Source organism: Oncorhynchus clarkii, chromosome 7, assembly GCF_045791955.1.
Source record: "Oncorhynchus clarkii lewisi isolate Uvic-CL-2024 chromosome 7, UVic_Ocla_1.0, whole genome shotgun sequence".
Lineage (NCBI taxonomy): Eukaryota > Metazoa > Chordata > Actinopteri > Salmoniformes > Salmonidae > Oncorhynchus > Oncorhynchus clarkii.
In genome coordinates, this window is record NC_092153.1 from 45,830,163 (window position 1) to 46,324,887 (window position 494,725).

Below are 494,725 nucleotides of genomic sequence, written 5' to 3' on the forward strand. Positions count from 1 at the left end.
ATATTAACTGTTAACTTTGCAAGCATCTCCAGCAATGGGGCTTCAATCAACAATTACTTGCATAGTCCTAGTACTGGTCTTTGGTGTAACAATTGCTTGAAATTCATAATTTTCTTATGAAGCTTGCATTTGGAATTTGTTGTTAAAATTAATTATTACATAATCAAAATGTGTTATAGTAAAAAAGAAAAAAAAGGTCTGTCTGGTATCCTCAAAAAACAAATGTTTGTAGTTGAACAAGTCATGGCATGTATATAAATAATCCATCACTTCTGTTGTTTGGCTGTTCCTATAGCAACTTTAGAAAATTAGGTGGATCGTATGGACAAAGATTTTTATAACTAACCCAAGATAGATAGTCATCATAGTGGGAAAAACAATCAGGAAGGTGGGCAGAGCCAAGCACAAGCAAGTGAGATCCTATTGGCGCGTTCTAGCATTTATTTGCATATTTCCGTTAGTGAACACCTACTCTGTGAAGTGCGCTGTGCAATAACTCAATTCGCACTTTCACTCTTCTAAACACACAATTTTTTAGAAACTTTGGCAAAGGGTAAAGTCTACAAAAACGCAGACCCCTCTGTTTCTTAGAAATATTTAGTTTTGGAAACAGAAAACTGTATGGAGATCAATTGTTCCATTGATGAGAAAATGTGCAGAATGTTGGCCAAAATCCATCACACTCTATCTTCTCCCACTTGCCAGCCACTGGGCTTCCTCTCATCACCATCATCGCTAACAGGAAGCTTCACATTTATAAATCCGCTGAAATATCTGTCTCATTGTTCTATCTCAGGTAAGGCCAAAGACAGTACAGTATGAAGATAGGCTAAAACTGCTTCTCCAATAGAAATCGGCTAGCTAAGTTCATGCGTAAGAACATGCCATCAAGTCTAATGGTTGTCTTGAGCTGAATTGCGCAAGTACAGGTCGTCAAATCAAAGCACTCCTTTGATATACAGTATATTCGGAAAGTTTTCAGACCGCTTGACCTTTTCCACATTTTGTTATGTTACAGCCTTATTCTAAAATGGATTAAATACTTTTTTTCCCTCATCAAAATACACACAATCCTCATCCTTAAGATGTTTCTACAACTTGATTGAAGTCCACCTGTGGTAAATTAAATTGATTGGACATATAAGGTCCCACAGTTGAAAGTGATTGTCAGAGCAAAAACCAAGGCATGAGGTAGAAGGAATTGTCCGTAGAGCTCCGAGACAAGAACCCCATTGTCACTCTGACAGAACTCCAGAGTTCCTCTGTGGAGATGGGAGAACATTCCAGAAGGACAACCATCTCTGCAGCACTCCACTAGTCAGGCCTTTATGGTAGAGTGGCCAGACGGAAGCCACTCCTCGGTAAAAGGCACATAACAGCCTGCTTGGAGTTTGCCAAAAGGCACCTAAAGGACTGACCATGAGAAACAAGATTCTCTGGTCTGATGAAACCAAGATTTAACTATTTGGCCTGAATGCCAAGTGTCACTTCTGGGGGAAACTTGGCACCATCCCTGCGGTGAAGCATGGTGGTGGCAGCATCATGCTGTGAGGATTTCTTTCAGAGCTTGGGACTGGGAGACTAGTCAGGATCGAGGCAAAGATGAACGGAGCAAAGTACAGAGAGATCCTTGATGAAAACCTGCTCCAGACTGCTCAGGACCTCAGACTGGGGTGAAGGTTCACCTTCCAACAGGACAACGACACTAAGCACACAGCCAGGACAACACAAGAGTGGCTTCAGGACAAATCTCTGAATGTCCTTGAGTGGCCCAGCCAGAGCCCAGACTTGAACCCGATCGAACATCTCTGGAGAGACCTGAAAATAGCTGTGCAGCGACGCTCCCCATTCAATCCTGACAGAGCTTGATCAGATCTGCAGAGAAGAATGGGAGAAACTCCCCAAATACAGGTGTGCCAAACTTGTAGCGTCATACCCAAGAAGACTTGAGGCTGTTATCGCTGTCAAAGATGTTTCAACAAAGTCTTGAGTAAAGGGTCTGAATACGTAAGTGAATGTGGTTCCATTTTTACATTTTTTAAAATAAATTAGCTAAAAATTCTACAAACCTGTTTTTGTTTAGTCATTATGGGAAATTGTGTGTAGATTAATGAGGGAAAAATCTATTTAATCCACTTTAGAACAAGGTTGTAACGTAACAAAATGTGGAAAAATTCAACGGGTCTGAATACTTTCCGAATGCACTGTGAAGTTGTTTTTAAGGTAAAATGAAAATGTGTCAGTTTATCCACTTTCACGAGATTGGAGTAATAACATGTTCAACTACTTAAGACATTCGCTTCAAATCTAGGTTGTGCCTTTAGATGTCGAGAAAAGGAACATTTAGGGATGCATTTTTCACTTCTCCCGTTGACTTCTCAAACCCAAACCCCGGTCTGGTCTGTTTCACAAAACTTCCCAGAAGTCTTGTGATGTTGCACCTCTGGGTTTACAAACTCCGTGATAAGGCATTGAGGTGTTACCACTTAGCACATCTAGAAGGTAGTGTATTTCATACTGAACCCCTCTCTTGAGATGACATAGAGGCACCTTTTCAAGGTGCTTTTCCATCACAATTTCAATGGTAGTGTTGAACCGCTAGTGGCAAAAAGAGCTAGATTTACTACTAAAAGACCAAAATACACTGAGAACACCTGCTCTTTCCACGACATACATAAACTGCCCAGGTGAATCCAGGTGAAAGCTATGATCCCTTATTGATGTCACCTGTTAAATCCACTTCAATCAGTGTAGAGCAGGTATTCCCAAACTGGGGTACGCGTTCCCCCAGGGGTACACACAATGCCGTCGGGGGTATGCCAAATGAACTTTTCTTCACATTTTCAAACAGTCCATTTATATTTTCCAATGGGGCTATACATTTGGGTGAGTTTTTTTTCTCGTCTGAGTAGCCTCGTTTCACCGCCTAAAATGAATCTAGTGTTCAGCGAAATAACAACACAATGTCAAATACAGGTAGCCTAGTCAAATAATTAACATCCAATCACATTAACCGTTACTCTCTCACGGGAATACCACTGGCGGTCCGTATGGAGCCAAAAGTTGCTGCTGCTCATCAAAATCAAATCAAATCAAATGTATTTATATAGCCCTTCGTACATCAGCTGATATCTCAAAGTGGTGTACAGAAACCCAGCCTAAAACCCCAAACAGCAAGCAATGCAGGTGTAGAAGCACGGTGGCTAGGAAAAACTCCCTAGAAAGGCCAAAACCTAGGAAGAAACCTAGAGAAGAACCAGGCTATGTGGGGTGGCCAGTCCTCTTCTGGCTGTGCCGGGTTGAGATTATGACAGAACATGGCCAAGATGTTCAAATGTTCATAAATGACCAGCATGGTCAAATAATAATAATCACAGGCAGAAACAGTTGAAACTGGAGCAGCAGCACGGCCAGGTGGACTGGGGACAGCAAGGAGTCATCATGCCCGGTAGTCCTGAGGCATGGTCCTAGGGCTCAGGTCCTCCGAGAGAGAGAAAGAAAGATTGAAAGAGATAATTAGAGAGAGCATACTTAAATTCACACAGGACATGGGATAGGACAGGAGAAGTACTCCAGATAAACAAACTGACCCTAGCCCCCCGACACATAAACTACTGCAGCATAAATACTGGAGGCTGAGACAGGAGGGGTCAGAAGACACTGTGGCCCCATCCGATGACACCCCCGGACAGGGCCAAACAGGAAGCATATAACCCCACCCACTTTGCCAAAGTACAGCCCCCACACCACTAGAGGGATATCTTCAACCACCAACTTACCATCCTGAGACAAGGCCGAGTATAGCCCACAAAGATCTCCGCCACGGCACAACCCAAGGGGGAGCGCCAACCCAGACAGGAAGATCACATCAGTGACTCAACCCACTCAAGTGACGCACCCCTCCTAGGGACGGTATGAAAGAGCCCTAGTAAGCCAGTGACTCAGCCCCTGTAATAGGGTTAGAGGCAGAGAATCCCAGTGGAAAGAGGGGAACCGGCCAGGCAGAGACAGCAAGACAGTTTGTTGCTCCAGAGCCTTTCCGTTCACCTTCACACTCCTGGGCCAGACTACACTCAATCATATGACCCACTGAAGAGATGAGTCTTCAGTAAAGACCTAAAGGTTGAGACCGAGTTTGCGTCTCTCACATTGGTAGACAGACCATTCCATAAAAATGGAGCTCTATAGGAGAAAGCCCCTGCCTCCAGCTGTTTGCTTAGAAATTCTAGGGACAATTAGGAGGCCTGCGTCTTGTGACCGTAGCGTATGTGTAGGTATGTACGGCAGGACCAAATCAGAGAGATAGGTAGGAGCAAGCCCATGTAATGCTTTGTAGGTTAGCAGTAAAACCTTGAAATCAGCCCTTGCCTTGACAGGAAGCCAGTGTAGGGAGGCTAGCACTGGAGTAATGTGATCAATTTTTTTGGTTCTAGTCAGGATTCTAGCAGCCGTATTTAGCACTAACTGAAGTTAATTTAGTGCTTTATCCGGGTAGCCGGAAAGTAGAGCATTGCAGTAGTCTAACCTAGAAGTGACAAAATAATGGATGAATTTTTATGCAACATTTTTGCACAGAAAATTTCAGATTTTTGCAATGTTATGTAGATGGAAATAAGCTGTCCTTGAAACAGTCTTGATATGTTCTTCAAAAGAGAGATCAGGGTCCAGAGTAACGCCGAGGTCCTTCACAGTTTTATTTGAGACGACTGTACAACCGTTAAGATTAATTGTCAGATTCAACAGAAGATCTCTTAGTTTCTTGGGACCTAGAACAAGCATCTCTGTTTTGTCCGAGTTTAAAAGTAGAAAGTTTGCAGCCATCCACTTCCTTATGTCTGAAACACATGCTTCTAGCGAGGGCAATTTTGGGGCTTCACCATGTTTCATTGAAATGTACAGCTGTGTGTCATCAGCATAGCAGTGAAAGTTAACATTATGTTTTCGAATAACATCCCCAAGAGGTAAAGTATATAGTGAAAACAATAGTGGGCCTAAAACGGAACCTTGAGGAACACCGGAATTTACAGTTGATTTGTCAGAGGACTAACCATTCACAGAGACAAACTGATATCTTTCCGACAGATAAGATCTAAACCAGGCCAGAACTTGTCCGTGTAGACAAATTTGGGTTTCCAATCTCTCCAAAAGAATGTGGTGATCGATGGTATCAAAAGCAGCACTAAGGTCTAGGAGCACGGGGACAGATACAGAGCCTCGGTCTGATGCCATTAAAAGGTAATTTACCACCTTCACAAGTGCAGTCTCAGTGCTATGATGGGGTCTAAAACCAGACTGAAGCATTTCGTATATGTTGGTATCTGTACTGATGGTGCAAAAGCCATGACAGAGAGACATAGTGGAGTGGTAATGTAGCGTGCAAGCAGTTGCCCCCGACGCCACTTGGGTACACTGCAGTATCCGAGCGGCTCTTGCTGCCAAGGGAATGCCTGACAGCTTGAAAGACGTTTTGGACACTACAGTGAAAATGGTTACTTTGTTAAAGCAAGGCCCCTGAACTCTTGTGTATTTTCTGCACTATGCAATGATATTGGCAGAGACCATGTAACGCTTTTACAACATACAGAAAGAAGTGCGCTGGTTATCAAGGGGCAAAGTATTGACACTTTTTTTTTTTAATTGAGAGCCAAGCTTAGTGTTCTTTACTGACCATTATTTTCACTTGTCTGACCGCTTGCATGATGACAATTTTCTCACACGACTGACCGACCTGGGTGATGTTTTTCCTTGCCTGAGTGATCTGAATCTAGGATTACAGGGACTCTCCATAACTATATTCAATGTGTGGGACAAAATTGAGGCTATGATCAAGAAGTTGAAGCACTTCTCTGTCTGCATTAACAAGGACAACACACAGGTCTTTCCATCAGTGTATGATTGTTTGTGTGCAAATTAACTCAAGCTTATGGACAATGTCATATATGATATAGCGAAGCACCTGAGTGAGTTGGGTGCGCAATTAAACAAGTACTTTCCGAAATGGATGACACGAACAACTGGATTCATTATCCCTTTCATGCCCTGCCTCCAGTCCACTTACCGATATCTGAACAAGAGAGCCTCATCAAAACTGCAACAATCACTTCTGTGAAAATTGAATTTAATCAGAAGCCATTGCCAGATTTCTGGATTGGGCTGCGCTCAGAGTATCCTGCCTTGGAAAATCACGCTGTTAAGACACTGATGCCCTTTGCAACCATGTTCCTATGTGAGCATGGATTCTCAGCCCTCACTAGCATGAAAACTAAATACAGGCACAGACTGTGTGTGAAAAATGATTTAAGACTGAGACTCTCTCCGATACAACTCAACATTGCAGAGGTATGTGCATCCCTTCAAGCACACCCTTCTCATTAACCTGCGGTGAGATATTCACAATTTTTGATGAACAATTTTTTTATTTTATTTTATTTTATTTCACCTTTATTTAACCAGGTAGGCAAGTTGAGAACAAGTTCTCATTTACAATTGCGACCTGGCCAAGATAAAGCAAAGCAGTTCGACACATACAACGACACAGAGTTACGCATGGAGTAAAACAAACATACAGTCAATAATACAGTATAAACAAGTCTATATACGATGTGAGCAAATGAGGTGAGATAAGGGAGGTAAAGGCAAAAAGGCCATGGTGGCAAAGTAGATACAATATAGCAAGTAAAACACTGGAATGGTAGATTTGCAATGGGAGAATGTGCAAAGTAGAAAGTAGAAATAAAAATAATGGGGGTGCAAAGGAGCAAAATAAATAAATTAAATACAGTAGGGAAAGAGGTAGTTGTTTGGGCTAAATTATAGGTGGGCTATGTACAGGTGCAGTAATCTGTGAGCTGCTCTGACAGTTGGTGCTTAAAGCTAGTGAGGGAGATAAGTGTTTCCAGTTTCAGAGATTTTTGTAGTTCGTTCCAGTCATTGGCAGCAGAGAACTGGAAGGAGAGGCGGCCAAAGAAAGAATTGGTTTTGGGGGTGACTAGAGAGATATACCTGCTGGAGCGTGTGCTACAGGTGGGAGATGCAAGGTTGACCAGCGAGCTGAGATAAGGGGGGACTTTACCTAGCAGGGTCTTGTAGATGACATGGAGCCAGTGGGTTTGGCGACGAGTATGAAGCGAGGGCCAGCCAACGAGAGCGTACAGGTCGCAATGGTGGGTAGTATATGGGGCTTTGGTGACAAAACGGATTGCACTGTGATAGACTGCATCCAATTTGTTGAGTAGGGTATTGGAGGCTATTTTGTAAATGACATCGCCAAAGTCGAGGATTGGTAGGATGGTCAGTTTTACAAGGGTATGTTTGGCAGCATGAGTGAAGGATGCTTTGTTGCGAAATAGGAAGCCAATTCTAGATTTAACTTTGGATTGGAGATGTTTGATATGGGTCTGGAAGGAGAGATTACAGTCTAACCAGACACCTAAGTATTTGTAGTTGTCCACGTATTCTAAGTCGGAGCCGTCCAGAGTAGTAATGTTGGACAGGCGGGTAGGTACAGGTAGCGATCGGTTGAAGAGCATGCATTTAGTTTTACTTGTATTTAAGAGCAATTGGAGGCCACGGAAGGTGAGTTGTATGGCATTGAAGCTTGCCTGGAGGGTTGTTAACACAGTGTCCAAAGAAGGGCCAGAAGTATACAGAATGGTGTCGTCTGCGTAGAGGTGGATCAGAGACTCACCAGCAGCAAGAGCGACCTCATTGATGTATACAGAGAAGAGAGTCAGTCCAAGAATTGAACCCTGTGGCACCCCCATAGAGACTGCCAGAGGTCCGGACAGCAGACCCTCCGATTTGACACACTGAACTCTATCAGAGAAGTAGTTGGTGAACCAGACGAGGCAATCATTTGAGAAACCAAGGCTGTCGAGTCTGCCGATGAGGATGTGGTGATTGACAGAGTCGAAAGCCTTGGCCAGATCAATGAATACGGCTGCACAGTAATGTTTCTTATCGATGGCGGTTAAGATATCATTTAGGACCTTGAGCGTGGCTGAGGTGCACCCATGACCAGGTCTGAAACCAGATTGCATAGCAGAGAAGGTATGGTGAGATTCGAAATGGTCGGTAATCTGTTTGTTGACTTGGCTTTCGAAGACCTTAGAAAGGCATGGTAGGATAGATATAGGTCTGTAGCAGTTTGGGTCAAGAGTGTCACCCCCTTTGAAGAGGGGGATGACCGCAGCTGCTTTCCAATCTTTGGGAATCTCAGACGACACGAAAGAGAGGTTGAACAGGCTAGTAATAGGGGTGGCAACAATTTTGGCAGATAATTTTAGAAAGAAAGGGTCCAGATTGTCAAGCCCGGCTGATTTGTAGGGGTCCAGATTTTGCAGCTCATTCAGAACATCAGCTGAGCAGATTTGGGAGAAGGAGAAATGGTGGAGGCTTGGGCGAGTTGTTGTGGGGGGTGCAGTGCTGTTGACCGGGGTAGGAGTAGCCAGGTGGAAAGCATGGCCAGCCGTAGAAAAATGCTTATTGAAATTCTCAATTATGGTGGATTTATCAGTGGTGACAGTGTTTCCTATCTTCAGTGCAGTGGGCAGCTGGGAGGAGGGGTTCTTATTCTCCATGGACTTTACAGTGTCCCAGAACTTTTTTGAGTTAGTGTTGCAGGAAGCAAATTTCTGCTTGAAAAAGCTAGCCTTGGCTTTTCTAACTGCCTGTGTATAATGGTTTCTAGCTTCCCTGAACAGCTGCATATCACAGGGGCTGTTCGATTCTATATATATCTATATCTATTCCTGGTTCTACATTTCTTGAATGGGGCATGTTTATTTAAGATGGTTAGGAAGGCATTTTAAAAAAATATCCAGGCATCCTCTACTGACGGGATGAGATCAATATCCTTCCAGGATACCCCGGCCAGGTCGATTAGAAAGGCCTGCTCGCTGAAGTGTTTCAGGGAGCGTTTTACAGTGATGAGTGGAGGTCGTTTGACCGCTGACCCATTACGGATGCAGGCAATGAGGCAGTGATCGCTGAGTTCTTGGTTGAAAACAGCAGAGGTGTATTTAGAGGGCAAGTTGGTTAGGATGATATCTATGAGGGTGCCCGTGTTTAAGGCTTTAGGGAGGTACCTGGTAGGTTCATTGATAATTTGTGTGAGGTTGAGGGCATCAAGTTTAGATTGTAGGATGGCTGGGGTGTTAAGCATGTTCCAATTTAGGTCGCCTAGCAGCACAAGCTCTGAAGATAGATGGGGGGCAATCAGTTCACATATGGTGTCCAGAGCACAGCTGGGGGCAGAGGGTGGTCTATAGCAGGCGACAACGGTGAGAGACTTGTTTTTAGAGAGGTGGATTTTTAAAAGTAGAAGTTCAAATTGTTTGGGTACAGACCTGGATAGTAGGACAGAACTCTGCAGGCTATCTTTGCAGTAGATTGCAACACCGCCCCCTTTGACAGTTCTATCTTGTCTGAAAATGTTGTAGTTTGGAATTAAAATGTCTGAATTTTTGGTGGTCTTCCTAAGCCAGGATTCAGACACAGCTAAATAAGGTTTTATACGTAAGATGGTTAAATAAAGAGCTACATTATTGATTATTATTATATTATTATTTGTGCCCTGGTCCTATAAGAGCTCTTTGTCACTTCTCACGAGTTGGGTTGTGACAAAAACTCACACAAATTCTTATGTTCAATAAATGTATTGTATAGTGTGTGCGTGGGAGGCTTACAATGGTGGGGAAAAAAACATTTGAGAGTGCGCTGATCCTGGTGCTAGAGGGGTTACGCAGCTGGAGGTTGAATGTTTGAAGGGGTACGGAATATAAAAAGTTTGGGAACCACTGGTTTAGAGGAAAGGAAGGAAACAGGTTAAAGAAGGATTTTTAAGCCTTGAGACAATTGAGACATTAATTGTGTATGAAGGTGAATGGGCAAGACACTCAACAGTTTCCCGTGTGTATCAAGAATGGTCCACCACCCAAAGCACATCCAGCCAACTTGACACAACTGTGAGAAGCATTGGTGTCAACATGGACCAGCATCCCTGTGGAACGCTTTCGACACCTTGAAGAGTCCATAACCCGACAAATGTAGGCTGTTTTTAAGGCAAAGGGGGGTGCAACTCAATATTAGGAAGGTGTTCCTAATGTTTCGTACACTCAGTGTATATCACTTTTGCAACGGACGGTCAAAATTAAGACCAGAATTGACATGTTTCACTATAACTAATCTTAAAACACCATTTTTTTTATGAACTTTTATTCTTCATGAAAGTTACTCATACATTTTATCTGAAACTTAAACTTATCCCTAAACTTAACCACACTGCTAACGTTATGACTAACTCTAAACTTAAATTAAGACCAATTTGTTTTTTGCCACCTATACGGAAAAGTAATATATGGCCATATATGAGAATGTGGACACCTGTTCGTCAAACATCTCATTCCAAAATCATGGGCATTAATATGGAGTTGGTGCTATAACAACCCCACTCTTCTGGCACGGCTTTCCAATAGATCTTGGAACATTGCTTCGGGGACTTGATTCCATTCAGACACTAGAGAATTAGTGAGGTCAGGCACTGATGTTAGGTGATTAGGCCTGGCTCGCAGTAGGCGTTCAAATTCATCCCGAAGGTGTTTCAATGGGGTTGAGGTCCGGGCTCTGTGCAGGCCTGTCAAGTTATTCCACACCAACCTCAACAAACCATTTCTGTATGGACTTTGCTTTGAGCACGGGGGCATTGTCAAACTGAAACAGGAAATGGCCTTCCCCAAACTGTTGTCACAAAGCAAGATGGCACTGACAGATATGGCAGCTCTGCTTCTAGCTCTTAAGCAACTTTGTAGTATTTTTTTTCTGTGTTATTTCTTACATTATTAGCCCAGGTTTTTTTTTTTGTGTTATTACATACAGCCGGAAAGAAGTTTTGGATATCAGAGCTGTGGTAACTCACCAGCATTACGACCGGGAATACGACTTTCCTGAATTGGAACCTTTGTTCGTACCCCCCAGGGCAATTGAATTGATTCCAGAGGCTGATCCAAAACACCGCCGGTGGAGAAGAGGTATTCGGAGTGGACTTGTAGTTGTAATTCTCTTCGGTTATAGTCACGGCCGTGTATACCCCCCCCCCCCCCCCAAGCAGTGTAGCTGGGGGATTTTAACAAAGCTAATTTGAGAACAAGGTTACCCAAATTCTACCAGCACATTTATTGTTGCACCCGCTCTGGCAAAACATTGGACCACTGCTACTCTAACTTCCACAATGCATACAAGGTCCTCCCCCGCCCTCCCTTCGGCAAATCTGACCATGACTCCATCTTGTTGCTCCCCTCCTATAGGCAGAAACAAAAACCCTGCTTAGGTCTATCCAACGCTGGTCTGACCAATCGGATTCCATGCTTCAAGATTGCTTTGATCACGTGGACTGGGATATGTTCCGGGTAGCCTCAGACAATAACATCGACGTACACATTGACTCGGTGAGTGAGTTTATTAGGAAGTGCATTGGAGATGTTGCACCCACTGTGACTATTAAAACAAAAACCATGCTTAGGTCTATCCAACACTGGTCTGACCAATCGGATTCCATGCTTCAAGATTGCTTCGATCACGTGGACTGGGATATGTTCCGGGTAGCCTCAGACAATAACATCGACGTACACATTGACTCGGTGAGTGAGTTTATTAGGAAGTGCATTGGAGATATTGCACCTACTGTGACTATTAAAACCTTCCCTAACCAGAAACCGTGGATTGATGGCAGCACTCTTGCAAAACTGAAAACGCGAACCACCGCATTTAACCATGGCAAGGCGACTGGAAACATGACCGAATACAAAAAGTGCAGCTGTTCCCTCCGCAAGCAAGCAAAGTGTCAGTATAGAGATAAAGTAGAGTCCCAATTCAATGGCTCAAACACGAGACGTATGTGGCAGGGTCTACAGACAATCACAGATTACAAAAAGAAAACCAGCCCTGTCGCGGACATCGAAGTCTCGCTCCTAGACAATTTATACCCTCTCAAGGCTGCCGGCCCGGCATCCCTAACCGCGTCCTCAGAGCATGCGCTTACCAGCTAGCTGGTGTGTTTACGGACATATTGAATCAATCCCTATCCCAGTCTGCTGTCCCCACATGCTTCAAGATGGCCACCATTGTTCCTGTTCCCAAGAAAGCTAAGGTAACTGAACTAAATTACTATCGCCCCGTAGCACTCACTTCTGTCATCATGAAGTGCTTTGAGAGACTAGTCAAGGATCATATCACCTCCACCCTACCTGATAGCCTAGACCCACTCCAATTTTCTTACCGGCCCAATAGGTCTACAGACGATGCAATTGCCATCACACTGCACACTGCCCTATCCCATCTGGATAAGAGGAATCCCTATGTAAGAATGCTGTTCATTGACTACAGCATTCAACACCATAGTACCCTCCAAACTCATCATTAAGCTTGAGACCCTGGGTCTCGACCACGCCCTGTGCAACGATCCTGGACTTTCTGACGGGCCGCCCCCCCAGGTGGTGAAGGTAGGAAACAACATCCCCACCCGCTGATCCTCAACACTGGGGCCCCACAAGGGTGCATTCTCAGCCCTCTCCTGTACTCCCTGTTCACCCAAACTCAATCATCAAGTTTGCAGACAACACTACAGTGGTAGGCTTGATTGCCAGCAACGACGAGACAGCCTACAGGGAGGAGGTGAGGGCCCTCAGAGTGTGGTGTCAGGAAAATAACCTCTCATCAACAGAACAAAGGAGATGATCGTGGACTTCAGGAAATAGCAGAGGGAGCACCCCCCTATCCACATTGATGGGACAGTAGAGGAGAAGGTGGAACGTTTTAAGTTCCTCGGCGTACACATCACGGACAAACTGAAATGGTCCAACCACACAGACAGCATGGTGAAGAAGGCACAACAGTTCCTACTCAACCTCAGGAGGCTGAAGAAATTTTGCTTGTCACCTAGAACCCTCACAAACTTCTACAGATGCACAACCGAGAGCATCCTGTCGGGCTGTATAACCGCCTGGTACGGCAACTGCACCGCCCTCAACCAGAGGGTAGTGCGGTCTGCACAACGTATCACCAGGGGCAAAGTACCTGCCCTCCAGGACACGTACAGCACTCGATGTCACAGGAAGGCCAAAAAGATCATCAAGGACAACAACCACCCGAGCCACTGCCTGTTCACGACGCTATCATCCAGAAGGCGAGGTTAGTACAGGTGCATCAAAGCTGGGATTGAGAGACTGAAAAACAGCTTCTTTCTCAATGCCATCAGACTGTTAAACAGCAATCACTAACATAGAGAGGCTGCTGACAACATACAGCAAATCACTGGCCACTTTAATTAATGGATTTAATAATGATATCCCTAGTCACTTTAAATATTGTCACTTTAAAAATGTTTACACATCCTACATTACTCATCTCATAAGTATATACTGTATTTTATACCATCTATTGCATCTTGCCTATGCTGCACGGCCATCACACATCCATATATTTATATGTACAAATTCTTATTCCATCCCCTTATATTGTGTGTATAAGGTAGTCATTGTGAATTTGTTAGTTTACTTCTTAGATATTACTGCACTGTCGGATTAGAAGCACAAGCATTTCGCTACACTCGCATTAACATCTGTTAACCATGTGTATGTGACCAATAAAATTTGATTTTAATTTGATTTGATTAAAGATGAAAACATTTCCTACCAGTATTATTATATTATTCATTGACTGACTATGGCTTTCCAAATCGCCCAATATTGCTATTTGTAAGGTTAATTTTAAGCGTAAGTTGTGATTTTTTAACCTTTCCTGAACCTGTGACTAGAAACAGGCTACATAGGGGCAATACCAGAATATATTATCTGTTGATCCTGTCTCCACAGTAAAATCTACAGAGCTGAATTTGTTGTATGCCCCATATATATAGCATTATGTTGGTGGCAAGAATTGTATATAATAATTTAAATAGAAAAACTATATGTATTGAATCAAGTGTTGTTTTTTTGTACCAGTTCATAAACCATGTGCCATGGAATCGGTACATCGAAAATCTCTTCCCATTTATTTTGCAACCTCTATGGTGCAGCTGTCAACATTTTTGTCCTCAAATGAAACTGGTATATTTGCCAATTCCTTACAGCCAATTTGTATCTTTAATATGTGGCAGGAAAACAAGATCCCTACCGTCTCCTTTTTTCCGCTTGCCTCCTCCAATTTCGTGGTAATGCTGCAATCAGTTGGTTGTAAGTTTGGATTGAGCAGATATTCACATATATTTTCGATAGTTGCTCCTCCGTTTCTATTCATAATATCATTAATACATATAATACCATTTTTTTAATACATAAAGAATGTTTTTGTATTAATCAATATATTTGAGTTTAACCATAACTTTTGTTATAATATTTGTTCTATCTTTTCTGGAGGATAAAACTGAAATTGTATCCAGCTTTGTATGGCTTGTTTAAGAAAGGGCGATACTTTAAACAACATTTATTTTTCAATTAGTCGGAAATGAGAAGTTGTAATCTGTATAAAGGCAAAAATGCAATTTTTGAACAAAGGATGAACCTTTAATAATAATCTACTGGAGAGCCATTTCGGGTTTAAGTATAATTTATGTATGAGTGAAGCTTTTAGTGAGAGGTTTAATGCTTTAATATTGAATCATTTTTTGCCCCCCAAACTCATATTCATTATATAAATAGACACATTTAATTTTTACTGGTTAGCATTCCAAATATTGAATGAAATATTTTTTGCTCATATTATTTTTTTAAACGAGTCGTCTTGAGTAGGCAGTGCCATTAGAAAGTAAATCAACTGTAATAGGATCAAAAAGTTAATCAATGTGTTTTTTCCATAAATAGACAAGATTTTACCTCTCCATGGTTGCAGAATCTTATGTATTTTTGCTAACGTTCTTTTGAAATTGATTGTGGTAAGTTCATTTATATTTTTTGAGATATGAATACCAAGCATTGGCCCCTCAGGGGTGGGCACTTAGTCCCCTTCTGTACTTCCTGTTCACCCACGACTGCATGGCCAAACACGACTCCAACACCATCATTAAGATTGCTGACAACACAACAGTGGTAGGACTGATCACCAACAACGATGAGACAGCCTACAAGGAGGTCAGAGAACTGGCAGTGTGGTGCCAGGACAACAACCTCTCCCTCAATGTGAGCAAGACAAAGGAGCTGATCGTGGACTACATGAAACTGCGGGCCGAACAAGCCCTCATTAACATTGACGGGGCTGTAGTGGAGCGGGTTGAGATTCAAGTTCCTTGGTGTCCACATCACCAAGGAACTATCATGGTCCAAACACACCAACCAAGACATTCGTAAAGAGAGCACGACAAAACCTTTTCCCCCTCAGGAGACTGAAAAGATTTGGCATGGGTCCCCAGATCCTCAAAAAGTTATACAGCTGCACCATCGAGAGCATCCTGACCGGTTGCATCACCGCCTGGTATGGCAAATGCTCGGCATCTGACCGTAAAGTGCTACAGAGGATAGTGCGTACAGCCCAGTACATCACTGGGACCAAGCTTAAAAAGACCAGGCTCACGTGTAGGTACGAGTACTCTGGTGAGCCTTTTCTAGGATTTTCCAATCTCCCATTACTCGTACCCCTCTCCATACCACCCCGGTTATGGGGTATTCACGGCCAGATGCACAATCCTCTGATCGACTTGCCTACTGGTTCTATCGTGGGTTGGACTGTGTTCTGCCATGTGCAGTGTATTAAGTCGGCACAGCCTGCCTCGGGAGGTCTTCTTGCAGGCTTGGGATAAGCCTTGGATCTCTCCTCCATTCCCGCAGAGTACCTGGGCCTCCGGGAGGTCTTCAACAAGGCCCGCGCTACGTCTCTCCCTCTGCATTGACCCTAAGACTGCACCAGAGACCTTCTCCCGGGCACTACATCACCCCAGGGGAAGCTTTGCTCCCTGTCAGGTTCGGAAACCAAGGCTATGGAGGAGTACATTGAGGACTTTCTCGCTGCAGGGAGTGTTCACCCATCTGCCTTTTCAGGCGGAGCAGGGTTCTTCTTTGTGGAGAAGAAGGACAAAACCCTGTGCCCGTGTATCGACTACCAGGCCTTAATTTAAAAAAGTTACTCTCTACCACTCATCTCCTTCGCTTTCAAACCTCTTCAGGGAGCAACCATCTTCTCAAAGTTGGACCTTGGAATGCCTACCATCTGGTTTGGATACGGGAAGGAAACGAGTGGAAGACAGCCTTTAACACTGCTAGCGGGCACTACGAGTACTTGGTTATGCCATTCGGACTGACCAATGCTCCCTTTGTGTTCCAGGCCCTGGTCAAAGATGTGCTCCAGGACATTCTGAACCGGTTCGTGTTTGTCTACCTCGACAACATACTTGTCTTTTCCCGTTCAGCTTTCCCGTCCTCCATGTTTGACAGGTCCTTCAGCCTGGAGAACCAGCTTTTCGTTACAGCAGAGAATTGTGAATTCCATCTCTCCACCATCTCCTTCCTAGGATACGTCCTCGCTGCAAGACATATACAAATGGATCCAGTCAGGCTGAGAGCAATAGTGGATTGGCCTCAACCCACATCCAGAATAAGCTGCAATGTTTCCTGGTTTTGCTAACTTTTAGAGCGCCCTGGTGTCTTGACTCTCTCTCCTTGGTGAGGATCAAAGGTGCCAGATCAGCTGGCAAAGCCTGCAAAAAAGACAAGGCCGATGGTAAAGTCTACTTCTGGAGAAACCCTGAAGAAAGAGGTCCTGCTCCCCCTCTCCATGACAGACGCAGGAGGGATGCTGCTTACTTCGATCCCCCCTTGTCTGATCAGCGGTATTTAAGTTCTGGTCAGATATTCAACACCCTAAAATTGCCACTTTCTATACTTTATGTGTTACACAACTTCCAGGGCGCCCTATTGTAGCGGGCATTGATGCAGTAATGGCCCCTTTATCTACTTTTGTTGACTTTTTTATTAGACCACTCGCAGAACAGCTCCCCTCCTTTGTAAAGGAAACCAGCAGTATGATCTCTATCATTGAATCTCTTGATCCTCTCCCTGAGAATACCTTGTTAGTTACTTTTGATGTTGAGTCATTATACACTAATATTCCACACGAGGGCGGTATTGAAGCTATGGAACATTTTCTTCTGCAACGTGACCCTAATGAACTATCTTCTAGTGCATGCATTGTAACATTGGCTGAAATAGTACTCACGCATAACTATTTCATGTTTCTAAATGATTTCTTTATTCAGATGAAATGTACTGCTATGGGATCCCCCATGGCTCCTAACTATGCTAATTTGTATGTGGGTTACATGGAGAAACAGTCTATTTTCAATCCTCTCAAAAATGTTTTCTTGACTCACATCATTATTTGGAAACGGTATATTGATTATATTTTTGTTCTATGGAGGGGTGATGCAAAACAGCTCCAGGCGTTCCATGCTTTTCTTAACTCCTGTTCTGAGCATCTGAGATTAACTATGCAATCTGATACACATCAAATCAATTTTCTTGATCTTCTGATCTTGTGTGAAAAAAATATTCTATACACTGATCTTTACAGGAAGCCTACTGATCGTAACAGCTTGTTGAGGGCTGATAGTTGTCACCCACTTCCCTTGAAAAATAGTTTGCCCTACAGCCAATTCTGTCGAATCAAAAGAATTTGCAAACAACAATCAGATTCCGACAGAAATATGGCTGAGACGCAAAGAAAGTTCAAGGAGAGGGGCTACAAGAATGATCAGATTAATATTGCCATTGAGAAAATTCAAAACAAAACGAGACATGACCTTTTTCAAGGTCAGTCTCGCAAAAATACATATTCTTGTGTTCTAATTACCCGCTATTCAAAGTGCTCTGAACAAATTAAGGGAATTGTTCACAAACATTGGCACATCCTAAAATCCGATGATAGTCTCGGTAGGAGAGGGGGTGACCTTGATCATTTATTGTTAAAACGAGAGGCTGCCTGGATCTGTAATTTAAAAGACCCTTGCGCCCTTTGGTCTCAACGTAGACTTTGATCTGAAGCCATTCTTGTGATTATTGTGACTTTGCCATTGTAATTGTTTGTAAGCTTGTGTAGTCAAATTAATCTATGATCGTATGCTATCCATTTGTTGTTTGTATGCTGTTCTTTGTATGACATTTTAATATTTTATTATTAACCAATGATATTAGGCCACTCTTGGCCATGATTACAGACACCTGTGTCTTTTGACACTATATAAACGAGTCATCCCGCAGTGTTTGTGATTATACCCTGATGAAGACAGCTTGGCTGTCAAAACGTTGGTAATTACATTTTTGCATCTGAGCTCCTAGAGTGTGCGGCTCTCTTTTATTTTCAAGTTTTCTACTCCGCTAGCCAGCACCTCGTCTTAATAGTTGTGCATTTCTTTTTCTTCTAGCTGGCAAAGCCTGACCCCCACAGGAGAGGAGAGGGGGGAGTTGGGGCGGTTTTATGACTTAACAGCCGATCATAAATAGTTTACAGAAACTCCCTCTGGCTCTCTATTATGGGAAGACTACAATATATTTGTTACAGAAAGATTTTTACTGCCAAAACCGTTTTCTCCAAGATAATGGACTTTGGAACAATATTCACAAGATAGGAATGTTAAAAATGGTCCTGGGGATCTAAAGAATAATCCTGTCACATTGTTTATGCTTTTGTGATGTCATTAAAAGCTGTATAACACAAATACTGTAAGTTAGAATGTGTTTCCTTCCTATCTGTCAAGTTTACATCTAAATATTGTGTAAAATATATTATTAAGTATGAGAGTATTTTTGAAAAGATAGAAATGTGATTTTAGTATTCTAATGAGATAATTGTTTTTCACATAAGCTATGCACAGTCAGTAGCCATGTCCAAGTGTTTGTGTAAGCATGACGGAATGCCTCCTTTGGCCAGAGTGCTTAAAAAGACACGCGTGAGCTGAACGTTACAATATGGTTGGAACTTCTGAAAACCAACACTAGATGAGGAGATAACCCCCACTACGAGACCAGAGAACGTGCAGCACGAGCTGAACGTGACAAATTGCTTAAACTCTACAGACCAGAAAACGTGAGACGTTAGTCCATATGTTTGAAATGGTGAAACTCTCAATCTCGACACAAGAAGAAGAAACTCACTAGACTGTAGCATTTACCAGTCTGCAGCTGACATGTTAAGTAGTCTAGGACATTTGACCAAAGGCATGAGGGGAAGAACAGATCCCTCTCAGACAACCATTGGTACATCTGAAGTATCTGTCTAACAACAACTCCACTACCAGAGAAGCTCTACACATTGTGAACTCTGGTGAACAAATCAGAGTTTACATCCCTCGACAACTTCACCATAGGACCCATCAAGTTCAAGAGAAAGACAGCTACGTGTAAATATATATTGCATTTCTAATCCGAATGAGCGGTGGTTAGGGTGCTAAGTATTCATATTTCCATGAGCGTAGCTTCCAAATGTAACAACGATGGTTCACTCTCTTTGTCTCTCCCTCTCCCTCTATTTCCATCCCGCCATCTTTTATAACCAAACGGTCATGCTTTTGTTAGTCCACTAGGGACCTGTTTTCATTGTAAGCCAGATTGTTAATGGAATATCTACATGCATGTATGCCAGCAGCATACCACTGCTGGCTTGTTTCTGAAGCTAAGCAGGGTTGGTACTGGTCACTTCCTGGATGGGAGACCAGATGCTGCTGGAAGTGGTGTTGGAGGGCCAGTAGGAGGCACTCTTTCCTTTGGTCTAAAAAAATATCCCAATGCCCCAGGGCAGTGATTGGGGACACTGCCCTGTGTAGGGTGCCGTCTTTCGGATGGGACGTTAAATGGGTATCCTGACTCTCTGAGGTCATTAAAGATCCCATGGCACTTATCGTAAGAGTAGGGGTGTTAACCCTGGTATGTATCCTGGCTAAATTCCCAAGCTGTCCTTCATACGATCATGGTCACTTAATCATCCCCCTCCTCTCCCCTGTAACTATTCCATAGGTCGTTGCTGTAAATGAGAATGTGTTCTCAGTCAACTTACCTGGTAAAATAAATTGTATTACGTTAGTAATCAATAACCTATACTGTTTGTTAGTTAATAAATAAATAAGCCATTTTGTGTATAGATGATTCATCAATAAGGTTAGGGTTGTTGCAGATATCAAGGAGTATGAGACTGATATGAGGTAATAATGATTAATAAGTGACTGTTATTGATGTAAGAGATATCTATATATCTTTAGAGTTTAAGTCGGGAGATCCCGTTGTTTCCCGTGGTGTCCCAAATTCCTAATGCGTTAATTGTTACATGATTCATTTAATTGAGTAACAATTAAACATAGTTAGTTGAGAAAATAAAATAACAGTCAACAGATTAATGACAGTCACGACACTGGCCTCCCCCCTCTCAGCACTCACCTCTCCCAAGGTTCCATTCACGTGGTCTCCAGCAGCTGACCGGGCATTCTCTGACCTCAAACATCAAATCAAATCAAAATGTATTTGTCACATGCGTTGAATACAACAGGTGTCGACCTTACAGTGAACTGCTTACTTACAAGCCCTTAACCAACGATGCAGTTTTAAGAAAATACCTTAAAAAAGTTTTTAAAAAGTAAGAGATAAGTAAAACAAATAATTAAAGAGCAGCAGTAAATAACAATAGCGGAGCAATATACATGGGGTACCGTTACAGAGTCAATGTGTCAATGTGCGGGGGCACCGGTGTCGAGGTAATTGAGATAATTATGTACATGCAGGTAGGGTTGTTAAAGTGGCTATGCATAGATAATAACAGAGAATAGTAGCAGCGTGGGGGGGGGGGGGCAAATAGTCTGGGTAGCCATTTGATTAGACGTTCAGGTGTCTTATGGCTTAGGGGTAGAAGCTTTTTAGAAGCCTCTTGGACCTAGACTTGGTGCTCCGAAACTGCTGGCCATGCGGTAGCAGAGAGAACAGTCTATGCCTAGGGTGGCTGGAGTCTTTGACAATTTTTAGGGCCTTCCTCTGACACCGCCTGGTATAGAGGTCCTGGATGGCAGGAAGCTTGGCCCCGGTGATGTACTGGGATGAATGTGCTACCCTCTGTAGTGCCTTGCGGGCGGAGGCCGAACAGTTGCCATACCAGGCAGTGATGCAACCCGTCAGGATGCTCTCGATGGTGCAGTGGATCTGAGGACGCATGCCAAATCTTTTCAGTCTCCTGAGGGGGAATAGGTTTTGTCGTGCCCACTTCACGACTGTCTTGGTGTAAATCGATTCACTACAGCCCCATCTTAATCCATCCAGACCCGTCCCATCAGTTTGTGGTGGAGGTCGACGCCTCGCATGTCGGAGTGGGGGTCGCCCTGTCCCAGCTTTCTGCCCAGGACCAATAGCTGCACCCCTGAGCTTTTCACTCCCATTGTCTTACCCCTGCTGAGGGGAACTATGATGTGGGGAATCGAGAACACCTCGTCGTCAAGATGGCTTTGGAGGAGAGGAGGCACTGGTTGGAGGGGGTGGAACACCAATTCTTAGTGTGGACTGACCATAAGAACCTGGAATATCTACACTACACATCGCAAAGCGCCTCAACTCTAGGCAGGCTTGTTGGGCCTTGTATTCACCCAGTTCAATTTCACTCTCTCCTACCGCCCGGGGTCCAAGAATGTGAAACTTGATGCACTCACATTTGTATATCCCCGCTGCTACTCCGTCTGACCCTGAGACCATCCTCCCTGCCTCCTGTCTACCGGCTGCACTCTGGGGTAGAGAGACTGATCCGTAAGGCGCAGGGAGGGCTCTGGCTAACCAGATGTTTGTCCCGGAGTCTGCCCATTTTCTGGTCCTGGAATGGGCACATTCCTCGAAACGGACCTGCCATTCAGGCTCCGGTCAGACCCTGGCTTTCATCCGACAACGCTTTTTTTTGGTGGCCTTCCATGGTTCCTGATGTTGCCGCATTTGTCGCCGCCTGCACTGTGTGTGCACAAAATAAGACTCAGAGGCTACAGCTGGCCTTCTACAACCCCTCCTTGCTCCTCACCGCCCCTGGTCCCATATATACCTGGACTTTGTTACTGTTCTTCCTCCATCAGATAGCAACACCACTCCTCAGCCAAGGAGACGGCTGAGCTCATGGTGCAGCACATTTCCGGGTCCTTGGACTTTCGTTCGACATGGTCTCTGGTCATGGTCCTCAGTTCTCATCCTGCTTCTGGAAGGCGTTCTGCACTCTCATTGGGTTGTCAGCCAGCCTGTCCTCTGGTTTTCACCCAAAACTAACGGCCAGTTGGAGCGAGCCAATCAGGACCTGGAGACAGCTCTTCGTTGCCTCGTCTCCACCAACCCCACCACCTGGAGCCAGCATCACACCATTCCCTAATTAGCCACTGGTCTCTCGCCCTTCAAATGTTCCTAGGGAAATCAGCCCCAGCTCATCCCTGAGCAAGAGGAAGAAGTCAGCATACCCTCTGCCACTGTCGCCATACCTGGAAGAGAGCCCGGGCTGCTCTTCTGAAGACCACATCCAGGTATCGGTGACAGGCGGATCGCCACCGGACCCATGCACCCCGCTATCGGCTCAGCCAGAGGGTATGGCTTTCCACTCGGGACCTGCCCCTCCGAGTGGAGTCCTATAAGCTATCCCCCCGTTTCATCGGCATATAAGGGACATAAAGTACAAGTCAAAAGTTTGGAACACACCTACTCATTGAAGGGTTTTTCTTTATTTGTACTATTTTCTACATTGTAAAATAATAGTGAAGACATCAAAACTATGAAATAATAGATATGGAATCATGTAGTAACCAAAAAAGTGTTAAACAAAATAGATTTTATAATTGAGATTCTTCAAAGTAGCCACCCTTTGCCTTGATGACAGCTTTGCACAGTCTTGGCATTCTCTCAACCAGCTTCATGAGGTAGTCACCTCGAATGTATTTCAATTAACAGGTGTGCCATGTTAAAAGTTCATTTGTGTAATTTCTTTCCTTCTTAATGTGTTTGAGCCAATCAGTTGTGTTGTGACAAGGTAGGGTTGGTATACAGAAGATAGCCCTATTTGGTAAAAGACCAAGTCCATTTTATGGCAAGAACAGCTCAAATAAGCAAAGAGAAACGACAGTCCATCATTACTTTAAGAAGTTAAGGTCAGTCAATGCGGAAAATTTCAAGAACTTCGAAAGTTTCTTCAAGTGCAGTCGCAAAAACCATCAAGCGCTATGATGAAACTGGCTCGCATGAGGACCGCCACCGGAAAAGAAGACCTAGAGTTACCTCTGCTGCAGAGGATAAGTTCATTAGAGTTAACTGGACCTCAGATTGCAGCCCAAATAAATGGTAACAGACACATCTCAACATCAACTGTTCAGAGAAGACTGCGTGAATCAGGCCTCCATGGTCGAATTGCTGCAACAATAAAAATGTTGAATATCCCTTTTAGCATGATGAAGTCAATAATTACACTTTGGAGGTGTATCAATACACCCAGTCTATCATTTTTAAGGTAAGACCCAGTAACAATGTTTATTACAACAACAGGGGCAAAGGTACAGGATGGCAGGCAGGCTCAGGGTCAGGTCAGGCAGAGGTCGGTAATCCAGAGTAGTGGGGCAAGGGTACAGGACGGCAGGCAGGGTCAAACTAGAAAACAGGAACTTAGACAAACAGAGAACACAGGTATAAATACACAGGTGATAATGGGGAAACAAGTATAAAGGATTGTTAGACATGGTTTTAATTCTAGACTCAAGAAAGGTAGGAAGAATACGGAGGAACTTAGACAGACAAACAGACAAACAGAGAACACGGGTATAAACAGAGGATGAACAGCAGAGGGGCCAATGATCTTGGAGCGGAGGAAAAAGATCTCGGCTTCCGGGGGTGTGGCCGCAGAGCAATAGCACATCAGGCTTGACCTTCTTGGATACCGGTCAGTGCTGCAGAAGCAAAGTGGCCCAGGCCTTACTGAACCTCTCCTGGTACTCCGTGGGGCTGGCAGGGAGGTCCAGGGCAATTTCCAAGCCCCCAGGAAGACGTCCCGGGGCAAGCAGAGCTGACTTCAGGCAATGAGTGTGGCAGGACAGGCTCCAGCCCACAATGGCACCAGTAGCCCTGTCAATAGAGGGATTGTCTAGTCTCGCTCTGGTTCCCTGATACTAGCAGGTTGATGGGTGTGGTGGGTGACCTGGCCTATAAAGCGCCTGTACAGCGCTCTAATATCCATGGGAATGGAGAGGGGTTGAGTGGAGATGCCCAGCTCGGACGCCAAGGTAACGTCCATAAGACTCACATCAGCTCCTGAGTCGATGAGTACCTTTTAGAGACTTGGACTGGCCGCCCCACAGCAGGATGGCATGGAGAGGGGGGTGAGTAAGGGGAGAAAAATATATATTTAAGACCCACCAGAGTGCTCCCTCCAACGAATGAGCTTGGTCTCTTGAAGGGACATAATGAGTGTCAGTACCGCAATACAGACAACTCTGGGTGTCAAGTTGGCGTATGCATTTGGCTGGAGACAGCTTAGCCCTGCCGAGCTGCATCGACTCGTGAAGGGGTTAATCGGCAGTCTTCAGAGGCTCTTAGAGGAACTCGGATAAGCTCGGTTCCTCTCAGGGACGTAGACGCCGGGGACTTCCGGAGATCATCAGATGCAAGGTGGGATCCTTGAGTGAGTGATTGGGACCACAGTCAGACCTCTTCTCCCTCCTACGTTCCTGTAGTCGACCATCGATCCAGATGGTTAAAGCGATGAGTGAGTCAAGCTCGTCCTTTACTTTCTCCGATAATCCATGCAGGAACGTGTCGAGTTCCAGGCACCTTCCACTGCTAGCGTGCGGAAATCCACAGCATAGTCTGCCACACTGAGGGAGTCTGAGGGAGTCAGACTCACTCCCGGCAAACGGAGCCTCGAAAACGTTTTCACCTCCGCCACGAATCCCTCCAGACCAACTGTTGTTCTCAAAAGGCCGTAGCCCTCAAGGACATCAGGGTGATGAGGTACGCTATCTTAGAGCAGTCCAAGGACAAGGAGAAAGGCTGCAGCTTCATGACGAGGGAACACTGATTGAGAAACGCCCGACAGGTGCCCGACTCTCGATCAAAGCACTCCAGGGAAGGTAAGCGTGGTTCCCGGGAAACTGGGGTGACGGCGCTGCTACCAACAGGGTTACTTAGGGGCTGGGAGGTTACCGTCGGGGTAGGCTGCCTAGTAGACAACCCACGGAATTGCTCCCGCAATGTGTCCAATGCTTGGTCATGACGTTCGGCCATGGTCTGGAACCCTTCCATCAGACCACGAAGCAACTCATCATGCCTTCCAATGATGGCCTCTTGGGAGGCGAGGGCGTTGGGGATCTGATCCACGTCTGCTGGTTCAGTCATGGCCAGTTCGTACTATCACGTTTAAGGTAAGACCCAGATGCAGACTGTGTTGAAGTAACAACGTTTATTACAACAACAGAGGAAAAGGTACAGGATGGCAGGCAGGCTCGGGGTCAAGACAGGCAAGAGGGTCAAAGCCGGGAAAACTAGAAAAACAGGAACTTAGACAATACAAGGTGAAAAACACTGTTAGGTTTTACGAACAAAACAAACTGGCAACAGACAAACGGAGAACACAGGTATAAATACACAGGGGATAATGGGGAAGATGGATGACACCTGGAGGGGTTGGAAACAAGCACAAAGACAGGTGAAACAGATCAGGGTGTGACACAGTCACTACAAAGATTCAGGCTTTGTTCGACTCCTTCCTTCCTCAGTTGCTGGAGAGGAAGATAACTACTCAGGGTTTTCACCATGAGGCCAATGGTGACTTTAAAATAGTCACAGGCTGTGATAGGAGAAAACTGAGGATGGATCTTCAACATTGTAGTTACACGCAATACTAACCTAATTGAAAAGAAGGAAGCCTGTATAGAATGAAAATATTCAAAATCTTGCATCCTGTTTGCAACAAGGCACTAAAGTAATACTGCAACAAAATATGGCAAAGTAATTACCTTTTCGTCCTGAATACAAAGGGTTATGTTTGGGGCATGTCCAATACAACACATTACTGAGTAGCACCCTCCAAATTTTCAGGCATAGTGGTGGCTGCATCATGTTATGGGTATGCTTGTAATCGTTAAGGACTGGGATGTTTTTCAGGATAAAAAGGAAACGGAATGGTCTGCTTTCAATCACTAGGAGACACTAGTAGATGAATTCACCTTTCAGCAGAACAATAACCTGAAACATAAGGCCAAATCTACATTGGAGTTGCTTACCAAGAAGACAGTGAATGTTCCTGAGTGGCTGAGTTACAGTTTTGACCTAAATCTACATAAAACAAATCTATGGCAAAAGGACCTGAAAATGGTTGTCTAGCAATGATCAATAACTAATGTTACAGAGTTTTAAGAATTTTGAAAATAATAATGGGCAAATGATGTACAATCCAGGTGTGAAAAGCTCTTAGACACTTTCCCAGAAAGACTCATATCTGTAAACGCTGCCAAAAGGTGCTTCTATAAAGTATTGACTCAGGGATGTGAATACTTACGTAAATTAGATATTTCTGTATTTCATTTTCAGTACAAAAAAAATTAGCAAAACTTCCAAAGAACATGTTTTCACTTTGTCATTATGGGGCATTGCTTGTAGATGAGTGAGAAAAAAATCTATAAAATCAATTTTGAATTCAAGCTGTAACACAACAAAATGTGGAATAAGTCAAGGGGTATGAATACTTTCTGAATGCACTATATGTACTTATATGTGTGGATACATGTATGTTTCCGCCATATATGCCCATATAATACATATACGTAATATACATGTATTGCCATATATTACTTTTCTGAATGGGCAATTTTGACTTTGTGGCTGTGGAATCTTACTTTGTGGCTAAGGTATCTGACTGTGTGTCTAAGGTATCTGACTTTGTGGCTGTAGAATCTGACTTTGTGTTTGAGGAATCTGACTTTGTGGCTGTGAAATCTGACTTTGTGGCTGCAGTATCTGACTTTGTGGCTGTAAAATCTGACTTTGTGTTTGAGGAATCTGACATTGTGGCATCTTTACACTCTAGCCACTAGGCTACCTGACACCCCAGATCATATGGCCCCTTTCATCTTTACATAAGTCTCATGTGATTCAGCAAGGCCTTTCTTGGTTTCCAGCTTCAGAAAACCTTCTCTTGGCAATATCAGAGCCTGAAACCTCCTGTGGTGGCTGGCTGGCTGGCGGCAGGCAGGCAGGCCAGACTCCATCTGGCTGGGCTTCATCCAACATTCATTATAGGCCACGCACAGACATTCTTTTGTTTTTTTGTGGGGAAATGTCCCTTTACTAGAGGTAAGAGAAAAATTGTCCAAGACTCCAGCCAACCTAGTCATAGACTGTTCTCTCTGCTACCACACGGCAAGCGGTACCGGAGCGCCAAGTCTAGGTCCAGAGGCTTCTAAACAGCTTCTACCCCCAAGCCATAAGACTCATAAGACTCTCCCCCCCCCCCCCCTATATAGTCTCGCTATTGTTGTTTTAGTGCTGCTCTTTAATGACTTGTTACTTTTATCTCTTATTCTTATCCGTAATTTATTTTAACTGCATTGTTGGTTGGGGGCTCGTAAGTAAGCATTTCACTGTAAGGTGTTGTACAGTATTTGGCGCATGTGACTAATACAATTTGATTTGAAGATTAAAGAATAGAGAAGGCAGCATTGTTTCCAAAATCCTAATAATTTCTTAATTCAATAAGTTGCATGTATACAGGACATTTATATTTTCATTGATGATATAATTGATTTGTTGGTTGATTGGTTATTATTGTGTTGAGGAAAATGAATTAGAGGAATCAGGTAGAACTCATTTATCAGCAATAAGATGTTTATTCAAGCAATTGCAAGGAAGATCACTATTTCAGGATGAACCTGGAGAGTAACCTTCAGGACACACCGGACAGGAATTATCAGGATATACCGGAGAGGATCTCGATTAATTACAAGTCTTCATATACTCCACCTACACAAATAGCTGCTTAACCCTCAAAGAGGGAGGCAAGCTTACATGTGTAACAATCTGGGTGTAGTGGGTGCGAAGTCAGGCGCAGGAAGCAGAGAGTTCAGGGTAGTGCTATTTAATGCACAAACGGCGAACATAAGCCACCCCACAACACAGGGAGCACACAAAACAAATGCCCCAAACACGGGGACTTAAACAGTCCAGCAAAACCCCACGAGTACCCCTCCCAGTCCACAAGGTACTGCAGGCCCCTCACCCCGCGTCTCGAGTCCAGAATGGCATGTATCATGTACGCCAGGGACCCCTCGATGTCCAGAGGGGGCGGAGGGACCTCCAGCACCTTACCTTCCTGCAGGGGACCAGTTACCACCGGCCTGAGGACAGACACATGAAACGAGGGGTTAATATGATAATAGGAAGGGAGTTGTAATCTATAACACACCTCGTTTATCCTCCTCGGGACTTTGAAGGGCCCCACACACTGCGGCCCCAGCTTCCGGCAGGGAAAGTGGAGGGATAGGTTTTGGGTCGAGAGCCAGACCCTGTCCCCCGGTACAAACACGGGCGCCTCACTGCGGTGGCGGTCAGCACTCCTCTTCTGCTGTCCACCGGCTTGTTTGAGGGATTCCTGGACGGGTCTCCTTGGAGCGCCTCACCCATTACTCCACCGCAGGAGCCTCGGTCTGACTCGGACGCCATGGTGCCAGGACCGGCTGGTAGCCCAACACACACTGGAATGGTGATAGGTTCGTAGAGGAGTGACAGAGTGAGTTCTGGACCAACTCCGCCCATGGGACATACCTAGACCACTCCGCTGGCCGGGCCTGGCAATACGACCACAGAAACCTACCCACCTCCTGGTTCACTCTCTCCACCTGCTCATTACTCTTGGGGTGATAACTGGAGGTTGGGGTTAGAGGTCAGGCTGACCGAGAGACGGGGGAAGATCGGTCAGGAAATCCACTGACAAGTGAGACCATGGCCGTTGTGGAACGGGGAGGGGCTGTAACTTCCCTCTAGGAAGATGCCTAGGAGCCTTACTCTGGGCGCACACCGAGCAGGGAGAGACATAGAACCTAATGTCCCTAGCCAACGTGGACCACCAATACTTCCCCCTGAGACCCCGCACTGTCCTCGCCACACCAGGATGACCCGAAGAGGGTAGTGTGTGAGCCCACCGAATCAGTTGATCACGAACACCAAGCGGCACGTACTTGCAACCAGTCGGACACTGAGGAGGCGCAGGTTCCACCCGTAACGCCAGCTCGATGTCCGAGTCCACCTCCCATACCACTGATGCCACCAGCCTAGAGGCTGGAAGGATGGGAGTAGGATCGGTGGGCAGAGACGGGACAGCGCGTCGGCCTTCGTGTGAAGGGAGCCTGGTCTATAAGACAGGGTTACCCCAAATTGAGTGAAGAACATGGCCCACTTTGCCTGACGCGGATTCAGTCTCCTAGCTGCCCGGATATTCTCCAGATTCTGGTGGTTGGTCCAGATGAGAAAAGGGTGCCTAGCCCCCTCAAGTCAGTGTCTCCCACATCATAGTTACTCTCCGCCGGACTGAGCTTCCTAGAAAAGAAAGCGCAGGGGCGGAGTTTCGGTGGCGTTGTGATAGCACGGCACCCACCCCAGCCTCGGACGCGTCCACCTCCACTATGAATGCTAAAGAGGGGTCCGGGTGCGCCAACACGGGGGCATCTGTGAACAGCATCTTCAACCTATTGAAGGCTCTGTCAGCCTCTGCCGACCACCGCAAACACACCGGCCAAAACGCTGGATAAACCTCCGGTAGTAATTGGCAAACCCTAAGAACCGCTGCACTTCCTTCACCGTGGTTGGAGTCAGCCAATTACGCATGGCCTTAACGCGGTCACACTCCATCACAACCCCCGAGGTGGAAATGCGATAACCCAGGAAGGAGACGGCTCGTTTGGAGAACACACACTTCTCAGCCTTGACGAATAGGTGATGCTCCAGCAGTCTACCAAGCACCCTGCGCACCAGAGACACATGCATGGTGCGGGTGGCGGAATAGATCAGAATATCATCGATATAGACCACCACGCCCTGCCCGTGCAGGTCCCTGAGAATCTCGTCTACAAAGGATTGAAAGACGGCTGGAGCATTCTTTAACCCATACGGCATGACGAGGTACTCATAATGACCCGATGTGGTACTAAACGCGGTTTTCCACTTGTCTCTATCCCGAATACGCACTCGATTATACGCACTCCTGAGGTCCAGTTTTGTGAAAAACCGTGCTCCGTGAAATGATTCCACCACTGTAGCGATGAGAGGTAGCGGGTAACTAAACCTCACCGTAATGGCATTTAGACCTCTATAATCAGTGCACGGACGCAGACCTCCCTCCATTTTCTTCACAAAAAAGAAACTTGAGGAGACGGGTGAAATGGAGAGCCGAATGTACCCCTGTCCCAGAGATTCCGTGACGTATGTCTCCATAGCCAAAGTCTCCTCCTGTGACAATGGGTACACGTGACTCTTGGGAAGCGCAGCGTTTACCTGGAGATTTATCGCACAATCCCCCTGTCGATGAGGTGGTAATTTAGTCGCCCTCTTCTTACAGAAAGTGATCGCCAAATCGACATATTCAGGGGGAATGCGCACAGTGGAAACTTGGTCTGGACTCTCCACCGACGTGGCACCGATGGAAACTCCCATACACCTCACTGAACACTCCTTTGACCACCCCTGGAGAACCCCCTGTCTCCACGAAATCCTAGGATTGTGACTCGCCAGCCAGGGAACCCCCAGTACCACTGGAAACGCAGGGGAATCGAAGGAAGAGACTAATCCGCTCCTTATGATTCCCCTGCGTTACCATGTCCAGTGGAACCGTGGCCTCCCTGACCAACCCTGACCCAAATGGCCGGCTATCTAGGGAGTGCACGGGGAAGGTGGGATCTATTGGCACTAGCTGAATACCCAGCTTGATGGCGAGTCCGCGATCCATAAAGTTCCCAGCTGCGCCTGAATCGACAAGCGCCTTATGCTGGGAAGAGGGAGAAAAGTCAAGAAACAAAATAAATACAAACATGTGACCAACAGGGGGTTCTGGGTGAGTTTGGTGCTGACTCACCTGGGGTGCCCGAGAAGTGTTCCGCCTGCCCTCTCGACTCCCAGACGGGCTCCCCCAGCACCGGTCGGCCGTGTGTCCTCTCCGACCACAGCTGGTGCAGGAGGAGCCTCCTCTTCCGGTACCCCTCGGCATGGCCCCCCCTAACTCCATAGGAATGGGAGCGGGAGTGCTAGGTGGTGGAACAGACAGGACCCTCTTTGAACGCCTGCAGGCAGCCAGCAGATTGTCCAGCTGGATAGACATGTCTATTAGTTCGTCGAGGGAGAGAGCGACGTCCCGACACGCCAGCTCCCTGCGGACGTCCTCCCGGAGACTACACTGGTAGTGGTCTATCAGGGCCCTGTCATTCCACCCAGCCCCAGCGGCAAGGTCCGGAACTCTAACGCGAAATCCTGCGCGCTCCTCTTCTCCTGCCTAAGATGGAATAGTCGCTCACCTGCCGCTCGGCCCTCTGGAGGGTGGTTAAATACCGGATAGTGCTCCTTCGCCGAGTCTGGGCCATTCCAGACCGCGTTAGCCCACTCCAGAGCACGACCCGTCAGGCAGGAGTCGAGGACACTCACACTCTCCTCCCGCGAGGGAGTTGGTCTCATGGTCGCCAGGTACAGCTCGAGTTGGAGCAAAAACCCCTGGCACCCAGCCGCCGCTCCATCATACTCCCTCGGGAGCGCAAGACGAAGTGCGCCGGAGCCGGATGCGGAAGGAGGAGAAGGTGGACTCGCCGGAGGAACCGGAGGTGAAGAGCGGAGACCACTCCTCTCCCATCGGTCCATTCTCTCCATCATCTGATCCATCGCCGATCCTATCCGATGGTATGATGGAGTACGCGTTCCTCCATCGATGGAAGGAGGTTGGCAGCTGCTCCTGCTGACTCCATTACAAGGTGCGGGATTCTGTAACGATCTGGGTGTAGTAGGTGCGAAGTCAGGCGCAGAAAGCAGAGAGTTCAGGGTAGTGCTATTTAATGCACAAACGGTGAACATAAGCCATCCCACGAAACACAGGGAGCACACAAAACAAATGCCCCAAACACGGGGACTTAAACAGTCCAGCAAAACCCCACGAAATGGGAAACACGTTAAACTCAAACGTGCACACTAGTTACACAAACAATCCCACACAAAGAGCATGCGGGCCTAATGGTTAACATAGCCCGACTAATCAGCCTAAACACAAAACAGGTGAAACCAATAAACAGAAAGGGGGAAAAGGATCAGTGGCAGCTAGTAGGCCGGTGACGACGACTGCCGAGCGCCACCCAAACAGGAAGGGGAGCCACCTTCGGTAGGAGTCGTGACAACATGAGAGATAAGGGGTATTTAGCTCTACTCCCTTACATCATTAAAATAAATAAAAGCAGGTTCTAACCAGTTCTAACAGCCTATGTGTCTAAGATAGGGGTGTGATAAGATCTTTAGAGCTTAGACAGGAGAACAACTCAACCTGGTGGGCTTTTAGTGCCCAGCGATAAGAATAAATAACAAATCACTCCTTTGTGGGGTGTATGAAGAGGTTACTCTACATGCTGGACCCCATTGACTGATCACATCGATGTTCCTTGTTGTTGCCAAATCCAGAATATAAAATATCCAGTAGAACAGTGTTCTCCATTTTCAGCCATAGCCTTTCCCACCCTTCCTCTCAGAGCATCATAGGAAGGGCACTCCAATTCTAAGTATCAATTAGTAGTCATGATTCAGGACATCTGCACAGGCAGCTTGTATAGGGTCTGGGTGGGAGCTCTGGATTTCAAGGGCTGACGTTATAGGGCACTTGAGAACTAATACAAAATGTGTGGTCCAGAAATTGCATGCACGATACCTTTTCGTCCCTTGTTGTAAATTGTCTGTTAATACATGTATTTTTTATTTGTGTTTTATTTGCACAACTTGTGTGTTGTATATTATGTTGAGTTATAAATCTAGCTAAATTCCATCTGCAGTCACCAAGGAAAGTAATGGGGCATATTCAAAATGATACTATAAATTAATATGCTGTACTTTACAATATTGCCTCCATTGTATTCGCTGTTTGTTTCATGTCTGTTCATCATTTCTCCCAATAAACCAGATAGACTAATTTATTTTGTGCTGTGATCCTTCCAGTTGAATACTTGGTCACAGTCATCAGGCCTCCCTTAAGGTGCTGTCCCAGAGGAATGAAAGGTCTGTCATTCTGCCCTTTTGGTTAATAAGCCTCAAAGCATACTCACATTATCTGTAAAGTTCAAGTCAGTGTCCTTCTGTGACACCTGTGTATCCCTCTGGGGAAAAGAGCCAGTGCCTTAGGTATTAGCACAATGAGAGAGCTGAAAAAGTCAGTGGGTCCTTTTTTACCATCATGCAAACCCCGAAATCTTACTGATCCCCCTTCATTCTGAATAACTCAGCATAAAATGTGTATTACACACGGGTCTCTGTATAATTGTTGAGTTTCCCAATAAGAAACCAAAAATACTGTTACTAAACAGAGACCAGTAACTTACAAATGAGAACAAAACAGGTGGGGTTTTAAAATGGGTTCTCAAGGGACACACTTAGGGCTGTTGTGGTGACCGTAAAACCGCCACACTGGCATTCATGAGTCATGAAGTCAGTCAAATTCCACATGACTGTTTAGTCACGGTAATTAGGCTTCTCCAAGCTCTGATGCTGCTGATGGTCATTAGTAGCCTACCAAACTTGCTAACTGCCTGGTACTCAGCACTCTGTTGTCCCTCTAATCACTCTGACATAAATGCTAATCAATCTAATCAAACACTTCATGAGAGCCCATGAGCTCATGCTGTGCAAAATTTCAATAGGCTATGCAATTGCAAGAGAAAACAGAGTGATGGCCTCTATTAAAAAGAGGAGAATCAGCTTCTATGAGCTAGGCCTACTATATTTATTTTTCAACTTTCCTAATATTAAGTACATTGCTAATATTTAAAAACAGGAGTATAGCCTACCTGGCTGGCATGAAAATAAACCACGGGGAAAAGCGACCTCCATTCACTTTTTTAAGTGCATAGATGACATGCATTTTTCCCGCTGCCCCTGTATCGATACAGGTTCATGATTATGGTCCATTCTAAATCAAAACAAATTTCACACATACATTATTTAGTATATATAAAGACAAGATTAATCAACAATAGTCTGATGGGTGACAATATTAGCCCGACACTTGTGAATTATATATTATCACTTGTGAATGATGCCCAGCATAAGAAACAATGCCTTTTTTTGCGACTTTTTCGAATCATAGTTGCACACCTCATAGACCTATATGTTTTAATAAGGTTTGTATCACAACTAAAGTGGCCAAATAACTTCTTAAAATTAACCACATGAATCTGCTTTACAAGGGGTGTAGAGCCTAACTGGCATGCATAAGCAGCACGTGAGTTTCAAGTTTGGGGAAGATCATTTTCACCATAAAAATGCACCTTTATAATAAAAGCATTACATGCATAATTGCATTTGCGGTCACTTTTAAAAATGGTGTTTCCCGCTAATGGAACATTCACGCTTATAGCTTATTAACATGGGTGCATTGCTGTGCTTATAATGTGAAGAAATAGCCTAGTAGTTTATCAACATTTTAAGCTAAACGTTCTCATCTGTTGGGTAAACCACATTGTGTAAAAAAGTTTTTTTAATGCTAGTGGTTGTATTAATTTGGGATCTATTGCATCCCACAACTGTGGAATATTTATTTCTCACACAAAATAGAATAGGTCGACCTTTGTACTATGGGGGATAGTAGATTGACATAGGCTAGTGCTTTTGCTGTTCATTAGGCCTACTCATCTTGTTGTCTGACGAAAAGTAAATGTGGACAGTTATCTATATAATATCTTCAATATGCAAATAGGAATTGGATAAGGACTCGGCAGTTGCGTCCCTGATGTGTCTGTGAGGAGCGCGCAGTACTCAGAGAAAAGGGCACAATGGCCACTGGCCACAAAAGGCATGGATTTTTTTAGGGTGCATTACGGCCAGACAAAGGGGATGCCGCCGTGAAATTCTAGGCATTATCAAGTGCTTGTCAAATCTTGAATGAGTGACCGATATAGTATGTACTAGAGGTCGACCGATTATGATTTTTCAACCTCATTCTGATACCGATAATAGGAGGACCAAAAAAAGCCGATACCAAATAATCGGTCAATTTTTACATATATATTTGTAATAATGACAATTAGAACAATACTGAATGAACACTTTGTTAGAAATAAATGTTCTTCACACAGTTCACAACAAGCCAGGCAGCCCAAACTGTGGCATATACCCTGACTCTGAGTCAGAGAAGTGACACAATTTCCCTAGTTAAAATAAATTCATGTTAGCAGGCAATATTCACTAAATATGCAGGTTTAAAAATATATACCTGTGTATTGATTTTAAGAAAGGCATTGATGTTTATGGTTAGGTACACATTGGTGCAACGACAGTGCTTCTTTCACGAATCCGCATGTTAAATCATCACCCGTATGGCGAAGTAGGCTGTGATTCGATGAAAAATTAACAGGCACGGCATCGATTATATGCAACGTAGGACAAGCTATATAAACTAGTAATATCATCAACCATGTGTAGTTAACTAGTTATTATGTTAAGATTGATTGTTTTTTATAAGATAAGTTTAATGCTAGCTAGCAACTTACCTTGGCTCCTTGCTGCACTCGCGTAACAGGTGGTCAGCTTGCCACGCAGCCTCCTTGTGGAGTGCAATGTAATCGGCCATAATCGGTGTCCAAAAATACAGATTACCGATTGTTATGAAAACTTGAAATCGGTCCTAATTAATCGGCCATTTCGATTAATTGGGCGACCTCTAGTGTGTACAGCCTGCACAAAAAACAAAGCAGAGCTCATGCCTTTCAAGCAACTTTTTTCAAATCACATCATGCAGCCTTACAATGTTGTAAAAATCAAGACATATAGCTCAATGTTTGTTGAACAACTAAAGTTACATGAATAACTTTAAATTAAGCGTATAGGAATACCTATTTCTTTGTTAACCGCTGAACACAGAATAGACGAATGTGCACACTCCCTCAAATCGTTTGGAAAAAATAAATTGTCTATATTATTCAGCTTTGTTCAATTGTATTCTTCATGCCATAAAATAATGCCATGGAATTCAAAGCAAATCTTGTCTGATAAATTAACTAGTGTAGCCCACAGCCATTTGGGATAGGCAGATCAGGGCCTATCTATATATATATCCTATATATATAGGATATATATATATATATATCTCTCTCTCTCTCTCTCTCTCTCTCTCTCTCTCTCTCTCTTTCTCTCTCTCTATGTATATGTATATGTATATGTATATATATATATATATATATATATATAGAGAGAGAGAGAGAGAGAGCGATAAAGAGATAAAATAGGAGCTTAGCAAATCAGATAACAACTCTAATACTCCGTAGGCATCAGCAGCCAGAAAGTCATTAGAGGGTTTGGGGACTAATGCTCAAAGATCATTTTCTGTTTTATATAGAATCACAAGCCAATACACTGAGGGTACAAATCATTAGGAACACCTGCTCTTTCCATGACATAGACTGAACAGGTGAATCCAGCTGAAATCTATGGTCCCTTATTGATGACACTTGTTAAATTCACTTAAATCAGTGTAGATGAAGGGGAGGAGTCAGGTCAAATAAGGATTTTTAAGCCTTGAGACAATTGAGACATAGATTGTGTATGTGTGCCATTCAGAGGACGAATGGGCAAGACTAAATATTTAAGTGTCTTTGAACAGGGTATGACAGTATGTGCCAGGCGCACCAGTTTGAGTGTATCAAGAACTGCAACAGTCCTGGGTTTTTCACGCTCAACTGTTTCCCGTGTGTATCAAGAATGTTCCACCACTCAAAGGACATCCAGCCAACTTGACACAGCTGTGGGAAGCTTTGGAGTCAACATGGACCAGCATCCCTGTGGAACGCTTTCGACACCTTGTAGAGTCCATGCCCCATCGAATTGAGGCTGTTCTGAGGGAAAAAGGGGGTGCAATTCAATATAAGGAAAGTGTTCCTAATGTTTTGTACACTCAGTGTATTTCTATTGTATAATTTGTATCTTACTTTAAAGCTGTAGTTTTATAAGTGATCTGCCATAATAACTATGCATGTAGATGCCACATGGACAGGATAGGACTTTAGACTTTGGTTATTAACTGATTAACTGGACAAAATCCATTCAAATAGTAATGATTGTTCTCATCCTTTTTACAGTAGAGAAAACAAAGCCAAGCTGGACAAATTTAAATGTAACCTGGTATGCACAAAAACAAAAATAACACTGTTAGACTTGTTTTAGAGTAATAATAATTTCCTTATGTTCTTCTGACCTCTGGTGTGTTGTTGGGCGTGACCAATTAAATGTTGTATCATGGTCTCCGTGTCTAATCAGACCCATGTAAATTTACCTCATGTCCTAGTCTTTGAGGATTTCAGAGCAATCGTGACATTTAAGTCTTGATGCTTTGGGGCTCATTAAATACACACATGGTTAGCTACCTTGACACTCTCTCTCTCTCTCTCTCTCTCTCTCTCTCTCTCTCTCTCTCTCTCTGACATAGTTAAAAGGGCAATCTGCAGTTGCTTCATCCATTTTTGGACTTAAATTAGTTAAAGTTGAATTAGTTAAAGGTACCGATTTATTATTGAAGATTATAACTTATAAATGCCCCATGAGCTTAGTTCAACTGTCGTACAAGATCAGAACCCGAAATATAAACTTGTTTCACTCCAATGTTTGTAAACAAAGCAAACTATACTTTTGATATCATGCATGGTCAGCCCTTCCTTGGAGCTGTTAATGAATTTAAGAGTGGTTGCATTTCTCCAGCCCTATAACTCAGCTTTTTTCTCTTTACAGAAACAGGGGTGGGGAAGATGCTTTGTTATTGTTTCAACTGCTGATTGCCGCTTTAATTATGAAGGCTCCATTGATCACTCTGGGACTAAGTGTGCTTTATAAAGGTCAAATCTGCCACAGGCTCATGCTTCATCAGTCAGAGTAATACATTAGCCAAGCGTTTTGTGAATACTTCACACATGTAGGCTACGCTTCACAAAGCAAAGTAATCAAGAGAGAAGAGTATGAAAAGGCCAGCTGTTTCCACAGTGCCGTGCCCCCTTTAATAAGAACCAAAAGAACTTAACAGCAATCACCAACTGAAGCCATCCCACTGACCACCATTCATTAATTACAAAACAGGGCCCAGCATCACCGACAGCACCAGCTCAATGCAATCACAGCGCAGTATGACTTTTGGTCAAGGCCCCCAGTTTATTTAACTAATTTAGGTTAAAATAAAGACAATGGTATAATTTCAAATGATCTACAAAGCTGCCTTCTCACATTAGAGGTTGGGTCAGTTAAAGATGAGTGAGAGCAATGTAGGCTAGAGGATGCTCTTTGGTAGCCTCATAAAAAAAACGTTCCAGTAGCCTAACCTACGTGTCTCGGATGAACACCAGTCAGTCTTAATTTGGGCCATTCAGAATAGACTATACACACCGGAACTAATAGGGCCTAAATGAGAATACAAACTCCAAAGCCTATGGAAAATGTATGCAGTGCCTGTGTAAAAAAAAGAGAGCGGCACATTTACCTTAAAATCTACCATAATACTATAAGCCTAGGCCACTGATGAGTTATATCAATAAACTATGTAGGCCACTCTTAATTGGTATGTGAATGGATGAATGAGTTCATGCGCGCTTGGTTCTAACAGAATTGGCGTGTCCACCGGTCTCTCTTCGGGAACACACCCACTCTCCTCTCAGTGCCCACTCGAGTTCGCTTGGAGTGAGGATGAAGGTGCAGAACATTCGGACCCTTTCTCTCATCCTGTGTATGATATCCTACCTGCTTGTGGGAGCCGCGGTGTTCGACGCCCTCGAGTCCGAGACCGAGAGCTCGAAGAAAAAAATCCTGGAACAAAAGCGCAACGAGCTGAAGAAGAAGTACGGATTCACTCAGGACGACTACCGTGAGATCGAGAGAGTGGTTCTACAGTCGGAGCCACATCGCGCGGGGAGACAGTGGAAATTTGCGGGATCTTTTTACTTTGCCATCACTGTTATCACAACGATTGGTAAGTTCATTTGATATGTCTCGATGTTTTATGGGTTTCTTTGCTCTGTAAGTTAAACCATGCATACTGGTATGACTAACCACAACAAATCTGTTTTTACATGTAAAAATAAAAAATTCCTCTAGCCTAGAGTTTATCCTTACGGGCGCTGAGTGACTGGTGCTGCACTTTGGTTTGAATTATTAGCAAAACTGGAAGTTATAAAGGGTTGCATGAAAGATACTACTGTTCTAGAGAGTACAATAACATAGACCCCTATATATACAGCACCAGTCAAAAGTGTGGACACACCTAATCATTTCCGGGTTTTTCTTTATTTTACTATTTTCTACACTGTAGAACAATAGTCAAGACATCACAATTATGAAATAACACATATGGAATCATGTAGTAATAAAACAAAGTGTTCAAATATTCAAAATATATTTGAGATTTGAGATTCTTCTAAGTAGCCACCCTTTGCCTTGATGACAGCTTTGCTAACTCTTGGCATTCTCTCAACCAGCTTCATAAGTTAGTCACCTGGAATGCACTTCCATTAACAGGTGTGCCTTGTTAAAAGTTAATTTGTGTAATTTCTTTCCTTCTTAAAATGTGTTTGAGCCAACCAGTTGTGGGTTGGTATACAGAATATAGCCCTATTTGGTAAAAGACCAAGTCTATATTATGGGAAGAACAGCTCAAATAAGCAAAGAGAAATGACAGTCCATCATAACTTTAAGACATGAAGGTTAGTCAATGCGGAAAATGTCAAGAACTTTGAACGTTTATTTTAAGTGCAGTCACTAAAACCATCAAGCGCTATGATGAAACTGGCTCTCACGAGGACCGCCACTAGAAAGGAAGACCCAGAGTTACCTCTGCTGCAGAGGATACATTCATTAGAGTTAACTGCACCTCGGATTGCAGCCCAAACAAATGCTTCGCATAGTTCAAGTAACAGACACATCTCAACATCAACTGTTCAGAGGGGACCGCATGAATCAGGCCTTCATGGTCGAATTGCTACAAAGAAACAACTACTAAAGGACACCAATATGAAGAAGAGACTTGCTTGGGCCAAGAAACAATAGCAATGGACATTAGACTGGTGGAAATCTTTCCTTTGGTCTGATGAGTCCAAATTTGAGATTTTTGGTTGCAACTTCCATGTCTTTGTGAGACGCAGAGTAGGTGAACGTATGATCTCTCTGTCACGCCCTGACCTTAGATTCTTTTATGTCTCTATTTTGGTCAGGGCGTGAGTTGGGGTGGGTATTCTATGTTCTATGTTGTGTAGTTCTATGTTTTGGCCGGGTAGGGTTCTCAATCAGGGACAGCTGTCTATCCCTTTTTCCCACCTGTGTTTGTTGGGAAGTTGACTTTGTTTAGGGCACATAGCCTTTAGCTTCACGGTTTGTTTTTTGTAGTGTTTATTGTTTTGTTCGGCGTCATTTTCCAAATAAAGAGAAAATGTACGCTCACCACGCTGCACCTTGGTCCTCATCTTTTAACAGCCGTGACACTCTGCATGTGTGGTTCCCACCGTGAAGCATGGAGGAAGAGGTGTGATGGTGTGTGGTTTCTTTGCTGGTGACAGTCTGTGATTTATTTAGAATTCAAGGCACACTTAACCAGCATGGCCACCACAGCATTCTGCAGCGATACGCCATCCCGTCTGGTTTGCACTTAGTGAGACTATTGTTTTTCAACAGGACAATGACCCAACACACCTCTAGGCTGTGTAAGGGCTATTTGGCGGCAGGTAGCCTAGCGGTTAGAGCATTGGGCAAGTAACTAAAAGGTTGCTAGATCGAATCCCAGAGCTGACAAGCTAAAAATCTGCCCTGAACAAGGCAGTTAACCCACTGTTGCTAGGCCGTCATTGTAAATAAGAATTTGTTCTTAACTGACTTGCCTAGTTAAATAAAGGTTGAATTAGTAAAATAAAAAAGGGCTATTTGACCAAGAAGGAGAGTGATGGAGTGCTTCACCAGATGACCTGGCCTCCACAATCACCCAACCTCAACCCAATTGAGATGGTTTGGGATGACTTGGACCGCAGAGTGAAGGAAAAGCAGCCAACAAGTGCTCAGCATGTGTGGGAACTCCTTCAAGACTGTTGGAAAAGCATTCCAGGTGAAGCAGGTTGAGAGAATGCCAAGAGTGTGTAAAGCTGTCATCAAGGTAAAGCTGTCATCAAGGCAAAGGGCTACTTTAAAGAATCTAAAATATACTTATATTTGTTTAACACTTTTTTGGTTACTACATGATTCCATATGTCATAGTTTTGATGTCATCACTGTTATTCTACAATGTAGAAAATAGTAAAAATAAAGAAACTCTTGAATGAGTCGTTGTGACCAAACTTTTGACTGATACTGTATCTATATATCTATAACAAATGTTTTAAAGAGTTACTGTGTTTGTCTGTGTGTCCATGTACACACCCCTTTCAAAAAAACGTTTGCAGATTTGAAGCTGTAATAGAAGTGCAGTAACTACAGTTGACTGTGATGGTTGGACACTAATTGCAGAATAACTGCAGTCATACTGCACTCTGACAGCAATATGTTTTCATAATGGACATGTGTCTATAACTATGATATTCTGCAGGTTATGGACATGCTGCTCCAGGCACAGACTCTGGCAGGACATTCTGCATGTTCTATGCTGTTCTGGGAATCCCACTGACGCTGGTCATGTTCCAGAGCATGGGGGAGAGGATCAACACGTTAGTCCGCTACCTCCTCTGCAGGCTCAAGTGCTGCATGGGATTACGGTGGACTGACGTGTCCATGGGGAACATGGTGCTGGTGGGCCTCCTGTCCTGCATGAGCACCCTTTGTGTTGGGGCAGCAGCCTTCTCCCACTTTGAGGGCTGGACCTTCTTCCATGCCTACTACTACTGCTTCATCACGCTCACCACCATCGGCTTCGGGGACTTTGTGGCCCTGCAGAAGAAGGAGGCCCTCCAGAGGAGGATTCCCTATGTGGCCTTCAGCTTCATGTACATCCTGGTGGGGCTGGCTGTGATCGGGGCTTTCCTGAACCTGGTGGTGCTGCGCTTCCTCACCTACAGCACACAGGAGGGAACCAGGAGCCTGGAGGTGGAGCGAGAGGAGCAGGCAGCAGTGCCTAAGAGGCCATGGGGTGGGAAGGCGGTGGAGGAGGCAGATGTGGAAGCATCAGCACGGGACAGAGTTGATGGGATGGAGCAGAAAGAAGCTGAGGATGGGCATAGTAGCCGCTGCAACTTCTCCCTTTCCATAGATGGAGGCACCAGTCGTACCAACCTCATCCCCTGTCCATCTGAGGAGCTCAGGGGGACCCCTGGGGTCAGGGAATCTGCTAAGCACCCTGAGTTCTGCATCAGCGCCCTCTGCTCCTGTATGTGCTTCAGGCTGTGTGCCTGTGACAGCCCCTTTCCATCCCGCTGTGAGCACTCAGGCTGTCACAGCAACCCTCTCTTCTACAACTCCATCTCCTACAGGGTGGATGAAGCCTCTTGCAGCTCCAGGGGCACCTCAGCCCAGTCCTCCCCCAGCAGCGGTGCCCTTTTCCTGGGGATGAGCAGTCCTCACACACGGAGGAAGTCAGTGTAGCTACCTGGATTGTTGGGATTGACTCTGGACTGAAGTTGCCTTTGTTCTTATCTTTTGTTGTGAATCTCTGAGAGGAATACAGTGCAGACAGAGATGCTACTGATTCTCTGAACGTGGAACAAATTGTTTGTTTTTCCTGTTAAAAAAAAGGTAGCATTTACAGGTTTCAGGTTGCGCTTCTCTGTTTATTTTTACAGTCAAAATGTAGCTTTTACTGATATCCTGTTCTGCATTGTATTTAGCGATTGCATTTTTTTCTATAGATAAAGAGATGATTTATACAGGTAAAGATTGTATAAAATTGTGAAATAAAAATGTAATACATCGTCAATATGTTTATTTTCTTGAAAAAAATCTCCATTATTTGTAGTATATGCTTTCTTGACAAATGAATGAAAGTTGAAAATATGGGCATTATGATGGAAGTACTTTACTGCACACAAGAGGAAAAGATATGTTCCCCAGACCTGCATTCAGTTGCTTATTGAGCAATGGCTTACATTACACATAAATGATCAAATATCTAAAAGGGTTGTATGAATAGACTTGTTACCATCTCTACGTTTCATCACTATAGACAACCTAATGAGGATGGGTAACACTGATGAGGGAGAGAGAGAGCCACAGGTGGGGCTATTCAAACCAATTCATATTTTTCATCTCAGACATTCCTTCATGATGTCACCTTTGACCTGCAGCTTATTTCTAGTCTGTAATAATCTGTTGATTTCTTCTAGGCAGTGCACTCTCTGCTGTTGAGGCTGGTTCCCTTGGTAATGTGTCCATCCCCAGTGCTCTGCAGTGGAAAACGGTGGCTGAAGAGGAACAGTCAGTGGGAGGAAGAAGGGATATGAGAAGTAGAGGTCTTCACGGGTCCACCCAAACCCAAATACCCAAGCGTGTCCAGATCCAAAATTCAAACTTTTCCCTCGGGTCAGGGTCGGGTCCTGATTGATTGTCATTGGGTCTCGGGTCTATGTAACTACAGCTGATAGACCCGAATGAAACCAAATGGACACGACCACGGTTCTACATAACCTATAGCCCTCAAACTCAACTCTGGACCTCAAAGCCAGTTCCACTGTGTTTTTCATTGTTCCCTCTAATCAGGGACAGATTTAGACCTGGGACACCAGGTGTGTGCAATTAATTATCAGGTAGAACTGAAACCAGCAGGATCTGGACCTCATAGGGTAAGAGTTAAATACCTCTGGTCTATAGCATATTTATTTTATGCTAATATTGTGCATTTATGGACTTATAGAAGGCCATGCCAACATATTTGTTAAGCAAAAGAGCAACTTGCATATATATTTTTTTGTCACTCGGGTCCAATCGGGTATGGTCTAAACCCGGACCCATTAGGGTACGGGTCGCGTCTAGGTCTGGTTGTTGTCCGTTCCATTTGTATTCAGGTCTGACTATTCTTGGGTCCATCCGGGTCCCCCCTTTTATATTTATTTTTATGATCGGGTCTGTTTGTGTCAGGGTCTGATTGTCTTTGGGTTTGTTTGTGTCCGGGTCCAACTTTCTGTACCTGAGAAGACCTCTTGTGAGTAGTATTGACTGTGATCTCTGAGTAACAACACCAACTATATTTTAACAAAAACAACTGCCACTAAACATGCTAAGTATGCTGTTAAGATCCGTTTCTTCAAACTACAGCATGGCCATAGTTTCTGCTCCAGCAGGTGTACATTCATGAGGTGATTACAGGGACCTCTAGTGGCAGCAGTCTTTAAATCTTAAATTAACTTGTGCTTGTTTATATTGTCGAACACTAGGGGGCATCATTGGTCTAAAGATCAGTTATTGAAATTCTGAAATTTCCTGTACCAATATTGCTGTACCATGGACAAGGAGATGGGAGATTGAAGTGAATTATTCTACATGAATCTAAGGCTGCGTTTAGACGGGCAGGACAATTCCCCCCCCCCCCCCCCCCCCCACACTAATTGGTCTTTTGAGAGCTGACCTGATAGGTCAAAAGACCAATTAGTGATAAAAATATCAGAATTAGGCTGCCCGTCTAAATGCAGCCTTACAGAGCATCACAGTAACACTACATAAACAGTGGTGCTTTAATCTAGTTTCCAATGGGATCCCCTCCTATTCCTGTTGGTTTCCCCCTGAAGTTCTCAACCATAACATAATGATTGAAATAAAGTATGTGTGAATCCTTGACCATAGCTGTAACTCCACTGTGCAGTGACCACCAGACATCACTAGTGCTTTCAGACGCTGACCATGATGCTGAACCCAAAGTGTGTATTGTTCCCGGTACAAGATTAGGCTTCAGTTGGTTATAATGACTGCATGATAGAAACTACTGTTCTTTGATTGTTTGAGTTGTGTGCGCAATAATAAACTTTTATCACCAAAAGTTGACAACTATATATTTTTTTTACTATTCTGTAGTCCTCAAATACATTTCCAGTGATGTGATTGTTTCGAACTGACTTGACTGGGACAGTTAGAAATGCACAGTGAAAGGTCGCTGCTGATCATTAGATGTGAATTGGAACACCACAATGTCATTCATTGATAAGGGAACTGGAGTTAAAGATTTACAATTCAGTCAACAGTAATTTGGGGAGATATTTGTGAACAAACAGAATAGGCCAGGCTAAATGATGAGGAAGATCAATTCATCTGCATCTGTGTGTGGTTTTGTAACTGATGAAAGCAATAACCTCATTTCCATAATGACTCCATTAATATTGCAGATAGCACTGTACTTTATTCTGTCTGATGCATCTGGTGCCTCCTCACATTCATTGCTGTCTGTGTTCATGGTTGTTAGCTCAAAGAGATGACAAATATTTACATAGGCCAGTGAACAAATGCCTTAACAGAACAAAAGGGTAATGATGATACAAAAATGAGGTTGTCGTGCAGAATGAATGTCTTTACATTACTCAAAGACACAACTTTGTATAAAGACCATGAAGCCGGTTTTATTATTGGGTGATTGGTTGTCACAAACTAGAGCATCCCTGTTTGCTTTGGGTTCAGTGATTGAGTCAGAGAGAGATCGCACTGATCATTATTGGATGACTAGGGCCTAGATTCAATCAGATCAAGCGCTAACCGGCGATAGCTGACACCTGCATAGCTGATGTTTTGGCAGTGTCGGAGGTGTAACTGCTCTTGTGGTCATTGTTTAAATAGAATATCGACATGGGTGTACACAAGCCCATTATCAGCAACCATCAGTCTTCCAATGGCACGTTGTGTTAGCTAATCCAAGTTTATCATTTTAAAAGGCTAATATTGTTCATTAGAAAACCCTTTTGCAATTATGTTAGCACAGCTGAAAACTGTTGTTCTGATTAAATAAGCAATAAAACTGGCCTTCTTTAGACTAGTTGAGTATCTGGAGCATCAGCATTTGTGGGTTCGATTACAGGCTCAAAATGGCCAGAAACAAAGACTTTCTTCTGAAACTCGTCAGTCTATTCTTGTTCTGGTGAGCATCAGAACAAGAAAGTGTAGGCTATATAGAAATAATAACACTCAAGTTGAACATCTCTCAACAAAATAATGAGGATTTCTATCAGCGTAATCGAGTTTCGGATTACATTTCATATTTCAGTGTTCGAACTTGAAATCAAGGCTGCATGGGATTTTTGTGTATGCGACTCTGTGCAGCCAATGGCAATGTCCGCTTTAGGTATAATGCCAGCAGTGGCGTGTATTTATTGATGCCAAGGGAAGCCAGGCTTCCCCAAAAAATGTACAAAAAAATAAATATTAATAATAATTTATCCTTCATCTCTCTGTGTTTTTATAATTTTCTTTCAATTTGAATAGGCTGAATGTACCACCCACCACTGCGACCTGTATGCTCTAGTCGGCTGGCCCTCGCTACATATTCGTAGCCAGACCCACTGGCTCCAGGTCATCTATAAGTCTATGCTAGGTAAAGCTCCGCCTTATCTCAGCACACTGGTCAAGATAACAACACCCACCCGTAGCAAGCTCTCCAGCAGGTATATCTCACTGGACATCCCCAAAGCCAATACCTCCTTTGGCCACCTTTCCTTCCAGTTCTCTGCTGCCAGTAACTGGAACAAATTGCAAAAATCGCTGAAGCTGGAGACTTATATTTCCCTCACTAAATTTAAACATCAGCTATCTGAGCAGCTAACCGATCGCTGCGGCTGTACATAGTCCATCTGTAAATAGCCCACCCTACCTCATCCCCATATTGTTTTTATTTACTTTTCTGCTCTTTTGCACACCAGTATCTCTACTTGCACATCATCATCTGCTCATTTATCACTCCAGTGTTAATCTGATAAATTGTGAATAACTTCGCTCCTATGGCCTATTTATTGCCTACCTCCTCACGCCATTTGCACACACTGCATATAGTCTTTATTTTTTTCTATTGTGTTATTGGCTGTACGCTTGTTTATTCCATGTGTAACTCTGTGTTGTTGTTTGTGTCGCACTGCTTTGCTTTATTTTGGCCAGTTCGCAGTTGTAAATGAGAACTTGTTCTCAACTAGCTTACCTGGTTAAATAAAGGTGAAATAAATGTAAAAATTAAATCTCACCGGAGAAAGCATCCGAGCAAGTGAAGGCCATCTATGTGATGCGGTCTATGATGCGGTCTAAAAAAAGATGTTGACATAAGTTCATTGGTGGGCTAATTGCTCATTAGTTAGATTTTCTAGCCATTTTGGTGTTTCTGTACAGCAGCATGCAGAAGTGTTTTTACTGGGAGCACGTCTCCTTCAATCAGACAGAGCTTTTCTATCACTGTGAGTGTCCAGAAGATCCCGTGTGTTTGGCTAATTGCAGTGAATACAATTATGTTTTTCAAAGAAATTAAGAATTAAACTGACAATTGAGTTTACTTATCTAAGGCAATAATATCAACAAGTGTTGTGTCTTAATTTTCGATCCCATGGAACAGCTTTTAGCAGTTTAGAACATAGTTTTGGAATGACTATTACTGGCCCAACACTCTAACCTTATATAATTCATTGAGTGTTGGGCTAGTAACCGAAAGGTCGCTGGTTCGAATACCCGAGCTGACAAGGTGAAACATCTGTGCCCTTGAGCAAGGCACTTGATCCTAATTTGCTCCAGGGGTGCTGTTACTACTATGGCTGACCCTGTTAAACACGTGTCAAACTCATTCCACGGAGGGCCGAGTGTCTGCAGTTTTTTGCTCTTCCCTTGTACTTGATTGATGAATTAATTAGTAAGGCACTCCCCTCACCTGGTTGTCTAGGGCAGTGGTTTCCAAACATTCTATAGTCCCATACCCCTTCAAACATTCAACCTCCAGCTGAGCTGGACTGGACGCCGTGCTTAAGACTGGGCATCGGCGCAGGGGAAGGCTCCCGCCATGGAGCGGGACTGTACACTGTGCCTGGACTGGGCACCAACGCAGAAGAAGACTCTGACCGTGGAGCTGGACTGGACGCCATGCTTAGACTGGGCATCGGTGCAGGAGAAGGCTCCGGCCATGGAGCTGGAGGTTCCGGGACCGTGGACCATCGCAGGAGGTTCCGGACTGTGGACCGTCGTTGGAGGTTCCGGACCGGGAACCGTCGCCGGAAGCTCTGGACTGGGAACTGTCGCCGGAATCTCTGGAGGCCTGATGCATGGGACCGGTACACGTGGCACCGGGCTGATGACACGCACTTCAGGGCGAATGCGGGGAGGAGGCACAGGACGTACTGGACTGTGGAGGCGCACTAGAGGCCCGATGCGTAGGACCGGTACAGGTGGCACCGGGCTGATGGCACGCACCTCAGGGCAAGTGCGGGGAGGAAGCACAAGACATACTGGACTGTGAAGGCGCACTGGAGACACAGTACGTATGGCCGGCGCAGGATATACTGGGCCGTGGAGGTGCACTGGAGATCTGGAGCGTAGAGCTGGCACAACGTGTCCTGGCTGGATGCTCACTTTAGCCCGGCAAGTGCGGGGCACTGGCACAGGACGCACTGGGCTGTGAAGGCACACTGGCGACACAGTGCGTAGAGCCGGCGCAGGATATCCTGGACCGAGGAGGCGTACTGGAGACCAGGAGCGCTGAGCCGGCACAACCCGTCCTGGCTGGATACTCACTTTCGCACGGCAAATGCGAGGAGCTGGCACAGAACGCACCGGGCTGTGGATGCGCACTGGAGACACATCGCGTATCTCCGCAAAACATGGTGCCTGATTGGTCCCACGCTCCTCACGGCGACTGTCTTGCTCCAGACACCAAAACATCCACTCTACCTCATCACTCCCCTCAACTAACTCACAACACTCTTCGCTCAGTCTATCCCAATATTCCTATTTGCTCTTCCTCTTCGCTCGGATCCTCCTGCATCTGCTCCCATGGAAGGCTTTTGTCTCCTGCCATTATCTCCTCCCAAGTCCAGAATCTCTTCTTCTCCTGGCCACGCTGCTTGGTCCGTTTGTGGTGGGATCTTCTGTAACGCTCGTCGAAATGGATAGACCAAGGCGCAGCGTGATTTGGGTTCGTCATAATTTATTTGAATGAGAACCAGCAACAAAAACAAATAAGAGAAACAACGTACAGTCTTGTAGGGCTCAAAATCAACAATACAAAACAAGATCCCACAAACAACAGGTGGGAAAAGGCTACCTAAATATGCTCCCCAATCAGAGACAACGATAAACAGCTGCCTCTAATTGGGAACCATACCAGGCCAACATAGAAATACAAAAAATAGACTACACATAGAAATAATAAACTAGAACACCCCCCAGTCACGCCCTGACCTACTCCACCATAGAAAATAAAGGCTTTCTATGGTCAGGACGTGACACGATACATTTATTAAACATAAGAATGAGTGTGTTTTGTCACAACCCGGCTCGTGGGAAGTGACAAAGGCACAAATAATAATATAATAATAATCAATAATTTTGCTCTTTATTTAGCCATCTTACATACAAAACCATATTTGTTCATCAAAAATTGTGAAGAACTCAACACAGGTTAATGAGAAGGGTATGCTTGAAAGGATGCACATTGTATTGTATTGGAGTCTCAGTCTTAAATCATTTTCCACACGCAGTATGTGCCTGTATTTATTTTTCATGCTAGTGAGGGCCCAGAATCCACTCTCACATAGGTACGTGGTAGCAAAGGGAATCAGTGTCTTAACAGCGCGATTTACCAAGGCAAGAAACTCTGAGCGCAGCTCTATCCAGAAATCTGTCAGTGGCTTCTGATTCAATTCAATTTTCACAGAATCGCTTATTGCATTTTCGAAGAGGCTCGCTCGGTAAGTGGACTGGAGGCAGGGCATGAAAGGGATAATGAATCCAGTTTTTTGTGTCGTCCGTTTCGGGAAAGTACCTGCGTAATTCCGTACCCAGCTCACTCAGATTCTTCGCTACATCTTATTTGACATTGTCCATAAACTGGAGTTAATTTGCACACAAAAAAATCAAACAATGATGGAAAGACCTGTGTGTTGTCGTTATTAATACAGACATTAAAGAGCTCCAACTTCTTAATCATAGCCTAAATTTTGTCATGCACATTGAATATAGTTGCGGAGAGTCCCTGTAATCTTAGATTCAGATCATTCAGGCGAGAAAAAACATCAGGTAGGCCAGTCGTGTTAGAAACTCGTCATTCTGCAAGCAGTCAGACAACTGAAAATTATGGTCAGTAAAGAAAACTTTATGCTCATCTCTCAATTTAAAAACGTGTCAATACTTTGCTCCTTGATAACCAGCACACTACTGTATGTTGTAAAAGTGTTACATGGTCGCTGCCCATATCATTGCATAGTGCAGAAAATACACATTTTCACTGCAGTGTCCAAAACGTCTTTCAAGCTGTCAGGCATTCCCTTGGCAGCAAGAGCCTCTCGAATGCTGCAGTGTACCCAATTAGTTCGTTTTTTTGGCCTTTTCCCCAAGCATTGTCCCAGCCATATCCGCGGCAGCAGGAAGAATTAAGTTCTCCACAATAGTATGTGGCTTGCCTGTCCTAGCCAGCCACTCGGTAGCTCACCATGTAAGATGCTTCTAGCACCGGAAGTCGGAAGTTTACCTTAGCCAAATACATGTAAACTCAGTTTTTCACAATTCCTGACATTCAATCCTGGTAGCATTGCCTTTAAATTGTTTATCTTGGTTCAAATGTTTCGGGTATCCTTCCACAAGCTTCCCACAATACATTGGGTGAATTTTGGCCCATTCCTCCTTTGTAGGCCTCCTTGCTCGGACACGCTTTTTCAGTTCGGGCCACATATTTTCTATAGGATTGAGGTCAGGGCTTTGTGATGGCCACTCCAATACCTTGACTTTGTTGTCCTTAAGCCATTTTGCCACAACTTTGGAAGTATGCTTGGGGTCCTTGTCCATTTGGAAGACCCATTTGCGACCAAGCTTCAACTTCCTGAGTGATCTCTTGAGATTTTGCTTCAATATATTCACATAGTTTTCCTCCTCATGATGCCATCTATTTTGTGAAGTGCATCAGTCCCTCCTGCAGCAAAGCACCCCCACAACATGATGCAGCCACCCCCGGGCTTCACGGTTGGGATGGTGTTCTTCGGCTTGCAAGCCTCCCCTTTCTTCCATAACGATGGTCATTATGGCCAAACAGTTCTATTTTTGTTTCATCAGACCAGCGTACATTTCTCCAAAAAGTACGATCTTTGTCCCCATGTGCAGTTGCAAACCGTAGTCTGGCTTTTTTAAGGTGGTTTTAGAGCAGTGGCTTCTTCCTTGCTAAGCGGCCTTTCAGGTTATGTCGATATAGGACTCGTTTAACTGTGGAAATAGATCATTTTGTACCTGTTTCCTCCAGCATCTTCACAAGGTCCTTTGCTGTTGTTCTGGGATTGATTTGCACTTTTCGCACCAAAGAACGTTCATCTCTAGGAGACAGAACGAGTCTCCTTTCTGAGTGGTGTGACGGCTGCATGGTCCCATGGTGTTTATACTTGCGCACTATTGTTTGTACAGATGAACGTGGTACCTTCAGGCGTTTGGAAATTGCTCCCAATGATGAACCAGACTTGTGGAGGTCTACACTTGTTTTTTTTGAGGTCTTGGCTGATTTCTTTTGATTTTCCCATGTCAAGCAAAGAGGCACTAATTTGAAGGTAGGCCTTGAAATACATCCACAGGTCCACCTCCAATGGACTCAAATTATGTCAGTTAGCCTATCGGAAGCTTCTAAAGCCATGACATGACATAATTTTCTGGAATTTTCCAAGCTGTTTAAAGGCACAGTCAACTTAGTGTATGTTAACTTCTGACCCACTGGAATTGAGTTATAAATTAAATAATCTGTCTGTAAACAATTGTTGGAAAAATTACTTATGTCATGCACAAAGTAGATGTCCTAACCGACTTGCTAAAACTATAGTTTGTTAATAAGAATTTGTGGAGTGGTTGGAAAGGGAGTTTTAATGATTCCAACCTAAGTGTATGTAAGCTTACGACTTCAACTGTATCTGTTGCTTTTATACATGTCTTACTACACGAAAGTCATCTTTATTCTTGCTCAATCTTATTATTATTTTTTTATCATGTTTCATTTCTAAATGTCTGCGCAAGAGTGAAGGTTTCCCGCGAGAGAGCAACGGTTAATGTGATTGAATATTAATTATTTGACTAGGCTACCTGTATTTGATATTGTGTTATTATTTTTCTGAACACTAGATGGTTTAATTGTATTTTTGGCAGTGAAACGAGGCTACTCAGGCGAGAAAAAAACCTCACCCAACTGTATAGCCCCGTTGGAAAATATAAATGTACTGTTTGAAAATGTGAAGATTTTTTATTTTGTAAATTTTTTTTGAAAAAAATAAATATGTGAATCACATTTTTATTTGGTGTACCCCCGACGGCATTGCGCGTACCCCAGTTTGGGAATAACTGGTTAATTGAAAGGAAAAAACAAAAACCAGCACACACTAGTCTGTCAATGGAATGAGTTGGACGCCCCTGCTGTAAAGCAACACATTTCACTGCACCTATCTGGTGTATGTAACAATAAAACATCTAATAATTTAACAATGCATTTAAGAGTTTGGAAGATAATAATATTTAATGAAACCGGTGAAGCAGACCAGTGTGTTACTGAGGGTAGAGGGATGACGCTCATCACTAAGGCAACAGGAGAGTTTGGGAAATGTCTCAATCAAGTGGAGGGAATGAATACTGCAAGTGAATATGATAAATAAAGAAATGGAGGCATTGTCAGTGGCATTCCCATTCCCTCTTTGAAGATTCTGGATTAATGAAATGTTAGGATGCTATTTTTGTGACATGTTAGATTTTTTGCCATAGTTGAACAAACAGTAGCACTGATTAATTCAATACCCTGTTTGAGTATAGTGTCTCTGACTACCACAGAGGAGTTGGCTGAGTTGTCTCCTGTTGACCTAAACATTTACAAAGTAGGACTCACCTATCTGAATCACTGTATCACACTATGTTTTATCATTATGTAGTTCTGAGGCCAGCACAAATTATGCTTTGTGAATCAATCTGTTTCAAAAGTTGCTGCCTTGAATAAGGGAGATAAGGGCAGCACACAGAAATAACATTCATTAAACCACAGGTACTGACTGCACAGATAACAAATGCATCTCGCTCTTTAAAAATGAAAAGAATAGGGATAAAGAGGGGGGGACCCATAAAAAGAGTAACTACAGTGGGAGATATGAAAGAAGAATTATTCATAGTTTTAGTTCACAGAAAAGTGCAAAAGATTGACACCAGAGTGATTTGTAGACTCAGTTAATCTTTCTAAATGAAGGAGTAGTCAGATCTGTACTGGGGACTGCATACTAAATTATTCAGCATACTGCAGTTATGTTTCATTCCATTCATCTCTCTATCTCTCTCCCTCTCACTGTCAACTGTCAGGCTCCCTATTCTCTGCTATGTTCCGATGGCTTCGCTTTTTACAGGCTAACGCTCATTAGCAATTGAACTTTGGGAATGGGGGGGTGACAAAAAAAGATCACTGTTGATGTCACATCATCCTTTTGCACTCGTTTAAAAGCTACTCTCCACTAGAAAAGAGAAAAGATGGAGCTGGAACAGAGGTGCATTTGACTATTAAATATATTTGCACATTGAGACAGTGCACTCTCTCTTCAATCACTTACAGTACACTGCTAACCAAGGACAGTGGCATTTCCATTACTTCATTTGGAGAAAAAACAACATGCAGACAGAAGTTTGTCACCAAGGCAAATATGAAATGTTTTGATACCAAGACAAATGGATGAGACCTTGACAACTAAGACAGAATGGAGATGGAGTTTGCTAAGGAATAATAACCTTAGGAGTCGACAGATTTATTCTTCGAGATGACTATTAAAGAGATAAAAAGATCATGTTGTACAGATGGTTCAGCCACACATCATGATAATATGCACGCATATAATAATACATGTCTATGCCATTTAGCAGATGCTTTCATCCAAAGCGATTTAGTCATGTGTGCATACGTTTTATGTATTGGTGGTTATTCATCCTCTGTAACAAAAGTAGAAGTTTGTTGGCTCATGGAGTCACAAATCAATCTGTATCTACCCAAAGCTACCTATATTTCTCCATATTTAATTTCAATACCATTTTATTGTTCGTATCAGACCATTTGTGTAACTGTCTTGTAATAAAGCACCACGTAAAGGCTGTGTCACACACTGCAGTACATGAATAAAACAACAAATGATGCACAACTGACAGGCATGACCCACACTGCAGATAAACAAAAAAAATGTCACTTCTTCTGCATGAAAACCAGCTGTGTGACTCAGAATGGATTTGGCAGTTTTGCATGCCATCCACTTCAGCATTAAACTGATCTCTCAGTTGTATTATTTTCTCCCCTACCACAAAACCCAGAGACATCTGAATCAAAGTTCTGCCAGAGAGACACAATCATAGTGGAGCCTCACCACCTGCAGAGAAAAGAAAGCTCCAGCTTAACTTTTTTACTAACAAGCCAAGAGACTATCAGCACGGAAAACTGTGAAAAATATACCTCGAAACTATAATTGTGTAACTTTTTTGATAGCTTCGTTTATGCTATTCAAAGCTTCAAAGTTGGCATATCATTGTCTAAACATCTGAAAAAATACCCAACATTTAAATAACTGACTAAATGGCAGTAAAGGTTGGATGCTACTTTGTTTGTGGGCTGCACTCTTTATTAGCCTGGTAAAAGAGCTTTGGTCGACACATTTTCCAAAAACATCTGCCCTGAATGAAAATGTATGGATGCTACTTCACATGGATAATTATTTGTTCTGATTAGCTGTGCAGCTTGAAAAAGCGAAGAGCTTAATGCATCATGAATCTTATATACAGTAGCTATTGTGCTTGTTACACTTAAGATGATGGCTGAGTATAAACAATGTTGAAATATGATAATAATAAATACTTGGACATTACTAATTCGTAGAGCATTGTGATGGAGGTATAGAACCCTCTAAGATGTGACTGAATAAAGAACTCATAGCCCAGGAGGTGTACCTGCATCAGAGCATTGTGATGGAGGTTTGGAACCCTCTAAGATGTGATTGAATAAAGAACTCGTAGCCCAGGAGGTGTACCTGCATCAGAGCATTGTGATGGAGGTTTGGAACCCTCTAAGATGTGACTGAATAAAGAACTCATAGCCCAGGAGATGTACCTGCATCAGAGCATTGTGATGGAGGTTTGGAAGCCTCTAAGATGTGATTGAATAAAGAACTCATAGCCCAGGAGGTGTACCTGCATCAGAGCATTGGAATGTTTCATTGATAGTTTATTATTACACTCTCCTCTGTCTAAACCACCATAGCTTCGTTCCCACATTCAAAATAGCTTTGTTTTTCATCAGGGGGTTCCCTATCTCTGGCATACCATCAAAGTGAGAGGGATGTTTGGTGGTGCTGTGCCACCAAGGCAATAATATGGTAATTAATAACAGGCTAGTTGATACAGCTGGGCTTTAGTTTCAAGAGCGTATATAGATGGGAGAGAACTGCTATCAGATTCTAGATTTCCCTCAGAGGAGGAGAATGCAAGCCATGGGTTTAGCTGATTGCAGGCTTTTCTCTCTGTAACCAAGGGGTGGACGGGGATAAGAATTCAGCCCTGGCATTTTATCCACACCAGCCCACATCATGCCGCGCGACGGTGCCGACAAGCATTTCGCTACACTACAAGCATTTCGCTACACTCACATTAACATCTGCTAACCATGTGTATGTGACCAATAAAATGTGATTTGAACACCAGGCATACACACACACCCCATCCCCACACATACAGCATCTTCTCTGCTGTCACTCTGTGCTTTTTATTGTTCTCTGTCTGTTTGCCTGTCTACCTGTCTACTTAACCTTATACATTATAAAAGCCAAGCTAACGACTTAGGCTATATTGCAAATTAGTGCCTGTCATGTTTTCCTCTGAATCAACACCTAGCCTACCATAAGTGTTAATTACCATTACAGGGATCCTGGCTAACATTTTCCCCTTGTATCACTGTCGCCACTAACTTTTACAGTTGGTGGCATTAGCCCATGATTTGGTCGGACCCAAAATCACGAGTAAAGTAATTCATAGTGCTTTATTTAGAAGTATAATAAATAGACTACTGAGGAATTCAACAAATACATTGTTTTCTCGAACACGTCTAATCAGGATTGCATGATTCAAGATATTTTGATGCGCAACCTAATTGTGATGGATTTTGGGCTGACAATTTTGGGCTGAGAAGTACTTGGGGGTAGGAGATTTGACTTCAGAAGAGTTGAATGGTAGTGTCCCGTCCTCTCAGGTCATTGGCCTGGGGTAGAATCAGATAGGGTTAAAGTAGTGGAATGGGGTAGTGGGTTTTACTGAGTGTTGGGTTAGTTGTTAGGGTAATAAAAAATGTATTGTTTTATTTTTATTTGATTTTTCCTGTGTTGTCTCACAAAGTGTAATGGATTACTACCATAGTTCAGTTGGGGGTGGTAATGCAACATGTTAGATACCAAATGCCATGAAGAAGAAGATTAGAAACCGGAGGAGACAGATGAATGCACTAATCTTCCAGATCCTAAATGATATTTTAAGAAGAAAATATCCTGATAAAAATAGCCTAAATACAGCGCATTTAGAAAGTATTCAGACCTCTCAATGTTTTCCACGTTTTGTTCCATTACAGCCTTATTCTAAAATGGATTAAATAAATTGCTTCCCTCATCAATCTACACACAATACCCCATAATGACAAAGCGAAAACAGGTTTTTAGAAATGTTTGCAAATGAATTTGAAGTATTCAGATCATTTGCTATGAGACTCGAAATTGAGCTCAGGTACATCCTGTTTCTATTGATCATCCTTGAGATGTTTCTACAACTTGATTGAAGTCCTCCTGGGGTAAATTAATTTGCTTGGACTTGATTTGGAAAGGAACACACCTGTTTATGAGGCCACAGTTGAAAGTGCATGTCAGAGCAAAAACCATGCCATGAGGTCGAAGAAATTGTCCAAAGAGCGTTGAGACAGGATTGTGTCAAGACAGGATTGTGTCTCAACACAAATCTGGGGAAGGGTACCAAAACATTTCTGCAGCATTGAAGGTCCCCAAGAACACAGTGGCTTCCATCATTCTTAAATGGAAGAAGTTGGCTGCCCGGCCAAACTGAGCAATCGGGGGAGAAGGGCCTTCGTCAGGGAGGTGACCAAGAACCCAATGGTCACTCTGACAGAGCTCCAGGGTTCTTCTGTGGAGATGGGAGAACCTTCCAGAATGACAACCATCTCTGCAGCACTCCACCAATCAGGCCATTATGCTTGAGTGGCCAGACGGAAACCACTCCTCAGTAAAAGGCACATGGAATTTGCCAAAAGGCACCTAAAGGACTGACTATGAGAAACAAGATTCTCTGGTCTGATGAAATCAAGATTGAACTCTTTGGCCTGAATGCCAAGCGTCACGTCTGGGGGAAACCTGGCACCATCCCTACAGTGAAGCATGGTTGTGGCAGCATTATGCTGTGGGGATGTTTCTCACCGGCAGGGACTGAGAGAGTAGGCAGGATCGAGGGAAAGACGAACAGAGCAAAGTACAGAGAGATCCCTGGACTTCAGACTGGGGCGAAGGTTCACCTTCCAACAGGACAACAACCCTAAGTACACAGCCAAGACAACGTAGGAGTGGCTTCAGGACAATGTCCTTGAGTGACCCAGTCAGTGCCCGGACTTGAAACCGATCAAACATGTCTGGAGAGACTGAAAATAGCTGTGCAGCGACGTTCAACCATCCAACCTGACAGAGCTTGAGAGGATCTGCAGAGAAGAATGGGAGAAACTTCCCAAATACAGGTGTGCCAAGCTTGTAGCGTCATACCCAAGAATACTTGAGGCTGTAATCGCTGCCAAAGGTGCTTCAACAAAGTACTAAGTAAAGGGTCTGAATACTGATGGAAATGGGATATTCCAGTTTAATGCATTTGCAAAAAAAATCTAAAAACCTGTCTTTACTTTGTCATTATAAGGTATTTTGTGTAGATTGATGATGGACAAAAACAATTTAATCAATTTTAGAATAAGTCTGTATCGCAACAAAATGTGGAAAAAGTCAAGGTGCCTGCATACTTTACGAATGCACTGTATCATCTATACATTACTTTTTCTACATATGCATGGCAGCGTTGGATCAGGATCTTTCAATATATGAATATCTCTCTGTCTGTCTGCCTCTCTGTCTGGCTTGAGCTTTCGCTATAGGCAACCTGCAAACGGTTTCACCGAAGCAGTGCGGCTTGGTTAGGTTGTGTTTCGGAGGACGCATGGCTTTCGACCTTTGTCTCTATCGAGCCCGTACGGGAGTTGTAGCCATGAGACAAGATAGTAACTGCTAACAATTGGATACCACAAAATTGGGGAGAAAAGGGAGTAAAATTAAAATAAAAAAAACAACAAAAAACAACAACAAAATAAATACTATCAGAAAAACAATCATCAGATGGGAACTTTTAGGCCTAAAGGCCTACATTTGTGCACTGGCCAGGTAGGCTACTTCTATGTGTGCTCAAGCAAAATATATGTATCAAATAAACATTAACAAAAAGGGTAAACAATTCAAACGATTAAATAATGAATGAGCATGAACTAGCAGGAGACAGAGAGCAAATTCTGGAGAGAGACGCACCTATGCGTCTCCGCCACACACCCCATCCCTTCTTCTTGTCTGGACATTCTAAATGGGGTATAATAAGGGGTATAATTAATGAAAATTCTAAGCTGTATTGTTGACAACAAATCAAGACTTGACCTAATACACATTTGATTGTTTTACAGCCTGATTTCAAAACGGGATAAATATATTTTTTTCTCTCACTCATACAATACCCCATAATGACAAAGTGAAAACAAGCTTTGACATTTTTAAATGTTTTCCTTTTTCTTCTTCTTTATTTCACCTCATGGTGAAATTCCTAAGCAGTTTGGAAGGATGCCTGAAATATTTGTAGTGACTGGGTGTATTGATACACCATCCAAAGTGTAATTCATAACTTCACCATGCTCAAAGGGTGTCTGATTTATCACCATGTATTCGGTGTCTGATTTTTTCATTTTTACCCATCTACCAATAGGTGCCCTTCTTTGCGAGGCATTGGAAAACCTCCCTAGTCTTTGTGGTTGAATCTGTGGCTGAAATTCACTGAGGGACCTTACAAAGAATCATGTTAACCACTATTATTGCACTCTGAGTGAGTCCATGGAACTTATTATGTGATTTGTTAAGCAAATATTTACTCCTGAACTTATTTAGGCTTGCCATAACAAAGGGGTTGAATACTTATTGACGCAAGACATTTCAGCACAATTTTTTTATTAATTTGTAAAGATTTCAAAAAACATAATTCGACTTTAAAATTACGGGGTATTGTAGGCCAGTGACCAAAAAAAGAAATGTAATCAATTTTATATTCAGCCTGCAACAAAACAAAATGTGGAAAAAGTCAAGGGGTGTGAATACTTTCTGAAGGCACTGTACACCTGAAAATGTATGTGAAACATTAACGTTCACTGCCAGACAAGTCAACCTTTTTTGCATTTTTTTTCTGCTGGATCCATTTGGGACCGATACAGACACGACCCAATTTGGATCCGATTCTCTGGTACACCTCAATCTGGTACACTTCGGATCCAAATCAGATCGGGTATCGTTAAAAAAAAAAAATGAATCTGTTCTGTCTGTCTCGGATGGGAATTTCCCAGATCCAATTCAGTTCGGATCTCAATTTCAGGATCTGAGAAGACCTCTACTCCATATCTTGGTCGTAAAATAGTTGCTATTGCGCTGAATATTGAGAGCTGAGAAAAAACAATTATACCTACAGAAAGCTGTGTGACAGGGACAAGGGGACGAAGCTTCTAAATATGTATTATTCTCGCAACTGCAATGTGAATTGTTATACGATCAGAACACATTTTTCACTCAAGTGCATTGGGGGAGAAGAGAGTGGCTTGCTCAACACAGCAGCAGTCCCCAGTGAGGGCACAGACACAGCGGCAGGGCAGACACTTTCATTACAGGAATCATGAAGATAATGCACTTTACTGCTTGACCAAATCCTGGTTAAAAAACAAATAGGACATTTTGAGGTGACAATGTAGAATGTGCTGATTCTACGTGCATAGGCATCCTGTCCGATTTTTACGATCCATGACCTTGGCTGTCTAACTGATGACAGAGTCAGAGCAGGTCTCTTTGCTCATGACTTTGAATGTTAGTTTGCGTGACCTTAGCTCATCGGAATACCAGACCAGCCGGCCCCTGCCCACTGATCAGCCAAAGGCTCATTATAGATTAGTATGACAGAGATATTGAGCAAGAAAATAATAATAACATTAACAGGCCCATGGACTGCCGACCAGGTTACCTTTTTCATTGTTTTATTTGTATATAAAAACAATATTTTTATTTTCACCCAACTATAAAGTGGTCCAGCCCATCTGGCATTTGCCAGAATTGCCAGATGGCCAATCCGCCCCTGATGTAACCCCATTGTGACTTGCAGACTCAGGGACTTCATGGCTCCCCACTGGCAGAGCAGGGAATGATGAATGAGGCCATGCTGAACTAGTTTAAGAGGAGCATCACACAATCGCTCATTTCAAAAGGTAGTGATTCACCAAGACAGCCTAGGGAATGGCATGGAAAGTAATATCCATCAACAGCCAGTGAGGCGATAGCGCTATCAGCAAACACAATTTAGACCTCAGGAACATTATTGTTTTTCTTTACTCTTCTTCCTTCCAGCACAACAATGAACTGAGTGATCTGTGTGCAATGAATATGATACTGCTATCAAAGCATTATGAACCTGCTCATCACCCAGGGAATGGCAAATTGGCGTCCACTCTCTGCCAAAACAATAAAACAATAGTCCTTTCTACGATTCTTGCAATTGTATATGTCATGCTATGTCCTGTATATATTCTTGAATATGTTGTTATTTTTGTGAAGTTGTGATTGGCATACTATCAAATGTCCAACCAACAGTGAATCTTAATGTGTGTGTATGCATAACATGCATTAATAACCCCCCCCCCCCCCCACACACACACACACACACACACAAACATATAGTGCAACACACACAGAAACAGGTAGGGGACACTAGGGTTGGTTGTCTCACGGGTGTGTCGTCACAGTGCTAATTGCTCCAATCTAAATGGCACTGTGTTGTAATTTTAAGGTTAAAATGTGTGAATTATTTGAAAGAACTTATTCACCTGTTCAATGCATGACACCATAACAAAACATTGAGGTGAGGGGAATTTGTGTTTTACATAGGTGAAAGTAAAATAAATGTTTGATGTAAAGGTTTAAATTATGGGAATATCCATGAACAATTGTGTTTGTTGAAAAGTGAATGCTATATTCAAACCAAAGCTATACTTCTGAGTACCAAGGTCAAGCAATGTGGTAACTAGCATCTTAATTAGCATTGGGGAGGAGATGTTTGGGGATGGTTGTCACATGGAATGTGGGGATGGTTGTCACTGTTAACATTGCCACTGGCAGCATATAATACATTCCAAGCTCTTTTGTTGTTGTGCTATAAAGAGGTCCCTTTGTTGCCTCTCTCACACACATCTCACACACATATGTTTTTTGCCACACACCCACACAAGCACACACCCACACACAAATGTACTCATAATGTCATATGTATGGCTTTCTCATTGATTTCTTTAGCAAAATAACTATGAATAAACTGACCTATTTTCAAATGATTGTAAAAATTCAACATCACATCAGCGTTGTGTTTGAGACCACCTAAAGCGAGACCGATTCAAGACTAAGACCAAAGTAAAGAAAAGGGGTCAGAGAACAAGTCAAGACCGAGACCAGAAAAATGCGAGCCCAATTCAGGACTATGATTGTAATTCTGTCAAATCACCACCATAATAAGAGTTCAAAATATCCACTATTTCTGTGTTCATATTTCCTGAAGAATGTGATGCCGAAACATTGGTGTTTTACCCAATAAATGACTGGGAGTTTACAGTTGAAGTCGGAAGTTTACATATACTTAGGTTGGAGTCATTAAAACCTGTTTTTCAACCACTATAGTTTTGGCAAGTCGGTTAGGACATCTACTTTGTGCATGACAAAAGTAATTTTTCCAACAATTGTTTACAGACAGATTATTTCACTTAGAATTCACTGTATCACAATTCCAGTGGGTAAGAAGTTTACATACATTAAGTTGACTGTGCCTTTAAACAGCTTGGAAAATTCCAGAAAATTATGGCTTTAGAAGCTTCTGATAGGCTAATTGCCATCATTTGAGTCAATTGGAGGTGTACCTGTGGATGTATTTCAAGGCCTACTTTCAAACTCAGTGACTCTTTGCTTGACATCATGGAAAAATCTAAAGAAATCAGCCAAGACCTCCAAATTGTGACCTCCACATGTCTGGTTCATACACTGCTCAAAAAAATAAAGGGAACACTAAGATAACACATCCTAGATCTGAATGAATGAAATATTCTTATTAAATACTTTTTTCTTTACATAGTTGAATGTGCTGACAACAAAATCACACAAATTATCAATGGAAATCAAATGCATCAACCCATGGAGGTCTGGATTTGGAGTCACACTCAAAATTAAAGTGAAAAACCACACTACAGGCTGATCCAACTTTGATGTAATGTCCTTAAAACAAGTCAAAATGAGGCTCAGTAGTGTGTGGCCTCCACGTGCCTGTATGACCTCCCTACAACGCCTGGGCATGCTCCTGATGAGGTGGCGGATGGTCTCCTGAGGGATCTCCTCCCAGACCTGGACTAAAGCATCCGCCAACTCCTGGGCAGTCTGTGGTGCAACGTGGCGTTGGTGGATGGAGCGAGACATGATGTCCCAGATGTGCTCAATTGGATTCAGGTCTGGGGAACGGGTGGGCTAGTCCATAGCATCAATGCCTTCCTCTTGCAGGAACTGCTGACACACTCCAGACACATGAGGTCTAGCATTGTCTTGCATTAGGAGGAACCCAGGAGGAACCCAGGGCCAACCGCACCAGCATATGGTCTCACAAGGGGTCTGAGGATCTCATCTCGGTACCTAATGGTAGTCAGGCTACCTCTGGCGAGCACATGGAGGACATGGCCCCCCAAAGAAATGCCACCCCACACCATGACTGACCCACCGCCAAACCGGTCATGCTGGAGGATGTTGCAGGCAGCAGAACGTTTTCCACGGCGTCTCCAGACTCTGTCACGTCTGTCACATGCTCAGTGTGAACCTGCTTTCATCTGTGAAGAGCACAGGGCGCCAGTGTCGAATTTGCCAATCTTGGTGTTCTCTGGCAAATGCCAGAATGTCCTGCACTGTGTTTGGCTGTAAGCACAACCCCCACCTGTGGACGTCGGGCCCTCATACCACCTTCATGGAGTCTGTTTCTGACCGTTTGAGCAGACACATGCACATTTGTGGCCTGCTGGAGGTCATTTTGCAGGGCTCTGGCAGTGCTCCTCCTTGCACAAAGGCGGAGGTAGCGGTCCTGCTGCTCTGTTGTTGCCCTCCTACGGCCTCCTCCACGTCTCCTGATGTACTGGCCTGTCTCCTGGTAGCGCCTCCATGCTCTGGACACTACGCTGACAGACACAGCAAACCTTGCCACAGCTCGCATTGATGTGCCATCCTGGATGAGCTGCACTACCTGAGCCACTTGTGTGGGTTGTAGACTCCGTCTCATGCTACCACTAGAGTGAAAGCAACGCCAGCAATCAAAAGTGACCAAAACATCAGCCAGGAAGCATAGGAACTGAGAAGTGGTCTGTGGTTACCACCTGCAGAACCACTCCTTTATTGGGGGTGTCTTGCTAATTGCCTATAATTTCCACCTGTTGTCTATTCCATTTGCACAACAGCATGTGAAATTTATTGTCAATCAGTGTTGCTTCCTAAGTGGACAGTTTGATTTCTCAGAAGTGTGATTGACTTGGAGTTACATTGTGTTGTTTAAGTGTTCCCTTTATTTTTTTGAGCAGTGTACTTGGGAGCAATTTCCAAATGCCTGAAGGTACCACGTTCATCTGTACAAACAATAATACGCAAGTATAAACACCAAGGGACCACGCAGAAGTCATACCGCTCAGGAAGGAGACTCGTTCTGTCTCCTAGAGATTAATGTACTTTGGTGCGGAAAGTGCAAATCAATCCCAGAACAACAGCAAAGGTCCTTGTGAAGATGCTGGAGGAAACAGGTACAAAAGTATCTCTATCCAAAGTAAAACGAGTCCTATATTGACATAACCTGAAAGGCTACTCAGCAAGGAAGAAGCCATTGCTCTAAAACCGCCAGACTACGTTTTGCCACTGCACATGGGGACAAAGATCGTATTTTTTGGAGAAATGTCCTCTGGTCTGATGAAACAAAAATACAACTGTTTGGCCATAATGACCATCATTTTGTTTGGAGGAAAAAGGGGGAGGCTTGCAAGTCGAAGAACACCATCCCAACCGTGAAGCATGGGGGTGGCAGCATCATGTTGTGGGGGTGCTTTGGTGCAGGAGGGTCAGGTGCACTTCACAAAATAGAAGAAAAAATATTTAATTAAAAATGACTTGTGTCATGCTCAAGTAGATGTCCCAACCCTACTTGCAAAAACTATAGTTTGTTAACAAGACATTTGTGGAGTGGTTGAAAAACGAGTTTTAACCTGTTGAGTGTAGCGGGCAGTATTTTGATGTTTGGATGAAAAACGTACCCAAATTAAACTGCCTATTTCTCAGGCCCAGAATCTAGAATATGTATATAATTGTCAGATTAGGATAGAAAACACTCTAAAGTTTCCAAAACTGTCAAAATATTGTCCGTGAGTATAACAGACCCATCTCAAATCAAATCAAATTTATTTATATAGCCCTTCGTACATCAGCTGATATCTCAAAGTGCTGTACAGAAACCCAGCCTAAAACCCCAAACAGCAAGCAATGCAGGTGTAGAAGCACGGTGGCTAGGAAAAACTCCCTAGAAAGGCCAAAACCTAGGAAGAAACCTAGAGAGGAACCAGGCTATGTGGGGTGGCCAGTCCTCTTCTGGCTGTGCCGGGTGGAGATTATAACAAAACATGGTCAAGATGTTCAAATGTTCATAAATGACCAGCATGGTCGAATAATAATAAGGCAGAATAGTTGAAACTGGAGCAGCAGCACAGTCAGGTGGACTCGGGACAGCAAGGAGTCATCATGTCAGGTATTCCTGGGGCATGGTCCTATGGCTCAGGTCCTCCGAGAGAGAGAAAGAAAGAGAGAATTAGAGAGAGCATATGTGGGATGGCCAGTCCTCTTCTGGCTGTGCCGGGTGGAGATTATAACAGAACATGGCCAAGATGTTCAAATGTTCATAAATGACCAGCATGGTCGAATAATAATAAGGCAGAACAGTTGAAACTGGAGCAGCAGCACAGCCAGGTGGACTGGGGACAGCAAGGAGTCATCATGTCAGGTAGTCCTGGGGCATGGTCCTAGGGCTCAGGTCCTCCGAGAGAGAGAAAGAGAGAAGGAGAGAATTAGAGAACGCACACTTAGATTCACACAGGACACCGAATAGGACAGGAGAAGTACTCCAGATATAACAAACTGACCCTAGCCCCCCGACACATAAACTACTGCAGCATAAATACTGGAGGCTGAGACAGGAGGGGTCAGGAGACACTGTGGCCCCATCCGAGGACACCCCCGGACAGGGCCAAACAGGAAGGATATAACCCCACCCACTTTGCCAAAGCACAGCCCCCACAACACTAGAGGGATATCTTCAACCACCAACTTACCATCCTGAGACAAGGCTGAGTATAGCCCACAAAGACCTCCGCCACGGCACAACCCAAGGGGGGGGGGGGGGCGCCAACCCAGACAGGATGACCACATCAGTGACTCAACCCACTCAGGTGACGCACCCCCTCCAGGGACGGCATGAGAGAGCCCCAGTAAAGCCAGTGACTCAGCCCCTGTAATAGGGTTAGAGGCAGAGAATCCCAGTGGAAAGAGGGGAACCGGCCAGGCAGAGACAGCAAGGGCGGTTCGTTGCTCCAGAGCCTTTCCGTTCACCCTCCCACTCCTGGGCCAGACTACACTCAATCATATGACCCACTGAAGAGATGAGTCTTCAGTAGAGACTTAAAGGTTGAGACCGAGTTTGCGTCTCTGACATGGGTAGGCAGACCGTTCCATAAAAATGGAGCTCTATAGGAGAAAGCCCTGCCTCCAGCTGTTTGCTTAAAAATTCTAGGGACAATTAGGAGGCCTGCGTCTTGTGACCGTAGCGTATGTGTAGTTATGTACGGCAGGACCAAATCAGAGAGATAGGTAGGAGCAAGCCCATGTAATGCTTTGTAGGTTAGCAGTAAAACCTTGAAATCAGCCCTTGCTTTGACAGGAAGCCAGTGTAGAGAGGCTAGCACTGGAGTAATATGATCAAATTTTTTGGTTCTAGTCAGGATTCTAGCAGCCGTATTTAGCACTAACTGAAGTTTATTTAGTGCTTTATCCGGGTAGCCGGAAAGTAGAGCATTGCAAGTACTACAACACTGCATCACATTAAACTCTAAAAGTCTAAGCCGTTGATAAAATATAGAATTTGGCCTTTACTACTATAGCCCATAGAAACGCATTGAATAACACATTCATAAATGGCTAAAAAGACGGTAAAAAAAATGTATCATAAAGAACAAGGCTCAGGAAATATTTGTTTAAAAAAAAAACATATTTAACCCCTTATTTGTGTTGGCAAAACTACCTCCATAATTCCAATAATTCATATGGGTCCCCTGGCACTTGTGAGGGTGTCACGCCCTGACCGTAGATTGCTTTGTATGTTTATATTTTTTGTTTGGTCAGGGTGTGATGTGGGTGGGCATTCTATGTTTGTATATCTAGGTTTTGTATTTCTATGTTTTGGCCAGGTATGGTTCACAATCAGAGACAGCTGTCTTTCGTTGTCTCTGATTGAGAACCATACTTAGGTAGCCTGTTTTCCCACTGTTAGTTGTGAGTGGTTATTTTCTGTTTAATGTTTGTTGCACCTGTCAGAACTGTTTCGGCTATTCTTTTTGTTATTTTGTGTTCAGTGTTCAGTCAGAATAAATAATATGAACACGTACCACGTTGCACCTTGGTCTTCACCTTCTTCTAAAGAATGCCGTTACAGGGGGTCGTAGACCAAAACGGAGAACACGAAGTGTTCGTGAGAGTCATCTTTCCATAGAGTGGTCATATTAGTTAGTAGGTCAATCTGTTTGGACATTACAGATGCTTTCGTAAGAAGACAGACTTTCGGTATCTCCTTGTCTGACAAAAAGCACTATCACTTTCAGTCATTTTCCAACCCCGGATGTGGAGAGCGACATAGACGGATGCGGTGGATTGAGACGCAGTCCATGCAAAAAAACATCCCTAGCTTCAACTGACATGTTTTGATGAGGATTTTTAAATATATTGTTCATTAGATTGACCCACGGGTGCGTGATCTATGAGGAGAAAAGCATCTACCCAGATATGAGTGCCGAACTGCTAAAACAGAGGGTGACCTTCAACAAGGTGAGATCCGAGGTATGCAAGCTGTGGATTTATCCATCCGGCAAAACTCATCTTGACCTTCGGTGGGTTTCCCTGTGGGTCCTGCTTTTTGTTTCACATCCATGGGCTTACTAACACTAAAGACTACAGTTACGTTATTAATAATACATTTTTTTAAAACCACAATGGCAACACACTTAGAATTAGAATTTTAAACTGTCCGGCTGTCTTGATATCCTAGCAAGAAACCATGTTGATATAGCAATGTTCCAAGAAACACACCTGCTCCAAAAGGACTAGCATAGAATAGAGAACCATTTGTACAAACTGGGTGCTTTTCATCAGCTCCAAACAAAACTAAAGATGTAATCATAATGATACATAAGAAACTCAAAATTCCCATCTTGGGTAAAGGCGAAGACCGAGAAGGCAGAATCACTTTCCTTAAGTGTATCCATATGTAAAAGGTCTGGGTGTAGCTGGTGCAGGGGAGTCAGGCGCAGGACAGCAGAGATGAGTAATAAAAGTAACTTTACTCAAAACTACCAAATAAATGTAGTACCCCCCCTGACACGCGGCTCCAGCAGCGCGTCGACACCGACCTCGGGGACGACCCGGAGGACGAGGCGCACGGCGATCCGGATGGAGACAGTGGAACTCCCGCAGCAACGAAGGGTCTAAAACGTCCTCCACTGGCACCTAGCATCTCTCCTCTGGACCGCACCCCTCCCACTCCACGAGGTACTGAAGGCCCCTTGCCCGACGCCTCGAGTCCAGTATGGCTCGAACAGCATACGCTGGGGCCCCCTCGATGTCCAGAGGGGGCGGAGGAACCTCCCGCACCTCAGACTCCTGGAGTGGACCAGCCACCACCGGCCTGAGGAGAGACACATGGAACGAGGGGTTAAGACGGTAATCTGGGGGAAGCTGTAACCTGTAGCAAACCTCGTTCAGTCTCCTCAGGACTTTGAATGGCCCCGGTGCGAACACCGGGGCCTCAATGCGGTGGCGATCGGCGCTCGCCTTCTGATATCAGAATGTCGTCGATATACACCACTACACCCTGCCCGTGCAGGTCCCAGAAAATCTTGTCTACAAATGCCTGGAAGACTGATGAAGCATTTATCAACCCGTACGGCATGACGAGGTACTCATAGTGCCCTGAGGTGGTACTAAATGCCGTCTTCCACTTGTAAGCGCTCCTGAGATCCAATTTTGTGAAGAAGCGCGCCCCGTGCATTGACTCTATGGCACTAGCTATGAAAGGCAGCGGGTAGCTGTACCTCACAGTGATTTGGTTGATACCTCGATAGTCAATGCACGGGCGCAGACCTACATCCTTCTTCTTCATAAAAAATAAACTAGAAGAGGCAGGCGAAGTGGAGGGCAGAATGTACCCCTGCCCCAGGGATTCGGAGACATATGTTTCCATAGCCGCCATCTCCTCATGTGACAGAGGATACACGTGACTCCTGGGAAGTGCTGTGTCTACCAGGAGATTTATCGCACAGTCCCCCCGTCGATGGGGTGGTAATTGAGTCAAGAGGCAAGAGCCAAATCGGCATATTCAGAGGGGATGTGCACCTGTTCTGGACTTTCCACCGTAGTAGCACCGACGGAAACCCCTAAACACCTCCCCAAGCACTTTCGTGACCACCCTTTGAGAGCCTTCTGTTGCCACGAAATACTGGGGTCACGACAGGCCAACCAGGGTATGCCCAGCACCACAGGAAACGCAGGAGAATCAATAAGGAAAAAACGAATTATCTCCTTGTGACCCTCCTGCGTAGCCATGCCCAGTGGAGCGGTGGCCTCCATAATTAGCCCTGACCCAAATGGTCAACTGTCTAGGGCGTGCACAGGGAAGAGCATAACCACAGTAACAATGTGGATCCCTAAACTATGGGCAAATGCTCTGTCAATAAAATTCCCAGCTGTGCCTGAATCTACGAGCGCCTTATGCTGGGAATGCGGGGAAAACTCAGGAAATTTTATAAACAAAAACATGTGAGCAACAGGGGGCTCTGACTGAGCCTGGTGCTGACTCACCTGGGGTAACACGAGAGTGCCCTGCCTGCCGTCTCGACTTCCAGAGGAACCTCCCCTGCACCGACCAGCAGTGTGCCCTCTGCGGCCACAGATGGTACAGGGAACGGACTCTCCTCCCGTCGCCCTAAGCGCAGCACCTCCCAGCTCCATGGGCGTCGGAGCGGTGGTGCTGGGGGATGGAACTGACAGGCCCCGATCCAGACGTCCGCGGGTAGCCAGCAGGTTATCCAGCCGGATGGACAGGTCCACCAGCTGGTCAAACGTCAGAGTGGTGTCCCTGCAGGCCAACACCCAACGGACGTCCTCGCGCAGACTGAACTGGTAGTGATCGATCAGGGCCCTGTCGTTCCATCCCGCGCTGGCGGCCAGGGTCCGGAAGTCCAAGGCGCTCCTGTGCGCTCCTCGTCCCCTGCCTCAAGTGAAACAAACGTTCACCCGCCAAAAACTGCCCGAAAGCGACAGGTGAACTCCAACACCGCTTCTCCTTCCCCCCATACGGCGTTGGCCCACTCCAGGGCTTTCCCTGAGAGACAGGAGACGAGGGCGGACACGCTCTCACGTCCCGAAGGAGCTGGGTGGACGGTCGCCAGGTAGAGTTCCAGCTGGAGTAGGAACCCCTGGCATCCGGCAGCTGTCCCATCATACTCCCTCAGGAGCACGAGCCGAATCCCACTGGGACCGGGTGACGGAGGGGTGAACGGTGGTGGCTGTTGTAGTGGTGCCGGTGGAGGCCCTGGCAGAACTCCTCCTCTCTCCCATCGGTCCATCGTCTGCAGCAGGCGATCCATGGCGGTGCCGAGATGTTGCAACATGGTCGCATGCTGCTGGACGCGCTCCTCGACCACCAAAGGTGTTTGTCTGCTCCTGCTGACTCCATTTAGAGGTGCGTGTTTCTGTAAAAGGTCTGGGTGTAGCTGGTGCAGGGGAGTCAGGCGCAGGACAGCAAAGATGAGTAATAAAAGTGACTTTACTCAAAATGACCAAATACATGTAGTAATACCAAGCCCACACAAAAGGACCGAAATACATAAAACAAACACACACAAAAACCATGGGGAAAACAAAGGGTTAAATAATGAACATGTAATTGGGGAATTGAAACCAGGTGTGTAAAACAAAGACATAACAAATGGAAAATGAAAAGTGGATCGGCGATGGCTAGAAGGCCGGCGACGTCGCCCGAACAAGGAGAGGGACCGACTTTGGCGGAAGTCGTGACACCATAATGGAAGGAAAATTGCCTTTATTAATGTGTACACTCCAAATTCACATGATCCTATGTTTTTTTATTCTCTAAATAGTATATGTCGCAAGTCACAACTTCACATGAGAGGCATTTGAAAGTTGAAATGTTGAAATGTCTTCTGGAACTTTTGAACTTTCATGTGCCTTAAATAATGAACTTGTATGCCAGCTGTAAGTATGAATAAAGTTGTTAAATTACGAGCCTAGTTGGTTTAGCCACAGAAAAAGACAGGAACCTTCCCGCTGAGATATACACAAGACAAAAAAGTGTGACAACCAAACCTTGTCTACCCTTGCCTAAATATAGGGCCCTTGCAGCTGAGGAGTAATTTATTCATTGACTATTTTTCCTTTTTGTCTCATTGAGATGGTGCAGATGTCTCTGAAACTGTAATTTCACAGATGATGGATTTCTAGTTATGTGCACTTGTGCTGCCTTGTTTTTCTGTGTTTGTTATGATTGCATTTATTAAAATGACAAAATCTAAAGAACGTTTTGTGCTCTGTAGTTGCTGGTTTGCATGATTGAAAATGTCACACACAATCTGTAAAATGTGATGCCAGAACCCTGCATGATACAATCAATGTATTGTACAGGTGACCTATTACAAACATGTTTTACATTACATTACAGCAGACACACTTGCAAATTTGAGGTGAACAAAAATGCATATTGTATAATGGGATGTTTGATTCAGTCCCTGGGAAGAGCACACAGGGTTTTCCTTCCAACAGAGAAGGTCTCCCCTTGGATAAAGAGATAGAGATCTGACCGTCCTGTAATCCCTTTCGGATTGCTAGGAAGTGTTGTGTTTGAACAGAGAGCACTGAGGCGTGGGAGAGCCTCCCGGATGGATCGCTCAGATTAAAATCCTCCCGATCGCTGCGCCCAGATCTCACCCTGTCTATCAGAGAGGAATTCATTTACTCACACAGAGAAATGGGGCGACTGAGATTTAAAAATGGGAAGCAAGGGAAGAACTGACAGCAAATGGAAAGTAAAACCTTTCTAGAGGCTTAAAAAAAAATGAAAGCAGTGAACTCCGCACAGACCCGGAGTAAAGTGGACATGGTTCAGTCCCACGTCTTGGGGCCTGCAGGTAGAAGGCATACACAATTCAATCATATGAACATGCTTCCCCCTCACTGTAACGCAATACATCCTTAATGATAACAAAATTACTGTATGAAAAAAAAAGTGATAACGTGAAGGTGTAGCATTCTCTTGACCTGCTGAGCGGTCTGCAATGTCTTATCAGAGGGCACTCAGGTGGTAGTATAATATAAGATAAGCACTCTTTATATACCTGTGTAGGTGTGTCAGTAGAATGTCTGTCATCTCAAAGTACGGTACCAAGTACTCTCAGTAAGTCTGCACACTTGGGAGCCATGTTGTGGCCCTTACAGATACAAAGAGAAAAGAAAACACAGGAGGGATGCCCCTTTCATGTTCTAACTCTAACCCCTGTAATCCGCTGACCTTTTCACACCACTGAGTCTCTCCCAGTTGTGGTTCAGCCTTGGCCCTCCACAGTCATCTCCCAGAATGTGCTCCCATTGGACCAATTAATGAATGAGCCAGTCAGACAAAAGGAAGAGAAGTGAGAGGATGGAGGAGATCTATCCTCTCACAGGCCAATGTCATCACAGGGACATCGATCTGAGCTGCTGGGTTAGAATGCCAAAGCACACAGTCCGAGGTGCACATGTGCAATCACAACCTCTTGGTTCATGGCATTATGATCTTCCTGCTACACCACCATGTCTGTGTCAGTTAATCTAACTATTCTATTGACTTATTTCAGCAAGTTTGGGGTTGGTGGGGCATATTACTCTGTTTTAATGTAGCTTCTTCATCACTATGACAAATCAAATAGTTTGCATTTAACAGAGCTGAGATTTGAAGTGCTAAGTGTAGAAATAAAGGTGAAATCAGTCATTGATACAGATATGATGACGTAGCAGGAAGACCGGAATTCCGTGAACTAAGAGTTTTTTTAGTTCAAATCTCAGGTGAGAACATGTTGAGTCATAATAACAGCATAAATGAACATGCACAATGCAATCATATATGTCAAAGTCTGTCAAATATGTAAGTTGAAAGCACTGTGTATGTGTGTGTCCCTAATCTTGCCAACAGACAAGGATCTGTGAATGGATCAGTGGTTCACCAATCATGTCCTTGATGGGCTGGGAAAGAGGTGGTGTGCAATGACATTACTTTTTTGGGAGAACATCTTTACAGATGTCCCCGGAACAAACCGGGAACTAAACAAGAACCTCCAGGGTACCCACTGAATAAAGCCTTGTTATTACATTGTTATGTAATCTTTTTGTGCCACATTAATTTTATTTTTTACTTTATTTAGCAAATATTTTCTCAACTCTATTTTCTTAACTGCAGTGTTGGTTAATGGCTTGTGAAGTAAGCATTTCACGGTAATTCTACACCTGTTGTATTCGGCGCATATGACAAATAACATTTGATTTCATTTGAAGTGGACAGATATTTCCACAGTGGTCTCAAAGTTATAGTATGACATTATAACATGATGTTCCAAAAATGTTCCCTGAACATACTCCAGCAATTACGTCGGCATTCTGAAACATTAAAGAAAGGTTCTGCAAACGTAGATGGAGACGTCACCCTAAACAACCATAACAACGTGTAGGGAACATTCCCACAAGACTCTCATAAAGTCATCGTTGGATGTTATAACATGATTGTTCCAATAATGTTTTCTAAACAAACTTCAGCAAATATGTCTGGATTTAATACAAGTGGTTCGTTAAAAAGAACATTACTGGAACGTTCTGCTAACGTTAGAGACAATCTCAAACACCCATGATAACAAACAGGGACTATTCCCACAAGACTCTCATGAAGTTATAGTCTGATGTTTCTGACATGTTCCAATAACATTCTAAGAACATATTTTCACTAGTAAAATTATTTGGAGAAAATATTTGACAAATTTTGATGGAGATGTTATTCATTACACCTATAACAACAAACATTCCTGCGTCTTATGAAGTTATTCTGTAATGTTGTGACAGACATGATGTTCCAATAATGTTTTTGTAAGTGATAATGGATGTGGTTCTGAAAACGTTGCTGCAATGTTCTGATAATATTGATGTGCAATATTATTATATGAAGTCCCCAAACTTAGAAATGTATCTTACAAATGGCATTTCAATCGTCTTACGTGATTATATTTTATTAGGGTAATTCTTCATTTCTCTACCATAAATTGCCTCCAACGTTATTTTTTATAATTTGGCAGTACGTCCAACCGGCGTCACAACCGCAGACCACGTGTAACCACGCCAGCCCAGGGCCTCCACATCCGGCATGTTCACCTGTGGGACCGTCTGAGGAGGGTTAATGGGGGGTGCTGAGGAGTATTTCTGTCTGTAAGAAAACCCCTTTGTGGGGAAAAACTCATTATAATTGGCTGGGCCTGGCTGCCCAGTGAGTGGTCATATGCCCTCCCAGGCCTACCCATGGCTGCACCCCTGCCCAGTTATGTGAAATCCATAGATTAGGGACAAAATCATTTATTTCAATTGACTGATTTCCTTATATGAACTGTAACTCAGTACAATCTTTGAAATTGTTGCATGTTGTGTTTATATTTTTGATCAGTATACATTGCAAATTATGGCTAAATGTCTTAGCAAATATTTGCACCTCACCAAAATCTATTAGGCAATAATGTAAAATTCTATGATTTCTGAATTCAGATTTGTAGAGAAAATAAAAGTCGAAACATTGGTGATGGAATACTCTCCCAACCCTCAGAAAACTGGACACACTAATGTTCTTTCCACGTTCTAATGAAACAGAAGATTTGAAATTGAGGATACATATTTTCTATCCGCATCTTGGAAGTTCAGCTTTACCACATGATTGAAATTTAAAAGCAATGTTCCTGCTTTAGCGGAGACTGCATTCACGGTAAAAGCTGCATATGTCGGTTCAATCAGAAATTACCTTTACATTTCTATTGCGGAATCTGTAACACTTCAGCTTTACTGATTGAGTAGAGCCAGAGATAGAACAACGAGACAGATATACCAAATATGGTGGTGAGAGGAAGCCCAGTGTTTGGGAAGTTGGAGTACATGGAGTGAGATGGATTCTGCTAATTTTTTCATCTATGAAACATTTGATCTCAGTACAGTTTTCTGTTTCCAAAACTAGAATCTGTAAGAACAGAGTGGACTGCGTTTTGTGGACTTTATCCTTTGCCTAAAATTGTGTTGTTTAGAAGGAGTGCAAGGGTGAATTGAGTTACTGCACATGAACACTTCACATCGTAGGTGTTCCCTTACATAAATATGCAAATACATGCTAGAACATACCAATAGCCTCTCACTAGCTCGTGCTTGGCTCTGCCCACCTCCTTGCTTGTTCAGCCCACTATGAATCCTTTGCTCCCATTGGAAATGACAGGCTGTGGTCTATCTTGGGTTAATTATCCAAAATATTTGATAGAACCCTAGTTATCCTATTGCTGCAATAGTGTCAGACTGTTTGTGTAAGTGTTTGTGTCAGGTTTAATCCCTGGTTGGAGCTATCAAAATGTGTTTGGTTAAACTGTGTTTGCACAATAATAATCTGGTAAAATGTCACATTACTATAAATAATTGCCAATATTATAATTGAATAAAATGTCATGTGATTACAAGAAACTGCTGTGTGTTTCTACATTAATTCTACATCAACAGTAAGATAGCACTAACACATGAAAGAAACCCCCATGGACTGTTCAACTTAGTTTTACTGTTCTATGAACATAGGACTAACATTCTAAGAACATTAAGGCAATGCTGGGTATAACCTAAATACAATATTTCTGAAATCTTTAAAGAATACATAAAAAATGTATGTGTACCTTCCTGGAACATCGCGGGAACTGCAACATCGCGGGAACGTTGTGCACCGTTAAAGAAACATTGTATGAATGTCAGAACAACTGGACAGATTTTGTGTTTTGGGAATCTCTTGTAATGTCCCAAGACTGTTCCCACAACCTCATTAAATATTTTGGAAACTTTTAAACAGAAAATAACATTTCAAAAATATATATGAAAATGTTGGCAACATTAGGGGAATGTTTTGTGCATTCCTGTGCTTGGCCCTCCTATGTTGAACATAAAAAACGGTTCCCTATCCACCGGATGTGTACCAAACTCACTAAAGGTGGCAGTAATAAAGCCTCTCTTGAAAAAACCAAACCTTGACCCAGAAAATATGAAAAACTATCGGCCTATGTCGAATCTCCCATTCCTCTCAAAAAAATGTGAAAAGCTGTTGCGCAGCAACTCACGGCCTTCCTGAAGACAAACAATGTATACAAAACGCTTCAGTCTGGGTTTAGACCCCATCATAGCACTGAGACTGCACTTGTGAAGGTAATAAATTACCTTTTAATGGCGTCAGACTGAGGCTCTGCATCTGTCCTCGTGCTCCTAGACCTTAGTGCTGCTTTTGATACCATCGATCACCACATTCTTGTGGAGAAATTGGAAACCCAAATTGGTCTACACGGACAAGTTCTGGCCTGGTTTAGATCTTATCTGTCGGAAAGATATCAGTTTGTCTCTGTGGATGGTATGTCCTCTGACAAATCAACTGTACATTTTGGTGTTCCGCAAGGCTTTGTTTTAGGACCACTATTGTTTTCACTATATATTTTACCTCTTGGTGATGTCATTTGGAAACATAATGTTAACTTTCACTGCTATGCAGACAACACATAGCTGTCCATTTTGATGAAACATGGTGAAGCCTCAAAATTGCCCTCCCTGGATGGCGGCAAATTTTCTACATTTCAACTCGGACAAAACAGAGATGCTTGTTCTAGGTCCCAAGAAACAAAAAGATCTTCTGTGAATCTGACAATTAATCTTGATGGTTGTACAGTCGTCTCAAATAAAACTGTGAAGGACCTCAATGTTACTCTGGACCCTGATCTCTCTTTTGACGAACATATCAAGACTGTTTCAAGGACAGCTTTTTTCCATCTACATAACATAACAGCAAAAATCTGAAACTTTCTGACCAAAAAATTATGCAGAAAATTTTTTCCATGCTTTTGTCACTTCTAGGTTAGACTACTGCAATGCTCTACTTTCTGGCTACCCGGATAAAGGACTAAATAAACTTCAGTTAGTGCTAAACACGGCTGCTAGAATCTTGACTAGAACCAAAAAATGTGATCATATTACTCCAGTGCTAGCCTCTCTACACTGGCTTCCTGTTAAGGCAAGGGCTGATTTCAAGGTTTTACTGCTAACCTACAAAGCATTACATGGGCTTGCTCCTACCTATCTTTCCGATTTGGTCTTGCCGTACATACCTACACGTACGATACGGTCACAAGATGCTGGCCTCCTTACTGACGCTTGAATTTCTAAGCAAACAGCTGGAGGCAGGGCTTTCCCCTATAGAGCTCAATTTTGATGGAATGGTCTGCCTATCCATGTGAGAGACGCAGACTCGGTCTCAACCTTTAAGTCTTTATTGAAGACTCATCTCTTCCGTAGGTCCTATGATTGAGTGTAGTCTAGTCCAGGAGTGTGATGGTGAACGGAAAGGCACTGGAGCAATGAACCGCCCTTGCTGTCTCTGCCTGGCCGGTTCCCCTCTCTCCACTGGGATTCTCTGCCTCTAACCCTATTACAGGGGCTGAGTCACTGGCTTACTGGTGCTCTTCCATGCCATCCCTAGGAGGGGTGCATCATTTGAGTGGGTTTAGTCACTGACGTGATCTTCCTGTCCAGGTTGGCGCCCCCCACCCTTTGGGTTCGTGCCGTGGCGGACATCTTTGTGGGCTATACTCGGCCTTGTCTCAGGATGGTAAGTTGGTGGATGAAGATATCCCTCTAGTGGTGGGGGGGGGGGGGGGGGGGGGCTGTGCTTTGGCAAAGTGGATGGGATTATATACTGCCTGTTTGGCCCTGTCCGGGTGTATCGTCGGACGAGGCCACATTGTCTCCTGACCCCTCCTGTCTCAGCCTCCAGTATTTATGCTGCAGTAGTTTATGTTTCGGGGGGCTAGGGTCAATCTGTTATATCTGGAGTATTTCTACTGTCTTTTCCGGTGTCCTGTGTGAATTTAAGTATGCTCTCTCTAATTCTCTTTCTTTCTCTCTCTCGGAGGACCTGAGCCCTAGGACCATGCCTCAGGACTACCTGCCTGATGACTCCTTGCTGTCCCCAGTCCACCTGGCCGTGCTGCTGCTTCAGTTTCAACTATTCTGCCTGCAGCTATGGAACCCTGACCTGTTCACCGGACGTGCTACCTGTCCCAGACCTGCTGTTTTCAACTCTCTAGAGACAGCAGGAGGGGTAGAGATACTCTGAATGATTGGCTCTGAAAAGCCAAATGACATTTACTCCTGAGGTGCTGACCTGTTGCACCCTCGACAACCACTGTGATTATTATTATTTGACCCTGCTGGTCATCTATGAACATTTGAACATCTTGGCCATGTTCTGTTAAAGTCTCCACCCGACACAGCCAGAGAGGCCACCCCTCATAGCCTGGTTCCTCTCTAGGTTTCTTCCCAGGTTCTGGCCTTTCTAGGGAGTTTTTCCTAGGCACCATGCTTCTACACCTGCATTGCTTGCTGTTTGGGGTTTTAGGCTGGTTTTCTGTACATCACTTTGTGACATCAGCTGATGTAAGAAGGGCTTTATCTCATTAGTTAGTCTATTCTGGGGTCAGCATGGAACTTTGGAAGGAAATAAAGTGCATTCCAACTAGGGCTGTTACGGTGAACATATTACTGCCACACCGGCGGTCACGAATCATGATGGCAGTCAAATTCCATGTGACTATTTAGTTATGATAATTAGGCTTCTCCAAGCTCTGATGCTGGTGATGTTCATTAGTAGCCTACCAAACTTGCTAACTGCCTGGAACTCAGCACTCTATTGTCCCTCTAATCACTCGACAATGCAAATATAATCTAAAATCTAATCAAACACGAGAGCCCATGAGCTCATGTTTTGCCTAACATTTCTATCGGCTATGCAATTGCGTGAGAAAACAGAGTGAATGCCTCTATTTAATAGAGGAGGATCCCATCAGCTTTTTTTGGCTAGGCCTACTATATTTATTCTCAGCCGTCATAATATTAAGCACATTGCTTCTCTTTAAAACAGGAGTATAGCCTACCTGGCTGGCATGAAAATGAACCATGGGAAAACGTCCTCCATTCGCTATTTAAGTGCATAGATGACATGTATTTCCCCCCCCCCCCCCCCCGCCCCTGTTTCGAAACAGGTGCATGATAATGTCCATTCTAAATCAAAACAAATTTCCCACATATATTTTTTAGTATATGTTAAGACAAGATTAAATCAAGAATACTCTGATGGGTGAAAATATTAGCCTGTCACTTGTGAATGATGCCAAACAGCGCATGCTTTTTTTTGTGACTTTTTCAAATCATAGTTGCACACCTCATGTAGCCCATAGGTCTATATGTTTTGATAGGGTTGGCTCATGACTAAAGCGGACAAATAACTTCTTAAAATGAAGCACATTAAACCGCTTTACAAGGGGTGTAGACCCTCACTGGCATACATATGTATTTGGTGAGTTTCAAGTTTGGGGAAGATAACTTTCACCATAAAAATGCACCTTTACAATAAAGGCATTACATGCATAATCTTATTTGTGTAATGGAACATTCACGCTTATAGCCTACTACCTTGTGCGCATTGCTGAGGTTATAATGTGAAGAAATAGCGTTAATAGTATATCAACATTTTAGGCTAAATGTTTAGGGCTAAACATTTAGGCTAAATCTGTTGCCCCAGGCTCATTAAAACAGTTTTTTTAAAAACCAATTTTCTCCCCAATTTCGTGGTATCCAATTGGTATTTACAATCTTGTCTCATCGCTGCAACTCCCATACGGACTTGGGAGAGGCGAAGGTCGAGAGCCATGCGTCCTCCGAAACACAACCCAACCAAGCCGCACTGCTTGTTGACACAATGCCCACTTAACCCAGAAGCGAGCCACAGGAGTTGCTAGTGCATGATGGGACAAGGACACCCCTGCCGGCTAAACCCTCCCCTAACCTGGACAACGCTGGGCCAATTGTGTGCCACCCCATGGGTCTCCCGGGTCGCGGCCAGCTGCAACAGAGCCTGGACTCGAACCCAGACTGCAGCCTTAGACCTCTGCGCCACTCAGAAGGCCCTAAAACTGTTTTTTTTTATGCTAGTCAAATTGTGAATGAGAAACTGATGACGTGTGTACAGCCTGTAAAATAAACAAAGCAGAGCTCAGACCTTTCATGCAACTTTTTTCAAATCATCATTAGAGTCGCATCATGCAGCCTTAGAATGTCTTATAAATCTTAACATATAGCCCAACATTTATATCACAACTGAAGTTACATAAATAACTCTAAATTAAGCATATAGGAGTACCTGTTTCTTTGTTAACTGCTCAACATGAATAGCCACATGTGTGCACTCCCTCAAATCATTTGGAGAAAATATCCTTTCCATTTTATTCAGCTATGTTCAATTGTATTCTTCATACTATAAAATAATATAAAATAATGCCACGGAATTCTAAGCAAATCTTGTCTGCTAAATGAGCTTGTATAGCCCACAGCCATATGGCATAGCCAGATCAGGGCCTAACATTAGGACAACTCAGAGTATGCTATTCTGTCCTTCTGAAATATACTACATGTTCTTCATATTAAACTTCTTTAGACCTGTCTAAAATAATTTTGATGGTGTAGGCTATATTACATGGATTTGTTAGACTTTTTCAAAGGTAGATTTTCCAAAAGTCTGCGTTATTGGCTTGTAGGCTATGTGTGGAAGCCATCAGATGCTAAATGTGATTTTGCTAATTAACGGTCAATTACCATGAGACTGGCAGTAACTTGCTTGACAATCACCGGCTGACAAAATTTCATGACCGCCACAGTCCTCATTCCAACATTCTTACATGCTTCATCTGTTTTTGTGCCTCCACTCATAGAAGAGAGTAGTTTGCATCTCAACAGTCTTATTGTCACACATGCATCCTTTGGGTGACTCTATTCTCCCCAGACCAAAGCACATAAATCACAGGCCCACTAAAGTAACTTAAGCATTGGATAAAGTACACAGCAAGGGAAAGGTTGGGAATCATCCAGTACACGACAAACATACACAGAGTGGGCTGATCTCTGACAGGGTATAGACTAGCTCTGCTCCTTGGAGGACACAGTGGGTGTGCTGCGTGAAAACAACACTCTCTTCCTGAATATCGTGAGACATATTATTCAGCAGTCAGATTACTCATGATGTTGCCCTTTTTCAATGCAACAGATAATGAGTTATTGAGAGCTTGTTGAAATCATGAATAATTGAGTGTGTGTAAGCTATTGTACAAAATGAATTTTGAATCTATAATTTACACACACACGTGCACATGTACACACATACTTGAATGCACACAACTAGGCTATGCGCTGAGGCACTCACAGTCACACATTCCCTCCAAGGACCTTAAAAAGATTGACTGCAAAACACTGCCACATCCCTTGTCTGTTGAATCCAGCCTATAGAGTATGGTGCATTTATACAACAGGTGTGTATCATTCTGAATACTGATTGGTTAAAAGCGCATTTCAGCCGGTGTCTATCACACAAATTGCCACCGGCTAAATCTATGACTGTAAAATGCCTATTTACTCTGTTACATTTGACTGCGCAATCCACTGTCTCATCAGCCCAGCCAGGCAATTTATAAACTTGATCTCCACTATAAAAAGCATCTAGACATTATCTCACATTTCTTTTAGACTAACATTTCATTTTCAACAGTGGAGATTTGAATAAAGTTTGCTGTCTGTCTCTCCGACATTTGCAACATTGTTTCAATATTCAAATTCAATCTCCTGCTGTCCCATAGCAATGAACATGTCAGGAATCGGGACGAGCCAGAAAGGCAGTCAATGTTTCTCAGCCAGTCGAAATCATGAATCAGCTGACATCATTTTTATGGATATATACAAAAAAATGTCAACTGAAAAAGCTAAAAATGAAACGCATCTAATTTGCAGTCTTTCCAGCTTCAGTTTGAAGTGATTGTATTACTGTTGCTGTGTTGTTGGCTAGCTCCTCTGAACAACAGTGTCCTGACGAGTGAGCACATTTTCTATGCCAGGCTAAATCGTGCCTCAGAGCTCATTGTCATAGATGTATCCAAATAAATATCACTAGAAAACAGCTTAAGCAAATGCAAATGCAACTACTTTGCTGTTATTCTGGCTGCACTTTTTGACGTGACCGTAAATTAGTCACAGTTGGCTAGCTATCAAGCAAGGGATAAGAACATTGCCAGCCACATTTAGAGCGAACGACTGGATACAGAACAACAAGACTGAACGACTGGATCTCTAGTAACCCTAGATTTGTGTCGGGACTGTATCTTGTGGAAGGATGAAATAGTATGAATACATTCATCAAAATAAAGTTTTTCATGAAAATAACCCGTTGTATGAAAGTGGTAATGTCCTCGAAGCCGGTGTTTGGAAAGTTTATATTGTCACGGTTTGCAGGCCCTCGACTAACACCCATGCCAATATATCCTCCAAACACCGGCTTCTCAGACATTATCACTTAAATATGACCTGTGGTGGTGCTGAAATGGCCCATTTTTTGCTTTTTAATCAATCTCTTGTACATTTTCTGTAGGGATTAATTGATTATTTTTTCCCTTGGACAGGCAATTCTCTGAACTCCATATAGGATAATTTTCACAATGCTGTTCGCAGGTCCCAATGAATCCCAATCTATTGATCTTACTGCCACATTGGGAAAGCAAATCTGAGGCAGCTGCCATGTCAGCACTCTGCAACTACAGAGAGGGAACAAGATGGAGGGAAAACAGGAACCAAGGAAAGAAGATTGAAAAGGAGAAAAATCTATTCATCAATTCCTTTTTTAGCATATATTCAGTTTTATTGTTATTTTGTCTGCACTTTAATTGTTGGTACTAGAGTTTAGGCGCGTAGAAAGGTTTTGTTGGGAATTAAAGCTGTTATGTTCATTTATGGATGTCATTAATTGATAAACGCTTATAAAGCAATGGCCTGTGTGATATGTTTGTGAAAGTCACGAGTCAGAAATGAGCAGGTGTGCACCTCCGATAACACTGTATTGATAATAAAGGTAGTTGGAGGCTCACTTTATGGCATACAGTTAAATGTCATCTATACAATTTCCCAAACATACAGCAATAACTCATGTGTAAATTATGGAAGTATTTCCACTGTGAGAAGAATCTTAGCATATATGTTATTTATGCCTTAGTATTGACACAGAACTCACAAAAGTGACACAACAAAATGTCAGCAGCAAATATTGAGGATCTCCTTATTGATAGGAATGGACAATTATACTTGAACTCATTAAACTGGTTCCAATTCTAATTCTCAGTTTATTTCATTGCTTATAATGATGTGTTTAAAATTATTTGATGTTATGTTGGGAATTATTTGTATACACAGATGTGCAGTTTCCTTACCAATCAAGATAATAGAAACATTTGTGTTAATGTGATTGTGTAACGGATCTCGTCCTCCTCTTCTGAGGAGGAGTAGCGAGAAGGATCGGAGGACCAATTTGCAGCTTGGTAAGTGTTCATGATGTAATATTTAATGAATCAAACTGAACAGAACGCTGGAACAAAACAATAAACGTGAATAAATGAAAACCGAAACAGTCCTGTCTGGCGACATACACAAAGACAGAAAATAAACACCCACGAAACACAGGTGGAAAAAGGCTACCTAAGTATGATTCTCAATCAGAGACAACTAACGACACCTGCCTCTGATTGAGAACCATACTAGGCCAAACTCAAAAACCAACATAGAAAAACAAACAGACTGCCCACCCCAACTCATGCCCTGACCATACTAAAACAAAGACAAAAGAAAGGAACTAAGGTGACAGTACCCCTGCACAAAGGTGCGGACTCCGGCCGCAAAACCTGAACCTATAGGGGAGGGTCTGGGTGGGCGTCTGTCCGCGGTGGCGGTTCTGGCGTAGGACGTGGATCCCACTTCACCATAGTTTTTCTCCGCCTCTTTATCCGCCTCCGTGGCCTCTTAAAAACGGCGACCCTCGCCGCCGACCTCGGACTGGGGACCCAAGCCACGGGTCCCGAATGGACGGGAGATTCCGGCAGCGCCGGACAGGCGGGAGACTCCGGCAGCGCCGGACAGGAGGAAGGCTCTGGCAGCGCTAGACAGGCGGGAGCACCTGTAGGGAGGAGACAGAGAGACAGCCTGGTGTGTGGGGCTGCCACAGGGCCCACCAGGTTGGGGAGACCTACAAGAGGCCTGGTGCATGGAGGAGGCACCGGATGGACCAGGCAGTGGGGGAGCACTGGAGCTCTGGTGCGCAGCCTTGGCACCACGCCTCCAGGCTGGATGCCCACTTTAGCCCGGACCCTCCCGAGTGCAGGCACAGGTTGAACCGGGCTGTGGGTAAGCCCTGGAGCATACCACTCGCACCTGTCCCTTCGGCTCAAACCCTACATTCGCCCGGCACGGGCGGAGCGCATGCATAGAACGCACTGCACCCTCCCAGCGCCTTGGAGACACAGCACGCAGCGCCGGCGTAGGATACCCTGGACCGAAACGGCGTCCTGGAGACCAAACACGCTGGGCTGGCACAACACGCCCTGGCTGGATGCCTACTCTCGCATGGCACTTGCGAGGGGCTGGCCTATAGCCCACCGGGCTATGAGCACGTACTGGCGACACCGTGCGCACGTACTGGCGACACCGTGCGCTTGACCGCATAATATGGTGCCTGTCCAGTACTGCGCTTCTTCCGATAAGCATGAGGAGTGGGCTCAGGTCTCCAACCTGACCATGTCCCACTTCCCGTGTGCCCCCTCCCAATTTTTTTGTGCCTGTCGCGCTGCCGTGCTGCCTCCTCATTTCGCCGCCGCTCAGCTTTCGCTGCCTCCAGCTCTGCCTTGGGGCGGCGGTATTCCTCAGCCTGTGCCCAGGGTCCCTTGCCGTCAAGTATCTCCTCCCATGTCCAGGAGTCCGGAGATCGCTGCTGCCCGATACCACGCTGCTTGGTCCTTTGGTGGTGGGTGTTTCTGACCATACTAAAACAAAGACAAAACAAAGGAACTAAGGTCAGAACGTGACAGATTGTATCTACTTGATTATCATCATATTATGAATATCTTTCATTTGGCTCAAGGTTCAAATGAATAGAGTGGATAGTTGGAAGTTTTGTGCGTAGTACAAGGTCCTTGATTAGTTTTGTAAACATTGAGGACGCTTAGGGGTGGCAACAATCAGCTCAGTTTGTGAATGTCTGATTGGTTGTTTGAATAATAACAAACAGACTTGGTTATTATACATATTCTGTGTGAGTGCATGCATAGAGCACACAACATTTTTCTCAGTTAAAGTAATTGTCATCTCTCTTTAATAGCAGATTAATGATGTTGATTTATTAAGATAACAACACGAAACCATGTAAGAGGATTTCCAATTTAAGATGTTGTGTTTCATTAGCATTTTAGAAACGTAAGTCAGCATAAGTCATGAATGCGCTCATTAGATGGAGAGATTCTCCAATTCTGTACTCATTCGGGGTTCCTTTTTAAGAATCATTAAGATATAATTTGGCAACCCCCATACTCATGAAGATTGGCACTCTCCAGATTTTTCACTGATTTCCTCGAAGATTAGGAGAAGATGTGAAAACAGCTGTTCCATGTGAAGGAGCTTGGGGGAGAGGCTCTATGTTTTATTAGAGGACACTTGACATCCAGGATTCAATAGACATCAGTGTTCCAATGGGATGACTACAGTCGTCAGCAGGCAGCCAGGGGTGTGGTGGTAGCTGAACATAGTTGGACGGAGTCCAATCCTATCCAAGTATTGCGTTTGTGTTGTCTTATTTGTGATTATATTAGTGCAAGTCGAAAAAAATCGGGTAAAATAATCATTTTTGTATCTATCCTGAAAGGGCTGAGTATGAATGCTGGAATGTAAGCTATATTTCCCATTTGAACATACACATATTGTTTACTCGTCCATGCAATAAGGTGACACGGAAAATGGGCAGTAAGATGTGCACCCCTAAAACTTCAACTCCCTTTTTAGTATTTCCAATAAGGGAGTGTTCAGCTCCCTAAACATTTTAACATTTCAGATAGATAAAAAGCCCCAAAACCACTAACTAAGATGCCATAAGTTGTAAACTCTGACATAAGTTTAGAGATTAAAATGGGTACCTTTTTTAAACAATCTACCTGATGTACAACCTATTTACCTCAATATTTCCTTTACCATCAACTATTATAGCACAATATGTATTCCCCTTCCGTGTGTGCTCAGTGGTAAGATGGCGCCGGAGAAGAAGGCTGACGTTTTACGTGTTCCTGTCCAATTGTGTTTTTTTGTTTGTTTCTTTGCGTTGTTTGTAACTTGTTTTTTTAACTTATTTTGTACATAATGTTGCTGCAACCGTCTCATATGACAGAAAAAAAAACTTTTGGACATCAGAACTAGAATTACTCACCACGAACTGACAGCATCCTTTTTTTCCTTTAACGAGTCCGAAGAGCCCGACTTGATTGACATACTGCTTTACTGGGAACAGGCCCAGATCCCCATCATTACTTGAAGAGAAGGTTGAGAAAAAGGGGCCGGAGAGCGGGCTGCCTTCTGAGAATTCGTAGGCGATTGAATAAACCCCCACCGCCTACCATTCTGCTAGCAAACGTGCAATCTTTGTCAAATTAAATCAATGACCTATGTGGAAGATTAAACTACCAACGGGACATTCAAAACTGTAATAGCTTATGCTTCACGTAGTCGTTGCTGATCGACAACATTGTCAACATACAGCTGGTTGGTTAAACGCTGTATCGGCAGGATAGAACAGCGGCATCTAGTAAGACAAGGGGCAGCGAACTATGTCTTTTTGTAAATAACAGCTGGTGCACAATATCTAAGGAAGTCTCGAGGTTTTGCTCGTCTGAGGTAAAATATCTCATGATAAGCTGTCTGTACCTAGAGAGTTTTCATCTGTATTTCCGTAGCTGTCTACATACCACCACAGCCTGATGCTGGCACTAAGACCGCACTCAATGAGCTGTATTCCGCCATAAGCAAACAGGAAAACGTTCACCCAGAGGCAGCGCACCTAGTGGCAGGGGACTTTAATGCAGGGAAACTTAAATCCAATTTCTATCAACATGTTACATGTGCAACTCATGTCTGTAGCAATGAAGTGCTTTGAAAGGCCAGACATGGCTCACATCAACACCATTTTCCCAGAAACCATAGACACACTCAATTTTGAATACCGCCCTAACACAATCTCTATTGCACTCAACAATGACCTTTCCCACCTGGATAACAGGAACACCTACACTACCGGTCAAAAGTTTTAGCACACCTAATCATTCATGGGTTTTTCTTTATTTTTACTATTTCCTACATTGTAGAATAATAGTGAAGACATCAAAACTATGAAATAACACATGTGGAATCATGTAGTAATGAACAAAGTGTTAAACAAATCAAATATAGTTTATATTTGAGATTCTTCAAATAGACACCCTTTGACTTGATCACAGCTTTGCACACTCTTGGCATTCTCTCAAACAGCTTCATGAGGTAGTCACCTGGAATGCATTTCAATTAACAGGTGTGCCTTGATAAAAGTTAGTTTTGGAATTTCTTTCCTTCTTAATGCGTTTGAGCCAATCAGTTGGGTTGTGACAAGGAAGGGGCGGGGGGTATACAGAAAGCCCTATTTGGTAAAAGACCAAGTCCATCATTTTCATTTAAGACATGAAGGTCAGTCAATGTGGAAAATGTCAAGAACTTTGAATGTTTCTTTAAGTGCAGTCGCAAAAACCACCAAGTACTATGATGAAACTGGCTCACATGAGGACTACCACAGGAATGGAAGACCCAGAGTTACCTCGCCTGCAAAGGATAAGTTAATTAGAGTTACCAGAAATTGCAGCCCAAATAAATGCTTTACAGAGTTCAAATAACAGACACATCTCAACATCAACTGTTCAGAGGAGTCTGTGTAAATCAGGCCTTCATGGTCGAATTGCTGCAAAGAAACCACTATTAAAGGACACCAATACGAGGAAGAGACTTGCTTGGGCCAAGATACACGAGCAATAGACATTAGACCGGTGGAAATCTGTCCTTTGGTCTGGAGCCCAAATTTGAGATTTTTGGTTCCAACCGCCGTGTCTTTGTGAGATCTCCGCATGTGTATTTCCCACCGTAAAGCATGGAGTAGGAGGTGTTATGGTGTGGGGGTGCTTTGCTGGTGACACTGTCTGTGATTTAATTAGAATTCAAGGAACACTTAACCAGCATGGCTACCACAGTATTCTGCAGCGATACGCCATCCCATCTGGTTTGGGCTTACTGAGACTATAAAGGGCTATTTGACCAAGAAGGAGAGTGATGGAGTGCTGCATCAGATGACCTGGCCTCCACAATCACCTGACCTCAACCCAATTGAAATAGTTTGGGATGAGTTGGACAGCAGCTGATGTCACAAAGTGCTGTACAGAAACCAAGCCTAAAACCGCAAGCAATGCAGGTGTAGAAGCATGGTGGCTAGGTTTTCCTAGCTCCCTAGAAAGGAAGAAACCTAGAGAGGAACCAGGCTATGAGGGGTGGCCTCTTCTGGCTGTGTCTGTTGGAGACTTTAACAGAACATGGCCAAGATGTTCAAATGTTCATAGATGACCAGCAGGGTCAGATACTAATAATCACAGTGGTTGTAGAGGGTGCAACAGGTCAGCACCTCAGGAGTAAATGTCAGTTGGCTTTTCATAGCTGATCATTCAGAGTATCTATACCGCACCTGCTGACTCTAGAGAGTTGAAAACAGCAGGTCTGGGACAGGTAGCAAGTCCGGTGAACAGCTCAGGGTTCCATAGCCGCAGGCAGAACAGTTGAAACTGAAGCAGCAGCACGAACAGGTGGACTGGGGACAGCAAGGAGTCATCAGGCCAGGTAGTCCTGAGGCATGGTCCTAGGTCCTAGGGCTCATGTCCCCCGAGAGAGAGAGAGAGAGAGAGAGAGAGAGAGAAAGAAAAAGAAAGAGGGATAAACATTTTTGAGAGAGCATACTTAAAGATAAGACAGGAGAAATACTCCAGATATAACAGACTGACCCTAGCCCCCCAACACGTAAACTGTTGCAGCATAAATACTGGAGGCTGAGACAGGAGGGGTCGGGAGACACTGTGGCCCTGTCCGACGATACACCCAGACAGGGCCAAAAAGGCAGGATATAACCCCACCCACTGTGCCAAAGCACAGCCCCCACACCACTAGAGGGATAACTTCATCCACCAACCTACTATCCTGAGACAAGGACGAGTATAGCCCACAAAGATATCCCCCATGGTATGAACCCGAGGGTGGGCGCCAACCAGGACAGGAAGATCACGTCAGTGACTCAACCCACTCAAGTGACGCACCCCTCATGGGACGGCATGGAAGAGCACCAGTAAGCCAGTGACTCAGCCCCCATAATATGGGTTTGAGGCAGAGAATCCCAGTGGAGAGAGGGGAACCGGCCAGGCAGAGACAGCAGGGGCAGTTCGTTGCTCCAGTGCCTTTCTGTTCACCTTCACACTCCTGGGCCAGACTACACTCAATCATAGGACCTAGTCTTCAATAAAGACATAAAGATTGTGACCGAGTCTGCGTCTCTCACATGGGTTGGCAGACCATTCAATAAAATTGGAGCTCTATAGGAGAAAGCCCTGCCTCCAGCTGTTTGCTTATAAATTCTAGGGACAGTAAGGAGGCCTGCGTCTTGTGACCGTAGTGTATGTGTAGGTATGTACAGCAGGACCAAATCGGAAGATAGGAGCAAGCCCATGTAATGCTTTGTAGGTTAGCAGTAAAACCTTGATATCAGCCCTTGCCTTAACAGGAAGCCAGTGTAGAGAGGCTAGCACTGAAGTTATATGATCACATTTTTTGGTTCTAGTCAAGATTCTAGCAGCCATGTTTAGCACTAACTGAAGTTTATTTAGTCCTTTATCCAGGTAGCCGGAAAGTAGAGCATTGCAGTAGCGACAAAAGCATGGATTAATATTTCTGCATCGTTTTTGGACAGAAAGATTCAGATTTTTGCAATGTTACGTATATGGAAAAATGCTGCCCTTGAAACAGTCTTTATATGTTCGTCAAAAGAGAGATCAGGATTAGAGGTCGACCGATTATGATTTTTCCACGCCGATACCGATACCGATTATTGGAGGACCAACAAAAGCCAATACCGATTAATCTGACGATTTTTAAAATGTATTTGTAATAATGACAATTGCAACAATACTGAATGAACACTTATTTTAACTTAATATAATACATTAATAAAATCAATTTAGCCTCAAATATGTAATGAAAAGTGTTCAATTTGGTTTAAATAATGCAAAAACAAAGTGTTGGAGAAGAAAGTAAAAGTGCAATATGTGACTTGTAAGAAAGCTAACGTTTAAGTTCCCTGCTCAGAACATGAGAACATATGGAAAGCTGGTGGTTCCTTTTAACACGAGTCTTCAATATTCCCAGGTAAGACGTTTTAGGTTGTAGTTATTATAGGAATTATAGGACTATTTCTCTCTATACGATTTGTATTTCATATACCTTTGACTATTGGATGTTCTTATAGGCACTTTAGTATTGCCAATGTAACAATATAGCTTCCGTCCCTCTCCTCGCCCCTACCTGGGTTCGAACCAGGAACACATCGACAACAGCCATCCTCGAAGCAGCGTTACCCATGCAGAGCAAGGGGAACAACTAGTCCAAGTCTCAGAGCGAGTGACGTTTGAAACGATTAGCGCGCACCCCACAAACTAGCTAGCCATTACACATCAGTTACACCAGCCTAATCTCGGGAGTTGATAGGCTTGAAGTCATAAACAGCTGCTGGCAAACGCACAAAAGTGCTGTTTGAATGAATGCTTACGAGCCTGCTGCTGCCTACCATCGCTCAGTCAGACTGCTCTATCAAATCATAGACTTAGTTATAACATAATAACACACAGAAATATTAACCTTTGGTCATTAATATGGTCGAATCCGGAAACTATCATCTCGAAAACGTTTATTCTTTCAGTGAAATACGGAAACGGGTGGCATCCATAAGTCTAAATATTCCTGTTACATTGCACAACCTTCAATGTTATGTCATAATTCTGGAAAATTAGGCGGCCCAAACTGTTGCATATATAACGTTTAAGTTCCCTGCTCAGAACATGAGAACTGCTGCGTGCAATGAACGCAAGAGAAGTGACACAATTTCACCTGGTTAACATTACCTGCTAACCTGGATTTCTTTAATCTAAATATGCAGGTTTAAAAATATATACTATTGATTTTAAGAAAGGCATTGATGTTTATGGTTAGGTACAGTCGTGCAACGATTGTGCTTTCTTCGCAAATGCGCTTTTGTTAAATCATCCCCCGTTTGGCAAAGTTGGCTGTCTTTGTTAGGAAGGAACAGTCTTCGCACAGTTCGCAACAAGCCAGGCGGCCCAAACTGCTGTATATACCCTGACTCTGTTGCAAGAGAAGTGACACAAATAAATTCATATTAGCAGCAATATTAACTAAATATGCAGGTTTAAAAATATTTACTTGTGTATTTATTTTAAGAAAGGCATTGATGTTTATGGTTAGGTACACATTGGAGCAACGAGTCCTTTTATCGCGAATGCGCACCGCATCGATTATATGCAACGCAGGACACGCTAGATAAACTAGGAATAACCATGTATAGTTAACTAGTGATTAAAATGGATTGTTTTTTATAAGATAAGTTTAATGCTAGCTAGCAACTTACCTTGGCTTCTTACTGCATTCGCATAACAGGCAGGCTCCTCGTGGAGTGCAATGAGAGGCAGGTGGTTAGAGCGCTGGACTAGTTAACCGTAAGGTTGCAAGATTGAAACCTCGAGCTGACAAGGTAAAATCTGTCATTCTGCCCATGAACAAGGGCAGAATGACAAGGCAGTTATCCCAGTTAACCACTGTTCCTAGGGCATCATTGAAAATAAGAATGTGTTCTTAACTGACTTTCCTAGTTAAATAAAGGTGTAAAAAAAATATATACAGTGCCTTGCGAAAGTATTCGGCCCCCTTGAACTTTGCGACCTTTTGCCACATTTCAAGCTTCAAACATAAAGATATAAAACTGTATTTTTTTGTGAAGAATCAACAACAAGTGGGACACAATCATGAAGTGGAACAACATTTATTGGATATTTCTAACTTTTTCAACAAATCAAAAACTGAAAAATTGGGCGTGCAAAGTTATTCAGCCCCCTTAAATTAATACTTTGTAGCGCCACCTTTTGCTGCGATTACAGCTGTAAATCGCTTGGGGTATGTCTCTATCAGTTTTGCACATCGAGAGACTGACATTTTTTCCAATTCCTCCTTGCAAAACAGCTCGAGCTCAGTGAGGTTGGATGGAGAGCATTTGTGAACAGCAGTTTTCAGTTCTTTCCACAGATTCTCGATTGGATTCAGGTCTGGACTTTGACTTGGCCATTCTAACACCTGGATATGTTTATTTTTGAACCATTCCATTGTAGATTTTGCTTTATGTTTTGGATCATTGTCTTGTTGGAAGACAAATCTCCGTCCCAGTCTCAGGTCTTTTGCAGACTCCATCAGGTTTTCTTCCAGAATGGTCCTGTATTTGGCTCCATCCATCTTCCCATCAATTTTAACCATCTTCCCTGTCCCTGCTGAAGAAAAGCAGGCCCAAACCATGATGCTGCCACCACCATGTTTGACAGTAAGTATGGTGTGTTCAGGGTGATGAGCTGTGTTGCTTTTACGCCAAACATAACGTTTTGCATTGTTGCCAAAAAGTTCAATTTTGGTTTCATCTGACCAGAGCACCTTCTTCCACATGTTTGGTGTGTCTCCCAGGTGGCTTGTGGCAAACTTTAAACAACACTTTTTATGGATATCTTTAAGAAATGGCTTTCTTCTTGCCACTCTTCCATAAAGGCCAGATTTGTGCAATATACGACTGATTGTTGTCCTATGGACAGAGTCTCCCACCTCAGCTGTAGATCTCTGCAGTTCATCCAGAGTGATCATGGGCCTCTTGGCTGCATCTCTGATCAGTCTTCTCCTTGGATGAGCTGAAAGTTTAGAGGGACGGCCAGGTCTTGGTAGATTTGCAGTGGTCTGATACTCCTTCCATTTCAATATTATCGCTTGCACAGTGCTCCTTGGGATGTTTAAAGCTTGGGAAATCTTTTTGTATCCAAATCCGGCTTTAAACTTCTTCACAACAGTATCTCGGACCTGCCTGGTGTGTTCCTTGTTCTTCATGATGCTCTCTGCGCTTTTAACGGACCTCTGAGACTATCACAGTGCAGGTGCATTTATACGGAGACTTGATTACACACAGGTGGATTGTATTTATCATCATTAGTCATTTAGGTCAACATTGGATCATTCAAAGATCCTCACTGAACTTCTGGAGAGAGTTTGCTGCACTGAAAGTAAAGGGGCTGAATTATTTTGCACGCCCAATTTTTCAGTTTTTGATTTGTTAAAAAAGTTTGAAATATCCAATAAATGTCGTTCCACTTCATGATTGTGTCCCACTTGTTGTTGATTCTTCACAAAAAAATACAGTTTTATATCTCTATGTTTGAAGCCTGAAATGTGGCAAAAGGTTGCAAAGTTCAAGGGGGCCGAATACTTTCGCAAGGCACTGTATATAATAATACAAATCGGCCAAATCGGTGTCCAAAAATACCGATTTCCGATTGTTATGAAAACTTGAAATCTGCCCTAATTAATCGTCCATACCGATTAATCGGTCGACCTCTAATCAGGATCCAGAGTAACGCCGAGGTCCTTCACAGTTTTATTTGAGACGACCGTACAACCATCAAGATGAATTGTCAGATTCAACAGAAGATCTCTTTGTTTCTTGGGCCCTAGAACAAGCATCTCTGTTTTGTCCAAGTGTAAAAGTAGTAAATGTGCCGCCATCCACTTCCTTATGTCTGAAACACAGGCTTCCAGGGAGGGCAATTTTGGGGCTTCACCATGTTTCAACAAAATGTACAGCTGTGTGTCGTCCGCATAGCAGTGAAAGTTAACATTATGTTTCTGAATGACATCACCAAGAGGTAAAATATATAGTGAAAACAATAGTGGTCCCAAAACAAAGCCTTGAAGAATATCAACATTTACAGTTGATTTGTCAGAAGACATACCATCTACAGAGACAAACTGATATCTTTCTGACAGATAAGATCTAAACCAGGCCAGAACTTGTCCGTGTAGACCAATTTGGGTTCCAATCTCTCCAATAGAATGTGGTGATCGACGGTATCAAAAGCAGTACTAAGGTCTAGGAGCACGAGGACAAATGCAGAGCCTCAGGAATAGGGTCCAGTATGCAGGTTGGAGTTTTAGATCAATGGGTCAAGAGATATAGTATTACAAAATGTAGTATCTCCCTTGATCCTAGGTCCTGGCAGTGTTGTGCAGACTCAGGGCAACAGAGCTTTAGAGAAATATGCAGTTTTAAAGAGGAGTCCATAATTTGCTTTAAAGTGATCATGATCTTTTCATCAAAGAAGTTCATGAATTTATCACTGCTGAAGTGAAAGCAATCCTCTCTTGGGGAATGCTGCTTTTTAGTTAGCTTTGCCACAGAATCAAAAATACATTTTGGATTGTTCTTATTTTCCTCAATTACAATGGAAAAATAGGATGATGGAGCAGCAGTGAGGGCTCTTCGATACTGCACGGTACTGTCTTTCCAAGCTAGTCGGAAGACTTCCAGTTTGGTGTGGCGCCATTTCTGTTCCAATTTTCTGGAAGCCTGCTTCAGAGCTCTGGTATTTTCTGTATACCAGGGAGCTAGTTTCTTATGACAAATGTTTTGTTTCTAGGGGTGTGACTGCATCTAGGGTATTACAATCATTCGCCTGCATATTATGAGTACAGTGACTGCAATTAGAAGGCATAACGTTAATGTTTCTACTTAGCTTCGGCTGGTGGAGGTCCTGATGAAGTAATAAAGAAAAACCCTTGAATGAATAGGTGTTGAACGGAATGCTATTCAATGTCTACAGCTCAGCGTTCAACACCATAGTGCCCTCAAAGCTCAACAAAAAAACTAAGGATCCTCGGACTAAACACCTCCCTCTGCAACTGGATCGTGGACTTCATGACGGGCTGCCCCCAGGTGGTAAGGGTAGGTAACAACACATCTGCCACGCTGATCCTCAACACAGGGTGCGTGCTCAGTCCCCTCCTGTACTCCCTGTTCACTCATGACTGCACGGCCGGGCCCAACTCCCACACCATCAATTAGTTTGCTGATGACACAACAGTGGTAGGCCTGATCAATGACAAGACAGCCTATAGGGAGTAGGTCAGAGACCTGGCCATGTGGTGACAGGACAACAACTTCTACCTCAACGTGATCAAGACAAAGGAGATGATTGTGGACTTATCATCGACAGGGCTGTAGTGGAGCAGGTTGAGAGCTTCAAGTTCCTTGGTGTCCACATCACCAACAATCTAACATGGTCCAAGCACACCAAGACAGTCGTGAAGAGGGCACAACAAAACATAGTCCCCCTCAGAAGACTGAAAAGACTTGGCATGGATCCTCAGATCCTCAAAAGGTTCTACAGCTGCATCACTGCCTGGTATGGAAACTGCTCGGCCTCCGACCGCAAGGCACTACAGAGGGTAGTACATCACTGGGGCAAAGCTTCCTGCCATCCAGGACCTCTAAACCCCCCCCCCCCCCCCCCCCCCCCCCCCCCTTTTACACCGCTGCTACTCTCTGTTGTTATCATCTATGCATAGTCACTTTAATAACTCTACCTACATGTACATATTACCTCGACTAACCGGTGCCCCCGCACTTTGACTCTGTACCGGTACCCCCCTGTATATAGTCTCGCTATTGTTATTTTACTGCTTTGCAACTTGTTACTTTTATTTCCTATTCTTATACGTTTTTTTTTTTTACTGAATTGTTGGTTAGGGGCTCGTAAGTAAGCAATTCACTTTAAGGTGCACCTGTTGTATTCGGCACATGTGACTAATAACATTTGATTTGATTTCAGCTTTGTATACAAGTCAACAGACAGGACCTTTCCCTGGTCAGGTCAGGCAGAGGAAAACAAACTGACTTGCAGTGTCCAGTCAATCCAACAGAGGCACACGTCAAAGGAGAGCCAAAGTGAAAGGTCTGTCAGGGCCAGACAAATGATTCCTCTGATGCAGTGTTTGACAGACAGACAGCACCCTCTACCTAACCTCCACCCACCCACCCCCCACCATCACATCCACATCTGTCCCACCTTCAACATCCTCCGTCTCCCTGGTAACACTGCAAATGAAGTGATTGTAATGTCAACTCTCTGTTCATCGTGTCTACCAGAGGTTTCTATCGATGACACAGTTAAAATTGGCTTTTCATCCCAGACATTACAATTGTCTCCGAACAAATGTCAGGGGTGTCAGTCCTCCCACAGGTTTCCATTCTATAGAGGTTACTGAGTTAGACCAGGCCTAAATCCAGACAGAAATGAAAGAGCAGAGCAGAGAGAATGCGTTGAATACTAAGGAGTTATACCCCACAGTGACATTTGAAAGCTCTCATTTTGTATCGGCCTCCTAGTCATTCAACAATGACTCATCTGGCCCTGGGTGTCCAAGCTCTATGTCTGCTGAGCGATGTCAACACCTGCTGCAAGCTAGTCAGTCTGACAAAATTGAGTGGAGGTTCGTCAATACTACAGCGGACTTGTTTCTAATGTATCTAAGGTTATGGATCAACTGTTAAAATGTAGTTAACTTTTGGCCTGGGGTGGTTTAGTGGTTAGGGCTGCTGCCTTCAGCAAGGATATAGGCCTACTGTGTCGGTGAGGGTTTGATTCCGGTCCACACACTTCTGGCACAAATAACTCAATCCCCCAATTGACTTAATGTAGTTATGCATTTAAAATATGGAGAGTCCAGGGTTATTTCACCCCTGATCTTGATAAGAAATTACCACACCAGACACTTATTTCAAAAACAGTTGTATTTAATGGATAACATAAATAGGAAACAAATAAAATAAGTTTGCTTTCATACAAACTGTCGAGTTAATTGCCACAGTAGATTTGACATGGTAAACGAGGAAATACTGTATTTCTATTATACGGAATGCTTGTTAAATAGAAAACGCCCGTAGTCTGTTCAAAAATACTAAATTGTTCTGATGATAATATTAACCAGAGGGCGTATATATTTTGAAAGACTTTGGTAGCAAGCAGGACTAAGGTAACACCTACCTCATCTTCTAGGAAGTGGTAATGAGGTGAGATTTGCGGGTGAATTTAGAGCGTATTAATGGTTTAAGGAGACATCAGATGATAATCTCATGCCATTGATGGTTGCAATAGGACCCTTGTTATTGTTTTATATTCCAAAACAAGATTGATTGATATAATTTATTTAATTGTCATACCGGTGCCCAGCCCACATGGGCTTACAAGACACTACTACAAATGTCAAATTATTTCGCATACAATAATCATAGCTACCATCTAGCCACACTACACAAACAGTACATTTCTCCTTCAGGCATTGTGAATAAACTGAAACAGAATTCAAGCCTCTGCTCGTCCCGTAACCAGACAACTAAAGGCTTATCAACAAAAATGTTACAAAAAAATAACATGTCTCAGATCACCATAAAGAGGGCAATAAAACGCAATGGATTTTGTTTTTAATTTTCCAGAAATCACTCTGTTAAATCTACCCATCTCTATAGCCAGAGGGAGGGTGCTGGATCTGAGTTGTGCACAAACTGACCTTTGGCTTTTTTGTTAGGTCCAGGTGGACATATGGTTCAGGGGTGTAGTTCACTTCGATGAGAGTGTACTTCTAAGTTTAGGTTTAAACCAAATATCAGCTGCCCATTTTTCCTTATGGATCAGAAAACGCTTGTCCTTTAATTGGTTAATGCCACATGGTAATTTGTTCAATAAATATAAACCGCAAATCAGTTTCACAAAAAATAGATAACAATTCTCTAGCCCACTGTCACGCCCTGACCTGAGAGAGCCTTTTTATGTCTCTATTTTGGTTTGGTCAGGGTGTGATTTGGGTGAGCATTCTATGTTCATTGTTCTATGCTTTGTATTTCTTTGTTTTGTCCGGGTATGGTTCTCAATCAGGGACAGCTGTCTATCGTTGTCTTTGATTTGGAACCATACTTAGGTATCTTTTTCCCACATGTGTTTTGTGGGTAGTTATTTTCTGTTTTGTGTTTTCTGCACCTGACAGGACTGTTTCGGTTTCGTTTATTCTCTTTGTTATTTCTGTTATAGTGTTCAGTTTAAATAAAAAGCATGAACACTTACCATGCTGCGCTTTGGTCCGATTATTCCTCATCCGACGACGGCACCCGTTAGACCCACAGATAGTTATGAGTAAGGTTGTAGTTATATACTTTTTTGTTTGTGATTATGTGTTCTGGAATATTTATCAGTCTGTTCCATAGACTTACCATGTCACCTTTTTGCCTAACCACACACTGTTCCCAACCCACACCTACACAAATGGCCAGGTTTGGAGTCAGTTTGAGCACACCAAGAAAGCAGTAGATTGCTCTGTTTTCAACATTGATACAATTAGTACGTACTTTGGATCCCCATGCCACAGCACCATAGCCCATCACTGGACACACACACAGGATTTATACAGCTGAGAATAAGCACACTAAGCCTTCATTTAATACACCATAATACATTTTAATACACCATAAATGAACAATATTCAACATATTCTCAGGGTAATCTTCTGTCTTGGCAAGGAGAACCATGTCATCAGCATACAACAAGATGCCCTGGAATATATTCATAACTTCAACACCGAGTTTAGCATGTTTGATTTGTAGGGCAAAATCATTAACATATAGTGCAAATAAAGTGGGCGATAGGACGTCTCTACATTCTGTACGCTATCCATTAGCCAATCCACATAATGAAAGGTGTGAAAACCCATAATACCGTAACGGTTTGTTTCCCTGGCTGATTTGGACCATCAGTTGATTGGCATACAGTATGTAGGCCTACTGTAGAACAATAAACCTTCCTCCAGTGTACATGCTTGCCCACGTTTTAGAGTTAGGCTATGTATTATTTGTCAATATAGTTATGTTCTTTGGTGTGGATGGCCCTTACAGTAGGTGAGATTTCCATTGTTAAGCTGTTATGCAGTGGCTACAGTAGCATAGGCCTACTTTAGGTTTGATGCAGGTGTTTGAAGTCACCCTTGTTGTGGATTGAAAGTCTGTATTGTGTGGCTTTAATATTACGTTTGGTACAGCTGTCAGGATGTTTATGCATTTGAGCCTATCCAAAGACGTTGAGCTAAGAAACATTTCTTTGATGTGTAAATGATCAGACTATTTGTTTTACTTCTTGAAAGTATTTAAATAAATGCAATTAACTTGTGGGCTTAATGTAGGCTATCTAAGTTAATTGAAACACGTTTTGAGCGCTTATTGAAGAGATAGAACAGTGTTGGAAAGGCAAACTGCAGTGAAAATTCTATTTGAATAACGACACAAAAAATGGTCCAGAGGCACAGGAGCAGGCCAGTCTAGCCATCGTCGTGGGAAGTAGCCAAGCCTTCTATACTGGGTACAAGGTAGAGAGGAATGTATTTTCTGTTATGCTTTGCTTATTTGGCACAGAAACCTATTGATGGAAAATTTGTCGCATATATTTTCTACAGCAATAAAAATATGGCATCAAAATGTTGAAAATCTGGGTAACACTTTACTTGACCCCCAGACAGTCATAACCAAACAGCTGATATGACTAGTCATAACCTGTCATAATATGATCGTAACACTGTCATGACCTATATACAGTGCATTCGGAAAGTACTCAGACCCCTTGACTTTTTCCATATTTTGTTACGTTACAGCCATAATCTACACAAAATACCCCACAATGAAAAAGCAAAAACTGTTTTGTAGATAGTTTGCACATTTATTAAAAATAAACAACAGAAATAACTTCAGACCCTTTGCTATTGATCATCCTTGAGATGTTTCTACAACTTGATTGGAGTCCACCTGTGGAAAATTCAATTGATTGGACAGGATTTGGAAAAGCACACACCTGTCTATATAAGGTCCCACATTTGACAGTGCATGTCAGAGCAAAAACCAAGCCATGAGGTCGAGGGAATTGTCAGTTGAGCTCCGAGACAGGATTGTGTCGAGGCACAGATCTGGGGAAGGGTATCAAAACATTTCTGCAGCATTGAAGGTCCCCAGGAACAGAGTGGCCTCCATCATTCTCCAATGGAAGAAGTTTAGAACCACCAAGAGTCTTCCTAGAGCTGGCTGCCCAGCCATACTGAGCAATCAGGGGAGAAAGGCCTTGATCAAGGAGGTGACCAAGAACCAGATGGCCACTCTGACAGAGATCCAAAGTTCCTCTGTGGAGATTGGAGAACCTTCCAGAAGGACAATTACTCTGCAGCACTCCACCAATCAGGCTTTTATGGTAGAGTGGCCAGATGGAAGCCACTCCACATGACAGCCCGCTTGGAGTTTGCCAAAAGGAACCTCTCAGACCATGAGAAACAAGTTTCTCTGGTCTGATGAAACCAAGATTGAACTCTTTGGCCTGAATGTCAAGCGTCACGTCTGGAGGAAGCCTGGCACCATCCCTATGGTGAAGCATGATGGTGGCAGCATCATGCTGTGGGGATGTTTTTCAGCAGCAGGGACTGGGAGACTAGTCAGGATTTGATTTGATTTGATTTGAGGGAAAGTTGGACGTAGAAAAATACAGAGAGATCCTTGATGAAAACCTGCTCCGGAGCGCTCAGGAACTCAGACTGGGGTGAAGGTTCACCTTCCAACAGGACAGCGACCCTAAGTACACAGCCAAGAAAACACAGGATTGGCTTTGGGACTAGTCTCTGAATATCCTTGAGTGTCCCAGCCAGAGCCTGGGACTTGAACCCGACTGAACATCTCTGGAGAGACCTGAAAATAGCAGTGCAGCAATGCTCGCCATCCAACCTGACAGAACTTGAGAGGATCTGCAGAAAAAATGGGAGAAACTCCACAAATACAGGTGTGCCAAGCTTGTAGCATCATACACAAGAAGACTCGAGGCTGTAATTTCTGCCAAAGGTACTTCAACAAAGTGCTGAGTAAAGGGTCTGAACACTTCTGAAAATGTGATATTTCCTTCATAATTGTTTTTATTGGGGTAAGAATGTCTAAAAACCTGTTTTTGCTTTGTCATTATGGGTTATTGTGTGTAATTTGATGAGGATTTAAAAAAATCAATTTTAGAATAAGGCTGTAAAGTGACAAAATGTGGAAAAAGTGAAGGTAAGTGAAAGACAGATAGGCCTATCATGTACATGCCCTTATATCAGTCATCAGTCAAAAAGAGGGTATCTTGTCCTGCTCCTGAAATCTGCTCCTGCATTCATTCAAGTCATCAGACACAGAGCATCGGGGTAGGTGCATGTCTGACATCAATGTGTGTGCAATTACAATGACAATTGTATATGGTCAATGCATTCTTTTTAAATATATAACATAATTATACTGTTTTATACACAGGCTATGGTGTAATGGAATGTTTTGCCTTGTGTTGTAGGTTTTATGGGTTTTGACACTCTTATGTAGGTGTTTACAACCAGCCATAGAATAACTACAGTGGCAGGTTTTGATACTCTTATGTACGTGTCATAACCAGCCATAGAATAACTACAGTGGCAGGTTTTGATACTCTTATGTACGTGTCATAACCAGCCATAGAATAACTACAGTGGCAGGTTTTGATACTCTTATGTACGTGTCATAACCAGCCATAGAATAACTACAGTGGCAGGTTTTGATACTCTTATGTACGTGTCATAACCAGCCATAGAATAACTACAGTGGCAGGTTTTGATACTCTTATGTACGTGTCATAACCAGCCATAGAATAACTACAGTGGCAGGTTTTGATACTCTTATGTACGTGTCATAACCAGCCATAGAATAACTACAGTGGCAGGTTTTGATACTCTTATGTACGTGTCATAACCAGCCATAGAATAACTACAGTGGCAGGTTTTGATACTCTTATGTACGTGTCATAACCAGCCATAGAATAACTACAGTGGCAGGTTTTGATACTCTTATGTACGTGTCATAACCAGCCATAAATGTCACAACAGGTCTCAATATATGTGTCATGATAGTGCTATGACCATATTATAAAAGATTATCAAATGTTATGTCAGCTGTTGTGACATATTATGACCGCGACATAACGTGCTATGATGCTGAGTGTGAAGTAAAGTGTTACCAAATTCTGATTTCCCCCTAGTTGATCATTGTCTGCAGCCGGCTCTGATCCTAGTGTTATGAAACAGGCAGGGAGAATGAGCTTGTCTGTGGTGGTCAGCGAACACCCATAGCCCTGTGTGGTACCCCCCCCCCCCCCCCCAGAGCCTTTAAGTCAATCGTACTCTCCCCCTCCCACCTCTTTTATACCCCCTCCCTCCCTGTCGCCGGAGCTGTGCTCATATCCATTACACAGCACCACTCCCATGATAAATCTGTCTGTCAGCAGAACGTCATAATCAAATTGTTTCAGAGGTCATTTAACATCGCAGAGGAGGGACTTCACTTTAGCCCTGGGAAAATCCGTCTCAAATACAATTTATGTGTCAGAGATGAATTGTGGAACGAAACATTTACTGAGAAAATGAACTGTCCTGCCGTCTGAAATAGCCTTGTTACGGCCAACTGTGTCACTCTATCTGCAATCTTCCATTAAAGGTATTTAGTTGCAGCCTCCAGCTCCTGTTATCTCACCACCACCCACCAGTGGTTTGCATAAATAACCCATCACATTTTAGCCACTTATAAAACTGTACAGAGCCATTGTGGAAAAGTTACCCATTCTACAACTCATACGAACAATGTGTTTATATCAAACTGTACTCATGTGTAATCATGTAGTTTAATTTCCATCATATCTTAACGTTTTACAAAGGAGGCAGAGTTAACTAACCTCGGGGGTTTGTGGTATATGGCCAATATACCACGGCTGAGGGCTGTATCCATGCACTCCGCATTGCGTCGTGCATAAGAACAGCCCTTAGTCGTGCTATATTGGCCACCTCCTCTGGCCTTATTGTTTCAATGTACCATGCAGGATTGTGACTAAATAAGATTGTAATTGTAGCCCACGGAACTAACATGCAAGTCACTCCTCCTTAAGTTTATCATAATGTGTTTTCTTCCTCAAATGATTCACTGATTTTGTTTCTGAGGTGAATTAATATTTTCCTTAAAACATAAACACTGGGAACAATAATTAGTATAACGGTTTTGCTGTTAATTTCAAAACAACATCAGTGATTATTATGTTTGTCTTGAATTAAGAATTAAAATGCTCCAAACTAAATTAGTTCAGTTTTAATGAATCAAGAATTTTTTAATAAACTTAATGGATTCCTTTTGCTTTGATTTAGTGTTCAATTACTGTTCCCTTATGCCGTTACTTGTTAGCTCTATATTATCAACTATCCATAACACACCCTGTGTTAAAACAATTTAATGGAAAATCGAAGAATGCCACATTAGCCCTTTAACTGGCACACCAAGAAATAAATATATAAATATATTCAAAAAAAATTGTATTTAGCCTTAATATAGGCCATAAATGAATATGTTTTATTTGCATGACTTAACACATTGCAAACATCCCAACCAGCTGGTTGATTTGCCCAATTTGGATTGGAATTTGCATAGATTTTTTTTATCATCCCCCAAAAATTACATTATGTCTACTTCAGTTACTTATAATGGAAGACAGGCCTAGTTAAATGAGGACTCATTTAAAATATGAATAAAATATGATACATTTGTTTGTCAAAATATGAATATAAAAATATACACACTACAAGACCAAAAGTATGTGGACACTTGCTCGTCGAACATCTCATTCCAAAATGATGGGCATTAATATGGAGTTGGTCCCCCCTTTGATGCTATAACAACCTCAACTCTCTGGGAAGGCTTTCCACTAGATGTTGGAACATTTCTATTCAGCCACAAGAGCATTAGTGAGGTCGAGCACTGATGTTGGGAGATGAGGCCTGGCTTTCAGTCAGCATTCCAATTCCTCCCAAATGTCTTCAATGCGGTTGATGTCAGGGCTCTGTGCAGGCCAGTCAAGTTCTTCCACAGTGATCTCGACAAAACCTTTCTGTATGGACCTCACTTTGTATCATTGTCATGCTGAAACAGGAAGGGCCCTTCCCCAAACTGTTGCCACAAAGCAAGATGGTACCAACAGACAGGGCAACTCTGCTTCTAGCTCCTAAGAAACTTTGCAGTTTTTGTGTGTGTTATTTCTTACATTATTAGCCCAGGAAATTCATTGTATGCTGTAGTGTTAAGATTTCCCTTCACTGGAACTAAGGGGCCTAGCCCAAACCATGAAAAAAGCCCCAGACCATTATTCCTCCTCCACCAAACTTTACAGTTGGCACTATGCAGTCGGGCAGGTAGCGTTTCTCCTGGCATCCGCCAAACCCAGATTCGTCCGCCTGCCTGCCAGATGGTGAAGGGTGATTAAGAGAACGCGTTTCATTCTGGAGCAGAGTCCAATGGCGGCAAGCTTTACACCCCTCCAGGCGACACTTGGCACTGCGCATGGAGATTGTAGGCTTGTGTGCAGCTGCTCGGCCATGGAACCCATTTCATGAAGCTCCCGAATGAACGGTTCATGTGCTGACGTTGCTTCCAGAGGCAGATTGGAACAGTTGATTTTTACTCGCTATGCGCTTCCGCAATCGCTGGTCCCGTTCTGTGGGGTTGTGTCGCCTACCAATTCGCAGCTTAGCCGTTGTTGCTCCTATACGTTTCCACTGCACAATAACAACACTGACAGTTGACCAGGGTAGCTCTAGAAGGGATGAAATGTCTGAACTGACTTGTTGGAAAGGTGTCATCATATGACGGTGCCACATTGAAAGTCACTGAGCTCTTCAGTAAGGCCATTCTACTGCCAATCGTTGTCTATGGAGATTGCATGGCTGTGTGCTCGGTGTTATACACCTGTCAGCAATGGGTGTGGCTGAAATAGCCAAATCCACTCATTTGAAGGGGTGTTCACATACTTTTGTATATATGTAGTGTATGTAAATTCATGTGTTTACTGTTTATATGCTCATAATACATGTAAAATGACATGTACTGAATAATATTGTAAATCATATTGAAGATAACAAGCAGGCAGTAAATACTGATGTGAAAATCAAAAGATTTATTTGCACAGACAAAAAAATCCTGTAACAATGTTCCTCCATTGTCCATAATAGCTAGTTTTGACTAAATTGCATTCCTTTAATTGGCAACTCTAACACCTAGTAGAGTATAGTTTTCAAAAGTTCCTGAAATGATAAAACAAGAACATTATAATAATTGAATAACTCCAAAATGATGTTGTAGAGGTCAACAAACATTTTACAGTCTCGTAATTTCCCGTTTTATACACAATTAGTAACGGGAATGTGTGATTAATGAGATTTGGTTTTGCTAATGTTCACTTCCTGGTTTTCAACAATCTTTGAATGTGTGTCCGATAATGAAAAGCATATGATCATTTTACTAAATGGCAATATTTGAGATGATAAAATATGCCCAACTATTATTCATGTGTTTAATTTCATTTAAAATTGTCAAAATTTGCTCAGCCACATGGTTGAGCTGCCTGTTAAAGGGTTAACATGCTGCCCATAGTCCTGTCTGTTTTCCCCAACACCACCACGCCTCTCTTGGGAGGACCCTTTTATTTATATTCTCTTTAAGAAAAAGCCTTGTGGCACGTAGTCTGCCTAGGGAAACAACTGTAGCATGACACTATCTCTTCACTGCCATCATTGTCACCAAAGTGATTACTCATCTGTCAGGCTGCAAAACCAATGGAAGGGAAAAGGAAGAAATGGAAGTAAGTCAAGCATAGAAAATAAGCCAAGTACACAACAAACTATTATATTGGACTATTTATTATCCTGACCAATCAATATTTAGGGTGTGCCTTCCTCTCAAATGGTTGGTGACTGTACAGTGTATGGGTATAGTGTAGGAACATTCCAACCCTAAGGCCCGTGTCATACTTGTTTTGAAGTGAAATAATCTGTATATTATTTTAGGGATGGAAAATATGCATGTTTGTGATTCTTCAAAGGGAGGCTGGCATACCTAATGCATAAGTAATGTGGTTCACTTTCAAGTGTAAAGTTTCACTTTTGCCTCAGGAATATTAGTCCTCTGTGTTGGTATCGCTCCCATTCTCTGCAAACACGTAAAATCAGGATGAAACTAGGAGGGGATGTAAGCCTATAGCACACCAACGACAGCAGTAAGACAGAGAACCTAATGTTTATGGGCAGAGACATAAGAAGGAGGCTCAACTGCATGTTGATATTTCGTGTTGACATTGCATATTGAGTTTCATTGTTTGCTTGTGTATGTGAAGATATTTATTTTTACACTCAGCCTCTTTTTCAGCTCTTCTCTTTTCAGCAAACAAACTGCATATGCAGTGTATTCCCTAGAGTCCTCTCATGTTGTGTGAAAGTATTTCTGTGAATGGTCAAAGTGAGATTAGCCAAAGTGTCTGGTTCCCTGTGGGCTGAGAGCAGGTGAGAAGGTATGGGGACTTTATGATGAAAATGTAATTTAGCTGAGGAGATTAGATTCAGCTGCTCAACTCCTCAGGTAAAGCTTAGCTCACAGCCAGACACATCTATTTGGACATTCATTGGCTCCAGTGGTTACCTATTTCTTTTAACCTGAATAATAATAAATTGAGTGTGGTCTTTCCTAATCGATGGCATCCTGAGGGCCAGACTAAATGGAAACAGGAAACAATGACAGAGACAATCAAACATACAGGAATAGATTTGTGAGACAGCAGCTTTGTTAAGCGGGGGGGGGGGGGGGGGGGGGGGGGGGCGGACGAGCCAGCTGCTGCCAGATTGAGAGCTTTGTGGCACAACAGAGACAGGCTGTAGCCACAGCCCTAACTACTTCCCACTCGTATCAACTGATTTAGGATCAGGCATGTGCTTTCATGACTGACTTTAGTTGTTGTGAGACAAACAACATAGCTGGCCTTGATCCATAAGCAGAAAAGACTAACAGTAACCAGGCAATAGCTACTTCATGGATTGTTACCATGTATAGTTACAGTCTGTATCATGCTTGTTTCAGGGCTATGGACAGCTAAAGTCTACATTCTGATCCAGGTAAACTTAGCTCTCAGTCTGAACTGGTCAGCTTTAGCTGGAGAGTGGCAAGACACACAGGAGAAGCTATTTGCCAGAGGCACTGTGTCCCCCACCTAACAGAAGATGCCACAGGTTACTAACTCACGAAGCTGGTTGAGAGAATGCCAAGAGTGTGCAAAGCTGTCGTCAAGGCAAAGGGTGACTTCTTTGAAGAATCTCAAATCTCAAATATATTTTGATTTGTTTAACAGTTTTTTTGGTTACAACATGATTCCATACGCGTTATTTCATAATTTTGATGTCTTCACTATTATTCTACAATGTAGAAAATAGTACAAATAAAGAAAACCCCTTGAAATTAGTAGGTGTGTCCAAACATTTGACTGGTACTGTATATCTGTCTCCCATTAACTTCACATGGATAGACAGTAATAGATTTAGAGCAGAGATAGCCATGCACGGTTTCCCCATGAGTCCTCTTAAACCTCTGGACATTCTGTATAAAGCGTGTTACACACATCATTAGCTCAACAATGCATACTGTAAGTGCGGTCACATTTATTAACATGCCAGTTGATAAAGGGATAGGTGTGAATATGATACTAATGGTTAAGGCCTGAGGCCCAGCCCTAAGCCCAACCCGCATACATTTCTCAGGACTGTGTCCAAAGGCTCACTTGAGGAGCCTCTTTCAGAAATCTATGATGGATTAACTAAAGAAATGCAACTTCCTAGAGGATTTAAAGTGTTCGTTTAGATGATGGTTACTTCTGGCACCAAATAATGTAGGCTCTTTAAATCTCATTGTGTTTTTGTCATGAAAAATAGCCTGATGGAAACATATTTTCACATCAGTTATTTGAGCAATTGCCAGCTGGCTGCATAGAGGGATTTTCAGTGAAAATCACAGTATTTCTAATTCCAGGTATTCATAATAAAACAGCAGTGGATTTGGAGCTATATTTATTGTCACTAAATCCAATTGTGGTTCAAGTGAAAGCACACATCAACGCCATAATGGAAAGCTGAGGTTTGAATGACACTGAACAAAAATAGAAAAGCAACATGCAACAATTTCAAAGATTTTACTGAGTTACAGTTAATATAAGGAACTTAGTCAAATGAAATAAATAAATTAGGCCCTAATCTATGAATTTGTCATGACTGAGAATATAGATATGCATCTGTTGGTCACATACACCTTTTAAAAAAGATAGGGGCGTGGCCAGGAGACACAGCTCCTGGCCACTGGCACACTTCTCCAGCGTGCCAGTGTCCATCGAAAGTGAGCATTTGCCCACTGAAGTAGGTTACGAGGCCGAACTGCAGTCAGGTCAAGACCTTGGTGAGGACGACGAGCACACAGATGAGCTTCCCTGAGATGATTTCTGACAGAGCAGAAATTGTTCGGTTGTGCAAACCCACAGTTTCATCAGCTGTCCAGGTGGCTGGTCTCAGACGATCCCGCTGGTGATCCCCTGATGTGGAGGTCCTGGGCTGGTGTGGTTGCACATGGTCTGCAGTTGTGATTCCAGTTGGACGTACTGACAATTTTTCTAAAATTATGTTGGCGGCGGCTTATGATAGAGAAATTGACAGTAAATTCTCTGGCTACAGTTCTGGTGGAAATTCCTGCAGTCAGAATGCCAATTGCACACTCCCTCAAAACTTGCAACATCTGTAGCATTGTGTTGTGTGACAAAAATGCACATTTTAGAAATAAGCTTTTTGTGCTTATGGAAAATTCTGGGATCTTTTATTTCAGCTCATGAAACAGAGGACCAACATTTTACATGTTGCGTTTACATTTTTATTCAGTATAGTAATTTGCATGGTAATCAGAAAATAGCCAAATGTAATGGCGCACAACGTAAAAGCCCTTATGTGATCACAATTCCCGGACTACAATGCTGCAGTAAGGTGCTCAGTCTTTATTTAAATGAAACTTTACACCCATGACAATGGAAAATGTAGAGCGATTGAGAGTGACACAGGAGCTGGCTGAGCAAAGCAGGGTATTTAGCTCTCTAAAGTGAGGCCAGAGAACAAACAGGAGCTTCACAACAACCACACAATGGACACACATGTCTAATCTCTGTTATTCTGGGAAAGTGTCAGTGCATCTCTGTCGCTTCAATCAATAGATCCCTCTCCCTCCAAACAAAAATACCCAACTGAGATGGTTAGCCTAGACAAAGCATTGAAAGAATGCATTGAACGATTGTCAAACAATTTGACATCTTCTCATGTTTTAAAGTTCTCTTCAAAATGCATTTCAAATTGTTTTGCCCTAACAAAAGAAAACCTATTTTACATGTACAATAACACATACATAAAAACAACAAATCATGAAGTAAAAATGTAGCTTATTGTATAACAATCTACTGTTGGAACACAAACATTTCTGGGTAGACAGACAATGCATAAGCCAGAGCGAGACGGTAAGAATGGAGGGGTCGTGGCCCCGGTGAGTTTCTCGCCCATAGGCCTAAGGAGGCCCAGCTCGCTGGTGTCTCTTTCTTATTATATTGTGTTATAATGAGGGGAAGGCTGGGAGGCCATTGAGCTCTGATGACCCTTATTAGTGACTCTGCCTGCCAAAGCCTAGTAAAGCACAAGTTTTGTGAGAGTTATTTATTTCATCTCTCCACTGGTCTATTATTTTCCATATTTTGTTAAGAACATATCAATACCAATGGAAACCCGTTGTCACGCCCTGATCTGTTTCACCTGTCCTTGTGATTGTCTCCACACCCTCCAGGTGTCGCTGATTTTCCCCAGTGTATTTATCCCTGTGTTTCCTGTCTCTCTGTGCCAGTTCATCTTGTATGTTTCTAAGTCAACCAGCGGTTTTCCCGTTCTCCTGCTTTTTGTATTTCTCCTTTTTCTAGTCCTCCTGGTTTTGACCCTTGCCTGTTTCTGGACTTTGCACCCGCCTGCCTGACCATTCTGCCTGCCTTGACCACGAATCTGTCTGCCACTCTGTACCTCCAGGACTCTGATCTGGTTTTGACCTTTTGCCTGTCCACGACCATTCTCTTGCCTACTCCTTTTGGATTAATAAACATTGTAAGACTCCAACCATCTGCCTCCTGTGTCTGCATCTGGGTCTCGCCTTGTGGCATGATACCCATTTCATTTGAAACCTCATTTGATACCGTTGCACAGCAGAAAGTATTGAACAGTAATTGAAGCGAGACACAGTAGTAATGTATTGTATTCATTTTTCTGGTTCAGTTTCTGTTTTCACAAGGCCCATTTCAAACACGTAGTTTCATTCCTGATTATGTCCATATAAGGACATATTTCTGTGCCCTTTTTTGTAATTCTGTGATCAGTTAAAAAGAGAAATCAATGAAGACACGTCATGCTGCTAAAAGCTACCATGCGGTGAGTCCATGAAAAACACAAGGTCATTAATTTACTGTGCTTATGTCACCACTAGGTTGCCTTTTTTCTCTTCCTGCTTTTCCCTCTGCTGCAAATTATATGTAGAGTCATCAGTGGGATGAACAGTCCAATGAAACGAAGAGACATCTACAAAAAATGTCTAACAGAAATAGAAGACAATCAAGTCTTAATCATTTACCGAATGCATGTTCAAGCCGACACTAAACAAGGTAAAGTATCTCTGTCTTTAGAGAATAATGAGTCCTTTGGGATTGGAACATGGAAAAGGTAGATGGATGAATAGATCAAGGTCAGCTCACCTCTCGTCTCCCTCTCATCTTCTTTCTTAGAATTTCTACATGACGTTACATGGAAACCGAGCGAGTTAAAGGTTTCTTTGTACAAGCCAAACATCAGGCTTTCACAATTCACACAGCTTCCAGACAACCTTTTCTTATTTCTTATTCTTCACTCTCTCCCTGGAGCTTAGCCCAAAGCCAGCCCCCCTCCCAAAAAAATGGCAATAGCTAAATGCATGATTTTGGTGCACTTTGACATGAACATTGAGAGATTAGAACATTGAGAGAGATCTTTTTCAGGTAACTTGCACCTTCCCACCTGCCACAGCAGACACTGCCAGTACTCAATTACAGTAGCTATTGTGGGTCTCTCTACTCTGGAACACTCTGTACTCTCTACTCTGGAACACATAGATCTAAAGCAGTGGTCATCAACCTTTTCTGAGTCAAAATGCAAGCCGAGATCTACAGCTCAGATTTGATTTTATACGTGACTTAAAAAATGTAAGCCTATGCGACATTAATCTATTCAAAACAGTAGTGTAGCAATGAGGTTTGTGCAGTAGGCTGTAGGCCCAATACCATTAAAAAAATGCAGTTAAGCTATATAATCACACCGTTAATAGTTAAATTGTTGTATTACTTGTGAGGAACAGCTTAGTGAGCATACATTTAAATAACTGGGTTTTTATTTGAATTTTACTGTGCTGATGGTAGGAGAGGGAGAGAGCAGCAGACTAAGGGTCTGCCTCTCAATGTCCCTCCATTCTCCCTTTCCTCCACTGACACTGACCAAAAAGGGACACTTCAGTCTTCCAGCTGATGGTGCACTCTAGTCAAACTTAAACATAAACTCATTCATAAAAAGTAATGGTTTTAAAAGTTTTGATCTCACAGTATAAACTTTGCTGTAGTTTTTTTTACTCCTGCTATGTTACAGCAGACGCGGTATTCTGAGACATCCGATTGGCCAGCACTAGGCCTATAGTGCACTTGACTTGCTCTCTGGGCCTGCCGGGAAGGCAGAGTTTGTACCTTCAGACACATGAAATGGTTCAAAATGGGAACACTTTGCCTACCTGGCGCACAGAGCAGCTGAATCAGGTGCACCTACCGCCAACAGCTCCACTCACCCAAGTCATAGACTGCTCTCTCTGCTACTGCACTGCAAGCGGTAGAAACGTCTCGGTCCAAAAGGCTCCTAACAGCTTCAGTCTGCTGTGTGCTCACCCTTCCTCTGCCTCTCTCCATCACTTTCTCTGTGTTGTCTTTTGCTGTCTCTCGGCTGCCCTCTTCTGTTGCCGTCTCTTAATCTTCTATGTTGTCTCTTTTGTCTACCCTTCTCTCTCGTCCTGTCCTGGTTTGTTTTAATAGTAATTTCACAGGATTTTTCACCTCACCTGCAAATTCTTTGTAATCCATGTTATATTTTTTCACTGTATGTATTTCACCTGTTATAATTTGTGCACATAAATACAACCAATTAGAATCTATAGAGCAGCTAGAAGTGATAGAGTCTACTGTGTGCTCAACCCACCTCTGTTCTCTCTCCATCTGCCCTCTTCTGTCTCTTTCTCTGTCTTGTCTGTTGCTGTCTCGGGTTATTCATTGTTGCTGTCTCCTTTGTCTCTCCCTTTCTCTTATGGCCTGTTCTGTTCTTCTGGTGTCTTTTTCCATCATATCCTACTGTTCTGTCTTCTGGTGTCTTTATCCATCATATCCTACTGTTCTGTAGCGGTCTCGGTGTCTCTCTCCATCATCTGCTCTTCTGTTGCATCTGCAAGGTAGAGGTGCAACATTTCATGAGTTTGTTTTAAAATTACTGTATACTGACATGACCAGGGCAACTCAACTGTAAAGAAAAATTGAAGTGTCTGCATAACAGAGCAACACAACTGCAAACATGACAGATAAGAAGCAACCCCATAGGCCATATAAAGAGACCCCCAAAAATACCTGTAGAATGGGATAAGTTATAAGACGTCTATGATTCATTTAATTTAGTCAGTTCTACCACCCCAACATTGCCCATTAAACAGGGTTAAATATCTAGTTGTAGTTCAGCTTCAGTCCACAGGGGGGTACTGTGTCATTCTTGAGTCAGATAAACGTTCTCTCATCTCTTCGGTTTCAGTTAGCTAGTCAGCCAGTAGCTACCAAAGTGGCTAGCCAGCCAAGCTAGCTACACAAACGAAACCCATCAAATATACTACCTGGAAATAAAACACTTTTCCTAACATGACTTATATCAACATCCTTAGCTTGCTCATTCACTAAATATACTGTTTATTAACTCTGACTGACACCCAATAGTTTAAGGTAGTTGAGCACTAACGCTAGCTTGTTAGCATTAACCAATCCTTATGCTGAGGGAGACGACTTAGCTAGTAAGTTATCACCAACCCTGCACAAAGCTGTGGCTAACTCTGCTGCATTTGACTTTCTGACTGCTCTTCTCTCTCCACCTCATTCACTGCTGCCTGCTCATGCTCAACATGCTTGCTTTTTTTCTCTCTCTTTTGGAAGAAGTTCTGGATATCCATATTTGCTCTGTGCTAAGATGCAGACTCTGACTGAGTGACAGGTGTTTTGCTGAGTGATGACAATGACATTTAACCGGTGCTGTAGGGGTGGGCTAGGGTCAAGGGACATGATCGGTGTACTGCCTTGTGAAATCTCGACCAATCACAGCAAGGACTCACTCCAGGGGCTTCCTGCAGTACCTGCTACTGCTTAGCGCTGTGTATTGTATTGTTTATTCTTGTCATTCAAATTTGTCAGTAAAAAATTAAATAATATGCTGCATAGTGGAGGTGATGTGTGGTTCTGAAAACACATATCAGACTGAAAATATATGTTTGTTGAGCAGGTGTCCACATACTTTTGGTCATGTAGTGTGTATATATATTTTTTATTCAGATTTTTCAGAGGGTGCTACAGCACCCTCAGCACCACTACTTCCCACAGCTATGCAGAGGAGAGTGTGTAATAATGACAGGTAATGTGGGAAAGGACTATAAATGATGTCACCACTGAAAGCAGAGAGTGTAGGCTGCCAGAGCTGCCATGCATTTAAAGTAGTGCGGCTCTTTGAGTACACACAACACAGCACAAGGTGTAATTGCATTTTGACTGGGTCGTACTTCTGAGTCATTTTACTGGAGGAAGAGACAAAGGCATATGGGTAACCAGCTGGCTGCCTTCACCAAAGTGTGACCCTGTACTGAGAGAAGTGTGACAGGGTAAATTTAAGAGGGACCGCTGCACAGTTTTCACTGAGTAATGAGCCAGTAATTACTCTCGTAATTACAACCCGTGAATACAAACATGCCTGGGAATCTACTGATCACTACTGGTCTATTTGGTTTCTTGAGTTTAAAATTACTCTCAGGTGCTAATTTGAAGTAAATGTGGCATTTATGGGATTTTTTTTATTGGGATGTAATGTCAATGTTATTGGGGTGTGGGTGAGATCATACCATTCCTCCTCATCCTCCATACTACTTCTGATGAACTTACCACTACAGAGAGAAGATGCAGTCCTCTCCTACCATGAATTAATTGCCATCTTATAACCAGAGGTTCCCATTTTGGCGGGATAAGGGTAAGGGTTGAACCAGAGTTGAACATAAGGCTAGGGTAAGGGTTATACCAATATTAGGGTTAGGGTAAAGGTTAGTAGTAGTATGTTTAGGGTAAAGATTAGGGTTGAACCGGGGTGTGGTCATGAAGCTAGGATTAGGGTTAGTACTTTTATCCTAATCTCTATCTTACTCCTTTTTGGACCTGTAAGGTGCTAAGCTCGGCTCTGATGGGCTCTCCCTTTGACCCAAGGTGCAGGAGCCCAGCTCCGGGTAGTTCCAGCTCATTTGAATCATTGCTTATAACCCTCTTAGACCTATATGTGGATGGCAGAGGCTTTCATCCAGCTCAATTAAATAGCAGTGAAACGACATACATAAGATGAAAGAACGCAAACGTATCCTCAAATTCATTTCAAACAACTGGATATTCCAGAGAGTTATTTGGTTTTGGTTTGATGTTTGCAAAAGCTCTCTGCAAACAGACAAAGAAGACATTGCATAGTGGCTTGGTGTCATTTTCTCACAAAAAAAAAAGTATAATGGTGGTGAATTACCTTGAAGAATCAGGTGGATGTGGCAGACATGATAAAGTTCTGCTCTACTCCTTTGGCTTGGCAGTGAACTGTGAGGGCCTTATTGATTGGAGTTTCATTAGTAGCCCATGACTCGCTGTAAATGCTGGAGGTTAGAGTATTAGAGTTCCACCTGGGACCCAGTTTCTGTATAAACTCACACACTGGCTGGCTCAGGAGTCACAGGGAGGATGGAGATGGCGTGTCTGGAGTCCAAGTCTCCCTAGCATCCCTCTTGTGAGAGAGAGAGAGGGGGGGGGGGGGTCCAGCATATGCCCGGGGCCAGTGCATCCTGATGTGTCCACTTTAAAGGAGGGAAATTAGGGAGTTCATGGAGGGGAGATGCCACTCGCCAGGCCATGCAATCTCCTTATCACCAGGAGCCAGATTATGGTTGGAGGGGTCCACACAGATGAGAGCAGTTGCAGGTTCAGAGACCACATGGTACTGACTGTGCATCCTCAATGTATGGATCATGTATAAGAGGTTGGGGGAGGGAAGGGGGGTTCAATAATACAATAGGCTCTAAAGTAGGCTCAACTAAACTCTTAGCTGTTAATGTAAGAAGTCTGACCTATCAGTCTGCTTCTGTTTTGAAAAGTCAAAAGGCTAATTATCTGATTCCAATCTCTTGGGCAGACACCAAGGAGTATTACGTTAGTATTATGTTTGCTTCCACCAATTTGTATTTCATGTGAGACTGTGGAGGAATGAGAATCTTTCAGCACTTTCTCCTCTACAGACTGTTTCAGAGTGGGTGTAAGATATTACCAGTGGCATTTCAATGCCGAACCAATCTATTTCAACATGCATCTGTTCAATTATACCTGAGAACCTCCAGATAATTACCTTTCTCCCCTCCAGCTCCACTGAATTACTATTGATCCAGGGAACTTAAGAGCCAACCAGAGCATATCTCCACATCCTTATAAGAGAGATGATGCAGTCACAAAACTCTTTCCTGCTTCTCGACTTTCTAATCTCCTGTCTCTGTCACAAACAGAGAGACGATTGAACTACTGGTACCCACTACGTGTGCTTGATACCGGTGAAACTGGTTTAAGTCAATTGTTGTTACGAAGATTCTCAGATTTTTAAGTACGGGCTGGATTCAATCAGTGGTGCTGAAGATTTTAAAGGCAATGTTTCCGCGGTCGCGGAGACTGCATTCATGGTAAACGATGCACATGTCAGCTCAATCAAAAATTACATTTCAATTTCAATCCCGCTACAACAGCAGATCTTCAGCTCTACGGATTGAATCCAGCCCAAGGTAAAAAAAAATCTGTTGTTCTGCAACCGAGCAGGGCAGTTAACTCACTGTTCCACGGGCACCGATAACGTGGATATCGATTAAGGCAGCGCCCCGCACCTCTCTGATTCAGTTAATGCGTTAAATGCGGAAGACACATTTCAGTTGAATGCATTCAGTTGAACAACTGACTAGGCATCCCCCTTTCCCTTTCCATAAATCAATCAGGGAAGGGCCTCTATATAATAAACTGCATCTGCAGTTAATCAACTTCAACGTGCACAGCCAGCAGAGAGATCCAAAGAGACAGTGCTGTGTTTATATTCTTGTTGGGTACACTGGTGGTCAAGCTGTTATGGAGAGGGGTAACATCTATTCTCTTAACAATGCATGTATGTGTTTATCAAGATGAGCGGTTCCAGAGCATGGGAAATATACAAACAGGAAACCCCTATTTCAGCAGCTTCACAGAACATCCTCTCATAGCAGCGTTAAAGACATGCTCCAGAACTTTGGCGACTAGTAAGTATTTTTTAAACCTCACGTTTTGGGATGGATGTGTACATATGTAGTTCATACGTGCATAATCTATGAGCAGAATGACTGTTTTACATCAATGAGCCACGAAATTACCTAAAGTTGGCACCAATGAAAATGGCTGACGTTTTACATTCTCCCAACCAATTGTGCAATTATTTTTTATTTTTTTGCATTTTGTGTAACTTATTTTTTAAACTTATTATCTCTTATGACCGAAAGTAACATCTGGACGTCAGAAAAGCGATTACTCACCGCGGACTGGAAGAAACTTTTTCCTTTAACGAGTCTGATGAGAAGGATATCCTGCTTTCACTGGAACAGGCCCAGTAAACAGGCCCAGTAATCGGAGTAATCGGCTTCATCAATAAGTGCCTCGATGACGTCATCCCCACAGTGACTGTATGTACAGTTGAAGCCGGAAGTTTACATACAGTTAAGTTGGAGTCATTAAAACTCATTTTTCACCCACTCCACACATCTTGTTAACAAACTATAGTTTTGGCAAGTCGATTAGGACATCTACTTTGTGCATGACACAAGTCATTTTTCCAACAATTGTTTACAGACAGATTATTTCACTAATATTTCACTGTGTCACAATTCCAGTGGGTCAAAAGTTTACATACACTAAGTTGACTGTGCCTTCAAACAGCTTGGAAAATTCCAGAAAATTATGTCTTGGCTTAAGAAGCTTATGAAAGGTTACTTGACATAATTTTTGTCAATTTGAGGTATACCTGCTGATGTATTTCAAAGCCTACCTTCAAACTCAGTGCCTCTTTGAACGTACTTTGGTGCGAAAAGTGCACATCAATCCCAGAACAACAGCAAAGGACCTTGCGAAGATGCTGGAGGAAAATGGTACAAAAGTATTTATATCCACAGTAAAACAAGCCCTATATCGACATAACCTGAAAGGCCGCTCAGCAAGGAAGAAGCCACTGATCTGCAGCTGCACATAGGGACAAAGATCGTACATTTTGGAGAAATATCCTCTGGTCTGACGAAACAGAAATGGAACTGTTTGGCCATAAAGACCATCGTTATGTTTGGAGGAAAAAGGGGGAGGCTTGCAAGCCGAAGTCCACCATCCCAACCGTGAAGCATGGGGGTGGCAGCATCATGTTGTGGGGGTGCTTTGCTGCAGGAGGGACTGGTGGCATCATGAGGAAGGACAATTATGGGGATATATTGAAGCAACATCTCAAGACATCAGTCAGGAAGTTGAAGCTTGGTTGCAAATGGGTCTTCCAAATGGACAATGGCCCCCAGCATACTTCCAAAGTTGTGGCAAAATGGCTTAAACTTCTTGATACTACCCATCCCTCATGCGGGAGCGTAATCATAGCCTCAAACTAATTAGCATAACGCAGCGGGCATAAATATCCCTAGAAAATGTTCCTATTCATGAAAATCAAAAAATGAAATATATTGAGACACAGCTTAGCCTTTTATTAATCACACTGTCATCTCAGATTTTCAAAATATGCTTTACAGCCAACGCTAGACAAGCATTTGTGTAAGTTTACAAGAAGCGATTGGAAAAATGGCTACTTCTGTAAGTTACGCAAGATTTTCTGCGGGAGCCATCATGTGACCACTTGCTCAATGTGGTCCCTTACGGCTATTCTTCAACATAAATGTGTAAAAAGGCGTCACAATGCTGTAGACACCTTGGGGAATACGTAGAAAGCGTAAGCTCATTCGTAGCCCATTCACAGCCAAATAAGGAGTCATTGGCATGCAGGGCTTTCAATATATGGGGCACTTCCTGGTTGGATTTTTATCTGTATTTCGCCTGTAACATCAGTTCTGTTGCACTCACAGACAATATATTTGCAGTTTTGGAAACGTCAGAGTGTTTTCTATCCAAAGCTGTCAATTATATGCAGAGTCGAGCATCTTGTCGTGACAAAATATCCCGTTTAAAACGGGAACGTTTTTTATCCAAAAATGAAAATACTGCCCCCTAGTTACAGGTTAAGGACAACAAAGTCAAGGTGGCCATCACAAAGCCCTGACCTCAAATCTATAGAAAATGTGTGAGCAGAACTGAAAAAGCGTGTGAGAGCAAGGAGGCCTACAAACCTGACTTAGTTACACCAGCTCTGTCAGGAGGAAAGGGCCAAAATTCACCCAACTTATTGTGGGAAGCTTGTGGAAGGCTACCCAAAATGTTTGACCCAAGTTAAACAATTTAAAGGCAATGCTACCAAAGACTCATTGAGTGTATGTAATTGTCTGACCCACTGGGAATGTGATGAAAGAAATAAAAGCTGAAATAAATCATTCTCTCTACTATTATTCTGACATTTCACATTCTTAAAATAAAGTGGTGATCCTAACTGACCTAAGACAGGGACTTTTTTACAATGATTAAATGTCAGCAATTGTGAAAAACTGAGTTTAAATGTATTTGGCTAAGGTGTATGTAAACTTCCGACTTCAACTGTACATATCCCAAACAGAAGCCATGGATTACAGGCAACATCCGCATTTAGCTAAAGGCTAGACCGGCCGCTTTCAAGGAGCGGGAGAGTAATCGAGACGCTTACAAGAAATCCCGCTATGCCCTCAGACGAACCATCAAACAAGCAAAGCGTCAATACAGGATTAAGATAGAATCCTACTACACCAGCTCTGACGCTCGTCGGACGTGGCAGGGCTTGAAAACTATTACGGACTACAGAGGGAAACCCAGACGTGAGCTGCCCAGTGACGCGAGCCTACCAGACGAGCTAAATTTATTTTATTCTCGCTTCAAAGCAAGCAACACTGAAGCATGCACGAGAGCACCAGCTGTTCTGGATGACTGTGTGATAACGCTCTCGGGAGCAAATTTGAACAAAACCTTTAAACAGGTCAACATTCAAAAAGCCGCTTGGCCAAACGACTTAGCAGGACGTGTACTCAAAGTATGCGCGGACCAACTGTCAAGTGTCTTCACTGACATTTTCAACCTCTCCCTGATCGAGTCTATAATACCTACATGTTTCAAGCAGACCACAGTAGTCCCTGTGCCCAAAGAAGCGAAGGTAAATCATTACCGCCCCGTGGCAATCACGTCATTAGCCATGAAGTGTTTTGAAAGCCTGGTCATGCCTGACATCAACAGCATCCTCCAGGACACCCTAGACCCACTCCAATTTGCATATAGCTACAACAGATCCACAGATGATGCAATCACAATTCACACTGCCCTTTCTCACCTGGACAAAATTAACACCTATGTGAGAATGCTGTTCATCGATTACAGCTCAGCGTTCAACGCCATAGTGCCCACGAAGCTCATCATTAAGCTAAGGACCCTGGGACTAAACACCTCCCTCTGCACCTGGATCCTGGACTTCCTGACGAGTAGGCAGTAAGAGTAGGCATCAACATGTCTGCCACGCTGATCCTTAACACTGGGGTGTGTACTTAGGGGTGTGTACTTAGTCCCCTCCTGTATTCCCTGTTCACCCACAACTTCGTGGCCAAACACGACTCCAAAACCATCATTAAGTTTGCTGACAACACAACAGTGGTAGGCCTGATCACCGACAACGGCCTATAGGGGACGGCCTATAGGAGACGGCCTATAGGGAGGAGGTCAGAGAACTGGCAGTGTGGTGCCAGGACAACAACCTCTCCCTCAATGTGAGGAAGACAAAGAGCTGATAGGCCCGCCTTTTCCTGTAGTCCACTAACAGGTCCCCATTAGCGTCAACGGGGCTGAAGTGGAGCGGATCGAGAGTTTCAAGTTCCTTGGTGTCCACATCACCAACAAACTATCATGGTCCAAACATACCAAGACAGTCGTCAAGAGGCCATGACAAAACCTTTTCCCCCTCAGGAGACTGAAAAGATTTAGCATGGGCCCCCAGATCCTCAAAAGGTTCTACAGCTGCACCATCAAGAGCATACTGATCGGTTGCATCACCGCCTGGTATGGTAGCTGCTCGGCATCTGACCGTAATGCGCTACAGAGGGTAGTGCGAACGTCCATGGAAACATCACTGGGGCCAAGCTTCCTGCCATCCAGGACTTATATAATAGGCAGTGTCAGAGGAAAGCTCATACAACTGTCAGAGACTCCAGTCACCCAAGTTATTGACTGTTTTCTCTGCTACAGCACGGCAAGCGGTGCCGGAGCGCCAAGTCTAGGACCAAAAGGCTCCTCAACAGCTTCTACCCCCAAGCCATTAGACTGCTGAACAATTCATAAAAATCGCCACCGGACAATTTACATTGACATCCCCACCTCTTGTACACTGCTGCTTCTCGTTGTTTGTTTGTTACCTATGCATAGTCACTTCGCCCCCACGTACATGTACAGATTACCTCAACTAGTCTGTACTCCTGCATACTGACTTGGTACCGGTGCCCTCTGTATATAGCCTTGTTATTGTTATTCTTATTGTGTTACTTTTTATTATAACTTTTTATTTTAGCCTACTTGGTAAATATTTTCTTCATCTTGAAATGCACTGTTGGTTAAGGGCTTGTAAGTAAGAATTTCACGGTAAAGTCTACACTTGTTGTTTTCGGCGCATGTGGCAAATAAAGTTTGATTTGATTTGAAACCCCTGTTTTCTCAAAATTGTGCGACGCCATTTACCCTACATTTTCCCCCACGTGGGACAGCACCTAGCAATTCAAGTTTCAGCCAATGAGATTCAGCTACTCGCCACTTGAATGACAGCTCAAAGATGCAGACACAGCACAGCTAGAGAAAGATCAATGACGTGTTGCACATATTTGCATATATATCCCTTTCGGGGACCACTTTTGGCTTGTGAGAGCTTCTTTCAGAACTACTGGCTATAAATAATACAAAAGTACCGGAGAATCTCTTTAAAATACACACCCAGATAGCAGTTGTAAATGAGAACTTGTTCTCAACTGGCCTACCTGGTTAAATAAAGGTGAAATAAGAAATAAAAAATGAATGCAGGCGTGCACACACACACACGCACACACACACGCACACACACACACACACAAATCCTAAAACAGAGTGCTTTATTCTGACAGTAAATGAAAGAGGTAGACAATTAAACCTTATTCTGAGATCATTGTTTTATTTTCTACTTGCCAAGTAAGACAGCCAGAGGATATATCTGTGTCAATCGTCCAACACTTTTAATTAAATCAGTGAGAGCAGTGACAATAGAAGGAAAATTTAGTTACATTGTTGGCTTTACAGAACAGATCATCAGATGTTCAGCTTCATCAGATTAATTAATTAATCTGGCAGAAAATCATATTTCCCTGGAACCAAATATTTCCGTTTAATTTCTAATGCATTGAATTGGTACACCATCAAACATATGGCCAGTAACCATAGAAACTAAAATAATCTCATCTCACAAATAAAGCTTTTCCGATCATAAGCTGTTCAAAGCGACAAAGACAGAATGTTCCAGTCGAGCAGAAGAATCTTGGGATAATACAATTGCCTTCATGGGGAGAGAGCAGATGCAATGGACCAGTTGCCATAGCACCCTCCATTGCTGAACGATTTTAATAGTACAGATAGGATCTTAATTTCAAATCAAATCAAATTCTATTCGTGACATGCTTTGTAAACAACAGGTGTAGACTAAGAGTGAAATGTTACTTATTGGCACTTCCCAACAAAACAGAGAGAAAAATATAGAAAAATAATAACACAAGGAATAAATACACAATGAATAACTTGGCTATATACATGGAGTACCAGTCTTGAGTCGATGTGCAGGGGTACAAGGTAATTGAGGTACATATAGTATATACATATAGGTAGGGGTAAAGTGACTAGGCAACATGATAGATAATTATCAGTAGCAGCAGCATATGTGATGAGTCAAAATAGTTAGTGCAAGAAGGGTCAATGCCGATAGCCTGGGTAGCTATTTGGTTAGCTATTTAGTAGTCCTATGGCTTGGGGGTAGAAGCTGTTCAGGGTCCAGTTGGTTCCAGACTTGGAGCATCGGTACCGCTTGCCGTGAGGTAGCAGAGAGAACATTCTATGACTAGGGTGGTTTGTGTCTTTGACAATTTTTATGGCCTTTCTTTTAGTTTGTAAGGTAACCTAGCAGTTAGAGCATTGGGCCAGTAACTGAAAGGTTGCTGGATCAAATCCCTAAGCTGACAAGGTAAGAATCTGTCATCTGCCCCCGAACAAGACTGTTAACCAACTGTTCCCCGGTAGGCTGTCATTGTAAATCAGAATTAGTTCTTAACTAACTTGCCTAGTTAAGAGAGAGAATGGTATAGAGGTCCTGGATGGCAGGGAGCTCGGCCCCAGTGATGTACTGGGCCGTACGCACCACCCTCTGTAGCACCTTGCCATACCAAGCAGGGACGCACTACCCTCTGTAGCACCTTGCCATACCAAGCAGGGACGCACTACCCTCTGTAGCACCTTGCCATACCAAGCAGGGACGCACTACCCTCTTCAGCACCTTGCCATACCAAGCAGGGACGCACTACCCTCTTCAGCACCTTGCCATACCAAGCAGGGACGCACTACCCTCTGTAGCACCTTGCCATACCAAGCAGGGACGCACTACCCTCTGTAGCACCTTGCCATACCAAGCAGGGACGCACTACCCTCTGTAGCACCTTGCCATACCAAGCAGGGACGCACTACCCTCTGTAGCACCTTGCCATACCAAGCAGGGACGCACTACCCTCTGTAGCACCTTGCCATACCAAGCAGGGACGCACTACCCTCTGTAGCACCTTGCCATACCAAGCAGGGACGCACTACCCTCTGTAGCACCTTGCCATACCAAGCAGGGACGCACTACCCTCTGTAGCACCTTGCCATACCAAGCAGGGACGCACTACCCTCTGTAGCACCTTGCCATACCAAGCAGGGACGCACTACCCTCTGTAGCACCTTGCCATACCAAGCAGGGACGCACTACCCTCTGTAGCACCTTGCCATACCAAGCAGGGACGCACTACCCTCTGTAGCACCTTGCCATACCAAGCAGGGACGCACTACCCTCTGTAGCACCTTGCCATACCAAGCAGGGACGCACTACCCTCTGTAGCACCTTGCCATACCAAGCAGGGACGCACTACCCTCTGTAGCACCTTGCCATACCAAGCAGTGATGCACTACCCTCTGTAGCACCTTGCCATACCAAGCAGGGACGCACTACCCTCTGTAGCACCTTGCCATACCAAGCAGGGACGCACTACCCTCTGTAGCACCTTGCCATACCAAGCAGTGATGCACTACCCTCTGTAGCACCTTGCCATACCAAGCAGGGACGCACTACCCTCTGTAGCACCTTGCCATACCAAGCAGTGATGCACTACCCTCTGTAGCACCTTGCCATACCAAGCAGGGACGCACTACCCTCTGTAGCACCTTGCCATACCAAGCAGTGATGCACTACCCTCTGTAGCACCTTGCCATACCAAGCAGTGATGCAGCCAGTCTAGACGCTCTCAGTGGTTTTATTATTATTTTCCTGCTGTAGCAAACTGTCTCAAATAAGATTCTGTATCTGTAGGTGATAAGTTGGAAATTGACTGTTGTTGGCGGATTAATATGTATTTTATGTTTACGGTATATTGTTGTAAATGGCATGAAATGATTGCAGTGTTTTGTGTACCGTGCCAAGGTTATTACGAAAGAAATACAAGTGCACTCATATTCGTCTCTGTAAATCACAGGCTCACCCAAAGACATGAGGGTCAATGTGGACATTATCAGAGACCCTGTTCAGCTGAGGAACATTTTGTTCGGTCACATCGATTGTTCTTGCAGAGCCACCATCCTCCAAGATAACCATAAAAACAAATGTCCTTTTGATAATAGAGTTAGGGTATTATCAGTGACAGCTTTATACTGCTCTAATACAAGACCTGTGCTTTGCTGGAGCTACGCCTGCTCATAAAATAAATGCTGTCATTCCTTTAAAACTTTACAACTGTTTAAAATCTTGATAACTTTATCCTGCTAACTCAGGAAGTAGATGTGTGCCTTACAGCTCATATTAGTGTAAATCTCAGAACTAGATACATGGACAGAGTGAGGCAGAGAAAGAATCAGGGAAAGAAATCATGGTCAATCCATTATCTTTTTTCCATGTATAAGAAGCTGTGACATTCCATTAATGTAAAATCCACATGAATTTCTCATGATCACATGTGATCTCATGTGATCCCATGTGATTTAATGTGAAGTTAATGTGATAACATGTGAAAACATGTGAAGCAACATGTGATAACATAAAAATACACGTGACAACATGTGAGCAAGCATATGTGAAAACATGATATCATGTGACGTTAATGTGAAATACATGTGACAACATGGGGATGCAAAATGTCAACATGTGAGAACATGAAACTACACATGACAACATGTGAGCACATCAAAACACAATGTCATGTGAAATAAATAATGCATCATTTCAAGTTGTGATACCATGACACTACACATGTGACAACATTTGAGGAGATGTGAAAACATGAACATTTTTTTTAACGAAAAAATGGGGATGCAACATTTCAACATGTGATACCATGAACTTACATGTGACATTTGAGCACATGTGAAAGCCAAGATGTCAATTGTAATTTAGAAAACTACTTTAAAAGGCATAATTTACACTAAACTCAATTTAAACAGTCATTGTCCCCTGTAGGTTTTGTCTAGTTCCTGGTTTGTTCCAGGGACATTCTCAGAAAGTTGTGTCATGGTCCCTTGGAGGTTTTTGTCTAGTTGCGGTGAAATTATAGTAAATCTACAACAAGTTGCTGTATTTTTATATCTGAATTAAGGTGTTAATGTTAAAGGACAGTATGCTGGATACTTGGGACTCAACCTAAATTGCGATTTGAAGTCACAACCTCTTGGTTGCTAACTATATGAAGTTCCTGCTGAGCCACCAGGTGTATAGACATACTGCAGGTTGGCTATATATTTACTGCCAAGAATACATTTCTGCACTTTGCCTAAAGTTGCAATAAAAATAAAGGAGATATATACAACAACTTAAAAGTGTTGTCACACACTTATTGGCAAGAATGCATTTCTCCACTTTGCTAAAAGATACCCAGAATTAGGTAAATAATTGTACAATTATCACCACCAATGTAAAGGACACTTGAGGTAGAGTATAGAGCAAATCTTCGGGGATTTGGTTGGGAGTGCATCAATATTTCTGCAGTGCAACTTGTTTCATACTTACTGTTTGGAACATATATTAACACATTCTCAAAAAAATAAGGTTAGGGTTAGGGTACAGTGTTGTTCCCTGAGGTACAAAAAGGTCAAAGGTACATTTCACAGCTCCACATGTACACTCACATGGTACAGTTCGGTACCTTGAAGGTATTGGAGATGTTTCTACCCAATATTTTTTATATAAGGTACGATCAACGCTGCAGTTTAAAATATAGGTTGGGGTATTGTACTAGTTGGGACTAATTAGCATGTTTGGGGGCGTGTTAAATATATATGTATTTGTGCCAACCGTCAGTGGAAGTGTTGGAGACGTTAAAGCATCTGATGTTTATGCCTATGCAAGTGGAGTAATGCATTTGACACGGTTCTTCAGACTTGGCAAGGGAACGCGTCAGTAATGAGCTGCATTGTAAAGAGATTATTGTGCGTTTTCCAGTAACTTAATGCCAACTTGTAGATGTGAATTTGTTGTTCTTAATTGGAAGCTAATTGTCAGGAAGTTATTGTAAAGTCAAAATAACTTAGTGGCAAAATGTTGCCAGTAACCTACAGTGCCTTAAATTACGTTTCTGTTGACAACATGCACATCACTAGCTGATTGGCAGCATACTGTAGCAGCGGCAGCCTATCAGAAGATTGCAGAAGTGACTTACTCAAGCCATGGCTTTCAGGAATCTGTTTTTGTTCTCTTATGAGAGGGAATGTCATCCCAGTTAATGTGCTCTGTTGTATTCTGTTCATAAACATTAAGCTTGTATATTGTCAGTTCCGTAGCCTTGTTAAAGGCTGACATAAGTTAATGCGATACCAAAGAGCCATACAGTATTTAATTCATTGCTAGTCACCATGTTATTGTGATACTCACTTAGCTACCAGACCATCAGGACAGTGAGTGTGACAGGTCAGTAAGTGCATTTTCAAGAACCCACTTGAAACTAATTGATAGTAAGTTATTGAAAATTAAACATTAACTTCCTGTGAACCAGGCCAAATGACAAAATATTTTAGACCATGGGAAGTGGAAATTTACCACATACATGTACGACTGAGAAAAATCCACTTGAACAGCCTTTCAACTGGAAATTACTAGTGGGATATGAATCTATCATTCCTGATCTCTGACCTTTCCCACATACTGACCTCTGACGTCACCTACTAAGTGAATGACCTTGGTAACAGTATTTTCGGCAGATAAATGTGACAAGACATTATTTATAAAAATCAATCTATTAATATGGTTTTTGAAGTCTATAATGTGTTTCAAAGCATGATAGTTTGTAAGGTAACCTAGCAGTTAGAGCATTGGGCCAGTAACTGAAAGGTTGCTGGATCAAATCCCTAAGCTGACAAGGTAAGAATCTGTCATCTGCCCCTGAACAAGACTGTTAACCAACTGTTCCCCGGTAGGCTGTCATTGTAAATCAGAATTAGTTCTTAACTAACTTGCCTAGTTAAACCAAAAAATACTTTTAGTTTGTGGTTGATGCAGCTTGTTGGCTATAAGCCATCCAACTGGTATTTACGACTTCACAACTGATAAATTCCCACCTCCCGCATGGCTACAAACGCACCATTATATTGACTATATTGGGTAGAACATTTTACCATTATACTAGATAATCTGCACATGTACCCTGAAAGGTACTGACCTGTACCATGTGAGTTCCTATGTATACCCCTGAAAGTACCTTATTGACCGTTTTGTACACCAGGGAACAACACTGTACTGTAATCATACTCTTATATTTGAGAGTGTGTGAACATACACTGAGTATACAAAACATGAAGAACACCTGCTCTTTCCATGACATAAGGTAGACTGACAAGGTGAATCCAGATGAAAGCTATGATCCCTTATTAATGTCACTTGTTAAATCCACTTCAATCAGTGTAGATGAATGGGAGGAGAGATGTTAAAGGATTTTTAAGCCTTGAGACAAGTGAGACATATATTTGTATGTGTGCCATTCAGAGGGTAAATGGACAAATGGACAAGACTAAAGATTTAAGTGCCTTTGAACGGGGTATGGTAGAAGGTGCCAGGCGCACCGGTTTGTGTCAAGAACTGCAACGCTACTGGGTTTTTCATTCTCATCAATTTCCTGTGTGTGTCGAGAATGGTCCACCACCCAAAGGATATCAGGGGCCAGAATCACTGTGGAGTTATGCACAGTTAGGTTTAGATTCTGTCAGATCTGCACCACCTATACGGGTGTTGACAATCGCCTATTTATGCTTGATCTGATTCAATCTAGACCTTAATGTCAAATGTCCCTTAACACAGCTACTTTGTTGTTGGTGTTGCCAGAGAATTGCTAAATTATTGACATGATTCCGGGCAACATTTAGCAAAGTGCAAAAATCTATTCTTGCCAATAAATCTGTGGCTGATCACTGTCATGGCCACATACCTGATGGTTTAGCAGGAAATTCAGGTTGCTGGGATCCAAGAGGTTGCAAGGTGTAATCCTAGCTGTGGTTGCATCCCAAGTGTGCTAACCGGGTCAATTACATTTACGTTCCAATCAATGTAGTTTGTTTTGAACAGTATATTTACTGTGAAAATACAGTTCAGCAGTAGAAATATATATTTTTTAAATCCACCATATACACTGCAACTCAGTAGCTGGTAACTTACTATAAAATTAGACAACTATCCTTTAAGTTTAAATAAAATTGCAAGTGAGGCGTGCCAAGTTAATTTGCAGGACAGGCCAAAGAATATCCATGTGCATTGAAATTCAGAGTAAATATATAGCAAAACACTATTACTGTAGACATGTGGCTAACAGGTTATCACATGTTGAAGGGCATGTTATCACGTGGAAAACCACATGTTTTTGGAACATTTCACATGTGAAAATGTGTTTTTGGAACACTTGACATGTGTCATTTCACATGTGACATTTCACATATAAAAAATGTGTGTTTTTGGAACACTTCATGCGACATTTCACATGTGAAAACGTGTTTTTGGAACACTTGACATGTGACATTTCACATGTGACATTTCACATATGAAAACATTTGTTTTTAGAACACTTCACATGACATTGACATGAGACATTTCACATATGAAAACATTTGTTTTTAGAACACTTCACATGACATTGACATAAGACATTTCACATGTGATATTTCACGTGAAAACATTTGTTTTTAGAACACTTCACATGACATTGACATAAGACATTTCACATGTGATATTTCACGTGAAAACATTTGTTTTTGGAGCACTTATCATGACATTTCACATGTGCAAAACATGTGGAAATGTCACAATCGTGATTTTCCACATGTGAAATCATGTGGTTTTTCCATAAGGGTCCATTGGTTCTCTGGTAGAAATATCTTGTGTATGTGGATAGCAAGCACCGAGAGTTCATGTAAAAATCTCTATAGGCTATGCAAGACCAGCTCTCCATATCCTGTTATACTAAAAATTGATTTGCACTCTTCAAAATGAACTGTGTCCAATTGCCATAGATATGTTTATTTCATTGACTCCAAATGAGATTATGGACACAAAGGAATGACCCAGAAAACACCTGTAGCAAATGTACTTCATTCAGGCATAGCAGATACAGCCTCAGCCTGTATATGCAGTAACCTCTATAAAACAGCCATGGTCTCATAAAGGGTGAGCTATTTTGTAAATGAGGGGACATTTTGGGGGGGTCACGTCCAACTGTGACCAGCTAGGTATCATATATACAGAGACATATTCATTGGTTATATTATCTTTGAATGCTCCCCGACTACATGGATATCCAGCGTCAAAGAGAAGAACACAGTGTTGAAAACAATGACTTCCACATTCAATGTCATACATTGTATATATTGCACATTGGACAGATATTGATTCTCACTCTTGTAAACAGTGAGGCCTATAGCTCTGAACACCAAACCATGCCTGAACTACTAGAGTACTCTCTCAATAATGACCTGCTGAAAGATCCCCTGTCATCAATATCCTATTGAAACCCAATATGATTAGTCTTGTATGTTGAAGCTGACTTGCTTTATCCTTGCATCCATTGTCCATTTTTGTTCTGTAGCCACTGATGTTTTTACATTGTTTCCTTACAATCAATATTAACCCACAGAACAATAGTAGGCATAGGTATACTTGAGCAGAGGATTTTTTCAAAAGATAGCCCAAATCCACATACTTAACTACCTGTCATGTTAAAGGTATTGGTCAAAGAATCTCTTATCCAAACCCACTCCAACCATTTCAGAGGAAATGTATGGTAATTCCTGAAGGATGTGTGCTGCCAAACTTCCACTAATGACTTGAAGGCAGACAGACTGAGCCTCTGGCGACTCTGGCAGTAAACACATCCACCTGCATTATTTCAAATGGCTCTCTGAAAACTGAAGCTCCTAATCAATTTAGAGCAATTTCACATTATATTATGCCATGACCTGAGGCTTTTGTTGTTCTTTTTCATGCATGGAAATCATAATAATAAAGGTACATATATTTTATTGAAAAATACATTTCATGATAAACATGAGAATCACTGAGTGGAATCAGATATCTTTGTAAACAACTTGAATGACACGTTGACTAGAGTCTGAAGTCTATAGAATGGTTGAATAGGAACAACTACTCTCCTTTAACCATTGTCGTGGATTGAAACACTTCTTGGATCAATGGTAAAGATTCTTCTGGATGGGTTATGTTTTCAATACAGAAATGCTACCCCCTTCTCCCTCTACAGTCATGGGTATCTTGACCTTAATGACATGTGACTAAGGTAATAAACATAGCACAAACAGGTATACTGCTCATGTGGTTGTAAAGATTGGCGTCAAAACTACATTCAAATCAGACAGGGCCCAAGGATCAATTCTCCCTTATTGAAGACCAATTTCCAGTCCCTCAGAATGATTCAGTTGGCTCCAGGGGCAGATCTAAAGGAAAAAGTAATGAGATTCAGCCAGACTTCTCCCTCTTATCTAAAGCCACCACTGACATTGTGCTACATTTATCCTCTCTTCCTTCCAACTTACTCCGACATCGTGTTTTTCTTTCCTGCACCACCTAAGAGCATTTCTCTTGTAAATGCTTTCTCTTGAGCTTGTAGCTCAACATTGTTAAGAAATTGAGAGCTACAGTCACCTCGAAAAGTTATTGGCACCCTTGATAAAGATGAGCATAGAAATACTGAACTATATCATATGCACACAACATTTGAAAATTATATAAATGTATACTAATACAATTGCTTTATACTAAGGTAAAATTCTCAAAAATATTTTTATTGCCACCCCTGTTTTCAATACTCTGGCACTCTCCCCTTGTGAGGATAATGGCAGTGAGCTTTTTTCTATCATGTTAAATGAGATTGGAGAACATATTGGGAAGGATCTTCGAGCAGTCCTCCAAACAGAATCTTTTCAGATCCTTGATATCCTTTGTTTGCGCTTATGGACTGCGCTTTTCAATTCAAACCACCAGGTTTTCAATGGGGATCAAGTCCGGAGAATGAGATGGACATTACAAAATGTTTCTTTGTTTGTTTGTAAATTAAGATGTTTTTGTTGATTTGATGAGTGATTGGGGTTATTGTCTTGCTGGAAGATTCCCTTGCGGCCAAGTTTCAGCCTCTTAGCAGAGGCAACCAGGTTTTTGGCTAAAATATCCTTATACTGTGTAAAGTTAATGATGCCATTGACCTTAAAAAGGGCCAGGACCAGTGGAAGCAAAATTGCTCCATAACATCATAGATCCACCACCATATTTTACATTATGTATGAGATACTTTTCTGCATATGCATCTTTCTGTCGACGCCAAACCCACCACTGGTGTACGTGGCCAAAGAGCTCTATTTTCATGTCATCTGACCATAGCACCGGTTCCAATCCAAGTGCCAATGCCATTAACTCGAGGCTTTTACATTTGTTGGAAGACATGAAAATACAGCTTATTGGTAGGTTTGGATAGAGAGTCAAATGCATATGCAAAAAACTACCTCATACCTACTGTAAAATATGGTGGTGGATCTTTGATGTTGCAGGCAATTTCCCAGACACTCTGGAAAGCATTCAGTCGTAATTACTTGACCCAGAGCTCTGAAGGTGAGTGCATCCAGCCCACAGTCTCTCTCTGCGTTCCAATGGCACCACAGTATGTGGCGGCAGTGAAGTGGCACAGCTGGGTTAGTGTCACTTGGAGGAGTGTGGAGTGTGTGGTTTGGCTGCTTGAGGAGGGGGAAGAACTGAGCGAGTGTGTGATTACTGAGACCTGCTGTGAGCGCCCCAGTGCACCTGAGGGGTGGCAGGGGACAGATGGCAGGGAGGGACCCAAATGGGAGATGCCAACCATCATTAGACACACCCATTACTCATACACCGTCTTCTGGCTGACAACAAGTGACTGTGCCACAGACGTCTTCATACAAAGGGTTTCTCAAAACACAATGGATGAGAGAGTGAGGTTTTTCTTGTATACTGAGTATATCATGTACAATTATAATTAATATGCTTTGTTTAACTGATTGTGCAAACTTGATTTTGTACTTATATTTGTGGTGTTGTTTTCATATAAGCCCGTTTGGGCTTCCAACCTCACCTGCACACCGTTTTTTACCAGTTTTTTTTATCAGTACTGTTTTGTCTTTCAGTTCTTTTCTTTGGTGCCTAAACCCTAAATAAAAGAGAGAGCGAGCGAGAGAGAGAGAGAGAGAGAGAGAGAGAGAGAGAGAGAGAGAGAGAGAGAGTAAGAGTGAGAGAGAGTGAGAGCGCGAGGAGTGGAGTGGAAGGAATGTTAAGGAATGTGTCATGATCATCATCAAAATGATCTAGTTCCCCATGAAGAAGCACAAATCCATATGAACTGGAAACAACATGCCGTAACACATTTTACTAGATCATGGATCATTTTTCAAATCATATGTTTTAGGAGTTAAAATGATTCTAAATAGTTAACCCTGCAGACTACAATCACATTCCACAGTAAGTGTATTTATTTCCAAGGGTCTATGAACAAACACTTTGTTTCTGACTCTTATCTGTACTCTGGGAGGTGTTAACTGCGCTCAGTGTTAATTTCCCCTTTTAGAACCCAGCTAATGAAGTCACAAACAGGCTGACCCTCTGGGAGGCGTGGAACCACTGAAGGAGATGGAGGGAAATTTGAGGCCTAATTGGCAGCACACTTGTTTCCAGTGTAATCGCACTTATCTAGCAAGTCACCTTCGAGGGTCATTAAGGCCGCTGGATTAATTGGGCAGAGCGTGGCTTGGCCGCGGCTGGGAGGAGAGGAGCTGGAGACTGGAAAATTTGGCCCATTACTGATAGCAAACTTTCTCTGAGGCTGACACATCTGCTAATGTGGGACGCTCCCAACGAGCCGGCTAAATCGCTCCTTGACTTTGACTAACAAATGCATGCCAAAGTTAGTATTTTTATAGAATTCTAGCAGTTATCTTTTTTTCACAGTGCTCTCCCTCAAATATGCAGATACTCTCTTTATATTACTCTTTATATTATTACAAGGATGATTTTAATATATTTATAGATAATATGGTAAAGATAATGTACACTGCCAGTTCTGGCAAGGCTCATCAAGGCTTTGTCAAGGTTTGCTACAATAAACAAGATGCCTATTACACATTTCAAAGAGGAAGCAAACAAATTATTATGTGGTTGTGTCAGCCTCTCTCAATAATATTACAGTATGTGCATTTGTGCGATTCTTTCTGCATTAATATCTTCACATTCAGTTCTTTCATCCCATCAAGGATTTAACAGCCAAACCAGAGCTCAGTTCAAACCAGAGTAATAGGAAATGTGAAGACATGGTGGATCATGGCAAACAACATCCTCAGGGGAGTGGCTCAAAGGGGTTTTCTGACTCCTTTTAATGATGCAGCCAGGAAGGAAATCATTCTTAAAGCGGCAATCAGCAGTTGAAACAATAACAAAGCGTACTTCCCACCCCTGTTTCACTAAAAAGCTGATGGATGGGCCTGGAGAAATGAAACCACTCTCAAATTCATAGACAGAGCTATTGATGCAAGGATTGACCATCCATGATAATACAATTATAGTTGTAACCATGTTTTGAGGCAATATAATGTTTGTTTATATTTGCTTTGATTACATACCTTGGCGTAAAACCAAGCTTATCTTTTGGGTTCTGATGGGGTACAGCAGTTGAAGTAAGCTCATGAATGAGTACATATCATTAATTTATGAGTCCAAAAATGGATGTAGCAACAGCTAATTGCCCCTTTAAGGTCCCTTTAAGGGATGGATATCTATATATAGCCAGCATTTGTCTTGTGCTTTAAATACAGTGCCTTGCGAAAGTATTCGGCCCCCTTGAACTTTGCGACCTTTTGCCACATTTCAGGCTTCAAACATAAAGATATAAAACTGTATTTTTTTGTGAAGAATCAACAACAACAACACACAATCATGAAGTGGAACGACATTTTTTGGATATTTTAAACTTTTTTAACAAATCAAAAACTGAAAAATTGGGCGTGCAAAATTATTCAGCCCCTTTACTTTCAGTGCAGCAAACTCTCTCCAGAAGTTCAGTGAGGATCTCTGAATGATCCAATGTTAACGTAAATGACTAATGATGATGAATACAGTCCACCTGTGTGTAATCAAGTCTCCGTATAAATGCACCTGCACTGTGATAGTCTCAGAGGTCCGTTAAAAGCGCAGAGAGCATCATGAAGAACAAGGAACACACCAGGCAGGTCCGAGATACTGTTGTGAAGAAGTTTAAAGCCGGATTTGGATACAAAAAGATTTCCCAATCTTTAAACATCCCAAAGGAGCACTGTGCAAGCGATAATATTGAAATGGAAGGAGTATCAGACCACTGCAAATCTACCAAGACCTGGCCGTCCCTCTAAACTTTCAGCTCATACAAGGAGAAGACTGATCAGAGATGCAGCCAAGAGGCCCATGATCACTCTGGATGAACTGCAGAGATCTACAGCTGAGGTGGGAGACTCTGTCCATAGGACAACAATCAGTCGTATATTGCACAAATCTGGCCTTTATGGAAGAGTGGCAAGAAGAAAGCCATTTCTTAAAGATATCCATAAAAAGTGTTGTTTAAAGTTTGCCACAAGCCACCTGGGAGACACACCAAACATGTGGAAGAAGGTGCTCTGGTCAGATGAAACCAAAATTGAACTTTTTGGCAACAATGCAAAACGTTATGTTTGGCGTAAAAGCAACACAGCTCATCACCCTGAACACACCATACTTACTGTCAAACATGGTGGTGGCAGCATCATGGTTTGGGCCTGCTTTTCTTCAGCAGGGACAGGGAAGATGGTTCAAATTGATGGGAAGATGGATGGAGCCAAATACAGGACCATTCTGGAAGAAAACCTGATGGAGTCTGCAAAAGACCTGAGACTGGGACGGAGATTTGTCTTCCAACAAGACAATGATCCAAAACATAAAGCAAAATCTACAATGGAATGGTTCAAAAGTAAACATATCCAGGTGTTAGAATGGCCAAGTCAAAGTCCAGACCTTAATCCAATCGAGAATCTGTGGAAAGAACTGAAAACTGCTGTTCACAAATGCTCTCCATCCAACCTCACTGAGCTCGAGCTGTTTTGCAAGGAGGAATGGGAAAAAATGTCAGTCTCTCGATGTGCAAAACTGATAGAGACATACCCCAAGCGACTTACAGCTGTAATCGCAGCAAAAGGTGGCGCTACAAAGTATTAACTTAAGGGGGCTGAATAATTTTGCACGCCCAATTTTTCAGTTTTTGATTTGTTAAAAAAGTTTGAAATATCCGATAAATGTCGTTCCACTTCATGATTATGTGATTATGTGTGTCCCGTTGATTCTTCACAAAAAAATACAGTTTTATATCTTTATGTTTGAAGCCTGAAATGTGGCAAAAGGTCGCAAAGTTCAAGGGGGCCGAATACTTTCGCAAGGCACTGTATATACACAGCACCAGTCAAAAGTTTGGACACACCTACTCTTTCATGGATTTTTCATTATTTTTATTATTATCTACATTGAACAATAATAGTGAAAACATCAAAACTATTAAATAGCACATATGAGATCATGTAGTAACCAACTATATTTAATATTTTAGATTCTTCAAAGTAGCCACCCTTTGCATTGATGACAGCTTTGCACACTCTTGGCATTCTCTCAACCAGCTTTACCTGGAATGCTTTTCCAACAGTCTTCCCACATATGCTGAGCACTTTTTGGCTGCTTTTCCTTCACTCTGTGGTCTAACTCATCCCAATCCATCTCAATTTGGTTGAAGTCGGGTGATTGTGGGGGCCAAGTCATCGGATGCAGCACTCATTTTACTTTTCTTCTTGGTCAAATAGCCCTTACACAGCCTGGAGGTACTGAATGTTGGGTCATTGTCCTTTTGAAAAACAAATTATAGTCCCACTAAGCGCAAACCAGATGGGATGACGTATAATACTGTGGTAGCCACGATGGTTAAGTGTGCCTTGAATTCTAAGTAAATCACAGAGTGTGTCACCAGCAAAGCACCCCCACACCTCCTCCTCTATGCTTCACGGTGGGAAACACACATGTGGAGATCATCCGTTCACCTACTCCGCGTCTCACATAGACACAGCAGTTGGAACCAAATATCTCAAATTTGGATTCATCAGACCAAAAGACAGATTTCCACGGGTCTAATGTCCATTGCTCGAGTATCTTGGCCCAAGCGAGTCTCTTTTTCGTATTGGTGTCCTTTAGTAGTGGTTACCTTGCAGCAATTCGACCATGAAGGCCTGATTCATGCAGTTTACTCTGAACAGTTGATGTTGAGATGTGTCTGTTACTTGAACTCTGTGAAGCATTTATTTGGGTTGCAATCTGAGGTTCAATTAACTCTAATGAACTTATCCTCTGCAGCAGAGGTAACTCTGAGTCTTCCTTTCCTATTGCGGTCCTCATGAGAGACAGTTTCATCATAGTGTTTGATGGAGAAGTAATGGCGCCGACAGAGATGGTTGCCTCGCTTCGAGTCCTTAGGAAACTATGCAGTAGTTTGTTTTTTTAATGTATTGTTTCTTACACTGTTACCCCAGGAAATCTTAAGTCTTATTACATAATGTCGGGAAGAACTATTGGACATAAGAGCGACGTCAACTTATCAACATTACGATCAGGAATACGACTTTCCTGAAGTGGAAAGTCTCTTGACAACAAGGTAGATGAAATTAGAGCAAGGGTTGACTTCCAGAGAGACATCAGAGATTGTAACATTCTCTGTTTTATGGAAACATGTCTCTCTCGGGATATGTTGTCGGAATTGGTTCAGCCACCGGGCTTCTTCATGTATCACGCCGACAGAGATAAACAACTCTATGGGAAGAAGAAGGAAGGGGGTGTGTACTTCATGATTAATGACTCATGGTGTAATCATAACAACATACAGGAACTCAAGTCCTTCTGCTCACCCGGCATAGAATTCCTTACAGTCAAATGCCGGCCATATTACCGCCCAATAGACTTCTCGTCAGTTATAGTCACAGCTGTGTATATACCCCTTCAAGCAGACACCACGACGGCCATAAAGGAACTTAACTGGACTCTATGTAAACTGGAAACCATATATCCTGAGGCTGCATTTATTGTAACTGGGAATTTTAACAAAGCAAATTTGAGAACAAGCCTACCTAAATTCTATCAGCATATTGATTGCAGTACTCTAACTTCTGCAATGCATACAAGGCCCTCCCTCGCTTTTCCCGTCGGCAAATCCGACCTTGACGCCGTCTTGCTCCTACCGTCTTATAGGCAGAAACTCAGACAGGATGTATCCGTGATTAGAACCATTCAACATTGGTCTGACCAATCAGATTCCATGCGGAATCCAAGATTGAATTTGATCACCCAGACTGGGATATGTTCCGGTCAGCATCAGAGAACAACATCGATCTATTCGCTGACTCGGTGAGTGAGTTTATAAAGAAGTGCATTGGAGATATTGTACTGTGACTATTAAAGCCTACCCTAACCAGAAACTGTGGATGAATGGCGGCATTTCCGCAAAACCGAAAGCGCGAACCACCGCATTTAACTATGGAAAGAGGTCTGGGAATATGGCTGACTATAAACAGTGTAGTTATTCCCTCCACAAGGCAATCAAACAAAGTGGAGTCGCAATTCAACGGCTCAGAATTGAGACGTATGTGCAGGGTCTACAGGAAATCACGGACTACAAAAAAAAAACAGCCACGGACACCGACGTCACGCTTCCAGACAAACTAAATACCTTCTTTGCGTGCTTTGAGGATAATACAGTGCCACAGTCGCAGCCCACTAACAAGGACTGTAGCCCCCCCCTCCTTCTCCATGGCCGAAGGGAATAAGACACTTAAACGCGTTAACCCTCACAAGGCTGCTGGCCCAGACAGCATCCCTAGCCGCATCCTCAGGCCAGCTGGCTTCAATCGCTCCCTATCCCAGTCTGCTGTCCCCACATGCTTCAAGATGGCCCCCATTGTTCCTGTACCCAAGAATGCAAAGATAACTAAATTACTACCACCTGGTTGCACTCACTTCTGTCATCATGAAGTGCTTTGGGAGACCAGTCAAGGATCATATCACCTCCCCCATACCGGCCATGCTAACCCCAATTCAGTTTGCATAGCGCCCCAACAGGCCCACAGACGATGCAATCGCCATCACACTGCATACTGCTCTATCCCATCTGGACAAAAGGAATACCTATGTAAGAATGCTGTTCATTGACTACAACTCAGCTTTCAACACCATAGTGCCCTCCACTTCATCAAGCTGGAGGTCCTGGGTCTCAACCCCGGCCTGTGCAATTGGGTCCTGGACTTTCTGACGGGCCGCCCCAGGTGGTGAAGGTAGGAAACAACATCTCCACTTCGCTGACCCACAACACTGGAGCGCCACAAGGGTGCGTGCTCAGCCCCCTCCTGTACTCCCTGTTTACCCACGACTGCGTGGCCATGCACGCCTCCAACTCAATCATCAAGTTTGCAGACGACACAACAGTAGTGGCTGAAGAAATTTGGCTTGTCACCTAAAACGTAGACAAACCTTTACAGATGCACAATCAAGAGCATCCTGTCGGGCTGTATCACAGCCTGGTATGGCAACTGCACTGCCCTCAACTGCAAGGCTTTCCAGAGGGTGGTGTAACGCATCATCGCATCAAACTACCTGCCCTCCATGACACCTACAGCACCCAATGTCACAGGAAGGCCAAAAAGATCATCAAGGACAACATCCACCCGAGCCACTGCCTGTTCACTCTGTTACCATACAGAAAGCTGGGACAGAGAGACTGAAAAACAGCTTCTATCTCAAGGCCATCAGACTGCTAAACTGCAATCACTAACTCAGAGAGGTTGCTGCCAACATTGAGACCCAAATCACTGGCCACTTTAATGAACCTTTTTGCGATAGGGGGCAGCATTTTCACTTTTGGATGAATAGCGTTCCCAGACTGAACTGCCTCCTACTCTGTCCCAGATGCTAATATATGCATATTATGCATATTAGTATTGGATAGAAAACACTCAGAAGTTTCTAAAACTGTTTGAATGATGTCTGTGAGTATAACTCATATGGCAGGCAAAAACCTGAGAAGAAATCCAAACAGGAAGTGAGAAATCGATTTTCAAACAGTGCCTATTGAAATCCCAGTGAGATACGAATGAGGATGCACTTCCTAGGGCTTCCACTAGATGTCACCGTCTTTAGAAACTGGTTTGAGGATTCCACTATAAAGGAGGGGCTCATAATTGCTCTTTGAGTGAGTGGTCTGGCAGAGAGCCTCTGTCTCATGACGCGCGCTCCCGACAGAGTTTGCTCTCGTTCCAATGCTTTTCTTCAGACAATTAAATTCTCCGGTTGGAACCTTATTGATGATTTATGTTAAAAACATCCTAAAGATTGATTGCATACATCATTTGACTACGGACTGTAACGGAACTTTTTGAGTTATTGTCTGGAGGAAGTGTTCGCAGCTCATGAAGATGGATTACTGGGCTGAACATGCTAACAACAATTGGCTAAATGATGGGCTTTATGGAACAAATCAGGGCAGGGGTTCCGCTAGCGGAACTATATTCATATCATATGCATATACTGTATTTTATACCTTGCCTGTGCCACTCGGCAATCTCTCATCCATATATTTACATGTACATATTCTTATTCACCCCTTTAGATTTGTGTGTATTCAGAAGTTGTTGGGGAGTTGTTAGATTACTTGTTAGATATTACTGCACTGTCGGAACTAGAAGCACAAGCATTTCGCTACTCTCACATTAACATCTGCTAACCATGTGTATGTGACCAATAACATTTGATTTGATTTGGTTTTTGTGACTGCATTTGAAGAAACTTTCAAAGTTATTGATATTTTCTGCACTGACTGACCTTCATGTGTTAAAGTTATGATGGACTTTTGTTTCTCTTTGCTTATTTGAGCTGTTCTTGCCATAATATGGAATTGGTCTTTTACCAAATAGGGCTATCTTCTGTATACCATCCCTACCATGTCACAACACAACTGATTGGCTCAAACGCATTAAGAAGGAAAGAAATTCCACAAATTAACAAGGCGATAAAGGGCTGTGAGACATAGGTTTAATCCTAGACACATGAAAAGGAGGATGTATACAGAGGGTACAGGGCAACAGAGGAAGAACAGCAGAGGGGCTAAGGATTTTGGAGATTGGGAAAGGGCCAATAAAACAGGGGGACAGTTTGCGGGACTCTACATGCTGGCCCACAACCCAATGAGCGTGCAGAAAGTCTTCCAGAACTGGGACGAGAACTGAGCACCCCGGTCGAAGACCATGTCCACTGGAAGTCCATGGATCCGGAATATGTGCTGCACCATAAGCTGGGCCATCTCCATGGCTGAGGGTAGCTTGGGGAGAGGGATGAAGTGGGCGGCTTTGGAAAACTGGTCCACCACAGTAAGGATAACTGTGTTGCCATCAGACGGGAGGAGACCAGTGACGAAGTCCAGGGATATATGTGACCAGGGACGGTGAGGGACGGGAAGTGGTTGAAGAATGACAGTCAGAGCTTGCAGAGGAGTCTTACCGTCACACATGATGCTAGCTGTGACAAACGCAGAGACGTCAGGAACCAAGATGGGCCACCAAAAACGTTGTCGTACAAAGTCCAGTGTCCGACGGGAGGCAGGATGGCAGGCCAGTTGAGAGGAATGAGCCCATTCCAGAACTGAGTCCGGGACAAACATCTGGTTAGCCCGGATAACCAGTGCCTCCACTCTATCCAGTGCCTCCAAGTTCCCGGTTACCCATGTCGTAATTCCTTTCTGTGGGGTTGAGACGATGGGAGTGAATTTGTGTTTGAGGTCCAAGAACGCCTGGTCTGCAGCTGGAGACCACGTAAACAGGACCTTGGGAGAGGTGAGTGCTGACAGGGGTGAAGCCCGGGTGCTGTAGCCCCGGATGAACCGGCAGTAGAAATTGGCAAACCCCGGAAGCATTGAGGCTGAACTCTGGTGGTGGGTAGCGGCCAATCCACCACTGCTCTCATCTTTTCAGGATCCATCTGGATGTTGCCTGCAGCTATGATGTACCCCAGGATGGAGATGGTGGAGCGATGGAATTCTCATTTTTATGCTTTGACTCACAACTGGTTGTCCAGAAGACGCTGGATGACTTGTCTGACATGGAGGACATGTTCTTGAGGCGAGTGGGAAAACACGAGGATGTAATCAAGGTAGACGAACACGAACCAGTTCAACATGTCCCGGAGAACATTGTTTACCAGGGCCTGGAACACAGCAGGAGCTTTGGTCATTCTGAACGACAACACCAGGTATTCGTAGTGCCCACTAGCCATACCAGATGGTAGGCGTTCCGGAGGTCCAACTTGGAGAAGATGGTAGCTCCCTGGAGAGGCTCGAAAGCCGAGGCGATAAATGGAAGCGGGTAACATTTTTTAAACCGTGATGTCATTCAGGCCGCGGTAGTCAATACACGCCGGCGGGGGAGGCAGAAGGACGGATACCCCTTGCAGTCAGGGAGTCCTCAATATACGTCTCCATCGCCGTGGTCTCTGGACCTGACAGGGAATAAAGCCACCCTATGCGGTGTTGTGCCCGGGAGAAGGTCGATGGCACAGTCATAGGGCCGATGTGGCTTTTTCCAAGCCCACAGGAAGACGTTCCGGTGTAGGCGGCGCCGACTTAAGCCACTGCCAACCCAGGATAGAACCAGTAGCCCAGTCGATCAGGAGATTGTACCTCTGGAGACAGGAAAACCCCAAAACCACGGGTGCATGAGGGGATTCGATGGGCAGGAACGGCATAAACTCACTGTGATTACCCGACACTCAGGTTAATGGGACACGTGGTGTGGGTAACTCTGCCAATAGAGTGCACATCCAATGCTCTGATGTCCATGCGCAAACAGGGCTTCCGGGTTCCAGGCACTCTCAGCCGCCAGCGTGCAAAAATCCACTGCGTAGTCTGCCATGCTATGGAAATCCTGACGTAGTTGGAGCAGCTTACAAACTGCCTCTCTCCCGGAAAACGGAGAATCGAACACTTTCTGTACCTCCTCCACAAACTCCAACAAACAGAGGCAAATGGTGGATTGTTGCTCCCACACAGCTGTAACCCAGGCAAGAGCCCTCCTGGACATTAGCGTTATCACGTACGTTATCCTCAAGCGATCCAAGGGAAATTAAGAGGGCTGCAGCTCAAAGATAAGAGAACAATGGGAGAGAAATGCCTGGCAGGATCCAGGATCTCCAGCGTAGCGTTCAGGTTGAGGTAAGCAGGGTTCTTGGGAAGCCAGGGAGAAACACCGCTTGTAGCGGGGTAATTGACAGTCTGGGGGGGACACGGGAGGCGGATAGTACAGTTCTCCGATTATTTATTAGAAACATGGTGCAGGCAAAGGGCAGGCAAAGGGCAGGAAAAGGGCAGGCAAAGGGTTGTGATCAGGTCAGAGTCAGGCAGGTACAGGATGGCAGGCAGGCTCGGGGTCAGGGCAGGCAGAGGTTCATAATCAGGTCAGAGTCAGGCACTTACAGGATGGCAGGCAGGCTTGGGGTCAGGGCAGGCAGAATGGTCAGAACCGGGAAAACTAGGAAATAGAAATAGAGAAACGGGAATGCGTGAAAGAACACTGGTAAGACCTGACAAGACAAGACGAACTGGCAACAGACAAACAGAGAACACAGGTATAAATACACAGGGGATAATGGGAAAATGGGCGACACCATGAGGGGGGTGGAGATAAGCACAAAGACAGGTGAAACAGATCAGGGTGTGTGACAAGATATACATTTTGATGACCTGTCAACTCTATTAAAGTCATACAGAGATGGCTTCAGGGTTAATAAGCTGGGTCTAAATGCTCAGACCTGGCTTTATAAGTCAATGTCAAGCGTTTCGTTACATCACCTCTGTACTTGTGATGGCTCAGCATCTAGGACAATGTCCTCACCTGCAGGATTACCAGGTTACTGCTGCAGTCTACAGAGCAACTCTCCATCACTTTCATAGTGGCAGCGTTTTCTTTATTCACGAATTCATGAAAGTGTAACTCATTTGTTGCAGATTGAGGGGCAAAACCCACCAGTGGTGACTAATAAATGTGTTTGTGTCTTTCCTTCCTCTCATGGGTGGAGGCTCTGCTGTTTGGATTGCAGATGGATGTTGATGTGCCTGACCTTTCATTTGTGTGCCATACCATGCATGTTCCACAAGCAGAGACGGCACACTGTGTCTCACAATCACTGACAGGCGTTGTGTGTGTGTGTGTGTGTGTGTGTGTGTGTGTGTGTGTGTGTGTGTGTGTGTGTGTGTGTGTGTGTGAGCAAGACTGTAATCTCTTATCCTTTAACACAATCCTTTCGCTCATTGAAAAAAAGGGGAAAGACAGACGAAAAGGGCATTTTGGAATTCTGTCTCTTCCAAGAGAAAAACCCCTAAAGGACAAAGCCATGAACAACTGCATTGAGAGAGAGGAGCAGAGCATCATCTAGCGAAATGTCAACATGATAAATCCAACCTTTACAAGCAATCTCTGATGTAAGCGCTCATGTCCCAGAATTAATAATCAGATCTATCAAATTGTTTTGGAATAATTAATGCCAACAGGGCTGTCATATCTCCACTCCGGGGTATATAAATCCAGCCTTTAAAAATAATTTATGGCTAATATATACCGCCAGCGCTGCCCTGTGAGCTGCCTTATGGGGAGAAAATGTTTTTTTTATTGGTAGCGAGGATGGCGCTTGTTAAACAAGCTTCGCCAGAACTCTGCTGCTGACAGCCCCATGAGAAAGAGAGATCAATCTCTCCTACCCGTGTCAGTACTCTGATTGATGAAGAGGGAGAGGGAGAGGGGGCTGTCATTGTTTCAAATGATTTTACCTCTGTGTCATACTCCACATCCCCCCCATCGCCCCCACTGTGCTACAGTAACACGGTTCAAATGGATTCAGAGGGAAATCTCAGGAGAATGGTTCACATCTACTCTAGCCCAGTATGGGAAATGTCTATGACATGGGCTCAGAGGTGGTTAGGAATACCTATATGGGGATGTCTAACCTCTTAAATCAAGAGAAACCCACCAAAGGCTCTATGATTCAAAGCCTTGGGGTCATAGAGCATTGTGGAGTAATAATACAATATCTTGTCAATCTCTTACATCTAACTCAAAACCAATACGCTCTATATCTTTACGATTCAAGACAAATCAAACTTATATACAGTATTCAACCATCGCATTCCTCGTTCAGCTATTTCACATGGGACAGTCCAAGGAGACGTCATCTCATACATAATACTCAATATACAATATACTGTGTATTTTAAATGTACACATTAAACTTTTGGTGGAACACAAAATCAGGCACAATCTGAAAATCTGTAGACCAATGTAAGATACTGGTGAGTGGTGTCAAACGTAAAATGCATGGTTTCTGAGAGAGCAAAATCAATATACGTTGTAATGACTGATCACACTAAGTCAGTGTAGAGGGCAAATATTGATGGCTTTTATTGAGATAAAGCATGGCCGACTCTAGCTTTTTGGGGTCATGCCAAACAGTGTCCCCCTGGCATAAAGTGCCCCCCCCCCCCCCCCCCACGTCACAGTGGAATACAATGAGTACTAGCTTCTGTTGCTAGGGCTGTTGTAGAACTTGCAAAATTCTGACCGCATTACGTAATGAACCAAAGCATCCGTTGCTATGCCGGTTGCTTGGCTCTATTTCACCTTATAACACTTTCTCAGTCCACACAAAATGATTACCTCAGAATTTCTCTCCAAGGACGTTTTTGATGGTGACAGCCTGCTGCTTCACAGGACCGAAAATAATGTAAAGAGAACAATCTTTCTTTACCATATATTTGTCTTTATATAAGAAAATATTGTTAAATAATTTAACCTGTTTTTAGATTGACGTTTCTGGCTACTGTACTTATTTACCTCAGCCTAGTCAACTAGCCAGCTACAGTAGGTTGATACAGCTAGCTAGCCAGACAGTTTTATTTAGCTAACTTTAGCAAGCTAGCTAGCTACTGTAACTGTTAATGTAGCATTCTGTTTGTATGTACCTTGAACTTCAATGGCATACCTCGAGGAGATTTTATTTTATCTTTCCAACCAGGCATAGTACTATGTATGAAGGCACCACTGATCTCAACAAGAGGCGCAACATTCAGAGAAATTCACAATTCAGGGTAACGTTAACAGTTAACTTCTATTAGATAACTGGACAGATTTAGCTATGTACAACCATATTTCAACAATACTTTTCCATCTAGCTAGTTGGTCATCTACATATTGCTAGCTATACATATAGTTCAGTTTAGGCTGCTGAGAGAAGGACGGCTCATAATAATGGCTGGAATAGAGTAAATGGAATGGTATCAAACACGTGGCCTGTGGTTGATACCATTCAATTGACTCCATTCCAGCCATTATTATGATTCTCCTTCCATCATCAGACTCCACTGATATAGTTATATGTCTGTCATATTGTGTCACAACTTCCACCGAAGTTGGCTCCCCTGCCTGTTCGGGCGGTGCTCGGCGGTCGTCGTCACCGGCCTACTAGCCGCCACCGATCCCTTTTTTGTTGTCTGTTTGTTTTGTCTTATTAGTTGCACCTGTCTATTTGTGTGCTTGATTGGCTTCCTTATTTATAGTACGTTTGCCCGCCCTTTTGTGCAGGATTACTCATATGTTACGTGTGTATGTTTTTGTGGTGTTCGTGCTCTGGACCTGGTACCCTGTTGTGTTGGGTTGCGCGCCCTGTTTTGTTGGGCATTATTTTCTGTGCGATATTAAAAGTGCACGTCTTCCTGTGGAACTATATGCTCTCTGCGCCTGATTCTTCAATCACGCACCAAGTTACCTGTGACATATTGAGGTATGTACTGTATCTATAACATAAACCTAATAAATCAAATGTATTTGTAAGCAATGTAAGCAATTATGGCAATTCCAAATGCCCTAAACTACGTGTCTTCGCTAGACAGACACAGAGAGAAAGAGGGGGGAGAGAGGAGAAGAAAGTGAGAAAGAAAGGATGAAAGTGAGAGAGAGAGCGAGAGAGAGAGAGAGAGAGAGAGAGAGAGAGAGAGAGAGAGAGAGAGAGAGAGAGGTGGCCCTGCTATACAAATTGATGAAAAGTGGTGTGGGAGAAAAATATATGACATTATAAAATCCATGTACATAAACAACAAGTGTGTGGTTAAAATAGGCAAAAAACAAACACATTTCTTTCCACAGGGCCGGGGGGTGAGACAGGGATGCAGCGTAAGCCCCACCCTCTTCATCATATATATCAACAAATTGGCAAGGACACTAGAACAGTCTGCATCACCCGGCCTCACACTACTAGAATCTGAAGTCAAATGTCTACTGTTTGCTGATGAACTGGTGCTTCTCTCCCCAACCAAGGAGGATCTACAGCAGCACCTAGATATTCTGCACAGATTCTGTCAGACCTGGGCCCTGACAGTAAATCTCAGTAAAACAAAAATAATGGTGTTCCAAAAAAGGTCCAGTAGCCAGGAACATGAATACAAATTCCACCTAGACACCGTTGCACTAGAGCACACAAAAAACTACACATACCTCGGCCTAAACATCAATGCCACAGGTAACTTCCACAAAGCTGTGAACAATCTGAGAGACAAGGCAAGAACGGCCTTCTATGCCATCAAAATGAACATAAAATTCGACATACCAATTAGGATCTGGCTAAAAATGCTTTAATCAGTTATAGAACCCATTGCCTTCTATGTTTGTGAGGTCTGGGGTCCGTTCACCAACCTGGAATTCACAAAATGCGACACACAGCAAATTGAGAGTCTGCATGCAGAATTCTGCAAAAAGATCCCCCGTGTACAAGGTAAAACACCAAATAATGCATGCAGAGCAGAATTAGGCCGATACCCGCTAATTATCAAAATCCAGAAAATACCCGTTAAATTCTACAACCACCTAAAATAAAGCAATTCCCAAAACTTCCTTGACAAAGCCATCACCTACAGAGAAATTAACCTGGAGAAGAGACCCCTAAGCAAGCTTGTCCTGGGGCTCTGTTCACAAACAGACCCCACAGAACCCCAGGACAACAACACAATTAGACTCAACCAAGTCATGAAAAAGTTTTCAAAATCATTATTTGACATATTGGAAGGAATTTACAAAACCTAGAATGCTATTTGGCATTAAGAAGAGAGCAGACAGTGGCAGAATACCTGACCACCGCGACTGACCCAATATAAAGGACATCTTTGATTATGTACAGATTCAGTGAGCATAGCCTTGCAATAGAGAAAGGCCACCGAAGGCCGACCTGGCTCTCAAGAGAAAACAAGCTATGTGCAAACTGCCAACAAAATGAGGTGGAAACTGAGCTGCACTTCCTAACCTCCTGCCCAATGTATGACCATATTAGAGACACATATTTCCCTCAGATTACACAAACACAGAAAGAATTCGAAATCAAATCCAATAATGAGAAACTCCCATACCTATTGGGTGAAATACCACAGCGTGCAATCACAGCAGCAAGATTTGTGACCTGTTGCCACGAGAAAAGGGTAACCAGTGAAGAACAAACACCATTGTAAATACAACCTATATTTATGTTTATTTAATTTCCCTTTTGTACTTTAACTATTTGCACATCATTACAGCACTGTGTATAGACATAATATGACATTTGAAATGTCTTCATTCTTTTGTAACTTTTGTAAGTGTAATGTTTACTGTTCATTTTTGATTGTTTATTTCACTTTTGTTTATTATCTATTTCACTTGATTTGGCAAAGTAAACATATGTTTCCCATGCCAATAAAGCCCCTTAAATTGAAATTGAATTGAGTGGAAGACAGACAGAGAGAGACCGATGGAGAGAGAAAAACAGAGACAGAAAGACAGCAGTGCAAATGTACTTAGATTTTAGTATTTCAACAACTTTTCTCTTCCAACTTGTTAGGCAATCATATGTACCTATGGGGGAACGATGGCCAGCCACACAGGAGTGGGATTTTTACTAAGGAGGAGGAGACCGTTCTGACCGAGATGCATGCTGGCCATTTCGGAGTGAAGAGCATGATTGCCAAAATTAACCTACGCTTCTTCTGACGGGGAATTGTCAAGGAGGTGGACAGCTGGGCAAGTGAAATAACCTTTTGTATATCAATCATATTATATCTGATATTTTTATGATTTCAATTAATGTCATATCAGAGAGCACACAATGTTTCAATTTGTCACTTTTGTCTAGCCTGCCAGAAGTTTGCGAGGGTGAAGACTATGGCGTCGGAGTTGAAGCCCATCAAAGTTGCCTCACCATGATACATGATCGGTGTCACGTATTCACAAGGTAGGTGGAATCAAGCGCAGAGAGCAGGTGCAGTGAGTCGATAGTTTATTCTCCGGAACAAACACTGAAAACCCGAAAACACGGGTGAAATAATCCAACACAGGATTAAGAGATATCGGAGCAAAATAGCACAATACGTAATAACTAAAATACATGAAACCAAAACAATCCCGCACGAAACAAGGGCGGGACAACCTACTATAAATAAGGACGTCAATAAACTAAAATACACACAGGTGAAACTAATAAGACAAAACCAACAGACAAACGAAAAAGGGATCGATGGTGGCTAGTAGGACGGTGACGACGACCGCCGAGCACCGCTCGAACAGGCAGGGGAGCCAAACTCGGCGGAAGTCGTGACAGTACCCCCCCCTGACGCGCGGCCCCCGCAGCGCGCCGCCACCGTCCTCGAGGACGACCCGGAGGACGAGGTGCTGGGCGATCCGGGTGGAGGCGGTGGAAATCACTCAGGAGAGAAGGGTCCAAAATGTCCCTCACCGGAACCCAGCATCTCTCCTCCGGACCGTACCCCTCCCAGTCCACGAGGTACTGTAGGCCCCCCACCCGGCGTCTCGAATCCAGAATGCCCCGAACTGTGTACGCCGGGGACCCCTCGATGTCCAGGGGGGGCGGAGGGACCTCAGGCACCTCACCTTCTTGCAGGGGACCAGCCACCACCGGCCTGAGGAGAGACACATGAAACGAGGGGTTAATACGGTAATACCTAGGAAGTTGTAACCTGTAACACACCTCGTTTATTCTCCTCAGGACTTTAAACGGCCCCACACACTGCGGCCCCAGCTTCCGACAGGGCAGGCGGAGGGACAGGTTCCGGGTCGAGAGCCAGACCCTGTCCCCCGGTGCAAACACGGGGGCCTCACTGCGGTGTTGGTCAGCGCTCCTCTTCTGCCGTTCGCCCGCTAACCGTAGTGAGTCCTGAACGGCTTTCCATGTGTCCTTGGAGCGCTGTACCCATTCCTCCACCGCAGGGGCCTCGGTCTGGCTCTGATGCCATGGAGCCAGGACCGGCTGGTAACCTAGCACACACTCAAAAGGAGACAAGTTAGTTGAGGAGTGGCGTAGGGAGTTCTGAGCTAGTTCAGCCCAGGGAACATACCTTGCCCACTCACCAGGCCGGTCCCGGCAATAGGACCGCAGAAACCTGCCCACCTCTTGATTTACGCGCTCCACCTGCCCATTACTCTCGGGGTGAAAACCTGAGGTTAAGCTGACCGAGACCCCCAGTCTCTCCATAAACGCCCTCCATACTCTGGACGTGAATTGGGGACCCCGATCAGAAACGATGTCCTCAGGCACCCCATAGTGCCGGAAGACATGGGTAAACAAGGCCTCAGCAGTCTGCAGGGCCGTAGGGAGACCGGGCAACGGGATGAGACGACAGGACTTAGAAAACCGATCCACAACGACCAGGATTGTAGTACTTCCCTGGGACGGGGGAAGGTCGGTAAGAAAGTCCACCGATAAGTGTGTCCACGGCCGTTGTGGAACGGGGAGGGGTTGTAATTTCCCTCTAGGCAAGTGCCGAGGAGCCTTGCTCTGAGCACACACGGAGCAGGAGGAGACATAAAATCTCACGTCTTTAGCTAGCGTGGGCCACCAGTATCTCCCTCTCAGACTCCGCACTGTCCTCTCGATGCCCGGATGACCCGAGGAGGGGAGAGTATGAGCCCACCGAATCAGCTTGTCCCGGACCCCCCTCGGTACGTACTGGGTTCCTACCGGACAGTTGGGGGGGGCCGGCTCTGACCGTGAGGCCTCCTCTATCTCTGCGTCCACCTCCCATACCACCGGTGCCACGAGACATGACGGTGAAATGATGGGAGTTAGCTCAACGGGCCGCTCCTCGGTATCATAGAGGCGGGACAGCGCGTCGGCCTTGGTGTTTTTGGAGCCGGGCCGGTATGAGAGGGTAAACCGGAATCTGGTAAAAAACATGGCCCATCTAGCCTGACGTGGATTCATTCTCTTCGCTGCCCGGATATACTCGAGATTACGATGGTCAGTCCAGATGAGAAAGGGGTGTTTAGCCCCCTCAAGCCAATGTCTCCACACCTTCAGAGCCTTGACTACAGCTAACAACTCCCGGTCCCCCACATCATAGTTTCGCTCCGCTGGGCTGAGCTTGCTCGAAAAAAAAGCACAAGGGCGAAGTTTGGGTGGCACGCCCGAGCGTTGGGACAGCACGGCTCCGACCCCAGCCTCGGACGCATCCACCTCCACTATGAACGCTAAAGAGGGGTCCGGATGCGCCAACACGGGTGCATTGGTGAACAGCTCCTTCAAACGAGTGAATGCTCTGCCCGCCTCTGCTGACCAGCGCAAGCGCACCGGTCCTCCCTTCAGCAGCGAGGTGATGGGAGCAGCTACCTGACCAAAACCCCGGATGAACCTCCGGTAGTAATTGGCAAACCCTAAAAACCGCTGCACCTCTTTCACCGTGGTCGGAGTCGGCCAATTACGCACGGCTGTAACGCGGTCATCCTCCATCACCACCCCAGAGGTGGAAATACGATATCCCAGGAAGGAAACGGACTGTTTGAAAAACTCACATTTCTCCGCCTTGCAATACAGGTCATGCTCCAGCAGTCGCCCAAGTACCTTACGCACCAGAGACACATGCGCCGCGCGTGTGGCAGAATAGATCAAGATGTCATCGATGTACACTACCACTCCCTGCCCGAGCAGGTCTCGGAGAATCTCGTCTACGAAGGATTGGAAAACGGCTGGAGCATTCTTCAACCCGTATGGCATGACGCGGTACTCATAATGACCAGATGTAGTACTGAATGCAGTTTTCCACTCATCCCCTCCCCGGATACGCACCAGATTATACGCGCTCCTCAGGTCCAGTTTTGTGAAGAAGCGCGCCCCGTGAAATGATTCCACCGCCGTGGCGATGAGAGGTAGTGGGTAACTAAACCCCACTGTGATGGAATTTAGACCTCTATAATCAATGCACGGACGCAGACCTCCATCCTTCTTCTTCACAAAAAAGAAGCTCGAGGAGACGGGTGATGCGGAGGGCCGAATGTACCCCTGTCTCAGTGATTCAGCAACGTATGTTTCCATCGCTACCGTCTCCTCCTGGGACAATGGATACACGTGACTCCTAGGAAGTGCAGCGTTCTCCAGAAGGTTTATCACGCAGTCCTCTCGACGATGAGGTGGTAATTGGGTCGCCTTCTTTTTACTGAAGGCGATAGCCAAATCGGCATATTCAGAGGGAATGCGCACGGTGGAAACTTGGTCTGGACTCTCCACCGTAGTCGCACCAACGGCAACTCCTCTACACCTACCTGAACACTCCTCTGACCACCCCTTAAGAGCCCCCTGTCGCCAGGAAATCACCGGGTTGTGTTGAGCTAACCAGGGAACCCCCAACACCACCGGAAACGCAGGTGAATCTATAAGGAACAGACTAATCTGCTCCTTATGATCCCCCTGCGTTACCATGTCCAGTGGCACCGTAGCCTCCCTAATCACTCCTGACCCTAATGGTCGGCTATCTAATGAGTGCACGGGGAAAGGTTGATCTACCAACACCAGGGGAATCCCTAGCCTTAACGCAAGCCCACGATCCATGAAATTCCCAGCTGCGCCTGAATCGACTAGCGCCTTATGCTGTAGAGAGGGGAAAAACCCAGGGAAAGAAATCAAAACATACACATGACCGACAGGAGGCTCTGAGTGAGTCTGGTGCTTACTCACCTGGGGTGATCGAGCAGTGCTCCGCCTGCCATCCCGACTCCCAGACGAGTTCCTCCAGCACCGGTCTGACGTGTGCCCTCGTCGACCACAACTGGTACAGGAGGACACTCCTCCTCCGGTCTCCCTCGAAGCTGCCCCTCCTAATTCCATAGGGATAGGGGCAGGAGGGCTGGGAAGTGGAAACGACAGGGCCTGATCCGAACGCCCGCGAGCAGCCAGCAGATTGTCGAGACGGATAGCCAAGTCAATGAGCTCATCCAGTGTGCAGGTGGTGTCCCGACATGCCAGCTCCCTGCGGACGTCCTCCCTGAGACTGCATCTGAAATGGTCGACCAAGGCCCTGTCGTTCCATCCTGCTCCTGCGGCCAGGGTCCTGAACTCCAGAGCAAAGTCCTGAGCGCTCCTCGTCTCCTGCCGCAGGTGGAACAGCCGTTCACCCGCCGCCCGACCCTCCGGTGGATGGTCAAAAACAGCTCGGAATCGGCGGGTGAACTCTGGGTAATTATCCCTCGCCGAGTCCGGGCCATTCCATACTGCGTTGGCCCACTCGAGGGCTCGCCCAGTCAAGCAGGAGACGAGGGCGCTCACGCTCTCCTCTCCAGAGGGAGCAGGACGCACGGTAGCCAGGTATAGCTCCAGTTGAAGGAGGAAACCCTGGCACCCGGCCGCCGTTCCGTCATACTCCCGTGGGAGCGTCAACCGCAGAGCCCCGGAGCCAGATGTGGTCACAGGAACAGGAGGTGCTGGAGAAGGGGGTGCTGGTGATGATGTGGGAAGACCACTCCTCTCCCATCGATCCATCCTCTCCATCATTTGGTCCATGGCAGAACCAATCCGATGGAGCACGCTGGTGTGGTGGAGGACTCTCTCCTCCATCGATGGGAGAGGAGACGCGGCTGCTCCTGCTGATTCCATGGGTGGTGCGGGATTCTGTCACGTATTCACAAGGTAGGTGGAATCAAGCGCAGAGAGCAGGTGCAGTGAGTCGATAGTTTATTCTCCGGAACAAACACTGAAAACCCGAAAACACGGGTGAAATAATCCAACACAGGATTAAGAGATATCGGAGCAAAATAGCACAATACGTAATAACTAAAATACATGAAACCAAAACAATCCCGCACGAAACAAGGGCGGGACAACCTACTATAAATAAGGACGTCAATAAACTAAAATACACACAGGTGAAACTAATAAGACAAAACCAACAGACAAACGAAAAAGGGATCGATGGTGGCTAGTAGGACGGTGACGACGACCGCCGAGCACCGCTCGAACAGGCAGGGGAGCCAAACTCGGCGGAAGTCGTGACAATCGGTAAGTGTCCCAATTCAATTTTTTTTCCTGATAACTGGTTTTGTAATGGTTGCTTTATTTGACCGCAGCATAGTTCAATATTATAGCATGTGTGTGTATGTGTGTGTCAGTATCCTTACAAATCTGAAAATCTGCACACTGTATGACACAGATACAGGTAAAAAAAATAAAGTAATCTTCTCTCTAACACTGTACATGTTAGGGATGGACCTCATTGGACCCTTCAGGAATGGCAACAGCTGGTGTCGGATGGCGACCGATCACTTTACCAAGTGGGTGGAGGCAATACCCATTAAGGTCAGTTGAGGAAAAATACGTGCTTAACTCTAAATTCCCTTCTGTAACCCATTAAAAAGGGTGCTTAGAACCAAAAATAGATGTTCATTTTATATGATACCCATTGAGGACGAGACTGGCGAGGCCACCTCCAAGGCGATGATGGACATCTTCAACACCCACGGTTCTCCTGAGGTCATCTTGAGTGACCGAGGTCATGAACGCTGGAACAAGGTTCAGATGTTATAAGTTATATTCTGTCACCAATGGTTTGTTTTATTACTTTAAAGTACTACTTAAGTAAATGGTGCTGTCTGGTTTGCTTAATCAAGGACGTTTAAATGATTTATACTTTTACTTTTGGTACTTAAGTACATTTGAGAAATTACATTTACTTTTGATACTTAAGTATATTTAAAACCAAATACTTTTCTACTTTTACTCAAGTAGTATTTTACTGGGTGATCTTCACTTTTACTTGAGTGTTTTTCTATTGAAATATCTTTACATTTTCAAGTATGAAAATGGAGTACTTTTTCCACCACTGCATTTTTCAATATCTTACATTGTCAATAGATATCACTTTCCTACCCTCTCCTCCAGGTTTGGTGAATGGACCAACCAGACCCTCAAGACTGTCATGGGCAAGTCCCTTGATTGGTACTGTACCAGGAAGGGTGGAAGAACAACCTGAAGGTAATTCTCTTCGAACACAACAACAGCATCCAGGCCTCCACCAAGTACAGATGGGAGCCACAGCTGTTGACTGATGGAAACAATGCAATTGTATATACAATTATTGCATATACTGTTGTCTTTCTCATTTGTGATTTACTTAGTGTTGTTGTTTGTCTATTGCTACCGTCGAATAACGTTACTTTCAGATCACTGAAACCCCACCTGGTGTTGTGCAAGTTGTCAAACCAGATCAGAACCCCTTTGAAGACCACCTTCAGGAACGGACTGAGAAGGATGTGGAGGTTTTTGACCAGGTAAAAATTATTGTCCGCTTGTAATAGATTTTTTGGCCCTCAAAGAGATACTTGTATGTAAGAAATGTATTTTGAAATATGAAATATAATTGCAATTCCTTCTTGTTATCAATAAAGGTGAGACTGAACATCGACAAGGCACAGGAGAAACAGAAGGAGAGCTAACGGAACAGAATCAAGAAAGGGAATAAGTGCCACGACATCCTGGAGAAATACTTGGTTTTGAAGAAGGACGAAAGGAAGGCGAGACCTGGGAATCCTCGCTGCTCTTTCGCTCCTAGCTGAGGTCACCATCTGTTAAGGTGAATATAAAAAATTGCAGATAATAACTATTTGCATTGGCATACAAAATAACCCGAAGCTAGTTTCAGTTTCCCTAACACTGATACTTTTCTCTTAGTCTTCCTAGGTTTACCTCGGTGGAAGCCAACAATCTTCTCCAATCTTCTCCAACTTCGGTGAAGTCCAATAGACGAAGTATGTTAAGCTTTGGTTAACATTTGAGAAAGCAAGAAATGGTAGTTAAGCTGAGCTTATAAAAATTAATTTCTTCAATTTACCACTCCAAATGACTTTAGGACTATCGACTGTCCAAGCCCCCAAGGAGGTATCCCATCCACCAGAACCAGTGAGTTCGGATAAGTTTGATTCTCTGTGCTCTGAGTCAGAGGGGGACCAGCTTGAGGTAGGCTATACCTCTAAAAAAGTGTTGAAAAGTACATATCTCCCATTTATAACACTGCACTAATCCATCACATTTTCTCACAATAAAGTGTAACCTGTGTGTTTGCTTGTTTACGTCTGTCTCCTCCCCTGTTCCCTTTAACTCTGCTCCTGTTCTCCAGGACCTAGGGGGTTCTGCCTAACATCCAGACGTGGATCCACCTGATCCATTACCAACCACCCTCCAACTTTTCATTACATCATCTACAGCTACTGTTATTGCCATGTTGTCATTATCTGCTAATAAAGTTTGCTAGCCTTGTCATACTGGGCAGAAATGTGTGAGATACACAGATGAACTAAAAACACTAGCGCTGCAAACACTCAGAACAAAGAGAGCAGCAGTGCCTGGACTTCGTAGTCTCTCTCTTGAAGTCCCCCTTCTGAGAAAAAGTGACAAACAGAACCTGCCACCTACACAGCACCCACCTCCTCTCTATTCCACACACCAGAATTAAGTATTTCAGTCTGATTGCCATGTGAGTGTACAAAAAATAATCTGAGAAAATAAATGAATGACAAACCTGTATCACAAAAAGATAAAGGTTCATGTATTAAAATTGTAAATATTGGCAGGTTGGTTTTGTACGGTATCCTTTGATGGTTTTTATTTGTTCCACATTATTCACTGTTTATATCCTAGGACCTACAATAGATACATATGTATTCAACCACAAGGGTGCACTAAGGAGCTATGCGAGTTAGATTTTTTTTTATCATAACAGTGGACTATTGAAATCCTATTATTTCAGTGTAGATAAGGGAAGGGCAGGTTAAAATACAAACATACCAGCCAGACAAGCCCGTGAATGAATGGAAATGATTTGCATATGAATGGAGTGGAAATTAGTTCATTTCAGGATCCTATAAGGTAAGTTACTATAATGTGGCAAGTAGATTACATGTTTTCTTTTCCATTTCCGAAACATAGCAACGTTTAAGACATGGATTTCATGTTGTAATGTTAACAAGGTTCCCAAAAGTAGTTTGAATTCATATTTTCATTTTATTAGCTAAACAAAATTTGCTTAATAAACAGTGAAATTGTCACGGAAATCAGTCTTATTTGCATAGCGATGATGAAAAGAACGCCATTTAGGCTGTAATGACCTCCAAAATTCTAATCATTAGGTCATCACACCGTTGATATACCAACGGAGTCTAATAGTTTATCGAATCCCATTGTGACGTAGAGGGGGACACTATTTGGCCGGGGGACATTATTTGGCATGACTGGGCTCTGGCCTCCAGGAAACTCAGTTGGGGTCTCAATTTACTATTGAGAGTAAAGAACAATAAAATACACAAGGTGCAAATTTTGAAATGTGGTTGTGCATCAGCAGTTTTCCTCTTGTTATGTATGTCACTAAATTAGCTGACAATGAGCTATGTCAATGAGATATTTATTGGTAGTTAGTCTAGCCAGCTATGTAAACCTGTATTATTAATCATAGCTGAATACCGACCAGGCACGCAGGGCACGATCTCACTCAGATATAAACATGGCATAACAGGCTGACTACACCGCTCGCGAGCGCCAATGAGCGTCTGCATTGCCAAGGGCTAAAATAGAAGTCAGTTCTATTTGTGACTCTGAACGCGGTGCAAGTCCTGTTGCAACAGCAAGCTAGTCCGCGTTGCAACAGCAAGCTAGCTAAATAGGACAAATTAGCTAGCAAGTGCAAGCTAGCTAGCTAAATTGCCATACATGTTTAATGCTTTTCTACCTGACAGGTAGAAAAGCAGGGTCGATTTCCGTGCTTATAAACCCAGGGTCGTTACAATAGGTTAGACACTTCTGATTTCTAGATGCACCAATCAAAGCAGTGGAGCGTGGTAAAAATAATTCATCTTGAGGCGACGGGGGGAGCGTGGTCCCAAAATGCAATCATATTCAATGCAATTTGACCATTTATAAAATGGTCCTATACATATTACATATATGTAAATATTATATATATATATTATATATATAAATATTATATATATATAAATATTATATATATATACACATATATAAATATTATATATATATAGATATATATTTATATAAATATATAAATAATACATATATATATATATAAATAATATATATATATATATATATGTATATGTATATTTATATATATATATATATATATAAATAATAAATGAATACATAAATTAATTATACAGACTTGTGAAACTTAACAAATTATCCAATGGATTATGATCATTTGCTGGTAAAAAAGTGGGTGCATAAACACAAGTTTGCACCCCCCTTAATTCACAAGTTTGCACCCCCCTTAATTTGCTCCATGGCTCAGGCAGCCAACTGTACACTATGGCGAACAGTTGTTTTGCTCAGCCAAAGATGACCTATTATATTGCTCAGCTCAATCTCGACTCGCAAACAGGAAGAACTTTGTAGGTGTTTCTGATTAATAAACAATGCCATACAGGTGGGTGGTTACATTCAAATTAAACCCTGCACTGAAAAGAAACAGACTAAAAATTATTAGCACAACATACAGGAAACACACAGCATTGGCACAGAAAATATCAGAAGTTTCCACTTTGGCTTTCCCAAGACCCAATAAATGTACATCATACTTTAACTAAAACGAGGACTTATTAACTTAAATTGTTGTGCAACATCATGGTTAAGCTATGGGCATCATCTTTCAGCTGAAAAACTGTTCACTCTTAAAACTGACATTTGTTCTCTTTGCCCCATGGCAAAATGATTAGAATTACATTAAAAGATACATTTTTCTCTCCGCCGTCAAGAGAGGGGCCACTAAAATGTTTTGCCGCAAGGTGTGGGGCCCCCCAACCAAATCTCACTTACGGCCTGTCATGCCAACTAATGTCCCCCTCTGCGTCACAATGGGATTCGATAAACTATTAGTGTCCGTTGCTATATCAACAGTTTGATGACCTAAAATAAAGCAACCATTAAAGAACAACTTATCAATGCAAAATGTGAATTGACTGCTTATGTCGCTTATGCCTAGAGCCGGCCCCCAGATAAAGGTGATCTTATTACAAAGCCATTAATAAAACATTTTTCTTTAAGTGGAGTAATAATGCTCCCATTAGTGCTGTTAGCTATGACTGATACTTAATCAATGCCTGGTGGACTTCCAAACTTCTGATGCAATCCAAGTTTACACAGCATTTATCAAGCCTGGAAACGTGCAATCCAGGGGCCTCCATACTTATGCATATGAATGTCTTCTGCTAAGCACAACATGTTTGATAATATTTATAACTGTCTGTCCCAAAGGCTCTTCAAAGTTGTATTCTGAAGGGAAGCATAATTGAGTCTGCCCATTCCACGGGGAAATAGAGCTTCTGCTTTTGAACCTGCTGGTGTAACAGCAGTGTGTTTTCAGGAAAGCATTAGCTGTGTTTTTTCCTGCTACTTCAGATCAAGCAACAACTGCAGCTTATCTAAGGGTCTGAATGTATGCGAGTGATAGAGGTTGCCTTGAGTCAAGTGAGAATAGATCAGAACACATCACAGTTTGATAAAAGCCCTGATCTCTTGAGAGATTATGGATTTTTTTTCTCTTACAATTTCTTCCGGCATCAAACAGACCAATTCTTATTGGAATAAAAAATATATAACTCTATCACTGAAACGCTTTAGCCATAGGTAGAATTGCCAAATAACTGAAGGGAATTGGAATGGGTAGTAATTTAATGGTTGATGGAGAAAGAAATGTGGTGGGATCCAGTGTGTACTGAAGGTGAGCACTCCATGGGGACAGAGATTCCCAGGAGAACTGCAGGAAGGCAGTGGCTAAGGTGAATGTGTGTGGGGGAAGAGCTAAAATAATGATTGTCAAAGGTTGCAAAATCGTAATGTATAACAGGGAGTAAGGATCTGTGCAACAGTATGACACAGAGAACACCAACATGGTAGATTTGTTTTTAAAGAACAATTTGTTCTCAACACCAACATGTTTTCCTCAGATTTAAGCTTGCGATTTGACTTGTTGCTCGCTGTGACTTTGGTATCTTGACAATGACAGAATGATTGCATGAAACTTCACTCCCAAAGAATGGCAGTGCGTTCATTGCCCTATTATTCATTAAAGTGTTCTCTTTGTGAGAATGTACTTTGAACACAGCAGAGTGTTTAGAACCTTTAGAATATGAAGAAAAATAACTAGGCCTTTGCTTAAAAATGATTGGTTGAGAAGTTCTAACATTCCTTTAACCTTTTACTGCGGGGGCTAAATCAGGGTCACGGTGTTTCTTGGTAGTCTTAAACAAATATACCTCACACATATGGTTGTGGGCTTAAAAAGAAAAGACACCTGTACCATGTCGGATGTTGTAACGGCTCTCGGTGGTGGAAGGAAACGTGGACCAAAGCGCAGCGTGGTAAATGTTCAGGATTCCTTTTATTTAAACAACACTTAAACAAAATAACAAAGTGAAAGCGAACAGTTCTGTCAGGCACAGACATCAAACAGAAAACAAAAGGAAAGTGACAACTTATACATGATCCCCAATCAGAGACCGCGATAGACAGCTGCCTCTGATTGGGAAACACACACACACGGCCAAAAACAAAGAAATAGAAAACATAGACTTTCCCACCCGAGTCACACCCTGACCTAACCAAACATAGAGAATAATAAGGATCTCTAAGGTCAGGGCGTGACAGATATAGAGTTGAAATGTATTACATATTGAGTTTGCATCCCAATATTACACTTTACATACATTACATCACAGAAGACTGAAATATAACAAAAGTTTTTTACAAATTATGTTTATTCATGAGGAAATTATGAGAAAGAAGACGAGTAGGCGGCCGGTACGTTGAAATTAACTTCAATGAACTATTAACATAATATATTTACTAAATGATGGGAGCAATCAGCCTAGTACATCAGGACGCACAACTACAAGGTGTTTCGATTACTAGAGTCTAGGGGCCTACCTTCCCAATGCCTTCTTCTCACTTTGGAAATTATGAAAAATATTAATAACATTCCACCCATGATGCCACTAGAGGGCAATTTGGTCATTTGACTGCAGGAAAGGGCTACAAGCAACATAAAAGGAACATTTGGATAACTACCCCTCGTGATACAATCATTGCTAAACGTATAATAAAGGTCATGAAGCCTTGGTACAATCTACGAGGGAGTGCGTACAATTCCAGCTCTCTCTGTTATTTCCCTCCACCGTTTTTAGAATAAGAATAAGAGCTCTTGATACGCTTCCATTATTCCCATCAGGTCATGCAAACCTCTAGCTAAACTTGCTAGGTGCTCCTCCATCACCCTCTCCCATCACTAATAACACAGAACTCAGCTCTGACTAGCACTAATACTATAGAGGAGATGGGGGCTGCGCTACAGAGATCACCAGTATCTCATTAATGTGCACACAGTAAGCTCTTGTGTTGTGACTGAGTGGGTTAAAGAGTGTGTGGGAGTCACTTATATAACTTTTATACCATAATGGAGCAGTCAATACTTCCATAACAGTAGATTTGTGCTTTTTAATGACTAGTTGTTAGAGTTCGCTGAAAGAGACTATTGATATTTTTTATTTGAAAATTGAATGGCCTTGAATTTCATATCATACAGTATGTTTGCTGAACCCACAGGCTTTGACAGTGCTCATACACAATTGGATCAGGCTTGTTGAATACCAGAAATGTCTAATTAAGGCCAACTTTACTTGGACTGAATTAAGATTAGAGAGATAAAAAGTGCCTATTAAAGACACAATCATCTCTTAATTATATTGTCTACGGAGATGCTAGAGTAAGATATGATAGGAAACAATCTTTTCCACTTCCCTGCTCAACTGGTGCCTTATCGTTCATGAACCGTTAGGGTAATTTGCACTGTCAGCCATATCCGGGCCCCACATTTCCCCAACATTAACTGCACGATTAAAAACTCATTCCAGCTGTAATTCTGCAGTTAAGCGCCTTTACCTCTCCCATGTTACAGATGTAGAATCTTAATTTGAGCCAGTTTGCTACAGCAGGAAAATAGAATGTACAAAACATTAGGAACACCTGCTCTTTCCGTGACATAGACTGTCCAGGTGAATCCAGGTGAAAGCCATGACCCCTTGTTGATGTCACTTGTTAATTCCACTTCAATCAGGGTAGATGAAGTCAAGGAGACAGGCTAAAGAAGTATTTTTATGTGCCTACGAACGAGGTCTGGTAGTAGGTGCCCTGCGAACCGCTTTGAGTTTGTCAAGAACTGCCACGAATCTGCTGCTTTATGTATTGCTCAGCAGTTTCCTGTGTGTATCAAGAATGGTCCACCCCCCCAAAGGACATCCAGCCAACTTGACACAACCGTCAGAAGCATTGGGATCATGGGCCATCATCCCTGTGGAGCGCTTTCAACACCTTGGCGAGTAGAATGCGCCGATGAATTGAGGGTGTTCTGATGGCAAAAGGGGGTGCAAGTCAATATTAGGAAGGTGTTTGTAATGTTTTGTACACTCAATGTAATTAACATACATTTTTGTAGGCTTTGATAGATTCACTCGATAGATTCGCAAGGGAAAATCGGAAATTTCAAGTGGAAATTACACTTCAGAAACCTTTTAAAACTTCAAATACACTCAGTTTTAAATATCCTGGGTTGCAGAAATTATCTCCTGCAACAGGATGATCAAATTAAGATCCTACATCTGTAGATCCTCCTAATCCTTCCTCTGACGTACAGTATGTGTCCACTCTTCTCAAATCGTTCCAACTGATGCACATAATGGTTTAATTAACAAACATATTTTCAGGAAGTAAGATGTCCTAATATGAGTCCAGCCAGCTGATTTATAGATCATCATTATCTCCTAGTAAGAGGCTATATCCAATGGAATTCAACTGCCTTTTTATTCCCTCAAAACAGTACAGTATGAATTAGAAAGTAAAGCTTACTGGAGCATCCAAGGTTAAGCATTCCTTATAAACACCCAGCAAAAGAGTTCTCCTGTTCACTGAGAGGGTTGAAAACAAGCCATTCACCAAACCACTGTCATTTATCCTGTAATGAATACCAGCGTAATACTGTTAATGTGGATATATAATTAAACAACCATTTTGTAATCTCTCTCTGCTACTGTATGATTCATTTCCTAGTATTTTTCTCACTTCCCCTGTCAGGTTGTTTGTACTGCTGCTCTACATACCGTATGGTTTGAAACTTACCATAATAGATTTATATTATAATACAGTTATTATACTGTAATAATAAACAGTAACAGATCAAAACTGTTCTATTAAAAAAAAAGGGTAGGCATGAAAGCTCAAACTGAAACTGAATCTCCACTCTACACAATAATCAAAAATAAAATATCATCATTGGGTTGTGCCGTGGCGGAGATCTTTGTGGCCTGTACTCGGGCTTGTCTCAGGATGGTAAGTTGGTGGTTGAAGATATCCCTCTAGTGGTGTGGGGGCTGTGCTTTGGCAAAGTGGGTGGGGTTATATCCTTCCTGTTTGGCCCTGTCCGGGGGTGTCATCGGATGGGGCCACAGTGTCTCCTGACCCTTCCTGTCTCAGCCTCCAGTATTTATGCTGCAGTAGTTTATGTGTCGGGGGGCTAGGGTCAGTTTGTTATATCTGGAGTACTTCTCCTGTCCTATCCAGTGTCCTGTGTGAATTTAAGTATGCTCTCTCTAATTCTCTCTTTCTCTCTTTCTTTCTCTCTCTCGGAGGACCTGAGCCCTAGGACCATGCCTCAGGACTACATGACATGATGACTCCTTGCTGTCCCCAGTCCGCCTGGCCGTGCTGCTGCTCCAGTTTCAACTGTTCTGCCTGTGATTATTATTATTTGACCATGCTGGTCATTTATGAACATTTGAACATCTTGGCCATGTTCTGTTATAATCTCCACCCGGCACAGCCAGAAGAGGACTGGCCACCCCACATAGCCTGGTTCCTCTCTAGGTTTCTTCCTAGGTTTTGGCCTTTCTAGGGAGTTTTTCCTAGCCACCGTGCTTCTACACCTGCATTGATTGCTGTTTGGGGTTTTAGGCTGGGTTTCTGTACAGCACTTTGAGATATCAGCTGATGTACAAAGGGCTATATAAAAAATAACATTTGATTTGAATCATGGCTGCCTCTCTCCTGCATGAAGTTAACACATGCAATACACCCTCTAGACTTAAGATGCTATCATTTCATCAGAGATAATGCATGATAAATTCGATTGATTCACACTATGCCGGATCATCAGTCAATGAACTCAATGGGCTTGGATAGGCACTTCTCACTATATTACCTGTTGGGTTTGGGCATCTCTCTCTCTTGCCTTCTCTGCCTGTCTGTCTGTTAATGGCTGTCACTATCCTGCTATGATCATGATAGCAACAAACAAAGTCAACACATGGAACACACCTTCCTGACCCATAATCACTGTGATGAAGTTAAAGACGTCTGAAGCTGAAAGCACTCAAATTTGCCAGCTAGTATGCCAAGGGTGTTGTGCGGGCAGTTGTCAAGAACCTTACAGTCCTTTGCACTACTCTTCTTGATTGGTGGCACATCCATTGCTAACTTTCTGAACCTATGAGGAAGACTAAGACAGTGATTGTGCAAGTAATTCTGTACTAGCTAGGAAGTATTCTTGGCTTCAAAATATACACTGCCAGTTTTTCAGACAGCCAGAGCTACCCAGCGTTAGCTGATTAGATAAAAAACCTGACACAGCAAAAAATGACTAAACTATCAATGTAAAGTAACATGTCCCCTACCCCTGTTAGACAATATCTCACATGGTGCAGGAACCCAATTATTATTTTCCTTTAATCAGCAGCATTAATAGGACTGATGAGAATGGGTAGACTGGGAAGGAGGGAGGAAGAAAGAGGCATGGGTCATTCACTAATCTGCTCTACCTCTTCACCACTCCACTTAACAACTCATTAAATATTAATGCAAACCACCCTTCACCTTTCCTTATTTTAAACACTGTCTTAGAACAAACTGATACTTCTCACTCTTAGCTGATTTAAAATGCATTTAGTTAGGGCTCTGGGAGATACTCTCAGCCAAAGTTTGAAATACAAAGTCTCTCTCGTATAGAAAAGAAGGGCCAAAGGATCTAGCTAAAGAACCATCCTGTTGCTAGCAGCTACAGTAAAATATCCCCGCAGACCAAGCTGTCAATACCTTCGACTTTCTCCACCATTTGATACGTATGTTGTTTATTGTAAGTCTCGAACATTGCTGGAACTCTCCCTTGTATCTGTGCACTCCAAGATTAATTTAAGTCCTGGACTGTGTGAAGTGTATAGTATCATCAATGGAGCCTGGGACTGTGACAGTGACCTTGAGGAACGCACCGTATCTTATTTCTCCCTCACTGTCAAAGGCTGGGCTGGGGGTCGATCACTGAGAGGATGTGGGGTAGGGGGATGGTTGGTTTGGTAACACACATTCAGAGAGTCAGAATCAAAAAGTATAAGGATAGAGTTATTGGTCGAACAGAACATTGCTTCTCCATTCTTTGGATGTCTTGGAGATTTATATTCTTTATGCAAACTCTGCCTCCAGTATCGATCCCTCCTACTGTCTGGGTACCACGTGCTCATTCCACTTATCTGTAATAAATCATAGTGTTCAAAAGAGGAACAGCCACGATCACTCATGAAATGTCACTTTTACCCTTCAATGAGGCAAGTGGAGTAGGATAATATACTAGTGACGACTGGCTTGCTACCGTACTTCATCATTGTTCAGGCTCCACTTCACTAGGCCTACTCTCTGTCGGAAGTTTCAGTTACAAACAGTCTGGCCACTCCAGTGACTTTGTTAACAGTTAGCAAATAATGATGTCATGAAATGGAAACTTCTGGAATCAACAGTCTTTGCTTTGCGTAATGACAAAAGCCCTGTATGAAAATGAAATGCATTAATGTGCCAAAATAGCACCGTGCTTCTGCAAGTCATGCAGATATATTGATATATGAGAAGACCATATTTCCACTGACCTTTATGATTAGGATATCTGAAAAAGGTAACTCGGGAAGCAGAGATACTGGGAAAACGTCTAATTGACTCCACTCCCAGTAGTGCATTATGAAATGGCTCAGTTCAGATCAGGACTCATCATTTGTATTATTTCAAAAAGCACATTTGACATGCCTCAAATGAACCCTTTTCCATGTTTGATATGCACATGAGATGAAAGTTTGTTTCTTCATTTGTAGATAGCACTAATCAGTGTGGGTTATTAGCTTTTCTAATTGCCAAATATTTCTAATTACGAATTGCAGCAGTAACAAGCTTAAAGGATTTGACATATTTCTCTTTAATTAAGAGCATGAAGGACCCATAAATCTGTTCATTAATTATTGATATTACCTTTCTAAGAGATCTTGGGTGAAACTTGGTGTACAGGTTTCCAGCGCTCTCATATGTGGCAAATAGTAGAGAGGGAAACAGTACCCATATTGCACAGGCATGCAGCCTCTGCTGAAAAAACCTCACTGGAAGTGTGAGATCAAATAAATGGGGAGAAAAATAGACAGAAATAATAAAAACAGACACCAGATAAAGCTAATCAGAGGAGCAAAGGATAAATGAAATTCCCCCTCATCCTGTCTGTGGCGTGGCAGGGTTATTAGTGCTCTCTCCCTTAGCCCAGATTGACTGTCAGCAACTTTCAAACAAACCCCTATCTCTGTGGAACGCTGCTACAAAAACACTGCTTAAGCTCCTCTGATGTCCAAAATATTCTATTTTGTATGTCATTTTTTGCAGTTTCTGGAAATGAAATTTGCATTTTGGCAAAGGCACTTGAAATGTGGTGTTTTAAATATGCTTCTTGTATAAGTACAGAGGGCCCATCTAAAGCTTGCGTCTTCTAACTGTTATCCCTACTAAAAATAAGGTAAAAAACCCCATATATATATATATATATATATATATATATATATATATATATATATATATATATATATATATATATACATATTTTTTTATATATACATATTTTTTAAATGTCGCTGTGTACAAGTTGGTGTGCAGGGGAAAGTTTGAAACTGACTTTATGATATAATAGAGTTAAAAGAGGAACTGATGTAGCTCTCACGATTTCAGAAATGTACAAAGAAAATGAAATGGGGATAATTCTACATTTAGGGTGTGTGTGTGTGTGGGGGGGGGGGGGGGGGGTAACACAATCACACAATCAATTCATTGTGCAATCACAAACCCCAATGTGTAGTCCCACCAGCCACATTGTAAAAATAGTCCATAATTACACTGTACTTACTTACAGTGTGTAATTATTGTGTACTCTACAGGTTGTTGCTAAACATCATCTAAAACGGCACCTGAAAAGTGTCTGTCAAGGAACAGATGGATACATGTGTTTCAAGAACCCAAACACCATATTATAGATTTCAACAGCAGCACTAAAGCAATTGGACCCATGTTGACCTTGGAAATCCAAGTAATGGCATTATCTTTGATACAACATTGAAGATGAAAAGCTGACGTGATCACAATCAGTATACCGGTCTCTTTCATGCCTCAACTCATTTCCTGTGCTGTTAGATTTGATAATGAAAAAGATAGCGATGTCATCATGCAGCACGGCTAACATCAGATATGACAGACTTTTATCAGCTTTTGAAATATCGATGAAGACTGCATGTCAAGACGGTGATATGCTATGGTGCTATGGGCTATTGATATACTAAATGTTGACTGTTGACTGGGATACATTTACAAAAGCTTTGTGCAGGTTGATTCATAATTGATTTGATACCGGAGAGGCTAGCTAAGCCATAGGGACAAAAAGAGAATAATAGAGAGCTGGGGGAGTTATAGAGGGTCCCATGTAGCTCAGTTGGTAGAGCATGGCACTTGCAACGCCAGGGTTGTGGGTTTGATTTCCAAGGGGGACCAGTATGAAAATATATATGATGATATAAGTTGCTCTGGATAAGAGTGTCTTCTAAATGACTAAAATGTAAAAAATATTAAATGTTATTAGAGTACTGCCATCCTTTTGACACAGAGAAGAAGAAATAGAGAGAGAGAGAGAGAGAGAGAGAGAGAGAGAGAGAGAGAGAAAGTAAAGCTACAGAAAGATGATTGATGGAGAGAGAGAGAGAGAGAGAGAGAGAAAGAGAGAGAGAGAGAGAGGGAGAAAGTAAAGCTGCAGAAAGATGATTGATGGAGAGAGAGAAAGAGAGAGAGAGAGAGAGAGAGAGTGAGAAAGAGAGAGTAAAGCTGCAGGAAGATGGTTGATGGAGAGAGTGAGAGAGAGAGAGAGAGAGAGAGAGAGGGAGAATCCCTACCCCCTACAGACACACAGAAGCGTGGAGGCGCTCCCTCAGATGATGCCATATGTAAGATAGGGATCAGAGCCGTATTAATCTGGGCTCCTGCAGAGAAAGCCGTGGAGTCTACCCGTCATGTCCTGTCTGGGCAGATGAAGCGCCACCTCGCTCCCATCGCGCTCTACCCCTCTCTCTGCTGGAGATCCCTTTATACCAGATTAACTAGATTTGTGTTTTTGTGTTCCAGGCAATTAAATGTGTGTGTGTGTGCAGAGTTAAACGGGATCAGCAGAAGTAATTACTGACATAGAGCACTCTGCAACCCAATGCATGCCGTTTCAGTAAACGCGTGCATCTGGCAGTCGACACCCAGGGCTGAGTGGCAAGAGCATCTTAGACTCGTAAAACAATTTAGTTGAGTTTAATTAAACATTCTCTATTTTTGTACGGACATCTGCTTGCTTAAACGTACAGGTAACTGTTATTTTCCTTTGCATATGGCTTACCTTATCTGAAACGTTCAACTTTGCAGCCTACGCATTCCCAGTGTTTTCATCTTAGCCAAGAGGTAGGTGATGAACATCTATAGTCTACTCATCACAATTTATATAATTTAGTGGTGGGTAGTGCTTCACACTTTTAAGTCTTGTACTGTATCTGTCTCTACTGTAGTAGATAGCACAGTATAAAGAGGAATGTTAGGAACTGCCTTTTGCCCTCTGCACTTTGAAGGTTACACTGTCTGTCTCTAGATCTAAGTACACCACACAGAAACAATTTTTGTCTGCTCTCTATTTCTTTTCATACAATGTACCAATGTTATGGGCGGATTCGGCAGTAAATGACTTCTCGCTGCACTGTAAATGTGTGGGGAGATGAACTGTCTGTGTGGAGGGTAGATAAGGGCAGATTTGACACCTTTCACTGCCAGTCCACGATTATTCCCTAAACTAAGACTTAAATTAAATGGAAATAGACTTCTGGAGTCTCTCTAATACAACAAAATGATCAGTCCATTTCCCTCCACAACAACCCAGGATATGCATTGTGGAGAGATACTCCCCTCATGTTTATGTAGTCAACATTTGGTCCCTCTGTATCTGCCGCTTCTCTGGGGCTTCTCTGGGGCTTCTCTGGGGCTTCTCTGGGGCTTCTCTGGGGCTTCTCTTGGGCTTCTCTTGGGCTTCTCTTGGGCTTCTCTGGGGCTTCTCTGGGGCTTCTCTGGGGCTTCTCTCAGGCTTCTCTGGGGCTTCTCTGGGGGCAGGACCTGGACCTTATGTCTGTCTGCACTACGACTATACGGTGACTCATTCACAATACAGACAATCATTTTAATCTCCAAAATATTTATGTGCTTTTATGGGCTGTTGATTCTCAGATCTTCAAGTCTAGAATTGTACAAATCTTATGGAGAGATATTGTCACATCATTAATTAGCAGAGCAGGTATGTACTTGGAAAACATCCCAAAAATCATATGAAAAGGTGATATAGACTGAGTTTATGAAACATTAGGGACACCTGCTCCGTCCATGACATAGATTGACCAGGGGAATCCAGGTGAAAGCTATGATCCCTTATTGATGTCACTTGTTAAAGCCACTTCAATCAGTTTAGATCCGTGGTCAATCTCCAAGCCAACTCTTGTCGATCACCAAACATTTCTGCAAAAAAAACAACAATAAAGCTCTTTTTATTAATTTCTCGCTATTGACAGTAGGCAATTTTGATTCAGCAGTCCAGCAGTCTGCGCCATAGACTGTAAAAAGAAGCTTCGAACGCACAGCAAAGTTGATAATGTGAGATGTAAAAATGTTTAAAACCATAACTAGAGCGAAGAGCTGCTATTTTTACGAGCCAATTCATGTTTAAGTTTTTATTCAGCACTGTCAAGACTTTGTTCAAAAGTTTTATAAGCCATAAAATGCGCATTCCAATAAGCTTTCGTTGTTATTATTTTGTTTGCTTGTGTCTTTTTTAAAGTTAAGGAATATTTCACTTTCCCTGGTCATAAGAGTAACAACAGGAATTGGTGCATGAGGCAGAAGTAATTTTTATTTTATTTAATTTTTTATTTCACCTTTATTTAACCAGGTAGGCTAGTTGAGAACAAGTTCTCATTTGCAACTGCGACCTGGCCAAGATAAAGCATAGCAGTATGAGCAGACAACACAGAGTTACACATGGAGTAAACAATTAACAAGTCAATAACACAGTAGAAAACAAAGGGGGAGTCTATATACAATGTGTGCAAAAGGCATGAGGAGGTAGGCGAATAATTACAATTTTGCAGATTAACACTGGAGTGATAAATGATCAGATGGTCATGTACAGGTATATGTATATTGGTGTGCAAAAGAGCAGAAAAGTAAATAAATAAAAACAGTATGGGGATGAGGTAGGTGAAAATGGGTGGGCTATTTACCAATAGACTATGTACAGCTGCAGCGATCGGTTAGCTGCTCAGATAGCTGATATTTGAAGTTGGTGAGGGAGATAAAAGTCTCCAACTTCAGCGATTTTTGCAATTCGTTCCAGTCACAGGCAGCAGAGTACTGGAACGAATGGCGGCCAAATGAGGTGTTGGCTTTAGGGATGATCAGTGAGATACACCTGCTGGAGCGCATGCTACGGATGGGTGTTGCCATCGTGACCAGTGAGCTGAGATAAGGCGGAGCTTTACCTAGCATGGACTTGTAGATGACCTGGAGCCAGTGGGTCTGGCGACGAATATGTAGCGAGGGCCAGCCGACTAGAGCATACAAGTCGCAGTGGTGGGTGGTATAAGGTGCTTTAGTGACAAAACGGATGGCACTGTGATAGACTGCATCCAGTTTGCTGAGTAGAGTGTTGGAAGCCATTTTGTAGATGACATCGCCGAAGTCGAGGATCGGTAGGATAGTCAGTTTTACTAGGGTAAGCTTGGCGGCGTGAGTGAAGGAGGCTTTGTTGCGGAATAGAAAGCCGACTCTTGATTTGATTTTCGATTGGAGATGTTTGATATGAGTCTGGAAGGAGAGTTTGCAGTCTAGCCAGACACCTAGGTACTTATAGATGTCCACATATTCTAGGTCGGAACCATCCAGGGTGGTGATGCTAGGCGGGCATGCGGGTGCAGGCAGCGATCGGTTGAAAAGCATGCATTTGGTTTTACTAGCGTTTAAGAGCAGTTGGAGGCCACGGAAGGAGTGTTGTATGGCATTGAAGCTTGTTTGGAGGTTAGATAGGACAGTGTCCAATGACGGGCCGAAAGTATATAGAATGGTGTCGTCTGCGTAGAGGTGGATCAGCGAATCGCCCGCAGCAAGAGCAACATCATTGATGTATACAGAGAAAAGAGTCGGCCCGAGAATTGAACCCTGTGGCACCCCCATAGAGACTGCCAGAGGACCGGACAGCATGCCCTCCGATTTGACACACTGAACTCTGTCTGCAAAGTAATTGGTGAACCAGGCAAGGCAGTCATCCGAAAAACCGAGGCTACTGAGTCTGCCGATAAGAATATGGTGATTGACAGAGTCGAAAGCCTTGGCAAGGTCGATGAAGACGGCTGCACAGTACTGTCTTTTATCGATGGCGGTTATGATATCGTTTAGTACCTTGAGTGTGGCTGAGGTGCACCTGTGACCGGCTCGGAAACCAGATTGCACAGCGGAGAAGGTACAGTGGGATTCGAGATGGTCAGTGACCTGTTTGTTGACTTGGCTTTCGAAGACCTTAGATAGGCAGGGCAGGATGGATATAGGTCTGTAACAGTTTGGGTCCAGGGTGTCTCCCCCTTTGAAGAGGGGGATGATTTACTTTTACTTTTCACTATCAGCTGGAAGACTGTGTCCCCTTTTCTCAGTGGAGGGAGGAAGGAGGGATGGTGAGTCTGGTGAAAGGCAGCCTCACTGCTGCTCCCTCCCCTCAGACTGACCATGTAGGCCATCAGTCCAGTAAAAAAAAAACATAATTATTATGCTCACTCAGCTGTGCCTCACAAGTAATACAACAAATTATATTTTACTAGTGTGGTCATATACTTTAAATGTTTAAATATAATTTCTAAATTGTCCCAGAAGAACAACATTATCAGGGCAATTCAAGCATAGCCAATATGCAGAGATGATGTATTAGGCCTGTAACTTACTGTACAAACATTGCTTCAGTACTGTTTTTAATTGGTTAATGTTGCATAGGCTTATGTTTTTTTAAGTCTTGTAAATAAAAAAAATCTGAGTGTTAGACTTCAGCTTGCAATTTGACTCAGAAAGTGATCTTGACTCAGAAAAGGTTGGTAACCACTGCTGTAGACGAAGGGGAGGAGACAGGTTAAAGAAGGATTGTTAAGCCTTGAGACAATTGCGACATGGATTGTGTATGTGTGCCATTCAGAGGGTGAATGGGCAAGACAAAAGATTTAAGTGCCTTTGAACGGGGTATGGGAGTAGGAGCCGGGCGCACCAGTTTGTCAAGAACTGCAACGCTGTTGTTGTTTTTTCACGCTCAACAGTTTCCTGTGTGTATCAAGAATGGTCCACCACCTAAAGGACATCCAGCCAACTTGACACAACTGTGGGAAGCATTGGAGTCAACATGGGCCAGCATCTCTGTGGAATGCTTTCGACACCTAGTAGAGTCCATGCCCCAACAAATTGAGGCTGTTCTGAGGGCAAAAGAGAGGTCTAGGCTCAGAGGGATACAACAATAAATTAGGGGGAGAGGGATTCAAGTCTAATTCCCCAGTCTGCCTGTGAGGTGGCGTAGTCCTTAGAATAACACATGGTCCAACCAAGTCAGCCTGTAGGAGTGGATCTCTGTTTAATATAAGAACAATGTCTGTTCTCTCTGTGACCCACTACCTCTTATAATAGACCAGTGAAGTCCTCCGTGGAGTGGCGGGCAGCACTGTTAAACTACAGCATCCAGGTTCTTGAGTATGTATGGACTTTAATCCATCACCAAAAACGCTGAGCTAACATATTTAGTCCCACACATAAACAAAAAACCTGCCAACAGAGAGAGAGAGAAAAAAAATCTCCCTACCATTGATAATGATATGGGGCCATTTAGAATCCCTGGAAATTGATAGGTAGCTCTGGCCATGAGTGAATTAATGTTCTTTAAGCACTGTTGAACTCTAGAGAGTAATTCACTGATAGGACAAGCTGTCGGCTGGGAAGACAAATGTGTGTGCATGATGCTTCAGAACATTAGCGGGTGGATTCCAAGGTATAACCTCTTCTTTATTTAATGTACTCCTCACAGATGGATTGATACTGTGGGGCGCAGAGCGGCACAATTAATATTTTGATTATAACTCCGGGAAAATAATAACCAGTGATCCATTGCCCCTGTCGACTCCTGGCACCAAAGACTCTCTCAGGGCATTTTAATGACATAAGTGATAAACCATGCACTGATGTGCTTCTTCTCGGTCCATAGTTGAATAAGAAGTTGCAAAAACAAAACAAAACTGTCCGCTGCTGTTCAATAAAGATAACAATGCTGTAGCCTACAAGACAAGCAGTAGGCCTAAAGCTGGAATCAACAATGCAGACTTCTTTGTCTGCATCGTTCTAGTTGGATTTGAGGAGGATTATTTCTTATGAAAGTATTGACATGAAATGTGATCATCATCGCGCTATCACATCTCTCTTCACCTCCCGGCTACCTGCTAGCCAGCTAATCCACAAGCCAGCCCCCATATATCACTCTCACCTCGATAGAAAAACACACATATTCAAGTGTTTCCCTCCTGTGAACACTCAAATTCCCTGTAAAGATTTTAGACTATTACTGATGAAACACTGCATGAAGAAATGTGACTTACCAGAATGTCGGCGGAGAGTCACAGGTGTATTTGTGATAAGTCATTAAGCCTCAGTGCTGTGGCCATGTTGGGAGCGGTGCTCTGGGTCAAATGTAGACAGTGGCTCTATAACTCTGTCGGAGACAGACAGCAATCATAACAGGCCTAATGGCCCAGCCTAATGGTGCAATAGGCTCCAATTACATCTGCCTCTGACAGCTGCTCTCCACAACCATTTCACCTGCTGGACAAGGAGCACATCCAACATCCAATGGTAAGTAACTTAGAGGAGAGTGTTAGCAGAAAGACATCTCTTGGGAATTATGCCAGGGAACAATGGATCACTGCACACAATTAAAGAAACCCGGTGTATATGGAAGGACAATATGGGTCTTAACCAGGGGTGCTGTAAATGGACCATAGGGATGATACTATACTGTATTGTGGTGAAGATGCTCACCACTAAAGGGTAAGAACACAAGGAAAAGACCCCAGAGAGAAGGAGGGATGAAGCCAGAGAGAGTGAATGAGAGAATGAGATAAAAAAAGTGAGTTTTAACATAAAATAAGTGAATTATGACATCAAGTAATAAGTGAGTTGGAACTCCTGGATTCCTCTGTCACCACTGTAACGCAACAGAAAAACTCCCAATTCAGTTACTGCGAGCTAGCTGCTCCTGAGGCGATGCCCTCAACCATCCATCTCCCTCATCTAATGTGCCTGTTTATTTCATTCTCTCTCTACAACTTTTTCAAAACAAAATAATCCCGGTTGAGGAAAATCATCTTCACAAAGCCAGTGGCAGAAAGATCCCTCACTCCCTCATCCAGAAGACTGCTTGTAATGAATGTTCCCCGGCCGGCAAAACAACTCGTAAATTAACACGGTTTGCACCATCGCTTCTGGCTGTCCTAGCCATCTCCTGCAACCAAGCAGTTACTGTGGTAACTGCATGCGGCATCAGGAGAATGAAAAATAAGATCACCCTTGGCAACCAGACACTGTCGCTGGACATAACGGTTTTATGTAGCATTTAAAAGCCTCAGAGAGATGGGGATGTCAGTCTAGTCTCTACTGTGGAAACAAAAGTCAAACAGGAGGGGATGTTAGTGTGACTCAGTAAGACCTAAAACTGGTTTAGAACTTGAGACTCACCTCGCAAGATTACAGATAGACCCAAATGATTTTCTTCTCCAACTCAATTGAAGGCTATCTATTTGACTGTTGTATCTTGTAAATGCTCTGTTTCTACACAGCTGAAGATGTTTCACTCTCCAAGCAATCAAAGGAGAATCTCTGCTACATGTTCAAAATATGTGTTATTTGCCAGAGACAAAGGCAAAAATCCATCCAAATACTGGATGTTTGGAGAGTTGTGTGTTTGATTTTTCAGAGTTTAAGTGTATCTATTCCCTATGTCACAACCGCATGCATTCTGACTAAATTGGAGACCCGCACAAAAATGTGTAATAAAAGCAGAATCAGTCTTAAAGCTGAGATCCGCATAAGGTGAAATAACATTTGTTATTGTTTTTAATTTGTTTTTGAAACAGGGCAGAGGAGCATCCTGCATCGTGCAACAACAAAATCATAGTACATACTCTGCTGTTCAATCGCACGTGCAATGATGTCCAATGATGCCTGAGTGAAAACAATTGCGTTCACTGTTTGAAGTAATGTCGTTGCTGTCGTGATGTCGCAAATGGACGTGGCGGTTTCAGTGCTACGGATTCCACCTTTAAGGTCTTTATATTTTTTTTGAAGTGAATTGAGAAAGTAAATGTATCCCCTGAATTATTCATGGCGTCACATGAAGAGAAACCACTGTAGCCTTTATTCCTGAGGGTTAAGATCACTCTAAGTCAGATGATTAAACTGCAATATAAGCCACAGAGAACCCAAAGAGTCTTAAGCTGTAGCAATGTGTCCAAAGTAGGAAATCCAGTGACAAAACCTATGTGGATGATGGGGGCCATGGGAACTGATCTGCCAGGCCCCGAGCTCAGAAGCCTGGATGTGTTGACATGAGACGCAAAGGGGGATAGATCTGAGAATGTCCTGGTAGGAGCTTCAGTGCAGCAGCCCCCTGGGTTAAACCAGCTCATAGAAACACATTTACAGACTGTTTACAGCTGGAGACATGGCCGGATGATCTCCCAGTTTTGTGGTCTCCCAGTTGTGTTTATTCCGAGGGGGATTGTAGGTTATCTGGCTCAGTCTCACACTGGCTATTGTCGCCAGGGGCCTGGGGGAGTGAGACCTCCATTTCACCTTTCTGAAGACTGTGCACACGCACACAGGCACATACTGTCCATCTGGGAGAGTGACCACAGGCCTGCGTCGCTAGGCCCAGTCCACCCCAGGAGGCTTTCTCCCGCCGGGGGCTATTGGCTCTGTTAATTATCTGGACCAACACTCAGCGAGGCCTCCTCTGGCCCAGTGCCTTGGCTGACAGTCACCCTTCCTGCCTCCGCCGCCCCACCGCCTGCCCACTGGGGATGGTCATTAAGGAAATCACAGTTTCCAGATCCCAGGCAGCGTGTTGGGATGAGAGGGTTGGCTGGTATGTTCTCCTCCTGCCACAGAGACTGGCCAGGGAGAGAATGGTGCAGGATCTCATTCTTGTACCTCAGAAAGAAGAGGAGAACTTGGTGGCACAGAATGCCAGACACATTAATAATGATGTTTTAACAGCAGCATGATGAGATGATTGGTTTGGAGTTCAATTGGAGGCATTTACAGATGTACCAGTGGCGGTATCAGTGGCGGTGTCATATTTGGGCCTCAGCTTCTCTGTAATATTTTCTCCCTGGTCTGAATCGACAAATTCTCAAGCAACCATAATCCTACATTGCAAGATGGTATCAAATTCCAACATTTACAAAGATTGTCTGTTATCACTCATGTGACGACATGCTCTATGTTGGATGTTAATCTGATCACTCTTTTGTTGCTGAGAATTTTCCTCAAACCTGTAGTGTGTTTGAGTTTTAAAAAGGCTTCTAAAGTTTGCCATTCCTACTTTAAAATTTCCGACTTGATTTGCCCTAACAAAAAATGCATCAACCCCTACAAAAATGTCCATGAATTATAATAATTATAATGTCCATGAAAAAATAATTTACATTTCCTGCTGCTGCAGGTTTATTTTCCTGCTGTAGCACACTGGCTCAAATTAAGATCCTTCATCTGTACCATCAAATACTGTCACATCAAATACTGTGTACCGTCACTCTGATATAAAGTGTGTTACAGTTATTCTAACATGTACAAAACATACATTTTCAACCTCTACATGTCAGTTTTGTAGCTTGTTTATGGAGTTTTTTAACTTGATGCATCCATACTGTGATGTTCGGTCCTCTCTGTTACCGCCTGTTGTGATCAAATAAGAAGGAAGTAAAGTAACAGTTAATATTGCCCCATCTCGCACGTAATGTGGTCTAAGCTTCAGCTCATGGTGACAAGAGAAATATCAAAGAAAGAGGCTCGTTTGAGAGCAATGAATTAGATTTTCAAAGGGATTCATATAGCATAAATGTAAAATCAGTTGACCAGGCCACGCATAGCCCTTCTCTTACCTTTCATCTCAAGAGCCAGCCCCAGGAAACCGCTCAATATTGTAATGATTCAAGGCTGATAAGTTCATGCTTTTATTAGGATTTGATATAAATATTGATAGCATTGCTCTTAGCGTCTCCAAATCACAATGGTCTGGACTGAAGCATGTGAAGATAATGGAAAGCTGTCAGTGTCAGATTTTTTTTAGCAATTTGCTCAGTGAGGGAAGATGAAGAGGCTTCTTATCCATCCTTATTTCAATTCTGTTCTTGTATTTCATTGAAGATACAAAGTTTGTGCACATGGACAGCGTGACAGAGGACTCCCATTGGGCACACACTGGTTGAATCAACTTTGTTTCCTTGTCATTTTAATGAAATTACGTTGAACCAACGTGGAATAGATGTTGAATTGACTGACGTCTGTGCCCAGTGGGTTATGTCCTCTCTTGTTTTTTGTTTGGCTTTGTTTTTTGACAAAAATAAACAAGAACGTTACAATATACAAGTCAGGCAAGAACACATGCCGAATTACAAACAAACAAAAAAACCTACACAAACATCTATAAATAATATAAAGAAAAGAAAAGAGATAACAGATCACATTTCATCAAACAACAAAGATTGCATTGTACTATTTTACAGTACAAGTACATTTTCTGTTAATAGGGAATTTAATAAAGCTACAAATTCATACATGAAGGCTTGACATCTGTGGGTCTTCTTAAAAAATGGACATTTATAAACATAGAATTTACTCATTAGTATTATGATGTTTACAATGAAATCTAGCTCCTCATCAATGTTATCAAAATCTAAAAGATCAAAATCTTTTACCTCAAGGTTATGTCATGTCCTCTCTTGTATGTACTTTGTATACCCTCCTGACTGTGTCATATTGATAGCAAGTAAATAGAACGTTTTCCATGGCCGTATTTGGAAAAGTTACTTTTGCATACATACAGTAAGTGTTTTCACAAGGGCACCTTGAAACCTCGGAACGTAAGACCACAGTGGTAAACTCTTTGCTATGTGTCTGTAAATAAAATACTCTGTATTTTGTCCAGAGCTTTTGGGGCTGCCAAAGACCTGCAAGACAGGATGCATTATTCAACAGAATGAAGAATAGTGTGATGTAGCTCCAACAGCTACAAAAGCCAGCATCTATTATGATATTAAATGAACTGCCTGCCATGCCATGGCAGAGGACAGACACTTTGCCTTGTACATACTCTATCCCTGAGAGGACAATTGTTGAAGAAAAAACATTGTATTGTTAGTCTGTCTGGGTTCTGGAGTTAGGATTTTTTTAGTCTGTAAATAAATACTTTAGTTGTAAAAAAAAAAGAGCCCGAATGTGAATTTACTGGTTGGTGTTCCTACGTCTACATCAATATTATTTTCCTTGGTTTATGACAAACTTAGTGTCCTGTGAGTGTATCGACATGTTTGCCTGACATCTGAAACCCTCAATTGGTTATCTTTCCCAATTTGAGAATATTTAAACATCAAACATGAAAAATGATCATGGAGATGATCAGGTTCTGTCAGTTAATCTAACATTTGGGCCTTTTTGGTACTCAACCATTTTATTTTGTTAAGATGTTACATGGAATAGGCCTAACTTCACTAATTTGTGACATACTGTAGATGATGCGACACTGCTTACAGGTGTACCTTTCAACCTCTGTCTCTTATGTTATTCTATTTATTTTATCAAGACCAATACTGAGGCAGAGCCACATGAACACAACAACCATTTGCCTTGCCTGTGGGAATGCATGAAGAAGGCACACTTGGCGGTGGAGGTTTCAGTGAGGAAGCAGACTAAGTTAGCAAGATTATTTATTTTTACAGGCAGGAATGGGAAATAAGATCCAGCAAACCTATGTAAAGCATGTACAAAGTATTTACACTGAAGAAAAATAAAAACACAACACACAAAAATGTCAAAGATTTTATTGAGTTACAGTTCATATAAGGAAATCAGTCAATTGAAATATATTCATTAGACCCTAATATATGAATTTCACATGACTGGGAATACAGATATGTATATGTTGGTCACTGATACCTTAAAAAAAACGTAGGTGCGTGGATCAGAATACCAGTCAATATCTGATGTGACCACCATTTGCATCATGCAGCGCGACACACTTCTTAGTAGAGTTGATCCGGCTGTTGATTGTGACCTGTGGAATGTTGTCCCACTCCTCTTCAATGGCTGTGCGAAGTTGCTGGATATTGGCGGGAACTGGAACTCGGTGTCGTAAATGTCGATCCAGAGCATCCCAGACATGCTCAATGGGTGACATATCTGGTGAGTATGCAGGTCATGGGAAAACTGGGACATTTTCAACTTCCAGGAATTGTGTACAGGTCCTTGCGTCACGGGCCGTGCATTATCATGCTGAAACATGAGGTGATGGCAGCGGATAAATGGCATGACAATGGGCCTCAGGATCTCGTCACAGTATCTCTGTGCAATCAAATTGCCATTGTGTTCATTGTCCGTAGCTTATGACTGCCCATACCATAACCCCAACGTCATCATGGAGCACTCTGTCACAACGTTGACCTCAACAAATTGCTCGCCCACACAAGGCTATAAACGCTGTCTGCTATCTGCCCGGTACAGTTGAAACCGAGACTCATCCATGAAGAGCACACTTCTCCAGTGTGTTGAGTGGCCATCGAAGGTAAGCATTTCCACACTGAAGTCGATTACGATGGTGAACTGCAGTCAGGTCAAGACCCTGGTGAGGATGACGAGCACACAGATGAGCTTCCCTGAGACAGCTTGTGACAGTTTGTAGCCAAAAATTTGATTGAAACTGTGGTTTTGCACATCAGCTGTCTAGGTGGTTGGTCTCCGGCGATCCCGCAGGTGAAGAGGCCGGATGTGGAGGTCCTGGGCTGGCATGGTTACATGTGGTCTGCGGTTGTAAGGGCTGGCTGGACGAGCTGCGAAATTCTCTAAAATGGCGTTGGAGGTGGCTTATGGTAGAGAAATTAACATTACATTTTCTGGTAACAGCTCTGGTGGACCTTCCTGTAGTCAGCAAGGAAAGTGCATGCTCCTTCAAAACTTGAGAAACATTTTAGAGTGGACTTTCATTGTCTCCAGTACAAGTGTATTGATATGCCACATCTGTCAAGTGGATGGAATATCTTGAGAGCAATAAGCTTTTTGTGCATATGGAACATTTGTGGGTTGTTTTATTTCAGCTCATGAAACATTGGACCAACACTTTAAATGTTGTGTTTATATTTTTGTTCAGTGTACAAAACAATAAATAGGATGATGAACAGACAGGAACATAAACTGGACAGAAATGTAATAATAGTAAACTAAAGACCTACAGTATACCAAGACTTCAATAATTCCTGCTTGCAACAGCAATGTAGCAACCTGTCCACTGTCTACAGGACTAACAGAATGTGTTTCCATCAAGGCCTCACCTTGGAATAAACCATTCTGCATCAACTAAGGTATTAGCTAAATAAAGGTATGAAATCCACATCAAAATATTAGCGGCAATTGTAATTTGCTTATATAGCAAGGATCACTACACTGCCACCTCTGAACGAGAAGGCACGTCCCTGTGCTTCAACTACTTAGCCCCTCCACACATTTGGGCTGTGCATTCCGATGACCTCACAGCTGCCATCTCACTTTTGACACCAACGTAGCGAACGGTGGGGCCGGGAAACAAACCTGGGTCGCTGGTGTGAAAGGGAAGCACCCTATACATCGCGGCAGTAAGGTTAACTCAATTGATGGGAATTGTAACGTGGCACTTACAGCGAGGATCGTTACAATGTTCAGCTTATATTGGCATACAATTACCACAAATACGCACGTTAAGCCCGGCCTAATGCAGTAAGTAAACATGGGTACCCATGACCCCCCCCCCCCCCCCCCCCCCCCCCCTTTTGGATTAGCCTACAACCCAACCCACATGATAATTGGCCCTCCCGAGGCTCTGGTTGGCATGCTCCATACCTGAATACGATTGAGGGAACAAGCATTTCACCTTTTCAATTGAAGTCGGAAGTTTACATACACCTTAGCCAAGTACATTTAAACTCAGTTTTTCACAACTCCTGACATTTAGTCCTCGTAAAAATTCCTTGTCTTAGGTCAGTTAGGATCACCACTTTGTTTTAAGAATGTGAAATGTCAGAATAATTGTAGAGAGGATGATTTATTTCAGCTTTTATTTCTTTCATCACATTCCCAGTGGGTCAGAAGTTTACATACACTCAATCAGTATTTGGTAGCATTGCCTTTAAATTGTTTAACTTGGGTCAAACGTTTCGGGTAGCTTTCCACAAACTTCCCACAATAAGTTGGGGGAATCTTGGCTCATTCCTCCTGACAGAGCTGGTATAACTGAATCAGGTGTGTAGGACTCCTTGCTCGCACCCGCTTTTTCAGTTCTGCCCACAAATTTTCTATGAGATTGAGGTTAGGGCTTTGTGATGGCCACCCCAATACCTTGACTTTGTTATCCTTAAGCCATTTTGCCACAACTTTGGAAGTATGCTTGGGGTCATTGTCCATTTGAAAGACCCATTTAAGACCAAGCTTTAACTTCCTGACTGATGTCTTGAGATGTTGCTTCAATATATCCACATAATTTTCCTACCTCATGATGCCATCTATTTTGTGAAGTGTACCAATCCCTCCTGCAGCAAAGAACCCTCACAACATGATGCTCCCCCCCCCCCCCATGGTTTTTCCTCCAAACATAACAATGGTCATTATGGCCACACAGTTCTATTTTTGTTTCATCAGACCAGAGGACATTTGTCCGAAAAGTTCGATCTTTGTCCCCATGGGCAGTTGCAAACCGTAGTCTGGCTTTTTTATGCTGGTTTTGGAGCAGTGGCTTCTTCCTTGCTGAGCGGCCTTTCAGGTTATGTCGATATGGGACTCGTTTTACTGTGGATATAGATACTTTTGTACCTGTTTCCTCCAGCATCTTCACAAGGTGCTTTGCTGCTGTCCTGGGATTGGTTTGCACTTTTCGCACCACAGTACGTTCATCTCTAGGAGACAGAACGCATCTCCTTCCTGAGTGGTATGATGGCTGCGTGGTCCCATGGTGTTAATACTTTCATACTATTGTTTGTACAGATGAACATGGTACCTTCAGGCGTTTGAAAATTGCTCCCAAGGATGAACCAGACTTGTGGAGGTCAAATTTTTTTGGGGGTTTTGGCTGATTTATTTTGATTTTCCCATGATGTCAATGAAAGGGGCTCTGAGTTTGAAGGTAGGCCTTGAAGTACATCCACAGGTACACCTCCAATTGACTCAAATTATGTCAATTAGCCTATCAGAAGCTTCAAAAGCCATGACATAATTTTCTGGAATTTTTAATGCACATAGATAGATGTCTTAACCGACTTGCCAAAACTATAGTTTGTTAACAAGACATTTGTGGAGTTGATGAAAAACAAGTTTTAATGACTCCAACATAAGTGTATGTAAACTTCCGACTTCAACTGTAGGTCTGACTGTGACCCGTGTCCTGGGCCAGGGAAGAACCGCCCAGGGAAGAACCGTCCAGGAAAAAACCCACCCCCTCATTTAATTGGCTCCTGGATGCTGCTCTTTTGATTGTCCCCAGGGTGTTGTTTATTAATCCAAAGGGGTAGGCAAGAGAATGGTCGTGGACAGGCAAAAAGGTCAAAACCAGGAGGACTAGAAAAAGGAGAATGCAATAAGCAGGATAACAGGAAAACCGCTGGTTGACTTGGAAAAATACAAGATGAACTGGTAAAGAGAGACAGGAAACACAGGGATAAATACACTACGGAAAATAAGCGACACCTGGAGGGCATGGAGACAATTACGAGGACAGGTGAAACGGATCAGGGTGTGACAGCAACAAACAAATTGTCTGCGTCCCCAAATCCAACTGAATGAGCCTAGTGGTTAGAGTGTTGGACTAGTAACCGGAAGGTTGCAAGTTCAAACCCCCGAGCTGGCAAGGTACAAATCTGTTGTTCTGCCCCTGAACAGGCAGTTAACCCACTGTTCCTAGGCCGTCATTGAAAATAAGAATTTGTTCTTAACTGACTTGCCTAGTAAAATAAAAATAAAAATGTGGAGTATGATCTTGAAAGAATTTGAGCACATGTTGTTAATTAATAATGGTCTTATGCCCATTTCTCTCATGTATAATTTTATTTTCAATAATTCCAAAAATGAGTTGAATTTTTCCACAGACTCCTTTGAAGGCCAGATACAGTTTGAGTGGACAGCAGGGCAATTCAATTGTATCCAGTGGTTTTAAGTTAATTGTGAGTTTTCTTGTCATCATAGATATATCCTGAAATTCAGACTTCTCTAAAGCTCTAAACTATATAACCCCCCCCCCCCCCTCCTCTTTCAGGAATATTCATGCCCATAGAACATGCTCTCTGATATTAAATAACCTGTAGTCTACAGTCACTCTCAGACATGCAAAGTGCTGCTAGTGCAGCTGTATTTACAGTCAGCCCAGCTAGCACGTAACATTCTGAGAACCACATGTTTCTTATTGTTTGGTGAGAGTGTGGTTGTCATATGGTTATTTTGTATACAACCTTCACACAATGTTCTGGTAATGTTCCAGGATACCCAGCTAGCATTCTGAGAACCATATGTTTCTTAGGTGGGAATTTCAGTACTTCAGCATAACGTTTCCTACAGGTGTAATTTTCTTTCTCAGAACAGTAATAAAACTTCCAGGGAACCATAGCAAAACAATCTCAGTACCTCCCTGCAACCTAAAAATGTAAGTTCTGTTCTCAGAACGTTTAAAAAAAACTGTTTTACCAGTCGGGGAACGTATGGCTTCATTCCCAGAACCAACAGGAAGCCAAAAACGTACTTTCCCACAACTTACACAAGGTTGCAAATGTTCTAGCTGGGAGGAGAGAGGCAACACTGAGTTTTGATTAATGCACCAGGTCACGTCTCTCTGTGTCTTATTGAACTACTGCCTGTCTAACAGGTCATCAAAGACCTCAATGTATTTTTTTCTGTTTGCGTTTTGCAGTAGGGCTCCCTACTCCTTATTGACCAGGACACAGGCTTGGCCTTGGTTGAAGAAGTTGATCCCTTTTAGGTCAGTGGGTTATCTGATGGTTCATTAGGTTCCATTAAGTTCTGAGCCTGCTGCAGTGGTAGCAACTGTAGCACAGTGTGTATACTCTGTAGTCACAGTTCTAGTCGGAGGATAATTGAAACGAGACGTAATCAATGTGGATGTTAAGGGGAGATGGGTGCCTCATTTGTCAGTGACATATGGAGAATATGAATTCCAATATATTGCTCTGAATGTGCACTATGGGTAAATCTATTTGAACTCAAACACTTTTGGACAGCACCCCTTTTGATTTGAACAAAACCTTCCATACATATTTGACCATTGTAGAAGAGCTCAGAAAGTGACATTTTGGACCTGAATGCCAAAACATTCAAGAGATGAAGGTGCTCAAAATTGACAGAGTTTTGCATACCTCACCATACCATGAGACATCCTTGTCTTCATAACTGTAAAAGATTAACGGTTGACAATGATATAATTTAAAAGCTTGCAAACAGGAAAGTGCAACAACTCAGATTTGTTTCATATTTGCATACTTTATGTTTTAGTTTAGACCTTATTTTACATCATCTAAGGTTTTGGTGTTGTGCCCTCCATTGGTTGAGACACAACATGCTCTTGAATACAGTCTAGGTGTCATGTTTTGGCTGATAAATGTACTAAAATGGGAATACATTGGTTGGAAGTCCACACATTAGAGAGTGATGACTTGAATGGGAATATCTTTTATACTTTCAATCCTCCATAGAAATATAGATAATAGAATAGACATGACCATTTAAGTTGGCATTCGACAGTGGGTGGACCGGTGGTCATCTTTGTGGTAGTAATTAGAAGCAAACATTTAAATTAAAATGTAAATGGTTTCCCAGCAAAATTACAGTGGCCTGAAGGGACAGGTCCATTAATTATATTTCCATGATTAAAATGACACCCACCCTGTATTCAAGAGCATGTTCTGTCTCAGCCGATGACGGGCACAACACAAAAACCTCAGATGATGTGGAATAGGGTCTAAGATACAACATATGTGAATATTTAGAAAAATACGCAGTTTACACATTCCTAGGTCATTGACGTTCTTTTTTATTTTTTATTTAACCTTTATTTAACCAGGAAGGGCTCATTGAGATTTAAAATATATTTTTCAAGAGCGTCCTGGCCAAGATAGGCAGCACCAAGTCATTACAAAAATTACAGACAAACAACATGAAAAACTACAAGTAATCTAGTAAAAACCATAGAATTCACAAGAGTATAACAAAATCAAAAACAGCAAATTAAAAACATTGACAGGTCAGGGAATCAGTCTCAAGATCATTCATCAGTGATTTAAAAATACCAATCAGGACAAGTTCTTCCAGTTCAAAAGTATTTTGTAAGGCGTTCCAAGACGATGGCGCAGAGTACATAAAAGCCCCTTTACCAAATTCAGTTCGGACATTTGGAACAGTTAGCAGGATAAAGTCCAGCGAACGAAGAGAGTACCCACTACATTTCTGAACAATAAAAATGCCCAAATAAAAAGGTAGTAAACCCAAAATGGCTTTGTAAATAAAAGTATACCAGTGCCTGAGCCTACGAGTGACTAGAGAAGGCCAGCCAACCCTGGTATACAAAGTGCAGTGGTGGGTAAGGGTTTTGCAGTTTAAAATACAACTCAAAGTGCCATGGTAAAGGGTGTCAATTGATCTCAAACACTGAGCTATAGTCTAGTAAAGGCATAAATGTAGCTGATACTAGCCTTCAATTGACACAAGGTATGTTGAACAGTATAAAAAGCAGTTTGCAAGTTCTGGAAAGCTTTTGTAAGAGACGAGGCACAACAGTAAACAACAGTATCATCAGAATAAAAATGAAGTTGCGCATTTTAGACATTTTTGTCTAAATCATTTATATAAATAGTGAATAAGAGAGGACCAAGTACAGAGTCTTGGGGCACACCATTAAAGACAGACAATGTAACAGACATAAGTCCATCAAATTGAGTGCACTGAGTTCTATCAGACAGATAGTTAGCAAACCATGCAACTGCATGCTCTGAAAGACCAACACTCAACAATCTCTGCCTTAGTATAGCATGATCAACTGTATCAATAGCCTTAGAGAGATCAATAAAAAGTGAGACACAGTGCTGTTTTTTGTCAAGGGCTTCAGTAATTGTAATTTTGCTATGCTTCTTCCTGAAGCCCAATTGGTACATTGATAAAATAGAGTTAGTAAATAAAAACTCTTTTAGCTGTTCACTCACAAGGGTATTTCAAGTATTTTCACCAGGGGTGACAGCATTGAGATTGGCCTATAATTATTTAAAAGAGTTGGATCTCCCCCTTTTAAAAGTGGTAGGACAAATGCTGATTTCCAGATTTTCGGAATTTCATTACATTCCAGGGTTAGATTGAACAGATATGTAAGTGGTTCAGTGATATGTAAGTGGTTCAGCTATGAAATCAGCTGCCAGATTTAAAAAGCAGGGATCCAAAAGATCAGGACCTGCAGGCTTTCTCTGATCTAAGGATTTCAGGGCTTCATGTACCACCTGCACTGAGAATGGAAAAAAATAACAAATTTGACCGGCTCTGGTTCATCCACACAGGGTTGTACAGAGACAGAGGACACTGAATCAAACAGCCTACCAGATGATACAAAGTGCTCATTGAAACAATTCAGCATTTCAGTTTTGTCATATACAGCAATAGAGTCCGTCAAAACACATGAAGGTAATTAATTAACATTACTGTTACCAGACATAGACTTAATAGCCTTCCAAAGCGTTCTAGGGTCATTCAGGATATCAGTGGTAACAGACATAAAATATTCAGACTTGGCCTTCCTGAGAAGAAAAGAACACTTGTTTCGTAACTGTCTAAAAATAAGCCAATCAGCATCAGAACATGATTTCCTTGCTTTAGCCCAGGCTAGATTATGGTCATGAATAATACAAGACAGCTCAGAAGAAAACCATGGATTTTCCCGCCCTTTAACCCTGAACCTTCGGAATGGGGCATGTTTGTTTACTATTTGGAAAAAAACACCATGAAAGAATTTCCAGGCAGTTTCCACATCAGGGATAAGCTCAATCTTACTCCTGTCAAAATAAAACAAATCATGAAAGAAAGCCTGCTCATTAAAACACTTCAAATTTCTCTTACGAATAAAACGTGGGTTTGTCTTAGGAAACTTTTTATTTCTAACAGCAACAACAGCACAATGGTCACTTAAATCATTACGTTAAAGGTTTAAAGCTGTAATATGTCCCTTTTTGGGCAATCTGAAATTCACTTAGAAATATTAGCTATAGATCTGGCATTGTCTAAGTAGCGGTAGACCTGTTCTATGTGCACTATTTCTATGCTTTCCGTTCTTAAGTTTTGTTTTTGCATCTTTTACTTTTGGTTTTGTACACCAGCTTTAAATATTTTTGGCTATGGAAATTATATTTCACAGCGATTGTAAGGTTCTGTATTTATTTTTTTAGTCAACATTGTGTTCTGTTTCTTTGTGTTCTTGAATATAGCCATGTTTCTTTGTGTTCTTGAACGTAGCCCTGTCTTTCATTTTTGTTCTTTGATTTCACCTGGTCTCATCAGCTCCTTATTTAGTTCAGTTCATTCTGTTTGTGCCTTTGTGAGGTATTGTTTGTTTTGACTCTACTAAGCCTTTTCTTAGCTTGTTTGTGAGAACCAGTTATAGCCTTCAGTCCTAGTTTGATTCACCTGCCTGTATGCTTACCTGTATATGACCATTGCTTGCCTATGATCACGATTCCTGCCTTCTGCGAAGGTGAAACAAACACCTGCCACGCTCCGCATGTGAATCTACACATTTTTCTCTCTGAGTATTCATTACATAGATGGTACAGTGCTTCTCCACACTATACATGTTTTTTTTGGCACAAACTGAAATTAGACTAACAATTTTGTTTTTTGTTGTAAAATTGTTTGACAGCCCTGTTTGTAAGCATTTTAATTATATCAAACTCAACTGTTTATATTTTCCAGTGAAGACATGGAAATGGTATGGTGGGGTATACAAAATCGGTAAACTTTTAGCACCTTTATCGGGTCCAAAAAGTAACTTTCTGACCACTTGTTCCATTGGCAAACATGTATAGAAATTTATAAATACACAGCTCAAAAAAATAAAGGGAACACTTAAACAACACAATGTAACTCCAAGTCAATCACACTTCTGTGAAATCAAACTGTCCACTTCGGAAGCAACACTGATTGACAATAAATGTCACATGCTGTTGTGCAAATGGAATAGACAACAGGTGGAAATTATAGGCAATTAGCAAGACACCCCCAATAAAGGAGTGCTTCTGCAGGTTGTGACCACAGACCACTTCTCAGTTCCTATGCTTCCTGGCTGATGTTTTGGTCACTTTTGAATGCTGGCGGTGCTTTCACTCTAGTGGTAGCATGAGACGGAGTCTACAACCCACACAAGTGGCTCAGGTAGTGCAGCTCATCCAGGATGGCACATCAATGCGAGCTGTGGCAAGAAGGTTTGCTGTGTCTGTCAGCGTAGTGTCCAGAGCATGGAGGCGCTACCAGGAGACAGGCCAGTACATCAGGAGACGTGGAGGAGGCCGTAGGAGGGCAACAACCCAGCATCAGGACCGCTACCTCCGCCTTTGTGCAAGGAGGAGCAGGAGGAGCACTGCCAGAGCCCTGCATAATGACCTCCAGCAGGCCACAAATGTGCATGTGTCTGCTCAAACGGTCAGAAACAGACTCCATGAGGGTGGTATGAGGGCCCGACGTCCACAGGTGGCGGTTGTGCTTACAGCCCAACACCGTGCAGGACGTTTGGCATTTGCCAGAGAACACCAATATTGGCAAATTCGCCACTGGCGCCCTGTGCTCTTCACAGATGAAAGCAGGTTCACACTGAGCACGTGACAGAGTCTGGAGACGCCGTGGAGAACGTTCTGCTGCCTGCAACATCCTCCAGCATGACCGGTATGGCGGTGGGTCACACTGCTGGTGTGGTTGTCCCTGGGTCCCTGTTGTCCCTGGGTCCCTCCTACATGCTAGACCTCATGTGGCTGGAGTGTGTCAGCAGTTCCTGCAAGAGGACTGGACTGCCCGTTCCCCAGACCTGAATCCAATTGAGCACATCTGGGACATCATGTCTCGCTCCATCCACCAACGCCACATTGCACCACAGACTGTCCAGAGTTGACGGATGCTTTAGTCCAGGAGATCCCTCTGGAGGAGATCATCCACCAACTCATCAGGAGCATGCCCAGGCGTTGTAGGGAGGTCATACAGGCACGTGGAGGCCACACACACTACTGAGCCTCATTTTGACTTGTTTTAGGGACATTACATCAAAGTTGAATCAGCCTGTAGTGTGGTTTTCCACTTTAATTTTGAGTGTGACTCCAAATCCAGACCTCCATGGGTTGATACATTTGATTTCCATTGATAATTTTGTGTGATTTTGTTGTCAGCACATTTTTTTATTTTACCTTTATTTAACCTGGCAAGTCATTTAAGAACAAATTCTTATTTTCAATTACGGCCTAGGAACAGTGGGTTAACTGCCTGTTCAGGGGCAGAACGACAGATTTGTACCTTGTTAGCTCAGGGGTTTGAACTTGCAACCTTCCGGTTACTAGTCCAACGCTCTAACCACTAGGCTACCCTGCCGCCCCACATTCAACTATGTAAAGAAAAAAGTATTTAATAAGATAATTTAATTCATTCAGATCTAGGATGTGTTATTTTAGTGTTCCCTTTATTTTTTTGAGCAGTGTATATATATAAATATATGTTTATTTTGTGATATCCAATTGGTAGTTAGTCTTGTCCCATCACTGAAACTCCCGTACAGACTCAGGAGAGGTGAAGGTCGAGAGTCGTGCGTCCAAAACACAACCCCGCCAAGCCGCACTGCTTCTTGACACAATGCTCACTTAACCCGGACGCCAGCCACCCCAATGCATCGAAGGAAACACTGTACACTTGAGGACCGTGCCAGCGTGCATTTCACCCGGCACAGGAGTCGCTAGAGCGCGATGGGACAAGGACAGCCCGGCCGGACAAACCCTCCCCTAACCCAGACGATGCTGGGCCAATTGTGCACCTCCTTATGGGTATCCTGGTCGCAACGCAGCCTGGGATCGAACCAGGATCTGTATTGACGCAGCTAGCACTGCGATGCTGCGCCACTCAGGAGGCCCATGTATGGGAAGTTATGTTTAAATCAAAAGGGATGCTGTCAAAAAGTGATTGAATTCAAATGGATTTGCCCCTATGTTAAACACACCCAATCATAATTAATGGTTGTGCTCAGCAAAAAATATTACCGAACAGATGTTTACTCAACATAAGCCAATAATCGCAGAAACCTTCAATTGGGGTGCACTTTAAAGGGAATAAAGATTAAGCATCAATCCGAGCCGTTTGACCGAAGATTGAATTGACTGCCTTCTTACAAGGAGGCATGGTTATTTTTGCCATAACTGACTGGCCATTAACAATGCATTGTAATGCTGACAGAGAGAGGGTCAACACCATCTCGGTCTGCTCACCTGGCAGATACATATTCATCTTGTCCATTTGATTATCCCTGTTTAAAAGGAAGAGGCATTCAGAAACGAGAGGGGTTATAATTACACAGCCTGAAAATTACTTCCGTATTTTCTCTGGTCTAAAGTACTGCTTAGGAGCTAATTGGGGTTCATCAATCACCACATAACAGTGATTACATTTGATCACATCCTTGTTCATGTTGGTGGGTCTCTCCTCACCATGTTATTGTTAAGGGATCTAAAGGATGCTGCTGTGTTGTCTTGTGGATGGCCACAGGTTACACATAATGAATGGCCTGTGTCTCAAAGAGCTTCAGACAAATTCTTCCTCTCTGAATTCCATTGTGTTAGTCCTACACTGTAAAAAAATATATATATTGACTCAACATACAAGTGTAAGGCAATCAGCTGCAATTGTTGGTGAGAACTCACAATCCTTACAATTCAACTTGAGAATGTATGTTCGCTCAATTTTAGAATTTTAGGTTATAATACAATTCAACTGGAGAATTTATTCTACCTTATTTACATATTTCCCAGTGTAAAATTAAACACTTTATGACAATACATTACATCCCATTGGGCACAGACGTCAATTCAACGTCTATTCCCCGTTGGTTCGCAATTCCATTCCACACAATTCCATTAAAATGACATGGAAAAAACGTTGATTCAATCAATGTGTTCTCAGTGGGATATATCATAAGGCCTTTCTTTGAGGGCCCTAACCCAGTGGTTTGAAACTCCTGGTTTACAGGCCTTGTCAAGCATGCAAGTCACATTATGCTGGCTTGCAAAGTGATTAGGAATCCCTATTGGAATCCATCCAGAGTGAGGATATCCAATAATTTGACGTTTTAATCACTAGCAACCTGCAATGAGAATGACTGGCAAGGTTCAGAATTGCAGTTTTTCTCCTGTTGTAATTTTTCTGGGCCCTGTTTTTGGGAAGGGGCATACATCAACTGGGTTGAAATCAGAAGAGTAATCAGGTGTTTCCCAGCCACAGCCTGATACACGTGGAGATGTGCACTGTGAAGTGGCTGGAGAGATGGCCTGGGAGGCAGCTGGAGATATGGCCTGGGAGGCAGCTGGAGAGGTGGCCTGGGAGGCAGCTGGAGAGATGGCCTGGGAGGCAGCTGGAGAGGTGGCCTGGGAGGCAGCTGGAGAGGTGGCCTGGGAGGCAGCTGGAGAGATGGCCTGGGAGGCAGCTGGAGAGGTGGCCTGGGAGGCAGCTGGAGAGGTGGCCTGGGAGGCAGCTGGAGAGGTGGCCTGGGAAGCAGCTGGAGAGGTGGGCTGGATAGCAGTGGGCAAAGTGGGAATAAATCAGCTTCCCTCAAGAGATACTCTGACAGCTTCTGCTTTTGCTCATCCATGAAGACCCTGTTTCTACTACGGTAGCCTACGTGAGAAAGCTCTCTCAACCCTTTCTCCAGTAGCTTCTTTCTCGCTTCGCAGAATCTGCACAGCATCACATGCCATACAACTTTGCAACCAATCTGATTGACTTCCCCTGCTCTGCTACATAATTTGACGCTCTTTTAAAGTGTGAAGAAGTACTCCCTGTCTGTCTTTCTTTTCCACAATCTAGGAATGCTTAAAGTTAAAGAAAACATGTACCAAAAACATCTGGTTTTACTCAGGGTTAGTTGTAACAACTTGTGAGAAAATGTTACACCTGACCCTTGCAGCCATTAGCTAGCTAACATTTTAGCTAAATGTTCAAATTTTAGCATTGGTATCTTGTGTCAAATATCTCAACACAGACTGGTTATAAACCTGATATAAGTTTGGCGAATGGAACTACAGTTGATGCCATCACAAAAACAAATTTGGTCAAAAATAATTACTTTCTTACCTCAAAATCAGATTTCTGTCAATATATCACAGGGGCTTTTTCACATGAGGGTGCAGGACTAAACTGAGTGTGTGCACAGTGAATCACATGATTCTACCTCTCTCCTGATAGGAGGAATTGCAAATGTTACAAGTGTCCCACGTTATAACCATCCCCGGTCTCCCCTACATAGAGTCACTCAACACTGGTCACTTTAATAATGTTTACATACTGTTATACCCACTTTATACAGTGAGTATAGAAAGTCACTACCCCCTTTCAAAATGTTCAGCTTTTGTTGTTACCTTACAGCCTGAAATAAAAACATATACAATTATACTTTTTCCGGCTTAATTTACATACAGTAACCCACAATATCCAAGTGAGAAAAAAAATCTAAAAAACTCTGACAATTAATTAAATCTAAAACAGTAAAATACCCTATTTGGATAAGTGAACCCCCCCAGAATTGCAATTTCAAACTTGCTGAGGTATAACCAACCACCTTCCAGATCGCAAATCAAGCTAATTGGCTTCCATCTGTGATCAATTGTGGTGACTTTGATTAGTTCGGAATAAAAGCAATTGTTCGTTGAGAACTCCACTGCGTAGTAGTGCATTTCAAAGCAAATAATCCACTATGGGCGGAAAGGCACTTTCAAAAGATCTACAAGAAAAAGTTGTGGAAAGGCACAAGACAGGGAATGAAAATACAAAGATTTCAAAGGCTTTGTCTATCCCGCGGAGCACAGTTAAGACCATTATTAAGAAGTGTAAGGCGTATGCCACCACCCAGACCCTGCACAGATCAGGCCGTCCTTCCAAACTGGATAACCAAGCAAGGAGGAAACTGATCAGAGAGGCTATCAAGAAGCCAATGGCAACTTTAAAGGAGATTCATGCCTCCCCTATGTGTGATAAATGTCATGCTGTGAAGGGTACACTACTCCACTGTTTTGCCCTATAATCTAACAAGCTTGGTTATTGGTGTGTAATTTTTAGGATCCTATCTGAAGGACAAAAGGGGATTTGATGGAGGGATGGATATGACATCTGCCCTCTACTTTCTGTTTACCTGTCCTTGTTCTGTATATGAAATATTTGAGAAAGAAATTGAATGTTTTGTTGTGAAGATTACAGAATACCTCAAGGTTTAGTCACTAACTTGTGTGTTTACTTCTTGTGTATTCAAAGCACTTCAGGTGTAGCCCTTTTTTACTATAAGTCAACACCATTTTGTACAACAATGTTGTGTTTGCTGAATCAGTTGAAATGAGATATAGAACCCCAGTGCTCTGCTCTTATGATGTGGACCGGATCTGAACTTCCAGCTTGTCAAGTGTGTGTTGTATGCATTTCCCCTCAGCCTGCAGTGCTGTCAGGCTGTGGGTCTTCAGAACTCTGACAGCATTTCCCCTACCTCACCTTTCAGTGAAGGAGCTCTGAACTCAGCCCCTCTCTCAGGGTAGGAGTGTATTGTGGAGAAATTACAAGATTATGTTATAATACTGTTATTGCATCAAATGGTTGTTTTATGCAATAGAATAGGGTTCTGTTAGTACTCGCTTGTCTGTGTGAACTGAGAGAAGCCTTTGAGGCTCAACGCTGACAATTGATTTATGAATGGTTTGGTGATAAAACCTACAGCATGCATTTAATAGAATTAGTTGTTAGTTTAATGTAAGGTACCAGGGAGAGATGGCTCGGGTATGAGAGGAACCTTGTCTTACGGGCCAAACTATGGTTTCTGTACAATAAGAACAGTCTTCACGGCAAATGCTATCTGGCTGGGGGATACTTTTTTCTCATATATCAAGTCTCACCTTGTGACCCATTCCACACATCTGTTGTTTGTCATGTAGACTAAAAGGGGTGTATCTGTTCTATAAAATATATTTGTATTATTTGTGTCAGGGCTCTCAACCCAACAGTCAAGAGTGTTGGGTTGACCAGCCTCGTCATTGCAAGGCAATCACATCCTTCACTTGTTTGTGTGGTGTGATCTGCTTTCCTTATTAATAAGTCAATAAAGATTTAGTTTAAGTATAACTCTGACTTGTGTGATAAGTTTGTCTCTCATTTGATAATAAAGAAATAACCACCACAAGTGTGAGAGATGCTGTGGTAGCGATGTGTGTGTTGGATTCCCTGCTTTACTTCGGCAAATCAGATCATTATCTCTATACTCCTGCTTCCTGCCTACAAGCAGAAGCTCAAACAAGCACCCGTGACGCACTCCGTAGAGAAATGGCCCTCCGTTTCGGAGACTATGCTAAAAGACTGCTTTGCTAGCGCTGACTGGAATATGTTCTGGGACTTCCGCTGATAGCATTGAGTTAACCCCATTCGTCACCAGCTTAATTAGGAACTGCATCGCCGGCGATGTACGCACAGTGAAGGTCCACTGCTTCCCCAATCGAAAGCTCTGGATTAACACACACGTTGGCGCTAAACTAAAAGCAGGTCTATTGTAGCATACCCAGAGGCTAGGCTGAGGACACAAACAAGTACAAGAAGTCCTGCTACAACCTCCACAGAACCATCAAACAAGTAAAAGGAGAATATAGGAACAAGGTGGAATTCTATTACACAGGCTCTCATGCCTAATGTGGCCATAACGGATTACAAAGGAAGACCCAGCCTTGATCTGCCCAACGATGCCTCTCTACCAGACAAACTCAAAGCATTTTATGCACGCTTCGATAAAAACAACACTGAGCCATGCACAAGGGTCCCCGCTGACCCAGGGGACTGGGTGATCTCGCTCCCCAAGGTCGACGTGAGTAAGGTTTTTAATCAGGTCAACACTCCTGGAGGGTATTCCAGGCAGCGTTCTCAGAGCATGCGCAGAACAGCTTTGAGGCATTTTCACGGTCATTTTCAAGCTCTCCTTGTCCCAATCCCCACATCTCAAGCTGACCACCATCATTCCTGTTCCTAAGAACTCTAAGGCTACCTGCCACAATGACCACTGCCCTGTAGCACTCACATCTGTTATCTTAAAGTGCTTTGAAAGGCTGGCTATGGCATACATCAACTCCAACATCCCAGACACCCTAGACCCACTCCAATTTGCATACCACCCCAACAGATGCATAGATGATGCAATCTTAATTGCACTCCACACTGCCCCTCAGTCACCTAGGTAAGATGGAATACATACAGTGGAAGTCAGAAGTTTACATATACTTAGGTTGGAGTCATTAAAACCTGTTTTTCAACCACTATAGTTTTGGCAAGTCGGTTAGGACATCTACTTTGTACATTACACAAGTAATTTTTCCAACAATTGTTTACAGACAAATTATTTCAATTGTATTTCACTGTATCACAATTCCAGTGGGTCAGAAGTTTACATACACTAAGTTGACTGTGCCTTTAAACATCTTGGAAAAATCCAGAAAATAATGTAATTGCTTTAGAAGCGTCTGATAGGACATTTGACATCATTTGAGTCAATTGGAGGTGTACCTGTGGATATATTTCAAGGCCTACCTTCAATCTCAATGCCCTTTGCTTGACATCATTGGAAAATCAAAAGAAATCAGCCAAGACCTCAGAAATAAATCGTTGGGCTACACAAGTCTGGTTCATCCTTGAGAGCAATTTCCAAATGCCTGAAGGTACCATGTTCATCTGTACAAACAATAGTACGCAAGTATAAACACCATGGGACCATGTTACCATCATACCACTCAGGAAGGAGACGCGTTCTGTCTCCTAGAGATTAACGTTCTTTGGTGCGAAAAGGACAAATCAATCCCAGAACAACAGCAAAGGACCTTGTGAAGATGCTGGAGGAAACAGGTACAAAAGTATCTATATCCACAGTAAAAACGAGTCCTATATCGACGTAACCTGAAAGGCCGCTCAGCAAGGAAGAAGCCACTGCTCCAAAACCGCCATAAAAAAGCCAGACTACTGTTTGTAACTGCGCATGGGGACAAAGATCGTACACTTTGGAGAAATATCCTCTGGTCTGATGAAACAAAAATAGAACTGTTTGGCCGTAATGACCATTGTTATGTTTGGAGGAAAAAGGGGGAGGCTAGCAAGCCGAAGATCACCATTCCAACCGTGAAGCACGGTTGTGGTGGTGCTTTTCTGCAGGAGGGACTGGTGTGCTTCACAAAATAGAATACAATGTAAAATTATGTGAATACATTGAAGCAACATCTCAAGACATCAGTCGCAAATGAGTCTTCCAAATGAACAATGCATACTTCCAAAGTTGTGGGGACTGAACACCTCCCTCAACGTTGGTAAGACCAAGGAGCTGATCGTGGACTACAGGATACGGAGGGGTGAGCATGCCTCCATCCATATCGACAGGGCTGTAGTGGAGCGGGTCGAGAGCTTCAAGTTTGTTGGTGTCCAAATCACTAAGAACTGAAAATGGTCCACACACACACAAACAGTCGTGAAGATGGTGCAACAGCACCTTTTCCCACTCAGGAGGTTGAAAGGATTTGTCCTGGGCCCTACATTCCTCAAAAGGTTCTACAGCTGCACCATTGATAGCATCTTGACTTGCTGCATCACTGATTGATATGGCAACTCACCGCCCTCGAGCATGGCACTACAGAGGGTGGTGCAGACAGCCCAGTACATCACTGGGGCCGAGCTACCTGCCATCGAGGATATATCTATATCAGGCTGGTGTGAAAGGAAGGCCCGGAAAATTGTTAGACTCCAACCACCCAAGTCATAGACTTTTCTCTCTGCTGCTGCACGGCAACCGATACCGGAGCATCAAGTCTGACACCAACAGGCTCCTGAACAGCTTCTATCCCAAAGCCATGAGACTGCTAAATAGCTAACAAAATGGCTACACGGACTATCTGCATTGACCCTTCTATTGAATTTTAATCCTTGCACTCTCTATGCACACTCACACAATGCACATTCTACACACTCACACACACTCATACTGACTCTACACTCACATACAATCTACACTCACATACAATCATCATATAGTGTACGCTGCTTCTACACTGTATCATGTGTCCTTATCATATATCCTGATGCCTAGTCACCTTAGCCTTTACGTATCTAACCCTACCACTCCAGTATCCCTGCACATTGTAAATATGGTATTGTCACTGACCATGTATATATCTTACCTACTTTCTCATCTTCTTATTATTTATTTTCTCTTGCGTTTTAGTTCTGCTTGACTTTTTTATTCATTTTTCATAGTACTACTGGTATTGATTACTGCATCGTTGGGAGCAATCAAGAAAGGCATTTCAACAGTACTAGTGCATGTGATAATAAAAGCTTGAAACTTGAAACTTGTTCTCCCATGCCCATCTTATTCCTTGTCTCAATTTTTGTGTTCTGCATAATCTCTAAAGAGAAACCAGACCAATGAACTTCAAATTCATGAAAGCCTTCAGCAGAATGTAGCTCGTCAAGTTTCCCCAAACTTTCCTCAACTAAGCTGCCTGTTTATTTTAACACTGGTGGGTTTTAAAGGGCTCCTGAACTCCTTTTTGCCTGGGCTTTTCTGCTGCTCATAAAGAAAAATGTGATTTAGGTCTTGTGGTTGTGATTCGATGTGGGTGTGTTATGTTCGCTATATCGTACCCTGGCAGTTATTGTTGTTTATCCCTCTTGAGCAACAACATAGCCACTACCATATAATTCTCAAAATATAAGATAAATCAAGAAATGTGTCATTCATTTTGACATTTTTGCAGAGGCCGTCCAAGTCGGGCAATTTTACATCTAGCTAAGGTGTTTTGTGCCATATTTCTGAAGTTAAAACATTTTCATGAAAACCGGTCAATGGAGACAGCCTCGAGTCAGCTGCAGCTGCTGCTCTCAGCTGACTCAACACTGCTTAGAAACATGCTGTTAGTTCTGATTTCTGAGAACACGTCTACAACTTCATCAGCAAACTGTCAAACTATCGTAAAAAGAAACAACAAGCTGTTTATCAGTGCCCAGACTGGAGTGATCACTATCAAACACATCAGCATCCTGTGTTATTGGTCAAGTGGGGATGACTGAAATCAAAACCCAACCCTCAAATATCCAATGGATTGAGGATCAAAACTACGCTATATACGTTGTAGTCAATTCTTCCGCAATCCATATTTCTGACTAATGTCGATGTAACCGTTTTCAACCAGAGAAGTCGTTTTTTTTAGTTCAGCTGCCCTTTAACATGGATGTATTGGATATCTGAAAAACATCCAGGGTTAGGCCTTCATCATCATCACCTACATCTAGATAGTTTGAACAGCCACTCAGTGGAAGGTACATGTTGTGATGATTATTGCTCTTGAATGGACGAAAAATTTTACATTGCCCCAATTGTTTTACCCTGTAGTCTCTGCTTGCTGGTCTCTGATTCTGTCTACACAGCTAGCCCTTGTCCTATCCTCAGCCCCAGTTCTGTCACCCATCCCTAGTCCCATCCTCAGCCACAGCTCCGTCACCCATCCGTTACCCATCTCTAGTCCCATCCTCAGCCCCAGTTCTGTCACCCATCCCTAATCCCATCCGCAGCCACAGTTCCGTCACCCATCCATTACCCATCCCTAGTCCCATTCTCAGCCCCAGCTCCGTTACCCATCCTCAGCCCAAGCTCCATCACCCATCCATTACCCTTCTCTAGTCCCATCCTCAGCCACAGCTCCGTCACCCATTCCTAGTCCCATTCTCAGCCACAGCTCCGTCACCCATCCGTGACCCATCCTCAGCCCCAGCTCCGTTACCTAGCCTCAGCACAAGCTCCATCACCCATCCGTCACCCATCCCTAGTCCCATCCTCAGGCCCAGCTCCGTTACCCATCCCTAGTCCCATCCTCAGGCCCAGCTCCGTTACCCATCCCTAGTCCAATCCTCAGCCCCAGCTCCGTCACCCATCCCTAGTCCCATCCTCAGCCCCAGCTCCGTTACCCATCCCTAGTCCCATCCTCAGCCCCAGCTCCGTCACCCATCCCTAGTCCCATCCTCAGCCCCAGCGCCATCACCCATCCCTAGTCCCATCCTCAGCCCCAGCTCCGTTACCCATCCCTCATCCCATTCTCAGCCCCAGCTCCGTTACCCATCCCTAGTCCCATCCTCAGCCACAGCTCCGTCACCCATCCCTAGTCCCATCCTCAGCCACCCATCCGTTACCCATCCCTAGTCCCATCCTCAGCCACAGCTCCGTTACCCATCCCTAGTCCCATCCTCAGCCACAGCTCCGTTACCCATCCTCAGCCACCCATCCGTTACCCATCCCTAGTCCCATCCTCAGCCACAGCTCTGTCACTCATCCCCAGTCCCATCCTCAGCCACCCATCCCTAGTCCCATCCTCAGCCACAGCTTCACCTGCAGCTCCATTCCTTTCCTGTCCCATCCCTTGTGCTGGCTGACAGGAAGCAAACCCAGGCTAACAATTGGCCAGGCAGTGTCACAGGCTCACCACAGAAAGCTCTGGCTGTCTACTCATTTCCTCCATCCTGCTCGCTGACCTGAACCCCTGCCTGTCTCTCCCTTCCTCTTCCATTGGAGTTTGTTTTGGATTATGTCAAAGATTTTTCTATTTTTGTGATGGATGAGTTTATCCACATACTGAAAATACAAATGTCTCTATTTGTGTTCTGTGTGTGGGTGTGTGTGTGTGCACAGTAATTGAATTGTATTTGAAAGTCCAAACTTTGTAATAACCCAAACCACATTATCTTTTGTTTTCTGTGTTGAATGGTCACTGAATTGATTCATTTGCTTGGGGATTTGGGGAAAACGTACTATATTTTTCTCCTTTTGGTGAGATCTCACATTTTTTCTTAGATTGTTTTTTTTTTCTCATTTCAACATCATCTAATTCTGAAAAGCAACTCATTATCTCTTTTGATCAGAATCAGAGGGGGTTCTGGTCATTAACACTCAGCTGTCGGCCCATTAGAGTTCTGTAGCTCAAGAATGTACCCCTAAAACAACAACATAGCTTGGCTTTCATTTGTTAATGAATACACACAGCAAGTGGCTGTCTGTTTATGCAAAGGCTGTGGTAAGCTGTTAAAAGAAAAATGTTAGCTTTATCAAAGCTGACAATCGCTCTGACATCCAATTGTGCTGCTGTGCCTCAGCATACCTCCATTCAATTCCTCCCTTTCAGAGCGCTAGGCTACATTCCTGTGCATTCCTTTGTTTCTGCTCTGGAATGAGACACTCTGCCCTGCCTCACTGTAATTGCTTTTCATGTAAATTGAGATTGGTCGGCAGATCAACGATTGCTGAGAGAAGATGAGAGGGAGGAAATAAGCCATCCGTACCCCTACACACACAAACACATGCGCACACGTGTACACACACACACACACACACACACACACACACACACACACACACACACACACACACACACACACACACCATTAATGATTAACGTTGCCATGGAAGTCTTTCTAATGAGGCTCAAGATAGGTGAAAAAAATGCAGAGATTATAATGCATGGCACTAGTGGGTGCCGGACGAGGCGAGGCCAGACTCCATCCCTGGAGAAAAAACACCCTTTGTGCCCGAGAGAGACAGTTAAATGACCCTAAATCAGACTTAATTTGATGTTTGATCTCTCTCACCCCTGAAGCGTAATGGCCATGAATATGTGATCCTTTCAGTTCAGAACATGATGAAAGTATCTTGCCAGCTCAGGCTGTACAAAGGTGTGCCGTTAGCAGGGACATTCACACAGCCGTGAATGTGATGGATGCCCTGCGGCTCTTGGCTTGGCACATCTCTAGAGGGAAGAAACACACTTTCCCCCCCCCCAATGTTCATTTCAGAGATATATCTGTTTAGAAAACTATCTTTCACAGACAAACGTCTCCTTAATGGGCATCTCATTGCACACTCTCATCGCTTCTAATGCATAACTTTCTCCAAAACAGGACAAGTTGCTGTGAAAGTACATACTTTGATTTCTGTGCCATGTTTCCCATTTAAGCTCTTATCCAGAGCGACTTACACGAGCTCAGTACCTTGCTCAAGGGCACATCGACAGACTTTTCACCTAGTCGGCTCTATGATTCGAACCAGCTACCTTTTGGTTACTGGCCCAACGCTCTTTAACAACTAGGCTACCTGCGCCCTGTTTTAATTGCATCTCTGCATTACGACTCCTGGGAGGGATCGTGGCCTCGCTAATGGCACTCATCAGTGCCTGTGAAAGCAATTAACCGAGTAAGTGAATACCCTCTGAGCTGGCCTGTGTGTTTGGGTATCATCAGAAGCTTGGAGGATCTGAGCAGCTCTCAATTACTAACTTGGATGAGGTGCAGTCTGTTGGCTCTGATGCTTGTTTATGCCCAAATATTACCATTAAAAGGCACCGCTTTTTATACTAAGGTTGATGTTCTCTGCTGGTCTAATGAATTAAACACATTAGTATGACAGCAGGAAAACATTGTTGACCTTTGAATGTTTCCCCCATTTACTCTTAAGAAAATGGAAAACATAAAAGAAGTGATCTTTGTTTTTTCTTGTGTACTTACAAATACACCCCCACATACTGCAAGCCTGCTCATGTGCACATATTTTCATGCACATACACACCCAAACTGTTTTCGAACACTTACATTAACCATTCAGTGAAGCACTCTTGTTTGTATATTTGCAAGAAGAAATGCAGAAAAGCTATTTTGTCAACTTCAATATGTTGATGCATTTTTTTCGTATTGCCTTTCAGGCAACGGTCAAAACAGTGGTGCTCTCTTCACTACCTTTTTCTCTCTTCTCTCAACCCACTCTCTCCTTTTTGTGCACAATCTTTTTTGTTGTTGCTTGCACTCCTCACTAACTCCCTCCTTCCCACTGTGTTTCCTGCTTATATTCACTACCTCTCTCTCTCTCTCTCTCTCTCTCTCTCTCTCTCTCTCTCTTTCTCTCTCTCTGTGTTTAACCTTGGACAGGATTGGGGAGCAGATGGTGGGCCCTTATGTGCGTCCAACACAGTCCACAGCTAATGAAGTGATGTCTCCATAAACACCTGACAGCAGGTCAGGCCAGCGCAGCCTTGAAGAGTACCAGCTCTGGCTGCACTGAGCAGCCCTCAGAAGGCCCAGGTAATGGGCTTTCCTCTCAAAGCTCTTACACTGTACCCTACTGTAGCACCACCCAGGACAGGACAGCCCTCCATTCTGCCTCACATGTTAGACTGTAAACTCTCACATATTAGCAAGAAAGTTACAGGTATCTTGGCGGCATAGAGTTTTGTTAGAAATTTTTAAGCAAATTTCCAGCAATTCTACACCCGCTGAGAGACAGTTTTTTTCAAAGTTTCCAGCAATTCTATGCATTGTGCCATGCCTCATGCTGTGTTCTGCTGAAACATTATAACAAAATCAATGGGCATGTTCCCTGAATGCCTGTTTTTTTAAATATTATTTTTTATTCTCCCTGACTGTCTAGCTTTTATTTGACTGATAGTTCTAAAAGATGATAATATTATAATGTACTGGCTCTATAAATGTTTTTCCATCCTGAAAATTACCGCCTATGTACTATACAGAAAACCCCTGTAAATTAGCTCCAATTATTGTAATTTCTTATATATTAAAAGGGATAGTTTGAGTTTGAAAACCCCTTAGAAACTCTACTTATAGTGTATTCGGAAACTATTCAGACCCCTTGACTTTTTCCACATTTTGTTACGTTGCAGCCTTATTCTAAAATGGATTCAATGTTTTTTTCCCCACTCATCAATCTACACACAATAACCCATAATGAAAAAGCAAAAACAGGTTGAGAAATTTTTGCAAATGTATTAAAAATAACAAACTGATATATCACATTTACATAAGTATTCAGACCCTTTACTTAGTACTTTGTTGAAGCACCTTCAGCAGCGATTACAGCCTCGAGTCTTCTTGGGTATGACTCTACAAGCTTGGCAAACTTGTATTTGGGGAGTTTCTCAAATTCTTCTCTGCAGATCCTATCAAGCTCTGTCAAGTTGGATGGGGAGCGTCGCTGCAGAGTTATTTTCTGGTCTCTCCAGAGATGCTCGATCGGGTTCAAGTCCGGGCTCTGGCTGGGCCACTAAAGGACATTCAGAGACTTGTCCCGAAGCCCCTCCTGCGTTGTCTTGTCTGTGTGCTTAGGAATGTTGTCCTGTTGGAAGGTGAACCTTCGCTCCTGTCTGAGGTCCTGAGTACTCTGGAGCAAGTTTTCATCAAGGATCTCTCTTCTGTCTGGCGACTCAAATCAAATCAAATCAAATTTATTTATATAGCCCTTCGTACATCAGCTGATATCTCAAAGTGCTGTACAGAAACCCAGCCTAAAACCCCAAACAGCAAGCAATGCAGGTGTAGAAGCACGGTGGCTAGGAAAAACTCCCTAGAAAGGCCAAAACCTAGGAAGAAACCTAGAGAGGAACCAGGCTATGTGGGGTGGCCAGTCCTCTTCTGGCTGTGCCGGGTGGAGATTATAACAGAACATGGCCAAGATGTTCAAATGTTCATAAATGACCAGCATGGTCCAATAATAATAAGGCAGAACAGTTGAAACTGGAGCAGCAGCACGGCCAGGTGGACTGGGGACAGCAAGGAGTCATCATGTCAGGCATGGTCCTTGGGCTCAGGTCCTCCGAGAGAGAGAAAGAAAGAGAGAAAGAGAGAATTAGAGAGAGCACACTTAAATTCACACAGGACACCGAATAGGACAGGAGAAGTACTCCAGATATAACAAACTGACCCTAGCCCCCCGACACATAAACTACTGCAGCATAAATACTGGAGGCTGAGACAGGCCGAGGACACCCCGGACAGGGCGAAACAGGAAGGATATAACCACACCCACTTTGCCAAAGCACAGCCCCCACACCACTAGAGGGATATCTTCAACCACCAACTTACCATCCTGAGACAAGGCCAAGTATAGCCCACAAAGATCTCCGCCACGGCACAACCCAAGGGGGGGCGCCAACCCAGACAGAATGATCACATCAGTGACTCAACCCACTCAGGTGACGCACCCCTCCCAGGGACGGTATGAGAGAGCCCCAGTAAGCCAGTGACTCAGCCCCTGTAATAGGGTTAGAGGCAGAGAATCCCAGTGGAAGAGGGGAACCGGCCAGGCAGAGACAGCAAGGGCGGTTCGTTGCTCCAGAGCCTTTCCGTTCACCTTCCCACTCCTGGGCCAGACTACACTCAATCATATGACCCACTGAAGAGATGAGTCTTCAGTAAAGACTTAAAGGTTGAGACCGAGTTTGCGTCTCTGACATGGGTAGGCAGACCGTTCCATAAAAATGGAGCTCTCTAGGAGAAAGCCCTTCCTATAGCTGTTTGCTTAGAAATTCTAGGGACAATTAGGAGGCCTGCGTCTTGTGACCGTAGCGTACGTGTAGGCATGTACGGCAGGACCAAATCAGAGAGATAGGTAGGAGCAAGCCCATGTAATGCTTTGTAGGTTAGCAGTAAAACCTTGAAATCAGCCCTTGCTTTGACAGGAAGCCAGTTTAGGGAGGATAGCACTGGAGTAATATGATCAAATTGTTTGGTTCTAGTCAGGATTCTAGCAGCCGTATTTAGCACTAACTGAAGTTTATTTAGTGCTTTATCAGGGTAGCCGGAAAGTAGAGCATTGCAGTAGTCTAACCTAGAAGTGACAAAAGCATGGATTAATTTTTCTGCATAATTTTTGGACAGAAAGTTTCTGATTTTTGCAATTTTACGTAGATGGAAAAAAGCTGTCCTTGAAATGGTCTTGATATGTTCTTCAAAAGAGAGATCAGGGTCCAGAGTAACGCCGATGTCCTTCACAGTTTTATTTGAGACGACTGTACAACCATTAAGATTAATTGTCAGATTCAACAGAAGATCTCTTTGTTTCTTGGGACCTAGAACAAGCATCTCTGTTTTGTCCGAGTTTAAAAGTAGAAAGTTTGCAGCCATCCACTTCCTTATGTCTGAAACACATGCTTCTAGCGAGGGCAATTTTGGGGCTTCACCATGTTTCATTGAAATGTACATCTGTGTGTCATCCGCATAGCAGTGAAAGTTAACATTATGTTTTCGAATGACATCCCCAAGAGGTAAAATATATAGTGAAAACAATAGTGGTCCTAAAACGGAACCTTGAGGAACACCGAAATTTACAGTTGATTTGTCAGAGGACAAACCATTCACAGAGACAAACTGATATCTTTCCAACAAATAAGATCTAAACCAGGCCAGAACTTGTCCGTGTAGACCAATTTGGATTTCCAATCTCTCCAAAAGAATGTGGTGATCGATGGTATCAAAAGCAGCACTAAGGTCTAGGAGCACGAGGACAGATGCAGAGCCTCGGTCTGATGCCATTAAAAGGTAATTTACCACATTCACAAGTGCAGTCTCAGTGCTATGATGGGGTCTAAAACCAGACTGAAGCATTTCATATACATTGTTTGTCTTCAGGAAGGCAGTGAGTTGCTGCGCAACAGCCTTTTCTAAAATTTTTGAGAGGAATGGAAGATTCGATATAGGCCGATAGTTTTTTATATTTTCTAGGTCAAGGTTTGGCTTTTTCAAGACAGGCTTTATTACTGCCACTTTTAGTGAGTTTGGTACACATCCGGTGGATAGAGAGCCGTTTATTATGTTCAACATAGGAGGGTCAAGCACAGGAAGCAGCTCTTTCAGTAGTTTAGTTGGAATAGGGTCCAGTATGCAGCTTGAAGGTTTAGAGGCCATGATTATTTTCATCATTGTGTCAAGAGATATAGTACTAAAACACTTGAGCGTCTCTCTTGATCCTAGGTCCTGGCAGAGTTGTGCAGACTCAGGACAACTGAGCTTTGAAGGAATACGCAGATTTAAAGAGGAGTCTGTAATTTGCTTTCTAATAATCATGATCTTTTCCTCAAAGAAGTTAATGAATTTATCACTGCTAAAGTGAAAGCCATCCTCTCTTGGGGAATGCTGCTTTTTAGTTAGCTTTGCGACAGTATCAAAAAGTAATTTTGGGTTGTTCTTATTTTCCTCAATTAAGTTAGAAAAATAGGATGATCGAGCAGCAGTAAGGGCTCTTCGGTACTGCACGGTACTGTCTTTCCAAGCTAGTCGGAAGACTTCCAGTTTGGTGTGGCGTCATTTCCGTTCCAATTTTCTGGAAGCTTGCTTCAGAGCTCGGATATTTTCTGTGTACCAGGGAGCTAGTTTCTTATGAGAAATGTTTTTAGTTTTTAGGGGTGCAACTGCATCTAGGGTATTGCGCAAGGTTAAATTGAGTTCCTCAGTTAGGTGGTTAACTGATTTTTGTCCTCTGGCGTCCATGGGTAGACAGAGGGAATCTAGAAGGACATCAAGGAATCTTTGTGTTGTCTGTGAATTTATAGCACGACTTTTGATATTCCTTGGTTGGGGTCTGAGCAGATTATTTGTTGCAATTGCAAACGTAATAAAATGGTGGTCCGATAGTCCAGGATTATGAGGAAAAACATTAAGATCCACAACATTTATTCCATGGGACAAAACTAGGTCCAGAGTATGACTGTGACAGTGAGTGGGTCCAGAGACATGTTGGACAAAACCCACTGAGTCGATGATGGCTCCGAAAACCTTTTGGAGTGGGTCTGTGGACTTTTCCATGTGAATATTAAAGTCACCAAAGATTAGAATATTATCTGCTGTGACTGCAAGGTCCAATAGGAATTCAGGGAACTCAATGAGGAACGCTGTATATGGCCCAGGAGGCCAGACTCTACCATAAAGGCCTGATTGGTGGAGTGCTGTGGAGATAGTTGTCCTTCTAAAAGGTTCTCCCATCTCCCCAGAGGAACTCTAGAGCTCTGGCAGAGTGACCGTCGGGTCCTTGGTGACCTCCCTGACCAAGGCCCTTCTCCTCCGATTGGTCAGTTTGGCCGGGCGCCAGCTCTAAGAAGAGTCTTGGTGGTTCCAAACTTCTTTCATTTGAGAATGATGGAGGCCACTATGTTCTTGGGGACCTTCAATGCTGCAGACACTTTTTAGCACAGATCTGGGGAAGGGTACCTCAACACAATCCTGTCTCGGAGCTCTGTGGACAATTTCTTCGACCTCATGGCTTGGGGGTTTTGCTCTGACATGCACTGTCAACTGTAGGACCTTATATAGACAAGTGTGTGCCTTTCAAAATTATGTCCAATCAATTGAATTTACCGCAGGTGGACTCCAATCAAGTTGTTTAAACATCTCAAGGATGATCCATGGAAAAAGGATGCAGCTGGGCTCACTTTTGAGTTTCATAGCAAAAGGTCTGAATACTAATGTAAATAAGGTATATGTTTTTTATTTTTAATACATTAACAAACATTTCTAAAAAACAGTTTTTACTTTTCATAATGTATTGTGTGTAGATTGAGATCTATGTATTGATATCTATATGTGGAAAAAGTCAAGGGGTCTGAATACTTTCTGAATGTATTGTAACAGACTTAAAGTCAAATGTGTCCCTCGCTATCAAAGTCTGAATCTGACTTTTGTCCAAACCATGCCATATTCCTGCTGTGTAGACAGTGGTAGATTTTGTGGTAGGAAGTCTCGCGTGAGGTGTGTGGCCTACTCCTGATCGAACTCCCTTGGCTGTGAACCTCGCGCAGGTTAGTATTGTTCGTCATGAATCTTGTTCTGGGGGCAGCTCTGGTCACTAGCTGGCACAACCACAAAGTCAAAAAATCAGATTTAAACCTAATCTTAACTTTAACCACATTGCTAACCCTAATTCCTAACCCTAACCTTAAACTAACAATATAGCCAATAATTACTTTGCAGCTGGCCTATCTAAGGGGAAATCGCTCAAGTCTGCCTCCATGACAAGACTCATGACAATAAACATCAACCTGCGAACTTTGCAGCTCTGCTTACATTGGGTTTTCACCAACAACAAATTCAGCAGGAGAAATGTGCGGGGATTGTGGGAATGTGAGCAGCAAGAACCCTTCCAGTCGGAGCGGTAGAAATAGTTGAGCTCTGCTCTACTTTGTGAATGTTTTTGATCAATAGCAACCATGTTGTTTTAGGTACTAGTCTGGAAAATATTGCATTGAGAGAACTTTGTCCATAAATGCCACATATCAATTTTCGTGCAGTTCGGTCATTGGGTGCCAGAAGAAGTGTTGTAGATAAGTGTTTTCACAAAATTCTAAATGGCGGATAATCTATCATAGTGGACCTTAGGCAAATTTGCTCCTTGTGTGGAGAGGGACCTACTGTATGTACCGACATTCATGACTTTAGGTTAAATGGGGTAAGGGGAGTGACCTTTCAGAATTTCATCCAAATCGGGCTAGTGCTTTCTGAGATATTGTGCGAGACTAACATACTAGTGAACGTACGAATGAACTCCGACAGTCCCCTCCCTGATTTCATCATATTTTAAGAGGATTTTGTTTATTCCCATCAATTCACCCGTGTATAATTTACATATTCCCCAAAAGATTCATAGCCAAGCCGAGATCCATTTCTATCTCCATTAGTGCATCTGTTTCCATATTTAGCCACTTTTCATGTTTTATGTTCTTCTGTCCCTCATTGTGGAAAATCACTGGACACACCCTCTAGTCTACCCTTTCATCTCACATGGGAAACAAAAGCACCATCACAGACAGTTAGCTCTTCAGTAATGTCTCCCTCATTCTCTGTCTATAGATTTACTGTAAATGGAAACATTAATGATAGACCAGGGATCTGTTCTCCCAGAATTGTCACAGACAGGACCACAGCTTCCCCTTGTGTGATGTCTGTGCTTTGGATGGTGAGACTGGATATTGAATCAGAGTTTATTTATGCAGAGGATCATTACAATACATAATTACTGTGTACAATTAAACATCTTGTCATGCATGCCCTCAAAACAGCAACTTTTCACAGAAGTGTATCCCTCCGTTTTCCCCTTCTTATCTTTCTCTGCTTTCTGTGGGATCAATATCATGCCAAATGTATTCGCAAATATGAATCACTTTCTGCAAATATGAATCACTTTCCACAAATATGAATCACTTTCCACAAATGTAAATCACCAATCCACAAACGTAAATAATTTTCCACAATTTTAAAACACTTTCCACAAATGTAAATTCCTATCCACAAATGTAAATTCCTATCCACAAATGTAAATTCCTATCCACAAATGCAATTCACGATCCACACACAAACATCTTTTGATTTGTATTTGTAAATCGAGGGCCTTAAGTAAAATGACTGCCATAAAGATTTGCCCATAGGAGAGAAATGCACAAACATGACAGATATGGCAGACCTGCTACTGCATATTTGGAAGCACCTAGGTCACCTGACTTTTGGCAGGGATTTGACAACAAGTCAAACCGTGTGAATGTCAAACCGTGTGAATTTTTTATTACCTTCATTTACCTAGGCAAGTCAGTTAAGAACAAATTCTTATTTTCAATGACAGCCTAGGAATAGTGGGTTAACTGCCTTGTTCAGGGGCAGAACTACAGATTTTTACCTTGTCAGCTCAGGAATTCGATCTTGCAACCTTTCGGCTACTAATCCAACGCTCTAACCACTAGGCTACCTGCCGTCCCATGGCTAGATCATTTGCAGTGCAAGCTAATAGTGCTCCAATCGGTGACGTCACACGCTCTGAGATCTTGAAGTAGGTGTTTCCCTGTCTCTGCCAGGGCTGCAGTTTTTGTGGAGCGATGGGTAACGATGCTTCAAGAGTGACTTGTCAATGTGTGCAGAGGGTCCCTGGTTCAAGCCCAGGTTGGGACAAGGAGAGGGACGGAAGCAATACTGTTACAAAGACTGATCCCATATCCTACACCTTCCCTTTACCTTTTGCATGCCTCTCCTGGGGAAATGGTTAGAGGCCTCAGGAATACTTATGTCTCCTTAATGATCATCGTCTGTGCAACATGAGACAGAGGATGGATTATAATCACTTACAATGTATGTCATATCCTTCACATTTAGTGGTGCTATCACACTGGCCAGCTAATTCAACTATTTGGGTGATGAACGGGTGTACACCGCAATAGTGTTGCAAATATAGAGTAATCTAGGGCTAGCGTTTCGATTATTTACGTTGGACATGCTATGGTTGCACATATGGTTAACATATTATGCTTACCATAGTATAATTTCTGCAACCTTGAAAGGCAGGCATCAACATGGCCGAACGAGAGGCTGCCAGCGATTTATAGAAATCGCTTTCTACGGGTACAACCCTTTTTTCTATGACTATATATCGCTCTCTACCGTGCTAACTTTTTTTCTGTGTGAGAGAACTTCTCCTCTTTTTCTTGTTGTCAAATCCCTACCAAAAATCAGGTGATCTAAGCGCTTCCAAATATGGAGTTGCAGGTTTGCCATATCTGTCATGTTTGCGCATAACATGGCTTGCAAAACTATTCACTCCAGATATAACAGACTGACCCTAGCCCCCTGACACACAAACGATTGCAGCATAAATGCTGGAGGCTGAGACAGGAGGGGTCAGGAGACACTGTGGCCCCATCCGACGATACCCCTGGACAGGGCCAAACAGGCAGGATATAACCCCAACTACATTGCCAAAGCACAGCCCCCACACCACTAGAGGGATATCTTCAACCACCAACTTACCATCCTGAGACAAGGCCGAGTATAGCCCACGAAGATCTCTCCCACGGCACGAACCCGAGGGGGGACGCCAACCTGGACAGGAAGATCACGTCAGTGACTCAACTCACTCAAGTGACGCACCCCTCCTAGGGACGACATGGAAGAGCACCAGTAAGGCAGTGATTCAGCCCCCGTAGTAGGGTTTGAGGCAGAGAATCCCAGTGGAGAGAGGGGAACCGGCCAGGAAGAGACAGCAAGGGCGGTACGTTGCTCCAGTGCCTTTCCATTCACCTTCACACTCCTGGGCCAGACTACACTCAATCATAGGACCTACTGAAGAGATGAGTCTTGAATAAAGACTTAAAAGGTCAAGACCGAGTCTGTAGGTTAGCAGTAAACCCTTGAAAATCAGCCCTAGCCTTAACAGGAAGCCAGTGTAGAGAGGCTAGCACTGAAGTTATATGATCACATTTTTTTGGTTCTAGTCAAGATTCTAGCAGCCGTGTTTAGCACCAACTGAACTTTATTTAGTGCTTTATCTGGGTAGCCGGAAAGTAGTGCATTGCAGTAGTCTAATGTAGTCTGTGACAAAAGCATGGATACATTTTTTTTAATTAATTTTGAACAGAAAGTTTCTGTTTTTTTCAATGTTACGTAGATGGAAAAAAGCTGTCCTTGAAACAGTCTTGATATGTTCATCAAAAGAAAGATCAGAGTTCAGCGTAACGCCAAGGTCCTTCACAGCTTTATTTTAGACGACTGTACAACCAGCAAGATTAATTGTCAGTTTTAACAGAAGATATTTGTTTCTTGGGCCCTAGAACAAGCATCTCTGTTTTGTCCAAGTTTAAAAGTTGAACATTTGCGCCTTCCACTTCCTTATGTCTGAAACACAGGCTTCCAGGGAGGGAAATTTTGGGGCTTCACCATGATTCATCGAAATGTACAGCTGTGTCGTCCGCATAGCAGTGAAAGTTAACATTATGTTACCGAATGACACCACCAAGAGGTAAAATATATAGTGAAAACAATAGGTGGTCCTAAAACGGAGCCTTGAGGAACACCAAAATTTACAGAGACAAACTGATATCTTTCCGACAGATAAGATCTAAATCAGGCCAGAACTTGTCTGTGTAGACCAATTTGGGTTTCCAATCTCTCCAAAATGTGGTGATCGATGGTATCAAAAGAAGCACTAGTGTCTAGGAGCACGAGGACAAATGCAGAGCCTCAGTCTGACGCCATTAAAAGGTCATTTACCACCTTCACAAGTGCAGTCTCGGTGCTATGATGGGGTCTAAAACCAGATTGAAGCATTTTGTATATATTGTTTACTTCAGGAAGGCAGTGAGACGCTGCGCAACAGTGTTTTCAAAGATTTGCAGCAATTACAGCTGCAAGTCTCTATAAGCTTGGCACATCTAGCCACTGGGATTTTTGCCCATTTTTCAAGGCAAAACTGCTACAGCTCCAAGTTGGATGGGTTCCGCTGGTGTACAGCAATCTTTAAGTCATACCACTGATTCTCAAATGGGTTGAGGTTTGGGCTTTAACTAGGCCATTCCAAGACATTTCCCCTTAAATCAGTCGAGTGTTGCTTTAGCAGTATGCTTAGGGTTATTGTCCTGCTTGAAGTTGAACCTCCATCCCAGTCTCAAATCTCTGGAAGAAATCTGTTTCTGTATTTAGCGCCATCCTTTCTTCAATTCTGACCAGTTTCTCAGTCCTTTCCGATGAAAAACATCCACACAGCATGATGCTGTCACCACCATGCTTCACTGTGGGGATGGTGTTCTCGGGGTGATGAGAGGTGTGGGGTTTGCACCAGACATAGTGTTTTCCTTGATGGCCAAAAAGCTCAATTTTAGTTTCAGTCTCCCACATGCTTTTTGGCAAACACCAAACGTGTTTGCTTATTTTTTTATTTTAGCAATGACTTTTCTGGCCACACTTCCGTAAAGCCCAGCTGTGGAGCTTAGCAGCTGCTTCAATGACATGCTTGGTCTATTTGTTTCCTCTCTGATTAATGCCCTTCTTGCCTGGTCTGTGAGTTTTGGTGGGCGGCACTCTCTTGGCAGGTTTGTCGTGTTGCCATATTCTTTCAAAATTTTAATAATGGATTTAATTGTGTTCCGTGGGATGTTCAAAGTTTGGGATATTTTTTTATAACCCAACCCTGATCTGTACTTCTCCACAATTTTGTTTCTGACCTGTTTGGAGAGCTCCTTGGTCGTCATGGTGCCACTTGCTTGGTGGTGTCCCTTGCTTAGTGGTGTTGCAGACTCTGGGGCCTTTCAGAACAGGTGTATATATACTGAGATCATGTGACAGATCATGTGACACTTAAATGAAGTCCACTTGTGTGCAATCTAACTAATTATGTGACTTCTGAAGGTAATTGGTTGCACTAGATCTTATTTAGGAGCTTCATAGCAGAGTGTGAATACATATGCGTGCATCACTTTTCTGTTTGTTATTTTTATTTTTTTATTTTTAATATAAGTAATTTTTTTAATTTCACTTTACCAATTTGGACTTTTGTGTATGTCCATTACATGAAATCCAAATAAAAATCCATTTCAATTACAGGTTGTAATGCAACAAAATAGGAAAAACGCCAAGGGGGGTGAATACTTTTGCAAGGCACTGTATCTCTCCTATGTGCAAATCGTTATGGCAGTCATTTTACTTAGGGCCCTCGATTTACAAATACAAAATCAAAAGGTGTTTGTTTGTGGATAGTGAATGCATTTGTGGATAGCGATTTACATTTGTGGAAAGTTTTTTTTACATTTGTGGAAAGTGATTTATATTTGTGGAAAGTGATTTACATTTGCGAATACATTTGGCATGATATTGATCCCATACCTTTCACTGCCACTTAGTGGTTTCTTTTGATTGCCTCTCTTTATCATTGTCTATTTACACCTCTATCTTCTTCTCTCTATCTATACCTGTGTTTATGTACTTCATATTGTTGATCTTAACTGCTGTCTATCCCTGCTTTGTGGCTATCATTTTTCTTACTCTCCCGTGCTAACTTGAATCTCCCTCTTGAGTGCCTGCTCTCTCTCTCTCTCTCTCGCCCCACTTTGCTGTGTCAGCACTTTGATCGTGAAATAGCTGAGGGGGGAAAACGCGCCTCCAGATGAGAGCAGTCAATATTTCATATCTATACCTGGAAGGAGACACAGAGGGCAGAGCGAATTAAAATAGGGTAAAATGTATACACACATACACGGATAGTTGTAACAGTCTTGCCAATGGGAAATACTGCAGGAGGTTCAGCAGCTGACAGCTGCTCACGGGGGGCTATAAATCCATTCATTTTAACATTTGGAAATGGAACACAGTGGCCAAGATGGCAAACGCTCGCACAATGGAAACAAGAAAATTGAATGAGAGGACAACAATAAAATGGAGGCAACATTAGCATAAATCAAATTGTCTGGCTTTACATCTTTAAATGTGTTGTGCACACCCTTGTGTAGGCTAGGTTTAGTTGAAAGTCAGAGTACTATTATTTGTGAATAATATGAGTGTTTAGGTTTTGCCTGTAATTATACAGTGTCCGTTTCAAAGGTGTGTTGTAATGAAAGCCGGTGGCTCTGGATGAAAAGGGTCTTCCCCGCATTACTGCCAAGTCCCATTCTATCCCTGAACTTGATCAGCCATTCAGCCCATGTACGCCTGAGATTACTGTTAGTTCCTCATATTGAATTCCATGACCCACAGAATCACTCTGCAATCAGTTCACATTTCTCACCATAGCCTTCTCAGGTACACCTGCTCCCACACAACCTGAATAGACATTCTACTCAGGGTTGAAATATTAGTAGCATAGAATGGTGTAGCGTGATCAATTTCACTCCGTAAATGGGAATAATGTGTGCACTCTGAAGGAGATGTTAACAATGTTTTGGCCACTCGACATCCTCTCTATACACTGGCTTATTTCTATGGTAATACAGTTATTATACCCATAACTCATCTCTAATACTTTCTTACCACACACTCATATACAGGATATATACTACATGACCAAAAGTATGTGGACACTCATTCCAAAATCATGGGCATTAATATGGAGTTGTTCTCCCCTTCGCTGCTATAATAGCCTCCACTCTTCTGGGAAGGTTTTCCACTACATGTTGGAACGTTGCTGCAGGGACTTGCTTCTATTCAGCCACAAACGCATTAGTGAGGTTGGACACTGATGTTGGGCGATTAGGCCTGGCTCGCAGTCAGCGTTCCAATTAATCCCAAAGGTGTTCGATGTGGTTGAGGTCAGGGCTCTGTGCAGGCCAGTCAAGTTCTTCCACACGATCTCAAAAAAACATTTCTGCATGGACCTCGCTTTGTGTATGGGGGAATTGTCATGCTGAAACAGGAAAGGGCCTTCCCAAAACTATTGCCACAAAGTTGGAAGCACAGAATCGTCTAGAATGTCATTGTACGCTGCAGCGTTAATATATTCCCTCCACTGGAACTAAGGAGCCTAGCCCAAACCATGAAAAACAGCCCCAGACCATTATTCCTCCTCCGCCAAATTTTACAGTTGGCACTATGCATTCGGGCAGGTACTGTCTCCTGGCATCCGCCAAACCCAGATTAGTCCGTCGCACTACCAGATGGTGAAGCGTGATTCATCCCTCCAGAGAATGCGTTTCCACTTGTCCAGAGTCCAATGGTGGCGAGCTTTACACCCCTCCAACCAACGCTTGACAGTGTGTATGGTGATATTAGGCTTGTGTGTAGATGCTCGGCAATGGAAACCCATTTCATGAAGCTCCCGATGAACAGTTATTGTGCTAACGTTGCTTCCAGAGGCAGTTTGGAACTCGGTAGTGAGTGTTACAACCAAGGACAGATGATTTTTAAGCGCTACGTGCTTCAGCACTCGGCGGTCCTGTTCTGTGAGCTTGTGTAGCCTACCACTTCGCGGATGAAACGTTTTGCTCCTAGACATATCCACTTCACAATAACAGCACTTACAGTTGACCGGGGCAGCTCTAGCAGAGCTGAAATTTTGAGAACTGACTTGTTGGAACGGTGTCATCCTATGACGGTGCCATGTTGAAAGTCACTGAGGTCTTCAGTAAGGCCATTCTACAGCCAATGCTTGTCTATAGAGATTGCATGGCTGTGTGCTCGATTTTATACTCCTGTCAGCAACGGGTGTCGCTGAAATAGCTGAATCCACTAATTTGTGTCCACATACTTGTGTGTTGGGCTACAGCAAAAAAACAATGGATTCTGAATGTTTACCCAGCAGACCCTTTGGTAATGAGTACCATATATTAGTATACCAGTGTCATCCTTAAATCAAGATAATGTTGATTGCCTTTTACAAAGCAACAACCATCGGTAAGGCTAAGGTCAGTCATCAGGTTGGAGCTTGGTGTTAGATACTGTACACCATACATCCCTGAACCTCCAACCTTTTCCAATAGCATTACAATGCAACATTATATTATAAAACTCAATTTCAATACCCTGGGTGATGTGGTGGTCCTGTGAGTAGTGTATGATCTCTACAGAGAGATGCTCTTAGCTTCTCTGTCGGACAGGTTGGGCACAGAGTCGTTTCATTTCGGTTGCCTGCCTTTGTTTGTATAATGCCACACTCTGCATTCTCACAGACATAATTAAATCAAGTCTAATCCACTATTTATGCATTCTGCCTCTGAATTATTCACACTGCATTTTTGTACGATATTGCATTTTTGTAGAGACAGAGAGAAGTTGTGAGGCTGCCTTTTATTGAAGTGAACCCCCCTCAAGATGACATATTTTATTAATTAATATGGCCTCATATGAGAGTACACAATGCAGTCATGTAAATGCTGGGTTTGCATTTTTTTTTAAACGACTAGGAATTCTTATAATTCACACATAAATTGCACAATCAGTACAATTAGTAGCCTGCCTCCTTTTTTTAATAAAAAGTTTAAGGAACATAACATTCTTTAGAATGTAGAAGTGTGTGAAAAATGGTCAGACGTCTACAGCGGTTGGTCCCAAAAACACAGTGCGCTAAACGTTCGGCAGACAAATGCTAGATCCACATCCGGTGCATGCATGCCAGCCTTAAAGGGATACTTCAGGATTTTGACAACGAAGCCCTTTATCTACTTCCCCAGATACAGATGAAACATTTTAATGTCTCTGCTTGCTGTTTGAAGGAAGTTTCTTACTAGCGTTAGCGCAATTGCTTGCTAGTAAATACCTTAGACTTCTAGTCAATGCTAGTGAAACTACCTCTAACTTACTTCATACTGGATGCAGAGACATACAAATAGGTCCCCTGAGTTTATCTGTCTCCGTGGAAGTATCCCTTTAAAGCTGCTGTCAGCACTCCCAAATAACAAAATGACCATCACAAGAAACATATTAATTTATTTTCATCAAAGTCTGCATAAATGGAATGAGTACATGCACACTCATATGCCCAACATCGTCTCAAGGGACCTCTATTAAACAAGTGTCATTTCCAGGGACATTTGCCAACCGTAGACAATACAGTGGATTTTTTTGGTGAAATACATTGGCTCCGTAGCCACGCTAGTCATTTCCTCCATGTGACTTGGACAGGAGGTGAAGTGGAAACAGACAGAGAGGTTAATTAAGCAGAGTAGATCCTGACGTCGCAGTGCAAATGAAAATAAAACGACATCCACAGTCATCCATCACAGTCAGGGGCTCTATACGCCTATCATGCAATCCTTGTATATTGAAAGTGCAGTCAAAAGGTCAGGGAGATACAGGCGGCTCTTGGTTCTCATCCCCCTACTGACCTATTAACTAATGATTTCTTCTGGCTGTTTGGGTGTAGAAGACAGCCCTGTACACAGAGAGGACTGCTCTTTTTGTGTTGAAATACAGTGCCTTAGGAAAGTATTTACACCACTTGAGTTGAGATTTTGTGTCACTGACCTACACATTAAACATATCGGGGTAAAGCAATTTTTTACTAATTAATTGAAATGAAAAGCCGAAATGTCTTGATTCAATAAGTATTCAACCCTTTTGTTATGGCAAGCCTAAATCATTTCAGGAGTAAAAATGTGCATGACAAGTCACATAATAAGTTGCATAGACTCACTATGTGTCGCAATAATAGTGTTTTAACATAATTTTTTAATGACTACCTCATCTCTGTAAACCACACATACAATTAGCTGTAAGGTCCCTCAGTCAAGCAGTGAATTTCAAACACAGAATCAACAACGAAGACCAGGGAATTTTTCCAATGCCGCGCAAAAAAAGGAAGCCCATACAGAATATAAATATTTCTAAAACATGCATCCTGTTTGCAATAAGGAACTAAAGTAAAACTGCAAAAACATTCGCAAAGAAATTAACTTTATGTCCTGAATAAAAAGCAGAATGTTTGGGGCTAATCCAACACAATACATCAATAAGTTTCACTTTTCATATTTTCAAGCATGGTGGTGGCAGCATCATGTTATGGATATGCTTGTCATCGGCAAGGACTTGGGAGTTTTTCAGGATGAAAGAAAAGGAATAATGCTAAACAGAGGCAAAATCCTAGAGGAAAACCGAGTTGTCTTCTTTCCTACAGACACTGGGAAAAAAATGTACCTTTCAGGAGCACAATAACCTAAAATACAAGGCCAAATATACACTGGAGTTGCTTACCAATATTACATTGAATGTTCCTGAGTGGCCTAGTTACAGTTTGGACTTAAATCATCTTGAAAATCTATGGCAAGACTTGGAAATGGCTGTCTTAGCAATGATCAACAAACAACTTGACAGAACTTAAAGAATTAAAAAAATAATAATGTGCAAATATTGTTCAATCCAGGTGTGCAAAGAGACTTACCCAGAAAGACTCACATCTGTAATTGCTGCCAAAGCTGATTCTAGCATGTATTGACTCAGGGGGTTGAATACTTGTGTAATTTATTTGTGTAGATTGTTGAAAAAAATTTGACAATAAAATAAATGTTTAATCCCTCTTTGTAACACAACAAAATGTGGAAAAAGTCAAGGGGTGTGAATACTTTCTGAAGGCACTGTATGTGCCAAGCATATCGGAACAGTGCACAATGATATAGCACATTATCTAGTCAGTGTTAGATTAAAGAATCAGTTCATGGATGAAATTGCTTTGTTCATAGTATATTTATTTTCAATTTAAAGGGAATGTGTTTTGCTTATTTTTGTTTATCACTCACCACTGGATAATCAGACTATTCGTGACAAAAGATCTCAATCCATTATTTGTGTGTTATTGCTAACTTGACATTCCCTGTGTACTACAACTAAACTCCGTTACTGTGCAATAACAATGCAACTACTCAATGACTGTGTAACAACATGTAAATACAACAGTAATGACAGTGTTACTACTCAGGAATGGATCAAGAGAAGTGATCTAATATGACAAACTGAAAAGTGTTGTTCCATAACACTTCATTGTATTGGAGTCACACTGATGTCATTGGAAAAACGTAAGCTTTAAGTTCATTCTCAGAGAGGAAGGGGAGAAACTGTGCGTCCAACTCGCTGTATTAGAACAGGCTCTGCAGAGAAACAATTTAGGAAAAACAATTGGAGAATCAAATTTGTTTGAGACAGCGGCAGTCTGTAGAGTCTATGGTATGGTGCTCGTAACTTATTTCCCCCTTTAAAAAGAGAACTGGGACCCATTTGGTGAGATTTGTTTAATAATTCAGCATGGCCTTAAACCAATTTACTTCAAGTGCCCAGATGGTATTTTTATTAGGCAAATGCTCTATAGTGAGTGGAATTATTTACTTGCATTCCAAAACTGGCAGAGTACCTCCGAGCCATGGAGTTTACTGAGCAGAGAATCAGTCAGCCTCTGCTTTGGGGTAGTAATTCAGCAAAACAATATTTTTCATGAATAGCATTGTGTTTGTTCTGTGGGATGAGACTGGCAGCTCTGTAGGCCTGTGTTAGAGCCATTAAATCATAATGGGCACAGCAGAGGGCCTGACTGGGAGGTGGTGCACTGGGGTTCCATAACAGTGAGAATGTCAGACCCTCGACACGCTGTTCCAGACCAGTGGGAGCTGGTGGGAGGAGCTATAGGAGGACGAGCTCATTGTAAAGGCTGGAATAGACTAAATGAAACGGTATCAAACAGAGCATACATATATAAACCACTTGCTTGATGCCGTTCCATTCCAGACATTACAATGAGCCAGTCCTCCTATAGCTACTCCCACCAGCCTCCACTGTTCAAGACGGTGGTGACGATCTGGGAAATTAGAGCCTACAAAAGTGATACAAAGGCTACGGTAGATACCTCGTCGAATTGGGGTCTATCTGGAGATCTGAAGTAACATAAAACGAGGAGAAGTTTGCATTCTCTATTCATACAAAGTCGTGTTTCCTGTCAACAGTCCTGTTCTGTCCAGGAAGTGGAAGCAGGATAGAAGCTATGAAGTGAATTATTAAAATCATTGTTTAAAGAACAAGCCAGTGGATTTTAAGTCCTTCAACAGTTATTGAGCAGCCTTCCTGCCAGGCCTGGCTGGGAGTAATGAAAACACAAGTCACAATGCCCTGTGTTAACATGGAATAAAATATGGGCCCAAAAGCCCCTTCCACTGGTCAGCCATAAACATATGGTTTAACTTGTGTTTGTTGTAACATAAAGATCAAGGGCAATGTAGTCTACTACAGTACAACTTCAGTATTACGAGCTATGCAAACAGCAGATTATCATTACAAACAGATTATCAGGACATTTTTGACACATTTTGGGAGGCTCATTGATGATGCATAAATAAAAGAAACAAAGTTAATGGCTGTGTCAGGGCCAGAAACTGAGCTACAATGATTGACGCAGCTGCACTGTCATATTCCTTTTGATGGGATTAAATTGTCATGACCTCTTAGATATGGAAATCCAGGAACCCTCATAGGCTTTATGAAATGTCAGCATTATTAAAATGTAGACCAAGCTAAGGCTCAACTTAGCAACACCTTCTATAGTCTCCAGTGTTACAGTGTTATGAGCCTCAATGACACTATGAAGGATAGACTGCAGCATTGTCTATTTCTTACAGATCTAAATTCTTAGCCTAGTTGTTAATTCTGAGACAGATTGTACAGGTGTGTTATATTTAAGCAATAAGGTCCGAGGGGGTGTGGCATATGGCCAATATACCAGGGCTAAGAAGGCCTGTTATAATGCACGAAGCAGCACGGAGCGCACAGCCTTTAGCCGTGGTACATTGGCCATATATCACAAACCCCCGAGGTGCCTTATTGCTATTATAAACTGTTTACCAATGTAATTAGAGCAGTAAAAATAAATGTTTTGTCATACCCGTGGTATATGATCTGATATTCCACGTCTGTCAGCCAATCAGCATTCAAGGCTCTAACCACCCAGTTTATAATTGGCATCAACATCTTACTCTACAGCAATCAGGAAGAGCAGTATAGGCTACAGAGAGAGGAGAGAAAGAGAGAGAGAGAGAGAATGAACCATTTGTGATTCAATAGTTCTGACAGAAATGGCATTAGCCTTGTCAATTGGCATGTATATGGAAATACAGTTTACAGATTACTGGGCAAGAGGGGAAATAATTGTGAGAATGCTCTTCATAGACTACAGCTCAGAATTCAAAACCATAGTCACCTCCAAGATCATCACCAAGCTAGGGAACCTGGGACTAAACCCCTCCCTCTGTAACTGCATCCTGGACTTCCTGACAGGTCGGCCACAGGTGGTGAGGGTAGGCATCGACACCTCCGCCACGCTGCCCCTCAACACGGGGGACGGTCAGCGGTGTGTACCCTCCTATACTATCAAATCAAATGTATTTATATAGCCCTTCGTACATCAGCTGATATCTCAAAGTGCTGTACAGAAACCCAGCCTAAAACCCCAAACAGCAAGCAATGCAAGTGTAGAAGGAAAAACTCCCTAGAAAGGCCAAAACCTAGGAAGAAACCTAGAGAGGAACCAGGCTATGAGGGGTGGCCAGTCCTCTTCTGGCTGTGCCGGGTGGAGATTATAACAGAACATGGCCAAGCTGTTCAAATGTTCATAAATGACCAGCATGGTCAAATAATAATAATCACAGGCAGAACAGTTGAAACTGGAGCAGCAGCACGGCCAGGTGGACTGGGGACAGCAAGGAGTCATCATGCCAGGTAGTCCTGAGGCATGGTCCTAGGGCTCAGGTCCTCCCAGAGAGAGAAAGAAAGAGAGAAAGAGAGAATTAGAGAGAGCATACTTAAAGTCACACAGGACACCGGATAAGACAGGGAAGTACTGTGGATATAACAAACTGACCCTAGCCCCCCGACACATAAACTACTGCAGCATAAATACGACTGCGTGGCCGCACATGACTCGAACACCATCATCAAGTTCTGACGACACGACGGTGGTGGGTCAGAGTTCAGGGAGGAAGTCAGAGACTTAGCAGTATGGTGCAAGGACAACAGCCTCTCCCTCAACGTTAGTAAGAACAAGGAGTTGATCGTGGATTATAGAAGAAAGAGCACGCCCCCATCCACATCAAATGGGCTGTTCATTGGCGTCCACATCAATAAGGGCTTAGCATAGTCCAAAAAACGTGAATTGTTGCATCTCGTTGTGTTGTTTTCCTCCGGTAGCTAGCTAGCTAAAATTGGCCCTTTCCTAAATTAGCCATGGATGGAGATAGGGATTTGGACTTGTGGTTTTATTTAATTCTCCATACTGGCCAATGATTATAACTGCGATTCTGATCCAACCATAAAGTCATACATTGTGCCTCTGGCCTGAGAGGATGGAAGTTCAACATGTAGTATGCTAATGTTAACTAGCTGGCTAATCATTTCCCATGAAAGGAAGTTTGGCTAGCGAGCAAGTATTTTAGCCAGGTAGCCTAGGACAACAAAAACTGAAAGTGTGTATTGTATGACAGAGTCATAGACCGTTTCGGCAACATGAAAGAGAGGAGGATGGCATTTGCGTTTCTCTACAATTAGCATGAGTCAACATGTCATTTTTTTTTTACTTACACGTGCACATACGCGCGCGCGCACACACACACACACACACACACACACACACACACACAAATCAGTACTTTAGACCACCACATGATATTTAGCTTATGTTAACGGGACTAAATAGTTTTTTGGAATCTTTAATTTGTCACCGTCTTAGACTAAGAATAGGTGATTTGATGATGATGAAATGTTGAAGTTGAAATTGTTCTGGAATAGTGGAGGCAGCTCCTGTTTTCTTTTTGATTTGCAGTAACTCTCCGGTGTTCTAAATCAATAGTTGTTTAGTAGTTCAAAAATGTCGGAAACATTAACTTGACTGACCATGCTGTAGGTAACTGTTTGTTACATGCTATATGCTTTGTGGACTCCACCTGACATATGAACAAACAGGTTATAAAGCAAACAATGCAATTATCACGACACATAGGTTGTCATATGGCTTTTTTTCCTTTGCTTGGCTTGGCTTCCCCGGTGATTTTACCCACGCACCATCACTGCACTGGGGCCGAGCTCCCTGCCATCCAGAAACTCTATATCGGGTGGTGTCAGAGGAAGGCTTGAAAAATTGCCAAAGACTCCAGCCACCCAAACCATAGACTGTTCACTCTGCTGCCGTCCAGCAAACGGTATCGGAGCATTGGCTCACTGACCAACAGACTCCAAGACAGCTTCTACCCCGAGCCATAAAACTGCTAAATAGCCAACACTGCTAAATCGTCAATGAATGGTACCCAAACTATCTGCACTGACTCTACGCACACTCACTAGACTTTATATACACACCATAATACAGTACACACTCACACACACACAAATCCCTCACACATTCAAACACTACATTGAACAAAAATATAAAAGGCAACATTCAACAATTTCAAAGACTTTACTGTGTTACAGTTCATATAAGGAAATCAGTCAAGTGAAATAAATTCATTAGGCCCTAATCTATGGAATACTGATGTACATTTGTTGGTCACAAAAAAGGTAGGGGCGTGGATCAGAAAACCGGTCTGTAGAAATTGCCATCGATAAAATGCAATTGCATTTGTTGTGCGTAGCTTATGCCTGCCCATACCATATCCTCACCGCCACCATGGGGCACTCTGTTCACAACGTTGACATCAGTAAACCGCTCGCCCACACGACGCTATACACTCTGTCTGCCATCTGCCCGGTACTGTTGAAACCGTGATTCATCCGTGAAGAGCACACTTCTCCATCGTGCCAGTGGCCAACGAAGGTGAACATTTGCCCACTGAAGTTGGTTTTGACTCTGAACTAGTCAGGTCAAGACCCTGGTGAGACAATGAGCACGCAGATGAACTTCCCTGAGACGGTTTCTGACAGTTTGTGCAGAAATTATTTGGATGTGCAAACCCACAGTTTCATCAGCTGTCCGGGTGGCTGGTCTCAGAAAATCCCGCAGGTGAAGAAGCTAGATGTGGAGGTCCTGGGCTGGCGTGGTAACACGTGGTCTGCGGTTGTGAGGCCGGTTGGACGTACTGCCAAATTCTCAAAAACGACATTGGAGGCGGCTTATGGTAGAAAAAGTAACATTCAATTCTCTGGCAACAGCTCTGGTGGACATTCCTGCAGACATCTGTGGCATTGTATTGTGTCACAAAACTGCCTTTTATTGTTCCCAGCACAAGGTGCACCTGTGTAATGATCATGCTGTTTAATCAGCTACTTCATATGCCACACATGAATACTTTCTGAATGCACTATACATACGCACACACATACACGCAACACACACGAATACCGACACAACACAAACATAGACACACACGCACACATCATTTGCTGCTGGTACGCTGTTCTTTATTTTACTCTATTATTATTATTATTATTATTATTATTATATATCCGGATGCCTAGTCACTTTACCCTGCCTTCATGTACATATCTACCTCAAATACCTCGTACCTCTGCACATTGATCTGGTATTAGTTCTCGCTGTATATAGCTCCGTTCTTGTGTATTTTATTTTATTCCTTGTGTGTTAGTTACTATTACATTTCTTATTATTTTTAAACTCTGCATCTTTGGGAAAGGTTTGTAAGCAAGCGTTTCACTGTAAAGTCTACACCAGAGTCTAGACCAAATTTATTTATATAGCCCTTCTTACATCAGCTGATGCCACAAAGTGCTGTACAGAAACCCAGCCTAAAACGCCAAACAGCGTATTCTGCACATGTAATAAATAAAATTGCTGGCCCATTCTAACCAAACATTTCAGAACTTGCAAAAAGGTCAAATGGTAGCCTAAGCTTTGTCTTCATGCTGACCCATACTGTTGTTTTGAGACTATGATAATACGATTATTATTATTTCAATGTTCAATTCTATAGCCAACTGCAGTGGTTTGGTCTAGCTGTAAAAAATAAACAATGTCATGACAAAATTGTTTATAAATGCGGGTCTCACTCTATATCAAGAGAAGATCAGGTAACTGTGGTGTGAAATAGACTCCCACGTGGTCATGGACACATAAGAATAAGGGTTGATGGATTCACTCAAACCAAGAAGTGTCAAGCAAGAATATTACTCCATAAAGAAAATAATTAATACATATCCTTATGGGCTACTCTATTCTATAATTACACGGTAGGCCTATTTCTCGTTGACGTGTCTTCCTTGTACACATGTATAAGTTATAATACATCAGAGGAGAAAATGTAAAGTGCTCCCCAACTGTCAGCCTGTGGGCATGGTTTTATTTGCCCCCCCCCAAAAAAAATGTTTTCTGAGCAAAAAAAAATATTCCCATGCGTAGTAAAGAAACACGTGATCATATACAAATCATTTAAGAAAATGTAAGCAAGGTTTGGAATGTTTATGTTCTAGTCAAATATTATATATGTTTGGGCTTCTTGCGGTCAATTTGATGTCCACAAATGATTTGTAATTATGTTCCACCACTCAAGAAAAAAAATGGTCCCGCGGCTGAATCTAGTTGATACCTGTTTTACAGTCACATTAGACTACGGTGCATTCTGTTCGGGTAGGATGGGTTGTGGTGACGTTTCCAACCAATAAGCGAGCTGCTCCTTCGTACAGAGCAGCATCGGCATCGCTCTCCTCAGCGGCAGTTTTGCTCTAGAGAAGTCGGGACAATTTCTCACAGAGCTTCTTATTGCGCTCAGAACTGCATCCAAGAAGAGAGCTCCGGGAATTATACAATTTATTCGAAGAAGGCGAGTCGGGCCAATCTCTGTCCCTTGATTTTACAGCGCTCTGGCAAAGATGAATTTAGGCTCCGTTCTTATACTGACGTGCACCTTAGTTGTGGACACATCTTGGGTGAGATATTTATTTATTTTCGAAATACGTTAGAAGTAGTCTACTGCACTGCTGTGCCCGTTTGGCATACACGAGCTTTGCAGCGCAGTGCATGTGGTGCTGAATTGTGGCGATGAGTGACTTTTCCTTGCAGTAGAATTTTGGCAATAGGGAACATAATGCGTTTCAATTACGTATAATGTCACGATACTTTCAAACGATTCTTCAAAATTATTTTGTAGACAGCAGTCATTTCGGGTTTGGTCACGAAAAGATACATCCGTATTGAATGACAGGTGCCTGAATAAACCAATCGGCTATGAATTTTGAGCGCCTTTAAAAAAAACGAATTTAGGTTACTTTAGTCTACTGAATGAACTGCAGTAGTCTACTAGTGTGTTAAATCAATTGCAGAGGATGCCGAAGCCTTTCGTTTCATAAATTATATAGGCTATACGAGGCTACGAACTTCATTGCCGTTTACAATATGGACTGTAATTTATTTTGATTAGATCAGCCCTAGCCCATTGCTCGTTATAGCATATTATAGCCACTCTCTCGATATAATATCAAATGCACTATTCTTATAATGTGATTGCATTTACATTTTAAAACTTATCTAAAATGACGGCCAGTTTTTTTATAGCCTACTCATGCCTGAAATATATACATTTGTCTCCTGGATAGCACCTTTGCTGCAGCAAAGTAGAGAGTGAAGACTGATAAGAGTAGAAAACTGCAGACACAATACTGATAATTGTAACAATAAGTTACACATTTTGTATAGGTTGTCTCTCTTTACTATACGCTTACTGCATTGACTATGCACATGACCTTAGTAGGTCTATGATCTAATATGCATATTTATGTTCTCCATCATCTTCAAATATATACACATGGATTAGGCCTACTCTTCCCATCTCCCCTTCCCATAAATCCATTAAGGTTTAAGGTAGTTTACAATGGACAAAATAAAATTAAAAATTAAAAAGGTGTCTAATGAACCCGCTGATGTATCTGGTATTGATGATTCACTTGCAAATGTCGGCATTTAAACAGCAAGTTATGGACTGAAGCAGATCAGCAACACCAGTTGGGCGGTATCCAGATTGCTATACCTACATACTGTGCCATCCCGGGATATACTGTATTACCGACAAGGGTCACAAGGGTTATTTTTTTAAACCTCACTTACAAAATTCTAACAAGTACTAAGGAATCTCCATCGCGGATGCTAGGTAAATGCTAACAATAGCATTCAAACATTTATTTCTAAAACAGACAACCCAGCTCAAAGTTATGCAAGTATCTCAAAATACAGTTTGCAGAACGCACAAAACAAATATTAGACATCAGGTATTTTAATCCAGGAGGTGATTGACTCTGCTGCTGTTACCAAGAAGCTTGATCTAGCAAGCTAACATTAGCCACTTAGCTAACGTTAGCAAGTTATCAAAACCCAGCTGGAGAGATTTTTTTTTGGCACATCTTAGATAGTTAACTTAATTGTTATAAAATATATATCTGGCAAACATGAGTGAATTTCACTACTTGATCACCTCAAATAAATTGCGCTGCAGGGGTTACTCATCTCATGAAGCCAAGGGAGAACGATTGAAGCTTCGGAAGTTCAAGGCTGCCCGCGGTACTGCAGGCATCCCAAATTATAGGGAATGGAAAAATGTCAATATTCGTGTAAATAAGAAAATGTTTCAAAGACAATCATGGTGACGATAATTGTTCCTAATACACCAGATGTATGTCCTTGAACTGATTATTTTAAAATCGCTCACAGAAGAAGTTATAAGGATAATTTAGTTGCTAATGGCAGCGTGCAGTACCCCGGTCTGCCTTCAATTTGAGTTACTCAATGAGAGGCGTCATCGCTGGCCTAGATGATGAACGCGATCTGCTTTATCTATTATCTAATGCACAAGAAGTACAAATATTGAAATGTATAAAAAAATATATGGTATTGACAGGATTGGAAAATCTTGAAATACCCAGGGATACGGTATACCGCCCAACCCTACCAGTCTCTAATCTATCCGAAGGTTCAATATCAGTCTCAACACCTGTAAGATCAGCCTGCGACCCTCTGGAAACAAGTCAATTCTCCAATGCTTATAGGCTGTCTTGTTTTCTCTCCAGGCGACCAAGGCAGACCAACCACCTAAACCCCCATGCAGACCAGGCTTTTCCGAGAGCTTCTACACAGTCTTTGTCTCTAGGGATCTACTGCAAGGCCAGAACATTCTCAAAGGTAAGCACTGTGGTTGTGGTGGCGCTGGATCTCATTTATTGACTGTTTGTCCCCCTCTTCTCCAGAGCTACAGTAGATCCCAACCAGAGTGTGTGTGTGTGTGTGTGTGTGTGTGTGTGTGTGTGTGTGTGTGTGTGTGTGTGTGTGTGTGTGTGTGTGTGTGTGTGTGTGTGTGTGTGTGTGTGTGTGTGTGTGTGTGTGTGTGTGTGTGTGTGGGGGGGGGGGCATATATGCAGCATTCCATCATGACATAAGAAGGTACACTGGTATAACATGCAGCTCTGGTGAAACACGCAGAACAAGCATACATGTGTTGATGCAGCTAAAGTTGGTTGGAATGTACAATATGTGGTTTGAGTCTGCATGATAACTAGGGCCAGGCCTATACCAGCATCGCAATACTCGTTAGTGTTGTGTCAAGGAAAATCACAAATCATAAAGCAGATTTAACTTATTTAGGAAAACAGCTGTAATGTTGCAAACATAAATCATTATTTTGTCATCTAGAGTCACATCTATTTATATTCCAAGATATAGCACACCATTTTTAACATACAGTAGGTTTTTAAAGGACCAAAGAGTTTGCTTCGTGTTTTCATTTTTGTCATGGAAAAAATATCTCGATACTGGTATCGTCCTGGCCCTAAAGATAACTGTTTCTGATTTTGATAAGATGGTTGCAATAATCAAATCTATTCATTCTTATCACATGAACAGAATTTCCAAGCGAACATAAAAGAGTGTTCACATTGAAAACATTGAATTTATCCTTTTCTAAATGATCACTTAAGCATCAGACTTACCAAAGCAGGCTCATTTAAATCACCCATCTATCTCCTGCTGTGTGTGTTTACTGCTGGAAACTCCCAGCTTTTATTGTATTACCTGTATTCAATGTAATACATTTTTCATTTTATTCTCTTTATTTTTCAGAGGAATTAAATTCTCCTTTCATGTGCTCTGTTTATTTTCAGCTCATCACATCTTTTGTGAGGTTCCTCTCCAAAAATGTGAAATTATGCTGAATCTTTTTCAGAATGGCTCATCTTTTTGTCTTTAAGTCGCTTCTAATATTCCAAAAACAAACCTCACTGGCAGATTATTTTTCTATTCTTGTTAATTGACCATTCTAGTTGCTTGTATTGCGTATTCATCTTAGAATTGTAAATTTGATATTGATTAAATGAAAACATCCTGGTTAGGTGTAGTACATTAATAACTTTGGGAACTCAGCAGGGCAGGGTTTTAACTCCTAAAACTGACCTTACATGCTGACCACACCACTTGCGTTGGTGTACACATACTTATTATTCAATCGTTGCACCCACACTGCTCGCGTGTGTCAACAAGTGTCTGCGTAGCCAGGCGCTAAAATAGAACTTGGTTCTATTTGTGACGCTTGACGCGCTGCAAGTCCTGCCTCTCCCATTTTGTCATTGGTTTTTAGGAGCATATACCCACGTGGGTGATTGAAAGATTAACTGAAGTCCACACTCCAGGCCAGTTGGTGGTGGTAATGCACCTTAAAGTTGGTTGCCAACCGCCATATAAAGTCCAAAGAAGAAGAAGAAGCCTGAAGGAGGAGAGATTACTAGAAACAAACTCAGTTTACCCTTTTATCTGGCCGTGACCTGCGCAGTAGCTAGCGTTACATGGAATGGAAATGGAAAGCATCGTGGTAGCTTTTGATAAAGAATATCATCAAGACGAAGCAGCTGCTTTACAAGTGGGATGCACTGTTGAGCGCTACATCCCAAGGGGTTCGTGCTGATTGTACGGAGATTGTGACAGACGGTTAAATGGCGTCCCTTGAGAAAGCAAGAGAAGTGCAGCATTATCATAAGGAGACGTATACTTGGAATATGGAGGAGGAATGGAGGGAAAAAGAGAGCACGAGGAGGTGTAAGAGAGAGAGAGGGAGGAAGACGGTGAGCTTGAGTTGGTTAAAAATGGTGGAAAAAAGGGAGATGGTTTGTTAAAGAAGAATGGTAGAAAGTGTAAGCAGAGTGAGGAGAAATGGAAGTGAATCAGGTCGAAGTATTGGAGGTGGTAGGTGTGGTGAAGTTGTCGGATCCCGAGGCTTGCACCGATGGTCAGGATAAAGATGAGACTGTCAGGGTAGGAGTGAAGTTTTTGGAAAAGTGGACCCTTGCCTTTTGGCTGATCCATTTGTGGTTTCGGGGTGGGTGAAAACAGTGTTGGATACTGTGGAATCAGTGAGGGTAACCAGAAGTGGTCTTGTGATAATTGTGTTTCTACTGGTCAGAGGGAGAAGGTTCTCTGCGTTAAATGAATGGGGGCAAGAAATGTGAATTGTTTCGCTGTCAAGAAAAGGGCGCCATTGAAAGGAGTGATTACTGGGGTAGCAGTAAATGTAAAAGTTGACCAACTGAAGGGGAAGATTCTCGGTGTTTGTGATGCTCGTCGTTTGGTGTAACACAGACAGGGTATCAAGAGTGGTGAAACAGACGAGGAGTTGTCTGAATTTCGAGTTTTGATGTTGAGTTTTTGCCCGACAAAGTGATGTTAGGATATCTAAGTTATCCTACACAAACTTTTGTGCTGAATACATTACGTTGTTACAGGTGTCAAGCTTATGGGCATGTGGCAGCAGTGTTTAGGAGGGAGGTTCCTAGGTGTGAGAAGTGTGTAGAAGGGCATGAGACAAAGGAATGTGTAGCATTGGGGAAAGTAGTGATATGTGTTAATTGTAGGGGTGCCCATGGGGCTGGGGATCAGGATCGTAAGAGAGAGGCAGGTTGAGGTTTCCAGGGTTAGAGTAGTGCAGTAGTTGTCATATGCTGAGGTAGTGAAGAAAGTAGAGGAAGATGGGTCAAGGGGGAGGGATCCTGAGAGGAGTAGTAGATCTGTACCGGTACAGAGGGATATGCCAACAAGTGATACATGTTTCAGTAAATTTGATTTTTTTGCATTTATAGCAATGGTTATCAACTACTGCAGGGATGGAACCTAAGTTGCAGAAAATTGAGGTTGTGGTGGCAGCTGCAGAGAGGTATTTGGGTGTGCGAGACTTGACGTCAGAAGAGTTACAAGTTGTCTTAAGTGGTGATGTCCCGTCCTTTCAGGTTGTTGGCCTGAGGTAGGACTAAATAGATTTAAATAGTGGAGCAGGGTGGTGCAATTAAAATAAACAAAAATTGTGAGTGTAGTGTTAGATGGTAGGGTATTTGTTTATTTGTTTTTTCAAGTCTAGTAGGTGGCGGTAATGCAACATATATTGGATTCCAACTGCCGTTAAACCTCATCGAAGAAGTACCCTTTTATCTGTGGATTAATTGTCGGAGTAGAGGACCTTGTGCATTTCAGGTAAAATACCAACCCAATGTTTAAATCCCCGGACAAATTAGCAAGCAACAGCAAGCTAGCTAGCTAAATTGCCATAAATGTTTAATGCTTTTGGACCTGTCCCCAAATTAATATAGTTGGTTCAGAGCAGTCTAGTCAGCATGTTATCCCCTATGACTCTTCTCAGTGATTTAACACTAGAGAAAGATGAGCCCGACACTCCCCAGACACTTATCTTTTCTGCAGGCAAAGTTTAGGTTATTTGCTAGGATGAAATGGAGCTCTTGTTTTAATGGTTGTTGGGACATGTCACCAGCTTTAAACGAAAGCAATTTAATTATTGCGGAGGTTATTTAGAAGGACACATTAAGTCAATAGGGAGCTACTTTGCCTGGAGGCTTAGGGTTGAAGGCACCTGGAAATTGGCTGAGGTGTCCTCAGTGACCCTCGCCAAAAACAATGTTGACAGAATCTGATGCATTTGGACAGGTTGTACGACATTGTGTGTATGCGTGTGTGTGTGTGTGTGTGTGTGTGTGTGTGTGTGTTTCTGAGAGAGAAACACTGCTGCCTGCACCTTCAAGTTTCAGCAGAAATCATCCACCATTCCAGTGCTAGATAATTTGGATTTGATCTTTATTGTACAGCATCCATTGCTTCGATACAATATTACCTCTGTACCCTCTCACTCAGTTTGCTCTGTGAAAATCAATATTTGAGTCGTGCTGTCCTACTGGCCACTCTGAGGAATATTGTCTGGAGGAGCTTGCTAAGTCCTCTTGCTATGATTAATGTGCTGCATCTGGCCTGACTGAGGGTTTGTTTTCTCCACAACACAATGCAACATGGAGAAAAGGAAGAAGACTTTAATACTAACAATACTGTGTGTGTAACCCAGAACCGTCATCTAATACTTTAATGGTGAGGCAGAGAGGAGGGGGGGGCTGAGGTGCTACAGTGGTAAGGTTGCTGGACAATTTAAGTTCTATAGCCACTGCATCCTGTGAGAGGAAGACACTGAGCAATCGGCCCAGCGTCACAGAATACTGTTTTAGCAACCAGCCAGGTGCAACCTGACAATGGGTTCTATGCTGTTAGCTGGGCAGTGAACCTCAGCCATTTCCATGTTCTTATCCCACACCATTCATCCAGTCTTTAAGGTGGTGGGAAGGAAAAGCTGTTCGACAGTATTTGTCATATTGACTGTTTGGAGGGTGTGTGGGTAGATCTTAGACCATTGCCTAATGGCACAAATGCAAATTGTTTCTTGTTAGCCACCCACCTCCTTGCCTTTTCACATCTGTGGCCTTAATGCAGGGATCGGCAACAGAGGGCCCGTTTTTGTAAGGATTTTAGTGTTTGGTCAAAAAAGTCCATAAAATCACCAGGAATTCAGCAAAAAATATATATATATATATATTAAGGAAATCTGTTCCCAAGTATTCCTACAAATACAAATAGAGATGTCACCGTGTCTAAATGTAATCAAGGTATGAAGTGATGTTATTTTCAAATACAATCCTTTTGGGCTAAGTTGTGGTCAATTTGTGAGTACAGCACTCTTCTAGCTGCCATTATCCAGTCTCAGCTGGCCATGCTTCCATTTCCCTATATGTTAAACAGGCTTTTATTGGTTTATGGTAACACAAAATACCTTTTTATTGTTTATCATCACATAAATCTATTGGCTGCCATGAAGTTTAACAGAGTGAAATAGCACATGCAATGGAGCTGATTGTCTCTGTAGGGGAGGAGTTGGAGAGATTACGGCAGGGAGCCTAAAGAGGCATAGCGCTCATTCCATGTAGATTCCTGCTGTGGCCAGAAAGGCCATGAAAAGGGATATTCTGGTAATTGTGCATCGCAGTGTAAACCATCACTTCGGCCTAAGAGCTGGAACAGACACCTAGGAACGTGGGCAGGAGCAGCGGCAGACCACAAAATAAATTGATTTGAACTGCAGTTTCTTCAGGATAGTGGCTTTTAAAGTCGCTGTCGGTACATATTCAAAAAGACATCCGTGATGAGTTTCACCCCTCGCTCATCACCATCCACCACGGCAGGGGTGAGAAGGGCACGGTGGGTTTTGTAGAGTGCATATTTGTGTTTTCTGTTATGGCTCAATGTGTCAAGCAAACGTACAATGCCAATTTAATATGAATAGCAATGTTGTTTTGGGATGCTTTTGATTCTGTCTGAAGGAATGGAGTCAAGGCAGCTAATAAAAGTATACTGCATGGAGGTTCAGGAGGGACGTGATCCATTGAAAATGTGGTCTTCAAGGTGACAGCAACACTAGTGTAGTATCAGTTCTGTGGATAAGTGCATCTTTAATTGAAGCTTGTGCTTTGTGAACCGCAACACATACTTCTATCCACTTTCAAACAGAATGGACTTGTTTTGATGTCCAAACTTTGTTTCACATGTATTTTCAAGGAATCTGAACCCTCTGCCTTACTATGAGAAACATGGGATTTGATCTCTCCTTTTTTTGCTTACTTGAGTTACCTTTTCACTTCCCTCCCATTCTTTCAATATGTGATTGTTTTGTCTTTGCGGTCCGGCTGTTGATAAACAGGTGGTTGGGCTTCTCCTGCATTTATACTTTGTTCGATGTCGCTAGATAATATCAGTATTACACGCATTCAAATGATTTTATCTGACCGGGAGCTAGGCAAGATGTGTTTCATACAACTTAACCAGATGCCTTCAACTATCAGCACTTTACTGACTGTTAACCCACAACTTTAGAAGTCGTTTGTGCGTAATGACATGTAACCCCAATCAAATGACGTTTGAAAATATCTGACAATTATAGTAATATCCCACTGGGCACATCATCACATAGATTCTTGTTTGTTTGTTTAAATGACGTGGAAACAACGTTGGTTTAACCAGTTTTTGCTCAGTGGGATCTTGGATTAAACAGCCTGTCTGGTGTGTGCTCTGCTCTACAGAACCTCAGACACCTCGTCATGCTTCTCTCCAAGTCAGGCAGCTCTGCTTTCATAAGTATGTCCAAACCCAGGGAAAGGGATTACGATTTCAGGCGTTTTGATAAGCAGGATGCCATTTTCCCTCAGACTCACTCCGTCTCTCTTGTCCTCGAGAGCCTTTCTTCTCTCCACACAGGACACAGAGTCTGTGGTGTGCTGATAGAATACAGGTAGTGTGGATGAGCCACATCATTTCTCTTTATCTCCTCTTCCCTTCACACACAACACAAGGTATGGCCCTATATCCCTCAAACCACCTACAACATGACATCCACTGCTAGCCCATTCAACCAAGCCACCCAAGGTACATATGTGGTACAATACAAGTGGTACAATACAATGTTTTCCATTTATTGTTGGTCGTCCCCTCTATAGTGGGTGACGTACTGTAAAGAGCTGTTGGAAGGAGCGCTAACTGTTAGCGGAAATAGTTGTTGTCACGAGAACTATATACCACCTTCTCCTGGTAATGTTACAGTGACTTGTGGGGTTCAGGATCTTTGTGTGGACCTTTTAGCTCCGTAGATTTTATTTTCATTTTTATTTATTTCACCTTTGTTTAACCAGGTAGGCCAGTTGAGAACAAGTTCTCATTTACAACTGCGACCTGGCCAAGATAAAGCAAAGCAGTTCGACAGGTACAACAACACAGAGTTACACATGGAGTTAAACAAACATACAGTCAATAATACAGTAGAAAAATAAGTCTATATACAATGTGAGCAAATGAGGTGAGATAAGGGAGGTAAAGGCAAAAAACGCCATGGTGGCAAAGTAAATACAATAGGCCATAGAGGTGAAATAATTAAAATTTAGCATTAACACTGGAGTGATAGATGTGCAGATGATGAATGTGCAAGTAGAGATACTGGGGTACAAATGAGCATAAAAATAACAATATGGGGATAAGGTAGTTGGGTGGGCTATTTACAGATGTGCTGTACAGGTGCAGTGATCGGTAAGCTGCTCTGACAGCTGATGCTTATAGTTAGTGAGGGAGATATGTCTCCAGCTTCAGTGACTTTTGCAATTCGTTCCAGTCATTGGCAGCAGAGAACTGGAATGAAAGGCGGCCAAAGTAGGTGTTGGCTTTGGGGATGTCCAGTGAAATATACCTGCTGGAGCGTGTGCTACGGGTGGGTGTTGCTATGGTGATGAGTGAGCTGAGATAAGGCGGTGCTTTACCAAACAGACTTATAGATAACCTGGAGCCAGTGGGTTTGGCAACGGATATGTAGTGAGGGCCAGCCAACGAGAGCATACAGGTCGCAGTGGTGGGTAGTATATGGGGCTTTGACAAAATGGATGGCACTGTGATAGACTACATCCAATTTGCTGAGTAGAGTGTTGGGGGTTATTTTGTAAATGACATCACCTGACGTCTAGGATCAGTAGGATAGTCAGTTTTACGAGGGTATGTTTGGCAGCATGAGTGAAGGATGCTTTGTTGCGAAATAGGAAGCCGATTCTAGATTTAATTTTGGATTGGAGATGCTTAATGTGAGTCTGGAAGGAGAGTTTACAGTCTAGATAACAAACCATGTGTGACTGATGGGACATTCAGAAGCACCCCATGTAGATATGAGAGAACTGGTCATCTGCTACATGCAATGACCCGGTGTTGCAGTTCCGCCGGGATAAAAAGGTGGTGGAATTTACCATATTACTTAATCTTTCGTTCAGTCCAATAGTTAGTATAGCAGCCTCTATTGTCTGTGTTTTAGAGTTAAGGATATGTTCCGACCCAACTGCCCTCCATTCATATAAGATAGATCAGTCTTAGCTGAAGAGAGACAAAGAAACGTGTTGCATTGTTCTATCCTGGACTCCTGCTGCAATCCATTTCCAATCCCTGTGCCTCAGTAGTCGGCCAGGGAAGGTTATGCAATAGACCTAAATGCATTGAAAAATTAAGAGATGAGCAAAAGGTGTCCCAAAGTCTGACCTTCAGAATGGGGTAATCATGATATTATCAGACCTGAGATTGGATATTCTAGAGCCAGCGGCAGCCAACCAGTCAAAGCACTAACAGAAAGGTAAAGGAGCGAGAGAGAAAGGGCATATAATATGTTTTCTCAAAATAGTCCTGGCCAGGAGATTCATTTGCGGGGACAGAGTTGGTGGAAGTTCACTGTTTTAGTGTGGGATGCCGCATGGTGAGAATTTCAGTTAAAAAAATGGCTACGGAAAGCAACCAATTTCAAGGATAGTTCCACCAGCTACACAATCCCCATGTAACCCCTGATCTCTTCCAAAGAGAGACATTTGTGTTCTATGAATGCAATTTGCATCGTTAATCAAGATCTTCCCTCAATCAGTCACTATGTCACTTAATCAATATGCTTTAGTGCTTTACATCTTCGTGCTCTCTAACGATTCGAGACCCTGATGAGGAAGCTATCTTTTGTTGTGTTTCAGAAATAGGTGATTTTTCTCTGTAGGAAGCCTCCGCTTCACTTCATAATTGTCTGTGTAACCCTGCATCAACCAGTTCATTACCAAGGTTCTCTCCCTCCCCTAAGCCCCAGGATATACATGCGTCTGAATACAAATCGGGCTTCTGTGTTCAAGTGAGGTTTAGCTGACTTTAGACTATTCATTCACTTGTTATCTTATTTGTTTGGATCTTTGCTACAGATATGTTTTCATGTCATAACATTTGTTGGGTTATTAAGCAGATTAGGATTTTAATTATTAATAGTAGAGCTGGGCGATATGGACAAAATCCAAATTGCGATAAATTACCTGATAACGATAAATAGCACAAGTTTATAACATTTAATGTGCACTGTTTTATTTATTATCATTTAAACTATTACTACTAGTTTGATGGTTGTAGCCATCAGTTGTTCCATTAAGCACCCTAAGGTCGATATTCGCGCCCCCGCAGAAATCGAATTAGCATAATACAAAAATCCCCATAAAAATCTGTCAGTTTAAGCTAGAGATGTCAGATTTTTTGCATTGGGTGCATCTCAATCCACCGCATACATCTGTCACACTTCCGCTTCAGCGGTGAAAGAGCTAGGGGGGTGTTGTCAGACCATGTGACATCCCGAAAATCGGTCTTCACAAAATCGTCTGTAGCGTCCGAACAGTTTGGCCTACAAACTATTATGACCCCTCTATGGAAAGATGAAACTCCCGCGAACAAATACATGTTAGTTGTTTTGTTCTAGGAAAAGACTCGTCTGAGGTCCCCCAGAACTAGTTGAAAAAATGTATGGAAGTATATGTGGACACTGTTTAGTGCCAAAAATAAAGGGTTAAATACATGTTAAAAAACAAGCAAATGTTTCCAGATCTTTCTTATATCTTTTAGATATAGAACAGACACTTCAGAGCAAACTTCCTTTTAGATTTTTTGAGGGGGGGGACTATCTGTTGTTCCATGTAGGTTGTATGGGCTAATAGCTCTAAGGCCAATATTTATTTTTCATCAAATACATTTTTTGATGTAATTTTTTTTTCTTCTAAAATCAAAAAGCTAAATGATCTTTAGTATGACCTTTTTAAAACAATGCCATATAGCTTAGTAGAACCCCCCCCCCCCCCCCCCCCCCCCCCCCCCCGGTTTAGACAGGGATTAGACGTAATTATTGGTTAACAATCGCCCATATTTGCAAACTTATTTAATTTCAAACTCTAGTATAGGCTTCTTATCGTAATGAACGATATCAGCGAAATTCCTGCGATAAGTGGTTGGTATGGTCGGTGTCAATACTTTTTGGTTTATCGTCCCAGCTCCAACTAATAGGACCAAGACATGAAATAGTACTAGAGGTCTACCATAGTAACCCAGCATAATACAAGGTTAAATGTGTATCCTGAGAGCATTGTGCTTGAGAACCATTTGAATTATGTCTTACTCTCACCTTTTTATAATAGTGGTCTTTAATGATACTTCTTTCCATGGTTTAAGTATCCTCTCAAGCTTTGAGATTAAATATGAAATCTGCATCCTTGTCTTCTTGTATACCTCCCACCTACCTGTGTGATTGTGTCAGTGTGTTAACCCTGATCTCACTCAGCTGCAGCCTCCATGGTTAGAAGCCCTCTGGTAGTGCTTTAATTACTGTGTGGACTGAGTGGAGTGGATTAGTTCTGGAGGTCTGTCTCAGCCTAGGGGACGAGGGATGTGATTCAGCCCAGAGTGGCTCCATTCACTCCCTTCCTCAAGAAAACAGGAGGAGGCGGAGGAGAAGGTTGAGGGAGGAAGAGAAAGTAGTGGGCTTTGTTGCCATACCTGGGCTATGTGCAAAAACAAATTCTATAGATGCTTTTCAAATATCAGGTCCCACAGCAATGTTGTTTCTAATACTGTTGTCACGATACCAGATTTTTGACTTTGATACTGATACCAGGTTTTGTATACAATACTCAATTACAAACGATACCACTGCAAAAAAAACAACAACAACAACAACAATGTATTAGCTAAAGTCACATTGAACAATATGTTGATAACTGGTAGAACAAATAAAATAACAAATTCTATATTCAATTTCTTGCTAAAATAAAACAACATAATAAATAACAGAATAATACCTTCAAGTGTTCCTTAATTATACAACGGGTTGGTCTAATCCTGAATGCTGATTGGTTAAAACCAGCCGCTGTCTATTCCAGAAGTTACCACCAGCTAAATCTATGATGTTAAAGTGCCCATTTACTCTGTTCCATCTGACTGCGTAATCCACTGTCTCATCAGCCCAGCCAGGAAATGTATGAACTTGATCTCCATTTATAAAAAGCATCTAGACATTATCTCACATTTCTTTTAGACCAACATTTCACTTTCAACAGCGGAGATTTGTATAAACCTTGCTGTCCACACACCTGGGCCTCCTTGGGCAACAGCACTGGAGTGTTGTCATTCACATCTATCAGATGTTCAGTGGAGCAAAAAAGTATTTAGTCAGCCACCAATTGTGCAAGTTCTCCCACTTAAAAAGATGAGAGGCCTGTAATTTTCATCATATGTACACTTCAACTATGACAGACAAAATGAGGAAAAAAAATCCCGAAAATCACATTGTAGGATTTTTTATGAATTTATTTGCATATTATTTGCATATGAAAATAAGTATTTGGTCAATAACAAAAGTCAAACGTCTTCACAAGGTTTTCACACACTGTTGCTGGTATTTTGGCCCATTCCGCCATGCAGATCTCCTCTAGAGCAGTGATGTTTTGGGGCTGTTGCTGGGCAACACGGACTTTCAACTCACTCCAAAGATTTTCTATGGGGTTGAGATCTGGAGACTGGCTAGGCCACTCCAGGACCTTGAAATGCTTCTTACAAAGCCACTCCTTCGTTGCCTGGGCGGTGTGTTTGGGATCATTGTCATGCTGAACGACCCAGCCACGTTTCATCTTCAATGCCCTTGCTGATGGTAGGAGGTTTTCACTCAATCTCACGATACATGGCCCCATTCATTCTTTCCTTTACACGGATCAGTCGTCCTGGGCCCTTTGCAGAAAAACAGCCCCGAAGCATGATGTTTCCACCCCCATGCTTCACAGTAGGTATGGTGTTCTTTGGATGCAACTCAGCATTCTTTGTCCTCCAAACACGACGAGTTGAGTTTTTACCAAAAAGTTATATTTTGGTTTCATCTGACCATATGACATTCTCCCAATCTTCTTCTGGATTATCCAAATGCTCTCTAGCAAACTTCAGACGGGCCTGGACATGTACTGGCTTAAGCAGGGGGACACGTCTGGCACTGCAGGATTTGAGTCCCTGGCGGCATAGTGTGTTACTAATGGTAGGCTTTGTTACTTTGGTCCCAGCTCTCTGCAGGTCATTCACTAGGTCCCCCCGTGTGGTTCTGGGATTTTTGCTCACCGTTCTTGTGATCATTTCGACCCCACGGGGTGAGATCTTGCGTGGAGCCCCAGATCGAGGGAGATTATCAGTGGTCTTGTATGTCTTCCATTTCCTAATAATTGCTCCCACAGTTGATTTCTTCAAGCCAAGCTGCTTACCTATTGCGGATTCAGTCTTCCCAGCCTGGTGCAGGTCTACAATTTTGTTTCTGTTGTCCTTTGATAGCTCTTTGGTCTTGGCCATAGTGGAGTTTGGAGTGTGACTGTTTGAGGTTGTGGACAGGTGTCTTTTATACTGATAACAATTTCAAACAGGTGCCATTAATACAGGTAACGAGTGGAGGACAGAGGAGCCTCTTAAAGAAGAAGTTACAGGTCTGTGAGAGCCAGAAATCTTGCTTGTTTGTAGGTGACCAAATACTTATTTTCCACCATAATTTGCAAATATATATATTTTATTTTATTTTATTTATTTATTTATTTATTTTATATATATATATATATATATATATATATATATATATATATATATATATATATATATATATATATATATATATATATATATATATATATATATATATATATATATATATATATATATATACACAAAGAACTATCAATAGAAAACAGGTAAAACAAGACGAAGTGCAGCTAGTTTGAAGTCTTTCCAGCTTCAGTTTGAAGTGATTGTTAGCTGTGTTGTTGGCTAGCTCTCAAACAACCGTGTCCTGACAAGAGAGAACACTGAACGACTGGTTCGCATCTCTGGCAACCGAACCAATAGAACGAACGACCAGCCTTCTTCGGTAGCAATCCGAGATTTGTGTCGGGGCTATAGTATGAAATAGTATGAATAAATTAATCAAAATAAAGTTTTTAATTCAAATATGTAAATCATTATTTTGAATTGTTGGTAACCTGTTGTAATAAATGATAATGCCCTTGAAGCCGGTGTTTGGAGGATATATTGGCACAGTTTGTCAGCCCTCGACTTTGGCTCGGGCCTAACAACACCCGTACCAATATATCCTCCAAACACCGGCTTCTCTGGCATTACCACTTAACCATAGTGATAATAAATTGTCTGAGACTCCGAGCGAACAAAATAATTTTACAATTACATCTACAGTAAACTGTTTTAAAATGTAATTTGATACATATCATGGTTATGGCCATAATATTTGGTAAAATGACATTCATTAGACACATGATTCATTACAGATAAATCATGTAATGTATTAAATTAATAGTTTAGTACCAAAACGACAAACTATTTGAAGCTCATTTCTGAAGTTTCTATATTGCAATAGTATACACACCATAGAAATACAATGGATTTTACACAGCATACTACGATACCCAGAGTACATTTCACTTCCCAGGGTGCAATACTCTGCCCAGAGCTGCTGGCTGGCTACTGCTAGCAAGCCTAGACACATGTGAAGTAGTCTACATATTGTTGTCCTGTACTGAGTGCATTTTGCATTACTTTTGGGTTCTAATAATATTATAATGCTCACATATGTCATGCTGAATATATGTTCATGTCACTGTCATGCAAAAATAATTCACATTTATTTGCTGGTACAATAATAACAACTTACAATGCAAATGTTATGGTTAAAATAGTTAATGTCGTAAACCTCACATTGTTTTGTAACATCTTTTGCTTAGTTGTTTTGGTGGGCTGGCCCTCATCTTCTCTATAGTCAAGTATTCCCATAGTTTGCTTCTGCAGACAGTTTTGGCAACAAGCTGCGGGTGTTTGAGGTATGATGTTTTCGTTTGAAGAAGCCATGCTGTCAGCATTTTCTCTTTCCTTTCACTTGCTTCTCAAAGTGGTTTGCGCTGTGTCAGCTGCAATGCTAGTAAAGAATTTTTTTTCATGTTCTACTATCAAAAAGTACTGAAGTTTTGGTATACCGTGCAACACTAATGTGAAATGTGTTGATTTTCTGTGTTGAAATGTGTCTGTGTGTCCTGATCTCTGTTTTTTAAAATGTCTGTTTGTACATAATGTTTTCATGTTTTTACATTTACCTGCCTGGGGACTGCAGATGTGTCAGCTAATTCTGGTGCACCGTGTCACTTCTCATATTCTGAGACTTGTTTTCTTGGATATTGTCCCTGCCAAATAAACTTAGTGATTCTCCTGTACTTTTGTATACTTCACAAGCTAAAAGTGGTCCCTTAAAATTGCATGTCACGTGCAAATATGTGCACCACATCATTGCTCTCTCTCGCTCCACTGTGGGTGCATCATGTGCATCTTGCTAGCTGTCAGTCATTGGTTGAACTCGATTTGCTAGGGGGCTGGCCCACATGGGGGAAAATGTAGGGAAGATGGTGCAGCACAGCTTTCAGAAAACAGTTGCTTTCAAACCAGGGATTGTGTAGCTAATTGAGGTAAGACAGTAATTCTGCTCATAGATTATGCTAGTTTGAACTACACAGCTCAAAGCGGGAGGTTTAAAAAACACTTAGAAGTCGCCAAAGTTCCCGAGCATGTCTATAATAAAATGAATGAGCAACTGAGCAAATGTTGCTTTCCTTTGCCCAACCAAAATTGTTTCTCCTCGAAACACAAATACCATGCACTACATGGCTCATTTATGAAAGGTTTTGTCAGAGCTTTTACGCCTTCGTCCTTTCTCTACATCCATCACAATGTTCCAATGTGCATCGGCTTGATTCACTCACTGTGTTGCTAGAGATGCATAGTGCATGCTGTTTGTGTAAATTAGTACTACAATTGATGCTACAATATGGCAGCATCTGTACATTTTATGTCAAATAGGGTTCCTGGAGAGCTATATCTGTTCAATGAGTAATGGGCAAAATATATCCCCTCCTAAAATAAATGTCAGTCAGCCCATCCATTTACTATAGGCCATCATCCTAGTCATTATTCACCATGAATAATCCTAATCTGAAGCAGTTAGTCTGAATGATGCTGTTACATTAAGGAGCTTATGGATTGGGACCATTTCACTTCTCCTCACGCTTCCCTCCGTATCTTTCTCTCCCCCTCCTTCCTCTCAACTGAGCCAGGGACTTACTTTATTGATACGTTATGGTGAAGCGAATTGACCTTGTGCTGCCACTTTACACCCATGTTCCCCAGTGTTCCTATCCTCAGTCACCATCACTGGACGAGCTGAAAAACATGGTACAATCAAAGTGATTTACGCCATGCTGCGCCCAACTTCTATATTCCGCCGAGCCGCAGTTCTACACATCTATCTTTAGGGCCGCTGTGTACTGTAGGCTGCATCCTTTTCTGTAACCACAGGGTTTCTATCTTTGTAATTAAAAGGTTTCACTTCCGTTTGTGCTTTGAAGTCGAACATCACTTAGGTCCTAGCCACAGAAATCACTGTTTTTAGTCTTTTGTTGTCTCATTCAACCATGTTCTTCTGTATCTCTAGTCATGGTAGAGCAGGGGTGTCAAAGTCAAATGGACGGAGGGCCAAATAAAAAAATCAGCTACAAGACGAGGGCCGGACTGTTCGAATGTTCATTGAAAAATTTTTAAATGACGCATATAGTCTAGTGAACCTAATTGAACCTACTGAAAACCTAACAAATATATTACAATATGATCAGATAAATAAAGCAATATTTTCTTATGGCTCTGTCAGTAATCTTTAATTTTCAACAGACACAAAAGACAAATTTCCTTTATATAAATATCCCCATAACATGAACATTAAATGAAAGAAACCGGTATTCAAGGCACCATCAGTAGACTATATTTTCTATTTTAGCAAAAGTGGGCTAAATTTACTTCAAAGAAAAAACAATAATAGCAATTTTCTATCATCCACTCAACTGAAATATTTTTAAAATATAATTGGATTGAAATACAAAAAAATAAAGTGCAAAAATCTATTAATCAAAAACAACACTTTGTTTAAGGAGAAGTAACATGCAGTGAAAACAAATATTAAATTTTAACTTTTAAACTTGAACTGAGTAAAAACTCTAAATATGTGATTGCACAGTAATGTTCACTTGTTTGAGGTTGAGGGTGATACTTGGTGGTGTCCCATCTTTTCCACAAGTTCATCAATGTTCGGGGTAAGGCTCTGAGCTGAAGAAATCCTCAGAATTGAGTGGAGGTGTTCAGCAGTAAGTCGACTTCTGTGTGATGTTTTGTTCAGGTTCATCAAAGAAAACAGTTGTTCACACAGGTATGTGCTGCCAAACATAGACAACGTTTGAGCAGCCTGGATGCGCAGCTGGGGCATTGTGCCGGGGAGGAAACGGGCGAACTCCGCAGCACCCACTGCCGCATATTTTGCCCTCAGTGCATCATTGCATTGGAGGTCAATCAACTCCATTTGGAGGTTTGGTGGTGAGCTTTCCACGTCAACAGCAAATGGGTTACCGAGCAGTTCCAACCTGCTTTTTTGTGCTTCAAAGTCAGCAAATCGGCGTCGAAAGTCAGCGGCAAGCATACCTATTTTATCAGCCAACTGTGTGCTCGGGAACGCACTGGTAGAGAGCTTCTCTTTCATGGTCTGGCAGCTGGGAAAGTGGCTCAAATTTTCTTTCCGCATCTGCGTCTCCCACAGAGTCAGTTTGGTTTTAAATGCCTTCACTGTACTGTACATATCAGAGATGACACGATCCCGACCCTGCAGCTGCAAGTTTATTGCATTCAGATGACTCGTAATGTCACACAGAAAAGCCATTTCACACAGAAACATTTCGTCTCGGAGTTGTGTTGTGTCTTTCCCTTTGCTGTCCAAGAACAGACAAATCTCCTCACGAAGCTCGAAACATCTTTGAAGCACCTTTCCCTGGCTTAGCCATCGCACCTCTGTGTGATAAGGCAAATCACCATGCTCCGTTTCTAACTCCGTCAGAAATGCCTTGAACTGGCGGTGATTCAAACCTTTGGCTCTGATAAAGTTAACTGTGCGCGTGATGATGCTCATTACATGCTCCATTTTCAAGGCTTTACCGCACAACGCTTCCTGGTGTATGATACAATGATAAGCTGTCAGCTCACCTGTCGCGTTTTCCTCTTGCATCTTTTCCCGTATCTTCGCCACCAGTCCGCTCCTGTGTCCACACATCGCAGGTGCTCCGTCGGTTGTCAAACCCACGAGTTTTTCCCAAGGCAGCTCCATCTCATTTACACATCTTGACACCTCTTCATACAAATCATGCCCCGTAGTTGTGCCATGCATAGGACGTAAAGCCAAAAACTCCTCTGTCACGCTTAGGTTGGAGTCCACTCCGCGGATGAAAATTGACAACTGGGCAATGTCAGAAATGTCGGTGCTCTCATCCACAGCCAAGGAATATGCAATAAAATCTTTTCCCTTTTTCACAAGCTGCTCTTTTAGATTGATGGACAACTGGTCTACTCTCTCGGCAATGGTGTTTCTGCTCAGACTCACATTTAAAAAGAGTTGCCTTTTTTCTGGGCAAACTTCGTCACAAACTTTAATCATGCAGTTTTTGATGAAATCCCCCTCCGTAAATGGCCGGGCTGATTTAGCGATCTCTTCTGCCAAAATAAAACTGGCCTTGACAGTTGCGTCCGCGTGTGTGTCCGCGTGTTTCGTTTCATAATGTCGTCTCAGATTATACTCTTTCAGTACCGCCACACTTTCTCCACACAGAAGACACACAGGTTTTCCAGCTACCTTCGTGAACATATACTCCGACTCCCACCTTGTTTGAAACCCCCGGTTCTCAGTATCCACCTTCCGTTTTGCCATTTTTGATGGGTATCTGAAAGTTAATTTTACTGTGATGCTGACGACTGCTGTGCCAATAAATATTGAAATGAAGCAGCCTACTGCTCGGTGCGTCACCTTTGCATTGTGGGAAATGTAGTATTGGTGCGTGTAAAAGATCTGCGGGCTGCCGGCTTGCTGCGGGCCGGTTCTAATAATAAATCAAGATCATCCCAGGGGCCGTAAAAAACCTTCTTGCGGGCCGGATGTGGCCCGCGGGCCTTGACTCTGACATATGTGTGGTAGAGTATTTATGTTCCTATGCTGTTACCTCTTTAATTTTGTTTCCCCACATCCTATAGAGCAGACTGTGTTCTGTGTTGTGGGTGTGTTGGTATATGACTATTGCTGAGTGTGTTTGTGTTTTAATGTTATGTCTCTGTGTGTTTTGCTATGTAGAATGTACAGTGCATTCGGAAAGTATTCAGACCCCTTGACTTTTTCCACATTTTGTTACTTTACAGCCTTATTCTAAAATTGATATACAAGTCTCAATGATCTACACACAATACCCCTTGGTGACAAAGCAAAAACAGGTTTTTAGACTTTCTCATTTATATCTTTTTAACTGAAATACCTTATTTACATAAGTATTCCGACTCGAGAATTGAGTTCAGGTGCATCCTGTTTCCATTGATCATCCTTGAGATGTTTCTACAAATTGATTGGAGTCCACCTGTAGTAAATTCAATTGATTGGACATGATTTGGAAAGATACACACCTGTCTATATAAGTTCCCACAGTTGACAGTGCATGTCAGAGCGAAAACCAAGCCATGAGGTCGAAGTAATTGTCGGTAGAGCCTCGAGACAGGATTGTGTCGACGCACAGATCTGGGGAAGGGTACCAAATAAATTCTACAGCATTGAAGGTCCCCAAGAACACAGTGGCCTCCATCATTCTTAAATGGAAGAAGTTTGGCACCACCAAGACTCTTCCGAGAGTTTGCCGCCTAGCCAAACTGACCAATCGGGGGAGAAGGGCCTTGGTCAGGGAGATGACCAAGAAACCCATGCTCACTCTAACAGAGTTCTAGAGTTCCTCTGTGAGGATGGGGGAATCTTCCAGAAGGACAACCATCTCTGCAGCACTCCACCAATCAGGCCTTTATGGTAGAGTCGCTAGACGGTCGCCACTTCTTGGTAAGGCACATGACAGCTCGCTTTGATTTTGCAAAAGGCACCGAAAGGAGTCAAATCATGAGAAACCTTATTCAAGGTGAAACCAAGCTGGAACTCTTTGGCCTGAATGCCAAGCGTCACATCTGGAGGAAACCTGGTACTATCCCTACGGTGAAGCATGGTGGTGTTGATAATGGTGGTCTTGATAAAAACCTGCTCCAGAGTACTCAGGACCATAAGCACACAGCCAAGACAACGCAGGAGGAGTAGCTTCGGGACAAGTCTCTGAATGTCCTTGAGTGGCCCAGCCAGAGCCCAGACTTGAACCTGATCGAACATGTCTGGAGAGACCTGAAAATAGCTGTGCAGCGTTGCTCCCCATCCAACCCAACAGAGTTTGAGATGATCTGCAGAGAAGAATTGGAGAAACTCCCCAAATACAGGTGTGCCAAGCTTGTAGCATCATACCCAAGAAGACTCGAGGCTGTAATCACTGCCAAAGATGCTTCAACAAAGTACTGTGTAAAGGGTCTGATATTTACATTTTTTATTTGTAATACATTTGCAAAAATGTCTAAACCTGTTTTTGCTTTGTCATTATTTGTGCTGTGTGTAGATTGATGAGGGGAAAAAAAACAATTTAATCAATTTTAGAATAAGGCTGTAAACTAGCAAATTGTGGAATATGTGTGTGTTTGTTTGTCTTCCTGTCATGGTGTTTATCTGTAGTGTTAAGTAACTATTATACTACAGCCTGGGGTGTGTGTGTGTGAGGAGGCACTGCTCCATCCACAGGGTGATTATCTTAAATGGAGAAATTAAAGGATTACAAACCAGCCAAGTAATCTAGCTGTCAATCTCATGGCTCATTAGCAAGCAACAGGATAGGCATGGGTGTGGGTGGGAGACAGGGAAAAATAGGACGAGAGGGAGAAGAAAAGACAGAGAAAGAGAGTAGATTGAGAGAAACAGACGGATAGAGACAGAGTAGAGGCAGAGCGGCACTGGGAGGTTTAGGCTCTGTTAAGCTTTTACTTCCTGGGCTTTTGGCATGGGAAAATGAAATCACCAGCAAACCTCTTTCGAGGTGTCTTGCAATTTCCTTATTAATTATTGGCAACGATTAGTGAATTTAATTGAAGTTTCTTCAACAGCTGTAATTTGCTTTTCAGCTGTGTGTCTGTGATAGTAGTACAGTACATGGACTTTTCTGTAATCTCAATAGTACAACACTGTATATTAGACAGTAAAATACCGTACATGTGTTTTACAGCATTAATATTGTAGATAACACACAAAAAAATGCTGAAAAATACTGTTATTAACTGTAATTGGAAGACTACTGTAAAAATTACTCTAACATACTGTATTTCTTTACGGTCATAGCTTATGCCTACTGTAGATTTGAATGATCCGTTTGATGCCAACCTCATGCTGTCGGGTGAGACACATGAAGCTCAGATATATTTGAGTAAATATCTTCTTGAAGTGGCTGTGAAGTTGAATAAGTATATGTATTGCTAGCCAATGTTGAATTACTGTATGCTTTGTTAACCTAGCCAGCTAGCTAGCTTGCTAACGTTTGCTAGCTAGTTAGCCTGTTAGCTAGGTCAAGTTGACACAAGCCATTTCAGTCGTAAATATCTTGGTGTTCAAATTAGAAAAACAATCACCCAGATAACAATTGTCATGGCTAATAGGCTTCGCTGAACAGCAGCCTCTCAGTGTCAGAGAATGAACTGAGAGCAAATTCGTAACCATTATGTTTTCACCATTACTACAGAGAAAATGTCTTGTTTCTAGCAGTTCAAAAGATATTACCCATATTTTTCGCATTGACAGGCTCCATTTTATACTGTTATACTGTTAAACTACTCGCGAATGACCAGTGCACCTGTGTTGTATCGAGCCGACCTATAGGGTGCTTGCCACAGGGCAGCTGTACCTCAGTGTGGCTGGTGGTAGCTAGTAAAATTGCCAATTATTTTCTCTCCCAGGATTATATTTCAAGTAGGATAGCAGCCTACACAATAAATAACTAATATTGGTAGCTATCAAGATGTCATCGTGGTACAGTCTACTCGATGGGGAGAGCATGAACGGCAACAACACCGTCCCCCTCAGCTGTCACAACCCTGAGTGGTTTGGTTCACTTACCTCTCAGCTGCATGACATACGTCATCGTCTTGCAGGCCCGCCTTTGAACCCCCTTACCCGATCCCAATATTAACTCTCTCTCTTTCTCTCTCTCCCCCACACCCCCGACACACACAGGCACATAATAGTTTTTAAATTATTGTTGTAATGATGCTCTTATTTGGATACATATGTGTTAAGGTTTGTTACTTCTATTTTCAGTTATGTTGTTTCATTTGTTGTTAATGTTGTTACCAATTTGAATAAATATTTCAGGTACAAATATATATTTTTCTTTTATTTAGATCCTGGCACCAGTTACCAGCTTAATACTGTAATTTTGCTTTACAGCAGAGACGGACAGATAATATATTTCACATCACTATTTTCCTTACTGTAAAACATTACAGCATCCCTGTAAATTTGAAGCAGGGATGCCCTAAAATATTTTGTACCTGAAATTTGACTCATCACATATGCTGCTGCTACTGATGTATCTGTCCTGTTGCCTAGTCATTTTACCCCTGCCTACCTATATGTATATACTATATCTACCTCAATAACCTCGTATTTATTCTTCGTGTTATTATTTTTCTATTATACATGTTTTTCTCTCTGCCTTGCTATATAAAGGTTTGCAATCAAGTTTTGCAAGCAAGTAAACATCAATGACCATGCATGGTTCATGTTTTGTTCTTCATCCACCAATAATTGGTGAGATTTAAAGCTAAAACATGTCGGAAATAGCATAATTAACCTGTAGCAATGATGGCATTTTCCCCTGTCTTTTGATTGCACACACTTCTCTCTCCGAATGCCTCAGAACAATCAGAACATAACCGGCATAGCAACAAATGCCATCAAATTCTATATATTTTCTTTCATTATGTAGCCCGGGCAGAATTTGGAATGTTCTAGCAATGGCCCTAGCAACGGACGCTAATAGCTTCTCGAATCCCATTGTGACACGGGGGTGACACTTTTTGGCATGAAAGGCCCGTAAGTAAGCATTTCATTGTTAGTCTACACCTGGTGTTTACGAAGCACGTGATGAATTAAATTCGATTTGATTAATTTGCATAATGCTCACTATACCACGACTGGGCTTTACGGTAAAAGATGGCTGGTGACAACTTAGAGAGACAATTATCTCCAATAGCTTCCTTGCCATGGTCCACGATTTCTCTTTACTGGATCATTATTGAATGCAAACCATTGTTGCCTTTGTCAGAGCAGGCACAACGCCCACAGCCTACACCTGAAGGTGGGGAAGTTAATTAGTAGGCTAAATCAGGTGGTAGGCTACTATACATATTTAAAGCTAGAGTAAGGTGGTGGAGCTTTACAATGGATTGTGTTGCAACATAACAATAAGGCAATTACTTCTGTGTAAAGCATGCTAGTTTGCCATGGATTGGGCTGACTTATGTATATAAATGAAATTGATGTCACAGTATACAAGCATTTAAGGAAAATTGCACAAGAATAGATACAATACATGGAGGGAAAAAAATCAATGCACTTCACACAGTATCAATTCAAGCTTTATTTATACAGCACATTTCAGACATGGAATACAACGCAATGTGTTTACAGGAAAAAACAAATGGACAATGAAAATAAAAGCTGAAATATTTACTACACAACAAACATAAGATAAATGACACAAACTTAAAAACACCCTAAGGAAAGGTAAAGCTAAAAATATATGTTTTAAGATTTCTTTGAAATATTTCCACAGTTTCAGCCCCTCCCAGGTTGTCTGGCAGGCTATTCCAGAGGATGGGGGCATAATAACTATGGGGGCATAATAACTAAAGGCTGCCTCTCCATGCCTCTTGGTCCTAGGCTTTGGGATAGTTAAAAGGCCAGTGACAGAGGACCTGAGGTACCTACTGGGTACATAACTTTAAGCATGTCTGACATGTATTGGGGTGCACAATCGTGGATTGATTTAAAAACCAATAGAATAATCTTAAAATGAATTCTAAAACTCACAGGCAGCCAGTGCAGAGACCTTTAAACCTGATGTAATGTGTGCTCTCCGTCTGGTCTTGGTCAGTACCCGTGCTGCAGCATTCTGTATGTTTTGCAGTTGACCAATGGCTTTCTTGGGTAGACCAGACAGGAGAGCATTACATTAGTCAAGCCTGTTTGCAATAAGAGCATGGATGAGTCTCTCTGTATCAGCCTGAGAGAGAAACGGCCGCACCTTGGCAATGTTCCTCAGGTGGTAAAAAGCTATTTTGGTTCAGAATCTAAAATAACACTAAGGTTTTTTACCTGGTGTTTTATCTTTATTGCCCGCGAATTAAAATGTGTGGCCAGATTCTCTCTCTGTGCTTTGTCTCCAACAATAAGTACCTCGGTCTATAGTGGTTTACCCCCATAGTGACTATGCATGTGACTGTCTTATCCCCCTTAAACTACTGATTTCTCTCCACTGCAGCTCCAGATTTGAGCAGATTACATTGATTTCACAATTACAGCAGCTGTTGGTGTTGGCCAGCATTCTTATATAATCAGATCAGCCTTGATGTTCAAAGAAATGCCGCTCATCTCCCAGTGTCTTACTGAGCTTTTAGGAGCATAAAATAACAATTTTGGGTGAATAGTAGGACCATAAAATAATCCCCAAAAATCCAACCTCTATCAAAGAAGGAAGAAGGAAATTGCAAGAAGGAAATCGCATCTCCCACAGCTATGTGTTTTTGGGATTTGATTGTATCCATTCGCGGTCTATTCTAAGTTTTCAAAGCAGGCCGTGTGTTATTTGCTCACATACTTGGCAGGCAGGGTGTGGAATGTGGATGCTCACTGCTGAGAACAATTTCTTGGACTTCTCGTCGCTCACCGTTAAATTTGAATCTCTCTTCCTCTCTTCTGCATTATTCATGAGCTCTGCTCCGCCCATTGATGTGAACTGTTTGGTTTGGGCTTTCTTTATTCACCATCCAAAGCTCCAATTTGGATTTAGAGGGAGCAGGTGGTTTTAATCTTGATATGGTCACATGTTGGAAACGTTTTATTTAAAAAAAAAATATTTGTCCAGAATTGTACATGAAGAATAATACCAGAACATTCCAGAGATTTTAGCAGCGTGTAGAAGATATACTGTATTTTACAAGGGATACAATTGTATCTTTCATAGACAAACATTTGTACAACAGCTTTTTTTTTCAGCATTCCGCATTCATTGGTTGTTTTTCTATTGGCGGCAGAAGTTCTATCAGTTACTGAGTGGAATGTGTGGGGAGATGTGTTCTTTGGTAGCCTTCAGTGTCTGAATGCTTTTCTCATACTTGACCCCTTCTTTTTCTGTTCCAATCTAACTCAATAATTGTGTCCTTTCACCCACGCAGACACCTCTCTCTCTCTCTTTCTCTCTCGTTCACTCACACACACACTGGATGGAGTGATAATAACAAATTCCTCATTAATTCTCTTTGTTTGTTTGATTTAGAATTGGTCTGAGCCCATGACTCTATCCCCGACTCCCATGTGAAGCTATTTCCTGAACTAAATGAGAGCCAAACAAACCATAGCCGACTGATGTATTTACGTGAAAAACACTTTGCCTCACCCACTTCACCCACTGTGCAGTGCATACAGTACACAGAGGTCACACATGGGATCAGTAATTCCAATGTTAAATATCAGAATATACTGTGTGGCTTTGTCCTCCAAATGGGCTTCTTCTGGTGATCATCTGCTTGTTCAATTCCATATTGTTGCTCACAACCAAACAACAACGCTGCAGATTAAGATTTGTTTGTGATCGTGGCTCCTATTCTCTGGTGCGTCTTGACATATTTGCATTTGATCACCCTGTTGCAGGGGAACTTTGCAGGATATTTAAAACCTGCAGTGTATTTGAGGTTTTAAAAGGCTTCTGACATTTGGAATTTCCAATTAAAATGTTTATTTCACACTTGATTTTCCCTTATGAAAAATGTATCAACCCATACAAAAATGGCCATTCATTATAATAATGCACATGTCCTGTTGCTGCAGGATTATTTTCCTCCTGTGGCAAGGTGGCTCAAATTAAGACCATACATCTGTACAGGAACAGCAAATAAAGACATTTTACACAGAAACAGCATTACAATCTGGTATTATACTTAGTATAAAATGTCTATTCTAGTCTACTGAGCTATTTACTTTATGTTCGTATTCTTATCTTTTCTTGTTTCTTATTGTTGTGGCATTGTCAAGAAGGAACCTGCAAGTAAGTATTTAGTTGGACAGTGTATTCCATGTCTGTCCTGTTCATACGACTAACAAAACTTGAAACCATGCGACAAATTCCCCCATTCCCATTAAAAAATGTATTAATCAGATGTGCTAGAAGATGGGTTTGAGCTTTCTTTGATGTTCTTAGGCTTGACATTTGTCATTAATGTCTTTATTTAGTCAATCCTGTCAATCATTGTACACACAGACAAACAACACAAGTTCCTAGGGTACGATAGCTACCCCATGACAGAAATATTGGAGAGAATCAATACAGCCCTCCACAATGCTGGGAGTACAACACAGACACTGACTGCTAGCATTGATCACATCTTCAGAAGAATCACGTACGTTTTCATTTTCTGCGTCAATCTCTCTCCCCATCTTTCTACCCATCTCTCTACCCATCTCTCTCCCCATCTCTCTACCATACTCTCTCTCTCTCCCCATCTCTGTCTCTCTCTCTCTCTCTCTCCATCTCTCTCTCTCTACCCATCTCTCTCTCTCTACCCATCTCTCTCCCTCTCCACACTGTATGTAACCATGTTTTTTTCAGATATAAATAATAGCTCAGGGAATCAGAGGGGTATGTACGGGGGCCTGGCACTGTTTGCTCTCTGTGTCGCAACCTAACAATAAGACAATGAGAGGGATGCAGTCTGGGTTTGTGTTGCCTCTGGGAATACAACCCTTCTTATTGCCATAAACAGCTATTTTGGTCAGTGGAAAAACCCCACAGGCGGTCATATCCATTTCACCATGATTACTGCTACTGAACCACAGGGCAGTGGTGAAGAGAGGAATAGTTTTTGTGTAGTGTACTCACACTGAAATGGAGAGTGATTTTTATGATATTGTAGCGACTCTGGTTTATAAGCGCGGATATCTACTCTGCCACTAGAGCGTGCTTTTGTGGCACATTCAATGGCGTGCTGTCCTTCAGGCCAGAAGGTGGAGGGTTTGAGCCGCACTCTATGCCTGTTTGATTACAATATATATAACCTATTTTCATATGATTACAGGTCAACATCTCAGTTTAGATAAGCTTGGTTCACGAACCACAACATAGAAATAACACGTCTTTAGTGGTAGTGCTTAGGTTTGTCATGTCATCTTTTTCAGACTGCTTTCCTGTGATTTGGTGTGCACCAACTTATTCTCACCAGAAGGAATGATGAGTCTTAGTATTTCATTATGACGACACTAGTTTCTTGCTAGTTGAACGATGGCTCCTGCCCTCCATCTCATAGGTCTGTTGTGCAGCGTTTTACCTGCCATTTCATATTTATAACCAACTACTCCTCCATGAAAACCTCATGGGATTTGTGATGTTCTACTATGGTGATTCACAAACTGACGTGTGTGTGTGTGTTACAGCAATTTGCGATTCTACTGGTCCTTGAAATATTCGGTGATCCCTTGACCTTTTGTGTTATACTGTTATTTTGAACTGATGGGTCTTCATGACGAGCCAGGGCCTCTCTTCATTGCTGAGGAGCTGAAAAGGATATTGGCAACCAGTTAAACATCTCCATCACCTCACAGGCCTAGAGGTTCTGCTTGCCTAATATGTGAGGAGGATGGAAAGGATGTCTGTTCTCACAATTCTGTGTTTGTGAGTGACAATATAGTTATTTTCATATCTGCTTTGTTTGGAATACGGTGCTACTTTTTCATGTTTTATTTTTATTTAACCTTTAATTAACCAGGTAGGCCAGTTGAGAACAAGTTCTCATTTACAACTGCAACCTGGCCAAAGATAAAGCAAAGCAGTGTGACACAAACAACAGCACAGAGTTACACATGGAATAAACAAGCGTAAAGTCAATAAAACAATAGAAAAAAAGAAAGTCTATATACAGTGTGTGCAAATGGCGTGAGGAGGTAGGCAATAAATAGGCCATAGTAGCGAAGTAATTACAATTTAGCAAATTAACACTGGAGTGATAGATGTGCAGATGATGATGTGCAAGTAGAAATACTGGTGTGCAAAAGAGCAGAAAAGTAAATAAAAACAATATGGGTATGAGGTAGGTTGGTTGGGTGGGCTATTTACAGATGGACTATGTACAGCTGCAGCGATCGGTTAGCTGCTCGGATAGCTGATGTTTTAAAGTTAGTGAGGGAAATATAAGTCTCCAGCTTCAGCGATTTAAAAAAAAAAATATATATATTAATTTTTTTGCAAGTCGTTCCAGAGGTTGAGTTCTATACTCGCAGGCATCGTTAATGCTCACGGTAGGTGTGTTTGGTCGCTTCCCGAATGAGTGAATGATTAGAATATACTGTATACGATTGTAAGGAAAGGAACGTGAACCATATAGAAATAATGGAATATGTTCCGTCGTAAAGTGTTATTGTACATCAGTGGAGATCACAATCAGAAACTATCCGCTATTCATGGTAGTCATCAATACCATTTGGACCTATTCCACATAAACGCTAACACCAGTTAAACGGACTATTCAATAGCTGTGGCACGCTTCCATATATAACAGATGGGATCTTAACACTTAAGTTGCAGTTCACTTCGAATACCTTTGAGTTTATGCTGCCGTTTTTATTCTCTATATACTATTTATATTTTTCTAGATTTATGTTATACTGTATATTTTCCCCATACTAAATTGCCTCATGAATTATTAAGTCACCATTGAAAGCCACAGGCTATTTTAGTTTAGTTCACAGCTGCTATGTGTTGCACAGTATTGTCAGTCTGTCTTCCCTCCAGCCATACAGATGTTCTCTTCTCAATATGCCACCAACCGATGGTTGTTCTTGTTCACTTGTGTGAAAATGATTATAGTGTGATATTGAAATATTCCTCAAGATCTAAGCGCTGTTACTGTTCTGTAACGCTGCTTATGTCAGAATATTTGACAGTTTGAGAGTCTTTCATTGAGATGGGCCTCACCATAGGACACCTGATTTTACACTTACAGCCACATTCGGTGTAGTCTAGGATATCCCAGACCGTGGAGCAACAAGTACGTAAGCCTATATAGGCAGCGGCCCAAAGTCTGGAGAGAATGTCAGCTTCTCTCTGACATTTTGAAAAGGGGGGAAAAAATCTAGGCAGGCTCCTCAACTCTCCCACTAAATCACAAATTTGGGTAGGTGGGACTAGAAATGCAGGCGGGAATTGTGGTCATGTTTAGCTAAGGTGGCAAGCGGATACGGCAGTGACGTTACCATTTCCCGCGCTTCCCATTTCCCGCCTGTCACCATGTCCGTACTTACGCCGAAACTGGTACAGACATTTTAAACTGTAGCATTCAAAGATTGCTGGAAGTAAGATGTCTGACTCAAGAGACTGGTCTAGCGGTAATGCTGCAGCCTCTGGCACATGGGGTCGGCATACAGTAGGTTGGAATCCGGCCTACTGCCCATTGACACAACCTCTGTCTATCTTTTCCCACTTTCATTCTCTTTCTCTGTCTGTTCAATAAAGTCAGAAAGACCTTGGAAATATATATGTTTTTAAATACACCAACATTCCATCTCTCCCTCCAAACAGTAGGTGGTGAGTCACAGGGCTGTATTGGCCCTAATAGGAGAGATCATTTCATTTGTTGGTGTAATGCCATAAAAGACGACATCATCAGGATGAGGTTACACAGATCACTCGCCTTGTGCTCTCTCTCTCTCTCTCTCTCTCTCTCTTTCTATTTCTCTTTTTTTTATCTTTCTCGCTCTCTCTTTTTCTTCTCTCTCTTTCGCTCTCTCTCTTCTCCCTCTCTCTCTCTCTCTCTCTCTCTCTCTCTCTCTCTCTCTCTCTATGTCTCTCTCTATGTCTCTCTCTCTCTCTCTATGTCTCTCTCTCTGTCTCTCTCTCTCTCTGTCTCTCTCTCTCTCTGTCTCTCTCTCTCTCTCTCTCTCTATGTCTCTCTCTCTATGTCTCTCTCTCTATGTCTCTCTCTCTCTCTTCTCCCTCTCTCTCTCTCTCCTCCCTCTCGCTTGCTCCCCCTCCCCCTGGGCCCCCTCCCATCCTCTGTTTTTATTTTCCTCTTTTTTTTTCTTGGAAGACTTTTAGATCCAATTTGCAGTCCTCTCCGGTCTCTCTCTCTCTCTCTCTCTCTCTATGTCTCTCTGTCTCTCTCTCTGTGGATCTGGCAGCCTGTGGCTGTGTGTGAACTCATTTTCACACTCAGTAGACTTTATCTGGTGTTCAGTAAGCATGGGGGAAAGATGGCTGCCCTTCTCTTCTATCATGTTTTCATAGCGGATTTGTAAATGTTATGAAATGTTGTTGTTTTTCTGGGGAATCCTACCTATTGTAGCTCAAGCCAACACAACTCAAAGACGCAAGGACCTCACAATCTGAATTCTAAACACACTCAAGGCTGGAAGCAATGCAACATGAATTTATATGAATTATTCAATAGGATTATTTATTTACTTCCTCAGCACCCTAAACCGCCTAACTGGTAAATCTACATTGCATTTCTTGAACTTTTGTCACATTTTGATACATAATTTACTTATAATGCTGAGTATTTTCATAAGCATGTCAGGTTTAGACTATTCTCTCAAAATCGTAAACCTTGGGGAAACAAACCGGCAGAATTCAAATGCTATTCCCCACTGACTGGCGATAAGAGTTTAGTACTGTACATCAATCTCACACTAGACGGTTTTATTTTAAGGTTTTACACTGTATGAATTCATTCGGGTATTACCTTTATGTTAGGAACATATCACCAATGACAGTAAATGAAGGTTGTAGTTGATGACATTGTGTAGAGTGGATCCTGTACGGGTTGTGCTGAAGCCGTATACTCTGTTTGTGTGTTTGTTTGTGTGTGTGTTGGCTGTGGGAGAATGGGATGAATAAGATAGGAGAGGTCTGACTGCCTGCAGATGAGCCGTCCATCCGTTAAGATGAAGAACATTGTGCTAGCTTCCCAAGCAGATTTCTGAGAGAACGGCTCTGTGTAATCAGGAAGGCTTTTTCACAGTCACTACTCAGTACAGTGCGACACATTCTACATATCTTCCTCGGCGCACTGCATCTCACAACCTCAATACTGCAGTGGCTGTCAACACAGTGATGTCTAAAGCGATAGGTTGTTTGAGAATGAGATGCAGTACTGTATCAAGTCATGCGATGTGTGTGTTCCTTTGCTAATGCTGTGATATTATTCCTGAAATGTTTGTCTTTACAGTGTATGGATTTTCAATCAGATGGTTTAATTCTGTGTGTGTGTGCAATGCTGATGGAAAAACAGGAGAATGGGGAGAATACTAGCTATACAGATGATGGTAAATATCATTATATATTTATATTAAATACGATTTGGATTGCTAATTGCACCATAACCATTCCCCATAGTGGATGTGTGATAAAACTGGGGGACTATGAGCATTTGGTATAAGCCTCTCATCTGCAAATAATTGGACCCTGGAGGCGTAATCAATGCCGTTAAGTGTTATTACTCTGCTGGTTGTACAGGTTGTTCTAACACCTAACTCTCTAAGAAGTCCTACTGACTTCAGAGTCTGGAAGGCTCTTTGATGATGTCGGCACAATGCGTCGATAATGAATGGGGTTGTGCTTTTACTGGTTGGCTCTCCTCTGTCTTTTTCACGCTTAACACACACACACACACATCCACACACAGCCCCCGAGCACCGCCCCCTTCCATTACGATGGTTCGATTTTCAAATCCAAACGACGAGAGGTCTGAACATTTTGAGAGAACCAATCAAAGTCGTTGCACAACTTCTGAGTGAATATTGCGTTAATGACGTCCTTTCCCGACCAGTATGGTCACAGCTCTCCATGCGTTGTGCGTCAAGTGGGTAGTGCCAGTCAGGCTCCTGGGGAGCAGCTCTGGACTTTAGATGGCAGTAGGACTGCACAGCGGTTGCACACAAATACAGTTTTGTATCCTTTCCCTAAGCTCATTTGATTGCACAGATGTCAGCTCAAGAGGGCAAATATTATGGGGTACTTATTCAGAATCTATTCTGACTGACGACCGATATTGTCACTGTATTTGTACACTTCTCATCTGAATGGAAACGCACGACACCAGACACAGATCCTCAGCACGATCTGACTGTCAAGGAGAAAGTTCAACTGAATTCTCTGCTTACAGCCTTGACCCCGAGGTCAAATTGGAAAGAGACTGGAATTCCCCATCCTGATTGAGGAAAATTCATATGATTAAAGCAATAGGAATTCCTGAACCTGTATCGGGGTAGAATGCTGTGGTAGCCATGCTGGATAAGTGTGCCTTGAATTCTAAATAAATCACAGACAGTGTCACCAGCAAAGCACCCCCACACCATAACACCTCCTCCTCCATGCGTCACGTGGGAACCACTCATGCGGAGATCATACGTTCACCTACTCTGCGTCTCAAAAAGACACGGAGGTTGGAACCAAAAATAAAATATGGACTCATCATACCAAAGTACAGATTTCAATCAGTTGAATGTCCATTGCTTATGTTTCTTGGCCCCAGCAAGTATCTCCTTCTTATTGGTGTCCTTTAGTAGTGGTTTCTTTATATCAATTCGTAATTTCCTGTGGCGGTCCTCATGAGAGCCATTTTCATCATAGCGCTTGATGGTTTTTGCAAATGCACTTGAAGAAACTTGAAATGTTCCGTATTAACTGACCTTCATGTCTTAAAGTGATGATGGACTATCATTTCCCTTTGCTTATTTGAGCTGTTCTTGCCATAATATGGACTTGGTCTTTGTTCAAATATGGCTATCTTCTGTATACCACCCCTACCTTGTCACAACACAACTGATTGGCTCAAACGCATTAAGAAGGAAAGAAATTCTACAAATTCACTTTTTTAACAAGGCACACCTGTTAATTGAAATGCATTCCAGGAGATTACCTCATGAAGCTGGTTGAGAGAATGCCAAGAGTGTGTAAAGCTGTGATCAAGGCAAATGGTGGCTATTTGAAGAATCTAAAATCTAAAATACACTGCTCAAAAAAATAAAGGGAACACTTAAACAACACAATGTAACTCCAAGTCAATCACACTTCTGTGAAATCAAACTGTCCACTTAGGAAGCAACACTGATTGACAATAAATTTCACATGCTGTTGTGCAAATGGAATAGACAACAGGTGGAAATAATAGGAAATTGCAAGACACCCCCAATAAAGGAGTGGTTCTGCAGGTGGTGACCACAGACCACTTCTCAGTTCCTATGCTTCCTGGCTGATGTTTTTGTCACTTTTGTTCTAGTGGTAGCATGAGATGGAGTCTACAACCCACACAAGTGGCTCAGGTAGTGCAGCTCATCCAGGATGGCACATCAATGCGAGCTGTGGCAAGAAGGTTTGCTGTGTCTGTCAGCGTAGTGTCCAGAGCATGGAGGCGTACTGGCATGTCTCCTGGTAGCATCAGGAGACGTGGAGGAGGCCGTAGGAGGGCAACAACCCAGCAGCAGGACCGCTACCTCCGCCTTTGTGCAAGGAGGAGCAGGAGGAGCACTGCCAGAGCCCTGCATAATGACCTCCAGCAGGCCACAAATGTGCATGTGTCTGCTCAAACGGTCAGAAACAGACTCCATGAGGGTGGTATGAGGGCCCGACGTCCACAGGTGGGGGTTGTGCTTACAGCCCAATACCGTGCAGGACGTTTGGCATTTTCCAGAGAACACCAAGCTTGGCAAATTCGCCACTGGCGCCCTGTGCTCTTCACAGATGAAAGCAGGTTCACACTGAGCACGTGACAGAGTCTGGAGACGCCGTGGAGAACGTTCTGCTACCTGCAACATCCTCCAGCATGACCGGTATGGCGGTGGGTCAGTCATGGTGTGGGGTGGCATTTCTTTGGGGGGCCGCACAGCCCTCCATGTGCTCGCCAGAGGTAGCCTGACTGCCATTAGGTACCGAGATGAGATCCTCACCCATTGTGAGACCATATGCTGGTGCGGTTGGCCCTGGGTTCCTCCTAATGCAAGACAATGCTAGACCTCATGTGGCTGGAGTGTGTCAGCAGTTCCTGCAAGAGGAAGGCATTGATGCTATGGACTGGCCCGCCCGTTCCACAGACCTGAATCCAATTGAGCACATCTGGGACATGATGTCTCCCTCCATCCACCAACGCCACGTTGCACCACAGACTGTCCAGAGTTGACGGATGCTTTAGTCCAGGTCTGGGAGGAGATCCCTCAGGAGACCATCCGCCACCTCATCAGGAGCATGCCCAGGCGTTGTAGGGAGGTCATACAGGCACGTGGAGGCCACACACTACTGAGCCTCATTTTGACTTGTTTTAAGGACATTACATCAAAGTTGGATCAGCCTGTAGTGTGGTTTTCCACTTTAATTTTGAGTGTGACTCCAAATCCAGACCTCCATGGGTTGATAAATTTGATTTCCATTGATAATTTTTGCGTGATTTTTGTTGTCAGCACATTCAACTATGTAAAGAAAAAAGTATTTAATAAGAATATTTCATTCATTCAGATCTAGGATGTGTTATTTTAGTGTTCCCTTTATTTTTTTGAGCAGTGTATATTAAGATTTGTTTAACACTTTTTTTGGTTACTACATGATTCCATATGTGTTACTTCATAGTTTTGATGTCTTCACTGTTATTCTACAATGTAGAAAATAGTACAAATAAAGAAAAACCCTTGAATGAGTAGGTGTGTCCAAACTTTTGACTGGTACTGTATGTTTCACATTTGTGGAGGCTGTGCTATAGGAGGACGGGCTCCTTATAATGGAATGAATGGAACAGAGTCAAACGTGGTTTCCATATGTTTGATGTTTGATATCATTCCATTCCAGCCATTACAATGAGCCTGTCCTCCTATAACTCCTCCCACCAAACTCCACTTTTTCAGCTTTTGTGTCACAAACCTTCTATCTTTCTTCACCTTCTCCAGAAAACCCAGGCATTTGCCATCCACCACCACCATATTCTGTAGAGGATGTAGTAAAATGAAACCATGGGAAGTTGTTCACTTGGCTCCCTGGCCCTGTACAGCTCTCTGATGAATGCAGGGTGCGTTCCAGCACTGACTCCCTCAGGGGCTCTGTCTCAAGGCAGGGAGATCCTGGATGGGAAGGTTAAGTGTTGACAGGCACACGTAATGTGCTCCCCAGGCTCCAGCCTGGCTAGGTGATAAGAATTGTACTGTATGAGGAGATGGAAAGGATTGTTCTCACATGCCCCCTCAGTTATCACATTTATTTATCCAGGGAAGTTGACTGAGACCACCTTCTCATTTACAGCAACAACCTGGGGAATAGTTACATGGGAGATGAATGAGCCAATTGTATACTGGTGATGATTAGGTGACCGTGATGGTATGAGGGCCAGATTGGGATTTTAGCCAGGACACCAGGGTTAACACTCTTACAATAAGTGCCATGGGATCTTTAGTGACCACAGAGAGTCAGGTCATCTGTTTTAACATCCCATCCGAAAGACAGCACCCTACAGAAGGCAATGTCCCCAATCACTGCCCTGGGGAATTGCGATTTTTTTCATATATTTTTTTAGACCTCCTACTGGCCCTCCAACACCACTTCCAGCAGCATCTGGTCTCACATCTAGGGACCTATCAGCACAAACCCTGCTTAGCTTCAGAAGCAAGCCAGCAGAGGATACAGGGTGGTATGTTCCCATGGCCCTACTCAGTTATCTCATGGCCCTACTCCTCAGCACTCACAGCAGGGGCTAACCAGGACACTGCTTCTCCTTTGATGACACGCCGTCGATAGGACAGGCGGCAAGAGGGGAGAGGAGAGGAAAGAGGATCTCAGTAAAGTTAACTTCCTCAGACAGCAGAGCAGTGCTGTGCCTCTTTGGCTTTCCTTTCGCCCTCCAATCTCCCTCTCTCTCTGTCTCTTTCCCTCGATCAGTTCTCTGTCCGTCTCGCTCAACCTCGCGTTTCTCTTTCAATCTCTGTTTTTCCCTCTCTCATGCTCTGTGGTGTGGTCTCATGTCTCGGCTTTAGAGGGCCTGCATGCGTTGTTTCTGCTTGTTATTTATTTTATTATTTTTTTGAATCAAGGTCACAGCAGCCCGTGTTGACAGCCCTCTCCATCATGCTTGGGCCTGTGATTGATCTGAGATGGGCTCAGTTGGCTTGTTTTAGCTTCAAGGAGGCTCCAAAACAAACATGTACACAATACAGAGTGGGCACACAGTACTTACACACACATGTATATACACACACAGACGTACAGACACACACATACTTGGCTTGTGTTAATGTGTCAAGCCCTGCCCGTGGCAAAATTCAGATTTGTTTTTTACCCAACATTCAATTATAATGGAACACATTTTCGGCACATCTCCCTGATTTAGATTTGCACGTGCAGTAAAACCCTCTTATCCATACTTATTTAGATTAGCCTCCATCCGCCAATTAGCACGGCTACTGTGGCCCTTGGCAGAAACTCTGCTCCTGACATCCAACTCAATCATTTCGGCTGGGCCTGCCAGTACCCAGTACCCAGGACAGAGGGATGGCAGGCACTCGGGCTAAAGCATGGTTGCCAGCCCTGCAGCACTCTAAACATGCTGGACTGAATATATGTCTTATTGTGATGCAACACATTAATACAATTCATGAACAGATGTCCAGGGAGTATGCATGTTCCTGTTACAACTTGGTTAATGTCCATACATGTTGAGTGCTTTTTTTTAAATTAGAGTTCGAATGGGATACAATAAGATAGGAACATAAACCTTACTGCTACTCGATAGACATGTCACAGTGTGATTTACATTCCACTCTACACTAATATTACTGGTACTGGACAGTCCATTCCTAAGGAGGCTAGCCAAAACTGAAATGACTGGCCAGTACTATGTTGTAAATCTCAATGTGGCAGAACCATCATGCCGGGCTGGAGTTAAAGTTGCTTTGGACCTGAGCGTGAGAAAAGGGTGCATCATAGCTCCAGAGTCCGTCCTAAACACCCCACTGAGGTACTCTGGTTAGGGAGGCAGGAGGGGACGTATGGTACTCTGGTTGGGGGGACGTATGGTACTCTGGTTGGGGAGGCAGGAGGGGACGTATGGTACTCTGGTTGGGGAGGCGGGTGGGGGGGCGTCTGGTACTCGGGTTGGGGAGGCAGGAGGGGACGTATGGTACTCTGGTTGGGGAGGCAGGAGGGGACGTATGGTACTCTGGTTGGGGAGGCAGGGGGGACGTATGGTACTCTGGTTGGGGAGGCAGGGGGGACGTATGGTACTCTGGTTGGGGAGGCAGGAGGGGACGTATGGTACTCTGGTTGGGGGGACGTATGGTACTCTGGTTGGGGGGACGTATGGTACTCTGGTTGGGGAGGCAGGAGGGGACGTATGGTACTCTGGTTGGGGGGACGTATGGTACTCTGGTTGGGGGGACGTATGGTACTCTGGTTGGGGAGGCAGGGGGGACGTATGGTACTCTGGTTGGGGAGGCAGGGGGGACGTATGGTACTCTGGTTGGGGGGACGTATGGTACTCTGGTTGGGGGGACGTATGGTACTCTGGTTGGGGGGGCGTATGGTACTCTGGTTGGGGAGGCATGGTACTCTGGTTGGGGAGGCAGGAGGGGACGTATGGTACTCTGGTTGGGGAGGCAGGAGGGGACGTATGGTACTCTGGTTGGGGAGGCAGGGGGGACGTATGGTACTCTGGTTGGGGGGATGTATGGTACTCTGGTTGGGGAGGCAGGAGGGGACGTATGGTACTCTGGTTGGGGAAGCAGGGGGGACGTATGGTACTCTGGTTGGGGAGGCAGGGACGTATGGTACTCTGGTTGGGGGGGACGTATGGTACTCTGGTTGGGGGGACGTATGGTACTCTGGTTGGGGAAGCAGGAGGTGACGTATGGTACTCTGGTTGGGGAGGCAGGAGGGGACGTATGGTACTCTGGTTGGGGAGGCAGGAGGGGACTTATGGTACTCTGGTTGGGGAGGCAGGAGGGGACGTATGGTACTCTGGTTGAGGAGGCAGGAGGGGACGTATGGTACTCTGGTTGTGGAGGCAGGAGGGAACGTATGGTACTCTGGTTGGGGAGGCAGGAGGGGACGTATGGTATTCTGGTTGGGGAGGCAGGGGGACGTATGGTACTCTGGTTGGGGAGGCAGGAGGGGACGTATGGTACTCTGGTTGGGGAGGCAGGAGGGGACGTATGGTACTCTGGTTGGGGAGGCAGGGGGGACGTATGGTACTCTGGTTGGGGGGGATGTATGGTACTCTGGTTGGGGAGGCAGGAGGGGATGTATGTTACTCTGGTTGGGGAAGCAGGGGGGACGTATGGTACTCTGGTTGGGGGGACGTATGGTACTCTGGTTGGGGGGACGTATGGTACTCTGGTTGGGGAGGCAGGAGGGGACGTATGGTACTCTGGTTGGGGGGGATGTATGGTACTCTGGTTGGGGAGGCAGGGACGTATGGTACTCTGGTTGGGGGGGACGTATGGTACTCTGGTTGGGGGGACGTATGGTACTCTGGTTGGGGAAGCAGGAGGTGACGTATGGTACTCTGGTTGCGGAGGCAGGAGGGGACGTATGGTACTCTGGTTGGGGAGGCAGGGGGGACGTATGGTACTCTGGTTGGGGGGGATGTATGGTACTCTGGTTGGGGAGGCAGGAGGGGACGTATGGTACTCTGGTTGGGGAGGCAGGAGGGGACGTATGGTACTCTGGTTGGGGAGGCAGGGGGGACGTATGGTACTCTGGTTGGGGGGGATGTATGGTACTCTGGTTGGGGAGGCAGGAGGGGACGTATGGTACTCTGGTTGGGGAGGCAAGAGGGGACGTATGGTACTCTGGTTGGGGAGGCAGGAGGGGACGTATGGTACTCTGGTTGGGGAGGCAGGAGGGGACGTATGGTACTCTGGTTGGGGAGGCAGGGGGGACGTATGGTACTCTGGTTGGGGAGGCAGGAGGGGACGTATGGTACTCGGGTGGGGGAGGCAGGGGGGACGTCTGGTACTCTGGTTGGGGAGGCAGGGGGGACGTATGGTACTCTGGTTGGGGAGGCAGGAGGGACGTATGGTACTCTGGTTGGGGGGACGTATGGTACTCTGGTTGGGGGGACGTATGGTACTCTGGTTGAGGAGGCAGGAGGGGACGTATGGTACTCTGGTTGGGGAGGCAGGAGGGGACGTATGGTACTCTGGTTGGGGAGGCAGGAGGGGACGTATGGTACTCTGGTTGGGGAGGCAGGGGGGACGTATGGTACTCTGGTTGGGGGGATGTATGGTACTCTGGTTGGGGAGGCAGGAGGGGACGTATGGTACTCTGGTTGGGGAAGCAGGGGGGACGTATGGTACTCTGGTTGGGGAGGCAGGGACGTATGGTACTCTGGTTGGGGGGGACGTATGGTACTCTGGTTGGGGGGACGTATGGTACTCTGGTTGGGGAAGCAGGAGGGGACGTATGGTACTCTGGTTGGGGAGGCAGGAGGGGACGAATGGTACTCTGGTTGGGGAGGCAGGAGGGGACGTATGGTACTCTGGTTGGGGAGGCAGGAGGGGACGTATGGTACTCTGGTTGGGGAGGCAGGAGGGGACGTATGGTACTCTGGTTGGGGAGGCAGGGGGGACGTATGGTACTCTGGTTGGGGGGGATGTATGGTACTCTGGTTGGGGAGGCAGGAGGGGACGTATGGTACTCTGGTTGGGGAGGCAGGAGGGGACGTATGGTACTCTGGTTGGGGGGACGTATGGTACTCTGGTTGGGGAGGCAGGAGGGGACGTATGGTACTCTGGTTGGGGAGGCAGGGGGGACGTATGGTACTCTGGTTGGGGGGATGTATGGTACTCTGGTTGGGGAGGCAGGGGGGACGTATGGTACTCTGGTTGGGGGGACATATGGTACTCTGGTTGGGGAAGCAGGGGGGGACGTTTGGCCAACAGATGCATTAACTGTGTGAGGGGTGTTATTGCTGCTGATTACTGCCCCCTCTGAGAGCACTGGGCCTGTCATGACCCCTATCTCTCGCTCTCTCTCTCTACTATGTATTGTTTCCCTTCTTCTATATGAGATATTTAGAATAAACATGTTACTGTGAAAGTGGGTAAATGGATGACTCAAGGCAGTAGGGTCAACAGTTGGGTTTGCATGATGCTACTTCGGTACTGTGTAATTTCCTCTGAATAGTATGGAATATTTATATGTCCTAATTTGAACTACTATACTGTGCTATTGTTTCTGATTACATATGCATAGAGCAGTGTTATCCATCCTAAATTGCTTAGGAACCCGGTGTGTAAGCCACAAAGTGTGTCAATTATGGCTCAACTGGCATGTGTTGTGGTTGGCTTCAACAGCAACAGTAATTCTTAGGATCCTCACCGCACATGTTGATGCTATCTATCACTCATATTGACCTCTAGCTCAGCTAGAAGCATCACATCAGCGCACTACTGCTATGTGTGAGACCTCAATTACACTGTGCACAGAGACAGAATGTCCTGGGTTACTGCAACTCTAAATCATTACACTCTAATTGGATGTGAGTTGTACTGTTTTTCTTGGTTATTTGCTGAAACAACTGAATCACTTCTCATCAGCCTGAGTATGTTGGCCAGTGAGTGAGTGAGTGAATGGAATTCCAGCGCCGCTTGTCCTCCACTCGAAACATTAATGAGTGAGCGGAATTCGCCTGTCACTCTGGAATTGGAGCACGCACAGAACAATGGCCTCTCCCAGACGAGCTCGGAGCAGGGGGCCTTCAATTTCCCTCCTCTCCCGTGGAGCTTGGCATTCAGCAGAGCGTTCCTTATTCAGCAAAAGCATTCACAACTAAACTATGTACACTACCATCTGCTTTATCTCTCCGACTTCCCCGCCACAAATCAGATGATTATCAACTGGAGTCTGCTCTACTGCTCCACTTCAGGGGCGCAACCATGCATCCCATGCAAACTGTCAACCATTTGAATGGAGAAAGTTTAGAGTAGTTATACAGATCCTTTGCTGGCTCCAACCTTATGTTCTCTCCTAGTTTAGCAAACAAGCATTGGCTATCAATCATTTGTGACCCACCCCCTGGAATCGGTTCTATCTTTTTTGGGGGGGACCGACTCATAGCTACAAAATGGTCTATCGTACACTGCAGTTGAGGAACAACAGGAAAGTACCTCTGCTTTGAAAGTTGATAAACTTGTAACCCCATTTTTGAGAAAATTGCACTTGAATGATTTGGTACACCTACTGGAGAGGTCTTCTTTGTCTCCACCCATACAGCATTGTTCACACCCTCTTAAGCCTTAGCCCCACCCATATCTTTAAGGATTCACATTTGAGGCCATGTGCTAAACAGTGAGTAGTGTAGTAAGATTTCAAGACTAAAAGTGGTAAAAGTAGTAGCTTACAATAAGAAAATGGGTAAAAAATACCCTTTCAATAGGTAAAAATACCCTTTCTCTAGTCCTTGGCCTATATCCTAATCTGACTTTGGTGCAGGTCATGTTGTTCTTCACATTACCATCTCTGGTAAACAGTTTATTTGTCACATGCACAGGATACAGAAGGTGTAAACGGTTGAGTGAAATGGTTGCTTGCATAGTAGCAATATCAAAAACAGGAAGTGTCCAGATTTATACAGATATTGTATAAATTTGTTATAATTATTTGATGACGCTTACCCAGACACACTTGTATAAATTAATTGTTACGTGAAAGAAATGCTATAACCACCCCCCAGCCACATCTATCTAAGTGGATGGGTCACTATTGTCTAGACATGTACACATGTTCATCAAATACAATAGTTGGCAGTAATCACCCCCAGACACTCCTGGCTAACTGGATGGGTCATGTAATCATCTGGCGAAGTGGGGTCTTTGTATGTGCCCAATGAATGAGCATAATCCCAACTCGTACTACTGCCAATACAAACATTGTCATAGCTGTAGTATGAATCTGCAGGTTGTTAAAGCTAACCAAATAGGTTCAATGTTACAGTAGCTAGCTATCATTAGGCTATAACTAGCAATGCAAATGGTTTTCTGATTCAAAATAATATTACTACACAGATCATACACGTAACGTTAGCTAGCGAGCCAGCAAGCTAACGTTGGTTAGCTTGGTAACAGTACACTTTAACTTGCAATGAAAACGGTTTTCTGACTAAATTAGAAACTTATAATATCTGAAAATGTAGCTAGACTCTTACCTGTATACATGGATGAACGCTTTACGGCAGACTGGAACCATTTAACTCTGTTGTCTAGCTACTTGTTTGGCCAGCATTGTGTCAAGTCATTCCATTTCACACTGACTGTGAAAGTAGGCCATCACACCATTTTTCCTGATCTGTCAACAGCGCCTGCTAAATTCAGGGCATCAATGTTTTTGAGAAAAGTAGACAACTTTTGTAGTTCTCGATGGCTAACATAATATCTTTCAAAAACGCAGCGGTAGAAAGGACTATCAACACCTACTCGCATTATAGGCAGAAGCATGCTACATGGTAGACCAATCCAAACTCATCTCCCAGCATGTCCAGCCCATCTATTATCTCAGCCAATCATGACTAGCGGGAAGGTTCCTCTCATTTTACATGGCTAAACCAACTAGGCTCTTAATTCAATATTATTATTTTTTTTTACAGATGGAATGCAAGTTTTTTATTTTGGCACATGAAAGTTCACATGTTCCAGAAGGCATTTCTGCCCCCAAAAACATTTTGTGTTCTCTCCTGGTTAGGCCAGTTTAAAGTCATCCTATTTCACTCTCTCCTGTTATAGCCATACTTTTCAACACTTTCAAAGTGATATTTTCAGAACCGAACCGTCATATTCTGTCTGACACATTATGTTCAATGAAAATCTCCCTTTTGTCAGATTTTCTTCCTAGTCTGCCCACATACTGTATCTCATTGCATTCACTCCCTATTAGTATAATACCCTTCATAGCTACAAGGACAGGGCCAAGACTAAGCCAGACAGAGGCCATGCGTCAGAATCAGACACTGCCACTTCCTTGGCTAAATGAATCTCTCTTTTTCTCTCGCTCTCTCTCTCTTTTTCTCTCTCTCTGTCACTCTCTCTTCTCACACTCTGTCTTTTTCTCTTTCCCCTATCACCCCACTCTCTCTCTATTTCTCTATCTTGCTCCCCCCACTCTCTCTCTCTCGCTCTCTCTCTTGTGTTTTGCAAATATGAAATACATCTCCTTTGAGGTCTCAGTGAAATAATTTCTATTCGGTAAAATTAGACGCATTCTCTTTGCTCATCACGGAGCGGAGACAACTATGCGTCTTTACAATTGCACACAATGTCCACCATATCCCCAATGTGTTATCACTAAGGAAAGAGTTCCCCCCACCCTAATCCGATTTCCAGCCTATTTATGTGCCTTCATGGAAGTGTTAAGGCTGCTGTTTGGCATGGCTTGCTGGATAACCTTCCCTGCACACCCGATCTCTGGGACCAGGAGATACGATCATTGGGCAGACCAACAGAGAGATGAGCTCTACTGAGTATCTCACCCCAGTCATCCTCTCAGCTGTATTATTCCAACATGTCCACGGTTGGCTTAGCTCTGTCCCTAATTTCTCTCCTTTCAGCCTGTCCACTGTGTTGAGATGACGCAAAACGCTGCAACAAACAATACCACGCAACAAACAATACCACACAACACACACAAAAAAACATACCAGGGATTTTTCCAGCAAATCAATTAACAGTGTTTCCATCCGTCTACAGTTCCAGTGTTCTCACAGCTGTCAGGCTTGATTGTGCCGAGAGGTGAGAGATGGAGGGATTACGCACTATAGCGGGGAACAAGACAGAGTGAAAAGAGGGATGACCACCGCCTAAAAATGAGGGTGTTAAGAGATGTCACGAACAGAGAAGGAACATCAACAATATTCAGGCCCCTCTCACAGACAGGCCCCTCCTTCAGTGAGCGCTTCCTTTAATACCCCTTTAGGTCCTATTGTATGTGCCACTGTGGCGGTTAAGTTGATAACTGCAGATGAAATTACGCTCTTCAGGTAAGGCTTTGTGTGGAAGCTCAGCACAGCTTATAAGTAGCCTTTCTGTCATTAGCAGCAGAAGGGATTGAGAGGTGAGAGGTAGAGTAGCTGAACCATGGGGGCCTCTGCACTGCGGTTTTTGATGCCACTCCAACTCTTTTAACAGGCTGTGTGTGTGTGTGTGTGTGTGTGTGTGTGTGTGTGTGTGTGTGTGTGTGTGTGTGTGTGTGTGTGTGTGTGTGTGTGTGTGTGTGTGTGTGTGTGTGTGTGTGTGTGTGTGTGTGTGTGTGTGTGTGTGTGTGTGTGTGTGTGTGTGTGTGTGTGTGTGTGTGTGTGTAATGGTGCCACAGTGCCATTTGCAGGGGATTTACATTCATTAACAGTTGATAGTAGAGAAGGTAATTAAAAGCTTGCTGTGTTTGTAATTACCCGGCAGTACCTGTCCTGCTAATGTACTGCTAGTTGAATGGTCTCACCACTCAACCCCTTTCTCATTTGTCGTGAAGCGGGCACAACAAAACCTATTCCCCCTAAGGAGACTGAAAAGATTTGGCAGATCCTCAAAAGGTTTTACAGCGGCACCATCGAGAGCATCCTGACGGGTTGCATCACTGCCTGGTATGGCAACTGCTCGGCCTCCGACCACAAGGCACTACAGAGGGTAGTGCGTACAGCCTAGTACATCACCGGGTTCAAGCTTCCTGCCATCCAGGACCTCTATACCAGGCGGTGTCAGAGGAAGGCCCTACAAATTGTCAGACTCCAGCCACCCTAGTCATAGACGCGCGGCAAGCGGTACCAGAGTTTGCAAGAAGTCTAGGTCCAAGAGGCTCCTTAACAGCTTCTACCCCCAAGCCATAAGACTCCTGAACATCTATTCAAATGGAACGCTGCTGCTACTCTCTGTTATTATCTATGCATAGTCACTTTAATAACTCTACCTACATGTACATATTACCTCAACACCGGTGCCCCCGCACATTGACTCTGTACCGGTACCCCTTGTATATAGCCTCTACATTGACTCTGTACTGGTACCCCCTGTATTTCGCCCCGCTATTGTTATTCACTGCTGCTCTTTAATCATTTGTTGTTCTCATCTTTACTTTTTTTTAAGGTATTAAAACTGCATTGTTGGTTAAGGGCTTGTAAGCAAGCATTTCACTGTAAGGTCTACCTACACCTGTTGTATTTGGCGCATGTGACAAATACAATTTGATTTCCCCTAAGACAGGCTACAAGGGCATGGGTTATACTTTCAAATTGTGTTTGGGTGAGATGATTTACCAATTTAGAGAGTATAGTAATCCGATTGAGAGACTGGGAGATTGAGAAAAGAAGACAATCACTATAAGTAAGGATCTAGACACACATCTCTCTTGCTAAATCCAGAGATGGCTCTTACTGACCCTTTAGCTACCCTTTGGCTATGTGCATGTGTGTGTTTCTCACTGAAAATAACCTCTGATACATGGCGACACCTTTTTTAATGTGTTCTGTGTGAAGAAGTGCAGCACCTTAAGGTGGGCCCTGGGAGAGGAGTCAGGAAGGCAGGCAGAGAGAGAGAGAGAGAGAGAGAGAGAGGGATTGGTGGCCAGAGCCGTTGAGTCAGCAGCTGGCGAGGAACAAAGAGAGAGAGATAAGCTGAGAGACAGCGTTTCATTAGCTTTGTCATTACCCCCACTTTTATTACTCTCTGCTTCGAACCCTCTGTCTCTCTCTCTGGGCTCCTGTCAAATACACAGGCAAGGAAGGGGTAGAGTAGGTCAGGGGTTAGGAGAGGTAGGAAGAGGAAGGTGTCATGGAGGGGGAAGGTGATTAAGAGTAGGGTTAGGAGAGGTAAGGAGGTTGGAATGAGAGTAGAAGGTTTATTGGATGTAAGAAGGGGAACGTTAAATCTGGGAGGAGAAGGGGGTGGTTTAGAGAGGAGAGAAGGCATTGAACGACTGAATTCTTTAACAGAAACGTGTAGGTCAGAGGTCAACGGAGTAATGACTGTCTGACGCAATTAACGGCGAGGTAATGGTTCTCACCTCCCACCTCTCCTCGTCTGGTGGCTTTTCAGAGGGATGATTTGTTAATGATACTTGTTTCATTTTTGCCTGAGAAAGCATTTCAGTCGACGGTCAAACATGATTATTCGGTATTGTGATTATTGTATCTACCCGAAAGCTAGGTTTGTTGATTTACTTAGATTCTCAAGGCCTCTTTGTTACATTTGAAGCTCCTCAAGCCATTTGCCTCATTTTGCAATTGCTAATTTAAAACCAAAGGACAGGTGTTTTTTGTATTCAGATCAGCATTCACTGCATCCCCAGAGCAATTATCTCTTTATGAAGTATTATCTTTCTAATAGCATTCAAATAAACTGAATGGTGGTCTAAGTAGCTCTACGACGTGACACATAAATGAGGTCAGCAGTTTAGCACCCCCTGGCTTCCCTGTGTCTGACTAGACAAAAGTCTGTTCGCTATAGTTGCGTGTTGTCCTGGGAGACAGTGGAGAGCTTTGTTTCAGCTGAGAGCGGCCCCATGGGAGAGTGGATGGTGAATCATAGCGAGTGTTGTGTTTTATAGTGATGAATAGAAGAATATACAAATGCAACAAGTGTGACCCCTCTTTGAACCTGGGCACGTTTGTGTCCCGGGATGATGGGAGAAGGTTATGAGAGGTTCTCTGGGGGCTGGGAGAGTGGACGAGGCTGGGTGATGCAGGGTCCCAGTACACACAAAGCCCCCATTATTTCAGTCTCTATAGTCTGGGAGACTTGAATGAGGCTTTCCAGGAGCATGGCTCCTCAGTCAAGGCAACTCTGTTCAGCTATTCATTTATTTGAATCACAAGTGAATGGGAAATAAAAAATAAACAGAATCAGTTGATGGGACTGTCTTTGTAAGTCTTTGGACTAGGGTTGCAAAATTCCCTGGTTTTCCAGAATACCTGGTTGGAGGATTCCTGGAATCAGGAGGGAATAAGCAGAGAACCCTCCAACCAGGATTTCTGGAAAATCAGGGAATAAATTGAAAGTTGCAAGAATTTTGCAACCCTACTTAAGACCCCTTTATTCACTCACTCACTCACTCACTCACTCACTCACTCACTCACTCACTCACTCACTCACTCACTCACTCACTCACTCACTCACTCACTCACTCACTCACAACACCATATTCCTCATTGGGTAACGTGGAGGCTACGCACCCACCTAGTGCAGGCCAGGGTACAGATGTGTGACTGAGGGAGAGGAGCATCCAGCAGTAATCCTGTTGTGAGTCTGCAGGATGTGATGTAAGAGGTTTCCTCTGCACTCATCTTTCACTGGAGATCCCGTTGATGTTGCAAATCGTTTTAGCCTCCTGGCTCGGGCTAGTCCCTCTAGTCTCCTGGTGCAGCCACCGCATGGCTCTCACAGCTGTTCCCTTCTACCATCCTCATCCTCCACACACGGACTCCTCCACCCTCACACTGTCGGCGTGATTTGGATGATTCTTTGTCTGCCATGACCTTATTAGTAGCATTATTTTTTAAAAGCGTTGCTAGCGTTGTTTTGAAACCCCTCGCTCTCTTTTTGATTTGATTTTTTTTAAAGCAGATCCCACGGGAGCGCTTGGTTAAACCTAGGTGAAATAGACGAGTTATTCTCTCTCCAACTCCTTAACATCAAAGAGCATTGTATCAATGACTTTTGAATAACTTCTGGCCACGTGTTTCAATGAACCCCACAGCCACTCACGCATCACAGACAGACAGGGCTTCATGAGATCATCCTGTCATTCCGGCTGCATTATTCGTGATGCTTCATGCTACAGGTAGGAAGTGGTTAACTCATAGAGCCTCATATTCAGCCTTCTCTCCACTCTACCTGGCCTGGTACACTGTTTGTACACAGGCTGGGAACAAGCTCCTAAGTCCACCTAAGAACAGGTGATACTTCACAGATGGAAGTGGCTGCTCCTGTGGGACTTCATGCTCTATCGTTTGCATCTTTGCCTCATAAATCTTTTATAAAGGATGTCAGTTTTGCTTACACAGCGGGAAGGCAAATGCCCCTCAGGACGGGATGAAATACAGGTATTGAAAGGCTTCCTCCAGCTGTACTCGGTTCATGTGGCCTTGTGTGTTTGGGTGTGTGTTCATGTTTCTCTGTGTTTGGAAAGTTTTTGCATATTATTTGTGTATCAGTTCATGCGAGCCTGTTATTTGTTTCAGCATACTTACCATGCTAATGCGGGACAAGTATTTGAGCAGAGAGAGGGATTTTTATAGAATAACAAGCAAGGAAAGTGTTTGAGTAGATGTGCCAGGAACTTGAGGAACTATTAAAATGCAAATTCCTATTGTTGTTGCTTGTAACAAACATTCCTAGATTTAAGCCTTAATGTAGCCCACGGAAGATTTCCTAATTTGTAGCGTCTGCACTGTTTGGGCTACAAACTAATCTCCCCGTTCCCGTTGTGGAAAATGGGAGATTCTCACAAACACAAAGGTGTTCTCTGTTTTGCTCTATGACCCCCACAAGTGTCACAGGACTGGTCTGAAGGTAACATGTACCGGTAAACAAAAGAAATTGAAGTACGGTATGAAGGTAGTTTTGTGCCTACCCCCAAAATAATATATATACAGTACCAGTCAAAAGCTTGGACACAACTACTCATTCCAGGCTTTTTCTTTATTTTTTAACCATTTTCTACATTGTGGAATAATAGTGAGACATCAAAACTATGACATAACACATATGGAATCATGTAGTAACCAAAAAATGTTAAAACAAATCAAAATATATTTGAGATTCTTTGAGTAGCCACCCTTTGCCTTTGACAGCTTTGCACACTCTTGGCATTCTCTCAACCAGCTGAAAACATCGCTGAAGAAGAGAAACGTCAAACCCACAGAACTGGAGGAATCTGCTGCTGACCATCCAACCTGGTGGCAGCTCTGCCAGAGTGGTGTACAGAGGTGGGAGGATGAGAGGAACACAACGAGACAGCAAGAAAAGCTCGGGAGTCACACAACCATGCCGGGTTCCACCAAAAGACTACACATGCCCCACCTGCAATACAGTTTGTGGATCTCAGATTGGACTCTACAGCCACCAAATAATTCACTGTTAACTCAGAAGTAGAAGTCATCATCGGATACGATGGACTACCATAAGCAAGTGTGTGTGTGTGTGTGTGTGTCTGTCACCAGATCTCTCCCTTATTTAACATTTATGGGAGATTCTGGAGTGGTGCCTGAGACAATGTTTTCCACCACCATCAACAAAACACCAAATGATGGAATTTATTGTGGAAGAATTGTATCACATGCCTCTAATAGAGTTCCAGACACTTGTATAACCTATGCCAAGGAGCATTGAAGATGTCCTGGTTCATGGTGGCCCATCGCCCTATTAAGACACTTTATGTCGGTGTTTCCTTTATTTTGGCAATTACCTGTATGTAATACAAACATTTAAATACAAATAGATCTATCTGTATGCGCTATGCCTATCACCATATTTAGATACATGCATATTTAGAAGACCGTTATGCAGTGTGATGCAAAGCAAGCACTGTGCACACCCAAACGCTGCTAAGGAAGTGTTGGTTCATGGGGCTCTGCTCTGTCGTAGCTCAGGGTGCCTGCGAGGATCAGCTCTGTTGCCTTTGATCTCTCCGGCTCTGGCAAATTGCTTTTCTGAAGCACTCCGAGGAAATGTTAGCCAGTCCGTTTTGAGTGCAGTGTCGTAGTGCAGTGGCAATAGGGGATCCTCAGAGAGATGCAGTGTGCACCTGCAGACGGTTCATCCTTCATCTCCGTTGTTAATGCACCTCTGTTTAGCAAGTCGATCTGCAGTAATCACTTTTGTTGTCCTGGTCTTTCATCTCGGTATCTAGTGTCTTTCCGTGTCTCTTTCAGTTTCAGCTGAGCGTAGTCATACAATGGTGAAAAATACTACCCATGTGAGGATAAAACAAACGTATAGCCTAGATTGCTCTAAATGTCAATAAGCATTTAAGATACCATGGTGTACATCGGCCTGTTATGCTTTACTGCAGTGGTGTAAAGTACTTAAGTAAAAATATTTAAAGTGCTACTTTAGTTTTTTGGGGTATCTGTACTTTATTATTTATGTTTTGGACTACTTTTACTTCACTACATTCCGAAAGATATGCATGTACTTTTTACTCCATACATTTTCCCTGACACCCAAATTACTTGTTACATTTTAAATGCTTAGCAGGACAGAAAATGGTCCAATTCACACACTTGTCAAGAGAACATCCCTGGTCATCTCTACTGCCTCTGATCTGGCGGACTCACTAAATACAAATGCTTTGTTTTGTAAACAATATGTTGGAGTGTGCCCCTGGATATCGATACAAAACAAGAACATTGTGCTGTCTGGTTTGCTTAATAAAATGATTTTTTAAATGTATTCATACTTTCACTTTTGCTTTTGACACTTAAGTATATTTTAGCAATTACATTAACTTTTGATACTTAAGTAGTATTAAAGTATTACTTTTAGACTTCTACTCAAGTAGTATTTTACTGGGTGACTTTCACTTTAATTTGAGTCATTTTCTATTAAGGTATCTTTTTATTTATTTGTACCCCTTTTTTTTGTGGTATCCAATTGTCTCATCGCTGCAACTCCCGTACGGACTTGGGAGAGGCGAAGGTCGAGAGCCGTGCGTCCTCCAAAACACAACCCAACCAAGCTGTTCTGCTTCTTGACACAATGCCCACTTAACCCGGAAGCCAGCCACACCAATGTGTCGGAGGAAACACTGGCGACCATGTCAGCGTGCACTGCACCCTGCCGGCCAAACCCTCCCCTAACCCGGACGACGCTGAGCCAATTGTGCGCCGCCCCCATGGGTCTCCCTGTTGCGGCCAGCTGCCGACAGTTCCTGGACTCGAACCCAGGATCTCTAGTGGCACAGCTAGCAGTGCGATGCAGTGCCTTAGACCGCTGCACCACTCGGAAGGACAGGAAGGATACTCAAGTATGACAATTGGTTACTTTTTCCAAAACTGCTCTTCTGCAGTTGGCAGGTACTTATTTCATGTTGCCAATACAGAGGTAACATATTTCCTCCAATCATGAAGTCATTGTCGCCGTGTAATTGTATTTGTGCTACTTGTTTGCTGGAGGAAGGATGCTGGGTTTCAAATAGAATTAGGCCATTTTTCGTTGCTAATGAGTGATTTAATGATGTAGTGTTTTGGACTCTGGCCAACCACGGCCATATGGAGACGACGTCTCACTCAGGCTCCTCACTAATGTCTGCGAGCCAAATGAACACCATTGTTGGCCGTGTGCTGGTTGAGTGGAGATGACGAGCAGGAATGAATCACACAGTCATCTTCAGCAGGCCAGCTCTCTCGGTCCTCATCACTCCATCTCTACCGCTCTCTTTCACTCTTTTGTCATTGTCTTTATGTTTCGTCTCCCTCTCTGCTTCTATTCCTTCTCCCCTCTCACTCCTCCCACTCTATCCCTCTTGTTTTCCTGTCCTTCACTCCCTCAGTGTTATTCTCTTCGCAGCCTCTCTTCCTCAGTTCATACTCCCCTCTCGTTCTCTCTCTCTCTCCTTTTCTTGTTCTCTCTCTCACTCTCTGTAGTTGTGTCCAGGCGAGATGTCACTGGGTCTCGGCTGTGGTGTGATGTGACTCAGCTCCACAGGGTCCCAGGGCCACCTCCCCTCTCTCTCTCTCTCTCTCTACCTCTCTCTACCTCTCTCTCTACCTCTCTCTACCTGTCCTTTTATCTAGAAAACAGAATGTCCAGGCTACCTTCATCCTCCATCCATCCATCCTGGTTATCCAATCCAGGCCTGCTGCCCCTGTGGCGTAGGGGACGGGAAGAGACAGAATGAGAATAAATGATCTGAATTAGAGGCATTTGTTATCAGAATATTACACCGTAAACATACTCCCCTCGCTCCTTCTCTCATTTTGCTCCTGCAAACCTGTATTAAATACACGCTGAGATATCAAAGGGGACATCAGTTGGTAATTCTCGTTTTCGGTTGCAAGACAGGTTTCAGTAATAGAACAGGCTATTGAAATCAGTCCTATAGTATGCCCATTTGCCATACAAGGTTGGCCTAGCTTACAACTAGAATAACATTTGAATGGATAGATACCAAACAAGGCATTTACAAAACTCTTCCATCAAACCTGAACGATATGAAAAAGGCTCACCAAGGCTCACTTTTTTTTCTCCAAGCCATTCTCCAGAAATGGAGTGAGAGTAAATGACTATTGATCGGCTAGTTGGATAGCTGGGGTCTGTGGCCTGCTAACTGCTAGCCTGGTGCGTGGCTATTATTAGCGTCAGTCAGTATGTCGTCCACAGCGAAGGTAAGTGGCTGTGCCTGACAAATGCTGTTTGCCAGGCTGGTCCATTATCTCTTGGGAGCAGGCAGACTGCTGGGCCTCAGTGCTAATATATGCAAGGAGATGGTTATCAGTTCAAATTAAGAGGAGCACTGAGAGAGACCAGAGGAGGTAATTGTTTTTGACAATCCATGGCCCACTGCGATGAACCCTCCAGAGAGGAAATGGATGCAATGCTCCCTTCAGGGGATTGGGGGGATCTGGTTAGAGACTCTTCTCCTTGCATTCTGATTGGTTGGCTGTAAAGGGGTTATATGTGAAATGCAGCCCCCTCTTGGAATCTAAGTGAATTGCAGCAGGATTTACCCTGAATTCAAACATCTCTTCCCCCTCCTGGCTGTATTTCCCCATCCCCTCTACCCACCCCCTCCTTAAATTTTGTTTGTGCTTTTTACTTTTGGCTTTATAAATATTTTTGGTCATTGAAAATATTTATCACAGGGATTTAAATGGTACATTGATTCCCTATACTAATATATTGTTTGTTTGGTCAGAGACTGAAATTAAGCGAACATTGTAATGTAATTGCAGAGCGAAATGTACTGCCCAAGTCTTCTATTGTTGATTCTGCTCATGAGGAGATGACCACGCCTTTGAGTGACGCTGATGGAAGAGAGAAAAGGTGCACCTTTCCCATTTTACAGCAGAAAGACCGTATTTTGTTGTTAAATAGGAAGGCTGCATTATTAGAGGGTGATTTTGTATAGGCCCAACGTAATTTAGTTGTGAAAAGATATTGTGAAACACTATCATTGCACTATTACTGCAGATACAGTGCCTTCAGAAAGTATTCATACCCCTTTACTTATTCCACGTTTTGTTGTTACCGCCCAAATTCAAAATGGATAAAAAAAAAACATCTACACAATACCCTATAATGACGAAGTGAAAACATATTGTTTGACATTTTTGCAAATCTATTAATAATGAAATACAGAAATATCTAATTTACATAAGTATTCACACCCTTTCACAGCGATTACAGCTGTGAGTCTTTATGGGTAAGTCTCTTAAGAGTTTTCAACACCTGGATTGTGAAAAATGTTCCCATTTATTATTTTCAAAATTCTTCAAGCTCTGTCAAATTGGTTGTTGATCATTGTTAGACAACCATTTTCAGGCCATGCCATATATTTTCAAGTAGATTTTAAGTCAAACTGTAACTTGGCCACTCAGGGAACATTCACTGTCTTCTTGGTAAGCAACTCCAGTGTAGATTTGGCCTTGTGTTTTAGGTTATTGTCCTGCTGAAAGGTGAATTCATCTCCCAGTGTCTGGTGGAAAGCAGACTGAACCAGGTTAAACTCTAGGATTTTGCCTGTGCATTGCTCCATTCGGTTTATTTTTTTATCCTGAAAAACTCCCCAGTCCTTAACAATTACAAACATACCAATAACATGATGCAGCCACCACTATGCTTGAAAATATGGATAGTGGTTCTCAGTAATGGGTTGTATTGGATTTGCCTCAAACATAACACTTTGTATTCAACACGAAAAGTTAATTGTTTTGCCATGTTTTTTTGCAGTATTACTTTAGTGCCTTGTTGCAAACAGGATGCATGTTTTGGAATATTTGTATTCTGTACAGGCTTCCTTATTTTCACTCTGTCAGTTAGGGTAGTATTGAGCAATAACTGCAAACATCTCAGTTTTCACAGCCATTTAAACTATGCAACTGTTTTAAAGTTCCATTGGCCTCACAGTAAAATCCCTGAGTGGTTTCCTTTCTCTCTGGCAACTGAGTTAGAAAGGACGCCTGTATCTTTGTAGGGACTGGGTGTATTGATACACCATCCAAAGTGTAACGAATAACTTTATTCTTACCCATCTACCAATAGGTTCCCTGCTTTGCGCGGCATTGGAATACCTCCCTGGTCTTTGGTTGAACCTGTTTTTGAAATTCGCTGCTTGATTGAGGGACCTTACAATTATCTGTATGTGTGGGGGTACAGAGATGAGGTAGTCATTCAAAAATCATGTTAAACACTATAATTGTGACTCACCACCTGGATTCGGTCTTATGTAGAAACATTTGAATTTATTTTCTTTTTTAATACATTGGATAAAAGTAGAGACTCAGAGCTACAAAATGGTATATCATACACTGCATTTTAGGAAACAATGGGAAAGTAATTCTGCTTTGAAAGTTGATCAACTTGTAAACTCACTTTTGATAAAACCGTCTTTCAATGTTTTGGTACTACTATTGAAGAGCCCTTCTTTGTCTACACCCATTCAGCATTGTTCACACCCCTTTAAGCCTTAGCCCCACCCATCTCTTTAAGGGTTGATCCATCCGTTCTGTACTAACTTGCCAGCTACTTCCAGACATCTAAGAGAGGGAGAGAAAAGCTCACTGAACATTTTTTTATTTATTTTTTTAACCAGGTAGGCTAGTTGAGAACAAGTTCTCATTTACAACTGCGTCCTGGCCAAGATAAAGCAAAGCAGTGTGACACAAACAGCAACACAGAGTTACACATGGAATAAACAAACACACAGTCAATAATACAATATAAAAAGTCTATATACAGTGTGTGCAAATGAGGTAAGGGAGGTAAGGCAATAAATAGGCCATAGTGGGGAAGTAATTACAAAATAGCAATTAAACACTGGAGTGGTAGATGTGCAGAAGAACAGTGTGCAAGTAGAGATACTGGGGTGCAAAGGAGCAAAATAAATAAAATAACAGTATGGGGATGAGGTAGTTGGATGGGCTATTTACAGATGGGCTATGTACAGGTGCAGTGATCTGTGAGCTGTTCTGACAGCTGGTGCTTAAAGTTAGTGAGGGAGATATGGGTCTCCAGCTTCAGTGATTTTTGCAGTTCGTTACAGTCATTGGCAGCAGAGAACTTGAAGTAAAGGCGGCCAACGGAGGAATTGGCTTTGAGGGTGACCAGTGAAATACACCTGCTGGAGCGCGTGCTGCTTTGGTGACCAGTGAGCTGAGATAAGGCGGGGCTTTACCTAGCAAAGACATATATGACCTGGAGCCAGTGGGTTTGGCAATGAATATGAAGCGAGGGCCAGCCAACGAGAGCATACAGGTTTCAGTGGTGGGTAGTATATGGGGCTTTGGTGACAAAATGGATAGCACTGTGATACACTGCATCCAATTTGTTGAGTAGAGTGTTGGAGGCTATTTTGTAAATGACATCGCCAAAGTCAAGGATTGGTAGGATAGTCAGTTTTACGAAGGTATGTTTGGCAGCATGAGTGAAGAATGCTTTGTTGTGAAATAGGAAGCTGATTCTAGATTTAATTTTGGATTGGATATGCTTAATGTGAGTCTGGAAGGAGAGTTTACAGTCTAACCAGATACCTAGGTATTTGTAGATGTTCACATATTCTAAGTCAGAACTGTCCAGAGTAGTGATGTTGGAAGGCGGGCAGGTGTGGGCAGCAATCGGTTGGAGAGCATGCATTTAGTTTTACTTGCATTTAAGAGCAGTTGGAGGCCACGGAAGGAGAGTTGTATGGCATTGAAGCTCATCTGGAGGTTAGTTAACAGTGTCCAAAGAAGGGCCAGAAGTATACAGAATTGTGTCGTCTGCGTAGAGGTGGATCAGAGAATCACCAGCAGCAAGAGCCACATCATTGATGTATACAGAGAAAAGAGTCGGCCCGAGTATTGAACCCTGTGGCACCCCCATAGACTGCCAGAGGTCCAGACAACAGGCCCTCCGATTTGACAGACTGAACTCTGTCTGAGAAGTAGTTGGTGTACCAGGCGAGGAAGTCATTTGAGAAACCAAGGCTGTTGAGTCTGCCCATAAGAATGTGGTGATTGACAGAGTCAAACTCCTTGTCCAGGTCGATGAATACAGCTGCACAGTATTGTCTCTTATCGATGGCGGTTATGATATCGTTTAGAACCTTGAGCGTGGCTGAGGTGCACCCATGACCAGCTCTGAAACCAGATTGCATAGTGGAGAAGGTACGGTGGGATTCAAAATGGTCGGTGATCTGTTTTGTTACCTTGGCTTTCAAAGACCTTAGAAAGGCAGGGTAGGGTAGATATAGGTCTGTAGCAGTTTGGGTCTAGAGTGTCTCCCCCTTTGAAGAGGTTGGAAAGCTTCCGAGATCTCAGACGATACAAAAAAAAAGAGGTTGAACAGGCTAATAATTGGGGTTGCAACAATCTAGGGCGGATCATTTTAGAAAGAGAGGGTCCAGATTGTCCAGCCCAGCTGATTTGCAGGGGTCCAGATTTGGCAACTGATGTTCTGAAAGAGCTATCTGGATTTGAGTGAAGGAGAAATGGGGGAGGCTTGGGCAAGTTGCTGTGGGGGGTGCGGGGCTGTAGACCGGGGTAGGGGTAGCCAGGTGGAAAGCATGGCCAGCCGTAGAAAAATTCTTATTGAAATTCTCAATTATCGTGGATTTATTGGTGGTGACAGTGTTTCCTAGCCTCAGTGCAGTGGGCAGCTGGAAGGAGGTGCTCTTATTCTCCATGGACTTTAGTGTCCCAGAACTTTTTGGAATTTGTGCTACAGGATGCAATTTTCTGTTTGAAAAAGCAAGCCTTTGCTTTCCTAACTGCATGTGTATATTGCTTTCTAACTTCCCTGAAAAGTTGCATATCATGGGGGCTATTCGATGCTAATGCAGTACGCCACAGGATGTTTTTGTGCTGGTCAAGGGCAGTCAGGTCTGGAGTGAACCAAGGGCTATATCTGTGAACCAAGGGTAGTTTCCTGAATCTGGTCACAATTGCACAAAGAGTGAGTCCATGCAACTTATTATGTGACTTGTTAAATAAATGTTCATTCCTGAACTTATTTAGGCTTGGCATAGCAAACGGCTTGAATACTTATTGACTCAAGACATTTCATCTTTTAATACAAACATTTGACAAATTTGACACTTTGACATTATGGGGTACTGTATGTTGGCCAGTAATAAAACATCTAAATGTAATACATTTTAAATTCAGGCTGTAACACAACAAAATGTGGAAAAAGTCCAGGGGTGTGAATACTTTCTGAAGGCACTGTATATTATGGACATTTTCTGACATTTTTATGTAAAAATTCTAAATAAGGATCTCCTTTTAAGGATCATGCTAGCTGGACTGAGGATAGTAGTGCTTTATCTGATACAGAAACACTTACATGTCTGGGGAATGACATCTCCCATTTTGATCGTTCAGGAGCATAATATTGTAAATTGGGCGTTCGTTTTGACAATTGGATTGTTAGACTCCAATTTGTGTCTGAAATTATAATATTTGGAGTCTTCTCTGCTTGGACAGAGATGTTTGTTATAGAGGAATTCTGTGTTTTGTACAGAGCTACTGCCTCACTCTCTGAAAATGAATGTCTGATTTAACAATTCATGAGGAACAAAACTGAAAATTACCTATAATTTCACAGACATGTTTATGCATTAGTCAGAGCTAGTGGAGCAGATCAATGCCATGTCTGCCCTGTGAATATATCTCCATTTTAAATACCCACTGGAATGTTTCTGTGGGTGGTAACCACTGCAGTTTGAATGCTACGGTGCACATAATTGTTGTTGGAAAAATGTTTATATATATGTATGTATGTATGTGTGTGTGTGTGTGTGTGTGTGTGTGTGTGTGTGTGTGTGTGTGTGTGTGTGTGTGTGTGTATATCTCTCCACAGTTCAGCATAATATTGACACTAATGTATATTTATTAACTTTGAAGGTTAGGTTATAATGACCAAATTGTTGATCTGCAGTACTGTCTGGATGAATCAAGGCTTCAAGGATTTAAAACATTAACACTGAAAGCTTGTTTCTACTTATTACACACATTATCACAATCATTCAAAATGTTTTGTTTCTAGTTTGACACGACTATCTTCATGATATTCCAAACGTCCTCTGTTAGGACAACCTTTTGATGTGAACAGATCTATGTTGGGTATCTCTGAGTTGTGTTTCCCAGTGTGTGCGGACAGCAGCATACAGCTTCTTGTGCCCCTGCCAGACCTGTCTGGCCTCATAATGGACGAGAGAACTGATCACAGATTTGACTGCAGGAGCACAACCCCCCTGAGACTGACAGTCAGAGATCACTATGCGTTCATGTGCATGTGGGAGGATACTTATACACACGAGTTATGTACACACATGCACATACACACACACACATATGCATTTGTAGCATGCACATTGCCAACACACTGTCACAGTAGCGCAGATATCTGGTGGATAGGCTTGAGTAGATCTGAGTCCTCCTGGGCCCTAAGGGAAATGGGTTTACTAATTGTTGGCTTTTACTGGCCATTTTACGCTCTGTCAGACTGTATTTATAGCGGGGGGGGGGGGGGGGGGGGGGGGGGGTTGGAGACAGTCTAAGCCAATGTCAGAGCTGCAGCCTTGGAATTACAAAAGAGAGAGAGAAAGAGGGGGACAGAACAAAGAGAAAGGAGAGGGAGTGGGAGAGATGCTGTTGTTGCTGGTGGTATACATGACTTTAACCCACTCTGTCCACCTCTGCTGCTTATGTTAGAGTGTAGAGCTGAGGTGATTCATCCAAAGGGCAGCAGTGAGTGGAACTATGGAACTATAATATAAAATGTGTCCCCAAAAGCAGTCTTTCTGCTAGGACAGTATATTATGTTGACTGTATTGTATGCATCTCAGAATGCAGTCATTAGAGTCTGCTGGCGGATTGTTCTCTGCTCTCCATGCCAGAAAAACAGACCCGGCTTTTTCCTGGAAATGTTTGTTAAAGCTGCTGGTACTTTTAACGGTTGGGCTTGGGACAATCTGCTCAAACTGAACATGACTGCAAAAGTTAGGTATCCAGAGATGACATTAAGAGTGTGTGTATGTTTTAAAGTTGAGAACAGGGAGGCTTTCAGTTGTTTTGGAGGCAGTGTTTATTTCAGAAAACTGTTTACTGCACTGACTGGTTTTCATTGTATTACACAATCATGTGATTTATACAGTGTTTACCTGTTGAGTCATCTAATATAGATACTGATAAGATTTCCATCGATTTGGAAACTACCGCCCTTTTATGGCTTTGCGACAGAATGATTGGTCAATCCAGTTACACTGTACTCTTCTCTGCTCTCTTCATGTTTGAAGTTTTATTTTTCAAATGGTGACTGAATTCAGTGGAAATAGGACTTGATGATGATGCTTCGCGATTTATTTGTCGCTGCGTTTTATAATGAACACCAGTTTCTTTCCAAAACACTATATATCCTTTTTCAGAAATGTTGGTAAATGAGCTTTTATTGTTTATTATAGAGATTAGTAAGTGAAAAAACAATCTAATCTTAAACTTCAAAAGGCACTCGCACATCTGAGCTATCTTTGTTGCAGGTGCGTGGTAACAATTGAATAACATGAGAAAAAATGATAAACCGGCACACTGTGCTTGCTAGTATCACTGCCCTTCATTAAGCTTTACGTATCGGCCTCGAAGCCTTCGTCACAGTGTTTTTAATTTGCACCCTTATGTAGACATTGCTCCACCCACATCCGTTCAATGCATCAAATGGGGTGGGAGTCGAGGGAAAATGAACATGTTACCGACTATAACTATGTGCATTTTGTAAGTATTCAAATAAAGTGTGTACATAAAAACGTCTGTAAAACCATAATGAGGACATCGGCCTATCAAGTAAGTTTTCATAATTCATTGGGTACAGAGCAATAAAAAACATCAGAGTTTAATGACACAAGGCGAGACCCAAATGCAGACACAGGAGGCAGATGGTTGGAGTTTGAGATGTTTAATAAATCCAAAGGGAATAGGCAAGAGAATGGTCGTGGACAGGCAGATATAACCAGATCAGAGTCCAGGAGGTACAGAGTGGCAGACAGGCTCGAGGTCAGAATGGTCAGGCAGGCAGGAACAAAGTCAAGAAACAGGCAAGGGTCAAAACCAGGAGGACTAGAAAAAGGAAAGCAGGAAAACGGGAAAAACTGCTAGTAGGCTTGGACATACAAGACGAACTGGCACAGAGAGACAGGAAACACAGGGATAAATACACTGGCCCAGAGAGACAGGAAACACAGGGATAAATACACTGGCCCAGAGAGACAGGAAACACAGGGATAAATACACTGGCCCAGAGAGACAGGAAACACAGGGATAAATACACTGGCCCAGAGAGACAGGAAACACAGGGATAAATACACTGGCCCAGAGAGACAGGAAACACAGGGATAAATACACTGGCCCAGAGAGACAGGAAACACAGGGATAAATACACTGGCCCAGAGAGACAGGAAACACAGGGATAAATACACTGGCACAGAGAGACAGGAAACACAGGGATAAATACACTGGCCCAGAGAGACAGGAAACACAGGGATAAATACACTGGCCCAGAGAGACAGGAAACACAGGGATAAATACACTGGCACAGAGAGACAGGAAACACAGGGATAAATACACTGGGGAAAACAAGCGACACCTGGAGGGGGTGGAGACATTAACGAGGACAGGTGAAACAGATCAGGGTGGGAGAAGTAGGCTGAAGTGGTGACCTTAGTTCATGTTCACATTTACATCATCACGGGCATTTTATCATTAAGACCTTTGGGGAATAATGTCTGGAGGGTGAAAATCCCAAAACATTATATTTTGCTCAGAGTATTATTTATATCCCCTCCCCTGTCTGATATCTTGACTTTCCCTGTGCCACAAAATCTAAAAGGTAAAAATGTCATGTTTTTGGTCATTAATACTGCGACTGAATAATCCCTGTTGTTTCTCGTGATTTGAACTTTTATGTTCCCTAATTCTCTGTTTGAGAGGACGAGAGGTTTTGCCTACATAACATAGCCCACATGGACATTTAATCATGTAGATAACATGGGTGGAGGAGTGGGCAATAATGTGGGTGGAGACTGAATTCAGTGGAAATAGGATCTGATGATGACGATGATATAGTGTATATCTTTCCAAAAAAACTATATATTGTTTTTCAGGAACGTTGGTTAAATTAGCTTTTATTATTATTAGGGAGATGACTGTGTTTTTTTCACAATCTAATCTTGGAATGGGGTTGTACAATGACAGACATGTACTCCGTGATGGTTTAATTTCATAGAGACAAATAATTATGTTTTTTTGCCAAACAATATAGTGTATGTATATCCGCCTCACCCTCAGAGAAATAAGTAGTACTGCTAGGTTTAACGCAGTCAAATGTAACACATTTATAAAGAACTGTACAAATGATACATTTGTGACATCAATAAATAAATACACAAACGAATCAATACAGTAACATTAGATCTGTATGTAAAGCATTTACATTTGACATTTTAGTAATTTAGCAGATGCTCTCATCCAGAGCGACTCACCTCATTAGTTACATCTTATAAAAGCCTGTCATGTCTAATAATCCAATGGAGCAGCTACAATTCACACTCAATCAGCTTTGAAAAGGCACGTTCCTTTGTCTATAATTGAAAAATGCACCATTGAAACAGTTTAATGTTCAGTCTAGCGCCAATATTTAACCTTCATGCCTTACCCAATCTCTTTATTGGCACCTATTCTATTCCTTTCTTTTGAAAGTGCGATGTAGTGCCAGAGAGAGTCTTTAGCATAATTTCTCCATTGGAGACGGGGCTGGACGATGTATCAAATGAATTAGAATGTATGTTTTCGTGTGATATTCCAAATGCCCGTATCACAAGAATGACGGTGTTTACATTTTTTTGTTTTTCTGTTAGCGTTAATGTCCGCTTGTTCTCATGTTGTCTTTTTGGGGTTGTATCCACCTTCCCATTTACACACGTTTACTGTACCAAGCCCCTCCCCTTGCCACTCACAACAACAAAGATGAGATATCACTTCTTCCACTCTGACAAGCGGTTTCAGGTCGCTATTTGAGTTTTGGTCCAACAGATTCGGTCACATGGACACCAAAACACACGGAGACATTATTTTACTGTAATAGGCGAGAACTTCACTTTTCTGACAAAAGCCTTTTTATTTCTCAACTTCTCAAATTGTGTCAATGAACATCGGTTCTGTAAAATGAGTGCTCAGTTTGTCGCACGCGCTATGCTAGCTGCATTTTAGCAAAAGACTGTTAGACTAGCTGTCTAGTCTGTGTTTTTATAAATGTACAGTACGCATAAATCACAATTTATATAAGGAATTGGCAACTGGTTGTCATTCTGAGAAATAAAGTAGTTCACTTGATTTTAACATCTGAACAAAGTGGACAGGCTAGCATGCTGCTCAAACAGTTGAAGATGGACAGAAGTGTGTGTGTGTGCATAACAATCATCTGGTCTACCTTGTTAGCTAGCAAATAGATCCAAGTTGGCTAAACTTGAAATATAAAGATTAGCTGGCTACTCAATAGCACGTGGGTTTGTGCTTGAGAGATTGTTTATGAGACTTGTGTTAACTTTCTATAATGCCTTCTGCAAGCAGTTAGTCATTATTAGGGAATGTGCATAATGCATGGTTCTGATTAAATTTGTAACAGAAAGGGCATTTTCATAGACAGACTTAAACCATATCAGTGATTATTGCCTAAAAAAATCTAGTTAAACTATTTTGTAAAAAGTATTTAATTATTAGTGGCTTGTGGTTGTGGAAGCCTTATTCAGGTATTATTTCACAAGCCCTGAATGTATTAGAGTATTGCTGACTGTTTTGACAAATTTTGTTTTGAGATTTATTTTACAATATATCGTGAATTGGCCATAAGTTTGAAAAATATTGAGATAAGATTTTTAGGCCATATCGCCCAGCCCTAATTTGAGATGCAGATCACGTCTGCAGGGTTTCGATGCTGCGAGATCTGACCCGGATGGCTCTCTCATTTCATCTATTTGTTCAGCTTCCCATCATTCCTCTCTCTCTCCTGGGCCTATCACAACCATTTATTTAATGGCTGTTCCTGTCCATGCATGTCGGTGTCATTAACAGACACATTTTCCATTCAAAGGGAGAGAGACGAAAAGTGAGGAGCTTGTACCTGCTAACGGACCAATTTCATCCCTGGAAGGCTGAGAGTGACGAGAGCTTAGCAGCTAGCAGAGACGTACGCAAGCGGAGCAACTGCCCATGTGTGTCTACATAGAATAACTACAGAAATATTTGACCTTATGTAGACATCCCTGTCAGAGAGGAGTAAGGGATGATGACACTGAGACACTTTTCATCCTTCTTGTTGAACCAGACGAGACAGCATATAGACTTGCTCTTTCAGGATAAATTATGCTCTACACTGAAAATGGCCAGTGTAATTGACTAACTAATGTGTATTGTACATTTGGACAACCATGGCAAGCATTCTCTCAACCTTGACCAACACCTAGGCCTGCTACTCTAATTTGTCAATGGAGAGAAGTTGATTGGTGACTGAAGTTCACCCATGACCATTGCATGGCCTGCCTGAGTTAGACTGTAACCGTCCTCCTGCTTCTCTGAAGTGGAGTTTGAGGCCTAAAGGGACAAACTTAGAAGGTCAGAAAATGTGAAGTGCACACAGGCAGAAAAATGAAAAGAGAATGAGACGTAGCACAATGATCACCTGCTCTGACCTGCCTTTAGCCTCACCGATGGAGGGAGAATAGGTTACAGTTTAAGTGGCTGTCATGTTAATGTCTGCTCTCTCAATCTTTGGTATAGTTTGATAGTCTGTTCAATGGGTCAGATGTGACATACTGTATGAATTAATCAATGGGGCATTTTGGTTAAACAGTCCAAATCCAAAGTAGAACAATAGTTCTGTACATTTATGTGTCACTAGTTGAAGTGACCCTGTCTATGGATTGTCCAATGTTTTACTTGCAATCTGCAAATACATTGATGATTAGTGATGCATTGGAGTCATAGTGGACTAATCACCTGTTTTCTCTTTAGTCTGAAGATTCACCCTTTTATCGGTTCGTCCAATGGGGTATTGGGCTTTGTGTGACATTAACACATTTAATTGGATGAATGTGATTCTAAATGTTAAACAATGAAGTGTTAGGGATTTTAATTGGTCCATCTGACCATTTTTTCTCAAGGTGCAACAGCACTGTCTCAGGGTAGCATCTGCTACATAAAGTACAAGTGATAATTGGTGTGAAGCTAAGTGTTGTGACCCAACATTAACCAAGGTTTATACAGTGTAATTACATATATACATATTTTTCTGTAAATAAATATACAGTACCAGTCAAAAGTTTGGACACATCTACTCATTCCAGGGTTTTTCTTTATTTTGACCATTTTCTACTTTGTAGAATAAAAGTGAAGACATCAAAACTATGAAATAACACACATGGAATCATGCAGTAACCAATGAAGTGTTAAACAAATCAAAATATATTTTATATTTGAGATTCTTCAAAGTAGAATGAGTAGATGTCTTGATGGCAGCTTGATGGCAGATGGCAGCTTGTACCATGTTTGTAAAATGTATATGTAAAAGGTATGTACAGTTGAAGTCGGAAGTTTACATACACTTAGGTTGGAGTCATTAAAACTCACTTTTCTAATTGGCATCAGGTCCGGCTTAGAACAGAAACTATACAGGAACCTCTTTATTGACATCATTTGAGTCAATTGGTGATGTACCTGTGGATGCATTTCAAGGCCTACCTTCAAACTCAGTGCCTATTTGCTTGACATCATGGGAAAATCAAAAGAAATCAGACAAGACCTCAGAAAACAAATTGTAGACCTCCATAAGTCTGGTTCAACCTTGGGAGCAATTTCCAAATGCCGGGAAGGTTACCACACATCTGTACCAACAATAGTACGCAGGTATAAACACCATGGAACCACGCAGCCGTCATACCACTCAGGAAGGAGACGCATTCTGTCTCCTAGAGATTAACGTACTTTGGTGCAAAAAGTGTAAATCAATCCCAGAACAACAGCAAAGGACCTTGTGAAGATGCTGGAGGAAACGGGTACAAAAGTATCTATATCCACAGTAAAACGAGTCCTATATCTGCAAGGAAGAACCCACTGCTCCAAAACCACAATAAAAAAAGTCAGACTACGGTTTGCAACTGCACATGGGGACAAAGATCGTACTTTTTGTAGAAATGTCCTCTGGTCTGATGAAACAAAAAGAGAACTGTTTGGCCATAAGGACCATCGTTATGTTTGGAGGATAAAGGGGGAGGCTTGCAAGCCGAAGATCACCATTCCAACCGTGAAGCACGGGGGTGGCAGCATCATGTTGGGGGGGTGATTTGCTGCAGGAGGGACAGGTGCACTTAACAAAATAGATGTCATCATGAGGAATTTTAAATTATGTGGATATATTGAAGCCACATCTCAAGACATCAGTCAGGAAGTTAAAGCTAGGTTGCAAATGGGTCTTCCAAATGGACTGACCCTAGCATACTTCCAAAGTTGTGGCAAAATGGCATATACAAATCAAGGTTTTGGAGTGGACATCACAAAGCCCTGACCTCAATCCTATAGAAAATGTATGGGCAGAACTGAAACAAACAGCATGTGCGAGCAAGGAGGCCTTACAAACCTGACTCAGTTACACCAGCTCTGTTAGGAGGAATGGGCCAAAATTCACCCAACTTATTGTGGGAAGCTTGTGGAAGGAAACGTTTGACCCAACAATTTAAAGGCAATGCTACCAAATACTAATTGAGTGTATGTAAACTTCTGACCCACTGGGAATGTTATGAAAGAAATAAAAGCTGAAATAAATTATTCTCTCTACTATTATTCTGACATTTTACATTCTTCAAATAAAGTGGTGAACCTAACTGACCCAAGAAAAATAATTTTTACTAGGATTAAATGTCAGGAATTGTGAAAAACTGAGTTTAAATGTATTTGGCTAAAGTGTATGTAAACTTCCGACTTCAACTGTATATGTAACAGAAAAGCTCAAATGAGTTTCTTCTGAATGTGTTTGAGCCAATCAGTTGTGTTGTGACATGGTGGGGGTATACAGAAGATTGCCCTATCTGGTGAAAGACCAAGTCCATGTCATGGTAAGAACAGCTCATATATTTAAAGATAAATGACAGTCCATTTCTTTATGATATGAAGGTCAGTCGATGCAGAACATTTCAAGAACATTGAATGTTTCAAGTGCAGTCACAAAAACCATCAAGGGCTATGATGGAACTGGCTCATGAGGACCGCCAGAGGAAAGGAAGACCCAGAGTTACATCTGCTGCAGAAGATAAGAAATGGAGCGAAGGACATTATACCGGTGAAAATCTGTCCTTTTGTCTGATGAGTCCGAATTTGAGAATTTTGGTTCCAACCGTTGTCTCTGTGAGACTCAGAGTAGGTGAACAGATGATCTCCCCATGTGTGGTTCCCACCATGAAGCTTGGAGGAGGAGGTGTGGGGGTGCTTTGCTGGTGACACTGTCTGTGATTTATTTAAAATTCAAGGCACACTTAACCAGCCATCACAGCACACTTAACCGGCCATCACAGCATTCTGAAGTGATACGCCATCCCATAAGGTTTGCGCTTAGTGGGTCTATCATTTTGTTTTTCAACAGGACAATGACCCAACACTCCTCCAGGCTGTGTACGGGCTATTTGACCAAGAAAGAGAGTGATGGAGTGCTGCATCAGATGACCTGGCCTCCACAATCACCCGACCTCAACCCAATTGAGATGGTTTGGGATGAGTTGGAGTGAAGGAAAAGCAGCCAACAAGTGCTCAGCATATGTGGGAACTCCTTCAAGACTGTTGGAAAAGCATTCCTCATGAAGCTGCTTGAGAGAATGCCAAGAGTGTGCAAAGCTGTCATCGAGTCAAAGGGTGGCTACTTTGAAGAATTGAAAATCGATTTTTGACCGGTACTGCATGTCTCTTTCCTCGTTTTCACATGGAGAGAGGGAGAGGGGGAGAGAGAGAGCTGCCTGCCTCAGGCTTTAATGTTCGTTTACCTCTGTCTTCCCTGTCTAATTTAAAATCAAAGACCAATCTTCAACCTCTCCTCCTGACCTGCAGGCTCTCCTCTCCACGGCTGGAATTAAGAGGAGGCCGGGAGAGGACAAGCACACCCCCTGAAACCCCTCTGTCTCCTGTCCCCTTTTCTGCCTCAAGTCTCTCTCTCCCTCTGCCTGTCCACTCATGGATGAAATGAGGTAGCCCCCGCTGTGCAGACGGATAACTGTTCAAGTTAAACAGCCTGACAGACTCTAATATTCTGCCCAGTACCCAGGCTGGTGGAGGTCTAGGGGCTAGGGAGAGGCTGGGTGATAAGGAGAGGAGTTTTCTGAAGCCAGTGATATTTCTCTTGGCCTTTACCTCACACTGCATCTTAAAGCTGGAGAGCTGGGCATGGGGTAATGGGTCTGGTTAATTCAAAGCTATTCTCAGCAGGGCCTCTGTGCTGGTAGCTTTAAAAGGTTTCAACTGTGCTGGTTAATTGGGGATCTGTGACTGCCACTGTAGGATATGTACTCTGAGCTTATTACATGTGACCCCTGTGTTGTGAGTCCTAATGTACTGTTGGAATTATATTGGCTGTATATTAATGCTTTGGGTGGAGAGTATGACCTGGTGCCTCTGCTTCCCTTTCCAGGAGAGAACCATGTTCGCGTGTTAGTGCTGCTGACATGATCAATGGCACAGTCATCACCGCCTCGCTGGAGGGAGCACCACGACAATTCACTCTGATTGTTCTCAAATTGCCCGGCTGGGAGAATCACCACTTCTGCTCAACACTTTAAAGTGCTTCTGATTCCACCGGGACAAGCAGGCCTTGACTCTCACCGATTTTACATTTTTATGTGATCCCTTCTTGCTATATTTATTTTAGGTGGTAGAGAGTATAGTATACCATTTAGAATATCTATTCAGAAGCAGCCAATGGAAAAGAAAGATCTGGATCAGAACTAGCCAGGGTTCTGTTGTAATCCTGTAGTGTGTGTGTGTAGATTCATCCATCTTAACCAGTGGGACTTCTGATGTTAGCATGCTGCTGCTGCTGATGTAGCTAACCCCATGCTGATAGACCCTGTGAGAAGGATCAGATGTAGCCTGTGGCCCCATCACACTGGGGCTCAGTGGAGTCTGAGCTAGCTGCAGTCTGGAAGTGGTGGAGACACTTAAACGAGGACATCTAGCCAAATACCCAACCAGTCTGTCTTATAGGGCTGGCATTAGGAGAGGACAAAAAAAGAGAGAAATTAAGTGGTATTTTATCCAAATGAGGAATTAAGACAGATGTGTCCTTTTTAGAACACTTCAGTCAGAGCAGGTGTTTACGCACAAATCAACATTGAGGTGACTTCAAATTATAGCTAGATTAAAGATGGAATTCATAGACGGGTCCATTGAAGAAAAAACCCTGTTCTGACCTCAAAAGGGATCACCTACCATGCAGATCACCTTCATATCAAAGATGAATACTTAACTTGACATAGTATCTCAACTGATCTTCTCTTGATTTTCATGTTCAACATCTCTACCTGCATCCCTTGCTTGTGGTTTCACCGTTGTTAAAAGAGTGGCAGCATTGTGGGAGGTTGAGTTCCGTGCGTTTTCAGACTGGTATCATTGTCTGTGATGAGGGTGTGCTGTATCGTCAGAGCTGCAACTTTGACAGGTCTGCCATTACCTGAGAGTGAAATCTCTGATATAGACAGCCATAATTACAACGGTGTCAGGTGGAGGAGGCACATTGCCTATAACATGCCCTAGCCTCGCGAAGCCGCCTGATCCTGCAAGCTTACATGAATGTTGCTGCACGGATGAACCAGTCTGGTATTTACGAGTCTAACCATGCCAACACCCTTAATTGAAAACACAAACAGATTGGCATGCTAGTTTAAATCAGTGCATATCTGCCTATGAAGATTTTATTGAAAAGGCAATATGCTTTGTTTATTTCTTCCTCAGCGCTGAGCTGACATTGATGTTGATTTGTTTGTGGATCTGAATGCATTATTTCATATTGGCTTCGATTATGCAGTATACATCCATCTTATAAAAATGGGGGGGGAAATTACTTGATATTCTTTTTCTGGTTTTCTGACAGTGACAACACCTATAGAACGTGTGCGTGTTTCTGCCACTGTGTGCACTTCACCTTACACGTATGTGCATACAGTGGGGCAAAAAAGTATTTAGTCAGCCACCAATTGTGCAAGTTCTCCCACTTTAAAAAGATGAGAGAGGCCTGTAATTTTCATCATAGGTACACTTCAACTATGACAGACAAAATGAGAAGAAAACAAATCCAGAAAATCACATTGTAGGATTTTTAATGAATTTATTTGCAAATTATGGTGGAAAATAAGTATTTGGTCAATAACAAAAGTTTGTCAATACTTTGTCATTGCCAACAAAGGGTATATAACAGAGGTCAAACGTCTTCACAAGGTTTTCACACACTGTTGCTGGTATTTTGGCCCATTCCTCCATGCAGATCTCCTCTAGAGCAGTGATGTTGTGGGGCTGTTGCTGGGCAACACGGACTTTCAACTCCCTCCAAAGATTTTCTATGGGGTTGAGATCTGGAGACTGGCTAGACCACTCCAGGACCTTGAAATGCTTCTTACGAAGCCACTCCTTCTTTGCCCGGGCGGTGTGTTTGGGATCATTGTCATGCTGAAAGACCCAGCCACGTTTCATCTTCAATGCCCTTGCTGATGGAAGGAGGTTTTCACTCAAAATCTCACGATACATGGCCCCACTCATTCTTTCCTTTACACGTATCAGTCGTCCTGGTCCCTTTGCAGAAAAACAGCCCCAAAGCATGATGTTTCCACCCCCATGCTTCACAGTAGGTATGGTGTTCGTTCTTTGGATGCAACTCAGCATTCGTGTCCTCCAAACACGACGAGTTGAGATTTTACCAAAAAGTTATATTTTGGTTTCATCTGACCATATGACATTCTCCCAATCTTCTTCTGGATCATCCAAATGCTCTCTAGCAAACTTCAGACGGGCCTGGATATGTACTGGCTTAAGCAGGGGGACACGTCTGGCACTGCAGGATTTGAGTCCCTGGCGGCGTATTGTGTTACTGATGGTAGGCTTTGTTACTTTGGTCCCAGCTCTCTGCAGGTCATTCACTAGGTCCCCCCGTTTGGTTCTGGATTTTTGCTCACCGTTCTTGTGATCATTTTGACCCCACGGGGTGAGATCTTGCGTGGAGCCCCAGATCGAGGGAGATTATCAGTGGTCTTGTATGTCTTCCATTTCCTAATAATTGCTCCCACAGTTGATTTCTTCAAACCAAGCTGCTTACCTATTGCAGATTCAGTCTTCCCAGCCTGGTGCAGGTCTACAATTTTGTTTCTGGTGTCCTTTGACTGCTCTTTGGTCTTGGCCATAGTGGAGTTTGGAGTGTGACTGTTTGAGGTTGTGGACAGGTGTCTTTTATACTGATAACAAGTTCAAACAGGTGCCATTAATACAGGTAACGAGTGGAGGACAGAGGAGCCTCTTAAAGAAGAAGTTACAGGTCTGTGAGAGCCAGAAATCTTGCTTGTTTGTAGGTGACCAAATACTTATTTTCCACCATAATTTGCAAATAAATTAATTAAAAATCCTACAATGTGATTTCCTGGATTTTTTTTTCTCATTTTGTCTGTCATAGTTGAAGTGTACCTATGATGAAAATTACAGGCCTCATCTTTTTAAGTGGGAGAACTTGCACAATTGGTGGCTGACTAAATACTTTTTTGCCCCACTGTATATGTCTGTCTTTGACCTTTTGTGGTACCTTTTTGAACCCATTATCTCTGTCAACACAGTTGCATGCATGCCCTTCTCGCAGGGATTATCACTGTGCCTCGCCACCTGTCCAATTTGTCTGGGAGATGGACGACTTCAATGTCCCCAGCCCAGAATGACCTTTACCCTGTGAGGCAGAGCAGGACCCGAGCTGGGCTTTGAAGGATGTCTCAGGCTAATCCTGCCACATTGATGTGTTTATCAGCCGCTGCAGGTTAGGAGGGGACGACTCGGCACACAGGAACATAATAGAACATCTAAATCAATATGCTCTGCGTCAATTTGCCCAGTGCACTTTTACAGCAGTATTTTTTTTTATTTAGCTGATTATGGTTATTAATTCATGTCAAACTTTGTCACTTTCAATTTGATCTTTAGTGCTTCATCTAAAGAGTGTGCTATGTAATCTGCTTTGCGACATCGCTCCCTCCACTAGCATTCCATTCCAAATGGGAAGTTGCACCAATAAATGATAAGCCCAGGCCAGATGTCAGGTAAAAGTGGACTGGGTTTCAATAGAACAGCCTCAGTGGTTTGAGAGGGCACCTTTACCTTAACTTTATTCTCCTCGCTCACTCACGCCAGAGTACTTTGTATGACTTTGAGCTGAGGCACTGCAGCAGTGTACTGTGCTGTACTGTACGGTGTTGTGCTGTACTGTATGAGTCTGTGCTATAGCTGCTGACAGGGCAGGACTCTGCTGAGGCTGCTGCCTTCCTGTCTGTTTATATTGCCTCAGCCGATAAGACACGCTACACGATGAGCTATCAGATATTTAAGACTATTGAATTTCACCGCCGAATAAAAGGGAAGAGCTGTTCTTGTATCTATTCAACCCCATCGAGCTTTACAGCTTTTTGTGTCGGCCATTATCCCACCGCAGTCTGAAGGGAATTACAACACATTACTAGGATGGGAGGAAGATGGTCTGAAATTAGCGCTGTTTTTAGATGGAGATGTTCTCTCTTTTTTTTGACACGTTATTGTCACCAGGCTTTTGTTGGAGCTTTTGTTCTGATTCCAATAGAGGAAAAACCCTCTCTTTCCCCTCTAGGCACTGAGGAGCAGTCTGTATGGGGAAATGGTACATGGCTGAATTTAACAACAGAGGGGAGAGCGGGAGGGCCTTTTCTTCAGAAGCTCCCCAGGGGTTGTCTGCCTTGACGTGGCCAGTGAGAATGGATGCTTTTGCAAACACCCAATGTTTTGACCTGATAAAATAGCCCATATTTAAGAAGACTCAAGTTTTTGAATTTAGATTCCTTAACTATTGTTACTCCCAAAGTGGATTCAGACCATTTAAATCGCTGCCTTCCACAACACAGACATTACATGTGTTTTCTTCCATGCTGAGCTTAGTTGCCCCCCCACCCCCCCACCCCACCACCACCCCGTTACACACAGAACATTTTGATTTCTTTCCTCAGTAATTGCTTACCACCATTTTCGTTCTTGGTTTGTGTACATTGATTGTGCTCCTTCAAAGAAAATGCCTGTTGTGCAGTGAGTTTTATCAAATAAAGGCAGTGTTGTTTTCCATGGATGGTAGATTGCACAGAGCTACATGTAACAGCCAAAATAAATGAACACTTGAGTAAATGAGGGATACAAAGTATATTGAAAATCCGTGCTTCCACAACGGTGTGGTTCCTGAGTTAATTAAGCAATTAACATCCAATCATGCTTCGGGTCATGTATAAAAATACCCAGTTGCCCATTATTTTGGCTCCCATGGCTAGAAGAGATCCCAGTGACTCTAAGAGGGGTCTCAAAGGAGCATAGGGGTTTAAAGGGTGGGTGTGTGTGTGTGTGTGTGTGTCAGTCACCAGATCTCAACCCAATTGAACAATTATGGGAGATTCTGGAGTGGCGCCTGAGACAGCCTTTTCCACCACCATCAACAAAACACCAAATGATGGAATTTATTGTAGAAGAATGGTGTCACATCCCTCCAATAGAGTTCCAGACACTTGTAGAATCTATGCAAAGATGCATTGAAGATGTTCTGGCTCGTGGTGGCCCAACGCCCTATTAAGAAACATTATGTTGGTGTTTCCTTTATTTTGACAGTTACCTGTATGCCAGTCTCACATGGAAGAGTTGGCTTTTAACAACACAGCTGATATACATCTGATTTATATTATCAAGGTAGGTGACAAGGAAGCATTGTTGGTATATGTGAGAAAGAGGCACATGTATTTTGTGCCTGCGTGTTTTGTTTTGGTAAGGAGATGTTATTCTTTACCCACAGAGTAACGTAAATCTGAGTGGTTTTCTGGACTTCCTAATCTATCACAACAAAGCCATTCAAAATTATAATTCACTTTGTCTAATAATAGTCATCCTACTTAAACCCTTCCAATAGAAGTGGTATTGTGTCAGAAATGTCCACTGTTATTTGACCTTTTATACAGATTATGAAGGTAAATTGATGGCCAGTATGAATGTAAAGAGGTTCCTGTATGGTTTCTGTTCTAAGCCGGACCTGATGAATAGCAGGCCTGTGTCTCCTCTCCTGCAGCCTCTCATTGTGGGTCTTTAATAAGCCCTGCAATGCAGGCAGGCTCCAAAAGAGAGGTCCAATTTAAACCAATCTGGAGGAGCAGGGACAATGATTTACGACATGGGACCAACTGCAGCGCTGCCTGGCTCTGGCAGACCCCCCGCTGTAGCCAATCACATGCTTACACTGCACACTTCCTGCCTCAGCATGCAGCAGTTGACGGGGGTATTGGCGTTTTTCATTTACAGGATTTCCAATCTATTTTAGTGATTATCTGCTCTATTCTTACATTATTTTATGTCCTATACATTTTTCCATTCTGTGCTTCCACTCTCTCAAGAGAGTTAATGTTGTAAGATGTATTCAACCTCTATCCTATTCCACATGTGTTCTGTTTGTTGCATGCTCATTGGCTGGGCAATGTTGAGTATGGTCCACTATGCTATGGCTAAGCCATACATTTTATTTACTCATGTCGCTCAGATTGATTGAAGTCTGGGGGAGTACTGAAAGGTCTTGGCTGTATATATGACTCTCTTGGAGATCCCACCCCGTGTCACTCGTATTGATGTAATGGACTGCACTCCAATGAAACAGGCTTTAATTCTCTGCACACAGGATATTCTCTCTCTGTCAATTAAACCAGCCGGTGGAGAGACCCCAAAACCCCTTGAGCCTTAGATCCAAAAATACTCTGATTTAAATCACTGTCCCAGTTAGCACATTTAGTTCCTTGGAAGTTGTGATATGTTTTTGTTGTTGTTGTTTTTTTACATTGGTTGTGGGAATGAAGCCATTTCCTGACCAGTAAAACCTAAACGTTTTTAAATATTCTGAGAACAGAAGTGAACATTTGGCATGTTCTGGGAATGTTTATTTTTAGGTTGCAGGGAGGTTCTGAGAACGTTTTAATCTGGTTCCTTGGGCAGTTTTATTAATGCTCCGAGAACAGAAGTTATAGGTTATTTTTAGTTTTTTTTAATGACTTCCTTAACTTTCACTGAATGTATCAATAAGACTTTTAATAACACTGCTGTCTTATTTTGGACTAACTTTGTTGAACTCCAAGCACAGATATAGGACACATGGATGCAGCTAGCATGCCATGTTTTTTTTATGCATATGAAGCTTCATTTTTGTCTATTCAAACAGACCTAATTTCAAAGGAAACAAGCACTCATTAAGGTCAGGTGTGGCCAATTAGTGTGCGTGGCCAGCACACCTGAACATACTTAACAAGATAGAGGATTGAGAGAGTTTTGTTGATGCTGAGAACAGAATGTATATGTTTTTAAATAACATTCGTAGAATGTTCTCTGAACGTTACTAATGTTTTCTTGTGGTTTTGCTGGAATGTTTTCTTAACGTTCTCAGAACATTTTGAGAACATGACTTGAAATAGAACCATGAAGAAACCTGTAGGAAACTTTATGCGGAAGCACTGAAATTCCCACAGAAGAATGTTGTTTCTTAACGTTCTTGGAACAATTTGAGAACATTCCCAATGTCAAACCAGTTTTAAAACATTCCTAGAACATTACCAAATAACACAACCACAATCTCATCAAGCTCAAAGAAACATATAGTTTTCAGAACGTTATGTGCTAGCTGGGGTTTGTGTGTTTGTCTACTTCCTATACACAGAAAATGTCCTATTGATTGGTCAATGTTTCACTTTCTAATTATTGTTTTCTCTCTCTTTCTTTCCATGTTGTCCGGTCCTGCTATACAACCTCCTCATAACAGGTAATAATCTTCATCTTTATCGTTCCCATCACCAAAATGCTCCATATTTCAGCTTTCTCTAGATGTAGCCCTGACCACCACCTGTAGCGCTATGATCTTCTCACACCCACCTCACGTAGCTCCCTGCATCTGAGGTGATGCACTACAGAGGTGTATACTATAGTAGGAAAGCCATTGGAGATAACAGACAGAGAGAAGGATGCAGGACCTGTGACCTGTGAGGACACTACGTGACTTTTCCCGCTCAAAAACATTTAGTCTTTTGTCTGTAATGCCTTTTTCGTTATGCGTCAGACCCCAGTAAGACTAGCTGCCACCATTGGCATCAGCTATTAAGGATCCGAATAAAATCTAATCAAATCTGTTGTGTTGACACATGATGTCCTCCTTGTGCCAATGTAGGTAGAGGCTCTGTTATCAGGCTAGCAGAGGAAGTCCGCCACATAACACACCGAACCTTCACTTCCGTCTGAACTGGCTTTCCACTATCTCTCTCTCTTTTACCTTTAAACACCCAGTTGGAGAGTGACAAGTTTGGATCCTGAAGTTTCAGAGTCTATATTATCGATGGAATTACAATTTCAAAGATTTTGCGTTACAGTTCATAAGGAAATCAGTCAATATGTTGGTCAGAGATACCTTTAAAAAAAAAAAGAAGTATGGGCATGGATCAGTCAGTATCTGGTGTGACCACCATTTGCCTCATGCAGCGCGACACATCTTCTTCACATAGAATTGATCAGGCTGTTGATTGTGGCCTGTAGAATGTTGTCCCACACCTCTTCAATGGCTGTGTGAAGTTGCTGGATGTTGGCTAAAACTGGAACACACAATCATAAATGTCGATCCAGAGCATCCCAAACATGCTCAATGGGTGACATATCTGGTGAATATGCAGGCCATGGAAGAACTGTGACATTTTCAGCTTCCAGGAATTGTGTACAGATCTTGCGACTTGGGGCCGGGAATTATCATGCTGAAACATGAGGTGATGGCGGCGGATGAAGGGGCCTCAGGATCTCGCCACGATATCTCTGTGCATTCAAATTGTCATCTATAAAATGCAATTGTGTTCATTGTCCGTAGCTTATGCCTTCTCAAACCATAATCCCACTGCCATCATGATGCACTCTGTTCACAACGTTGACATCAGACAACCGCTCGCCCACACAACGCTTTACACGCTGTCTGCCATCTGCCTGGTTAAGTTGAATCCATCTGCCCGGTACAGTTAAAACTGGGATTCATCCGTGAAGAGCACACTTCTCCAGTGTGGCAGTGGCCATCGAAGGTCAGCATTTGCCCACTGAAGTCGGTTATGATGCCAAACTGCAGTAAGGTCAAGACCCTGGTGAGGACAAGCACGCAGTTGAGCTTCCCTGAGATGGTTTCTGACAGTTTTGTACAGAACTTCTTTGGTTGTGCAAACCAACAGATCATCAGTTGTCCAGGTGGCTGGTCTCAGATGAACCCGCAGGTGAAAAATCCAGATATGGAGGTCCTGGGCTGGCATGGTTACACATGGTCTGTGGTTGTGGGCCGGTTGGACATACTGCCATATCTTCTAAAACTACATTAGAGGTGGCTTATGGTAGAGAAATGAACATTCAATTCTCTGCCAACAGCTCTGGTGGATATTCCTGCTGTCAGAATGCCAATTGCATCCCTCCTACAGACATCACTTCAAGTTGAACGAAGAAGAGCTCGGTTTTGTTTGTTTGAATAGTTTGTTTGAAAGTGTATTAGGAAGTTCTTGTTAGCTAGCTAGCTTCTTAGTTTGGATCCCACAACGCAGTTGGCATCAGTTGCTGGGACTGCTTGTCTCTTTCCAGTGATCCTGCCGACCAAGGAAGGGTCTGAGGAGTTATTTGGCATATCAAGCTAGCAGGGTTTTCTTGAACGCAGCCGTGTTTGTGGCTGTCTAGATCCCTGCTGTTTGTTGGTTTCAATTTTCCCCGTGACCTGCCCTGTCTGGAACTGCGAGGAGTAACAGCGTAACCTACGCTGCTAGCTACCATGACAAAGACCAAATCCGTCGGGAGAACCTTTGAGGACAGTAGTGTCTCTCTATCATAAGTGAATGATCTTTTAAACGAACAAAAAGAGACCTACATGCAACAATAAAATAGATTCAAGTGTTTTTTTCAAAGTACTTGTGAATTCTACGAATAAAATAATGCACGACCTGACCCGAGAGGTCCAGGATCTGAAGAACAGTTTGTAGTTCCCCCAGGGTCAGCTTGATGAGTTGAAACTGGAGAACGACAAGATGACAGCAATCTGTAAGTCATTGAGAGAGGACATCAGTTCTGTGTGTGAATCCATAATAACAATGACAGATAAATCAGACTATCTCAAGGGACAATCAAGGCAGAACAACATGGTTGTGGACAGAATTGCAGAATCTCCACATTTATTTGACCTTTTATTTAACTAGACAGGTCAGTTAAGAACAAATTCTTATTTTCAATGACAGCCTAGGAACAGTGGCTTAGCTGCCTTGTTCAGGGGCAGAACGACAGATTTTCAGTTAAGGGATTTGATCTTGCAACTTTTCGGTTACTAGTGCAACGCTCTAACCACTAGACTATCTGCCTACTACCGACATGAGACCTGGACGGAGTCTGAGGACAAAGTGAGGGAAATTATCTCTGAGAAATTGAAGATGGACCACAGGAAGATTGAGGTGGAGTGCGTCCACAGGACTGGGAGAAAAAAAAACACAGACCCAGGTGATAGGCCCAGGCCGATAGTGGTCAAGGACAAGGTTGCTGTTCTGGAAAGAGCCAAGATCTTGAGAGGAACGTGTATCTTCCACAATGAAGACTATCCTGAAGCTGTGCGCCAGAAGAGGAAAGAACTGATCCCAGCCATGAAATCTGCCAGAGTGCGTGAAGACCTTGCTTACATCCCCTATGACAGGCTCATTGTCCACCCTCACTCTCAGAAGCCTGGAAGGGATGAGAGAGCAAAGCATATGGGTCCGAAGCTTCAACCCCACAGCACACACACACACACACACACACACACCAATTGATTAATGGACTGCTGAATGTATATTTTCTTCTCTTGCTTTGTTTGCTCTTTTCAGTATTATGTCTAACTCTGATAAGCTACCCAGGAAACGGCTGAAAATAGCTCATATTAATATACATTTGATGTCCGAAGTTTACATACACTTAGGTTGGAGTAATTTAAAACTCGTTTTTCAACCACTCCACAAATTTGTCTTTAACAAACTATAGTTTTGGAAAGTCGGTTAGGACATCTACTTTGTGCATGACACAAGTCATTTTTCCAACAATTGTTTACAGACAGATTATTTCACTTATAATTCACTGTATCACAATTCCAGTGGGTCAGACGTTTACATACACTAAGTTGACTGTGCCTTTAAACTGCTTGGAAAATTCCAGAAAATTATGTCATGGCTTCAGAAGCTTCTGATAGGCTAATTGACATAATTTGAGTCAATTGGAGGTGTACCTGTGGATGTATTTCAAGGCCTACCTTCAAACTCAGTGCCTCTTTGCTTGACATCATGGGAAAATCAAAAGAAATCAGCCAATACCTCAGAAAAAAATTTGTGGACCTCCACAAGTCTGGTTCATCCTTGGGAGCAATTTCCAAATGCCTGAAGGTACCACGTTCATCAGTACAAACAATAGTACGAAACTATTAACACCATGGGACTACGCAGCAATCATACCGCTCAGGAAGGAGATGCATTCTGTCTCCTAGATATTAACATACTTTGGTGCGAAAGTGCAAATCAATCCCAGAACAACATCAAAGGACCTTGTGAAGATGTTGGAGGAAATGGGTACAAAAATGATCTATACCCACAGTTTTATTTATTTATTTCACCTTTATTTAACCAGGTAGGCTAGTTGAGAACAAGTTCTCATTTGCAACCGCGACCTGGCCAAGATAAAGCAAAACAGTCCGACACATACAACAACACAGAGTTACACATGGAATAAACAAACATACAATCAATAATACAGTAGAAAAATCTATAAACCATGTGCAAATGAGGTAGGATAAGAGAGGTAAGGCAATAAATAGGCCATGGTTGTGAAGTAATTACAATATATCAATTAAACACTGGAATGGTAGGATGTGCAGAAGATGAATGTGCAAGTAGAGATACTGGGCTGCAAAGGAGCAAGGTGAATTAATAAATAAATACAGTATGTGGATGAGGTAGATTGGATGGGCTATTTACAGATGAGCTATGTACAGGTGCAGTGATCTGTGAGCTGCAGTAAAACGAGGCCTATATCGACATAACCTGAAAAGCCGCTCAGCAAGGAAGAAACCACAGCTCCAAAACCGTCATAAAAAAGACCGACTACGATTTGCACATGGGGACAAAGATCATACTTTTTGGAGAAATGTCTTCTTGTCTGATGAATCAAAAATACAACTGTTTGGCCATAATGACCATTGTTATGTTTGGAGGAAACAGGGGAGGCTTGCAAGCCGAGGAACACCATCCCAACCGTGAAGTACGGGGGTGGCAGCGTCATGTTGTGGGAGTGCTTTGCTGCAAGAGGGACTGGTGCACTTCACAAAATAGATGTCATCAGGAGGAATTTAAAATTATGTGGATATATTGAAGCAACATCTCAAGACATCAGTCAGGAAGTTAAAGCTAGGTTGCAAATGGGTCTTCCAAATGGACTGACCCTAGCATACTTCCAAAGTTGTGGCAAAATGGCTTAAGGACAACAAATCAAGGTATTGGAGTTGGCCATCACAAAGCCTTGACCTTAATCCTATAGAACATTTCTGGGCTGAACTGAAAAAGTGTGTGCGAGCAAGGAGGGAGGCCTGCGAACCTGACTCAGTTACACCAGCTCTGTCAGGAGGAATGGTCCAAAATTCACCCAACTTATTGTGGGAAGCTTGTGGAAGGCTACCTGAACGTTTGACCCAAGTTAAACGTTAAAGTTAAATTTTAAAGGCAATGCTACCAAATACTAATTGAGTGTATGCAAACTTCTGACCCACTGGGAATGTGATGAAAGAAATAAAAGCTGAAATAAATCATTCTCTCTACTATTATGCTGACATTTCACATTCTTAAAAGAAAGTGGTGATCCTAACTGACCTAAGACAGGGAATTTTTACTAGGATTAAATGTCAGGAATTGGGAAACTGAGTTTAAATGTATTTGGCTAAGGTGTATGTAAACTTCCGACTTCAACTGTATGTGGCTTTAGAAATACCTTTTAAGGTTCATGAAATCAATAACTTGCTCACATCAGATAACATTCATATATTAGCCGTTTCTGAGACTCACTTAGATAATTAATTTGATGATACATCAGTAGCAATACAAGGATATAACATCTATAGAAAAGACAGACATGCTTATGGGGGAGGTGTTGCTGTGTATATTCAGAGCCATATTCCTATAATGCTTAGAGAAGATCTTATGTCAAGTGTTATTGAAGTGTTGTGATTGCAGGTTCACCTGGCACATCTAAAGCCTTTTCTTTTGGGGTGTTGCTATAGGCCACCAAGTGCTAACAGTCAGTATCCAAGTAATATGTGTGAAATGCTTGATAGTGTATGTGATGTAAACAGTGGGGTCTGCTTTCTTGGGGACCTGACTATTGACATCAAGCTCAAGAGGAAGCTTCTTACTGTAACCAGTATCTGTAATCTGGTTCAGGTTATTAATTAACCTACCAGGGTGTTTATAAAACTACAGGAACAAGATCATCCAGATGTATCGATCACTATTTTACTAATGCTGTAAAACTTTGTTCTAAAGCTGTATCCATACCTTTTGGATGCAGTGATCAAAATATAGTGGCTGTATCCAGGAAAGGCAAAGTTCCAACAGCTGGGCCTAAAATAGTGTATAAGAGATCATACAAAAATATTGTGCTGTGACTCTTATGTGGATGATGTTAAAAATATTTGTTGATGTGATTAATGAGGAGCATCCAGACGCTGCACTTGATGAATTTATGAAATTGCTTCTTCCAATTACTGATAAACATGCACCTGTTAAGAACCTGACTGTAAGAACTGTTAAGTCTCCATGGATTGATGAGGAATTGAAAAAGTGTATGGTTGAAAGAGATGGGGCAAAAGGAGTAGCTAATAAGTCTGGCTGCATATCTGACTGGCTTACTTACTGCAAATTGAGAAATTATGTGAGTAAACTCAGCAATAAGATACTTTATTATGAAGCCAAGATCAATGATATAAACATTTTTTGGAGTACTTTAAATGAAATTATGGGCAGAAAGATGCATTCAACTCCATCTTTCATCGAATCAGATGGTTTATTCATCACAAAACCATTTGATGTTGCCAATTATTTTCATGATTATTTCATTGGCAAAGTGGGCTAACTTAGGCAGGAAATGCCAACAACGAACAGTGAGCAATTGTATTTCAGCATAAAAAAACGAATAATGAAAGAAAAGCATTGCAAGTTCGAATTTTGTAAAGTTGATGTGGGAGAGGTGGAAAAATTATTTTATTGATCAATAATGACAATCCTCCTGGCATTGACAACTTAGGTGGAAAGCTACTGAGGATGGTAGCTGACTCTATAGTCTGACTCTACTCTACATTGATAATAAGAAGATTGTGGGAGCTGTACTGTTAGATTTCAGTGAAAAACTGTTGTTGAAAAAACTTATGTGCTATGGCTTTTCAACCTCTGCCATATCGTGGATTCAGAGCTATATATCTAATAGAACTCGGAGTTTTCTTTAATGGAAGCTTCTCTAATGTCAAACATGTAAAGTCTGGTGTACTGCAGGGCAGCTCTCTAGGCCCTCTACTCTTTTCTATTTTTAACTATCACCTTCCACTGGCATTAAACAAAGCATGTGTGTCCGTGTATGCTGATAATTCAACCATATATGCATCGGCAACCACAGCTAATGAAGTCACCGAAACTCTTAACAAAGAGTTGCAATCTGTTTTGGAATGGATGGCCAGTAGTAAACTGCCCCTGAACATCTCTAAAAATAAGAGCATTGTATTTGGTACAAATCATTCCCTAAGTGCTAGACCTCAGCTGACTCTGGTAATGAATTGTGTGCCTGTTGAACAAGTTGAGGAGACTAAATTACTTGGCATTTCCGTAGATTGTAAACTGTCATAGTCAAAACATATAGATTCAATGGTTGTAAAGATGGGGAGAGGTCTAGCCAAAATAAAGAGATGCTCTGCTTTTTGGACACCACACTCCAAAAAGCAAGTTCTGCAGGCTCTAGTTTTGTCTTGATTATTGTCCAGTCCTGTGGTCCAGTGCTGCAAGGAAATACCTAGTTAAGGTGCAACTGGCCCAGAACAGAGCGACATGTTTTGTTCTTAATTGTAATCAGAGGGCTGATATAAATACTATGCATGCCAGTCTCTCTTGGCTAATAGTTGAGGAGAAACTGACTGCAACCCGAACGACGCTGGGCCAATTGTGCGCCGCCTTATGGGACTTCAAATCACGGCCTGGAATCAAACCAGGATCTGTAGTGACACGTCTAGCACTGAGATGCAGTGTTTTAGACCGCTGCGCCACTAGGGAGCCCAATCAACTTCTTGATATGCCACACCTGCCAGGTGGATGGATTATCTTGGCAATGGAGAAATGCTCACTAATTTGTTTACATGGATGCAAACAAATTTGTACACAAAATTTGAGAGCTTTTTGTGCATATGAACAATTTGTGGGATCTTTTATTTCAGGTCATGAAACATGGCACTAACACTTTACATGTTGCGTTTATAGTTTTGTGCTGTTTGATGCACTTAACCAACATAACCCACACTACTCAAATATGTGCTATTCTAGCCTACCAGCTAGCACCATGAGAGAGACTGTACCCTCTGGTTGTGATCTACTGTGATGTAGACTCGGAGCGCAGAGAACCATTTAGTCCTGATGACTGGAGTGAGTCGCTGTCGTTCTCCAATGACGTCTAAGCCTAACTGTGGTCTCTTGACTCAGGTCTTTAACAGTGGGAAGGCACTCACACATGAAAGGAGCTGTATTAAAATGCTTCTTTAAAAAAATGAAACAAACTCACTCAGCGTCTGATGTCTTAAGCGGATTGAGAGAAAATCCATCTCCCTTAATTTCAGCTCCACTGTCTATTACAGATCCGTGGAGGGCTGGGGGTTTGGCAAGGAGATCTTTGGGCTCAATACTGAGCATAAAAAAGCAATTGAGTTATTAAGAGATTGTTTGCATTGAGAAGGGAAGGATAGTTAGGGTCATTTTAGGGGACTTTCAAGTACTCATTCAGATAGTAGGGATATTCTACTGATACACTAAAACATTCTAGGAGAGAAAGGAGTTGCAGTGGGATATGCAGCTTAGGAACTGGTAATGTAATCAGTACAGACGTCACAGAGCCATTTTTCCTTGAGCATGTTTCCATCGTTGCATATTAAAATGCCTATGAAGAATGTGTCACTTTGTTTGGAGACGTGACACATGAGCCCATCCCTTTCTCGTGTGTGTGTGTGTGTGTGTGTGTGTGTGTGTGTGTGTGTGTGTCTGAGAAACAGACAGACAGCGAGAGCTCTGTAAACCCAGCCTTCAGGCAGCACACAATGCTGTGTGTTTGTGTTTTCATATCTGACACTGAAGTGTGGATACAAAGCGGCTTACACATTTCAGTGTCATACCATAAATATGTGTGACCTAACACGGAAAAACAACGTTCAGCGCTTTTATGCAAGAATGCATAATGATTTGTTGTACATAAAATAACTTATATGATGTCTCTCGTATCTTCTAAGTTACATTATCCCCTCAAGAAATGTAGAAGAAGGCATTTGAAGAATACAGAAACTAGAAATATCTAATTCAGAAATGTTCAGTCGCAGTAATGTCTGCCTCAGGTCCTGTCTGACCTCAAGGGCAATGTATTTCTCTGAAGTCGGCATAATGCTTTGCCAATATAATATGCCAATTTTGTTCAAGTAAATGTAATTCAACATTTCCCTTGTTGATTGCTTTTAGTGAAACCACAAAATGATAGTGATTTAATCAACTTGCAGATTGTAATTAATATAAATCAAGTAACAGATTAGTCCTCCACCATTGTAATATATTATGCAAATATCATTAAATTCTCTCATTAATTAGAATGCCAATAAGTCTCTCTATCTTAAGTGGTAGAAAATGGAACCCAGTGTCTTAATGACTGTTTAGAGAATGCAGTGCACAATGACTGTTTAGAGAATGCAGTGCACAATGACTGTTTAGAGAACGCAGTGCACAATGACTGTTTAGAGAATGCAGTGCACAATGACTGTTTAGAGAACGCAGTGCACAATGACTGTTTAGAGAATGCAGTGCAGTGCACAATGACTGTTTAGAGAACGCAGTGCACAATGACTGTTTAGAGAACGCAGTGCACAATGACTGTTTAGAGAACGCAGTGCACAATGACTGTTTAGAGAACGCAGTGCACAATGACTGTTTAGAGAACGCAGTGCACAATGACTGTTTAGAGAACGCAGTGCACAATGACTGTTTAGAGAACGCAGTGCACAATGACTGTTTAGAGAACGCAGTGCACAATGACTGTTTAGAGAACGCAGTGCACAATGACTGTTTAGAGAACGCAGTGCACAATGACTGTTTAGAGAACGCAGTGCAGTGCACAATGACTGTTTAGAGAACGCAGTGCAGTGCACAATGACTGTTTAGAGAACGCAGTGCACAATGACTGTTTAGAGAACGCAGTGCACAATGACTGTTTAGAGAACGCAGTGCACAATGACTGTTTAGAGAACGCAGTGCACAATGACTGTGGTTCTGTGCGTTTCTGCACTATTACTCTATCATGAAGAGTTTCAATGTTTTGCATTGAGGCTGAATCTGCATTTGTCAGAAAATGTATTATAAGAAATGAATAGAAAGGAATTCCAATGAACAAATGGGAATGGAAAAGAGCAGCGCGTTATCACCTTGATGCTGTAATCGTTTGGTCGTGTAATGCGTGTTAATGTTGGCTGGGCATAGAGAGTGGTGTTTTACACAGTGCTCCATTCCCCCGGGGAGGACAGAATTATTTCTGCCATCTTGTGCACAATCTGTTTGACTCTAGCGATTTATGTTTTTCATTAGTTATGACCACACTTCTTTTTTCCTCCTTCACTCCAACCTCCCGCTGTGTCTGACTAAATCTAACAATGGGTAGGGGCGATTAAAAGAAATGTCAGTGCATTCATTAAGAAATCTGCAGAGCCTGGGCTTGCTGGGACTATTCAGTTATATCGGGCTTCTAACCTCCACTATGACAATATAGCACACGCCATAACTGTGTGTGTGTGTTTGTGTGTGTGGCCATGTTAATCTTACCAATCTATTAATTTCACATCCTCAAGGACAGGCATGGAATATGGACAAAGAACATCCGTAAGAATGTGGGAAAGTAGATTGCCTATTGGTCAGTCGTGTGCATGTTTCTCTTTCTGTTTCTCCTTCTCTCTCTCTTTCCCTACATCTCCCTTGCCTAGGGGGGAGGCCACAGCTGGTCAGACGGCAAGGCAGGGCTATGCCTGAGGCGAACACGTGCAGCTGGCAGCTAGCGAGGCCAGGGGTGGGCGAGTTGGGAAGGGTGGTTGCAGCACAGTCCTACAAGGCTGCTTTGATCAGCCACTGGGTAGTTGGTGGGTCCAGTGTATTTCCATTCATGTTTCATGGCAGGACGTAGGAATGGGAAAACTACACACACATCCTCTTTGGCGTACAGTTGTCACCTTTCCAACATATGACGGACCAGCGTATGTATGGTGGGTAAAGCTGTCCAGGTGAGATGGCAGTACTCATTCAAAACACTATATATGTGTACTGTACTCTATATAGTGGTGCAGTAAACCCTTTCTATATTCAACATTCCTTATGTCTACCACATTATGTACAGTGCACTACATTTTTCCTCTTAGTGGCCCTATTTCTGGGAGAGCCGATATGTTCTTTCCATTTAGTTTCCTTCCTCACTGGCACATCCCTATCAGATTTTAATGAAACACTTCTCCATGTGCTGTGAAGCAGAGAGGTAGCCAGCTACACATTCATATATTTTTCAATTCTGGAGTCCCGACAAAGGCAATGACCGTCCAATGACAGAGTGGGGAAAAACAACATCAACATCAGCAGCTAGTAGTGGTCATTAGAGAAACGGTGTGGGTCAATGCAGACGCACGACCATAACACAGACAATCATCACCTGTTTCGTCAAATGAAAATGTCCAGCGCGTTACATTCATGTCTTTACTTCTTCGCTTAATCTAGATGTCACAAATGCATGCTTGAGTACGTTATACCCATCAATAATATTATACAGTACTAGCCTACTTCTCACTAGTAGTATAGAATAATTAACAGTAGTAGTAGTACTACTAGTAGTAGTAGTATAGAATAATTAACAGTAGTAGCAGGAGTATGTATTGAATAATATGGCTTACATTGCACATTAGCAGTAGCTGGTGGTTCTATGGTGCCCGTAGTTACAGTGCTCATGGTGGTTGTTGTGGAAAACAGACGGCATTAGCTCATTTAAAATGTTTACACAAATTGATTCAGAAAATAGCTTGAAAGAGAAATACTGGGAACTGGGATTCCAATACACAATGCTATTCAGGCATGTTGAAATGTCACAGTATACGCCACATGCATAAAAACGAATAAAGTAGTATTTGCATGTATTTTACCTGCCACGTTTCGTGTGTATGTGTGTGCGTGTGTGTGCATGCGCACGGAGGTGGCAGGGGCCCAGAGGACCATGCATTCTCTCTGATGCTCACACTTTGTCCCTGTTGTAGGACAGGAAGTGAGCAGCGTCACAGAAAGGCTTTGTTCCCCGCTGCTACGCTCTCTCAGCTGGAATTCCATTTGTTCCTTCACTGGAATGAAATGGCATTGATTGTTGACTCAGATGTCTGGGAGAAGGGGGAAAAAAGAAGAGCGAGAGAGAGAGAGAGAGAGAGAGAGACAAAGAGAGGAAAAGCACTTGGTGGTGCTCAGGCAGGCTTCTCTGGATCAACGACGGGTTTAAAGGGAGAATTTTTTTGGGGGGGGGGGGGTGCGGGGGGGGGGGAGATAATAAAGTGAAGCTGTTTGACTTTGTGATGCACGAGGGAGTCGTGTTGATAGTGTCAATGCCAGATGGAATCCCTTACATCTCTCTTATGGCAGAGTTCACCAACTGGAGGTGATGTTATTTGTCCCCCCCCCTTCCCCAAGTTTCCCCGAAAAATATATGTACTGAACAAAAATATAAATGCAACAATTTCAAAGATTCTACTGAGTTACAGTTCATATAAGGAAATCAGTCAATTTAAATAAATTCATTAAGACCTAATCTAAAGATTTCACATAATTGGGAATACAGATATGCATCAGTTGGTCACAGATACCTTAAAAAAAAAAGTAGAGGCGTGGATCAGAAAACCAGTCAGTATCTGGTGTGAACACCATTTTTAGCGCCACACGTCTCCTTCGCATAGAGTTGATCCGGCTGTTGATTGTGACCTGTGGAATGTTGTCCCACTCTTCTTGGCTGTGCAAAGTTACTGGATATTGGTGGGAACTGGAACTCGCTGTCGTACACGTTGATCCAGAGCATCCCAAACATGTTCAATGGGTGACATGTCTGGTGAGTATGCAGGCCATGGAAGAACTGGGACATTTCCAGCTTCCAGGAATTGTTTACAGGTCCTTGCGACATGAGGCCATGCATTGTCATGGTGATGGCGGTGGATAAATGACACGATAATGGGCCTCAGGATCTCGTCACGGTATCTCTGTGTATTCAAATTGCCATCGATAAAATGCAGTTGTGTTCGTTGTCCGTAGCTTATGCCTGCCCATACCATAACCACACCGCCACCGTGGGGCACTCTGTTCGCACTCTGTTCGCAACGCCAAACACGCTGTCTTCCATCTGCCTGGTACAATTAAAACCAGGATTTATTCATGAAGAAAACTCTTCTCCCGCATGCCAGTGGCCATCGAAGGTGAGCATTTGCCCTTTGAAGTCGGTTACGATGCTGAACTGCAGTCAGGTCAAGACCCTGGTGAGGACGACGAGTACGCAGATGAGTTTCCCTGAGATGGTTTCTGACAGTTTGTGCAGGAATTCTTTGGTTGTGCAAACCCACAGTTTCATCAACTGTCCGAGTGGCTGGTGTCCGACGATCCCGCAGTTGAAGAAGCTGGATGTGGAGGTCCTAGGCTGGCGTGGTTACACCTGGTCTGCTGTTGTGGGGCCGGTTGGACATATTGCCAAATTCTCTAAAACAGAGAATTTAGAGAAATTATATTTTTCTGCGTATGGAACATTTCTGGGATCTCTTATTTGAGCTTATTTAACATGGGACCAACACTTTTACATGTTGCATTTCTATTTTTGTTTAGTGAACAGTGTACATTTATGATCGTATACAAATGTAAGATTTGAAATTATTCTGTTTTAGTCAAATATTATATCTGTTTTGGGATTCTGTTGGTCAATTTGCAGTCTACAAATGATTTGTAATTATTTTCCGTTCCCCACCATGAAGAAATAGATTGTCCCGAAGCTGAATCTAGTTGATCCCTTATGGTGTGTCACATAATCAGCTGACATTGTGTTTTATTACACACTCAACAAGCATTTAAGGAATTCACTCTGGGCATCAATGCATTCATGTACACTGAGTTAACAAAACATTAGGAACACATTCCTAATATTGAGTTGCACCCCCTTTTGCCCTCAGAACTAGAGGCCTTCATGGGTACAAAAGCTGGACCCGTTCCAAAGTTGACCTGGGGCTTTCCCATCCGGACCCGATATACAGTTGAAGTCGGAAGTTTACATACACTTAGGTTGGAGTCATTAAAACCCGTTTCTCAACCACTCCACAAACTTCTTGTTAACAAACTATAGTTTTGGCATGTACTTTGTGCATCACACAAGTAATTTTTCCAACAATTGTTTACAGACAGGTTATTTCATTTATAATTCACTATCACAATTCTAGTGGGTGAGAAGTTTGCATATACTAAGTTGATTGTACCTTTAAACAGCTTGGAAAATTCCAGAAAATGATGTCATGGCTTTAGAAGCTTCTGATAGGCTAATTGACATCATCAGTCTATTGGAGGTGTACCTGTGGATGGATTTCAAGGCCTACCTTCCAACTCACTGCCTCTTTGCTTGACATCATGGGAAATTCAAGAAATCAGCCCAAAAATTGTAGACCTCCACCAGTCAGGTTCATTCTTGGGAGTAATTTCCAAACGCCTGAAGGTACCACGTTCGTCTGTACAAACAATAGTACGCAAGTATAAACACCATGGGACCACGCAGCCGTCATACCTCTCAGAAAGGTGACGCATGAATGTACTTTGGTGCGAAAAGTGTAAATCAATCCCAGAACAACAGCGAAGGACCTTGTGAAGATGCCGGAGGAAACCAGTACAAAAGTATTTATATCCACAGTAAAACGAGTTCTATAGCGCCATAAACTGAAAGGCCGCTCAGCAAGGAAGAAGCCACTGCTCCAAAACCGCCATAAAAAAAAGCCAGACTACAGTTTGCAACTGCACATGGGGACAAAGATTGTACTTTTTGGAGAAATGTCCTCTGGTCTGATGAAACAGAAATATAACTGTTTGGCTATAATGACCATTGTTATGTTTGGAGGAAAAAGGGGGACGATTGCAAGCTGAAGAACACCATCCCAACCATGAAGCACAGGGGTGGCAGCATCATGTTGTGGGGGTGTTTTTCTGCAGGATGGACTGGTGCACTTCACAAAATAGATGTCATCATGAGGAAATGAAAATTGTGTATATATTGAAGCAACATCTCAAGACGTCAGTCAGGAAGTTAAAGCTTGGTCGCAGATGGGTCTTCCAAATGGACAATGACCTCAAGCATACTTCCAAAGTTGTGGCAAAATGGCTTAAGGACAACAAAGTCAAGCTATTGGATTGGCCATCACAAAGCCCTGACCTCAATCCCATTTAGAAAATGTGTGGGCAGAACTGAAACAGTGTGTGCGAGCAAGGAGGCCTACAAACCTGACTCAGTTACACCAGCTCTGTCAGGAGGAATGTGCCAAAATTATTGTGGGAAGCTTGTGGAAGGCTACCCGAAACGTTTGACCCAAGTTAAACAATTTTAAGGTGTATGTAAACTTCTGACTTCAACTGTACATAGTTTTTGCATTTGTATATATATATATCTCTATATATACATAGTTTTTGAATTTGTTTTTATATATAAAAATGCTAAAAACTATGTATATATAGAGAGAGAGAGACCCGTTCCAAACATACCCAAGTACAACTCGACCCACTCTGTATAGACCTGGTCGGATCCAGACCCAATCCGATCCGAGTGAGGGAAGCAGCAGAAAAGTCCATTTTTAAGCAATTTTATTAACCAGAGTTGATATAGCACGAAGAGGAGGAGGTAAAGAGAGGTGACGCTCTAGCAGAGGCTGTGCTGTGTTTGTAGGCTAGTGTGAGTGAGTGACACAGGGAGGAAAGAGGCAGAAAAGAGGGACAGCAACCAACCAAGCCGACTAGCGCTATGGTAGACTAATCACTTCCATAGCTAGGTTATTTATCATCCAATATGATTACGTAGTACCTGTTTTGACTGTGAGAAGCTAACTAAGCTAGCAAAAAAAAACTCTACTCAGAACAGTCTCAAGTCTTCGGGGCTCATGGACTCTACAAGGTGTTGAAAGCATTCCACAGAGATGCTGGCCCATGTTGACTCTAATGCTCCCAAAAGTTGGGTCAAGTTGGCTGGATGTTCTTTGGGTAGTGGACCATTCTTGATACACACAGGAAACTGTTGCGTGTTGTTGTGGGGGTGTGGGTTTACTTATGACTAAATTACTGCCCCTCTGTCCCAAGAGCAATGGTTGTCATGGACATGGTGTTCCCTGGCTGGTTCAGTCCTATTTTTTTAGTAGACGCAGGCGACAGGGTAATTGTTCTGCACATCATGGGGGTCACTCAATCTTCCTTTCTACAGCAGATCTGAGCGATATGAAATAGACATTTTGGATTTCAATCTATGGGAGGATTCACATTTCCTCTTATGTGATAAGACAGGGGCTGCTGTTTTCTTGGACAACTACAGTATGTCAATTAAGACATTATAGCACAGTAACACACACACTACACATCCACACTTACTTCCAGCCAATCCGTGTGTGTGTATGTATATATTTGCACTGTATACCCTGTTTGGAAATTCAATGTTGCTAGACGTTGATCTTAATTATCTTCAGTCCCACCCAAAGCCCCACTGATTTAAGCCTACCTACCTACCAGTTCCCCCTTTACCTACCAACAGCACAAAGCCAGCCAGACACTGTGTAGGTGGAACAGCAGGAGCGGAGATCACCTATGTGGCGGCTCTACATAGATAATTAAAAAGAGAGAGAGTGATTTCCTGATGGTGCCACCGTGAAAGCGAGGGAAGCATTTTGCCCAGTTGGATTCGCGCCTGGGACCGGATTAATAATGAATTGCTACATTCTGAGTTCTGCTGACTCATTGAAATACAGTACAGAGGCAAGGCAAACATTGCACCTGTGGCAGTCTGGTGTACAGAACGGACCTCTTTTGACAAAAGCCCTGTTCTTGGGTGTGCGGCATGGGAATGGAGAGAATAAAAGGGAGAGAAAGAGGGAGGGTGAGGTTATTACAGGGTCAATTCCATCAAGAATCACTCCCAGTGAACGCATGGCTCAGTCCCCCTCGGCTTGTGCGCTGTACTGATCCATCCATCATGTTCTTTATGTGTCGGACGGTTCACTGCAAACCAAAGGAAGCTCATTTGATTATCTCCACATTTATGTTGTGATTGACTGACAGCTCAGCTGCAGCGGAGGGAGATAGGAACCAAACACAGCATGCTCAGATCAGACACCGTGTTGTACGGCATCCCCAGAGACACTTCTCAGCCTCCGTCTGATTTGAGTGAGAGAGGAAGAAAGGATTGTAAGCGAATAGAGACAAAGAATAGGATGCATACTTCCCTGCTTTGTTAACGTGTTCACCCTAATACCATCTTTCTGTTCTTGTTTACAAGGGTGAGCGTGTATTCCCCAGCTCTGTGTGTTAATCCCGATTTCCCTTTAGTTTTGAGTTTGAACTTTGATATCTAATAACAACGTGGCTCTTCTCATCGTCTCAAACTCAGCCTATTCGTTACTTTTCTGTACGGAATAGCTTTGTGACGTTTTTTTGTAATGACCCAGCACTATCCGTGTCTTATCGGCAGTGTTCTCCAATCGTCCGCCGACCGTAGCGAGAGAGACTCCGGGGGAAACGACAGGCTCTCCAACGGCCAATTAGACGATTAATTGCTTATCAGATACAATTTATAAACCCTGTAAATGCAACAAAGTGTCGGCTCTGTAATGTGTGGGTACTGTGCTCTGCTGTCATCCTCAATCAGTGCAATCGAGACACTTAATTGCTGAGCTCCTGGTCATTCGCCTCTCAAAACATCCTTTTTGTCTGTCCACACACGCACACTTTCTCTCTCGCTCTCTCACTCACATGTCACTTTGAGTTCCGAGTCAATTTCTGCCTAGCAATCCACCCAATGAACCCAGACCCCATAGCGACCCTGGCCCTACCCCCTCCGCCCACCCTCTCCTCATTTCACCCTCTGGAAAACAAAAAAATGCTCCCTGTGCCCCGGTGGGAGGTAATTAATGCGGAACATTGAATATTTCACATCCTGTCATCTCTGAACATTACTGACATCTCCCTTATTGGATCAAGGCTTTAAAAGGAGCCCTCTTCTCAGTCTCCTGCCTCCTGAGCCTTATGCTCTTATTGATTCCCATCATCCTCCATCTCTACACATGCACCCGCTACTTAATGAACCAAATGAAGATGAAGCTAATTTTGGAGAAGTGGAGAAGTGCTACCTGGATACTTTTCTGTCATGTGCTGAATACAACAGGTGTAGACTTTGCTGTGAAATACTTGCTTACGAGCCCTTCCCAACGTTTCAGAGTTAAAAAATAATAATAATACAAAATAAAAATATTAACACAAAAGGAATAAAATACACAATAATGAAGCTAAAGTTGAAGTCGATGGGGGCCTCCCGGGTGGCGCAGTGGTTAAGGGCGCTGTACTACAGCGCCAGCTGTACCATCAGAGTCCCTGGGTTCGCGCCCAGGCTCTGTCGTAACCGGCCGCGACGGGGAGGTCCATGGGGCGACGCACAATTGGCCTAGCGTCGCCCGGGTTAGGGAGGGCTTGGTCGGTAGGGGTGTCCTTGTCTCATTGCGCACCAGCGACTCCTGTGGCGGGCTGGGCGCAGTGTACACTAACCAAGGTGGCCGGGTGCACGGTGTTTCCTCCGGCGCATTGGTGCGGCTGGCTTCCGGGTTGGATGTGCGCTGTGTTAAGAAGCAGTGCGGCTTGGTTGGGTTGTGTATCGGAGGACGCATGACTTTCAACCTTCGTCTCTCCCGAGCCCGTACGGGAGTTGTAGCGATGAGACAAGATAGTAGCTACTACAACAATTGGATACCACGAAATTGGGGAGAAAAATGGGTAAAAAAATAAATAAAAAAAGTTGAACCTACACTTGGAGTCATTAAAACTATTTTTTTAACCACTCCACAAATTTCTTGTTAACCAACTAGTTTTGGCAAGTCGGTTAGGACATCTACTTGCTACGTGCACGACACAAGTCATTTTTCCAACAATTGTTTATAGACCAGATTATTTCACTTATAATTCAATGTATCACAATTCCAGTGGGTCAGAAGTTTACATACACTAAGTTGACTGTGCCTTTAAACAGCTTGGGAAAATTCCAGAAAATTATGTCATGGCTTTAGAAGCTTCTGATAGGCTAATTGACATCATTTGAGTCAATTGGAGGTGTACCTATGGATATTTTTAAAGGCCTACCTTCAAACTCTTTGCTTTGACATCATGGGAAAATCCCCAAAAATCTCCCAAGACCTCAGAAAAAAAGTTATAGACCTCCACAAGTCTGGTTCATCCTTGGGAGCAATTTCCAAACACCTGAAGGTACCACGTTCATCTGTACAAACAATAGTACTCAAGTATAAACACCATGGGACCACACAGCCTTCATACCGCTCAGGAAGGAGATGCGTTCTGTCTCCTAGAGATGAACGTACTTTGGTGCAAAAAGTGCAAATCAATCCCAGAACAACAGCAAAGGACCTTGTGAAGGTGCTGGAGTAAACGGGTACAAAAGTATTTATATCCACAGTAAAACGAATCCTATATCAACATAAACTGAAAGGCCGCACAGCAAGGAAGAAGCCACTGCTCCAAAACTGCCATAAAAAAGCCAAACTACGGTTTGCAACTTCACATGGGGACAAAGATCGTACTTTTTGGAGAAATGTCCTCTGGTCTGATGAAACAGAAATAGAACTGTGTGGCCATAATGAACATCGTTATGTTTGGAGGAAAAAGGGGGACGCTTGCAAGCCAAAGAACACCATGGCAGCATCATGTTGTGGGGGTGCTTTGCTGCATAAAAAGCCAGACTATGGTTTGCAACTCCACATGGGGACAAGAAGTAGCAGTGATCGAGTGTATTGCCCACGCGAGTGCTGCAATCAATATGCTGATAGAATTTAGGTAGCCGTGTCCTCAAATTTGCTTTGTTACAATCCCCAGCTACAATAAATGCAGCCTCAGGATATATGGTTTCCAGTTTACATAGTGTCCAGTTAAGTTCCTTGAGGGCCGTCGTGGTGTCTGCTTGGGGGGGTATATACACAGCTGTGACGATAACCAACGAGAATTCTCTTGGCAGATAATATTGCCGGCATTTGATTGTAAGGAATTCTAAGTCGGGTGAGCAGAAGGACTTGAGTTCCTGTATGTTGTTATGATTACACTGTGAGTCATTAATCATGAAGCATACACCCCCGCCCTTCTTCGTCCCAGAGAGGTGTTTATCTCTGACCTCCTCCCTGTATTCTGTCTCATCGCCGTCGGTGATCAGGCCTACCACCGTCGTGTCGTCAGCACAAGCTTCGTGATGAGCTTGGAGGGGAATGGTGTTGAATGCTGAGCTGTTGTCTATGAACTGCATTCTCACAATTTTTCCCTCTCTTGTTCAGGTGGGAGAGGGCACTGTGAAGTGCAATTGAGATTGCGTCATCTGTGGATCTGTTGGAGTGGTATCGGAATTGGAGTCCAGGGTGTCTGGAATGAGCACAAAATTACAGATGTGAGTGCTACAGGGCGATAGCCATTTAGGCAGGTTACCCTGGAGTTCTTGGGAACAGGGACAATGGTGGTCAGCTTGAAACATGTTGGGAATAGATACTGGGACAGTAATCCGTTAGCGTCTGCAAGTCCTTCCACATCCGAGTGTGTGAGCTGTGTGTGAGAGGTTTCCACTTCCACCTATATTGTCCTTTTACACATTTAATTTTATCTCGTCAGAGGTCGTAGCGGGCATTCAAGTGTGTGGTTTCTTGTTTGTTTATGGCCCCATACAGTTAATTGAGTGCCAAAGTTGTGTTGGCTTGTGTAGAGATGTAAACAGGCATGATGATTTTGGATGAGAACTATTTCTGCAGCTTACCATGAGGTATGTCAGGTGAGCAAAAGCTCTAGGTTTCTTTCCCACTGGAAGCAGCACACCAGTTGTTGTTTACAATGAGACACATCCCTCCCCCTTCGGACTTGCCTGTGGCTTCCGCCGTCTGATCGTGTCGCTCCATGGAGAAACCACAGAGTTCTAAATTCATAGATTGAGCCAGCCAAGTTTCTGCAAGGCATATAATATTGCAGCTTTTCTAGTCTCTCTGAAAGGTGTCTCTCAAACGAAGCTCATCCATCTTCTTCTCAAGTGACTGGACATTTGGCAGTAAAATGGAGGGGAGCGCTGGTCAATTTTATCTTTATCTTAGTCTTGGCCCTCTACTCTTTTTTTCTATATTTTATCAATGACCTGCCACTGGCATTAAACAAAGCATGTGTGTCTGTTTATGCTGAAGATTCAACCGTATACACATCAGCAACCACAGCTAATGAAGTCACTGAAACCCTTAACAAAGTGTTGCAGTCAGTTTAGGAATGGGTGGCCAGTAATAAACTGGTTCTGTACATCTCTTAAACTAAGAGCATTGTATTTGACACAAATTATTCCATACAATCTAGACCTCAGCTAAATCTGACAATGAATGGTGTGGCTGCTGAACAAGTTGAGGAGACTAAATTGCTTGGTGATACTTTAGATTGTACATTTTCATGGTCAAAACATATAGATTCAATGGTTGTAAAAATGGGGATGGGTCTGCCCATAATAAAGAGATGCTCTGTTTTTTTTGACACATCACTCCACAAAGAAAGTCCTGCATATCTTATCTTGATTGTGGTCCAGTCATATGAAGTATTCATACCCTTTATTCAGTACTTTGTTGAATCACCTTTGGCAGCGATTACAGCCTGCAGTATTCTTAGGAATGATGCTACAAGCTTGGCACACCTGTATTTGGGGAGGTTCTCCCATTCTTCTCTGCAGATCCTCTCAAGCTCTGTCAGGTTGGATGGGGAGTGTTGCTGCACAGCTACACTGCTCAAAAAAATAAAGGGAACACTTAAACAACACAATGTAACTCCAAGTCAATCACACTTCTGTGAAATCAAACTGTCCACTTAGGAAGCAACACTGATTGACAATAAATTTCACATGCTGTTGTGCAAATGGAATAGACAACTTATAGACAATTAGCAAGACACCCCCAATAAAGGAGTGGTTCTGCAGGTGGTGACCACAGACCACTTCTCAGTTCCTATGCTTCCTGGCTGATGTTTTGGTCACTTTTGAATGCTGGCGGTGCTTTACTCTAGTGGTAGCATGAGATGGAGTATACAACCCACACAAGTGGCTCAGGTAGTGCAGCTCATCCAGGATGGCACATCAATGTGAGCTGTGGCAAGAAGGTTTGCTGTGTCTGTCAGCGTAGTGTCCAGAGCATGGAGGCGCTACCAGGAGACAGGCCAGTACATCAGGAGACGTGGAGGAGGCCGTAGGAGGGCAACAACCCAGCAGCAGGACCGCTACCACCGCCTTTGTGCAAGGAGGAGCACTGCCAGAGCCCTGCATAATGACCTCCAGCAGGCCACAAATGTGCATTTGTCTGCTCAAACGGTCAGAAACAGACTCCCATGAGGGTGGTATGAGGGCCCGATGTCCACAGGTGGGGGTTGTGCTTACAGCCCAACACCGTGCAGGACGTTTGGCATTTGCCAGAGAACACCAAGATTGGCAAATTCGCCACTGGCGCCCTGTGCTCTTCACAGATGAAAGCAGGTTCACACTGAGCATGTGACAGACGTGACAGAGTCTGGAGATGCCGTGGAGAACATTCTGCTGCCTGCAACATCCTCCAGCATGACCGGTTTGGCGGTGGGTCAGTCATGGTGTGGGGTGGCATTTCTTTGGGGGGCCGCACAGCCCTCCATGTGCTCGCCAGAGGTAGCCTGACTGCCATTGGGTACCGAGATGAGATCCTCAGACCCCTTGTGAGACCATATGCTGGTGCGGTTGGCCCTGGGTTCCTCCTAATGCAAGACAATGCTAGACCTAATGTGACTGGAGTGTGTCAGCAGTTCCTGCAAGAGGAAGGCATTGATGCTATGGACTGGCCCGCCCGTTCCCCAGACCTGAATCCAATTGAGCACATCTGGGACATCATGTCTTGCTCCATCCACCAACGCCACGTTGCACCACAGACTGTCCAGAGTTGACGGATGCTTTAGTCCAGGTCTGGGGGGGAGATCCCTAAGGAGACCATCCGCCACCTCATCAGGAGCATGCCCAGGCGTGGTAGGGAGGTCATACAGGCACGTGGAGGCCACACACACAACTGAGCCTCATTTTGACTTGTTTTAAGGACATTACATCAAAGTTCAATCAGCCTGTAGTGTGGTTTTCCACTTTAATTTTGAGTGTGACTCCAAATCCAGACCTCCATGCTTGATAAATTTGATTTCCATTGATCATTTTTGTGTGATTTTGTTGTCAGCACATTCAACTATGTAAAGAAAAAAGTATTTAATAAGAATATTTCATTCATTCAGATCTAGGATGTGTTATTTTAGTGTTCCCTTTATTATTGTGAGCGGTGTATTTTCAGGTCTCTCCAGACATGTTTGATCAGGTTCAAGTCCAGGTTCTGGCTGGTCAGCTCAAGGACATTCAGAGATGTGTCCCGAAGCCACTGTGTTGGCTTGGCTGTGTGCTTCGAGTCGTTATCCTGTTGGAAGGTGAACCTTCGCCCCAGTTTGAGGTCCTGAGCACTCTGGAACAGGTTTTCATCAAGGATCTCTATGCACTTTGCTCGGTTCATCTTTCCCTCGATCCTGACTAATCTCCCGGTCCCTGCCTCTGATGCTGCCAACACCATGCTTCACCGTAGGGATGGTGCCAGGGTTTCTCCAGACGTGACGGTTGGCATTCAGGCCAAAGAGTTCAATCCTGGTTTCATCAGATCAGAGAATCTTGTTTCTCATTGTCTGAGAGTCCTTTAGGTGCCTTTGGCATACTTCAAGCGGTCGATCATGTGCCTTTTACTGAGAAGTGGCTTCTGTCTTACCACTGTACCATAAAGGCCTGATTGGTAGAGTGCTGCAGAGATAGTTGTCCTTCTGGAAGTTCTCTAATCTCCACAGAGGAACTCTGGAGCTCTGTCAGAGTGACCATCGGGTTCTTGGTCACCTCCCTGACCAAGGCCCTTCTCCCCCGATTGCTCAGTTTGGTCAGGCTGCCAATTCTAGGAAGAGTCTCAGTGGTTCCAAACTTCTTCCATTTAAGACCTTCAATGCTGCAGAAATGTTTTGGTACCCTTCCGCAGATCTATGCCTCGACACAATCCTGTCTCGGAGCTCTACGGACAATTCCTTCAACCTCATGGCTTTGTTTTTGCTCTGACATGCACTGTCAACTGTGGGACATTATGTAGATAGGTGTGTGCCTTTCCAAACCATTTCCAGTCAATTGAATTTACCACAGCTGGACTCCAATCAAGTTGTAGAAACATCTCAAGGATGATACATGGAAACAGGATGCATCTGAGCTCAATTTCGAATCTCATAGCAAAGGGTCTGAATACTTAGGTAAATAAGGTATTTGTGTTTTTTATTTGTAGTACATTTTTCAAAATGTTATGAAAATCTGTTTTTGCTTTGTCGTTTTGGGTTATGTTGTGTGTAGATTCATGAGGAAAATGTTTTAATTTAATCAATTTTAAAATAAGGCTGTAACGTAACAAAATGTGGAAAAAGTCCAGGTGTCTGAATACTTTCCAAATGCACTGTATGTGTAACTGATAGATATACACATACATTTAAAAACATTGACATGTAGTATGTCAGTTGTAAAAAGTATTTTGCCTGTAATGTCTTTTTCGTTATGTGCGGACCCCATTAAGACTAGCTGTCTCCATTGACGTCAGCTAATGGGGTTCCTAATAAATTAAATTTAAAAAAGTCTCACCAGGATGCCAGCTCGTCTTCCACATCTACTGTACGTCTGCAGCGTTTTGGTAGCCCGTGAAACAAAGGAATATAGCGTCCAGTGTGAAGGGAAAAGCCGAGTCAGAGTTGATATTGATATCGAGGTTAGTAATTGTCGATCTGACGTTAGTAACTGCCGATGTCCAAAAGTGCTTGGCAGTCACTGTACAGAAAAAGTCCCTTAATAGCAAAGTCGGGTTGGAACTCGCAAGATGTCCGCCTTCTCTATCAGTAATCTGCACCAATAGAGTCAGTGCTACAAACTGTTCCCACCTGTCATCTCCCCTCATGTCTCCTCACAACAAACAACAAGCATACTGCTGTATAGGGTGTTTCATTACCTGCTAATGCCAGGTTCAGGGTGAACATGATGCATTGAGAATTGGTTGTGTAATTTTTGATAGAGTTACCGATTGATTTATTTCTTAGCGAAAGTGAATCGATGGAAATCTCATTAAGAGAGACGGTAAAAGTCACAGCAGATGTGTAAACACATGCCCTGTTGGTTTTAACGACATCTCAGGATAATGCAAGAGGCCTGTATGAACTAGTCCCTCTCCCAACACTCACTACTCCCACCAACCACATGAAAATGCGAACCTAGACTCAGAGATGGAGTTGTCCTTGTTCAATGAAAAGGACCTGATATTCAGCACAGATAGCAACTTGAAAAAGAAAGCCCTCTCACAATACTCCCCCAAATTGAAAATAATAATTGCTCTCTGAAAACGGTCTTGATCTGAAGAGGGATAGACAGCTCATATTGATCAGTACATAAAACAATCAATATCTGCATAGTTGCTCACTCTTTTTTTCAAGCCGTGTGGTCGAAGGAATTGTCCGTAGAGCTCCGAGACAGGATTGTGTTGAGGCACAGATCTGGGGACGCATACCAAAAAGGGAGGTGACCAAGAACCCAATGGTCATTCTGACAGAGCTCCAGAGTTGCTCTGTGGAGATGGGAGAACCTTCCAGAAGGACAACCATCTCTGCAACACTCCACCAATCAGGCCTTTATGGTAGAGTGGCCAACAGCCCGCTTGGAGTTTGCAAAGAGGTACCTAAAGGACATGAGAAACAAGATTCTCCTCCCTGATGTTACCAATATTGAATGCGAAGCGTCACGTCTGGAGGAAACCTGGCACCATCCCTACGGTGAAGCATGGTGGTGGCAGCATCATGTTTTTCAGCGGCATTGACTTAGAGAATAGTCAGGATCGAGGCTAAGATGAACGGAGCAAAGTACAGAAAGATCCTTGTTGAAATCCTGCTCCAGATTGCTCAGGACCTCAGACTGGGGCGAAGGTTCACCTTCCAACAGGACAACAACCCTAAGTACACAGCCAAGACAACGCAGGAGTGGCTTCAGGACAAGTCTCTAAATGTCCTTGAGTAGCCCAGCCAGAGCCCGGACTTGAATGCCGATCGAACATGTCTGGAGAGACCGGAAAATAGCTGTGCAGCAACGCTCCCCAAACAACCTGACAGAGCTTGAGAGGATCTGCAGAGGAGAATGGGAGAACCTCCCCAAATACATGTGTGCCAAGCTTGTAGCATCATACCTAAGAAGACTCAAGGCTGTAATCACTGCCAAAGGTGCTTCAACAATGTACTGAATAAAGGGTCTGAATACATGCTGTGTGTCATTTCATTTTTTAAATATTTTTGTTTGCTTTGTCATTATGGGGTGTTGTTTATAGATTGATGAGGGGCGGAACATGATTTAATCAATTTTAGAATACGGCTATAATGTAACAAAATGTGGAAAAAGTCAAGGGGTCTAAATACTTTCTGAACTCTATATGCACAATGCTTATTGTTATAATCAGTGGTTTTCTATTAATTCCCTTGACCAAAATGTGAATATTTCACACAGTTTGATGGAGTGTGTCTGATGGAGCAGGTCACCTCCGCCCTGGTAAAGACCGTGTTGTTCTCCTGGGAGACCAATGTATTGCAGACTGTTAAAGTCAAGGCCCCCAATGGCTCAAGAGTGCAGGTGCCTGGGGCTCCATCAATTCCCTCTTTTCTCTCAATGTCTCTCCCTCTGATGACAAGGTGAAAATCTAATTCATTAGCACTTTTACTGGAAGCTGAAAACAACACTGTCTTGACTACAGGAATACACAGTGTGGGTGTAGTGCGTGTGTCCATCCATAGTTGTGTGAGTGTGTAGCAGAGGGGAACAGAAAGGGATAGACAGAGACAGTAGTTGAGGTTGATGTCTCTCTAACATAAATGACTGTGCTGTACATTAATAACCACAGTGAACGCAGACACATGTAAGTGGTATGATGTCTCTCTAACATAAATGACTGTGCTGTACATTAATAACCACAGTGAATGCAGACACATGTAAGTGGGTTGATGTCTCTCTAACATAAATGACCGTGCTGTACATTAATAACCACAGTGAACACAGGCACATGTAAGTGGGTTGATGTCTCTCTGATGGCTACAAATAATGACATGGTCCCTGATCACGTAGAGAAGACCGCAGGGCCGCAGGGTGGAAGCACACACACACACACGCACACATGCACGCGCACATACACCCCTCACACTTAAGAATTCTCCCATCTAGTACCTCCCCTGCTCATGTCTGAGTTTCGGCCCCAAGGGCTTGATTTAGATGAAATGTCAGTTTTAATGGAAAATGTGATGGAAACAAAACAACAGCTTGGAATATTGCTTGTGTAAGTAGGAAAGGGGAGGCAAGTGCGAGGGTGGTGGCCGTGGTGGGGGTTGTTTCTCTTTTGATTGTACTTGTTAGGAATTCATTGGTTGCCTGTGTGATATTAGGGTTGTAGTGAATGTAGAACCTAGGCAGTGGGTCGTGGCCTGCTCTTTCTAGATGTTCATGCCAAGTGGGAGCTCATTGGTTGCCTGGCAGGCCGGAGCAACCTGGAGGTGACAGCAGCAGCTGATTGAGAAGGGAGAGGCTCTCTCTTTTTTTCTCTCGTTTTTTCCTCTCTCAAACACCAGAAGTATCCCTCACACTGTGAGTCACATTCCCGTTAGAAAGAAATGACCATCAGCATCACATTAGATCTATTGATGTCCATTTGAAAGTGTATTTTTATAATGACGTCCATGCAACCCAGCCCTGCTGTTTCTACATGTCCTCCATCTCTGGGCTGCTTAATGTGTTGTGCGCCATGGGCTACTCAAGCATGTTGGGGATCACTTGCAGTAACTCCGGTGTTGACACCTCGCCGAGCGCTTACTGTTTGTTTCTGTAGTAATTTCAGCTCCACAGCTACTCCGAGGCAGAATCCCCATTTGGCTCCATTGTAATTAATTTATCCATATTGATCTCTTGTATTCCTCAAGCGGTTGAACGGCGTGGTCTGAAAGCTGAAAGTGGGCTGTTGATTAAATGCAGTCTATCTGCGAATGCAATCGCAAACCAGTTCCTATCGAGGACCAGACTGTGTTCTTTATGCCGTACTCATTCAGTTTATTGTGTAAGAGAAGCGGTTGCAATTTCAGGTTTCAGTTACGGGGCGACAAACCCTCCCTCCTCAAAGTCCTGGACAGACTGTCACAATAGGACATATAGAAACGGGAGTGATTTACTCTTGGCACTGTTTTTGGACTTGACTGCATTTGAAACTTGGTTTCTGATGTATACTATGTTAGTGTACATGAAGGAAGAGACAACACAGTAGTGAATGTGTTCATTCATTTAATGGGTGAGATACCCTTCCAGCATCTACCACAGTCTGATATTTATTCAGATTTTTTTCAAGAACATTTTCCCAAGGACCAGCTACATTCTCCCTCAGTTTTCCAGGTAAAACGTTCCGTCTCTTACCCCTCCTGGAATAAGAAGCTCGACATGCGTAGAGATGAAAAGGAGAAAGCCCCATGCATTTCCCTGAACACCGTTAGGCTGCAGAGCAGCGTGATCGGTCTAGCCCAGGCCTAACACAGTGTTGGCATAATCACAAGACAACATATTCATTACTCAGTTAATAATTCATCAGTGAGATCTTGTTGATGAATTGCCTCAGAGTTTGGCACGCCTCCAAAAAGGATCCAATCTTTTTAGGAAAATGTGCACAATAGATCCCACCGACAATGGTTTCTGTGGGACAGCGTAACGCTGGGTTAGGTTGTTGAGAAGGAAAAAAATGGAGACATTTTTATGGTGGGAAAAAGGTTAGTAGTAGTCGTGGATTAAAAAAATAATCGTTTAAAAGCAGGGGGAAAGAGATAGTGATAATAGCTTACCTGCTGTCAGTGTGCGTGACAGGGAAGTTTGGACTCCGTGGTCACCATGGAAACAGAATTTGGCAATGTAGTGAGGCGGGGGTCTTTTTGACCTTCCTTCAGACGACAGTGCACACCGATAAAGATGTCATTATGAAGAATAACATCTGGGCCTCACATCAGAGCGCGGGAGTGGTGAAATTGCTCCGGAACAGGGTTTTTGTCATGTGCAGCCCTCTGAGAATTCAAACTGATGTTCTCCAGTCTCATGTGTTTATCTCAATGTTATAAATATCCCTCAGGACCTGTTTAAGAAAGCATAATAAGATAGTGCTGGGACCAAGCCGTGACACTCCAGTGTTTAGTGGCAGGTTTTTGTTTGTAGACTGCTCGCTGCTCGCTTAACCCGGAAGCCACCCACGCCAATGTGTCGGAGAAAACACAGTCCACCTGGCGACCAAATTCAGTTTGCAGACGCCCGGCCCGCCACAAGTAGCTGACAGAGCGCGATGGGACACTCGGGAGGCCCCTCAATATGAATTTCTGAAGAAGAAAAAACATGAGTTTTTATGAGGCAAATCCAGCAGCACCACCTCAAAAAATGTAGAATGTTTACCTTAGCTTTGAACCGTCTCTGTTCTCATGCTGATCAAAATTGGATTAGCATTACGTATCACTGTATTCCCTGCTACCCAAAAATACAGTACATCTTTAAATATGCTGTGTTTTATATTACCAGCAGTTGTGTGCTGTCTGGTATAATGGTTTAGTAAAATACATCCTACAGACAAAGAGCCATATATGGGTGGTCCTATAAATAATGGGGCCAATGTGTGACATTGGGATCAAAATGGCAAAATGGTTTGAACGAAAAATACAAAAGGATTTCCATGCAGCTCCATATGTGTATGTAGAGGAATAAAAGTGAATATATGCTAATTGACCCATAACTGCACCTACTGTAAACAACAACATAGCCCTAGGACTTAATATCCTTTAAGCAGGGTTCATAGAGACATTGGCAAGTCAAATTCAAGGACTTTCAGGTACTTTTTCAAGCACTTAATTGTCATTTTCAATGACCTCAATGTTATCTTTTTTTTTTAAGCATGCAAAAAAGTGTCAAATGTATCTCACTACCACATTAACATTTTAAGAAATAATGCATTTTCAGGCCTTGCCAATGAGTTGAAATTCATTATTATTACATATTTTTACATCTAAAATATGTGAGAACAATGTGGACATTGCCTGACGAATTGATTGGATGCATGCGTGCCAACCAAAAACCAGGTTTCTTTTTTAATGTAAGGATGTGTATGGAAAGCCAAGTTGAAAGCAGCATTCGATGTTGTCGTCCTTATAATAAACCACAAGTAGTTTTACAGCAACAGAGTAGTGCAACACCCTTCAATGGAAGCGTTGGGAAACAACAATCACTGATAATTATAATGGAGCCTGATAACTTATAAATTGGCTGCAATATTTACAAGGACATTTCAAGCACCAAATTGAGGACATTTTCAAGGTAGGAGTTTCAAGGTAGGCCTATACCAGTACTTGAATTTCTGAGCTCCAAATTCAAGTAGGCTACTTCAAGCACCTTGCATTGTTTAAAATTGCAGGTGTTACATTGAAAGCAAAATGGATTTGTCATGTTATTTCATTACCAGATCATGTTGTGAATAAGCCCACTAGGCTATGTCATTTGTCATTTATATCCAGAATAATTCATAGGAGTAGTGTTGGGTGTTGCGCAATAGTTTATCCTATACAATTGTACACAGTCGACTCTGTGTCCAATCCGAGGCACAAAAACATATGGAAACATGAGCTCATTACCTCACTGATTTCTCTGTTAAATCTAACGAGACCCTGCTGTAAATCAAGCAGACAACAACAGATGATCAATTGGCTAGGGATATTAGATCCAACGAGGATCCAGGCACAACTGTCTTCACCAGTGTAATGAATGAGACACCAAAATATTGTGGACATTCCTCGTTGTTGCATTGCATGCGCTGTCACAACAGCTGTTTGTCACTTGACTGTTGTTCTGAAAATTCCTTCCTGGATCAGATGATGGTATGTGAAAATATAACAGCATAGCTAATAAGCTGGACTCCAAACGTGCATATAACAAGCATTATGCATAATTATGCAATAAACCACATTAAAGACAGTATCGATTTAGGTTTTAAGTATCACGGTACGGTGACTTTCGCTTAGAAGCATTCAATTTTGCAATCGCATACATCATTTTGGATTTGTGTGCGCAATGATGTCTTTTTTCACCCCTTATAGACATAAGGAGTCACGAAATGTTACGTAGTTACACTGCATTTCTGAGATCTCTATACAAAAAACTGTCAGACAGCTAGATCCAGGATTTATACAGGTTTTAAATCAACTCGTGAATTTGATTGAATTATACTGTAGCTATGACCCCCCCATACTGTATGTTATAGTATAGTATGACAGTTTATAGAGAGAACCATATGTGCATTTTGAAAAATAAATTGACTTCACAAATCTTGATAAAAAGTAAGGAAAAGAAGTACGAAATCAAAAAGTAGCAAGTATAATTGAAGGACAGAAGGTGACGTCACGATCGTTCAATGTTGACACTTGATGGTGGTATAGTCAAAACGCACATATATGGTTCTTCCTTGCAAGTGTTCAAATGGTAATGTGTGTTCCGGCTGAACAGTTTGTTTGCTGGAGGTGAAGGTGCTGTATAGTCCTTGGCTTTTTTAATTAAAAGCCAGCCGTATCTCTCCCCAACATTGGGAGGTGTGATCATAGCCTGTCATATCAGTTCAGCACAAACATGTTTATTTTTGGCCAGATCTGTTTAATGGGCTTGTCAGAACAGATGGAAATTAAACCTGGCATAACTGACAGATAAGTCTGGGTGTTTTTAGATGTGTTGGGCTTTGTTTGCCTTGATTATTTGGTCCTGCACTCGCTGCTGATGCACATTGCTGTGTGCTGCTAGCACCCACGATGGGGGTGTTCTAGGAAAATTATTATTTTTTCTATCAAATGTGTTTAAACATTTCTTATGCCTCCTGAGTGGCGCAGTGGTCTAAGGCACTGCTAGCTGTACCACTAGAGATTCTGGGTTCGAGTCCAGGCTCTGCCGCTGCCGGCCGTGACCGGGAGACCCATGGGGCGGCGCACAATTGGCCCATCGTTGTCTGGGTTAGGGGAGGGTTTGGTCAGCAGGGATGTCCTTGTCCCATCGCGTACTAGCGACTCCTGTGGTGGGCCAGGCGCAGTGCACGCTGACACGGTCGCCAGGTGTTCGGCGTTTCCTCCGACACATTGGTGCGGCTGGCTTCCGGGTTAAGTGGACATTGTGTCAAGAAGCAGTACAGCTTGGTTGGGTTGTGTTTTGGAGGACGCACGGCTCTCGACCTTCACCTCTCCCGAGTCTGTACAGGAGTTGCAGCGATGACACGACTGTAACTACCAATTGGATACCACGAAATCGGGGAGAAAAAGGGGTAAAAAAAAATTCTTGACACACACATTCAAATCAAATGTTATTTGTCACATGCGCGGAATACAACAGGTGTATAACTTACTGGCAAATGATTACTTACAAGCCCTTAACTAACCATGCAGTTTTAAGAAAATACCCCCCCAAAAGTACGAGATAAGAAAAAAACAAATCATTGAAGAGCAGCAGTAAATAACAATCGCGGGGCGAAATACAGGGGGTACCGGTACAGAGTCAATGTGTGGGGGCACCGGTGTCGAGGTAATTATGTACAGTTGAAGTCGGAAGTTTACATACAACTTAGCCAAATACATTTAAACTCAGAGATGTTGATGATGCGGCCACCCCTGTGCTTCACGGTTGGGATTGTGTTCTTCGGCTTGTAAGACTCCCCCTTTTTACTACAAACATAACAATGGTCATTATGGCCAAACAGTTTTATTTTTGTTTCATCAGACCAGAGGACATTTCTCCAAAAAGTTCCATCTTTGCCCCCATCTGCAGTTACAAACCATAGTCTTGCTTTTTGTTATGGCGGTTTTGGAGCAGTGGCTTCTTCCTTGCTGTGCGGCCTTTCAGGTTAGGTCAATATAGGACTCGTTTTACTGTGGATATATATACTTTTGTACCTGTTTCCTCCAGCATCTTCACAAGGTCCTGTGCTGTTGTTCTGGGATTGATTTGCACTTTTCGCACCAAAGTACGTTCATCTCTAGAAGACAGAATGCTTCTCCTTCATGAGCGGTATGAGGGCTGCGTGTCCCATGGTGTTTATACTTGCGTACTATTGTTTGTACAGATGAAAATGGTACCTTCAAGTCGTGCAAATGCAAATAGTCTAGGTAGCCATTTGATTAGATGTTCAGGAGTCTTATGGCTTGGAGGTAGAAGCTGTTTAGAAGCATCTTGGACCTAGATTTGGCACTCTGGTACCACTTGCCGTGCGGTAGCAGAGAGAACTATCTATGAATAGGGTGGCTGGAGTCCTGGATAGAGGTCCTGGATGGCAGGAAGCTTGGCCCCGGTGATGTACTGGGCCTTACACACTACCCTCTGTAGTGCGGTCGGAGGCCGAGCAGTTGCCATACCAGGCAGGGATGCAACCCGTCAGGATGCTCTCGATGGTGCAGCTTTAGAACCTTTCAAAGATCTGAGGACCCATGCCAAATCTTTTCAGTCTCCTGAGGGGGAATAGGTTTTGTCTTGTACTCCTCACAACTGTCTTGGTGTGCTTAGACCATGTTAGTTTGTTCGTGATGTGGACACCAAGGAACTTGAAGCTCCCAACCCGCTCCACGACAGCCCCATCGATGAGAATGTTATTTTGAGAAAAAAATGTTTTTCATCAAATCCCTGTCAAACTAGCTTGAAGGAAAGCTTATTAAACCAATCCACCATAATTTCAACTCTATAAACATCACAATGAAAAATTACTGAGAGCCACATTTATACATTGTGTGACATCCTGAATGAGAGACTTGTGTCTGTCAGTGTGTTTCCCAGGCTCCATCAGGGGAGTTGGATGGTAATTATACAGGGTTTCATTGAGATTTTACTAGTAGTGGAAAAAGTACTGTATTGTCATAATTGAGTAAATGTAAAGATACCTTAATAGAAAATTACTCTGGTAAAAGTGAAAGTCACACAGTAAAATTCTACTTGAGTGAAAGTCTAAAAGTATTTGGTTTTAAATATTCATAAATGTATTTGCTAAAATATACTTGGGTATCAAAGTATGTATAATAAAAAAATCCTTATACTAAGCAAACCAGATGGCACCATTTTCTTGTTTTTTTAATTGTATGGATAGCCAGGGGCACACTCCAACACTTAGACATAATTTACAAACCAAGCATTTGTGTTTAGTGAGTCCGCCAGATCTGAGGCAGAAAGGATGACCAGGGATGTTCTCTTGATAAGTGTGTGAATTGGACAATATTGTCTGTCCTGCTAAGCATTCAAAATGTATCGAGTACTTTTGGATGTCAGGGAAAATGTATGGAGTAAAAAGTACAGTATTGTCTTTCGGAATGTAATGAAGCAAAAGTTGTCAAATATAAATAGTTAAGTAAATTACATACCCCCCCCCAAAAAAATGATGTTTTACTTAAGTACTTTATACCACTGGATTTCACATCCCTTCTCTTTTTTCTAATCATTTAAATGTATTTGGATCACAGAGGTTTGTTTTATTGAAACCTCTTTGCAGGGGTTATCCAGACAGACCTCAATATATCATGTGCAGCATCACCATCTGCTCGTTACCCAGGCTTTACTAGATGTGGGAATTGTACCGTTGTTTTGTTTTCCTTGTTTGAGTCAATTGTCATCTCATTAACATGTAAATATAGAGCTGATGAAACATGGCAGAGCAAGAGGGAGAGAAGCATCATACAATATGGGGAGGGGGGGGGGGGGGCTACTGTAGTGAAGGAGAAAGTGGGAGATGAGGGGGAGAGATAGCCAAAGTGTTTTCCCAGAACAGTGACACTTACTTCACAGCCACAAGTGCTCTCCCCTTTCAGCAAGGTGATGTCCTTGGACTGCCCCTCTCCTAGCTGGCCGCCACCCTCTCAACACACAATTCATGCCACTCCTCTATTCTCCTCTTAAGTATGCACGTTTACACTTATTTTCATGAGGCAGAACTGAATTCCGCTATATGGGCCTGCTGCAAAGTCAAATTTTCTATATCGTAAAAATCCATGAAAAAAAAAAAAATGTGCTTTTCGGTCTTAGGTTAGGTTTAGGCCTTTGGGTTAGCAGTGTGGTTAAGGTTAGGGTTAAGGTTAGGATTTTATGACTTTGTGGCTGAGCTGCCTCCAGGGCAAGATTCATGACAATAAATGCCAACCAGCCTGGAATACACCTCTCATCTCCCCCCGTTCTCTTCAGATCTCATTGTTGTCCCTTCATTTTAGGGACACTCACAGAGCATCCCAAACATACACCTCATCTCCCCCGTTCTCTTCAGATGTCATTGTTGTCCCTTCATTTTAGGGACACTCACAGAGCATCCCAAACATGCACCTCCATTGGAGTGTGGTGTAGCAGCTGTCTTCATAAGAGCACTTCTAAGTGTTGTTTCTCCGTCTTTGACGGTTTGAGAGCCCTCTCTGACCTCTGCAAGGTCTTTACACAGTGTTGAGCTCATCACTTCCCTTGTCATCCATGTATTGTTCCCTAATCTCCCCCATTGCCTTTGTTGCTTCTCATTTCCCTTTAATAACTGTTACCAGAGATGGTCTCTGTGACTGAAAAAAAAATCAATGGAGGGTCTGGAACGGGAATGAGATCCTGCCTCTGTACTTTGAGTGATAACAATCCTCCCAGGCCCAGCCTCCTTTTGCTGTATCATCTGGCCTCTCATTGGTCCAAGCGAAGGGAAGCCCACAGCACAGCCCTCTTCATTAGAACAGTCTGTGTGAGAACAGAGTCTATAGGCTCTAGACTGTCTCCCTGTCTCAACGAGGGCTCCAGATCAGAGAGATGTAGAAGGTGTCAGGAAGGAATCACAACCAATTATTTGCTCAATTTAAAGGCCTAGTTTGAAATATGTTGAATTTGTTGTTCAATGTTTTCGTGGAGATATGGATATGCCGTGTTCACTCACATGGACATCTGCACCTAGTCAGTTAGTGGTGGATGGTTCTCTTAGCCAACATCAAAGTATTGCCACAAGAGGAAATGTAAACATGATCTCTACGTGCATGGGTTATTTTCAATAGAGATTGGCTACTCTGTAGATGTATGTATCACTGAGTCACTGACAAGCCCACTTTCAGTTAAACATACTGACTGTAACTTCTATCTACGTGACTAAATCCCATCAGTTAACAGTGTTGGGGAGTAGTGAATTACATGTAGTTAAACTAGCAATGAAACTACATTTTGGAGTAGATTGGTGGTAGATTCAAATCTAGGTAGTGTTTTCAGTAGTTCATCGCTTTTTTTTGCCATGTAGCGGTATAGCTAACTACTGGAACTACACACTACTTTACAATATAATATGAGTGACGTAGGCAATAATTGTGTTTTTCTTTTTCGGCATCAGACCTGCCTAATTCTCACTTGAAACGTTGTTTTTGTGTTTAGTAGACTAAATGACACATTCTGTTGACATACCATCGTTCCTGTACCCAAGAAAGCTAAGGTAACTGAGCAAAATGACTATCGCCCCGTAGCATTCACTTCCGTCATCATGAAGTGCTTTGAGAGACTAGTCAAGGACCATATCACCTCCACCCTACCTGACACCCTAGACCCACTCCAATTTGCTTACCGCCGCAATAGGTCCACAGGCGACGCAATTGCACTACACACTGCCCTAACCCATCTGGACAAGAGGAATGCCTATGTGAGAATGCTGTTCATCGACTACAGCTCAGCATTTAACACCATAGTACCCTCCAAACTCGTAATTAAGCTCGAGACCCTGGGTCTCGACCCCGCCCTGTGCAGCTGGGTCCTGGACTTCCTGACGGGCCTCCCCCAGGTGGTGAGGGTAGGAAACAACATCTCCATCCCGCTGATCCTCAACACTGGGGCCTCACAAGGGTGCGTTCTCAGCCCTCTCCTACTACTCCCTGTTCACCCATGACTGCGTGGCCATGCACACCTCCAACTCAATCATCAAGTTTGCAGACGACACGGATAAACTCCTCAGGAGGCTGAAGAAATTTGGCTTGTCACCAAAAACACTCACAAACTTTTACAGATGCACAATCGAGAGCATCCTGTCGGGCTCTATCACCGCCTGGGACGGCAATTGCTCCGCCCACAACCGTAAGGCTCTCCAGAGGGTAGTGAGGTCTGCACAACGCATCACCGGGGGCAAACTACCTGCCCTCCAGGACACCTACACCACCCGATGTCACAGGAAGGCCAAAAAGATCATCAAGGACAACAACCACCCGAGCCAATGCCTGTTCACCCTGCTAACATCCAGAAGGCGAGGTCAGTACAGGTGCTTCAAAGCTGGAACCGAGAGACTGAAAAACAGCTTCTATCTCAAGGCCATCAGACTGTTAAACAGCCATCATTAACATAGAGCGGCTGCTGACAACATACTGACTCAAATCTCTAGCCACTTTAATAATTAAAAATTGTATGTAATGCATGTATCACTAGCCACTTTAAACAATGCCACTTTATATAATGTTTACATACCCTACATTACTCATCTCATATGTGTATATACTTATACCATCTACTGCATCTTGCCTATGCCGTTCGGCCATCGCTCATCCATATATTTTTATGTACATATTCTTATTCATTCCTCTACACTTGTGTGGGTATAAGGTAGTTGTTGTGAAATTGTTAGATTACTTGTTAGATATTACTGCATGGTCCGAACTAAAAGCACTTGCATTTCGCTATACTCGCATTAACATTGCTAACCATGTGTATGTGACAAATAACATTTGATTTGATTTATGACCCAAATGTGATCTGTTCTTGCAATTTGTAGAAACGTTTCAGATATGCATATGATAATTTTTCACGAGGGAGGTTAGATGTAGTGAACTACTCTTTCAAAGTAACTATTTTCATTACGGGTAGCTTTAGTTTAGCTTAACTTCTTCCAGTGTGAAGTAGCTTGGTCAACAATATTTTCAGAGTAGCCTCCCCGACACCTTCAGTTAACAGAGCATCTTTGAGACACACAAAGCAGCGTGGCAGGTTACCAGCCCCAGTGGAGGGGAGAGCTCCATGTCACGATCAGGAATGGTCACCTGGGGGATTGATGACAGCCCTTCGCTCCTCTATTAGACACATGGTGGATGAATATTACTGCTCTGCTGCTGAGATAAGTCCCCGGTGGATTGACACAGCACTCGTTTGCTGATTTTGCATGGAGCCCATGGGGTGTAGAAGAGCACTCCTGTCTAGACCTGGAGTAGACGGCAGCTGGGTGTGCACTGCGTTCTGAGTTTGTCTCTGTTGTCACTGTGGTCTTTGTGGGGAAAGCTGCACTCGGTGGGCTGAAAAAGGGATGGGGACTAGGATCTGCTGACACGGTGCAGGATGACTGCCAGCCTGATACAAAACACCTCTAGCAGAGATGCACTTTTCTCCTTTCCTACACGTTTCTAGTTTCCATTGCTTTTCCCCCTCTATTTCTCTCTCTATTTCTCTCTCTCTCAAACACCCCATAAGCTCACTTATACATATACACATGCATGCGGTATGCACGCACGGAAGGGCACACACATATTCATTCTGAGTGATCGAGCAGGTTTTCCTCACCCTGGCTTTGGCCTTGTTCATCTGCAGAGGAAGTGTGAAGCAGGAGAGACTGTGGAGTACACTCTCAGATAGAGGATGCAAGGTGTGTTCTCCCTCACTGTCTACACATACGTCTGCCTCCCTCCCTCCCATCCCTGCCTGTTCTTCTGTTTCTCTCACTATGTCCTTCCATGGATGTGGTGTGACCAGGGGACCTTTCTCCTCCGTCCATTTCACCCCTTACTCCCGACACTCTCCAGCAGCCATAATGACAAACATTTATTTAATACGAGCTGGTGGGAAAATGAGATTTAGGGTGTGGACAGTGAGAGAGGAAAATGGAGAGAGAGAGAGAGCGAGGGGAAAATGGAGAGCGAGAGAAAGATGGTGAGAGGAAGTGAGAGTGAGGGAGAGCGAGAGCGAGAGGAAAATGGAGAGAGCGAAAAAAAGAAGTGCAAATGGAGAGAGAGAGCGAGAGACGGCGACACACAGAGAGAGTATCTCCGTGAGCCCTGAGGCTGTGTAGTAGAATCATAGAGACGCGGGGTGAGTCATCATTCCTGTCATCTTCATCACCACAGCTAATGACATCCAGCCTGAATGAGAGGATGAGGATGAGGATGATTCGGACGATGATATGAACAAGATCGTCTAGTAGGCTAACGGTTTGAATGATATACTGCTCATTACAGTGCCTCTGCTAAAGGAGAGAGTGTCAACCAACCAGAGCAACATGCTTCAGAATGAACATGCTTCTGTTGAGGATGAAGCGTTGACTCAGCAATGGGCCTTCCACTAGCCCTCCAGTCCTTGTTCTTTGATGTCATCCTCCTTCTGTAGAGTGAGCAGCGATGGGAGACATTTGCCTAGACATATGCTCTCTTTACCTCTCTCTGCTCTCCCCCGCTCTGCCTTAAGTGATCTGGGGTGTTTATGGAGGAACACTTGGCTGCCTGAAACCGGAGGGGAGGCAGGGAGCGCGCGTCCCCCCCCCCCCCTCCCTGAGCTCCACTTTGGGCTTTCTACATTTTAACAAAACATCTGACTCTGTCAGAACCAGTTAATCACAGCTGGGTCTTTAATACGCTCTGGTCTCTCACTGTGCATTGGAGTGAGTGTGGTCTGGTGTCTGGGAGAAGCTATCAGATACGTCATAGCTATTACTTCAGAGTTGTCTGGAGACTCTGGACATGTGTCTATGTGCATTGCATACGTGGTAATAAATATGCACACATATGCTTCGTCATCAATGGACAAATGTACGCACATGCACGAACTCATGTCATAATGGATATTGTCAGATATGCATCACAGCTATTCCACTGAGTCCTGTCCCTGCAGTCGACTGGAGAAGGCTTAGAAATGCAATTCATTCAATCCTTTGGTGCTGAACCAGTGATCCAGCAGACCTGTCATTGGGTCTCTCTCTCTGAGCCTGAAATTCTCTGGTTTCCTGTCTAAGAGGAAGCCCAGCTGGGGAAATCACTGAATCAGCTGCTGATTGGCACACTGATGGAGACCATTTGGAAGCCAACGTTGCTGGAGGAAATTAAATTACAGTCACAATTTGTTGGGTTCTTTTTTTTTCTCTCCACAACAGCTTAAGGGACGAATAAGATGGAGAGACGATGCCGTGTGTGTGTCTGTGTGTGTGTGTGTGTCTGTGTGTGTCTGTGTGTGTGTGTGTGTGTGTTAGGGCTGCACAATCGAATTCACATCGAAATCGCAATTTTGGCATGTGCGATAGGCCGATCCATATCTCAAGAGATCCATATTGCATGCATTATTTTGAAATGTCACTCAGTCGCTTGTAACGTCCATTTGATAGTTTACTCCGTTTATCGTTTATCTCCCTCTCTCGACTTTAGAGTTGGAAAAGGAGGGTGTATTACTGTTACATTTTTATGTTTACCAGTAAACTAGCAGAACTTTGTTAACTTTATTCAAAAAAAAATATCACATGACATCTAGTGGCCTATTTGGCCATTACATGGCTGTAATTATCGCTGGCCCTCTGATAAATAAAAACATTTGGATGGCAAAGCTGTAAAAATGATCCTAAATATAAACCATGAACTTAGTGAATTCCTGAATTCCATTGGTGTTTAGTATGAGGGTTTCAGCATGAAATATCCTTTATATATTATTGACACACATTAATTCATCCAGTACAGTCTGATGCTGCGGCAGCATGGGGGTCTTGGTAGGACATTGTAGAAGAGCTGTTGCATGGACGGGATTATTCGGGAGGTCTGCTTATCGCTGTGGCCCACTGGAGAGCCCTATTATCTTTGCTGTGCACAGGCAAGGGTCCACCACTGTGCTCACAACAACCTCCATATTCTGGTGATGTACAGCATAGGAGATAGAGAGAGAGAGACAGAAGGATGGAGAGAGAGAGAGAGATCAGGGATGGGAAGAGTAAAACTGAGAGAGAACAATTGAGAAAGATGGGGAAGAGAAAGACAAAGGCACAGAGAGGGATGGAGGGAGAAAGAGAGAGGGATGGAGGGAGAAAGAGAGAGAGAGAGAGGGGGATGGAGGGAGAGAGAGAGATAATCAATGACATTTGACAAGACCATCCCTCTCCAGCGTCAGCAGCCTAGGAGAGCCGTGTTTATTCCCCAGTAACAATGGATTCTGTTTCAGAGATCACTCAGTACATAACCCATCATCAGAGAGGTTTAGAACTGCTAGATTACATGTCGCGTGCTGACTGAGTACATACTGTAAACAGATACATATCTCCACATCAACCAACCAGACATCAACACATTTAGACATGTTGTATCCTATGTACTGGAAGTGGTGTTCACTGTACTTGACAGCCCTGATTCTCTCCTCCAGGGCCTTATTACCATATTAGAAGACATGTAAATGTTTCCCCTCATTGTGCTTCTATTCAGCCACTTTAGTACACCAATCAACACACAGCGCAAAACAATAAGGCTTTTATTTTCCATATGAATCAGACAACTCATTAGGCAGTAATGAACTAACTCCTTTGTTACTCTTCTTGTTTGGGGGGGAGGTTGGGAGCGTGGGGAGTGAACATGCATGCACGCACAGACACACACAAACACACGCACGCACGCGCACACACACACAAACACACACACACACTCCCACACACACACCACCCGGCTATCCTGTAGTCCCACTCCAATTATGGCAGCATCTCACCCGGGAAAGGAGCCCACTTACCCAGCATTCACTTGATGAATAATTGATTGTTTATGCGAGTGTTTTGTTTGGAAATACACTTTTGGTGTCTGATTAATTGTTTTCTAGACATATTAATTTGATTTGATTTTTTAATTCATAATTTATTAGCTGAACACTCTCTGGCAATTAGGCAACACTAGGGTTTTGAAGGGTTTCTGTCAAACCCAGATTTGTTACGCATGAGGAAACACACACACACACACACACACACACACACACACACACACACACACACACACTGACACAGGGCACCAGGTGGTAGCTCCCATGTGCTAACCCATTCGTCCTAGTGGGTTAGGGTTAGGGGTATATGGTGTGGAGAAGCTTCCAGTGAAGCAGACAACCTGTTAGCTTCTGTGTCAGTGAGATGTCAGTCAAGCTTTCAAGTAATATACTGTTGTACATCAGGGTAGTAAAGTTGTAGAGGTCCTCTCTGTTTAGTGAGAACTGAATGATGCTCTTTTTCTTTCACTCAAGACACGCTGCTCTGCATCCCCACAGTTCACACCTGATATTAATCCCAGGCATATTCACTCTGCCCAAGTCTTTGGGTGGCCATCAACCTCTCCGACCAACCATGCACAGACAGGAAATCACACAGCAAATGCACATGCAATCCTTTCAGAGAGGCACAAAGGTGTGTTTCTATAATTGAGGAGGAAATGAACAACTGTGACATTTTCCCCTAGAGCTGTAATGAGAGGAAGTGTGCCTGATTCCTTCCTTACATACAGGACAGGCAGCCTTGGACTCAACCTGGGAGACTGAGAGCAGGACAGTCAGCATTAGTGTTGTCGTGGGGAGGGCTACAAGGCCCACAGAGGAGAGAGAGTGGCGCTAGGCAGCTGCACGTGTGCCAAATGTGAGTCTGCCTGCCAATTTGTGGGGATACTGGCAAGTGCAGCGCAGGCTGAATCCTTGACATAGGGAGATGAATTATTGAAACATTGCTCGCTGTTGTGTAGGGGGCGGATCGAGAGATTCCTTTACTTGCACTCGAGGCATTCCAAGACGCTTAAAATATTGACGGGTTTGTACTGCGTTTGGATGTTGTTGCTTGTTGGGTTCTACAAAAAAAATAGGATAGAGCAATATGTTCTACAGGTTTAGAATGGAATTTACCAGACCGTATTGAAGAAGTGAATGGTAATTCCTCATGCTTAATTTGCTAACCATGTTAATGCATTTACTTATTTGACACTTACTCTGCGCAATGCATCAGTCAGTCAGATGGTCTGCAAATCATTTCCCCAAGTATTTAGAAACAACCTGACCAACGAAGTGAGAGAAAGTACAGTATATTATGGGCCATGTTTTCCCCTCAGCCAAGACGGTGACTTTTTGGGGGGCCCTCCGAGAGTGCCTGGCAACCTTCGCTCTCTCTGAGGCTCGTTCAGATTCTGCACACATGCCGGACTCCGTTACCAGTGTGCTCCATTGTGCTACAAAGTGGTTTGCTGTGATAGAACAACAATTTGAGGGTCATGTTGGTGAGCAGGGGGGTGGTGTGACTTGGCAGGGGGTGTTGTTGTCAGCTTTCGACTTCCTGTGACGCCCGGCGCCGAAATGAGAGCAATGAATGTTAAACGGAGCCATTTGAAATGGTCTCTCATCAAATCTGTGTGCAGCGTCTCCGTTCGATGGCCTCGGAGGGGGTAGGTGGCACCGAGAGCAACTGTCTCTAGCAACACAAACACCTTGCTGCGTCGCTCCTTATCCAGCTGTGATGCTTAGATCTCAATAAAGATGTACAGAAACATAGCGTTGTGCAGAGTTCATTCCGTTTGAGCAGTATTGCATTATAGACATCACAACAACTGGGGTGTGTCCCAGTTAAAGTATCTAAGTGCTCGAGGCAAAACGTACGGAAAGGGGAGAGCAGCAAACTGGTCCAGTTGAATTGCAGTGTGTGCAGTACACAACATACTATAATCCATGCACAACTGCTCTCTGTATTTGAAGTGATGTAGAATATTTGAACAATAAGGTCACGTTCTTCTGCTGTGGTGCTTTTCTTTGGAGGGGATGAAAGTATGTGAACGCCTTTTTCTTTACTCGTGGTAGAGGTGGAGGTCTGCTCAGCAACTTACTAAGTAGAATGTGTGTTTGTTTTTATTGTGTGTGATCACGTTTCCTCAGTTATTTCTATTTTCCTTAATCACTCTCTATTGTTAAATGACAAAAGTCTTGTATGGCAGCTTGAGAGCTTGCATGTTGTTCTAATCGTTGTATTCTCCCTCCCTCCCTCCCTCCCTCTCTCCCTCTCTCTCTCTTCTCGCTCCCTCTCTCTCTCTTCTCGCTCCCTCTCTCTCTCTCTTCTCGCTCCCTCCCTCCCTCTGTCCCTGACAGACACCACCCTGTCGAGTGAACGTGGTAAGTACTGCAGAGGCACGTTTCCCTGATTTTAGAGACGGCTGATTTGACTGAGCCAGATTGGCGATGTTTGTGTGGATGAGTGTGTAGAGAGACCATCTCAGATGTTTGTCTCAGGGGGAGTTTGATGCCATGAGCACAGAACGTTGTTTGCGTCAGCCGCGAAGCTATTTTCCTCTTCACCACATTTCATATCACAGCAATGTTGGAAAGGGAAAAACATCTACCCAATGTAATTACCAAAACAGCATCACTAGACCCATGTGGCCAATCAGAGTTTGAATTTGGCATATATTGTATATGTTCACTCTGTCCTATTTAGCCAATTGGCCCTCTGTGTCTCTAATGGTATCATATTTCTAGTAGCCTGCTGTATCTCCTGCCCACTGTCTATTTGTCTTCATACAGTGGACTATAATGGTCTTCAGTTCATCTCCACATGGCCCATAGAAGGAGCAGATGAACCACGTCTCCTCCAGAGCCCGTCTCTCGATTTTCATTTGACATTTGACTCCCCACATAGGCTTCCTCTGTGCTGCTGTTTCGTGCTTGGAGGAGCATGGTGATCACCCATTTCCACTCAAATCGAGATATAAAATTGTCTGCGGTACGGTCCGTACGGTCTATGTACGGGCTGTAATAAGAGCCTATTGAGTCTGGACCGGTCTACCTGCAGATCCCAGGGACCAGGCAGGCATGCATAAAACCCCTGTGTGCCCTACTGTGGTGCAGTCGGTTGCATCTGCTTAGAGCTGCCTTCTCTCACTCTGCAAACAGCCTCAAACAGCCTGGCTGCGTTATCAGAGATGGGTTTAGGACGGGTACGGGTGAACAGACAAAGCAGCAATGATAGAGCTTTGTGTTTGAAGGATGCATGCACAGGTCTTTGATGTGTGGGGAAACTCACGTTCTGTCAATGCACCAACATTTGTCTGTGGAGCTCATACAGTATGTGCATCCCATGAATGGTGAAATCATACCCTGTAGGTTGAGGTGACATTGGTGGGGATATATGGAGGGAGATATTGTAGTAAATGAGACATGGAATTATGACTTATTATTAGTAAGTAGTCGTAAGGTGTCGTGCTAGCCATGTCATCTCCGAGAGGGGGAGGAAGACAAAGGGGACAGGGCATGCATTCTCTCTACTACTAGGTCCCATGTTGGAAAATCAGGACATAATGTGAATGCTATTTCAGAGGAGGGGAAGTGTGAAGTAAGTAATGAAAGGGAAGGAGTGAAAGGCGGATGAATACGTGAGATGAGGGAGAGTTAGTGCAAGGTCTCTGTGCCCTTGGCCTCTTTGTACACTACTGCTAGGAGGCGGCGGGGGGGGGGGCTTATCACAGTTTATAATGACTAAAGCACATGCACTACCGCAGACTCTTCTCCGGGCAATAATTGGGCAAACAATCAGAATTGGGCTGCATTTGTAAAAGCAGCCATTGTGTGTAATAAAAAAAAAGGGGGGTTACAGTCACCCCCCCCCCCCCCCCCTTTCGCCCTGTCCTCAAAAAGGCTCTTTCAGCCCCGTGTTCTGGTGTGCCAGATAGCACCCTCAATGTCAAGTGGCTGGGAGCTTTCTCTCTCGGCTTAATTGTCTGTACCTGAGACAGGATGCCTAGGTGTAATTGCGATAAGAGAAAATGCTGTGCCTGGCTGGTTTTAGTGCCTTTATCTGTAATCTCCAGATTGATTATGGTTTTTCTGCCAGTCAAGCAAATTGTTCAGCCCCATCAACTGCACTGGAAACTGCCTTAACTGTGTCAGGACCAAATAGGGGAGCAGAACACATCGGCAAACCCATAAAACATGGAGCCATATATTGCTTATGGCAATACAAAACAGCCGAGAGGCTACATTTATTCCCCTCTCAGTACCTGTATGTTCTCTAAGTGCTTGATGTTCAGTTATAAAGGCTATACAGTACATTGAGATTAGAAATTCCTTAGTAATTGTATTTTATTTGGAGAGTAATGCAAGGGATGTTGAACACTGCAAATATTATTTCATGACTGTAGCTACTGTTCCCTGAAGGAGGGAAACGATGTACAACATACTATGGGGAGTCGCACTCTCGCGACTTCAGTTGAAAGAGCTACAATCACGCCAGTCAAGGCCATTGAAATCCTCGCCCACTGAAAACCCAAGAATCCACAGATGATAAGAGTGAGGCTCTGATTCATTCCTTCAGTTGGACGCAACCTCACCTTAGCCTGGGACGAACTGAGTACCGAATAATCCCCGACACCTTAAGCTGAGGCCGAAACCATTAGCAGGGGGTGTTGTAGGAGAGGATCTTCAGATCCACCAACTCCAGTGGCTCAAAGGGAGTGGAACACAGTGGCTCCAAAACCAGTGCCTAGTCCCATGTGGGCCCAATAGGTTTGGAGGCCGGTCTAAGACGATGTACACCTTTCAGGAACCGCACACCTATGGGGTGGGGCCCCGGTGAGGCTCCATCAATTTCCATATGAAACACTGAGATAGCGGCCATGTACACTTTTAACGTGGAAAATGCCTGCCCCTGCTCGAAAAGCTCTTGTAGGAACATAAGGATGTCCCACACAGAGCACTGAAAGGAACAAGTCCTTTATCTTGGCATCAGAGCTCAAACGCATACAGCCCTCTCATGGAGGGCGACCTAGCAGACTGAATGGTAGCAATAACATTTGTAGGTAAACCTCTAGCCTTCAGATTGGCCTTCTAAGGGGCCAGGCCGTGCGCCTGGGACAACAGTTCCCTGCCAATGGGAGTTGCCATGGGTCCCCGTCTAAAAGGCAAATGATCTCCGCGAACCAAGGCTGCCTGGGCCAATGAGGAGCCACAAGAATCAACAATAAGCCCTCCCGGCTCGCCCTCTCCAACATGGGCTGAATCAGAACCACTGTCAGAAATGCATAAAGTAGAGTCCAATGCCACTGGTGCGGCAGAACGTCTGTTCTCAACAGGGCACTCGGGTGCCTCACCGAGAAAAATAGACGACACTGCAATGCGTCAAGACCTACGTCGGCCCTGACGAAAATTTCCCATCCCTGGAGACCACCCAGGGGTGTAGCCTCCACTCCGGAGAGGGTCCCACCTGGATAAATGATCTCGCACTGCTTCCCAGCAATAGGGAGCGAGCCAAGGTTAGGAGGGAGAGAGACTCTCCGTCTGTTGATAAACGCCATCACCGACATAATGTCAGTTCTGACCTGCACAAGCCCGGCCTGACAAAACCAGGGGGAAGTGCCTGAGTACCAGATACACAGTTAGGAGCTCCAGCTAATTGATATGAGGTGCGCTTCCCACCAGTGTCCATACCCCACAAATTTGGGGATGGTCCTGTTGTGGTAACCTTGTGGCATACAATTCAGCCGGGGCCATGGCCCATAGGCCTGACAGGGACACCCAATGCAACTGGCTTAGGCTGCGAGATGTGTCCAGATGAGTGTCTAGCACTCAGCCATGGAAGGGCCTCATCTACAATAGCCCCACGGGAACGACATCCATCACAGAAGCCATCAGCTCCAATAGGCGTAGTCAAAAATACACTGTGACCCAGCCGAAAGCAGAGTCGGAACCCTGACAACCTCCGTGTGGATATAAAAGAGCGATAAGCAAGTGAATCTAGCTCGAAACACAGAAACAAAATGCGCTGAGTTTGTAGACTCTAATGTGCTTGCTGAGGGTATGTACAGAAGGTCTAGAATGGGATGCAAAGTCCTGTTCCTTTTCGGAGCCAGAAAATACTGACTGTTCCAGCCCTCCTGGATCTTTGAAATAGGAACCACTCAGATTGTCTGCTTCTGGAGACTAGAGGATATTCCCTCCCTCAAAACGGGTGCTGAGGCCTCGGGAACAGTCGAAGTGATGACGCTGCAGAAGCATGCAGGACGCACAACTAAATGTAGCCTTGTACCCTGATGCCACTGTTCGCATGATCCAGGGCAACACTGCGCATGCGCTCCATTGGTCGGAGCAGAGAGCAAGACCCGTGAAGTGCCATCTGAAGGGGCGAGAAGAGGTTGGTTCTTCTTTCATTTTCACCACCCTTGACACCGGTGTGTCTGAACGTGGAGATACAACACTTTTGACACCCCGTGAACAATGTGGATCTTGGGGTTGAAACAAACAGTGTTTATGTGCCAAGGTTTGCCTAAAGCCCGGCCCACTCTTGGTACAAGGCTCAAAAGGCTCCTGAAGAGCTTCTACCCCAAAAGCCATAAGACTGCTGAACAGTTTTTCAAATGGCTCTTGTACCGGCTCTATTCACAATCACTGATACTCCGACAAGCACACACACACAAACACACACTTACTAGATACGCTCACACACAAAAAACACAAATGCATATTGACCACACATACACTCACACACACACTTTTACACTCTTCACAGACACTGTTGCCACTCTGTTTATTATCTATCCTGATTGCCGAGTGACTTTTATCCCGACCTACATGTACATATTACCTCAATTACCTCAACTACCTCGTACCACTACACATTGACTCAGTACTGGTGTTGTTATTTTATTGAGTTACTACATGGCTATTCTTTAAATGTGCCTTCCTCACCATCTTAAATGAGCATGCCCCATTCAAAAAATGTAGAACTAGGAATAGATATAGTCCTTGGTTCTCTCCAGACCTGTCTGCCCTTGACCAGCACAAAAACATCCTGTGGCGTTCTGTATTCGCATCGAATAGCCCCCGTGATATGCAACTTTTCAGGGAAGTTAGGAACAAATATACACAGGCAGTTAGGAAAGCAAAGGTTTTTCAAACAGAAATTTGCATCCTGTAGTACTAACTCAAAAAAGTTCTGGGACACTGTAAAGTCCATGGAGAATAAGAGCACCTCCTCCCAGCTGCCCACTGCTTTGAGGCTAGGAGACACTGTCGCCACCGATAAATCCACTATAATTGAGAATTTCAATAAGCATTTCTCTACGGTTGGCCATGCTTTCCACCTGGCTACCCCTACCCCGGTCTACTGCCCGGCACCCTCCACAACAACCCGTCAAAGCCCCCACCATTTCTCCTTTACCCAAATCCAGATAACTGATGTTCTGAAAGAGCTGCAAAATCTGAACCCCTACAAATCAGCCGGGCTAGACAATCTGGACCCTCTCTTTCTAAAATGATCTGTCGAAATTGTTGCAACTCCTATTACTAGCCTGTTCAACCTCTCTTTCGTATCGTCTGAGATTCCCAAAGATTGGAAAGCTGCCGTGGTCATCCCCCTCTTTGGACACTGTGTTCACTAACCTCCAGACGAGCTTCAATGCCATACAACTCTCCTTCCGTGGCCTCCAAATGCTCTTAAACGCAGGGAAAACTAAATGCATTCTATTCAACCGATCACTGCCCACACCTGCTCGCCTGTCCAGCATCACTACTCTGGACGGCTCTGACTTAGAATACGTGGACAACTACAAATACCTAGGTTTCTGGTTAGACTGTAAACGCTTGTTCCAGACTCACATTAAGCATCTCCATTCCACAATTAAATCTAGAATTGGCTTCCTATATCGCAACAAAGCATCCTTCACTAATGCTGCCAAACCAAACATACCCTTGTAAAACTGACCATCCTACCGATCCTCGACTTTGGTGATGTCATCTATAAAATAGCCTCCAACACTCTACTCAACAAACTGGATGCAGTCTATCACAGTGCCATCCGTTTTGTCTCCAAAGCCCCATACACTACCCACCATTGCGACCTGTATGCTCTCGTTGGTTGGCCCTCGCTTCATACACGTCGCCAAACCCACTGGCTACAGGTTATCTACAAGTCTCTGCTAGGTAAAGCCCCGCCTTATCTCAGCTCACTGGTCACCATCGCAGCACCCACTCGTAGCACGCGCTCCAGCAGGTATATTTCACTGGTCACCCCAAAGCCAATTCCTCCTTTGGTCGTCTTTCCTTCCAGTTCTCTGCTGCCAATGACTGGAACGAACTGCAAAAATCCCTGAAGCTGGAGACTCATATCTCCCTCACTAGCTTTAAGCACCAGTTGTCAGAACAGCTCACAGATCACTGCACCTGTACATAGCCCATCTGTCTACCTACCTCATCCCCATACAGTATTTATTTATTTATTTATTTATTTATTTATCTTGCTCCTTTGCACCACAGTATCTCTACTTGCACATTCATCTTCTGCACATCTGCCATTCCAGTGTTTAATTGCTATATTGTAATTACTTCGCCACCATGGCCTATTTATTGCCTTAACTCCCTTATCTTACCTCATTTGCACTCACTGTATATAGACTTTTTGTTTTCTTTTGTTCTACTGTATTATTGACTGTATGTTTTGTTTATTCCATGTGTAACTCTGTGTTGTTGAATGTGTCGAATTGCTATGCTTTATCTTGGCCAGGTCGCAGTTGCAAATGAGAACTTATTCTCAATTAGCATACCTGGTTAAATAAAGGTGAAATAATTTTGAAAAAATTAAATCCTTTGACATTTTATGCACATTTTTCTTACTTTTTAACTATGCGTTGTTGGGAAAGGGCTCATAAGTAAGCTTTTCACGGTAAACCCTATAACTGTTTTATTCGGAGCACGTGACAAATACAATTTGATTTTGTTTGAAAAGCAACAACTTGCCTCGGCTAGTTAGCTAACCCCGCTAGCACGTTATACAACGCATGTTAGCTAGCCTGGTCTTGAAAGTCTACGTAGTAGCAGATTGCCGAGGTGCTCAAACAAGGACGACACAGGTGACGGGGGGATACACACAGAACCTGGTCGCCCTCTGTCTTCGAGTAGCCTCCCGTTACCGGAGACCGAGCACACAGGAGCCGGGAGACATTTGACCTGACCAATGACCCAAATCATCTCTGCGTCCCACAACTCAGACTGAGGTACGGGCACCCGGGAGAGGGAGCCACTATTGGAAACACCTAAAGAATGCTACACGATTGTCAAGAGAACATGCGCCGTGGACTAGTAGGAGAACAGTGCCAGCTGTCCTCTAGTCTCGCAAACAAACTGATTTGAGCGAGGGCAGCCTGAGCATGCACCGACCTGAGATGTACAAGACAACCAACTTGAGTTACTTTTAATTCATTGGGGCATTGTAACGAACCCGAACTCGGCTTGTTAGCCTTCGTCATTTCGGTCACGTTAGCCATCTTACTTATTGCTAAAGCCAGGCCAAGCAATTAAAATAATTGTCTAATTGCTCGTGGTTAGGAAACTTATGAGAAGTAGACAAACTTCAGCACACAACGACCAGAGGTGAGCATGCTCTACCCCTAAGGGACAGTTTAGTTGGCGCAACTTAAGACAGTCTCATGTTTCAATTGTTTGTGTTAGTAGCGTGAATTGTTCCTGTTCAAACCAAGGTGAAGAGCGGAATATTTGAAGGAATGAATCCGAGCCTCTTATCACCTGTGGAAGGCAGGGCCTTCAGAGAGGCGTGGATTTCATTGGCCTTGTCAGGCGGGATTGTAGGTCCTTTGAGAGTGCGACTCCACATAGTATGTTGTACCGAAGTTGACTGACCGAAAGGGGACTATCCATTTTCAAAATTAAACAGTATTGTGTCGTGATTAAAGGTGTTGCTGTATTGCACCGATTTTCCCCAAGGCTCTCTGCTTAATTCTGTATGTATCCTTGAGAGCAATGTGGAATCATTTGAACACAGAAACTCCCTTTCATCAGCTCCTCAACAGCCTTGAAAGTGCTGTTCTTCTCACTGTAGCTTTGAGTAGCGGTTTGGGCTGAAAGAGCAGCTAATGGGCTGAGAAATGTCTGTAAACCTACTGCAAAAACATAAGCTAATGTCTGCAGACACACTGCACAACACAATGTCCAGGAGCCGACGCGTTGAAAGGAGAACCCCTGGTCCTGCTTTACCTTCATGTCTCAGGAAGGCCATTTCTGTCAGCCTAATTGAGGCGCTGCTTTGCTCTCCAAGTGGCCTGCTGAAATAGCCTTATTGCCTGCTGGAGGGTACTACAGTAGCTCCAGGTTGCTGGCTCAGGGCCCTGCTGTGAAAAACAGATTGGTGGATCTCTAATACAGCTCTCTAGTGATCTGAAAGTACTATATCTACCTCCACAACTCCAGAGCAGAGTGCAGGGATTTTTTTATATACACACTTTTAACACACACATGTTCTAAATGCACACTGTAATGACACTCTTTACATTTTATTTTGGTTTGAACATTTTGCAGTGCATATCTCACACTGACTATGGGTTTGTGTGGGCTGTCTTTTGGCACTCTCCAAGCAGAGGATACATTGCTTGATCTTTTGCGCAGGCTTTCTCTGAAATGTGGTGGATTGGGAGGCCTTCTGCCCCTCTTCCCCCTCAATGCCAATTAAAAGTGTTTTTTTTCAAGCATGATTTGGAGCTCCTGAAGACAGTTGAAGTGAAGTCACTCAAGACATATGGCAGATGGTTACCCAGCTAGCACACAATGTTCTGAGAACCATATGTTTCTTAGAGGTTGGTGAGAGCATGGTTGTCCTATGGTTATTTTGCATAGAACCTTGCCACAACGTTCTGGGAATGGTGCAGGATACCCAGCTAGCACATAACATTCTGAGAACCATATGTTTTGTAGGTGGGAATTTCAGTACTTTAGCATAACGCTTTATACAGGTTTCCTCATGGTTCTTTTTAAAGTATTATTCACAGAAGGTTAAGAAATAATGTTCTTCTGTGGGAATTTCAGTACTTTAGCATAATGTTTGCAGGTTTCCTCAAGGTTCTATTTAAAGTTATGTTCTCAGAACATTAAGAACTTTCCACCAAAATACATTAGTAACGTTCCAAGAATGTTATTTAAAAACATATTCCAGGGGTAGGCAACCCTGGCGTTACGCAGTTTTAGATTTAATCGACCAGGAAGACCAGGTGTGTTGAATTTAGGCAATCACTGAACTGATCAATTAGTTCAGTTGGCCAGGTGTGGTGCCTAGTTGAAAAAATCATGCAGTACCCTCCAGCAACAGGGTTGCCTACCCCTGACATACATTCCATTCTCAGCATTAGCACAACTCTCTCTATCCTCTATCTTGTTAAGTGTATTCAGGTGTTAAGTGTGTTCAGGCCACGCCCACTAATTTGCCACACCTGATCTTAATGAATGCCTGTTTTCCAGGGTCTGTTTGAATAGACTAAAATGAACAGCTTTGTATGAGCTAAAAAACAACAACAAGCATGGCATGCTAGCTCCATCCTGGTGGCGCAGTGGACTAATTCCATGAAGAGGGAGCAGAAGATCATAGGTTTGAATCTCGCTGATGCCATGCCACAATAAAAAAAAAGATGTGTTTGCATGATTAATGCCTAAGCAAATTAATTTCCATGTGTCCTATCTGAGCTTGGAGTTCAAAGAAGTTAACATTCTGAGAACAGCTTAGTTTATTTAATTACGTTCAAATAACCTCAGAACGTTCATTAAACCTCCCAGGAAAACTTTCAGGAACCATAGTAAAATGTTCTCAGAACCTCCCTGTAACCTAACAATTAATGTTCCTTGAACAGGTGAAATTTTCACTTCCATCCTCAGAACGTTTAAAAAAAAAAAAGATTCCTTTTTAGTGGTCAGGAAAATTATGGCTTCATTCCCAGAACCAATGGGAAACCAAAAATCTACGTTCCCATAACTTCTTTGGAACCAAATGTTCTAGCTGGGTATGCTTGTAATTTGCAAATAGAATGACAACAACGGAAAGCAACTATTTCCAGCCCAATTTAAAATGTAACCTAGTTAAACAAAGGTTAAAAAAAATAAAATGGAACGTACTGTCAAACCTTGAGCCATAGCGTCTTCAGAGGCATGAGATACGGTGCTGAAAATGCCATATAGGTTTTCCACTCATCAATCCCCCCCTATAAAAGTATTGAGACAATACAAAGCATCTCTACGAGAAAAGCTGCAGTGTCAACTTGATCCCAGAGCTTAGACCTCAGCTCTGGGTCCTCACTGAAAAGGGATCAGCTGTACTATGGGTCCATTGACAAAGACAGGAGACTCAAAGAGAGGTGAGTCTTGAGTCTACTTAAGTCGTTTTTTGTATCTGTACTTTACTAATTATATTTACTTTTACTTCACTACATTCCTAAAGAAAATAAGGTACTTTTTATTCCATACATTTTCCCTGACACCCAAAAATACTCGTTACATTTTGAATGCTTAGCAGGACAGGAAAATGGTCCAATTCATGCACTTATCAAGAAAACATCCCTGGTCAAATCTCAATGTTAACACCTTTAATTTCCTCCCCTCCCTTTTATCTCCCACTATGATCCGATCTCCCTCTCATCCTGTCCTCTCTTCATTCTCCTCCTATTCTTTTCTCTCCTCTCTTCTCACACCCTGAATCATTTGAAAGACACTGTAGCATTACGGGCCCACTGAGACGGCCTCATCCAGGCAAATCCCTACTCAAATTAAAGTGTAGAGACATTATTAAAGCCAATCGCTCCTTGCAGTTCCCCAACAGTTAAATTACAACCTTTCCCCTCCTGCTCATGTCTCTAGAACAAAAAGAAAGCCCTTTTTTATGGCCCTCTTTTCCCACCACGATCGAGCGGAGCAACGGAACGTAGAGCTTTAAAACCATGTCGTTTCCCTAGATTGGGTGTGGAATTATGATGTGTTTGGGAGGAGCTGCCACTCATGGGAGGCAGGCCCTGCTAGAGGCAGGCTCATGATCGGCATCGAGTTTCACTAACACAAAGAGGATTAAGTTCCCCAATTTGAAAAGCTTATTTTTCACACACTTCGCCTCGACACTCCAGCTTGTCAGAGGCATCCACAATCCTCCAAGTTTGCTTTCATGTTTGAACGTTCCGAAGCAATTTCTCTGCTTTACTATAAATTCTCCTGCTTTTCAATGCTTTTGTCTGTCAAATGGGGAAAGCAGCGGGAGTGCTTTCCCTGTCAATCAAAACTCCCGCTCCAGAGTGTGTTCCCTATACTCACAGATTACTGTTCTGCTGTATGCTACGGAGGTGTTGGACTGTGTGTGTGTGTGTGTGTGTGTGTGCAACTGCTCTACTGTTGTTTGTGTAATCTGTCATTTATTTGACATTACAGTGAGGGCTGCTTTCATGCAGTGCATGGCCGGGTCTTAGCTGTCAGAAGCTGAGAGAACTGTGTCCCGTGAAGACTGGAGCCCTCCCGCCCATGGTCTAATATCACATTAATTTACCCTAAATTGGCAAATTAATGTCAGTTAAACTTCACTAATACCTCATTTTCATTCTTAAGAAAATATGTAGAACAGTGGAAGTCTCAGAGGGACACGCTCTATTACAATAAATAACATGGATCTTTAGTTACTGCTCCATTTCACTTAGTCTTGAAGGCTTTGTCACCAAAATAGATTCAGAATTAGAATCATGTGAAACGTTGTTAAATAGTACCATGTTAAAAATAGAAGCAGGCTTGTGAAATGCTGCTGGCTGCAGTCACCGCACATCCTGTTGATTCCAGAAAACCATCCTGCATCTTAATTCAGCTCCTGTGAAGTCTGAGAAACAGAGAAACAGTATTCTCCTCACCTTAGTCTGCCTTTTCTCTCCCCAGTCACGCACAACTAGCAGCATCACACCATTCTGCCTGAATTACCATCGCCATTTTCGTCAATCCTCATTTCTGAAAGCGGCCTCACTACTGCAGTGTGTTGTACAGGCAGGCAGCAGGCTACCATATGACACGCAGGAAGATCATGGTGATATAATGTGACCAATCTGATTATAGAGATGAGCCTTATGAGTTTGATGTTTATCACGTTCTCTGAATTATACCACTTTCACCAAATGGGTGAATCTACAGTATGTGTGTTTTTATTGTTTTATGTTCTGAATTGAACTCAATGAGGCCATGTACTGAAGATGATGACAGATTATAGAGCGCTCCACTGTCAAGATCATGAAAAAAACCTGTGATGAGAACATGTCCTTTGGCAGGATGGTTACTATGCATTATGTCAGGTAGACATAATAGCCTACTGCCTGTTTTGGATGCCAAGCAGGAATAAAGTAGAATGCTCTGAATGTTTGGCCTCTCCTTTGTCACAGTGGTTGTATAAAATATTTTCTTCATCCCTCCCTCCCTCCCTCCCTCCCTCCCTCAACCCCTACCTCTTTTGGCCTGTTCTGTAATAGCAGTGGAATGATGTTGGAGGAATCCAACATTAATCAGCTGCTGTTTTTATAAGGCAGGCAGGGTGATGGCTGCATTGACCCCCTTCCTCTCCTCCCACCTGGTCTACTTCCAGATGTTAATGTGGCTGCCTAGGCCTACCCCTGCAGGTGGAGGGGCGTGTGTGCCAGGGCAGCCAGGAGTGGCAGGGCCAATCTCTTTAACAGTGAGCTGGTCTCTGGTATTGTCCGTGCTGTGGTTGGTTCTGATACACTTCTGCTCCTAGAGGAAGGACCTCCACCGTACATCATCCTGACCCCCTCCCTGGTCTCTCACAGTCCAACGCTGTTTATTAGACGAGTTGACGCTCATAACTAGGGTGACGTATGCTACACTACATTACATTAGCTCTACGATCAGCTGTAGGGGGATATTGCCATTGAGATGGTAACTCGTGCTATTAGATGTCACATTTTTATGGTGAATGGAAAATATTATATATACCTTAATTGTCACTTGGGTAAGTACCTTCTCAGAAGACTACTGCAGTTAGTGGTTCAACTAAGGCCAGAGCAGAGAGAGAGCAATTACAGCCATTCTGTTTCTGCGCCCTCCCACGCTAGGTGAGGAGGATGGCGAGCACTGTGTGAAGAGTAGCTGGAAGATGAGGTGTGTGTCAAGGCTCTAAAGGTGGTGCTAAGTGTGAAGTCATTGATGTTACAGGATCCCACACTGAGTCACGCAACCCTGTAGCCCAGTTGATTGTGTGGTGTTCCTGCCTCACCTACTCTCTCTGTCAGAAGGTCTTTCACTGGGGATAGTGAGAGGAGAAGCTCCCCTGACACTAGTATGCCTCAGGGTTTCCATGCGTGTTTCATTTGTTGCTGAGAAGTGCAGGAACGATCACACGTGGCACTCTGTGCTATGCTGTATGTCCGTGTTTCTCACGTGCTAATCTCGGTTGCTCTGCTGCTGAGAGCGATACAAATGTTCACCATTCTGAGCACAGAAGACCTTCCAACAACTTTTTTACTCTTAATATTTGAACATAATCAGTAAACAGTAATGCGCAGCGGCACCATTGTTGTACATTTTGGGAGAGCTTAAGTGGTGCCTCAAGGTTTAAGATACAATAGGTTTGAACCATCATTCGGTTTGACCCATCATTAGACATATATTTTTCTGAGAACTGGCACCATCTACAGTATTTGTGAGGGGAGTCTTTAGTACCTAGTGGTAGTACCACTCGATCGCCTTAATGTCCTCAGAGGTTCTCCCAGCATGCATCAGAACCAGGAAGAGTGTAGTTCCTCCCAGTCAGTGTAACTGAGTTCAGCGAGTACATTAAGTTACTATCTCTACAGCTCTGGTTACAGTTCAAATCAAAATGAATTTGTCAAATGCTTCGTAGATGAACAGTGAAATCATTTTCCAACAATGCCGAGTAAAGATACATTTAAAAAAGAAAGAACAAATAGAAATAGTGACACAGTGAATAACGAATAAAAATAATGACATGGCTATGTATAGTCATCAGAGCCGATGTAGTACGATTCGTCGGACGACATACAATGATTTCTTATAAGCGTCCGGGTTAATATCCCACTGGTTGAAACTGGCAGCTCTAGCCTTTAGCTCAGTGCGGATGCTGTCTGTAATCCATGACTTCTGGTTGGGATATGTACGTACGGTCACCGTGGGGACATCGTTGTCAGTGTACTTATTAATGAAGCCGGGGACAGATGTGGTAAACTCCTCAATGCCATCAGATGAATGGCATTATGGTCAGCGTTATGGTCAGATTTGCCAAATGGAGGATGAGGGAGTGCTTTGTATACGTCTCTGTGTGTGGAGTAAGGATGATCTAGAGCAGCCCCCCCACCACCACACACAGCGGATTCAAATAATCAAAGCTTGATGATGAGTTAGTTATTTTATTCTGCTGTGTAGTTCTAGAGCAAAAACCGAAATGTGCACCCAGGGGGGCCCCAGGACCGAATTTGGTAAACCCTGATCTAAAAAAATGTTTCCCTCTAGTTGCACAAGTGACATGCTGGTAGAAATGAGGTAAAATGGATTTCAGTTTTCCTGCATTAATATCAATGGCTGCTAGCAGCGCTGGTGCATGATGGGTAGGAGCTAACAGAGCCCTGTTAAACAGTACGGTGCTGCGGTGCTCCTGTCAGCCTGACGTCTGCTCTGCGTTAACTCTCCTCAATGTCATGCATTTTAAAGAACAGATAATGAACCCCAAGGGCACTTATTCAGCATAACTGTGCTTAATAAGGAAATTGAAAACCTATACCCTCTGTGTTTAATAATCACAAATAGCTCGACATTAATATCTTACCCTTTGATTACACCCTTACACCTGTATTGCTTGGCTTACTGGTGGTTTGCTTTATATCCATGGGGAAATAGGGAAATCAGCACTAACGTATTTGCCCCGGCTTAACTCTAGAGATGTGTCTGTCCTTAAATGCACCAAAGGAGGCATTTTGAGACCAATTGTACGGAGCCGGAGGTGGGCCCAAACTCTTCTCTGTTGTAAGTGGCCCTGACAGCCCAGCTATAGAAGTTACCATTACAGGACATACCCTCCTGGGAGATGTTCCCCTGAGATGTGAGCATGCTCCTCTGCTCTCCAGTCTTTGTGGTCTGTGTGCTGGTCCCTCAGGTGTCTGGTGGAGAGAAAGGTCTGGTCGATGCTATCCTCTATCATGTCCTTGAGTGATAGACCAAGGCTGAGCCGTGGCCCAGACAGCCCCATGGTGATCCGGAAAGTCCTCCATTAGAAATCAATGGCCATTTGCAGCCCCTTTCATTCAAGCCCCCTGTGTGGTGTGTCTTTATCAGTGGTGAGAGGGAAATAGGCTGTGTGCATATTGAGGACCTCTCCTTACCTCCCAGATTCCTCGCAGCTCCTTAAGGGAAGCCAGGCGTTAATACTACATTGAGTGTCTCCACTTCATTATGGGAAACGGAGCCCTCTGCTCAACCTTGATGCTTTGAGGTGGTGCAAATGTTCACCTGCATCCATTGACGACAGTGTCTGTTTGTTCTTAGCCCCCCTGTGCTTGTGCGTGCATGTGGGTGTGTAAATGTAAATTAAAGAGTGTGTGTATTAAAAGTGCACGACAGCACTCCTTATTATCCTACTTACCGATAGGGAGTCAGAGGAGAAACGATTTCCCAGTGGAGCTTCTCAAATTCCAAGAGAGTAAGCACAGTAATCGGCATCCACCCCAGTGCATGATGGGTAGGAGCTAGCAGAGCCCTGTTAAACAGTGTGGTGCTCCTGTCAGCCTGACGTCTGCTCTGTGTTAACTCTCCTCAATGTCATGCATTTTAAAGAACAGATAATGAACCCCAATGGTACTTATTCAGCATAGCTGTGCTTAATAAGGACATTTCAAACCTATACCCTCTGTTTTGTCAAAAATAGCTCAAGATTAGTATCTTCCCCATTGATTACGCCCTTATTTCATTGCTGGACTGGTGGCCTAAATGGCTGCTTTATATCCACGAGGAACACAGGAGGCTGTTGATGGGAGAACGGCTCATAATAATGGCCAGAACGGAGCAATTGGAATGGCATCAAACACCTGGAAACCATGTATCTGATACCATTCCACTTATTCTTCTCCAGTCATTACCACAATCCCGTCCTCCCCAATTAAGGTGCCATCAACCCCCTGTGATGAGGAAATAGGGAAATCAGCACTAAAGTATTTGCCCCGGCTTAACTCTAAAGATGTGTCTGTCCTTAAACGCACCAAAGGAGGCATTTTGAGACCAATTTTACGGAGCCGGAGGTGGGCCCAAACTCTTCTCTGTTGTAAGTGGTCCTGACAGCCCAGCTATAGAAGTTACCATTACAGGACTGGCTGTTTAAAGCTTTTGCAGGATGGTAGAGTGGGGTACAGTTACGATTTACCTGGTACATATCCCACTGTTCAAACAGGTGGCGTGCTAACCCCACGATTCGCCTTGGAAAAGGACACCTTTACAAGCTCATAAATAACAATGGTGAATGGGAGGGCCATGCAGACACATGGGGGTCACCTCTGTACAAGTAGGCCATGCCTCCCTCCCTCCACAGAGGTCTAGGCTTACCGATGCACCCTCACTACTATAAGTGGCTGCTGCTGGCATCAGCAGGTTTTTTTGGGGGGGAGGGGTGAAAGTGTGTGATAAATATTGAGGATGAGGAGCATCTGCTGCGCTACATCTCGTTTTCCCTCAGGCCTTTTCTCTCCTCTGTCTATTGGCAGCGTGGCGACAGGTGTCTTTTCCAGGGAGAACGTGATAAATGAATCTGTGTTTGTCTGAAGCAGGAAATAAAGCACACCCTAAAGGATAACAAATATAAACAGGAGTTCTAGCCGTCTCAGATCTGATTAATCAAACAGCAAATGGCCGCCTCTAGAGGCTCACGCTGCCTGAACGGCCACTGCTGAAACGCAGGCAGACACTATTTATTGAACGACAATCAGAGTACACACAATGACATCAGCATTGCTAGGCTTGGACTGCTGTCAAGTCTGTAATCAGAATGTAGATTGTATTAGGTCCGATACAATAGTGTAGATTCAATTTCTGTACTTGTACTGTACTCATAATGTATACCAGTGCGATTGCTTTTAATCACCGGCAGCTACTTACTGTTTGAAGAATGTCTCCCGTGCCAATTGAAGATTCTCAGCTTTAATTAAGATGATGAGAGACTTCTTGTCCGCCTTGTTTCTTTATACTGTTTGTGTTGACATAGAAATATGAGTTGACATTTATTGTAATCCCACATAATGATGTCACTTAGCCTCATTATGCTGCCGTTGTTGCCATTAGCCATGTTAATGTATGAATTAATGATGCTGAGAGTGGAAGCACTGCTCTGGGTCTAGTTAAGGGACGGCTCGACATGCACCTGCCATCTCCTGAGACACTCATTAGAACAACAGCATGCACTAGGATGCATCAGCTGTACACAACTCTTAGATACCGCACTGAGACTATGGAGACCAAAACTACACATGCACATACACACAGTTGCACACACACACACACACACACACACACACACACACACATAAACTTGTAAAAGTGTTAAAGAGTGTTCTGTCACGTGTTCAGTCAGCTGTTGATTCATACCTTTTGGGTCCCAAAATATCTCTCCAAGCCCTGGGTGTGTTTGTAACCCCAAGCATGTAATCTCAAACTTTCAATGATGAGATCATTAGCAGCGTCTCCCAAATAGCTGCTGTAGCATTTGGCTAATCTCCAGCTCATCGGAGCAGTAGGATATGCTATATGACATGTGAGCGCAGCATACGCCTGTGTGCTCAGTGGTGTGCAGTGTTGCGCTAATAACTTAACAGGCCCACTGAGAGGAGATACTCACTGGGAGTCTTCTATCCACACAGTTTGGGGGGGGGGGGGGAGAGAGGAGAATTTCTGTGTGTGTGTTCACGAAGGATGACTGTGGCAGAACCAGGTCACTCTGTTCCAGGTGTGTGCACGTGCATGCGTTTTGAATGATAGCTCAGTAATTGCCCATTTGGAATAGGAAAGCATTGGCGACCTTTCGAACAACAAGATGACGCAGCAGTCGGACGTGTGTTTGTCTTTGTCTTATCCCGTTTAAATAGTCTGTTTTTTCGTATATATTGTAATCTCACTTTCTATCTACAAACTAAATATGCTTTCCTGCAACCTCACCCAATGTGGTACGGGTACGGGTCTGCTATTTGTATTCCTTATAAATGGAACCTCCATCAGGAGCTAACTAGCTACTAGCTATCAGTCTTTGTTAGCCATGGCTAGCGGTCCACCTTTTATAGCTCGGACACCAGCCAGCTTTAGCTCGGACAATACCTACCAGTCTGTGCAGCGTGATATCATCCCAGAACATATCAGACTGCTGCTCTCTTCCTTCTCTCTGGCCCATTACACCGAATCATCGCAGCAAGCTAGCTACAATCGAGTGGCTACTGTTAGCTAACGCCTCTGTCCCGAAGCAAGCACCAGTTAGCCTTGTGCTAGCCTCGAGCTAGGCCAATATACCAGCTAACTTCTTGGGCTACAGTACCTCTTTTGCCAATTGGCCTGGACCCTTTATTGTCAACACGGAGCCCCGCAAATCCATCATGACTGGTCTTCCGACGTAATCGTCCGATGTGGTTTCAACTGGCTTTTCCGTTGCAATGTCGCCGAAGACCCATCTGCTAGCCCCGGCCTGCTAACTTTCTGAACGCCGTTGTCTCCCGCTCGCCTAGCGTAGTAACGACTACCAAATGGCTCCCTGACTTATTGCTGCTCATTGGACCCTGTGATCATTCGGCTACACAGAGGATACCTGCTGGACTGTTCACTAACACGGTACCTCTTTTTGTTTATCTGTCGGCCCCAGCCTCGAACTCAAGTCCTGAGCGTACCTAACTGACCCTCTCTGCCCATTCATCGCCACTTACCCGTTGTTGTCTAAGTTTCCCGATCAACACCCGTGATTGCTTTATGCTTCTCTCCAATGTCAATATGCCTTGTCTACTGCTGTCTCGGTTAGTACTTATTGTTTTATTTCACTGTAGAGCCCCCAGTCCCGCTCAACATGCCTTAGATATCTCTTTTGTCCCACCACCCACACATGCGGAGACCTCACCTGGCTTAACTGGTGCCTCCAGAAATGCAATCTCTCTCATCGTCACTCAATGGCTAGGTTTACCTCCACTGTACTCACATCCGACCATACCCTTGTCTGTACATTATGCCCTGAATCTATTCTACCACGCCCAGAAATCTGCTCCTTTTTTTCTCTGTTCCCAGCGCGCTAGACGACCAGTTCTTATAGCCTTTAGCCGTACCCTTATCCTATTCCTCCTCTGTTCCTCTGGTGATGTAGAGGTTAACCCAGGCCCTGTAGTCCCCAGTACCACACCTATTCCCCAGACGGTCTCATTTGTTGACTTCTGTAACTGTAAAAGCCTTGGTTTCATGCATGTTAACATCAGAAGCCTCCTCCCTAAGTTTGTTTTATTCACTGCTTTAGCACACTCCGCCAACCCGGATGTCATAGCCGTGTCTGAATCCTGGCTTAGGAAGGGTACCAAAAATTCTGAAATTTCCATCCCCAACTACAACACTTTCCATCAAGATAGACTGCCAAAGGGGGTGGAGTTGCAATCTACTGCAGGCTCTTGCAGAGTTATATCATACTATCTAGGTCTGTGCCCAAACAGTTCGAGCTTATACTTTTAAAAATCCACCTTGCCAAAAATAAGGCTCTCACTGTTGCCGCGTGTTATAGACCCCCCTCAGCCCCCAGCTGTACCCTAGACACCATATGTGAATTGATTGGCCCCCCATTTAACGTCAATGTTTGTACTGTTAGGTGACCTAAACTGGGATATTCTTAACACCCTGGCCGTCCTACAATCTAAGCTAGATTCCCTCAATCTCACCCAAATTATCAAGGAACCTACCAGGTACAACCCTAAATCTATAAACACGGGCACCCTCATAGATATCATCCTGACCAACTTGCTCTCTAATTACACCTCTGCTGTCTTCAACCAGGATCTAAGCAATCACTCCCTCATTGCCTGCGTCCGTAATGGGTCCGCGGTCAAACGACCACCCCTCATCACTGTCAAACGCTCCCTAAAGCACTTCAGCAAGCAGGCCTTTCTAATCGACCTGGCCCGGGTATCCTGGATATTGGATATTGACCTCATCCCAGTAGAGGATGCTCGACTATTCTTTAAAAGTGCTTTCCTCACCATCTTAAATAAGCATGCCCCATTCAAAAAATGTAGAACTAAGAACAGATATAGCCCTTGGTTCACTACAGACTTGGCGTACTGCATTAGCATCGAATAGCCCCCGCGATATAAAACTTTTCAGGGAAGTTAGCAACCAATATACAGAGTCAGTTAGGAAAGCAAAGGCTTGCTTTTTCAAACAGAAATGTGCATCCTGTAGCACAAATTCCCAAAAGTTTTGAGACACTGTAAAGTCCATGGAGAATAAGAGCACCTCCTTCCAGCTGCCCACTGCACTGAGGCTAGGAAACACTATCATCACCGATAAATCTACGATAATCGAGAATTTCAATAAGCATTTTTCTGCGGCTGGCCGTGCTGCCCCCTCCCCCCACTCTCCTTCACCCAAATCCAGATAGCTGATGTTCTGAAAGAGCTGCAAAATCTGGATCCCTACAAATCAGCCGGGCTAGGCAATCTGGACCCTCTCTTTCTAAAATGATTTGCCGCTATTGTTGCAACCCCTATTACTAGCCTGTTCAACCTCTCTTTCATATCGTCTGAGATTCCTAAAGATTGGAAAGCTGCCACGGTCATCCCTCTCTTTAACGGGGGAGACTAGACCCAAACTTTTACAGACCTATACAGTATCTATCCTGCCTTACCTTTCTAAAGTATTCAAAGGCCAACTTAACAAACAGATCACCTTCCATTTCGAATCCCACCATACTTTCTCCACTATGCAATCTGGTTTCCGAGCTGGTCACGGGTGCACCTCAGCCACGCTCAAGGTCCTAAACAATATCATAACCTCCATTGATAAAAGAGAGTACTGTGCAGCCGTCTTCATCGACCTGGCCAAGGCTTTCGACTCTGTCAATCACTGCATTCTTATGGCAGACTCAATAGCCTTGTTTTCTCAAATGACTCTCGCCTGGTTCACCAACTACTTCTCAGACAGAGTTCAGTGAGTCAAATCGGAGGGCCTGTTGTCCGGACCTCACGCAGTCTCTATGGGGGTGCCACAGGGTTCAATTCTCAGGCCGACTCTTTTCTCTGTATATGATGTCAATGATGTCGCTCTTGCTACTGGTGATTATCTGATCCACCTCGGAGACGACACCATTCTGTATACTTCGGGCCCTTCTTTGGACACTGTGTTAACAAACCTCCAAACGAGCTTCAATGCAATATAACACTCATTCCGTGGCCTTCAACTGCTCTTAAATGCAAGTAAAAGTAAATGCATGCTCTTCAACCGATCGCTCCCCGCACCAGCCCGCCCGACTAGCATCACTACTCTGGACGGTTCTGACCTAGAATATGTGGACAACTACAAATACCTAGGTGTCTGGTTAGACTGTAAACTCTCCTTCCAGACTCACATTAAGCATCTCCAATCCAAAAATTAAATCTAGAATCAACTTCCTATTTCGCAACAGAGCCTCCTTCACTCATCTTGCTAAACATACCCTTGTAAAACTGACTATCCTACCGATCCTTGACTTCGGCGATGTCATTTACAAAATAGCTTCCAACACTCTACTCAGCAAATTGGATGTAGTCTATCACAGTGCCATCTGTTTTGTCACCAAAGCCCCATATACTACCCACCACTGTGAACTGTATGCTCTCGTTGGCTGGCCCTCGCTTAATGCTCGTTGCCAAACCCACTGAATCTATAAGTCTCTGCTAGGTAAAGCCCCGCCTTATCACAGCTCACTGGTCACCATAGCAGCACCCACCCGTAGCACGCGCTCCAGCAGGTATATATCACTGGTCATTCCCAAAGCCAACACCTCCTTTGGCCGCCTTTCCTTACAGTTCTCTGCTGCCAATGACTGGAACGAATTGCAAAAATCACTGAAGCTGGAGACTTTTATCTCCCTCACTAACTTTAAGCATCAGCTGTCAGAGCAGCTTACCGATCACTGCACCTGTACACAGCCCATTTGGAAATAGCCCACCCAACTACCTCATCCCCATATTGTTATTTATTTTTGCTCTTTTGCACCCGAGTATCCCTACTTTCACATCATCATCTGCACATCACTCCAGTGTTCATGCTAAATTGTAATTATTTCGCTCCTATGGCCTATTTATTGCCTTCACCTCCCTATTCTTACTACATTTGCACACACTCTATAGAGATTTTTCTATTGTGTTATTGACTGTACGTTTTTATGTCCCATGTGTAACTCTGTTGTTGTTTTGTCAAACTGCTTTGCTTTATCTTGGCCAGGTTGCAGTAAATGAGAACTTGTTCTCAACTGGCCTACCTGGTTAAATAAAGGTGCATTTTTTTTTGCGTGGAGATGTAGGGTTTGATTCAATGACAAAGAATGAGACTTTCAGTGCAGGGGAACCACTTGAAACGTTTCCTGTATGACAGCTGAGTGTCTCCTTAAGTCTCAAGGCTCTGCCGGTGACCACAAAGCAACGTGTGTAATGTCTGCTACACAAGAATGTTCAGGTAAAGTATCAGACACATTACTTAGACGGTGTACTGCACATGAAGTACCCTTCAAAATTGTACGTTCATTGCGTGCCACCTGGACATTGAGAGCATTCTCCTGTGAATCATTTTGTGAATGTCGACGTTAAATACTGTCCCTTTGAAGTGAGACAGGGTTTGTTTCTTTGTTTACTTTGTTTGCGTCTGTGATAGAGAGGTTTCATTCTTCTGAAGTGTGACATTGCAGGTGCATCTGAAGTGATTGTCACTGTACTGCATATTGCTACTTGTTAGAGCTGGAGGAGCACTCCATGTTGCTTATCTCAGTCTTTCATCCATCCCTCCCTTAGCATGTAACACCCCCCCCCCCCCCCCCCCCCTCACTTTCTCATTCTTTCCCCGTTTCTGTCCATTTTCATTCTCTTTCTGTCATCCTCTTCATTTATTTCATTTTTCTCCTCTCTCTCTCTCTCTCTCTATCCTCTCTCTCTATCCCTCGCTTCCCATTCTGTCTCTTATTTTCTCTGTCTCCCAAAACACTGTAACGTGCCATCCAGCAGGCTCCTGATAGTTTCTTGCATTAATAACGATGACCTATTAACTGACAGTGATGTCTCAGAGGAGAACCACTTGTCAGTAAATTATACATGCTGTCGCTCCCTCTTGCCCTGTCAGGGAATGAAAGCAGTAGTGGCAGGCAGGCAGTGTCCCTGTCCCTGACTGGGTTGTCTCTCTCCTGTTAAGGTCACGTTATTGCTTTATTAAAAGGTTATGCTGGAGAAAAAGCAACAGTGGGAGAAAAGGGACACTGACATTCGTACATATTAGAGGAACATTTCACAGAGCTGGATGTCAATGTGTCTGAGAGGAGAGCTGCTGTCTCCACTGCTGTCTCCACTGCTGTCTCCATTGGCCCAGCAGCATCACCCGTTCCCTTGGCATTTACAGGTATTTTAGTTGCAATTACGTTTGAGTGCTCAGTTACTGAATGGGGGGTTTCAGAAAAACCTCCAGTAGTGCACCAGTGCATCTGCATAATGTGCCAGTGTGATTCAACATAAGTGTTTACCAACCCTGAGGTGAGCACGCAACTCTCCAAAATGTTCAGTGGTTTTGATTCCCTTTGAATTAGAACCATTTAATGGGTTTGCATCAATGGTTTGTATAATACACAACCTCCATTTGACAATTCTCCTCAATGCACTATTTACTTTATTTTGCTTAGCAGAGGTCAACAGCAGTCTCTGTGCCATTCTACATCACATTTCCAGGATAAACAACATCAGCTATCTCTCCAATATTTTTTGGGGGTGATTTCAACAGGCCACCCAAAGCCTTGGTCTGATCTACTGTACTTTACTAGATGGATTCACAGGCTCATTCAATTTACATGCCTAAACCATGTGTATCTACCCCGCAAATACAATGTGCACTGGGGAGAGGGGCTAGGAGATGAAGCTCAATGTGTTATTCCAATACTGTGCAAGTAGATTATTTCCACAAATCCGCTGGAGCCTGTTGTATTACAGCGCAGAATCCCATTCATATGGGGCTTATGCAGTTTTACACTGGCTTACGTTGTGAAAGTCAATAACAGGGAAGGAGAACATATAGCGCATGGCTTCCCGTATGGCTTCCCCCATAATGTGACTTAAATAGTCGTTCCAGGACATGTTGCTGTACAGTGCTTAGTGAAAGTCTACACACCCCTCTGCAATTGTACAAATCCTACTCCAAAGTGCAAGAAAAAGTATAGGAAGGTTTTCCAAATTAATGAAAATAGAAAACAATGTCTTGATAGCGTATGTCTTCACAACCCAGAGTTAAGGCTTGGCGGAAGCACCTTTTGGCAGCCATTACAGCTGTGAATCGTTCTGAATAAGATTCTACAAGCTTTGCACAACTCTTAGGGCAACATATACTTGAAAATAGTGTGTGTTGTATGCCAAAGACACACCAGAATGGCTTTTCCAAGAGGTGTTGAGCGTTCCAGAGTGGTCCAGCCTCATTCCTGACTTAAATTTGCCTGAAAATCAGAGACCAGGTTTGAATATTGCTGTCTATCAATGACACATTTACTGAACTTTAACACATTTTTTGACAAAATCAATTTAGACAAAAACCATGGATAAATGTTGCCCTAAGAGTTGTGCAAAGTTGGTAGAATCTTATTCAAAATGATTGCCAAATCAGCTTCCAACAAGTATTAACTCTGGGGCGTGAAGAAATGCACAATCAAGACATTATTTATTTATTTTTTGTGGAAAATATTTGTCATTTTTCTTTAACTTTTAAAATGTGGAGTAGGTTGTGGTACAGGGGAAATCTGTTTTGTATTCTCTTTTTAAGTTTGAATTATAAGGCAGCAAAATGTGAAGACTGCAAGGGGTGTGTAGACTATCGCTAGCGACTGTATATGGATGTTCTATATACACGGATGTTCTGTATGTAAACACATACATTTTACTAAACTTTGTCCTGAACACTTTTGTCCTCAATGATCTGAGGTACAGTGCCTTCGGGAAAAGTATTCAGACCCCTTGACTTAAAATAGATTAAATAGTTTTTTCTTCTCATCAATCTACGCACAATACCGCATTATGGCCTTGGGTGGGCGACCAGTTTGCTGATGTCAACGTTGTGAACAGAGTGCCCCATGATGGGGGTGTGGTTATGGTATGGGCAGGCATACGGACAAACGAACACAATTTCAGTTTATTGATGACAATTTGAATGCACAGAAATACCATGACGAGTACCTGAGGCCCATTTCTTTTAAGGTATCTGTGACCAACAGATGCATGTCTGTATTCCCAATCATGTGAAATCGATATTATAGGGCCTAATTCATTTATTTAAATTGACTGATTTCCTAATACTGTAACTCAGTAAAATCATTTTAAATGCATCCCTTCACCATGCTGACACTTCCTGGTAATTCAGGCTTCTCTGTGTATTGAACTCCATCACTCTCACCACCTCTGCAGCTACAGCACGCATGGAAGTCATGGATACGAGGCTCCTTTCCACCTCAGTCAAAATGCCACGTCTGCTCTTTTCATCAGAGGAACCTGCATTTTTAATGAGTCCGTAACACCACAGAAAGAAGCGCAGGAATGGTGCTCGGGCCGCCAAGTCAATTCCAATATCCCTGTATCTCTCTTTCACACTGTTCTCCTCGTGTCTTCCTCTTTTCCTCCCTCCCCTCCTTTCCTCGTTCACTCTGCAGAAAGTAAAAGAATGAGAAAGAAAGCTAAAACTAAGTCTGTCAGGGATGTTGAGAAATCCTGGGGAACACACAAGTTACGAGGGATTCGTTCTCCTTGTTTACAAAAGCAAAAACTGGACATAAACTTTCTCTCATGTCTCTGATGCCCTCAGCCAGATATAGACAAGGGGAGAGAGTGTGGAGACTTTGAGGAGTTGACACAGTTAGTCATAGTCTTGCAGTGAGAGGGGGGTAGAAGGGACTGAGGCTCAGCGCTTAAAGGATTGGGGCCTGGCTCTGACAGCTCTCTCCTGCATTCTGACAGCTCTTTGTTTAGGGTCTCACTGGAGGAGCTCCAGGGGTTCACTGTGTTCTCCAATGCTGCAGCAGACACACAAGCCCTCAGTATACGGCTATGCACTAGCTGTCTCCTTCTCACTCTCGCGTTTGTGCACTCCATGTCTTGATAGATGCGTGAACAACACTGGGTCTGCATGTGTCAGTGTGTGTTTCATCCACTAGGCTGGCTCTGATGCTCTGTGCTGTATAATGGCTTTGAAGCCGCTTCTCTGCAGCCTCCTGATTTTAGAGCTTTGCCCTGCATATTGACTCTGATATATTGTAGCTGTAAACATCATTCTGTCTCTCTCATTTCTCTCTTCCTCTCTTCCACTTTCCTTTTCTCTTGCTCTCTCTGTCTGTCACTCCATCATGTCTCTAATGTCTCTCTCGGTGTCTCTCTCTTTTGCTTTTCCTCTCCATCTCCCTCCCTCCTTCCTCTCTCTCGCTCCACTGCTGCACTTAAAAAAACATGTTTTAAAAAGATGAGCAAACATGGAGGCTGCCTCCAGAATTCATATTCAGAGCCTTTCCATCTCTCCATCTCTCCTTCCGCCAGCATTATTCCTCCCCCAGAGCCCTGGCACAGGATTAGAGTTAAATGAGAAATGTATTGTTTCCTTTATTCAGTAAAGTCAAAGAGTAATGGAGTTAATATGTCTTCTTTTGAGGAGGGAGAGCGATTAGGGCCTCTGTTAGGAGAGATGGAATCGCTGCCTTAAAAGACGGAATAAAAATGTCAGTGTGTCTTTAATGACAGTCGACTTGACATTTCCTACCAATCTTTTTCATCGGAAATACTCATCCCAAATGTTTATTATTCTCCTGAGCCCACCAGAGAAAAATGCCTTGTCATTCTACTGTGTGATGCTATAGTGTGCTCTGGTCCCAGTTTTATCATCTTTATATTGACTGGTTTAGAAAGAGTGGTCCCGTCCTTTCACCGCAGTTCTTTTGTGGTTTTAAAACGGTTTATTTATTTACCTTGTGAGGGTCTGAAAAGAGATTTACCAACACGATTTTGATCAAATGAGATTTGGATGAGAAACAGATTGAATATGATAGCAGATATCTAAGACCCTTAGCAGATTCTCCTCTGGGAAAGTGAGAGGACTGAGGAGGGAAGTGTGTGTAACCTGAGAAAGGCCAGGCTTGTTGTATTGAGCCCTAACTTATGAGGGTGGTATTATGTCTTTTCACATTTGACAACCTTGCAAATTTCAGTCTCATATAAGCGGGAATTTGCTTAGCCTCCTTAACAGTTACCATGCCAGCACAGCAATCGTGCCTAATGGATTTTCTGTACCCGGTTATTGCTGAACACACAAATAGTTATGGCAGGAACAAAGGCTTTTTTCTTACACAGTGGGGAGTGAAAGTGAAGTTTTACAGAGTTGAGAAGGAAAATGCTACTGTTTACGTTCTCACACACATACATTTTTACAAGGGTCTATTGCTCCATTTCTGAATTAGATTCTGGTTCCAAGCAAATAGGCCACGGCCTTCCAGTCTCTTTGTGAAGCGTATTACGAGTATAGGCTACCCTGATCCTGCCATCTGATTGGATCTGATTTTAAGCAGGTGGGTGGGACTTTATCAATAAAGCCAATGAGTGACTAGCAGGGGTGTATGAAAACTACTAGCTGTGAATCTCTATTATAGATATGTAGAGCCCCTGTGAGACCACAGTGTTTGGCACGAATGCCTTCACAGGAGCCTTCCACTATGATGCCACCTGAATCAACATATCTTTGGATTAGAAGGGATTGTTTCCCCTGGAAGCTCATTTGGTGAGCTCAGTTGATTAGCAGATTCAGATGGGATGTCTGGAGGGAAAGGAGAGATTCTGGATAGGAGTTCTGAATACTGCCTTCATTTTAAACCCTCAAAACAAGGCTACTTTTACAGTAAAGCAAAATTAGAGACTTTGCGAGATAGAAGTTGTGTGAATCCACACTCTGACTGCATTTCTTTCCTAAATGTTCTCTCCTTTGAGCTTTTGAAGCGTTCAGAGTTTGAGGTGTGCTGAACAGTGCTGACAAAGCCAAAAGGCTGTGCACTCGGGTGGCTGGATCGATGCAGTACCACGGCAGCGTGGCCTGCGGGAACTGCTGCCACCATCCCTCATAACGTACTCTATGTCCTCATCTACCTCTCTGTCAAATCTCGGCCCGATGCAGGAGAAAGATTTATGCATAGCCATTCTACATGAGACATACTGCAGATGGAGCTGAGGCAGACTTATTGCCTATTGCGATGCTCAATGCTGTACGGTTGTATTTGTTCTTGCAGATGACGGCAGTGGTTTTGGTAACGGTTCAACGTGCATGTTGATATTATAGCCATGAAACTACAGTAATGAGCATTCTAAGTTCATGACTATGTAGCATCAGATACAACGACACCAAGCAATTGCTCAGTATTGGTCGTATGATAGCATAACAAGCATGACCTTCCGAACTTTGACCTGATCCCTTTTGACTTCACCAATCATTAGTAGCTAATATCTTTTTTATATCAGAAGGTCTATAAAAGTGATTTCTTATCAGTTAATAACAAATACAGAGAGGGAGAGAGAGAGCGACGGGGTAAACATGCACACGTTTGACCTTTTTGAAGGGTTTTCCATACTGCGGTAAGAGTCCAGTGGTGATAAGAATATTGGTTTTGGCGCCATGGCCCAGGGAGACAGGTCTCCTATTCCCAGGCAGGAGATAGCTGACCAGAGGAGCCAAGCCCCTCCAATTGTGCCTGTGCATTTTGAAGAAGAAAATAAGCCACACTGCAGACCAGAACACTGAGGGGGAAAACACACACCAGCACACAGGAGTGTATCAGATCATTATGATAATAGACTGGGAGGTGGGTTGGCTCTCATGGGAGAGAAGGGGAAACGGGTTTGGAGGGTAAGGAATGATTGTAGGAGATCATACTCTATTAATGTCACAGGGAAATTGGTTTGCCTCCATAGCCATGACATGCATAATAAAGACATACATAGGAATATATTAAAGACTATGCTTCCTGTACCGCATTACATTCAGTACCTGGGTCCTATGCTTTTAAAGCTGGTCTGAGATGTGATATGTGAGCAGCTAAAAGAGCAGTGTAACATTGCATTCCATTGGTAACTGTCACTTGAGACACCAAAGTGAACTTAGAAGAGGGCCTTGTCGAAATCCTCTCCTTTCATTATCTCTGTGATCTCAACATTTTCTCAGTGTTTGTCAGAGGGAGAGATCAAACACTCTGAAGAAGATATGTAGAAAGCACGCTGCAAATGTATTAGTCTGGATTTTCTGGAACGGTCCTCATTGACTTCAAAGTAAATTGATGTAAAAATATATTCCGATTTTTTTGCTGCGAGTCAAGTACTTTGTATGACCATTTTCTTTCTTAAAATGTCAGTTTACGCGATCAAATAATCTCAGTCTGCTTATACAGACCGAGATTAAGGGTTGTTTAAGGGTAGTTTAGACAGTCAGCTAGTGTTAAGAGTAAAATGGTATGACTCTATTGCATGTTCTTAGATTCATCTATCTAGCCATCGCATTAAAAGGTTAGTTTGTTTTTTTGGCAGAGTCAGATAACCTCGTGGATTCCATTTGTATGTCTCTGCGTCCAGTCCGGTATAAAGGAAGTTAGAGGTAGTTTTGCAAGACAATGCTAACATCATGCTAGCTGTTCCCATAGACTCCCAGTCATTATGCTAATGCTAGTTAGCAATTGCACTAACGCTACTTAGCAACTTCCTTCAAACTTCAAACTAGCCTTCATTTCTCAGAACAAGAATAGACTGATGAGTTTCAGAAGAAAGTACTTTGTTTCTGACCATTTTGAGCCTGTAATTGAACCCACAAATGCCGACGCTCTAGATACTCAAATAGCCTAAAGAAGGCCAGTTTTATTGCTTCTTTAATCAGGACAACAGTTTTCAGCTGCTAACATAATTGAAAAAGGGTTTTCTAATGATCACTTAGCCTTTTAAAATGATAAACTTGGATTAGCTAACACAACGTGCCGTTGGAACACAGGAGTGATGGTTGCTGATAATGGGCCTCTGTATGCCTATGTTGATATCCCGTAAAAAATCTGCCATTTCCAGCTACAATAGTCATTTACAACATTAACAATGTCTACACTGTATTTCTGATCAATTTGATGTTATTTAAATGGACAAAAAAAAATTGCTTTCCTTTCAAAAACAAGGACATTTCTATGTGATCCCAAACGTGTATGTTGTTACCTTGTCCCTGGCTGTGACATTGTACATAGCTCTATTTATGTAGTCCATAATCTTGTCCATTTCATTCGGTGTTGTGTGTGCACGTGCATGACTGCATGTCTTTGTCCACTTTAATGTATACACTACAAGGCTGGCTCTGAATGTTAAAAAACCTTTTCATCGGGTGAAGATCAGTCCGCATCGATTCCTGCTTTTACTTGGACAAAGCTTACCGGTTCAATACCACTGGTTAGAGTGTAATTATCCTTATAATGCCAACGTCTGCAACCGGCTTTCAACAATCTATGGACATATTGTCTCTGTATATTTGCGGTGCCTACATAAGCACATGTAATGGTTGTCAGTAGACTAGGCATCCTGGGGGCGGAGACCTCTTTGTGTGCCTATTAAAGACTGTACCAGGATCATGAGGATAATAATGATACACTGAATCAATGGGGTGACATGTATTGTGAGCATCTCGATGGGAACTCCAAATGACAAAAGGGACGTGTGAATCGCAGGGAAATATTACTTTGGCATTCATTTGCGCAAGTGTCACTTTCCTCCACTGACCTGATGCCCTTCCGCTGGGAGAGAGTGACACAATGCAAATTGAGTCCCCTTGATGTAATAACATCAGTTACATCCTTAAGACACAGAAACATACAATGGGGACAGTTGTAGATAGACGTCAACGACAAGTAGTCAATTTGCTGTAGGTGACTTCAGGTGGCCTTGATCTCCTTGTGTGCAGAATACAAACGACTGTCTCTCCTCGTCCAGTCCAGAGCAAGGGGTTTCAGACAAATAGTTGGCCCCTGTCTATGGGTTGCCCTGGGGAACCAGAGTGGAGGATTAGAGCATAATGGATGAGAGTGAGGGATAATGAAGGAGATCCGTCTTAAGTCTAATCACTGGTTTAAGGAGACATGATCTGGTCAGAGAGAGAGAGAGGGCTGTCTGCCTGGTCTGATTACTCACAGCCAGTCACTATTCATCAGATACTGCGCAGGTACTGTACATCGTAACATTGATACCCACTACCCAGTAGATATTCTACAGCTCAACATAGGAACCCACTTCCTAGTACATACTGTAGGTGCTCAGATATTCTACCAACATCAATATTGTCAGGGGTTAGTGTTGCTGAGGACATAGTCCCAACCATGGCATTGCAATCTTCTATTGCGGTTCAGTATGCGCCACCTGTATGTTGCTGTTGTTCCTAGATTAATGCACCACCGTAGTTGCACACATCATGATTCATCGGTTATTTATTTATTCATTTCCTCTCTACATTATTTGCCTTTCATTTGAATATGTTCTTCAATGAATACAGACATTTTTTGTTTCTGTCTCAGTGGGTATTTGTAATGCTAATTAGGCTAATTGTACAAAATCAAATCAAGATGCTGAACACGGCAGCTAAACAATCACCAGGGATGCCTGGGAACACGTCCTGCTAATAATCAGAGACTGAGAAAAGGCTGTTGGGTTTCGGGGAGAGGAGGGGTTAGAGAGGGTTAAGCACTACGGTAGTAAGAGAGGGATGCAGAGCAGGAGAGAGGGAGGGATAGAGAGAAAATGAAAGGGACACACAGCGATGCTGATTACCTTCTAAAGACAGCTCCAGTTCCCCTGAGGGAGGGAGAAGAGACCATTTTTAGGCTTCTAGTATTTATTAAGACTGCCTCCAGGGTAATCAGGATTGGCAAAAAAAAATACCCATTGGAGGTGGACTAGACAATAACACTATACACTTGCCAGTCTGTGCTGATGTCTTCCTTCATGCACATTGGCCAACATCTTTATAACCAATAAGGAAAGTTAAATGCTGTACACTGTATCTGCATCTTACATTTAGAAAGGTGGCATCACGTTGGTGGCTGTTTGCACTACAGATAAACAGATAAAAAGTTGACTATCTGTAAATGTATCTCAGTTCCTCTCTCTGTTTCCCCCGACCCCCCCCCCCCCCCCCCCCCCAGGCTGTTCCTTGTGTATATGTGGCTCTCTGTAAATTGCCCCATGCTGTGGTCATAGCATGTAGCTGATGGCTATGTGATATTATTATATTGTACTTTGAGATAACAGACAGTGTGATGTAGCCTTATGTGCTGTGTCTTCTTAAGGAAGATATTGCTCTGATAAAGCACTTCTGTGTGCCGCTGAATTGAAGGGGACGCCTTGGAGGCAAGTTCTGTTGAGTGGGAGTCAGATGAAAGGAATAAAAGAGCAGTTCTGTTTGTCCAGTATGCACCGTGTCAGAGGGGAATGCATGTCTTAAGATAGCATTTTAAAGGGACTCTTTTAAAGCTCTTTCCGTTGGTTACTTCCCTAATGCAAATACGATGCCAAATTCACTTGACACAGACTGAGATTAGGGTGGAGTTTGTAAAACAGCGTTCAGTTATATCTAGTGTTAATTCTCAGTTGTGATGCTCAGTCTGACCGGAGAGCTATACGAGCCTCACGAATTGAGATAATTCTTGGATGTAGGATCCGGTGGGTGCAGGTTAATATTGTCATCATGTTAGTTAGGGACTTTGGGGGGGGGGGATACTGTGCATCTATTTTCTTAACATTCCCTTCTGGTTCTATCTTAATTGGAAATTACCACAGAATGGGATTAATAAACGGTGTGTGTATTTTCAGCAGGTTGGGGTCAGGTTCAAGTTGGATTTTGCAGTGCTTGAAGTTGGTCCAGGCAGAGCTAGATCATTCTTTTGAACTGTCGGGCTGGGTGTGGGGCATCAGTAGTTCTTAGCATAACCTTGAAGATGTCACTAATGCACCTGATGGATAGTGTGTGTTTGGGCCCAGGAGACACACACTGACGCCCCCTAGCTGTGGATGGCTCATAAGAGACAACACACACACACACACACACAAACACACACACACACAATCACACACTCAGAAAGCTCCCTGGGCTGAATGGAGGTGTATAAATCACATTGACGCTTCGCACTGTGATCTGTGACCCAGTCTTTTAATTGCATCCGTTCTGCCTTCCTCCCATACTCATTCTTTACCTCGTTCCCCGGGTTTTGTCCAGCCGTACCCATGAGAAGCTCTAATGCAGAGATAAGAGAGGAGACGAGATCTGTGGACCTTTACCACTCTGCCCGCGGGCCCGGTGAAGACGCTCCTGATAGGCCGGCAGCACAGACTGAACGGACTCTGCTGAAAACACACTTTGATTAATGACACCGTCTGTGTCCACTCAGGCACTGTGTCACTCCTGACACTCAGTATGGTGACACAATCATTTTGGTGCCTTCATAAAATATAGAGCACTCTGGAATCTTGCCAATATGAATAACATGTTCGATTGGAAACTCCAAGATGATTGTGAGCAATATGGGATATGATCTCAGTCAGATGCTTTAAACTTTCTGTCTGCTCTCTACATTCCATTTCTGTTAAAGGTGCTGTTGACAGGAAGTCCTGGTTATATCACATACTGTATGTATATATCTCCTATAACAATACCGCACTGAAGCATACACACACATAAATATACACACATATATACATACATATACACATGACCAAATACTTATTTTCCACCATAATTTGCAAATTAATTAATTAAAAATCCTATAATGTGATTTTCTGGATTTTTTTTCCTCATTTTGTCTGTCATAGTTGAAGTGTACCTATGATGAAAATTACAGGCCTCTCTCATCTTTTTAAGTGGGAGAACTTGCACAATTGGTGGCTGACTAAATACTTTTTTGCCCCAATGTACATGCATACATGCATACATACTTACAGTGCCTTGCGAAAGTATTCGGCCCCCTTGAACTTTGCGACCTTTTGCCACATTTCAGGCTTCAAACATAAAGATATAAAACTGTATTTTTTTGTGAAGAATCAACAACAAGTGGGACACAATCATGAAGTGGAACGACATGTATTGGATATTTCAAACTTTTTTAACAAATCAAAAACTGAAAAATTGGGCTTGCAAAAATATACAGCCCCTTTACTTTCAGTGCAGCAAACTCTCTCCAGAAGTTCAGTGAGGATCTCTGAATGATCCAATGTTGACCTAAATGACTAATGATGATAAATACAATCCACCTGTGTGTAATCAAGTCTCCGTATAAATGCACCTGCACTGTGATAGTCTCAGAGGTCCGTTAAAAGCGCAGAGAGCATCATGAAGAACAAGGAACACACCAGGCAGGTCCGTGATACTGTTGTGAAGAAGTTTAAAGCCGGATTTGGATACAAAAAGATTTCCCAAGCTTTAAACATCCCAAGGAGCACTGTGCAAGCGATAATATTGAAATGGAAGGAGTATCAGACCACTGCAAATCTACCAAGACCTTGCCGTCCCTCTAAACTTTCAGCTCATACAAGGAGAAGACTGATCAGAGATGCAGCCAAGAGGCCCATGATCACTCTGGATGAACTGCAGAGATCTACAGCTGAGGTGGGAGACTCTGTCCATAGGACAACAATCAGTCGTATATTGCACAAATCTGGCCTTTATGGAAGAGTGGCAAGAAGAAAGACATTTCTTAAAGATATCCATAAAAAGTGTCGTTTAAAGTTTGCCACAAGCCACCTGGGAGACACACCAAACATGTGGAAGAAGGTGCTCTGGTCAGATGAAACCAAAATTGAACTTTTTGGCAACAATGCAAAACGTTATGTTTGGCGTAAAAGCAACACAGCTGAACACACCATCCCCACTGTCAAACATGGTGGTGGCAGCATCATGGTTTGGGCCTGCTTTTCTTCAGCAGGGACAGGGAAGATGGTTAAAATTGATGGGAAGATGGATGGAGCCAAATACAGGACCATTCTGGAAGAAAACCTGATGGAGTCTGCAAAAGACCTGAGACTGGGACGGAGATTGGTCTTCCAACAAGACAATGATCCAAAACATAAAGCAAAATCTACAATGGAATGGTTCAAAAATAAACATATCCAGGTGTTAGAATGGCCAAGTCAAAGTCCAGACCTGAATCCAATCGAGAATCTTTGGAAAGAACTGAAAACTGCTGTTCACAAATGCTCTCCATCCAACCTCACTGAGCTTGAGCTGTTTAAAAGGAGGAATGGGAAAAAATGTCAGTCTCTCGATGTGCAAAACTGATAGACATACCCCAAGCGACTTACAGCTGTAATCGCAGCAAAAGGTGGCGCTACAAAGTATTAACTTAAGGGGGCTGAATAATTTTGCACGCCCAATTTTTCAGTTTTTGATTTGTTAAAAAAGTTTGGAATATCCAATAAATGTCGTTCCACTTCATGATTGTGTCCCACTTGTTGTTGATTCTTCACAAAAAAATACAGTTTTATATATTTATGTTTGAAGCCTGAAATGTGGCAAAAGGTCGCAAAGTTCAAGGGGGCCGAATACTTTCGCAAGGCACTGTACATACATACATACACATATCAGCTTGCCAACACTCTTGAGTCACAGTTGGTTCCCTTGTCATGGGCAGAGCTGTCAGAGGGGGAAAGTGTGAGCGTTTAGTTAAGCAATAGGGAATGAGAGGCAGAGAAATGTATTTCATTTCCTAAGGCGACGCAAAACACTTTGAGAAAAGTCACATTGCAAAGGTACCTGCAGTGCCTTAACACAGCAGCATGTAAATGGAAGGGATTTAACCTCCCCTTTAGCACAATACATCATTCTGATCAAAGTAGATTCAGATGGATTCAACTCTGGTGGGTTGTAGAAGGGAGGCGAAGGATTTAGAAACGTCATTTCGTGAGATGCATTCTTCAGGATGCACCAACTCTGCCGTCAAACACAGCGCCAAACACTGCAGAAGGACAGATGGATATGTTGTGTCTCCAGCCATGCACTTTCCCTCTTCAAGTCTGACCATACTAAGTGTTGTAGCTCCAACACAAGCCTTATGGTGTTAACTTGCAACTCCGCCCTCCCAGTTCAACTAAACCAACTACTGTTAATGTGTCACATTGGTCACAGTGTGTCGGATTTATCACCAGGCCCTGTGTTGTTCTCCTTCTCCTCTTCTCAGCCAGTCAAACACTGTTATTTGCAAATTTAGTGGGAGGCGCTGATTGGCCTGTTGGGTTGAAGGAAGCGGCAGGGTGGCAGGCAAAATGTTTACTTAGCTCCGCTCCACCACCGAGATAAACACAGCCCAAACAAAGGAACACAAGGCTGGATCCGAGGCTTTTCTCAGGCCTTCTCTATACCCCGCAGACACCAGAACATGCCATGGTTGGCTCAACTAGGGCTGTAACCTGGGACTACCGCCTGGTTGCAGCATCACACTGGTCTCACCCTGCTTCCTGTGTGACCCTGGTTTCACATCTAACATCTGAAGGACTGGGAGGCACAGGAAGGATCCTGTTACATCTCTGGGATAAGATGCCCTCTAGTCCATTGCGATGTAAAGGGACCCTGCTTTACCATCTAACATCTGATGGCCTGGGAGGCACAGGAAGGATCCTGTTACATCTCTGGGATAAGATGCCCTCTAGTCCATTGAGATGGAAAGGGACCTATTTGTGTGTTAGTGGTTGGGTGTGAACTGTGAAGAGAGAATCTAACGTAGCTGCCGTTTGTGGCTGGCTGATGCCTTTGTCCTGCCAGCCTGTTTGCATTAAAGCATGTCTGAGCGGCAGTGACAGTCAGTCAGTCTGTGGGGGAAAGGAAAGGAGGATAGGGGGATGTGGGGTTAATTATGTAGGCGAGGGGTAGGAAAGGGAGATGTGGCTAAGAGAAGGGAATAGGAGAGGAGAATAAAGCGAGGGAGGGGATAGCAGAATGCAGCAGAGTGGATGAGGAAGAGGGAGGACAGGGAAGGTTGTGTTGAGGTGAAAACAAACACACAACAGCAGCCTGAGCAGTGTTTGCACCTGCCACTAACATTATCTACGTCTAATATTATGTACATCTAATATTATGTACATCTAATATTATGTACATCTATTATGTACATCTAATATTATGTACTTCTAATATTATGTACATCTAATATTATGTACAGTGGGGCAAAAAAGTATTTAATCAGCCACCAATTGTCTAAGTTCTCCCACTTCAAAAGATGAGAGAGGCTTGTAAATGTTCGTCATACGTACACTTCAACTATGACAGACAAAATGAGGGAAAAAAAATCCGGAAATCACATTGTAGGATTTTTAATGAATTTATTTGAAAAAGATGGTGGAAAATAAGTATTTGGTCAATAACAAAAGTTTATTTCAATACAATATACCCTTTGTTGGATTTTCTATGGGGTTGAGATCTGGAGACTGGCTAGGCCACTCCAGGACCTTGAAATGCTTCTTACGAAGCCACTCCTTCGTTGCCCGGGCAGTGTGTTTGGGATCATTGTCATGCTGAAAGACCCAGACACGTTTCATCTTCAATGCCCTTGCTGATGGAAGGAGGTTTTCACTCAAAATCTCCCGATACATGGCCCCATTCATTCTTTCCTTTACACGGATCAGTCGTCCTGGTCCCTTTGCAGAAAAACAGCCCCAAAGCATGATGTTTCCACCCCCATGCTTCACAGTAGGTATGGTGTTCTTTGGATGCAACTCAGCATTCTTTGTCCTCCAAACACGACGAGTTGAGTTTTTACCAAAAAGTTAAATTTTGGTTTCATCTGACCATATGACATTCTCCCAATCTTCTTCTGGATCATCCAAATGCTCTCTAGCAAACTTCAGACGGGCCTGGACATGTACTGGCTTAAGCAGGGGGACACGTCTGGCACTGCAGGATTTGAGTCCCTGGCGGCATAGTGTGTTACTGATGGTAGGCTTTGTTACTTTGGTCCCAGCTCTCTGCAGGTCATTCACTAGGTCCCCCCGTGTGGTTCTGGGATTTTTGCTCACCGTTCTTGTGATCATTTTGACCCCACGGGGTGAGATCTTGCGTGGAGCCCCAGATCGAGGGAGATTATCAATGGTCTTGTATGTCTTCCATTTCCTAATAATTGCTCCCACAGTTGATTTCTTCAAACCAAGCTGCTTACCTATTGCAGATTCAGTCTTCCCAGCCTGGTGCAGGTCTACAATTGTGTTTCTGGTGTCCTTTGACATCTCTTTGGTCTTGGCCATAGTGGAGTTTGGAGTGTGACTGTTTGAGATTGTGGACAGGTGTCTTTTATACTGATAACAAGTTGAAACAGGTGCCATTAATACAGGTAACAAGTGGAGGACAGAGGAGCCTCTTAAAGAAGTTACAGGTCTGTGAGAGCCAGAAATCTTTCTTGTTTGTAGGTGACCAAATACTTATTTTCCACCATAATTTGCAAATTAATTAATTAAAAATCCTACAATGTGATTTTCTGGATCACATTGAAGTGTATCTATGATGAAAATTACAGGCCTCTCTCATCTTTTTAAGTGGGATAACTTGCACAATTGGTGGCTGACTAAATACTTTTTTGCCCCACTGTACATCTATTATGTACATCTAATATTATGTACTTATAATATTATGTACATCTAATATTATGTACTAATATTATGTACATCTAATATTATGTACATCTAATATTATGTACGTCTAATATTATGTACGTCTAATATTATGTACATCTATTATGTACATCTATTATGTACATCTAATATTATGTACATCTATTATGTACATCTAATATTATGTACGTCTAATATTATGTACATCTAATATTATGTACATCTATTATGTACATCTAATATTATGTACATCTATTATGTACATCTAATATTATGTACATCTAATATTATGTAAGTCTGATATTCCATACGGGGGCAGTTTTGAAAAGCCTTCATTTCTAAGAACAAGAATAGACTGACGAGTTTCAGAAGAAAGATATTTGTTTCTGGCCATTTTGAGCCTGTAATCAAACCTAAAAATGCCGATGCTCCAGATACTCAAATAGTCCAAAGAAGGCCAGTTTTATTGCTTCTTTAATCAGAACAACAGTTTTCAGCTGTGCTAACAGAATTGCAAAAGGGTTTTCTAATGATCAATTAGCCTTTTTAAATGATGAACTTGGATTAGCTAACACAACGTGCCATTGGAACACAGGAGTGATGGTTGCTGTTAATGGGCCTCTGTACGCCTATGTAGATTTTCTATAAAAAATCAGCGGTTTCCAGCTACAACGTTAACAATGTCTACACTGCACTTCTGATCAATTTGATGTTATTTTAATGGACAAAAAAAATGTAATTGTCTTCGAAAAACAAGGACATTTCTAAGTGACCCCAAACCTTTGAACGGTAGTGTATATCAGGTAGTACATAACAGCGTTTCAGTGTGGTACAGAACGGATCGCTCCGCCGAGCGTGACTGCCATTGTCAGTGGTGACAGACTACTCCGGAGGTCAGAGGGGTTTGGGGGGGTCACGGCTGCCTGCGCCCTCTGTCCTGTCCTGCCGTTGTGACACGCTGGCCGCTCTGTCTGTCGGACAGAATGTTCAGAGCCGGTACACACACACCCTGAGCATCAGAGCAGAATGGCCCCCGCAGCACCAGCCCTCCATACCCTGCCAAACATCCTAGTCTATGTGAAGACACACACACACACACACAAATATACATGTAAATGCTGTACTGTACCCAGGAGTTATACTTGGCTCAAACCCAATGAACCTCTACACATACACACATGTGCGTGCGAACACGTCCAAATCTGAGCAGACCTTGGCTCAATAGCCCTAAAGACCCTGCTCCATCGACCCGAACCAAACGTAGCCAGTGCAGGTGGAGCCTGTCAAGTGTGATGTGACTGGTGCAGACTTGGACATACACCATGATGTCTACCGGGGCTTAGCGGAGCAGCAACCATGGCGATGCCCTTCGTCCTCAGATGCATACTGTACTGTACATGTCATACTGATAGAGAAGAACAACCCTGACAGCAGCCAGCTGGGAACTCACTGAGATCAACATCAAAGCACCAGGTGCATACAGTAGGCCCTACATACTGAGATAACAGAGCCCTGCAGAATGGGCAGACATGGACTATGGTATATCTCATCTCGTTGGCTTTTATGCTGTTGTATAGGTTCCACACAGTGAGTTCATGCCCCTCAGCTTCTGGCTAAGTCATCCTCCCTCTTTAATCAGATTAACAGTGTGCGTGATGAAGTGGGGCCGGAGGCAGCATTGATTAAACCTGAGGGACGGCAGGGTTTTAATAAAGGCAGCTCTGATCTCTGGAGAGCATGGGGTTCACTGACCTTCAGGGACGTCTGCTGAGAAAACAAACACTTGAGTCCTGTCTTCATTCATTCTGAACGTGAACGCTCTGAAAGGTTTTAAAGCACACCTGGCAGCAGCTCAATTCACACCTTGGCTAGGCCAGCCACAGATGCTTTTGCCTCTCATGCACCAACTCTCTCCCCTCCTCTCTCTTTCTTTCTCTCTCTCTCTCTCCCCTCCTATTTCTCTCTCCCCTCCTCTCTCTTTCTTTCTCGCTCTCTCTCTCCCCTCCTATTTCTCTCTCCCCTCCTCTCTCTCTCTTTCTCGCTCTCTCTCTCCCCTCCTATTTCTCTCTCCCCTCCTCTCTCTTTCTTTCTCGCTCTCTCTCTCCTCCTATTTCTCTCTCCCCTCCTCTCTCTTTCTTTCTCTCTCTCTCTCTCCCCTCCTATTTCTCTCTCCTCTCTCTTTCTTTCTCTCTCTCTCTCCCCTCCTATTTCTCTCTCCCTCCTATTTCTCTCTCCCCTCCTCTCTCTTTCTTTCTCACTCTCTCTCTCCCCTCCTATTTCTCTCTCCCCTCCTCTCTCTTTCTTTCTCTCTCTCTCTCCCCTCCTATTTCTCTCTCCCCTCCTCTCTCTTTCTTTCTCGCTCTTTCTCCCCTCCTATTTCTCTCTACCATCCTCTCTCTTTCTTTCTCTCTCTCTCTCTCCCCTCTTATTTCTCTCTCCCCTCCTCTCTCTTTCTTTCTCGCTCTCTCTCTCTCCCCTCCTATTTCTCTCTCCCCTCCTCTCTCTTTCTTTCTCGCTCTCTCTCTCCCCTCCTATTTCTCTCTCCCCTCCTCTCTCTTTCTTTCTCGCTCTCTCTCTCCCCTCCTATTTCTCTCTCCCCTCCTCTCTCTTTCTTTCTCGCTCTCTCTCTCCCCTCCTATTTCTCTCTACCCTCCTCTCTATCTATCTGCTCTCTCTCTCCCCTCCTATTTCTCTCTCCCCTCCTCTCTTTCTTTCTCGCTCTCTCTCTCCCCTCCTATTTCTCTCTCCCCTCCTCTCTCTTTCTTTCTCTCTCTCTCCCTCCTATTTCTCTCTCCCCTCCTCTCTCTTTCTTTCTCGCTCTCTCTCTCCTCCTATTTCTCTCCCCATCCTCTCTCTCTTTCTCTCTCTCTCTCCCCTCCTATTTCTCTCTCCCCTCCTCTCTCTTTCTTTCTCGCTCTCTCTCTCCCCTCCTATTTCTCTCTACCCTCCTCTCTATCTATCTCTCTCTCTCCCCAAACTTTTTCTCTCTACCCTCCTCTCTATCTATCTCTCTCTCCCTCTCTCTCTCCAATCCTCTCGCTCTCTCTCTCTCTGTGTCTCTCTTTCTCTCCCCCCTCCTCACTTTCACCATCCTCTCTCTCCACTCCTCTCTCTCTCTGTCTCTCTTTTTCTCTCCCCCCTCCTCACTTTCCCCATCCTCTCTCTCCACTCCTCTCTCTCTCTGTCTCTCTCTTTCTCTCCCCCATCCTCACTTTCCCCATCATCTCTCTCCATTCCTCACTCTCCTCCTCTCTCTCTCTCCCACTCTTTGTCTCTCAAACTCACTTTTCTCACTGTTTTATTTCTGTCTCTCATCATCCTTTTATCTCTTATTTTCCCCCACAGCTTGATGTATTAGTAAATCAGCACTGTCTCCACTATGGCGTGATGGCGTGAGGCGCATTGGTGGTTATTCCTTTGTATCTGACTGTGTTCCAGATCTGTTACACTGTACCTGGATTATTTCCGTCACAGTTGAATGGATGGTATTTGTAGCGGTCCCTGCTAACTGAATGTGTCAGTAAACACAGCGTTTCTCCTCCTCTCTGGTATGTCAGCAGGTGGGCAGAGAGCTGGCCCAGTGCCCTCCGAGACCAAGCCTGCCTGTCACAACGACACGCCACAGCGCCACCGCCAAGGCCATGCGTGTGTTCCCATGCCAACCACCCCGCTGTCACAGGGGCACAGGGCCACGGGTACAGACGTGCCCTCAGAACCCTGTGCCTTTCTTATGCTAACACACACACACACACACACACACACACACACACACACACACACACAGCCTCAGAGCACACACCCCTACAGTGAGCCTCCCAAGTCACACGCCACAAGAAACTCGCTTAAATGACAACATTTAGTCTGTTCTGTTTAAGCACATTGCAGCCATTGGCACAATACAGCCTGTTCTTTGCTGTGGCACCAAACTGGTTGTTTTTCACATAGAACCATGTTGTTTCTGTCTGAGTGTTACTGCAAACTGTGAGACGTTGCTCATGACTGATCTTACATTTGAAACCTCAAAATAGTGAAGGAGTGAACAGTTAATCATTTCTTGGTTGGATGTGAATTTCTCCACATGGAAGAGACTTGCTGTGCTCTGCAGAGCTTCCTTCCAGGGTAGAGAAGGTGGATTGTGTTTGTCTGTTGCTGTAAGATTGATGCACACATTGTCAAAATGATGTTTGCCGTTCCTCCATTACACGTACAATTACTCTCCGGGCGAAGTCGCAGCCTAATTTGTGTGATGGGTGCCTGCAGTTGTTGAAAATATTTTGTGTTGTATTAGTCTGTTGTTTGGTGCATCTTTTGACAGGAAGCTGGGCGATAAATTGGATAGATGGCTTGATAAAAAGCTTGTTGTGCAGAATTCTTCACGGTGGATTTAGAAAAATGACATCTCCCCGGCTCATAACAGACGATTTGTTCCCAGGGTGATTTATGAAATCAATGTGTCTTGTTATCAGCAGCAGGAGTGTGACTGAGAGATAAGATCGGCGCACAGCCTTTTTAAACAGAGGGAGAAGGGGATGGAAGCTGGGTGCACCCTGTGTGTGTGTGTGTGTGTGTGTGTGTGTGTGCGTGCGTGCGTGCGCGTGTGTGTATATCTTTCCTATATGATAACTTGAGATAATCCTGCAACAGCGCAGCACTAGGACTGAGTAAGGAAAAACAACAGAAAATGAAATGTCTAAATTGATTCATCCAGAGTCCAGCGTTTCTAGAATGCTGCTTATTGTCCCCAGCAATGTGCAGACATCATAATGATCATAAAAGCCATTCCACCAGGAATAATGTTACGGGAGTAAATAAAGACAACCAGTTATTTGGCCCAACAGTAATTACAAGTCAGAGCCTGGTTAACCTTGGTGATTTACAGACACTTAAATCCCCTTCTTAAGACCTTGTTATTGCATTTATTGTGTGTGTATATGTGAATGTCTTTTCTGTTGGTGTTGTATCAGTTACTTCGGCAGCGTTCACACCTCCATTCTCAGACAAAGTGCTACAGATTGGTCATACCATATGACGAATGCTGCTGTGAGACCCGGTTTATTTTCCTGCTTGCCTCTTATCCCTCTCTGGGCTCCACTAAACAGGCCTGGGCTCTAGAAGCATCCCTCAGGTGTCCGTGATGGCACCATCTGCTAACTAGAGATGCCTAGACATTTATCAGTGGCACGGCCACAGGAGAGAATGTTTTCATACCCTCCGTCTCTGACAAGCCACTACCTACATGACTCACTCTGTTGGGACACTTGGCGATGACAGAATGCTTCAGCACTCAATTCTGGAGGTGGCATATGCCAAGTCCGTGTGAGCAGCAACAAGATGTTGAAAAGTAAAAATACTTGACATTAATGTCTGAGTGTTTTGCCTGAAATTCTCAAATCTAAAATAAAGTATAAAAGCTTTGATTATTCCTCTGAATGAAAAGATAAGGTATTGATAGTGAATGTTCAGTCTGCATAGCTTTGGAGTTTTCCCTCAGATTTGATGTGGTTGAGCTGGCAACTTGATGATATCTGTCATTGCAGTGTCTATATCAAAGTGCTCCATGCCATCTCCACCTCTCTCTCTCTCTCTCTCTCTCTCTCTTTCTCTCTCTCTCTCGAAATCAGTGGAGGCTGGCGGGAGGAGCTATTGCTCATTGTAATTGCTTGAATGGGGAAACTTGACTGAGAAAGACAAAGCGCTTCAGAGTGTGCTGCACTAATTTGACATAGCTTCCATGTACCCCTGTCTCTCCTCAAAAACGCAAGGAAATAAGGATTTGTTTCATACATCTATTTTGGTTTCGATGGAGATTAAAAATTGCCATCACCTCAGAAGACAAGATGAGGAGAGATGTGTCTTTAGGGAGGTGGAAAAGCTATGCCAGTATTTCACAGCAGTCACGTCACCAGATTTGTCACCTCATCCTCTCTCTTTTATCCCTACCTCCCTCCCTCTCTCTCTCGCTCCCTCTCTGTCTGTCTCTCTGTGTCTCTCTAGTGAAGTTTGACGACTGTCAGCACAGCAAGGCTGTGGACTTTGAGAGCAGCGACCCTAACTTCAGTGTGCGTCCTGACGGCTCGGTGTACGCGGAGCAGGAGGTGGCCAACCTGTCTGATCCAGTCCAGTTCATGGTGACCGCCCGCGGAGGTCATGACCCTCATATCTGGGAGACCACGGTCAAGCTGGCCTTGGCTGGCCACCCGCCTTCTGTTCCTGTGAGTCAGGTAAACATATATACACTGCTAAAGTTATAAAGTTTGCCTTAGGTATAGACACACCAACACACCCCTGCTACTGACAGACTGTACTGAACCTCAGTTGTACAATTGCATGGAGACACGTACATTATTTATACACTTGGAAAACGTCTAGCCTCTCAGGTAAGATCAGTTTTCAATGATCCTCAAGTACATTATATAAAACCACATTTCAGGTTCTGCTTTTCAATATCATTAACAAACATTGCTTTTCAAATAAGATGTTGAATAGTGGGAGGCTTAATGCTCCCTCCAGGTCATGCTTTTAATCATAGAAAACGTCCAAGAATTGTGTAAAGCAATTGCAGAGCTGGGATTAAAATTCTGCCCACTCCTCCCAGCACAATAATGGAGGGCATGAAATAATTGACATTGATTGAGCTAATGTTCCACTCTGAGGGAGGCATGCAAGAACCAGGTGATGTGGTAACAGCACTTTGTAATTATGTTCCCACGTCGTGGGAGCAAGAGAGATTCAATAATAGAACAAGAAATAATTATGTTTGAGCAATCAAATGAAAATGTGAAAACCAGTTACATGTTTTAAATTGATACATTTTTGTTGGAAATTGCTTACAACTTATGCTAGGTACTTTTCCGGACACTTTTCTTTCCTGCAGCAGTGTGTAATTTTGGTCAGCAGGTGATTCCGAAGTGGAAAATTGCTGTTATCCCCAGTAGAAAAGTTGTCATAAGTAATTTAAATTGTTTCATTAAATGTGTTGCCATGAAAAACTAAATTGTGGAAATGTATAATTCAGGATAAGGGATTTCTCCGACACTAAAAATCTTTTCAGAAACAAGAAAGACATGCAGCAAATGGTCATACTCCTTCTTTTTCTGGCTCAATATATTGTTAACCCTTTACAACCCTAAACCCATGTTAACCCTTTACAACCCTAAACCCATGTTAACCCTTTACAACCCTAAACCCATGTTAACCCTTTACAACCCTAAACCCATGTTAACGCTTTACAACCCTAAACCCATGTTAACGCTTTACAACCCTAAACCCATGTTAACCCTTTACAACCCTAAACCCATGTTAACCCTTTACAACCCTAAACCCATGTTAACCCTTTACAACCCTAAAGCCATGTTAACCCTTTACAACCCTAAAGCCATGTTAACCCTTTACAACCCTAAAGCCATGTTAACCCTTTACAACCCTAAACCCATGTTAACCCTTTACAACCCTAAACCCATGGCTATTTGATGTTAGCCACTGGTTAGCCACTGTATTTGGTCAGACTCTAATTCCAAGAAAATCTAGGTGAATGGTTACTGAAGGGTAGAGAGAGAGAGCATGCATGTATGTTTTGCGTGTCCTTCCCGATGGCATTAGGGTTTCCTCCTCCTACCGTGTGACCCAAACAGCACTGCAGACAGGCAGGGGCTCACGGGACTCAAAGATGTGGCCTAGAAGAGCCTTGTCCTGTCCTCCTATACAGGGCCCTCCTAATGTCCTGTCCTCCTATACAGGGCCCTCATAATGTCCTGTCCTCCTATACAGGGCCCTCATAATGTCCTGTCCTCACACACCTGGCCCTCCTAATGTCCTGTCCTCACATCCCTGTCCAGGCACGGCGCCAGGATGTTTTCTCTCCCGGGACTAAGGGGGGGCTTGACCAATATGTGGGGGTGCTAAGAGAATTGTTGATTTTCATGACTTATTTATAAGGAAGTTCTCATTTTTTCAATACAATCAGAAATAGCATTATTAATATCCTAAGTGCAGCCACAACAAGAAGTGCAATGCATTCAGCCTATGCCTGTCAACTGTGCACACACTTGTAAAACGAACTGGCTATCATCACAATCTTAGTGATTATATTTCTATTGCAAAAAAATGTACTTGTAGGCCCTAGATACAGTGGGGCAAAAAAGTATTTAGTCAGCCACCAATTGTGCAAGTTCTCCCACTTAAAAAGATGAGAGAGGCCTGGAATTTTCATCATAGGTACACTTCAACTATGACAGACAAAATGAGGGAAAAAAATCCAGAAAATCACATTGTAGGATTTTTTATGAATTGATTTGCAAATTATGGTGGAAAATAAGTATTTGGTCACCTACAAACAAGCAGGATTTCTGGCTCTCACAGACCTGTAACTTCTTCTTTAAGAGGCTCCTCTGTCCTCCACTCGTTACCTGTATTAATGGCACCTGTTTGAACTTGTTATCAGTATAAAAGACACCTGTCCACAACCTCAAACAGTCACACTCCAAACTCCACTATGGCCAAGACCAAAGAGCTGTCAAAGGACACCAGAAACAAAATGGTAGACCTGCACCAGGCTGGGAAGAATGAATCTGCAATAGGTAAGCAGCTTGGTTTGAAGAAATCAACTGTGGGAGCAATTATTAGGAAATGGAAGACATACAAGACCACTGATAATCTCCCTCGATCTGGGGCTCCACGCAAGATCTCACCCCGTGGGGTCAAAATGATCACAAGAACGGTGAGCAAAAATCCCAGAACCACACGGGGGGACCTAGTGAATGACCTGCAGAGAGCTGGGACCAAAGTAACAAAGCCTACCATCAGTAACACACTATGCCGCCAGGGACTCAAATCTTGCAGTGCCAGACGTGTCCCCCTGCTTAAGCCAGTACATGTCCAGGCCCGTCTGAAGTTTGCTAGAGAGCATTTGGATGATCCAGAAGAATATTGGGAGAATGTCATATGGTCAGATGAAACCAAAATATAACTTTTTGGTAAAAACTCAACTCATCGTGTTTGGAGGACAAATAATGCTGAGTTGCGTCCAAAGAACACCATACCTACTGTGAAGCATGGGGGTGGAAACATCATGCTTTGGGGCTGTTTTTCTGCAAAGGGACCAGGACGACTGATCCGTGTAAAGGAAAGAATAAATGGGGACATGTATCGTGAGATTTTGAGTGAAAACCTCCTTCCATCAGCAAGGGCATTGAAGATGAAACGTGGCTGGGTCTTTCAGCATGACAATGATCCCAAACACACCGCCCGGGTAACGAAGGAGGGGCTTCGTAAGAAGCATTTCAAGGTCCTGGAGTGGCCTAGCCAGTCTCCAGATCTCAACCCCATAGAAAATCTTTGGAGGGAGTTGAAAGTCCGTGTTGCCCAGCAACAGCCCCAAAACATCACTGCTCTAGAGGAGATCTGCATGGAGGAATGGGCCAAAATACCAGGAAACAGTGTGTGAAAACCTTGTGAAGACTTACAGAAAACGTTTCACCTCTGTCATTGCCAACAAAGGGTATATAACAATGTATTGAGATAAACTTTTGTTATTGACCAAATACTTATTTTCCACCATAATTTGCAAATGTATTAAAAATCCTACAATGTGATTTTCTGGATTTTTTCCCCTCATTTTGTCTGTCATAGTTGAAGTGTACCTATGGTGAAAATTCCAGGCCTCTCTCATCTTTTTAAGTGGGAGAACTTGCACAATTGGTGGCTGACTAAATACTTTTTTGCCCCACTGTATACATGCGTCCTGCTGTGTCTATCACAACGTCAGAAATGAAAGGAATAATATCTACACTGCAGCCACATCGAGAAGTGCGTTTACCATATGCCTGTCAGCTGTGCACACATGGTGTGAAATGAGTTGGCTATCATCACAATCTTAGCCATTATATTTCTATTGCAAAAATACTTGTAGGCCGACTGGCCGACAATATGCCTGCGTCTTCTTGTTCCATCCAGATCAGAGTGATTGAATCATGTTCCCACCACCGGACAGGCGCGCTCTGTCTGTAAATAAAAGGCTTTTCAGTTACTCATCAAGTGTTTTTTTTTTATAGAAGGACGATGCGTCTGTTGTGGTTCAGTGCAAATGAGTCTATGATCTTCTGGACATCCAGGGCCTTGGTTCTTTCTGCGTGTATGGACAGGCAGGCGAGGTTGTTGAGTCGAGAGTTTGCCCAGTATTTCATTCTGTATTTCATGATCCGTGTACTTAGCGTTTCGAGTATCACCTGAGATTTTCTGTGCAACTGTTTTGTCGAATTTGCCTATGAACTGTAAAAGTTCAAGGAAGTTTCCCTGGTTGACAGCCGTGTCGTTTTCTATGTCTCCTCTCTGTGAAAGTCCCTGGTATGGCAGTGTAACGCAATGACTCCACAACTGCTCTCATATACTCTCTGTGAAAGTCCCTGGTATGGCAGTGTAACGCCATGCCTCCACAACTGCTCTCATATACTCTCTGGGAAAGTCCCCGTTATTCAGTGTAACGCCATGCCTCCACGACTGCTCTCATATACTCTCTGTTCTCTGACTAGTTTAGAATGTCCGTCACTTAGAGTGTTGCATATTGTTGAGCCAGACTCTTTCTGAATAGTCCACTCATTCCACACTGTCACTTGAACAAACGTGTGGCCTTCTTCCAGTTCTGGTAGCCATCGTGGGTAAATGCCGCCTTCTCTCCACCACGGTTTCCTGGACGTTGCAAGTGGCCGCATGCAAAGCAGAAAGCATGGTCCTTTGAAATAGAATATTCCAACCATTTGTAATCCTCATACCATCTACGATTGAAGTAACGATCCTGCTGTCCAACTTTTGTGGCTGGATAACGCCAAAGAAGAGGGCGCCTTGGTTCTTCAACAGGTGACTGGCTTAAATCAGAGTGTGCTAACAGTGCAGCTAATGGTGGCTGTAGAGCAGCTAGCAGCGATAAACTGCTCTGGTGCTCCCTCACATCGTGGCTCACGAGTTTCTCTCGCCGACTCATCTTTCTTATCTTCCTCTTCTTCTTTGGCCCCCTCGGAGACAGGGTTTGGATTTTCAATTCCTACCCGCACTCTTCTCTTGATCAGAAAACGGTCCATTGCAACTGGGCGAGATGGGCAACTAGCTAGCTAGAAGTTAGCTCACATAACATAGCCTAATGTGCGTGAGCACACACACCAGACTCCCCTCCCACCACCACCACAAACACACACACACACGTCATAGGGTACACACCCATGCAGCCAGGGATCTGATTGGGAACAAAATGGCTGGTTATTAACTTTTTCATATTTCTTTATGTAAAAATGTAAAAATACCAAAACGTTTGAGGGGGCCTTACTGGGGCTACACAGATTTGTGACGGGGCTATAGCCGTCCTAGCCCCGGTGTAGCGCCGTGCATGTCCCTGGCTGTCCTAATGTCCTGTCCTCACATCCCTGGCCGTCCTAATGTCCTGTCCTCACATCCCTGGCGTCCTAATGTCCTGTCCTCTCATCCCTGGCCCTCCTAATGTCCTGTCCTCACATCCCTGGCCCTCCTAATGTATTGTCCTCACATCCCTGGCCGTCCTAATGTCCTGTCCTCACATCCCTGGCCGTCCTAATGTCCTGTCCTCACATCCCTGGCCGTCCTAATGTCCTGTCCTCACATTCCTGGCCCTCCTAATGTCCTGTCCTCACATCCCTGGCCCTCCTAATGTCCTGTCCTCACATCCCTGGCTCTCCTAATGTCGTGTCCACCCTCCCTCACTCCCTCTTCTGTTTCCTTTGGAGAGGTAAAGCAATTAAACTCAAATTCAACAACAAAACCACTGTGGAACAGCATTCTACCCCAGCATTCTACCACAACTGTTTTCTCATTTCATTTGGGGATGCTGTTGTCCGGAGCCTGCTGGTTTTCTGTTCTTCCTGATAATGAATTACACCCACCTGGTGTCCTAGGTCTAAATCAGTCCCTGCTGAGAGGGGAACAATGAAAAAACGAAATGAGTGGAACTTGCTTCGAGGTCCAGAGGTGAGTTTGAGGGTTCTGTAGTATTGATTAAAGGATTATTGTATACGGAACGATAATACAGAATTGCTTGCTCCCAGTTTCAAAAATAGATGTCTCCTACTCAGTGAGGAGCAGATTGAGGTTATAAAAGTATTGACTGAAACAGGAATGTTGTGAGGGCACAGACATTGAAATGTGTGAAATGTGCTGTGGCGGAGTTGTGTCATCTGAGCCACTCTGTCCTCTGAGCCACTATCTCTGAGTCAATAGTGTTGAAAGGGAGAGGGAAGAACAATCAGACACCAAAATATAATCAACATGTAATGACAACAGTACAATTTTAAAAGGTGCTTAACCAGCCAAAAGATATTAGGTGATTTAAAAGATAGACGGCTCCATTACCAGGTAATTGCATATATTACGTTTCAGAGCAGACATGTGTACAGGGACTCATTGGACTCCTGTTATTATGTTATATTAATAGTTGGCTTGATTTACCTCTTCCAAGATGAACTGTGCATAGTGCTTGGTATGTGTTGGTGTGTGCATTAGAGCGTATCTGTTTATATTGGATGCACATTTATATCTGTGAACATAGTTTGTCTACCTCCTGTTTAAGAGTATGAGGCATTAGTAGTGCCACTCTGGCTGCCAGGTACTCAGGCTATGGTGCCCTACATGTCCACTGAGTCTGTATGCACATACCCCCTGCTAATTTCATGCTGCTCTGGTCTGCCTTCTCCTGCAGCTTAGAGGCAGAGAGTCCGTTATGCACCAGTACACTGAGTCTTACTTTTATCCCCCTTCACCAGAATACCTGTATGTGTTAGATTAGAGAGCAGAGACCCGTACAGTAGCGGGAGGGGTTTAGGACCTAGGGTCTTATTGGTCGGTGAGGTGGCAATACAGGGTCTTGAGAGTGAAGGTCATGATGACTAGTCTATGTTGTGATTGCAGCACAGTTCTACATCCACAAGAGGAATGTATCAATAGTCATAGCAGCCTTCTTTAATTCCCTTGATTCTATAAGAGGTCAGATTTGGGATACCTGTCTTCTCTTGATTGTCCTGCCCGTCGCCCCCCCTGTTCACCACGGACCACTGCTCTGATCAGGCCTCGTCTGAGAGAATAAGCGTGGGAGAATGAAGGAGCGATAGAACAGCTCAAGATCAACAGTGAATGGAGGAAGGGAAACGAGCACATACTTGATATTGTGTAATTGAAAGGCCCTGTTTAGTGTTGCCTCCTGCTCTTCAGAATGACAACCTCCAGATGTCAGCTCCAGGGCTGCGGGGCTGACTGATGCCCCAGTGACATGCAGCCTGGCTGGGAGGAGAGAGCAGCCAGCTGGCCAGCCCGCTAGCTCTGGGCCTAGGGAGCTCCGGGTGGTTCTGGGACTGATTTCACACTCCAAGATCCCTGCTTGCGCGCACACACACACACACACACACACACACACACACACACACACACAACATACATTTCTCACAGCACAAAGAGCCTGTTCCAGTTTCCCCTTTTTTCTTTCTAATTGTGGTGATGTTTGTCATTGTGCCAGCTTCGCAGGGCTATAATTTGCCATGCTGTTTGGAGTGTGAGTCACGTGGATACACTGCAGTGGTATCATCCATAGACAGGCTCTTTGCTCTGTTGTGGCTGCCTGGCACCGCGTTTGGAGGAATGTGGGAGTTTGCCAATGCAACAGCGATCAGATGCATCGACCCCATTATCAGCGGCCCTGATGTCCTGCATTCGTCAGCGGACTAAGGTTTTGATAATGATGGCGAGCAGCAGTACTGTGTGAGTTATTCAACAGATATCGGAGGTGCCGATAAGGACTTTATCAGGGAGGAAGCACATGGGGTAGAAAAAGAGGTTCTATGCAAGAGGCAGGGAAGCCTTGGAGCATCATGGGTACCATCCTTACTCATCCTCACATAGCAGCATCTTTACATATCAACTCCACCCTCTCTGCTTTCTATCAATATAGGATCTCACATTTTATTTGTCTTTTTTCTCTGTTTTTCTCTTCCCCCTATTTCCTTTCTCTTTGTTTATGTCAAACACACAAATTCACGCATGCACGCGCACACACTACTTCCACCTGCCACCCATGAAAGTAATGGCACGCTCGCATCTCGCACCACTGCCCCTGTGCTGGTACCTGTGAGTGTTGTGGATGAGCGGAGCTGAAGCGAGAGTTATCTTATCTGGGCACCACATCTGGTCCCCTATCCCTCACTCTCCCCCCTCTCCCCTCTCTCTCTTGCCCGGCTACCTTCATCACTGCTGCTATCAGGAGGCCTGCTGTAAAGCCCTGTAGTCAAATCCACTAAGCCGTGAAGAATTAAAACAAAGGGGGGGAAATATACAGTATGTTTGCTCAGGTTTAGCTTGCATCTGTCTCTCTGTCTGACAAACCGTATGTGTATGGATAAGCTGACCTGCCCGCCGGTGATTCAAGTTTGAGTTGGGTGTGTGCGTGTCCTCTGAGTAGGTTTAACAGAAGGATTTCTGCTTGGCTTCAAGTCTACAGCAGCATGCATGTCTCTGTTTGTGGGGAGCAGGAGAAACAGCAGGATCACTGGGTCACACAAACACTACCATCTCAGGCATGAGGACACAGCAACCCTCACTGGATAGATACCATATACACTTCCCAGTGGTCTACCAATGTATGCAGTATGTCTTATAAACACATAGGGACAGATTTACAATGTGTTTACACCAGTGTGCGATGTACCTGTTAACATGAGGAGATAAAACATGAAAGAAAAAATCCCAAAAATCAAATTAGGGATTAAGATTAGGTAAAGTGTATTGTATACTGAACAAAAATATGAACACAACATGTAAAGTCTTGGTCCCATGTTTCATGATCTGAAATAAAAGATCCCAAAAAAAGATAATCCATCCATCTGACGGGTGTGGCATATCAAGAATCTGATTAAACAGCATGGTCATTACACAGGTGCACCTTGTGCTGGGGACAGTAAAAGGCCACTCAAAAATGTGGAGTTTTTGTCACACAACACTGCCACAGATGTCTTAAGTTTTGTGGGAGCGTGCAATATTTTTTTTTTTAAATGTTACCTTTTTTTAACTAGGCAAGTCAGAACAAATTCTTATTTACAATGATGGACTACCGGGGAACAGTGGGTTAACTGCCTTGTTCAATGGGAGAACGACAGATTTGTACCTTGTCAGCTCGGGGATTTGAACTTGCAACCTTTCGGTTACTAGTCCAACGCTCTAACCACTAGGCCTCATGCTCTGAGAAACTAGTCTTTGCTTATAATAGCAGTGAATCGCCAATGATCTCACACACTGCAGGATGACTGTTGGTCCTCCTAACATTCTGATCTTGCTGTTATTGAAGTGATATTTCATCAATCCATTTTCATTTGGAGTAAGGCCTCTTTCAGGGGGATATGTCACGGAATGCGTCACACGGAGCAGGATAGTTCTGAGACTGAGAAGGTCAAGTTGGAGACATCCAACTGTGATTTTTCAGACTGAGAAGATTTTTGCTGGATAAAGACATAAATAAAGTCAACCTCTGTGGACTGTACAGAGGCAATTGGTAAGCTTTCTGCAGGACTAATACCTGAAATTCATGCTAAGGCTAGGTCCTCTTCGGTGATTTGCCAAGTGCGTTAAGGTGAAGAGTCAAAAGGATTGTATGGATTGTATTTGAATTGGACATTTTATTTATTTTCATTCATTGTTGTATTATCTTCAAGAAACAGTGAAAATATGTTTTATTATGTTCCTTGTCACCTGACAAGGTTGATTTTCATGACGGATTAGTCACCTGTACTTTCCATACTCTACACTTTTAGAAGATGAACTAATAATTCATTGACACCACTCCTTTCTATTGAGACTTTACATTGTGTAGTTGGCTCTCAAGTTATTGTTGAATACTGTAGGTCAGCCAATGTACAGTATGTGTTGATTTCTTGTCTTTTCAGATTGGAGTGGAGGATATGATTGCAAGGGCCTGGGACTCTAATCCCAGGGTTATCAAGTTTCCACGGAAACATCAAAGAAGCTCTTCTGCCAATGGTCTGAGACGACAGAAGCGAGACTGGGTCATCCCACCAATCAATGTGCCCGAAAACTCTAGAGGACCCTTCCCACAAATGCTTGTCAGAGTGAGTGACAGTTATCACACTTATCAAGAACTACTGATGTGCAGTTAAGTCTAAGTTGTCTTTTTGAAATGTTAAAAAGCTACTGTATATATCCTATTCTCAGTTGGTAGTCGCTAATGCCTGTGTTGTAAACTAGAAATTAGTTAATCGTCAATTCTGATAACAACAACTCAAGCCCTGTTTTCACTCCCGCGGATCATAAGGCTTTTTACTTTTATTTGAGCCAAAGCCAAAGACATCTTCTAGCCAGACATCCCACGTTTGTCTAAGGGTCACTCACCTAGGCAACTGAAGAGAAGGGTAGAATAGATCTCGTACAATCATTATGAAGGGCTGAACAAAACACCACACTGGTAGTTTCTATCAAGGACCTTCAGCAGGTAAAGAGAATGATTTGAGTGGTGATGCAGCACCACGTGATTGGTCTGGTACGCCTTAAAACTCTACACAGACAGAAATCCAGACACACAGACAATAGGATACAGACAGATGGACACACACACAGCGCTGCTTCACCAGTTAACTGTCTTAGAAGTGACAAACCATCTCCATTCCTGTTGGCATTATATGGCAGCTCTGCCAGTGTGGTTAGTTCTGTTAGCTCCATGGTTCCAGGATGCTCCTGGAAACTGTGTGCTGCCTCTGTTCAGACGTCCAGGCCAGAGATAGCTTTCTCTGGGCCACCACAGAGCTCCCTCACGCCCATTTGTATCGCGCGGCTTACACTCCCGGATTACTGAAATCGCCTTTCACCAACGAGTCGGCAAGAGGGCAGATTTTCCACCAAAGCAAAAAAACACTCATTCACTCACCCACACAAACACACAGACTACAGGAGCAGGGTGGATGAGGGGAGGCATAGGATTGTACCACCCTGCTGGAGAAATGAACACCCCTTCATCTCCTTTCATCTCCTTCATATTCAGCGTCAGATGGTTGGGTTTACTGACACCCCGGCGGTTCCTGTGGGTGTGGGTGTGTGTGTGTGTGCAAGCGCATGCTTCGGTTATAGCCTTTAGCTGTAGTAAAATAGTTATGTTCCTTAACCATGGGGGGTGTGTGCATCACATCTGTGGCCCAGTGCGGTATTAAATGCCCTCTTCTCCCTGCAACACCGCTTGGCTGACTGGGCCGTTCCATTGTGACAGCTAGCCAGAGAGCAGAAGGGATTTAGTTCTTTATCTCTCGTCTTAGGGGGTTTTCACATATAGTCCTCTTTAAAATAACCGATCTCAGTCCTCTTTAAAGGGAACTCTGGGGTAAAAAAATAATTCAGTTCTCTTTGTATTCACACTGCCCTTGCATTTGAATTAGGACTCAACTCTTTTGCCAGTTCACTATTTTGTGGTATATGTCCTCTTTGCATTCACATTTCTATGTTTTGAAAGGATAAAGGATATTTTTCCAACATTCACTCAATGTACTCTGGGTTTTTACAAAGTACAGGGCAAGCCATTACATCAGAACAGCTAGATATACCTACACACTTAGTAAAATATTGTTATCTAGAACCGAAAAGGTTCCCTTTTAAGAACCATTTTTGGTTCCAGGTCAAACCCCTTTGGTTCCAGGTAGAATGCTTTTAGGTTCCATGTAGAACCCTTTGCACAGAGGGTTCTATATGGAACCCAAAAGGGTTCAAACTGAATCCAAAAATGATTCTACCTGGAACCAAAAGGGTTCTCCTATGCGGAGCCTTTTGGAAACCTTTTTTCTGGAAGTGTACTTACATTTTGGAAGCTAATAGATTACATTTTGGTAGCTAATAGATTACATTTTGGAAGCTAATAGATTATATTTTGGAAGCTAATAGATTGCATTTAGTTAAAAGATTTGACATAATAATTGTAATCAGAAGATACTATTAACATGTACGTCAATATTATTGGTAACAGAATAAATAGCAGAAGAAAAACTACAAATTAAATTGAATATTGTACTCCCAACGTAGGCTACTGCCCCTTTAAGACACAGGGTAGAAAATCTATTCTATGTTGTGATTCTCACCCAATATGTTGGTGTCTTCTCACACTATTCAAACCCCACTATCAAATAAACTGCTTATGAAGTGCTCTTAGCCTGTAGATCACATATTGCAAACAAATAATATGAACAAAAAATGAACACATATTTGGACATTTCTGTGCATGCTTGACAATCTCTAATCAATATCCCAAAAAGGTTTTTCTGCAATCCTGAACATTATCATCTTTTCTCTTTCGTGGGACCAATGTGAGGGTTAATGGAGGAGAAACAGTGTTGCAGTCCCCAAGCCTGGGGAGAGTTGGGTACACATTGCCCTAAAAAGGGAACCGGACTGAGGAATTCAAGCGAACTGAACTCAAACCACTTCAGTTCGATTCGCTTTGGGGGCTCTTTTGAAGGGTCTGAGTTCCTTTGGAGTGTTCACACTGCACAAAAATTGGCTGAAAGAGGGACCAAGTGTGAAAACACCCTTAGAGGTGACCGAGAACAACCTCTGTGGCTACAGCAGCACACTGACAGCACACTGAGTCCCCCATACGTCCAGAGCTTTAGAAACTCTCTGACTATCTCTAGCTCTTTTATGAGGTGAGACAGTCCCAAACAGCCAGATTCACCAGGGTTCACAACTTAAAGTAATTCCCTGTTTTCATCTGAGAAACCTTCACCAGGTTGGCCAGTTTGATTTAGTTGAACACATGGAGAAGATTTATGTTTCCATCAACACATGTAATATGAGGCCGCATGAGGCAAATGTGCCTGAGTTATTGTTTGTGATTTGTTTAACCGCAATTACATCCAAAACAGAGTCTGGATAATAAACAATAAACACACAACATTCATGATCAGCCAGTTGGTTTCCAATTAGGGACTGTTCTCAGTTTTAAGTCCATTAGTCCATTAGTGCTGGCTTGGAGTGGAGGGAGTCTGATGTCCACTTTAATCATCTGATTTTACTGCTCTTTCCAGGGATGTCTGGCTCCGGCCATATCCTTATTATCCTCACCTACCTCCACCACCACCACCACCACCACCCACCACCACCTTCACCACCCACCACTCACCACCACCCATGACCCCCACCACCACCACCTTCACCACCCACCACTCACCACCGCCATCACCACCATCACCCATGACCTCCACCACCCACCACCACCTTCACCACCCACCACTCACCACCGCCATCACCACCATCACCACCACAACCCATCACCACAACCCACCACCACCACCACTGCCACCCACAACACACCACCACCACCCCTAACTCCGCCACCCACCACCACCACACACCACCACCATTTGACCTAGATAGTTTGTGTGTATGCATTAATATGTAGGCTACATGTGCCTTTTCAAAAAAAATTACAGTTGAAGTCGGAAGTTTACTTACACCTTAGCCAAATACATTTAAACTCAGTTTTTCACAATTCCTGACATTTAATCCTAGTACAAATTCCCTGTCTTGGGTCAGTTAGGATCACCACTTTATTTTAAGAATGTGAAATGTCAGAATAATAGTAGAGAGGATGATTTATTTCAGCTTTTATTTCTTTCATCACATTCCCAGTGGGTCAGCAGTTTACATACACTCAATTAGTATTTGGTAGCATTGCCTTTAAATTATGGTCAAACATTTTGGGTAGCCTTCCACAAGCTTCCCACAATAAGTTGAGTGTATTTTGGCCCATTCCTCCTGACAGAGCTGGTGTAACTGAGTCAGGTTTGTATAGGCCTCCTTGCTCACACGCCTTTTCAGTTCTGCCCACACATTTTCTATGGGATTAAGGTCAGGGCTTTGCGATGGCCACTCCAATACCTTGACTTTGTTGTCCTTAAGCCATTTTGCCACATTTTTTCCTCCAGACATAACGATGGTCATTATGGCCAAACAGTTCTATTTTTGTTTCGTCAGACCATAGGACATTTCTCCAAAAACTACGATCTTTGTCCCCATGTGCAGTTGCAAACCGTAGTCTGGCTTTTTTATGGCGGTTTTGGAGCAGTGGCTACTTCTATGTTGAGCGGCCTTTCAGGTTATGTCGATATTGCTGTGGATATAGATACGTTTGTACCCGTTTCCTCCAGCATCTTCAGAAGGTCTTTTGCTGTTGTTCTGGGATTGATTTGCACTTTTCGCACCAAAGTATGTTCATCTCTAGGAGACAGAACGCATCTCTTTCCTGAGCAGTATGACGGCTGCTTGGTCCCAAGGTGTTTATACTTGCGTACTATTGTTTGTACAGATGAACGTGGTACCTTCAGGCATTTGGAAAATGCTCCCAAGGATGAACCACAGGTACACCTCCAATTGACTCAAATTATGTCAATTAGCCTATCAGAAGCTTCTAAAGCCATGATATCATTTTCTGGAATTTTCCAAGCTGTTTAAAGGCACAGTCAACTTAGTGTATGTAAACTTCTGACCCCCTGGAATTGTGATACAGTGAATTATAAGTGAAATAATTTGTCTGTAAACAATTGTTGGAAACATGACTTATTAAACACATTACTCATTACACATAAGGGACATTACTGCATGACACATTGAGTAAACCCCTTCCCCTTATGAACAGAGGGGAAATTATCAGAGTGAAACTAACAGCCCCAGCATTCCTCTGCAGAGAGGTTTTATGTGCAATTCACTCATGATCAATCTCAAGAAGTGTTGCTTTGGTGGCAATGGTTTACCATTGTGGTAGAATGCAGTATGCTTCCGATGCCTTCACTGTCAAATACGTTTTTGCTCATGACAGAGGGAAGAGGAGTAGAAATAGAGATTGAAAAACAGCTAGGCCTAAATAGATAGCAGATAGAGGGAGCAGAGAAATGAAAGGGAGAAAAGGGGACAGTTGAGATAGGAGGAGAGAGGGAGATATAAGCCATTTGAAGAGCATAGTAAATCTGTGAGGTGAGAGAGAGCAGCATTAGTTTCAGGCCATTTGTGGCAGTCGCATCTCAACTGTCTCCTCCAGCACCTAAGACTGGACCCAATGAGCCACATCTGATGGAAACCAGTCCAAACGGGGTAAGATGAGCCTCTCTGCTTCACTCTGTCCTCCCCACCAAACCTCACCACTGACTGCCAGTCAGACAGACACACCAACGAACAAAATCATGATAAAAGAAGGGATGAAAATAGGAGGTAAGGTTGTAAAAACACAGTCCTTGGGCAAAGTAGAAGAATGGAATGAGAGGGCCTTTGATTGAAGTCCTGGTATGTGAAGGCGAACGCCCACTCTGAAGTGGGTTGGAGCTGTAATCTGGACTGTGTCCTTTGGAAATGTATTACATTATTTTCACCACGTCAAGAACAATGAGGCAGACACCAATCAGACTAGGCTCATGTTGTTCCTTTACTGAAGACAACCAATGATGCATAATATGAGACCTCGCCTCAGGGTAGGTGTTATGGAGTTATCAAGTTCAGTGTCGGTGCTTGGGTAAAATCACTGAGGAAGCCCTGGAAAGCCAGTAAAAAAGCCATATTACAAATCAAATGTTTTTTGTCACATGTGCCAAATACCTTCATCCTGCTTGTAGACTAGTCGAACGTCAATGCCATCCTCCTCTCTTTCATGTTGGCAAAACGGGTCTATGGCTCTGTCATACAGTACACTTGTAGTTTTTTGTTGTCATAGGCTACCTAGCTAAAATGTTTGCTAGCCTAACTTCCTCCCATGGGCAACAATGAACCAGCTACGTTAGCTAGCTAGTTAATGTGAACCTACTAGGCTACATATTGAACTTGAATCGTCTCAGGCCAGTGGCACAACATATTCATTTATGGTTAGATCAGAATCGCCATCAAAATCCACAAGTCCAAATCCCCATCTCCATCCATGGCTTAGGAAAGGGACGATTTAGCAAGCTAGCTACTGCAGGACATCAACACAAGCTAGCTACTGCAAGACATCAACACAAGCTAACTACTGCAGGACATCAACACAAGCTAGCTACTGCAGGACATCAACACAAGCTAGCTACTGCAGGACATCAACACAAGCTAGCTACTGCAGGACATCAACACAAGCTAGCTACCGCAGGACATCAACACAAGCTAGCTACCGCAGGACATCAACACAAGCTAGCTACCGCAGGACATCAACACAAGCTAGCTACCGCAGGACATCAACACAAGCTAGCTACCGCAGGACATCAACACAAGCTAGCTACCGCAGGACATCAACACAAGCAGACCAGAAACTGAGAAGTTTTTCTGAAAATGATGTTTTGCAAAGGAAGTGATTTGAGTGGTCTGAAGCCAAATCCAAACTGGCCAAATGCTTGGTGGCACCAATCAATCAAATGCTACGGCGACAACATGTTGTACTCTTTTGGTCCAGACAGCAACAGATACCTGGGCTACACAGACTGAGACATATCATACGAATTAACAGAAGACAAAAATGTATGTCTTTGCAGGACGTAACATATCATGAGAAATGGATGACGTTGTACACAACTGTGCACCATTTCCAGGAACCCGTTTTGCCACTAAATTACACCCGGTTGTCTCTCGACTCAATAAACCTGGTGTTCAGTTCAGCAGCTGGAGTTGGTGTATGTGTGGGAGAGAATCATCTCTGTGGTAATGCTGTTTATTTAGAACCAGATAGGAACACTTTATTGGTTTATTAATACATTCATATTCCACTGTTATTTTAGTCTAGCATAATGTCTCTATGTTACCGCTAGTTTTTATTCAAAGCTTAACATTAAAATGCATTAGGAAACTTGTATAGGATGTGTGTGTGTGTGTGTGTGTGTGTGTGTGTGTGTGTGTCCGCTTTCGCCCGTACGTGTGTGTCCTAAGTGCTTGTGCCTGTATTTGCAGCATCCCAGTTGGACAATTAGAGGGTGACAGTCCCATTACTGCGGACCTAGCTGTACAAAGGCATTGCCTCCACTGACTGACAGAGAGCTCTGCCCCTCACTAAATAACTGTCAGCCTGCAGTCCTCAGCCTTGACCCCTCTGGCAGCCTCCCTCGGAGACACACAATGCCACTCCTGAGCCCTCATTGGCAGGCCTTGCACCTCCCACAGCCAAACCAAAAAATCCATTCAGCTCCTGGCTCCACCTGATTCGCCAGGCTTTGGCTGCCCACAGCTTGCCAATAGGGCGCTAATGTAGCCTCAGGGTGTTGGTGATTGGCCGGAGTGGAAGTGTTGGTGCATTCTGCAGGTCTCCCAGGAATAGGCTAGAGGAAGCAAATTGAGTCGTGGAAGTGGATTGGGCAATAGAAGGGAGGGAGGTTAGCAAGCAGCGGTGGAGGAAAACTGCAGCAGCAGCACAAACCCAACCTGCCCCACTCCTCCTCCCCTTCTTCCTCCTCTTCCCCCACCAAACAGCAGCAGCCACATCTTTACTCTAATTATACATAGTGTGTTTCCCTGTACGGCCGTCTCCTGGGATCTGCCTATTGTCCTTGTGTTAAGAAACCTCAGGGACCGGGAAGAAAGCAGCCATTTAACGAGTCATCTGTCTCCAGGGCCCTCTGTCTTTATGTTGTGGAGAGAGAAAAAAGCAGTGTTGCCCTCTGCCTCATCCATTCAGCCTGGAGAGCAAGGGAATGTGGCTGGCTTTATACTGCAGTCTGACCTGCAGGCAGAATGTGTGTCTGTTTCTACTCTATTCTTCCTGGATGGGGATGATTGTTAATGCAGAGAGGCCACTGGTCTATTTCAACAAAGTTCTTGCTGGCTTCTCTGATCTTTGATCTAAATTGGCCGGCTAATGTAATAATTGGGGTTGTTAGTCTGTTTTTAATTTCCATTCATATTTGTACTCTTTCTAATTATCCCCTCTACCCCACGTTCTGCACCTCTGTCAGGGTAATGGTATGTTTGTGTGCATGCGTGCATATGTGTGTCCGTGTGTGTTTGTTTGTGCCTGCGATACAATAGCCAAACCACCAATTTGTAGAATATTTCAGAGGAAGACCAGGTGTGGGAAAAAATGTATATGTCAAGAAATCTGTTTGCAACAAGGTTACTCTCAAGCTCAGAGCCTCTCGGTGAAGACATGAAGTCTCTCTGAAAGCATGTCTTTAATGTGATGGTGTTTGTATTGGGAAAGTGCTGCTGGCGCTGTAAAGGGTAAATGTAGCCTGTTTATGTGATATGGCTATGAGGTTGGAGATGTGTCTCTGAAGTTGTTTTCTCTCCTGTTACTTCACCTCTTTGTTTTCTTACCTAACACTATCTCCCTAGTGGTTAGTGTGTTGGGCCAGTAACCGAAATGTCACTGGTTTGATTACCAGAGCCGACAAGTAGAAAAACCTGTTGATGTGCCATTGAGCAAGGCACTAAACCCCTATTTGTTCCAGGGACGCCGTACTACTATGGCTGACCCTGTAAAACAACATATTTCACTGCACCTATCTGGTGTTTGTGACGATACATTTCTGTTGCTGTATTTTGGGGGTGTTTCTTCTCTTCTCTTACCCTAGATCAAAGCATCTCTTAGGGAGACAAGTTGAACACACAAAGAAGTCGACCTATGCATCATGTCCCCACATATCTTTCACATATTCTTCACATAACTTTTCACTGAGATAAAGTAATGGATATTTGGCCAATTATTGCAGTAGAGGATTAGGCCAAGTTGCTCTGTGGGATGAGAGGATTTAGCTCAATAGGACATTGTGTGTGGAGTAGAATGGAGTAGAATGCCTGAGTGTGAATGTCAATAGCAGACCAGGAATACCTCCTCGTCAGGTGGCTACTACTGCTCATTTATATTGATGGAGCTCCTCTCTGTGGTACCTGTTCAGGGAAGGATGGAGGGAAAGAGAGGGAGAGAGAGCGGGGGCAGAGAGGGAACAGAGGGGAGAGAGAGGAGAGGGGGTAACGAAGGAGGGAGAGCTGAAACTAAAATCCATATTTCAGTGCCCTGGTACTGTGCTTTGTTCATTTCCCATTCAGCTTCCGATCCATAATGGAGTACCCTGTGTGCAGAGCCGCAGACACAGCTGTTCTTTATGGGATCAGGGATAACTGTGTGCGACTGTGGCTGTCAGTGGCTCTCACTTGAGAGATATTAAACCTGAGCTCAGTGCAGCTCCTTCTCCAGCCATACCTCCACTATGACTATTTAAAACAATATCTCAAGAATTCATTTTGTTTGCCAGTGGCACTAAACTGGCATGTTTTTATATGCTCGCATTCTTGCATGTAAGGTTGTTATTTTACTTTGTGTGAGGACGGAAAACTTTGAAGGCTGGCAAAACTTGAGCTTTGAATATCGCCCAGTTGGTATTTTATTTCAGTCTGTTCAGTCTCTCTCTCTCTCCTCTCTCTCCTCTCTCTCCTCTCTCTCTCTCTCTCTCTCTCTCTCTCTCTCCTCTCTCTCCTCTCTCTCCTCTCTCTCTCTCTCTCTCTCTCTCTCTCTCTCTCTCTCTCTCTCTCTCTCTCTCTCTCTCTCTCTCTCTCTCTCTCTCTCTCTCTCTCTCTCTCTCTCTCTCCCCCCCCCCCCACTGCCTCCACCCCTCTCTGTCACTTTGTTTGTAATAAATGCCCTATGCAAGAATCTGAATTTCTCTATCATCAAAACCAGAGATATCTTTTCTGTCAGCTCTTTGAAGACAGACAAGCATACAGCAGGAAAGATCACAGCAAGACAACACTTAAATTTAGGTGGAGTCAAACAAAGCATGTACTTTTGCCATTTCCCTGATGTTGAACAAAAGGAACAAAGAGGTTGAATGAAAAAAGGATGCATCATCAAAATGAAATGGCTTCGCACAAAACAGAGATGATTCAGGGATTCCTGTGCTTCTTTGGGATTTCATTTTTCTCGTACTCTATACTGTCTTTGAATATCACTTCAATCATGTAGCGACTTGTTATCAAAGACATTAGACGCCCCTATGAGGAAGTATCCATCCTGGTCACTGCCCTGTATGATCGCCTGTAGTGCCCCCTAAAGGAAAGCCTGTGAACAGCAATCTTATTCTCACTATTCTGACTGCTGACCCAACTATCTATGTCGCAAGTATTTTAGACATTGGTTTGTGTGTGCATGTGCATCTAAGAGAGAGACAGAGGGAAGTTGAGAGAATAAGGGGGAAAAGGGAAGGAGAGCGTTAACTTGCCAGTCAGACAGTGAGAATAAATGGTGGTGTCGCATATAATTCCCATTAAAGCCATGCAGATATTTGCAGAGAGCTCTTAATTAGGGGTGACAGTTGTGACGGCTGCAGTGTGACAGAGAGGTTCCCAGAAGGCTTAGTCGTCTCCTGATTGGCTGGCATTGCCCGATCTGTCTGTCATCACCCCCTCTTACTATCCAAAGCACGGTCACAACGTCTCAGGGCTGACACGGTAACAGTGCAACTAATAAACACCACTGTTTCTTATCCCTCTGACTCTCTCTACGTGTACTGTTGAGGTGCCACCTCAGACTAGTGCTACTTCATCTCTCTCCACGGTAGAGAGTGGTACAGAGCAGTGACCCTTTTAATGACAATGTTATCTAGAAAGGGTTACAACATTCTCCCTTCTATTTACACTTTACACCAGGGTATCCCAAACTCGGTTCCCCCCCCCCCACCAACCTTTATTTATTAACTAGGCAAGTCAGTTAAGAACAAAATTCTAATTTACAATGACGGCCTACAAAAATAAGGAGAGAGACGTCATAGAATGAAGGAATTTGTGCGGCCCGGCCTTCAACCATTTAAAAAAAAATATATATATATATATATATATATCAAAGTGTTTAAACCTCAGATTACCATTTTATATATGACATTAGCCTGTAGCACACCTTGCTGAATATACAGTGCCTTGCGAAAGTATTCGGCCCCCTTGAACTTTGCGACCTTTTGCCACATTTCAGGCTTCAAACATAAAGATATAAAACTGTATTTTTTTTGTGAAGAATCAACAACAAGTGGAACACAATCATGAAGTGGAACGACATTTATTGGATATTTCAAACTTTTTTAACAAATCAAAAACTGAAAAATTGGGCGTGCAAAATTATTCAGCCCCCTTAAGTTAATACTTTGTAGCGCCACCTTTTGCTGCGATTACAGCTGTAAGTCGCTTGGGGTATGTCTCTATCAGTTTTGCACACCGAGAGACTGAAATTTTTTCCCATTCCTCCTTGCAAAACAGCTCGAGCTCAGTGAGGTTGGATGGAGAGCATTTGTGAACAGCAGTTTTCAGTTCTTTCCACAGATTCTCGATTGGATTCAGGTCTGGACTTTGACTTGGCCATTCTAACACCTGGATATGTTTATTTTTGAACCATTCCATTGTAGATTTTGCTTTATGTTTTGGATCATTGTCTTGTTGGAAGACAAATCTCCGTCCCAGTCTCAGGTCTTTTGCAGACTCCATCAGGTTTTCTTCCAGAATGGTCCTGTATTTGGCTCCATCCATCTTCCCATCAATTTTAACCATCTTCCCTGTCCCTGCTGAAGAAAAGCAGGCCCAAACCATGATGCTGCCACCACCATGTTTGACAGTGGGGATGGTGTGTTCAGCTGTGTTGCTTTTACGCCAAACATAACGTTTTGCATTGTTGCCAAAAAGTTCAATTTTGGTTTCATCTGACCAGAGCACCTTCTTCCACATGTTTGGTGTGTCTCCCAGGTGGCTTGTGGCAAACTTTAAACAACACTTTTTATGGATATCTTTAAGAAATGGCTTTCTTCTTGCCACTCTTCCATAAAGGCCAGATTTGTGCAATATACGACTGATTGTTGTCCTATGGACAGAGTCTCCCACCTCAGCTGTAGATCTCTGCAGTTCATCCAGAGTGATCATGGGCCTCTTGGCTGCATCTCTGATCAGTCTTCTCCTTGTATGAGCTGAAAGTTTAGAGGGACGGCCAGGTCTTGGTAGATTTGCAGTGGTCTGATACTCCTTCCATTTCAATATTATCGCTTGCACAGTGCTCCTTGGGATGTTTAAAGCTTGGGAAATCTTTTTGTATCCAAATCCGTCTTTAAACTTCTTCACAACAGTATCTCGGACCTGCCTGGTGTGTTCCTTGTTCTTCATGATGCTCTCTGCGCTTTTAACGGACCTCTGAGACTATCACAGTGCAGGTGCATTTATACGGAGACTTGATTACACACAGGTGGATTGTATTTATCATCATTAGTCATGTAGGTCAACATTGGATCATTCAGAGATCCTCACTGAACTTCTGGAGAGAGTTTGCTGCACTGAAAGTAAAGGGGCTAAATAATTTTGCACGCCCAATTTTTCAGTTTTTGATTTGTTAAAAAAGTTTGAAATATCCAATAAATGTCGTTCCACTTCATGATTGTGTCCCACTTGTTGTTGATTCTTCACAAAAAAATACAGTTTTATATCTTTATGTTTGAAGCCTGAAATGTGGCAAAAGGTCGCAAAGTTCAAGGGGGCCGAATACTTTCGCAAGGCACTGTATCTGTCCACAAGGTCTTTCTTTGTTGATTTATTTATTTCTGGGTTCTTGTGAATAATTTGAGGATGGAAAAATCCGATGTTGAACGAGAAAGAAATAAGATGACCAACATCAACTAAACATCAAATTACTCCCTATCAGTGTAGACATCAAATGGACAGGCGCAATCATAAACACTTGAATCAATTAAATGGGCCGACTGAAAGTTCCCACTCGTGAACTAATTAGAGGCACAGCAGCAGCGCTAAATCAATGGAAATGTATTCCTTTAGATTCTGTCTGTGTTTTGCTGCCTCTCCCTATCTTTCTCCCTGGAGAGTTAAACAGAATGCTAATTTCTCATCTGATTCTTCATCTGTCCACGGTTGACAGTAATTAAGGCAGTCACTCTTAAAGAACTACAAATGTGTCACTTATCAGATATCTGTTCTGTCAGACACAGAACCAACCCGTCCTTTACATCTTCTAGTCTGTCCCGTCTAGGAGAGAGACGGAAGGATAGAAAAGCTGCCTTTCATCATTAGCACTCCATTCAAACAACTCAATTGAGCAGTCGTCACTCAGGGGAGTCCCAGGACTCTGAGATTCCGCACCTCTTCATTTATTCAATTTATCGATACAACGAGTGTTCGTTAAGAGACACTCAAAGAATGTGACATCTGGTCTCAGGTGGCCTTAAAGTGGAATTCTAAGCAGCTAGAAGCAGAGGCGATGTGCCATGTGAAAGCTTCCTTCCTCTTGGGTCTATTACACTTAACATGTCATCAACACGGCGTGGCTTTGATGTTCTGTGAAGAGACCGCATGCCTGGGTGTGGAATCTGTGGATGCGGATCCAAGGCGTGTGGAAATTTCAGATGTGTATTTTTCACATGGCGGCCTCCTGAACGATTCAACTGAAATAGTCATTTTGATGCACACGTTAGAGGCCGCAGAGTGAATCCTTTACCTGTCAAACATTTCAGTACACACAGACATGGGTGCCTACAGAGCTGCCTCATTTGTACACAGGGGGAAAATACTGTTGTATGTAGACATTCCCGCTCTGTTAAAGAATTCTGTACCTTTCCACAACTAGAATGTGTGTTTTACTAATATATTTGGCATTTTTTGGGATAGGGAAGAATATACAGCCTCTGCACATTGCTCAACTCTAATAGAGGTGATATTATTACAAGGAAGCAGTATGTGTGAGCAATCTGTTATTCTACATATCCTCTCTCTGAAACGCATTTGAGATTGAAATTCCAGTGTTGTGTAGCCACATCCAGTCAGTGTGACAAGAGATGTGGGTCTGTGGGTGGAGAGGAATAAGTCTGATTAGATGGGGAGAGTAATCATCACAGAACAGCGCTTCCAGTCAGTCAGTCACACTGATCAGAGTTGCCTGAGTGCTTTGATAGATAACGGCTGCAATAAAATGCCCTACTGCCCACACACGATCTCAGAAAGATGAAGTGTTACACACAACACATGTACAGGTAGCTGACAAAATAATGGAACCACTTGAGTAAATGTGGGATGCAAGGTATACTGAAAGCAGATGCTTCCACACAGGTGTGGTTCCTGAGTTACTAAGCAATTAACATCCCATCATGTATAAAAATGCCGGATGAGCATGAAAACAATGTAAACCCTATGCCAAATGTTGGAATTTCTATTGGAAGAATGGTGTCACATCCCTCCAATAGAGTTCCAGACACTTGTAGAATCTATGCCAAGGAGCATTGAAGATGTTCTGGCTCATCGCCCTATTAAGACACTTTATGTTGGTGTTTCCTGTATTTTGGCAGTTACCTGTATATTAGCCATTATGTCTCCTATTGGAATTGATTGCAAATGAGAAAGACGACAATGGAAGCTCATGGAAAAGAGATTGCAGTGGCAGGTAGTGAGTGAATTTAAGATGGATGTGTAGGAAATTAAGAGAAGGGTATCATGTTCAAACAGAGAAATGTTTTATGCAAAAGCCAGTTGCCGGTCGTCGGATGAAGTAATTTCATTTTCACGCATGATTTCCAGCCCCGCAGACCAGGAGAATTGCATAGGAGAGAGAGAGAGGATTTATTTTTACAATTTGAATATGTGATTACTCCTCCCGACTTGTTACCGTGGAGATGGTTCATTCCCCTCAGAGACAACAAAAAAAAAATCTCTAAACGTAAAAACACAAACAGTTTGCCCTAAAAAACACATATGCAAATTGAGAGAAAATTGTCTAAACTTTCCACCACTTAAAAGTAGATGAAATCTAATCTTCAATATGCCATCTCACCTGCGCTACACCTCTCAGAACCAATTATCACAAGCAGACAGATTTCTCTTTTGCACTTTAGTTCTAACTTGCACATTTACCAACTCTTCCTTTGAGTTCAGTCCTCAAAGGGCTTCTTTGTAACGTGTTAGGCTGATCAGAGCAGATGCATGCCTCACCGTACATCTTCTTTAGTATCATACATTTCATCATATTCCCTGTCAAGTGCTCTTGACAGTTTTAGATTGTGACTCACTTGAATCTTCATGATCCACCTTGGAACCTTGAGGCTCTCATTCAATCTAAACTGTCGGATAAGTCAAAACAACACAGGGTGATATTCTATGTCGTGCTGCCGATGCTTTTATCCAATGTGACTTACAGTCGTGTGCAAACATTCTACGTATGGGTTGTCCCGGGAATCGATCCCACTACCCTGGATCCCACTACCCTTTTACAAGTAAAAGGCTCTACCAACTGAGCTACAAAGGACCACAAATATCGCCCTGTACCCTTTCTGAGCCGTGCTTGTCTCATATAACGTGTAATACATAGTGTTTATATCTCCCTCTGCCAGATCCGCTCGGACCAGGACCTGGAGAAAGGGATCCGCTACAGCATCACTGGAGCAGGGGCGGACCAGCCTCCCATTGACGTGTACAACATTGACCCTGTACACGGCAAGATGTTTGTCACCAGACCCCTGGACAGAGAGGAGAGGGCCTCCTACCATGTGAGTTACATTGCTTGTTACTGTCCCTCCACACATCTGTCTGTCTGTCCGTCTGTCTGTGCAGGGTGGCAGCTGTAATTCACAGTGACACAGTAATGGCAGGCAAACATTACACAGTTTTGTCACGAATTCATCACGATTTTGCCACTGCAAAACAAATGTTCCAACAAATGTTCTATGAACTTGTTCTAGGATCAGTACGTCAGGACTCGTGTAGTTTGAGCGGGTCAAGGACGCACCGATGATGGCTGTTCCGTTCTCCAGACTCCTGTCGGATATCTGACATGTCCAATATTTAGATATTTTGGTCATGCATCTTGTATTATGAGCAGTGCTCCCCCACGTGATTGGGCAAGGACTGCTGCCAATAGCCAATGAGGGTTCAGCACGTTAGACCAAAACAATGATGGCGAAGAGGAAAGCGACAACAACACACACCGTGTGGGCCGAGGTGATGGAAGACATCGGTGGTGCTGTGGAGAGAACGCAGCTGCCTTTTCAATTGGCGAGTTCCTCTTTGAATATTTTAGACCATTCCATTGGTCCTTAATTGAAATCGCCACACACCTGGGGCCGTGCAAAACAAACACCACCAATATTACATCCGCATCCTACCAGGACTCCTACCATGACAGAAACCAAAAAGATAATTTCATGTTATCATTATTATTTCATATTAAGTCCATATTCTGCGCCTCCGTATCTTTTTTGATATTACGACACTTAATAACGTAGACACTAATGAAGCAGCTCACAGTTTGCGTGCCGGCATTTCTTTCCTACAGCATCCAGGAAATGCAGTGCGGGATCAACTAGGGCATCATCGTGTAATGTGAGCACCCACTTCCTGGGGTTGATGATGGTCAGAATGAAAGATTTGGGACAAGGAAACCGCAGAATGTGAGCTGTTTTAGAAGTGGTGTAGTGTGTATTCTCAGCAAAAGACTGGGAATCACGAGTACTGCTGTCTCAGATTCCGAGTACTGCCCTTTACCAACACGGTCTGGTTTTGGGCCCGACTTTCCTTTCTGTGCGAAATGAAAGAAAGATTGCCTTGACAGAGCACAGATTTCTGCAGCCACTCAAGCTGTCAATTAGGCTAGATTGAGGTTTTTCAGCAGAGAGAGCGAGACGGCTTGGAAAAGGAGTGTGTTCGTCTTCCACTGCTAATGAACAGGCAGTGTTCTGGGTGTTCTGTTAGGGGATCACACACATTGTCTACAGTTGCCTGTTTACCCCCATCAGACTGGAACATGTACCCCGTGAACTCTTACTGCACACTTCAGACATGCTCACAACATCTCATAACAATGGCCACTAACTACCACATCAAAAATATAGCCCTACTGTAAACACGATTATATTACATGATTTGATTTACATTTTTGCTGGTTCCCAGTCCATATGGGCTTATTTATTTATTTAACTAGGCATGTCAGTTAAGAACAAAATCGGATTTACAATGACAGCCTACCGGGGAACAGTGGGTTAGCTGCCTTGTTCAGGGGCAGAATGACAGATTTTTATCTTGTCAACTCGGTGATTCCATCTAGCAACCTTTTGGTTACTGGCCCAACGCTCTAACCACTAGGCTACCTGCCACCCTATATAACACAATATCAAGTATGTGCTACCTTAGTAAACCAGCTCATAAATGTATTTTGTTAATCCTAAAGACAGATTTAGCTTTATTACAAACACTTAAAACACACAGTTCTCCATAACAGATTAGCAGCCAACTCTTAAGATCCTGTCAGTCAGTAAGTCCAAGGCCCTCCCTGCTTTTTGCAGCTCTCTCATCTCTCCTTGGCCTGACTCACTCATCTCTCAGGGTTCCTGTTGGTCCACTTAGTTCCAGATGAGGTCCTGTCTGTCATTACTCCTACAGTATCAGTCACTATTCCAGAGCCTATCGTCTGTTGGAGGTGGAGGTCTAACCTGGCCAGGCTGGCCCCGTGGTGTCTGGACTCTTTATGAGGCTGGTGGATGTTAGTACACCTGCTGCTACACCTCTTGGCATTGGAGGGATCAATAAGTCATACAGGTCCTTGGGTTCTTGTTAAGTTCTAGTGGACTGGACTGGCAACTGTAAACAACTATAAACAACCCTGATCTTGAGAGGAGCCTGGTGTTAGAGCCTGGTGTTAGAGCCTGGTGTTAGAGCCTGGTGTTAGATACCTGGTGTTAGATACCTGGTGTTAGATACCTGGTGTTACCACTTGAGAGGAGCCTGGCGTTAGTGCCTGAGAGGAGCCTGGTGTTAGATCCTGGTGTTAGAACCTAAGAGAATTCTGGTGTTACATCCTGAGAGGAGCCTGGTGTTAAAACCTGAGAGGAGCCAGGTGTTAGAGCCTGAGAGGAGCCTGGTGTTACAGCTTGAGAGGAGCCTGGTGTTACAGCTTGAGAGGAGCCTGGTGTTACAGCTTGAGAGGAGCCTGGTGTTACAGCTTGAGAGGAGCCTGGTGTTAGTGTCTGAGAGGAGCCTGGTGTTAGTGTCTGAGAGGAGCCTGGTGTTAGAGCCTGGTGTTAGAGCCTGGTGTTAGAGCCTGGTGTTAGAGCCTGGTGTTAGAGCCTGGTGTTAGAGCCTGGTGTTAGAGCCTGGTGTTAGAGCCTGGTGTTAGATACCTGGTGTTAGATACCTGGTGTTACCACTTGAGAGGAGCCTGGCGTTAGTGCCTGAGAGGAGCCTGGTGTTAGATCCTGGTGTTAGAACCTAAGAGAATTCTGGTGTTACATCCTGAGAGGAGCCTGGTGTTAGAGCCTGTTGTTAAAGCATGAGAGTAGCCTGATGTTAAAGTCTGAGAGGAGCCTGTTGTTAGAGCCTGGTGTTAGAGCCTGGTGTTAGAGCCTGGTGTTAGAGCCTGAGAGGAGCCTGATGTTAGAGCCTGAGAGGAGCCGGGTGTTAGAGCCTGAGGAGCCTGGTGTTAGAACCTGGTGTTAGAACCTGGTGTTAGAGGCTGGTGTTAGAGACTGGTGTTAGAGGATGGTGTTAGAGCCTGAGAGGAGCCTGGTGTTAGAGACTGGTGTTAGAGGATGGTGTTAGAGCCTGAGAGGAGCCTGGTGTTAGGACCTGGTGTTAGAGCCTGAGAGGAGCCTGGTGTTAAAGCCTGAGAGGAGCCTTGTGTTAGAACCTGGTGTTGGAACCTGGTGTTGGAACCTGGTGTTGGAGCCTGGTGTTGGAGCCTGGTGTTAAAGCGTGAGAGGAGCCTGGTGTTAGAGCCTGATGTTAGAACTTGAGAGGAGCCTAATGTTAGAGCCTGGTGTTAGAACCTGAGAGGAGCCTGGTGTTAGAATCTGGTGTTAGAGCCTGGTGTTAGACCCTGAGAGGAGCCTGGTGTTAAAGCCTGAGAGGAGCCTAATGTTAGAGCCTGGTGTTAGAACCTGAGAGGAGCCTAATGTTAGAGCCTGGCATTAGATCCTGAGAAGAGCCTGGTGTTAGAACCTGGTGTTAGAGCCTGAAAGGACCCTTATGTTAAAGTCTGAGAGGAGCCTAATGTTAGAGCCTGGTGTTAAAGCCTGAGAGGAGCCTGGTGTTAGAGCCTGGTGTTAGAGCCTGAGAGGAGCCTGGTGTTAGAGCATGAGAGGAGCCTGGTGTTAGAGCATGAGAGGAGCCTGGTGTTAGATCCTGAGAGGAGCCTGGTGTTAGAGCCTGAGAGGAGCCTGGTGTTAGAGCCTGAGAGGAGCCTGGTGTTAGAGCCTGAGAGGAGCCTGGTGTTAGAACCTGAGAAGAGCCTGGTCTTAGAACCTGGTGTTAGAGCCTGAAAGGACCCTGATGATAAAGTCTGAGAGGAGCCTAATGTTAGAGCCTGGCGTTAAAACCTGGTGTTAAAGCCTGGTGTTACATCCTGAGAGGAGCCTAGTGTTAGAGCCTGGTGTTACATCCTGAGAGGAGCCTAGTGTTAGAGCCTGGTGTTACATCCTGAGAGGAGCCTAGTGTTAGAGCCTGGTGTTACAACCTGGTGTTAGAGCCTGGTGTTAGAGCATGAGAGGATCCTGGTGTTAGAACTTGAGAGGAGCCTGATGTTAGACCCTGGTGTTAAAGCCTGAGAGGAGCCTGGTGTTGGAGCCTGAGAGGAGCCTGATAAAGTCTGAGAGGAGCCTGGTGTTAGAGACTGGTTTTAAGCCTGAGAGGAGCCTAATCTTAGAGCCTGTTGTTAGAGCCTGAGAGGAGCCTGGTGTTAGAACCTGATATTGGAGCCTGGTGTTGGCACCTGAAAGGAGCCTGATGTTAAAGTCTGAGAGGAGCCTAATGTTAGAGCCTGGTGTTAGAGCCTGGTATTAGGGCCTGAGAGGAGCCTGGTGTTAGAGACTGGTGTTAGAGACTGGTGTTAGAGACTGGTGTTAGAGACTGGTGTTAGCGCCTGGTGTTAGCGCCTGGTGTTAGAGCATGAGAGGAGCCTGGTGTTAGAGCATGAGAGGAGCCTGGTGTTAGAGCCTGAGAGGAGCCTGGTGTTAGAGCCTGAGAGGAGCCTGGTGTTAGAGCATGAGAGGAGCCTGGTGTTAGAGCATGAGAGGAGCCTGGTGTTAGAGCATGAGAGGAGCCTGGTGTTAGAGCATGAGAGGAGCCTGGTGTTAGATCCTGAGAGGAGCCTGGTGTTAGAGCCTGAGAGGAGCCTGGTGTTAGAGCCTGAGAGGAGCCTGGTGTTAGAGCCTGAGAGGAGCCTGGTGTTAGAGCCTGGTGTTAGAGACTGGTGTTAGAGACTGGTGTTAGAGACTGGTGTTAGAGACTGGTGTTAGCGCCTGGTGTTAGCGCCTGGTGTTAGCGCCTGGTGTTAGCGCCTGGTGTTAGAAACTGAGTGGAGCCTGATGTTAGATCCTGATGTTGGAGCCTGGTGTTGGAGCCTGAGAAGTTCCTTCTTTTAGTCACCTACCAGTTAAAAAAGAGAGAGCATCTTCACGCACAGTCAGTGTTAAGTCAATTAGCACTAGACTCTCACTTGATGAGTTACCTGTTGAGAACCTTCTCTGCTCTTGGGTTTTACTGCTCATGGTTGACGAAGATAACTATATTTACTGGTCTGTTCTTCAACAAGAAAGACATGACTGGTGTTTTTGACAGACTTCCACCAGATGAAGATGAACTCTGAGGTTAGCGTGTGGGTGAAGTTGAGTTTTTCTCCACAGACAGCTGTAGGGAGAGAGCAGCTGGGAGCCAGCCTGGAGATGCCTGTGCGTGCGTGCGTGCGTGTGTGTGTGTGTGTGTGTGTGTGATGAAGGATATATTGCTGGAAACTTTTACCAGTAAACTACCAGAATGTTGGTAACTTAGAAGTAAAAAAATTATACCATGACGTCTAGTGGCCTTTTGGGGTACATCAGATTATAAAAGGTGTCTGTAGTTTTATCTGGCCATCTGTGTGGCCTTAAACATACTTATGGCTGCAGGGGCAGTATTGAGTAGCTTGGATGAAAGGTGACCAGAGTAAACGGCCTGCTCCTCAGTCCCAGTTGCTAATGTATGCATATTATTATTAGTATTGGATAGAAAACACGCTGAAGCTTCTAAAACTGTTTGAATGATGTCTGTGAGTATAACAGAACTCCTATGGCAGGCAAAAACCTGAGAAGAAATCCAAAGAGGAAGTGAGAAATCTGAGGTTGGTCGATTTTCAACCCAGCCCCTATTGAATTCACAGTGGGATATGGATGAAGTTGCACTTCCTAGGGCTTCCACTAGATGTCAACCGTCTTTACAAACTTGAATGAGGCTTCTACTGTGTTGTGGAGCTGAATGAGCCAGGTGTCTGGCAGAGAGCCACGGGCTGGTCATGCGCAATTCACATGATAGCGACCTGCGTTCCATGGCTTCTCTACAGACAAAGGAATTCTCCAGTTGGAACTTTATTGAAGATTTATGATAACAACATCCTAAAGATTGATTCTATACTTAGTTTATCAAGTTTCTTAAACCTGTAATATAACTTTTTGAAGTTTTCGTCCGACATTCAGATGGACTAGGATTCCTGTGTGTACTGATGAATATCATCAAAGGTAAGGGAATATTTATAATGTGATTTCTGATTTCTGTTGACTCCAACATGGCGTATAATTTTATTTATTTTCTGAGCGCCGTCTCAGATTATTGCATGGTTAGCTTTTTCCGTAAAGTTCTTTTGAAATCTGACATCGCGGTTGCATTAAGGAGAGGTATATCTATAATTCCATGTCTATAACTTGTATTTCCATCTACATTTATGATGACTATTTCTGTTGAATTGATGTGGCTATGCAAAAGCACTGGATGTTTTTGGAACTAGGGAACGTAACACGCCAATGTAAATTCAGATTTTTTTATATAAATAGGACATTTATCAAACAAAACATATATGTATTGTGTAACATGAAGTCCTGTAAGTGTCATCTGACGAAGATCATCTAAGGTTAGTGATTCATGTTCTCTATTTGTGCTTTTTGTGACTCTTTGGCTGGAAAAATGGCTGGGTTTTTCTGTGAGTTGGTGATCACCTAACATAATTGTTTGTGGTGCTTTTGCTGTAAAGCCTATTTGGAATTGGACACTGTGGTGGGATTAACAACAAGATTACCTTTAAAACGGTATAAAATACATGTATGTTTGAGGAATTTTAATTATGAGATTTCTGTTGTTTTGAATTTGGCGCCCTGCACTTTCACTGGCTGTTGTCATAACATCCCGTTAATGGGATTGCAGCCCTAAGAATTAACACATGGAGACTATATAAAGAAATCAAATAAGATATATATATATATATATATATATATATATACCCACAAATGCTGACGCTCCAGATACTCAACTAGTCTAAAGAAGGCCAGTTTTATTGCTTCTTTAAACAGGACAACATTTTTCAGCTGTGCTAACATAGTTGCAAAAGGGATTTATAATGATCTATTAGCCTTTTAAAATGATAAACTTGGATTAGCTAACACAACGTGCCGTTGGAACACAGGAGTGATGGTTGCTGATAATGGGCCTCTGTATGCCTATGTAGATATTCCATATAAAATCTGCCATTTCCAGCTACAATAGTCATTTACAACATTAACAATGTCTGCACTGTATTTCTGATCAATTTGATGTTATTTTAACGGACAGAAAATGCGTTTTGCTTTCAAAAACAAGGACATTTCTAAAAGTGACCCCAAACTTTTGAACTGTAGTGTATATAATGATAAAGCTGTGAAACATGATCCTAAATATAAATCAGCAACTTAGTGAATACCATTGGTGTTTAATATGAGGGTTACCGCGTGAAATATCCTTCATAGTCTTTACACACTTTCATTTATTTGACTACGTCAATTTGTCTTTGTTGTAAATGTTTTTGGCGACAAACTTTTGGCATTTGTGAAAACGTTTTGTGTTATTTAAAAAATAAAGCCATAGTTGATTAGATGCTTTTTTCATTAGTTAGGCTAGTTTCTCTTGAACCATTTGGTCTATCCACTAGAAACTCATGGTCAATGTAGACACGTATATCCAAAATTAATACTATATATGTTTTTTTTATTTTATTTATTGTTCAAGTATAAATTACCAAAGTTATCATAGATTGCCTTTGATTACCTGTTAGTTACCTAAATTACCAAAGATTCTGATAACTTTGGTAAATGACCAGTAGCTTTGCAACCCGGTAGCTGTAGAATGCGGGTTTATGTGTGTGTCTGGACCCCATCAGTGGTGTGGGGGCTGTGCTTTGGCAAAGTGGGTGGGTTTATATCCTTCCTGTTTGGCCCTGTCCGGGGGTGTCCTTGGATGGGGCCACAGTGTCTCCTGACCCCTCCTGTCTCAGCCTCCAGTATTTATGCTGCAGTAGTTTGTGTCGGGGGGCTAGGGTCAGTTTGTTATACCTGGAGTACTTCTCCTGTCCTATTCGGTGTCCTGTGAATTTAAGAGTGCTCTCTCATTCTCTCTTTCTCTCTCTCGAGGGACCTGAGCCCTAGGACCATGTCTCAGGACTACCTGACATGATGACTCCTTGCTGTCCCCAGTCCACCTGGTCGTGCTGCTGCTCCTGTTTCAACTGTTCTGCCTTATTATTATTCAACCATGCTGGTCATTTATGAACATTTGAACATCTTGGCCATGTTCTGTTATAATCTCCACCCGGCACAGCCAGAAGAGGACTGGCCACCCCACATAGCCTTGTTCCTCTCTAGGTTTCTTCCTAGGTTTTGGCCTTTCTAGGGAGTTTTTCCTAGCCACCGTGCTTCTACACCTGCATTGCTTGCTGTTTGGGGTTTTAGGCTGGGTTTCTGTACAGCACTTTGAGATATCAGCTGATGTACAAAGGGCTATATAAATACATTTGATTTGATTTGATCAGTGGTTGCTGTGGTGGTTCTGGTAGAGTTGTTTCCCCGTGGTTGTGTTTTTCAGGCCCGCCCTCCAGCATGCTAATGACAGGACCAAAACCACACATTAGCAGTCCACACACACTGCTCACACACTCTTCACACACTCCTCCAGGCTCTCAGATCAAATTTCCATTGGCTCTGTCAGCCCCCACCCCACCCTTTGCCCACTCACCATGCAGAGCCCACAGCTGAGAAAACAGATTGGGCTTGTTTGTTTGTTTGTGTTTCTCTCTGTTTGTTTGTTGTGCTCTGGCCTATGGAAACTCATCGTCTGGGGGAATATTAAGTGGCTGAAGCAACAGGGTTTGAATGCGTTTATACAGTGTGAGTGTGTGTGTGGGTATGTGTGTCTAAGAGCAGAAGTCAGTGTGTGTGTGTGTGTGTGTGTGTGTGTTTCCACACTATACGCAAGCAACTCAGAAGCAAGATGAGTCATTTTTTCAGGAAGGCAGGTATCGATGCTGTAGCTTGAGGCTCCTCTGTACCATTCAGTCCTCGAATGAACATGGCCTCTTTCTATGAATAGTACAGAGATTCTATTAGTCCATGTTGTACTTAGTGTTATTAAAGGGTCCACTGCCCACATGTCTGTGAAGGTGTATGAGAACGACAACCTCAGACTCCAGGCTCTCGGTCTCTGTCCAGGTTTGTATGGTTTTATGTTTTTACAGAGCTATTGGGAGAGACAATGATGCTGTTCTTTGCCTTTCAAAGCTTCTCTCCAACATAATGTTGTCTGGAGCTGTGAGGCATCTTTAGTCAACATGAGTGTATTCAGACATGGGGTTGTTACAGCCGGGTTGGAGAAGAAGTCATAGCAGTGTATGTATTGATTGTCACTCTTTCCTCTTAGGGTCCCCCACTGTTTCTTTGTGATTCTCTCTGTGTTTCTGACTCATTACTGGTATTACACGAGGCATGCTCCTTCCATATCTCTCGCTCTCCTTTTCTCACACTGTGATTCACAGGGAATTTTTGTGGATTGGCTTATCTGCTTATCTCAGTAAAAGACATTGTGGCCAATCAGTGGTGGTGTTGCACAAACCAACAAGGACAGTCATTTTCCCTAGGAGAACAAAAGCCAGACACCACATGAGTTGTTGAATAGAATAGAGTCTCTAGGTGTTCTCTGGGGCTCTTGCTGTGTCTGCTGAGCAGCACACACCTCAGGCTGTATCTGTGTTTGGACACAACACCTTATATTCTCTTTCTCTTATTGGCAATTATCAGCACAGGCACTCCAGCAGGCTCTCTCTGTCACGACAAATAAAAGACTGGAATTACTGCTTCAGTTGTGGAGCTTCCAATTAACAAACCTCTCACAACCAGCAATCAAAATCAAGGTTGCATGGCAGGAATTCAATGGTCAGAGATAGTGGATTTTCATGGACTCTCTAGTGTGCAATTACAGTAAACATACTTTTGAAAGAGATCTGCAATGGCAGAAATTCAGCCTGTATGCGTTGTCTGCTGTCATGTTTGTGTCAATTTGCCTTATGTGATGTTCCATGTCGATCAGTGCTGCGTTATGTATCGTCAAAGTTACTGTGGCGTTTACAGGACTTACACAATGCTTGTGTGGTTTCGTTGTGTTGTTTGCAGCTGCGGGCCCATGCTGTGGACATGAACGGGAACAAGGTGGAAAGCCCCATAGACCTGTACATCTACGTCATCGACATGAATGACAACCGGCCAGAGTTCCAGAACCAGGTCTACAACGGCTCTGTGGCTGAAGGCTCTAAACCAGGTACATTCACTATGACTGAATACAGCGTATTGCTGTGAACAGAAGCATGGTCATTTTGAAGGCAGAGGGAGCGACGTATCATGGTTGGAGGAACACTTGTTCTACCAGTCAGACATCGATGTTTGTTTACTTTGTGTTCAGACAATGTTCTACTGCACAGTTTAATCTCAGGAGATTTCCGAAACAACGCAGGCGAGAGACAGAGAGAGGGAAAAGAGCACACACACACACACACACACACACACTCATTGCAACAATGGTCTCTCCTCAGTGGAGCGTGGATCTGTTGTCTGTTTTAGAACAAACTCTGCTAATTAACGAGAAGAACCAAACATATTTGAAAAGTCTGCCTTTTCAACTGACTGGTACTCTCTTATAAAAACCTGTTATTTTTAGCATATGAGGACAAAGTGTGTGTTGGGGTTACAACACTGTCAATTGTGTTGGAGAAGAAAACGTAGGTCGCACAGCTTATTAGCTAATTATTCTGAAATTGTCTCACGTAGCTAGCTAGTGGAATGTGAACACAATGTCCCACTATTGTATGATGGAGTTAACACACTGACAAGTACTTTTACATAGACCATAGAGCTTTTCTCTCTCCCTTTTTCTGTCTATCTATTCCCCTCTATTGTATGCAATCATGAATTTTAAATGAGAGAGTGTGCCACTTAGCTATGGTTGCCTAATTGACTATTTAAGGAAATGAGAGTGGGGCCATTTTTCATCACTGGTGTATGTTCTGTGGGACGGTTTTACTTTTCTGGGCCATTTTAAGACACAAAGAAGTTCAGCGCCATGTTTATCCAACGTATCACTTCAACTTTAAGCTGCTTTCTTTCGACTGGTAATGAGAATGGGCCCTCCCCTCCCCGTAACTCTTTTGCTTCCATCAGACAGAATGTTCGTCTAGCCGCTCAGAGCGAAGGGAGATGTGTGACGTGCTCATCTCTAGTGTATCTAGAAGACTCTGATATCAATGTGTCTCTGAAGTATTACGGCTTATCCTCCATCTACTCTGGCTGCTATGTAAAAGCATTCAAAGAGACAGACCTGCGGGGAGTTGCCCTTATCGCCGTCGCCAGATGCGACATTGTGTATCAAATCAATCCATCAGTGAAAGTGGGTTTGAAATGTCACGCTCGCCATCCGCCACCACCGGCGTTCTTCCATCGGGAGACACAGAGACAAGCATGTCATTGCATTGGATCGGTCTTACATGCAAGTCATGATGCAATTACAGAATGAACTAATCCAATTGTTATTGTGATTCAGACGGGGAACAAATGTGATCTGACCCGTGTGGTGTCCATCCACGTGTCATCATTAGGGTATTCTGGGAGCTTGCTGGACACTTCAAGTTATTGGTTGGTTATTGTAAACTGATAAGTAAGTGTAAGTTGGTTACAAACTCTGCTGCCTTACATTCACAAACACACACCCGGGTATGAATATCGTAAACATGTAGTGGTTCCTTAGGGACTTCATCAAGTTTGCAAGCCAGAGATACAGAAAGTATTCAGACTACATTACTAAGTATTCCCTTTTCCACAATTTGTTACCTTACAGCCATATTCTAAAATACACACAATACCCCATAATGACAAAGTGAAAACAGTTTTTAGAAATGTTATTAAATGTTATTAAAAAACAAAAACAGAAATACCTTATTTATATAAGTATTCAGACCCTTTGCTATGAGACTTGACATTGAGCTCAGGTTTATCCTGTTTCCATTGATCATCCTTGAGATGTTTCTACAACTTGATTGGAGTCCAACTGTGGTAAATTCAAATGATTGGACATGATTTTGGTAAACCACACTCTACTGTCTTTATAAGGTCCCACAGTTGACAGTGCATGTCAGAGTAAAAACCAATCCATGAGGTCGAAGGAATTGTCCGTAGAGCTCCGAGACAGGATTGTGTCGATGCACAGATCTGGGGAAGGGTACCAAAATGTCTGCAGCATTAAAGGTCCCCAAGAATACAGTGGCCTCCATCATTCTTAAATGGAAGAAGTTTGGAACCACCAAGACGCTTCCTAGAGCTGGCTGCCTGGCCAAACTGAACAATTGGGGGATGGTCACTCTGACAGAGCTCCAGAGTTCCTCTGTGGAGAAGGGAGAACTTTACAGAAGGACAACCATCTCTGCAGCACTCTACTAATCAGGCCTTTATGGTAGAGTGGCCAGACGGAAGCCACTCCTCAGTAAAAGGCACATGACAGCCCGCTTGGAGTTTGCCAAAAGGCACCTAAATGACTCTCATACCATGAGAAACAAGATTCTCTGGTCTGATGAAACCAAGATTGAACTCCTTGGCCTGGATGCCAAGCGTCACGTCTGGAGGAAACCTGGCAGCATCCCTACGGTGAAGCATGATAGTGGCAGCATCATGCTGTGGGGATGTTTTTCAGCGGCAGGGACTGGGAGAATAGTCAGGATCGAGGGAAAGATGAAGGGGGCAAAGTACAGAGAGATCCTTGATGAAAACCTGCTCCAGAGTGCTCAGGACCTCAGACTGGGGGCGAAGGTTCACCTTCCAACAGGACAACAACCCTAAGCACACAGCCAAGACAACGCAGGAGTGGCTTTGGGACAAGTCTCCGAATGTCCTTGAGTAGGCCAGCCAGATCCCGGACCTGAACCCGATTGAACATCCCTGGAGATACCTAAAAATAGCTGTGCAGCGACTCTCCCCATCCAACCTGACAGAGCTTGAGAGGATCTGTAGAGAACAATGGGAGAAACTCCCCAAATACAGGTGTGCCAAACTTGTAGCGCCATACCCAAGAAGATTCGAGGCTGTCATCGCTGCTAAAGGGGCTTCAACAAATGACTTAGTGAAGGCTCTGAATACTTATGTAAATGTGATATTTCAGTATGTTATTTAATTTTATACATTTCCAAAAAATATCTAAAAACCTGTCTTTGCATTGTCATAATGGGGTATTTTGTGTAGATTCACCAGGGGGGGGGAAACTATTTAATCTATTTTAGAATAGGGTTTGGCCGGTAGGGATATCCTTGTCTCATCGCGCACTAGCAACTCGTGTGGCGCGCTAACCAGGTTGCCAGGTGCACGGTGTTTCCGCCGACACATTGGTGCAGCTGGCTTCCGGGTTGGATGCGCGTTGTGTTAAGAAGCAGTGTGGCTTGGTTGGGTTGTGTTTCGGAGGACGCATGGCTTTCGACCTTCATCTCTCCCGAGCCCGTACGGGAGTTGTAGCGATGAGACAAGATAGTAACTACCAACAATTGGATACCAGGAAATTGGGGAAAAAAGGGGGTAAAATTCAACAAAAAGGGGGGGGGGGGGGGAAGAATAAGGTTGTAACGTAACAAAATGTGAGAAAAATCGAGGGGTCTGAATACTCTCCGAATGCGCCGTATATACAAAAGTATATGGACACCCTTTCAAATGAGTGGATTCCGCTATTTCAGCCACACCCATTTCTGGGTGTATAAAATCAAGCAAACAGCCATGCAATGTCCATAGACAAACATTGGCAGTATAATGGGCTGTACTGAAAAGCTCAGTGACTTTCAACGTGGCACCGTCATAGGATGCCACCTTTCCAACAAGTCAATTTGTCACATTTTTGCCCTGTTAGAGCATCCCCGGGCAACTGTAAGTGCTGTTCTGGTGAAGTGGAAACATCTAGGCGCAACAACGGCTCAGCCGCAAAGTGCTAGGCCACACAAGCTCACAGAACAGGACCGCAGAGTGCTGTGCATGTAGCGCGTAAAAGTTGTCTGTAATGCTCAATACCGAGTTCCAAACTGACTTTGGAAGCAACGCCAGCACAAGAACTGTTCTTTGGGAGCTTCATTAAATGTGTTTCCATGGCCGAGCAGCCGCACACAAGCCTAGGAAGATCACCATGCGCAATGCCAAGCATTGGCTGGAGTGAAGTTCGCTGCCATTGGACTCTGAATCAGTTATAACGCGGAGATGAATCTGGGTTTGGCCGATGCCAGGAAAACACTACATGCCCCAATGCATAGTGCCAACTGTAATGTTTGGTGGAGGATGAATAATGGTCTGGGGCTGTTTTTCATGGTTCGGACTAGGCCCCTTCGTTCCAGTGAAGGAAAATCTTAATGCCACCACATACAATGACATTCTAAACAACTTTGTGGCAACAGTTTGGGGAAGGCTCTTTCCTGTTTCAGCATGACAATTCCCCTGTGCACAAAGCGAGGTCCATACAGTAATGGTTTATCGAGATCGGTGTGGAAGAACTTGACTGGGCTGCACAGAGCCCTGACCTCATCAAACACCTTTGGGATGAATTGGGACGCCGACTGCGAGCCAGGCCTAATCGCCCAACATCAGTGCCAGACCTCACTAACGCTCTGGTGGCTGAATTGAAGCAAGTCCCTGCAGCAATATTCCAGCATCTACTGGAAAGCCTTCCCAGAAGAGTGGAGGCTGTTTATAGCATCAAAGGGGGACCAACTCTATATTAATGCCCATGATTTTGGAATGAGATGTGTCCACATACTTTTGTCCAAGTAGTGTATGAAATAGATTTCTTCTCCCTCAAATCTGTTCTTCTCTAATAATTCCTTCAGCATGGGAAGTTGTGAAGACATGTGAAGAGACATTGCAGTAAATTGTTCTGACTGCCCATGCATTGAGGTGTGAGGTAATTTTCTGGCGGCTGGTTTTCATTGGTCCCTCCCGGGCATGGCAGGGTTGTGTATGGTGGTGGGTGGAGCTGCAGTGTGGTCTGTTAAAAGCCCGGGGAGGGCCAGTAGTGCCATTAGAGCCAACTTTGTGTGACCGCAGTGATTTGTGTCCCCTTTATCACTCTGTCCCTAGACACACACACAGAGTGACTGCCACATCCCTCTCCTTCTCACCTCTCCTCCTTGGCCTCATACGTCTCCTCCTGCCCTTCCACACAGTCTCTCACCCACTACTGCCTCCCCATATTAATATTGTACTCTACTTTACCTGTCCCTGTCTCAATGCCCGTTTTTAATCCTCCTCTTACCCTCCTTTTCTTGTCTTTTCCTCTTCCAACCCCTATCTCTCTCCCTCTTGCTACCCCTTTTAGTGCCCTTTCCAGGCTTGTCTTCTCTCTCCCTTCCCTTTCCATCCCCGGAAATGCCTTGCCATGCTATCTTTCTGCATCTGTGCTTTAGATTAGATTATTAGATTAGATGAGTTTATTAATCACATGCACAGCGTCGCAGATGTAATCACAAGGACCGTGAAATTGTTATGCTCTGAGTGCAAAAAGTGCAGGTCAAAAAAGGGAAGTGAATGAGACAATAATCCAAATATGAATAATACTTGTGTCCATCTCTCTCTTGTTCTGCCCCTTTTCCTCCACATCCTCCACTGGTGTGTATGGCTGCCAGGCTTCCCCCAAAAAATGACCAAGAAAAAAACATACAAAATAATTGATCTTTCATCTCTCTGTGTATCATAAATGTCGTTCAATTCGTATGAGGCTGAATGTATCTCACCGGAGAAAGCAAACCAAGTGAACAACACACCGCCCTCTGTCTCTGTATGTGTAGCCCATCTATCTGATGCTGTCTGGTCAAAAAGAGTATGACATTGTTGCCGCCCATAGTATTGAATGAAAGGGAAGCCAGGGAGCATTTGGCTTCCCTTGATGAAAAAAATAATAATAATAATAGCCAATCAGCGTTGAGCTAAACAGAACACAGCTGTGAATGGTCCTGGCACCCCCCAAAAAAAGTATCAAGGGAAACCAGTGTGGATTTGCCTTCAAACCAGTCATATCACATTAGAAGCCAAACATCATTGACAGAAATGTTGCATCTCATTGTGTCGTTGTCCTCGGTGGCTAGCTAGCTAGCTAGCTAAAATTGTTCCTTTCCTAAAGTAGCCATGGATGGAGATAGGGATTTGGACTTGTGGTTTTACTTAAATCTCCGTGCTGGCCAATGATTATAACGGAAATTCTGATCCAACCATAAATTCATACATTGTGCCCCTGGATTGAGAGGATGGTTCAACAGTTCAACATGTAGCTAGATATAGTTGGCTGGCTAATGTTAAAAAGCTGGCCTGGCGCATCGTTGCCCACGAAAGGAAATTAAGCTAGCAAGCAAGCATTTTAGCCAGGTAGCCTAGGACAAAAACAAAAAGCTTGTACTGTATGTCAGTCATAGACCATTCAGGCAACATGAAAGAGGAGGATGGCATTGGCATTTCTCTACAAGTAGGGTGAGTCAACATTTTTTCTTGCATGCACACACCCACACACACACACACCCACACACACACACACTCACACACACACACACACACACACACACACAGAAATCAGTACCATGGACAGATACATCATATTTACCTTATGTTGATTGGACTAAATTGTTTCTGGTATCTTTTAGTTGTCCCTGTATTAGGGCTCACAAGTGGCGCAACGGTCTAAGGCACTGCATCTCAGTGCAAGAGTCCCTGGTTCGAATCCAGGCTTTATCACATCCGGCCGTGTTTGGCAGTCCCATAGGGCGGCGCACAATTTGCCCAGCGTCGTCTGGATTTGGCCGGGGTAGGCCGTCATTGTAAATAAGAATGTGTTCTTAACTGACTTGCCTAGTTAAATAAAGGTTCAATAAATGTTTTTAACTAAGCATTATGTGATTAGATAATGTTGACGTTGAAACAGTGCTGGAATACCTGTTTACTTTGCGACTTGCAGTGACTCCAAATCAATAGTTGTTTAGCAGTCCAAAAATGTGCTTGACCATGCTGTAGGTCGTATAACTGTTTGTTACAGGCTAAATGTTTTGTGGACCTCACCGGACAGATGTTGCTCTCTTACTCTCTTTTATGATGAAACAAAGGTGTGGTTGAATTTATCCTGCCACTGTGCCTTCTTATTGTCTCGGCCTTAAGCTTATATACAGTATCACGGTGTCAAGGCAAATGAACTAACAGGTTATAGAGCAAAAAATGCAATTATCACAACACAGGTTGTAATATATACAGTATATTTTTTTCCTTGCTTGGTTTCCCCAGTGATTTTACCCTCACACCGCTACTATAATCTGTAATTCATCTGTAATTGGAAGGCAGCCCAGCTAACACATAACGTTCTGAGAACCATATGTTTCTTAGAGCTCGTTGAGAGGGTGTTTGTCCTATGGTTATTCTGCATACAACCTTTCCACAACTTGGAAACATTAAGAAAATATTCCATAAAATCCACAAGAAATCATTAGAAACTTTCAAATAATTTTTGGAAGATTGTTATTTCGTTCTCAGTGTCTGTTTGAACAGCTTTGAATGAGTAAAACAAATATGGCATGCTAGCTCAATTCTGGTGACGCAGTGGACTAATTTAATGACTAGAGATCAGAAGATCGTAGGTTTGAATCACACTGACGCTGTGAGATTTTCACTTCCATTCTCAGAACGTTTAAAAAAACATTCAGTTTTACTAGTCAGGAAGCGTATGGCTTCGTTCCCAGAACCAATGGGAAATCTAAAACGTACGTTCCCACAACTTCCAAGGAACCACATGTTAGCTGGGAGGTGTTGACCCCCAGCTCAGTAATGTTTAGTCAGTGGATGGAGCCCATCAGGGATCTCAACTTTCCGCTCTCTTTCCCATGTAACCAAATGGCCAACATGCCTGCCTTGCCTGCCACCAGTGAAATTTTCAGCTCCAGCGGTTTTGGTGGAAAAGCAATTAGGATTTAGAATTCATTTTCAAATGAAAGAAGAATTAAACAGGCTCAGAGGTTAACTCTTTCAGGCATGCCCACACTTTTAGACAAAGAGCACTCTTTAAGCTTATTAAGAAATCCCTCTTATTGAAATTAAAGGTGGCAGAGTTGACATACGATTCTCTACATTACTCCTCCCCCATCGGACTGAACATTTGATCAAATGTTGATGCTCTCCTCTGTAATAAGGGTCATTGTTTTTCTCCTCGCTCCCTTCCATGGCTCTCTCTATCTCTCTCCCCATTCTTTTCTCTCCATGGGCAAAGTGACAACTCCTGCTTTGAAACTTAATGAAGTTTGAAATAGAATTCTCAGCCACAATTATTCTGTTGATTCTGGCTGTCACGGGAATTATGGTGCTATCTCTGCCCAATTATGAGAGCCAGCAGAACAGACACCTGTAGCTGCGAGTACCCACTGTGTGTCTCTTCTCCTGTCTGTCTGAAATTCAACATGTTTCTACACTAGCTAATCCTATCTAATACTATCCATGCCCCTACTTCTGATCTACAGCAAAACTGACCCTAGATCAGCTCTAATGTCTCTCACTCCTCCCTGTTTTTCCTCCCATCTCTCTCTCTCTCTCTCTCTCTCTCTCTCTCTCTCTCTGTCTCTGTCTCTGTCTCTCTCTGTCTCTCTGTCTCTGTGTGTTTCAATTCAAGGGCTTTATTGGCATGGGAAACATGTGTTAACATTGCCAAAGCAAGTGAGGTAGATAATATATAAAGTGAAAAACAATAAAAAATGAACAGTAAGCATTACACATACAGAAGTTTCAAAACAATAAAGACATTACAAATGTCATATTATATATATACAGTGTTTTAACAACGTACAAATGGTTAAAGGACACAAGATAAAATAAATAAGCATAAATATGGGTTGTATTTACAATGGTGTTTGTTCTTCACTGGTTGCCTTCAGTGAAGAACAAACACCATTGTAAATACAACCCATATTTATGCTTATTTATTTTATATTGTGTCCTTTAACCATTTGTACGTTGTTAAAACACTGTATATATATATAATATGACATTTGTAATGTCTTTATTGTTTTGAAACTTCTGTATGTGTAATGCTTACTGTTAATTTCTCTCTCTCTCTGTCTCTCTCTGTCTCTCTCTCTCTGTCTCTCTCACTCGCTCTCTACCTACACTCCTCTCTGTCTCTCTCTCTCTCTCTCTCTGTGTGTCTCTCTGTCTCTCTCTCACTCTCTCTCTCTCTGACTCTCTCTCTCTGTCTCTCTCTCACTCTCTGTCTCTCTCTCTCTCTCTCTGTCTCTCTCACTCGCTCTCTAGCTACACTCCTCTCTGTCTCTGTCTATCAATCCCTATCTCTCTATATATGCTTCTCTCTTCTCCTCTTCCTCTCTCCCCCTGTCTCTTTCTCTTTGTGTCTACCTCCGAATACAGTACAACAACCCTAGCATGTGTGTTCTCCTGCCTCTCTCCCCCTAAGCTGACAAGACCCTAGATTTCCTGCTGCAGCAGTAGCAGTAGCAGCCTTTAAATGGCTGCCTGATGGAGAGTGACATTTTCCCTGAGCTGGGGAGAGGAACGAGGAGATCTCTCCCTTTTCCTGGACAGAGTGCTCCTAATTGCCTGGTCACATTTGTGAGCCTTGCTGACAAGCTCTTACAAATCAATAATTCTGCTAGGGGAGATGGGGGCACAGGCCTTTCACCCCCCATCCCCTCCACCTCTATGCACACGTACACAGGCACACACCACCCCCACCGCCAGCCTTAAATGGCTGTGTTTTTTACCCATGATTCCAAGACAAATAGGGAGAGAGCATCGGAGCATTAAGGGCAGCAGCCGTTCTGCTGAAGGCTGAAATAATGGATGGTGGAAATGGCAGAAGAGCCCATGCTGCTCATTACTAAATGGACTCTGTAGGGAGGAACTTTACCCTGCCTGCCTGCCTGCCTGCCTGCCAGCCTGCCAGCCTGGTATATACAGGGATGGGATGAATGGGGGCTTTTTCACAGAGTTTTTTTTTCCTGCTTATTTTCCCCTTGAATTTTCCCTTAGCTGAAGACATAGATGCAGGGAATGGGTTTGAAATAAGTTTTGAAGTGTGTATACCGTGTACTGTATGTTAAATATGTGTTTGTGTATGATGATGGGACACATATGTTACATCTCTTGGTGTTTGTATGACTGTTCATGGCTTTTTCTTTGCCAGGAGGAGGTGTTTCCTGTGCTGTGTGATTCACATTGTGTTTCTGTAACTGTTGCTGGCTCTGCCTCCTCCCTGTTGGCAGGCACGTTAGTGATGCAGGTGACCGCCAACGACTCAGATGACGACACCACAGCCAATGGGATGGTGCGGTACCGGATCCTATCCCAGACCCCCCACATGCCAATCCCCAATATGTTCACCATCAACAGCGAGACGGGCGACATCTTCACGGTTGCCGCCGGCTTGGACAGGGAGGTCAGTAGCACAACAAGGTCACACTGTCTGTCAGGGGGTGCAGGGGGGGAACAGTGGGGAGGAAGGGGCATTGACATCCTTTTGGATCGGTGTTCATGTCAGCCTGTTACTGCACATCCACAGGGTTACGGTATGTTGATGGTGTCTACTGTGTCACCTTACATCTCATGGCACCATGTCAAACTAAGTCATTATATTAAATATAGTCTGACACTGGGTGTTGTTCCCATTCCTATAGGTCACCACTCCTGTACACCAGTCAGTCACCTTCTGCCCTTAATAACGAACTCAGGATTCCCTCTCTCCCTAGACTAAACCTTAAACGTGATGAGCAAAATAGTCAGATAGGGTTGGGGTTGATTCCTATTCCAGTCTATTCAGGAACTGAATTGAATTATTCATGTGTAGAGACTTTTCATGTCCAATTCAGTTGACAGGAGTTGAAATGGAATCGACCCTGACCCTGCGAACAGCACTGCTAATGGCTATAAAATACCAACACGTGCTGGCCCTCCTTAAGGGGGTCATGGGAATGGATTTCACCTGGTTTATCCTCTACCCTCCTTGTGTCGCACTCCCGCAGGTGTTGTGCCACCCCCCCCCACCCTTCTTAGATCACTAATGAGGGAGGTCACGGTGGGTCAACTCTGTTCATCCCATAATGCATCAGTAAGCTGCCAGCAGAGTATTTTATAAGAAGCTGTTCTCACCCTCTTACAGTCAGCCTCTCAGACTCACACTCCTAACACTCCTCTGTGGCCTGACATTCAGAGGGAAACACGTCCGCCAGTCCTACTCCTAATGTTCCAAAGACACAAATGTATAACATACTGTATCATTATGATATTATTAGTCTGGTGATTTTACCACAGACATAAAAGCACAAGTGCTGAGTCTAAGCCTTTGAGCTCTGGCAACACGAGTCAGTCTCATAACGTTTATATTCGCAGATTTCTCAATAGTCCCACTTGGCAATAGCTCCATCCTGACCATCCTGTGGAAACCAGACGGATTTGACCTATATTGGAAACAAAAGACTGGTATGGCTACCAGGTTTAGTTGTTTAATATCTGATTTGTGTGTGAATAATTGAGGAACATAAACAATCACAATTGCATCCAGGTTCTGTATGCATGTATGCATGCACTTTACTCATTCAAGTATGCATGTTATACAGTAAGGGTTGACAGTAGAAATCATCTGCAGTTAATGCAGGGGCCTGTTTCACTGTCCCCTGGTCTCCCCCACAGCTGAACGGATGGGAGTCAACCTCATTAATCTAGGTAGAGCAGCAACTCCAGCAGCCCTGTCCCACCTGCCTCTCTCCCTCTGATCATTCCCCTAAAACTGGGACACACCTGGGTGTTCACCCACCTACGCTCAAGGTCACACACATAAGTACACTCTCAGGCATTAGCACACATGTATGCATGCACACACCCGCACGCTCACACACATACACACACACATACACACGCGCACACACACACACTGCGATGTAGCAGCTAATCCTCTTCATCAGTTGCACTGGAGACTAAATGGAATATTCATGTGTTAATTAAGGGGTGAGTGAGCCTCTTCAGTGTGGAGAAGAGCAGGGGAACAGGAAGGGCACTTCAGTGTCACCCAGCCCTGAACACTCCTGAATGCCAATTACCCTGCCACTCACTGCATCCCTGACCTCACCTCTTCTGTGCCCTCGTGCCACTGCATGTTTCAGCACACTGGTTAACAAGCAGGGCTAAGCTGTCTCTGGGTCCCTCGTTCTCTGCCTGAGAAGCAGAGGTACTGCACATAAACACGCCACTGTGTCTTTCTCTTGTGCTGGTGGCTAATGGGCAGCATTTGTTAGTCCTGGTCCTGAGTGTGTAGCGGTGAGGTACAGTATGAGGTAGCCTGCTGGGTGTCAGAGCTGCTGAGTGTAAGAGTCATGCTGTCCTGTACTGTGTGCCACAGATGGACTGGGCTGTCTCGGTGCTCTCTAGGCCTGGCTGGAGTGGCAGGTCCGTTGCTTTTCATTCCCCCAGGCTACTGCAGCCTCTCTGGAGCCTGGCTGTGCACGGTGCTGGGCACGATGCTGGGCGGCGTGGCTGACTCGTGTCAGCTCCAGGTTGGACCATGTAAGCTCCGCTCTGCCTGATTAGGGCATTGATCTGACACTGTAGTCGGTGTTTCTGAGTGCCTAAAGACTGTCCACATGGGGGAGGAGAGGCTGGGCAGGGGATAAGGCAGGGCACTGGGCATCTACAGGGGCTTGGATGTGCCAGCTCCAGGGGACTGAGTATTACTCCTTCAAGCTGGGGAAGTGGTTAACCATTATGGAGAAAAGTGGAGAAAAGTTTGTTTTTGACATATCTGGGGGGGGCAAGTGTCTGTGCATATGGGTGTATCTGAGTGTTTGTGAGACAGTATTTCATGTGTCATGAGTATATCATACTGGTCTGGGTGTGTATGTATATTGTATGTCCATGTGTCTTTGTGTTTCATACAGTGTATTTAGCAGGGGGGCTGTGCTCCATCTTCCTCAGAAAGCTGCAGTGAATGGGAGAGAGGGAGTCTCTCTGGGTTAAATGTGAGTCAGTGGCTGTTTGAGGTAGATTGTTAGTGACAGGGTAATCACTGTGGTCAGTACCAAACTGACAGGCCGGAACACAAACCACAGAGCAAATACGGAAAGTGCTAGTTCAGTGCTCATTCACGCTTGCTTTGTCTTCGTCACATGTTCAGTCTGCCTAGCACACAAAGCACAAACACACACAGCTCGAATTCAATGCATGCTCCATTAAAGGGATTTTCCGGTACTTTTGTATATTTTTTTTGCCAGTAGTGGTCCCCGAAAATTGCGTAATATGTCACATACAGTCTGTGCAACACATCATTGCTGTCTCTCTCTCGCTGTGCTGTGGGTGCATCATGTGCATCTTGCTAGCTGTCACTCATATGGCGAGGCGCTGAAGCTCATTGGTTGAACTCAAAACTTGAAAATGTCACGGGAAATGGCGCAGCACAGCTTCCAGAAAAACTGTTGCTTTCAAACTAGGGATTTTGTGGCTAATTGAGGTAAGACAGTAATTCTACTCATATATTATGCTAGTATGAACTACACATTGACACATCCAGCCCAAAGTGGGAGGTTTAAAAACGTCTTAGTAGTATCCAGAGTTCTGGAGCATGTCTTTAATGTTTTGTAAGTAAAAAATGTACCTTGCATTTTTCCTATCAATGTCAGTAATGCCTTTCTATCTTTTTTGTAACTAAGATTTGAAAACAAACTCAACTCCAAACAGTGACTATTAGACAACCATTTCAGGATTTAATTTGACCTTTTTGGTTTAAAAGGAGTACTGGCAATAGAGTTCTGTTAGCCTGTAGCCTTTTGTGCTTTCTGTACTCTCTGGTCTCGTTCAGTTCCTGTGTAAAGGATCTCATTTACCTCAGAGTTTGCAGCAGTGTTCTGTTCTTATGGCCCTAGATGCCTTTCAACCCTTCCCATTAAAGTCCAAGAGCTTAGACCCGTGGGAAAAGCGCTGCTTTTGTTCTGTTTGGTGAAAGAAGAAGGCGTATTTCCTTTCTTGAGTTGGGCTCTAATCTAACAGAGATACTTCTTTTCAAAGATCTATAGGACTCATTAGAGACACTATTAATGGCTTGTTAGGGCAGACACACGGACGGAAGAGGCTAGAAGAGTGTGTGTATGTGTGTGCTGGGTTAAACTTCTATCAACTGTCAGGTTTGGAACAAAGTGCTGCAGGACAGCATGTCTCATTCCCCCGACTGTGTCAGAGTGCCACCTGCTGTTGGGCTTAACACACCTTTCCATGCTTGATCAAAGACTATGCACGTCTGCTACTCAGAGTCAGGCTAGCCACAGGACAGCAACTATCCAGGACTACTGTTACCCTGATGTAGCTGAATGAAGGGTGTATCTACTGCAGTGCACGATGAGAAGAGATGGTATTGATCTTTCATTATGACTGTAATAAAGCGCAGCCCATATTGAGTTTTCATTAATAGAGCTGGTCTAGTTCAAATTAACATGTGGAGCGAGTCCTAATGACTCTGCAGAACTTTAAATGACTCTGGGTGAGTTTAAGTGTTTTAAAAAAAGCCTTGCTGGATCAACTGACCTGACTATTAAGCACACTGCTCCTTGAGCAGAGAGCGAGAGAGACGGAGAGCGAGAGAGACGGAGAGCGAGAGAGACGGAGAGCGAGAGAGACGGAGAGCGAGAGAGACGGAGAGCGAGAGAGACGGAGAGAGGGAGAGAGTGAGACGGAGAAAGAAAAATAGAAAGAGCACTGATATTTCCCCAGCATTTTACTGGCCTCCATCAGGGTTCATTAGCCAGCCACCTGGGTTCCTCCCTAAATGCGTCTGAGATTCAGGTCCTGACCCCAGAGCTGTTATAGGCCGTGTTATCAAGGTCAGCCGTGCAGAACTGGCCCAGGCATAGCAGATAGCAGGGCTGCTGAATGGTGAAAGGCTTGAAAAGAGGCCCTTTCAGCTGAACACAGGGTAACACTTTATTTGAATAGTCTATCTACAGAATATCAGTAACATTTCAAATCAAATGTATTTATAAAGCCCTTCTTACATCAGCTGATATCTCAAAGTGCTATACAGAAACCCAACCCAGCCCAGCAAGCAATGCAGGTATAGGAGCACGGTGGCTAGGAAAAACTCCCTAGAAAGGCCAGAACCTAGGAAGAAACCTAGAGAGGAACCAGGCTGAGGTGTGACCAGTCCTCTTCTGGCTGTGCCGGGTGGAGATTACAACAGAACATGGCCAAGATGCTCAAATGTTCATAGATGACCAGCATGGTCAAATAATAATAATCACAGTGGTTGTTGATGGTGCAAAAGGTCAGCACCTCAGGAGTAAATGTCAGTTGGCTTTTCAAAGCCGATCATTCAGAGTATCTCTACCGCTCCTGCTGTCTCTAGAGAGTTGAAAACAGCAGGTCTGGGACAGGTAGCATGCCCGGTGAAGAGAGAGGGAGAGGGAGAGACCCTAGCACCCCTCCCCCCGGACACATAAATACTGGAGGCTGAGACAGGAGGGGTCGGGAGACACTGTTGCAACATCTGACGATACCCCCGGACAGGGCCAAACAGGCAGGATATAACCCCACCGACTTTGCCAAAGTACAGCCCCCATATTGCTAGAGGGATATCTTCAACCACCAACTTACCATCCTGAGACAAGGCCGAGAATAGCTCACAGAGATCTCCGCCACAGCACAACCCAAGGGGGTGCGCCAACCCAGACAGGAAGATCACGTCAGTGACTCAACCCACTCAAGTGACGCACCCTTCCTAGGGACTGGATGAAAGAGCACCAGTAAGCCAGTGACTCAGCGTCTGTAATAGGGTTAGAGGCAGAGAATCCCAGTGGAGAGAGGGGAACCGGCCAGGCAGAGACAGCAAGGGCAGTTCGTTGCTCCAGGCAGAGACAGCAAGGGCGGTTCGTTGCTCCAGTGCCTTTCCGTTCACCATCACACTCCTGGGCCAGACTACACTCAATCATATGACCTACTGAAGAGATGAGTCTTCAATAAAGACTTAAAGGTTGAGATCGAGTCTGCATCTCTCACATGGGTAGGCAGACCATTCCATAAAACTTGAGCTCTATAGGAGAAAGCCCTGCCTCCAGCTGTTTGCTTAGAAATTCTAGGGACAGTTAGGAGGCCTGCGTCTTGTGACCATATCGTACGTGTAGGTATGTACGGCAGGACCAAATCAGAGAGATAGGTAGGAGCAAGCCCATGCAATGATTTGTAGGTAAGCAGTAAAACCTTTAAATCAGCCCATTTCAAGTAACTACAGTGCCTTGCGAAAGTATTCGCCCCCCTTGAACTTTGCGACCTTTTGCCACATTTCAGGCTTCAAACATAAAGATATAAAACTGTATTTTTTTGTTAAGAATCAACACCAAGTGGGACACAATCATGAAGTGGAACGACATTTATTGGATATTTTAAACTTTTTTAACAAATCAAAAACTGAAAAATTGGGCGTGCAAAATTATTCAGCCCCCTTAAGTTAATACTTTGTAGCGCCACCTTTTGCTGCGATTACAGCTGTAAGTTGCTTGGGGTATGTCTCTATCAGTTTTGCACATCGAGAGACTGAATTTTTTTCCCATTCCTCCTTGCAAAACAGCTCGAGCTCAGTGAGGTTGGATGGAGAGCATTTGTGAACAGCAGTTTTCAGTTCTTTCCACAGATTCTCGATTGGATTCAGGTCTGGACTTTGACTTGGCCATTCTAACACCTGGATATGTTTATTTTTGAACCATTCCATTGTAGATTTTGCTTTATGTTTTGGATCATTGTCTTGTTGGAAGACAAATCTCCGTCCCAGTCTCAGGTCTTTTGCAGACTCCATCAGGTTTTCTTCCAGAATGGTCCTGTATTTGGCTCCATCCATCTTCCCATCAATTTTAACCATCTTCCCTGTCCCTGCTGAAGAAAAGCAGGCCCAAACCATGATGCTGCCACCACCATGTTTGACAGTGGGGATGGTGTGTTCAGCTGTGTTGCTTTTACGCCAAACATAACGTTTTGCATTGTTGCCAAAAAGTTCAATTTTGGTTTCATCTGACCAGAGCACCTTCTTCCACATGTTTGGTGTGTCTCCCAGGTGGCTTGTGGCAAACTTTAAACAACACTTTTTATGGATATCTTTAAGAAATGGCTTTCTTCTTGCCACTCTTCCATAAAGGCCAGATTTGTGCAATATACGACTGATTGTTGTCCTATGGACAGAGTCTCCCACCTCAGCTGTAGATCTCTGCAGTTCATCCAGAGTGATCATGGGCCTCTTGGCTGCATCTCTGATCAGTCTTCTCCTTGTATGAGCTGAAAGTTTAGAGGGACGGCCAGGTCTTGGTAGATTTGCAGTGGTCTGATACTCCTTCCATTTCAATATTATCGCTTGCACAGTGCTCCTTGGGATGTTTAAAGCTTGGGAAATCTTTTTGTATCCAAATCCGACTTTAAACTTCTTCACAACAGTATCTCGGACCTGCCTGGTGTGTTCCTTGTTCTTCATGATGCTCTCTGCGCTTTTAACGGACCTCTGAGACTATCACAGTGCAGGTGCATTTATACGGAGACTTGATTACACACAGGTAGATTGTATTTATCATCATTAGTCATTTAGGTCAACATTGGATCATTCAGAGATCCTCACTGAACTTCTGTAGAGAGTTTGCTGCACTGAAAGTAAAGGGGCTGAATAATTTTGCACGCCCAATTTTTCAGTTTTTGATTTGTTAAAAAAGTTTGAAATATCCAATAAATGTCGTTCCACTTCATGATTGTGTCCCACTTGTTGTTGATTCTTCACAAAAAAATACAGTTTTATATCTTTATGTTTGAAGCCTGAAATGTGGCTAAAGGTCGCAAAGTTCAAGGGGGCCGAATACTTTCGCAAGGCACTGTACTAATTCTAACCTTATCCTTTATCCTAACCATAAACTTAGCCCTAACCCTTATTCTAAACCTAACCCTAGCCCTAACCTTAACCCTTATCCTAACCCTAAACTTAGCCCTTACCCTAACCCTTTTTCTAAACCTAACCCTAGCCCTAACCTTAACCCTTATCCTAACCCTAAACTTAGCCCTTACCGTAACCCTTATTCTAAACCTAACACACGCCCTAACCTTAACCCTTATCCTAACCCTAAACTTAGCCCTTACCCTACCCTAGCCCTAACCTTAACTCTTACCCTTATTCTAAACCTAACCATAGCCATTACCATAGCAAACAGTTGCTTATCAACAGATAGTTTGTTGATATTATGACCATCTGTAGAGCATCTACCGATGGAAAATCCAGACTATCCAAATATGGTGTGACCGAACATGGCAGTAGACTAGGCTGGGCTTCCCTCTCCTCTTCACACTGACTGACCTGTCCTTGACGTCCATTTTTGACACCAGCACAATAGGAGGTTTAGCCAAACGGATTAATGAGAGCAGAGAGGAGCGGCGACTCTGAGAGGCTTACAGGGAGAGACCAGGGGAGAGCCTGGGAGACTGGAGAGAGAGATGGACTGGCGAGAGGGGCGAAACTATCGCTGCACTGATGGACACACTGAACTGTCAGCACCATGGACAGCAGCAAAGTGTCAATGAGTTTTGTTTTTGAGTCAAAATAATATATACTGTAATGCGGTGTGTGCAGTGTGTGTGCATCTGTGCGTGTTGTGAGAGGGAAGGAGGGAGAGATGAAAAGAGAGGAGAAGACAGTGTCTGCCGTATCTTCTCAGTGTGAATGCATGTTATACCGTCTGACGTCATGATTGACTGTTCTTTCAATGGTGGTCTGTACGGCAGCACCGCCTCTAGCTATTCTCTCCCATCTAACTGGCCTAAATAATGTCCATTCACTCTCTTTAATATTTGCAGCATAGTGGTTCTTCTTAAAGGGATGGCACCACCATTAGAGTGAGTAATGATGAGGGTTGCTCAGAGAGCTAAAAGCAGGGACTTGTAGGCTATAATGGATGAGCCTTTCACTCGCGCCCGTTGGTCCCTCACTTCCTAAGCCTTTGTGTGTGTGTGTGTGTGTGCGCGTGTGTTCATGAGTTGGCACATAAGTGTGTGTGTCAGGTTCAGAGCTATTTGTGCTAGTTATTCATTTGTTTGTTTGTCAGTCAGCCCACCTAGCTATAATATGCTCAGAACTACCTTCACCCTCTATGACGTCTTATTTAACTATGTGGTGTGTCTTTCCAGAAAGTGTCCCAGTACACCATCATCGTCCAGGCCACGGACATGGAGGGGAACCTGAACTTTGGCCTGTCCAACACGGCCACCGCCCTCATCTCTGTGACCGACATCAACGACAACCCTCCCGAGCTGACCGCCAGGACGGTGAGTCTCCTCTCCACCCCTGGACTGACCTCTACTGTAGGGCCACACATCTGTATTCATGACAGGATAACATCAGCTGATGGATATTCACCAGGGCAGTGCCCCAACTCTGTTGTAGATGCAGGCCATGTGTCTGATGCTATCTTAGAGAACAAGATTTCATGGCTCTTTGACAGGAGGTTAGAGAGCTGGACAGAGGAGCGGGACAGAGACATGTGGAGAGATAAACAGCAGGCGAGGACAAATAGGAGGACCAAAAACACGAAGAAGAAAGGGGTCAGAGGGAAACAGGGAGCTACTGCAGTAAAGGGAGAGTGTGTCGGAGCGACATATGGAGGGACAGAAAAAGAGGGATGAGAGAGAAAGATCATAGGCATGCTGTTTGGTGATGGGAGCAGCCCTCCCTCTACTCTTTCTGCCAGCAGCCTCTCTGGTGACCATGGTTTGTCTGCAGGCATCTGGCCCCAGTCCCATACACATCCGCACTGGAGGCAGCCTGACTTCTTCTGGCCCACTTTTGTGTGTGTGTGTGTGTGTGTGTGTGTGTGGGCGTGTGGGCGTGCATCACGAGGGAGCGGTAGTCTCTCCCTTCATTGGTCTTTCTTTCTCCCTCCCTCTCTCCTTTTTCTGTATGTCCATCCATCTGCAGAGGGAGGAGTGTGTCCACGTCACACGCTGCCTCCTCTGATGTGTGATCCATCTCTTGGTGGCACGGCGGTATCATCACTGCGTGTGCCAGGCAGGCAGCTGTGTAGTTCCAGCCGGTTGCTCTGATAAGAGGCCCCAGCTGTCAGAGACTAACCCACTGAACAGCGCCTCTCCTCAGACTGCTCTGTCCTGTCTCTGTCACTCCCCTCTCACAGGGGAACACTCAAACCTCCACACAGCCACACTCCTCTCTCCTCTACTCTATGTCTCTACTCTCTCTACTGTTCAGTCTCTGTATGCTGTTTGCTGGTGTATCAGACATGGTGTTGGGCAGTGGTGGGAAAAGTACCCAATTGTCATACTTGAGTTAAGGTAAAGATACCTTAATATAAAATGACTCAAGTGAAAGTCACCAGGGTAAAATACTACTTGAGTGAAAGTCTAAAAGTACAGTTGAAGTCGGAAGTTTACATACACCTTAGCCAAATACATTTAAACTCAGTTTTTCACAATTCCTGAACATTTAAAACTAGTAAAAATTCCCTGTCTTAGGTCAGTTAGGATCACCACTTTATTTTAAGAATGTGAAATGTCAGAATAATAGTGGAGATAATTATTTATTTCAGCTTTTATTTCTTTCATCACATTCCCAGTGGGTCAGAAGTTGATATACACTCAATTAGAATTTGGTAGCATTGCCTTTCAATTGTTGAACTTCGGTCAAACGTGTTGGGTAGCCTTCCACAACCTTCCCACAATAAGTTGAGTGAATTTTGCCCCATTCCTCCTGACAGAGCTGGTGTAACTGAGTCAGGTTTGTAGGCCTCCTTGCCCGCACACGCTTTTTCAGTTCTGCCCATACATTTTCTATAGGATTGAGGTCAGGGCTTTGTGATGGCCACTCCAATACCTTGACTTTGTTGTCCTTAAGCCATTTTGCCACAACTTTGGAAGTATGCTTGGGGTCATTGTCCATTTGGAAGACCCATTTGCAACCAAGCTTTAACTTTCTGACTGATGTCTTGAGATGTTGCTTCAATATATCCACATGATTTTAAATTCCTTATGATGCCATCTATTTTGGTGAAGTGCACCAGTCCCTCCTGCAGCAATGCACCCCCACAACATGATGCTGCCACCTTCGTGCTTCACGGTTGGGATGGTGTTCTTCGGCTTGCAGTCCTATTTTTGTTTCATCAGACCAGAGGACATTTCTCCAAAAAGTACGATCTTTGTCCCCATGTGCAGTTGCAAACTGTAGTCTGGCTTTTTTATGGCGGTTTTGGAGCAGTGGCTTCTTCTTTGCTGAGCGGCCTTTCAGGTTATGTCGATATAGGACTTTAGGACGTTTTATTGTGGATATAGATACTTTTGTACCTGTTTATTCCAGCATCTTCACCAGGTCCTTTGCTGCTTTTCTGGGATTGATTTCGCACCACAGTACGTTCCTCTCTAGGAGACAACGTCTCCTTCCTGAGAGGTATGAGGTATGACGGCTGCGTGGTCCCAAGGTGTTTATACTTGCGTGCTATTGTTGGTACAGATGAACGTGGTACTTTCAGGCATTTGGAAATTGCTCCCAAGGATGAACCAGACTTGTTGAAGTCTACAATATTTTTTCTGCGGTCTTGGCTGATTTCTTTTGGTTTTCCCATGATGTCAAGCAAAGAGGCACTGAGTTTGAAGGTAGGCCTTGAAATACATCCACAGGTACACCTCCAATTGACTCAAATTATGTCAATTAGCCTATCAGAAGCTGCTAAAGCCATGACATAATTTTCTGGAATTTTCCAAGCTGTTTAAAGGCACAGTCAACTTAGTGTATGTAAACTTCTGACCCCCTGGAAGTGTGATATAGTGAATTATAAGTGAAATAATCTGTCTGTAAACAATTGTTGGAAAAATTACTTGTGTCATGTACAAAGTAGATGTCCTAACCGACTTGCCAAAACTATAGTTTGTTAACAAGAAATTTGTGGAGTGGTTGAAAAATGAGTTTTAATGACTCCAGTGTATGTCGTATGTGTATGTAAACTTCCGACTTCAACTGTATGTGGTTTTAAATGTAAAAGTATAAATCATTTCAAATTCCTTTTAACAAGCAAACCAGACGGCACAATTTTGCTTTTTATTTTATTTACGGATAGCCAGGGGCACACTCCAACACTTAAACATAATTTACAAATGAAGCATTTGTGTTTAGTCAACCAGATCAGAGGCAGTAGGATCTTTTATTGATACGTGTGTGAATTGGAACATTTTCCTGTCCTGCTAAGCATTCAAATGTAAGAGTTGCTTTTAAGGGCATTTTTATTTCCACTTCTTGCTAACATTATTGTTGTTGTTATTATCAACCAAAACTATGCTTCTATTGGGACCAATAAAAGAGTACATTTGGTTGTCAGGGAAAATGTATGGAGTAAAAGAGTACAATATTTTCTTCCGGAATTTAGTGAAGTAAAAGTCAAATTTGACAAAAACTATAAATAGTACTTTAATGTATTTTTACTTAAATACTTTAAGGTACTGGTGTGGAGGGAGAGAGTTGAGTATCCTCACTGCCTCACTTAGTTTAGAACCATGTGGCATTGCAGGAGAGATAATGAATTATACCAGCTATAGAACAACCAGGATGACAATGAGGGAGAAAAGAAAAGCTCTGGCAACATGGTTTAGAACACATGGTTTGGAACACAAGAGTCAAACTACGTGTTCCAATAGTAACAGATGGATGGGCCTCTGTTGTGGAGGGACAGTGGTTGTGGTGGTGCAGAGGACAGGAGAGGGAGGAAGAGATGATGAATGGGGAAAGGAGAGGACATGTTAGTCATATTGAGGCAGCTGTCTTAGTATCTTACTGCTGTGTATTCGACACACACACACACACATACAGCTTTACCCGCAGGCACACACATACACATTTTCCTATAAGATTTCAGTATTATCCAGTTTCTCCGTTGCTTTGTTTGTCAATTCCTTTTCTTCTCTTCCCACACAGCAAACTCCACTCGGAGCAGTTCAGTAATTATTTGTGTATGACAGACGCAGGAAAGCATGTGCATCTCTCAACGGGAGATGGAGAGAAAACATAAGCACACTAATTAAGTAAAATTGCTTGCAGGGGTATAAACCAAGCAGATATATTGCTTCTAATTTTTTTTTAAATTAAAAAAGCCAAATGTTTTATTCATTTGAGAACATGGGCATGAATATGAGAGTGTGATGTTCGTCGTTATGTGGAAAACAAAAAGACAATGGTACTTGCCACAACTCATTAGGCTGCATTCAGCGACTGTATAATCTCACTCTCCTAGGGTTATGGTAATGAGATCTAATCAAGTGCATCACACTCAAACTAAACTCTATACTCCTGCCGACGTTTTCAATTCACGTCCACATTGATCGGTGTTTGGAGCAGTAGTCTGTAGTTTCATATGTTTAAATATCAACCTTAATTAGCATGCTATTCCTGGTCTACCTGAAGAGCGTCTGTGTGTGGCAGACTAGTTGTCTCTCATACATTGTAGAGTTTTGCTGAGGCTTGTTACTGAAGAACAGTCAGGGGCATACAGATGTAGGATCTTAATTTGGCCTACGTAAATTGTCACAGCAAAATAATCCTGAAGCAACAGGATTTGAACGTTTAGTCCATAATGTTCCTTGGACGTTGGTTAGGCTATTAGTTGGCCAAAAGTAGGCTACATGAAAAGTGCCATACGGTTAATATAACCATCTTTTAGTGTGGGTTTTCAGTGAATTTATGTCAATCACAAAGGTCATCTGCATTTCCTGCGGTGCAGGAAAATTCTCAGCTACAGTAGAGTGATCAAATTAAGATGCTATATCTGTTGGCACAGCAGACTTCATTAGCTGTTAGTGATAGTAGATGCGCCACTGCATGTGGCACTAGTGTGACATGTAAAAGGCTGAAATGATGTGGGTTGCCAATGCCTGGGGCTCCATCACCATCACAAAAAGGATATAATAACACCCATAATACTGATTCAACTGTTCACCCTTCTACTCAGAGAGAAACATTGTGAGAGTTATTTTTAAGGGCATTTTTATTTCCACTTCTTGCTAACATTATTGCCCTTTTGTTGTGGTTGTTGTTGTTGTTGTTCTCAACCAAGACTATGCTTCTATTGAGAACAGTCAAATATCCCGTAGAGCCATATTGAGTTGTGGGGCTGATTCTCTTTCCGTCTCTCTCGTCGTGAGAAAGGGAAAACAGAATGCAGTGCTATCTAAAACGCTGCATCATCACAAGGCTCAATTCTTAGATTATTCCGTTAGTCTCAATTTCATCTCCAATTAGGTGGTTAGTAGCAGTTCAGTGGAATGAATTCCCAGTGAGGATCTGGATCTGAATCCTCTTGACTTTCAAAGTCAAACGTTGATGCATTAATGAAATTGGAGTTTACCATATCATTCTGAATTGAACCTGTCCTCGGTCATTTTTCAATCAGAACCCATTGCTGGGCACTCCAGCTCCCTAGCCAGTAACGAGCATAGGCTCCCATCAGGCTCTCTTGTTTGTCTCTCTGGCTGCTTATCAGATGGACTACCTGTTAGTTTCAAGGGTGGGGACATCTTCCCAGAGCCCATTATCCAGTTAGAACCGTTCCATAAGGTTTTTAAAAAAAAATCTCATTCTCCCTCTCTCTCTCCCAACGTTGCCGTACAAGCTTGGATGTTTTTTTTTTCCTGTCTGTGTTGAAGCTCGGAGTGAAAATAAAATAGAGGAGCCGACACACCACAGAGAATGTGCATATTTAATTTGTTCTGTGCTTATCGGCGTGGCGATGCTGCAGGGGACAGGGGCTGGGGAGGAGGAGGAGAGGGGGGTTTGGATGCAGCCCCAGCGCCATGATGAAGCCATTAGAGTGAACAGCAGCTGGCAGACACACACCATAAACCAGTTAACGCATCACAAGAGGAAACAGGGATTACTGTCTGACAATAAAAGCTGTGGTGTGTGTGTATTGTGTGTGTGTGTATTGTGTGTGTGTGTGTGTTTCTTGAATATGAAAGAGACCGCTGCAGAATGTGTTCACTTTGTTTGGACTAAATTCCTGTACAGTAGGTTTTTGTGTATGCCGCTTTTGCTCTGACTATACCTCTGACTTTTCTGTATCATTGAGTGAGACTGAATAGTTTTAGATTGGAATATAATGAAGATCATTACCCAAAGATGGTTCGTGCCATCCATTTAATTACAGTACTTATTTAATTTCTTAATTGCTAAATGTGCAGCATTCGATGTAAATGGATAAACACTTCATTGAACAAATCCATTGGTTTGTATAAAGACTTCCACACATTGACATTCAGCAGTATAAGGAAAGCATTACTATTAGAAAAACGCTGTCTCTATTATCTAAAGTCATAGAAATATCTCACTTTTTCTCACTACCTCCCTCCGTCCCTCCCTCCTCTCTCTCCTTCCCTCCGTCCCTCCCTCCTCTCTCTCCTTCCTTCCTTCCCTCCCTCCTCTCTCTCCTTCCTTCCTTCCCTCCCTCCTCTCTCTCCTTCCCTCCATCCCTGCCTCCTCTCTCCTTCTTTCCCTCCCTCCTCTCTATCCTTCCCTCCATCCCTTCCTCCTCTCTCTCCTTCCCTCATCCCTCTCTCCTCTCTCTCCTTCCTTCCATCCCTCCCTCCTCTCTCTCCTTCCTTCCATCCCTCCCTCCTCTCTCTCCTTCCTTCCTTCCCTCCCTCTTCTCCTCTCCCTCCTCCTTCCTTCCTTCCTTCCTTCCTTCCTTCCTTCCTTCCTTCCTTCCTTCCTTCCGTCCCTCCCTCCTCTTTCTCCTTCCTTCCCTCCCTCCTGCTCTCTCTAGTTTTCGGGGGAGGTCCCAGAGAACAGGGTGAATGTGGTGGTGGCCAATCTGACAGTGATTGACAGGGATCAGCCTCACAGCCCCAACTGGGCTGCCCAGTACCGCATCGCCAGCGGAGACCCCCAGGGTCACTTCCTCATCCGCACCAACCCTGTCAACAATGACGGCATGGTCACTGTGGTCAAGGTAGGGAACTACTTTACTGAGATTTTACTGTTTAAATAAACAACTCCAAGTGCTAAATTATGATTAACTTTTGTTGCATATTGATATGGGTGCATTTGAGTTATTTCATTTCTCTTTCCTTTCTCTCTCTCCCTCCCTCCCTCCCTCTCCCTCCCTCCCTCCCTCCCTCCCTCCCTATATATCTTTCTCCCCACCCCTCTCTCCCTGCAGCCAGTGGACTATGAGCAGAACAGGGCCTTCATGCTGACGGTGATAGTCTCTAACAAGGCCCCTCTGGCCAGTGGGATCCAGTCTTCTCTCCAGTCTTCAGCGGGGGTCACCATCTCCGTACAGGATGTCAACGAACCCCCTGTCTTCCCTTCCAACCCCAAGTCCATCCGTTTCGAGGAGGGTGTCCCTGCAGGCACCACACTCACCGTGTTTGCTGCCCAAGACCCTGACCTCTTCATCCATCAGACTGTCCGGTATGTTAGGAACTACAGACTGTTAGGAACTACAGACTGTTAGGAACTACAGACTGTTAGGAACTACAGACTGTTAGGAACTACAGGCTTAATTTCAGATAGACGCTGATTGTATTTTGCATGGATTTGCGCCGTCGTAAGGCTGAACTGCCTTCTGTGACATTCTTAACTGACCTGCTCCCAAAACCAAAGTCCATTTAATTTCCCTGTTGCCTAACAACGAAAGAGGAAAGGTTACATCGTAATAAGCTGGACTGTGTCCAGCTACTCTTTCCCCCTCTCCCACATACTCACTGGGTCAAAGGTCATTGAGCCACCCCATCCACTCCATCTCCAGATTCAGCACCAATCAATTCCACTCTCAGTTCAGTCGGACACCCGTTAAAGAATCGATGCAGTGCAGGCAAACAAATAAACTCTAAAAACAGAAGTTCTTCTCATAAATAGATTTACTCAAACTTAGTCTTTCACTGTTGTTTTGTCTTCTGAGAGCCACAGAACTCCTCTTTCTCTCTCACTCCTTTCACTCTCACTCCTTTCACTCTCTCTGTCTCTTTTTTCTCCTTCATTGATGGGAATTCAGCCCTTTCGTCTTCTCCAGAGATGTCGTGGCAGCCGACAGGCAGCTCATGTTTGGACAGCCTGATCACCACTGGCTGATTCACTTTAGTGACCTTGCCGACATATGACGTGAGGAGCTGCAGTCTGTGTGTGTACCAGAAGACTGCTCTTCCTTCCCTGTCACTCCTCCCCCTGCTTTCTCATGTGGAGGGGGAAGAAGAGCGGTGGAGATGGGAGAGGAGAAGAGAGGGGGTAGACAGGGTCTGATTTGCCAGCTGGTTTTACTGTCAGACTTGGGGGAAGTGGTAGCGTGCATGGGTGGATCGTAGAACTGCACCACAAGCTGTGTGCCCTTCTCCATGTGCCAGCCTTTGCCAGCTGGGTGTCAGAGAGAGGCGTGAGTGCCCCCGGGCTGCCACCGTGGCATGGAGAGAGAGATGACAGAGCCTCTCACAACAACTAGAGACCTCTGTTTCACCTGCCAAGGGACATCAAATCCAAACTGACACCCAAGTCTGTTGGCGTGATGTTCTGACTCTCATTTTCTTGTTATTTTGTCTTCTAATCTGTTGATTTCCCCACGATGAAACGCCACATCGATACCTCAATGTATTTCTCAGTCTTTTACCTCCCTCCGTCCCTTGGAATCTAAATGTGGCAGAGTGTTTCATTAAGAGGAGATAGATTTAGCTGCTTAGCTGCCATTATCTCCCACACATCTCATTGGCACTCGCTAACTTGTGTCATCCTCCAGCGAGTTCTCTAATTAGACCTATTCTCATCATCATCAGCAGCAGCATCAAACCTCCTCTCACCAGACATCTGATCTCTGATCTCTGTCACTCTCTCGCCCTATATATACATATATACTGTGTATCCATCTCTCCACACAGTGACAGACACATTTTAACTGAGTAATCACGTTGATTTACATTGTTTTATTGAGAAGAATATACACTGAGTACACAAACTTAGGAACACCTTAAGTTGCATTCGCGTGTCAGTGTTGCCTGCATGAAGGTTAGGTCCTTTACCTGTAATTAACCTCTCCACTCTCCACTTCAATACACATTTGTTTCCTTTCTGCAAATTGCATTTCATTTGGATCAGTTTACTCTTGTCAACTGTTTACATGACAGAACCAAGCTGCAAGAAGACCATTCTGTTTCCTGATGCAGGGGAGATGGTTGCGAAGGGGACCCTATCTGGAGGTTAAGATTAAACACAGGGTATTCGTTGATTCCACTTGTATGATATATTAAGGCGTTATTACCAATGTTCCCTCTACTCTGCGTGCGTGTGGGGGTGTGCTGTAGCCCCAAGACTGCCTTGCAGCTCCCCGGGACTTCCGCGCAGAGCGCAGAACCACTCTCAGCCCATGGAGAGAAGCACGAGATTGAACTTCACTCAACTTTCTAGATTTTTCCCTGTTAGTTAGCAACACTATCAATGTTTCCCTTTACTGTGGCAATTGTGATCGAATTAACGCAACATTAGCCACTTTCAATGCAACATACAGTACCGTAACAAAACCAACTATGCAAAGAGATTTTGTTGTAGGCAGAACACATTGGAGTAGGATTCTATTGTGCATGACTCAGCCCATACTCTACACAGACCGGTGAGGTATAACCAATCAGAGCTGCAGTAGGCCTATACGCAAATAGCCGTTGCCATATATGGATCTGTGCCATTTACTTTGAACTTGGACTGTGTTTACAGCTGTGGTTGTGAGTAGATGCGCTTGTATTGAGATCAAAGCCAGAGCTGCATGTGGCCGCTTGTGCACATGTTGTTCATATCCTTTGCTAGTTAGTGAGTTATTAGCCCAGTTATAGATCATTTGTAGTTAGCTATCGGGGAGTGATTGCTTCCTACAAGAGCACAAAACATATATTTCTAGACATCTTTAAAAAAGCCAGAGCTTTTTAAAGAGCTTTTTTTTTGTCTTAAAGGAGCAGTGTTGTATTTTGAGACAGGCTTGAATAAGCTAAGTAGCCAATAGGCAGAGGTTAGTATAATTTGTCTGATTTTCTGTAATATTGATATGGGAATAATAATGCATTTTATTTTGTAAAGTGGTTTCTTGCATCAAACAACACAACATTTTCAGTCACCTCCTTGTCTGAAGGACAAGTGGATTAACAGGTTAATGTCAAGCCCTGCATGTTTGTTTCAAAAGTCTCATGGAATGTTGGCGTACATTGAACACCACACATTGGCTGCTACTGCAGGTTGAACGATAGAACCGCTGTTTCCATGTTAACATGTTATAGGATGCATTTTTTCCATTTTTTTTTTTATGGTGGCCAATCTGGTAGGCCTATATTGTGATCAAATAGTCACAGTAGTTTACTTGGCCACTGTTCAAACTCTAAGTTAAAGCGGGTACAGCCTCAGTTTTCACAGTGAACTCGTGCTGGAAGTTGCACAGAATTTTCCCAACATTGCTCTCAGCAGACCTGAAATTTGCTTAGTGTCGAAATAATTAGATGTAACATTGGTCATCACTATGCAATATGTTGTAACAGTTTCTACTGTGTGTCTCCAGGTACTCAAAGCTGTCTGACCCAGCTAACTGGCTGAGGATCAACAGGACCAACGGTCAGATCACCACCATGGCCGTGCTGGACAGGGAGTCCATGTATGTCAGGAACAACATCTATGAGGCCACCTTCCTGGCTGCCGACAATGGTAAGTCTGGTAAGTGAGTGAGTGAAGTGAGTGAAGTGAGTGAAGTGAGTGAAGTGAGTGAAGTGAGTGTAGTGAGTGTGTGTGTATTGCCTGCGCAATGCATCCCATGTGTACTGTGGAGAGAAGTGAAATATCTGTCTAAATGTGCCACAGGTGTGTGCTTTCAAAGCTGTTGTAGCGATCGGTAAAGTACTCTAAAACCATTCGACCCAAACCATTACAAATAGAGGTGTGTGTGCTCTCTGTGTTTGAGAGGGAGGGCCCAGGTGGTGTTGTACCTCAGAGATATGAAGGATTGGATTGCGGAAATGAGGTGGGTTGCTCTCGAGCATGCAGAGTTTCGGCCAACAAGCTGTTGACGGCCTATTGATTTCAAACACCAGTCGACACTGGGATATATTCTACTTTGATTGAGTTTTGCTTTTATTTATTCTGCTCCACCAAGGAGGGAGCTCAACAAAGCGCCAAGCCAATCATTACAGACAAGCAGTCGATTGGGGTGCTCTGCTGTGCTGAGGCAGTAGAGCTTCACATACTGGCGCTGTAACTCGTGCATTGTGTTACTCTCTAATAGGAGAAACAGTTGGATCTCCTCAGTGTGATGAGCTTGGTTGAACTCCATTCATGCAGACAGTGTCGCATCCGTTACTTAGCAGAAAATAGACTGGTAATCAGTCAGCTATACAAGACTGTTAGTCTGTTGGCCACAGACTGTAGGTCAGGGTGCGTTGTTATAGTGTCAGAGTCTGACTGTACTTTAGGATGTGTTTGTTGTCATAGTATATCGTAGGTTAAGGTATGTTTCTCCTCATTTTAACAACAGCCCCCGTGTGCTGTGGGAGGGAGATATGTGGTGCTTTCCAGTAAAGTCATTTTCATGTGTCCTTTGAGAGTGCTGGGCTCTGGACTCACACAGAGTGGAATATTTATGTGCCGTTTCATTTGTTATGGCTGTCATCACTGGGAGCATTCACAACAAATGTATGCTGTATTCTTCCATCACTCTCAAACCCTCCCTCAATATTCTCTCAGCTCCTTCATTTCCCTCTGTCCCTTTTCTGTATTCCATTTTATGATATTTCCTCCCTTCAGATGGAAGTGTTTTTAGGTACTGTATACGCATGAAGTTACCCTCTTCTCCTCAGATTGATTACATTTGTCTCTCCCTTCTCACCCCTCTCTATTTCTCTCCTCCCGCCTCACTCACTCACCCCTCCCCTATCTGTCTCTCTTTTTCCTCTTTCTCTCTCCTCCGCCCTCCTCTGCCACCCCCTTCACCTTCTCTCAGGCTCTCCCCCTGCCAGTGGGACAGGCACTCTACAGATACATCTGATAGATGTGAATGACAACGCTCCAGTGCTGTTGCCCAAAGAGGCCCAGGTGTGTGAACGAGCCAGCCCCCGCTCCAGGGTCAACATCACAGCCTCCGACGCCGACGCTGACCCTCACGTGGGGCCTTTTGTGTTCGAGCTGCCCTCCTACCCCCCTAGCGTCCGACGCAACTGGACCGCCTCCCGCATAAGCGGTAAGACACGGCTAGCCTGGATCACTATTGAGAGATCTCCACCAGAGGTGTGACGTGTCAAAATTCAAATACTGAAGCCCCTTCTCCACACAGTCCCAGTATAATGCTTTCTGTTGATTTATATTGTCTAATGTGTGTGTGCGGATGCTCGCTCCCTGTGTGTTTGATGCTGTGTGACAGATGACAATGGTGTGGTCTCAGGCTGATGGACTGTGGTATAATGGAGGTCTTACAGTAAATTACACTATTCTCCCAGAATGGCTCTGTCTCATGTTGACGTATGAGCTGTGTGCTTTGTGACAGATCACATCCATTCATCTCTCTGCACTGATAGACAAGATGCCAGATTAATCTATGACACTATTTATTTTAACAATCCGATACTACTGAGGGCTATGTTTTCCGCTATGCCACGGTGAGGTCTAGGGGATCCATTTGGCATTCCCTTTCTTTACACAAAATATGCCTCTTAAATAGAAAAGAACTCGACTCTGAAGTCAAGAGAGAACTGCATGTTATGGTAAATACAAGATCAAGAAATGGAGACAAGCAAACACAGTGAAACAACGCGACCGTGGACCAAGTAGCTGACGACTCGACTTGAGTGAATTTAGAGACACTACTAACAGAAATTCGCACCGGAAATGGCAAACTGTCCAAGAAGATGAAGAAAATATCAGATGATTTCAAAAACTCTAAGCTGATATGACTTAACTGGCCAACGTGTGGCGAAGGCCGAAACCGGGTTAGCCCTGGAGAAAATCATAATTATGGGACTTAATGAAACAGGACGGAGGACTTCAGATGCCGTTCAAGTCTTTGTTTTGTATATTTCCCCGAAAACAACCAAAATTCATTCAGAATTCCTGGAAAAGGTAATACCACAACTACTGGACTAGGAGAACTTCACAAGGGCTCCCACAATTGAACGAGCACATCGAACAGGCGGCCCGAGAGAGGACACGAGCAGCAAACCAAGGGGCATCATCACAAAGTTCCTTAACTATAGGGTCAAAGATAAAGTTGTACGGCTGACCAAGCCAAAAAGTGGAGTAGTCGGACCTTTATCAACGCCGACATGAGCAGAGACCTCTACATGAAAAGCTGAGGATTTGACCCTACAAAGAAAAGCTATGGGAAAAACAATTACCCCGCACATCTACGGGTAAGACGGAAGGAAAGAGACAGACATCACACTGAAATCAGCCAAATAAGCTACCTGATTCCTGGATAACCTGGACAAGGAGAACAGTGGATATGGCAATGAATGAAATGTGTAGACTACAGGACAGCCTCTACAACAGACGATGTATGACAGATGGGGCACTGGACTATTGAACTTTTTAGGCTACTGAAATGAGGTGAACGATGGACTTTTACACCCCACCACATCAAAGACACAAAGGAGAACAGTATGTGTTGTTAAGGCCTTCCCTCACATGCCTATTGGAAAGAAAAGCACAGCAACCGCTCAGGCCATCTGTCTAAATGAATAACACTTTTATGACTATTGACTACGCAGCATGAATGGCAAACCATTAATTGGTAGGCTGTAGCCATGAACTATTTGTTTAAGTAACGAACAGACAAGTGAACAAGGCAACATGATGATTGGTGTGATCTGGACACTTATTTTTGAACGGTCCCCAGCCGATAGGCTATAAAAGCCTGAGTGGGTGGGAAGAAATGAAATGTCCCGTATGTGGGGGGGGGAGGCTGGGAGAGATGAAATATCATACAGCCGAAGACACTGAAATTGTAAGCACACAATACTTATATTTCCGTTGCATTCTCTCCCTTCCTTCTTTTTAACACGTTTAGTGTACTTTCGCCCGAATTTAGGCATCATAACGGGGAAGTTGATATGCGAATTGGAAAATGTCTTATCAATGTGGGCAACATGATATCATCACGTGCCGATTATCCTTTTCTTTTCTCTTTTCCCATAGAAAGTGCATTGAATAATGTTCATGAATTGGTTGAATGAATGTTGAAGAAACATGGGACAATTGCCGAGTTTATAAAAGAGAGTGACAAACACGCAGGCTATGTGCACCAAGCCCACAATTACGCACCTTTCAATCATTATTTCCAGCTCTTTGTTGGACAATTATATCGAAATGAATTCATTAACTGAATCCCAAGGTGGAATGTACAAGAAATGTAGCTAGGCCAACTGAACATGTAGCTGATAAACTCTGAAACAACACGTGAACAAATGGCACTTGCTTTGCCTCTACCAGTGCCCAGAGCTCTGTACCCCGGTGGGTCAAGACAAGTGAGCCCCACATGTGGATGTGTACAGTACAACGGAACTGTAGGCTACTCCAGTGGTTATAGGCCTGCATTTGTTGGCATTTATTTAATTGGAGTTGAACACATTTTTCTATTTAATATACTATAATGATGCCTAATGCCTAAATAATCTAATTCATTTTATTCTCAATTAACAGAGTGATGGCAAGTGGTTTTTATGTTGTTTTTCTCTTGTTATTGACCTTGCGAGGGATAACTTAGTCTTTTGCTTTGGAAAAGCAGAGGTATACCAGAAGAAATGATGTATACTTTGGACGGGTCTCATCTCTCTCAGAAGGTAGAACCAGCCTTAGACAGGACTCCTTAATAGTAAACACTATATTTGTTTCACAAACACAAATTACAGTGCATTCGGAAAGTATTCAGACCCCTTGACTTTTTCCACATTTTGTTACTTTAGAGTATTATTCTAAAATGGATCAATTGTCACACAATACCCCATAATAACAGAGCAAAAACAGGTTATTAGAACTTTTTGCAAATATATTGAAAATAAAAACTGAAATGTTAAATTTACATCAGTATTCAGACCCTTTAGTCAGTACTTTGTTGAAGCACCTTTGGCAGCGATTACAGCCTTGAGTCTTCTTGGGTATGACGCTACAAGCTTAGCACAACTGTATTTGGGGAGTTTCTCCCATTCTTCTCTGCAGATCCTCTCAAGCTCTGTCAGGTTGGACGGGGAGTGTCGCTGCACAGCTATTTTCAAGTCTCTCCAGAGATGTTCGATCGGGTTCAAGTCCAGACTCTGGCTGGGCCACTCAAGGACATTCAGATACTTATCCCGAAGTACTTAAGTAAAATACTTAGTACATTTCTTGTTAACAAACTATAATTTTGGCAAGTTGGTTAGGACATCTACTTTGTGCATGACACAAGTAATTTTTCCAACAATTGTTTACAGACAGATTATTTCACTTATAATTCACTGTATCACAATTCCAGTGGGTCAGAAGTTTACATACACTAAGTTGACTGTGCCTTTAAACAGCTTGTAAAATTCCAGAAAATGATGTCACGGCTTCAGAAGCTTCTGATAGGCAAATTGACATCATTGAGTCAATTGGAGGTGTACCTGCAGATGTATTTCAAGGCCTACCTTCAAACTGTGCCTCTTTGCTTGACATCATGGGAAAATCAAACTAAATCAGCCAAGACCTCAGAAAACAAATTGTAGACCTCCACAAGTCTGGTTCATTCTTGGGAGCAATTTCCAAACGCCTGAAGGTACCACGTTCATCTGTACAAACAATAGTACGCAAGTATAAACACCATGGGACCACGTAGCCGTCATACCTCTCAGGAAGGAGACACATTCTGTCTCCTAGAGATGAATGTACTTTGGTGCGAAAAGTGAAAATCAATCCCAGAAGAACAGCAAAGGACCTTGTGAAGATGCTGGAATAAACAGGTACAAAAGTATCTATATCCACAGTAAAACGAGTCCTATATCGACATAACCTGAAAGGCCGCACAGCAAAGAAAGAAACCTCTGCTCCAAAACTACCATAAAAAACCCAGACTACGGTTTGCAACTGTACATAGGGACAAAGATCGTACTTTTTGGAGAAATGTCCTCTGGTCTGATGAAACAAAAATAGAACTGTTTGGCTATAATGACCATCTTTATTTTTGGAGTGGGAGGCTTGCAAATTGAAGAACACCATCCCAACCGTGAAGCACGGGGGTGGCAGCATCATGTTGTGGGGGTGCTTTGCTGCAGGAGGGACTGGTGCACTTCACAAAATAGATGGCATCATGAGGCAGGAAAATTATGTGGATATATTGAAGCAACATCTCAAGACAGCAGTCAGGAAGTTAAAGCTTGGTCGCAAATTGGTCTTCCAAATGGACAACGACCCCAAGCATACTTCCAAAGTTGTGGCAAAATGGCTTAAGGACAACAAAGTCAAGGTATTGGAGTGGCCATCGCAAAGCCCTGACCTCAATCCCATAGAAAATTTGTGGGCAGAACTGAAAAAGTGTGCGAGCAAGGAGGCCTACAGACTTGACTCGGTTACACCAGCTCTGTCAGGAGGAATGGGCCAAAATTCACCCAACTTATTGTGGGAAGCTTGTGGAAGGCTACCCGAAACGTTTGACCCAAGTTAAACAATTTAAAGGCAATGCTACCAAATACTAATTGAGTGTATGTAAACTTCTGACCCACTGGGAATGTGATGACAGAAATAAAAGCTGAAATAAATCATTCTCTCTACTATTATTCTGACATTTCACATTCTTAAAATAACGTGGTGATCCTAACTGACCTAAGACAGGGAATTTTTACTAGGATTAAATGTCAGGAGTTGTGAAAAACTGAGTTTATTAAAGTTTAAATGAATTTGGCTATGGTGTATGTAAACTTCCGACTTCAACTGTATGTAAATAAGGTATTTCTGGGTTGTTGTTTTTTTTATACATCTATAAATATTTCTAATGACCTGTTTAAACTTTGTCATTATGGGGTATTGTGTGTAGATAGATGAGGAAATAATACAATAAGAAATCATTTTATTTACGCTATAACGTAAAATAAAATGTGGAAAAGGTCCAGGGGTCTGAATGCTTTCCGGACTATATGACTGTACATAACATGGACTTGTAATACTGACGCAGTGGTTGGGAGCTGAACACGCAGTGGTTGGGAGCTGAACACGCAGTGGTTGGGAGCTGAACACGCAGTGGTTGGGAGCTGAACACGCAGCGACCCAGACTCCTCTACTATCGTAGATTACACCTACAGACTGAAATGTATATATATATATTTTTCTATTTTTAGAATGATCATGATAATAATATGTACAGTACCAATCAAAAGTTTGCACACACCTACTCATTCAAGGATTTTTCTCAATTGTTATTGCTATTTTACTATTTTCTACATTGTGTAATAATAGTGAAGACATCAAAACTATGAAACAACACATATGGAATCATGTAGTATACAAAAAAGTTTTAAACAAATCAAAATGTATTTAAGGTTTTAGATTATTCAAAGTGGCCACCCTTTGCCTTGATGACAGCTTTTCACACACTTGACATTCTCTCAACCAGCTTCATGAGGTAGTCACGTTTCAATAAACAATCAAAATAAAAAAACTTTTCTTAAAAGTTCATTTGTGGAATTTCTTTCCTTCTTAATGCTTTTGAGCCAATCAGTTTTGTTGTGACAAGGTATGGGGGGGGGGGGGGGGGGGGCATACAGAAGATAGCCAAAGAGAAACAACAGTCCACCGTTACTTTAAGACATGAAGGTCAGTCAATACGGAAAATGTCTTTCTTCAAGTGCACTCGCAAATACCATCAAACGCTTTGATGAAACTGGCCCTCATGAGGACCGCCACAGGAAAGGAAGAAGAGGATAAGTTCATTAGAGATACCAGCCTCAGAAATTGCCCAACACCCCTCCAGCCTGTGTAAGGGCTATTTTACCAAGGAGAGTGATGTACTGCTGCATCAGATGGCCTCCACAATCCCCCGCCCTCAACCAAATTGAGATGGTTTGAGATGAGTCGGACCGCAGAGTGAAGGAAAAGCAGCCAACAAGTGCTCAGCATATGTGGGAACTCTTTCAAGACTGTTGGAAAAGCATTCCAGGTGAAGCTGGTAGAGAGAAGGGTAGAGGGTGGCTATTTGAAGATTCCCAATTATATTTTGATTTGTTTAACACTTTTTTTGTTTACTAAATGATTCCATGTGTTTTATTTCATAGTTTTGATGTCTTCACTATTAATCTACAATGTAGAAAATAGTTCAATCAGTTATAAAAACGAAATAAATGTTATTTAAATGTTATATATTAAAAAAACGTTTAATTTAGTACTAGTTCGGCAATGGACATTTTTAAACACTGAGCAAAAATATAAACATAATATGCAACAATTTTACTGAGTTAGAGTTCATATAAGGAAATCCGTTAATTTAAATAAATGCATTAGGCCTTAATCTATGGATTTCACATGACTGGGAATACAGATATGTATCTGTTGGTCACAGACATCTTTTTTTTTTAAAGGTAGGGGCGTGCTGCTGTTGTGAGGCCGATTGGACGTACTGCCAAATTCTCTAAAATAATTTTGGAGGCTGCTTATGGTGGAGAACAACCTTTTATTGTTCCCAGCACAAGGTGCACCTGTGTAATGATCATGCTGTTTAATCAGCTTCTTTATATGCCACACCTGTCAGTTGGATGGATTATCTTGGCAAAGGAGAAATGCTCACTAACAGGAATGTGAATACATTTCTGAGCAAAGTTTGAGAGATAGAACATTTGTGTATAGAACATTTTTGGGATATTTTATTTCAGCTCATGAAACATGATATAAACACATATTGCGTTTATATTTTGTTTCAGTAGATAAATATTGTCCTTCGTAACACACCTTACTTACTTAAAATAGGGCATTTGTGGTTGACTAGAGCTCTCCCGAGAGGTGCAGTGGTCTAAGGCACTACATCTCAGTGCAAGAGGCATTACTACAGTCACTGGTTCGAATCCAGGCTGTATCACATCTGGCCGTGATTGGGAGTCCCATAGAGCGGTGCACAATTGGACCGGGTTTGGCCGGTGTAGGCCGTCATTGTAAATAATAATTTGTTCTTAACTGACTTGCCTAGTTAAATAATGGTAAAAAAATATGTATCTGGCCAAGACTATATAAATATAGTAGCATGTGTGGGGAAATCAAGCCAGAAAAGAAAGTGCATTGTTTAACCTATAACCTGTTAGTTAATTTGCCTTGCCACCTTGATATAGGCCTAAGGCTAAGACAATAAAAAGACACAGTGGCATCATAAATTCAACCACACCTTTGTTTCATCACAAAACCGGAGAGCAACATCTGTCCAGTGGAGTCCACAAAGCATATTGCAAATAACAAACAGTTGCTGGTCAATCAAGTTTATGTTTCTGACATTTTCGGACTACCAAACAACTATTGATTTAGAACCACAGAGTTACAGCAAGTCGCAAAGAAAAGAGGAGCTGGCTCCAATATTCCAGCACCATTTCAACTTCAACATTTCAACATCATTAAATCACCTATGCTTAGTCTAATACAGTGTGCACTAAAATATATATTTTTTTAAACGATTTATTCCAATCAACTTAATTAAGCTAAATATGATTTGGCTTTAACTGGTACTGATTTCTGTGCTAAGTAGAAAAAAACATGTTGACTCACCCTACTTGTTGAGAAATGTCAATGCCATCCTCCTTTCTTTCATGTTGCCAAAACAGTCTATGACTGACATACAGTACACACTTTCAGTTTTAGTTATCCTAGGCTACCTGGCTAAAATGCTTGCTCACTAGCCTAACTTCCTTTCATGGGCAACGACGAGCCAGTTAGTTAACATTAGCATACTACATATTGAACTTCAGGCCAGGGACACACTGAATTAATTCATGATAAGATCAGAATCACCGTCATAATCATTGGCTAGTACGGAGAATGCAGTTAAACCGCAAGTCCAAATCCCTAGCTAACCACAACAACAACACAACGAGATGCAACAATTCAAGTATTTTTCTGTCAATAACGTTTAGCTTTTGATGTGATGTGATTGGTATGAAGCCAAATCCAAACTGGCTTTCCTTTACACTTTTTTTTGGACCACCAGGACCATTCACAGTTGAGCACAGTCAGTGTAGCTCAACGTCGATTGGCAATAATTTAGAGATGGGCTACACATACAAAGAAAGAGGGGCGCTATTTTGCTCGCTCAGATGCTTTCTCTGATGAGATACATTCAGCCCCTTGCGAATTGAGGGAAAATTATGAAACACAGAGATAAGAAAGATACATTTTTTCTTTCTTTCTTGATCAATATTTTTGGGTAAACGTGGCTTACCTTGGCATCCATGAATACACACCACTGTATTGTCAATTGTCAAAGACTCCAGCCACCCAAGTCATAGACTTCTCACACGGCAAGCTGTACCAGAGCGCCATGTCTAGGTCCAAAAGGCTCCTTAACAGCTTCTACAAATAATCAAATGGCTACTCAAACTATTTGCATTGACCCCTCTTGTTTTTTTTACACTGCCGCTACTCGCTGTTTATTATCAATGCAATATCTACATGAAAATATTACCTCCAGTACCTCAACTAACTTGTACACCCACACATTGACTCTGTACCGGTACCCCCTGTGTATAGTCTCGTTAATGTTCTTTTATTGTGTTTCTTTTTTTTTTACTTCACAACACAATGTTACTTGGAAGATAAGAAGTTTACCTCATAGCTCAACACACAGATATACATGTTTTTGGAAAGATATTTAAATAATGAAGTATGCCCAACTGTGGTCTGGGAAGCTCTTATACGAGAGCATATACGAGAGGTTTAATCATGTCTTACTCTTGACATAAGAAAAAGAATACCCATAAAGAATTAGAAATACGAGAACAAACATTTTAACACCCTTCAACAGTTGAACACTTTGAAGCTCGAATGTAACACAATATACACCCGATCTGCAGAGATTGCTGCCATGAAATCTAAGCAACAATATGTTGAGCAAGGTGAAAGTGCAGGGAAAATACTTGATTGGTAAATTAAGAAATAGGAAGGGAAACATACAGTATCAAATCAAAGTTTATTTGTCACGTGCGCCGAATACAACAGGTGTTGGTAGACCTTACAGTGAAATGCTTACTTACAGGCTCTAACCAATAGTGCAAAAAAGGTATTAGGTGAACAATAAATAAGTAAAGAAATAAAACAACAGTAAAAAGACAGGCTACATACAGTAGCGAGGCTATAAAAGTAGCGAGGCTACATACAGACACCGGTTAGTCAGGCTGATTGAGGTAGTATGTACATGTAGATATGGTTAAAGTGACTATGCATATATGATGAACAGAGAGTAGCAATAGCGTAAAAGAGGGGTTGGCGGGACACAATGCAGATAGCCCGGTTAGCCAATGTGCAGGAGCACTGGTTGGTCGGCCCAATTGAGGTAATATGTACATGAACGTATAGTTAAAGTGACTATGCATATATGATAAACAGAGAGTAGCAGCAGCGTAAAAAGAAGGGTTGGGGGGGGAACACAATGCAAATAGTCCGGGTAGCCATTTGATTACCTGTTCAGGAGTCTTATGGCTTGGGGGTAAAAACTGTTGAGAAGCCTTTTTGTCCAAGACTTGGCACGGTACCGGTACCGCTTGCCATGTGGTAGTAGAGAGAACAGTCTATGACTGGGGTGGCTGGGGTATTTTACCATTTTTAGGGCCTTCCTCTGACACCGCCTGGTGTAGAGGTCCTGGATGGCAGGCAGCTTAGTCCCAGTGATGTACTGGCCCGTACGCACTACCCTCTGTAGTGCCTTGCGGTCAGAGGCCGAGCAATTGCCGTACCAGGCAGTCGATGATGCAGCTGTAGAACCTTTTGAGGATCTCAGGATCCATGCCAAATCTTTTTAGTTTCCTGAGGGGGAATAGGCTTCATCCATAGCATTCAAACCCCAGGTAGCATAACAATGGATCCTTCTGAAATCCACTCAGTCTTTAAAACATTTGATCACAAACTGTATCAATCCTAAAGCAAAAGTTCAAATTAGGATATAGACAATTTCCTTAATAAGCCAATTTTACCAATTATAAGTGTATCAGAGAAAATGAATATGGATAGAAACATTACCCCGGGTGAATTGTTGGAGTCCATCAATAATCTAAAAAATAGGACATCTAATGATGAATTCCCAGTGAAATATATCGACACTTCCGTTCCAAATGACTGAAACCTATATTACTTATGCTCACAGCAGATCTAGAGAAAAACATACTTCCCCAGTCTCTGTTTGGCTACAATCGCCCTATTTAAACAGAAAGATAAGGATCCATTGTCATGCGGATCTGTCTGCCTATTATCACTCATGAATGTGGATCACAAAATCATTGCTAAAGTATTGGCTTTTCGCATAGAAACAGGAACAGGATTTCTTCAGACAACCTCCAATAATTCATCATACCAAGAACTTGAACGCTCCAAAAGTGGCAGTATCAATAGATGCTGAAAAAGCATTCGATAGGGTGGAATGGGCATATTTGGTGACTGTCTTTAAAAAAAAAAAATGATTTTGATCTGTTATTTATTTCCTGGATTGAGCTAGTGCAAATCCCCCAAAGCATCTATATGAACAAATTGACAGATCTATGCATCATTTCTGTTATCAAGAGGGACAAGACAGGGATGCCCTTTGTCTAGTTATTTCTTTTCTTTAGTCACAGAACCCTTAGCATCAGTAATTAGAACTCATGGCTCAATCTGGGGCATAGAGATTGGTGGAGATCAACGTGTGATGTCATTGTATGCGGATTACATTTGACTGTATCTGTCTTTTCTTTTACTACTGTTGGACACATATGGTGCTCTATTTAAAGTGAATTGGGAGAAAACTGGAAGAATGCCCATTTCTAATTATACTTCTCAAGCTTAGAAAGTACATTTAAGTGGAAATAGACAAAGACACATATGTAATACCTGGGTGTACTGATGCCATGCAATCTGGAGGAGGCATATAAAATCAATTACTTTCCTTTAATAGATACGATTGAATTCAATGTTCAGAGATGGAGATCTCTCCCAATATCTATGTTACATGTAGGTAGAGTCAACACAATAAAAGTGTATATTTTACCAAGATTGATGTATTTATTCCATACCCTGACAGTTTCAATTTCATCCAACCTTTTGAATAAATGAAATGGCCTGGGGGTCTTGGACTACCTCATATGAACATGTATTACTGTGCTACACATCTTGCATTCACTTAAACAATGGACAGCAGACTATCCTGGTGCATGGAGGAGTGTTGTCACAAAAATGTAATACCTTATGATTATTTAAGATAATTCATAGGACTGTAATGTAATGTCACATTTTGTTTGGAGATGCAGAAAGCTCAAAGGAACCGTTTTATTGCACATGCTGTGGTCCTGTGATAAACTGACACCATTGTGGGATCATGTATGTGCTGTCATTTCATTGTGTCTAGGAATTTATATCCATTTCTGTCTGTTGGGAAATGTAAATATTGGTGATCAATATCAGAAAAAGTTTTGTAGTCTAGGTCTAATTGCTGCAAAGAAAATGTATAGCCATGAATTATAAACCTCATATTCACCCTCAATAAGAAACTGGAGGACTGAACTACCTGTCTACATACTGTTGGATTTTGTATATTATAAAGCGAAATAAAAACCAGATGTGTTTGACAAAATTTGGAAACCATATGTTGATCACCTCGGGGAATGTGTTGTATAGTGTGCATTTTGTTTTTGTGTTTTTGTGTTGTGAGGTGCTGTGGAAAAACATATTTTTTTTTAAAAAACTGATACTCTTGATTTAGGTTGAATGAGATATCCTGTGCTGTAGCTGTGTGTGTATTGAGCTACAGTAACTGCCTGTGTATTATTCAGTATGCATTTGCATGTATTGTATCTCTGCAGTACTGCTCACATAGATGACTACAGTAAAACTCCAGAATGGTCAACTGTTTATATTTTACACCACTGCTATCGGATACTGGGAGCTTCACGCAGTGACGGGACATTGTGTCTGTGTGATTATGTGCAGGTGACTATGCCCAGCTGAGACTGAGGATTCCCTACCTGGATGCAGGGGTGTATGATGTTCCCATCATAGTGTCGGACTCTGGGAACCCGCCCCTCTCTAACAGGTCTATGATAAAGGTCAAGGTGTGTCCGTGTGACGACAACGGAGACTGTACTACCACCGGAGCTGTAGCTGCCGCTGGACTGGGGACCGGAGCGATCATAGCCATACTCATCTGTATCATCATACTGCTTAGTGAGTATAATACACACTTATACACACACACACACCTGTGCTGTAGGTGTCATTGACTGTGTCAACCTACTACTCCCAGCCCTCCTCTGTCTACCCTGCTGATGTTTTGTGTGTGTTGCAGCAATGGTACTGGTGTTTGTGATGTGGATGAAGCGGAGGGAGAAGGAGCGTCAGGCCAAGCCCCTGTTGATTGACCCAGAGGACGACGTCAGAGACAACATCCTGAAATACGATGAGGAGGGAGGAGGAGAGGAGGACCAGGTCAGTGATATACACATGCACTAGGACTTCGTTTAACAACACAGCCATACTTATAGCCTGATGATGACCACACCGAGGATGATGAAGCCAACGATGATGACGACAACGATGATGAAGATGTAATGTTTAAAAATACTGTGATTGCACTCAGACACTTTCTCCGCCATTCTTACACACCGAGTCCCCTTCCTTGTCTGGTGTTGCAGGACTATGACCTAAGCCAACTGCAGCAGCCCGAGGCTCTGGACCACATCATCTGTAAACCAACGGGGGTGCGCAGGGTGGACGAGAGGCCTGTCATCGCTGAGTCCCAGTACCCCATCAGACCTAGCCTGCCTCATCCCGGAGATATTGGAGACTTCATCAACGACGTATGTTAACTATTAGACATTGTTCATCTCAAAAGATCATACAAGTGTGTTAATGTTCACGTCCCTGTACTTAACAGTGATATCTTTTCAAAAGTTTTCAAACACAGTAGCAAGGCACAGTAGAAGTATTTTGACTTCCTCTCCTCAGTGTTAACTAACCCTCTATCTGTTTCTCTGTCAGGGTCTGAGGGCAGCAGACAACGACCCCACAGCCCCGCCCTATGACTCCCTGCTGGTGTTTGACTATGAGGGCAGCGGCTCCACGGCCGGCTCTGTCAGCTCCCTCAACTCCTCAAGCTCAGGGGACCAGGACTACGACTACCTCAACGACTGGGGCCCCCGCTTCAAGAAGCTGGCTGACCTCTATGGCGGAGGAGACGACGACTGAGAAAGGGGTGGGGTACGGAGGGGGTCCGGGGGGAGGGTTTGGGGTTGGGGTCAGATGCTCCTCGAAACCACAGGCAGGGCCCAAGCAGTACCACATTAGATATTTCCATAGTAGACCAGTGAGGACAGAACGGACGTTAGAGACTGTTCTAGAACACGGCCTGTGACCTCACCAGGTTCTGCTGCTACTCTATTCTGGCTTTTTTTAGTGGCAAGTTTTTAGTGTGTTTTGTTTCTCACTCTACTGAATTTCAAGCTATCTGGGGACACAAGGCACTTCTGAGAAGCAGGAGTGATGACGCTCGTTTGGCTTGGATGGTAAAAAGGAACAGGACAAACCCGTCTCTTTTTGGCTTAACGCTGAACAGAGTGTACAGAAAGACACTTCTCTCTCAACTTGAATTTCATTAGAACAGAAGCACTGTCGTTTTATAAAGTGCCTTTTGTGGTGTGTTTTGTATTGAACTCCTGCTATCTCAGGGTTGTTTGCCATTGGAGTGGTTTCGAGCGGCACACTCCCTTGTAACCTCCATGCCCCCAACCTTCATATGGCTCCCTCTCCTCTTCTCTCTGGTGTAGGAAGAACTACTGTACCCAGCAGCAACACAGAGAAGTGAACCTCACAACGAGGGCTGCTGCAGGTTAAGATCAGTTGAACTCTGACCTTTTGGAGCATTTTGGGGAAGTACTACTAAAGCAACCCTCTGTCAGTGAGACCTGATACACACTAGGGTGATCGAAGACTTTCCCAAGCATCATCCGGTCAACACAACAACACACTGACATTGGGTGTGTGAGTGTATGTGGTTGTTTTTATAAATGTGGGGTTTTTCTAACAAACAGAGAATGCCTGCCTTTCCTCTGTGAACTCAGTCTAGGAGCATTTACATTTGGACGCTTGCCTGCCCTGTACGGTTTTGTGTTGCTTTCCACACTGTAAAACTTATATAGGCATGATCTGAGTAGTGAGACAGTATGAGACAGTACGAATTTAAATGGCTTGGAAAGAAGGCACTGAAAAAGAAGCGTTATAAGGATTTTTTTGCCTTGAACATTCCCATTTTTTAGGTCAACAAAACTATTAAAAGGTGCATGATTTTTTTTCCAAAATGTTTTATTCAACGCACTTGTTCTTATGTGGTGAGAATGTAAAAAAATAGTACGCTGAAAATATATGAATATACTCTGTAAAAAGACATTCAAAAAAGAAAATGCTGTAAGATACCTATTTTTTGAAGTATTAACAACCAAAAGGTTGATGCTCTTCAATGGGCTGAATGACATTTTGGCCCGGCCATTTTCAATGTGTGCGTGTGTTTCTTTTCTAATCTTGGTCAAGATGCTGTATGTAGGTTTCTTTCAGTTTATCTTTTTCACACAAAAAAAAATTGTTGGTTCTTTTTTAAGAATTAAGAAAGCTTTGTTATAGTTCCGTTTTTTTAATATGTCAAATGCAGCCCTCCCTCTTCTCATGTGTCTTTGACGCATTCCTGTCGGCCTCTGAAGTTGGAACTGTTCAAGGGTTAAACAGCCATGCCTGCTGATAGTTGTTCTATTATTCAGTGTATCTGAATTCTTTTCTTCATTGATCTGGATATGTGCTTTAGAAAATAAATGAGACATGTTTTAAAAATGTGGCACCTTACTTATTTCTACCCTGTTCAACCATCAGTGTTCTTCACTCCCAACTTTCTGAGATTACACCCTCCTGGAATATACTCTTGATGCTATTTTTATCTTAAACTTGGCCATTGGTTATTTTACACCCTCGCTGAATGACTGACTGTACTATTCTCTGTTTGTGTTTTTGCTGGATGTCAAGGCCTGGCGGTTCTAACTCCCTGTACACTGCAGAGCTGGGTCACAACGTGTATTTGTGTCCATCCCTGTGATTTCAATTAGTCAGCTGAGGCCCCAAAAAGCGGCCGGGGAATGGAAGGATTTTAATCCTCCCCGGCTGTGTGTCTATCAATTAGCCACACCATTAATCCCCAGGACCTAATCTCATTAGATAGAGAGCCTTTAATGAGACACCCAGAGAGACAAATTATTTATATATATATATATATATATAATTGTCTTCAGATGATGATGCAAATGGAGAGTTACTTCGGTTTCTTCAAGGGTTAGGCTACTTTGATATATTGGCAAACAGTTCCTGTGGCCCTGTCCTGCACACTTTGAGTCCCACAATCACACCGGCGTAATTTAGTGCTTCCAACCCCTTAAACAGTGTGTGTTTGAGCTACAGACTTCTTTTTTTGTATTGGTTTTGTCTATTTGTGTTCTTCTGCTTCAGCTGATACCAACCATTAGTATGTGTGATTAACAGGGGATGAGCTAGAGCGGATTGTGAGATAAGGGCGGATCCCGAAAACGTTTCTTCTCACAAAAATGTCTGTAAAATCCATACGGTTTGAGCTACATACTATTATGAGCCCACTATGAATAGCGGAGACTCTCACAAATGTGCATGTTTGCTCAATGTTTTGTTCGAGGACGTTCACAAGTCAAACAAGTCATTAGAAAGTAAGGTTTCTTCTCCATAGAATATCATAGGAAATCCCAGGACATAGTGTCTACAATGCTGATGTAGTTTCTGTCACAAACACCACACAGTTGTCACTAAGTAGTTGGATATTCATTTTCTACTGAGCAAACCATTTCTGTACTTACAGCGTTCTTATAAATTTATTTTCTATTTGGTTTTTGCTCGACATTTGTGACTCGTTTCAAGAAAATAGGTGTATGTCACAGATCACTACTTCACAGGAGAGCCGTTTTTTTATAAAAATGCATGTGACCTTTCATGTGCCTTAATAAAAAACTAGTATGGCATATGTAAATACTAATACAATTGTTAAATTACGAGCCTAGTTGGTTCAGCCACAGAAAAGTCAGCAACCTTCCCCCTAGCCATGATTGGCTGAGATAATGAGTGGAGTGGACATGCCGAGAGATGAGTTTGGATTGGTCTGCCATATAGCATACTTCTGTCTATTTGAGCTGGTCAGTATGTGTAGGAACTCCTGTGTAACGCCGCTTTTTATAAAAATGTATCGCGTAGTAAAACTGGATAAGTGTTGCTCTCCACTTTCTGGAGGACCGAGTTTTGAAATCTGTGGAATTTGAGTATCATAGCTAAGGAGATGGAGAAAACACCAGTCTCTGGATTACATCTCCATCTAAGGGCAACCATGGCATCCGTGACAGGGAGATGTATCCACCCTTGATGTAAATGTGTAAGATAGTCTAGCTAGCTACATTTTCAGATATTACACGTTTATAATTTTGACAGAAAGTGGTTTCATTTCAAGTTAAAGTGTACTGGTAGCTAGCTAACGTTGGCTGGCTCGCTAGCTAACGTTACATGTATGATCTTATTATTCGTATCGCAGAGCCATTTGCTTTGCTAGTTTTAGTCTAATGTTAGCTAGCTAACATTGAACCTGGTTGGTTAGCTACCTGCAGATTCATGCAGGGTAGTAACATCATGAGTTGAGATGATGGTAAATTGTTTACCTAGCTAGCTAGCTACATGTCTTAACAAAAGACTCCACTATGCAAGTAACCATTTCAGGTTTGTTCGTAAATTCAGTCTGGCCATCTACTCCGATTTCAGAGCACTCTCATCTGAGTGTGCCAGAGTGCAGAATAACTGATGAATTTACAAATGCTCAACACCCGTTGAATATGGCCGGTGTCAGCGAACGCCGTGAAAAAAGCGTAATGAAATTGCTGCCAGCAGCACAGTTAGTCACCAACGCTAGGGCGAGTAAAATGGTCAGAGTTTGGGTGGGGGCTGAAGCTTAAGAGGGTGTGAACGATGCTGAATGGGTGTGGGCAAAGAGCTCTCCAGTAGGTGTACCAAAAATTCAAAGGCCATTTTCTCGAAAGTGAGGTTACAAGTTTGTCAACTTTCAAAGCAGAATTACTTTCCCATTGTTCCTCAAATGTAGTGTATGATATACCATGTTGTAGCTCTGTGTGTCTGCTTTTATCCAATGTAAAAAAACACAATTTCAAATTTTGCTACATAAGACCAAATCAAGGCAGTCGGTCACATTTGTCAATAAAACTCATGAATGCCACTGTTAATGTTAAATTGTTTTGTGTTCTACTTTTTGCCCTAGTTGTCCTGAAAATAAAATGGTAAAACACTTAATTGTGAGGCTAAATATAAGGGCTAGACATGCAGATAAATTACTGTAGTGAAAGAAATCTGATTTTTTTGTTGGGAGTCCCTAGGACTGATAAGGTTTAATGAGTTAAAGAGAGAGTAAAGCAAACTTGATGTGGCTTATTGATCAATTGTGTATAGGCTACTGAGCAATAGTTTAGCAGTTGGCCATCGGCCAGCGCCTTATGTGTTGTAAATAAAGTTTTCCTTTTCAAATGCGCTCAGCCCAGCTCTTTAATTTCCTCCCCATAAAGGCCTCGTCTCTTGGGCCGGCAGAGGGAACAATCCATTCTGAGAAAGACCTGGACCGCTGGGTGTTAGTGGTGCCCTGGTAACTGACTGTTTACAATTTAGTGCTGATGGGGCTGCTCCTGTCACTTGTATACCGGGTCTGTTGTGCTGACACAGTGGGGCACTCCTGCTATTTTAAGATCAGGTCGTGAATGAGATCAAGGCTGCGATTCAATCAGATTAAGCGTTAACCGACAATAGCAGATACCCGCATAGCTGGTGTTTTGGTGGTGTCGACGGTGTAACTGCATTAAGAGCTGTCAAATCGGTGAGCGGCTGCTCATGTGTTTATCACGAAGCTACACCCCTCCCACTCGTGTTAGAAGTTCGGAACGAGAAAGTGTAGGCTGTATATAGCCTATCGAAATAATGACAGTCAAGTTTAAAATCATTAAACGAAGCAATAAAGATTTATATCAGTTATCGAGGTGTAGAGGCTGTATGGGATTCTTACTAATGCGACTCGCTGCATCCAATGGCAGTGTCAACAATAGCCTAATGCACAGGGCAGCTTGCTGATTTGACAACTCTAATGCAGTTCCACCTCTGACATCGCCAAAACAACCGCTATACAGATTTTGGCAAAAGCGGATCTGATTGAACTGGGCCCCAAAGCAGGAGAATCTGATGTGAATGCTCAGAGTAGAGAGTAAGTCCAATCTAGTAAGTCCAGTCTAGTTCTGTCCGCATCCCAGTCTACCTCTGGCTGCTCATCTGAAAGGTTTGCAGCGGGGGAGAGAGATGGAGCAGAGACCAGATGGGTCTCAACCTGTCAAACTCTGTATTTTATGTAAATAACATCTTTCAGATATTAGTTTACCCATCACATACCAAACTACCATAGACTTTGCAAACTTTCCACCAGAATGTGCTTGTGTATCTGTTAGTAGGTCTATCTCTGCAAAGTACCACTGCGTTGCACTAAAACACCTTGTTGAATAACTGACTTGCAGCATCTACCCTTCCCAATGTGGTGTTAGTGCCTTATCTGGTCCTGTCAGAGTGTGGTGATAGTGAGCAAACACACTTTGAAGGGTTTAGAAGCCTTCATCCATGGCTAATGCAGACTGGGGTGTAGAGTATGGCTCATCTGAGAGACTCCTGCTCTGTCTGCTATTTCCATTCAACCCCATGTCCATTCATCCAGTATCAGTACAGGCATGCAGACCAGGGCTTCACATGAACAATCAATTGGAAGCAGAGTGATTAGTATAAATAAGTCATCAGCCACCATGTGTACTAGCATTAACTGTGTATGTGTAAAGATATCACAGTAACATGATGAAGAGTAATGACAAACCTAACTGACTATGTACCTGCTGAACCCGTTTCCTCGAGGCATTGTGGTGTCTGTCAACAAATGTCGAATAAAGGTACATCGTTTTTAAAGGGATGGCTTAAGATAAATGTACTGAAAACCCTAGTGAATGGAAAGTCCATGAGAAAATCCGTTGGCTATCAAGTAGAAGGGATTTCGGATGTTACTTTTATTCAGTGCGCAAAAGGTAGCCACACCTGTAGAACACATTACGCACTTGCAGTAGGTTAGTCTGAATACCAACCACTGAGAAGTGCGCAGGAAAGATGTACTTTTCCTAAGTCTGAATCGGCCCCCAGGTGATGAGCCTGAGAGACACTGCCTAAGGGACTAGTCAGCAGCATGACACTGATGTGTGTGTGTGTGTGTGTGTGTGCGTGTGTATGGCCTGCAGCAGTGGGATGGTCTGAATGAGGCCCATTAAAGAGGCCAACAGGCTATTAACCCCAAATTCAATACTTCACAGGTTCAGCCACAGTTATGAACCCATTCCGGCGGCAGTCATAAACACTGGGCTCATTTCCAGGCCAGAGCAGACCGCTTCACATGACCCCAATTCTCATTAACCCACTCTGGAACAGTAAAAGACATGAACGAGAAAAGACCCCAATAAGTTAGCGTAAATAAAGAACAAGGGCTCTATTCAATATGCATCGCGGAAGTTAAGCGCTAATTGAAATTTAAAGGCAATGTTTAGCGTTGGCGGAGGCAGCGTTCACGGTAAACGCTGTATATGTCGGCTCAATCAGAAATGACCTTTACATTTCTATAGCAAAGTCTGTAACGGTTAGGCAATACAGATTGAATAGAGCCCTAGGTGTTTTTCCTCTTCATGGAGATCAAGGTCAGCTGCTAGATGATCTCTGACTTGTTACTTCACACGTAAAGACTCCTCTTAACCTCCCCCTGATCTCTGGTCCTCTAGGACTGAGCCTCCTCTTGATTTGAACCATGGTTAACCTTTAACCATCATGAAGTCAGATAGTTACATACACTTAGGTTGGAGGCATTAAAACTAGTTTTTCAACCACTCCACAAATTTCTTGTTAACAAACTATAGTTTTGGCAAGTCAGTTAGGACATCTACTTTGTGCATGACACAAGTCATTTTTCCAACAATTGTTTACAGACAGATTATTTGACCTATAATTCACTATATCACACTTCCAAGCGGTCAGAAGTTTACATACTAGGTTGACTGTGCCTTTAAACAGCTTGGAGAATTCCAGAAAATTATGTCACGGCGTTAGAAGCTACTGATAGGCAAATTGACATAATTTCAGTCAATTGGAGGTGTACCTGTGGATGTATTTCAAGGCCTACCTTCAAACTCAGTGCCTCTTTGCTTGACATCATGGGAAAATCAAACTAAATCAGCCAAGTCCTCAGGAAAAAATTGTAGACCTCCACAAGTCTGGTTCATCCTTGGGAGCAATTTCCAAACGCCTGAGGGTACCACGTTCATCTGTACAAACAATAATACGCAAGTATAAACACCATGGGACCACGCAGCTGCCATACCGCTCAGGAAGGAGATGTGTTCTGTCTCCTAGAGATGAATGTACTTTGGTGCGAAAAGTGCAAATCAATCCCAGAACAACAGCAAAGGACCTTGTGAAGATGCTGGAGAAAACAGGTACAAAAGTATCTATATCCACAGTAAAACGAGTCATATACTGATATAACCTGAAAGGCCGTTCAGCAGGGAAGAAGCCACTGCTCCAAAACAGCCATAAAAAAAAGCCAGACTACGGTTTGCAACTGCACATGGGGACAAAGATAATACTTTTTGGAGAAATGTCCTCTGGTCTGATGAAACAAAAATAAAACTGTTTGGCCATAATGACCATTATGTTTGGAGGAAAAAGGGGGAAGCTTGCAAGCCGAAGAACACCATCCCAACAGTGAAGCACGGGGGTGGCAGCATCATGTTGTGGGGGTGCTTTGCTGCAGGAGGGACTGGTGCACTTCACAAAATAGATGGCAACATGAGGCAGGAAAATTATGTGGATATATTGAAGCAACATCTCAAGACATCAGTTAAAGCTTGGTCGCAAATGGGTCTTCCAAATGGACAATGACCCCAAGCATACTTCCAAAGTTGTGGCAAAATGGCTTAAGGACAACAAAGTCAAGGTATTGGAGTGGCCATCACAAAGCCCTGACCTCAATCCCATAGAACATTTGTGGGCAGAACTGAAAAAGTGTGCGAGCAAGGAGGCCTACAAACCTGACTCAGTTACACAAGCTCTGTCCGGAAGAATGGGCCAAAATTGGAAAGCTACTTGAAATGTTTGACCAAGTTAAACAATTTAAAGGCAATGCTACCAAATACTAATTGAGTGTATGTAAACTTCTGATCCACTAGGAATGTGATTAAAGAAATAAAAGCTGAATTAAATACTATTATTGTGACATTTCACATTCTTAAAATAAAGTGGTGATTCTAACTACCCTAAAACCGGGACTTTTTACGAGGATTAACTGTCAGGAATTGTGAAAAACTGAGTATAAATGTATTTGGCTGAGGTGTATGTAAACTTCCGACTTCAACTGTGCACTGAATAAAAGTAAGTAAACCGCTGAAAACCCTCCCACTTGCTGGCCAACAGATTTTCTCATGGAGTTTTCATTCACTGGGGTTTTCAGTACATTTATCTTAAGCCATCCCTTTAAATACGATGTACCTTTCATTTGAATTTTGTCGACAGACTAGAATACATAGAGAAAACGGGTTCAGAATATAGGGCTCAATAAGAAAAATCCATCTAAGTATATGCATATTCATCTCTGTTTCAGCACCAACTGGTAGATTTTAGGGTTAGGAAAGTATGAATCATAAAAAAACAGGGTTGAAGGGCCTTTACGCACTAAATATATTGACTAATCAAAAAATACAGTGGTATATATACAATATACAAGTTCAGTCCATGAAACATTGGAAGGTGAAGTATGTGTAAAATAGTCCTACAAATGTTCCCTAATTCTCACTAATCATGGAACTGTATGCCAACGGTCCAGTCGTCGTGAAACTGGATACATGTGGTCTGAATGCCATAATGATTCAAATAGGCTACATGTCCCAAATTAACATTAGCCTTATATGATCCACTAATGCTAGCAACCCTCAGGAACAACTACATGTGCGTGACAGAGGAATGAAAGGTAAACAATTAAGGAAACTAACACTTAATTGACAGTTATGAATATATGTGGGTATTACTGACCGTGGCTCCCGATGGTGGCTAATATTTAACATGATACAAATTGTAAAATAAAACTGAGAAAAGCCTGGCCATATAATTAAAACGTCCTACAGAAGATGCCTATATTTTGGGTCTCCAAATTGAACCCCCGCAAATGATGAGGGCATACAATAAAAATTTGAAATAAAGGCACAGCTATTTATAGCCTACTTCGCTGTTGAAAATGGGCCGCAATACATGTCGATATGATTTTCTGTTGACTTCCATATGACCAGTTTCACATTCGTCACCAGGGATCAGAAGGAAAAATAAATGACAACCCCCTTTTCCAAACAGATTACTCATTTATCTAGCTCTTATCAATAGCTCTTATATCTATTTATAAATTACAGGTCATGGAGAGTGCTGTTATTTCTATTGGAGAAAAAAATTATGTAGATGCTTTTTCCACTTGGAACCAAGAGGTTCCTCTGGCGTAAAGGTGGTGGAATTATTAGGTAAATAAATCAAGGTTAGAATAGACACACACTCTGCCGCACCTTAATTTCTTTGATCTCCACCTCAAACGCATAACTTGCTGGCACTGGCAATTTCACCATGCTTAAATTCAAGGTCAGAATACGGGTCGGGTAGAGAGATAAGTGCATAAAATGGGAATAAAGTTCCATTTAGGAACGCATAACTCAGGTCTGAATTTCCATGCTTGAGAACAGCAGTATGACATCAATTAAAATGTAACAAATAAGAGATGGAAACAAACATGTTATATGACACCTGTCACAGGAGACAGAGTGATGTCACTTCTCCCCCTGGAAGGCTCAAAGTGTTTACCCACCACCTCTAGGTGCACTCGCTGAGATGTCGCTAGGCAACCACAGTCATCGTTCTGCTTCTGACACTCAAGTGGGAGCTTATGTGGACTTAACTCTTGAAAGAGCAGCCATGTCGTGCAGTAGAGGGGGAATTACCAGGGAAAATATTGGATTGGGCCGAAGCACAAAGGGCAGGTGAGCCTGACACACCAGAGCTGTATTCAGATGCCCTGTCTGTCTGGCACGAAGGACGCAACTAACGCTAGCCTCGTCTATACCTGGAGCTAACATGTGACCTTTGTCCTGATCTCGTCCACATTCTCATTGTGCCCACGTGGAAGTTATGGATACTGTAAACATCACTATTCAATGAAAATCTAGCAAAATGCACAGCAAGGGCCTCCGTGATATTATGCTTTTGAGTGACACACAGTGAGCACTAACCCCGCCCTCAGGCTGTTTTAGATTGGAGATGGAACTGAGTAAACTGCACTGTTTGAGTTGAGAGGACAAGGGATTCATCAAATCAGAGCGCCATGTAGGCCTACATTTCATAATGAAGTCCATATTGAGAAGATCTTGCTCTGCTGAGGTTAGCTGAAAACATGTACCCGTCAATAGCACCAGGTCTACTGCCATCTTTGTGGAGATCGACAGCATGACCACTGAACAGAGTGGAAATGGAAATAGAATAGATTAGTATTGAAAGCAGCAACTCTCCATTATATGAATTGTTCTGCATGTTGAAGCTGGTCACAATCAGTGTAACATCAGGCCTATGTCCCAACAGGCATGCAGAATGGTGCTATTGTCCCACAGTTAGCATCTGATGTAGCATCTGATGTGGCATCTGTTTCCAATACGTCCGGCACACTGTGCAGCCCATTCCCTGTCTTTTGATGATAATAGTGGACGACTGAACCGAGCCGGCCCGACATAGAACAGAGGACAGACAGTTAGCAGACGGACACAGTGGCCTAGCTGATGATGATGCACCCAACGTGTTTGGTGTGCTGCTGCTGTATGTTCATGTGGAGATGTCTGTCTGTCTGTTCCTTTGAGAATAGAGCTAGGGGACAGATGTTGATGATGATGACAGATGTTGAGTGTACATTTGCTAGTAGACAGCGCCACCGTGTGCATGTCCATTATGGTGGCAAACCTGCAAGATTATGTTATAATACTGTTATTGCATCAAATGGTTGTTTTATTTAACAGAATAGAGTATTCAAAACTATTGTGTGTGTGTGTGTGTGTGTGTGTGTTCTGCTGAGGATGGGCCTCTGGGAGATAACACTGACAGGAGATTTATGATGTCTTTTGGGTGATAAAACCTAAAGAGCATTCCAGAGCATGAGTTAATGTTTCTGTTCTATACCGTACCAGGGAGAGATGGTTCCAGTTTGGAGTCGGGAGGGCCAGACACTGGTCTCTACACAATGAAAACTGTTGACACAGCAGATACTGTCTGCTATGTATTATAGGTATCTTTCATACAAATCTTAACCTTGTGACCCGTTCTATATATCTGTTGTTTGTCATGTAGGTTGAAAGGGGTGTATCTTGGCTATAAAAGACCTTTGTACTTTTGTCTCGGTGCTCTCAACAGATCATCAGAAACGGTGATTCGTCGACCAGCCATTACTATTGCAAAGCTCTCACTATTAATGATTTAGTTTAAGTATAACTCTGACTTGTGTGATAAGTTTGTCTCTCCTCATTTGATAGTAAAGAAATGAACCACCACACCACCAACTGGAAATGGATCAGGGGAACGAGAGAATATCTCAATTCTATTGGTTCAATCAGACGATTAGGACTACCTAAATGTCTGTTAAGATGTTTTATAAAAATGTGCTACTATGTTAATTCAGTACAGCATATTTTGCCATTGACAGCTCTACTATAGCATTGGTTATCCAAGACCTGCAATAACCAAATCTATATTACAATACGCTAAGCAATCTAAGCTGCGGAGGATCTCGGTTTTCTTCATTTTAGGCTTAAAAGACCCCAGGAAGAGTAGCGGCTACCTTCGCAACATCTAATGGGGATCCTAATAAAATACTGAAATACTAAAAGAAGCGCGTCGTCCACTGGTCAATAACCTTTAAAAAAATATATATATTTACCATTTTAATTGAACTCAGGCAATGAATTGTTACCCAGAAATGATTTGATATTGAGATATAAAAAAAACAGCTTCATTGGACATTTAAAGCTGCAGTATCTAACTTTTTGGCATTGAAAGCAAGTCAAAGAAGCGGTAGATCTGTTCTATGTGTGTTATTTCTATGCTTCCTGTTCTTAAGTTTTGGTTTTGTAGACCAGCTTCAAAAAGCTGACAAAATATTTTTGGTTATTGAAAATTCATTTCACGGTGGTTTAGATCATACAATGATTCTCTTCACTATGCTTGTTTTGTCACATAAACTGAAATAATGCAAACTATTAGAATTTTAGAAAGCAGGAAATGACAGAGAGAATTCTGAATATTACAGCTTTAAACAAGCACCATTTGCCCAAAGATTGTCTATTATATTGATAAGATAGTCAAGTGACCGCTCTAACAATGGAAATACGTGTGGTCAAAGATGGCAGGCAGGCAGGCAGGTGGAGGCGAGATCAGGTGGGACCATTCTAGCCAATGAGGGGCAGATACAGATACGAAAAGGCCATAGAGGACTCATCTTTGTATCATATGCCATTATAGTGTCTACATTTTAAAGTAGTCCATTTTCTCCCAAATCATAGGTATCCCTACCCAGTTGAATATTTATGTTCCAGATCAGTAGATCTACTACAGTTGTCAGTCATTTATATAGGCACTATATAAGTCTTGCATGTACATTCAGAAGTATTCAGACCCTTTGATTTTTTCCACATTTTGTTACGTTACATCCTTATTCTAAAATGGATTAAATAGTTGTTTCCCCCTTATTCAATCTACACGCAATACCCCATAACAACAAAGCAAAAATGGGATTATAGATTTCTTTGCAAAAAATAAAATAAATGAAATGCAACATTTACATAAGTATTCAGACCCTTTCATCAGTACTTTGTTGTAGCACCTTTGGCAGCGATTACATATTTTAGTCTTCTTGGATATGAAGCTACAAGCTTGGCACACCTGTAATTGAGGAGGTTCTCTTATTCTTCTCTGCAGATAATTTCAAACTCTGTCAGATTGTGTGGGGAGCGTCGCTGCAAAGCTATTTTCAGGTCTCTCCAGATACTTTCGATCGGGTTCAAGTCTGGGCTCTGGCTGGGCCACTCAAGGACATTCAGAGACTTGTCCCAAAGCCACTCCTGTGTTGTCTTGGCTGTGTGCTTAGGGTTGTTGTCCTGTTGGAAGGTAAAACTTTTGCCCCAGTCCGAGGTCCTGAGCGCTCTGGAGCAGGTTTTCATCAAGGATCTCTCTGTACTTTGCTCCGTTAATCTTTCTCTGGATCCTGACTAGTCTCCCAGTCCCTGACGCTGAAAAACATCCCCACAGCATGATGCTGCCACCACCATGCTTCACCGTTGGGATGGTGCCAGGTTTCCTCCAGACGTGACACTTGGCATTCAGGCCAAAGAGTTCAATCTTGGTTTCATCAGACCAGATCATTTTGTTTCTCATGGTGTGAGTCCTTTAGGTTCCTTTTGGCAAACTCCAACTGGCCTGTCATGTGCCTTTTACTGAGGAGTGGCTTCCGTCTGGCCACTCTACCATAAAGGCCTGATTGGTGGAGTGCTTCAGAGATGGTTGTCCTTTGGGAAGTTTCTCCCATTTCCAGAGGAACTCCGGAGCTCTGTCAGAGTGACAATGGGGTTCTTGGTCACCTCCCTGACCCAATGCCCTTCTCCCCCTATTGCTCAGTTTGGCCAGTGTCTTGGTGGTTTCAAACTTCTTCCATTTAAGAATGATGGAAGCCACTGTGTTCTTGGGGACCTTCAATACTGCAGACATTTTTTGGTAACCTTCCCTAGATCTGTGCCTCGACACAATCCTGCTTTGACAACAATCCTACTCAACTGTGGGACCTTATATACACAGGCGTGTGCCTTTCCAAATCATGTGCAATCCATTGAATATACCACAGGTGGACTCCAATCAAGTTGTAGAAACATCTTAAGGATGATCAATGGAAACAGGATGCACCTAAGGGTCTGAATACTTATGCAAATAAGGCATTTCCATTTTTTTATTTGAAAAAACCCAGTCTTTGCTTTGTCATTATGGGGTTTTGGGTGTAGATTGATGAGGAAATGTTTTTATTTAATGCATTTTAGAATAAGGCTTCAACGTAACAAAATGTGGAAAAAGGGGAAGGGGTCTGAATACTTTCCAAATGCATTGTACATAGGTATTATATGTACATAGGCAGGGAGCTCCTGTACATTTTGTAAATATTAGTATAATTAAAACATTATTATGGCATTTCTGTTTTTAGGATGAACAGTTAATGTCATCAGAGTCCACCATGGAGTTTAAAGACTAAAGCTGGCAAGTAATTTGTTCGTTTGGCTCGCTATCTAATGTCAGCTGGCTAGCTGGCAATTGTTTTGATTCAAATGCCAGTCATGTGTCCAGAGGTTGAGGATGGAGAGAAGCCCAAAATAAATATGGCTGAGGTGTGCAGTGATGAGGATTGTAAGGAGGACTGAGTTACAAGGCTACTCTTGAATTATTATTGAAATGTGGTGTGCTTTCAGGTGCCACGTGACTGCTGTAGCTTCACCCAAGTCGGTGCTTAATTTTGGTAGTAGTGAAGGACTAGCTAGGTTTACCTACTGTGGAGTCCACAAACAGTGGTGCATGAGTTCCAACTTCATCCAAGTCCTACTACAGTATGGAGAAGCCACACAGACAGCGAGCCACCTTGGTCCTTGATGACACCATGCTGCCTGCCTGCCCCGAGACTTGCTCCAGAGACCGTATTTGCTTGCTTTCCCCCTTTGACCACCTCCCTCCAATGATCACTCAAGCCATGAACATTCCAACCTTCTTATGACCTTCTTATGACTTTCCATCTCATGTTTTTGATTTCTAAAATGCTTGTCTTTTTGTGTTGCTAAAGTGCTTTTAGATTCTTTATGTAATGAATAGCACTATAAAAAGTTGAATAAATGGTTATGATTACTTCAATGGCAATGTCCATGCAAAAACAGGATCACTTTGGGTTCACAGAATGTGTAATTTTGCCTATTAAACACAAAACGTTGTTCAAATTGAGAATTAGGGGGGGGGGGGGGGGGGTTTGCAAAAACATTAGTGTGTAGTTCCAGTAGTTCGCTGCACCGCTACATGGCAAAAAAATGTATTAAACTACTGAAAACACACCCAATAATTTAATTCAACTACCACCAAGCTACTGCAAATCGTAGTTTAATTCATGGTTGAACTACATGTAGTTATTATGTCAATTGTATTTCTATGGTTGAATTTGCATTGAATCAAATGAATCAGAACCAATCATTTGCCGGGTTGCTGCTGATCAGTGATGTAGCATTGCCCTCTAGTGCATGAATCTGGATCTTAAGATATTTTTATTTTATTTATTTATTTAAACTTTATTTAACGAGGCAAGTCAGTTAAGAACAAATTCTTATTTACAATGACGGCCTACCAAAAGACCTCGTGGGGACTGGGGCCTGGGATCATTTTTTAAATAAAAAAATACTAAATATAGGACAAAACACATCACAACAAGAGAGACAACACAGCACAACAAAGCGAGACCTAAGACAACATAGCAAGGCAGAAACAAATGACAACACAGCATGGTAGCAACACAACATGGTAGCAGCACAAAACATGGTACAAACATTATTGGGCACAGACAACAGCACAAAGGTCAAGAAGGTAGAGACAACAATACATCACACAAAGCAGCCACAACTGCCAGTAAGAGTGTCCATGATTGAGTCTTTCAATGAAGAGATTGAGATAAAACTGTCCAGTTTGAGTGTTTGTTGCAGCTCGTTCCAGTCGCTAGCTGCAGCGAACCGAAAAGAGGAGCGACCCAGGCATGTGTGTGCTTTGGGGACCTTTAGCAGAATGTGACTGGCAGAACGGGTGTTGTATGTGGAGGATGAGGCTGCAGTAGATATCTCAGATAGGCCTCACTCCCCCTAAGAGGGTTTTATAAATAAGCATCAACCAGTGTGTCTTGCGACGGGTATACAGAGACGACCAGTTTACAGAGGAGTATAGAGTGCAGTGATGTGTCCTATAAGGAGCATTGGTGGCAAACCTGAAGGCCAAATAGTAAAGAACATCTAGCCGCTCGAGAGCACCCTTACATGCCGATCTATAAATGATGTCTTTGTAATCTAGCATGGGTAGGATAGTCATCTGAATCAGGGTTAGTTTGGCAGCTGGGGTGAAAGAGGGATTACGATGGAGGAAACCAAATCTAGATTTAACTTTAGCCTGCAGCTTTGGTATGTGCTGAGAGAAGGACAGTGTACCGTCTAGACATACTCCCAAGTACTTGTATAAGGTATGGCAGATATGGATGGCAAGGAATAAATATTTTTTCCACTTTTATTGAAAGGGGTTTATTCTCTTCCAATTCTAAACAAAACCATTGCAGTTAAACACTTTAGGTAAAATATTTACATATGAACAAGTGTGTCTTGTCAAACTAAGGGAGACATGCTATGCTTCCAATCCCCCCCTCTTACTTTTATTTCTTTGTAAGAGACAAATATGAAAAGGTATCAAACAATCTGCATCTAAAATCAAAGTGATCTGGAAATAAAATACAGAGCTCTAGCTAGGGCTGTCCAATGAGGCATCGGAACAGAAGCACCGATTATTGAGCAGATAGGAAAGCTTTAAAAAGCATAACATCCTCGTTCACACTAATAATATAAAATATCAGAATCTCACTAGAAAAAGGTACAACGTTTGCATGTTTTGAGGTTTAGAATAGAACATTATCCCCACTAATAAGTTATTTGAGAAAAGGGTAGTAGAATACATGCAGTCCTTAAAGACGTCCTCTTGTGATTGAACTTTTCCTGTTGAACAGCGATATCCCATTAGTATAAATGCAGTAAAAGTACACACGTTAAAGGGTATAAAAAAAAGTTCAGTAAAATAGTGTTGTTTAGACACGACTGCACACTTAAAAGGAGTTGCTCTGATGGTGACTTTGATGTCATCGGCCTCTGTCCTTATTTGAGGAGCAATAGAAAAAACAAAAAAAAAGAGGCCACCCCCCCTCACTTTCCCCATGTCATGAGGATACCTGGACCACCTATTGAGATGTGCCTTTTGTTAAGTAAATCGGGTGTTAAATCAATTCAAGATAAGCTCAAACATAAAACTGAAGAGACAAAAATCTACTGCGTCAGATTTCAGCAGGAGTCACTAGAGTCACTGCGGTGCTGTTTAAGATCAGATACAAATATATGGCTTATTTTGTCAGGACGGAAACTCAGTAGACAAGTGGTTCTGAACCTTTTTTGGTTACTGAACCACCAACTGAATTTTGCTCTGCCTTAAGTACCCCATCATATGTGCATTTGACCAGTAGGCCTATGGTCTCATGAGTCGTCTCAAGTACCCCCTGTGGATAGACCAAGTACCCCCAGGGGTCCTAGTACCTCTGGTTGGGAACCACTGCAGTAGACAAGCAGAAAGAGGCCAAGAGTAACTATCACAAAACAAAGAATGTTCTTAACAACCATTAGAAACACAGCTGATTCATTCTTTAAAACATGGTTTCATATAAACAGACTTGTAAAATTACTTGGAATGTGTACAACTTTCATTTGCAACTACAAAATGGCCTTCCAAGTAAAATGTATAATGCTAATATTTACTTCTTTACACTTTAATTACAATGGAATTCTAAAAATTAAAAAAAGTAAATAAAACATTTATAAAAACCTAGAACATGTGAGAGTCCCAGGAATGCTCTGGGGGAAGGTGGAGTGTAGAGGGAGCAGTTAGGCATAGAACTAGATGGAGAACAAAAGGACAACCAGAGTACACAGTGGAGACAAACATTCCATTCACTTTGGTCAGATCCATTCACTGTGACCTGGAGAAGCATGATATCCATTTTTTACTGTCCCAACCCTCTTATCCAATTCTAGGGTAGATACCTTTTTGTCTGGGCTCTCTATTTGAGGGAGTTGCTATAGTGGATGCGAGAGTGACAGCTCTCCGGTCTGTCTCTATGGGGTGTATTTTTAAGGAAGCTTCTGTCGATGAAGTGGGAGTGACTGGTCTCTCTCTCATTCTCCAGACAGAAGAGCATGTCCCTGGGGTTGACACGAGTGATGCTCTGGCGGGTAAATTGCCTGGACGCTCCAGAACTAGCACTACCAGACGCAGAGGGACATGACCCAGAGCCCTGAGAGAGGGCGACAGTCAGAGAAGAGGTAGTTTGAGGGGGGAAAGAGACAAAGGGGCAGAGAGGTGAGAGGGAGTTTGAGGGCGAAATTGAAATAAAAACAAAGCAAGACAAAGAGATTGTGTAAGGCTGCAAGTAAGTGAGCGAGCGAAAATGAAAGACAGCTAATAATGTGAATTAAATACAGAAAGAAACATCACACTGTGAGGAAAGGAGGATATCATGTTCTCAGCTCCAGTGCCATCAGGTTAGCTTCCTTCGATCTCAACTGAAACAGCTCCTGCATCTGGAGAAACACGTGTGAGATACACACACACACCCCTACTATGGACACTCCAGAGACACACAGTATTTTGTTATGCCAAATTCTCTTATCTCTAACCTCTTTGGCTTTCTGTTTCAACCGCAGCTGCTCAGGGTCTTCCTGACGAGATCGAGACTGAAAGGACGCCCAACAGAAAAGAGATCAGAGTGGATCAAGTGGGTCTCCAGAATAAAGTCATTCATTTTCACTTCTCCCCACTAGTGGCCCTGAAAGTCAAATATAAAAAGGGAGTGATAGTGGAATTGGTCTGTACTTCTGATACAATTCCAGTACCTTTGCTGCCTTTCATCAGAATCTCACTCTCATAACTTGTTTTTTTGCTGACATTCACTGTCAACTGTGGGAACTTATATAGACATGTGTGTGCCTTTCATGTCCAATCAATTGAATTTACCACAGGTGGACTCCAATCAAATTGTAGAAACATCAAGGATGATCAATGGAAACAGGATGCACCTGAGCTCAATTTCGAGTCACATAATAAAGGGTCTGAATACTTATAGAAATAAGGTATCTGTTTATTTTTTATTTAAAAAAAAAGCTGTTTTAGCTTTGTCATTATTGTGTGTAGGGCCATGTGAGTATGCATAGAGACAGTGCAAAAATACAAATAAAATACAAGGGTCAACTCAGATATTCCATGCAGCCATTTTGTTAGCTATTTAGTAGTCTTGTGGCTTGGGGATAGAAGCTGTTCAGGAGTCTGTTGGAGTCAGATGATGCACCAGTACCGCTTACCATGCGGAAGCAAAGAGAACAGTCTATGGCTTGGGTGGCTGGAGTCTTTCATTATTTTCTGGGCCTTCCTTTCACACCGCCTGATGTAGAGATCCTGGATGGCAGGGAGCTCGGCCCCAGCGATGTACTGGGCTGTCCCCAGTACCCCTCTGTAGTAGCATGCGATTGAGGGCGGTGCTATTGTCATACCAAGCAAGGATGCAGCCAGTCAAGATGCTCTCAATAGAACAGCTGTACAACTTAGAGGATTTGATTAGGGCAGGTTCCCCAACTGGCGGCCCATGGGCCAAAGGTGATTTGATTTATTTTGTGTGTGTGTGTTTGAGGGACTGTAAAAACACCAGGAAATCAGCTCCAAGTGATTTTAATTTTGGTAATCTGTTCCAAAGTATTCCCACACATAACAGAGATACATGTGATCGTATACAAAATGTAAAGTTTTACATTTGTGTTTTAGTCAAATATTACATATGTTTGGGCTTCTTGCTGTCATTTTGCAGTCTACAAATGATTTGTTATGTTCCGGCACCCTGACCATCCACTCAATGGATAAAAAAAAAGAGATTGCATCATCAAACTAGCCACTTTAGAAATGAATCCATGAAAAATAAACTCCATGATCGCCATCTTGCTAGCTGCTATTATGTTTCAAGAGGATGTGGGCAAGAAGTGAATACAGCAGGGATGAAGCAGTGATGAGCCAATGCTCCGTGAGAAAAAAAGTGTTCTGATTGTATAACATTTTAAAATCCAATTGCAGGGAGAACATCTATCCCATCGTCACAGATGGAGAGAGGAGATTATCAGCATTCTGTAGATATACTTTTTATTTCTCAGCTCTCAATTTTCAGCTCAGCAGCAACTATTTTACAAACTAGATATTTTATATGGCTATGATCCTTTATTTATGTCACTTGTTAAATCCACTTCAAATAAGTGGAGAAGAACTTCAATCAGCGTAGATGAAGGGGAGTAGACAGGTTAAAGGACTTTTAAGCCTTGGGACAACTGAGACATGGATTGTGTATGTGTGCCATTCAGAGATTTAAGTGCCTTTAAACGTGGTATGGCGGTAGGTGCCATACCCTCCATCAACTGCTGTTTTTAGCTCTAGCCATAAGTTATGGATGTGATTGAGATCTGGACTCGTTGCTGGCGTTTCTTCTTAAACCATTCCAGGTTGCTTTTGATGTATGTTTGGGGTTGTCCTGCTGGAAGATCCATAACCTTCAACAGAGACACCATTTTTGGACACCGAGTTGAACATTGCATTCCAAAATACCTTGATAATCTGCTGATTGCATGATGTCTGGCACACATTTAAGGCCCCCCAGTACCAGAGGCAGAAAAGCAACCCCACAACATTATCAAACCTCTCCCATATTTGACTGTAGGGAGGGTGTTATTTTCTTTGAATGCTTCACTTGGTCATTGGCAAACATAGGAAGACCCCACAAGAGACTGATTTAACTTAAACCCACATAAACAAGCCTAAATCATGGGGGAAATGTTCTGTGGACCAATGAAACAAAATGCCTATCTTTGGCAATACAGATCAGTGCTGCGTTTACTTTCAACCAAATGAATAATTCATTGAAAATAACACCCTCCCTACGATCAAAGATGCAGAGGTTTGATAATGCTGCAGGGTTACTTTGATGCCTCTGGTACTTGAAAGTGCACAAGACATGAAATCAGCAGATTATCTGGTGTTTTGGAGTCCAATGTTCAACTCAGTATCCAAAAACTGAGTCTCCATTGAAGGTTGTGGGTCTTACAGAAGGACAACTCCGAACACACATCAAAAAGCACCCATAAATAGTTCAAGAAGAGATGCTGGACTGTTCTGGTGTGACCAGCGAAGAGTCCAGACCTGAATCCCATTCAAAACCTATGGCAAGAGCTGAAAACAGCAGTTAGTTGGAGCAGTTTGCTGCTGAAAATTGGGTAAAACCTCAAGTAGAAAGGTACAGCAAGCTCATTGATGGCTACAAGAAGCTTTAGTCTGCAGTCATCTTGGCCAAAGCCTGTGCAACCAAGTACTAGCTCCAGGGTGCCAATAATTTTGTCCATGCCATGTCATTTTCAAAATTAAAATTGTGAACTTAATTTTACAAAAACAAAATTGGTTCTGCAATGTTGAATATTCAATAAGGTGTGATGACGTTTTTTTGAAATGCAAACTTATTTCAGAAGAAATGTATGGAATTATTTAAGAAAAGTGACAGGGTGTTCATATATTTGTCCAGCACTGTATGGAAAGCAGGGAGGGTCCTCTGGAGTGCAGAAAGACACAGACAGAAAGGCAGACATTAGAAACAGTGCAGTATATGGTAATTGGTTAGAATGGTTGGAGAGTTTGGTGAGAGCAAACTGGTGGTGGTGCTGAAGACTGGGTCATGACTTGGTTTTGTTTATTGATTGGTGCACAGAAGGATTCCTAACCTTGAGGAAAGACACAAGGTAAGGCTGAGGTGAGAAGTTTAGCTCTCTGCATAACCTGCTGGTGAAGTCCTCGGCTTCAATTTTCCCCTCCTGTTGGAAAAAGATAAACACCATCAGAGTTCCTAACAAATAGCCAAATATACAGTATCAGTCAAAAGTTTGGACACACCTACTCATTCAAGGTTTTTTATTTATTTTTACTATTTTCTACATTGTAGAATAATAGAGAAGACATCAAAACTATGAAATAAGACATATGGAATCATGTAGTAACCAAAAGTGTTAAACAAATCAAAATATATATTTTAAATTTCAAATAAGTTTTAGTAGCCACCCTTTTCCTTGATGGCAGCTTTGCACACTCTTGGCATTCTCTCAACCAGCTTCATGAGGTAGTAACCTGGAATGCATTTCAATTAACAGGTGTGCCTTGTTAAAAGTTAATTTGTGGAATTTCTTTCCTTCTTAATGCGTTTTTGCCAATCAGTTGTATTGTGACAAGGTAGGGTTGGTATACAGAATATAGCCCTATTTGGTAAAAGATCAAGTCCATATTATGGCAAGAACAGCTCAAATAAGCAAAGAGAAACAACAGTCCATCATTACTTTAAGACATGGTCAGTCAATACGAAAAATTACAAAAACGTTGAAAGTTTCTTCAAGTGCAGTCGCTAAAACCATA

General features: G+C 43.2%; 2 protein-coding genes across 2 annotated transcripts; both read left to right on the forward strand.

Moving 5' to 3' along the window:
- Positions 1-38,903: 38,903 nt before the first annotated feature.
- Positions 38,904-42,770, forward strand: LOC139414273 (potassium channel subfamily K member 15-like). Its single transcript, XM_071162176.1, has 2 exons — positions 38,904-39,186; positions 41,782-42,770. Exons 1-2 carry the CDS (start codon positions 38,904-38,906, stop codon positions 42,768-42,770), a joined length of 1,272 nt encoding a protein of 423 aa, XP_071018277.1.
- A 184,220-nt stretch (positions 42,771-226,990) lies between these two features.
- Positions 226,991-474,004, forward strand: LOC139413384 (cadherin-4-like). The gene is made up of 17 exons (XM_071160707.1): positions 226,991-227,209; positions 229,340-229,451; positions 348,117-348,140; positions 392,663-392,889; positions 402,610-402,792; positions 418,015-418,170; positions 428,110-428,254; positions 438,246-438,418; positions 447,163-447,300; positions 453,786-453,971; positions 454,182-454,435; positions 457,548-457,690; positions 458,979-459,215; positions 471,119-471,352; positions 471,474-471,613; positions 471,820-471,984; positions 472,166-474,004. Exons 1-17 carry the CDS (start codon positions 227,153-227,155, stop codon positions 472,370-472,372), a joined length of 2,781 nt encoding a protein of 926 aa, XP_071016808.1. The 5' UTR covers positions 226,991-227,152; the 3' UTR covers positions 472,373-474,004.
- Positions 474,005-494,725: the final 20,721 nt, after the last annotated feature.

Bases quoted from the DNA above. Each gene is read 5' to 3' on its own strand.
- LOC139414273 (XM_071162176.1), top strand. From the start codon at position 38,904: ATGAAGGTGCAGAACATTCGGACCCTTTCTCTCATCCTGTGTATGATA. The intron at 39,187-41,781 runs GTAAGTTCATTT...GATATTCTGCAG, and splicing joins CACTGTTATCACAACGATTG to GTTATGGACATGCTGCTCCA.
- LOC139413384 (XM_071160707.1), top strand. From the start codon at position 227,153: ATGAATTTAGGCTCCGTTCTTATACTGACGTGCACCTTAGTTGTGGAC. The intron at 392,890-402,609 runs GTAAACATATAT...TTGTCTTTTCAG, and splicing joins CTTCTGTTCCTGTGAGTCAG to ATTGGAGTGGAGGATATGAT. The intron at 447,301-453,785 runs GTGAGTCTCCTC...TGCTCTCTCTAG, and splicing joins CCGAGCTGACCGCCAGGACG to TTTTCGGGGGAGGTCCCAGA.